General features: G+C 49.3%; 3 protein-coding genes, 1 non-coding gene and 2 pseudogenes across 10 annotated transcripts; 3 read left to right on the top strand and 3 right to left on the bottom strand.

Moving 5' to 3' along the window:
- Positions 1 to 68,199: 68,199 nt before the first annotated feature.
- On the top strand, positions 68,200 to 481,819 carry Megf11 (multiple EGF like domains 11). 7 transcript variants are annotated; one of them, XM_045160743.1, is made up of 26 exons: positions 68,200 to 68,254; positions 210,060 to 210,163; positions 215,407 to 215,508; positions 222,388 to 222,488; positions 267,343 to 267,435; positions 384,656 to 384,902; positions 386,073 to 386,193; positions 396,666 to 396,802; positions 405,468 to 405,680; positions 419,613 to 419,787; positions 447,740 to 447,860; positions 448,657 to 448,820; positions 450,553 to 450,655; positions 457,191 to 457,337; positions 458,249 to 458,383; positions 464,701 to 464,829; positions 465,852 to 465,980; positions 466,269 to 466,397; positions 466,743 to 466,871; positions 468,032 to 468,268; positions 469,273 to 469,391; positions 470,736 to 470,802; positions 471,202 to 471,303; positions 473,634 to 473,690; positions 479,709 to 479,915; positions 480,500 to 481,819. In XM_045160743.1, exons 2-26 carry the CDS (start codon positions 210,066 to 210,068, stop codon positions 480,667 to 480,669), a joined length of 3,432 nt encoding a protein of 1,143 aa, XP_045016678.1. In that variant the 5' UTR covers positions 68,200 to 68,254; positions 210,060 to 210,065; the 3' UTR covers positions 480,670 to 481,819. The 7 variants fall into 7 exon arrangements, 6 of the variants coding, with proteins under 6 accessions (XP_045016678.1, XP_045016679.1, XP_045016680.1 ...); XM_045160744.1 differs by lacking the exon at positions 465,852 to 465,980; XR_006639340.1 differs by lacking the exon at positions 480,500 to 481,819 and having other exon boundaries at positions 471,216 to 471,303; positions 479,709 to 479,793.
- Positions 113,620 to 161,861, bottom strand: LOC101606882 (annotated as a pseudogene).
- LOC123464082 (ATP synthase subunit d, mitochondrial-like) lies at positions 389,106 to 389,674 on the bottom strand. The gene has a single exon (XM_045160749.1). It carries the CDS (start codon positions 389,621 to 389,623, stop codon positions 389,138 to 389,140), a length of 486 nt encoding a protein of 161 aa, XP_045016684.1. The 5' UTR covers positions 389,624 to 389,674; the 3' UTR covers positions 389,106 to 389,137.
- LOC101611599 lies at positions 401,892 to 402,061 on the top strand (annotated as a pseudogene).
- A 5,634-nt stretch (positions 481,820 to 487,453) lies between the features above and the next one.
- Positions 487,454 to 514,458, bottom strand: Rab11a (RAB11A, member RAS oncogene family). Its single transcript, XM_004662556.3, has 5 exons — positions 514,248 to 514,458; positions 502,881 to 503,076; positions 501,647 to 501,840; positions 499,899 to 499,979; positions 487,454 to 487,843 (listed from the first exon to the last, which is right to left on the bottom strand). Exons 1-5 carry the CDS (start codon positions 514,285 to 514,287, stop codon positions 487,704 to 487,706), a joined length of 651 nt encoding a protein of 216 aa, XP_004662613.1. The 5' UTR covers positions 514,288 to 514,458; the 3' UTR covers positions 487,454 to 487,703.
- Positions 514,459 to 514,798: 340 nt separating this feature from the next.
- Trnaq-cug lies at positions 514,799 to 514,870 on the top strand. The gene has a single exon. It is a non-coding gene; the product is annotated as a tRNA-Gln (tRNA).
- Positions 514,871 to 519,706: the final 4,836 nt, after the last annotated feature.

Raw genomic sequence — 519,706 nt, 5'->3', positions numbered from 1 at the left:
GCTAAACCATCTCTCTAGCCCTATTTCATTTATTTGAGAGAGAAAGAAAGAGGAAGAGAGAGAGATAGAGGAAGAGAGAGCTGGGCATGCTGCTGCACACCTTTAATCCCAGCAGAGGTAGGAGGATCACTGTGAGTTCGAGGCCACTCTGAGACTACATAGTGAATTCCAGGTCAGCCTGAGCTAGAGTGAGACCCTACCTCAGAAAACAAACAAACAAACAAAAAAGGCTTTGGGAGGCAGAGGTAGGATTTCTAGGCCACCCTGAGACTGTGAATTCCAGGTCAGCCTAGGCTAGAGCAAGACCTTACTTACCTGAGAAAACAAAACAAAACAAACCCAGCACTCTGGAGGCTGCGGTGGGAGGATTACTGTGTGCTTGAGTTACAGACTGAGTTCCAGGTCAGCCTGAGCTAAAGTGAAGTGAGGAAAAAAGCCTTGTATGGTAAATCCCAGGTCTTGGGAGGCGGAGGTAAGAGGATCGCTGTGGGCTGGAGAGATGGCTTAGCGGTTAGGCGCTTGCCTGTGAAGCCTAAGGATCCCGGTTCGAGGCTCGGTTCCCCAGGTCCCACGTTAGCCAGATGCACAAGGGGGCGCACGCATCTGGAGTTCGTTTGCAGAGGCTGGAAGCCCTCGCGTGCCCATTCTCTCTCTCCTCTATCTGTCTTTCTCTCTGTGTCTGTCACTCTCAAATAAATAAATAAATAATTTAAAAAAAAAAAAGAGGATCGCTGTAAGTTCAAGGCCACCCTGAGACTATATAGTGAGTTTCAGGTCAGCCTAGAGCAAGACCTTACCTCCAAAATATAAAAAATAAAAAGGCTTGGCATTACTAGGAATAGTTATTATACTTCATTTCTACCCATAAGTCCCTGCAGAGAGGAACTAGTATATTAATATGGGATAATTAGAGTTGTCCTTGCTCTATCTCTAAAAGACTCAAGTAAACCAGCAACTCTGCCAGGCACACATTTTTCCCTCCTTAAAAATGTACTTACTACACAGGACGCATTTTCAACTTTAATACATGCAAGCACTGAAGCATTGCAGATAAAATGAAAACCAGTCCCCCTGAGGTGAAACTGCCATGGTCACAGTCACAGTGGACTGTGGAGCGCCACAAGAAGTCCGTCTCTCTCTGTTGTGGAGTCACACACCCTTGACTGGGAGAACTGGCTGGGCTCCAAGCACTCAACCAGCTAGGGCTGAATCTGCAGCAAATCAAAGGGCGTCATTTAACTTCCATCAAAGGAGAACAGCATTTGTATCCCCATTTTATAGACTGGACTGGGGAGTTTAAGGGGCCAAGGATCCCTAGTTATTAAGTGGTGGAATCAACATTCCAGCCAGTATCGGGCTGAATCCAAAGCAGTTTTTCTTTTTTCAAAGCAGGTTTTTAGGTAATTACTGGATATTCACTGGGGAATAAAGCAGGAGTCCTATAACTAAGGAATTTATGGGTTTACCTGGCCAGCTCTAATTAGGGTAGCTCCACCAGGTGGCTGGAAGCAGGGGTGCTTCCTGTACTGCTGAGGAGTGCGGGGTTGGGAAGGTGGTTCAGTCTTAGTTAAAAGCACTTGCATGCAAAGCCTTCCAGCCACCCACATAAAAAGTGACGTGGGCCAGGCGTGGTGGCTGCATGCCTTTAATCCCAGCAGAGGTAGAGGTAGGAGGATCACCGTGAGTTCGAGGCCACCCTGAGAATACAGAGTGAATTCCAGGTCATCCTGGCCTAGTGCGGGATCCTACCTCAACAACAACAACAAAAATGTGACATGGGGCTGGAGAGATGGCTTAGTGGTTAAGGTGTTTGCCTGCAAAGCCAAAGGACCCAGGTTTGATTCCCCAGGACCCACGTAAGCCAGATGTACAAGGTAGTACCTGTGTCTGGAGTTCGTTTCCAGTGGCTGAAGGACCTGGTGTGCCCATTCTTTCTCTCTCTATCTACTTCTCTCTCTCTCTCAAATAAATAAAAATAAATACAAAAGTGACATGGGCATCTGGAATCCATTTACAGTGGCAGGAGGACCTGGTATGCTCATACAAATGCACACACACACACAAATAATTTACTTAAAAGTATCTGGGACTAGGAAGATGACTCAATGGTAAAAGGCTCTTGCTTGCAAAGCCTGTTCACCTCGGTTCAATTCCCCAGTACCCACGCAAAGCCAGATGCACAGCGTGGCATATGTGTCTGCACACCCATTCTCTCTCCCTCTGTTTCTTGCTCAAATGAATAAAATTATTAAAAATAAATAAAAATAGGGCTGGGGAAATGGTTCAGCAATGCAAGGCACTTGCTTGCAAAGCCTGACACCTGGGTTCAATTCCCCAGTACCCATGGAAAGCCAGATGCACAAAGTGGTGCACGCATTTGGAGTTTGCAGCAGTAGGGGACCCTAGTGTGCCCATATTCACTCACTGCATCTTTCTGTCTCTTGCAAATAAATAAGCTTTTTTTTTTTCTTGTTTTGGTTTTGCAAGGTAGGGTCTTGATCTAGCCTAGGCTGACCTGAAATTCACTATGTAGTCTCACGGTAGCCTTGAACTCACTGCGATCCTCCTACCTCTGCCTCCCAAGTACTGGGATTAAAGGTGTGCGCCACCATGTCTGGCTAAAACATTTTATATAAACATAAACTTTTAAAACATCTGATCCTGGGCTGGAGAGATGGCTTAGCTGTTAGGCACTTGCCTGTGAAACCAAAGGACCGCTCTGTTCTATTCCCCAGGACCCACGTAAGCCAGATATACAAGCTGACACATATGTCTGGAATTTGTTTGCAGTGGCTGGAAGCCCTGGCATGCCCATTCTCTCTCTCTCTCTCTCTCTTTCTGTCTCTTTCCTTCTTTCTTTTTATATTATTTTATTTATTTTTTATTTTTTGGTTTTCCAAGGTAGGGTCTCACTCTGGCCCAGGCTGACCTGGAATTCACTCTGTAAGTCTCAGGGTGGCCTCGAACTCATAGTGATCCTCCTACCTCTGCCTCCCAAGTGCTGGGATTAAAGGCGTGCACTACCACACCCGGCTCCTTCTTTCAAATAAATTAAAAAATATATTTTAAATACTACATCTGATCTTCTTTTTTCTTTTTTGGTTTTTCGAGGTAGGGTCTTGCTCTAGCCCAGGCTGACCTGGAATTCACTATGGAGTCTCAGGATGGCCTTGAAATCTCGGTGATCCTCCTACCTCTGCTATGATTAAAGGCATGTGCCACGACTCCTGGCTTTTAACATCTGATCTGTCCAAGGAGACAAACAGAGTCGAACTCATTGCCCCTCTATGTCAAGTTATCCCTCAGAGTGAGACTCAAAACACAATTTCCCAAGAGGCTGAGCGTGGAGGCCATCTTTCCAGCTCTAGTATGTGAATTCTTGTGGTAGGTGGAGAGTGACTTCAACTCCATGTCCTCTTTTTCTCTGGACATATAAATGCCCCCATTTCCTGGCTGCTTTTGCTAATAGACTGGTGTGGGTTCCAGGCATGGCCCACACTTTCCTTGTGCATGCTTTAGCTGTTTGCCAGGGCCCAGGGTATCTCAGAAGCCAGCATTAAAGATGGTAGACACGGGCTGGAGAGATGGCTTAGTAGCTAAGTGTTTGCCTAAGGACCCAGGTTCGAGGCTCAATTCCCCAGGACCCACGTTAGCCAGATGCACAAGGGGGCGCACGCATCTGGAGTTCATTTGCAGTGGCTGGAGGCTCTGGCGCGCCCATTCTTTCTCTGCCTCTCTCTCTCTGTCTGTTGCTCTCAAATAAAAACAAACAAAAAATTAAAAAAAGAGTTCCTCATACCATCCCCAGGGTAGAGGGCAAGCTCTTGGCCATAGCATTAAGACTGAGACCTTGGGAGTGCCACCCTGCCCTTTAAATGACAAGAAAATGAAAGAAAAAAAAAAAAGATGGTTGACTCAGACTGGAGAGATGGCTTAGTGGTTAAGGCACTTGCGTACAAAACCAAACTACCCTGGTTCAATTCCCCAGGACCCAGGTAAGCCAGATGCACATGATGGCACATGAGTCTGGAGTTCGTTTGCAGTGGCTAGAGGCCCTGGCACACCTGTTCTCTATCTGCCTCTTTCTCTCTCAAGTAAATACATCAATAAATGGAAAAAAAAGAAAAAGAAAAAGATATTTGTCTAATAGTTGCTGGACCATTTGGTAAAAAATTCTTGGGGCTCTATTGCTGAAGACTCCACATACTTGGGTTGCAAGGCCACTGAGAAATCCTGCTAGAACTGAGCTGATAACCTCCTCCATGTAGACTAGCTGACAGAAAGCTAGAAGAAGCCATTCTGCATGCAGTTCAATGGGAGAGAGAGAAATCACCAGTGAAGATACTCAACAGTGGATACTGCAAGTCTTAAATTGTGCCAGCCAGGTCAAATGAGCCAATGGGTGCAATAGTGGCATGTCTATCATGGTGGAAACCAACTGCCCTCTATGTGGACTGGAAGCCCACTTCATGGGAGGGATTACAGCCCTGATACTGAAAACTTAAAATGGGTAGTCATGAGCCCTAGGGGTATAACATCTGCTGCTGTCTGGCTGAATGTATATACTATGCTTATCAAACTGCCCAGTAGAGCACTTCTCTTAGTGTTTATATATTAATGCTACTCTCATTTTTGGGAGAGAAACTTCTCTTTTCAGATGACAGTGACCTTGGGATGACGCAAAAAGCATCATGGTGCTCAAAAGAAGTGACAGGAGTGCTCAGCACTGCAATATCTCTATCACACCTTCCAAGGCTTAGGGTCTATTGTGGAAGAGGTGGCAGAAAGAATGTAAGAGCCAAAGGAAGGGTAGGACTCCTTACAACATGCTCCTCCAGACACAAAATGGCCTGGATATCCATGAACTCACAGTGCCTGACACTACCTACACAAGACCATCATAATAGGTGGAAAAGATCATGACATCAAGATAAAAGAGAGACTGATTGGGAGAGGGAGGGGATATGACGGAGAATAGAGTTTCAAAGGTGAAAGTGGGGGGAGAGAGGGCATCACCATGGGATATTGTTTACAATCATGGAAGTTGCTAATTAAAAAAAAATCTTGGGGCTGGAGAGATGGCTCAGTGGTTAAAGGCACTTGCTTTCAAAGCCTGATGCTCTGGGGTTTGATTCCCCAGGACCCACATACAGCTGCTATTGATGGTTCTGAGGCCTATTATGGCTTCCTGAGTTGTTCACAGACAGATACACAAAGCAGTGCATGCATCTGGCATTCATTTGCAGTGGCATTAGGTCTTAGCATGCCCATTCTCTCTCCTCTCTCTCAAATAAAATAAATATAGGGCTGGAGAGATGGCTTAGCGGTTAAGCGCTTGCCTGTGAAGCCTAAGGATCCTGGTTCGAGGCTCAGTTCCCCAGGTCCCACGTTAGCCAGAAGCACAAGGGGGCGCACGTGTCTGGAGTTTGTTTACAGAGGCTGGAAGCCCTGGCACACCCATTCTCTCTCTCCCTCTATCTGTCTTTCTCTCTGTGTCTGTCGCTCTCAAATAAATAAATAAATAATTAAAAAAAATAAAATAATTAAAATAAATATTAAAAAAAATACTTCCAAGCTGGGCATGGTGGCGCACACCTTTAATTGCAGCACTTGGGGGAGGATCACCATGGGTTCGAGGCCACCCTGAGACTCCATAGTGAATTCCAGGTCAGCCTGGGCTAGAGTGAGACCCTACCTCGAAAAGCCAAAACTAAAACCCTCCTCATTAGATATTGTATATGAAGCTGTTTAATGATTTTCTCAGCAGTTGTAAACTACAATCTTTTAGCAGTAGGAGAGAAAACAGCGCCACACAAGGCACCCCAGGACACGGTGGCTTGCAACTCTCCTCACTGCTTCCCCCACTAATCCCTGTGCATAAGGACAGCAGGATGCCATGCCAGTTTATAGCACTCTACAGCTGACGGGAGCCTCTGGCTGCAGATCCTTTTCCCCGGCGCACAACTTCAGTTTTCTTCAGGCTGAGCAGTGCGTGCGTGCACCGCAGAGTGGACGGTATTGACGGGGCTTCTTGTGGCTGTGCCTTGGGAGCACCGAAAGAAGCATCTACCTGATTGCGATCAAAAGGTGCCATCCAAGGTTAGCGTAGGGAGGGCGGAGCATCTCTACAAAGGGCTGAGAAGATAGAGAGGTTAAATGTGCAAAGAAAATCCAGAAGATTAGCTCCAGGGACTAGAGTGTATTATAGGAGCAAGTTGTGAAATATTTATTTATTTTGAAAATAGTATAGCACGCTCATCCCAACACATTCAAGCAATATAGAAGGCTGCCAAGCATAAATATTGGAGTTCTGTTTTCTTGGTTTTTAATTTTCTTTTCTATTTTAAAATGTTTTACATATTTGCTTGAGAAAGAGAGAGAGAGAGAGAGAGAGAGAGAGAGAGAGAGAGAGAGAGAAAGAGAGAGAGGGAAGTCTGAGCATCTCAGGGAGCTCTTGCCACTGCAAATGAACTCCAACTGCATATGCCACTTTGGGCATCTTGCTTTCCATGGCAACTGGGAAATTGAACCTGGGTATACAGATTTTGCAAGCAAGTGCCTTTTACTGCTGAGCCATCTTCCCAGTCCTGGAGTGGTGTTTGCATCCAAAGTCTACTCCTCTCAAGAAATATACCTTGCCAGGCATGGTGGTGCACTCCTTTAATCCCAGCACTTGGGAGGCAGAGGTAGGAGGATCGCCATGAGTTTGAGGCCACCCTGAGAGTACATAGTGAATTCCAGGTCAGCCTGAGCTAGAGTGAAACCCTACTTTGACAAACCAAAAAAAAAAAAAAAAAAAAAAAAAAGAAAGAAAGAAATATACCTCTGTTGACAGCTTGTTTAGGATCCTAAGGATTGTTTAAAAAAAAAAAACCCAAAGAGTTGGGGATGTAGCTTAGTTGATAGAGTGTTTGCCTAGCATGCATAAAGCCATAGGTTCAATCCCTAGTCCTGCACTAAACAGGCCATGATGGGGAGTGTTTGTAATCTCAGTAGTAGGGTGATGGAGGCAGGGGGATCACTTCAAAGTCATCCTTGGCTACTCAATGAGTTTGAAGCCAGCCTGGGACACATGAGACTCTGTCGCCCTCCCAACCTTCCCTTCAAAATTTTCAACTTGTGCCGGGCGTGGTGGTGCACGCCTTTAATCCCAGCACTCGGGAAGTAGAGGTAGGAGGATCATCACGAGTTACAGGCCACCCTGAGGCTACATAGTGAATTCTAGATCTGTCTGAGCTAGAGTGAGACCCTACCTCAAAAAACCAAAAAAAAATTTTTTTTCAATTCTTTTTTTTTTTTTTTTTTTGGTTTTTTGAGGTAGGGTCTCACTGTAGCCCAGGCTGACCTGGAATTCACTATGGAGTCTCAGGGTGGCCTTGAACTCACAATCCTCCCACCTCTGCCTCCCGAGTGCTGGGATTAAAGGCGTGCGCCACCACGCCCGGCACAACGATCATTCTTTAAGAAAAATTGCCCTGCAATTGTATAATTTGTATATGTCAACAAGATTTTGACTGTATTGTTAATTTACTGATATGTTGCTATTGTACCACTAAGAGTCGCTGTTTCGTTGTTTTTTTTTTTTTTTTTTTTTTAAGTGCCTCAGCTAAAGTCCTTTCTTGGGGATAGCTGATCTTGAAAACGGGATCCTTAAGGGTACTACTATTTAAGATGAATCCAGTACTCATGTAAAGATGAATGCACAAAGTGGTGCATGTATCTCTACTTTGTTCACAGTGGCAGGAGACCCCCAAGTGCCCATACTTTCTCTCAAAAAAAACAAATAACAACCAGGCTGGTGGCGCACTCTTTTAATCCCAGCACTCAGGAGGCAGAGGAAGGAGGATCTCTGTGAGTTCAAGGCCACCCTGAGACTACATAGTGAATTCCAGGTCAGCCTGAGCTACAGTGAGACCCTACCTCAAAAAATCAAACCAAAGGGATGGAGGAGATGGCTTAGTGGTTAAGCCCTTGCCTGTGAAGCATAAGGACCCCGGTTCGAGGCTCGATTTCCCAGGACCCACGTTAGCCAGATGCACAAGGGGGTGCACGTGTCTGTAGTTCGTTTGCAGTGGCTGGAGGCTCTGACACACCCATTCTCTCTGTGTCTCTCTCTCTCTCTGCCTCTTTCTCTCTCTGTCTGTCGCTCTCAAATAAATGAATAAAATAAATAAACAAAAAAATTTTAAAAAATCAAACCAAAACAAAACAAAAACCTAAATAACTAACCAACTGAATAAATATTTAAAAATATAAAATGTAGGGGCTGGAGAGATGGCTTAGTAGTTAAGGTGTTTGTCTGCAAAGCCAAAGTTAGATTCTCCAGGGCCCACGTAAGCCAGATGTGCAAGGGGGCACACACATCTGGAGTTTGATTACAGTGGCTGGAGGCCCTAGTGTGCCGACTCTCCCTCTCTCTCTCTCTCTCTCTCTCTCTGCCTCTTTCTCACTCTGAAATAAATAAGTATATATATATTTAAAAAATATAAAATGTAGGGGCTGGGGAAATGGCTTAAGCGGTTAAGGCATTTGCCTGCGAAGCCTAAGGACCCCAGTTTGATTACCCAGGACTCACATAAGCCAGCTGCACAAGGTGGCGCATGCGTCTGGAGTTCGTTTGCAGTGGCTGGAGGCCCTGGCCTATATATATATACAGTTACCTGAGACAAATAATAAATGTCTCAATATTTTAGTGATACCTGTGTTGAAGGAGTTCAAAGGTACAGAGATTTCAACACTAATTAGAAACTAAGCTTTATTGATTAATACAGGATAGAAAAAGAAAATCCTTTAAGTCCTGAAGAAACTTCAGTTATGTGGATTGCCAATTATAATTCAAAAATAGAAACATGGCTGCTGTGGTTTAATTTTTCGTATCGATGTTCTTTGATGGAATTAAGCTTTCATCCATCTTGGAGGATTATTATTGCCAGTTGTGATAAATACTTGTTTCATTGGGTGAATTTATTACATGAGGTTTCCTATTTGTTTCACTATTTTGTTACTGCATATATTTGAAAGGTTAAGGCAAAGTGGAAAATAAAACAAGACCCTTCAAATTTAGCAGTGACCCTAAACCTCTAGGTGTGGGGTAAAGAGAAACCACCATGCCTGGCTAAAATAATTTTTTTTCAAATTTTTATTAACAACTTCCATGATTATAAAAAATATCCCTCCCCTGACTTTCCCCTTTGAAACTCCATTCTCCATCATATGCCCTCCCCATCTCAATCAGTCTCTCTTTTATTTTGATGTCATGATCTTTTCCTCCTCTTATGATGATCTTATGTAGGTAGTGTCAGGCACTGTGAGGTCATGGGTATCCAGGCCATTTTGTGTCTGGGGGGAGCACGTTGTAAGGAGTCCTACCCTTCCTTTGGCTCTTACATTCTTTCTGCCACCTCTTCCACATTAGACCCTGAGCCTTGGAAGGTGTGACAGAGATATTGCAGTGCTGAACACTCCTGTCACTTCTTTCCAGCACCATGATGCCTTCTGAGTCATCCCAAGGTCACTGCCATCTGAAAAGAGAAGCTTCTCTCCCAAAAATGAGAGTAGCAATATATGGGTATGAACATTAAGAGAAGTGCTTACTGGGCAGTTTGATGAGCATAGTATATACATTTAGCCAGACAAGAGCAGACGTTACACCCCTAGGGCTCATGACTACTCCTGTTTTAAGTTTTCAGTATCAGGGATGTATTCTCTCCCATGGAGCACTAGCTAGAATTTTTAATGATATTTTATTTATTAATTAAAGAGAGAGAAAGAAGGAAAGAAATATATACATATATATATAGAGAGAATGGGATCACCAGGATCTCTAGCCACCACACACAAACTCCAGAAGCATGTGCCACCTTGTACATCTGGTTTATGTGGGTACTGAGGAATCGAACCTGGGTTCTTAGGGCTTCTTGGGCAAGCACTTTAACTGCTAAGCCACCTCTCCAGTCTCAACTTTTTTTTTTTTTGAGGTAGGGTCTCACTTTAGCCCAAGCTGACCTGGAATTCACTCTGTAGTCTCAGGGTGACTCTGTAGTCTTGAACTCATGGCGATCCTCCTATCTTTGCCTCCTAAATTCTGGGATTAAGAGCATGTGCCTGCCAGGCATGGTGGCGCACGCCTTTAATCCCAGCACTAGGGAGGCAGAGGTAGGAGGAACACCATGAGTCCGAGGCCAGCCTGAGACTACATAGCGACTTCCAAGTCAGCCTGGGCTAGAGTGAGACCCTACCTTAAGAGAGAGAGAGAGAGAGAGAGAGAGAACTAGGGTAGCTGGGTGTGTTGGCACATGCCTCTTTAATTCCAACACTGGGGAATCGGAGGTAGGAGGATCATTGTGAGTATGAGGCCAGACTGAGACTAATTCCAGGTCAGCCTGGTCTAGAGCAAGACCCTACCTTGAAAACAAAAAACAGAACAAGCAAACAAAAAAAGTAATGAATGGACAGCAGCGTTTTAGGCTGAGGGGCAAAATCCTGCCGCACCTCATGCAGAGTAGCCTGCATGGGGTGGTCGGAGGCAGAGGTGGGAGGATCACGGTGATTTCGAGGCCACCCTGAGACTACAGAGTGAATTCCAGGTCAGCCTGGGCTAGAGCGAGACTCTACCTCGAAAAACAAAACAAAACAAAAAAACACTTGCGAACAAAAATCCAGAGTAACCTGCAGGGAGTTCATTTTTTTCTTTTAATATTTTTATTTACTTATTTGACAGAAAAAGAGAGAGAGAGAATGGGCGTGCCAGAGAACAAACTCCAGATGCATGCGCCAGCTTGTGCATCTGGCTAACGTGGGTCCTGGAGAATTGAACCTGGGTCCTGTGGCTTTGCAGGCAAACACCTTAGCCACTAAGCCAAGGGAGTTCATTTTACACCAAGGCCCAGGAACATCTCACAGGGCCCATCCCAGCCGGGGGTGGCAAGGGCACCTTCCTCGTTCTAGCCCACAGTTCCGCACCAAGAGGAGTGGGGCTGCATCTTCTAAATTAGCAGCCTCTCTTAGGACCCCTGTGACAGGCGAGTGGAGGCCCTGGAATCATTTGAAGATTTGAATTTTAAATTTAAAGACGTTACGGCCATGGTGGGCCTCCTTCATCAATGGTGCTGGCTGTGGGGATGGAGCTTGGGAGAGTGGGCGCCCCAGGGGCTGAGCGGCCACGTCCCACGTAGAGTTGTGACCCATCAGACTGTGATTAAGAATTCTTCTCTGATGGCAGTGTTTGGGTGGGGAGAAGCAGAGGGTGTTCTCTCTCTCTCTCTCTCCTGACATTTTGAGAGACAGCATTAAAATTCTCCCTCGCTCCCTCTCTCCCTTTCTCCTGCCCAGGAGAGAAGGGACTTGGGTCTTAGATCACTTTTGTTGAAACTATAAGGCTCTTGTTAGCCTTCAAGGCTTTATCTTTTCTGAAGGTATTTTGATCCCCTTTTGTTTCTACAGACATTGTTCTCTAATTAGCTTGAGGCATTCCATCAGATCAGAGAACAACTCTTCCCTCCCAGAAGCTACCAGCACCTGCCAATCCCTAGCCAGAAGCGGGAGAGAGGGGCGGTCATTGAGCCCTGGGAGCGCTGTTATTTCAAATGTCCATGAAATGATCGACAATAACCTGAAACTCGCCGCCTCATTAGGAGATACAGAGCAACGGCGGGTTTGCCACGCTTAAGAGCAATGTACTCACGAAACCCGTTTCCTGACGAATGGCTGGTAGGAGATTCGATTCAAGGTCCTGATAACATGGGGACTCATATCCACCAGCAGTAAGTTTGTCATCTGGGCAGAATGTAAAAACAGCTAAATAGAAAGTTAAAATGTGGGATTTATTTATTTATTTATTTATTTGAGAGAAAGAGGCAGAGAGAGAATGGGCGCGCCAGGGCCTCCAGCCACTACAAACGAACTCCAGACGCGTGCGCCAACTTGTGCATCTGGTTTACCTGGGTCTTGGGGAATTGAACCTGGGTCCTTTGGCTTTGCAGGCAAGTGCCTTAACCACTAAGACATCTCCCCAGCCTTCCTTTTTTTTTTTTTTTTTTTTCAAGGTAAGGTCTTATTTTAGTGCAGGCTAGTCCAGAACTCACTGTGTAGTCTCAGGCTGGCCTCAAACTCACAGCGATCCTCCTGCCTCTGCCTCCCAAGTGTCAGGACTAAAGGTGTGCGCCACCACGCCTGGTGTGTGCTGTTAGTAATAATTCTGAGGAACACCAAGCATGCCACAGAAAACCACACTACTCTGTCTCTCAAGTTACTTAACCTAAATTCCTTTCAGTTCATTTATTTAAATTATATGTATTTAATTTAAAAAATTATTTCAAAGAGAAAAAGAGGCAGAGAGAGAGAGAGAGAGAGAGAGAGAGAGAGAGGGAGGATGGGTGCACCAGGGCCTTTGGCCACTCCAAACAAACTCCAGACGCATGCACTACCTTGTGCATCTGGCTTATGTGGGTACTGGGGAATCAAACTCAGGTCCTTAGGCTTTGCAGGCAAGTGTCTTAACCACTGAGTCATCTCTCCAGCCCAACACATTTTAAAAAAATCTTTGCGTGTGTGCATGTGTGTCTGTCATGTTACATGCGTAGAGGTCAGAGGACAACCTTGGGTTTCAGTCTTTGCCCTTCCCTTTGATTGAGGCAGGGTCCATGGTTCACCACTGTGTACACTGGGCTAGCTGCTGTGAGCTTCCAAGACTGCATTGTTTCTACCCCCAGATTACAGTTTATTTTTATTTTTTTCTGTGCTGGAGATTGAACCCAGGGCCTTGGGCATGCTAGGCAAGTGCTCCACCACGGAGCTGTACACACCATCAACTCCCGGCATGTTTTCAAGGTCATCCATGTCATACCATGTATCAGTGCTTATTTCTAAAACAAAATTGAAAATTGAAGGTCTCTGAGTTTGAGGCCAGTTTGACCTAAGTTGAGACCCAGTCTCAAAAATATTGCTAGCTGTCTTTTTTTCTTCCTTCCTTCCTTCTTTCCTTTTTCTTTCTTTCTCCTTTGTTCCTTTCTTTCTTTTTGTAGGTAAGGTCTCACTCTAGTACAGGCTGACCTGGAACTCACTCTGTAGTCTGAAGCTGGCCTTGAACTCATAGTGATCCTCCTCCTACCTCTGCATCCCTAGTGCTGGAATTAAAGGCATGTGCCACCACACCAGGCTTTCATTTTTTTTTAAAATAAACCATGTTTTGTGCATCAATTAATTATTGAAGGTTTGAATTTTTCCCTCCAGTTTGGCTCTTAAATATATTATTTTTATTTATATATTTTTGTTCTTTTGATTTTTTGAGGTAGGGTCTCACTCTAGCTCAGGCTGACCTGGAATTCACTATGTAGTCTCAGGGTGGCCTTGAACTCATGGCGATCATCCTACCTCTGCCTCCCGAGTGCTAGGATAAAAGTGTGTGCCACCACTATTATTATTTATTTTAAAATACTTATTTATTTATTTATTTGAGAGGGAGAAAGAAGCAGAGAGAGAGAGACAGATAAATAGAGAGAGAATGGGCATGGCAGGACCTCCAGCCATCATCCTCTGGCTTTGCAGGCAAGGGCCCTAACCACTAAGCCATCTCTCCAGCCCTAATTGTTTATTATTCATTTAAATGTGTGTGTATCTTTGTGTATGGGCGCACCAAGACCTCTTGCCACTGCAATAAATGCCAGATACTTGTGCCGCTTCCTGTGTCTGGCTTATGTAGGTGGCCTGGAGACTGAAACCAAGATGGCGGGCTTTGTGAGCAGGTACCGCTACCTGCTGAGCCATGTCCCTGGCTCGTCTGCCCATCTTAAGAGGATGGCAGTGTGTGTATGGAAGGTGCATATTACATATGCTATAATCAATACAATTGCTTGGGACCTGCTGCACTAATAAACCCCCTCAGATGTCATCAGATTAGAGGACACGGATGGGTTCATCCCTCATGCCGTGGCTTTCTCTGCTTTGGCTGTTTCCCTCACCAGGAGACCTGGGCTGGGGCACTCCCAGTCGGAGCTTTTGCAGTCGCTTGGCAGAAAAATGAATGAGGCAAGTTGGATACTCAGTCTTTTTTTTCCAAGGTAAGGTCTCACTCTAGCCCAGGCTGACCTGGAATTTACTATGCAGTCTCAGAGTAGCCTTGAACTCTTGGTGATCTTCCAACCTCTGCCTCCAATGTGCTGGGATTAAAGGCGTGCGCCACCATGCCCAGCAATAACACTTTTTGTTTTGTTTTTTTGAAGTAGGGTCCCACTCCAGCCCAGGATGACCTGGAATTCACTATGGAGTCTCAGGGTGGCCTTGAACTCTCCGCAATCCTCCTACCTCTGCCTCCCGAGTGTCGGGATTAAAGGTGTGAGCCACCATGCCAGGCAATAACACCTTTGTGTGTGTGTGTGTGTGTGTTGAAAAGAGAAGGCTGGAGAGATGGCTCAATGGTAAAGGTGCTTGCCTGCAAAACCTAGCGACCTGGGTTCGATTCCCCAGGACCCATGTAAAGCCAATGCAAAGTGATGCATGCACCTGGAGTTTGTTTGCAGCTGCTGGAGGCCCTAGTGGGTCCCTTCTCTCTATCTCTCTGTTCCCTCTGTTTCTCCTTGCTTGCCAATAAATAAATAAAATTTAAAAATTAGAATGTGCTGGGTGTGGTGGCGCATGCCTTTAATCCCAGCATTCGGGAGGCAGAGGTAGGAGGATCTCCATGAGTTCAAGGCCACCTGAGACTACATATGGAATTCCAGGTCAGCATGGGCTAGAGTGGACCCTAACTCATAAAACAAAACAAACAACAACAACAAAACAAATAAAATAAAGATGTGCCCACATCATCTGCAAAAAAAAAAAGATGGGCTGGAGAGATGAATTAGTGTTCAAGGTACTTGCTTGCGAAGCCTAGGGAGCCAGGATCAATTCCGCAGGACCCACATAAACCAGATGCACAAGGTGGCACACGTGTCTGGAGCCACCTGGCCAGGGACAGACCAGTAGTGGGAGAAGAAGGATGAGGAAGAGGATGAAATCTTAGAACACAACTGTGTGCAGGGTGAGCAGGGCAGGGAGGACAAGCAGGAGTCTCCCACAAGCAGAAGCAAACCACACATGTCCCCCGACAGTGCCCCACTGCCCACGAGCGTCACTGACTCTCCACAGCTGTGATGACCAGCAGCCTATGACTGCAGAAGAAATTAAGGAGAGTGAATTCCTTGAACAAACAAGTATAGTTTAAAAGGGGGGGGGGGGCTGGAGAGATGGCTTAGCAGTTAAGTGCTTGCCTGTGAAGCCTAAGGACCCCGGTTCGAGGCTCGGTTCCCCAGGTCCCACGTTAGCCAGATGCACAAGGGGGTGCACGCGTCTGGAGTTCGTTTGCAGTGGCTGGAAGCCCTGGCACGCCCATTCTCTCTCTCTCCCTCTATCTGTCTTTCTCTCTGTGTCTGTCGCTCTCAAATAAATAAATAAATAAAAAATAAAAATAAATAAATAAAATAAAATAAAATAAAAATAAAAGGGGGGGGGACTGGAGAGATGGCCCAGTGGTTAAGGTGCTTACCTGCAAAGCCTGATGGTCTGGGTTTGATTCCCCAGTACCCATGTAAAGCCAGGTGGACAAAGTGGCCCATGTAGCTGGAATTTGTTTGTAGTGGCAAGAGGCCCTGGTACACTCAAATTCTTTCTCTTTGTCTCTTAAATAAATAAATAATACATACATAAATGTATAAAAATAAAACATCGGAAAAAGAAATCTGAGATAGTGTGCTGGGGAAATAGCTCAATCAGTAAAATGCTTGTCTTATAAGTCCTCCACAGAACCCATGTAAGATGCCAAGCGTGGTGGCAGATAGCTTCGATCCCACTGCTGAGGAGGTAGAGACAGGGAGAATGCTGGCTAGCTAGTCTGTTTTTTGTTTTGCTTTGTTTTGTTTTTGAGGTAGGGTTTCACTCTAGCTCAGGCTGACCTGGAATTCACTATGTAGTCTCAGGGTGGCCTCGAGCTCACAGCGATCCTCCTACCTCTGCCTCTGAGTGCTGGGGTTAAAGATGTGCACCACCACGCCCAGCTTTTTGTTTTTAATATATTTTATTTATTTATTGGAGAGAGAGAAAGAGGGAGAGAGAGAGAGAGAGAACGGACACCCCAGGGCCTCCAGCCACTGCAAAGAACTCCAGATGCATGTGCCCCCTTGTGCATCTGGCTCATGTGGGTCCTGGTGAGTCAAACCAGGATCCTTTGGCTTTGTAGGCAAATGCCTTAACCACTAAGCCATCTCTCCAGCCCCTAGTTAGTCTATCTTAACTGATGACCTCCAGGCCAATAAAAAGACACTGTCTTAAAAAGAGGTGGACATGGGAGCTGGAGAGATGGCTCAGCGGTTAAGGTGTTTGCCTGCAAAGCCTGAGGACCCTGGTTCAATTCCCCAGTATGCACATAAAGCCAGATGCACAAAGTGACACATGCTTCCAGAGTTCTGCCCTGGTACACACATTCTTTCTATCTGCGTTTAAATAAAGATATGTTTTTTTAAAAGGCGTGTTGGTACATGCCTTTAATCCCAGCACTCGGGAGGCAGAAGTAGGAGGATCACTGTGAGTTCAAGGCCACTCTGAGAATACAGAGTGAATTCCAGGTCAGCCTGGACTAGAGTGAGACCCTGCATTTAAAAAAAAAAAAAGTGGGCAATGTACCTGGTACCTGAGGTTGTTCACTGGCTCCCACATGCATACTCACAAATGCAATCTCACACACACATGACCATGCACACACACACACACACATATGCATGCCATATACACACATGTTAAAAAAAAAAGACAAGATGTCTGACACAGATGCAGAGCTTCTTTCAACCGTGTAGAGCTAAAAGGCACAGTGTGGGCCAGCAGAGGCTCTGGGGACAGGCGTCTTTCTTCCAAGAGAATGCCTTTTCTTCACACTGAAAGGGAATCTATCATGGTCAGCGAGAAACACTTAGGTTTGTCCCCATCCCAATCCATACCAGGAAAGAGTACCAACCCAGGATCTGGCATGAGCTCCTCACCTTGACTTGGGGAGAACGATGGCAGACCTGTTTTCAATGAGGCCAAAAGTCCCACCCCAACACCTGCTCAGCAAGTGTCCCAAAGATTCCTGCTAGTGACAGTCAGAATCTGTCACTGAGCACTAAGCCAAAAACCTCTCCTTCCCATCTGAGCAATTCTGAGTCTGGCCCTCGGTTGCCCTGTGTAACAAGGCTAAGGGTCCAGGTGTCCGGCAGCAGCTCCAGCTTAGACATGGGTGGTTGGACACAGAGACAGCTTGGCCCACACTTAGCCTGATGCTCTGCCAGGGCACCAGAAGGGCAGTTCCAGCTCAGAACCTGAGTCAGGGCACCAACAAGCTAACCAGTGACTCAACTCTATTTCAAGGGAGGGTTTCACTGTAGCCCAGGCTGACCTGGAATTCACTATGCAGTTTCAGGATAGCCTGGAACTTACAGCAATCCTCCTACCTCTGCCTCCCATGCATCACCACGCCTGGCGCCTTTTTATTTTCTTATGAGAGAGATAGAGAGAATTGGTGCTCTAGGATTTCCATCCACTGTAATTGAACTCCAGATGCATGTGCCACCTTTGTGCGTCTGGCTTACATGGGATCTGGGGAGTCAAACATGGGTCTTTAGGCTTCACAGGCCAGCACCTTAACTGCTAAGCCCTCAAATCTTAGTGGACAGTCAGTGGTACTGATGGTCCTTGATGACCTGTAAGTCACTCAAATGATGCAGCAACCCATCAGTGGTTCAGGTACTTCTAATGATTTCTTTTTTGTTCAATTTTTATTTATCTATTTGAGAGCAACAGACACAGAGAGAAAGACAGAGAGAGAAAGAGAGAGAGAATGGTCGCACCAGGGCTTCCAGCCACTGCAAATGAACTTCAGATGTGCGTGCCACCATGTGCATCTGGCTAACGTGGGTCCTGGGGAATCAAGCCTCGAACCAGGGTCCTTAGGCTTCACAGGCAAGTGCTTAACCAGCCCAGTTCAGGTACTTCTAGATCCCTGTGGGCAGCTCTGGAGTCCTCAGAGGCCTATAAGCAGTCCATATGACCTTTGGTGACCAGGAATTGGCTTAGCTATCCCCCAAGACACTATATAGTGGGTTAATGGCCCTGGGTGACCTGTAACTGGTTCTCAGTTCCACTTGATGGAAGACCAGTGAGCAGCCCAGAGCCTGAGCAAACAGTAATAATAGTAAGTTCAAGTCGGGGAGGAGATCCGAAAGCGAGCATCCGTTTCTTGTCTCCTACACCTTCCGGGGGCTTTCGGCATTCCTTTCTCTGTGGCTGTGTCAGTCACATTGCCATCTTCTCTGAATCTTTCTCTTACAAATACAATGTCCTGGGCTGGAGGTATGGCTTAGCAGCTAAGGCACTTGCCTGGCAAGCCAAAGGACCCAGGTTCGATTCCCCAGGACCCATGTAAGCCAGATGCAAAAGGTGGCACATGTGTCTGGAGTTTAGTTGCAGTGGATGGAGGCCCTGACGTGCCTGATATCTCTGTCTCTCTTTCTCTCTGTGCCTCTGTCTCTTTCTTAAATAAACAAAATAAAATAAAATAAACAAATATGCTGTCCTTGTATTTTGGACTTGTTGGCATAATCTAGCATGATCATTTCACCCCAGTATCTTTAACTTTGTATCTGCAAAGACCCTTGTTCAAATAAGGGCATATTCACAGGCTCTGGGGACAAAGATTTACACACACACATAGGTGAGGTGGCCATTCTACCCACTGTACTTGTATAATGTAAAACAGTCCAGGAGAAAAAAGTTGAAAAAATAAATCACTATTGCCGGGTGTGGGCATGCCTTTAATCCCAGCATTTGGGAGGCAGAGGTAGGAGGATCATCATGCGTTCAAGGCCACCCGGAGACTACATAGTGAATTCCAGGTCAGCCTGGGCTAGGGTGAGACCTTACCTCAAAAAACAAAAACAAAAGCAAAACAACAACAACAAAAAATCACTATTAACAATGATTATTTTGGGGAGAGGAAGTTCTAAATTTGCTACAGTGAACCTATGTAACATTTATAATAAGATAAAACAGCTGAAGCCAGGCGTGATTGTGCATGCCTTTAATCTCAGCACTTAGGAGGATAGCTATGACTGGCCAGCCTGAGACTACAGAGGGATTTCCATGTTAGCCTGGCCTAGAGTGAGACCCTACCTCAAAAACAAAAAACAAGCCGGGTGTGGTGGCTCACGCCTTTAATCCCAGCATTTGGAAGGCAGAGGTAGGAGGATTGCTATGAGTTCGAGGACACCCTGAGACGACATAGTGAATTCCAAGTCAGCCTGAGCTAGAGTGAGACCCTACCTCGAAAAACAAAAACAAACAAACAACAAACGAAAAACCGTCGGACATGGTGGTGCATCCTTGGGACCCTAGTACTCAGGAGGTGGAGGCAGGAGGATTGCAACTTTCTCCTACCATAACAAAAGCAAAACATGGGCATGTCCTAGCTCCTATATACCCTGTGAAGAGATGGCTGTGACACATCAGAGAGGAATGAAGGCCATATCCTCAAAGTCACTGTTGGGATCAGGAGTGGGATGGCTTCAGAGACAGGGTCCTCATGTCATCTTTAGGTTGTTTTTGCATGTGTGTGTGTGTGTGTGTGTGTGTGTGTGTGTGTGTGTATGCATGTGGAGGTCACAGGCTGATGTCGGGTGTCTTAAACACTCTACACCTTATATTGGTGCACTTATTTGCACATGTGTGTGTGTGTGTGTGCATGCATACATGGGTGTGCCATGGTCTTTTGCCGCTGCAAATAGAGCACCAGACACTGATACCACATTTAAAAATTTTATTTTTATTTATTTATTTGAGAGTGACAGAGGGAGTGAGGGAGGGAGAATGGGGGCATCAGGGCCTTCATCCACTGCAGAGGCGGTACTGGGGAATTGAGCCTCGAACCAGGGCCCTTAGGCTTCACAGGCAAGCACTTAACCACTAAGCCATCTCTCCAGCCCCCTGATACCACTTTTTTTTAATTGAAAGCTTCCATACATACAGGCAATATACCATGATCTTACTCCCATCCCACCACTCTCCTTTCCTTTTCCCCCTCCCAAGTCCGGGGCTCACTGAATCCCTTTTTCTTTTTTCCTTTCTTTCTTTCTTTTTCTTTTTCTTTTTTTGAGGTAGGGTCTCACTCACTCTGTAGTCTCAGGGTGGCCTTCAACTCCTGGCGATCCTCCTACCTCTGCCTCCCGAGTGCCCTTTTTCTTTCCAAGTAGCCTCTCTTTTATTTTGTCATCATTTCCCCCCTATTACGCAGTCTTGTGTAGCCATCAGGCACCGTGAGGCCGTGAATACTGTGGCCGCTTTGTTTCTGGAGACAGGATTGTAATCGCTCCCTTTCCTGTGGCTCTCACATTGTCTCTATGCATCTTTCACAGTGGTCACTGAGCCTTGGAGAGCTCAGTGCTGACTGGTCCACTGTCACTTCTCAACACTTTCTTAATTTTTTTAAGGGAGCTGGAGAGATGGCTCAGCGGTTAAGGCATTTGCTTACAAAACCAAAGAATCCTTGTTTGACCCACCAAAACCCATGTAAGCAAGATGCACAAGGGGGTGCATGCATCTTTTGCAGTGGCTGGAGGCCCTGGTGTGCCCATTCTCTCTCTCCCCCTCTCTCTCTCAAAGAAATAAATAAATAATATATTTTAAAAAAAAATTTTAGCCAGGCGTGGTGGTGCACGCCTATTTAATCCCAGCACTCAGGAGGCAGAGGTAGAAGGATGGCTGTGAGTTCAAGGCCACCCTGACACTACATAGTGACTTCCATGTCATCCTGGACTAGAGTGAGAACCTACTTCGTAAAACAAAAACCAAAACAAGAAAAAGGGGGTGGAGTGGAAGACAGATAATGCATGTGCCACCTTGTGTATCTGGCTTACGTGGGTTCTAGAGAATCAAACCTGGGTCCTTTGGCTTTGCAGGCAAATGCTTTAACTTCTAAGCCACCTCTCCAGCCCTTAACTCTTTTTGCATCTGGCTTTACATGGGTAGTTGGGGAGTTAAAACCAGGTCAACAGGCTTTACAGGTCAGTGTCTTTAACCAATGTGCCATTTCCCAAGCCTCTTATTTTTTGAGGTGGGGTCTGTCACTGAACCTGGACCTCCCTGATTTTGTTAGGCAAACTAGCCACCCCATCCTGAGTGTCCGCCTGTCTGACTCCTCACATGCTGCCATACCTGGTGTTTTACATTGCTGCTGGGCATTGAAACCCAGGTCCTCATGTCTTACGTTTGTGTAACAAGTGTTTTGTACACTGAACCACCTCCCCAGCCTTAGCCTTAGGTTCTACTGAAAAAAATTATGGGCAGCTGGAGAGATTGTTTAGCGATTAAGGTGCTTGCTGGCAAAGTCAAAGGACGCACGTTTGATTCCCCAGTACCTATGTAAAGCCAGATGCACAAGGTGGCGCATGTGTCTGGAGTTCATTTGCAGGGGCTAGAGGCTCACACAAACATTCATTCTCTCTCTCTCTCATAAATAAATGAATAATATATATATATTTGTTTTGTTTTGTTTTTTGAGGTGGGGTCCAGCTCTAGCCAAGACTGACCTAGAATTCACTATTTAGTCTCAGGGTAGCCTTGAACTAAAACAATTCTATTCTGCCACCCGAGTGCTAGGATTAAAGGTGTGCGTCACCACGCCCCACAAATAAATATTTAAAAAAATTTATGGGGCTGGAGAGATGGCTCAGTGGTTAAGGCACTTGCCAGCAAAGCCCAAGGATCTGGGTCCAATTTCCCAGTACCCATGTAAAGCCAGATGCACAAGGTGGAACATGCATCTGGAGGTTGTCTGATGTGGCTAGAGGCCCTGGCACACCCATTCTCCCTGTCCCTCTATCTGCCCCTTTCTTTTTCTCAAGTAAATCAAAAATAAGTAAAAATACTTTTTAAAATTACGTACTTATTTGTGAGAGAAGGAGGAAGAGAGAGATAGAATGGGAAGGCATCTGTGCATCTGGCTTACATGGGACCTGAAGAATCGAACCAGGATCCTTAGGCTTCTTCATAGGCATGTGCTTTAACCGCTAAGCCATCTCTCTAGCCCAAGCAAGAGCCTTTAACCACTGAGCTATCTCTCCATCCTCAGCCTTTGGTCTTTGGTTCTCTTTCTCTCTCTCTTTCTCTTTTTTTTTTTCAAGGTAGAGTCTCACTCTGGCCCAGGCTGACCTGGAATTAACGATATAGTCTCAGGGTGGCCTTGAACTCACAGTGATCCTCCTACCTCTGCCTCCCAAGTGCTGGGATTAAGGGCGTGCGCCACCACGCCCGGCAGCCTTTGGTTCTTGACAGTACTATAGAGACATTAGCTTTCTATATGTGAAATAGAACTTTTCCCCGGGATGAGTGCAGGACCAGCCACTCTCCTCAGAAGCAGCAAGACACTTCTCTGATGTTACCCCGGGGACATAAGAACACTTTCCCCCAACACAGCGACATAACTGAGCACAGGTTGCAAACTCGGGCCAGCCTCAGCCCACTGATGTGTCTGGTTTCATCTGCATTGTGTTGAAGAAATTTTAAAATTAGTTGCCAACTGTTTTCACACATAGATTTGGGTTTTGGCATCTCTTCATCTGCCACATGGGGGCTCGTATCCTCCCGTTGCATCCATCTGCTAGACCTGGGGAGTGGCTGTCTCTTTCTGACGGGCCGTATGTAGCACAATGTCCGTTACGTGTCAGTCTCCCAGCCCGCCCCCCGCCCACCCCACATTTGCACTGTGCCTTGGAAGGCCATAGAAGGCATCGCAAGCCTCTCAGAAATAGAATGAAGCTGGTGTTGCTACCTCGCGGCACATTAGGGGTTAAGTAGGCTTGTGCTGGAAGATCTGCATACTGTTGCTTCCAGAGAAAACCATTCTGCCTAAACAAGTAATGGGAAATGCATATTCCACGTATGCACTCAGAGAGCAGAAATTCAATTCCACCGGTTACTGGGGAATGAAGTTGTAAAATTCCACCAGGACTTATTAAGTTCTCTCTGGCTGCGTGCAGGGGTGTGGGCGTGTGTCCTCGTGGGGCTGTGGACACACTTACACTCCACCGGAGCCGGTGCCCGCCCTCCCGGTCCCGGTGACGGCGATTCACGTCATGAGCCAGTTACCGTCAACCTTATCGGATTAGAAGCCCAAACCTCTGCAGAATTTCCTTGCTGGCAAATGTGTTGATTTGTTTCTGGTGAAGCCCTTGAATCATGTGTATGCATCGAGTGTGCGTGTGCACGCGTGCATCTGAGTGTGTCGACACACGAATGCCACGTGGAGGTCACAGCACAGTTTCCCTTGTCTTTCCCTTGTCTCGCCACCTCACCGGAGGCAGGGGTTCTCCCTGTGGATCTCCTCTGCTGTAATTTGCCAGGAGCTTCCAGGAAATTCTCCTCTCCCTGCCTCCCTTCCGTCTCACGGTCAGGGTGCTAGGATTCCAGAAACCTGCCAAGGCTTCCAGCTTTTGACATGGGGTCTGGGGAGGATTGAACTTGGGCACGTGGGTGTGGGCTGTGAGCACCTTATCCACCGGGCCATTTCCCCAGCCCTACTCTTGAATTTTTTTTAAAACATATTTGTTATTTATTTATTTCTGGTTTTTCGAGGTAGGGTCTCACTCTGGCCCAGGCTGACCTGGAATTCACTATGGAGTCTCAGGCTGGCCTCGAACTCACGGTGATCCTCCTACCTCTGCCTCCCCAGTGCTGGGATTAAAGGTGTGTGCCACCATGTCTGGCTCAAAAAAAAAAATATTTTTATTTATTGATGAGAGCTTTTTTTTTTTTTGAGGTGCTTGCAGGGGAATATGACCCTTGACAGAAGACCGGTCTGCTTTTTTTTGTTGTTGTTTATTTTTATTTATTTGAGAGTGACACACAGAGAGAGAGAATGGGTGCACCAGGGCTTCTAGCTACTGCAAATGAACTTCAGATGTGTGCGCCCCTTTGTGCATCTGGCTAACATGGGTCCTGGGGAATCAAGCCTTGAACTGGGGTCCTTAGGCTTCACAGGCAAGCGCTTAACCGCTAAGCCATCTCTCCAGCCCAAGACCGGTCTATTATTCCAAGAAGGTTGTCCTCTTTGACCAAGAACACAGCTTTAGGAGCGGTGAGGGAGGAAGGGGACACCTGCCTAGCCAGCCACATCAGCTGAGTAAATCCTGACCGTCAACTGGGTGAGAATGTCACAGCCTCACATTATTTATTCATTTTCAAGCAGAGAGATATAGACAGAGAGAGAGAGAGAGAGATTGCACAGGGGTACCAGGGCCTTTAACCATTGTAAATGAACTCCAGATGTATGAGCCACCTTGTGCATCCGGCTTTGTATGGGTACTGGAGAATTAAACATGGGTTGTTAGGCTTTGCAGGCAAGCACCTAAATGGCTGAACCACCTCTCCAGCCCCACCCCCTTTTTTTTGAGGTAGGGTCTCACTCTAGCCCAAGCTGACCTGGAACTCACTCTGTGGTCTCAGGTTGGCCTTGCACTCATGGCAGTCCTCCTACCTGTGCTTCTCAAGGGCTGGGATTAAAGGTGTGTGCCACCATGGTTGGCCAGAAAGGTTTTTTTTTTTTTTAGGTTTCACTCTATCCCAGGCAGACCTGGAATTCACTATGTAGTCTCAGGGTGGTCTAAAACTCATGGTGAACCTACCTCTGCCTCCCAACTATTGGAATTAAGGGCATGTGCCACCATGCCGAGCTAGAAAATGAAAAACAATTTTTTTTTCAAAACTCACTCAGGAGGCAAAAGTAGGAGGATTGCCATGAGTTCAAGGCCAGCCTGAGACTACATAATGAATTCCAAGCCAGCCTAGGCTAGAGTGACTCTGCCTCAAAAAAAAATAAACCCCAAAACAATTTATTTTATTTATTTATTTGCAAGCAGAGAGATAGAGAAAAAAAGAGAGGAGAGAGAGAGAGAATGGGCTTGCCAGGGTCTCCAGAAGCTGCAAATGAACTCCCGAATTATATGCCACTGTGCATCTGACTTTATGTGGGTACTGGGGGTTCAAACCCCTGGGGTAAAGCTGGGCGTGGTGGCGCATGCCTTTGATCCCAGCACTTGGGAGGCAGAGGTAGAAGGATTGCTATGAGTTTGAGGCCACCCTGAGACTCCATAGTGAATTCCATGTCAGCCTGGGCTACAGCAAGACCCTACCTTGAAAAACCAAAAAAATAAAAATAAAATAAAAATAAAATAAAAATAAATAAACCCTGGGTTATTAGGCTTTGCAGGCAAGTGACTTAACTGTTGAGCCGTCTCTCCAGCCCACAATTTTTGAAATAAATTTTATTTGCAAGCATGTGTGTGTGTCTGTGTGTGTCTGTGTATGCTCACGTGCACGCACACACCAGCATCCCTTGCCACTACAAAGAAATACAAGATGCATGTATCACTGGTGTGTCTGACTTCATGTGGGTACTGGGGAATCAAACCTGGACCGTCAAGCTTTACAAGCAAATACTATTAACCACTGAACCATGTCTTCACCCCCACTATTGAGTTTTTTAATCATATGTTATTTTTTAAAAAATATTTTATTTATTATTTGAGAGAGAGAGGGAAAGGAGGAGGCAGATAGTGAGGAAGAGAATGGGAGCACCAGGGCCTCCATCCACTGCAAACTCCACACATATGCCACCATGCGCATCTGCCTTACATGGATACTGGGGAATGGAACCTGGCTCTTTAGGTTTCACAGGCAAGTGCCTTAACCACTAAGCCATCTCTCCAGCCTGAGGTTTTGTTTTTAACTTTTTTTTGGTGGGGGCTTCTCTTTAAAAAAATTTTTTTGTATTTATTTATTTGAGAGCGACAGACAGAGAAAGAGGCCGATAGATAGATAGAGAATGGGCGCGTCAGGGCCTCCAGCCACTGCAAAGGCCCTCCAGATGCGTGCGCCCCCTTGTGCATCTGGCTCACGTGGGTCCTGGGGAATCTAGCTTCAAACCGGGCTCCTTAGGCTTGACAGGCAAGCGCTTAACCACTAAGCCATCTCTCCAACCCCTCTTTTTAAAAAATTTTTTATTATTTATTTATTTGAGAGAGAGAGAGAGAATGAGCACACCTGGGCCTCCAGCCACTGCAAACGAACTCCAGATGCGTGCGCCACCTTGTGTATCTGGCTTACGTGGGTCCTAGGGAGTTGAGCCTGGGTCCTTTGGCTTTGCAGGCAAGTGCCTTAACTGCTAAGCCATCCCTCTAGCCTTCCATAGGCTTTTGATTAGGTTTTCAGTACCAGGCATGTATTCCCTCCTGTGGAGCAGGCCTCCAGTCCAATTAGAGAGAGGTTGGTTTCCTCCATTAAGACATGCCGCTATTGCACCTGTTGGGTCATTTGGCCTGACTGGCCCAACTTAAGGCTTGTAGTGTCCACTGTTATCATTGCTGACGGCTTCTCTCTCTCCCATAGGGCTGCATGCAGTGTAGCTTTTTCCAGCTTTCCATCAGCTGGTCCACAGGGAAGAGGTTTTCAGCCCAACCCCAGCGTGGGGCTGCTCTTGAGTTTAAAATTTTTATTTATTTGTAGCTGGGTGTGGTGGCACACGCCTTTGATCCCAGCACTCGGGAGGCCGAGGTAGGAGGATCACTGTGAGTTTGAGGCCACCCTGAGACTACAGAGTGAATTCCAGGTCAGCCTGGGCCAGAGGGAGACCCTACCTTGAAAAACCAAAAAGAAAAAAAAAAAAAACTCTTGTGCACCAGGGCCTCTTGCTACTGCAAACAAAATGCAGACACATGCACCACCTTGTGCATCTTGCTTTATGTGGATCCTGGGGGAAACCTGGGTCATTAGGCTTTGTAGGCAAGTGCCTAACTGCTGAGACATCTCTTCAGCTGCCCCTCCCCCCATTTATCTTTTTGAGGGGAGCCCTGGAGGGAAGGTGCAGTGGGACAACACAGGTGACATCATGGCATCCAGGAAGCCGAGAAACAAGAGTCCAGGAAGGCCCTGTAGCATAATCTGTCCCCCAAGTATATGTCCCTGGTGACTTGCTTTCTCTAAGTAAGCCTCACCTCCTACTTTTTATTAATTTATTTATTTTTTTTTTTAAGTAGGGTCTCACTCTAGCCCAGGCTGACCTGGAACTCACTTTGTAGTCTCAGGGTGGCCTTGGACTCACGGCAATCCTCCTACCTCTGCCTCCCGAGTACTGGGGTCAAAGGTGTGCGCCACCACACCCGGCTCTCATCTCCTACTTGAAAAAAAGTTTTTTTGTGTGTGTGTTTATTTTTATATATTTATTTGAGAGTGACAGACAGAGAGAGAAAGAGGCAGATAGAGAGGGAGAGAGAGAGAGAGAGAGAGAGAATGGGTGTGCCAGGGCCTCCAGACACCGCAAACGAACTCCAGACGCATGCGCCCCTTGTGCATCTGGCTAACATGGGTCCTGGAGAATCAAGCCTCAAACCGGGGTCCTTAGGCTTCACAGGAAAGCGCTTAACCACTAAGCCATCTCTCCAGCCCATCTCCTACTTTTTGTCATCACCCTGTATTGTCATCATGGTATGAATCCATCAAGGGAGTAATCCATTCATTAGGTCAAAGTTCTCAAGATACAATCATATCCTCAAAGCCCACCAGTTGACAATTGAGCCAGCAATACCTGAGCCTGTGGGGGATGTTTCATATTCAATCCAGATCATATCCATCTCCAAGTGGTCTCATACTCTTAGCCATTCAAAAGTCCAAGTTTAGAGCCTACTTTGAGATTTCAAGCAAATCCTTGGCTGCGATTCCCTATAAAATGAAAAATGGGTTCCAAAGGTTGGGGATGTAGCTCAGTTGGCCGAATATCTATGTAGCATTCATGAGGCCCGAGTTCAATCCTTAGCAGAGCATAAGCTGGGTGTGGGGGTACTCACATGGAATGCAGGGTTGCATAGTGAGTTTGAGGCCGGCCTGAACTGTATGCCACCTAGTATCGAAAACAACAAGAAAACCCACAAAGCTATATGTTTCCAGCATAAAGTGGCCTGGACTAACCGCTGTTATCCCAAATTGTGGGTCTCTGGATCCTTGGGGCAGTGGTTCCCCGAAGGTGTCCAGGTAGCCACGGAGAGCAGGGTCTTGAGCGACTGTGAGTGTAACAAAGAATCCCTTTCGGGAGGCAGTCTCGGTGAACAGCTCGTGTATTCGTCAGAGAAATGGGTTTATAAGCAGTTGAGAGTGGGAAGAGGGTCCTAAGGGGATTGGTGGGTTCAAAGGCTGCTAGCCAATGCCTAGGGAGGATCCTTCCAGCAAGTTGGGAGAGAGTCAGGTGATCTCCATAGTGGTGGGAAAAGGGTCGCAGGGGGATGGGCTGTGTGAAGGCTGCTGGCTGATCAGGAGTTACCTAGGCAACTGGCCAAAGGTCACAGGATTATGGGTAAAGCCCAAAGTCAGGTGTGCTGGGCTTGGAGAGGGCGTGGCCTCCTGCAGCCCAGTGGTCCTTAGCCACGCCTGGCAGCTCAGGCCCTTCTCTTGAAGGCTCCAGCCTGTGGCTGGCAGTGCCCGGCACCTAATGGGAGGAATGAGAGAATAATTAGCAAGGGCCTTACCAAAGCCTGAGCAAAACCCAGCAGCTCAAACACACTGAATTCCACAGCTCTGTGTAACTGGCCTCTGGAGCCCGCCGTGGCATGGTATGATCTCTCAAAGACATGAGCAGCCCTGCCCTATGGCCTGGCCACTTTGCCTGCATGACTTCTCTCCTGAGTCCTGGGCAGCTTCTGAGCGGGGAAGTGGTGTGACTCAAGTACTGTCCTAGGAGATCCCTCTGGAGGTCGTGGCGATTGATTTGGAGGGCTGAATTTCCAGGCTGAAGCCCGGGAGCTTGAGAAGAAGCGGAGGTGGAAGGCGGGCAAAGACCCAGTGGGGGACAATGGTGATGAACACTTGGGGTCAAGTGGGCATGGGAGAAGGATGCCCCCAGGCTTGGAGCCAGAAACCAGGGTGATGGTGGCCCCGCTGGCTTAGAAAGCCAAGTGTGGAGGGAGGTGGCAGGAAGAGAAGATGGATGTGAGCCCTGTTCAACCTGACAGACCAACCGTCACACACGGGCCATGGTCTGGCTCTGCTGCATGTCCTCACAGGCTGGCCTCATGTGTTCATCTCTTTATTTGTTTAGTTTTGTTATTTTACGGAGAGAAAGAGAGAATTGGCATGCCAGGGCCTCAGCTGCTGCAATCGAACTCCAGGCACTTTCATCACCTAGTGGTCATGTGTGACCTTAGCTTGCCTCACCTTTGTGCATCTGATTTATGTGGGATCTGGAGAGTAGACTATGGGTCCTTAGGCTTCATGAGCAAATGCCTTAACCACTAAGCCATCTCTCTAGCCCCTCTTTTTTTTTGCTTTTTCGAGGTAGGGCTTCACTCTGGTCCAGGCTGACCTGGAATTAACTCTGTAGTCTCAGGGTGGCCTTGAACTCATGGTGATCCTCCTACCTCTGCCTCATGAGTGCTGGGATTAAAGGCGTGCACCACCATACCCAGCTAGCCCCTGTTTTTTAAATATTAATTAATTGATTTGCAAACACAGAAAGAGTGGGAGAGAGGAAACAGAGAGAAAGGCAGATAGATAGATAGATAAATAGATAGATAGATAGATAGATAGATAGAAAGAAAGAAAGAAAGAAAGAAAATGGTGTGCCACAGCCTCTAGCCACTGTAAACATACTCCAGAGCAAATGTCACTTTGTGCATCTGACTTTACTTGGGCATTGGGGAATCGAATCCCAGTCGTCAAACTTTGCAAGCAAGTACCTTTAAACACTGAACCATCTCTCCAGTCCTCCACTTTATTATTTATTTATTTTTTGTTCTTTTTTTTATTTAAATAATGCTTACCATATTGTCAGTATAAGCATACTTTTTTTTTAATTTATTTATTTGAGAGCGACAGACACAGAGAGAAAGACAGATAGAGGGAGAGAGAGAGAATGGGCGCGCCAGGGCTTCCAGCCTCTGCAAACGAACTCCAGACGCGTGCGCCCCCTTGTGCATCTGGCTAACGTGGGACCTGGGGAACCGAGCCTCGAACCGGGGTCCTTAGACTTCACAAGCAAGCGCTTAACCGCTAAGCCATCTCTCCAGCCCTGTTCTTTTTTTTTTTTTTGAGGTAGGGTCTCACTGTAGCCTAGGCTTGTAATGGGGTACCTGTGGTTCAGGAAAGTCCTTGCATCCTAAACCTTAGGTTCAAGCCCGATTTTTTTTTTTTTTTTTCGAGGTAGGGATTCACTCTAGTTCAGGCTGACCTGGAATTCACTATGTAGCCTCAGAGTGGCCTCGAACTTGTGCTGATCCTCCTACCTCTGCCTCCGGAGTGCTGGGATTAAAGGTGTGTGCCACCACGCCCGGCTTTTTTTTTTGTTTTTTCATGGTAGGGTTTTGCATTATCCCAGGCTGACCTGGAATTCACTATTTAGTCTCCGGGTGGTCTCGAACTCACGGCGATCCTCCTACCTCTGCCTCTCGAGTACTGGGATTAAAAGTGTGTGCCACCACGCCCGGCTTCTTGCCTGATTTTTAACCAAAGAACTGAATAAAATAAGGCTGAGAAGGATAATTATTAAATTGTTATATTTACTGAGGGAAGTACAGAGCCAAGGAAAGATACCCATGTGGCTAGATATCCCAAGTGGAGGGCCTGAGAAAACTGTGGAAAGAAAAGAGAGAAAAGAAAGTTCAAGGAGCTCCTGCCATGTGGGGAGCTGGAGGGGAGAAGAGCCCGTGTGGAGGGTAAGGGCTGGGCGTCTTCCCCTGAGCTCATCCTGGCTGGGCCTGGCCTGAGCCAAGGGGGAACTCACCAACAGCTCGAAGTTCCCAAGTGGTCAGAGAGCCTGCCCTCCCCTTGCAAATGTACTTGTCACCTTATGGTGGGGGCCCTGCCTTCTGGCTCTGCTGAACCAGAGGACAGCTGGGTTGGTTAGGGCTAGGGGCTGTCTCAGGAAGAGGCTAGCCCTGGCACCAAGTTCCAGGGTCTGAACTTGACCAACCACAATGTTTTCATCCATCCTAGGAAAGACCTCCCTCCCAGGAGGGGCTCAGGTTGTTTGTGGACAAATAGATCTGGGGAACTAGACAAGAGATAAGAAGTCAGATCATCTTTGATTTCTAGCAAGTGCATACTTTCCTTTTACTTTGAGGGGTCCAGTCGCCCTAACTGTACCCCCCTCTTAGGTTGATCCAGATTCACTCTGTTGTCTCAGGCTGGCTTTGAACTCATAATGATCCTCTTACCTCTGCCTCCCCAGGTCTTGGGATTAGACATGAGCTACCAGACCCAGCCTTCCACTTTATTATTATTATTTAAAAAATATTTTATTAATAAATCATTTGAGAGAGAAAAAGGCACAGAAAGAGAGAAAATGGGCATGCCAGGGCTTCTCTAGCCACTGGAAACAAACTCCAGATGCATGAGCCCCCTTATGCATCTGGTTTACATGGGTCCTGGAGAATTGAATCTGGTTCTTTGGCTTTGTAGGCAAGCCCCTTAATCACTAAGCCATCTCTCCAGCACTATTTTGTTTTTACTTTATTTATTTATTTATTTATTTATTTATTTTGAGACAGGATCTCTCAGTGAACCTAGAGCTTACCAATGCTGGTAAGACAGCTAACCAGCCAGCCCGAGGCCTCTTTCCGCTTCCCGAATGTACCGCCCATTGTGGGGATACAGGTATTTTTTGCCACCATACTTGGCATGTACATGGGTCCTGAGGATTTGAGCTCCGGTCCTCATGCTTGCGTGACAAGCATTTTATCCCCAGCCTGATTGGTGTTTCTAAAGGAAAGACCAGCACTAATGTTATTGTGACGTTTCTGTGGAATACTCGTTAATTACTGCAACAACTCCTTCCCCAGAAGGAAGAGAAGGGAAGAAATGGGTGCCTAGAGCACCTAGGACTCTTGCCTTAATGCAACGACCAGCAACCACAGGAAGTCTGCACTTAGATCTGGCGGAGGATGTATTGTTTCCTGGGAAGCAGCCCTCACTCCGTTTTGTCCTCCATATTCCTTTGTCCTCTTTAATTTTCCCCTGGCCGGCCCAGAGTCCCTGTTCTGTGCCCTTCGTGTGCCCCTCTCCTTCCATCTGCATCTCCTGTCTTTGCCCCACGACCAGTCTGCATTGATATTCATTCCAAACGAATCGGGCAGCCCATTTTGGGGTAGCCAGCCAAGCCTGGTGACGGGCACAAATGCTAGAATATATAACCATGGCTCCCTTTTATTTTCAGGTAGCATCTAAGATGCCAGTCTTAGCTGCCTCGTTTAAAAAGAAAACTATTTATGTTCACAAAAGCCTATAATGGCATTTTTATTGTGTACAACTGTGATTTGGGTGCATTCACCACCCCCCCCCCAAGCCGGTTTCTTGTTATTGTTCAACACTGACTACAGCCTTAAATGATAATGAAAACAGAGGCACCCTTGAAGAAGGAGGCAGGGGCTGCCTTCCTGTCTTCAGTGTATAGGCGCTCCCCTGCCTGAAGTGGGGGGGTGGCTGAGTGTTTAAGCAGCAGCTCTCCCCCCACCACCTCAGAGCCCCGGTTCACACACCCTTGCAGCCTTGACTCGCAGAATAAATTGAATGCCAGGCTATTTAGTGTGTGGGCGTCTTTCCGATGAGACCTTAAACCCCAAAGGCTGTCTAGGACCACTGGAATTTTTTGACCTGTCGTCCTTGCCCTTGGGTTCCAGAGCCTGGCCTGGCCCCAGATGTCACACACTCAATTCTGAAGAGATGTTTGTTGAGGCCTCATGCCCCCCACCCACCCCCTCCGCCCCGGGGTCCTACTGTTCCTACTCCTTAGCGAGAAGATGTATTAAAAAAAAACTCAAGCGACAAAACAGTTCCTCTCAGAGTGTGCAAATACAGCCTTGTGATCAGCTTTCGTTATTGTGAATAACACACAACTCTAACACCACATGTATGATCGACTTGCAATTAAGGGTAGCGTTTCACCGCAGCCTTGAATGGTATTCCCCCTGGCTTTTCCTTAAACTAAGCCTGGATCCCCAGGGTGGAATTTTTTTTTTTTTTTTTCCAATGGTCCCACCCAGTTGTTATTGTCTCCTCGCCCTCCAAGCTCAGATACGGGATCTGTAATTGCTGATACAATAATAATACCTTCCATTTGCCATTTGATGCCTTTTCAAAAATGTGTCCCATTTGTATTTGATTTTCATAAGAAAGACTTTGGCATAGGCACAGCCTGCCTGATTTTACGGATAAGAAGCAATGTGAGGTGAAATGACTTGGCCAAGTGCTTTCAGCAAGTCGAAGGTGGGCCTGGGACTGGAGTCAGATTTCAGGGCTGTTGCAAGGTGGATGGTTTTACCACAGCCACAGTAATACAGCTGCTGTTAGTTAACATGCACGATTCTGTTAGTGTCCTTACTTTTGCTTTCCAGGTCAGAGTGCAGAAGCCTGGAGAGGCTGAGTTCCAAGAGACTTTGGAGGGGACAAAAGAGAAAAGGGGCTTGGGCGATGACAGTAGTTAAAGGTGCTTGTTTGCAAAGCCTGCTTGTTGCAAAGCCTGCTGACCCAAGGGTAAAGTCCTTAGCACCCTCGTAAAGCCGTATCCACAAAGTGGCGCAGGCATCTGGAGTTCATTTATAGCGGCCGGAGGACCTGGTGCACCCATAAATCTCTCTCCTTGCAAATAAATAAAACATAACAAAAATTATTTTACTGGTTTATGTGTGTGTGTATGTACGCACCAGGGTCTCTTGCTGCTGCAAACCTGTCCGGCTTTATGTGGGTGGTTGGTGAATTGAACCCTGGCTGGCAGGCTTTGTAAGCAAGTGCCTGGAATTGCTGTGCCATCTTCCCAGCCTCTGTTTTTGAGTCATTGTTTTGTCTGTACCTGCTAAGTGGAGACATTATGTTAAAGCACACACACGCACTGGGGGTGGGGGGAGGTTAGAGAGAGAGAGAAAGTGAAGATATTACGTACAATAGAACTGGAGCTGCATATGGCGACACACTAACCTGGATTAAGTATGATCATTACTCTCCCCATTCTACAGATGAGAAAAAGCGAGCTTCTTGGAGTTTCTGTCTGCAGTAGCCAGCAAGAGTGAAGCGAGGCAATCAGCACCCAGAACCTACCGTATACAATCTGGTCTCATGGCACATGTATATTCCATGTGTGTTTATTGTCTGTTTCCATTCCTGCTTGTAAGTGCCATGAAGGCAAGGACATTGTTTTGCTCACCGCTCTCTGGAGCTCAGAGTAATGTCCAATGCATAGATTTAAACAAATTATTTATTTACTTATTTAGAGAGGGAAAGAGAAAGAGGCAGATCGATTGGGCACATCAGGGCCTCCAGCCATTTCAAAGGAACTCTAGATACATGTGCCACCTTGTGCATCTAGCTTATATGGGTCCTGGGGAATCAAACCTGGGTGCTTAGGCTCTGCAGGCAAGCACCTTAACTGCTGAGCCATTTCTCCAGCCTGATGCATAGATTTTCAGTCAAAACCTATTGAACCCCTCGCACTTTAGCCAAGCCACAGCTGAAACCACAGAGGAATTGGGGAGACAAGCAAGAGTGTTGCTTCCATGCTGAACCTGATAATCAGCACCAAGGTGAAGGACACAGACCCTGAGGGTACTCCACACCTACCAAAGCAGAGATCTGGAGGCTCTCAAGAGCTTATCACTGAAGTAGACTTAAAACTCACCCACCATGGCTCAGGGAATTTTGTGGACGAGGGCGTGGAAAGATTGTAAAGGCCACAGGTTGGGACATCATGCCCAGAGGCATTACCTCCCCCAAAATAACTGACTGCTGCTTCCACAATGCATAACACACAACCCCATGGGAATACCTGCAACCCCACTGAGGAGGGTCCCCAGAGGAACAGGGGTAGGGCTGAGAGGAAAGAGGGTACCAACACATGATGTGTTCATACAAAATATGTTGTTAATATAATAAATTTTTAAAAACTGTGAAATTGTGGCTGGAGAGATGGCTCAGCAGCTAAGGCACTTGCCTGCCAAACCAAACGTCTCGAGTTCAATTCCCAGGTCCCACATAAAGCTAGATGCACCAGGTGACACATACGTCTTGAGCTCATTGCAGTGGCAGGAGGTCCTGGTGTGCCCATTCTCTCTGTTTCTCCTCTCTCCGCTTGCAAATAAATAAATAACTATTTAAAAAACTTATTGAATGGTATCTTTGTACATTGAAACAAACTGTCTTTTTTTTTCTTTTTCTGCACTGCTTCTCCCCCTGAACTTACCTGTGTCTGAAAGTAACAGGTAGCCAAAGAGAGCAGTTATGTTTGGTAGATACTTAATAATTACTCTGGCGTCATTTCCAAGTCCTTTGAGGACTCCAGGCAGTGTTTTGCTTTTCTTTGGTCTCCTCCCCAGTCCTTGCCCATCTCTGAGTCTCCGGGCTCGCATTGCTGTGGGAGAGAAGGAATGCATTTTCCCAGTACGTTTAGTCTTCATGTTGCGGCCCTGAGCAGGCATAAGTGATGTTGCAGAAGTAGTCACAAGAAAATCCAGTCAGAAAGCTCTAGGCTGGAGGTAATGTGGAGTGGAAGCCATTTTCAGGATCTTTCACTTTTATTTTGTTTTAATTATTATTATTATTTAATTAATTAATTTATTTATTGAGATAGGGTCTTACTTTAGCCCAGGCTGACTTGAATTCACTCTGTATTCTCAGGGTGGCCTTGATCTCAGGGCGATCTTCCTACCTCTGCCTCCCAAGTGCTGGGATTAAAGGTGTGTGCCACCATGCCTGGCTATTTTTTTTTTTTTTTTTTTTTTGAGGTGGGGTCTCACTTTGGCCCAGGCTGACCTGGAATTCACTACGTAGTCACAGGGTGGCCTTGAACTCATGGCGATCCTCCTACCTCTCTGACTCCTGAGATTAAAGGCATGTGCCACCATTCCTGGCTACTGTTGTTTTAATTAATTATTTATTTGCAGAGAGAGAGGTCGGATAGGCATGTCAGGGGCCCCAGCCACTAAAAACTAACTTCAGATGCGTGCATCACCTCGTGCATCTGGCTTTATGTGGGTACTAGGGAATAGAATCCAGGCTGTCAGGCTTTGTAAGCAAGTGCCTTTAATCGCTGAGCCCTCTTCCAGCTAACTTGTTTTTATATATTTTAAAAATATTTTTGCTGGGCGTGGTGGCGCACACCTTTAGTCCCAGCACTTGGGAGGCAGACAGGAGGATCACCATGTGTTTGAGGTCAGCCTGAGCTAGAGTGAGACCCAACCTCAAAAAAAAAAAAAAAAAAAAAAAATATATATATATATATATATATATATATATATATATATATCTTTGAGAGAGAGAGACTATGGGTATACTGGGGCCTCTTCCTGCTGCCACCTCTACATGCATGCACCACTTTGTGCATCTGGGTTTCGTGGGTACTGTGGAACTAAACCCAGGAGAGCAGGTTTTTCAAACAACTGCCTTTTTGTTTTCCTTCCTTCCTTCCTTCCTTTCTTCCTTTCTTTCTTTTTTCCTTTTTTTGTGAGGTAGGGACTCACTCTAGCCCAGGCTGACCTGCAATTCACTATGGAGTCTCAGGGTGGCCTTGAACTCACGGCGGTCCTCTTACCTCTGCCTTCTGAGTGCTGGGATTAAAGGCGTGCGCCAACATGCCCAGCTTTTTTTTTTTGAGGCAGGGTCCAGACTGACCTCGAAATCACTCTGTAGCCCAGGTTAGCCTTAAACTCACAGCATCTGGCTTATGTGGGCTCTGGGGAATTGAACCTGGGTCATTAGGCTTTGTAGGAAAGTGCCTAAACCACTAAGCCATCACTCCAGCCCTATTATTTTATTTTATTTTTGGTTTATCGAGGTAGGATCTCACTCTAGTTCAGGCTGATCTGGAATTTACTATGTCATCTCAGGGTGGCCTCGAACTCACGGCGGTCCTCCTACCTCTGCCTCTTGAGTGCTGGGATTAAAGGCGTGCGCCACCATGCCTAGCACCAATTCTGTCTTAATTTTTTTCTTTCCTTCTTTCTTTCTTTCTTTCTTTCTTTCTTTCTTTCTTTCTTTCTTTCTTTCTTTCTTTCCTTCTTTCTTTCCCTCTCTCTCTCTCTCTCTCTCTCTTAATTTCTTTCTTTTTATGGAGGGCTGGAGAGGTTGACTTAGCAGTTAAGTGCTTGCTTGTGAAGCTTAAGAACCCCGGTTCAAGGCTCCATTCCCCAGTACCCACGTAAGCCAGATGTACAGGTGGCGCATTAATGTGGTGTTGGTTTGCAGTGGCTGGGGGCCCTGGTGCGCCCATTCTCTCTTTCTGTCTTTTTCTCTCTCTGGCAGTCGCTCTCAAATAAATAAATAAAAGTTCCGGGCGTGGCAGCGCACGCCTTTAATCCCAGCACTCAGGAGGCAGAGGTAGGAGGACCGCCATGAGTTCGAGGCCACCCTGAGACGACAGAGTGAATTCCAGGTCAGCCTGGGCTAGAGTGAAACCCTACCTCGAAAAACCAAAAAGAAAATAAATAAATAAAAATAAACAGAAATTTTAAAAAAACCTTTTTTTATTGACAACTTTCATAATTATAGTAATAAACCATGATAATTCCCTTCCTTCCCCCACTTTCCCCTTCACAAATCCACTCTCTATCATATCCCCTCCCCCTCTCAATCAGTCTTTTATTTTGAAGTCATCATCTTTTCCTCCTATTATGAGGGTCCTGTGTAGGAAGTACCAGGCATTGCGAGGTCATGGATATCCAGGCCATTTTGTGTCTGGAGCACGTTGTAAGGAGTCCTACCCTTCCTTTGGCTCTTACATTCTTTCCGCCACCTTTTCTGCAATGCACCCTGAGCCTTGGAAGGTGTGATAAAGATGTTTCAGTGCTGAGCTCTCCTCTGTCAATTCTCAGCACTGAGTCATCCCAGAGGTCACTGCCATTTGAAAAGAGAAGCTTCTCTAACCAAAAGTGAGAGTAGCATTAATATTCGAGGATGACCGTTAAGAGATGTGCGTACAGGGCACTTGGTTTGGTGAGCATAATATACATTTCGCCAGACCCCTAGGTCATGACTTCCCCTTCATAGGTTTTCAGTGTCAGGCATGTATTCACTCCCATGAAGCAGGCCTTCAGTCCAATTAGAGAGTGGTTCACTTCTCCCATAACACACATGCCACTATTGCACCCATTGGTCCAGCCTTATTTTTATTTTTTAATTTAATTTAAAAATTATTTATTTGAGATAGAGAGGGGAAGATATATATGTGTGTATTAATCTCTAGCCCAGGCTGACCTGGAATTCACTATGGAGTCTCAGGGTGGCCTTGAACTCATGGCAATCCTCCTACCTCTGCCTCCCGAGTGCTGGGATTAAAGGCATGCACCACCACGCCCGGCTTATAATTATAATTTTATAATTTATAAATATTTTTATTTATTTGAGAGAGAAGCAGGTGCCACACTGTGCATCTGGCTTTATTTGGGCACTGGAGAATCAAACCCTGGCTGTCAGACTTTGCAAGCAAGTGCCTTTAACTGGTGCGCCATCTCCTCAGGTTCCTCAGTTTTGTTTTGTTTTTAAGTCAGATTTCTTGTCAGCTCGTGCAGTGTTCCAGAACATACCATCGTTTCCCTTGTCCTTTATGAAGCTTCCCGAACCATGTCATGTGTCTCCCCTCTCAGCTGCCTTCAGAGGCCTCTCGCATGGAGACATCACTCAGGAAACTGAGGTTGAATCTCTTAATGTTTGCTAACAGCTCTCTTTAGAAGTGGCTCCGAGGAACTTGGTTCCATATTGGCTAGCTGTCTACTTGGCAGTTGCCCCTCCACGTACTTTTTTTTTTTCTTCCTCTTGTTTTTCCTCTCATTCTCTCTCTCTGGTTTCAGGTATACTTCAGAGAGTTCGTCCTGCTACTTCCATTGGACTGTCATCAAAATGCAGGTCAGATGTAAAGAAGACCAGTGTCTATTGAAGAGTGGCAGCCATGCATTAAAAGGTACCCTAGTGGCCTTAAAGACTTAATGCAGCTTTTTAAAATGGCTAATTTATACAGTGGGCCACTTCGGCTCACCCTGGTGCACCGGATCACATTATACACAAAAGTAGATGGGACACACACATATAATAGACGGTGGCTGGGCTTCGTTATGACCTTATTTTCACTGATAAAGACAACTCTCATAATTCCCTGGTACAATGCCAGTCTTTTATCCTCCCCTGGACTCATGAAGAGACAAGTCACATCCCCCCAGGGGGGCCTGTTCCCTGCATGACAGGGAAACTCAAGACAGCCAATCACGGTGAAGGTGATTCATTCATTTGCATTCAGAGTCCTGTTGATGAGAAAGCATGAAAAATGTTCGGGTTTTTCTCCCCCCCCACCGACTCTATAAAAAGTCGCTTACTCTGGTGAAATAGACGCCTTCCCTCCTCTCACAGAGCTGTTGTAAAAAATATATATATTTGGCAGTGGGAAGTGGGACTTTTGCTTGAGGAACTGATGTGTATATATAAAATATTTATACATTTCTTAGATGGCCGTGGACTCTTCTCAATGCTTTCGAGTTCCAAAGTTGTGTATGGATAAAATTGCCTATAGTAAGCCGGGTGTGGCAGTGCACGCCTTAATCCCAGCACTCCGGAGGCAGAGATAGGAGGATTGCCGTGAGTTGGAGGCCACCCTGAGACTACATACTGAATTCCAGGTCAGCCTGAGCTACAGCGAGACTCTACTTTAGGGGAGGGGGACATTGCATATAGTGTGGAGCTGTGTTTTTTTTTTTTTTTTCCAGGACAAGGTCTCATGTCGTTTAGGCTGGCTTCAAACTTACTAAGTAGCCAAGGATGACCTTAAATTTCTGCTTCCATCTTCATCCTGAGTACTGGGATTACAGGCATCTAGTATTATGCCTAGATTTATACAATGCAAGAGATGGAACCCAGGACTTGGTGCGTTTGTGCGTGTTAGGCAAGCTCTCTGCCTACTGAAGTATGTCCTTAGTCCCTGGATCTGTTTGTTTATTTATTTATTTATTTATTTGAAGGGGGGAGAGAATGGGAGCGCCAGTGCCTTCAGCTCCTGCAAACGAGCTCCAGATGCATGCGCCCCCTTGTGTACACATGCAACCTTGCATCACTGTGCATCTGGCTTACATGGGAACTGGAGATTTGAAAATGAGCTCTTAAGGCTTCGCAAGCAAGTGCCGTAACTGCTAAGTCATCTCTCCAGCCCTGTTATCATTACTATTATTTTTGGGTGTGGATGTGGTGTGTGTGGGAGCCTTTATGTATGAGGCCTTTATGGGTGCACGTATGTGGAGACCAGAGGTGGATGTCTTCCTTGATCACTCTCCAGATAACTGATTGAGGCAAGGTCTCTCATCTGAGCCCAGAGCTGGCGGACCTAGCTACCTGCCCTTGGGATGTCCTGTCTGTTTCTGCAGTGCTGGGATTAGGCGGGTCACTGTGCCCACCCAGCACTGATGCGCGTGCCGGGGATCTCAAATCCAGGTCCTCATACTTTATCCACTGAGCCATCTCTCCAGCTTTACCTCGGTTTTATTTTAAATATATTTTATTTATTTGAGAGAGAAAGAGACAGAGAGAGAGAAAGGGAGAGAATGGGCATGCCAGGACCTCCAGCCACTGCAAATGAACTCCAGATGCATCTGGCTAACGTGAGTCCTGGGGGATCAAACCTAGGTCCTTTGACTTTGCAGGCAAATGCCTTAACTGCTAAGCCATCTCTCCAGCCCTTAATATATTTTTTTTTAAATCTATTTGGTTGAGAGAGAGACAGAGAGAGAGAGAGAGAGAGAGAGAGAGGAAGTTAGAGAGACAGAGAGAATGGGCTTACCAGGGCCTCTAGCCACTGTAAATAAACTCCAGATGTATATGCCACCTTGTGCATCTGGTTTACGTGGGTCCTGGGGAGTTGAACCTTAGGCTTTGCAGGCAAGCATCTTAACTGCTAAGCAAACTCTCTAGCCCTAGTCTTTTTTTTTTTTTTTTTTAATGTGAGAGCAAGAGTGAGAGGGATAGAGGGAGAGAGAATTGGCATGCCAGAGCTTCAGCCACTGCAACTGAACTCCAGATGCGTGAGCCCCCTTGTGCACAAATGCATCCTTGCACGCTCGTGTCACGTGCATCTGGCTTATGTGGAACCTGGAGGGTGACCTTAGGCTTCACAGGGAAGGGCCTTAATCACTCAGCCATCTATCTTTTAATCTTTTTTAAAATTAATATTTTATTTGCTTATTTGCAAGTAGATTTTTATTTATTTATTTGAGACAGAGAGAGGGAGAGAGCTAGAGAGCTAGCGAGAATGGGCACACCAGAGCCTCCAGCCACTGCAGAGCTCTAGGCACATGCAACACCATGTGTATCTGGTTTATGCGGGTCATGGGGATTTGAACTTGAGTAGTTAGGTTTTGCAGGTGAATGATTTAACCACTGCACCATCTCTCTAGCCCTAATCTCTTTCTATTAATTGAAAATTTTCATAAATGAATGTATTATAATTTGATCATAATCCTTTCCTTCCACAAGTATTGTCTCTTTTAAATTTTAATTTATTTGAAAGAGAGAAAGAGGCAAGTAGAGAGAGAGAGGGAGAGAATGGACACCCCAGGGCCTCCAGCCACTGCAAACGAACTCCAGATGCGTGCGCCACCTTATGTATCTGGCTTACGTGGGTCCTGGAGAATCAAACTTGGGTCCTTTGGCTTTGCAGGCAAGCACCTTAACCATTAAGCCATCTGTGGTGGTTTGATTCAGCTGTCCCCCATAAACTTAGGTGTTCTGAATGCTAGATTCCTAGCTGATGGAGATTTGAGAATTTACACCACCTGGAGCGAATGTATTGTAGGGGGCAGGCTTATGTGTATTATGGACAGTTCTTGCCAGTGTTTGGCACACTCTCCTGTTCCTGTTGTCCACCTTATGTTGGCCAGGGGGTGATGTCCATCCTCTGCTCATGCCATCCTTCTCCCCTGCCATCATGGAGCTTCCCCTCGAGCCTATAAGCCAAAATAAACCTCTTTTTCCCACAAGCTGCTCTTGGTTGGGTGATTTCCACCAGCAATGCAAACCTGACTGCGACACCATCTCTCCAGCCCCACAAGGGGCTGAACTCCTGTTCCTCCTGCCTCCACTTCCCAAGTACTGGCATTACAAGTGTGTGCCACTACACCCAGTTTATGTAGTGCTCGGGATCAAACTTGGCACCTTATAGATGCTAGGCAAGCACTACACCAACTAAGCCATGTCCCCAGCCCCTACTGAGACGGTGGCACCTTGGTTTTGCCTTTCTTCCTCCCTCCCTCCCTTTCTTTCTTCCTTTCATGATCCCTCCCTCTTTCCTTTCTTCCCTCTCTTCTTTCTTTGACCTACTTCAGAGTTATGCCTTTTACATAAGCTATACCAGCTTCTTCTCATCTTGCCCATAATTAAAGTACAGTGGGGGGTACCTTTGGTTCTATTTTCTTATAATTTTAATTACATTGATTTTTGGCTTAAAATAAGATCCGTTTAAGTACTGATGAGATTTGTATTTTTTGGTTTGGTGATGGGGTGGGGGTGGGGGAAATTCTCTCTGCCTCACTTCAGAAAAAGACAAGACAAGAGCTGTGAATACCAACTTAGCCCAGCTTGTATCTTCCTGAATGAAGGCGTGGACCCCCAGTGGGGACTCCAGCTGCTGCGGGGCAGAGCCCTTGTCCTCAGCAGGACTGGCTGCAGGAATAGCCACCGTGGTGTTTGAGTTGGGAGTTCAGCTCCCCAAGTGTACCAAAGGAATTTCAATGTGGCTGTCTCTAAAATCTCCTGTTGCTCCTCAGAACAGCTAGCCACCTTGTCCTTTCTCTGCCTCTTCCCTTTTCCTTCTAGAATTAGTCTCGGGGCTGGGGAGATGGCTTAGCCGTTAAAGACATTTGCAAAACCTGGCAGTCTGGGTTGGCCGGGGTTCAATTCCCCAGTCCCCATGTAAAGCCAGATGCACAAAGTGAGGCATGTGTCTGGAGTTCATTTGTAGTGGCCAAAGGAGCTGGTGTGCCCATTTTTTTTCTCTCTCTTTCTGCTTGCAAATCAGTAAATATAAAATAAAATTTAGAGGGCTGGAGAGATGGCTTAGTGGTTAAGGTGTTTGCCTGAGAAGCCCAAGGATCCAGGTTCGATTCCCCAGGACCCACATATACCAAATGCACAAGGTGGTGCATGTGTCTGGAGTTCTTAAAAAAAGAAAAATAAATAAATAAAATTTAAAATTGGTCTGGCATTGCCTTTAGGGTTCTGCCCTTTTCTGCTTCCTATGGTCCACAGGATCCCGTGGTAAAGAACTATGACCCTGGAGGCCAAGGTGTACGTTTGGATCCCGGTTTGGCCAACGCCTGGCGATGCAAGCTTGAGTGAGCGATTTATCCTCTGAGCACTGGAGTCTTTTTCCCTAGAATCGGAGTAAGATGTCTGCTTAGTGGAGTGGCTCAGAGAACATGTGTGGTCAGGGACACCAAGTGCAGACCTGGCATGAAGTGAGTATGCTACTGATGTCTGTTGACTCCTTTTCTTTCTAGAAGAGCTGTAGGCAAGCGCCCGAGGGAGAGCAGATATTTGAGGGAATGACTAATCAAGACAGTAATTGCCCACTGGGCACTGGGTGGTTCATGCCCATAATCCCAGCACTTGGGAGGCTGAATCAGGAGGATTGCCTGGGCTACAAGAGACTCTCCCCCCACCTTTTTTGAGGTAGGTTCTCACTCTAGCCCAGACTGACCTAGAATTCACTAGGTATTCTCAGGGTGGCCTCGAACTCATGATGATTCTCCTACTCTGCTTCCCGAGTGCTGGGGTTAAAGGCTTGCACCACCATGCCCAGAGAGACTCTGTTTTAAAAGAAAGAAAGGGGCTGGAGAGATGCCTTAGCGGTTAAGGCACTTACCTGCAAAGCCAAAGGGGTTCGATTATTCAGGACCCACCTAAGCCAGATGCACAAGATGGTGCATGCGTCTGGAGTTTGCATTGGCTGAAGAACTGGCATGCTCATTCTCTGTCTGCCTCTTTCTATCACTCTCAAGTAAATAAATAATTTTTTTTTTTTTTTTTTTGGTTTTTCAAGGTAGGGTCTCACTCGAGCCGAGGCTGACCTGGAATTCACTATGCAGTCTCAGGGTGGCCTTGAGCTCATGGCAATCCTCCTACCTCTGCCTCCTGAGTGCTGGGATTAAAGGCGTGTGCCACCACGCCCGGATAAATAATTTTTTGAAATGAATAAAGAAAGAGAAAAATAGTAATTCCTGGCAACAGACATACTCCCAACAACCTAATCCCCCTATACGCACAGCCTGGCCTGCCCGTATGTCTCCCTCCATTCCTATCTCAGTTTTCCCATGAACTTCTCCAGCCTGCATTAATTGATCTTTCCCAATATTTAATTGTTGTGGATTATAAAAGTGCTTGGCAAAATGTGTACATGACACTAATTAATATTCTAGATTTTACTTATTGGTTGATATTTTAAGCAATGTTGAATTATCATTTATTTATTTGCAAGGGAGAGAAGGAGAGAATGAGAATAGATGCGCCAGGACCTCTAGCCGTTGCAAATGAACTCCAGATACCTGCGCCACCTTGTGCATCTGGCTTTACATGGGTACTGGGGAGTCGAACTTGAGTCCTTTGGCTTTGCAGGAAGTACCTTAACTGATAAGTCATTTCTCCAGCCAATTTGTGTGTGTGTGTGTGTGTGTGTGAGAGAGAGAGAGAGAGAGAGAGAGAGAGAAACAGAGAGAGAGAGAGGGTGTAAGAGGACTCATGTAAAATATGGAAGCAGGATGGACAGATGGCTTAGCAGTTAAGTGCTTGTTTGTGAAGCCTAAGGACCCTGGTTCAAGGCTCGATTCCCCAGGACCCACGTTAGCCAGATGCACAAGGGGGCGCACGCGTCTAGAGTTCGTTTGCAGAGGCTGGAAGCCCTGGCGCGCCCATTCTCTGTCTCTCTATCTGCCTCTTTCTCTATGTCTGTCGCTGTCAAATACATAAAAATAAACAACAAAAAAATTAAACTATGGCAGCTATGGTGGCTTCTGTAACAAGCCAGCCTGGTGAAGGGACGGAGCCATGAGTGAGACCCTGCCGAAAAATCATGACAAAAGCTGAGGACTGGCATCTCTGATCTGCACCCATGTCCCGTAGCATGTGCGCATCCATGCTCACACACATGAACATGCACCCCCCTAAAAAAAAGCTAGGTGTAGCAGCATGTACCCAGAGCTAGGGAGGTGGAGATAGGAGAATCCTTGGGGGTTCACTGGCTGGCTTATCTAGCCAAATTGGTGAGTTCTAGGTTCAATGAGAGACCCCATCTCAAACAATAAGGTTGAGAGCAAATGAAGACACTCATCATCGATTTTTTTCTTTTTTCAAAATAGGGTCTCACTCTAGCCCAGACTTACCTGGAATTCACTATGGAGTCTCAGGCTGGCCTCGAACTCACGGCGATCCTCCTTCCTCTGCCTCCTGAGTGCTGGCGTGCGCCACCAGGGCTAGCCCACCATCGAGTTTTGATCTCTGCATGCACATACACATGCACACGCACACATGTGCCTATGTAACTGCTCACATACGTGTGCCCACATGAATACTTATGTGCATACAAAACCACGCATACACGTGCATGCGATGAAAACAAAAAAGACCTCTCTGGGGGACTGGAAGTGTGGCTCGGTTGGTTCAGGGCTTACCCTAACACAAAGCCTTAGGTTCAGTCCCTGGTGTTGCACACCCCAGGGGTAGCGGTACACTTATAACCCCAAGCGTTTGGGAGGTGGAGGCAGGAGGCCCAGAAGTCCAAGGTCATTGTTGGCTACGTAGTAAATTTGCAATCAGCACAGGCTATTGAAGACCCTGTCTGCGGACCGCGATCTTGTCATCACTGGGCCCAGGGCCGGGCATGCAGTCAGTGTTTAATCATTGATTCTGAAGTGAAGGGATGTCACCAGTCTTTCCTGAAGGCAGGCAGTATTTTATATGTCTTTTGTCTCTCTACCGAAATTCGCTCGGTGCTAAACACTCAGGCCCTTCAAGGGTTTGTCGGTTTGCTCCTCAGGCCTGTGCTCCAGGACGTGGTGAGCAGTGGAGATATGAATGGGGTAGCGATTTCTCGTTTATGACTGTTAGCAACTCGTAACCTAGTAGAGCCTTGGGGAGGAGGCTTGGGGAGTTGGGGAGCCGGCTTCTGGTCTGGACTGGGACACTTTTCCTGATGTTGCCTTGGAGGTCACGTCTGGAATCAGGCAACCTGTTGGTTTCTGGTGGTGGCCTGGGGTGTATGTTTGGAGCCGGGTGGGGTGCGGGGGGGGGGGGCAGCTACTTGCTTCTTGACCCAAGAGCCCTTTAGAAATGTTTCACTTCTCAGTGATCCTATTGACACAGTTGGCTTTCTCCTGATGGGTTTGATTTTGCCCCATAGACCTTAAATAGACACAAATTTTGAAGGAAGCTGATTTTCACTGGACTGAAAGTCAATTAGCTGCTGCAAGAATATAAAATGCACCGGGCGTGGTGGCGCACACCTTTAATCCCAGCACTAGGGAGGGGAGGCAGAGGTAAGGGGATCACCATGAGTTCAAGGCCACCCTGAGATTACATAGTGAATTCCAGGTCAGCTTGGACTAGAGGGAGACCCTACCTCGAAAAACAAAAACAAAAACAAAAGAATGTAAAAACGGGGTGTCTGGGGAGGGCAAGGTGTGTCTTCCAGTTTCTTCAGAGGCAGCTGCTTGAGTCTCGGGGTCACCTGACATGTGATCCTGGATCCCCTACCTGGCCCCTCCCCCTCCCAGGCTGCCTTGATTACTCCCCTGGCCCGTCACAGGGCCCTTTGCTCACCCCACCCGCTTGATGCTCTGGCTCCATCCCCTTCCAGGCCCTGCCACGATGCTGCTTTACAACTGGGGGCCAGTAGGACATGCTTTGTGGGGCCATGTGGCTAGCCCCATAGGCTAGGTTAAAAGTCAACACAAGGGGCTGGAGAGATGGCTTAGCGGTTAAGGCTCTTGCCTGTGAAACCTAAGGACTCAGGTTTGATTCCCTAGTACCCACACAAGCCAGATGCACAAGCTGGTGCATATGCCTGGAGGTCTTGGCACACCCATTCTCTTTCTCATAAATAAATAATTTTTTTGGGGGGGGGTTTCAAGGTAGGGTCTCACTGTAGCCCAGGCTGACCTGGAACTCACTATGTAGCCTCAGGGTGGCCTTGAACTCACGACAATCCTCCTACCTCTGTTTCCTGAGTGCTGGGATTAAAGGCGTGCGCCACCACGCCCAGCCATAAATAAATAATTTTTTGGGGGGGTGTTTTTCGAGGTGGGGTCTCACTTTAGCTCAGGCTGACCTGGAATTCACTCTGTAGTCTCAGGGTGGCCTTGAATTCACGGTGATCCTCCTACTTCTGCCTCCCCAGTGCTGGGATTAAAGGCGTGTGCCACCACGCCTGGCTCATAAATTTCTTTCTTTATTTCTTTTTTTTTAAAGTCAACACAGGCCCAGCAAAGGCTCAGCCTCCATTCTGACCCTGAACTAGCTTCCAGCTTTCTGGTGACTGACGCACAGGAAACCTGTGGTTAGGGTCTTTGTTCCTCACACATCAAGCCTGATTTCCACCTCTTTTTTAGTCTTTATGCCTGGGTGGACATGCGTGTGTGAGCACATGTATACATGTAGCTATGTGTGCATGTGGGTGTGGAGGCCAGAGGACAAGCTTGGGTGCCATCCTCAGGAATGCCGTCCACCTCCATTGAGACAGAGTCTCTCATTGGCTTGTAGCTTACCAGTTAGGCTAGACAGGCCTGCCTGTGAGCTCCAGGGATCTTCCCATCTTTGCCTTCCCGACACTGGAATCCCGGGTATGCGCCGCCACACCCGGCATTTACAGGTGTCCTGTAGGTCGAACTCGGGTCTCCGTGCTTGTCAGGCAAGCATGTTACCATCTGATCTATTTCCCCAGCCCCCCTTTTGGAGACAGGATCTCACGTAGCCCAGGCTGGCTTCAAACCTATCATGTAGCCAAGGATGACCTTGAAAATCTCCAGTTTAGTGTCTTCATGTCCTGATTACAGGCATGAACCACACACGGCTTACGTGGTACTTGGGAATCAAATTCAGAACTTCGAGCAGGGCGTGGGGAACAGAACACCTTTAACCCCAGGGCTCCCGAGGCAGAGGAAGCAGGATCACTGTGAGTTTGAGACCAGCCTGGAAGTACAGAGTGAGTTCCAGGTCAGCCTGGGCCAAGAAGAGACCTCGAAACCCCCTTCCCCACCATTCCAGCCCCTCTCACACAAAATTCAGGACTTCATGCACGCTCTGTAAGACTCTACCACCTGAGCCACATCCCTAGTCCTGAGACTTGATTTCTCGGGGTTTCCTATGGCTGTCTCCCAGCAACAGAGGCCAGGATTCCCTCCCCAGCAAGCTTGGAGAGGGTTCCAGGGCCGCAGTACTACTGTCCTGGAGGGATTGCCTGAGTGCGCAGCCCGCAAGCTTTCATTAATTCCCCAAGAATCCTCTGCCAAGGAGCCAGACACAGCACGTTATTGTGGTCATCCATCACCGACACTGAAGAAACTGAGGCAGTTGAAGGGAGGAAACTGCCCAGCTGGTTTATCCACGAGGAAAGGAGGATTGCCAGGGCCAGGGGACTCGCTCTGCCCAGCCTGAGGGGAAGAGGTGGAACTCACAACAATTCAAGCCAAGACACCCGCCCTTTTCATTTTGGATCCCTAAATTGAATACATTTGGATTCAATTTGAATGTTCCAGATTAGTGGAAGGGAACGAGGAGGTTTAAAAGAGGTCAGCTCCATTACTCAGCATTATTAATGATGTTGTTGGCTGTTAAAATCTCCAAAAAAAAAAAAAAAAAAACCTAGGAAACTAATAAATTTTACATATTGAAAAAAAAATCACAGATGGATCAAGCAAATGGATAAATTCTTAAAAGTATTTAATATCTGTTAAGAGGACAGAATGATAAATTCAATATTGAAAACCAATATCAGTTTCACAATTACAGGCCATTTATCATAACCAACAGCATGGACAGCATGTTATCGCAGGAGTGCTATGTGATTCATAAGAGAGACCCGGAACAAATCCGTATGAAACGAGAAATAAATCTGCTTTACATAGTGGAAACTTATTTCCACTTTCTATCTTTATTGCCAACAATAATGTTAGCTTTCAAGAACAAATTGTTACACATTAAACCCGTGCATAATGAGCCCAATTGAGTCAAAAAGTTCCCCAAAAAGAGCTTTAAATTATTCCAAATTGGGTTATTAGCTTTAACTCTAATTCCTCCGAGAGGGCCCAACAACCTGACAGTGAGTTTCAACATTTAGCCAGACAGCCTGTTTCTCAGGTTGCGCCCCAAAGTTCTACACGTGTCCTCTCTCCCCCTCTCCCCCTCCCTCCCTCCCGCCTCCTTTGAACCATGTGTGCTGGGTGGGACTAAAGGACCAACATGTTTAACAGGTGTGTTAATTGAACCACTTGTGAGAACAGAGACCTTTTTGATTTTGAGACGAATTAGTTTGCTTTCCTTGGGACCATGAATCAGGACGGGTAAGTGAACTTGCATGTCACCGGCAGGGTGCAAATCTCAGTCTCTGTGATGATCTTAAGGCATCCTGGGGTCAAGGGATCCGAGGTGATATAGCACTTATCCCTCTAACTGCCCAAGCTGAACTAGCTGACACAGCTGTCTTTAAGTCACACAATGGAATTGATCTTTGTATTTTTTTTTTTTCCTCCACATGTCAAGAAAAAGGTGCTCAAATGTAGAAAATTTGGACAGTGTATGAAAAACAAAATCACTTTTAGGGGCTGGTGAAATTGCCCAGTTGGTCAAGTGCTTGCCTCACAAACACGAGGACCATCCCCAGAAGCTATGGGGAAGGGGGTGGGGGGGAGCTGGTCATGGTGGTGTGTTTGTAATCCCAGCACTGGGGAGTTGGAGGCCAATGGATCGCTGGGGCTCTCTGGTCAGCAGAATGGGTGAGCTCCAGACCAGTGGTGTATGCATATATAAGCTTGTTTGCAAGAGGCCCTAGTGTGGCCATAGTATCCTTCCTTCCGTCCTTCTTTCTTCTCTTTTCCTTCCCTCCCTCCTTCCTTCCTCCCTCCCTCCCTCCCTCCCTCCCTCCCTCCCTCCCTCCCTCCCTCCCTCCCTCTCTCTCTCTCTCTCTCTTTCTTTCTTTCTTTCTTTCTTTCTTTCTTTCTTTCTTTCTTTTCTTCTTTTCCTTCTCCTCCTCCTCCTTCTTCTTCTCCTCCTCCTCCTTCTTCTTCTCTCTCTCTCCCTCCCTCTCCTGGCAAAAGACAGGTGGACAGTGTGCCTCCACACGCACCTACACACATACGAACATACACACATGTATGAAAATGACCACCTCCAACCCCTCATCACAGGGCCACTGCAAATTACACCTTGATATATTTCATCTTACTTTGGTTTTGTCCTTTTTTGTCCATTTTTCTTTACATAGTTGTGATTACATAGTCATGATTATCTGTCCTATATGATGATCATCTTACATGACATCATTTTGTCAGGAACCCTTTTCTAATGGAGGGCCATTTTGGTTTGTGTCCAATGTCTGTTCATCCTAAATCACATTGTAATAAGTCACCTTTGAATAACATATCTTTGAGTTTTAGCCAGTATTCCTGATTATTTATTTACTTTTTTTTAATTTTTAAATTTTTATTAGCATTTTCCATGATTATAAAAAAAATGTCCCATGGTAATTCCCTCCCTCCCCCTTTACACTTTCCCCTTTGAAATTCCATTCTCCATCATATTACCTCCCCATCTCAATCATTGTACTTACATATATACAATATCAACCTATTAAGTACCCTCCTCCCTTCCTTTCTCTTCCCTTTATGTCTCCTTTTTAACTTACTGGCCTCTGCTACTAAGTATTTCCCTTCTCACACAGAAGCCCAGTCATCTGTAGCTAGAATCCACATATGAGAGAGAACATGTGGCACTTGGCTTTCTGGGCCTGGGTTATCTCACTTAGTATAATCCTTTCCATTAAAAAAATTTTTTTTGAGGTAGGGTCTCACTCTAGCTCAGGTTGATCTGGAATTCACTAGGTAGTCTCAGGGTGGACTCGAATTCACAGTGATCCTCTTACCTCTGCCTCCCGAGTGCTGGGATTACAGGCGTGCGCCACCATGCCAGATAATTTTTGTTTTTGAGGTGGGGTCTCGTTCTAGCCCAGGCTGACCTGGAATTCACTATGTAGTCTCAGGGTGGCCTTGAACACATGGTGATCCTCCCACCTCTGCCTCTTGAGTGCTGGGATTAAACGCATGTGCCACCACGCCTGGCTAAATAACAATTTTTTTTTTCCCCTGAGGTAGGGTCTCACTCTGGCTCAAGCTAACCTGGAATTAACTATGTAGTCTCAGGGTGGCCTCAAACTCATGGTGACCCTCCTACCTCTGCCTCAGAAGTGCTGGGATTAAAGGTGTGTGCCTGTACACCCTGCCTCTGTCTCTCTTATAAATATAAAGCAAGATAAAAAGTAACTTTGCTTAGGAGATACCTACTGACACAGAGCCTGCTTGACACAGGGTAAACACTCTGTCAAAGGCAGGTAATACTGGCCTTTATCCACCAAGTTTTGGTGTGTGACGGCATTATAACATATGCATATACATAAAGGCATCATAAAATTTAAAACCTTTAAACTTTAATAACATTCTCCTTTATCTCCAGGATAAAATCTTGCCTTGTTATCATTCCATATCCTTCCCCATGGGGGCCCAGCTCCCCATTCCAGCCTCCCCTCTCTCCCTTCCCCTCGCGGTGACACCCAGCTGCCCACCGTGTGCTCATGCCTCTGAGCCCCATGCCCGTGGCACGGCCGTCTCCTCCTTGCTTTGTTGTGCTTGCCCAACTTTACTCATCCGCAAGCTCGGCCCGGGTGCCGCTGCTTTGACTGACAAGCCCTTCATGATTCCTCTGCAGGCGGGGTGAATGCATCGGTTGCTGGGCGCTCCTGTGTCACCCGGCTTGTTGGCGCCTGGGCTGCACTGTGTGACAGTGGGCTAGTCTTTCCCGCCACCTCGGGAGCACTTTGAAGGTCAAGATTGTGTCTTTTTGTTCGTTTGTCCGTTTGTTTTTATTGTTTGTTTTCCAAGGTAGGGTCTCGCTCTAGTTCACGTTGACCCTGGAGTTCACTGTGGAGTCTCAGGGTGGCCTCGAATTCACGGCGATCCTCCTACCTCTGCCTCCCGAGTGTGGGGATTAAAGGCGTGCGCCACCACGAAAGATTGTGTCTTATTATTCTTCGTTTCCCTTAGCTTCAAGCACGGTACATGACACAAAAGAAGGACTCCATAAAATTTATTCAGTGCGGGGCCAGAGAGCTGGCTCAGCAGTTAAGATGCAAGTATAAAGGCCTAAGGAGGCCTGAGAGTATTTAAGTCTGGTTCCAGGACCCACATAGCACGGCATGACCATGCATGTCCTAAAGAGGAGCAGAGGCAAGCTCTGGGATCCGCAAGAGTCCAACTCAAATCAAAATGGGTGTGGTGGCACACGCTTTTCATCCAGCACTGGGAGGCAGAGGTAGGAGGATCGTTGTGAGTTCAAGGTCATTCTGGGACTACATAGTGAATTCCAGGTCAGCCTGGGCTAGAATGAGACCCCACCTCAAAAACAAAACAACAACAACAAAAATTGCATTGGAGATGGAGGGGGACACCCAAATATTCAGCTGCAGCCACCACAGGCGAGCAACCCCTCCGCAGGTACGTACATGGGCCACGTGTACACACCACACACACAAACACACACACACACACACACACACACACACACACACACACACACAAGCAAGAAAAAAAAAGCTTGTTCAATGTAACATGGGGGGTGGTGAATGTGATCAGAAAAATCCATTAATGGCATCTCAATGAAATCCAATTGAATTTCAACTGAATTTAAAGTTGATTGGACTTCATTTTTTTTTTTATTTATCATGGGATCTTAAATACAAATGCATTTTATACAACTGTGAAGGGTTTTCTAAGCCTTGAGATACTTAATGCTATTGGCAGAACATTTCCAGGCAAATTATTGAGCTTTTGAAATTCACAAGGAGTATCAGACAACCCCATATAAAGTATCTCACGGGAGACCACAGGACGCGTTTATTATGTACATGGGACACTGTTTAAAGTGTCTCATGGGAGGGGTCTGGAGAGATGGATTAGTGGTTAAGGCGCTTGCCTGCTGTGATGGTTTGATTCAGGTGTCCCCCATAAACTCAGGTGTTCTGGATGCTAGGTTCCCAGCTGATGGAGATTTGGGAATTAACGCCTCCTGGAGGCAGTGTAGTGTTGGGGTCGGGCTTATGGGTGTTATAGCCAGTTTCCCCTTGCCAGAGTTTGGCACACTCTCCTGTTGCTGTGGTCCACCTTATGTTGCTCAGGGGGTGATGTCCACTCTTCATTCATGTCATCGTTTTCCCCTGCCATCATGGAACTTCGCCTCAAGCCTGTAAGCCCTAATAAGCCTCCTTTTCTCCCCCACAAGCTGCTCTTTGTTGGGTAATTTCTACCAGTGATACGAACCTGACTGCGACACCTGCAAAGCCGAAGAACCCAAGCTCGATTCCCCAGGACCCACATAAGACAGATGCACGAGGGGGCGCATGCGTCTGGAGTTCATTTGCAGTGGCTGGAGGCCCTGGCGCGCCCATTCTCTCTCTCTCTCTCAAATAATAGATACATAAATAAATAAAGTATATTAAGAATGTGTCTCATGGGAGACTATAGCATGTATTTATTATGGACATGGGGACACAGAAGCCTTGGAGAGAGAGACCACTGAGTTGTAGGGACCCTGAGCGCCTTTCCTAAACTTGAAAGTGTGGTTAGAGCTGAGGTGTAAGTAGTTTTTCTGTTCGTTCTCCTAGTTCTAACCAGCCTGGTAAAAGATTTGGGTGTCTCATTGACATGCACTCGATTCATCACTTCTGTCTGCTTGGCTCAGCGCTGGGTTTCCAGCACCCAGGGCAGGACTTGGCACATCGCAGGTACTCAATCAATATTTGCCAAATGGCCAAATGAAGCTGCAATCACACTCAGTATGACCCAATCTGCATCTACTTTGGGGTTGTTTAGTCCAACTTGACAGATCTTTATAGAGTGCTTTCTATGTTCCAGACACCTTGCCAAGAAGCTCGGGGTATGAAGATGAATAGTGCGTGGTCCCTGTCTGAGACGCTCTGACTTCAGTTCAAGGAGCAGAGATGCAGATCCGAGAAACGCAGGGTGCCGAGGCCAGTGAAACAGGCCTGTGACAGCCCAGGTCCCAAGAAGCATAGAGGGAGGGTGTTTGGTCCAACTCAGGGGCTCCAAGAAAAACTTCCCAGGGAGAATGTACCTGAGCTCAGGTTGAAGGAAGGTGGAGGGCAGGACTGGGGATGTTTGTGACTCAGTTGACACAGAGTGGTCGCCTAGCGCACACCAGGCTCTGGATCTGATCCTGCATAAGCTGCGTGTGGCAGCCCACTCCTGGGATCCCAGTACTCAGAGAAGGCGGAGACAGGAAGACCAGAAGTTCAAGACCATCCTCTGCTTCATAGGGAGTTCGAGGACCACAGAAGATATGTGACGCCATCTCCTAACGAGGACGCTCCCAGCAGAGCCACCATCACTGGCAATGGCCAGTCACACAGCCAGTCATGTGAGCATCCACTCACGTCCCCCTCTGTTCTGGGAGCTGTGGAGGTGCCGACAGAGAACGGCAGCAAAAGCAACCCCCTGTGCCCAGCGTGCTGGTGTCTAGGCACACAGGGGCCCTTTCAGCGCGGCGGAGACACAAGGTGAAGAGTGGGGGGAGGGGTAGAGAGGAGGCTGAAGGGAAGGCAGATGGTTTCCTGGGTGAAGGATGAGCAGCTTTCTTGTCTACTTAAGACAGGCACACAAGGCCCTTCTAAAAAGCTTAGGATTGGGCTGGAGAGATGGCTTAGTGGTTAAGCACTTGCCTGTGAAGCCTAAGGACCCCGGTTCGAGGCTTGCCTCCCCAGGACCCATGTTAGCCAGATGTACAAGGGGGCGCATGCTTCTGGAATTCATTTGCAGTGGCTGGAAGCCCTGGCATGCCCATTCTCTCTCTCTTTTTCTGTCTGTCACTCTCAAATAAAAATAAACAAAATAAATTTTAAAAAGTTCAGGATTGTGCTAGTCAAGATGCCACTGTGGGGGGGGGGGTGCTAGAGAGATGGCTCAGTGGTTAAGGTGCTTGGTGGCAAAGCCCAAGGGCCCAGGTTCGATTCCCCAGTACCTACGTAAAGCCAGATGGCACATGCATCGGGAGTTTGTTTGCAGTGGCTAAAGCCCCTGGTCTGCCCATTCTCTCCCCCACCCTCCAATAAATAAATAAATAAATAAATATTTTAAAAACTAAAAAAAAAAAAGATGCCACAGGGCTGTCTTGGACCCCCTTCTGAGGAGGAGTCTGCTTCCCTTGGGTCTTTCGGTGACTGCTGACTGCCAGGGGAGGGGTTGCTCCTAGAAGTCTCTGTGTTGACTCAGGGCTTTGGGCTGAGAAGAGAGCCCAGAGCACAGAGGAACTTCCTAAGTATCAAACGAAAATATGTTGTTGGGCAATCCTGAGGGTGATGCCTTGATCTGAACAACCAAAGGATAGCTAATTTCTTTGAAATTTGATTTGAAACTAAGAGTGAATGGCATTATAAGCTTCCTGGAAAAATAAGATGGCCCTGACTCCAACATCCTGCTCAACTTGTATGAAAGACTAAGAAGCCACAAATAAAACTCAAGCACCTAGCCGGGTGTGGTGGTGCATGCCTTTAATCCCAGCACTCGGGAGGCAGAGGTAGGAAGATCAGCTTGAGTCTGAGGCTATCCTGAGACTCCATAGTGAATTCCAGGTCAGCCTGGGCCAGAGTGAGACTCTACCTCGAAAAACCAAAGAAAACAACAACAAAAACAAACAAACAAAACCCTCAAGCACCTTTCCATCCATCATGGATCCGTCTGTCCGTCTGTCCATCCACCCATCCATCCATCCATCCATCCATCATTAGACCTGGTACTGTGCAAGGCTCCAGAGAGATTGAAATGACTTCATGAGCCATCCAATGGGTTCAGCTGAACCTATAAAGAGATAAACAAGGTACAGTGAGAAATTCTAATCACGACAGGGAAACTTGGGCTGGAGAGATGGCTCAGCAGTTAAAAGCACTTACTTGCAAAGCCTGATGGCCTGGGTTAAATTCCCCAGTACCCACATGAAGCCAGTTACACAGAGTGGCACATGTATCTGTAGTTCATTTGTAGGGACAGGAGGCCCTGGTGTGCCAATAGTCTCTCATAAATAAATAAATAATAAAAATATTTTTTAAAAAAGAGGAAACCTAGTCTGGTGAAAGGGTCAAAGAAAGTTTACTGATGATTAGAATTTTAGGGGATAAGACTGGGGTTTACCAAGCTTGAAAGAGAATGGAAAAAAATCCTCTAGGGGGCTGGAAGGCCAGAGCTTGACTACCCAGCACCCATGTAAAGCCAGATGCACAAAGTGGCACATGCATCTGAAGTTTGTTTGTAGTGTCAGATGGCCCTGGTGTGCCCATTTTCTTGACAGGAGGCCTGGTGTGTCCATTTTTTCTATCTCCATCAATCAATCAATAAATGTTTAACAAAAATTTTATTTATTTTTTATATTTTAATTTTTTGTTTATTTTATTTATTTATTTGAGAGCTACAGACAGAAAAAGAGGCAGAGAGAGAATGGGCACGCCAGGGCCTCCAGCCACTGCAAATGAACTCCAGAGGCGTGTGCCCCCTTGGGCATCTGGCTAACGTGGTCCTGGGGAATAGGGCCTTGAATCGCGGTCCTTAGGCTTCACAGGCAAGTGCTTAACTGCTAAGCCATCTCTCCAGCCCTTTTATATTTTATTTTTTGTTTACTTTATTTATTTATTTGATTTTTTAAAGAGAGAGACAGAGACAGAGAAGAGACAGAGAACAAGAGAAAGAGAGAGAGAAATGGTGTGCCAGGGCCTCAGCCACTGCAGTGGAACCCCAGACGCTTGCGCCACCTGGTGGGCATGTGCAACCTTGTGCTTGCCCCGCCTTTGTATGTCTGGTTGAACGTGGAATCTGGAGAGTCCAACATGGGCCCTTAGGCTTCGCAGGCAAGCGCCTTAACTGCTAAGACATCTCTCCAGCCCGATAAATATATTAAAAAAAAAAAATCCCCAAGGCTCGAGGTAAAAATCTATACCTAGAACATAGGGATTCCAGATGAACAGGTGTGCTATGGACTGGCCATCAGTCAGGATTTTGTAGTTGGCAGATTATTGAAGATGGGGAGAAAGTGTTGGTCTCCAGATACCCAAGAACCCTAGACCCTAGATAGGAAGGCGTTCAGAGGTGTAACTGTTGCAATTTTCTGCCAGGAGCGGGAGGACGAGGGTTTCCGGCAGGAGGCAACTGCCTGCCTACTCTTCTGTTATCACTGCTATTATTTTGACAGCACTCATTTACATCGGCTCCGGACCCCAAATCACAGCAAACCGGGATGTGACTAAGGTGTGTCAGCGAGAAGAGTAATTTGATGGCGAATGCATTTGCTCTCTTTTGTGAGTAAGCAGTTTGCCTCCCGCCGGGCCGCAGCCTGCTGTGGCGTAAGCACAGTTCCCCGCGATTTCACTTTGCCTCTAACAAGCCCCGCTGTATAATTACTTATTAGCCAAAGAGCACCATTCATACATCCATGGTAACTTCCGTGAAATCCACACGTACGTATGGGCATGTTCAAGGCATGGATCTATTTCCAGAGCCTCATATCCTCTGTCGGTGATCGTGAATCCCTGACGTGTCTGAAATCTTTTCGAATTTGTTTTTTTCTTAACAACTTCCATGACTATAATTTTTTTGTTGTTGTTGTTGTTTTAGGTAGGGTCTTGCTCTAACCCAGGCTGACCTAGAATTCACTTGGTAGTCGCAGGGTGGTCTTGAACTCACGGCAATCCTCCTATCTCTGCCTCCCAGGAACTGGGATCAAAGGCATGCACCACCATACCTGGCTGGCTGGCTTTCTTTCTTTTTTTCTTTCTTTCTTCCTTCCTTCCTTCCTTCCTTCCTTCCTTCCTTCCTTCCTTCCTTCCTTCCTTCCTTCCTTTCTTTCTTTCTTTCTTTCTTTCTTTCTTTCTTTCTTTTTGAGGTAGAGTCTCACTCTGGTCCAGGCTGACCTGGAATTCACTATGGAGTCTCAGGGTGGCCTTGAACTCATGGCGATCCTCCTACCTCTGCCTCCCAAGTGCTGGGATTAAAGGCATGCGCCACCACGCCTGGCTTCTTCTTCTTTTTTTTTTTTTTTAATATTTATTTATTTATTTGGGAGAGACAGAGAGAAAGAGGCAGATGGAGACAAAGAGAGGGAATGGGCATGCCAGGGCCTGCAACAACTGCAAAGAAACTCCAGATGCATGTGCCACCTTCCACACCTGGCTTACATGGGTCCTGGGGAATCGAGTCTGGGTCCTTTGGCTTCACAGGCAAGTGCCTTAACCGCTAAGCCATCACTCAAGTCCTCAAATATGTAGATAAAATATTTTAAAAAAAAGAATTGGGTGGCTAGAGAGATGGCTTAGCGGTTAAGGCACTTGCTTGAGAAGCCTAAGGACCCATGTTTCATTCTCCAGGTCCCACATAAGCCAGATGCACAAGGTGGCGCAAGCGTCTGGAGTTTGATTTTAATGGCTGAGGCCTGGTGTGCCAATTCTTTCTCTCCCTTTCCTCTATCACATAAAGGCATGTGTCACTATGCCCAGCAATAAATAAATAAATAAATATGGAAGGAGAGAGAGAGAGAGAATGGCCACTGCAATTGATCTCTAGATGCATGCACCACCTCGTGCATCTGGCTTATGTGGGTGCTGGGGAATCGAACCTGGGCCATCAGGTTTTGAAAGCAAGTGCCTTAAACCACTGAGCCATCCCTCTGCCTCTCTCTTCTATTTTTTTTAATTTTTTTTGTTCATTTTTATTTATTTATTTGAGAGTGCCAGAGAAAGAGGGAGAGAGAGAGAGAGAGAGGGAGGGAGGGAGAGAGGGAGGACGAGAATGGGCACGCCAGGGCTTCCAGCCACTGCAAATAAACTCCAGACACATGTGCCCCCTTGTGCATCTGGCTAATGTGGGTCCTGGAGAATCGAGCCTCGAACCGGGGTCCTTAGGCTTCACAGGCAAGCGCTTAACCGCTAAGCCATCTCTCTAGCCCTCTCTCTTCTATTTTGATGTCATTGTTCCTCCCCTTCTATTATGCAGGTCTTGTGTAGCAGCATCCGCCACTGTGTTTGGAAGACAGTATTGCAGTGCACGCCTCCCCTCCTTTTGGCTCTTACATTCTTTCCTGGGGGGTATAGGGGTTGAGGTAGAGTCTCACTCTATCCCAGGCTGACTATGTAGTCTCAGTGTGGCCTCACGGTGAGCCTCCTACCTGGGATTAAAGGTGTGCACCACCACGCCTAGCATTCTTGCGTTCTTTCCATCACCTCTTCTGCAATGGTCCCTGAGCCTTGCAGGCTTTGATAGAGATCTTTCATGTAGTGTTGAACACACGACTGTCATTTCTTCTCAGAATTTTGGTGAAGCTTGAATCTTCCCAGTGGTCACTGCCATCTGAAAAGAGAAGCTTTTCTAATAGAAAGTTATAACCTCACCAGCCATAGGCTTTGTTTGTTTGTTTTTGCTTTTTTTTTTGAGGTAGGGTCCTGCTCTAGTCCAGGCTAACCTGGAATTCACTATGTAGTCTCAGGGTGGCCTTGAACTCATGGCGATCCTCCTACCTCTGCCTCCCGAGTGCTGGAATTAAAGGCATGCGTCATCACGCCCGGCTCTTTTTTTTTTTTTTTTTTTTTTTTTTTGGCAGCCATGGGCTTTTGACTAGGTTTTCAGTACCAAGCAGGAGTTCCCTCCAGTAGTACAGGCCTTAAATCCAAACACAGAGCAGTTGGTTTCTCCCATAACAGACATGCCCCCATTGCATCAGTTGGCACATTTGGCCTGGCTGGTCAGCTGTAAAACTTGCACCATCCACTGCTTGTTAACATTGTTGATGGCTTTTCTGCCCCAATAGCCCAATAGGCTGCACAGCTCATCTGAGCATCCTAACATCTAGTCAACAGGGAGGAGCTCCAGCTTGACTCTTCCGTGACCTGCAGCCCAAACTTGTGGAAACTTCAGCAATGGGGTCTGACTATCTTGTTCTGGTGGGCACCAAGAGCCTTGGCAATAACTAGAGATGGGATCTTTCTTGCTGTTCTTTGGTGCTGCGGAGGCTGGACAAGGTGGGCTGTAAGCTTTGGGCTTCTCCTGACTCTAACCTCTCATTGCCTTGGGAAGGATGGGATTACAATACCAGATGTCAGCTCTGTATGGATGCCGGGGATTCGAGCTCTAGTTTGCGGGCTTGTGGAGAAAGCACTTCCAGACCTTTTTATCATTATGATAATATGATAATATTTACTTTGTTTGCTTGAGACAAGGTCTCACTATGTAGCCCAGGGTGGCCTGAAATTCACTGTGTAGACCAGCTTGGCCTTGAACTTATGGGGATCCTCCTGCCTCAGCTCTCCTGAGTGCTGAAATTATAGGCGTGTGCCACCATGTCTGGCTATTTATTTGTTTCAGACAGGGTCTTCCTTTGTAACCCTGACTAGTCTACAACTCTCTGCATAGACCAGGTTGGCCTTGAACTTCTGGCTATCCTCCTGCCTTTGCCCCTCAAGACCCTACAATATATATATTATATGTATAATATATATACATATTATATTATATATAATATGTATACATATATATATACATATATACCCCTTATATATGTTATATATTGTATATCTATATTTACTTTTTTTTATAGTTGTTTGAGAGACACAGAGAGGGAGAGAGACAGAGAGAGAGGGAGACAGAAAGAGAGAATGGTTACACCAGAGCTTCCTGCCACTTTAAACAAAGTACAGACACATATGCCCCTTTGTGCATCTGGCTTTATTAGGAACTGGGGGGAATCAAGCCAGGGTCATCAGGTTTTATAAGCAAGTGCCTTTAACTGCTGAGCCATCTCTCCAGTCCAGGATCCTGTAATTTAACATAAACCCAGGAAAATGAGGAAAGGGAGAGCTCTCTAGCCCTGGTTCCTAAGAGTGAGTCACAAGCTCAATTCTCAGTTTAAAGCAACTGGCACTTCTGACGTTTATGCACAAGTAATCTCCACCAATCTCATTAAATATTCAATCCATATTTAAAGTTATTAAATATTGAACATGATTTAATAAATACAACCAAGTTAATCATGCCTTCGATTGGTGGTTGGGGGTTCATAGAAGCTTGTGGAAAGAGTCACTGCATTTGGGACTCATCATCCTCCCTCTCCCTCGCTGGTTTTTTCAGGGAGTGCAGAAATTGCATCGTATGTGTGTGTGAGCATCTGGGCTTGTGGTGGTGTGTGCACGGGTGTGCTGGCTTGCTATTGCCCAGTCATTGTGTATGGGGGAGGATGGCTGCGTGTGTGCAGATCTTCACGTCCTTTTTTTTTTTTAATGTTTCAAGGCAGGGTCTCACTCTAGCTCAGACTGAATTCACTATGTAGTCTCAGGGTGGCCTCAAACTCATGGCGATAATCCTACCTCTGCCTCCTGAGTGCTGGGTTTGAAGGCAGGCACTACCACGGCCGGCCATGTGTGTTTTGTGAGCAGGAATAACTCTGGCGCTTTACCTCAGACTCTGATCCTGGTTCTTTCTCTTTTCTTTTCTTTTTTTCTTTTTAATAGTTTTTATGTTTCTCTTTTTAAAAATATATGTTATTTATTCATTTATTTGAGAGAGAAAGAGGCACCCACCCACCCACACCCACACACATACACACACACACACACACAGAATGGGTGCAACAAGGCCTCCAGCCATTGCAAATGATCTCTAGACACATGCGTCCCCTTGTGCATCTGCCTTATGTGGGTCCTGGAGAATCGAACCGGGATCCTTTGGCTTTGCAGGCAAATGCCTTAACCACCAATCCATCTCTCCAGTCCTCTTTCTTTCTTCTTTCTTTCTTTCTTTCTTTCTTTCTTTCTTTCTTTCTTTCTTTCTTTCTTTCTCTCCCTCTCTCTCTCTCTCTCTCTCTCTCTCTCTCTCTCTCTCTATCTCTTGCTCTCTCTTTTAATTTTTTTTTTTGTGTGTGTGTGTGTGTGTTTTTCGAGGTATATTCTTGCTCGAGCCCAGGCTGACCTGGAATTCACTATGTAGTCTCAAGCTGGCCTCAAACTCATGGCTATCCTCCTTCCTCTGCCTTTATTTGCAAGCAGAGAGCGATAGTGAGAAGAAAGACAGACACAGAGAATGCAAATGAACCCCAGACACATGTGCCAGCTTGTGCAGGTGGCTTATGTGGGTGCTGGGGAATTGAACCTCCATGTGTCCAGCCCCAGTGGTTTTTCTTCTTTTTTTCCTCCTCTGTCTCTCATCAGTGGCTGGGAGTCCAGGAGGCCCATGGTTGCCCTTTGACCCAGCGGTTTCCTCAGATGACTTCCTTCCAGGGCTGTGTGTTTGCAGTGAGCCTCTGGGAGCAGGTGAGCGCCTTCTTGTTTTGTTTTTTTTTTTTTCTTCTTTCTTTCTTTCTTTCTTTCTTTCTTTCTTTCTTTCTTTCTTTCTTTCTTTCTTTCTTTCTTTCTTTCTTTCTTTCTTTCTTTCTTTGAGAGCGACTGACACAGAGAGAAGGACAGATAGAGGGAGAGAGAGAGGATGGGCGCGCCAGGGCTTCCAGCCTCTGCAAACGAACTCCAGACGCGTGCGCCCCCTTGTGCATCTGGCTAACGTGGGACCTGGGGAACCGAGCCTCGAACCGGGGTCCTTAGGCTTCACAGGCAAGCGCTTAACCGCTAAGCCATCTCTCCAGCCCGGTGAGCACCTTCTTATGTTGACCCTGGTCCCTTGCTGCCTTACTGTTGTCCCTGCTGCAGTGCCAGACATGGCAGCATCCAGGAAAGAACAAGCTTGAGTTCAACTTCAGGTCTGACACTGGTTATGGGACTTTAAGTGAGTTATCCACTGTACCTCCAGTAAAGAGGGGATGATAATGCTCGTCATATAGGATTGCTGTAAGGTTTGATGATATCACGTGTGAACCTTATTCATATATTGTAGATGTCTTAATCATTATTTTTAAAAAATATTTTATTTCTATTAATTTATTTCAGAGAGAGATACATAAATAGACAGGGAGAGAGAGAGAGAATGGGCACGCCAGGGCCTCCAGCCACCAAGATGTTTGAGCCTCCTTGTGCATCTGGCTTATGTGAGTCCTGGGGAATTGAACATGGGTCCTTTGGCTTTCCAGGCAAATGCGTTAACCACTAAGCCATCTCTCCAGCCCTTAATTATTCTTTAAACAAGGTAGGCCCCAAGCTGGGCTTTGTAATACATCATAAAGAGATAATGGAATAGGGCTGGGAGAGATGGCTTAGCCAGATGCACAAGGTGGCGCATGTGTCTAGAGTTTGTTTGCAGTGGCTAGAGGCCTTGGTGTGCCTATTTTTTTCTCTCTGTCTGCCTCTCTCTCTCTCAAATAAATAAATAAATAATATAGAAGTAAAATATTTTCAAAAAGAGAGATAGGGCTGGAGAAGATGGCTTAGCAGCTAAGGCTCCTGCCTGCAGAACCGAAGGACACAGGTTCATTTTCCAGAACCCACATCAGCCAGATGCACAAGGTGGCACATGCGTCTGGAGTTTGTTTGCAGTAGCTGGAGGCCCTGGTGCGCCAATTCTCTCTCTCTCTCCACCTCTTTCTCTCTTATAAATAAATAAATAAGGGCTGGAGAGATGGCTTAGCAGTTAAGCGCTTGCCTGTGAAGCCTAAGGACCCCGGTTTGAGGCTCGATTCCCCAGGACCCACATTAGCCAGATGCACAAGGGGGCGCATGCATCTGGAGTTCGCTTGCAGTGGCTGGAAGCCCTGGCGTGCCCATTCTCTCTCTCTATCTCTCCCTCTTTCTCTCTCTGTCTGTCGCTGTCAAATAAATAAATAAAACAAAAAAATTCTTTAAAAATAAATAAATAGGGCTGGAGAGATGGCTTAGTGGTTAAGCGCTTGCCTGTGGAGCCTAAGGACCCCGGTTCGAGGCTCAGTTCCCCAGGTCCCACGTTAGCCAGATGCACAAGGGGGCGCACGCGTCTGGAGTTCATTTGCAGAGGCTGGAAGCCCTGACGCGCCCATTCTCTCTCTCTCCCTCTATCTGTCTTTCTCTCTGTGTCTGTCGCTCTCAAATAAAAAAACAAAATAAATAAATAAGAGAGAAAGTGGAACAGCCCCAAATACCTTAGTGTCCGGTGGAGAAATAGACATTCCCAGCCTCGTCCACTTACAGGCACTGTTCAACCCAGAGTCTGAACCTCGTGTGGACCAGGATAGTGGTCTGACACAAAGCCGTTAACTTTTGCACACGCGCATTTTGTAACTCAACCGCACAGCTCTTGACCATGCACTTTACAGCTAGAGCTTTGCAGAGGGGTTCTGTAGGAGGAGGGAGAGGAGGAGGGAGAGGGAAGGCGAACAGAGAAGGCCAATTTGGCAAGAGAAAGTGGGCAGAACCATTGTCTGAGCCCTGAGCCCTGGCCCGCACCTTTGATTTCTGGTCATTGATTTCCAACCAGCTTGACCTCCAGCGTTTTGATCTCCTCATCCCCTCCCCTATCGAGGCGGAAGTGTGCAGAAATCAGAAATACACTTGCTTGTGGTGCTATAGTGAATAAGTGGTGGTGCCAAGAACTTAATAGGAATATCTGATTCTGGAGACTTTTTTTTTTTTTTTTTTTTTTTGAGGTAGGGTCTCACTCTAGCCCAGGCTGACCTGGAATTCACTATGGAGTCTCAGGGTGGCCTCGAACTCACCGCAATCCTACTTCTGCCTCCCGAGTGCTGGGATTAAAGGCGTGCGCCACAACGCCTGGCTTCCCACTTCCCCTTTTGCAACTCCACTTTCCATCTTACCCCTTCTCCCTCTCAGTCTCTCTTTTATTTTGATGTCATCATCTTTTCTCCCTATTATGATGGTCTTGTGTAGGTAGTGTCAGGCACTGCAAGGTCATGGATATCCAGGCCATTTTGTGTAATTTGTGTGTGTGTGTGTGTGTGTGAGAGAGAGAGAGAGAATTGGCACACCAGGGCCTCCAGCCACTGCAACCGAACAATGGATACATGTGCCACCTTGGGCACATGTGTGACCTTGTGTGGTTGCATCACTTTGTGCATCTGGCTTACGTGGGACCTGGAGAGTCGAATATGGGTCCTTTGGCAGGCAAGTGCCTTAACAGCTGAGCCATCTCTCCAGCCCCAGTGTAAACTTTTTGAGGGGAGAATTTCAATCTTCAGGTTATGCACTTTTAAAAAAATTTTTATTTATTTATTTGAGAGTGACAGAGAAAGAGGCAGATAGAGAGGGTGGGAGAGAGAATGGGCGCACCAGGGCCTCCAGCCACTGCAAACAAACTCCAGACGCATGCGCCCCCTTGTGCATCTGGCTAACGTGGGTCCTGGAGAATCGAGCCTCGAACCGGGGTCCTTAGGCTTCACAGGCAAGCGCTTAACCTCTAAGCCATCTCTCCAGCCAGGTGGTGCATTTGTGCACCTAGGTGAGTAGCAGGCGTTAGATGTTACAACTTCCCGAATGCCCTTGTGATAACTGGGGCAGATCTGGACCCAGCCTTGGGACGTGCGCCGCAGTGGCATGTGCGCGGCAGGGTCCCCTTGCAAGCAGGCTCTCAGGGATTGGCAAGTGAGCGATGGATCACGGGTTCCAACACGACCCCAAGATGACTCCCAGAGATGTTTGCTAATAGTGTTTCTGGCTCTGTTGGGACATGTGTCCTTGGAGACCTGCCATCTGGGTAGGGAAGGCCCCGCTTTATAGATCCGTGTGGCTTTTTAGAGTGTGGCAGAAAACCAGGCAAGCCCCTCCCCCCCAGCCCCCCGCCGTCCTCAGACACACAGTTCTGCCTGGCAGTGTGCGAGCCAGGAGACAGAGAAGGCAGGGGACGGCCTGCTCAGGTTGTTCTGGGGTGGCGTGGAGTGTGGTTATCCTGGAGTACTGGTTTACCTCTTTGAACTTGCCTAAGGGGAAGGGAGAGAGTTAGACGTGGATGGCAACCACGCAGAAGTGAGGGAGAGGTGGGGCTCTGAGTCCAAACGTGAATGTGAAGAGGAAGGGAAGCTACACAAACTCTTGTCTTAGATAATACTGCGCGTGCGTGTGTGTGCATGCGTGCGTGTGCGCGTGCACACGTGCTGGTGACATGTAGAGGCACAGGACAATCTTGGGTTTTGTTCCTCAGGTTCTGCCCACCTGTTTAAAAAATATTTTATTTATAAACCGGGCATGGTGGCACACACCTTTAATCCCAGCACTTGGGAGGCAGAGGCAGGAGGATAACTGAGAGTTTGAGGCCACCCTGAGACTACATAGTGAATTCCAGGTCAGCCTGGACCAGAGTGAGACCCTACCTTGAACCCCCCCAAATATATATATATTATTTATGAGAGAGAGAAAAAGAGGCAGAGGGTGAGATAAAAAGAGACAGAGGGAGAGAGGGAAAGAAGGGGGGAGGGAATGGGTGCACCAAGGCTTCCATTTGCTGCCAACCAACTCCAGACGCATGCACTACCTTGTACATCTGGCATACGTGGGTCCTGGGAAATTGAACTTGGATCCTTTGGCTTTGCAGGCAAGCGCCTTAACTGCTAAGCCATCTCTCCACCCCCTGCCCACCTTTTTCTTGTTGGTGTGGATGTATGGTGTGTGGATGAGTGTTCTTATGTGTACACCCCATGTGCATGCATGGGGAGGCCCAGAGGAAGTCAGGGTGTCCTCCATCACCTTTCCACCTTATTGTCCTGAGACAGAGTCTCTCATTGACCCTGAAGCCTCCCCAGTTTTTCATTACTTGGGCTGGCCAGGGAGCCCCAGAAATCCTCTTGTGTCCTCACTGCTGGGGTGATGGGCATACCCATACAATATGCCTGCTTTCTTGGAAAATTCCCGCTTCAGGTGCAGGTAGCCACCTCTCCCCAAGTCTGCACCTCCTCATTCCTGTCTGAGGAACTCCCTCCTCCCGCCCCCCCCCTCCCCAGAGGGCAGGGAGGTAACAGTCCTCCTCATCTCGAAGAGGGCTAGAACCTGAGTTCCTGCCACTGGGGAGACGTGGTCTTAGACCCGGTGGATCTGGGCACCAAGGCAGGCAGATGGGAGCTGCCCATTGGCTTCTAGCACCGTGACATTTCTGGCGTCAGGGAGCGGCGGTGGTCTTGGCTTTGCCTCTGGAGTCGACGCCAGCGGCGGCCGCAAGTTCCTCCAGGATCTCCGGGCCTCAGTTTCCGCATCCCATCAGAGCCGCCCCGCCGAGTTCTTGGCTTTGGGGGCTGGGGAGAGAGCTCAGCGGTTAAAGGCGCTTGCTTGAGTCCTTGCTTTCTCGCTTTCCCCCTTTAGCCCAGACGGTTTTCTAAGTCTCCGATCCCTGGCTCCCTTTGATCCCTATTTTGACACCACCTCCATCCCCAGTTTCCACAAGGAGCAGGTGCGCAGCCCACTGATCCACCGGGAGGGAAAAGCAGAGAAGGGGAAGGAAAGGGGAAAAGAGATGCGAGGGGCTTAAAGAGAGAGAGAGAGAAAGAGAGAGAGAGCGAGCGAGCGAGCAAAGAGGGAGCAGAAAGAAAGAAGCAAAAGAATGAAAAAGGGTGGCGAGGGGGAGAGAAGTGAGAAGCGATCTGGAAAGGGGTGAATCGGAGAAGGGATCCGAAGGTGAAGGAAAGAAAAGAGCGAGCGAGCGGGCTAACACGCGCGATCCTAGGGTCTGCAAGGACCAAAGAGGGAGAAAAGCGGTGGGGAGGGGGAGGGAGGATGCGGGGAGCGCGAGCAGGGAGGGGGGAGGGGGAGGAGGAGGAGGAGGGGCCGGGGACCGAGCGGGTGGGGGCTGGCGAGGCAGCCGCCGCCACCGCAGCTCCAGCCGCCAGATCGCTCGCTCAGTAGCTCGCCGTGCCCGCCGCCTGCTGCCAGGCTCGGGGCGGCTCGCAGCTCCCGCTCCTGCCGGGGCGATCCGGAGCAGGCGGGGGCTCCGGGGACCGGACCGCGCGTCTGGCTTGCAGGAGACCGAGGGGCGGACAGCGGAAGCAGGTAGGTGTCTGGAGGGGAGGAGGGGTGATGGTGGTGGCAGTTCTCGGGCGAGACCCGGGGAAGAGACTTCCGATCACTGGTAAGGGGTGGGAGTGCCAGGGGTCCCGGGTACGCGGAGATGTGGATACCAGTCCTGAGGCATCAATAGGCTTCCGAGAGCCGCGCGACGAACTTAACCTTACCAGCTCCGTGGTATCCCCCTTTGCTCTGGGTTCCAGAAGCCGAGTTCCGGGGGGAGGGTCAGTCCGGGCGGGACGCGGAGCGCCTCCCCCCACCTCCCATCCTACCTCCGCGGCGTGGGCAGGCGCGCGCCCCTCGGGGCCGCAGTCTCGGATGCAGCGTCCGCCGCGCCTCCACGTGCGCAGGGAAGGGGGAAGACGGAGAGCCGGGGCTCGGCGCGCGTGTCCCGGGGGCTTGAGAGGCAACCCATCAGCGCCTGAGAAGCTGTGGACACTCGGGTCCCGGAGCCGCCTGCAGGGTGCGCGCGGGGTGCGCTGGGGGTGGGGGTGCGGTGCTGCGCCGGGCGCCTTCCTTCCCGGCGGGGTCCCGAGGCCGCGCTGCGGGGCCGGCGGGGCGGGCGGGGCGCCTCGCCGCTGCCAAAGCCCAGCCTGTGCGCCCCCCCTCGACCCCCCGCGCGCTTTTGCATCGCAGACGTGGAGCCGAACGTGGGCCCTTTCGTTTCTCTCTCTCCTCCTATGCGCCCGGACTCTTTCCCCCGAGGCTTTCTGTGGCTCCCGAGACACCCCTTCCGACCCCCCCCCCACACCCAGCGACGACCCCAGCGCCCAAAGTTGGAAGAGAGTCACTCCCCGTGCGCTCCTGGGTGGCGAAGTTCCTCCAACTTCTCGCCCAGCCGCGGGAAGGTAAGGGCTGGAGCTGGGGAAACAGACAACTTCCTTCCTCTAGGACTTGCTTTATTTCTCTAATTTGCCAGGGGGGGAAGGATGGGAGGTGGAATCGTTCCTTGCGGGTTTCAAAGACCGCCAGTGGGACGGAGCCGTCGACCATCCGTCTCGAACCCGCGAGCGCGCGGCCTCGGCGTGGGTCTCTTCCGGAGGTCCCCCCCCCAACCCCCGGCTCCGCCACCGACCACCCCGAGGCCTCGCCGCCTTCTTCCGGGCTTGGCTTCCACGCTCCGTCCCCACGGCAGCCGTGTCTCGCTCTGCCTGCCTCTCGTTCCCGGTTGCTCTTATTCTCGGGGAGGGCATGGGGACCCGTCCAAGTGGCTCCATCCCTTCCGGAGCCCATAGAGCAAGAACCTCGGGCTGGGCAGAAGCTTTTGGAGGAAGTTGGGGGTTCCCAATCTGCCTAGCTCGCTTGGGCATGGGTACCCCAGGCGGGGGCATCGGGCGTCGCTCCGGCACACTACTCCGGAGGAAGCAAGGGTTAAAGTCCCAGGCAGGTGGCGGTGCGCCACGGGCTGTCCGCGGAGCCTGCTCCTCTGGCTTCCGGAGTCCCTAGGCTGGATGCGCCAGGTCCTCGCTGGCTTCCCCAGCGAGTGGGACCCGCTTGGCAGTCTTTGCTGGGAGTGCTGTCGCGGAGGGTCCCTTGAGATAAAAAGGTTTAGCGGGTCCAAAATCTGGGGGCTTTGTAGAGAGGTGTATTTACTGTTGTGCGTGGCTCGAGCCCTGCAGATGGGGAGCAGTGTCCCAGGGCGTTGAGACACCCCCTCCTCCCCTCCGTCCTCTGCTGCTTTGCTGGGAAGCATCACGCACCAGCCCCCACTGTTCACGCACTGTTTAGGCCGTGAAGCCTAGAAAACGCCGTCCTTCCCTCTTTCTCCCATCCCACAGATCAGCAGACTGAGGCCCCAGAACCGAAAAGGCTCTCTTAGAACTGACTCAGGGTGGTAGGGAAGTCCCCCCAGGCCTCCTGCTCCCTGTTCAGGCTCTTTTCGGACGCTGCTCCGACTTCATCCTCCCTTTCTTGGCACAGGGGGCAGCTGTTCTCTGTTAGGCTACTGCGGACCTGAACGGAATGGGGGCGGGGGCCAGCTTGTGTGAGGTCAGACGGAGCACTTGTCTGGGAATTCTTTTGTTAGGTGTGAGGCTCGGAGCGTGTGTGTGACCGTTTCATTTCACGCAGCCTGGGCTTGCCTGGGCTCCGGGGTAGGGAGCCGCAGCCCCGACTGCTGTGGTTTGTGAGGCGCGCGGGAGGCATGCATAGCTGGGGGTTGCTGTGCGGCTCCAAGGGAAGGCAGGCTTCCTCAGGTGAAATCACTCCTAGATCTGGAGTGGTCCTGGGTAGATTGCCTGTGGAGGAGGAGGGATGTGTGTGTGTGTGTGTGTGTGTGTGGAGGGGACAGGACTTGAGTACCAAGCTGGAGGTAGTTGAATAGCCGACTAAGGACACCAAAGCCAAGGCCAAGTTCAGCACCTGGCCCAGAAACCAGGTGGAAGGTGAGCGCTTGATCTGGAATAAGCACCCGGGCTGTGGTCCCAGAGCCGATAGTCCAATTTTCTCTTCTTTTCCTGTCTATCCCCCGCCCCGCCCCGCCCCTTCTTGGTTTTTCCAGGTAGGATCTCCCTTTAGCCCGGCTGACCTGGAATTCACTACTAGTCTCAAGGTGGCCTTGAACTCACAGCTATCGTCCCTACCTCTGCCTCCCAGGAACGCTGGGATTAAAGGTGTGCGCCACCAGCCACCGCGCCTGCTTCTTACTGGGTGTCATTCATTTCTTGGCCCCTTGCGGGTCTCACTTCTCAAATCTGAGTGCCATAGACCCACCATGGGCTGGGCACTGCTGGTACAAGAGCATTTGGTTAGCAGTTCGTTCTGGACTCCCCATTTGGTGCCAAACACTGTGTGGGCCCTGGGGAATCCAGCCAGGGACAGACGGGGACTACCCGCACCTCACTGTGCCCATGCCCTAGGTCCTGCTTTCTGCGGGTTCTAGCGGTCTTGTAGGGAGGAGCAAATACCCCAAGGACATTTGAAGAACTGCTGAGCTGGGACAATTTTGTAGATCCCCTTCAGCTCCCTCTCTGATGGCTCAGGGCTCCGAGGTGGGAAGGTTTGGAGTTGTCGCCTATGAGGTTTGTAGATTCTATAAGCTTTCGTGCTTTCCAACCCCCAACTCCTTGGTTGCCAGGGGTGACCCAAGACAGGGTGACCTTAAATGTGGCATTGGAGAACTGCTCTGCAGAGCAAGCTCGACAGAGTATGGCATGAGGGAGCTGGTATGTGCTGGTAACTGGGATCTTGCTAGGTCTCCATAGAGACCGGTGCCAGGTAACCAGGTGCCTCTGAGCTACTAGCCATAGCTCCTTCCTGAGTCCCAGAGCCCCATTGTACAGATGGGTAAATGGAGCCTGAGCCTGCAGATTGGAGCTGCTGTGTAGTAAGATGGGTCAAGGGTCCAGCACCCAAGTGTCTCTGATGTCCCGTTCACGTTAAAGCCATGCTCTTCTCATTTAAGAGACTTCAGGTCCCTAGCTCCAGACTGGGAACATTCGAGAAAATGGTTTCTGGGGCCCACCCTCGGCTTCTCATTCCGTGGGTCTGGGGTGGCTTGGCAACTGGAACCAGTTCTCAGCTGCTCCCAGCGCTCTTGCTCTGGGGACCACATTTGGGAACCAGCTTGTGTAAAAGACTAAAGACCACGCAGGGGTGGGGGGGGGGCTGTACCAAGGCTGTGATATAGCGCCAGGAGCTTTTAGGACTTGCCCATGTGTGGTCCCCTCTCCCTCACCCCCTAGGTGGCCATAGAATTAAAAGAATATTTTATCTTCATCAGCACACACACAGAGTTCAGAATAGACTGCCACGTAATTAGGGAATAACTAGGTGTCTCGCGTTGGCTGTAGACTCCCGTGCCCCATGGCTCTGTGGGGGTTTATTAGAGCCGGTGTTAGGATTGAAAAAGTACCATCTGCTTCCAGAGCTCCTCATGAAACTTTCATGGTCCTCGTGGTCATTGTCCAAAAAGGCATGTCTTCTTTTAAAAGGAAGGAAGTCAGAGAGATCGCATCTCCTGCTAATGGGACTGGCTGGGTTTCATTTGCCGGTTCTCATGCAAGGTGCTCGAAAGGGGACAGGGAAATAAATGGGGCAGTTGGTGTGAACAGGGTAAGATGATCAGAAGCCCACGCCACAGGCTCGCACGTGGGCTTGTGGAATAGTGCAACACCTTTGAAACTTGTCTGTCTGTCTGTCTCTGTATTTCTGACATGGAGCCGGAGTTACAGAGCCTATAACTACTTGGCTGATGGGGGAAACCCTTCCAACACACCAGTGTGCTAATTAGACCCCAAAGAGAAGATTCATAGAAGCGTTGTTCTCCTAAATGCTGGCCATTTTTCCCTCTCGTTCTAGGTATTGATTATTTTTACAGTGGAGCAAAAGCAGAAATCCATGTTTTTATAGCAAATAAAGCTAGCTGCAGTGATTATGCAGGCGCAATGTGTCTGTTCTGGAGCAGGAAGTTGGAATTCAGCCTGACTCTCAAACATTTGGGTGAGGTCTAATTGAGAAAGACATTTCAAAGAACAAATATTTAGGAATACAGACTATCGCGGGCGGTCTCTCCGGCCCAGTGTGAGCACACTGTGTTTAGCTTGGGTCCTCGAAGGTGGAGGAGTGCGGAGACCACGGTCAGAACGCGATGCTGGAACTTCAAGCTGCTTTTGGAGGCTTGGTAAAGGGAGAGAGGGACGCTGTCAGAGAATGGAGCCTCTGCAACTGGAGGAAGGGGGAGGACAGATGAGTCAGAAACATAGATCGAACTGTTGTCATTGAATGCCCAACCTTGGCGAAGGCTCGGTAGAGGTGGGGAAGGGACACTCACTCGTCGTCCATCACAGTTAGCTCAGGTAGCTATAGTGACAAGGGCCCTTGGTTGGAGTGTGTGTGTGGGGGGGGGGGGGCGGGGTGGTAATCAGGACTGCACCCAACAGCAAACCTGAATTCCACTGGCTGCAACAATAAAGAGTTGGTATCCTCCATAACAAGAGGTCTGGGCTATTTCTGTTCCAAGGTTCTTTCATTCATTGGTTAAACAGCATCATCAAAGATCCAGATGGCACGTCTCTTTCTTTATTCTCAAGGTCACAAAATGGCTGCAAGGTGTCCAGCGGTTGCGTCCTCAAAATCTTCTGCAGAGACAGAAAAGGCAGGGCGGGGGGCTTTCCCAACCCCTGGGCATACTTTGCCACATGTCTTCTTGGCTGAGGTGGTGAATCACATTTATGTCTCTACTAACCAGAGGCAAGGGGGAAAGGGGATTAAAATTGCCCTAGAACAACCACCCCCCCCCCCGCAGTAGGGTTTCACTCTAGCTCAGGCTGACCTGGAATTCACTATGTAGTCTCAGGGTGGCCTTGAACTCACAGCGATCCTCTTACCTCTGCCTCCTAAATGCTGGGATTAAAGGCGTGTACCACCACACCTGGTTTGGCCTAGAACAGTCTTCACTGGGCATTGCTTTTGAGAAAGGAACAAAACTGGGGTGCCTTTCGAAAGGAGAATGGAACAATAGCCACAGAGTTCAAGACCTAGGTTCTGGTCCTCTCTCTGCTGTTTCTAAGTACCATGACTCCTCTGAGAAAAACATTGCATCTTTTGTGACTCAGTTGACTCATCCATACATGGGATTTATTGGAAAGGTAAATCTGAATTAGCTCAACTATTGCACATGACACAAGAAAAATAGAAGATTCTTTGAAGATTTGACCTTGAACATTAAGACATTTATAACCGAGCGCAGGAGGTGAGTGAGGGTTCTGCCACGTGGAACACCAGTGGATCAGAGGCAGAGCCAGAGTACATAATATGGTTGGAAGAGCAATTGTTCTAGAAAGACCAAAACGTCAGTGGGAGTCATAGCAACCAGGGAGGGCTTCAAGCAGGAGGTGGGTTAGGGAGTACTCTAGAACTCCAGCACTGAAGTCTAGGTAGATTGGAAACTCCTCTTGCTTTTCTTTTTTTTCTTTTGGTTTCTCAAGGTAGGGTCTCACTCTAGCCCAAGCCCACTTGGTATTTTCTATGTATTCTCAAGTTGGCCTGAACTCATAGTGATCCTCCTACCTCACCCTCCCAAGTTCTGGGATTAAAGGCGTCCGCCACCACACCCGGCCCTTGCTTTTTTTTTTTTTTAAAAAGGTAAAATAGAATTATTAGACTAAAATAAGACTTCATACAGTTATACTTTTTGTTTTTGTTTTTTTCAAGGTAGGGTCTCAATCTAGTCCAAGCTGACCTGGAATTCACTATGTAGTCTCAGGGTGGCCTCGAACTCACAACAATCCTCCTACCTCTGCTTCCTGAGTGCTGGGATCAAAGGCGTGCACCACCGTGCCTGGCTCAGCAATGCCTTTTGGTAGTCCGCGGCTGCCAGGCTCTGTTTCCAGTATCCAGGCACCAAGTTTCCATTGTCTTCATGATATTTCTCGGACACGTTCTCCCTCCTAACATGACAAGTCCCCTTTGCCATGCTGGGAGGTGGCATTGGCTTCCTGTTTTGCCATTGTAGGCTGCAGGGCTGTGTATGGTGACACGTTCTTCTCCAGCATGCTCTTGGTGTCTAGACACCAGTGCAGAGGTGGCCGTGGGCCCTGAATGCATGCAGCAGTGCCAGGGGCCGCTGTCTACCTGCTGGGCCTCGTCCATCTCTTTCCCCCTCCAGACATCCCAAAACATGGTCCCCACGGACTTTCCACCTTATGTTTCCCCAAAACACTGGGGCGAGGCTTGAGCCCCTCAAGATGGACACTTGGTGGCTCAACAGTCGGCCTGGGTCCCATTTCCCCTACCTCACCTGCTAGGCCTCCCCCCACTTCGCTGGCTAGGTCTTACCACCAAGGCAGACTTGGAGAAATCCTGGTCCTGGCTGGGTCCGCCTGAGCCACTTCTGCCTTCAGAGCTGGCTCCTCATTAGCGCTCCCCTGCCCGCAGTGATCGGGAAGCCCCCATCTTTCCTCCCCTGTACTTCTGTGCATGATGCTGCCGCCCCAAACTCCTGTCAATAAGACGCTGCTGCTGCTGGTGTTGGGGCCGCGTCAGGATGTTGGGAGTCTTTCCCATTTGGATGTAAGAGCACTGATGGAGTCCAGGCTGGGGTGTGGAGGGTCCTTTCATGGTGACCAGCAAGCACACAGTGCTTCAGTGAGTGGGGTCTTCCGCCCCCAGGGCCGGGAGCTGCATCTAGGGTTTCCTCCCGCATGCCAGGCAGCTCAGTGGATATTTATTTACTTACTTTTGGTGTTTCGAGGTAGGGTCTCACTCTGGTCCAGGCTGACCTGGAATTCACTAAGGAGTCTCAGGGTGGCCTCAAACTCACGGCGATCCTCCTACCTCTGCCTCCCGAGTGCTGGGATTAAAGGTGTGTGTCACCATGCCTGGCTTACAATTATTATTATTATTATTCTTTTTAGTTTTAGTTTTTCCAGGTCGGGTCTCACTCTAGTCCAGGCTGAACTGGAATTCACTATGGAGTCTCAGGGTGGCCTTGAACTCACGGTGATCCTCCTACTTCTGCCTCCCGAGTGCTGGGATTAAAGGCGTGCGCCACCACGCCCCATTCATTGTGTGTGTATGTGAGTGGGTGTGTGTGCTCACAAGTGTGTGAGTGTAGGTATGCATGTGCCGTGGCACACACGTGGGTGAGGTCGGAGGACAACTTTTGGGTGTCTGTCTCACCTTCTGCCTCATACGAGGCAGAAGCCCTCTCCCATCTCTCTGCTCCATTCAGCAGGCTGGATTCTGGGAAGTTCTCCTGTCTGCAACTTCTGTCTCATCACCAGAGTGCTGGGATCACAGAAGCCTGCCACAGTTTCTAGCTTTTACGTGGGGTCTAGGATCTGAGACTCAGGGGGCAAATGCTTTACCCACTGAGCCATCTCTCCAGCTTGATGTTTTTTTTTTTGAGATAGGGTCTCATGTAGCCCACAGTGGCTTTGAACTCACTGTGTAGCTGAGGGCGACCCTTACTTTGTAATTCTCCCCACCCCTCACATTCCCAGTATTGGGATTACAGGTGTGTAACTGCCACATCTGGCTGTCAGTAGTGGAAATCTATTGAATTAATAAATGACAGAAATAGATTATTTACCTGGAAAAAAAATCGCCGTTTTATCCTCAACCGTAGTTGGAGGAAGGAACTGAATTTAATGAACACCTCCTATCTGTGCAACATTACTTTAGGCAATTTTGGGGAACTGTTTGAAGTCACCTTGGAATGTGCCTGCGGAGGGCTCAGGAGAGGTGGCCAGCAGGGGGCAGTGAGGAGCCCAAGTCTGTTCCTTCATCTTCTGTCTCCACACCTGCCTGGTACCCTGTTTGGTCTTGCTGGGTAACTGGGACTTTTCACTAATTCCTTTTTGTTGTTGTTGTTGTTTTTGTTTTTAGAGGCAGGGTCTCACTCTGTAGCTCAGGCTGATCTGGAATTTACCCTGTAGTCTCAGGGTGGCCTCGAACTCACAGTGATCCTCCTACCTCTGCCTCCTGTGCTGGGATTAAAGGTGTGTGTCCCCACGCCCGGCTTACTAATTCTTTTTTTTTTCTTTAAATATTTGTATTTATTTGTTTGCAAGGAGAGACAGGAAGAGAGAATGGGCACACCAGGGCCTCCAGCCGCTGCAAAGTCCAGGTGCATGTGCCACTTTGTGCATCTGGCTTTACCTGGGTACTGGGGAATTGAACCTGGGTAGTTAGGCTTTTCAGGCAATTGCTCCAACTGCTGAGCCATCTCTCCAGTACACTATTCACTAATTCTTACTGTGGGCTCTGCATTTCTTTTCTTTTTGTAAAATTTCATTTATTTATTTGCAAGCAGAGAGAGAGAGAGAGAGAGAGAGAGAGAGAGAGAGAGAGAGAGAGAGAGAATGGGCATTCATGGCCTCCAGCCACTGCAAACGAACTCCAGACACATGTGCCCCTTGTGCATCTGGCTTATGTGGGTCCTGGGGAATCAAACCTGGGTCCTTTGGCTTTTCAGGCAAACACCTTAACCGCGAAGCCATCTCTCTAGCCCGGACTCTGCATTTCTTTTTTTTAGAATTTTTTTTTTAATTTTTATTTATTTATTTATTTGAGAGCGACAGACTCAGAGAGAAAGACAGAGGGAGAGAGGGAATGGGCGCGCCAGGGCTTCCAGCCACTGCAAACGAACTCCAGACACGTGCGCCCCCTTGTGCATCTGGCTAACGTGGGACCTGGGGAACCGAGCCTCGAACCGGGGTCCTTAGGCTTCACAGGCCAGCACTTAACTGCTAAGCCATCTCTCCAGCCCCGGACTCTGCATTTCTTGAAGAGCGTGTTACTAGGTGCAGAAAGGATTAGGGAGATCAGGAAAGAACAAGAGAAGACTGAATAGAGTCCTTAGGCCTTCCCAGGGCTTTAGTGGGCAGAGTGGGGACCCTTCCTGAGGTGCCCAGGAGAAGCATATGGCATGTAGCATGGAAGGGTTGGGACGTGACCCTCCCATGGTTCTGTAAGCTCTCGTGGGGTGTGTGAATGTATGTGCATGTGCTCCACCCTCAGAATCATGCTCTCACACGGCTCCATTGCAGGCCTCATGTCAGACCCTAGTCCTGAAGCTTGCCTCCCAGGTCAATCTTCCAGAGGCTTCAGTGGTGATGGTTGGGGGGGGGGGGCGTCATGGGAGACCCTCTAAAGACTCTTCTGGAATGGTTGTGTACATCAAGCTGGAGCATAGAGAGAATCAACTCACCCTCTTTCCTCAGAGCCGCTCCCCTGGCATGATTTTCAACCCTTCCCTGCCCTTGGAACCTGCCCTGTTTTATCACCCAAGCTTAAAATAAATACAATAAATAAAAATCACCCCCAAACTTTTTTTTTCCTGCAGAGGATGAGCAATAATCTACATATGCAAATAAATGGCATGCCAGTCCCTATGAATATTAATTTGGAAAGGGAGTCAGAGGCTCTAAACTCCACTCAGAACCAGCGATCTGGCATTTTGCAGCCCCTCAGGCACAGGCTGGCAATCAGGCCTCGTGTTTTAAAGCTGCCCCGCTCCCAGCTGGCCTTCCTTCTTACCTCATGCCAATGTCAGGCAGATGCAGAGGGTCTTGTTGAGACCAGGTTCGGGGCTGGTGGGTGAGCCTCGCCCTGGGCTTCCATCTGACCTTGTCCTGCTGCCCCTGGTTGGGGACCAGACCATAGCTCCCGAGATCTCAGCATGCCAGTGAGTCACGGGGCAGGGCGCAGTTGTGGGGAACAACTTGGAGTGAATATCGGGGTGTCTACAAAGGTGGGAGACAGAGGTATAAGTTGGGAACTAGTTTTCCTGGCTCTCACGGGCAAGTGGGGAAATGGAGACCTGCAGGAGGTGACAGTTTGCCCAAAGTGACATGTACATTGTGACAGAGAGCAGGACAGCTTATTCTTTGCTCTGAAAAATATGTGTGTGTGTGTGTGTGTGTGTGTGTGTTCACACGTGTGGATGTGTGCGTGTGGAGGCCAGAGGTTGACATTCAGTGTCTTCCTCAATCGCTCTCCACCTTATTTTCCTAGACAGAGTGTCTCGCTTGAACCCAGAGCCGGTTGATTCAGCTAGTCTTGTTAGCCAGCTCGTCTTGGAGATCTCCTCTCTGCCTTTCCAGCCCCCCGGGATTGCACAAAGGCCACCGCACCCACCTGCTATGTCTACGGGGCCGGGGGACCCAAAGTCAGGTCCTCACTTCTTCACTTCATGGGTTGAGGCATCTCCCCAGCCCCTCGCATTCTTCTTCATGTGTGCATGTGTGGAGGGGTGGGTGGGAAGGGTGACATTTAAAGTTTGTATACTTCTGGGCAAAGAGTCATTCTTCTGTGATGAACATTCGCCCAGAGACAGGTGGCAGTGGAAAATCCTGTCTTGAGTCCCACTTGGGTGGGAAGAAATGCGTTCTCTCCTCCCCCAGATTTCCAAATTAGATTATCTGTAGCCCAGAATGAACGCCGCCGGAGTCACCCTCAGCTGATGACGGGACGGAATGGAGCGGGGGCTGAGTGTGTCTCTGAGGAGGCAGGGCTCAGGTGGGAAGGTGAGGGGACAGAGGGCATTTCTCCGTCCCTCTGTGGACAGGGGAAGCTGTGCTGGACTGAGGGGCCGAGGGGGATGTTGCAGCATGGACTCAGGCTGCGGATGCACTTCAGTTGTTGGAGTGCTTGCTTAGCCCGCACGAAACCCTGGCCTTGACCCCCAGCCCTGCTTAAACCTGGTGTGGTGGCCCTTGTCTGTCATCCTAGCCCCCGGGAGATGGAGGCAGAAGGATCAGAGGTTCAAAGCCATCCTTGGCTACATGGCAAGTTCGAGGCCAGCCTGGACCACATGACACCCTGTCTCAAAAATAACAAGAATTAGGGCTGGAGAGTTGGCTTAGCGGTTAAGTTACTTGCCTGAAAAGCCAGAGGACCCAGGTTCAATTCCCCAGGACCCACATAAGGCAGATGCTTAAAGTGGCGCATGTGTCTGGAGTTTGTTTGCAGTGGCTAGAGGCCCTGGCACGCCCATTCTCACTCTCTCTCTCTCAAATAAATAAAATAAATGTTAAAAAAAAAGTCATGGAAAATGTTAATAAAAATTGTGAAAAGAAAAAAAAAAAAAAAGAATTAGCCAGGAGGCAAAGGTAGGAGGATCACTGTGAGATCAAGACCATGTAGTGAATTCCAGGGTCAGCCTGGGCTGGAGTGATCCCTACCTCCAAAAAAAAAAAAAAAAAAAAAAAAAAAAAAATCAAACACCAATAATTGGCTCAGTGCATAAAGCACTTGTCACATAGGCTTGAGTACCTGAGCTTGGGTCCCTGAAGCTCACATAAAACTAGACACAGTAGCACTAGTGTCTGTAATCCCAGCATGCCTGGGGTGAGAGGAGAGGTGTGGGGGACAGAACTGAAGAGCTCACGGGTCAGCTAGTGTGGCAGATGTGGAAGGGAACCATGAGAGGCTGTTTCAAACACGGTGGAGGATGAGGAATGCCACCTGAAGTTGTCCCCTGACCTCCGTCTGCGTGCTGTGCCGTACATAGAGGGGTGGCTGAGTCTCGGACCAGGTGGCACCCCAGCACTTGGAAAGTTAAGGCAGGATGATATCAAGTTTGAGGTTAGCCTGGGCTACTTCTGTCTCAGAAACAAACCAACAAGCTGGGCATGGTGGTGCACGCCTTTAATCCTAGCACTCGGGAGGCAGAGGTAGGAGGATTGAGGCCACCCTGAGACTACATAGTGAATTCCTGCCTTGAAAAAAAGAAAGCTGAATTTGATGACATACACCTTTAATCCCAGCACTCAGGAAGCTGAGATTGTAGGATTGCTGTGAGTTTGAGGCCAGCTACAGAGTGAGTTCTAAGTCAGCCTGGGTTATGGTGAAACCCTGCCTAAAAAAAAACCAAACCGAAAACCATTATCCCCCCCCCACCCCCCGTGCCTGTGAACAAACAAGCAAGCTTACTTGCGCTGGTTTGCAGCTTAGTGGTGGAGTGCTCGCCTAGCGTGTATGAGGAACTGGATTTGATTTCCAGCTTTGCAGAAAATTGAAGCTCATTCTCTCTTGCGTTCTCTGCCTCTGGGTCTCACTGCCCTGAAACTCACTGCAGTCTTAGGGTGGCCCTCCTACCTCTGCCTCCCAGGATTAAAGGTGTGCGCCACCACGCCCGGTTTACCTTTCTTTCTTTTGAGTGAAGGTGGCCCAGGATGGCCTCAGACTCACTATGTAGCTGACAACTGCCCTTGAACTCGTGATCCTCCTGCCTCCACCTCCCAAGTGCTGGGGTTACAGAAGTGTGCCACCATGCCCAGCTCAGCTCATCTTTGGATCTCCTTTTCCTTATTGGTGAAGATTGAACTATTAGACCTGAGAGACAGAAAGAGGCAGAGAGATAGAGAGAAGGAGAATGGGTGCGCCGGGGCCTTCAGCCACTGCAAATGAACTCCAGATGCGTGCGCCCCCTTGTGCATCTGGCTTACGTGGGTCCTGGAGAGTCGACCTGGGATCCTTTGGCTTTGCAGGCAGACGCCTTAACCGCTAAGCCATCTCTGCAGCCCCTGCTATTCTGTTTCTGAGTGGAGTGTCTTGGACAGGGACACAAGCCAGTCCATCCGTGTCTTTTTTTTTTTTTTAATTTTTAAATATTTTTCCATCTGTGTCTTTCTGTCGTGATTTTGTCGGCTGGAATGGGCAGTGTGCTTTTGTCAAGTGCCTGTGTTCTCATGTCTGCATGATTGATCTGCCGTGTCCCTTTGTGTGTGTGTGTGTGTGTGTGTATGAATGTATGTGTTTGTGTGTGTTTGCTATGTATGTGTGTGGATGCAGCATGAGTGTGTGGTATATGTGGTGTGCTGTGCGTTGTATGGTATTTGTGGCACATGTGCGTGCGTGTGCGCACATGGTGTGCGTGTATGGTATGTATTCTTTGGTGTGTGGTATATGTGGGATGTTGTGTGTTGTATGGTATGCATGGTGTGGTGTACTGTGTCTTGTGTGGTATTTCTGATATGTGTGTGTGTGTGTGTGTATGTGAGGGAGAGAGAGAGAGAGAGAGAGACGTGGTGTGTGCACACACGTATGTCATGGGTCCAGTTTGACCAGATCCCACCTGGGCTGGGAAGCTTCCCTGTGCACAAAGCGTCCTGGGGCCTGAGTCTCATCTAAGGTCGCTAGGGTGTCCCCTGCCTCCTCATCACTGTGAGGAACCTCTCACAGTCCCTGGAGCCCTGGCTAATTGCCCTCGGTGGCCCTCCTCTACCTCCCTGCGGGGGCACGCGGCTGGGCACGGGCGCACGGCTGAAGCCGGCCCTGGGCCATTTGCATTCGTGTTTGCATCTCATTTGCATTGTCTATACAGACACCGCTTTCAGTTCTGAGGTTTTCAAGGTAAAATGTAGTCGCTTTTCTTGAAGGTCATTAGATGAAGGCTTTTTTGGCCTTTCATTCTTTCTGGTGCGGACTCTCCTCCCAGAATTGGGGGGGGGGCAGGGTGAGGGCTGGGCAGGATAGACATCCCAGAAACCTCTGCTTCTCCCTCAGCCTTCAACCGCTGAGCAAGAGGGCCTGCGCCCTGGGTGAGTAGGGAGAGGAAGGGGTTCTCGACCCCCTCCTCACAGGTCCCATCCAGGGATTAGCCCCCCACACCCGGACTTCGACCTGCTGTGCAAGCTCCCCACTTGACTCTGCAGACGGAAAAGAAGGGATGTCTCAGCTGGATCTTGCCTGGGTGGGCCTTTGGGAGATGATGAAGCCCGTCTTTTCCCTTCAGACTCCTGACATGTGCTCCACTGCAAAAGCTTCCTCAGGAAGGCTGCTCCCAATGTACTTTCTTCTGTGGGCATGGGTTCGAGTCCTGGCTCTGCCAAACATTAGCTTTGTGTGTGTGTGTGTGTGTGTGTGTGTGGTTTTTCAAGGCAGTGTCTCACTCTAGTCTGGGCTGACTATGTAGTCTCAAGGTGGCCCTGAAGTCACGGCAGTCAGTCCTACTTCTGCCTCCAGAGTGCTGGGACTAAAGGCATGAGCCACCACACCCAGTTTAGCTTTTTATCTTTATTAATTTATTGGGGGCGGGTATCAGAGAGACAGAGAATAGGCATGTCAGGGCCTCCAGCTGCTGCAAACGATGTGTACACCCAGATGCACTCACCCCCTTGTGCATCTGGCTTATGTGGGTCCTGGAGGAATCCAACCTGGATCTTTTGGCTTTGTAGGCAAATGCCTTAACCACTAAGCCATCTCTCCAGCCCTGGCTTTGTGGTTTTTGACAGGTCACTTCTCCTGTCTCAGCACCCACGTCTTCACCCGTGAAAGGGCAGTGGCAGGAGCTGTGGCGATGGTTCAGTGGTGTCTGCTGCACCATCCAAGGACCTGAGTTCGGATCCCCAGTACCTGCATAAAAGCCAGGCACGGCGGTACACATCTGTCAACCCAGTGTTGGGGCAGTGGAGACAGGAGGATACCCAGGACTTAGTGGCTGGCTAGTCTAGATGAACTGTGGCAAGAGATAAGGTGGAGAGGAAGATACGTAGCTCCCACCTCTGGCCTCCACACACATGTACACACACGTGCATATCTGTTGTTCAAGAGCTTCTTGTTGCTGGGAAAAAACACATGACCAACAGCAGCTTATGGGGGATGGAGAAATGGCTTTGCAGTTGAGGCACTTGCCTGCGAAGTCTAAGGGCCCAGATTTGATTCTCCAGATCCCACGTAAGCCAGATGCACATGGTGATGCATGCGTCTGGAGTTCATTTGCAGTGGCTGGAGGCCCTGGTGTGCCCATTCTCTCTCTCTTTCTAAAAATAATAAAAAAAATTAAGTTAAAAAAAGCAGCTTATGGGAGGAAAGAGTTTATCTCAGGCTTGCGGTTTCCAGGGAAAGCTTCCTCATGGTGACGGAGGCTGGCTCACTTCATCACATGTCGTTGTCACCTTCACGCTGCTGGGATGAACCTCCAAACCAGACACAGTTTATAGGAGGAATGAAGTTTATTTCAGGCTTACAGATCCAGGGGAAGTTCCATAATGGCAAAAACAAGAAAACCTACCACCAAAAGCAAGAGCAAAAACGGGCAACCAAACATTAGGGAACCCAGGGAGAACTCAGACTTCTCTCTGCTGTCCCCCAGATCCACCCCAGTAACACCCTAGGGTTGGGCCCTACAATCTGCCCACAGTGACACCTCCTCCAGCCAGGGCTAGAAAAAAACTCCTGCACCTAGTGGGGGACCTCCATTCAAACCATCTCATCATACATCCCCAGCAGAAAGAGAAGAGCAGGCAGGAGCGGCTCTGAACACACAGAGCTGGACTCATCTGAAGACACGCTTCCTCCAGCAGAGCTCCACTTCCCAGAGACTCCACCAGGCCAGGACTAAGCAGAAATTATAATATTACATACTATGAATAAAAGTATATATGGATTTTGTGAAGCTCTATTTACTTACTTTTTAATTTATTTTTGCTTATTTATTTGAGAGTGACAGAGAAAGAGGCAGATAAATAGAGAGAGAATAGGCATACCAGGGCCTCCAGCCACTGCAAATGAACTCCAGATGCGTGCGCCCCCTTATGCATCTGGCTAACTTGGGTCCTGGGGAATTGAGCCTCAAACCGGGGTCCTTAGGCTTCACAGGCAAGCACTTAATGGCTAAGCCATCATTCCAGCCCCCTATTTTTTTTTTTTTTTTTTGAGGTAGGGTCTCACTCTGGCCTAGGCTGACCTGGAATTCACTATGTAGTCTCAGGTGGCCTCGAACTCATGTGAATGCTCCTACCTCTGCCTCCTGAGTGCTGCGATTAAAGGCAAGTGCCACCATGCTCGGCAAATAAAATATCTTTAGCAGCCGGGCATGGTGGGGCACGCCTTTAATCCCAGCACTCGAGAGGCAGAGATAGAAGGATCACCATGAGTTTGAGGCCACCTTGAGACTACATAGTGAATTCCAGGTCAGCCTGGGCCAGAGTGAGGCAGACCCTACCTCAAAAAACCCAATAAATAAATAAATAAGTAAATGAAATAAAATAAAATATCTAAAAAATACAAATGATAAGAAGATGAAGGAAGAATAAGTGGGGACTAAGGTTGTTAGGTAACAATCAACTATCCTTTTACATCTTACGTGACCGCCTGTCCCAGAACCTCTTGTCACCTTTTCCTCACCCACATACAGTTCTCTTTCCATGAAATTGATTGTATACATTAATCTACAGGTTATTTTTAGTGTTTAATTGGCTGGGCAGTGAACCCGTGCTCCACTGCCTGGCTCCTTATGTATTTATTTATTTATTTGAGAAAGACAGAGAATGGGCATGCCAGGGCCTCCAACCACTGAAAAAGAACTCCAGATGCATGCACCACCTGTGTATCTGGCTTTAACTGGGTACTGGGGAATTGAACCTGTGTCTTTAGGTTTGGCAGGCAAGCACCTTAACGGTTGAGCCATCTCTGCAGCCCTTGTGAAGCGCTAATAAGCAATGCAGGTAAGGGACTTAGTTTGGTGCCCTGGACATAGCACAGACGTAGCGAAGGTTAGGGTTCTTGGTGCCTGCAGCTTATTTGTAAGAGAACAGCTGTTCCGGGCTGGGGAGATGGCTCAGAGGTTAAAGGCACTTGCTTAGGAAACAGATGTTCCGTATGTCTTTTACGCTCTAGTATAAATTGCTCTTCAAAGGAGAGACAGGCATCATGCTGGAATCCTTTTACTTCACTGTCCACCAGGAAGGTCCGTTTCATCTTCCCATGTGTGGAAAGGCAGCTCCAGAGGCAGGAGGCTCCTTCTGGGTCTCCCAGCACTCGGGTCCCCACTCTGCCTGGGGTCAGCAGGATGTCATCTCAAGGTCAAACAACTCATCTTCTCTTATGCCTTTTACTCAGAGCCACCCACAGCTGGACAAATTCTCAGGTTCCCTTCTCTCCCAAATAGAGTTCAAGGGGCTGGAGGGATGACTTAGCGGTTATGGCGTTTGCCTGCAAAGCCAAAGGACCCCGGTTAGATTCTCCAGGACCCACATAAGCCAGATGCACAGGGGTTGCATGCATCTGGAGTTCGTTTGCAGTGGCTGGAGGCCCTGGCTCACCCTTTCTCTCTCTCAACTAAATAAATGAATATATTAAACAAACAAACAAACAAACAAAAACACGGCTCAAGACAAGTCTTTACAATGGTGCTTCATTGGGAGATAGGGTGCCATCCTGGGATGGAGACAGGAGAGGGCAGGGGACATGGAGCAAGGAAGACAGAATAGCAAAGACCAGCCCGGCCCAGCTTTAGGAGGAAGAATGGATTGGCTGGTCGTGAGGGATGCCTCGCAGGGCAAGTAGGAAGTACCTCGAGACTCAGCACGGTTGTGGAGGGGAGAAAGGATGGACTCATCTGCCAGTGTTTTGGTCCATATCCCTCCTCGTCCATTGACTTCCCTTCAGGGGACTCTCTGGAGCTGTTAGGTCACGTCCTTGAGCATAGTGCTTCCTTTCAGTTCAGAATAACACTCAGCCCCTGTGGGGACTTGGGTGCTGGAGTCTCTGTGGCTCCTGAGTGCATGCCATGGAGGAGGCTGGGCCAACAGGGCAGGGTTACATGAGACCATGGCAGCGGAGGACTGGCCCTCCACCAATGGCTTAGCGGTTAAGGCACTTGCCTACGAAACCTAAGGACCCGGGTTTGACTCCCCGGAACTGTAAACCAGATGCATAAAGGTGGCGCGTGTATGTGGAGTTCACTTGCTGGCTAGAGACCCGTTCTCTCTCTCCAAATTCAGCCTCTCTATCCATCATGTGCTAGAGCCTCCAGCAGTCCGTAAGCAGGTGAGGTATCTGGAAGGGGCCCTGATCACGGTCAGATGGGAGCCATTCCCAGAAACCCCTGGCATCAGTTCCTAGCTCGGTAGTCCAGGGAGCAGAAAAGCTCCCGGCAACACCATTACTACCATTCCTATGGAATCTCACTCAGCAGTGTGTGGACCCCCATGACACCCACGTGTCTTCCTTAGTGAGGGGTCTGTCCTTCCTGGTGAGTGCTGTCCTTTAGAATACTGAGTCAGTGACCAGAGGGCATGGATTTGAACTTAGCTCTGCCAGGGCAAAAGCTGGGTGGCCTTGGGCCAAGTGATGCACATCACCTCATTCAAAGAATCTACTGAGTGTCTGTTGTGTGCCCTACAAGAGCGATAGAACCTCCTTCCCCGCAGGGCCCGCCAGGCTATAAATAAAGTTAGCTGTTGACACACACTATGGGTTAGAAAAAGGAAGAGGGGCTGATGGGCTGAGGTCAGGAAGGTTTCAGAAAAAGGGACCTCCTGGAGCTGGGGAGATGGCTCAGTGGTTAAAGCCACTGTCCTGCAGAGCTTGCTGGCCTGGGTTCAATTCTTCAGGCACCCATGCAAAGCTGGGTGGGAATGCCCCTCCCCCCGTACATATGTGAATAACTAAATAAGTGAATTTTAAAAGGGACCTCCTGATGCTAGGGGAACATTGCTTGATGCCTCAGTTTCTCCATCTGTACGTGGGGTTTATGGTAGCCGCACAGGGCTGCCGGAGGGTTAAGTAAATTCATCCATGTATGGGCATATGGCAGATGCTATCATTCTTGTCAGCACTGCTCAGGTGCCAGCCTGCGGGGCGGGCGCCGGTGGCAAGGTGTCTCATCTCCCCCGGAGTGGGAGCGGCTCCACTTCAGTCTTTCCCCAGCTCCTCATTAAAAGGGGGACCCACAGCCTGGAGCTGAGCAGCAGAACTCGCATCTTCTTTTTACTCAAAGCCGCTCGTTCCCAGAGGGACTCGCAGCCGAGCCTTGAGCAGAATCCAGGTATGGGAAGCGGCTCACAGCCTGCCTGTCTCTGGACCCTCTGCAGACCAGACGTTTTTGACTCAGCTAAGGGCTGGGCAGAGATGGGGGTTGCCCACCCAGAAACCCAGGCCTCCAGCAGCAGCAGCGATGAGGCCCTGCACTGTGTCCAGCTGCTGTCCAGGTGACCACCCGGCTCTCATCAGCAGGCCCAGAGTGTTCCTTCTTCAGAGATCCGAACACCATTATTTACTACCACTGGAATTTTTGTGGCTGTAATTTACCGCCACCGCAAAGCCGGGGGACCTGAATCCCTGTAGCCCTTGGTATAGATACCACATCTAATCAATCCTGTCACTGTGCAGACGCATCCTATAGGCTACTGATGTCTTTTCCTTTCAAACACTTACTGCATAATTAATGATACTTGGAATGCCAAAGAAGACACCAGCCCCAGACCTCTCGCTGCGATTTCATACCCACGCAGACAGGAGAGTGGCTTATCGGCCCCCTTATCATTCTGGGCCTCCTGATAACCTGTCCTCCAGGCACCACGGTCACCAAGCGCGATGGTGGTGACTGCCCTCCTATTTTTCCCATGTAGCCCAGGCTAGCCTCAGACTCTCTGTGTGGCGGAGGACAACCTTGAGCTTCTGGTCTTCCTGACTCTGCCTCCCGAGTGCTGAGATCACCAGCACGAGCCATAAACGTCTGGTTTAGGTGGTGCTGGGGTTTGAACCCGGGGCCTCGTTCATGGCAGGCAAGCACTCTACTGAGCTCCATCCAGCCCTCTGCTACTGCTTCTAGGTGGCTTTGTCTGCCCAGTCCTCTCATACCCCGTGAGGGGGAGTTCCCTTGGGCTCTGCAGATGAGGGTACAGGTTGGAGAGGGGACCCGCCTTGCCCAAGTCCTGCCTGGGCCCCTCTGCAGGCAGGTAGACCTGGAAGAAGGCCTGATGTTTCTAACCCTGTGGGACCGCCGGTGAGTCGCTCCTCAGTGCTCTGCGGAGTCCCACGAGAATTTGAAATCGTGCTTCCTTATTGGGGGAAAAAACAGGGGGTTGGGACATGGCTTTTGGAAGAGTGCTTGCCCAGCAGGCACAGAGCCCTGGGTTTGAACTCCTGCACGGCATCAACCAGACACAGTGGTTCATGCTTGTAATGAATCCCAGCATGCAGGAGGATCAGAAGTTCAAGGTCACCACTGGCGATACAGAAAGTGAAAGTGGATTGCTTTGACGGCTTAGCGGTCTTTTTTATTTTCTTTCTTCCGAGGTAGGGTCTTGCTGTAGCCCAGGCTGACCTGGAATTCACTGTGTACTCTCAGACTGGCCTTGAACTCATGGCGATCCTTCTACCTCCGCCTCTGGAGTGCCAGGATTAAAGGCGTGTGCCACCATGTTGGGCTTAGTGGTCCTTTTATTGGGGGGATATAAATCATTTGGAAGGAGACAAGGTGTTGGGTCCCTGTGTTGGCAGAGAACCTGGCTCTATTGGGCAGACTGAACCTGTTTCCAGGTCCTGAATGACGGTGCTGAGGAGTTGAGCTGTGACCCAGGGGACTGAACTGGATCAGGGGACTCAAGGCGATTTCTCCTGCAGAGGAGTGCGGAGACAGCAGCTGCAGAACTTTTATTAGAGCAGCTCTGTGTACGAGGTTCACGTAGCTTTATGCAGATAATGGCTTAAACAGAACAAAGTAGGCAGCAACTCCTTATTTCAGAAGCAGATGTTCTGGCTAGCTTGAAACTATCGATGAATATCAGACCTCCCTAGCAACAGGAGAATAGATGTCACAAACTACGTTCCCGGAATCCTGGGAGAAGTACAGATGTCCTTATTCCCAAAACACGGTGTCAGCAGTCACAGAGTGTTGTGCAGACAGAAAGTTTTTACTAGGACAGGCTTAAAGACCCCTACAGGGTCCTCCAGTCAGCCCTAGGCCAGAGGCACCTGGCCCATCCTTCGTGCCTCTGCTGGTCCCTCCACCCTCAGGAATGAAGGTGGACAGGGCCCAGTTTGGAGTTACTCAGGAACAAAGAGACACAGTCTCAGTGTGGGGAGGCGGTTCACAGGTTCCTGGCAAAGCGGGGGGGCACACTGTCCATGAAGGGGGTGTCTGAGAATGGGGATCAAGTTGCCTGGGCAGTGTGAGATGGGGGATGGCAGAGTCATGCAGTGTCATTCCTGCAGGGTGTTTGGGTGGGCTGCCTCTCCATTCTCGCATAGAGGGCATGGACCTTAGATTGTCAGAGCCTCTGGCCCCGCCTAGGGCGGGAGGAGGAGCTGGAGGCCTCACAGAGGTAGGAGGTAGCCCGGGAACTGACATGCTAGCCACCTTTCTGCAGGGCGCAGCCTTCCCAGGAGCCTGAGGCCCTCCTTCTACCTTGACCCAGGCAGGCCTTGGCTAAGGCCTTGGTGGGGTGAAGGGCATCTGGCTATGCCCTGGGCTGTAGCATCTCTCCTTGGCCAGGAGCCCTCTGTCGTGTGTGATCCTTCCCTTCCTTTCGCCTGGGACATCCTCTGCCCACTCCTGTCCTGCTCCGGTCCCTACTCCCGGGCTCAGGCAGGAGGATCTCTCTAACTGTGATGCCACCATGTCCCTGCCCTGTCAGAAACCCTTTAACACTTCCCCATTGCCCTCCGGATAAAGTCAAAACTCATTAGCACCGGCAGTCAGGGCCCAGATGCCTCTCCTCATCATCCACCTTCCCCTTTGCCAAGCTGCTGGGTCCCCAGCTTCCAGCACTGAGCGTGCATGCAAGGCTGCGGCCTCTTTGCCCTGGCTCTTGCTCTATGTGAGTGATGCCTTTCTAGTTTCCTTAATCTGGCCGTCTCTTCCTCCTCCTCCTCCATGTTCCAGCCCGGACATTGCCTCCTCCAGGAAGCCTTCACTCCACCGGACCAAGTGGCACGCCTTTCTGTTCCCCTGACCTGAAACGCTAACACTTCAAAACCATAGAGAGGGGCTGGAGAGATGGCTTAGCGGTTAAGGGGTTTGTCTGAAAAGTCAAAGAACTCAGGTTCAACTCCCCAGGTCCCACGTCAGCCAGATGCACAAGGCGGCGCATGCGTCTGGAGTTAGTTTGCAGCAGCTGGAGGACCTGGTGCGCCCATTATTCCCCTCTCCTATCTATCTGCTTCTCTGTCTCTCTCAAATAAATAGATGAATAAAATACAAAAATTGAAAAAACAAACACAGAGCGGCACTCTGTGGTAGAGATGCCCTCATACAAGGACATGGAGTTTGGCTGAAGATCCGCTGTCCTGCTGACCTGGGGTTAGCCTTCAACCTCGGTGCGAACCCTGGTACCTGCTCAGGGCTCTCCCTCACCCTGGGGAAGAGGTGGGACGTGGCAGGCAACTTCTGGGTGCGGTGTGAGCGGAGCGCCTTAACGCTCTCCGGGATCTTGCTAGAAGGATCCGGCATCTGCTGTGCTTCAGGGAATATCAGTGTGTGTGCCGAGGAGAGGAAGGCTCCTGGGGTGTTATAGTGATGTTGCTGCAAGGTTTGAGATATGAGGGTGATTGTGGGCAACTGGCCAGGTAGTCATTTTCAAATAGCTTTTTTTTTGTTGTTGTTGTTTTTCAAGGTAGGGTCTTACTCTAGTCCAGGCTGACCTGGAATTCACTATGGAGTCTCAGGGTGACCTCAAACTCACAGCGATCCTCCTACTTCTGCCTCCCGAGTGCTGGGATTAAAGGCGTGCGCCACCAGGACCGGCAAATGGTTTCTGTTTTTCCTCCTGGTCTTCTCTCTAATATATGTGTATATATCTATGTATGTATGTGATATATATGTCTTGTTTGAGGTAGGCCACGCACTCTCCCTTTCTCTCCATACGCACACGTGGGCACACACATGCATGTATATATATATGTATATTAGTGGATCCATGTGAGTGGTGTGTTTTGGTGGTGTGTGCATGATGCAGATGTGCTGGTGTGTGGAGGCCAGAGGGGGATGTCGGGTGTCCTCCTCCATTGCTCGTCCGACTTACTTCCTTGGGACATTCTCTCACTGACACTGTAGCTGGAGCCCCATGATCCTCCTATCTCCACCCACCCTAGAGCGGCTGCCACAGGCTTGCACACTCACGTCGGGCTGTTTACATGGGTGCTGGGTGCTGGAGATCTGAACTCAAGTCCTCAAGCCCTCAGGCTTGGTCATCTCTCTAGCCCTGTGTGTGTGTGTGTGTGTGTGTGTGTGTGTATTTGGTTTTTCGAGGTAGGGTCTCACTCTAGCTCAGGCTGACCTGGAATTCACTGTATAGAGTCAGGATGGCCTCAAACTCATGGTGATCCTCCTACCTCTGCCTCCTCAGTGCTGGGATTAAAGGCGTGTGCCACGATGCCTGGTTTCCTTTGTACATTTTTTTTTGATTTTCAAGGTAGGGTCTCACTGTAGCCCAGGCTGACCTGGAATTCATTATGTAATCTCAGGGTGACTTTAAACTCATGGTGATCCTCCTACTTATGCCTCCCAAGTGCTAGGATGAAAGGCATGCACCACCACGCCCAGCTTGTACATATTTTTAATAAAATATTTATTTATTTGCAAGGAAAGAAAGAGAGAGAGAGACAGGAAATGGGCACACCAGGGCTTTCAGCCGCTGATGTGCAGGCACCATCTACATGATTAACATTTTTTTTTCAAGGTAGGGTCTTACTGTGGCCCAGGCTGACCTGGCATTTACTATGAAGTCTCAGGCTGGCCTCAGACTCACGGCAATCCTCCTACCTTTGCCTCCTGAGTGCTGGGATTAAAGGCATGTGCCACCACGCCCGGCTCATGCTTAACATTTTGTTGTTGTTGTTTTCTTTTTCTTTTAAACTTTCTTTTTTATAGTTTTATTTTTATTTATTTATTTGAGAGAAAGAGGGAGGGAGAGAGAGAGAGAGAGAAAGAGTGAGGGTGAGCCAGGACCTCCAGCCACTGCAAACAAATGCCAGGTGCATGTGCCCCCTTGTGCATCTGGCTTATGTGGGTTCTGGGGAATCGAACCGAGGTCCTTTGGCTTTGTAGGCAAGTGCCTTAACCACTAAGCCATCTCTCCAGCCCGTTGTTGTTGTATTCTGATGTAGGGTCTTTAGCCCAGGCTGACCTGGAATTCACTATGTAGTCTCAGGGTGGCCTTGAACTCATGGCGATCCTCCTACCTCTGCCTCCTGAATGCTGGGATTAAAGGCATGTACCACCACACCCAACTTTAAAAATATTTTAATATTTATTTATTTATTTGCAAGGAGATAGATATATAGATAGGTAAATAGATGGATAGGGGTCTTACCTCTGCAAACAAACTCCAGATGTATGTGCCATTTTGTGTGTCTGGCTTTACTTGGGTACTAAGGAATCAAATTCAAGTCATTAGGCTTTTCAGGCTAGTGCCTTAACTGTTGAGCCATCTCTCCAGCCCCAATTATGTATATTAAATATTTTATTTATTTATTTGAGAAAGAGGGAGAGAGTGGGTGCACCAAGGCCTCTCGCTCCTGCACATGAATGTCAGGCACATGCGCCACTTTGTGTGTCTGGATTTGTTTGGGTACTGGGGCATCGAACCTGCAATGGCAGGCTTTGCAAGCAGTCACCTTTAACCACTGACCCATTTCTCCAGCCCCATATTTTGACATTTGAGTAGCTAAAATAGTTCTCAAAGTTTCATCCTCCCCAACTTGAGTTTCCCACCCCTGGAGCAAAAGTGATTTAAGAAAAGGAAGATCTTCAAAAAGAAGCTTCTGGGAAGCCCATCGCATGGTGCCTTTCTTTTTTTTTTTTTGGTTCTTTTATTTATTTTTGTTTTTGTAGAGGTAGGGTCTCACTCTAGCCCAGGCTGACCTGGAATTCACTATGGAGTCTCAGGGTGGCCTTGAACTCATGGCGATTCTCCTACCTCTGCCTCCTGAGTGCTGGGGTCAAAGGCGTGCACCAGCACGCCTGGCTTGCAAGGTGCCTTTTGCCCTGCTGTCTGGAGCAGGGTGGAGCATGTTGCTGGGAAGCAGGTCTGCTTCATGGCTGTGGAATGAGGATGGTGAGATGATGTCCCTGGCTCCTGAGCTCCCAAGGAGGGAAGGGCAGTGAGGTCTTGGTTCCAGGCCAGAAGTTGCTCTGGGGCTTCCCACTGGGGAGGCCTTCTGAGTAATTTCCACCTTTAATTTCTCAGTACTTTATGGACAGCGAGTATAAATCAGGGTCCTATGTTGATGGCATCAGTAAAGGATTAATAAAGTGCAGATTTATGGGGCCCGTCGTAGAGGAAGGCAGTGGAAATGGAAGGTGAAGGGAGACGTGTTTTCCAAGGGGCACAGGCTGGACTCAGGGCCTAACCTCGGGTGCAAGGAGTCTGTGGGGAACCTGCAGGAATCTTTGCCCTTTCGGGTTTAGAGCCAGGACTGGGTGACCTGTGTTTTCTACTGAGGTACAAACCAGAACAAACTCAAGGGGATAGGCCCACCCCTGGGTCTGTTTAGGTAGACAGTCTTCAGAGTTGCATGTAGGTGCAAATAATCTAGTATTTATTTAAATCATTTTTGTTTATTTTTATTTATTGATTTGAGAGCGACAGAGAGAGTAAGAGGCAGATAGACGGAGATAGAACGGTGCGCCAGGGCCCCCAGCCGCAGCAAACGAACTCCAGATGCATGCTGCACCTTGTACATCTGCCTTACGTGGGTCCTGGGGGATTGAGCCTCAAACCAGGATCCTTAGGCATCATAGGCAAGCGCTTAACCACTAAGCCATCTCTCCAGCCTTATTTATTTATTTAAGGAGTGGTGGTGGGAGAAATGGGCACACTGGGGCCTCCAGCCACTGTAAACAAACTCCAGGCACTTGTGCCAATTTGTGCATCTGGCTTACATGGGTCCTGGGGAATCAAACCTGGGTCCTTAGGCTTCATAGGCAAACACTTTGACCGCTTAGCCAGCCCAACATCTCTCTCTCTCTTTTAAATTTATTTATTTATTTGAGAAAGAGGGAGGGAGAGAGAAAGAGGCAGAGAGAGAGAGAGAGAGAGAGAGAGAGAGAGAGGGAGAGAGGGAGAGAGGGAGAGAGAAGGGCCTCCAGCCGCTGCAAACAAACTCCAGATGCATGCGCCACCTTGTACATCTGGCTTATGTGGGTCCTGGGGAATCGAACCTGGGTTATTTGGCTTTTCAGGCAAGTACCTTAACCACTAAGCCATCTCTCCAGCCCTTCTTTTTATTTTATTTATTTTTTTGTGTGTGTGTGTTGCAGTTACCTCCTTATTGCTGGGACAAAATGCACAGCCAGAAGCAGCTTTTGGGAGGAAACAGTTTATATCAGGCTTATAGTTTTTTAAAAATATTTATTTATTTATAAGGAGAGGGAGACAGTCAGTCAGTCAGAGACAGTATGGGCACACCAGGGCCTCTTGCCACTGCAAATGAACTCCAAACATTTGCACCACTTTGGTTTTTGGGGAATTCAGTTCTAGGCTGTCAGGCTTTGCATGCAAGTGCCTTTAACCACTGAGCCATCTTCCCAGCCTAGGCTTGCAGTTTCGAGGGGACCTTTCATCATGGAGGGGAAAGCATGGCACGGCCAGGAAGCTGTCACATACCTGGATGGAAGTCCTCTACCTACTGGGCTTGGGGAGCGAGGCTAATAAGCCTCAAGGCCCACCCCTAATGACTCACCTCCTCCAGTAAGGCTGCACCCCCCTGGAGTAGGAGGCTCAGTCACAAATACATTGAGGCCATGGGAAACATTGTACATTCCAGTCACCACACTATGTGAGCGCATGTGTTCATTATGTGTGAGTGCGGGTGTGTGTGTGTGTGTGTGTGTGTGTGTGTGTGTATGACAGCACCATGTGGAGGTCAGAGGGCAACTTTTGGGTGTCATTCTTGCCTGTACCTCATTTGAGGCAGGGCCCCTCACTGTTCACAACTGCATTCACCAGGCTAGTTGGCCCATGAACTCCCAGCAGATTCTCCTACCCACTACCCCCCCCCCCCCACGCACAAAAATAAAAAGTATCGGTGCTGATAATGCTCCTTACTTCACTTGCTTTCCTGAGTGGTTTTCTTTCCTTCTGTAACTCTTTTTATCCCCCATTTTTTTGTTTATTATTTATTTATTTATTTATTTATTTGAGAGGGACAGAGGGAAAGAGAGAGAATGGGTGCACCAGGGCTTCCAGCCACTGCAAACGAACTCCAGATGTATGCACCCCCTTGTGCATCTGGCTTATGTGGGTCCTGGGGAATCAAGCCTCAAACTGGGGTCCTTAGGCTTCATAGGCAAGCACTTAACTGCTAAACCATCTCTCCAGCGCTGTAACTCTTTTTCAAAAATATTTTATTTATTTATTTATGAGAGGGGGGCAGATAGAGGGAATAGGCATGCCAGGGCTCCAGACACTGCAAACGAACTCCAGATGCATGCACCACCTTGTGCATCTGGCTTACAAGGGTCCTAGGGAATTGAACCTGGGTCCTTAGGCTACATAGGTAAATGCCTTAACTGCTAAGCCATCTCTCCAGACCCCCCCCCCTTTTTTAACTTTGAGTTGGGTCTTGTTCTAGCCTGGAATTTACTATGTAGTCTCAGGCTGGCCTCATAGTGATTCTCCTACCTCTGCCTCCCCAGTGTTGAGATTAAAGGTGTGATCCACCACATGCACCACCTTGCCTTTTGTAACTATTCACAGTAGTGAATTTCGGGCAGATTCCAAGTGGAGAGAGCAGCACAGACCCCTCCTCCCCTCAGCACATCTGCAGCCCTTGCTTCAGCAAAGTCTTTATTTTGCCCATGTCGTTTTATCCTCTGCCCCATGGTTTTGAGGATGGTTTTGATGATGCAAAATTAAGCCCACCAAAGGGCTTTGCTGACTTCAAAGCCCTATACAAATGTCAGCCTGCTGTCATCCTGTTATCAGGTCTTCCATTCTTAGTCCCAAAGTTCAAAGTGTGGCGCTGATGGCAGACACCCGTCATTATGCTGATGGCCATGTTATTACTGTCCCCAGACACGGCCATCCCCAAGAAGGCATGCACAGCACTGTGGCTGTTCACGCACCTACATTTGTGGGGAGTTGGGCTGAGGCTTGAGGGGAGTCACTTTTGTAACCCAGCCATGCAGCTGGTGGGAATGAGACAGAAGGGCCTCGAACCAGCCCTGTCTGTTCCTGGTGACATGTGGTACTGCTGGATAAGGGAAGGGACAGGGTGAGCCACTCTGGGGACAGAGAAGAGCAGAGGGTGGGGTAGTATCTAACTGGAGTCTTTAAAAAAAAACTTTCATTTTCATTTTATGTGCAAGCAGAGAGAGAGAGAGAGAGAGAGAGAGAGAGAGAGAGAGAGAGAGAGAGAGAGAGAGAGGCAGAGAGGGAGGGAGGGAGAGGGAGAGAGAAGAGAATCAGACCAGTTGCATGCACCATTTTGCACATCTGGCTTTATGTGTATACTGGGGAATTGAACTCAGGTCATTAGGATTTGCAGGCAAGCACCTTAGCTAATACCAAACCATCTCTCCAGCTTGAGCCCAGAGCTTCCTGGTTTGGGGATTCCTTGTTAATGTCTCCAGAACTGGGTTCTGGGGCCTGAATGCTTCCCATGCTTGCGTGGAATGTGTTCTATCTGCTGATCTGTCTCCCCAGCCCCAGAGTGTCCGTGTGAACGTGAGGATGGGAGTGATATGAAAGTGTGTGGAGGGCTGGAGAGATGGCTTAGCGGTTAAGCGCTTGCCTGTGAAGCCTAAGGACCCTGGTTTGAGGCTCGGTTCCCCAGGTCCCATGTTAGCCAGATGCGCAAGGGGGGCGCACGCGTCTGGAGTTCGTTTGCAGTGGCTGGAGGCCCTGGTGCACCCATTATCTTTCTCTCCCTCTATCTGTCTTTCTCCCACTCTCAAATAAATAAATAAATAATGAAAAAAATATTTAAAAAAAAATAAAAAAAATGAAAGTGTGTGGAGGCCAGTGTGCAGAAGCACAGTTGCTTGTGTGTGAGGAAGGGGTGCCAGTGTGTGTTTGACTGCCCCCCTACAAGATGGCAATGTGCCCGTGTGCCTTCCTCAGAATGTGGGACCCTTTGACTATGCAGCGGCTGTGCTTGGGAATGTATGTCTAATGTGGGTGTATACGTGGTCGTGTGAGCGTGCATGTGAGCGCATACGGTTTGGAATGTGGGCACGTGTCTGTTGACTAAATGTACAGAAGCTGTTTTTCTTAAGCCTGTGTGAGCTTACAAACGTACGTCTTGCGTGGCTGGGGATGCTGCTCAGTTGGTGGGGCACTTGTCTTGTGTGAAGGAAGCCTGGGGTTTGGTCCCCAGGACAGCAGGGATCAGGCACAGGGGTGCCCACCTTGAGGTGGAGGAAAAAACTTGAAGACAGGGCTGGAGAGATGGCTTAGCGGTTAAGTGCTTGCTTGTGAATCCCAAGGACCCCGGTTCGAGGCTCGATTCCCCAAGACCCACATTAGCCAGATGCGCAAGGGGGAGCACGCATCTGGAGTTCGTTTGCAGTGGCTGGAGGCCCTGGCGTGCCTATTCTCTCTCTCTCTATCTGCCTCTTTCTCTCTCTGTCTGTCACTCTCAAATAAATAAATTTTTAAAAAATGAGAAAAAAAGAAAAAAAAAAAAACCTTGGAGACAGATACTTGTGTTGTAGTCACCTTCTTGTTGCTGGGATAAAGCCTCCAAGCAAAAGCAGCTGACGGAGGGGAAAGCTTTTCTTTTGGCTGGCAGCCCTGAGGGGAAGCTTCATGATGGCAGGGAGAGAGCATGTCAGGGGCAGAGGCTGGGCATCACTTCTGCCACGGCAGGTAGAAATCAGTGGCGGGAGAGTGAACGGAATTTTAGCATGGAGGAGCTGGCTAGGGCACCTCAGAGCCTGCCCCCAACAACACACCTCCTCCAGCAAGGCTCCACCTTCCAAATTGCCATCAGCTAAGGACCAAGTATTCAAAACATATGAGTTTTTTTTTTTTTTGGGGGGGTCATCTGATTCAAACTACTACAACCTGTGTGTGGGTATGTCTACCAAATGTGAGCAGATGGGGCAAGCCCACCATTGCAGTCAGGTTCACGTTGCTGGTGGAAATCACCCGACCAAGGGCAGCTTGTGGGAAAAAGAGGTTTATTTTGGCTTACAGGCTCGAGGGGAAGCTCCACAATGGCAGGGGAAAACGATGGCATGAGCAGAGGGTGGACATCACCCCCTGGCCAACATCAGATGGACAATAGCAACAGGAGAGTGTGCCAAACAGTGGCATGGGGAAACTGGCTATAACACCCATAAGCCCACCTCTAACAATACACTCCCTCCAGGAGGCGTTAATTCCCAAACCTCCATCAGCTGGGAACCTAGCATTCAGAACACCTAAGTTTATGGGGGACACCTGGATCAAACCACCCCACCCACTGAGTCCTTGTATCCTTAGGGTGCCAGGAGAAAGCATTGAAGTGATGCATCTTGGTTGGGTGCAAAGTGACCTCACCCGCTGGATGCTGGTCTCCCACCTCCTCATGGGGGTCACAGGCTTCCTCAGCCACCTGCTTCCTGGGGAAAGCTTTTTTTTTTTTTTTTTTTTAAGTTTCTTTATTTGCAAGGAAAGGGAGAGGGAGAGGGAGAGAGAGAGAGAAAGAGAGAGAAGAGAGAGAGATAGAATGGGCATGCCAGGGCCTCCAGCCACTGCAAATGAAATCTAGATGCATGTGCCTCTGTGTGCATCTGGCTTCATGTGGGTACTGGAGAATCAAACGTGGCTTATTAGGCTTTGCAGGCAAGCACCTTAACTGCTAAGCCATCTCTCCAGGCAGAAAGCTGTTTTTTTTTTTTTGAAGTAGAGCGGTGTGACTGGGGGTTGGAGTGCCGAGAGGCCAATTCACTGGGGTGAGGCCCTGCTGCTAAGGCTCGTGGTGTGGCTCCACAGCTGTCTCTTGGCAGATGCTGGACCCTGACTCAGAATGAATCTTCTGTAGACCACATACCTCGGAGGGGAGAGCACATGGTGGAATCATTCGATACCTTCCGACTGGCGGCTGTGCCCAGCCTGGGCCTCTGGCCTTCTTGTGTCAGGCTGCTGAGGGTGCCCAGATGATGCAGCCTTGATCCTTCCTGCACTTATGCTGCTTGGCACCCATGGGAGGAGAGGAACTGGAATGTTTGGGCTCAGGGTATAGGGCAGAGTGTGAGAAATGTAAGCCTCAAGAAGAAAGCAGTGCCAATTGAGATGAACATGAGGTGTTTCTTTTATAAAAAAACATTTTAATTTATTTATCTGTGGAGGGGAGAGGCAGATAGAGAGAGAACGGGCATACGAAGGCCTTCAGCCACTGCAAACTTAACTCCAGATGCATGCACCACCTTGTGCAGCTGGCTTACATGGTTCCTGGGGAGTCGAACCTGGGTCCTTAGGCTTTGCAGGCAAGTGCCTTAGCCACTAAGCTATCTCTCCAGCCCGAGCATGAGTTTTGTTAAGACTTGCCCATCACCAGACAAACCAAAAAGCTTCTTCCCTCTTGGGAAATACCACAGTAGTCCTTGGCTAGCTCTTATAAGACCAAGTGCTTTATCTGTATCAACACCTTTGAGATATGCAACAGCTCTAGGAAATATGCATAAAGGAATTTTTGATATTTATTTATTTATGAGAGAGAGAGAAAAAAATGGGCACACCAGGGCCTCTAGCCACTGCAATGAACAGACTCCAGACACATGCGCTACCTTATGCATCTGGCTTTATGTGGGCACTGGGGAATCAGACTGGAGTCCTTAGCCATTGCAGGCAAGTGCCTTAACAGCTGGGTCATATATCCACTCCCATAAAGGGATTTTTAAACACTTATTTATTTACTAGAGAGAGATAGTATGGGCACTCCAGAGCTTCCTGCTGCTACAGACGAACTCCAGACATATGTGCCACTTTGTGCATCTGGTTTTACGTGGGTACTGGGGAATTGAACCCAGACTAGCGAACTTTGCAAATAAGCACTTTTAACTGCTGAGCCATATCTTCAGCTCCATACAGAGACTTTTGAAAAATAATTTATTTTTATTTTATTTATTTGAGAGAGAGAGAACTCCAGATGCATGTGCCCCCTTGTGCATCTGGCTTACATGGGTCCTGGGGAATTGAACCTGGATCCTTTGGATTTGCAGGCAAATACCTTAACCACCAAGCCATCTATCCAGCCCCAGAGAGTTTTTTTTTAATCTACTCACTTTTCAGAGGAGCAAACCAAGGCTCAGATATAGTGTGACAGGACCAGGCCACCCAGCTGGTAAAAGGCTATATACTGTGATATACTGTGAGCTTTAGTTCTGGAAACTACTGTTGGCTGAGATGCTGTATTAAGCCTCTGAGTAACGAGCTGTCCTGTTGATTAAATTTCTTTCATGTGGCTGATTAAAAAATAAGAGGAGGGAACTGGAAAGATGGTTCAGCAGTTAAAGTGCTTGTGTGTGAAGCCTAATGACATGGGTTCAATTCCCTCATATCCATGTAAAGCCAGATGCACAAAGTGGTGCATGCATCTGGAGTTCGTTTGCAGCAGCTGGAGGCCCTGGTATGCCTATGTTCTCTGTCTTTTCTGTTTTTCTCTGCTTACCAATAAAAATAAATAAATAAACAAACAAACGGCAGGTCACTCTCTGGTGCTGTCCTTGCTGGGCCATGCAGGGAACTGACATCTTGAAGGAAGTTGAGAAAGTGGAAGAAGGACGTGGACATTGAGCGTCCCTTGAGCAGAAAGGTTGCCAAGAGAGTTAATGGGTGCGTATGACTAGGTGTCAAGGAAGGAGGGCTTCCTGGAAAAGGAGGCATCTGAGGTGTCCATCAAGGGGGATGGAGGAAGCCAGGGAAGAGTGACTATTAGGGAAAGAAGTTGCTTTGGGAAGAGAAGGCCCAAGGGCTAGTTGGGGAGCGGCAGGGAAAAGGCAGGCCAGCATAGAAGTTGGTGCTGGAGGGGGGGGGGGTCGGTGCTGGAGAGATGGCTTAGTGGTTAAGGTGCCTGCCTGCAAAGCCAAAGGACCTAGGTTCGATTCCTTCATACCCACATAAGCCAAATGCACAAGGTGGCACATGCGTCTGGAGTTTGTTTGCAGTGGCTGGAGGCCCTGACATGCCCATTCTCTCTCTGCCTCTCTCTCTCTCAAATAATAAATAAATTATTATAGACAGAAGTTGGGGCTGGAGAGATGGCTTAGCGGTTAAGCACTTCCTGTGACGCTTAAGGACCCTGGTTCGAGGCTCAATTCCCAAGGACCCACAGAGGCCAGATGTATGTACAAGGGGGGTGCACGTGTCTGGAGTGTGTTTGCAGTGGCTGGAGGCCCTGGTGTGCCCATTCTCTATCTATCTGCCTCTTTCTCTGTCTGTCTGTCACTCTCAAATAAATAAATAAAAATAAACCAACAAGCAGCAACAAAAGAAGTTGGTGCTGGGGACACCCTTGGCAATTGTCCCCCTGGGGGCTGCAGGGAATATAGATGGAAGCTTGAGGTGGCTTTAAATTTGCCATCAACCCCCTGCCTGTCCTCTAGGGCCCCTGACAGTTGCTGAAGTTGTGCCCCGGGTTTCCAGTTGGACCCTTTTATGTTGCAGTAATTATCCTGTCACCCACCAGAAGTAATTTCATCTTGGGAAGAAGGAGGGTTTGGCGTCGTTGAAAACCGCAGCCGCGGAAGTGCAAGCAGCCTAATTGGGATTCATAAATCCACTTTTTAACAAGCACAATTAGGAATACTCATTGTGGGCCAGCTTGAGGCGCTCAGGCGGGGGCTGTTGGCGGGGGCAGCTTTTATGTGGTTTTATTTAATGGGATTGAAAACGTGGTCTGATCCGGGCATCTCAATTAGCCGAGAGGGGAGCAGGGCTCTACTTGAAGTGGAATTGTACCCCAAAGTTTCATTCCGAGCAGGTTGTTAGGCAGTAGTGAACTGGGGAGGGTGTAGCTAGATTGTTCTTTGGGGGAAAGCAGCAGATTCTGTGGTTTTGGGAGGAGAGATGGGACCCTCACAGCTCAGCTTGAGAAAGCGGGGCGGGCAGATCCTCGGGTGAGGAGAGCTCTGGTCTTGTTCTTTTCCATCTTCTGGGTGGTGAGCTCTGGGGGCGGTGAGGAGGGTTGCTCTGGCTGGAAAGGTTAAGCTGAGGTGCCTGTGTACGCCTTGTGAAGTCACCTGGGTGAAGGACAAGGAGGGAGCCCGAACCACTGTCCCGTAGAAGGAGAGAGCTTTCAGAGGGAAGATAGGCCTAAACTGGACTAGAAGGGTGGGTGGGATTGGAACTGCTGACGGGTAACTGGAGTCAGGCTGCCATGTATCCTGACCCAGGGAGTGTGGCTAGGAGGCGGTGTGAACCATGGGGCCGAACCTGTGCAGAGGGCTGGATCCCTGCTGTGGCCTGGGGCGAGAATTGGCTCTGCTCCCACTGCCCGGAGGACTAAAGCTGGGCCTTCTCTTCTGCACTCTCAGTGGCTCTGGATTGTCCCCTCCAGCCTCTACTCGGTGGGACATAGACAGGCATTCAGACCCATAAGTGTGGAGCTGGGGGCGGGTTGGGAGGAGACAAGGCTGAGGAACTATGGTGGCCTGATTGTCTCCAGCTTGGTTCAGGGATTGTAAATGGGTCAAAGCACAGGGAAGGATGAGTGCTTTGTGATGCAGGGTGAGTGAGAGCCTCCCAGGCGAGGGGCTGGGGGACCATGGGCCCTGCCACCTCAGGAAGGTTCCACAGAGAAGGAAGTGAATGTGTGAGTGAACAAATGAATGAATATGTGGATAAGTGAATGAATGAGCGAGTGAATAAATGAATGGATAAATGAAAGAACAAGTGAATAAATGAATGAGCAAGTGGATAAGTGAATGAACAGTGAGTAAATAAATGAATGAGTGAGTGGGTAAATGAATGAATGCATGAGTAGATAAGTGAATGAATGAGTGGATAAATGAATGAATGAGCAAATGAATAAATGAACAAATGAGCCAGTAGAAAAATGAATGAATGTGGAAGTGGATAAATGAACAGACGAGTGAGTGAGTAAATAACTAAAGGAGCGAGTGGATAAATGAATGAACGAGTGAGTGGATCAATGAGCAAATGAGCAAGTGAATTAATGAGTGAACAAGCAAGTGGATAAATGAATGAATGAGTGAGTGAATAAATGAATAAATGAGTGGATAAATGAATGAATGAGTGGGTGAATGAATGAATGAGTGCATAAATGCATAAGTGGGTGGATGAATGATTGAATGAGTGGGTGGATGAATGAATGAGTGCATAAATGAATAAGTGGGTGGATGAATGATTGAATGAGTGGGTGAATGAATGAATGAGTACATAAATGAATGAGTGGGTGGATAAATGAATGAATGAGTGGGTGGATGAAGGCAGGTATGCTGGGCTTCACGCTGTGTGCGGGAAGGTGTTGGGCAGGCTGAGGTTCATCTGCATGCTGTCTTTATTGGCTGTGTGTCCTTGGCTATGTAAATTAACTCTGCACCGACGTTTTGCATGTGTGAAATGATATTTACATCACTCTCTTTTTGTGCGGAGCAGATGAAAATCTGGCGCCTCCTCCACAGTACATGGATGGTCCCTGTTGGGGTGCCTCTCTTTCAGCCGTGTTCCGCGCCTGTGTCCTCACTGGGAAATGGGTTTTCCTACACCTGCCCTGCTTCTAATTGGGGTCTGGCTGGGGCTCCATCCCACACGTGGTGAGAGAGATGGACAGTGACAGGGTCGCTGTCAACGTCTGAAGCCTCTTTGGAGTAGTGCTAGAGCATTGCTGGAGGGCAAGGAGGGGTGTGGCGAGTGGGGAGGGTTAGCTGCACCCCAAGGACCCCTAGGGCTGAATGCCAGGGGAAGCTCTCAGGGCCCAGCAGGGATTCTGAGGGGGGGATATTCCTGTGGTATCCTAGAGTTTCAAGGGACCTGGGTTCACTGAGGACCTTGTTTGACCCTGAAGATGGAATCACACACGTCTGTCCAGTGAGCACACAGGTGCTCTGGGGAGTCAGGAAGTAAGGCGTGCTCAGCGTGTCCAGGGCTTGCTTAGCCATTGCTCTGGGTGAAGGTACACAGAAGTCAGGTGCTTTCCCTGTGGCAGCTCACGGCAATCTGGTTACTGTGTCATTATTCCTCTGAGTGACAGTTTAGATGGGCCATAGACTCAGGGAGCAGGGAAGGGAAGAAACTGGCCCAGCTACTGAGCTGCCAAAAGCGAGCGGTAGTCACTCCCCACAGCAGAGCTTGCTAGGAGCCAACTTCCAGCAGCAACGTGTTTTCTTTCACACCTATAAACCTCTAGACCTTCTCAACACTTTCTAGGGTGTGTGGGTGGGTGGGTGTGGGTGTTATGCACATGGAGGCCAGAGATCAATGTTGGCTGTCTTCCCTAGTCTCTCTCCACCTTTCTCTGCAAGGCAGGGTCTCACTGAACCCAGAGCTCACTGGTTTGGTTAGACTACCTAACCAGGTATGCCTCAAGGATTCCCTGCCTGTGCCTTCCCAGGATATCATCCTAGGATTATAAGTGTGTGCCACCATGCTTGGCATTTTACGTGGGTGTTGGGGATCTGAACCCGGGTCCTCATGCTTGTGTGGCAAGTGCTTTACCCCACTGAGCCATCTCCCCCGTCCCCTCCCAACACTTATGTAAATTGTTCATGTTGATAGACGCTCAGCCCTCCTTACTTTTGGGTTCATAATCCATGTTAACCAACTATGGGTCAAAAATACTGGGAAAGAAGCCGGGCGTGGTGGCACATGCCTTTAATCCCAGCACTCTGGAGGCAGAGGTAGGTGGATTGCCACGAGTTTGAGGCCACCCTGAGACTACACAGTGAATTCCAGATTAGCCTGAGCTACAGTGAGACCCTACCTCAAAAAACTGAAGGGGAAAAAAAAAATACTGGGAAAGAAGCCAGGCATGGTGGTGCATGCCTTTAATCCCAGCACTTGGGAGGCAAAGGTAGGAGGATTGACGTGTGAGTTCGAGGCCACCCTGAGACTACATAGTGAATTCCAGGTCAGCCTGGGCTAGAGTGAGACCCTACCTCGAAAAACCAAACAATGAAAAAAACCCCAAAACTCAAAACGAACCAAACAAAACCTGGGAAAGCCGGGTGTGGTGGCGCACACAGCGCTCAGGAGGCTGAGGCGGGAGGATCACTGTGAGTTTGAGGCTAGCCCGTGACTCCATAGTGAATGCCAGGTCAGCCTGCACTAGAGTGAGACCCTACCGTGAAAATGACTTCCATATGGAACACACAGAGGTCCCCCATGTCGTTATTCTCCGAACAATCGAGCACAACTATTTCCACAGCACTTACGCTGGGATTAGGTGTTGGCGACCCGCAGGTGACTGAAAGTGGGGCCGGATGGATGTCGGTTACCTGCAAATGTCAGACCGTTCGTGGAAGGGACTTAAGCACCTGCAGATTTTGGTATCTTTCAGGGGGTCCTGGAACCAATTCCCTATGGATACTTGGAGGTGGGGGGAGGTGGGGAGAGAGCTGTAATTTTAGGCTCTTATAGAGAAAAATAGCGGAGAGTTCTCAGGGCTTCTCCACCCTGCTGTGGCCACTCTCAACTTGTTCCCTGCCTGCGGCATAATGATGGAATCAGGATGCCGACTCCATGCAGATGGGACTGTGGTCTTCCTCAGGGCTTACGTGCAGGTGTGTGTGTGTGTGTGTGTGTGTGTGTGTGTGTGTGTGTGTGTGAGAGAGAGAGAGAGAGAGAGAGAGAGAGAGAGAGAGAGAGAGAGACAGAAAGAGAGAATGGATCTTATCAAATGTATAGATTTATTCACATAAGCAGGGCCACAGTCAGAACCATTCAAGTCACCCCTACAAATTCCTATCCAGTCACACCCACCCTTCCCTTTGCCCACCCATCCTTTGTTTGTGGGATGGTCGTTTTGAGAATACATCACATAAACGGGAGCATCGCATCGCACGTAACCTTTGATACTGACTCTTCTGCATGTCTTGTCTTAGAAATCTGTTCAGGCTCTTTCATTTGTTTGTTTTTTGAGGCAGGGTCTCACTCTAGCCCAGGCTGACCTGGCACACACTCTGTAGCCCCGGGCTGGCCTCAAACTCACGGCCATCTTCCTACCTCTGCCTCCTGAGTGCTGGGACTAAAGGGGTGTGCCACCACGCCCGGTCCATTCAGGTTCTTGGTATGTATCCATTTTTCCTTTTTTTTTTTTTTTTGTTGTTGTTGTGTAGTATTTCTGGGGTTTTCCTCAAAGCAATACAAAGGAGAGACAGGGTTTCCAACCATACAAACTTGTATTCTCACAGCTCTGGGGCCCAGAGTTGGAAGTTAAGGCCAGGCTGGACTTCTTGCCTCTCCCCAACTTCTGGTTTCTGTCAGCAACTCAGGGTCATTCTCAGCACTCCATTCTCTTTTTCTGTTGTCACATGGTCTTTGGGTGGCCAGATGGGGACCAAGTGTTCACACTCATAAGTCCACGGGGGACATGTTACATTCAAACCACAATATCCAATAAAACTGCATCCTGAGATTTTAGATGAACCTGAATTCTTTAAAGATTTTTTTTTTTTTTAAGGCAGGGTCTCACTCTAGTCCAAATTAACCTGGAACTCACTCTATAGTCCCAGGCTGGCTTTGAACTCACGCTGATCCTCCTACCTCAGCCTCCTGAGTGCTAGGATTAAAGGCACATGCCACCACATCTGGCATGCAAGCCTTAATTTTGAGGACATATTATCCACCTAGTAGATGCACTAGAGTGTGTTAACCCACCAACTGCTGAAAGCAGTTAGGGTTGTTTCCCAGTGTTGCCTATTGTAAGAAAAGCTACAGTATTCTTATAGAAGTATTCATGTGAGAATAGGCTTATCCTTGTCATAAATGCCCATGAGTGTAATTGCTGGGTCATAGCAACAGCATCTGCACGTCTTTTGAAAGGTATTTATTTATGAGGGAGGGGGGAGAGGGAGAGGGATTGAGAGTATGTGGGCACACAAGGGCTGCAAACTAGCTGTGACACATGGACCACTTTGTGCATCTGCCTTTCCGTGGGTGCTGGGGACTTGAACTCAGCCATTAGCCTTTGCAATCAAGCACTATTAACAGCTGCGCTGAACCATCTCCCCAGCCCTGTACGCTTAAGTCTATAAGAAATTGCCAGGCTGGGGCTGGAGAGATGACTTAGTGGTTAAGCGCTTGCCTGTGGAGCCTAAGGACCCCGGTTTCAGGCTTGATTCCCCAGGACCCATGTTAGCCAGATGCACAAGGGGGCGCACACGTCTGGAGTTCATTTGCAGTGGCTGGAGGCCCTGGTGCACCCATTCTCTCTCTCTCTTTGCTTCTCTGTCTCTCTTTCAAATAAACAAAAGAAAAAATATAAATTGTCAACTGTTTTCTGGAGGAGCTGTAGCATTTTAAATTCTGTCAGCCACATAGGAGAGGTCTAGTTTCTACACACCCTACCAACACTTGGTGATGTTACAGTTTTTTTTTTTTTTGTTTGTTTGTTTGCTTGTTTGTTTTTGAGACAGGGTCTTATGTAGCCCAGGCTGGTCTTGAACTTGTGATCCTCCTGCTACCAAAACCCAAGTGCTGTGATTACAGGCATGTGCCACCATGCCTTACTTATGATTTACTTATGATTCCATTTTATGCATTCTGGTGTGAGATTCTTAGTACCTCTGTGAGGCTCTTGTTTCCACCTCCCACAGGGCTGGTGGCCCTGAATGTCCCCACACGTGCATCCCCACCCACAGATCCTCTCTGGTGACCTGTCACTTCAACTGCATTCTCCACGTTTTCACTGAGGGGTTTTCTTAATGTTGACTTTTGTACACAGACTTTTGTTGGTTAGGTGATTTGCAAATATTTCCTCCCACGCTGTGGTGTGACTTTTCATTCTCCTCACAATGTCTTTTACAGGGCACTTAATTTCCAGGAGGTCCTGCTTACTGATTCTTTTCTGCATTGTGCTTTGGGTTGTGTTATCTTGCGTTATAACAACTCTTAAGATTGGTCTCTGTGCTTTCTTCCAAAAAGTTTGACATTTTACACTTAGGTGTATCCATTTGGAATTTCAAATATGATTAGGTATATATCTATGGATCTCTGCTTTAGTTTTTTTTTTTTTTTGTGTGTGTGTATGTGATTTTTTTTGAGATAGGGTCTTGCTGTAGGCCAGGCTGACTTGGAATTCACTATGTACTCTCAGGGTGGTCTCGAACTCATGCCTCCCCAGTGCTGGGATTAAAGACGTGTGCCACCACATCCAGCTATGCTTTACTTTTTAAAAATTTATTTATTTATTTGAGAGCGACAGACACAGAGAGAAAGACAGATGGAGGGAGAGAGAGAGAATAGGCGCGCCAGGGCTTCCAGCCTCTGCAAACGAACTCCAGACGCGTGCGCCCCCTTGTGCATCTGGCTAACGTGGGACCTGGGGAACCGAGCCTCGAACCGGGGTCCTTAGGCTTCACAGGCAAGCGCTTAACCGCTAAGCCATCTCTCCAGCCTTGCTTTACTTTTTTTAAAAAATAATTTTAATATTTTATTTATTTATTTGAGAGAGAGAGAGAGAGAAAGAGATGGAGGAAGAGGCAGATATATATAGAGAGAGAATGGGCACGCCAGGGCCTCCAGCCATTGCAAACGAACTCCAGATGCATGCACCACCTTTTTATGTGGGGGTCTAGGGTCGGAACTCAGGTACTATAGTTTGAGAGGCCAGCACTTTATCCACTGAGCCATCTGTCCAGCCCCAAACATCACTTTTTAAAAAAAATATATATATATATAGAGAGATATTATTTGTTTATTTGAGAGAGAGAGAGAAAAAGGGAGAGAGAGAGAGAGAGAGAGAGAAAGAAAGAATGGGCAAGCCAGGGCCTCCAGCCATTGCAAACGAACTCCAGATGCATGCACCACCTTTTTATGTGGGGGTCTAGGGTCGGAACTCAGGTACTATAGTTTGAGAGGCCAGCACTTTATCCACTGAGCCATCTCTCCAGCCCCAAACATCACTTTTTAAAAAAAAAAATAGAGAGAGAGAGATATTATTTGTTTATTTGAGAGAGAGAGAGAAAAAGGGAGAGAGAGAGAGAGAGAGAGAGAGAAAGAAAGAATGGGCAAGCCAGGGCCTCCAGCCACTGCAAACGAACTCCAGATGCATGTGCCATCTTGTGCATCTGGCTTACGTGGGTCCTAGAGAATTGAACTGGGATCCTTTGGCTTTGAAGGCAAGCGCCTTAACTGCTAAGCCATCTCTCCAGCCCCCAAGCATCACTTTTGTTGTTGTCTTTTAATTTATTTTATTTTTTTGGTTTATTTTTATTTACTTATTTGAGAGTGACAGACATAGAGAGAAAGAGGTAGATATATATACATATATATATATAGAGAGAGAGAGAGAGAATGGGCGTGCCAGGGCCTCCAGCCACTGCAGATGAACTCCAGATGTGTGTGTCCCCTTGTGCATCTGGCTAATGTGGGTCCTGGGGAATCGATACTTGAACTGGGGTCCTTAGGCTTCACAGGCAAGCGCTTAACCGCTAAGCCATCTCTCCAGCCCTGTTGTTGTTTTTTGAGGTACCGTCTTGCTGTAACCCAGCTGACCTGGAATTCACTATGTATCCTCAAATTGGCCTTGAACGCACAAAGATCCTCTGAAATTATTTACTTGAGAAAGACTGAGAGGGAGAATGGGCACACCAGGGTTTCTAGCCACTGTAAACAAACTTTAGATGCACGTGTCACCTTGTGCATCTGGCTTATGTTGGTACTGGGGTATTGAACCTGGGTCCTTAGATTTCGCAGGCAAATATCTTAACTACTAAGCCATCTTTCCAGCCTATCTTCCATCTCATTTGAGGCAGGGTTTCTTGCTTACCACTCTGTTGCCAAGCTGGCTGGCCAGTAAGCTTCTGGAAAATTCTTCTGTCTCTGCACACTGGTATTACAGACTCTAGTGCAGCAGTGTCCAACTCCATGTGCTTTCTGGGGACCCAAACTCAAGTACTGTCACCCATGTGGCAAGGATTTTGCCCACCGACCCATCTCCCCAGCGCAAGAGTCACTTGTTTTTGTTGGCCTGTGCATACCCAGCTGTCGAAAAGTCTCTTTCTCTCCCCCTTTTCCAGAGCTTCCACATGGGGTCACGGGCTCTGCAGACCAAGTGTGCTGCTGAGGAAGCTGACCCCCAGGGAAGGTGAGGCGCAGGCTTGAAGTCACACTGCAGGTTAGCAACGGAGTGGGAATGCTATTCAGGAGTACATGGCCCTCGGGATGCTACGTGTCAAAGAGGCGAAAACTGAAGCTGGTTTAAAGAGGCCAAATGGGTTGTGGCTTTTCCATTCTGGTCTTTAAAAAAGTTCATTTATTGGGCTGGAGAGATAGCTTAGCGGTTAAGCGCTTGCCTGTGAAGCTTAAGGACCCCGGTTCGAGGCTCAATTCCCCAGGACTCACGTTAGCCAGATGCACAAGGGGGCGCATGCATCTAGAGTATGTTTGCACTGGCTGGAGGTCCTGGAGCGCCCATTCTCTCTCTCTGTCTCTCTGCCTCTTTGTATGTTGCTCTCAAATAAATAAATAAATAAATAAAATGAACAACAAAAAGTTCATTTATTTGTTTATGGGAGAGATAGAAGCAGATAGAGAGAATGGGTGCACCAGGGCATCTAGCCACTGCAAACTCCAGATGCATGCGCCCCCTTGTATATCTGGCTTTCGTGGGTACTGGGGAATCAAACCTAGGTCCTTCAGCTTTGCAGACACGTGCCTTAACCACTAAAACCTCTTTCCAGGCCATGGCCCTTTTTTAAAAAAAAATAAAGCTAGCAGGCAGGCAAACACCATAAAAAACAATATTTTGGCAGTAGAACCCCTGACCCTTCAGCACCCCAGCAGAGTGGGAAGTGGTGTCAATTAGGGGTCTGAGCACTCTTCCTTGGATTTCAGAGTGTCCCAACCTGTTAGGGGTGCCCAGGGCATGTTGATCTCATGTCCATAGCCATCCCTTGGCCAGGGGACAGCAGGCTTTTAGCTTAATTACCCACAGCATCTTAAAATGGCAGCTCCTCAGTCAGCTTCCATTTCATTTCTTTCTTATAATGTATTTTTCCTCCAGGGATTAACCAGGTCACTGTAAATGCTGGGTAACCCTCCTTCCCAAGTTTGAGAGTTTGGGGGCACACAGATTTGTGGTTGTCACAGGGGACAATCTGGCTGAGAAACCATAAAGACATCTCCTTTCTCGAGTGTTCTTGCAGGGGAGCCCAGCTACACATATACCATTGACCCAATACCGTTCCTTCTCTATTGGGGGTCATCCTCTTTGAACTTGAAGTTTTTTTTTCTTTAAATTTGTTTTTGTTCATTTATTCATTTATTTGAGAGCGACAGACACACACAGAAAGTGGTAGAGAGAGAGAGAGAGAGAGAATGGGCGCCAGGGCCTCCAGCCACTGCAAACGAACTCCAGATGTGTGCACCCCCTTATGCATCTGGCTAACGTGGGTCCTGGGGAATCGAGCCTCGAACTGGGGTCCTTAGGTTTCACAGGAAAGCCATCTCTCCAGCTCTGAACTTGAAGTTTTGAGAGTGATCCACATGGCACAGTGAGGGGAGAAGGAGATATCTAACCAACTAGATCAGGCAAGTCAACTCTGGCGGTCAGTGGGATGGGAGACATCATGGTCAGATCTCCCTCATATCCTGGCATCGCCTTCCTCCCTTGAGAGAGGCTCCTGATAAATCAGTAACCCAACCCTCATGCTCCCCACTCTGTTCTGGGAAGGATGTTGGTGAGGTGCGCTGAGAGCTATCTGCCACGGAGCCACGGAGAGGCCACAAGGGCACGGTATGTCCCACAAGGCAGACAGTACAAGCCAGGGCGAACGAGACCTGGATCTAACCTTTCTCCTCTGGGACCTGAGTCTCCAGCTGATGTTTCTGGAAGATTCCTGGAGGAAAGTGTGGAGCAGGAGCTTTGAGTCCTCATGCAGCTTTTCCAGGGTGTGGTGGTGTGGACAGAGGCGAGCTGTTTCCCTGCTCTGGGGCCCCTTGGGTTGGACATAAGGATGGGGCTAGATAAGGGATCCTATGTAACTTCTCATCCTGTGCCACCTTGGCTTCCTGGAGGCATGCTGGCTTCCTTTACATGGGAAGTTTCAGGTTTAGGGTGTGTGAGTAGACTGTTTTTATTTTTTAATTTTGCTTACTTTATTTTTATTTATTTATTTTATTGACAATTTCCATAATGGTAGACAATATCCCATGGTAATTCCCTCCCTTCCCCCACTTTCCCTGTTGAAACTTCACTCTCCATCATATCCCCTCCTCCTCTCAATCAGTCTCTCTTTTATTTTGATGTCATGCTCTTTTCCTCCTATTATGATGGTCTTGTGTACGTAGTGTCAGGCACTGTGAGGTGATAGGTGAGTAGTCTTTTTTTTTCCCCCTTTGGTTTTTTTTTTTTAAATGTTATATTTCTTTTTTTTTTTCTGCATTCTAATCCTACATTTATTCAACAGTTTCTTTACACGAAGTACAAACATAACATCATCTAAAACGCTAAAAAGTTACAAAACTCAAGTTTATAGTACTGACTGTACAATGAAAGCAAGCAATGTACACGTTGCCAAGGTAACCTGCAAGGCCATCATGGATGGCAGGTGACATGGGGGCGGAATAGGTTATCTTGTGGAGCTTGGCTCACCAGTTTCAAGGGAAAGGGAGACACAGGGCAGGGGTGCGTGCGTGAGGGCGTGGACAGACAGAACCATTTATGGGAGCTTCCAAGGTTGAACCCCAGAGGTTGAAGAAAGCTCAGCAGGAGCACAGGCAGGCGTAACAGAACAGCGCTTGGTCCCTTTCCCGCAGACGGTGCTTAGCAAGGGCTTGACCGGGTCAGTGTGGAAAGACTGCTGTCCTATGGAGGCTTGCTTAGCTCTGCCATTGAACAGACTCAGGGATCAGGATGGGAGAACTTCCTAGCCAGTGAACTATAGGGCACCTTTATGGGCACAGTCCTGAATCAAAAGGACTTCTGCAGCTAGAATCTACCCATAGAAAAAGAGGTCTGAACAGCTGCCTTTAAAGCCTCACAGGTGAGGGATCCTTCCCCACCGATCCACCTTTGGCCAGAGAAGGGACAAACTGGGATGGGTGGGACATAAGTCAGGGGAGTGAGGGTCAATGGCCCTGTTTATCGAGAGGAGTTGGAGCTGGATCGGCTCCTGTGGCGGTGGCGGCCTGCACACAGGGGACCTGCGCCTCGGGGAGCGGGACCTTCTCCTCATCCGAGGTGGTGACCTGTGCCACATAGGAGGAGGTGGCAGCATTCTCCTGGGAGGGCTGAATCGCCAAGGGGGTGGCCTGGGCCAGGGGGCCAACACAGCAGTAGCAGTTAACTCCTGGCCATCAACTTGTCCTCCATCCATGTGTTTCAAGGCCTTCTCGACTTCATCTGGATTCTCAAATTCCACATACGCATAGCCTTTGGACAGATGAGGATGCACCCTTTCTACAGGCATGTCAATCATTTTAATTTTCCCATACGTGGAAAATATCTCCATGATGTGATCCTTTGTCACATTCCTGGTAAGCCTCCCTATGTGTACTTCGGTGGGCTTAGGGGACGGACTTTGCCTTTTCCTCTCTTTTCCATCTCTTTTGGGTGGTTTGGATTTAGAGCAGGAACGGCGCTGGTTGTCATGCCTGTGACGAGAAGGGCTGGGGGAGCCAGGGGAGCTGCTGGAACTGGAGCTGCGGGATGTGCTGGAGCTTCCTGAGCGGCTGGACGCGGAGGAGGAGCTGGAGCCAGTGCTGGGGCTGGAGCCTGAGCTGGAGGTGGAGCTGGACCGAGCCCCGGTGCTGGGGCTTCCACTGGAAGCACTGCGCCTCTTCCGGGCCTTATCCCTGCCACGGTCCTTCTCGCTTGACTCTTTGGTGGCCCCCTTATCTTTAGAACGATCCTTGGACTTCTCATCAGAGCGGTCCTTACGTTTGGTAGGAGAAGGAGCCCTAGGGCTGGACTTTGTATTATTTTCTTTGACTCGTAGCAAGCTCTTCGTTTTCACTCCTGGTAAATCTATTCTCCCCTTCTGAGGTGTTCAAAGCAGCAACGGTGGCCTCACTTATCTGAACTCTCACTTCTAACTTGAGCCTGAGAAACGATCCCTAAGCGACTGCAATTTACACCAAAGAGCAGCATCTTCCCGCGGACGCCATCTCTTCCCGCTCTTCTTATATGCAGAGGCTGGCGCAATCTAAATGTCATATTTCTTTACATTTCTTTTTTTTTATGATTTTTTGTTCATTTTATTTTTTTATTTGAGAGAGACAGAGAGAGAGAGAGAGAGAAAGAGGCAGATAGAGACAGAGCGAGAATGGGCGTACGAGGGCTTCTAGCCACTGCAAACGAACTCCAGACGCGTGTGCCCGCTTGTGCATCTGGCTAACGTGGGTCCTGGGAAATCGAACCTCGAACCAGGGTCCTTAGGCTTCACAGGCATGCGCTTAACCACTAGGCCATCTCTCCAGCCCTTTCTTTGGTTTTTTGAGGTACGGTCTCACTCTAGTCCAGAATGGGCTGGAATTAGACTCAGGCTGGCCTTGAACTCACAGTGATCCTCCTACCTCTGCCTCCCCAGTGCTGGGATTAAAGGCGTGCACCACTATGCCTGGCATGTGGGTAGTCCTCATGTCCCTCAGGGCATTTCTTACACCTGGAGAAGAGTGGGTAGTGAGCTGCTCAGTCACAAGCCTCATCTGCAAGGCTGTTCTTTTGACCAAACACCAAGCCAAAGCCACAATATCCACCACTGGGAAAGGAGAGGAAAAGCAGGTGGCCATCCCCCACCCATCTCAAGGGACTACCTCCAGGCTGATTGTCCTCCTACTCAGTCTGGTGTGTGAGAGGATGCTGGAAGCAACCCCATGCCCCTGCTTCGGCTCAGTGTGCTCCCTGAACCGAATCCCTTCCCCTCACAGGCCCCAGAGTCCTTTCCTGTGAAGTGAGGGTGAAAACGGGGGACCAGCTGACCTGAGGCACCTCGGAGTGTCTGCTTGTGGGCTGGGAAGATGGATCACAAGCATGAGGGCCCAAGTTTGATCCTAAGAACCCATGAACATGCTGGATGTGGGGGAGCATGCCTGCCCTCCCACTAGTGAAGAGGTGGAGACAGGAGGATCCCTGCAGCTCCCTGACCAGCCAGTCTAGCCTAACTGGTGATCCCTAGGCCAGTTAAAGACCCTGACTCAAAAAGAGATGGAAGCCGGCATGGTGGCACACACCTTTAATCCCAGCACTCGGGAGGCAGAGGTAGGAGGAGCCCCATGAGTTGGAGGCCACCCTGAGACTACATAGAGAATTTCAGGTCAGCCTGGAATTGAGACCCTGCCGGGAGGGGCGGGGGGAAGGATTCCTTAAGATAATACCCGAGGTTGTCTCTGGTATCCACATGCACACGCGCATGCATACACACACACACACACACACACACACACACATGATTATGCATACACACATGCATACATACCACACACATATGCACACACAAAACCAACCCAAACCAACCAAGATTGTCTGCTTGCCTCTTCCTGCCTCTCTCTTCTTGCTTAGCTTGGGATCCCTGAGAGGGAGGCTGAGCAAGATATTCCATTCATGGAGGCTGTAGAGATGGCTCAGTGGCTAAGGTGCTTGTTTGCAAAGCCTAGTGACCTGGGCTCAATTTTCCAGTGCCCATGTAAAGCCAGATGCACAAAGTGGCACATGTATTTGGAGTATGTAGTGACTGGAGGCCCTGGTAGTCCCATTCTCTCTGTCTCTCTTTCTTTCCTTGCAAATTAATACATACATAAAATTTAAAAAAGAAATCCCATCCAGTAAGCTTTTGAAGGTGTGTCTGCCACATGGACACCTATGGCGGGGTGGGACAGAGGCGTGAATGTTCCTCCTCTATTCCTGGCCTCCACACACGTGCATTGGGCATGTGAATTTGCAAACACATGTGTATGGACTATGCGTACACACACTATGCTTAGTAAAAATTGGAAAAAAAAAAAAAGACTAGAGTCATGCCTCCGGGCATAGATCTGTCCCCACTGGGTTTTCCAGCAGTGGCCATAGCCTTCCCTGTCCCTAGCTCGGACAATGCACTATTGTAAAAGGAATTTAAAGTCCTCCCTGCCAAGACCCCTCCAGGCCATAAGTGCCACTGAACTCCTACCTTTGACTCAGCAACGCGGGAGTTCCAATTTCCAGATGGCGGCTTGGAGAGACTTTGTGACAGAAGCCATCAATCTCTTCACTTCAAATTTATTTTATTATTTTATTTTACTTTCAGCTGTTCGGCTGTGAGCTCATCTGTCTAATCAGCTTGCAGGCAGTCGAAGGAGAGTGGGTGTCCCCTTAATCTGTGGGGTGTCTGTACATAGACTCCCTTAGTCTATCTAGGGCAGGGGTTGGAGAGCCTGGGTTGAGAATGGCTTTTGGAGTCTTTTAGAGTTCTGAGATGGAACTCTCCTCCTAGATCAGTCAATTGAAGAAGCAATTTGCTGGGAATTTCCAGTGTGGAACCATTCCCAGGGGGCCTGGGGGTGGGGGTGGGGGATGGCCACCTGCTTTTCTTCTCCTTTCCCAGTGGTGGATATTGTGACTTAGGCTTGGTGTCTGGTCAAAAATAAAAAGGCTTTCTCTTTTCCTTTTCTTTCCTCTCCTCTCCTCTCCTCTCCTCTCCTCTCCTCTCCTCTCCTCTCCTCTCCTCTCCTCTCCTCTCCTCTCCTCTCCTCTCCTCTCCTCTCCTCTCCTCTCCTCTCCTCTCCTCTCCCCTCCCCTCCCCTCCCCTCCCCTCCCCTCCCCTCCCCTCCCCTCCCCTCCCCTCCCCTCCCCTCCCCTCCCCTCCCCTCCCCTCCCCTCCCCTCCCCTCCCCTCCCCTCCTCTCCTCTCCTCTCTCTCTTTCTTTCTTTGGTTTTTCTTGGTAGGGTCTCACTCTAGCCCAGGCTGACCAGGAATTCACTGTGTAGTCTCACACTGGTCTCGAACTCATGTCAATCCTCCTACCTCTGCCTCCCGAGTGCTGGGATTAAAGGTGTGTACCACTATGTCTGGCAAGAAAGTCTTTTCTTTCTTTCTCTCTCTCTCTCTCTCTCTTTCTCTCTCTCTCTTTTTAATGAGAGAGAGTTGGCATGTTAGGGCTCAGATACCCCTTGGGGCTCCTCCCTGTCCTGTCCTTGCACCTCCCTGCTCCGGGCTCCTGGCCCCACGGTGCTGTCACTCAGCAGAGAGACCAGTGTGGGGACACAAGTGACGCATGGCCGGAGGTAGGACGCTGGGGCGCTGGCAGGAGATGAGTGGTGAGAAGTAAAATGTGCTGAGGCGGGAAGGCGGGCTGAGACTCTGGGTCTTGATGCCAAGGGCTGCAGAGAGCGTGCGGCGCATGGGGAGGCAAACGGTGAAGACCACTCCAGGTGCCTTTTCCAGGGGAATCCAGATTCTTCTGCACCCCTCCCCAGCCCTGCACGTGTAGGAGCATGCTGATCAAGGTCATGGCCCCTTTTCCCCTCCCTCCATCCCTTCCTTTTTGTTTATTAAAAATATTTTGTTTATTTTTATTTATTTTATTTGAGTGACAGACAGAGAGAGAAAGAGGCAGAGAGAGAGAGAGAGAGACAGAGAATGGGCGCATCAAGGCCTCCAGCCACTGCCAATGAACTCCAGACGTGTGCGCTACCTTGCGCATCTGGCTTACGTAGGTACTGGGGAATTGAGCCTCGAACCGGGGTCCTTAGGCTTCACAAGCAAGTGCTGAACAGCTAAGCCATCTCTCCAGCCCTATTTATATTTTTAATATTTATTTATTTATTAGAAAGAGAGAGAGAGAGAATAGGCATACCAGGTCCGTTTGCCACTGCAAATGAACTCCAGATGCATACGCAACTTTGCGCATCTGACTTTACGTGGGTGCTGGGGAATTCAACCTGTGCCCTCAGGCTTTGCTGGCAAGTGGCTTAACCACTGAGCCTTCCCTCCAGCCCCAGCCATTCCTGTTATTCCTTCCCCTCTTCCTTCCACACACAGGCTTTTCTCAGCCCTCGCTCTGAGTTGGGCCCCGGACATGGTTTTATTATAGAAGGAAGGGGAGATCCTTTGCCGAGGGGACACCTCTGAGGGGACACCAGGTGTGATGGATTTGAATCTGAAGTATTTTCCACAGGCTTAAGTACTGGGTCTGGCTGCCAGCTTTTTGCTTTTGGGAAGTGAGTGGATCTGAGGTCTCTGCATTGTAAATGGATTCATCCCTTGATGGGTTCATCATAGGATGGCATTGTTGGAGCTGGAGAAAAACACAGGGTGAGGGCCAGGAAGATCTCTCAGCTGCTAAAATGCTTACCATGCAAGCACTGGCCTTGTCCGATGAGCTCTAGGTTCAGTGAGAGACCCTGTCTCAAAAAGTAAGGTGGTGGGGGCTGGAGAGATGGCTCAGCAGTTAAGGTGCTTGCTTGAAAAGCCTGAAAGCCTAGGTTTAATCCCCCAGTACCAAAGCCAAATGTGCAACATGGCACATGCATCTGGAGTTCATTTGCAGTGGCTAGAAGCCCTGGTGTACCCGTTTTCTCTCTGTGTCTTTTAAAAAATATTTTATTTTAATTAATTTATTTATTTGACAGAAAAAGAGGGAGAGAGAATGAGAATGGGTGCCCCAGGGCCTTCAGCCACTGCAAACAAACTCCAGACACGTGGGCCCCCTTGTGCATCTGGCTAACGTGGGGTCCTGGGTAATTGAACTGGGGTCCTTTGGCTTTGTAGGCAAACACCTTAACCATTAAACCATCCCTCCGGTCCCTATTCTCTGTATCATTTTTTCTATCATTACAAATAAATAAATGACGGAAATATGAAAAAATAAGGTGGAGGGCAGTTGAGGAGGACATCTAATATCAACTCTGGCCTCCACACATATGTGCCAACACACATATGTACACACACCCACACACTACACATATGCCCCCCCCCCACTCAAAAAAAATGAGCGTATGAGAGAGGAGAGCCTGGAGGGATGGCTTAGTGCTTAAGGCACTTGCCTGCACAGCCAAAGGACCCAGGTTCGATTCCCCAGGACCCACGTAAAGCCAGATGCACAAGGGGGCGCACGTGTCTGGAGTTTGTTTGCAGTGGCTGGAGGCCCTGGTATGCCCATTCTCTCTCTTTCTTTCTTTCTCTCTCTACCTCTCCCTCTCTCATAAACAAAATAAATATTTTTAAAAGGTAAAGAGCGACAAGGAGAGAAAGGGGGGGAGGAGAGAATTCCATAGGTCAGTGCTATGATTTAAATAAGTGTCTCCCAAAGTCTCATGTGTCAAAGGCTTGGTCCCCAGGGTGGTGTTATGGGATGGGGCGGTAGAGCCTTATGGGAAATCCTTAGGTGATTTGGAGTGTGTCCTTGAAGAAGATTGTGGGACTTCTCCCCTTTGAGAAATTCAATTTCTGCCTCAAGATGTCAGCCATCTTCTGATATAATGTATGTGCTCTGCTGACTGGAATCAGCTCCTGTGTCGTGGGGATAGTTGTTCGGTTTGAAAATGGCTCACAAAGTCAGTGGTTTGCTCTGCCATAGGCTCCTGGTATGATGCCCTACCCTTACCAGTGTCCCAAAGCCGTGAGGTTATAGATCTTAGGTTGGGACCTTACGCAGACCCTCTCTCATCATAAGGTAATCGCCTCAGCTACTTTGTCATAGTCCTGGGAAGCTGGCTAACACAGGCAGTCTTTGGCAATGTTTTCCCCGGGGAGCAGAGCTGCCATCTCAGCTGCTGCCAGCACAAGGACAGAGCCTGCCGACCTGCTTTCTCTAGAGCGGCACTGTCCAATCTTGTAGCTACTAGCCACATGTGGTTATGCATATTAAAATTAATTAAAAAGAAATAAAATTAAACATTCAGTTCTGGGACTGGGGAGATGGCTCAGCAACTAAAAGTGCTTGCTTGTAAAACCTGCCAGTTCAGGTTTGATTCCCCAGTACCCACGTAAAGCCAGATGCACAAAGTGGATCATGCACTTGGAGCTTGTTTGCAGCAACGGGAGGTCCTGGCGTGACCATTTTCACTCTCTCTCATTCTGTCTCTCTGTTTGCAAATTAAAAAAAAAAAATGTTCCAAGATGGAAAAGGATATGCATGCAAACATTAGTTAGCAGAAAGCAAGAGTGGGTTTATTACTAGGTTAAAGCAGGCTTTTGAGCAAAGAAAATGGCCAGACACAGCCCTGGGACATTCATCTCATAAAGATATAAAGCCAGCCACCAAGAAGACAGATCAGCCCAGGCATGGTGACACACGCCTGTAATCCCAGAATTCTGGGAGGCCAAGGTAGGAGGATTGCTGTGAGGCCACCCTGAAAGTATGTAATGAATTCCAGGTCATCCTGGGCTAGAGGGAGACCCTACTTCAAAAAACAAGACAAAACAAACAAAAAAGAAGACAGAACAATCTTAAATATCTATGTCACAAGCACCAGAGCTACAAAATACTTGAGGCAAAAATGAAATCATTTAGTCATGTGAACCTTCTTTCTAGAGCGAGACCCTACCTCAAAAAATTCGTTTTATTTTTATGCATGTTTGTGTATATGTTTGTGTGTGTGTGTGTGTGCATACGTGTGTGTGGAGCCTCAGGTTGTCTTTCTTCAGGAACACCTTCACCTTTTATGACACAGGGTTTCTCATTGGCCCAGGATTGACCCATTAGACTGACTGGCCAGCGAGTCCCAGGCATCCTCCTGTCTCTGTCACCTCATCTCTGGGATTACAGACTCACACCTCCATGCCTGGCACTTTCTTTTTTAAAAATAATTTATTTTTATTTATTTATTAGAGACAGAGAGAGTGGTCACACCAGGGCCTCCAGCCACTGCAAACGAACTCCAGACACGTGCACCCCCTTGTGCATCTGGCTAATGTGGGTCCTGGGGAATCGAACCTGGGTCCTTTGGCTTTGCAGGCAAACGCCCTAACCACTAAGCAATCCCTCCAGCCCCCTGCCTGGCATTTGCATGTGAATGTTACAGATTGAACTCAGGTCCTCACACTTGCAAAGCAAGTGCTTTACCAAATGAGCTATCTCCCCCTCCTACAAGCCATGTTTTTATTAAAAAACCTTTTTATTGACAATTTCCATAAGCATAGACAATATACCATGATTATAACCTCCCAGCACTCCTCTTCCCAAATGCCTCCTCTGCTGAATCCTTTTTTCTTTCCAACTAGTCTCTCTTCTATTTTGATGCCATCATTTAAAAAAATTATTTTTTTATGAGAGAGAGAGAGGGAGAGAATTTGTGCACCAGGGCCTCCAGCCACTGCAATCAAATCCCAGACACATGTGTCACCTTGTGTGCTTGCGTCACCTTGTGTGTCTGGTTTGTGTGGGACCTGGAGAGTTGAATATGGGTCCTTAGGCTTCACAGGCAAGAAGCACCTTAACCAGTAAGGCATCCCTCTAGCCCTGATGCCATCATTTTTATGCAGGTCTTGTGTAGGTAGCGTCAGCCGCTGTGAGGTCATGAATATCAAGGCCACTTTGTGTTTGGAAGACAGTATTGTAAGCGTTCCTCCCCTTCCTTTGGCTCTTACATGCTTCCCACCACCTCTTCTGCAATGGACCCTGAGTGTTGGAGGGTGTGATAGAGATGTCTCACTCAGTGCTGAACGCTCCACTGTCTCTTCTTCTCAACAGTACGGTGAGTTTTTGAATCATCCCAGTGGCCACCACCATCTGAAAAGAGATGGTTCTTTAACCAAAACTGAGAGTAGCATTAGTTTATAGGAATAAACATAAGTATTCAGAGGGTAATTTGGTGGGCATATTGCTTCCCCTTTCTGGGTCTTTTAAATATTTTTATTTATTTATTGCAAGCAAAGGGAGAGAGGGAGAGAGAGAATGAGAATGAGAATGGGCATGCCAGGGCCTCCAGCCGCTGCAAATGAACTCCGGATGCATGTGCCATTTTGTGCATCTGGCTTGACCTGGGTATGGGGTGGGGGAATCAAACCTGGGTTGTTAGGCTTTTCAGTTTTGTTTGTTTGTTTGTTTTTTGAAGGTAGGGTCTCACTCTAGCCCAGACTGACTTGGAATTCACTATGTAGTCTCAGGGAAGCCTCAAACTCTTGGCAATTCTCCTACCTCTAATGGCCCAAATGTCAGTATTAAAGGCGTGGCCACCACGCCGGCTGTTAGGCTTTTCAGGCAAGCACCTTGACCACTGAGCCATCTCTGCAGCCCCTCCTCTCTAAATCTTTTCATCCATCAATTGACGTGTTAGCTTTCTCACTGGAATCCCTTTCAGCTTTAATGAGCTGCGATCTTAAGTATGGAGTTGGCTGATTTCATTGACTTAATTCATTGCCGGAGGTGGGGACAAGTTTGGTTTTAAGTTTTGGGTCTGGGCTGATGGCACCTCACAGCGGTCCCTTACGTATATTTTCCAGGCACACCTGCCATGGCTTTTCCCTTCTTGGGTGGCAGTTTCCCCTTGTGAGGAAACCTCCTTACCAGGACTGTGAAGCCAGCAAGGGGGTAGAGGGAAGCTCACTGCACTAACGGAGGTCATGTGTGGCTGAGTGTCTCTTCCCTTGGGTTCCAAGGCTGTGGACGAAGGGGCATCCTTGGCAGCAGAGGACTCTGCTGGCCACGGTCTTAGTATATCTGTCAGCAAGCCTCTGGGGACAGGCCCTACCGTGGAGGTGCAGCAAGATGAGGTGCAAAGCTTGCAGGGGGGGGGCTGGGAGGAAGTGTGTCCCTGTGTTTTGGGGGGCTCTATGCCAAGAGGAGGGGAACCCGTGGCATTGCCATCAGTGTAGGGCTCCTGGCAGAGGGAAAGGCTCCTAGCCTGGTCCAGGCTCTTCAGGCTAAGGGCTTGGTTGTGTGAATAGGGGACTGCCTTCCTTCCTCACTCCCCTTCCCTTCTTCACCTCTGCACCCTGTTCCCCGGGGAACACGCTACCCTTGCGCTGGCAGGTGAAGATGATGCAGGGCAAAACTGTGACGTGTGGAAGGGTGTCCAAGTTGTGCCTTTGGATCCCAGGCCCGTGGTGGTGGCCATGATGGGGTGTGATGAGCGTCCTCTGGGGGCCCCGCGGGTCTCTGAACTTGCTGCCTCACGCTCATCCGTTCTTTGCCTATCCTTGCTTTAGAGCAACTTTTAATTTTTTTTGAGGCAAGCCCAAAAGACTGCCTCTCCCTTTTTATGAGAAGGAGCAAGGGGGGGGGGAGGATTTGTGTGCCAGAGCCTCCAGCCACTGTAATGGAACTCCAGACGCGTGCGCCCCCTTGTGTGCACGTGTGATCTTGCGTGCTTGCTTCACCTTGTGCTCATGTGGGACCTGGAGAGTCGAACATGGGTCCTCAGGCTTTGCAGGCAAGTTGCCTTAACCTCTAAGCCATCTCTCCAGCCCAACCTTTTTTCTTGTATTTTTGTTTTGTTTTGTTTTTTGTTTTTCAAGGTAGGGTTTCACTCTCGCCCAGGCTGACCTGGAATTCACTATGGAGTCTCAGGGTGGCCTCGAACTCACGGCGATCCTCCTACCTGAGCCTCCCAAGTGCTGGGATTAGAGGCGTGCGCCACCACGCCCGGCTCCAACTTTTTTTCTTTTCCTTTTCCTTCCTTCCTTTCTTTTCTTTTCTTTTCTTTCTTTCTTTTTTTTTTTTGTGTGTGTGTGACTTCCTTTGCATTCCTCTTGTGGTTGGTTTGGCTAATGGAGGTGCCTGTTGGGAGCACAAGGGAGTGGAGTGCCTGGCTGTGTTTGAGCTCTAACCGCGCCTGCTCTCCTCTGACTGAAGTTCCTCCCTCCTGAGCTTCAGTTCTCTCTGCCCTTTTGGTGCTCGGGAGGTTATGCCTTCCCACCAGGTAAACCTGCAGGCTTCTCCTCCCTCCCCCCTGCCCACGCCTCTGTAGATAGATCTCCTCTGCCAGTTGAAATGTCTGGGTAGAATTCTGACATCCTCTCTGTCGTGGGATGTCTGCTTTTGTTTTATGAGGCGTGTTGCGTTCATCTACGTTAGTGAGTTGGGCCCCGCTGGTGATGAGTCAGTGTGCCTTTCTCTGATATCTAGAACAGGGACACCACATAGGGAAGGGCATGGAGAAGACCTGGGCATTTTGACCATTCCCAGCAGAAGGTGAGAGGCCGCTGCTCGCCTACTGTGTGAGCCACAGTGGCGTATCAGTTCATCTTCTCATTGCTGTTACCAAATTACGGAAAGTACTTAAAAGAGGAAAGATTGATTTGGGTTCAGTTCATAGGATTACAGTCCAGCAGGGTGGAAAAAAAAAAAAACCAGCATGGATCTGGGAGCCTGGGCACATCGTGTCCACTGTCAGGAAACAGAGCTTGGACGAGAAGTGGGGTTGGGCTTGGGGTACCCCAAGGACCGCTTCTAGTGACTCACCTCCCCTAGCCAGACTCCACTGCCTAAAGGTTTCACGACCGTCCAACACTGTGCCATCAGCTGGGAACTAAGTGTTTAAACCAATGAGTCTGTGGGGCATATTTCATGTTGAAACCACAGCATGGGTCTTACTCAGAGGCATAGTTAGGATATTTGAAATTTCATCATAGCACTGACATTAACAGACATTAAATGCCCAGAGCATGTGTGTGGCAGAAGTTGGCCTTGGCACATTCGGGAGGCTGCCTTGTCTTGTGTCTCGGGTTTACTCTCTTCCTGAGAATGGGCCTGAATCCTGTGTGTTATTACAACGTGCTGCTTGGAGTGGTCCAGGTGTGACGGTCACAAGAAGGGCTTCCTCAGTCAGACAGGTGGGGACGCTCTCTCTCTTGGTGTGCATACCATAACATGTATGGTGGACATCAGAGGACAACTTTGAGGTGCCTGTGGTTCACATTCTGTGAGACAGGGTCTCTTGGTGCTGGACTGCAAACTAGTGACAGAACATCTGACCTACTAGTACTGGATTCTCCCGGCTCTGCTCCCTGTTGTACAGGCTTGGTCACAGATGCGCACGCTGCTTTGCGTGCAGATGTGCATGGGGGCTGGGGAATTGAACCCAGCTCCCTGGACTTTGTAAGCAGCGGCTTTTAACCACTGAACCATCTCCTCAGCCCCCATTTTAGCTTTGTTTCCCCCCCCCCATTGTTTTTTCTTTTTTTGAGGTAGGGTCTCACTCTAGCCCAGGCTGACCTGGAATTCACTCTGTAGCCTCAGGGTGGCTTCAAACTCACAGACATCCTCCTGCCTCTGCCTCTTAAATGCGGGGATGAAAGGTGTGCGCCACCACGCCCAGCCATGTTAGCTTTTTTAACATTAAAAAACAAACAACATTGTGTTTGTGTGTGAGTGTGGGTATGCACATGCTTATGGTGTCTGTGTGGAGGTCAGAGGACAACTTTCAGGTTGTTTCTTTTTAATTTTATTTATTTGTTTATTTGAGAGAGACAGAGGCAGAGAGAGAGAGAGAGAGAATGGGCGCACCAGGGCCTCCAGCCACTGCAAATGAACTCCAGATGCTTGTGCCACCTTATGCATCTGGTTTATGGGGGTCATGGGGAATTGAGCCACCACCTGGGGTCCTTAGACTTCATAGGCAAGCGCTCAACTGCTAAGCCACCTCTCCAGCCCGGTTTCCTGTTTTTACCCAGTTTGAGGCAGGGTCTCTTTCACTCTCCCTGTCGTTGGCTGTGCTCGCCTGGAGCTCAGTTCTCCTGGGTCCAGGTCGCTGTCAGAACGCTTACATTACAGAAGTCCCCCGTGGCTGCTCGACCTTTATGTGGGGCCTGGAGATCGAACTCTGGTACTCAGACTTGAGTAGCAAGTACTTTATCCACGGAGCCGTCTCCCTAACCCGATTTAACTTTCTTTTTTCTTTTTTTTCTGTTAACAACTTCCATGATTATAAAAAATACCCCTTGGTAATGCCCTCCCTGCCCCCCCCCCACTTTCCCCTTAGAAACTCCATTCTCCATCATATCCCCTCCCCCTCTCAATCAGTCTCTCTTTTATTTTGATGTCATGATCTTTTCCTCCTCTTATGATGGTCTTGTGTAGGTAGTGTCAGGCATATCAAGGCCATTTTGTGTCTGGAGGAGCACGTTGTAAGGAGTCCTACCCCTCCTTTGGCTCTTACATTCTTTCTGCCACCTCTTCTGCAATGGACCCTGAGCCTTGGAAGGTGATATTTATTTGAGAGAGGGAGAAAGAGGCAGGGAGAGAGAGAGAGAGAGAGAGAGAGAGAGAGAGAGAATGGGTGCGTCAGGGCTTCTAGTCACTGCAAACGAACTCCAGATGCATGCATCACCTTGTGCATCTGGCTTATGTGGCTCCTGGGGAAATGAACCTGGATTCTTTGGCTTTGCAGGCAAGTGCCTTAATCACTAAGCTGTCTCTCCACCCCTAACTTTATTTTATTTTATTTTTTAAGGTAGGGTCTTGCTCTAGACCAGGCTGAACTGGAATTTGCTATGTAGTCTCAGGGTGGCTTTGAACTCATGGCGATCCTCTTACCTGTGTCTCCCAAGTGCTGAGATTAAAGGTGTGTGCCACCAGGCTCAGCTGGTTTAACTTTTTACTACAAAAATCTTCAAAGATAGAAAAGTGGAAAGGATGGTACAATGAGCACCCAAAACCCCGCCACCTACATTCAACAGTTGCTAATATTTTCCATTTGTTTTATCTATTGTCTTTGCAGAACCCTTTGAAAGTAACCTGATATCATGGTATTTATTCCTGTATTAACACACAACTCCAAAAGCAAACAAACAAAAAATCAAGCCACGTTTCTCTATATGATCACAAGAATGGTATCATAACTATCAAAATTATTCATTTCCTAATATTTTCTAATGTGTAGTCTTTATTAAACTTTCCTCAATTGTCCCCAATTGTCTCTTTAGCTGATTTTTTTTTCTCCCCCAAATCAAGTTCCAATTAAGATCTTTGAGGTTTTTGTACTGGCTGTTCGGTCTGTTTGTATTACTTAATCTGAACTAATTGTTTCTAACCTCAGAAGTTTTTTGTTGTTGTTTTTCTAGACAGGGTCTCATGTATCCCAGGCTGGCCTCAAACTCATTATGTAGTTGAGCACTTTTTTTTTGTTTTATTGAGGTAGGGTCTCAGTACTCTAGCCCAGGCTGACCTGGAATTCACTCTGGAGTCTCAGGGTGGCCTCGAACTCTCGGCGATCCTCCTACCTCTGCCTCCCAAGTGCTGGGATTAGAGGCGTGTGCCACCACGCCCGACCAGGGGCTGCTGCTTCTAGGTTCCTTCCCTTTTGCCCCTGAATGGTCTGGAGGCCTCATGGTCCTTCCGGGTTGCACCCTTCTCCGATGAGGTGGAGTAGCTCAGCCAAATCACTTTACACTTGGGTCTGAAACTGGTGGGCCACCTGTGAGAGAGGTAGCCCACCAACTGGGGCTTCCTCGGAAGCAGGCTGGTGTCTTGGGGGCCAACAGAGCCTGCTTTCACCCAGCCACTTCTGTACCCCTGGAGTAAGGAGTCTCCCTGCTTCATGGTGTAGCCCTCATGCTGAAGGGGAAATGCCCTCTTACATCTACACCCAACTCCTTCTGTTGAAGTTAAGAGCTTTATGTCTCCTGATGCGGCTGGAAGTGAAGATGAGGTGCCGCTGTCCAACCCAGGGCTCCTCACTCTTGTCTAGGGGGCCTGGAACTCCAGCGTGGGTGGGGTAACTGTTGGAATCCTAGGGGAAGTGACTAGGGCAAGCTCCCTCACTTCTCTAGAAGAAACCAGTCTCTCATTTTCCCCCGTTGCAGGGGAGAAAAACTAAGCCATGAGCCCACAGGAACCCAGGCGTGAAGCTCCAATTTCAAAATACTGTCTGCTTCACAGAGCTGGCAGTATACACACACACACACACACACACACCACCACCACCACCACCACCACCACCACCACCACCAGTTCTATTGTATTTGTATAAAGGGGCCCAGTTTTGCTCTTTGTAGAAAACTAGAAAAACCCAGAAATGTAGTATTACGTTGGAAACCAAAATCAGCGGTGATCTTTAAATGGTGTTTACCTAAAGCCACGCATGGAGCCTGGCTCTGTTCATGGGTGCTGGACCACAGCAGAGAAGGCCTCCGGTACTCTTTAGACAGGGTTTCCTTCCAAGTTCTTTATCCAAACATATTTACATATTCATCGTCAAGAGGATTTTGCATATGGATTTTGTGGCCTATGTTTACACTTGGTCTCATAGCTGGAAAATCTCCCTGCGTCTTTAGAACATTCTGGAGAATGGAATGTTTATTTGTTTGTTTGTTTTTGAGACAGATTCTCACTATGTAACCCTGCGTGGTCTGGAGCTAGCTTTGTAGACCAGGGCGGCCTCAAACTCGTGGCATACCTCTCCCTCCTTGAAGGCTGCCATCGAAGCACTGGCTGTGTTGTTTCTGGGCTTGTAGCGAGGCAGGGCACCGCAGTGGAGGGGCGTGGTGCAGCGGAACTTCCAGGAAGCAGAGAGAAGAAGAATGAACACCCATGCTAGCTGCTTCCTCTTCCTTCCCCTTAAAAATATGTATTTATTATGAGAGAGAGAGAGAGAGAATAGAATAAATGGGTGTGCCAGCCTCTTGCCACTGCAAACTCCAGATACATGTGCCACTTTGTGCATCCGGTACTGGGGGTTTGAACCAGACTCTTCAGGCTTTGCAAGCAAATGCCTTTAGCCACTGAGCCATGTCCCCAGCCCTCTTCCCTGCCCTTTTGTCCCACCTACCTGGGTCCCCAGCCTATTGGATGGTGCCAACCACATTCAGGGCAGGTCTTCTCCCCTTGGTTAATCTTCCCTGGAAGCAGGAACACCCAGAAGTGTGCTATACTCATTTCCTAGGCAGTTCTCAATCCAATCGAGTTGAGAATCTAGAGTAGCCGCTGGGGTCTGAGATGGCTCGCTGGGGAAAAGTGCTGGCTGCGCAAGCACGGGGCCTGAGAGGGCCTCGTTTACCCTGAGCGTGAGTCCCTAGTGCCCACAAAGACACCTGGGCACGTCAACATGCTCCTGTAAACATAGCCCTGTGGGGAATGGGAACTGAAGGATTATTAGGGTCCACTGACTGAAACCTTGCAGCTCCAGGTTCAGTGAGACACTGTCTCAAGGAAACACACAGATGAGCGAAAAAGAGAAGAAAGGGCTGAAGAGATGGCTCAGTGGTCAAGGCATTTGCCTGCAAAGCCAAAGGACCCAGGTTCAATTCCCCAGGATCCACGTTAGCCAGATGCACAAGGGGCGCACGCATCTGGAGTTTGTTTGCAGTGGCTGGAGGCCCTAGGGTGCCCATTCTCTGTTTCTCTGTCAAATAATTAAATAAATAAATAAATCTTTTGAAAAAGGGAAAAAAAAAAGAAAGGTGGGTGAAGAGGATAATACCTTCAATTCCAGCACTCAGGTGGCTGAGGTAAAAGGATCACTGTGAGTTTAAGGTTAGCCTAGGATTACAGAGTGAGTTCCAGGTCAGCTTGGATTAGAGCGAGACCTTGCCTCAAAAAAAAAAAAGGCTTGAGTTCATTTGCAGTGGCTAGAAGCCATGGTGTGTCCGTTCACTCTCTCTCTCTGTTTGTTGCTCTCAAATAAATTAAAAAACAAACAAACAAACAAAAAATGCTAGGCGTGGTGGCACCTGCCTTTAGTCCCAGCACTCAGGAGGCAGAGGTAGGAGGAGCACAGTGAATTTGAGGCCAGCCTGGGACTGCACGGTGAATTCCAGGTTAGCCTGGGCTACAGCAGAACTCTACCTCAAAGAAACAAAAATAGGAGGGAGGGAATTACCATGGGATATTGTTTACAATCATGGAAGTTGTCAACTAAAAAAAAAAAAAAAAGACATAGACTAGTTAGAAAACAAACAAACCAAAAATAAAATAAAATAAACCAAAAAGTGCTCTCTGGTGGCCTCTTCATGTGTGCGCTTGGGGCATGCAAATCTGCATACGCACATGCGTTTACCACACCACACCACACCACATCCGCCACACCACATGTACAACGCACCCAAGTAACTGTGTTAGAGGCCTGGGCCATTTGGCTTGACCAAGACTGTTATTGAGTCTGAGGGGCAGCCAGTCTGCACATAAGAGGCTTCTGGAATGTCCGGAACCGGGATGGAGAGCAAAACCAAAGGCCCGAGGCAGGTGGCACCGGAGTAGAGATCCAGGAAGGGGGAGACTGGAAAAACAGCTGGAGCTGTGGGTCCAGGAGGGGGTGGAGGGCAGGGAGGAGGTTGGGGAGAGGGAGAATCTTTTCAGTAGTGCTCTCTGTAATTTTCTGGAGTCTTCACTGCTATTGAGATCAGCTCCAATCTATGTAAATTTATGAAAACAGCATATTCATGAGCTACTTGTCGATGCATACTAAATATTTAATAAAAAATGGTTTTCCTCCTGTCAGATGAAATCGTACACATTCCCCCTCGCATGCCCCAGGCTCTCTGTTCGCTCCCCTCTGCAGAGCACCTGTGACGGGGTGGGAAGCCGTGTCCAGCCCCACAGAGGATTGCTGGGGCCCCAGCTATAAACTGGACATCCAGGTGGAGGGGAAGAGTCCCTGGAGGGGATCCTGAGCCACACCCTGTGGGTTCATCCACACAGGATTTGAAAATCAGTCTTCAATGACTTCAGCAAATGAAGTTTAGGCTTGCTGATGAAGTTAAGATCATGAGGGTGGTAAGATTATAAAGTGGGCCGGGTGTGGTGGCTCACACCTTTAATCCCAGCACTCGGGAGGCCGAGGTAGGAGGATCGCCATGAGTTTTGAGGCCACCCTGAGACTCCATAGTGAATTCCAGGTCAGCCTGGGCCAGAGTGAGACCCTACCTCAAAAAAACAAACAAACAAACAAACAAAAGGATTATAAAGTGGGGACAGGTGCATTTTGGGTGACGTTGAAGAGTTTTGGGAACACTCAGAGAAATAGTCCAAGAGGAGCAAAGAGAATGAGTATGAAGGGATCTATATGACAGGGGCTCTGTCACCCGACTTGGGTGACAATCTGCATAACAGGGTCCATGTCACCCGTCGCGGGTGATTATGTGATGGGGAGAACAGCCTGGTCCAAGAGAGAGAAGCTGAGGCAAAAATGCTATTTTTAAAAAATACCTTTAGATTTAACTTAATTTGTTTGAGATGGAGAGAGAGAGAGAGAGAGAGAGGCAGGTAGAGAGTAAGCACACCAGGGTCTCTAGACACTGCAGATGAACTCCAGACATGTGCTCCACCTTGTACATCTGGCTTACATGGGTACTGGAGAATTGAACCTGGATCCATAGGCTTTACGGGCAAGCGTCTTAACCGCTAAGCCATCTCTCCAGCCCCAAAAATGTGTTTTTTTTTTTAATTTTTGAGAATTAAAGCTTTTTTTAAAATGTATTTTTACTTTTATTTTTTGGTTTTTCGAGGTAGGGTCTCGCTCTAGCCCAGGCTGACCTGGAACTCACTATGTAGTCTCAGGCTGGCCTCGAACTCTCAGCGATCCTCCTACCTCTGCCTCCCGAGTGCTGGGATTAAAGGCGTGCGCCACCACGCCCGGCGAGGGTTAAAGCTTTTATTAGGAGAGCTGGGAAGCACTGGGCCATGGTGGCAGAGGGGGGTCTGAAGATACACAGAGATGGGGACGGGGTAGGAGAGACACAGAGCGAGGGATAGAGACAGAAACTCTGAAAATCCCAAGAACAAAAGCAAAGTTCTTGGAGAAGGAGACATTCTGCTCCATATGACACTGTCTATGTACCTGGAAGCCCGGAGACACTAAATAGAGCCCAAGGCCATAACCCGGGTGGCCTTAAGTTTACGTGGCAACAGTTAGCTGGTCTTACTTTCCTGGGCATCAGGGGTTTTGCCCATCTGGCCTTGGACTAGGCATTGTGGCCTTTTATATTGCCCACGTCTCATAACACGGGCTTCCTTTAAGAATATATACCAGCCGGGCATGGTGACGCATGCCTTGAATTCCCGCACTCAGGAGGCAGAGGTGGGAGGATCACCGTGAGTTTGAGGCCACCCTGAGACTACATAGTTAATTCCAGGTCAGCCTGGGCTAGAGTGAGGACTCTACCTTAAGAAAATAAAACAAAACAAAAAAGAATATATACCTGGCTTTGCTGCCCCTGACTGCAGGACAGCTTCTGTCCAGTCTGCATTTAGGCTACTGAGTTGGTTATTTTTGCAATGATGTTTGCTGTTTTGTCCTGGTAATGTGTTCGTATTTCATTTAGGAAATGGAGAATGGGCTATTTTGTTTCAGGTTTTTTTTTTTTTTTTCTGAAGATTTTACTCTTAATTCTTAAATGTGTGAGATCAATACATTTTATAACCAAAAAAGAATATATATATGTATATATATGTATGTATGTATGTATATATATATATCAGTATTCACAAAGGACCCATACTCCTGAACATTTGTCTATGGTAACAGCCCATTTTTCTCTGCTTTTATCCAGAATACTGTCAAGTTCAAATGGTAGGTAGTTTTCACGCTCCTCAGAAGCTCTTCACTGGTTTTGATTAATCTGCAGCTGGCAAACGTCTTTCCATTATTTCTTGATAAATGTAACTTGTTCTACAGACAGGTTTTCTTGAAAGCCAGAGGCTTTGTTGAGATGGGGGACTCAGGGAGCATTAATTGAAAGGGTCCTTATTAGAGGAAATGTTGGACCCCTGCTAGGATGTAAAGGCTCCCAGATACCCATCCAGTCACCGTCAAGGACAAAAGAAGTTTGAAGACTCGTTGGGACCTTAGAAACATCAGCCCTGTGAGAGGCAGTGACCCACAAGGCGGAAAAAATTTGCATCTGATGAACCTGCAGATGCGCCTGAATATATATTGTCTTTCCTGTTGTGACCAAGCACCAGAGAGGAAGCAGCTTAAGGAAGGAAAGGGTTTCTGGCTCACAGGTTTTATTTATTTATTTTATTTATTTATTTATTTTTTTTGCTTTGTTTTGTTTTTCAAGGTAGGGTTTTGCTGTAGCCTGGGGCTAACCTGGAATTCACTATGGAGTCTCAGGGTGGCCTCGAACTCACTGCAATCCTCCTACCTCTGCCTCCCAAGTGCTGGGATTAAAGGCGTGTGCCACCACACCGGCTTGCTCACCGGTTTTTTAAAAAATATTTATTTATTTGAGAGAGAGAAGGAGGGAGAGGGAGAGAATGGGTGTACCAGGGCCTCCAGTCACAGCAAATGAGCTCCAGATGCATGTGCCACCTAGTGCATCTGGCTTACGTGGGTCCTGGGAAATCGAATGTGGGTCCTTAGACTGGGCAGGCAAGGGTGGCTGGCAGTTTTGAGGGGACTCATTTCATCATGGCTGGGAAGGGATGGCTGCAGAAGCAGAAGGCTCCACATGGCTTCCAGAGAGCAAACAGGAAGTGGGGTCAGGCTATAAGACCTCATGGCGGGTCCCAGGTGACCCACTTCCTCCAGCAAGGTTCCACCTCCCAAATGTTCCACAACTTTCCCAGACAGCATCACCAGGACCAAATGTTCAAACACGTGGAACCACGAGGGACGTTTTATACTCAGATCACAGCACACTTACAGTTACGATGAATGTTAGATCATTGAGTCTGGGAATACTGGGGAAATGTTAGGGTTAAAACAGGGAGGTCAGGGGCAGGAGAGACGGCTTAGCGGTTAAGGCGCTTGCCTGCAAAGCCCAAGGACCTTGGTTCAGTTCCCCAGCACCCACATAAGCCAGATACACAAGGTGGCACATGTATCTGGAGTTCATTTGCAGTGGCTGGAAGCCCTGGCTGCCCATTCTCTTCTTTCCCTCTCTCAAATAAATAGATAAAAATAAAATATCAAAAACAAACAAACAACAACAACAAAAACCCAGGGAGATCAGCTGGGCGTGGTGGCACATGCCTTTAATCCTAGCACTTGGGAGGCAGATGTAGGAGGATCACTGTTTTTTTTTTTTTTTTTTTTTTTAATTAGAGCCACCCTGAGACTACATAGTGAATTTCATGCCAGCCTGGGCTACAGTGAGACCCTACCTCAAGAAAAAAGACAAACAAACAAAAATAACAACAATAACAACAAAAACCCAGGGAGATCAGATACAGGCAAAGAGAAATAAGGAAGGTTCTGCTGACTATGAGAAAACCATACTGACTAGATGAGAGAAAGGATGGGATTCTGGGAAAGCAGATAAAACTGATCTGGTCTCATCTGGTTCCATCCAGTCTCCAGGAAGCTTCTCCTTGAGTGGTCACACTTTCATACATTTTCCTGCACCCAATGTATCTAATTGCAACGGATTGAATTCTGGGTAAGAATGGCTTCCGAGAAAACCTCTGCCTAATCTAGTAAGGGGACTGCAGTGGGCATGGGAGGAGAAATAGCCAACGGAGTTTATAAGACCAGTTTCAGAGCTTCGCCCCTGTCCCTTGGCTGGGTCTGCCTTCCACTGGAGGGACTTTTTGTGTTTTTGCTTTCTCACCTGCTAACATAAATCTTGATTACTTGCTTGTCTACCTACCCTCCACTGAGAATTCTTTCCCTTCAGGAGCGTGGGAACTGGGACTGTTGCCATGGTTGGGATTGGAGGGAACCGGGGAGGAGGCGCAGCTCCCCACCCCGTAAGTCACAAAGCACTGAACTGTCAAATCAGACTCGTGAATCAGAGATCTTACCCGGAATTGACATTCGCTAACAATCTCAAGAATGTAAGTGACCAGCCAGGTCTGGTGGCAGAGGCCTGTGATCCCACCTGTTTGGGAGGCTGAGGTGGAGGCAGGAGGATTGCAAGTTGAAGGTTAGTCTGGGCTCCCCCGTGAAGCCCTGTCTCAAAGTCAAAAGTATAAAGATGGCTGAGGATGTAGCTCAGTGGTTGATCACTTGCCTGGTATGTGTAAGAAGCCCTAGGTTCAATGTCCAGTCCCCTCCCACACACACACCTGCAATAATTAGGAAATCTAAGTGAAAAGTGCAGAAATCTAGGGCCACTAACAAGCTCACCAAGTCCCTTTCTAGCACATTGGGGCTTCCTCTACTCTGAGGACTGGTTGGGGCTACATCTCTTGCCCTTTTTTTTTTTTTTTTTTTCTCTTTGGTTTTTCAAGGTAGGGTCTCGCTCTAGCCCAGGCTGACCTGGAATTCACTATGGAGTCTCAGGGTGGCCTTGAACTCACGGCGATCCTCCTACCTCTGCCTCCCGAGTGCTGGGATTAACGGCGTGCGCCACCACGCCCGGCTACCTGCACATTAAAAATAACGTAACAAAGCTTCTTATTGACAATGTGCAATTTCTGTACGTATAGACAATAACCGTGATCATTTCCTCCTACTCACCATCATCCCTCTCTGAAATCCACCCTCCATGGAATGCCTTCTCCTTTCCAATTACTCTGTCTTCTATTTGATGTCATCTTTTGTTCTCCTGTCTTGCAGGTCTTGTGTAGGTAGTGTCAGGCACTCTGAGGTCATGAATCTCAAGGTCACTTTGTGCCAGGAAGACAGCATCGTAAGCAGTCTTACCTTTCCTTCGGCTCTTACACTCTTTCTGCCACCTCTACCTCAGTGTTCCCTGAGCCTCGGAGGGCGTGATAGAGATGTCTCAGTGCTGACCACTCCACTGTCATTTCCCCTCAGCACTTCAGTCCTTCCTGCTCCAGAGCAAATCACACCGTTGGGTTACCCCTCGGCAGAGACAGGCGAGCGCAGGCCCTTGGCTGGGGCTGTGCTTTGGGGTCTTCCAGAGCAACTTAAGTATCCAGAGACGCCATCACTCTGGAGACCCTTGATGGTTTCAGAACCCATGACAGTTTCCTGTTGAGTCCTCTGTGCAGCTTGGTGGAGAACGACTGACCTAGCAGTCACTGGGCTTTCTAGATAACTTTATTTATTTTCTCAGTTTTTTTTTTAATTTTTATTTATTTATTTGAGAGCAACAGACACAGAGAGAAAGACAGATAGGGGGAGAGAGAGAGAGAATGGGCGCGCCAGGGCTTCCAGCCTCTGCAAACGAACTCCAGACGCGTGCGCCCCCTTGTGCATCTGGCTAACGTGGGACCTGGGGAACCGAGCCTCGAACTGGGGTCCTTAGGCTTCACAGGCAAGCGCTTAACCGCTAAGCCATCTCTCCAGCCCTATTTTCTCAGTTTTTATTAACGTTTCCTGTGATTATAAAAAATATCCCACGGTAATACCCTCCCTCCCCTAGATAACTTTAGACTGGAGTCTGACACCCCTCCTCTCCAGGGCACCTTGGAGCCATAAGGCTCCATTCATCAGACATGAGCGGAAGGCACTGGCATTCACAGCGATGTGCCTTCCACCGTGTCTCCTGCAGTTCTCTTAACGACACTGCAAGGTCGAGGCCGCGTCATCCTTTCCGAAGGGAAACTGAGGCCCAGAGCGAGGTGAGGTTTCTTTCCCGGAACCACTCAACAGGGAGGGTGCCAAAGCAGGATTCGGACATGGCCCTGCTTGACGGTGGAGGCCTCTGCTCCTGCTGTTTCCTTCCTGGAGGCTGGTGCCGCAGAGCTGGCTGGGGCAGGGCTGTGTGCGCTTGTGACTGCTGCTTTCTGGTGCTGGGACCTTGGGTCCCACCGTTCCTGAGCCGTAGGACAGGACAGCTGTGGACTTTGGGGCTGACAGCACCGAACCCTCTCTGGCCATGAAGATTGAGTCAAAGTGACAAGAGATGCTGTCAGCCACAAAGGGTGATGATGCCCACGTCAGTAAGGTCGGTGGAACACCCCCTTTGCTGCTCTCATTGTGCCTCTGTGCACCCCGCCTCTCACCCCAGCACACAAAGGGCAGTTGGAAACATGGGTACATTTTTTTTTTTTTAAAAAAAACCTTCCAGTCTCCAGTGCCTGAGGACTGGCTTAATCCTCTGCACCCCACAGAACTCAAGTGATGTTTCCCTGGGAGACAGGGTAGCAATTAGGTTAAATAATTTAAAATAACTTTTAATTTTTAAATAATTTTAATTTGCATTTGTGCCATGCACCTCTCTCTCCCCATCCCTCCCCCTGGACCTCCTTCCTCGTGTGTCATTTACTTATTTATTTAAAAGTCGCCCTGTTTGCCGCCCCCCCCCTCCCAATCTATTTGCTCTGAGTGGCAGCGGGCCAGCGCACAGTGGTCACAGATTGTAGGGCAGAGCAGGCAGCAGATCTGCTGACTGGGGAGACATCTGAAAGGCAGCCTCCTTTGGGAAGGGGGAGGAAGGCAACACTGGATTCGGGTGCGGTTTAAGGGTCCACCTGGTGCTGGTGGGATCTGGGAGGAGCCCCAGGCCGCTCACTGGGCGCACCCCGGCCCTGCCGCGGTGGCAGAGGGAGGCAGGAGAAGGGTCCACGTCTCCCTGCCGCTCTGTCCCTCGAGCTCCCATCCCTGTAGCGAGAATTCCAGAGCCTCTTGGGTGCTGCGAGAGGCCTCCCTGACTTCTGTGTTGGAAGCGCCACAGGGCCAGGACCTGAAAGCGCAGGGACACAGGCCCTCAAGACAAGAGAGGCAGGCGGCCTGGGAAGAGCATTCTCTGCATTCCTTTTACTCCGCAAACGTTCAAAAGATGCTATTTCCATTTTTGGTTTGGTTTTCTTGACAAAGAAAATGCAGGGCAGGGTCTCACGTAGCCTCAGCTGGCCTCAGACTCGCTGTGTGACAGAGGTTGACCTTGGGCTTCTCATTCTTCCATCTCTCCTTTCTGAGAGCTGTGATTACCGGCATACACCACCATGCCTGGCTTATGTGGTCCTTGGGGACCTGCATTCTGCAAACGGAGCTACATCTCCAGCTCCTATTTAATTTTTTTTTTTATTTTTTAAAGTTTTTATTTATTTGTAAGGGGAGAGAGAGAGAATGGACATTCCAGGACCTGTGGCTGCTGCAAACAAACTCCAGATGCGTGCATTACTTTATTCATTTGGTGTTACGTGGGTACTGGGGGATCAAACTCGAGTAGTCAGGCTTTGCAAGCAAGTGCCTTTAACTTCTGAGCCATCTTTCCAGCCGTATTGTTATTAGATTTTTTTTTTTTTTTTTTTTTTTTTGCTTTTTCGAGGTAGAGTCTCACTCTAGCCCAGGCTGACCTGGAATTCACTATGTAGTCTCAGGGTGGCCTCAAACTCATGGCAATCCTCCTACTGGGATTAAAGGCATGAGCCACCACACCCAGCTTGTTTTTAATTTTTTTGTTAATTTCTAAAATATTTTATTTATTTGTTTATGAGAGAGAGAGAGAGAGAGAAATAGGTGTGCCAGAGCCTTTAGCCACTGCAAATAAACTCCAGACACATGCACCACTTTATGCATCTGACTTTACATGGGTAATGGGGAATCAAACCTGGGTCCTTTGGCTTTTGTAGGCAAATGCTTTAACTGCTAAGCCATCTCTCCAGCTCCCCCCCATTTTTAATTTTAGAAATAATTTCAAATTTAGGAAAATTACAAAAGAAAAGGCAATACCGGGGATTCCTGTCTTCAATACACACATCTCTGTCTACCCAGTGAGTCCCAAGAAGCCATTCCCCTCTCTACTTGGAATATGCGACATTCTGGGGAACAGTTTAGTCACCACAGCTGCCACAGGGCTGGGAGCTCCTGGCCTCAATTGGGTGGGGTTGGGATGCCATACGGGGTTCGCAGCTCAGATGGCACTGGTGCCCTGCTGAGACTGTGTGCGTCTATGAGCCTATCTGAACTGTGCGATCGTGGCTGCCACGGTGCCCGCTAGCTATTTCCACGTAAGAGCAAAGGTGTGTTTCTACACACCGCAGCTCAGCCGTCCCATGCAGGGGTCAGCGTAGATATGGGAAAGCTAGGTCTGATCTTGGTGCTAGTTGGGGCTCTTGGGGGCGTCAGTCAGCTTCATGTCACTGGGACGAACCTCCAAACGAGACACAGATTATGGGAGGAACAGGACTTATTGAAGCTTAGAGATCGGGGGGAAGTTCATAACGGCGGGAGAAGCTGGCCCCCTCTCAGAGGTCCGCGCAGACATAAATACCCCTAGTACTGCCACCAACAGCAAGCCCACTCCAGGGACCCCCAGGCACAGCTCAAGCACGCTGCACACCTCAGGCTGAGATTCGGATCCACCCCCAGTAACGCCTTAGGACTGACTGGACCTCAGGATCTGCCAGCAGCGACACTTCCTTCAGCCGGGCTGCTGGAGATGTAAGTTAAAGCTTGAATAAACTCCTGATTCTATTGAGGACCGTCCATTTAAACTCCCACGGGGGGCCTGTGGCGCTCAGGATGAAGGACTCTAAGAGGGCCAGGGCATTGGGTGGCAGCGTGCGGGCATTCTGGTCTACTGAGAGGGAGCCCCTAGTGTACGTGGTTTTCATTTCCTCCCTGCGGAACAGGCCGGTGGCTATTCCATCATCCCTCGTGAGGGAGTGTGCGACAGGCTGGTAGCAAAGTGCTTCAAATGAGAGCACAACGCACTGCTACGAAGTCAGCAACTCCATCTAGAACCTTCTGGGAGAGTGAGTTGTGTGTGAGCAGTGGACTTCCTTTGTGGGCCCTGGCTATGGAAGTCCAGCTCTAGCCAGTCCTGAGGGTTGGGACTTCCTCTTCCAGGGCCAGCCTGGGGTCCAGCCACTAACCCATGGAGAGTGGTGTGTGTGTGTGTCTGTGGACGGCTTGCTAGGTGAAATGGTTTATAGTGATTGCCAACTTAACCAGACCTATAGGCTATACCAGTGAGGGATTTTTCTAGATTCAATTGAGGTGGGGAAACCTACCTTAACTGAGAGCTGCACCATTCATGGACTGGGGTCCAAGACACAGGAGAAAGAGAAGAAGGAGGGGCCTGGAGAGATGGCTTAGCGGTTAAGCGCTTTCCTGTGAAGCCTAAGGACGCCGGTTTGAGGCTCGATTCCCCAGGACCCACGTTAGCCAGATGCACAAGGGGGCGCATGCGTCTGGAGTTCCTTTGCAGTGGCTGGAGTCCTTGGTGTGCCCATTCTCTCTATATATCTGCCTCTTTTTTTCTCTCTCTCTGTCTCTTTCAAACAAGTAAATAAAAATAAGAAACAAAAAAAATTTTTTTGAAAAAAGAGAGAAGGAGAATGCTGGCTGAGCACCAGCATTCATGGTTTTCTACTTCCTGACTGTGGGGCACAGTGTGACCTGACCAGTGTAAGGGTCCGAAGATTGCTGAAGAAAGACCCTGGCCTCAAATAGTATGTAAAGGCAAAGAGCGTTTATTCTGCAGAATCAGCCAGCATGCGGGGGTCAACCATTCATACAAGATGGCCACCCCCAGAGGAGCACGCAGGCCCCTTTTAAGCACAGCTAGAGGAATTCCAGGCGGGTTAGGTCATCTTTAACGTGATTGGCTAGGCAAGCAGCAGTTACAGTTGTACATCTCTGATTGGTTGGGGCAAAAGCAGCCTAAGGGACATGTTTGGACATGTCTCCAGGAAGTGACTCAGGCCCCAGAGTACAAAATGGCGGCCATCTTCCCGGGCTACAGGTGAGGGTCACTGTTGGTTAACAGCCCACCCTTTGTTCGTGGTTTTCCCCAGAAGTCTTGCCTACTTCTCCCAGAAACTGAAACTTAGGCCTAGTTTGGGTGGCACCTTACTGAAGCCTGTCATGGCGTCAGTTTGGTCCCTTCAACCAGCTGCTGCAAGCTTCTGCCACTGTGCCTTTTCCACCATGATGGACTGTGACCTGGAACTGGAAGCCAAAATAAACCCTTCCTCCCTTAAACTGATTAAAAAAATAATTTGCTAAATATCACTTTTTATTTTTTAATATTTTTATTTTTATTTATTTATATGAGTGAGGGAAAGAGGGAGGGAGAGAGAGAGAGCGAGAGAGAATGGGCGCACCAGGGCTTTCAGCCACTGCAAACGAATTCCAGATGCATGCACCACCTTGTGCATCTGGCTTACATGGGTCCTGGAGAGTTGCCTCCAGCCCAAATTTTTAATATTTTTATTTATTTATTTACAAGCAGGGAGCGAGAGAGAGAGGAGAGACAGAGTGAATGGGGTGTGCCAGAGCCTCCAGCCTTTGCAAACAGACTCCAGAGTCATGTGCCATTTTGTGCAGATGGCTTTACATGGGTACTGGGGAATTGTAGTCAGGTTGCTAGGCTTTTTCAGGCAGGAGTTTTAACCACTGAACCATTCCAGGCCCTTAAACTGATTTGGAAAAAAAAAAACAAAACAAAACGACAAATTATTTATATATTTGCAAGGAGAGAGAGAATGGATGCACCAAGTCCTCTAGCCACTGAAAATAAACTCTAGATGCATGCACCACTTTGTGCATCTGGCTTTACATGGGTACTGGGGAGTGGAACCCAGGTCGGTAGGCTTTTCAGGCAAGTGCCTTAATGGCTGAGCCATCTTTCTTGCCCCTTAGACTGATCAGGTATTTTGTCTGGGCAATGAGAAGGGTAGCTAATACACTATGGTGTGTGTGTGTGTGTGTGTGTGTAACCAAGAAGGGCTTTTGTGTCTGTTCTGGACACACAGGAGCAGGGAAGGGAGCCAGGGCTGCTGACGACAGAATGCTTGGCAGGATGTCCCTGGATACCAATTGCTCTCGAGAAATGTCTCCTTTTCTCCCGCAGGATCCTTTGTAACCTCTGTGTTGGAATGATCCCAGAGCAATATGTTTTAGATTTGAAAGTGGATGGAAAAAAATAAAGCAACAAACATTTATTAACTGCTTTCTATGTACTGTCGCTATCATATAGTTCATCTTGTTTCATTCTCCCTGTCCTGTGAGAAAGGTAGTAACTAGTACATTTATATGAAGAGGAAACAAGCTCAGAGAAACCAAGTAACTTAGCTGAGGCACCACAGCTGATAGGTAGCAGAGCCAGGATCAAAAAATGTAGAGGGACTGTGGCCAGGAGGGGAGCCCGCTTGGTAGAGTGCTTGCCTCGTATATGCTCGAGGCCCTAGGTTCGATCCCTAGCGCTGCCTAAACCAGATGTAGTGGTGCGTGCCTGTAACCCCAGCCTTCGGGAAATCTGAGGCAGGAGGATCACAAGTTTAAGGCCCACCTGGCCTACAAAGTGAGTTCAAGGCTAGTCTGGGTTACTTAGGTAAGACCCTATCTGAAAAGGAAAAAAAAAAAAAAAAAGGAAAAAAGGGTTGGGGCTTAGCTCAGTGATAGAGTGCTTACCTACCATGTGGGAGGTCCTCCTATTTAGGTCCTAGGTCCCTTCCCCCCACCCCTGCACCCCTGGTGCACCCAGAATTAACCATCTCTAGCTCTGTGACCTTGGTCAGGTTTCTTAGCCTTTTTGTGCCGTTTTCCCTTTTCTAAATGGGGGTGATGATCATGTCTGTCGTAGCTGCCAAGCAAAATACAAAAGTGTTTCATAAACTGTCTGTCAACATCGTAATTAGCACAGGGAAACCGAGTTTGAGTCCCCTTCTGTGGGCGAGAGTGGCTCAGGCTCAGCGTGGCAACTGGCTTGGCAGGGTCAGGACAGCAGCGACAGAGACAGGCGCGGCTGGTGTCTGGTGGCGGAGCAGCGGTCAGTAACTGCGTGCGTGTGTCAGCGGCTGGCCCTCTCTCCAGGGCCATCTTCCGGTGTGCGTGGCTGCCCCGTTCCTTGTCCCCCAGCCTGCTTTCTGGAAGCTGTCTTGGGGTGACTTCAAAGTTCCTTCAACACAAGCCCAGTGCTGGGGGCTGAGACAGAGGACCAAAGACAGGCGCTTGCAGCATGTCCGCTCCTGGGGGCGGGCCAGGACAGAGGGACAGAAGCAGCCCCTGACCTCCCAGGTGCTGACCCGTCCTCTGAAAATGCTAGGTTCAGGGTCATGCCTGTACCTTGGGGCAGGTCGCCCTGAATCACTGCTTCCCAGGGGCTCTAGATGGTTCCGTCGGGTCCCTTTCCCTGTGTTATCTGGAGTCTCCTCAAAGACTCATGGCCGTAGGCATTCATAGCCACAGGCCGCTTGACCTACGGAGAACTGACCTTGCGGAGAAGGGTCCAGAGGTGCTGCTGTGTCCCCAGGTCACTCCTGCCCCTGGGGAGCGTGCCTCCCCTGAAGGGAGCTCTGGAACCTTCCACCGTCTTACTGTCACGGTGAAGCCAGGGTTGGGGATAGAAGGCCAAAAAGGAACCGATGGCATTCAACACCCGTAGTGTTGACACGTGGGAGGGAAACCGGCCCAGCAGAACTGCGGTGCTGTTGACCTGCGGTGGGCTTCCCAAAGGCTGGCTAAGGCTCAGCTGGCCCACAGGGAGAACCTCGTGATCGGCCCAACAAAATCCTGGTGGAGGGAGATTCAGGACTTCTCAGCAGGGATGCAGGACGGAGGTGAGGCAGGGGTGTGTGGTTGAAAATGAGCCATTGTCTTAAAATCCTAGACACCCCTGTGTCTCAGGATGGCCAAATGAGCTTTGGAATTAAAAAAAAAAAATTTTTTTGTTTTATGTTTATTTATTCGAAAGTGGCAGACAGAGAAAGAGGCAGAGAGTGAGAGAATGGGCACGCCAGGGCCTGTAGCCACTGCAAATGAACTCCAGATGCGTGCGCCCCCTTGTGCATCTGGCTAATGTGGGTCCTGGGGAATCGAACCTCGAACCGGGGTCCTTAGGCTTCACAGGCAAGTGCTTAACCACTAAGCCATTTCTCAAGCCCAAGCTTTGGAATTTTTAAAAGATATTCCAAGCACTCTTGGAAAGCAGAGGTAGGAGGATCACCGTGAACTCAAGGGCATTCTGAGACTACATAGTGAATTCCAGGTCAGCCTGGGCTAGAGTGAAACCCTACCTCGAATACCAAAAAAAAAAAGAAAAAAAACCAAAACCAAAACAAAACAAAAAAAAAAAAAAAGAAAAAAAAAAGAGAGAGAGAGAGAGATTGGGCATTCCAAAGCCTTCAAATGAACTGACAAAAAACTCCAGATGCATGCACCACCTTGTACATCTGGCTTATGTAGGTACTGGGGAATTGAACCTGGGTCCTCTAGCTTTACAGGCAAGCGCCTTAACCACTAAGCCATCTCTCCAGCCCCAGGATGGGTTGTTAAACATCTTTTCAACAAACTGGTATTCAGGCATCTTCTGTGTGCCAGGCACTGCTAAGGTGCTGGCCCAGAGGTAGGAAGAAGACACCCCAGTGTTGTGCATGACAGCCTGGGGTGCCGGGGGGCCACTGTGCAGGCAAACGCAGGGCGCCATGCTGGAGCAAGGCTTGGAAAGAGGGAAGGTAGAAATTGGGTGAGATGAGGCGGGGGGTGCTCTCCAGGGAGACACTCAAGAGGGAAAACCTGGGCTGGAGAATGCAGAGGCGGTCACTTGGCAAAAGCGGGAGTGTAGGCAGAGCTTGAGTGGGGGGCGGGGGGACTGTCACCTGGCACTTTGGGAGATCTGGTAGAAGGTGGTGAGGAGAGCTGCAGCCAAGGGAGTGGGGATGAAGGGAGTCCTGAGGGCAGAGCCTGACTCTCACTCTTCCAGCAGGGCAGATTTAGGAAGGGGCATGGTGGGTGGCAGTGTGGGGAGGGTTTGGAGGCGTGGGGGGGGGCGGCATGGAGGTGGGAGGATCTTGGCCAGATCTAGCTTGAGATCAGGGTGACTGCTTTGTGGAGAGAGGTGGAGGAGAAAGAGGGCCCTTGGGGGAAGCCAAGACAGGCCTGTGCGAGGCAGTGAATTCTGTCCAAGATGGAAGCTGGGGACCCGGCATGGACTGGCTGAACGTCTCCCCGGGGGAGGCTCTTTCCTGTTGAGGAATCATTGCCGCACACGTGTGAAGTCGATGTTCGCACGCAGCAGGCAGTTCACCACCGCGACCCAGAGGATGAGCTTATCCACCGCCTCCCAAGTTTGCTTCTCCAGTATCCCTCCCTCCCCCACCCCGTGGCCCGGCAGCTATGGGTCTGCCTTCTGTCATTCTAGATTAGGATGCCTTTGGAAGCAGAAGCATTCATGATGGCTACGTCCTCTCTCGCCCCTCTCCACCTGTCTGCTTCCATGTAGCATAATTCCTTTGAGGCCCATCCGTATCGGATATGGAGACTCTTGTTTGGGCTTGCTTAAGTCTTTTAAGCCTGCGCGGGTCAAAGTCAGGTCCGTAGACAGCAGCTTCTCCATTGCTTGAAATGCAAAGTCTTAGCCCGCACCCCCCCCCCCCCAGCCTTTTTAAGAAGATCTCCACATGGTCACTTTTACTATTATGAAAACCCTTCTTTACCTAATATATTCTCTTGCGAAATATTTTACTTGACATTAATATAGTCATACCAGACATCTACTTCTTGTCTTCTTGAAAGATCTTTCTTTTTCCCCCCAGGCTGGAAAGATTGCTCAGCAGGTAAGGCACTTGCCTGCAAAGCCTAAGGCCTGGGATTTGATTCCCCAGGACCCACATGAAGCCAAGTGCACAGTGGCGCTTGCATCTGGAGTTTGTTTGCAGTAGCTGGAGTCCCTGGCATGCCCATTCTCTTTCTCTGCTTGCAAATAAATAAATAAACATATTTGAAAGACATCTTTTTCCATCTGTTTTTTTTTCTTTTTCTTTTTTTTTTGTTCATTTTTTATTTATTTATTTGAGAGCGACAGACATAGAGAGAGAGACAGATGGAGGGAGAGAGAGAGAATGGGCGCGCCAGGGCTCCCAGCCACTGCAAACGAACTCCAGACGCGTGCGCCCCCTTGTGCATCTGGCTAACGTGGGACCTGGGGAACCGAGCCTCGAACCGGGGTCCTTAGGCTTCACAGGCAAGCGCTTAACCGCTAAGCCATCTCTCCAGCCCCCATCTGTGTTTTTTTTTTTAATATTCTTTTGTAAGGCTGGGAAGATGGTTCAGTGGTTAAAGGCACTTGCTTGCAAAGCCTCTCATCTCAGTTTCAATCCCCAAGCCACCCGTATAAATTAGATGCACAAAGTGGCACAAGCATCTGGCATTTGTTTGCAGCAGCGAGAGGTCCTGGTGCTTCCCCACTCTTGCCACACACATAAATAATTTAAAAAGATTTTGTGTGTGTGTGTGTGTGTGTGTGTGTGTGTGTGTGTGTGTGTGTGTGTGCAGGCATGCATGGGCTATAAAGTGCATGGTGGTCAGGGGACAGCCTCAGGTGCCCTCATCTTTTACCTTGTTCCAGGCAGGGTCTCTTGTTCGCATCTGCCTCCTTCAGGCTAGTGGGTTCCTAAGCTTCTACTGTCTCCATTGCCCACCTCACTGTAGCAGTGATGGGATTACGTACGTGTGCTACCAGTGCCTGCGTCGTGGGGTCCTGGGGATCTGAATGCCGGTCACTGTGCTTGGGCACAAAATGCCCTGCCACCAAGCCATCGCCCCTGCCCCCACATGTTCTTTTCTTTCTCTGACAGCGAGCCTCAGATGCAGGAAGAGGAGTTCACTTGATCCCACTCACCATTTAGTACATTGTCATGATCAATCTTTTAGGGCTTTTAATTTTTACTTATTTGACAGAGAAAGAGGGAGAGAGACAGAGAGAGAATGAGAATGGGTGCGCCAGGGCCTCCGGCCACTGCAAACGAACTCCAGACGCGTGCGCCCCCTTGTGCATCTGGCTAACGTGGGTCCTGGGGAATCAAACCTGGGTCCTTTGGCTTTGCAGGCAAATGCCTTAACCACTAAGCCATCCCTCCAGCCCTAGGGCTTTTATTTTGCTCCCCCCTGTCCACTGTGTCCTCTCTCATCTCCAAACCCTCTTCATTTCCAGAGGTGGCCATCCAGATGGCTTTGGGATCAGCTCGGAAAGAGGCATGTGTCATTGTAAAACACACAATGTCGTTACGTGTATGTGTTGTAAAGAGAGGAAGAGAGGGGGCACACCAGGGCACCCGGCCACTGCAAACAGAACTCCAGATGCATGCGCCACCTTGTGTATCCAGCTTACGTGGGTACGGGGGAAGTGAACCTGGGTCCTTTGGCTTTGCAAGTAAGCACCTTAACTGCTGAGCCATCTCTCCAGCCCTACATACACTCTATTATGTCAATGCATTTCCACTTCCAGCATCTCCCACGCAGTGCCGCGGCAGGGCCCTGCCATCTTGCTCTCTACACACCCGGTGAACGGCTTCTAGTGAGACCGAGAGCTCCCTGGTGTTTCTACCGCCTCCTCATTCCTCCTGGATAGGCCAGGAGGGTCTGAGAACGTTCCCAGCTCCATCCCCATCCTCCAATCAGGCTACACCTGGCTCTGCATCGTGGTCTTAGGCTCAGTGACCCCAGGTGTGTCTGCGGCTGTAATTCCTGCCACTTTTGCAAGCAGAAAGACCGGGCGAGGGGGCTAGCCTCGGCACTGCCAGACAGGTAATTCAAACGGTGTTTGCCCTTTGAGTTAAGCTTGTGGCTGACACCGCGGAGGACTGCAGGCTTTGATGGTCAGAATCCCTCAGCTCTCGGCTCTCCCTGCTGAGTGCACAAAATGTCCTTACTTCTGAAAGTTGTTGTTGGTTTTATTTTGGTGAACAAACAGGCCTGTAAACCGAGAGTGGGTAGGCCTGTTCTAAAATCCCGATTCTGCAAACTCCTCAGACGGGAGTGACAGCTCCTGCTCTCATGAAAGCATTTATAGATCAGGTAATGATCTTCCTCTTGGCGCAATGACAGTTCCATTCTCGGGGGAGCTGGTCAGCTTGTCAAATACTGCTGATGTTCCCTGTGGTGTGGGCTCAGAGGATCAAGCACCGTGGCGCGTTCTGCTGTCCCTTCTCACTCTGGCACGAAAAAAGTCACTTCCTTCAGAGCACTCTCTGGATTTGTGACAGGTGCATGAGGTGGATTCTGTCTGCCTTTGGACATGAGGTCATGAGAAGGTATGTCTGCTTCCGTTTCAGTTCCACATACTGGTGGTCCTTAGAGGGGCTGTCGCATGCTGGACAACACAGGACCCATGGGAGGTGTCCAGGAAACAGAAACTTCTTTAGGAAAAAAAAGAAGACATAAGGAAAAACCAGATCCCCTTAAAGTTTCAAGGACATTTCCCATTTTTAGCCAATAGGAAAAAAAAAATCCTATTAACTTTTGGGCCCTGTTACCCTAACTACCTGGCCAATTCCTGCATCACTGTGCAGCACACTGAGCTGGTTTGAGGGGCCTGGCTAGTTGCCCAAAAGGACATTGCTCTAGAACTTTCTCTGGTGGAACTCTTTCTCAGTGGGGGCAAGCGGGTCAATAGAGATGGAACCCAAACTTCTAGAAGTGGAATTTTATTCACCCTTGTGAATTGAGCTCTGTCTTAAGTTACCTGGATGAGAAGCAGAGGCAGCACCTGCCCCCAGTATTGGCCCTAAATCAAAATTTATTTATTTTGAGGGGGGGAGGAGGGAGAGGGAGAGAGGCAGATAGACACCGAGAGAATGGGCATGCCAGGACCTCTGGTCACTGCAAATGAACTCTAGATGCATGCACCACTTTATGTGGGTACTGGGGAATCTAGTCCTCGTCCTTAGGCTTTTCAGGCAGACATCGTGAGCACTAAGCCATCTGTCTCTCCTGCTGTAAATCAAAATTAAGAGTCCAGCTGTGGTATAGGTGGCGTATACTCGCAGTCCCATCACTTGGGAGGTGGAGGCAGGAAGATCAGGAGTTCAGGGTCATCCTGAGCAACCAAGCAAGTCTGAGATGAGCCTGGGCTACATGAGACCCTGTCTCAAATGAACCAGAAAGAAGCCAGGCACCACGGTGGTTTAAGGCTGTACTCTGAGCATATGGGAGGAGGAAGCAGAGAAAGCCAGGAGTTTGAGGCTATTCTGGCCTACACAGTAAGACCTTACCTTAAAAATATTTTTTAAAATATTTTTTTGTTCATTTATTTATTTGAGAGTGACAGACACAGGGAGAAAGACAGATAGAGGGAGAGAGAGAGGATGGGTGCACCAGGGCTTCCAGCCTCTGCAAACGAACTCCAGACGCGTGCGCCCCCTTGTGCATCTGGCTAACATGGGACCTGGGGAACCAAGCCTCGAACCGGGGTCCTTAGGCTTCACAGGCAAGCGCTTAACCGCTAAACCATCTCTCCAGCCCACCTTAAAAGCATTTTAAGACTTGGTTTGGGAAGATGGCTTAGTGGGTAAGAGTGCTTATTTACTTAAGTATGAAAGCCTGAGATCATTGTTTCCCTAGTGCCCACATAAACAGCTGGGCATGGCCACACACACTTGACTCCAATCTGTGTGTGTGTGTGTGGGGGGGGGGGTGGTTACACAGACCTGTTGGAGCTCTCTGATCAAATATAGCAGCTCCAGGCTGAAGAAGAGATTTCAATCCCAAGTAAAAATGTGAATGAGTGATAGAGGGGGCACCCAAAGTTCTCCTCTAGCCTCTGCACACACACATTTGCACACTCACACACATGTGCATATACCACACATGGACATACACTCATCCATCACATCTACTATCCTAAACATGCTAAACACACATGCCCCCCCCCTCTCTCTATATATATATGTATTTTTTTTTTCTTAAAAAAGATGGGAGCTAGATACAGTGGTACACGTCCTATAGTCCTAACACTTGAGGTGGAAGTATCAGAAATTCAAGGTTATCCTTGGCTACATAGCAAGTTTGAAGGCAGCCTGGGCTACATGAGACCCTGTCACAAAACAAAACAAAACCAAGAAAAAAAGAAAAACTGTATCCGTGCCTGTGGCTTCCAGGGGTGGTCTGTGAGTCTGTTGTAAATAGCCATGTTTTCGTGGGTGAGGTTAGGAAAATGAGAACGATCTGGCCCGGGCTTCACAAAGTCACATATTCATTCCCAAGTACTGTTCTTCAGTCTACGACTGTCACCCTACATACTGGAGGTCAGGAAATTAGGAGGATCATAGAAGACAAGAGAAGCTGACGGCAAAAACCTGAGGTGGGGCTGGAGAGATGGCTTAGCAGTTGCAAAGCCTAAGGACCCAGGTTCGATTCCCCAGAATCCACGTAAGCCAGATGCATAGGTGGCCCATGACTCTGGACTTCGTTTGTAGTGGCTGGAGGCCCTGCGTGACCATTCTATCTTTTTCTCTTTATCTACTTCTTTCTCTCTCAAATAAATAAATAAAAAGAAAAAAAAAAACCCTTAGGTGGCTGAAAAATAGAAAGCTAGCAAATTTCTGACATGCCTGTAGTGTGCATGGGTGTGTTCACTAGTGTGTATAAATCTCAGCTGTCTGCCCACCAGACACTCATGACAACTGCATTTAGAAAGACATTGACTCTCAGCATCTCCCCCAGATGAATATCTAATGCATCTTATCTAATTTGTGCCTAAGTAATATGTCACTTTGTTTCGAATAATGATTTTTGTTAAGATAAAAATCTTTCCTTTGGAAAAGGAGCACATTCACAAATTAGGTTAATTTAGCAAACATTTACATCTTAATGAATACTCTGTAAAAATCGCATAAGTTAACATGTAAATGAGCAGCAGCCAGGAGCGAGGGGGGGGGTGCTGAGCGTGACTCAGATGTGAGGGTCTCTTCTTCTGCTGCGCTCCCGCCCCCGCCCCCCCAGGATAAAGCCAGGGCAGTGGAGAGTCCATGTGCCCGGTTCCTCTGCTGTATTTAAGAACAGACTCGGAGTGGGAACGTAATTAAATTGTGGCCATAGAGCTAGACAACTTAACTAGAGCCCTCCTCATGCTACATGCTCCAGAATTTAATTTTCCAAATAAACTCAGAGTGGCTTTGATGCCTGGGGAGGATCAATAGGATGGAAATTGCTTGCAGTTTCCCCTAAAGTGCAACAATGCATCGCTACCCTCACAACGTCCCTCTGGCTCCCGTTTTCTTCTTCTTTTTTTTTTTTTTTTCTCCCCCTCCTCCTGCTGGAGAGAGTCTGGTATTCATTCTAGGCACATACTGTTGGAGGAAACAGAAAGAAGTAAATGGACAAAAAAAAAAAAAAAAGACAGAAAGGAAAGTGCAGGTTCTGTTGTAGGGGGGCCCCAAGACTGCTGCCTGCAGATAGAGGAGGACTCTGGGGTCCCTGCTGAGGAAGTTAGAGCTCCCGTCCCTCTCTGGGGCCTGCGGGGTAGAGAGAAGGGGTTTAAGAGAATCAGCTTCCCAGTGAGTCCACCCAGGAGGTGAGCCAAACCGCAGGTCCCAAAGGTGCGAGAATATCACTCCTGCTGATCTGGAACAGTGCGGAATGTTCTCGTGCCTTTAGACTCTCCCAGAATAATGGGCCCCTGGGCGTGGTGGCGCATGCCTTTAGTCCCATTACTCGGGAGGCAGAGGTAGGATGAGCTCTGTGAGTTCGAGGCCACCCTGAGACTACAGAGTGAATTCCAGGTCAGCCTGAGTTAGAGTGAGACCCTACCTCAAAAAAAAAAAAAAAAAAAAGAATAATGGGGTCACAGAAGGGTCCCTGTGCCTTTGGGGCACAGATTACAGATGGTGACTGTAACTCACAGATTATCTGAAGTTTTGATGTCTACTTTCTAGCTGTGAGGCTAACTTTACAGGGATAAACCTATTTCCCTGGGAGAGACCAAAGATCTCTCCACATGGCAGAGGAAGGGGATTTCCTGAATCACAGTTCCTATCCTGCCTGCTGTAAGGGTTTAGAATAAAGAACCTTGCCTGGTTTCAGGGACATCAGGCAGGCTGGGATGGGGAGGGGAGGAGTCAGTATGACCTCTATACACCTTCACTTTGTGTGGTTTGGGCATGAGATGGTGCCCAAGCCCTGTGTGTCAGGGAGGAGCAGGGTGCAAAGACTCAAACTTTGGGTGGTAGGAGGGGATTATGATGATGGTATATTGTGTGTATTTATATATGAAGGTTGTCAATAAAAGTTTAAAAATAAGAGGAGAAGGAGGAGAAAAAAAAGACTTGGACTTTGTCCTCGAGTTTTTGTTGTTGTTGTTGTTACTTTTATTTATTTGAGAGTGACAGACAGAGTGAGAAAGAGGCAGAGAGAGAGGGAGAGAGAGAGAGAGAATGGGCACGCCAGGGCTTCAGCCCTGCAAACGAACTCCAGATGCATGTGCATCTAGCTAACGTGGGTCCTGGGGAATTGAGCCTCGAACCATGGGCCTTTGGCTTCACAGGCAAGCACTTAACCACTAAGCCATCTCTCCAGCCCCCGAGGAGTTTATAGATCAGACACGCACATGGCTTTCACGCTTAGCGGGATGACATGGGTACGGGGGTCTTGTATGAGTCAGTGTTCTGTGACTGTGACAAGCCCCAAAGAAAATCAGCTTTAGGGGCTGGGGGGAGGGGGCGGAGCTCAGTCGGTAGAGCGCTTGCCCAGCATGCGTGAAACCCAGAATTGGGCTTAGTAGCACGTGCCTGTAATCTCAGCCCTTGGAAGATGGGAACAGAGGGTTAGTTACAGGTCTGCCATGGTTACATGGTGAGTTTTGAGGTCAGCCTGGACTACATGAGACAGTGGGTCAGGAAGAGATAGAGATAGAGATAGATAGAAAGAGAGAGAGAGAGAGAGAGAGAGAGAGAGAGAGAGAGAATGTTTAAAGGAGGGAGGCTTCAGGATTGGTTGGTTGGCTCCACCGCTTGGGCCTGTGGGAGGCAGAGCATCGGAGAAGGCTGAGAGGTCGGGGAGGAAAGCTGCTCACCTCATGGCTGTCAGGAAGTAGGCGGGAGGGAAGGGGACAGGGGCAAGGTGCATCCTTCAAAGGCATGCGTCAGTGACTTACTTTCTTTAAGCCATCTTCTAGTTTCCACCCGGTCTCAAATAGACCATGAAATGAAGAGTGGGTAGGTGCATTCATCCATCACTGATGGCAGAGCCCATGTGACCCAGTCACTTCCCCAGATCCCATCGCGGCAACTGAGCCTTTAACAGACACGTCTTTAAAAAAAAAAATAATAACTTGGCGAGCGTGGTGGCGCACGCCTTTACTCCCAGCACTTGGGAGGCAGAAGTAGGAGGATCGCCATGAGTTCAAAGCCACCCTGAGACTGCATAGTGAATTCCAGGTCAGCCTGAGCTACAGTGAAACTCTACCTCGAAAAACCAAAACCAAAAGCAACAACAGAAAAGCCACACTATTTTATTTATTTATTTACTTATTTATGAGAGAGAGAGAAAAAAAAAATGGGCACACTAGGGTTTCTAGCCTCTACAAATGAACAGATGCACATGCCACCTTTAAGTGGGTCTTGGGGAATCAAACCTGGGTCCTTAGGCTTCTCAGGCAAGCACATGAATGGTTAAGCCATCTCTCCAGCCCAACACACAAGTCTTTAGGGGCTGCTGTAGTTGGTTCCTCCTTGCTGGGACAAGCATCCAAGCAGAAGCAGTTTACGGGGGGGGGGGGGGGAAGGTTTATTTCACGCTTACAAATTCCAGGGAGACACCATCAGTGGCAAAAGATGATGGCTCCCTTTCATACCTCTAAGCAGAGAGACGTCACCTCGCAGCCACCAGCACCAAGGCCAGCAAGCGTGAGCCGCAGAGCTCCAGCTGCTCGCCCAGTAGTCATAGTGATGGACTCAAGATCCACCCCCAAACGCAGCTTAGGGCTGGACGCCAAGATCCATCCTCCCCCACCCATCAGTGACACGCCCCTGCCGTAGCAGAGATCTACCTGCTAGGAGCTCAGGCAGGATGTCTAATCAAAAATGCCCAAGCCTGGGGCTGGAGAGATGGCTTAGTGGTTAAGGTCCATGCATGCGAAGCCTAAGATCTCAGGTTCAACTCTTCAGGTCCCACGTAAGTCAGCTGGTGGCACGCGCGTCTGGAGTTTGTTTGCACTGGCCAGAGGCCCAGGAGTGCCCATTCTCACTCTCTATCTCTAATAAATAAATAAGTAAAATTATTTTAAAATGCCTGAGTCTATGGGGCCATACATTCAAACTACTACAGGGGCCAATTTAGACGCAAACTACAGTAAACGGGAACTAGCTGGAGCAGGGAGGTGGCTTCCCCCGGCGCCTATGCAGGAGGAGGGAGTTTCTGCATGGGAACCATGCATGGCTTCTCTACTCCTTTCCTTGCTTGTACAAGAGGGTCTGCCCCCTCTGAGCCCCCCTGCAGTAGAGGCTGGGAGCTTCCTAGGGCTGACAGATTCAGCCTGTTTTGAGATTATCCTGAGAGTGAAAGTTCTGGAAAGTTAATTAGTGGCAGTAGACACTGGCTACCCGGAGGCTGCAGGAATTTATGGGGTTTTTGTTTCCTATTTGTCATGGAATAAGTTATCAGCATGCGTGTTGATTGATTTCCTGCTAAGTTCCTCTCTGTCTAAAAAGAAGAGAGAGAGAGAGAGAGAGAGAGAGAGAGAGAGAGAGAGAGAGAAAGGAAAACATTTTCAAGGTTTGGATCCCTTGAAGCATTTTAATGAACTGCCTTCCCTAGAGTCACTGGTTCTCAGTGTCCTGTGTTTTCTCTCTCTCTCTCTCTCTCTCGATGCTGACTCGGTCGATCTTGGGCCAGAACTCAGGACTCGGGGGAGGTGAGCCAGCCTCACTGGTGGCTGACCAATTCAACAGTCCTGGATCCACGCACAAGCAGGGCCCATGTGAGAGGGAAAGCGCCCCTAAATCGTCACGTTCCAGTACTGCTCCTAGCAGCCAGGTCTTGAACCTGCTTTCCTGACTGCATGACACTCCTTCACATTCAGAGGGAGAGCCAAGGGCCCACCAGGGAGATTCAGGCCTGGAGAGTAAAGTCAGGGGCCTAAATAGCCCACGGTGGAGCTCCTGACAGGGACATTGACAGCAAGAGCATGCTGCCACCTTCATTGATCTGGATGGGACTGGACCATTGCCCTGTGCACCCTTCTCTGACCAAGGCACCCCAGGTTGCTTGTTGGAGTTGCTGATATATGCAGGGCTTCAGTGGAAGTAAAATGGGGGGGGGGGAACCCTACCAAAAAATGCAGGTGTTACTAATTTTAAAATGTGACATTCCTCTCACTTTACCCCCTGGAAGGCTTGGAGAGGAATTATTGAATATATGACATGAGTGGAGAGAGATTACTGCGCTCACGAAGCCAGGCAAAGGAGGGTGGCCGTGTGTATGTGGTGTAAGAGAAGCTAGTCACCACAGAATTAAACACACACAAAAAAATTCGGTGCAAAATAATTATTGTCTATACATTACAGGCGTGACATCTGGTATATGTTTTCTACTTCTAAAAGCCTCCTGTAAGTACTGAATCACCCCCATTTAGCTGCCTGGTCCCCATGGCCTGCCCCATCCTTGACAGTCTGCTATGGTAGGTGGCGCAGAAATCCTTCTCTTGGCTTTTAACTCCTTGGGGTTGTCTGCCAGCTGTAGGTTGGAACACTGTTGGAGAATATGAGGTCCCTGACCTCCTGTCTGAGCTTCTTGGTCATGTCAGCCAAGACTCCCCAAGCCTGGGCCTGCAGCCTGTTCTCTTTCTCTCTCTCTCTGGCATGTGTATGTGCGATATGGGCACATGTATGTGGGCACATGTGCTGGAGGCTGATGTTGGGCGACTTCTATCATGTCCCACCTTGTTTATTGAAGCCCAAATGCACCAATGTGTCTAGTCTGGTTAGCCAGCTTGCCCTAGGGAATACTCTGCTTTCACTTCCTTAGCACTAGGAAGCTGCTGTGCCCACTTGGCATCTTCATGGGTACTGGAGATCTGAACGTGGGCCCTCACACTTGCACACCGAGTACTTTCTCCACTGAGCCATCTCCTTAGCTACTTTCTGCCTAATCATAGGACCCTATTTTTTTATTCATTCATTTAGTTTTGAGAGAGAGAGAGAGAGAGAGAAAATGGGTGCACCAGGGCCTCCAGCCACTGCAAATGGCTTCACCCTGTGCATCTGGCTTACGTGGGTACTAGGGAATCGAACCTGGGTCCTTAGACTTTGTAGGCAAGCATCTTAATCATTAAGCCATCTCTCCAGCACACCCCCCCGCCAGGTCATCTGATCAGTTGGGGAGGGAAGGATGCCTGGCCTGGGATGTTCAGTGAATATCTTCATTACTTGAGGGAATGCCCTTCTCCCAGGCCTAGACGAAAAGTGAGCCCCCACTACGTCCTTCCTGGGGAAGACTAAAGATCCAGGACCATCTCTTTGGCAGATGGGAAAACCCAGTCCATATTCACTTGAGGCTTCTCCGGAGCTCAGCCCTGGAGAAAACGGGCCCATGGCAGCAGGGCAGTGGTAGGGGAGAGCCAGGAGAAGCACTTTTGGAAGGTCTCGAAGGGCTATCTGCCGATGCCAAGGCCCTGTCTGCACCATCCAGAGCAGCTGCTGCCAGTCCTGGGAGGGTGCTGAACCCCTGGGGTGCAGCTGTTGATGACTTAGAAGCTGAGATTTAAACTACGTTATTGGGATCTGTTTAGGTTTAAACACCTGTGGCTACATTGGGGAAGTGTGGCATTAGTGCGCCCATGACCCGAGCCCTCATTTTCCAGCGGAGACCAAGAGGAGGAGACCTCAGTGGTAGGTGGAGCTAAAGTCCAGGTCTGCTGACCCGCAGCTGCCGGGTCCACCCACCAGGTCTCAGTTTACCGTGTAGAGCTTCCTTTTCTTAGACTCGGGGGGGCCCTGCTATGTTCAGCTCTCAGAAGGAGGAGCAGTGGGGCTGGGCCCATAGATCTGGAACAGAGCTAGCTGACCTCGCTCTTCTCACAGCCCCTTTCTGCCTCCTGAGCTCCTGCTTTCCTTTGAGGAGTCATGTCAAGCAATAACCCGCTTCCTGGCAAAGTGGCTCTGGAAAAAGGCTGATGATTCCTGGACCTGGGCCAAGTGTCTGTCTGTGGAATCATAGAAACCAGGCCAGAATGAAGTCCTGAGACTAGCCCACAGGGGCCGGAAGGTGGCTCTGGGGTAAGGCACTTCCTTTGCAAGCAGGTGGGCCTGAGTTTGGGCTCCCCCTCCCCCCCAGCACTCACAGAAAATTCCAGGCATGCTGATATGTGTCTGTAATCCTAGTGCAGAGGAAGACAGAGATAGGTAGATCCTTAAGGGCTTGCTGGCTAGCTAGTCTTGGCAAATCCGTGAGCTGTAGGTTTAGTGAGAGACTTTGTCTCAAAAAGAAGGTGATGGGACTGGGCAGATGGTTTAGATGTTGAAGGCACTTGCTTGCAAAGCCTGCCATGCTGGGTTCAATTCCCCAGCACCCACATAAAGCTGCATGCAAAGCTGGGGACCCCTACAACGATGGGAGACAGCACCAGGAGAATCCGAGGTTCCTGGGTCAGCTAGTCTGATAGTTGCTGGCAGTCCGGTAGTTCATTTGCAGAGGCAAGAGACGCAGACTCCAAGAAGGTGGAGCCCAGACACCTTGACGTTGTCCTCTGACCTCCACACACCTCCACATGTTGCCCCACCCATGCAAATAAGTAATATTTTTAGGACTGGAGAGATGGCTTAGTAGGTTCAGCTCCCCAGGACCCACGTAAGCCACACACACACAAGGTAGCACATGTGTGTCTGGCTTATGTGGGATCTGGAAAGTCAAACATGAGTCCTTAGGCTTTGCAAGCAGTGCCTTAACACTGAGCAAACTCTTCAGCCCATACATGTATTTTTTTCTGTTTATTTTTATTTATTTATTTATTTTTATTTTCACAATTTTTATTAACATTTTCCATAATTATAAAAAATATCCCATGGTAATACCTCCCCCCTGCACTTTCCCCTTTGAAATTCCATTCTTCATCATATTACTTCCCCATCTCAATCATTGTACTTACTTTTTAAAAAAGTTTTATTTTTATTTATTTATTTGTGAGACAGAGAAAGAGGAAGAGAGAGGGAGAGAGAGAATGGGCACTCTAGGTCCTGGGGAATTGAACCATGGTCCTTTGGCTTTGCAGGCAAATGCCTTAACCGCTAAGCCATCTCTCCAGCCCCCTCTACATGTATTTTAAAAAGAAGAGGCCTGTTGGTGATTCAGCAGGGACGGAAAGGGAGGGGTCAGGAAACTTAAGTTCTGGAGCCAGTCCTGCAACAAACTCATTGTGGGATCTGGGCAAGTCCTGGCCCTCTTTGAGCCTCAGTTTCCTCATCAGTCCAGTGAGACATGTGATCAGGTTTGGGACAGGGCTCGGTAGAAGACAGATGGTAATTTGAGAGAATTGAGTAAAGGCTCTGTTTGCAGAGGCGTGTCGGGGAAGGATGAGGAGTGGGTGACTGGGGATGAGTGACAGAGGGGCTCTTTCCAGTCCTAGAACCAAACGGGGCGAGAGGTAGGACATTAGGGGAGACAACGATGTAGCCAGCCCATAGTGGCCTTACACAGAGGAGCCAGGGCTGTACACACCCAGCCTCACTGTCTCCATAGAACAGGCTGGACATCTTGCCCAAAAAAGCTATGGACCAGGTGGCCATAGAGCTCGGGGAAGCAAAGCCGGAGCAGGTGGGTGTCCATCCACCGATTCCTGGTGACATCCTGGGCCTCTTGAAACACAGCGCCTTCCCGGTTTGCTTAGTTCGAGGCGGCGGTCATTCTCCAACTGTGCGGCACACACTTCCTCCGACTCTCACTGGCCCTGGAGGAGGCGGAGGGCCGCCTCCCTCACTGCGCCGTCAGCTGCCACCATCTGTCACTCTGCCAGCCGCGTGAAGTCATGATAGATTAGTGCACATTAGGCCTCCCATCCTGCCGGCCCCGAAAAGCCAGGCCTTTGCCAATCAGCGCGGGGCGCGGCGGGGGAGGGGAGCGGGGCTGCATGCGGGGAGCTGGAGGCATTGGGAATTAATAAGGGCTGGGAGATGGTGGGGATATTGAACTCATTCCTTAAATCAATCCTTAACCAAGAAGGATGAGGGAATGAAATTTTGGACAATTAGTGGGTAATGATGACCTTGTGAAAGAAGCTATTGATGGGGGTTGAAGTGAGGGTTACTCCTCGGGGCTAGGCTGCTCCTCTGAGAAAGAACGGTGGGCTCCCTCGGGCTGGGCTTGGGGAGCAGTGGACAAAGTCCATGTGGTCTTTCCACGTAGTGGTCTTCCCACGTTAGGAAAAGACACAAGGTATAAATGGTATCTGGAGACCAGGACAGGGTGGGGTACCCCAGAGTCCATCTCTGTCCTTATCCTTCTCTCCACATTCGTTTTTAAAAATACTTTGTTTTTATTTATTTATTTATTTGAGAAAGAGAGAGAAAGAGGCAGAGAGAGGGAGAGAGAGAATGGGCACCCCAGGGCCTCCAGCGGCTGCAAACAAACTCCAGACACGTGCGTCCCCTTGTGCATCTGGCTAACGTGGGTCCTGGAGAATCGAACTGACATCCTTTGGATTTGCAGGCAAACACCTTAACTGCTAAGCCATCTCTCCAGCCCTCTCTCCACATTCTTCTCCAAGGATCCCTGCTTCTTGTTCCCTAGCTCCAATTCAGGTAAGGGTCCTATAGCCTCCACCTGACCTCAGAGTCCCATCATGCACTTGACAAGGGGCTTTTTGTTTTCTTTTCTTTTCCTTTCCTTTCTTTTTTTTTTTTCGAGGTAGGGTCTCGCTCTAGCTCAGGCTGATCTGGAATTCACTATGTAGTATCAGGGTGGCCTCGAACGCACAAGAGATCCTTCTACCTCTGCCTTCCGAGTGCCGGGATTCAAGGTGTGTGCCACCACGCCTGGCTAAGGGGGCTTTCTCATTTTTCTGCCTCAGCTCAGCATCTCAGGTACACAGACCATGTCCCAGAAGCGAGAGCCTCAAGACACGGGTGGAGCCAGCACATCAGGGCCTCCAGCCACTGCAAACCAACTCCGGATGCATGGGCCACCTTGTGCATCTGGCTTACATGGCTCATGGGGGGTAGAACCTGGGTCTTTTGGCTTTGCAGGCAAGCGCCTTAACTGCTAAGCCACCTCTCCACCTCCAGAGCTGATTCTGTTTTACCTGGGAGGCTTTCTCTACGGACTCTGTTCTCACAGGAGAAGGAAACGGCCGGAAGAGAGCCATCCCTAGGGTCTTGTACACACTTCTAGCCCACTCACTGCCAACTTAGCCAGTCTCCTACAGAATGCCACGTGTGCCACACCGGCCCCTCTCAGGCAGGACAGGAAGACCCTTGTGGTCTCAACTCAACCCTTCTCTTGGTGTTTCTTCCCCTCCATCTCTCTTTGTCCCCCGCCCTAGTTCTTGACCCAGACCTCATTGCAACTGTTATTGTGATCACAGGAGACAAGCTACCATGTCTTTGATGCAGTCTTTTAGGTAGAAAGATGAAAGAAAGGAGCCATACTTAATTTTAAGGGACAAGTTCAATTTCTCTCTAATTTTTTTTTATTTTTGGCAGATGATCTCTTAGTACATTACATCTGACAGTCCCAAATAAATCGTGCCAGAGATTTATGCATTCAGTGGGATTTGGATCCCAGCTCCCGGGACGGTGAGGTAAGGGGAGCGGTGAGGACAAACTGATTGCGTACGGCCTGCTGCTGTGACCTTGATCCTGCCCCCCTTGCGGAGGGAAGGCCCAGGGCATCGCGGGTGGCGTCCTGCCCAGCGACTCAAGGATGGGATTGCTCTGCTTGGGGATGCCTTCTCCTCCAGGAGGAACTGCTATGAAAAGTAGAGGAAAACCCAATGGGGCAGGAGAGCTTTTGATAAGGAACCAAGGACGTGGCATCTTTGAAAGTCTCCCCGAGGGAGATGTCGGCGTTGGCCGAGGCGGCCAGAATTTACGTTAGCTGTTACTAAGGTTGAATAATTACAGGCAAGCCGGCGAGAACGGTGGGTTCACGGCAGGTTAATTGGGAATAATGGGTTTCATTCCAAATGGTGAGAAATGATATTTCAGAGAAGGGGAGAGATTGACTCTGCTTTCCGCCTCAGTGCCAGACTTGTCCTTCCTCACCCGCTCAGAGGAGCTGGTCCCCGTCAGGCCTCTGCAGGCTGGACATCTGGGCCTGGGGGATCCTCAAGCAGAGGGGGAGACTGAGGCTGGAGAGGGACAGTAAGCAGCTCATCTGTGTGGCTTCTCCTTCTTGAAATCATGATGAGTAGCTGGAGTTTTAACTCCTAAGAGAATATTCTCATGGAATGCCTGCGATGGGCGGCGACGGGTGACCGCCGTACACTGTGCTGAGCATGCGGCACGGCGCATCGGTTGCGGTGACAAGGACCTTGCTAAGTTCACTGTCAGGGCATGAGGATGGGATGGTGGGAGCTGAAAGGCCACATGTGAGGATTGTTTACTTTTAAAATTTTATTCATTTCTTCTATTCACTTGAGAGAGAGAATGGGCACGCCAGGGTCTTCAGCCATTGCAAACGAACTCCAGACTCATGTGTCACCTTGCACATCTGGCTTACGTGGGTTCTGGGGAATTGAACCTGGGTCCTTTGGCTTCTCAGGCAAGCACCTTAACCGCTAAGTCATCTCTCCAGCCCAAGGAGTGGTTTTTGTCCTATAGGGATCAGTGGCTACAACGTTACTCACTTACATATGTATTGAGACTGCCTAGGTACCGGTGGCATGTCACAGGTCGGGATGCCAGGATGGGTGTGGCCAGGGTCAAGAGCAGCATGTTGGAGATGAAGATCTGGGCCATGGGCAGACCTAGGGGGAGCTCGTGCGAGGCTCTTGACGTCATGTTTTCTTCACTACGCTGCTCTCAGGACCTCTGGTTTATATCCAGCAGAGCCTTTATGCACAGCTGAGATCGCATCCGGGGACACGGGGAAAGGTGTCCCCAGAGCTGTGTGCCGTGACCTCTGTGAATCCAGGGTGACCCAGCTGTCCTCTGTCTGTCTCTATCACCTGCCTCCCATCAGACCTTCCTGGCACTGCAACAGAAGACAGAGGAATGGGGCTGGAGAGATGGCTCAGCAGTTAAGGCGCTTGCCTGCAAAGCCTAACGACTGGGATTCAGTTCCCCGGTACCCATAGAAAGCCAGATGCACAAGGTGATGCATGCGTTTAGAGTTTGTTTGCAGCGGCTGGAGGCCCTGGCACACCCATACTCTGTTTGTCTGTTTGTGTTCTCTCTGTCTTTCTCTGTATACAAATGAATAAATAAAAATATAAAAGAAGACAGAGAAATGGATCTATGCCCAGCCCAGTCCAGGAGTAGGTACGATGGCCACACCTTTGTTTTGGTTTTGCTCAGTCCAGTGTGGACCTCTGTCTGAAGAGGACAGTCCTTGGCATCGCTCACTCAGCACCACATGCTTAGGGATGGGAGGAGGAAGGGGATTTGGGGTTTGGGTAGGGGTGAGTTTTTTTTTTTTTTTTTTTGGCTTTTTGAGATAGGGTCTCACTCTGGCCCAGGCTGACCTGGAATTCACTGTGTAGTCTCAGGGTGGCCTGGAACTCACAGCGATCCTCCTACCTCTGCCCCCCGAGTGCTGGGATTAAAGGTGTGCGCCACCACGCCCAGCGAGTTCTTTTTTTTTTTTTAATTTTTATTCATTTATTTGCAAGTAGAAAGAGATAAAGAAAAGAGAGAATAACAGAGAGAATGGACACGCCAGGGCCTCCAGCTGCTGCAAACAAACTCCAGATGCATGCGCCACTTTGTGCATCTGGCTTTACATGGGTCCTGGGGAATGGAAAGATCTTTAGACTTTGCAGGCAGATGCCTTAACCACTAAGCTATTTCTTCAGTCTAGTGAGTCCACGTTTCTATCTGGCTCCTCCTTGCTCTCCTTACCCCTGCGGACATCGTGGACTGAATTTTTAAATTTAACTGATTAATTTGTACATGTGTGTACGTGTGTAAGGGCATGCCAGGCTCTCTTGCCATTGCAAATGAGTGTTAGACACTTGCGCCAGTCTCTGCTTCAAGCTTCTCATGGGTGGCTAGGGAATTAAAATGGGCAGGCAGGCTCTGCAAGCAAGCACCTTTAACCATTGAGCCACCTCCCCAAACGCCACCCTGGGATTCACAGCGTGGCATGATTTCTTCTCCAATGTCCCACACATTCTCTTCCAGTGCAGTGGGTAGAATTTATAGATCAGCACAGGCCGTCAGGTCCCGTTAGTTCCTGTGGTCAGGCAGCAGCTGATGGATGCCTGCCCCTCCGCCTCGAGACTTCCTCGGTAGAGAATCTGCCCACCCATAACTGAGGAGGGAGGCTCTAAATCTTGGGATGGGGCGGTCCTCCATCAAGACAATCACCCGGAGTTCTTGGCAGGTCCCTCGCAAGGGCCACTGCTTGCTCCCAGGCAGCTGAGAGCGGAGGAGACCAGCTCGGGATAGGAAACCAGATCTGGCCAAGTCAGAAGTTCCAGGTAGCGGCTGGGGAGATGGCTCAGTGGTCAAAGGCACTTGCTGACAAAGCCTGCTGGCCTGGGTTCAACTGCCCAGTACCCACGTAAAGCCAGATGCATAAAGTGGTGCGTGTGTCTGGAGAGTGTTTTCAGTGGCAAGAGGCCCTGGCATGCCTGTTGGTCCCTCCTTTTACCTCTCAAATAAATAAAATCATTTTTTAAAAAGAAGTTCCAATTTGGAACATGCCAACGGGTCTGCCGTGACTTGGGGAACATTGCCAAAGAGGGGGCGGAAAGATTGTAAGTGTCTCAGAGTGGGTGGATAGGAATACACTGAGGCATGGCCCTTCTACTACCCCATAGGGACTGACTGAGGCCTTCATGACCCCATCGTGAATCCCATAACCCCACTGAGGAGGGCCCCAGGGAAATGGGACCAGGGGTGAGGGGATAAAAGAGTGTAACCTGATAATCTGCTGTCATATATGTACATTATTTATATCATATGTATAAATATATACATATGTAAATTTAAAAATAGGGCTGGAGAAATAGCTTAGCAGTTAAGGTGTTTGCCTGCAAAGTCAAAGGACCTAGGTTCGATTCCCCCAGACCTATGTAAGCCAGATGCACAAGGTGACATATGTGTCTGGAGTTCATTCGCAGTGGCTGGAGGCCCTGGAGTGCCCATTCTCTATATGCCTCTCTCTCTCTTTCTCTTTCTGTGTCTCTGTCTCTGCTTCTTTCTCTCTGTCTCTCTCAAATAAATAAATAAATATTTTAAAATTTTAAAAATAAAAAAATAAAAAGAATGTAGGGTCTAAATTTTTTAAATTATTTATTTAATTATTTGAGAGAGAGAGGCAGGAAGAGGGAGAGAGAGAATGGGCACGCCAGGGCCTCCAGTCACTGTAAATGAACTCCAGATGTGTGTACCCCCTTGTGCATTTGGTTTATGTGGGGCCAGGGCAATCAAACTGGGGTCCTTTGGCTTTGCAGGCAAATGCCTTAACCACTAAGCAATCTCTCCAGCCCGGGTCTAAATATTTTTGAGGGGAAAAAAAAAAACAAAACACCTCTAAACAAACAAAAAGAAGTTCCCTACAGAAGAGTGCCTGCTGCATAGTGACTCCAGACACATGTGTCACCTTGTGTGTCTGGCTTACGTGGGTCCTGGGGAATCAAACCTAGGTCCTTTGGCTTCACAGGCAGGTGCCTTAACTGCTAAGCCACCTCTCCCAGCCCCACAAACCCTTCCATAGAGCCAAAGAGAAGGAGCCCAACGATGAAGCAGTAGTTTTGTCTAACTTCTCTGCTAACTCCCGATCCCCACTCATTTAGTGGTCATCTCAGCAAGCAAGTCAGATGTACCTCGCCCAGTGTCTTACAGCAGCTCTGTTAAAGAGCCAGGCATGGGTGGCAGGGACCCTCTCCCTCCCCGTCGAGTCTCCGCTCCAGCACAGGTGACATCGAGTCTGGATATCACGCAGCTGGGTCGGTTCCCTTCGCTCCAGCATCTAGAACTCAGAGGATAGACCTTGGACTCCCTGATCTTCCTTCCTCCCCCTCCAGAGTGCTGGGATTACAAATAGGCCACCTCATGCCTGACTTATGCAGTGATGGGGACTGAACCCAGGACTCCGTGTGCCTGTCAGCCAAACATGGTATACTGTGCTGCATCCTGGCCCTACCTATGTGTTTCCTAAATCATCTCCTCCTCCCTACTAGAATGAAGGGCCTCTAGGGCACGTGTGTGTGTGTGTGTGTGTGTGTGTGTGTGTGTGTTCTTGCTCCCTAGTAGACACTGAATAAACATCTGGTAAGTGAATCAATCCTGTTAGAAATTATATATTTCTGGCTGGGCATGGTGGCACGTGCCTTTAATCCCAACACTTGGGAGGCAGAGGAAGGAGGATCGCTGTGAGTTAGAGACCACCCTGAGACTCCATAGTGAATTCCAGGTCAGCCTGGGTTAGAGCAAGACCCAACCTCTGAAAAACAAAAACAAAAACAAAAAAGAAAGAAAGAAATTACATTTCTGTCATACCCACGTGAATGTTACCTGTAAGTCAAGGGACATATTCCACCAACTGTTTTATTTACTTACTTACTTACTTATTTATTTATTGAATTGAGACAGAAAGAAATAGGCAAAGAGAGAAAGAAAGAATGGGCAAGACAGGGCCTCTAGCCACTGCAAATGGGCTTCAGATGCATGTGCCTCTTTGTGCATCTGGTTGGGTACTGGAGAATCAAACCCAGGGCATTAGGCTTCCCATGCAAGCACCTTAACTGCTGAACCATCTCTTCTTGTCCCTCCACCAACTATTTTAAACGAATAGGGCTTCTCGCTTCTCATTAGTAAGATCTCTAGAGGTGGGGTGTGCGACGCTGGGTGGTTTCTTAGTGTCATTGAAGTCCTGAGCCTTTTCTCTTCTTTGACGCTACCATCCTTTGCATATTTCCTTGTTTCTAGGAAAGCACTCTATACCACTGAGCTGCACGACCAGCCCTTGGGTTTTGTTGCCTCGTGGTTCCAAGGTGGCTGCTGTGGCCTCTGGTGTCATGCCCTTGTTCCAGACAGGAAGTGGTGAGAAGGGTAGGGTTTCCTCCCGCTTGTCCTTTTATTGAGGATAGAAGCCCTTCCTTGCCAACTTCTCCATTTGCTAGAGTGATGTGCCCACCTCACATCGATCCAACCGCAGGGTACAGGGTCACCGTTTTGACTCATTCTTTGGACTGGGTGCAGTCTCTGAGGTGTAGGTATCTCTGCCTGTCATATGATCAAGTTGGGGTACCACTGGCACAGAGGAAGGTGGTTAGAGGGGAGGTGGCTGTGTCACTGCAGATGGCAGTGTCTCTCCGAAGGTCTCTGGGCTGTTTTGCATAGTCTGTCTGACAGACCTTGTCCACGGTGCGCCAGCGTTGGGTTCAGGGTCACGGCACCCTTTCCCATGGCTGAAGCAGCCACTGTCCACTAACCTTCAGAGCCCCTGGTAGCCCTTCCCGCCATCCCTTCAGCATACTGTTTCCCAGAAGGTCCCCAGAACATTCCACCACCCAAAATGATATCCTGAGGTTGGTTTCACAATCTGCAGTGTGTGCCACTGTGGACCCTTTGACATGTGTGTTCATGCCTAAGGCTTACTCGTCCTATGCTCCTGTGCATCTCCAGGTCACGGAGTGGCCAGGGCCTTAGGGTACCGTTGTTGGCATGTGTAGACAGTGTCTGGAGTGACTGCCGCCCTGGGCCAGGTCAGGGTGGTGACCCTCAGGTCTGGAGTAGGCCTTTTCCTCTTGGGGATGTGGTTTCTCCCTGAGCTCTGCGGCTTGTGAATAGGTGGGGAAGGCAGGAACGTGTTTCAGGAGGGGCACAGTGGGCACCGCTGACATCAGCCACCATGTGGAAGACAGAACTCTGGTAAGGGGTGAGCTTCCTGATTCACTGGTAGGCCTCGACCCAGGCTGAGCTCCATGCCCGTGCATGTGTCCATGAAGGCCCATCATCGTGACAGGAGAATGGGGCCTCTGGCCCCCCAGCCTGAGGGCAGCTTCTGTGGACTTGGCGCAAAGCCATGCCGCCCTCGACCTCACGTTGCTTGTTTAGAACGGTGAGAGACTCAGGTGACCTTGGGTGACCTCAGGGGCAATCGCTTCACCTCCTGAGGGCATCATTACTGCCAGGGCCATGCCCGGGCAAGTGGGAGAGTAGCTCTCAGCACAAATTGGCACCTCATTCAGGGATAGATGTCAATATGGTTTTCAAGTATTGCCCTTGAAGGTCAAGGGTTTTCAGACAGGCTGCAATCCAGGTTTGTCTGCAGACGCAGAACTCAGAAACTACCCACAGAGGACGCAGAGAAAGTTCAAGAGAGTCTGGGAAGACTTGTGTCGCCCAGTTGAAGACGTGGGTTCATGTGCGTGCAGTGGAGACCACTACCCCAAAGTGAAAGGAGAATGTGAGGATTGACGGTTTTTCTCCTGTGACCCTGGTCAGGTGGAGGACATTGCGCCTCCCAAGCCTGGCTCCTCAGAAGACCCTGAACCTTGGGACAGCCCTGTGTCCCAGATTCCCGTCCCTGCAGATTCCCATCGCTACAGCGCCCTGCCCGTGCCGTGTAGCCCGAGGGCTGCCCATTTCCAACAAGAGCAGCTGTTGCCTCAACATGTCACCTGAGCACTGTTCCAGCCATCCTCCCCCTGACAGGCTCTGTGGTGAGGCTGGGTCTAGATGTTTCCATCTGATGGAAGGAGGGGGCTGCCCTTTAGAAAAGGATAATTGCTAAGTTGTTGACTCCCGTTCTCCACCAAGCTTTTTTTTTTTTGGTCCACGTGAAGCCCTCTGACCATTTAGTGCACAGGAAGAGAGGCATGTCCACGGGCGTCCTCATGGGATGTCCCCAGCAAGTTTTCTGGTCAGGGTGATAAAGACGCTACAAGACTTAAAAGTGACCCAGAGCTGGGGAGATATAAAATATATAAAATATAAAATAGGGTGGAGAGCAACTGAAGGAAACACCCGATGTCAACCTCTGGCCTCCTTACACAGGGCATGTGCATATCCATGTGAAAGTGCTCCTGCACACACACCTGTGCCCACATATGGTAACATACACCCACATACACCTGTGCCCACACACGCACACACAGAAAGCGACTTTTTAAAAGTAAATATTTTATTTATTTATTTGCAGACAGAGACAGAGAGGAGAGAAAGAGAGAGACAGACAGAGAGAGAGAAGGAGAATGGGTACACCAGGGCCTCTAGCCAGTGCAAATGAACTCCAGATGCATGTGCCACTTTGTGCATCTGGCTTTACGTGGGTCCTGGGGAATCAAACCTAGGTCATTGGGCTTTGCAGGCAAGTGTCTTGACCGCTCGCTGATCCATCTCTCTGGCCCCACAAGTGACTTCTTAAACACTTAACACCTTTTCCTGCAATGGATTTTTCTGCAGCCACACACATTTTGAGCCCATCTGCAAGACACTCATGCAGGCTGGCACCCTTTACCAGGAGAAGGAAACCTTGCAGAGAGGCCGTGGCGGGTGTGGCTATTTTTAAACTTAAAATAGGAATCCCACTTCCCCCATTCTTATTTCCACCTTGGAAGTTAGTGCGCATGTACGATCTCATACCCTTCATTCATTTCAAGTTAAGGGGAAAAAAAAAAAAAAAAAAACCTACTTTACAGTAAAACTTTAACCTTCCCTTTAGGAATGGGCCCCAGAGGTCAGAGCTGCGCTCTTGTAGATTTCCTGGGCTCGGCTGGGAACTGATTAGCGCCGCTGGCCCGGCGGTTGGCTTTGTCACGAACAGCTATATAAACCCTTTGTTAGTCACTTGGCTGTGTATGATAAATAGATTTATCTCCCTCAGTCAGGCACAGGCAGGACAGGTGCCAGGGGGCTGGGAGTCCCGCTTAAGTGCCTCCAACAACGTCCTGTCTTCGCGGCAGTGCGGGGACAGGGGGACGGAGACAAAGGTGGCAGGAGGTTCTGGATCCCGGGTTGCTGGAGGTTCAGGCTGGTGTGCTAAAGAGAACACCTGATGGGAAGTCTTGTACAGAGCAGCCCCTCCCCCCGTGCCAGCCCAGCGAGTGACTGTCCTTTGTGTGCACGGTGGGCTCTTAAAGACACCATGGGTGGGGTGCTGTGCTTGCACCTACTTATTCACTCACTCTGGCCAATAGAGCCAGAGAAGATCTCTTCCTCTCATTAAACCGTTAATGGGGTTGCAGTCAGGAACTTGGAGAGTGGACAGATGGCTCCCTTGGGAGAGAGGAGGGAGGCTGGCTGTATTTGCTCACGGAGACGTGGCTGTAGGTGAGCCATGCGCCACTGACTGTGTGTGACGACGGCCGGGTGTGTGTGCATGCGCACGCGCCTCAGGGCTTGTTTGGTCCTCTGTAAATCTGTGAACAAAGTGTTGGTTTCATTGGTACAGATAGAGTCAGGAGGCTGAGGGCTCTATTGCAGGAGAGGTAGGCAGAGTACCTCCCTGTCATCCGACGGCTGCATATGGTGATGGATTGAGACCTACGGGCTCTTTCTGGTGACAGAGCCAGTGCACTGAGTCCCCTATGCTCCCAGCGGCAGGGAGTCTTGCGGGGAGCCCCTGGGGAGTCATGGCTCCCGGAGCCTCGTGGGGGAGGGACGGGGGGCGGGGCGGGCTTAGCGTTGTCGGAGGGATCTGGACTGTGGTGACAGGGGCACTGTCCTCCTCTTCAGCCAAGTCACAGAGGCAGGGCAAGGGTGGCAACAGGGACTCCCCAGAGCAGGCGGCATCAAGAACCACGGGTGGGCACCGGCATGCGAGGAAGGGCTCCGTGTGCGGCATGTTGAGATGCCAGGCCCGGAGAGCTGGCTGAGAGGTGGATGAGGAATGTGAGGGAGAGGGAAGAAACAGAGACCACCAAGTTCCTTCTGCCCGGTTGCTGACATGGGGGAGGCCGACTGAGGAGCGCTTGGGGTGTGTTAAACGGTTCTACGTTCATGTGGGGGAGTTAGGGAGGAAGGTAGAGACCCAAGTCTGAAGCTCAGGGACAACACCTGAGTTGTATTTGAGAGAGGACTGTGTAGTAGCTATGATATAGGCCATAACACTGGAAGAAACCACTAAGGAGGTGACCCTGACCTTGAGTCCTTAACCTCTGTCCGTGTCATATTCTGGATGCCAGGTGCTTTTCCTTCCCAGGCCCTCTTTTCTTTTCTTTTTTTCTTTCTTTCTTTCTTTCTTTCTTTCTTTCTTTCTTTCTTTCTTTCTTTTTCTTTCTTTCTCTCTCTCTCTCTCTCTCTCTCTCTCTCTCTCCCTCCCTCCCTCCCTCCCTCCCTCCCTCCCTCCCTCCCTCCCTCTCTCTCTCTCTCTCTTTCTTTCTTTCTTTCTTTCTTTTTTTGGTTTTTCGAGGTAGGGTTTCACTCTGGCTCAGGCTGACCTGGAATTCACTATGTAGTCTCAAGGTGGCCTCGAACTCACAGTGATCCTCCCACCTCTGCCTCCCGAGTGCTCGGATTAAAGGCGTGCGCCACCACATCTGGCTTCCAAGCTCTCATTCTTGATGGCTCGGGGTCTGCCAACCTTCCCAGGGCAGATGTGGACAGACAGTACGGGGGCTCCCCATTTCCTCCTGCCTCCCAGCTCTATTGCAGGAGAGGTAGGCAGAGTACCTTCCTGTCATCCGATGGCTGCATACGGTGATGGATTGAGACCTACGGGCTCTTTCTGGTGACAGAGCCAGTGCACTGGGCACTGAGCAGGCAGGTGAGACCCAGGGTCCCCTTCACCTTGCCTGTGAGCCATAGAATGAGCTTGAACAGCCCCTGGTTGCTCCCCCCCGTCCACCGAGGAGTTGGGCTGGGATCACCGGAATGAGATCCCAGCTCTCAAGTCCTGACTCTGATTGTAACTGGGCCCTGGGTTTCCCCTGAAGGGAATCTTGTTGGCTGTCAGAGCTCAGTGGCTCCCTGGGGAAAGACCCATGGCAGGGACTTCCCGCTGGAGTAGCCAGGGAAGGCGGGTGTGAGTATGTGGTTGAGTATATACGACAATTGTCAAGCTAGGGAAATACTCTGTATTGGTTGACACTGACCTGGCCCCTTGGCAGCCCAGGGCCTCCTGGGACTCCTGCCTCCCCCTCCCGCCCACTGCCACCACCACTGAGTAGACACCGAGCGCACCGATGTGTGGGGCCACCTTCCAACACAACGAGGGGGTCGCTTGGCAGTGCCTCTAACCTTCCTCCCCAGCCTTTAAAGACTGTCACCCCAGGTGGCAACGTCTTTCTCAGGCAGGCCTCTGACACTCACTTTGGAGGTGCAGCCCCGTGGGACCCAGCCCTCCAGCTTCTTATGCCAAGAGAATGAACAAAAAGGAAATGCACGGCGATGGCAGGGTGTGGGAAGCAGGGCGACGTCGGAATCACTGGCACGTCCCCAGGTTACTTGTAACGCAGATGTTGACATGCTGGGTCGGGTTTGGAGCCGGTGGAGTTTTCTCTGAAGAAGTCACCTTGCTGATTCATTCGGCAGCCCCATAGCTCTGGTGTGTGTGTGTGTGGTGGGGGGGGGGGTGTCCCGTCTGCTGGGTGATCCCAGGAGAGACGGCTCTGGAAGGGGGACCGGGGTGCAGGCGGATGGGAAGGGGCGCGTGGGCGGGCGAGGAGGGAGCGAGCCATCGCCGAGGTGCAAAACCGCCCGTGTGGAAAATTGCTTTGACAGTTACGATGCTGTCGTCGGAGGCAGCGAGGGTTTTGCCATCACTTTACTCCTGTCACCCGCCGGCACTGCTGGATCCCTGTTTCACACGAAGCCACGTGCTGCTGCCGCTGCCAGAACCGGGGCCTTGCCGGCCTCCAGAGTTACAGGCCAGCGGGAGCTGGTTGTGGGGAGGCCCAAGGGCAGTCTAGCATCCGAGGTGGCCGTCCTCCGGAGCCGCGTGTCTCTCACCCTGAGCTACTGCTTCTGTCACCCGGGCCTGGTTTAGAATCCAGATCCGGCCGGTGAAAGGCTGGGGGGTGAATGGGCATTTAGGGAGTGCCCACTTTGAGCCAAAGGCTTAACCTGCAAGGAATGGGGGTGAAGAGGTAGCTTGGAGTGGCGTGGGTTCCACGGGGGACAGCATGGTGGGGTTTGGACAGGAACACTGGAGAACATGGCATGGGAGGTGGCACTTTGGGCAAGGGTCTGGCATGGTGGGCCGGGGCTGCTGGAGGGCCCTGTGTGAGCTGAGCAAGGGATTCAGTGGGGAGAGGCAGCTGCTTTTTTTTTTTTTTAATTTGTTGATTTTTATTTATTTATTTGAGAGAGACAGAGAGAGAAAATGGGCATATCAGGGCGTCCAGCCACTGCAGATGAACTCCAGATGCATGCACCACCTTGTGCATCTGGCTTATGTGGGTACTGGGAAATCAAGCCTTGAACCAGGGTCCTTAGGCTTCACAGGCAAGAGCTTAACCGCTAAGCCATTTCTCCAGCCTGAGGCAGCTGCTTTGACAACGACAACCTCCTTGCTTACCACAGCCTGGTCCTGGGAGCCTGTGTCCCTGGCTTTGGTTCACCACTGCCCATTGGGCTGGCCTCACCACCATCCGGCATGGGGTACCCCCTCTGCATTGAGCATTCATACGACCCCAACAAGAGCAGTGGTAGATGCCCCGGTGACGGGAATGTCCCCTCTACCCTTCTCCTCCCACCCAGTGGCTAGTGGTTCTCTCCATGGAGCCCAAACACAGACAAGGCGCAGAGAGAAGGAGGGTTAGGGACTGGAGGAGACGGGATCCCAGGGAGGGTCCCCCAGAGCTCAGGCTTATCCATGCTCGTGGGGAACCAGGACATAGAAAAACATATGTTTATTCCTCCTCCGCCGCCCTGAGGGTGGCCCTGGGAGGTGACAGCCAAGCGAAGGGCTGAATGATCTAGAGGGTGTGTTCAGGGTCTGGGTGGCAGACTGGCTCCTTTATCCAATTCCTCCTACCCTCTTCCCACCCTTCTCACCCTGCTCCCAAGACTGGCAGCCGGAGAGTGGTGACTCCGTGGAGTTGTGGCTGCGCTGGAACCCCGGTCCATGAAGCAGTCGGGGACAAGGCTGCAGTAGGTATGTGTGTGTGTTACTGGCATCTACTCCTTGTCTCCTGTGACAGGCCACTGCACCCCTCAATGCTTGGGCAGCAGAGCTGGGGATCAAGCTGGTGCTATCCCCCCGTTTTCCTGCTTCTCCAGAACCTTCCTTCTGCGCCACTGGGAAGACCCCAGAGAAGCAAAACATGGGGTTCTCCCAGTCGGGACTTGACTCTCCCATAGCCCTGGGGAGCTCTTGTCTACTACATACGGCATGAAGTTGCCCTGTTCTCCCTAGAGAGAGGTATTTGCTATGGAAATAGGGAACCAGAGGGAACAGGAAGGGAAACTGAGAACTTGTCACCTGAACAGAGGTTGCAGTTTCTCCCATGGTTTCAGAAACCAGGGACATCTCCTGGAAAGGAGGTGTGGAGGTTGTTTGGTAAGTGCATTAGCCGCCTCGACAGGTTAAGAGACCCAGGCCGTGGGTTGGAGAGATGGCCTGGTGGTTAAAGGCGCTTATTTGCAAGGCCTACTGGCCTGGGTTCAGGACCCTAGTACCCTCGTAAAGCCAGATGCACGGAGGGGTGCACGAGTCTGGAGTTTGTTTGCAGCAGCGAGAGGCCCTGGTGTGCTCATTCTCTCTCTCTCTCTCTGTCCCTCTGTCTTTCCATGTAAATAATTTTTTTTTTCTTGGTTTTTCTAGGTAGGGTCTCGCTCTAGCTCAGGCTGACCTGGAATTCACTACGTAGTCTCAGGGTGACCTTGAACTCACAGTGATCCTCCTACCTCTGCCTTCCAAGTGCTGGGATTAAAGGTGTGCGCCACCACACCCGGCATAAATAAATATTTTTAAAAAGAGAAAGAAACCCAGACAAGGACAGGAACCTCCTCCTGACAGGTGGCGGAGCAGACCTGGGGACGGATGTCTCCACTACGTGCCCCCCCCCAGCTCCCTGCCCCATGCGACTGGCTTTCCTCTTCCCCACCAGGGTGGGCTTAACATCGGCACAGCTGGAGGGACCCCGCTCACAGGTTCTGTGACTCCTCAAAGAGTATTAATGATTCTCTAAGGAAGTCTTCACTCCCAGTCGTTCCTTTTTCCCTGGTAATTAACATTACATGTCATTAACAGTCAGGGAACATTGTATGATCAAAGACAGCATAATTCTTAGCAAGATTCTGAGGAATTGCACAATATTTGTTAATTATGTTATTGATTCTGATGGTCTGGAATGCCCTAATTATTCCTGATCCCAAGTGGACCCTCCATGCCTGCCAGGCTGGCTTTGAACCGCTTCTGTCCCCCGGGGTGGCCCAGCCCTCCTCTCTCTGCTCTAGAGCTGGTGGGACTATGGCTTTCCAAGGGATCAGAGGAGCTTGGTATCCCCAGAGCCACATGAAAGTTGGGGGTGTGTGGCTGGAGCTAAGGAGCTGTGCTGTAATTAGCCAGATACTGTTAATTGACTTCTCAGGGACCCCAGCGGGTGCTGCTTCCGGGCATGAGGAGATGGGCTTCTGAAGAGAGTGGTGTGGGGTGGCAGAGGCGGGGTGGGGGAGGTGATGCTCCTCCGAGGACATCCAATGTCCTGGGTGACTCTCCCCACCCAGGTCTAAACTGCTAAGTGGCATGGTGTATTTCTGTCAGTGACATCATTACAAGATGATGCTTGTTTTCTCAATCAGCTGTTTATGAGTGGGGCGGCTCCTGCCCCCCTGTTGTTGAGTCCTGTAGTTAACCTCTGTGATTGACCTGGCAGCCTCCTACTCCTGAGTTTCATCTAGAACCTGGTGGGCTGCTTCGTGATGCAGACGGTGAGGGGCAGTGAGGGGTCTGGCCAGCTCAGGGAGGTGGCTGGTGGTTGGGGGGGGGGTGCAGCGGGGAGAAGCGAGGCTTCCCCTGGAGATCCGTGGGTACCAGTGGTGATGAAGATGACACAGCCCAGCAGGGCTGGCTGCGTGTGTTGAAGCGCCCCTCCCTCCATGACAATCCGTTGAAGAATGTGCGGTTAACACCCCACTTTACAGGCGGGGACGTGGAAGATCGAGAGACCCAGTGAGTGTCAATGTCATGTGGCAAGGCAGAATCAGAAATCAAACCTGTCTAGACTATGTGGAGTTAGGACCTACCATACCAGAGAGGGCTTTTCTCTTACTCTCTCATTCATTCTTTCTGATCCTCCTGCCTCTGCCTCTTCAGCAATATCCTACCGGCGTGCGCCACCAGAACCGGCTCTCACTCATTCTTCCTTTCTGTAAAGATTTTTTTGTTTTGTTTTATCTTTATTTATTTGAGAGAGACAGAGACAAAGAGACAGATAGAGAGAGAGAGAGAGAATGGGCGCTCCGGGGCCTCCAGCCACTGCAAACGAACTCCAGACGCGTGCGCCCCCTTGTGCATCTGGCTAACGTGGGACCTGGGGAACCGAGCCTCGAACCGGGGTCCTTAGGCTTCACAGGCAAGCGCTTAACCGCTAAGCCATCTCTCCAGCCCTCTTTAAAGATTTTTGAAAATATTATTTATTTATTTTAAAGAGAGAGGGGAGGAAAAGAGGCAGATAGAGATAGGGAATGGGCACTCCAGGGCCTCCATCCACTGCAAATGAACTCCAGATGCTTGTGCCACTTTGTGCATCTGGCTTACGTGGGTACTGGGGAATCGAACCTGGGTCCTTAGGCTTCATAGGCAAGTGCCTTAACTGCTGTCATCTCTCCAACTCCTTCCTTCCTTCCTCCCTTTCTCCCTTCTTCTTTTCCTCCCCCCCTCCCTCCCTCCCTCCTTCTCTACTTTCTCTTTTATTTTTTTTTCTTTGTGGTTTTTTTTTGGGGGGGGGATTCAAGGTAGGGTCTCACTCTAACCCAGGCTAACCTGGAATTCACTATGTAGTCTCAGGGTGGCCTTAAACTCACAGCGATCCTTTTACCTCTGCCTCCCAAGTGCTGGGATTAAAGGTGTGCACTGCCACACCCAGATCCTTCCTCTTTCTTGCTTTGCCTGTGTACATGTGTGTGCGTGTATATGTGTGTGCCTGCGTGTGGAGGCCAGAGATCCCTGTTGGGTGTCTTCCTCAGGTGCTCTCCTCCTTATTCTTTGAGACAGGGCCTCTCACTGAACCTAGAGCTCACTGGTCTGATTTGGGGAGAACACCTAGCCAATAAACCCCCAGGATTCGCTGTAACTATCTCTGCAGATTCCCTATTTCCATTGCCCCAGCACCAGGATTACAAGCGTGAGCCACTATACCCACCATTTTGTTTTCACGTGTGTGTGTGTGTGTGTGTGTGTGTGTGTGTGGACATGTGCGTGCCATGGCGTGCATGCAGAGGACAGCTTTTGGGTGTTGACCCTCTCCCTGCACTTGTCTGCTTCATCCACCAAGCTAGTCGGCCCGTGAACTTCTGGGAAATGCTCCATTCTCTGTCTTCCTTCTCTCTGTAGGCACCTGGGGAATACAGACGCCTGCCAGGGGCTGCTCTTGTCTGGCACAGACCCTAGACTCCAGGTTACCCTGGGCATCAGTCTTGTGTCCTCTGGTCTGGTCTTCTCAGTGGCTCCGTATAACATTGGACACAGAGGCTAAGCTGTCACCTGAGGGGACGTGACCAAGGTCCTCCGCCTCTTCGATGGTGGAGCCGTGTCCAAAATCAGCCACTTTGTAGGTGTCCTGAGGGAGGGGACATGAAGGAATGTGAGAGAAGACACCTGGCTTCATGAGTCTCATCTCCCACAGGGATGGGCCAGACTCTAGCAGGAAGGGTTAGTGGCTGGACCTCGCCCAGAACTGCCCACCCTCAGTGGCCAACAGCTGGGACAGGACAAACGTGACTGTCCCGGCTGCCAGAGGGGGACAGGAGTGGAGGGGTGGGCCATGGTGGCAGGAGGTCTGTGGAGTATGCGCATGGTCAGCTGGTGTGGTCTAAGAGCTGACTTCAGAGGGACCCAGCACCCTCGGCCCGCTGAGGCAGCCTCCACACCAGCTTCTGTTCTAGCTTGTCCCGGCCGATCTGTCCTCTCTGTACCTCAGGGAGGTGGCTGACTTCACTTTTCCTAGTCTCTTTTGACTTTCTGGGGCTTTGGCAAAGGACTATGGCAGGGCTACCAGGCAGAGGCTGGATGGGCGAGTTAGGACTAAAAAGATTTCCATGTGAGTGATCTCCCATGAAGGGTATTGTATTTTACCTGGTTGTCAGTTTTTTTTTTTCCTTTTCCTTTTTGTGTATATATATAATGTCTGTGGGATGGTGTGGTTTGTGTGTGTGGTTTTTGCACACAAACGTGCTGACGTATTCACGGCACGCAGAGGCCACAAGCATGCATACGGTGTTCTTCTGTCACCCATCTGTGTATTTATTTCTTTGAGATGCATTCTCTCTCTCTCCCTCCCTCCCCGAGCTGTTCCCTGGTGTTTCCTCCCCCCCAGGACTGGGGTTACAGATGTGTGGCTGCATCCAGCCGGTCCTGTCAGACCCTTGAGCTTGCAGCAAGTACTCTTACCCACTGAACCATCTCCCCAGCCAAATTCTTGTGTGTGTGTGTGTGTGTGTGTGTGAGAGAGGGGGCGGGGGACTGGCATGCCGAGGCCTCCAGCCACTGCAGTCTAACTCCAGACGTGTGCACCATCTTGTGCGCATGTGCGACCTTGTGTGCTTGTGTCGCTTTGTGTGTCTGGTTTATGTGGGATCTGGAGGGTCGAACATGGGTCCTTTGGTTTCGCAGGCAAGCGCCTTAGCTACTAAGCCATCTGTCTAGCCTGTAATTCTTTTTTTTTTTTTTTTTTTTTTTTGAGAAAATCTCTCCTGGCTTGCTTCCTTCTGCCCTTCTTACTACATGGCACTCTTACCTCTGCCCACTCAGGGAATCTCTGCCAGTAAAAATACCATAGAAACATATATCTGCACAAACTCTCACACATAACACGTTTAGAGGCAAATGTTTGCTCCATGTAGCAGGATTATACTTAGCATTTGGTATCCAAGGAGGATCAACCCTCTACTCCCACTGATACTGAAATCTGTGGATTCTTTGAGTCCCTTTATACAACATGGCCTAGTATTTGTAGATTGCCTACACATATTCCCTTTCCTTTCCCTGTCTTTCCTCTTCCCTTCCTCCTTCTTATTTTAATTTTAATTTTATTTATTTGAGGTCTTGAAAGAGAGAAAGAGGCATATAGGATGGGTGTACCAGGGCCTTCAGCTGCTGCAAGCGAACTCCAGACGCATGCACCACTTTGTGCATCTGGCTTACGTGGGTCCTGGGGAATTGGACCTGGGTCCTTTGGTTTTGCCAGCAAGCGCCTCAATGGCTAAGCCACCTCTTTAGCCCTATTTAAAAAGAAATTATTTACAAGCATAGAGAGATAGAAGAGAGACAGAGAGAGAGAGAGAGAGAGAGAGAGAGAGAGAGAGAGAGAGAGAGAGAGAATGAGCACTCCTGGGCTTCCAGCTGCTGCAAATGAACTCCAGATGCATGTGCCACTCTGTGTATCTGGCTTTATGTAGGTACTGAGGAACTGAACCCGGGTCACTAGGCTTTGCAGGCAAGGTCTTAACTGCTGAGCCATCTCTCCAGCCCTCCCTCTTTGTTTTTCAGACAGGGTCTTGCTATATAGCTCTGATGGGCCTTCAACTCATAACAATCCTCCTCAACTCCTGAGTGCTGGGATTGCAGGTGTGAGTCACCATGCCTGGCTTTCCCATAAAGTTTAAGTCACTTCAAGGTCACCTACAGCAGCTAATGCAATTCTGCGCTATGCAAACAGCTGTTTTGCTGTACTATTCAGAGAATTATGACAAGAAAAAGCCTGCATGTTGTCAGTATGGCTATAACTGTTCCCACAACTATTTTCAATCTAGCAGATATTCCGTGGATGTCCAGAACTAAACAAAATCTGAGTGTTTTCTTTTTTCCATTAAATGTTTCTTTTTTAAACCATAAAATGATTTTTGAAAATGCAACTGAGATTAAACATGTCCCTAGTTAAAACTCTTCAGTGGCTGCCTGGTTATCTCAGGACAAAATCCTGGCTCCCAGATCGGGCTGTAAATCTTCTCTGGCTCAACAAACTCTGCCCACTGTCTCCCTGTGCCTCAGCCAGGCGATAACCGTTTTGCCCTCAGACATACCTACTCACCTCCAGGCCCTCATCCTCTTCCAGAGCGCTCCTGCGCGGCAGGACTTTCCTGACCCCCGTGTCTCCCTCAAATCACAGCTATCTGCCGCTTGCCCTGGCCAACGTTGGCCTTGGGGCCCAGGTCTTTTGGGATTTCTTGGCCATGCTATGCTTGCTTGCTTTCTCATTGGCTTATAGTTTGTTACACTACCTGTGTGTGTGCAGGGTCTTGCCCTGTATCTACTAATTAGTGAATCTGTGTGGAGTCATTGATTGGGTGAAGGGCAGGTCCTGAGTCCCCAAGGAGGAGCCTGGCAGGGATGCTGGACTGGGCCACCGTGGAAGGGGCTGGTTAGAGAGGGGGTGACAAGTCGGACACTGAGACGGATTCAGGATGGGGTCTCCGAGGGAGGCAGGTGTTTGGAACATAGGAGATGCCCGAGGTTTGGGTCTCAGTGGCTATAGAAGAGAGTCCCGGGACAATCCAGGGCCACCATCCACTGCCGTCCCTCGTCCAATGGGCACATATGCTGCCGGGCTGAGAGTTTGGATGGAGCCCCAAGAGGAAGGGCGCGAGGCCTCGGTTTCAGAGAGCAGAGGAAGTGGCAAGCAGAGGGTGAGGGGTGGGGCACGCCCACGAGCAGGTGCCCACTTGTCAATGGCACGGGACCAGGGCCTGAGGACCCGCATGCCTTCCAGCCTCTCAGCATCCTCCCTGGACCACTGCCAGCCACAGACTGCTGCGTCTGCAGGGCGATAATCGCGGAGCTGGAGAGGAAGCAGGCGGAGCGGCTCGACAGCCGTGCAACATCTGAGCGTGGGGCAGCGGATCCCTCCCCGTTGCGGGGAGAAATCACTGCTCGCTCCAGCGGGTGAGGCACGTGGGGGGGGCTGAGCCCCAGAAATCACGCAGAGTAGGACCAAGTATCGGCTGAGGTTTTCTTGGAAATGAAGAACCTGGTATCCAAACGGTGACTGTGCACTTATCGCCAAGGGGAGGAGCGGGAAAGACAGCTGGAGAGACCTGAGTCAGACATCAACAGAAACGAGAAGTTGTCATTTGTGGAGTCAAAAGTTGCCATCTGTAGGCTCTGCCATCTGAAAGAACTGTGGACTCTTTTTCCTGTGGAATTGCGACTGTCCTTTGCGGTCCTTGGAGGGGAGGCCACAAGTCACACCTTCTAGAGCAGCCTTCCCGGCTGGGGGTGAGTGAGGAGAATCCCCAAACATACCATTTCCTGTGTGTTTCAAAGCACTTTCACTGGCATTATCTTTTTGATCTTACAAGCACCCTAGAGGCGGATCTGAGAGGAATGATCACCCCTCCCCCCACCCCATCCCGCCCACCACCCCTTTATGGAATGCATGCAGCTAAGGATCAGGAAAGTGAGGCTGGGACCGTGGCTCCATGGCAGAGTTCTTGCCTAGTCTAAACTGGGCGTGATGGTAATTGTCTATAACCGCAGCACCCTGGAGATGGAGGATCAAAAGTTCAAGGAAATCCTTGCCTACATAGTGAGTTCACGGCCAGCTTGGGATTCATGAGATGATTTCCCCCCCTACCCACCCAAGAAAAAAGAGAGAGAGAGAGAGAAAAGAGAATCAGAGAAGTTATATCAACTTCTTGAAATTTCCCAGCAAGCTGAAAACAAAAAGTATGAGAAGCCCCCCTGGGGTTTCTGTCAGGAGCTGTAATTGGGGGGCAAGGAAGCCAGGGGATACAGCAGGGCAAACAGTAAACTGTTGTTTGCTGTGGACTCAAGTGATAGCAGCTACATTGGATGAGTTCTTAGATAATGTGTAATGATCTCATTTGCGTTCACAATTGCTGTCTCTATTTGCAGGCAAAGGGAACAGAGCCTTGTAGGATGAAGTCATGGGTCCCCTCAGTCAGCAGAGCTCTTACTCCATTCAGACCAGCTCTGACTGCCTAGTGCACTTTCTTTTTCTTAGAGATGGCTTAGCGGTTAAGGCGCTTGCCTGCGAAGCCAAAGGACCCAGGTTCAATTCCCTAGGAGCCATGTAAGCCAGATGCACAAGGTGGCGCATTCGTTTGCAACGGCTGGAGGCCCTGGTGCACCCATTCTCTCTTCCCCTATCTGCCTCTTTCTCTCTCTCAAACAAAAAAAAAAAGTATTTTTTTTAAAAAAAAATTTATTTGAGAGAGATTGAGAAAGAGGCAGATACAGAGAAAGGGGGGGCAAGGTAGGTGTGCCAGGGCCTCCAGCCGCTGCAAATGAACTCCAGACACATGTGTCACCTTGTACATCTGGCTAACATGGGTCCTGGAGAATCAAACTGGGTCCTTAGGCTTCACAGGCATGCGCCTTAACTGCTAAGCCATCCCTCCAGCCTGGGGACAGGTGTTTAAACCACCACACCTGGGGGAGCCTTCTAGCGTATGCCTCAGCTTCGCAACCAGGAGGTCTGACCCAGGCACTGTCGGGTGGCAGATGGGGGATGGCACCCCACGTTGGGTCTGGACTGCATGGCTCTGGACTCTCTGTGCATCAAGTTCAGAACCTGGCAGCCACTAGTTACTGTTGTCCAAGATGGTGGCAGCTCCTCGGCCTGTCACATCCAAGGAAAGATTTATGGCCACTTTAAAAGTGGCTTTGAAACGAGACAGGACTCAATATTGAATTTTTTTTTTTTTTTTTTTGCTACCTTTTTCCTTTGGGATCTCAGGGTCTCTGACATCCGCTTCCTCCTTATTAGCATATTTCTAACGAGTGCTTTTTAGGGTGAATTTTACTGTAGTGCTAGTCAGAAGGCGGAGTGGGAAGGAGGGCCTGTGTGGGGGCCCCCCCCCCGCCCCCGCCGGCTGTCAGACCTGGGGCTGCTCTGTGGCTCTGGCTCTACAGCAAGCCATGTCCCAACCCCCACTCCGCTTTCTGCCATGGGGCCAGGGGCACATGATTCTCTGTCGGGGGGCAGGGGCGCAGGACCTGGGTTTGGATTCTGCCTCAGCCACTGCCTCTTTCAGAAGCAGTCTTTCAGATCTAGTCCCTTGCCTTGCCCAGCAGAGTTTGAAGTCCTCACTGAGTGATAGGCTTGGCAGGAAGGATGGCATTTATTTTGTGTATCATGGGGTCCTCGGTGCCACAGAGGCTCAGCAATTAGGGTGGAGTAATGAGAAAGGAGGACATAAATGAACAGGCTATCTCCACATAAGGGTTTGTAGGCACTGTGGGTACTGAGGCTCCTGCCAGTGATGGACTGGCACAGTGGTCTGCCCTGTGTCATCTACAGTTGGGGCCAAGTGGTGTTGGCTGGTGCCTAGAGCACGTGTCCAGGCCAGGGTTGTGTGGGGAGCTGTCTGCCTGTCCGCCCCGTGTTTGCTCCTATATATGGATGTGCATTGAGGAGTCTGTGATGGCTCATTCTTATTGTCACCTTGCAAACACACTCCTGGGTGTGTCTGTGAGGGTGTTTCCAGAGAGGTTTAACTGAGGAGGGAAGGCCCATCCCTTCCTGTGGGGCTGGGGTCCCAGACTGAATAAAAAAGAGAAAGTGGGCTGGAGAGATGGCTTGGCGGTTAAGGCACTTCCCTGTGAAGCCTAAGGACCCCGTTCAATTCCCTAATACCCACATAAGCCAGATGCACAAGGTGGTATATGCATCTGGAGGTCGTTTGCAACAGCCAGAAGACCTGGAAAGCCCATTCTCTCTCTATCTGCCTCTCTCTCTCCCTCTTTCTTTCTCTCTTCCCTCAGATAAATAAATAAAACCTGGGCATGATGACATGAGCGCTGCCTATTAAAAAACAAAAGAAGGTAGCTGGGCGTGGTGGCGCACGCCTTTAATCCCAGCACTCGGGAGGCAGAGGTAGGAGGATCACCGTGAGTTCGAGGCCACCCTGAGACTCCATAGTGAATTCCAGGTCAGCCTGGGCTAGAGCGAGACCCTACCTCGAAAAATCAAAAAAACAAAAAAACAAAAAACAAAATAAAAAAAAAAGGGACCGAAGAGATTGCTTAGTGGTTAAGGTGCTTGCCTGTGAAGCCTTAGGACCCATATTTGACTCTCCAGATCCCATGTAAGCCAGATGCACAAAGGTGAGGCAAGCGCAATTTTGCACATGCCCACTAGGTTGCACAAGCATCTGGTGTTTGATTTCAGTGACTGAGGCCCTAGTATGCCAATTCTCTCTCTCTAAAATTAAAAAAAAAAGGAAGAAAAAAAAGATTTATCGTGAAAAAACAAAAGAACTGGGCATGGTCGTGCATGCCTTTAATCCTAGCACTTAGGAGGCTGAGGTAGGAGGATTGGTGTGAGTTGGAGGCCAACCTGAGACTATAGTGAATTCCAGATTGGCCTGAGCTAGAGTGAGACCTCACCTGGAAAAACGAAAATAATAAAGGAGAGAGTAAGCTGAATACTATCATTATCTCTCTGTCTGCATCCTGACTGTGGACATGGTGTGAACAGCCACCTCACACTCCTGCGGTCACCATGCCTTCCCCACCGCGCTAGGATGGACTGTCCCCTGAAACTGTGAGCCAAAACAACCTTTTCTTTCCTTGATTGCTTTTGTCAGGGGTTTTGCCATGGTAACAAGTAATACAGGGTTCCTGGGCATACTGCTGGCCTTGCTACCCTAACTTGATCCTGGTTGGCTTCTTGGAGAGGCAGCCACTCCACCGGTGGTCCGGTGGACCTGGTCCCTGCCACCCACTGAAGCTCTGATGGACAGAGGAGCCTGGGACTTCAGAGCAGAAGCAGGGAGCTGACAGGAACAGGGAGCTTGTGGGTGCTGGTGTTCTGAGATGAGGAGGGAGGACAGAGACCCAGGCCATTCTTTTTTTTTTTCTTTTTTAAATTTCACTTAAAAAACAATTTTTTTTTAGAGAGAGAGAAAGAGAAAGAGAATCTCAGGTCCTCAGCCACTACAATTGAACTTCAGACACTTGTGCCCCTGGTGGACATGCGCGACCTTGCGCTTGCCTCACTTTTGTGTGCCTGGCTTATGTGGGATCTGAAGAGTCAAACCTGGGTCCTTAGGCTACACAGGCAAGTGCCTTAGCTGTTAAACCATCTCTCCAGCCCTGTTTTTTTTTTTTGAAGTAGGGTTTCATTCTAGCCCAGGCAGACCTGTAATTCACTATATAGTCGCAGGGTGTCTTTGAACTCAAGGCAATCTTCCTACCTCTGCCTCCCGAGTGCCGTGATTAAAGGCCAGCGCCAGTTCATTCTTTTGATGGCTTTCATCTCTGCACTCCTGGTGGGTGGTTCTCAGCCCTGATTGCTCCTTAGAACTCCCCCCCAACCAGGGAGCTTTAGAAAGTTATGATACCCATGTCCCACCCACAGATGTTTGTCTGTAGCTGACCTAGACCAAGATTATTAGTGTTGATAGTTTAGAAGACAATGTTTGGTGGGCTCGAGAGGTGACTCAACAGTTAAAGGCGCTGGCTTGTAAAGCCTGATGGGCCAGGTTGGATTCCCTAGTACCTTGTAAAGCCAGGTGCCCAAAGTGGCACATGCGTCTGGAGTTCATTTGCAGGGGCAGGAGGCCCTGGTGCACTCATACACACACACACTCTCTCTCTCTCTCTCTTTAAAAAAAAAGGTGCCAGTTTTTGGGTAATTCTAAGGAGTGACCAGGGTGGATTCTATGACTTAGTATCTGCATACTGGTGGGAGTGAGTACTTCATCTTGTGCAGAAGTTTTCTCTTTGCACCTGTGGGGAACCTTCTGAGGAGCCTCCATTTCTTTCTTTTTTTTAAAAAAAATATTACTTATTTACTTATTATTTATTTATATTTTGAGAGAGAGAGAAGCAAATAGAGAGAATGGGAGCTCTAGAAGGGAGCTCAAGCCACTGCAAACGAGCTCCAAATGCATGTGCCACCTTGTGCGTCTGGCTTACGTGGGTCCTGGGCAACCAAACCTGGGTCCTTAGGCTTTGCAGGCAAACACCTTAACTGCTAAGCCATCTCTCCAGCCAGAGCCTCCCTTCCTCAGCTTCCCAGGGCCAGAGAAGGCAGTGGAAGAAAAGCTAAGGGACTAATTGTGACCTCTTTGCCCTGTGCCTCCTGGTCCCTGAAGCCCCTCATCCTCCCGAGTCTACCTCAAGGTCTTCATCTGTGACAGATTCTTCTAGGGTCAAAGGCCTCATGGATGAGGCCCTGAGGGTTTACAGAGGGAGGGACCAATTATCAGCAGGTGGCCAGAGAGGGCTGGAAAACAGTGTCTGACAGACAGGTTAGGAGGGCAGAGGCTAGAACAGGATCCAAAGTGACTGCTCAGAAACAGCCTCTGAGACCAGAATAGAAGGTTCTGGAATCTTGCTTTGGATACCTGTCTCCGCCTGAGGAATTTGTTGCCTGGAGGCAGAAAATAAATCCCTGGAGGGAGGTAGAGGCAGAGCCTGACAGCCATTGGCAGCCACTACTCTCTATGCCCACAAGGCCTATGGGTGAGCTAGAGAGGCATAGCCTGAGAGGTGGGTAGATTCAGATGCCAGACTTCAGCATGCCCCCTGGGAGTTCACCACTCGGGGTCCCCCAGGCTGCCTTGCCCACCCCAAGGAGCCATTTCATGATAGCCTCCCTTCCTTTTCTTGATTGCATGGTTGTGGGGGGCAAGGAGAGTGGGACAAGGGCCTAGGTTTGAGGCCAGCCCCATCTGAGTGGCCTCCAGCAGGCCTTGTTGCTCTCTGCTTCAGTTCTCAGATGCAGACGCAGGGCCTTGTCTATGAATCAGTGGGCCAGCCTTTGGCTGGTAACCAAATAGCTGTGGGTTAGTCAGCACCATGGCAGGTAGATGAAGGCCTAAAAGGGTTCCTCCTCCCTCTGGTCTGCCCCTGCTGGGGTGACTAACCAAGAGCTTTATTAATATTTTTATTTAGTTAGTTATTTATGAGAGGGAGGGAGAAAGAGAGACAGAGAGACAGGGAGAGAGAGAATGGGGACACCAAGGCCTCCAACCACTGCAGATGAACTCCAGATGCACGTACCACCTTGTGCATACGGCTTACGTGGGTACCGGGGAATTGAACCTGGGTCCTTAGGCTTCGTAGGCAGGTGCCTTAACGGTTAAGCTATCTCTCCAGCTCTCACCTTGAACTTTATAGAGCTGCAAGGACCTTCACCAGGGTCCAGATGTGGCTCTCAGATGGCCAGTCAACCTCCTTTCATAGACTAATGCCTGGAGAAGTTGCTAGGCGAATTCCCATGGTTCCTCCTAGCTGGTGGCACATTCCCACTCAGGCCTTCAAGCCTGTGTCTTCTTCCTGGACAGGGGGGGTGGGGGGAAGGGGGACCAAGCACATGAGAAACGACTGTAGCTGCTGCTCCTCAGAAAGTAGCCCAGAGAGGTGCGGTGACTCACGGAGGGGCCCACAGCTCACTGTCTCTGGGCTTCTTTGCCTCTGGCCTGATTCTTCTGGTCTGTGGCTCCTTGGAGGCCACTGTCAGCCTCGTCAGCAGATTCTGTCACCTCCCATTTCCTCCCTTAGTCAGTCACATGGGGCTGGCAGCCTCATCTTCCCACGCTGACACACCACAGCACATACTGAGCAGCTCTACCACTTGGCTTTAGTGATTGTTCCGCAGTGGGTGAAATTGGCTTGAAATAAATGTCTCCTCTGCCTTCCCTCGGGGCGATTTTGCTCTCGACTCCGCTCTGTGGCGCGAGCCCGAGGCTGGCAGGTGCCTGTGCTGTCTAGATGTGCCCTTTCTGAGGCAGTGATGTCGTCTCGCCCGATTGCTGAGCCAGATGTTTTCGGAGAGCCATGCGGAGGGGGCTGCAGAGTGTCCGCATCCTCACACCTTGGGGCTCCATGAGCAGAGCTGCGAGGGGGGCTCTTGCTTCTGAAGGTGTCACAGTGTTTTTTTCTGGCTGGGTCTGCAATGGCATGAGGCCCTGCTCCCGTTCCTGGGGCCAAAACACCTGCTTCACCTTGTGGGAGAACCGGCCCCTTCATTAATAAACCACATCCTCTGGTCTCAGGGGAGGACCATGGGCTTTGCTATTGAGCCCTAAGCTTGCTTTTTCCCATCAGGCCTCCGACCAGTTAGTTTTTAAAATATTTTTATTGATTTATTTGAGAGGGGGAGAGAAAGAGAGTGAGAGCAAGAGCAAGAGAGAGAGAGATTGGGGGGGGGGGGAGGGAGGGAGAGAATGGGTACGCCAGGGCCTCCAGCCACTGCAGACGAACTCCAGATGCATTTGCCACCTTATGCATCTGGCTTTCATGGGTACTTGGGAATTGAATCTGGGTCCTTGGTCTTAGTAGTCAAGCGCCTTAACCGCTAAGGCATCTCTCCAGCGCTCTGGTCAGTTGTTGACTCTCCAGTCCTAAGTACGGGAGTGAGGTGCCAGGTCCCCTTAGAGCCCTGCCTGAAGGTTTCTTTCCCAGTTCCTCAGAGCACTGCTGAGATAGGGCTGGGGTGTCAAAGAAGGTCATTAGGCTCAGAGACAATGCAAGGGAAGTGAACACAGGACATCATGAAGTCAGACACGAGAGCCGGAGCATCACATACACCTGGCAGGGAGGATTCCTATCTCTCCGCCCCACACCCTGCCCTTGTCTTTATCTTTTCTCTATTGACACAACTGAACAAGAAGACATGTTTCAGAGAGTTACTGGGCTTTAGCAAGCTCTGGCCCGATTCCCATTCTTCCCACCCCACTGAGTCCCCCGTATGTGCTATGGCAAATTTAGACGTTGATGGGCTCAGGGCAGGGTTAGAACACGGAGGGAGGGAGGCTGTGACGTATATTGAGTGTCCCTCTCTTCCCTACCTGCTGATGACTCGACATTTTAATGTTTGTCCCTGCTGGCCCAGGGCTGTGCAGAGAAGGAGCAGAAAGCAGCCGTGAGGAGCTTGCAGGGAGCCCGTTCCTGTGTAAACTTTGCCTTGGGCTATCAGCTGAGATCTCTGAGGAGTTGCCTCCTTGGAAGTTTAGCAGTTTACTAGGGTTCCAGCATCTGTTAGCAAAGCCCTTTCAAATTTTTTTAAAATACATATTTTATTTATTCGTTTACAAACAGAAAGAGATAGAGAGGAGAGAGACAGAGAGAATGGGTGTGCCAGGGCCTCAAGCTGCTGCCAAGAACTCCAGATGCTTGTGCCACTTTGTGCATCTGGCTTTATGTGGGTACTGGGGAATTGAACCCAGGTTGTTAGGCTTTGTGGGCAAGCGCTTTAACTGCTGAGCCATCTCTCCAGCCCCCGTGAAACCCTTTTGCAAATGTTCCCTTCTCCTTTCCCACCCCAGGGAAGTGGATTTGAATGAATCCTCCTGGATTTATGGGATTTTGCAGGAATTCAGAATCATTGTGCTTAAAGGCTCTAGAAGTTTCTATGAATGGAAGGAAATGAAGCTGAATTAATGACCGCACAGTCCTGGTAACTGACTTCTTTCTATGTAAAGTTGGCCATATTACTAATTTAAAAAAAAATTGGTATGTGTGTGTATGTGTACATGTGTGCAGATGCATACACCCCATGCACATGTATGTGGTGTGTGGAGGCCAGAGAAGAATGTCACATGTCCTCTGCTATCTCACTTCCATTTATTTCCTTGACACAGTCTCTCACTGAACCCAGGACTACTGTTTTTTGTGGTCAGATTGCCTGACCAGTGAGCCCTAGTGATTCCTACCTCCGATCCACCAGCATTGGGGTTACATTCAGGTGTCATTACACCCAGCTTTAAAAAATATGTTTTTATTTGAAAAAGAGAAAGGAACAGGGAGAGGGAGAGGGAGAGGGAGAGAGAATAGGTATGTCAGGGTCTCCAGATACTGCAAATGAATTCCAGACGCATGTGCCACCTTGTGCATCTGGCTTATGTGGGTCCTGGGGAATCAAACTTGGGTCCTTTGGATTTGCAGGCAAGTGCCTTAACCTCTAAGCCATCTTTCCAGCCCCACGTCGGGCTTTTTATGTAGGTGCTAGTATTGTATTGTATGGTTGTACTGTAAGCGTTTTTACTCACTGAGCTATGTTCCTAGCTCCCCCCGCCCTTTTTTCCCCTCTTCTTATTGAGAAAAGCTCTCTTGATCAGGCTGGGCAGGGCTTCCCAATGGGCTTAACCTTCCAATGTAGTCAAGGGTGTTTTGTTTTTTAACTTTTTTATTGACAATTTCCATACATATGGACAATGTACTATGATCCTAATCCCCTCCCACCACCCTTCTTTCTTTTTTTCAAATTTTTTTTGTTCATTATTTACTTATTTATTTGAGAGTGACAGACAGAGCAAGAAAGGCAGATAGCCAGAGAGAGAGAGAGAGAGAGAGAGAGAATGGGTGCGCCAGGGCCTCCAGCCACTGCAAACGAACTCCAGATGTGTGCGCCCCCTTGTGCATCTGGCTAATGTGGGTCCTGGGGAATCGAGTCTCGAACCAGGGTCTTTGGGCTTCACAGGCAAGTGCTTAACCACTAAGCCATCTCTCCAGCCCATCCACCACCCTTCTTTTCCCCTTCCCAAATTCCCCATCTAGTGAGACCCTCTTCTTTCCGACTGGTCTCTTCTATTTTGATGTCATCATTCTTCCCTCCTATTACGCAGGTCTTGTGTAGGTAGCATCAGCCCCTGTGAGGTCGTGAATCTCAAGGCCCCTTTGTGTCAGGAAGAAAGCATTGTAAGCCCTCCTCTCCTTCCTTTGGCTCTTACATGCTTTCTACCCCCTCTCCTGCAACGGGCCCTGAGCCGTGGAGGGTGTGATAGAGATGTCTCAGTGCTGAATGCTCTACTGTCACTTTCTCAGCACTTTGAAGAGTTTTGAATCATCTCACTGGTCACTGCCATCTGAAAAGAGAAGTTCTCTAACCAAAAGTGAGCATGGCTTTAATATATGGGCACAAACATAAGTGGTTAGAGGTCAGTTTGGTGGGCATAATATCTCCATTTAGGCAAACAACAGTAGTAGTTTCCCCACTAGGGCTTATGACCTCCCCATCCTTAGGTTTTTTTTTTTTTTTTTTAAACATTTTATTTATTTATTTATTTGAGAGCGACAGACACAGAGAGAAAGACAGGTAGAGGGAAAGAAAGAGAATGGGCACGCCAGGGCTTCCAGCCTCTGCAAACGAACTCCAGACGCGTGCGCCCCCTTGTGCATCTGGCTAACATGGGACCTGGGGAACCGAGCCTCGAACCGGGGTCCTTAGGCTTCACAGGCAAGCACTTAACCGCTAAGCCATCTCTGCAGCCCCCATCCTTAGGTTTTGATGAGGTTTTCAGTACCAGTCATGTAGTCCCTCCTTTGGAGCAGGCATCAAGTCCAATCAGAGAGGACTTGGTTTCCCCCATAACAGACACGCCCCCATTGTACCAGTTGGTATATTTTGCCTGGCTGGCCAGCTGTAAACCTTACAGGGTCTACTGCTGGTTAAGATCATTAATGATTTTCTCCCCCAACAGGCTGCATAGGTCTTTTCAGCATTTTGACAGCTAGTAACAGGGAGGAGGCTTCTAGCTGAACCCCAGCTTGATTTATCAGTGTCCTGCAGTCTGGGCATTGAAGTCTTCAGCAAAAGAGTCTTACCATCTAGTTGTGGTGGGCAGCCAAGAGCCTTGGCAATGGTCTGTAATGTTTAGGGGGCACCAGGGGTCTCCTTGGCCAACAAGTCATTGGACAATATCTAAGCCCTGGCACTGACAATTTTCTTCCTTCCTTCCTTCCTTCCTTCCTTCCTTCCTTCCTTCCTTCCTTCCTTTCTTTTTGCCGAGGTAGGGTTTTGCTCCAGCCCTGGCTGACCTGGAATTCACTATGTAGTCTCAGGGTGGCCTCGAACTCCCAATCATCCTCCTACCTGTGCCTCCCGAGTGCTGGGATTAAAGGCGTGCGCCACCACGCCTGGCTGACATTTTTCTGATAATAATCTATGGCTTCCTGGTGCATCATTATCCATGAGGATGACCTTGAGCTTCGGTTCCTCCTAGTTCCACATGCCAGGTGCTGGGATCGTATGCCCAGTTTTATACAGCGTGGGGATCAAACCCAGGGCCTCATGCACACTAAGCGAGTGCTCTACCAACTGAGCAATCTCCCCAGCTCCTGGAAGATGATTTTCAGCAGATAAAAAGAGCAGCCCTTGCTAGCTTGGGGGAGCAGGTACACTTTCCACACCCATGCTTGACTGACTCCTACTGGCGTGGGCAGCCGTTCTAACCATCTTCCAGTTAATTGAAGGTTCCAGTTAATTGAAGCAAGGCTCTGCCTTTCTCTTGATCCTGGTGCCCAGGAGGGTTGGTCCTGTTGAGCCTCCAAACTCCTCCTCATAACCAACCATACCTTTTGCGGGCCCCCAAATACACTGTTCCACAGACACCCCCCCCCCGGAAGGAACTTCCTGACACGTTAAGCTTTTTAATTTAGCACACACCGTGTGCATATGTCCCCAGACAAAACAGAACTGATTTATAATTCTCTTAATGGAAGCTCAGGTTTTAGTGGCTCCAGAAATAGATCGTTACCTCTGCCACATTTTGTAATTTTTTTCCCCCCTCTGATTTTTTTTTCTAACCCCACTGAGGTCTGAAAATATGACGTTCTGTTTCAGCCTTCTCTCGTAATCCACTAAATGCCAGGCGTTTCTTTTCAGACCTTTAATTTATAACATGTTTGTTCCCTTTCCCTTCATTAATTAATGTTCTTCCTGCCTCCCCCCACCACCACAAGGGCTTTGTGTTACCCTCGCTTACTGTAAGCAGGTGCTTTTAGCCTTAATGAACAATTTCCTGGAAAATACCGAAATAAACAACGAGTAATCAGGCCGGGAGCACAATGAATCTGGGGCTCTTGTGCCATTCTGCAAATTAAACCTGGGCCGGTGAGGGACACTGTGTGTCTGCCACGGAGCCGGGTGACTGGGTCCCACCATGCGGGAGTTCTGGAAGGCGAGCGAGTTGGCTTGTTCCTTCAGGAAGCTAGCATTCAAGATGGTCGTCTCATCACAAACGCCTGTGGCTGAAGAGAAGGCTACGGACTCAGCCTAGGCCAGAAACGCAGCCAAGTTGGCCCCTGGTCCGCTCCTGGAATCATCCGTCTCCAGTGTCCACTGTGGGCGGAGGGACCTGGGCTGCGCCACACTGCAAACTTCCTGAAATTCATCTTTGGTTCCTTTTTGTCCTTTCTGGAAGATAGCCCTTGATTGGACCCAGTGTTCTAAAGATCTCATTCTCTCTGGATGTGGCCTCCCAGGAGCATTTGGCTTATAGCCCTATGCCACTCCAGTGCCAACCTAGGTGTGCTGAGGATGTACCCAAGGCCCGAAAGCACTGTTTTACAAGTCCAGCCACCATCCTGCTTTTCCAGCTGCTCACCATTGTGGGAAACAGGTGTTTGCATGCAATCCCATGAACGCGCCACGGCGTGCATGTCAAAGGACAGCCCCAGATGCCAGGCTCCACTTTCCACGTTGTGTGAGGAAGGCTATGTCATTGTTCGTGGCTGGGTTTGCCAGATTAGCTGCCTCACAAGCTTCTGGAAGATTCTTCTATCTCTGCTTCCTATAGGTGCACTGACATTACAGATGCTTGCTACAGTGTCTGGCTCAGATGTTTTTGTTTTGGTAAATTCTCATTCATTTGTGTGTGTGTGTGTGTGTGTGTGTGTGTGTGCCTGCCAGGGCCTCTTGCTGCTGAATACAAACTCCAGATGCCAGGGCCACTTTTTGGGTGTGACTTTACATGGGTAATGGGGAATCAAAACCCAGGCCAACGGCTTTGCAAGCAAGTGCCTTTAACTGCTGAGCCATCTCTCCAGCTCAAGTGTCTGCCTTTCTAATGAGTTTTTGGGGTTCTGAACTCAGGTACGCGAGCTTGCATGGCAGGTGTCTTAGCCACTGAGCCATCTCCCCAGCTGAGCCAGGTGTTTTGATGGTGTTGTTTAAAACATCTTATTTATCACAAAGTCTTTGTACAGATACGTATTATATGTTGAGCACATTCCCCTCAGCCCTCCCGTTGCCTGTCCCTCCCCCAGCCCCTTAGTCTGCTTTGTCCTCCAGACAGTTTTACCTTTACTTTCATGTCACATTTGCATACATGATTTTATGTATCTACATAAAATCTTTGCTCAGGAAATAAGGTTAAAAATCGACAAATGGGACCTCATGAAATTAAAAGGCTTCCACAGAGGAAAGGAAACAGGCAATCAAGTGAAGAGACAGCCACAGAATGTAAGAAGATCTTCACTGGCTGTCCATCTGACAGAGGACTGGTATCTAGCAATACAAATAACTCAAAATGCTAAGCAATGGGAAAGCAAACAACTCGATCAACAAATGGGCTGATGACATGAGCCAGATTTTACAATCCATCCCACCTGACAGGGGAGGAAGCTAGGGCTCCCAGGAGCAGGTTATCTGGTTGGTAAGATGCAGGGGAGGACCCAGGCGTCTCTGAGATTCCAGGACTCACAGGGCTACCCGTTGCCCTGGTGACTTGGTGAAGTGCCCAGCAGGTCTGACCTGGCAAGGGCTACAAGCTGGAATCTATCAATGTCACGGACAAAGGACTGCAGTAAATTTCTTTTAAGCTGTGAATACCTGATTCGTTGATTATACTGAACGGAGCGGACAAGATCCTACATTATCCATCCATTTTTCCCTGTCCTCAGACCATTCTGGATCTTTGAAATGGCATAATGTTCTTAATCAGTGCATAGATATGCTCACAGCATGGCCACGTGCCATACAGCAGTGATGGCAGGTCCCCTCCTCAGACAGATGGCTTTGACTGTCGCCAGGGGAGCTGCATGGAGCAGCCAGTGTCCCCAGGTGTGGCAGGATCAGGGCTTGGTGTGCTCTGTGGGAAAATGCAATTGCCTGGTTTTGCTCATCCTGTCGGTTCACGCGGGCACGCAGCCCATGCGGAAATGTGATATCGGGGTTCACACCGTTTCGTTACCTGTGTTTTCCATACCATTCTGCGTCAGGGCCATCTTCGAGCCACGTCAGTGAGAGTGTGTAGTGTGTGCGTGTCTGTGTGTGTGTGTGTGTGTGTAGTATCTTGCAATATCTTTGCTTTATCCAATGCCAGAATGGTAACACTGATAGTAAATGACGCTGATGTTTCCCAAATGCCTGCCTTAGAAAGCATGAGCCGCCCTCCTTCAGCGAGTGGTGACTGCTAATGATAGTCAAGAGAATACTTCCATATTCTCCTCCTCTAGCTCTCCTCTCTCTCTCTCTGCGTCTTTCTTTCCTCTTTCCTCCCTCCCTCCCTTCTTTCCCTCCTTCTTTTCCTTCCTTTCTTCTTCCTTCCTTCCCTCTCTCCCTCCCTTCCTCCCTCTCTTCTTTCCTCCCTTCCTTCCCTTCCCTTCCTTTCTTTCTTCTTCCTTCCTTCCCTGCCTCCTTCCTTCCCTCCTTCTTGCTCTCCCTCCCTCCTTTTCTCTCTCCCTTCTTCTTTCTGTCCTTCCTTCCTTCCTTCCTTCCTTCCTTCCTTCCTTCCTTCCTTCCTTCCTTCCTTCCTTTGCTCTCTCTCTCTTTCTTTCTTTCTTTCTTTAGATGAGGGTCTCAGAAGAACTCTGTGTCCCAGGTTGATCTCAAACTCCTGGGCCCAGGTGATCCTCCTGCCACTGCCATTTCCTATGGGCTTTTTGGTTGCATGTGCACATGCGTGCGTGTCTGAGTGTGTTCACGCACGTGTTATGTGCTCTACGCGCTCACCTGCGGGGTGGGGAGCTAACCTAAGGTGGCTGGAGCGGAATATTGGGTGTCCCACTCCATCACTCTTCCACCCTGCCTTGTTTTGATCCAGTCTCTTTATTGATTCTGGCGCTTGTGGGGCTCCAAGTGACAATGCTCGGGTCTCTGCTCCCCCGCAGGACTGGGGTTACTTGGAATCTGGAACTTTGCGTTTTTGCAATCTTAGCCCCCCACCCCTGCTCAAGCCCTCTCATGAGTGCACAGGAAATGTCCTTGACCACTGAGCCGTCACTCCAGCCCTGTATCAACTTAATTCTTACATCGTGCTCTGTTGCATAGGCACACTGGCACTCATTTTAGCCCATGGGGAGATCGCTTGGTAGCTAAAGACACTTACTTGCAAAGCCTGATGACCCAGGTTCAATTCCCCAGTACCCATGTAAAGCCAGATGCACAAAGTGGCTCATGCATCTGGAGGTCATTTACAGTGGCTAAAGACTCTGGTGTGCCCATATTCTCTCTCTCTCTCTAATAAATAAATAAAATTTTAAGAAAAGAAAGAAATGATTCAGTCCGTCATGGTGGGAAGCCCTGGGGTTAGGAACATAATGCACCTGGTCATGTAGTGTCCTTAGTGAGGGCGCAGAAAGAGATAAAAGCTGGTGCTTGGCTCCCTTCCCCCTTCTTTCTTTTGGTTCACTCTGGGACCTCAGCTCATGGCATGGTGCTGTGCACACGCAGGGAGGATCTTCCCTCCTCACGTAAACCTTTCTGGAAATCCCATGATGGACACACCCAGAGATGTTTCCTGGGTGAGGTGACAATGGTGATCAACCATCAGGACTCCATCCACCCCTTGTCAACTTGACAATCACCCAAACACATCACTTTATTTTATTTTTTTTAACTTTTTATTGGCAGCTTTCATGAGTATAGTCAGTAAACCATGGTAATTCCCTCCCTCGACTCTCAAATCCATCCTCTAATGAATCCATTCTTCTTTCCAATTTGTTTCTCTCTCTCTTTTTTTCTTATCCAGGTAGGGTCTCGCTCTAGCCCAGGCTGACCTGGAATTCACTATGTAGTCTCAGGCTGGCCTTAAAACTCACAATGATCCTCCTACCTCTGCTTCCCAGGTGCTAGGATTAAAGGTGTGTGTGTGCCACTGTGTCCAGCCCTCTCTTCTATTTTGATGTCATCATCTTTTCTTCCTATTACAAGGGTCTTGTGTAGGCAGTGTGTGGCCCTGCGAAGTCATGGATACCCAGGACATTTTGTGTCTGGAAGAGTGCGCTGTAAGCAGTCCTACCCTTCCTTTGACTCTTAAATTCTTTCCACCACCTCTTCCACAGTGGACCCTGAGCCTCAGAAGACATAAACACACCACTTTGAATATTAACATTCTATCCAGGCCCCTGAAGTTTTATTCTTAGCTCATAATGCAAAATCCATTCATTAATTCCAACTTCAAAAGCCTCCACAGCCTTGGGCTGGAGAGATGGCTTAGCGGTTAAGCGCTTGCCTGTGAAGCCTAAGGACCCCGGTTCAAGGCTCGGTTCCCCAGGTCCCACGTTAGCCAGATGCACAAGGGGGCGCACGTGTCTGGAGTTCATTTGCAGAGGCTGGAAGCCCTGGTGCGCCCATTCTCTCTCTCTCCCTCTATCTGTCTTTCTCTCTGTGTCTGTCGCTCTCAAATAAATAAATAAAAAATGAACAAAAAAATATTTAAAAAAAAAAAGCCTCCACAGCCTTTAACAATCCCAACACTGTTCAAAAGTCCAGTTTCTTCTGAGAGTCAAGGCAGACTTTTAAACTATAAGCCCCTGTACAATAAAACTCAAGTTACATACTCCTAATATATGACGACACAAAATAAACATTCCTGTTCCAAAGGAGCGAGATGGGAGTCTAGTAAGGAAAGATCAAGCCAACATGAGACCAAAACCCAGCAAGTCAAACACCAGACCTGGCATCTGATAGAAGCACCTGGGCACAACACAGGTAAACATGTAGTAACACTGGATTAGCTCAAGGGTTGATGTAGTTGAACTCCAGCCCTGGGGCCAAGCAGGATGAAGCTGAGAGAGGTTAAGCCACCTTTCTTAGATCCCACAGATTTTGACTTAGGGGACAGAGAAGAATGGCCTATAGGAAGTTGAATGGAACTCTGTGGGCTGGAGCGTAGGAGATGGTTGTCAAAAGAGAGGAATTCCGGGGCTGGAGAGATTGCTTTCTGGTTAAGACACTTGCCTGCGAAGCCTAAGGACCCATGTTCTACTCTCCAGATCCCACATTAGCCAGACGCACAGAGATGAGGCAAGTGCAAGGCCACACACGCCCAGATTTTGATTACAGTGGCTGAGGCCCTGGCGTGCCAGTTCTCTATCTCTCTTCTCTCTCTCTCTCTCTTTCTCTCCCGTGCTCACTCTCTCTAAAAAAGATAGTGGAATCCTAACAGTGGAGCTGGGAGGCTGCGTAATGGACCTCCCCCTTACAGACTGTACTGCCTGGGTCCAAAGAAAACTAGGATGGAGATGGGCTAGGTCCGTGTGCAGAGACCCATGGGGATGGTGAGCCTCCTTCCACGCAGGGGTCTCTGAATCATTGTGATTGCCTGACGAAAGGCCCTGTTCTTTGAACTAGTCTTTTCTAGGGACCCCTGTCCTCCTTTGGCATTCCCGCATGCCCGCAGCAGGTGTCTGGAGTCTGACGCCTGGCCCTGCCTAAGTCATCTTGCTGACGCCGTGACCGATGAGTGTTGGCTAAGTGCTGAATGGACAGACGAGGAAATGAGACTCACTTTGATCGCTTCCATGAAGACTGACCCTGAGTCATGCACAGCTGAGCCTGGATCCTCTAAGCAGGGGATTTCCCCATCAGTAGTTCTCTTCTTTCTCCTGACTCCCTAGAATTCACAGAGCCGGAAGGGTCTTCTAGGGGGAGGCTGTGAGTCAGGGGGAAATGAATATTTCATCGAGTATCTTCTGTGGTTTCCGTCCTGCGCCGAGCTTCAAACCTGTTCTCACGGCGTATCCCGCACCGCCCCGTGAGGCTGGTTCCGTGTTCTGTGAAAGACGTGAAGTGTGGCTGGGGGTGTGGCTCTCCTGGCAGGGGCTCATGGAACATTCCTGAAGCCCTGGGTTTGATCCCCAGCACTGCATAAAACCAGACCACAAGTCATGCTTGCCACCTCAGCACCTGGAGGTAGAAGCAGGAAGAGCAGAAGTTCAAGGTCATCCTTGGCTGCATAGGGAGTCTGGGGCCAGCCTGAGATATATATAAGACTCTGCCTCAAGAAGAAAGAAAGAAAGAAAGAAAGAAAGAAAGAAAGAAAGAAAGGAAGGAAGGAAGGAAGGAAGGAAGGAAGGAAGGAAGGAAGGAAGGAAGGAAGGAGAGCCAGGCATGGTGGCGGTGGCACATGCCTTTAATCCCAGCACACGGAAGCAGAGGTAGGAGGGTCACCATGAGTTTGAGGCCACCTTGAGACTACATAGTGAATTCTAGGTCAGCCTGGACTAGAGTGAGACCCTATCTCAAACCCCCCCCCCCCAAAAAAAAAAGAAAAGAAAAGAAAACACTTAAGCATGAAGCTGGTCAGTGATTTTAAACGAGTCATATAGACTTGAGGCAGGATTTGAATACAGGTCCTCCTGACCCCACCATTCCTTCACTTGAGCCCTGCACCCAACTTGTCATGATATCCTTGAGACAAGTCATCTCTCTTCCTGGGGACACTTTCCCCTCCTGGGGAACAAGGCGTTGGGCAGTTGATGCACCTGGGTTTCCCGGAGGCCAGTTCTGACCCCCCCCCCCCCCGTGGCTTGCAGTCTAAGAGCCAGCACTGTCACTGCTTAGCTCTGGGGTGGGGGGACGCCTGACCTCCCGGTGACTCTCAGGACCCTCTCCTTCCGCGTCATCTAGCCAGACACTTGTAGTTTGAGAAACTCCCCCCCCCCCCCAATGTGGGCTCATCTTCCACTGATGGGGAACACCATCAGTGGTAACACCATCCCCTGGGTGACTGAATTGTCTTTGGAGGTTTGGGGAATGGAGACCGGATTTGATGGCAGGGCATTAGTGACCACCCACCCCCCCACACACACGCACAGGTATGAGAAGCCTGCGGCGGGGAGAGCAGCAGCTATGGTGAGCAGGCAGGATAGGCTGGCTGGCCGGAGTGCTCTGATTTGCAAAGAAATGGAAACATGGAGATAATTGCTTTGTGAAAAGAACACAGATAAGTTTTCTCCTTCATCTCCGAGAGGCTGGAGGCCAGGGGTGTAGAGCGCGAAGTGGGGGAGGCCAAACCCTGAGGCCACAGGACAGGGCGGGAGGCTCGGCGCTTTATTAGTTTGCTGATTTCTCTGCCCTCTCTCCCCCTACCCCCGCCCCTGGCCACCCCGGGGTGAGCTGTCAGCTCTCTCCAGCCTAGCTGATGTCAGGGCTACTTGCTTTCCGCAGGGCACCAGGGTGAAGGGGATAGGATAGTCTTTGCACTTGATTGATGGTTGCTGCCGGCCTCTCTGGTGCCATTCTTTGGATTTGCAGCCCCGAGGCTTCCCAGGGAAGGGGAAAGTAGGATTTATCTGGGTGGTAGAGTCCGGCCTCGAAGGAAGACGGTTAACTTGTCTTGGGATGGAACCACAACCCCCCTTATGATTTATCCTGTGGGGCAGGCCCGGGGCAGGGACTCCAGGTTGGGACTGGGCCTTTGCTGTTCCTCCTGTGGTCTAGGGAATACTCTTTTGGAGATTAAGAGCCATAGATTTATTTATTTATTTTTAAGTATAGGGAGATTAGAAAACGTTCAACTTAAGCCCAGCCCCTGGTGGGATTGCTGGAGGGCAGGAGGCTTCCAGGAGGCAAAGATGGGGCCTCGTTATGATGGGGGGGGGGCAAGGGTTCTGATCACAGCACCTCCTTTTATCTCCAGCAAGGCCAGTAAACAGAAAGGGGGTCTGGGGATTGGGAGGCAGATGAGAGCAGGGAGCAGAGGATGGGAAGAAGGTTAGCTAGACTGACTGGACGTAACCTTGCCATTGCCTCCCCCCCCCCCGTGTGCACACTTGGCATTTTTTTTTGTTTTATTCAGAAAAAAAAATAGAGGTGTGTGTGTGTGTTCTATAAATAGAAGATAAAAATCTCTCCGCACCCACATGCTGCGAGGGATGTGAGGTGCGTGTATGATCAGCCCCAGCTTCTGCTGCTTTTGAGCCTGAAAGTGTCTTTTCATGAGTCCCTCAGAACACCCCTGGTCCCCACTTGCAGTGTGAGCCATTGACTGGCTTTTCAATGCCTGCCTTGTGCTGGCTCCCCGAGCAGACACGGGCTGGTGCTGACGGGGTGGCACAGGCAGGGGGCTCTGAACGCACTCAGGATGGCACGGGTGCCTGCCGAATCTGATGCCCACAGATTTGCGTCTCGGTGGTGCGGCGTTGACGTTGCCCCGAACGCCCTGTGCACCGTGGCCTGGCGTGAGCCTTTGGTGTCGTGCGAAACACGAGCCCTGCGGCTGAGGGTCAGGCTGGGGGTGAGGAGGTTAGAGGAGGAAGCTGGCTCTCCTCCCCTGTGGGTCGGCAAAAGATGTCCCGAGCCTCTTCTCAGTGCAGGTGGTACTCTGGGGACCGGGGACGTAGCGGTGAAGGCAGTGGATGGAGATGCCCGTCCTTGTGAAACGCGTATTCTGTCGAGGTTGTTGCGAGCAGAAGGCCACAAGAGGATGTGAGCGGGTTGTAAGGCCAGAGAAGGAGCTGAGGTCACATGTGGGGGTCATTATAGAAAAGGAGCAACTTCTTGGGCTGGAGAGATGGCTTAGCAGTTAAGCGCTTGCCTGTGAAGCCTAAGGATCCTGGTTCGAGGCTGGATTCCCCAGGACCCACATAAGCCAGATGCACAAGGTGGCGTTTACATCTGGAGTTCGTCTGCAGTGGCTGGAGGCCCTGGGGTGCTCATTTTCTCTACCTGCCTTCTTCTCCCTCTGCCTCTCTCTCTCTCATACAATAGATAAATAAAAAATAAAATTAAGGGCTGGAGAGATGGCTTAGCAGTTAAGCGCTTGCCTGTGAAGCCTAAGCACCCCAGTTCGAGGCTCAGTTCCCCAGGTCCCACGTTAGCCAGATGCACAAGGGGGCGCACACGTCTGGAGTTCGTTTGCAGTGGCTGGAGGCCCTGGCGCGCCCATTCTCTCTCTCTCTCTCTCTTTCTTTCTCTCTGCCTCTTTCTCTCTCTGTCGCTCTCAAATAAACAAATAAATTAATAATAAAAGGAGCCACTTCCAAAGTGGTGACACTTTAGGGACCACAAGTGTGTGGACCTGTGCTGTCACCTCTCCCTCCTGGAGCCCACGACGGGCATCATCAATCACCAGACATACACTCCCGCTCGCTCCCACTTTCTTAGCATGTGTCCTGAGCAGCCACTGTAACCCACCACTGTGATCACAGGAGAGGGACCTCGTCAGGCTCCACAAACAGGACCACTACCATATTGACCCCTGATGCCGGTGCAGATTGGCAGGGCTCTTTGGAAGATAAGGGTGCCCAAAGAGAAGGTTCTGGAAGGTACTAGGTACACGGCCTATCAGAATCGGAATGAGATGGCCAGTAGGAGTAGAACAGGTAGGGGCAGGAGTTTTGCACAGACGGCTATCAGCTTGTTACAGCTGCTGTCGAAGCCATCTGCCTTGTCTGCCCTCTGCCCCGGGAGGCGCATGTTGGCTTAAGGAGCAGCTGGTGCCTGGCCATGTGCAGGCTGCCTCCAGTGGGACAGGATGGGCTCTGCAGGTTCTGCTGGACACCAGGCTAAAGACAGCGCAGGAGCCTTCCATGTTTGTCACCGTGGCCTAGCTCTGCTTAGCCTGCAGGCCCAGCCCAAGCCACAGCAGCAGTCCTGGGCTACAGGATATGAGAAGGTGTCCTTAGCTTGCATGGACTGTGTCTTCCATCCACCTTTCCTTATGCTATCCATTACAAGTCTCATTTACTCTACAAAGTTTCTCTCTCGGGCTGGAGAGATGGCTTAGCAGTTAAGGCACTTGCTTGCAAAGCCTGTGGACCCAGGTTCGATTCCCCAGGACCTACATAAGCCAGATGCACAAAGTGGCGCATGCATCCAGAGTTCATTTGCAGTGGCTAGAGGCCCTGGCACACCTGTTCTCTCCCCCTATCTCTCTCTCTCAACTAAAGAAATAAAAATATTTTTTAAACAATTTTAAAAGTGTGTGTGTGTATTATGCGTGCATTTGGCTATTTGAGTTTCTATGCATATGGGGATGTGTGTGTGCACGTGTGTGCGTGCACATGTGTGTGGAAGCCACAGGTCAATGCCAGGTGTCTTCCTCTATCACTTCTCTATTTTTTTTAACTTTATTTATTTATTTGAGAGAGAGAGAGAGAAAGAGGCAGAGAGGGAGAGAGAGAGAATGGGTGCACCAGGGCCTCCAGCCACTGCAAATGAACTCCAGATGCGTGCGCTGCCTTGTGTATCTGGCTTATGTGGGTCCTGGAGAATCAAACCTAGGTCCTTTGGCTTTGCCAGCAAACCCCTTAACTGCTAAGCCATCCTTTCTAGCCTCTTCTCTACTTTATGCTTATGAAACACGCTCTCTCTGAACCTGGAGCTCACTGATTTCAACTAGGCAAGCTAGCCAGTGAGCCTCGGGAATCCCCCTGCCCCTACCTTCCCAGCACTGGGACTGTAGGTTTGTGACCTCACACCTGGCATTTCATGTACGCACTGGGGGGGGGGGAGGGGTCTGAACTCTGGCCCTCATGCCTGTGTGGCAAACACTCCACCCCCTGAGCCATCTCCCCAGTTCCCTCTGCAAAGTCTTCCGCAGCCTCTACCCTCACTTGCTACTTCGGGTCTCCTGTGGGCAGCGTCCATGCTGTGTTGTGTGTGTGTGTGTGTGTGTGTGTGTGTGTGTGTGTGTGTGTGTGTTCCAGGCCCAGGTAGGTGGTCCAGGAGTCTCCTTAAATCTTTTCGCGCTGTGCCAAGTATGTGCACTGACTGGATCCCTGCCAGCATGTATGAAACACACCTCTTGGCCATTGCCCCTCCCCCACTCCAGTTTGCCAGGCGCAGCGCCCCCACCCACACACCCTCAGTCGGGAACAGAAAATTCCCCACTTTTGGAACCTGCCTCCCCTCCTCCATTGCTTAGTATGCAGGGAGAGGGGACGAGAGGGGAAGAAAGCAGCTGACTTTTTTTTACAGTGTATAAAGTCTCTCCCTTCGAAATGATCCAGGGGCATTTTCTTATTTAATTATTAATGTCTTGAATCAGATGGCAGCCCATACATTAACCTCTGTCACTCCAAATGGAGTCGTCTAATAACCACAGTGGAAGATTGATTTTTTTTTCCTTCAGTTATCTCATCAGCATGTGTCTTTGGGACCCACACCTCAGAGAGAGCCCCGGGAAGTCCTGTTCAAGTGACTGGGGAGAAAATTGTCCCTTTCCGGCATTTTTCGCTGCTCTTCTGTCCCTCCCACTCCCCCCCCGCCCCAGTGAAGTGTCTGAGACAAGATGAGACAGTTTTTCTCAAGTCATTTTCTGAAAGAGTAGCCTGGGACTCAACCCCTCCTCTGAGTGCTCACAAAGTGTCTGGAAGGAGCCTGGAGAGGTGGCTCAGTGGTTAAAGGCACATGTTTGCAAAGACCAAATGGCCCGGGTTCGATTCCCTAGTTTCCACACAAATCCAGGTGACCAAAAGAGGCACATGCATCTGGAGTTCATTTGCAGTGTCGGGAAGCCTTGGCACACCCATTCTCTCCCTCTCTCCTTCTCTCTGTCTCTCTTAAATAAGTAATAATAATAACAAATTGAAAACAGGTATCTGTGGGCTGGAGGGATGACTCAGTGGTTAAGGCACTTGCCTGCAAAGCCTAATAACCTGAGTTCGATTCCTCAGGCATCTGGAGGTCACTTGCAGTGGCTGGAGGCCCTGGTGTGCCCATTCTTTTTCTCTTCTTTCTTTCTGTCTACTTTCAAATAAAATTTAAACATTAAAAAATAAAACATATCTGAGGGGCTGGAGAGATGGCTTAAAGGTTAAGTTACTTGTCTGCGAAGCCTAAGGTTCGATTCCCCAGGACCCATGTAAGCCAATGGCACAAGGTGGCGCATGCATCTGGAATTTGTTTGCAGTAGCTAGAGGCCCTGGTGCGCCCATTCTCATTCTCTCTCTAAGAAATAAATAAATAATAAATAAATAAATAAAGTATTTTAAAAAGACCTCTGAGGACTGGAGAGATGGCTTAGCTGTTAAGGTGTTTGCCAACGAAGCCTAAGGATACAGGTTTGATTCTCCAGGACCCATGTTAGCCAGATGCACAAGGGGGTGCACACGTCTGGCGTTCGTTTGCAGTGGCTGGAGGCCCCGGTGCACCTGTTCTCTATCTGCCTCTCTCTCTCTTAAAATAAATATATAAATAATTTTTTTAAACTATAAAATAAAGGATATCTGAAAGGTAAATAAAGGAAGTTTGTTAGGAAAATGGCATTGCAGTTGGGGTGATGCCCTGGGGCCCCGCCCCACGGAGTCCTTGCTGTCACTACTTGGGGCACAAGGGGGGGCTGCTTCAGTGGCCCTGCCCTTGGCTGAGCAGGGCTGACGACAAGGGGCAGGCTGTCTGTCAAGCAGATGGGCGTGAGCCAGGCTTGAGGAGATGGGCAGCTGTGAGGCTCAACCTGATAGAAGGATAATGGCGAAATTGCTTTGTGCTTTGTTGGTTGATCGATCGATCCATTGACTGAGTGAGTGATTGCTGTGCTGGGGATGGAACCAAGGGCCTTACACTTGCTAGGCACTGTAACACTGAACCATTCCCTTAGCCCAGATGCATCTTTTTTGTTTCGTTTTAAACTTTAGTTTTTATTTGTTGAGAGAGAGAATGGCTGCACCAGGGCCTCTAGCCACTGCAAACGAACTCCAGACGCATGCGCCTCCTTGAGCATCTGGCCTACGTGGGTCCTGGGGAATCGAACCTGGGTCCTCTGGTTTTGAAGGCAAATGCCTTAAGCAATAAGCCATCTCTCCAGCCCCAGATGCATCTTTTTGAGTGGGCCATGATCCAGGAAGGAAGCTCTGAGTGCTGGGAGGGCTCAAGGGGAGTCATCTCTTCCCACTAGTGCTGTAAACCCTTCTCTCACTGCCCACGCTCAGAGACAGGCTTGGCCTGGTTTGGGGAATGAGAGTCCACAGGGATGCAGTCCATTATGGTGGGGACGGCATGATGACAAGAGCATGACCGCGCTGGTCACATGTGTCCTTAGCCAGAAAGTGCAGAGTGACAAATGTTAGCGCTTTGCCTGCGTTCACCTTTTTATCATCATCATCATTATTCAGTTTGGGATCCCCGCCCGTGGGATGCCACCCCCCCCAACTTCTGTGGTGTGAATGTAAGGTGTCTTCCACAGGCTTAATGTGTTTGAACACTTGGTCCCCTTGCTGGTGGTGCTGTGTGGAAAGCGGTGGGACCTTTAGGATGGGGAGCCTGGCTGGAGGAAGTGACACCCTGAACGTGAGCCTTGAGGATCTGAAGCCTGGCCCCGCTTCCTGTTCACCTCCTGCTCCACGCAGTGTGAGCGGCCGCCTGCTGCCCCCACACGCTCCCTGCCCCGAGGCACTGTGTACCCTGAGACTGTAAGCCGGAGTAAACCCTGCCTCCCTTGTAAGCGGCTTCTTGTCAGGCTTTCTTTTAGCCCCCACACCAATGAGAAAGGAGCTAACACCTTTTCCCACCTCAACCTAATCTAGAAACTTCCTCAGAGACATGCTCAGATAGTTGTCTCCTAGGTGGTGCTTGGTCCAATCCAGTTAGCTGTAGAGATTAACCGTCTTAACTTACTGAGTCTGAAGGTGTTGTCTGGGATGCTGTGGGAAGGAAAGGTGGGAGATAACGGAACCTGGCCAAGCAGGAGTCAGAGCTGTGTGGGGAACAGGAACAGGTGACCCCTTGCTTTCCCAAGGCCTTCTATCTATCTACTTATCTATCTGTCTGTCTATCTATCTATCTATCTATCTATCTATCTATCTATCTATCTATCTACTTACCTTTCTATCTATCTATCATCTATTATCTATCTATCTATCTATCTATCATTTATCTATTATCTATCTATTTATCATCTATCTATAATCTGTCTATCATCTATCTATCATGTATCTATCTATCATCTATCTATTATCTATCTAGATAATAATAATAAATAATAAAATAAATAATAAATAGCTATCTATCATCTATCTATCTATCTATGTATCTATCTATCTGTCATCTATCTGGAGAGAGAGATGGGGGCATGAATATGAACAGGCGCTCTTTGCTGCTGCGATCCACCTCCAGATTCATGCTCCACTTTGTGTATGTGACTTTACATGGACTGGGGAATCAAACCTGGAGCAGTCCCGGTTAGGAGACTTTGCGAGCAAGCGTCTCTGACCACTGAGCCGTCTCTGCGGCCCCGCGCCCCTCGTTGCTTCCCTTGACGTCTGATCAGCCCAACCTTCGCAGATGTGCACAGCCTTTCTGACTCTCCCCAGCCCTCTGCGCCCTGTCCTGGCCAGGCTCAACCCTGTGTCCACTTCAGTCTCCCGGAGGACAGGGGAGCGACAAAAGCGATCTCTGGGGTCCTCGGCAGCCCTCATGCGGTGCAGAGTCTGGGATGTGTGGAGAGGGTTCTGGGTCTCCAGGGCGGAGGTAGGGAGGGGAGTGAATGGGGCCATGAGAGTTTCTGCACTTCCCACACTCTGCAAATCAGGCAGGCACCCCAGGATCCCCCTCCTTTCTCCCAGTGTATTTGCACATGAATTTGCCATCCAGGGAGATTAGCAAGATGATTTCCAGGTCCCATGCAGAACGTAAAACCTCATCAGCCATTAATTCAGACCCCCCCGTGTTATACCACATTTGTGACGCTTTGTTTATCACTGAGAGAACTGCTGAGAGAGAAGTCGCCAAGGAAGTGACTGGGGTGGGGTTGAATGGTTAACCTTTTGGAAGACAAGAGCTGCTTGTGGCTGCACTCTGAACACACACGGGGGCTGGGAGATGTGGGAAATGCATCCACTCTCGTCTGCCCCCAAGGAGACTAAGTGGTCCTCGCCTGGACATGCAAGGCCCGAGGCATAGTTCCCTAGTCCTTGAAAGCCTGAGGACTTTCCAGTGTCAAAATGTCAGGCTGGAGAGATGGCTTAGTGGTTAAGGCACTTGCCCACACAGCCAGAGGACCCAGGTTCATTTCCCAAGGACTCACATAAGTGAGATGCACAAGGTGATGCATGCTTCCGAAATTCATTTGCAGTGGCTAGAGGCCCTGACACTCCCATTTCTCTCTTTCTCTCTCTATATATATCTGTCTTTCTCTCTCTCTCTCTCTGTTTCTCAAATAAATAAATAAAAATGTTTCCTAGCGTTGGAGAGATGGCTCAGTGGGTAAAGTGGTTGCCACATGAGCACAAAGATCTGAATTAAAATCTCCAGCAACTACATAAAAGTTGCACATGGTGGGCTGAAGAGATGGTTTAGTGGTTAAGGCACTTGCCTGTGAAGCCTAAGGACCCAGGTTTGATTCTCCAGGTCCCACATAATCCAGATACACATGATGGCGCATGCATGTGGAGTTCCTTTGCAGTGGCTACAGGCCCTGGGCATCCCCATTCACACACACACACACACACACTCTCTCTCTCTCTCTCTGTTTTTAATCAATTAATCAATAAAAATCAATCTAAAAAAAAGTTGTGCATGGCGGCACATACCTAGAATCCCAGCTCTGGGGAGGCAGGGCAGGAGGATTGCTAGGGCCTGGTGACCAGCTAGTCTAGCTGAATCACTGAGAGATCCTGTTTACAAAAATAAGGTAGGGGGCTGGAGAGATGGCTTAGCAGTTAAGGTACATCCCTGCAAAACCTAAGGACCTAGGTTCAATTCCCCAGGTCCCACATAAGCCAGATGAACATGGTGACACAAGCATCTGGAGTTTGTTTGCAGTGGCTAGAGGCCCTGGCGTGCCCATTCTCACTCTCTCTGTCTCTAATAAATGAATAAATAAAAACAGAATCTTAAAAAATTAAGGTAGGGTTGGAAAGATGGCTTAGTGGTTATGGCGCTTGCCTGCAAAGCCAAAGGACCCGGGTTTGATTCCCAAGTATCCACGTTAGCCAGATGCACAAGGTGACACATATGTCTGGAGTTCATTTGCAGTGGCTAGAGGCCCTGGCATGCCCATTCTCTCTTTTTCCCTCTATCTGCCTCTTTCTCTGTGTCAAATAAATAAGTATAAATGAAACATTAAAAAATAAGGTAGAGGCTGAGGAAATGGCTTAGCAGTTAAGGTGTTTGTCTGAGAAGCCCAAGGACCCCGGTTCAACTCCCCAGGACCCATGTAAGCCAGATGCACAAGGGGCGCATGCGTCTGGAGTTCATTTGCAGTGGCTGGAGGCCCTGGTGCGCCCATTCTCTGTCTCCTTCTACCTGCCTATTTCTGTATCCCTCTCTCTCTCTCAAATAAACAAATGAAAATAAAACATTTTAAAAAATAAGGTAGAAAACAATTGAAGCAGACACAGGAAGTTGACCTCTGGCCTCCACAGGCATGTACACATACTTGCACAGGCACTCACACCCATGTGTGCCACACAACATATGTATATATGAATATATACATATATATATATATATATATATATATATATATATACATACATACATACATACAACACACACAAAGCAACATAAGAATACATGCCAAAAAATTATTTTCTATAACATCTCAATCTCACTTATTAGAAGTTGCATTTCTTGGGGCTGGAGAGATGGCTTAGTGGTTAAGGCACTTGCCTGTGAAGCCTAAGGACCCAGGTTCAATTCCCCAGTAACCACGTAAGGCAGATATACAAGGTGGCACATGCATCTGGAGTTTGTTTGCAGTGGCTACAGGCTCTGGAGCGCCCATTGTCTCTATATCTGCCTCTTTCTCTTTCTCTCTTTCTCACGTAAATAAATAAATAATAAAAACATTTTTAAAGAAATTGCATTTCTTTCAGTATCAAGGGTTGAGAAGAAAAGCTATTCTGAATTCACTAAAGTGTTTAAATAAATCAAGATAGCATCTATATACATATGAAAAAGAGTGCTATCTCTGAGTCATGGCGTTTGGTCAGCTTACAGATAATGGTGATTTCCAGCTACCCTGGCGGTGTCCCCCCCCCCTCGCCCTGCCCCCAAGGTCAGCAGCCCAGCAGGTGGGAACCTTTAGACTTGAAGCTGATCTGTAAGGTAGTAAGGCCACCAGATCCTGGAGAGGAGGGCAGGAAGGACCCGTGGGGGGCCCGGCAGCCACTCCCACCTGGGTTATTCTAGGGCCTCTTCACGGAGTGGTGTGGTGGGGGGTCTCCCTTTTAGAAAACAGGCCGGTTGTCACGGAATACCTGTCACGTGATGTCACTTCAGGGGACAGGATAAACTCGGCTTAAGTGGCTCCCTTAAAGCCCTTGTTAGCTGTCTCAGCATTTCATCCCACAGTGGCAATGACATATCCAGGGACCAAGTTAAATATCCCATAGAAGGCAAAAGAAGCAGGGTTCAGGGTTCTTGGTGGCTTGTGCCCCAAGTGTCCAGAAGGTCACACCAGTCACCTTTCGTCATTTCCTTGTCACAGAGGCAGAGAAGGAGGTGGATGGATCGGCCTTGTTGGAGAGGAAGGGCGGGGTGGGGGCTGAGTCCAGGGACGGATGGACACTTTGACCAAGTTGGTGCATTTTTCTGATGAGAAGATCTATAACTTTCTTTTTGAATTTTATTTATTTATTTGAGAGAGCGAGAGAAGGAAAGAGGCAGGGAGAGAGAGAGAATGAGCACACCAGGGCCTCCAGCCACTGCGAATGAACTCCAGACGTGTGCGCCGCCTTGTACATCTGGCTTATGTGGGTCCTGGGGAATCGAACCGAGGTCCTTTGGCTTTGCAGGCAAATGCCTTAACCATTAAGCCATCTCTCCAGCCCAGATCTATAGCTTTCAATAACGTTTCAAGTAGAGATCCTGATGTGGAACTGTGACTTCTCCCCTGACTCCCCACTCTGGTTCCTCAGACCTGGTGAGCTGCTGTGGTATTCGTGATCACCCCACATGTGAGAATCAAGCCCTCCTTAAGTGGTGGGCTGTGGGAAACTTAGTCTGCTAAATGCTGGTTCCGCAATGAACGAATCTCAGTGCCAAACAGATACCAAGACACACCACATGCCCTACAACAGACCAACTGAGCTGAGTCGTCCTCTCCTCTGTTCTCCCCCAGGGCCAGATGGCGCTGCCCGTGGCAAGCTTCCTCGTGGTCTGCCTTCTGGAAGCCGCCCTCACCCTGAACCCTGAGGACCCCAACGTGTGTAGCCACTGGGAGAGGTAAGATGTGGGACTCGTGGCTGGGGTCTCGCATCTGGGTGTAACAGTCTGGGGTGGGGAGGGGCAAAAGCAAATTCTGGAAAGACGGCATCTGTCTTCAAAGGGCCACTGGTCCAACAGGGGCAGGGCAGCAGCTTGGACTAAGGGGCAGGGCAGAGCAGTGGAAACCCCAAGACCCAGCTGGAAGTCAGGGCAGGGCCAGAGTCACTGTGGTTGACAAGGTCCTGTGTGATCCTGAACCCCACCTTGGGTTTGCACTTCCTGTCCATTTTACAGATGAGGAAGTAGAGACCCTGGGAAAACTCCAACCCTATCCACACTCAGACCGATGGCCTGGAATGAGGGGAAGTGTCTGTGATTCCCCCGCCTCCACGATGTCTTGAGCAATGGCTCTTGGGATCATTGGGGTACCTGTCATAATGTCTCTCCTTAGGTCTGGTAGCAGTGTGGTAGGGTGGATGAGTGACCTGCCCTAGGGACAGGGGTGGGGGGTGCCCACTGCTTCTGGTGTTATGGGAGAAGGATGGCCTGCTGCATTCTGACTATAGGACCAGGTCCCAGAGAACAGAGCCGGGTCTCTGCAGATGATCTGACTTTGAAACACAAGGTTAAGGTATTGATTTTGGTGAGCAAAAAGACAGTGACCAGAGACCCAATCAGGAAAAACCGAATTAAACCCCGAAATTGATTGGCCATGCTGACCAGGACGACACTGCCACTTAAATGCTAATAAATCAAATGAATAAAATTAAGACGAAGGCCCCTGGCGAGGCCGATGGGAGAAGAAGGAAGGCGCGTGGGGGCCTCACAAGAGTGGGGGGACAGCTGGTCCCAGGGCAGAGAGAAGCACTTCCTCCCCTGGGGGAGCTGCACCCCGGGGTAGCCTGGGCACTTGACAGCCAGGGGTGGCTGGCTGGAGGCAGAGGGTCCACGCCTTCTCTGGTGTGATGTCTTGTGACTAGATGTCCTGTGTGGAACTGTGACGGTGTTGAGGCTAGAGCAAAGGGCCGTGCTGTGGGGACATAAAAGAATATAAGAAGCCGTGAGTGCATCCCCAACCTAGATTTTCCTGTCTGCTGGCTGTGCGCTTTGGGCGAAGTCTCTGAGCCCAGCCTAGCCCTGCACAGGCTTGTTGGAGGAACAAGGTAGCCAGATTTATGCTTGGTGTTCCGAGGACCACAGAGCTCAATTACTATCTTTTCTTACCAGCAATTCCGGCTCAGGACCAGGTTGTCGCAGATGCCAGTGCCCATCAGGCTCAATGGAAGTGTATGAACAGCAGTCTCTGGGGCTCAACCCCAAAGATTTTTTTTTTTTTTTTTTTCCGAGGTAGGGTCTCACTCTAGCCCAGGCTGACCTGGAACTCACTGTTGTAGTCTCAGGATGGCTTTGAACGCGTGGTGGTCCTCCTACCTCTGCCTCCCGAGTGCTGGGATGTTTGATTCAGTCTTAGAGCTTTCATAATCTTTTGTGTGATCCTGAGAGGCTCCTTGGACCCCTCTTGGTTTCCAGTGGTTGGGGATGGGGTGGGGTGGGAGCTCAATAGACTCTTTCATCATCTGCCCAGGTGAGACATAGTGATTCATAGCCTGGTCTGTGTGGTAGCAGGCCCCAAGAGATCCCTTGTCCCTGCGCCCCTGTCTTCCTTCCCCCAGTGCCCCAGTTTGGGTTTCCCTCTGTCACAGAGTCATCCCTGATGGCAGGGACCACAGTGAGCCCATTCATAAACCAAAACCCGAATAATCTAATTTGCTTAACACGAACACGTCTGGAACACGTAAATACTGGGAGTGAGCGGGCTCTTTAGCCGACAGCCTGGATGGGAGGACAAGGACCCCCCCCCCCCGGTCCCCAACAGTGCAAGCCAGCTCTGGCCCTGGGGAAGAGGCCTTCTGGAATGCCCGATGATAGCAGCCGGCTTCCTTCCCCGCTTTTCCGGCCAGGTTCCCTTGCAAGTTGTGCACGGATGGACCTAGTCTGCCGCATCGTTCCAGAAACACACCCCGGTCCTCGGAGGCTGCTTAGACTTCCCAGCTAGGTTCTTCTGAAGGCTCTGGAGGGCTTCTCGTTAATTATGTCCCTCCACCATAAAAGCCAGCGTACAGACCTCCCCTGGCGCTACAGGATGAATCAGCCCCTCATTAGCATGTTGGCAAGCGAGCAGCATTAAACCACCCAGCCGTGAAGCCAGGGCACACGCTTTCGGTTGCAGACTTGGCGTGGGTCTGGCGGGTCTCCTTGCCGACGTACCCCGCTCAGGGCATCCACGTCTTTGCCCTGATGTCCACTGTGCCTTTCGGTACCAGGACAGAAGGCTGAACCCCTAGGTGCTCAACAAAGGTGGGGAGTCCGTTCAATCCATTCTGTATGCAAGTTTTACTCTCTTTCTTCCTTAACGTGGTTGGGTGGAGAAAAACCTGTCCATGCCTAGCGATGTCATGCAGATGAGGGCCAGTGTCTATTAAATACTTACTGCATACCCAGAAAGCCTTTTCTACTTTCTTTAAGTTTTTTTTATTTTTTTTAATTTGTATTAACATTTTCCATGATTACAAAATATATCCCATGGTAATTCCCTCCCTCCCCACCCCCACACTTTCCCATTTGAAATTCCATTCTCCATCATATTACCTCCCCATTACAATCATTGTAATTACATATGTACAATATCAACCTATTAAGTACCCTCCTCCCTTCCTTTCTCTTCCCTTTATGTCTCCTTTTTAACTTACTGGCCTCTGCTACTAAGTATTTTCATTCTCACGCAGAAGCCCAGTCATCTGGAGCTAGGATCCACATATGAGAGAGAACATGTGGCGCTTGGCTCAGAAAGCCTTTTTTAAATTTTATTCATTTATTTATTTGAGAGAGACAGAAAGGAGAGAGAGGAAGAGAGGCTGTGGGCGCCCCAGGGCCTCCTGCCACTGCAAACAAACTCCAGACACATGCGCCACTCTGCATCTACCTTTATGTGAGCACTGGGGAATTGAACCTGGGCCATCAGGCTTCGTCTTAAGCCACTAAAAGACATCTCTTCAGCCTCCAAGACAGCATTTCGCATGTGTTATCTTCCCATGGCTCTGGGAATTAGATTCTGTTGGTGTTCTTTAATCCCTACCACTTCGTCATGACGTATGTCCCTGGTGTTGGTCATAGATTTATGCGTGAGGGTTACAGCCGAGGCTTCAGTGGCGTGTCCAGGAGATACAGTCAGTGAGTGACAGGCTTCAAACTTGGCCTCAGGGTTTGGGGTTCCAGAACCCGAGCATGGCCCATTTACTTTCCTCCAACTGACGTCCTTGAGAGATGTGGTAGAGTGTCATGGAATTTCAGAGTGGGAGAGGTCTTTGGGAAGCCCAGGTGGATGTCGCGCTGCCTCAGTTTCTCTAGGCCTGGTGAGAAAAAGAGGTTTGGACCATGTCTTCCTAGATCTGTACCTCTGGAGTGCATCTCTAGTGGGTCCTGGCTGGTGGGACACACTCAGAGCCCTCCCTGTAATTCTCGGGTGTGTCAGCAGAATCCCCCCACTTGCCTGCATTCCAGAGGACGTCTGACCACTCCTGCCTCCTGCGGATTTCAGAGTTTTGCCCTTGCAGTCATCAGAGAGCCTACTTTGGCCCCACTGCACCCAGCCCCCTTGCAAATGAACCAACAGTCTCCTCAAGCAAAACAGATGGGCTTTTACAGCCTGGAGCCGGCCATCTGGCCCAGGTCAGCGAGCCTTCTGGGGGAAAAACACGGCTTAATACCAACCTACATGACAATTAATTCCTGACATGCTCCCCAGCCTGCCCGCGAGGCGCGTGCCACACTCCGGCGGCCAGGCTCCGGTGCTCTGTTTTCCCGCCGCTGTGCCGGGGTGCCAGGAGAGAGCCATGCCCCGGTGCAACCCAGGTCCACTTCCCCGTGGCTTCCACCCGCTGTCCAGGGTTACAGCTAATAGACAGGGTGACAATCACTGCTGCTACTGGAACGTCTGGGGACACGTCCTCCGTGTGCCCCCGACTACGCTGGAAGCTGAATAGTCTGGAAGGTCACAAGTGGGGAGGAGGGAGGGGGAGAACTTGAGGCGGTCACTCAGGCTGTCTGATGCTCTGTTCTCTGGTCTATAACGCGAGAATAACAATTCCGTCTGTTTTGATGTAGAGCACTTGATGAATATGAGCTGTTATTGATGTCAGCTGTGTGACTGGGCACGCTGCCTGCCTGAGCCTCAGTTTCTTCCTCTATGTAATGATCCACTTACTTCACAGAGTTGCTCTAAATGCTGGCTCTCATACATGCTCTTTTTTTTTTCTGCGTGCATATGTGTGTGCAAGTGCACGTGAGCATGTGGAAGCCGGAAGAGGGCGTCTTCTTCTGTCCTTCTCCACCTTATTTTTTGAGACGGGGTCTCCCGCTGGACCTGGAGTTCACCAATTCAGCCAGATAAGACGGCTAGTGAGCCCTCGGGTTTTCCTGTCTCTGCCTCCCCAGGGCTGGGGTTACAGGCTCATGCCGCTGCACCTGCCTCTTGTGTTGGTTGCTGGGATGCGAACTCAAAGCCTCGTGCGTGAGTGGCAAGCCCTTTATCCACTGAGCCATCTCCCCAGGCCCCCCAGCAATGCTCTTTAAATACCATAAAAATCTAAGCAAACATATTGTTCTTTTATTTTATTTATTTGAGAGAGAGAGAGAGAGGAAGACAGAGAGAGTGGGTGCACCAGGGCCTCCAGCCACTGTAAACGAACTCCAGATGCATGTGCCATGTTGTGCATCTGCCTTACGTGGGATCTGGGGAATCAACCCTGGGTCCTTTGGCTTCGCTTGCAAATGCCTTAACTGCTGAGCCATCTCTCCAGCCCCATATTGTTATTTTAGAGGGAAGGTCATCCTATGTTGCCTAAGCTGGCCTTGACCTTCTCAGACTGTAGGCATGTATCAATGTATGTGGGTAACATAATATAATTTTTGAACTTTTTGGGTCTGTCTTCCAGAACCACACAGAATAAACCTTAATCTTTTTATTTCTATTTACACACTGATAAATGAAGTGGAATTTGAGAAAATTAGCCAGGCCAAGGTCAGGGAGGATGTGTCTGGGGCCAGCCTGGAGCCGGGGGCGGGGTTTGTAGCTAAGATCCCTGGGGAGAAAGAGGAGAACCAGGAGGGGAAGTCAGAGCCTGGAGCCTGGGGAAGAAGGGATGTCCTGCTTGGGCTTCTGCTGCACTGACCACCACTTTCCTCTCCTGTCTGGTCCCCAGCTACGCCGTAACTGTTCAGGAATCGTATGCACACCCCTTCGATCAGATCTACTACACACGATGCACGGATATCCTCAACTGGTTCAAGTGTACGCGGCACCGGTAAGCGCTCCTCTAGGGGACAGCACAGAGGAAAGACACCTGGCTCTCAGCTTGCCTTGATGCAAGCCAATGAGAGAGCCGTGGCCTGATGCTTCATGAACTGCACATCCCTGGTTTTTTTTTTTAATTTTTATTTTATTTTTATTTATTTGAGAGTGACAGAGAGAGAAAGAGGCAGAGAGGGAGGAAGAGAGAGAGAGAGAGAGAGAAAATGGACCAGGACCTCCAGCCACTGCAAACAAACTCCAGACGCATGCGCCCCCTTGTGCATCTGGCTAACGTGGGGCCTGGGGAATCAAGCCTTGAACTGGGATCCTTAGACTTCACAGGCAAGCGCTTAACCACTAAGCCATCTCTCCAACCCCCTAGTATTCTTTGTACATGTAGATGGGCAGAGCTGCTTTGTTAGTTTTCCTTTCTGGCCCAAGGAACCTGTGGGCAGAACAGGCTGGAAGTTCTGAGTTCATGACCTGGGGAAGGGGCATCTTCAACCAGCGACAGATGGGGGGTTGTTGGCCAGTGAAGCATCCCAGCTTCCTCACTGAGGATGAAAGGCACAGTTCTGACCCACAATTCCACACCCCATTGGTCCTGTGGATGAAGCCAGAGCAGTCTCCCGCTTAGTAGCACGGCCGTGTGCAGCTTCCTGACTCTCTTGTCCACTTCACGCAGTATGTTGTAGGATCACTCCCCAGTACGCTGCCTGTCCTGCAGTCCCTGTCTTAGAATATACTTTTGCAAGAAAATCCAACCTGCTCTGAGCCTCCCTCAAGGCACATATGGCCCCATGCCAAGGCATCGGGCGACAAATTGGCACCTTGGCCAGATCACTCACTGTTGGCAGAGCCCAACCAACACAGACAACTGCCCATGCTAACCCTGCGCTCTGACCTGTGGTCCTGATGATCATGATGTGATTTCATGTCTGTGGGGAGAGAGGACAGGAAGGAAGAGAGGACCCTTTTTGAGGGGTCATCTGGAACACGTCACTTTATTTGGGGATTACCAATGAACCCATAAAACACATATGCCTCGTTCTACCTAACATGCAGGGTCTCGTGAGGCCAGGAGTGGGAGAATACCTTAGAAAGTGCAGGAGACCAGGCAGAGTATGAGGCCTTAGTCACACTGAGGTCGTGTTACTAGAAAATGATCACCCAGACTGGTGGCACACTCTTTTAATCCCAGCACTTGGGAGCTGAGGTAGGAGGATCGCCGTGAGTTTGAGGTCAGCCTGTGTTGCAGTTCGCATTGCTGGTAGAAATCACCCAACCAAGAGCAGCTTCTGGGAAAAAGAGTTTTATTTTGGCTTACAGGCTTGAGGGGAAGCTCCACGATGGCAGGGGAAAATGATGGCATGAGCAGAGGGTGGACATCACCCCCTGGCCAATATAAGGTGGACCATAGCAACAGGAGAGTGTGCCAAACACTGGCAAGGGGAAACTGGCTTTAATACCCATAAGCCCACCCCCAACAATACACTCCCTCCAGGAGGCGTCAATTCCCAAATCTCCATCAGCTGGGAACCTAGCATTCAGAACACCTAAGTTTATGGGGGGACCCCTGAATCCAACCACCACAGCCTGAGACTAATTCCAGGTCAACCCTGGGCTACAGTGAGACCCTACCTTGAGAAACTCAAAAACAGAAAAGGAAAGAAAGGTTGCTGATGTAACTGAATAAGGGGGTGAGGAGGCCGCATAGCCGCCTTTCCCTAGCTGTTTCACGCCCGTGCCCATTCCAGATCCCTTGTTGTCGGTCTCTCTATGAGGTTTGTAGCAGGCGGCAATATTGATGAGGAAATTTACTCTGTGCTAAGAAGCCACAGTCCTTCCTGGCTGGCTTTGGTATTTGGCTTTAAACTTTCCATGAGGCACTGAGCACCGCTGCAATATCTGCCTTAAAGCCCTTGACCGCTGGGCTGGGTTTAGCTGGCAAAGTGTTTGATTTAAGACCTCAGCGGTAACTGGGCGTGGTGGTGCGTGCTTGTAATCCCAGCACTGGGGAGGCTCTCGGATCTACAGACCAACGAGAGACCTTTTCTGAAAGAAAAAAAGAAAAAGAAAAGGCGGACGGCAACACCTGAGGTTGTCCTCCGACCTCCACATGCATGCACACGCAGGTACACGCTCATCCACACGCACACATGCACCCGCCTGTCCACACAAACACACATACACACAGGCAAGTCCCTTGACTGCCAGTACCAACATCTAGGACACCTCAGGGTCGTTCTTCATTGATTTCCCTTGTCTCTTGAGCAGAGAAGACGTTCCACTTTCTTTGTGTGCCTGACCATTTTGGATTGCATTCTGCAGATTACACACGCGCCTTGTGGAAACCAGATTCTGTTATGTTTATCCAGAGAATTGACTTGTGTTGTTTGTTTGTTTTAGCAGCCAGTTAACTTAGCTTAACTCAAATTCTAACTCAGACAGGTCAGGCCTTTTTTGCCTTAGCTGAGCTGCTTGGGATCTGCCCTTCAGACTTGCAATTCAGGGTCCTGGAGTTCAAGCAGAGACTTTTTTTTATTAATTAATTAATTTTTTAAAAAAGATTCATTTTTATTTATTTATTAGAGACAGAGAGATAGAATGAGAATGGACACGCCAGGGCTTCCAGCCACTGCAAATGAACTCCAAACGTGGGTACCACCATGTGCATCTGGCTTACGTGGGACCTGGAAAATCGAACCTGGATCTTTAGGCTTTGCAGGCATGCATCTCAACAGCTAAGCCATTCTCCAGCCCTAATTTATTTTTTATTGGCAACTTTCATAATTGTAGACAATAACCCATGGTAATTCCCTTCCTCCGCCCCCGACCTTCCCCTTTGAAACTCCACTCTCCATCATATCCCTTCCCCCTCTCAGTATCTCTTTTATTTTGATGTCATCATCTTTTCCTCCTTTTATGATGGTCTTGTGTAGGTAGTGTCAGGCACTGTGAGGTCATGGATATCCAGGCCATTTTGTGTCTGGAGGAGCACGTTGTAAGGAGTCCTACCCTTCCTTTGGCTCTTACATTCTTTCCACCACCTCTTCCTCAATGGACCCTGAGCCTTGGGAGATGTAATAGAGAAGTTTCAGTGCTGAGTACTCCTCTGTCACTTCTTAGCACCACGGTGCTTTCTAAGTCATCCCAAGGTCACTGCCATCTGAAAAGAGAAGCTTCTTCAAGCAGAGATTTTTTTTAATTAACAACTCCCATGATTGTAAACAATATCCCATGGTAATGCCTTCCTTCCCCCCAAATTCCACTCTCCATCATATCCCCTCTCCATCTCAATCAGTCTCTCTTTTATTTTGATGTCATGATCTTTCCCTCCTATTATGATGGTCTTGTGTAGGTAGTATCAGGCACTTTGAGGTCATGGATATCCAGGCCATCTTGTGTCTGGAGGAGCACATTGTAAGGAGTCCTGCCCTTCCTTTGGCTCTTACATTCTTTCTGCCACCTCTTCTGCAATGGACTCTGAGCCTTGGAAGGTGTGATAGAGATATTGCAGTGCTGAGCACCAAGCAGAGATTTTTATAAAGAACGTGAGGTTCCCTTTCCATGATTCTGTTTTCTGAGATTTCTTTCTTTTTACCTCATAACTGCTGGGTGCCTTCTGGTCTCATCTCATTCCAAGAATTTCTCTCTGAATTTTTAGTGGCCCATACTATATTGTGCTAGCCTTCCCTGGGGCCACTCTGGGCTTCTAAATGACCACCCTTCACCAGAATCTGCTGTCGGCTTTTACTGTCTCTTCAGGGAGTTGCTTTTTACACCCCCTTCCCCAAGATGTAGTGGCTGTTTGTAAAAGCATTCGTAGCTTTTGGAGCTCTTCCATGGTGACCGCAGCCCCGCGTAGAGAACTGCTGATGGTCCCTTCTAACCTCCCCCAGTCTTGCCAGAGTTGCCTGTGGCCTGTGGCCCCAGCCAGAGGCAGAGGTGGCTGTGGGGGTGGCGTTCCTGAGCCAGCAAGGTGTGGCTCCATTGTCCCAGGCAGCGGCAATTGCGGGTCTCTCAACCCTGGGGGCTGCTTATTAAAATAGGCTGCGTTCCTAGAACATGAATGATTTTGCTAAATTATTGAGTCACTGTGTAGCTTTCCTGTTGACCCGGGGTGGGCATGCCGACAGCTGCACCATCAGTCCACGTGTGTGTGTGTGTGTGTGTGTGTGTGTGTGTGTGTGTGTGTGTAGTGATGGTGGTGGTAGGGGATAGCTTTTTTTTTTGCGAGGTTGCCTTACCTTCTTATGGGATTTTTTTCTCAATTTTTTAAAAAAAAATTTGTTCATTTTTTATTTATTTGAGTGTGACAGAGAGAGAAAGAGACAGAGAGAGAGAGAGAGAATGGGCGCGCCAGGGCTTCCAGCCACTGCTAATGAACTCCAGATGCCTGCGCCCCCTTGTGCATCTGGATAACGTGGGTCCTGGGGAATTGAGCCTCCAACCAGTCTCCTTAGGCTTCACAGGCAAGCGCCTAACCGCTAAGCCATCTTTCCAGCCCCATTTTTCTCAATTTTTTGTTAACATCTTCCATGATTATAAAAAACATCTCATGGTAATAACCTCTGTCCCCCTCACTTTCCCCTTTGAATTTCATTCTCCATCATATCCCCTCCCCATCTCAATCAGTCTCTCTTTTGTTTTGATGTCATGATCTTTTCCTCCTCTTACGATGGTCTTGTGTAGGTAGTGTTGGGCACTGTGAGGTCATGGATATCCAGGCCGTTTTATGTCTGGAGGGAGCACGTTGTAAGGAGTCCTACCCTTCCTTTGGCTCTTACATTCTTTCCGCCACCTCTTACGCATTAGACCCTGAACCTTGGAAGGTGTGATCAAGATGTTACTCAGTACTCCAGTCACTTCTTTCCAGCACCATGATACCTTCTGAGTCGTCTCAAGGTCATTGCCATCCGAAAAGAGAAGATTCTCTATCAAAAGTGAGAGTAGCATTAATATAAGGGTATGAACATTAAGAGAAGTGCTTACTGGGCAGTTTGATGAGCATAGTATATACATTTAGCCAGACGGCAGCAGACGTTACACCCCTAGGGCTCATGACTAGCCCTGTTTTAAGTTTTCAGTATCAGGGATGTATTCCCTCCCATGGCCATTATGGGATTTTTTGACAAAGTAGAATGACCTTAGCTTAATACACTCCCAAATGTCACAGATTTCTCCAGAGACACATGTTGTCGTTTGTCACGAGGGGAGAGCTTTAAGGACGAGGTGGGTTGTCCACACCTGCGTTGTTGAGGAAGCTTCCCCGCCTGGCTGGGGGGGCCCTGTATGAAGTAGGCTGAGACGTCTCGGCCCTGCAGCTCTCTGTGGAGGGGGGCGGGGGGACGGGTGTCTGTCGGACAGGCCCCCCTGGGTCCGATGTGGAAGTGCAATGTGTCCTGTCATTTCCTCTGCCATGTCTCTAGTGGCCATTTCAAATCTGTCCCACTGAGGCCGTTGGTGACAAAGGACTTTGACTACCGATACCCTACCGTCACTCTTTCCTAAGGACTCAGTTTTAACGCCATCTTCATTTTGACTTGTCTCACTCCTTTGAAGCCAGGTGCCAACCAGGGAGAACTGGTGTGGACTGCTAGGTAAAGCCTAGTGGCTTTGCCGTTTAAGTGAGCTGGGTTTGAATCTTACCCCTGACGGTTTTTTTTTTTCCTCTCTCTCTCCCAGGATAGATGTATTTCTTACTAGCCTATATTTGATTGTACAAAAATGACGAGTTTTCACTCATAAATATAAATGCGCCTTGTCAGTAGTCATCTCCCCCATCTGCCTTTCTTGTCTGACCCTGACATTTATTAGCCGTGTGACCGCAAACAAGCCATTAACCTCTCTGAAAGCCAGTTTTCTCATTCATAAGACAAAGGGTGGTGGGTAGGAGAAAAACATAAAGTGAGAATTAAAGCTCTAAAAAGGAAATGAAACTAACAGGGCATGACGGTGGCCCCTGCCTTAGGAGGCTGCTGGGGAAAAATCTCGTCCATAAATCTCTTAACACAGGAACGTGTCTCAAACCTCGTGCCGGCACAAGGACTAGAACCCGGGGCGCTTCCCCTGGCTTTCCGCACAGCGCTCGGGCCTCAGGGGCAGGGCGAGGGCCTGCTGGAGAGACGCTCGCCCTCTGCAGGCTGCACGAGGAACGAACCTGGGTTCCCTCGGTCAGACCCGAGACGGTCCCTTTGCTGGCTCTCAAGGAGGACAGGCCAACACCCAGAGAACAGGGTGGTAGTGGGCGCTTTCAGTGGGCTAAAGACATGGCTTAGCTGTTAAGGCCTTTGCCTGTGGAGCCTTAGGACCCAGGTTTGATTCCCCAGTACCCACGTAAGGCCAGATGCACGGGGTGGCGCATCTGTCTGCAGTTCGTTTGTGGTGGCTAAAGGCCCTGGCGTGCCCATTCTCTCTCTCTCTCTCTCTCTCTCTCTCTGCCTCTTCCTCTCTCTCTCGCTCCCATAAATAAATAAATAAATAATATTTTTTAAAAGAATTTAAAAAAATTAGAAAAAAATATCTTTCAGGGCCCCACTCTTGTCCCAGTCCTCAGGGATTCCACCAGCCCAGAACTTTGTGGTTTTAAGGACACCAGGGGAAGCCCTGCACAATGTCACCCCGGCGGGTATCTTGGCAGCCCCTCCGTTTGGAAGAGTTGGGGAAGTCAGCAGGTTCAGCCAGCACTGTGTGGGTAATACATTCCGCACCACAGCAGCCCACATCCCACCATCGATTTTTCTTTATTGTGCTCCTTCATATTTGAAGCCACCATGCATTTTAAAGTAATTATTGAATGGCATCCTCGATAGAGCTTAACACAAATATCATTCTAAACGGGACAGATTGATTTTCAATCCTTTGAAGTGGCTCTCTCCCTCGTGCCTAGGATCAGCTATAAGACGGCATATCGGCGCGGCCTCAGGACCATGTACCGGAGGAGGTCCCAGTGCTGCCCCGGCTACTATGAGAATGGAGATTTCTGCATTCGTAAGTAGAGACCTCAGCAGGGACAGGAGGGGAGGGGAGGCGGGAGGGATACAGGAATGCCATCCAGGTTCCCTGTGCAGCAAGACTCAATCCATCCCAGGGTCCCAGAAGTCTCTGACTGTTGCCTGTGCTCAGAGAGGATTGTGGGTTTGGTACAAACATGTTAGCAGGGTCTGGTCTCAGTCTCTCACTGTCGGCAGGGGTGGATAGAAGCAGGAAGCTGTAGGCCCTGGTGGGGGAAGGGGAGAAGTGGATCCTTATGGACCGGGCCCTGGAAGCAGCTAGGAAAAGGAATGCCAAGTGTCTGGTGAGGGGCTAAGGCATCTAGACGCTTGAGCAAGCTTGCTGGAGGGAGATGATGGGTGAGGGCGGCACATTGAATGGCTGGAGGCAGGAAGGAGAAGGCAGGAGGAGGGCGTTGCTGCATGGCCAAACTGCCGTCCCTACGAGGGCAATGGCCAGAATGGGATGGACCGCGAGGAGTGGTTTCAGGAGATGTGGGAACTTTCCCTCCAAAACTAAGGACACAGGGGGAAAAAGCAGAGTAGCTCCCTCTGACATTGCAGCAGCTTTGGCAATGGGAGGGTTGCTGGTTGTGGCGGCGCACACCTTTAATCCCAGCACTTGGGAGGCAGAGGTAGGAGGATCGCCATGAGTTCGAGGCCACCCTGAGACTACGTTGTGAATTCCAGGTCAGCCTGAGCTAGAGTGAAACCCTACCTCAAATAGGGGGAGCTGGAGAGATGGTTTAGTGGTTAAGGCGTTTGCCTGCAAAGCCAAAGGGCCTTGGTTCGATTCTCCAGGACCCACGTAAGCCAGATGCACAAGGGGGCGCACGCATCTGGAGTTTGTTTGCGGTGGCTGGAGGCCCTGGTGCACCCATTCTCTCTCTCTGTCTCTCTCCTCCTTTGTCTCTCTCAAATAAATACATAAATATATAAATATAAATATATTAAAAAAGAAAAGAAAATGGGAGGCTTAGTGTTCACCAGAAAAGCAAGAAGAGTTGCTTGCAGCTCCCTGTGTGGGAGGCCGTGGGGCGCAGCAGGAGGAACCTGGGCTCATCATGCCTGAACAAGGTGATGTGCAGTGTCCCGGCCTACATAGTGACGGATTCATCACATCATTCTGGATTCGCCTTGGGGCTCTGACCCCAGCTTGTCAGCCATGTGGCTGTGGGCATACCTAACTTCACCTCTTCAGGAGGACAACCATGGGAGTAAGGAACAACTCACTTGCATCTGCCCAGTGGAATGGGGCTGTGGGGGACTTTCCAGTGGGTATTTGGAAATTCTCTCAATGCAAGGTATCCGGGAAGTCAGGAGGCCTGTGTAAAATGGTCACGAGGAGAGCCCACCTCAGAAGCGTGTATCCCGTCACTTGGAGAGCCATGCTCCTTGTTAGTATGCTCCTGGCCACAGGGTGGGTGTGTGGGAGGTAGGCATGAAATGACAGTCCCCCTCCTGTGATTACGTCTCCCTTTATGCTAGAGAAACTCGATTCTAATCACATTACAGAAAATGAGTGGAAAGTGCTCTCCCAAGTGGATTCGATAGTGACGGTTTTGGAGGAAAAATAAAGCAAGCTCGCAAACAAATTACCAAGGCCGTTTCCCAGGAACAGGGCTAGAGACTGAGCGAGGGGGAGGCCTGGGCTAGCCCCTCACCCGGGATGGCTCTGGGGACACGGCGTGGAAGTGAACACAGCACCAAGGGCTCTGCTGCTTGAACCACGTGGAAGGGAGGAAGCCCTGGCTCTGCCTGGGCTCGTCGGGCGTGGACAAGGGGACGCATGCGGTGTCCCAGCCCCGACAGTGATGGACTCGGGATATTATCTAGGAGCTGGTGTCAGCACGGGATGGGGAAGGGATGAGCACATGGTCTTCCCAACTCCCACGAGTTGACACTGGTACCGCTTTTGGAAAACGACGACTGGGCAGAAGTGACCCGTGTCTTGATTGCACGGGCTCTGTCTTGCTGACTGGGAGAGGCAGTTGGTAACTTCTTGTCCTATTTCTTGTATAACCACTGGGCACAATTTGCCTGACTGGTAGCCATAGGCTGGTCTTCCAGAAAACTAAGCTCAAAAAAAACAAAACAAGCCACCTTCAGGATGGAAGGCTTTGCTTAGGAGGGGCCAGTGGCATTTCAGCAGTGAGATAGGACATTGTGACAATGATGACACAGGGGTACAAAAGCTCGAATCTGAATGTCACTCTGCCACTGCCATCTCTTCCTTGTTTATTGTCACCAAGCTCTGGCCCCTGACATGCGCCACGAAGCATTCTGGCCGCTTCCCGTTCACTGACGTATCTCCTTCTCACAGCAGACCCATGATGTAGGTCTCCTTACTTCTTCCATTTTGCAGACGGGGAAGCTGAGTCACGGGAGGGTTAAGTGACCTGACTGAGGGCACGCAGCCTAGAAAGTGGCAGGACATGGGTTTGAACTCAGGCTCTCTGACTCCAGAGGCTGTGTCCCCAGGACTGTTGCAGAGTGAACCTTGCTTCATGGACCCATGTAACCCTTGGCACAGAATAAGGGCTTCATATAGGACACGGTTCCCCCTTCCACAGCATTGGCTCATATATATATTGCAATGACTTTGACTTAATTACTTAAGACAGTGCTTGAGTATTCTCCCTGGAACAATATGCACTGTTTATTTAAAACATGAATGCACACACACACATATGCACACACTTTCCATCCTGAAGGTGGATTTTTGAAATTTGCTTTTTTAAAAATTTATTTTATTTATTTAAGAGAGAGAGAGAGAGAGAGAGAGCCGTCTCTCCAGCCCTTGAGCTTTGCTCTTTGAGGGACCAGTTTATGGCCACCAGCCAGACAAGTTGTGCCCGGTAGTTATGTTAGAAATAGGACAAAGGGGCTGGCGAGATGGCTGAGTGGTTAAGGTGCCTGCCTACAAAGCCTAATGACCTGGGTTTGATTCCCCAGTACCCATGTGAAGCCAGATGCATAAAGTAGCACATGTGTCTGGAGTTCGTTTGCAGTGATGGGGGCTCCGGCGTGCCCATTCTCTCTCTCTTTCTTTTCCTATCACTCTCCGCTTGCAAATAAACAAATAACATCAATAAAAATTTTAAGAAGAGGGCTGAAGAGAGGGCATGGATGTTAAGCGTTTGCCTACTAAACCATCTCTGCAGTCCAGTAAAATATATTTAATTTTTTTTTTTAAAGAAGCCCCAGTGAGTCCATGAAAGCATGCGGACGAGGGGAATTACTTTTCTCTCCTCCACATCACTTTCTCTTCCCCAGAGAGCCGCCCTCATCCGGGAACCTCCTGGAGCATTGCACCAGAGCTGCACGTCCCTCCTGCCCCAGCTCATCTCTTGTCCCTTCCCACGGTTTGTAGATACAGCTGAGCCTTGCCTTGGTCGTCAGGTATCAAAGATTTCCTGACGATCACAGGGCACAAGTGTCTTTCTTCCTTCACTTGAAACAGATCTGGGCATCTTTGCCTCTGTGTGAAACTTCTTTTATGTCTCTGCAGAGCAGACTGTCGCTTAGGTGGAGGTTGAGGTTGGATGCATTTGGGGATACCAGCCTAGCCTTAGGCCGGGTGGGCTGGGTTACGCGGCAATAACAAACAACACCAGAGTCCTGGTGACTCAACACAACGCTTTGTTCCTTGTTCCTGTCATGTGTCTGCCGTGGGCTCTCGGAGACCTTTCCTTGGCCAGTATCACCCTAGGAGTTTGGCCCGTGGAGCGGCTGCTTTCTGAAATGTTGTGGGGTGCAGGGACGCAGAGAAGAGGGTTCTGGCTGGTCTTGAAGGCCAGAGCCAAGAACATTTAGGGAGCAGGATTAAAGCTAAGCATGCCTTTAATCCCAGCAGAGGTAGGAGGTTCCCCATGAATTCGAGGCCACCCTGACACTACATAGTGAATTCCAGGTCAGCCTGGGCGAGACCAGAAAAAAAAAAAATAGCTTATCAGGCTCTCATAGGATGCCTCCTGCCTCGAAAACTCACTGTTCATCCAAAGGAATTGTCTGCACCTGATGAAAAGGCCTGTTATGGGCCAACTTGATGGAGCCTTAGGAGGGTCACCTGGGGGGTTGGTATTTGCATCTCTGATAAGTTCACTGGTGCTCCTCTGAGAACCCTCGGGCCAGGTGATGCTGAGGGGCGGGCTCTGGGCTCCCACTTCCTGATACTCCCAGGTGTATCAGGGCTTCTTCCAATGCCCTAGGTGGGACAGCAGGATCCAAGAGGCTAGTATGTCTGCCAAGTCCCTCTCTCTCCCATTTCCTTTGGCCCCCATGGTTTGCCCCATGATGAGCTTGCTCCCCAAAACTTCTAAGAGGTAGCTTTAACCCTCCAGCCACTTCCTCAGATCCATTTTTCCCCGATCCCACAACTCTGCTCGTTAAACCCGTCTGCTGAGGTCTTAATTTCAGTGGCGACACGGTTCATTTCAAAGGGTTTATTGTTTCCTTTCCAGTAATGCAAGTTCTTTTCCTATAGGATCCTCTTTCATTATCAATTCCATGCCTTCTTTTATTGCTTTAATTATTTTAAACATATTTCTCTTACAGCTTTTTCTGGATACTTCTGCTTTGAGCTATTAGTTCTACTTGTGCAAGTCCTTGGTGTAACAGTTTGCTGAATCTCTAGGACGATGCATTGTCTCCTTATAGAAGTGTCTTTTTATTTTTTGGCTATCAACTCTTTTTGCATGTGCAGTATCTGTGCATGCATGTGGAGGTCAGAGGTCACTCACTGTTGGGTGTTTTGCTCTGTCACTCAGCACCTTGTTATTATTTTTTTTTATGAGAGAGAGAGCACGTGTGCGTGAGAAAGGGAGAGAGAACTGGTGCACTAGGGCCTCCAGGCACTGTTGTCGAACCCCAGTCTGGCTTATGTGGGAACTGAGGAGTGGAACAGGTCCTTAGGCTTTGCACGCAAGTGCCTTAATCGCTGAGCCACCTCTCTTATGTTTTGAGACAGGGTCTCTCAATGAACCCAGAGCTCACTGATTCAGCTGGACTAGTTAGCCAGTTTGCCTTGGGGTCCCACTGTTTCTACCTCACAAGTGCTGAAATTACTGGTGCATGCAGCCACGCCCAGCATTTATGTGGGTGCTGGGGATCCGCACTCACATCTTCTTGCTTTACCCGCTGGGCCACCTCCCTGGCCCGGGACCATGGATTCTTCGGGCCGCTTCTCCTCGTCTGTGCCTTGAGTTGTGCAAGGGCCACACCCGTCGCCCTTGCCTTCTCCTGTGGGCACGTTACTGGTTTTCACTGGTTCAGGGCCACCCTGTAGTCTCATGGCATGGCTGGAGATTCTGTACTGTGTGTGTGGTGGAGGCTTGGGAGGTTGTTTTGTCCTGTGTTTAACTGATGTGAAATTTATGCAACATGAAACGCACCATTTCGAAGGGCGCGATTCCGTGGCATTTAGCACTGTGTGGTGCAGAGAGCATTGCTGTGTAGTTCCAGGACAGAGAATCCATGAAGTTATTTCTCCCAGGTCCTCTCCTGACTCTGTCTCATGTGTTTTTTTTTCCCATCTTAGGTACTTTTATTTTTTTATTTTTATTTTTTTGGCTTTTCCCAGGTAGAGTTCTATCCCTAGGTCAGTGGGCATGCAGCATGTCCAAGCTCGCAAGGCCAAGCCCGCCTCGTGTGGGTGTGAGGTCCACAGTGCCCAGCACAGCATGGCACGGGGCTGAGAGGTGGAGTGCGGGCCAGGCCTTGACAGTCCCTGGGCCGACTTGGTGCTGACACCTGACCTTATGCCTTTTCTCATAAAATCCCTCTTTTCTTACACTTAGAAACCTGCCTGTTTCTCAGACCTCAGCTCTGTTTTTTTGTAGGTGTTCTCCACCTACACGGACAGGGTCTCACTCCAGCCCGGGCTGACCTGGAACTCACTCTGTAGCCCCAGGCTGGCCTTGAACTCATGGTGATCTTCCTACATCAGTCTCCCTGGTGCTAGGATTAAAGGTATGTGCCACCATGCCTGGTTTCAGCTCTGTTTTTGTTAAAAAAAAAACCAAAAAACACAACTATATTTTGGGGGTACTTTTGCTACCTAAAGGAGGTCCATTAGCCCTTTTTACCATGTTGCTGGGACTGCCCCTGGTTTCTTTTTTTTTTTTTTTAAGTTTATTTACAAGCAAAGAGAGAATGAATGAATGAATGATAGATAATGAGGGTGCCAGGGCCTTTAGCCACTGCAAATGAACTCTAGATGCATTTACCACTTTGTCCATCTGGCTTTATGTGGGCGCTAGGGAATTGAACCTGAGTCCTTTGGTGTGGAAGTCAAAGCACAACTTCATGTGCTGGCCCTGACCTTGTTTGAAGCAGGGTCTCTTACTTACTGCTGGGTAAGCCAAGCCAGCTGGCTTATGAGTTTCCAGGGATTCTCGTGTCCCTGTCTCCCATCTGGCCCTGTTTGCACTGGGATTACAGATGCTTTCTGTGGGGGCCAGCTTTAACGTGGGCTCAGGGCATCTAAACTCAGGTCGCCGGGTTTGTGCGGCAAGCACTTCTATCCACTGAGCCGCCTCCTGCAGCTCCCGGCTTGTTTCAGAGACAATGGTAGAGGAGGGCTTCATCCCCAGGGCCTCTGGCGCTTAATCCAGCACTTTCTGGGATGACTGTTGACTTCCAGCGGCAGTCATGACCACAGTAGCATGAGGCCATGGCCGCCTGGCTGGCTCGCATACAGCATTTTCACTTGCTCGGCCAGACTGGAGAAGCAAGCCGTGCGGTTATCTTTCTATAGGAACCGAGGCTCCCAGAGGCCTGTGAGCTGCCAGGTGATCAAGTAGTGCGGAATCAAATCCTTTATTTTTCCCTCCTTGATGGTTGTCCTCTGCACGGGGGTTGGGGGTGGGGGGTTTGTGCAGCCAGAAAAAAAAATGAGATTGACTATGAAGATGTTTGGATTGGAACTAGAAACTCCTAGGAGACAAGTTTGTGGCTGGGGTTCTAGACTGGAGACAAAGACGAAAGTGAGGAGGGTCAGCGTTCATCTCTCTCTGCTTCCTGACCATGGCTGCAATATGAGGAGCTGTCTCCTGCTCCTACCGCTGTGCCTTGCCCAATATGATGGACTGTCCCCACAAACTGTGAGTTAAAATAATCCCTTCTTTCCTTAAGTTGTTTTCATCAGCCATTGCGTTACAACAGTGAGTAAAGGAACTAACACAGGAGGGGACTAAAATCATATCTTTTTTTAAAAAGAATTTTGTTCATTCTGATTTATTTGATAGAGAGAATGAGTGCACCAGGGCCTCCAGCCACTGCAAATGAACCGGGGTCCTTAGGCTTCACAGGCAAGCACTTAACCGCTAAGCCATCTCTCCAGCCCGATGATCTTTTTTTTGAGGCAGGATCTCTCTCTCACTCTAGCCCAGGCTGACCTGAAATTCACTATGTAGTCTCAGGGAGGCCTCCAGCTCACAGTGTGATCCTCTTACCTCTGCCTCCCAAGTGCTGGGATTAAAGGCTTGTGCCCCCACACCTGGCAGTATGATCTTTAGCATTTTGCCAAGGTGGCTCCTGACAGGTGACAGGATTCAGGCAACAAGTGGGCATGGGCCTGGGGAGACAGGGCATGGGATGGTGTGTGAGCAGAGCTGTGGGACCTGAAACTTAACCTGGCTAGGTAGAAGCACTCTCTGCTGGCTCTGAGCTCCCCAGGGAGTGGTGTCTGCTGCTGTCACCTGGAGTTATGCTGATGCCATCCCCTTGGGCCACCAACACCTGGCGCTGAGCTGCGCTGCCTAGAGCCACATCATCTGTCCTTCTGTCTGCCCACTCATCTATCTTGCCTGTCATATTCTTTTTAAAAAAAAATTATTTGTGTATATGTGCACCAGGGCCTCTTGCCACTGCAAATGAAGGCCAGACACTTGTACCACTTTATGCGTGTCTAGCTTACATGGGAAGCTTGGGAACTGAGCTTGGACTGGCAGGCTTTGCAAGCAAGTGCCTTTAACCACTGAGTCATCATCCCAACCTCTTTTATTTTATTTTATTTTTTTATTTTTTTTTTTTTAGTATTAGGTACCTATGCCTTGTAGGCACTTCTGGGCTCTGGGGAGATGGGCTTGTGGGGGAGATGCCATTACAAAGTGAGAAGTGTGCCCTCTCAGTGGGCAGGCCGGGATGTCACCAGGCTGGTGGTGGGAAAGGCATGGCTTCCTGGCTGCCCTGTCAGGTCCCAACTGAGCCCTCAGAGTTACTGAATCCACAGTGATGGGTCTCAACCTGGGGACATAGAACACGGGAGCAGAAAGCTGACAGTTGAGCTCCCATTGAGGAGTCACATTAACAAAACTCTGAATTTCTTTTTGTTTGTTTTTTTCGAGGTAGGGTCTCACACTAGCCCAGGCTGACCTGGAACTCTATAGTTCCAGGCTGGTCTTGAACTCACAACAATCCTTCTACTTCTGCCTCCCAAGTCCTGGGACTAATGGCGCGTGCCACCACACCCCACAAAACTCTTTAAAATAAAAATTATTTGCCTGTGTCAGGGCAGGGCAGCAGGGTCTCCCGCTGCTGAAAATGCATACTAGATACATGCATCTGGCTTTAGGTGCGTGTTGTGGTCCGGTTTGCATTGCTGGCAGAAATCACCCAACCAAGAGCAGTTTCTGGGAAAAAGAGATTTATTTTGGCTTACAGGCTCGAGGGGAAGCTCCACGATGGCAGAGGAAATCGACGGCATGAGCAGAGGGTGGACATCACCCCCTGGCTAACATAAGGTGGACGACAGCAACAGGAGGGTGTGCCAAACACTGGCATGGGGAAACTAGCTATAAAGCCCATAAGCCAGCCCCCAACAATACACTCCCTCCAGGAGGCATTAATTCCCAAATAACCATCAGCTGGGAAACTAGCATTTAGAACACCTAAGTTTATGGGGGACACCTGAATCAAACCACCACAGTGGGTATTGTATAATTGAACCATGGCTGGCAGGCTTTGTAAGCAAGCACCTTTAACTGCTGGTCTGTCTCCCCAGCCCCATGCAAAATTCCTAAGTACAGATGCTTAACCCCGAGGCTGGTTGATTTTTTGATGATGAGAAACAGAGCTACAGAAGATTGGTTCCTGCCCCTTGCTCATGCTGTCAGGCCCTAATGTGTTAAGTGAGTGACTTCATGGTCTGGCCACCCACCATATCTACTGGTTGCTCCGGATACCACCTGTTTGGGAGCCACGTGACAGTTTGTGTCATGGACTTTTCTCCCACCCCGTCCCTCCTATGGTCCTGCAACCTCCGGAAGCTTTGGCCATCTTGTACCGCTGCCTCTGATGCTCTCTCTGTACGTCAGACTCGGGGGTGAGCTTCTGAGCAGCGGGAGCAAGTCTCCAGCATAGCTTGTCCCCAGGGCCAGGCACAGAGCTGGGTACCTGGTGACAAGGACCGTTGGTCGAGAACAAGAGAACGAGAACGAGAATGAATGAGAGAGAGGCGATTCCACAAGCCGAGGGCACTCTTAGGGGGAAACACGTAGAAGCGTGGGGATGGAAGGCAGGGGCATCCAGGATCACTTGGAGAAGGTAATTTTGACAAGAATCTGACAGAGAAAGACAAACCTGCTAGAAAGGCTGTGGTTAAGGCAGAGCTGTGTGGGCTGGGGACATGGCACGGTCAGAAAAGTGTTTGCCTCAAACACACGAGGACCCGAGGTGCCTTAGACCCATATAAAAAGCCAGGTGTGGTGATAGATGTGTGATTGTAATCCCAGCTCTGGAGAGGCAGTGACAGGGAGCTCTCTAATGCTCACCAGCTGGCCCCTTGGCAAGTTCCAGGCCATTGAGAGATCTTACCTTGAAAAATAAGACAGAGAGGAAAAGGGCGGGGGGATGGTGGACCGGAGGTGGGGCACTGCTCAGATAGTGTCCTCAGGTCAATGAAGGGTCTAAGCGGCGAGCCACATGGTGAGGTCACATGAGAGGGTCATCACTTTGGGGCAGCAAGATGGAAACCTGTGGGAGGAGTGAAATGCAAGGTGTGCGTGTTTGTGTGTACACGTACGTGTATGCACGCCCACACGCTGGGAGGAGCCGCAGACAGCTCCAGCATTGTGATGAAGGGGAGCCGGGAGACCTGGGAGCCAGCTAAACTTCCTTGTTAGGCTCTGCTTTTTCTCACACATGCCAGCAAAGTGGCATGCCAACACAGCCGTGGAAGATTTGTGGTCCCATTTTTTGTTTGTTTGTTTTTTTCAGGGTAGGGGCTCACTCTAACCCAGTCTGACCTGGAATTCACTACGCAGTCTAAGGGTGGCTTCAAACTCACGGTGATCCTCCTACCTCTGCCTCCCAAGTGCTAGGATTAAAGGTGTGTGTCACCACGACCAGCCCCTTCCTTTTTTTAAAAAAAAAATATTTATTCAAGAATGAGAGAATGGGCATGCCAATGCCAGGGCCTCTAGCCACTGCTGACAAACTCCAGGTGCATATGCCATCATGTGCATCTGGCTTATGTGGGTACCAGGGACTCAAACCTGGGTTCTTAGGCTTAAAGTTTAGATCTTAGGTCCTCAGTGGCTCAAACATCTCTTCGACCCTGTGGTCCCCTTCTTAATCCTCAGTGGCAGCTGTCATTAAGCCTTTTCTATCCAGATGTAGCCTCTGAGAGCACCGAAGCTAATGTGGGAAGCAGTTAGACTTGTCTAAAAGTCTTCTTCCTGGGTGTCTGGGCCGGTCACTGTCTGAGAAGTAGCTAATTTGTCCCAAACCAAGTTCAGAATCCTTTGGGGGAAACTTCCGGAGGCGCCTGCTTCCCATCTTCTGAATTTCCTGCACCTCTGACTCACCCTGAACACCTCTTAGTCCAGGTCCTGGCTCGACTCTTACCGCTGGCCTGACCATCTTCCTATGCGGCAAGCCCCAGTCCTCCTGCCGCTGAACCCAGTCCTGCCCCGTTGCCCTCCCCCCACCCCTTCTGTGTGGCCACCCTGCTCCTTCTGCCCACAGGAACTTTGGCACACCTGTTCTTCTGCCCAGGGGGCTCGTCCTGCAGAGACCTGTGGCACCACGTGACACTCGCGGCTCACTCACCTAATTGATCCCATCGGTCTCCTGCCGCGAAGGCCTTCCTCTTTGGGATAGCGGTCCCCCCAACACCGCTTGCGCCCCCTTGCTCGTTTCTGTTTTCTCAGCACTTATTATTGCCTGGCCAGGAAAAGAAAATTGTTTTCTGTGTCTCCAGTTTGAATCCAGGCTCCATAAGGATGGAGGTCTTTGCTTTAGTCACAGCTCGTGCCCCTACCCCTAGGACGGTGCCTGGTAGAGAGGGAGTTGATGTTCAATCCAATGAGTGAGTGAAAGAATGAGTGAACTGTAATTCCTGTGGGGAGGGACACCTTTTGAAACTATGTGCCGGGTTGGAGGTGCATGTCTAGAATCCTAGCACTCAGGAGGTGGAGGCAGAAGGACCAGCAACTCAGGGTCTCCCTTCGATGTTGTAGAGAGTTTGAGGCCATCCTGAAACCTTGCCTCAAAAAACAAAGCCATCAGCTGGAGAGATGGCTTAGTGGTTAAGGCGTTTGCCTGTGAAGCCTAAGGACCCAGGTTCGATTCCCCAGGACCCACGTAAGCCAGATGCACAAGGTGGCACGCGCATCTGGAGTTCGATTGCAGGGGCTGGAGGCAGCCACTTGAACTCCAGACGCGAGCGCCGTCTTTTGTGCACGCACGATGTTGCACACTTGCGTCGCCCTCTACATCTGGCTTTCGTGGGATCTGAGGAGTTGAACATGGGTCCTTAGGCTTCGCATGCAGTTGTCTTAACTGCTAAGCCATCTCTCCAGCCCATCTCTCTCAATTACACAGAACAAAACAAAAAACAAAACAAAAAAATAACGAAAGGGGAGGGAGGAGCTCCATATGTTTTTGTCCTTGTAGAATCAACAGAGGTTGGCAGAATGCCAGGCACATAGGTCTAGCTCCCAACCCTCTGAGTGGGCAGCCACTGCACTCATTCTAGCTCCGTCTGCTTCCCCTCTCCTGGGTTTTCTGACGAATCCCCAACAAGCCTTAGGGTTACCCACTGTAGTGTGGCTCAGGGTCCTCCCTTCTGACACTTGGTACCCGCTGTTTGCCGTAAGTTGGCCAAGGGGCCTCCATGACCCACCCACTTTCCCTCCTTCCCTGCCTCCTCAGGCTCGAGGCTCAGCAGGTGGGGGAAGGCAGTTCTCCGTGCTGACCGGCTTGCTGATCGCCTCCCCCCTACGCTCAGGAGAGTGGCCATTACCCGGCTTTGCAGTCGATGGACACATTAGTCCCCAAATCTCCTCTGATGCTTGCTCTTTGATTAAGGGATGCTGAGTGGCTTCCGGGAGGGTGATGATAACAGCTCAGAGCCTCCTCCTGCCTCCTGAACGGCCACTTTAGTGTCTTTGAAGACCTGAAGGGCCTGATCAGCAGCGTCTGGCGGGGGAGGGTTGTGGGGAGGAAGGCTGGACCCTGTCACTCTGGGCTGGCCTAGCATGCAGAGACTTGAGAGTCTGTGAGGGTCCCTTGTCCCCCCACCCCACACACACCTTGTCTGTGCCTGGTGGTAAGGATGAAAATACGCAATTTTAGGCTTGACGCTCTTGCCAGTAAGTGAGAAGAGCTGGGGTCCAGGATGCCTCCTGGGGTGCAGGGGCTTAATCCTGTCAGTGCTAGTTTACAGGTAGAGGACAGGAATGGCAAGCATTTACCAAAGAGAACCGGAGGATTGTTGAGGGGCTGGGAGATGGCTCAGTGGGTAAAAAGCATTGGCTGCCCAAGATATGAGGACCCGAGCTTGATTCCCAGCACCCTCGTGAAAATCCAGGCATGGCTATGTGTAGCTGTAACTCCTCTTCTGAGGGAGGCAGAGACAGGAGAATCACTGGGACTTACTGGTCAGTTTGGCCAAAAATAAATAAATAAATCAATAAATAAAAACGAAGGTGAGCTCCATGTTTAGCGAGAGGCCCTGTGTTAGGGAAACAAGGTGTAAGACCGGTAGAGGACACCTGACGTCCGCCTCCGGCCTCCACACCTGCGCTTGGGGCATGCGCATCTGCACACACATGGCATACATTACGTGTATATGCGTGCCACACACACTATACACCAAAAAAGGAGAGAATTTCAACAGCTAGCACCCTTCTCCCCAGTGCCAACCTTAGCCTAAATCCAGTCTCCTGGGGTTCCTTGGTCCCTGGCAATACGATATGTGTGGATTTCTGAGGAAGACAGGGCTGTCCTACTCCTGGGCTGGTGATGTGTGCCTGTGTGTGCACCTGGGGTTGTGGGTGTGCCTGGGTGGAGGGGTAACCGGAGGCAGGTTGTAGCAGACGATGTGAAGACCATGACACAGACCCTGGAACCAGCTGCTGTCTGTTTGCCTGTGAGACTTTGGGCAAGTCACTTAATTTTTCTGGGCCTCGGTTTATTCAGCTATAAAATGGAGCGGCAACGTTACCTTCTTCATGGCGGTGACGTGAAGCTTGAAGAGGAGGATTGCGTGGGCAAGAGCTGAGAACGGAGTGTGGAAAATGCTGTGTGACTGTCAGCCTTCGTTATGATATGTGTACATGGGTATAGGAATTTGCCGTGTACAGGTGTGGCCATTTGCGTGTTCTCTGGACATGACTGTGCTGTACATATTTATTGCATGCCTGCCCATGAGAAAGAAGAGTGCCTGTCTGCATGTATGTACGCATGCAGAAGAGTGTATCCACTCTCTCCCTAGGCTGTAATAAGAGTCACCTTCCCCATCACCCTTTCCCATCTTCCCTTATGCTTTCCAAGCCACTGATGGCACTTCTAAATTATCTCCAGGGGAGCCAGAATAGCTCTGTTGTGCCTACTGGTGTTGGGGGGAGAAAGGAGGAGCCAAAAGACCCCTTCCGTATCATCCTCTGTGATGGCAAGGCACCAAGGGCAAAAGCTAGCTTCCTCCCCTTGTTGGACCCAGAGGTGCTCCTCTGGCTATATTTTATAATATATTTATTTATTTGAGAGAGACCAAGAAGCAGAGAAAGAGAGAGAAAGGGGGAGAGAGAGAGTGGCTTCCAGCCACTGCATACGAACTCCAGACGCATGCACCACCTTGTGCATCTGGCTTATGTGGGTCATGGGAAATTGAACCAAGGTCCTTTGGCTTTCCAGGCAAGTGCCTAACTGCTAAGCCATTTCTCCAACCCTTTTTTTTTTTTGGTAATAGTTTTATAAGGGAGAGAGAGAGAATTGGCACGGCAGGGCCTCCAGCCACTATAATCAAATTCTAGACACATGCACCACCACCTGTGCACATGTGCGACCTTGTGCTCTGGCCTCACCTAGTGTGTCTGGCTTACATGGGACCTGGCGACTCGAACATGGATCCTTGGGCTTTGCAGGCAAGTGCCTTAACTGCTAAGCCATCTCTCCAGCCTCACTCTGGCTATCTTTACCCTGTGTCCTACTGGAAAGATAGTGGACTGCCCAGATGTGGCGGTAGTGTGTGGGCCCCACTTAAAGACAACCTTGATCCCCTTGGTGTGGCCAGGTGTAGGGACCCAGGCCTTGGCCTCTGTTTATCCACAAAGTCCCATCCACCAAACAGGCTGCAGGGGCCTGATAGTAGCCCAGCAGCCAGTGTGATTTACAGGGAGTTTGTTTGCTCAGCTAAGCTTTTGGCAAGGTAAGTGCAGAAGCAGCAGAAATCTCTTTGAGACAGCCGTGGGGGCTCAAACGCCCTTCAGTCCTCCATAAAGGTTTCTCAAAATTATATGGACTTGATTAGTATCTCTCTTACATAAAGCCATTTCAGTGCCTGCTCCGGGGCTGGAGTATAAAGTCACCGGATGGACCTTTTGTGGCTCTGCCCCACCAGTGCCTGGTAATTGAAGATTTCCCTTTAAAAGCGTGTCAGGTGGAAAGAACTCCTAATTTACTAAGTGGAGGGGCTTTTGTTACGGAGAAGGATGCTTTGTTCTGCCCGTCCCTTTTAATCTTGTTTCTGCACAATGGACTTAGAGAAAGCTCCAGGAGAGGATGGAGGAGGGATGAGTGAGCGCAGGCGGGCCTTGCCGAGGGAGCAGCCGGCCTCGGTCCCTTTGTCCATCTGCCTCTCTCCTCCTCATTTGCTGGCACCTCTCTTTCCAGTCTGGCCGTCTTCCTTTCTCTGGACTCGGGAACTCTGTGGCAGGTGCACGCCCTGGGGCAAACTCTATGGCTTCATTATGATTTTTTTTTTCCTAATCAGAAAACAGTTCCTCCTTTTTAAACCTCCCCTCATCCGTGCATAGAAGCCCAGAGGCTCGATCCAGGCGTTGGGACTGCATTCTCTGCTGGGTTCGAATCTCTCCAGCCCCATCTGGTGCTTGGCAGGACAGTTTTGGTTAAAGGGGCTTTTGTGGTCTTGGGCATTGGGCAGCATTTGTTGTCAGAGTTCTCCCCCCCATACTGGCTTCGGGCTCAGAGGAGGCGGAGGGGCAGAGCATTCTCCCAAGTCACCTCCTGGGACCGGAGGCCACCGCGGAACATCAGACATGCACCCTGCCCGGCTGGTGGGCGGAGCTCTCACCATCAGCTCTGCCGCTGACCCAGTACACAAATGAATGTGTGCCGGATTCCAGCTCTGGGGCCTTCACCTTTTCAAGTGTACTGTCAAAAGGCTGTTATGGAAAACTGAGTCACACAGAGATGGTGCCGTATATTCATGTCGACATGAACTCAGTGGAATAACTTCCAAAGCCTAAGTACTAAGCTCTGGTAGCTCAGTGGTGGGGTTGTTTGTTTAGTTTTTTTTCAAATTTTTTAAGATTTATGTTTTAGGGGCTGGAGAGATGGCTTAGCAGTTAAGTGCTTGCATGTGAAGCCTCAAGCCCGGTTTTTATTTATTTATTAGAGGCAGAGGGAGAGGGGAAGAATGGGTGCACCAGGGCCTCTAGCCACTGCAAACGAACTCCAGACACCACCATTTGCATCTGGGTTACGTGGGTCCTGGAGAATCAAACCTGGGTCCTTAGGCTTCACAGGCATGTGCCTTAATGGCTAAGTCATCTGTCCAGTCCACCTCAGGGGTTTTTATAGGCAGGATGGCATCACCTTGAATTCTTTACACTTATTGGTGGATTACAAGTTTCTAAGGGGTCATGGATATGGGACGTAAGCAGGAAATTCCTTAGTAATAAAACAGTGATAAGAAAGTACAAATGTACAACAAAGCTGCGTGTTTGGGGTGTTTGTGCCTATGGCTGCACTGACAGAGAGTGTGGAAGCATGGTGCAGCTGCATAGAGGGAGGTGGATCAGGGTCATGCTCTCCCCCTGGCAAAGGCTGGTCCCAAAGGAACTTGTGTTTTACAGTATCATCTGGGCCTGGTTTTTTTTTAATTTTTTTGTTTATTTTTATTATTTATTTAAGAGCAACAGACAGAGAGAGAAAGAGGCAGATAGAGAGAGAGAGAGAGAGAGAATGGGCGCGCCAGGGCTCCCAGCCACTGCAAACGAACTCCAGACGTGTGCACCCCCTTGTGCATCTGGCTAACGTGGGTCCTGGGGAACCAAGCCTCGAACCGGGGTCCTAAGGCTTCACAGGCAAGCGCTTAACCACTAAGCCATCTCTCCAGCCCTGGGCCTGATTTCTTCAACTTTTTTTCTACCACAAGGCCTGTTGATCCTCACGTTCTGTGGCATGCAGGCTCGAAGTACGTTGACTGTGGGACAAAGGGTCTTCTCATGTTGGACTCATTGGGCAGAGTTAACGTAAGATCCAAGTCCGCTGGACAGTGGAGGATGGAACGAGAGCACGCAGTGCACACCACATCGAAGCAGGGGCCTGAGAGAGGCACCGTGATCCACAGAGATCAGGAGACACGGCAGTGATGGCTCCTCGGAATAGCCACGGGGTTGGCCTCAGGTGGCAAGTGTGAGTGTGTAGTCACAGGATTGTCCCGTGGACACAGGATCATACGCTTCCCCAAGGCGGCTCACAGCTTCCCAGATGTTGTCTGAGAACATCTGCCGCAGGCCCTGGTATCCTTTCAAAACCCTGCCAGCAGTGAGCGGATGGGGCTCTGCAGCCCCGCTAAGGCCGGGAAGCCTGCCTGCACGTGGTGTGGGAGCAGCAGGGCCCAACGGCTGCTCTGCAGGACACTTGTCACGAGAAGTGCAAAAGCAGGGAAGGGAGGGCGCTGGGGAGACGGCTCAGTGGTTAAGGTGCTTGCCTGCGAAGCCTGAGGACCCAGGTTAGACCCTCCCAGAGCCCACGTGTGGTGGTTTGATGCAGGTGTCCCCCATAAACGCAGGTGGTCTGAATGCTAGGTTCCCAGCTGATGGCAATTTGGGAATTAAGGCCTCCTGGAGGGAGTGTATTGCTGGGGACGGGCTTATGGGTGTTGTAGTCAGTGTCCCCTTGACAGTGTTTGGCACAGTGTCCTGTCGTCCATCTGATGTTGGCCAGGGGTTGATGTCCACGCTCTGCTCATGCCATGGGCTTCCCCTGCCATCGTGGAGCTTCCCCTCAAGTCTGTAAGCCAAAATAACACCCCCCCCCCAACGCCACAAGCTTCTCTTGGTCGAGTGTTCTCTGCCAGCAATGCGAACCTGACTGCAACAACTCGTAAGCCAGATGCACAAAGTGTCGCACGCTGGATTGACCCTTGATGGCATGATCACTGCTGCATCCCGACCACGTCACACTCACTTCCCGTCCCTGATGGGCTGACGTCTGGTCAGGGAGCCCTGCTGTGCAGCCTCTCTGTGCCTCAGCTGCTTCATGTGTGTGAGGGGATGGTGACAGTGCCATCCTGTCAGGGCTGTGAGTAAATTTAGGTGCAGTGCTCCAACAGTGGCCGGCGACATTATGAATGTATATTCTGCACCCTGTGACTCAGTGTGGCAGGATCACGATGTGTCCCGTCTACCCAGGGGGCAGCAGGAAGGATGGTTCTGATGTGGAAATGAACTCGGAGTGTGTGGGGCTGTTGGCTCCCTGCTTGACTTCCTAAAGGAGCTGTTGGGAGCCTTCAGGAAGGACAGCAGAGAACCGTCACCCGGCTCGTTGTGTGTCTCAGAAAGGCAGGCAGCCCTGTGCTGCGAGCTGTGAAGCCCTGTCCTGGCTCCGCTCACCCGGAACGTGTGCAGATGGCCACTGTTCTGCCCAGACAGTAAACACGGCCTTTATCAGGGTCTTGGACTTCAACCTGGAGGTGTCCATGACAGAAAGGTGGAGATCCCAGGGCCTCAATGCCTAGGCCAAGAAATACCTTCCGGGAGCTGGAGGGATTGCTTAGTGGTTAAGGCATTTGCCTGCAAAGCCAAAGGACCCAGGTTCCATTCCCTAAGACACACGTTAGCCAGATACACACGGGGGCACATGCAAATGGAGTTCATTTGCAGTGTCTGGAGGCCCTGGTGCGCCCATTCTCATTCATTCTCTCTCTCTGTCTGTCAAATAAATAAATAAAATATATATATTTTTTAAAAAGTATTTTCTAGCTGGTCTCCTGGTAAGGGGTCTATGAAGTCTGAGAGTGTGGCTAGCCTTAGCAATATTAATGTTTGTTTTTGTTCAAATTTATTTATTTTTTTGGTTTTTCGAGGTTGGGTCTCACTCTAGCCCAGGCTGGCCTGGAATTCACTATGTAGTCTCAGGGTGGCCTCGAACTCACGGTGATCCTCCTACCTCTGCCTCCCGAGTGCTGGGATTAAAGGCGTGCGCCACCATGCCCGGCTTTCAAGTTTGTTTTTAATGTTTAAATTGTTCACGCATATATGGTATGTATATGTGTGAATTTGTATGTATGTGGATGCATGTGTAGGTGAATATGCATGCATGTATGTGTGCCTATGTATAGAGACCAGAAGACACCCTCAGGTGTCTTTCAGGTACATTTCATCCTCTTTTCTTTTTCTTTCTTTTTTTTTTGTGTGTGTGTACATGTGCATGTGTGGGGGCACAGTTTGACATTGGCAGCGGGCGGGGGGGGGGGGCTCTTCAGTTACTCTCTACCTTATTCTTTGAGGCAGGGTCTTCAGCCAAGCGTAGAGAGCTCACTGATGGCGCTAGACTATTTAGCCAGCTTGCCTCAGGGCCCCGCCTGTCTCTGCCCTCCCAGTGCTAGGGTTACAGAAATGCACCACTGTGCCTGGTCTTTTGTGCAGGCGCTGGAGATCTGAATTCACAGTCTCTTGCTCGTGGAGCAAACATTTTGCCCATGGAGCCGTGTCCCCCTCTTTTCGAGGCGGCGTCTCTCATTGGCTGAGAGCTCACCGGGTAGGTTAGGCTGGCTGACCTAAAGCTCCAGGGAGCCACCTGCCCCTGCTGCCCCCGCTCTGGATCCTGACGCTTGCACTCAGGTCCTCAGGCTAACATGGCGAGCACTTTACGCACTGAGTCATCTCCCCAGCCCCCACATACACCTTTATGAGCACGGGTCTTCCATTGGCTTGGGGGCATACCAGTTGGGTTCCACTGGCTGGCCTACAAGCTCCGAGGGTCTATCTATCTCAGCCTCCCCACCAACGTCCCTGGCACTTTTACATGGTTCTGGGGCTTGAACTCAGGTCTTCATGCTTGCAAGGCAAGCTGTCTACCGACTCGGCTGTCTCCCCAGCCTCTCGCTTAATAACTCTTCCAATTCAAATGATGGCAAGATATGTGCAAGATTTTTTTTTCCCCCCAACTCCATCTGGGATGAACAAAGCCTGCCCCAGGGTGGCAGGTAACCTCTCAAGGTCACTTTTAGTCCAGAATCTGTCTGGGCAGCGTGAGGACCAGCCCTGCCCCACAGGGATGACCACAAGCTGACTTCTGGCAGCTCCGTCTTGGCCTTCGTGATGGCAGAGGGGCCCCTTGAGAAGAAGCCCGAGTTGGTGTGCCATCCGCCAGCGCCCTGGGGTGCGTGTGTGTGGCGGGGCGGGGGACCTTTAAAACACAGCCTCTGATATGTGGGCGAACCTCGCAGGGCGAACGCCTCGGCTGGAAGTCTTAATTACCTGTTCAGAACGAGAGAGAGCGAGCTCTAAGATGTGTGGAGCTGCTTGTGTAAAGTGGTTTATTTCTCGGAGCGGGGTGCGGAGCAAGGGGGACCATATGGCCCAGCGGTGGGACAGCTGTCTCCGGAGTAGGAGCCATCCAGCAGCTCCCACCATCTGGGTGAATTATGAGACGTGCGCTTCTCCTGCATATGTTGCAGCAACGTACCATGCAGTGGTCAGGCTGTGCTCTGTGCCCACTCCATGACCATCCCCCTCCCCAGATGCCACGCCCACCTCCTGGGCGCAGCTTGTCTCCGAAGTCACCCTCCCTGGGGACCCCACAGCCTCTGCCCAGCAAGGAAACCTTCCAGCCCCTCCAGGAAATGTACATGTCAGGCCTTTAACCCAGCCTCCTCTAGTCCCTTTGGCAGGCTGGGGAATCTACTTGAAGAGTGCTTAGTGGTTTGGGGTTGTTATATTTTCTCTGCTCTATGATCCGTGTTAGGTTAAAAGGGCCAGAGCCGCTCTTCCTTCCCATGGAAGATAACTCAACCCAGACAGGCTCCCTCCGGGAGAATTAAAGGTGATAAGGGACTTCTGCTTGGCTGCAACTGTTAATATCTTTCCCCCAAAGTGGCCCCTCTTTGTCTCCACCTCCCCAGCTGGCTGGAATGATGAATTCCCCCCCACCCCCTGTGTTCTCATTCCAGAGGATAACTCTTTTTCCTTGGGCTGTTGATGGCCTTTAAGCCCAGCACTCGGGAGACTCCAGCAGGAAGATGGCCCGCGCCTGAGCACTGGCCATCCAAGGAGACAAGTCAGGCGATGGAGCCTGGCCCTTGGCAGTGAACGTCATTTCTCTTATATCAGTGCTTGGGACTTGGGGGGAGGGTGTGGGGTGGCTTAACTACGAGAGTGCTTGGCTGGCATTCGCGAAGCCGTGAGTTCTCCCTGGCACCACATAAACTGGACATGGTGGTCCTGGTACTCCCAGTGATCAGGAGTTTGAGGCAAAAGATCAGAAGTTCAAAGTCATCCTCAGCTACAGAGTGAGTTTGAGGCCAACCTGGGCTCCAAAATTTGTTGTTCTTTGTTTTTGCATTTGTGTGTGTGTGATGTGCATGTTTGCTCATATGTGTGCAGACACGTGTGTGCAGTTGTTTGCCTGTGTGTGTGTGTGTGTGTGTGCACGTGGAGGCCAGAGAGCAACCTCAAATGATATCCTCAGGGATGCCGGCCACCTCTTTCTTAGGGGACAAGGCCTCACATTGGCCAGGAGCTCACCAATGAAGATCTCTAGGAATTCTCACGTCTCTTTCTCCCTAGTGCTGGGATTGCCAATGTGCAACACTCGGCCTTTTTACATATATCCTTTTTACATATATATATGAGCTCGAACTCAGCTCCTGCTTGTAAGGCAAGCCCTTTACTCACTCACTGAGCTGTCTCCGCAGCCCTGCCCACAACTTTTAAATAGTAAACATCAAGCATTCTAACACAACCCAGTACTAAAATACACTAATTTCCTGGGCATGGTGATTTATGCCTTTAATCTTAGTGCTCAGGAAGCCTAGGCAGATTTGCCCATGAGTTTAAACCTGGGCTACAGAGTGAGACCTCCCTCAAAGACAAAACAAAGCAAAATACAAAGAGGTGCTGGAAAGAGGGCTTAGTGGTTAAGGTGCTTGCCTGCAAAGCCAAAGGACCCAGGTTCGAGACCCCAGAACCCACGTTAGCCAGCTGGGCAAGGTGGTACATGTGTATGAAGTTCGTTTGCAGTAACTGGAGGCTCTGAAGCACCCATTCTTTCCATCTGCCTCTTTCTCACCCTCAAATAAAAATAAGAAAAACTTCTAAAAATAATTTTTAAAAGACAGGCCCAGAAAGATGGCTTAGCAGTTAAGGCTCTTGCCTGTGAAGCCTAAGGACCCAGGTTCGATTCCCCAGGACCCATGTAAGCCAGATGCACAAGGTGGCACAAGCATCTGGAGTTCATTTGCAGTGGCTGGAGGCCCTGGTGCACCCATTCTCTCTCCCTCCCTTCCCCCCCATATATATGTATGTATGTGTGTATGTATGTATGCATGCATGCATGTAGAGAGAGAGAGAATATGTGCACCAGGGCCTCCAGCCTCTGCAAATGAACTCCAGATGCATGGGCCACTTTGTGCATCTGGCTTTACATGGGTCCTGGGGAATTAAACCTGGGACATTAGGCTTTGCAGGCAGGCATCTTAATCACAGAGCCATCTCTCCTGTCCCTATATAATATATTTTTATTTTATTCCCCCGTGTTATCTCCTCATCTCTGTTCCATCTCCCATTAATACCCTTCTTCTGTATTAATTCCCATCTTCCTTTCATGGCTTTTGTTATTTTCCAAGGTAGGGTCTCACTCTAGCTCAGGCTGACTTGGAATTCACAATGTAGTCTCAGGGTGGCCTTGAACTCATGGTGATCCTCCTACCTCTGCCTCCCAAGTTCTGGGATTAATGGCAAATGCCACCATGCCTGGCTTCATGATTTTTTTTTTAAATCCATTGAGTTAAATTAGGACTGCTTGCATGTTCATGGGTGGAAGGTCATTTACTATGTAGTGGGCGATTTACCAGTGTCTATACCACGGGTGATCCTGACTCCCCTCTCCCAGGAACCGTTAGCTGCCATTAGCTACTCTGTGATATGTGGGGTCTCATGGATCCCTCCCCATTTGATGGTAAGCTATTGACAGGCTCAATCCTTACTGAACCCTTTTCATCCGTTCAGCAAATGTGCTCAGATGCTCTGGACAGCATGCTCACTTACTTTTAATTCGGACAACACATATTGAGTGCTTACTTAGAGCTGGGCACAGATATTAGAGGTGAACAGAACAGATGGAGTGTCTGCTCCAATGAAGCTAATGGCCCTTTGAGAGGACTTTACACTTGTCTCCTAATAGATCAAGAAGGGTATTATTTTTAAAAAAAAATACTTTTAAATATTTTATTCTTTAGAGAGAGGGAGGGAGGGAGGGAGGAGAGAAAGGGCATGCCGGGGCCTCTAGCCACCACAGACAGACTCCAGACACATGGGCCACCTTGTTCGTTGGCTTTAGATGGGTGCTGGAGAATTGAAACTAGGTCCTTTGCAGGCAAGTGCCTCAATGGCTAAGCCATCTATCTCTCCAGCCCAAGAAGAATGAATATCCTTGATGGGTGTCATGAATGGAAAGAACATGGGGTTCTAAGAGCCAATCTGGGGGATCCTGTTCAGATGAGATGGTGGGGGTGTCGGCTTGGGGCCTCAAGAGTTCACAAGTGAGGCCTGGAGAAGGGGTGTGGGCTGCTGGCAGCGGAAATGCGTGGGAGCAGGCCCGGAGGTGAACAGGGGTTCTGTGCCCTGAGAAACCGTACAACGGGGGCAGCCAGAGGGCTGGAAGGAGGTGTCAGAGTGGAAGTGGTGGGTGGGCTAGGTCACGAGGGGCTCCCACCAGAATGGAACCCATGTGGTTGATTATTTTCTTTTCTCAGCTGAACTGGCACCAGTGTGGCCATGCCCCCTGAGGGTGTGGAGGAGCCACGTCAAGCGTGAGGGCTGTGAGGTGATGTCCGCTAACCCCCGTGTACTCCCTTGGGGCTCACCTCTTCCCTGTGTGGGTATAGGACTCACTTTGTGGGCCACACCTGCTGACCTCTGCTGTCCTCTTTGGATATCACTGTCCAGGGCCGACTCCATGGTATACTCTGCTACTTCCTGTGCCCAACACAGGGCCCAGCCTCAGCAGGCTGTGACCCACCTGCGAAGTTGATGTGTGGCCTTGGGTCACTCCCCTTCCTACCCCGACTGTGGGCTGCAAGCAGGAAGGGGCGCCCAGAAGAGACCAGGCACTCAAGTTACCCTTCTGTCCTTCCCCCCCTCCCCCCCACCAGGGCTTGGGGAAACCTTTCCCTGCAAGGCATATTGTCAGCCACTTGTTCTGATACATGTGGGGAAATGGGGAGACCACCGCGAGCCAGCTAGTTGCCAGACTCGTGACTGGTGCAAACAAAATCTGAACACAGGTGTCCTGGCTCCTAAGCCTACATTCCCGATCACACCTTATGATTTCCACAAAGCACTCGGGGTCCTACGTGTGCCCGTGGCGAGGCAAGTGTCACCTGATCTCAGGGCGGGCCCCGGGAAGCCAGGTCCATCCAGAGTCACTCAGGCACGTCCGTCTTCTCTGGCCTCTCCCCGGGAGAGATGTGGAATGGGGCCCTGGGGACTGGGCTTCCCCTAGAACATGAGCAGCCCACGCAGCCTGACCGCTGGCATCCAGGACTCAGCCTCCATGACAACCCCGACGCTGTCACCCTGGGCCTTGGAATTGTTTCTTCAGTGAAATATTTTAAGTGCCTGTGCTTGCGTCCTCTGGGGCAGAAGAAGCAACATCATTTATGTGTTTAAAGAATTGAATTTAGTTGTCACCTTTCCTCTGCGCTTTTGTCCCCTGGGAGGAAATTAGGGTCCTGCCTTCTGGGGCTTCCCTGGTTTGCGGCAGCCGAGTTCTCAGGCATCCGGGATCAGTTGCTGCAACTCTGGGCACATGCTGCCCGCAGGTGGCATGCCAGGCCAGGCTCCTGTCCTCACCCCATCACAGCACTCTGTCCTGGCCTTGCAGAGTGTCGCTGTATTCAGGAGCCAGCAAGCACCTGCCTGTCCGCTGTGCAGCGTCGAGCGCCGGCGGGGCCCATGGGTGGGAAGGAACGGTAGGCAGGTCTCTCTGTCCCTAGGCAGCTGAAGGTTCCGCCGTCCAGATGGGTCGCTCTCATCTGGCATCAGCAGCGAAGTGATGAATAATACAGGCTGCTGTGGTGACATCCCTCGGGGCACTCCGTGGTCCCCTGTTGTCGCTGGACAGTGTGTGGATGGACGCTGGATCCTCTCTCTGAGGTTCCTGCCCAATGGGGGATGGCAGCTGTCTGAAGGGGGCCTTGTTGCAGTCTTGTGGTTCCTGGCCGCCCCGGGGGCCGCTGCGCATCGGCTTCCTGGAGGCGTCCAGGCAACTGCGGGGCAGGGTCCTGAGTGGCCTTGAGTGCGACGGGAGACTGTGTCAGAGGACAGCTCGTTTATTCCTCAGGGGTATGGGTTTATAAGCGTTTGTGAAAGAGCGGGAAGAGATACGGGTAGGAATGGGTCATAAAGGGATTGGTTAGTACAAAGGTCCCAGTGATGCGTAACTAACATGTAGGGTCTTTGCAGGTGAGCGGGAAAGGGGCACAGGGTCTAAGTAGTGGCAGGAAAATGCACAGGGTACAGATCGTAGGGGGTTTGGCTGTGCGAAGGCTGCTGGCTGATACCTCATTAGCATATACGGAAAAGATCACAAGGCTCTGGAGAAAGCGACCCCTAGGTCTTATCAGGATGTCCGGGTATCTCAGGCTCGGTGGAGGGAGCGGCCTCACTCCTGCCAGTCTCAAGGCAAGATCATCAGGGTCTAGGCCTGTTGCAACCTCTGGGGCCTCAGTCAGACCTGACAGCTCAGGCCTGCTTAAACCTCTAGTGGCCCTGGGGCCCTCGACCCTGCCCGACACAGTCTCAGTGCCTGCCACCTGTTGTGGACAGCTCCACGTAGCTGGGATGAACATCCAAACCAGACACAGTTTGTGGGAGGGAAGAATTTATTTCGAGCTTACAGAGCCAGGGAAGTTCCATCAAGGGCAGCAGCAGCAGCTGTTTCCTGACATCCAGGCAGAGAGAGAGGAGGAAAGGCAGCAGCAAAAGCTCACAAGGCTGCCTGCTCACAAAGCCTGCTCCCGCTTACCCCTGAGGGCTGGGATTGGATCCGCCTCTCCACACCCACCCACCCAGTGATACCTCAGGGCTGGACTCCAGGACCTGCCCCCCAGGGACACCCCCTCCAGCCAGGCAGCTGGAGATCCAAGTTAAAGGTTACACGTATAATTTTAATAAGACACCTGAGTCTATGGGGTCAGACATTTCAAACTACCATGCCACACAAGCATGTGGGTCTGAGTCCGGATCCCCAGCAAACACTTAAGATGCCGGGTATAGTGGCATGGATGTACCATCCTGGTGCTGAGGGGGTGGAGATAGGGAATCCCTGGGATGCTCCGACTTAGCTAGTCTAGTTGAGTCAGTGAACTTTAGGTTCAGTGAGAGAGACTGTCTCAAAAAAAGAAGGTGGGGGCCGGGCGTGGTGGCACACGCCTTTAATCCCAGCACTCGGGAGGCAGAGGTAGGAGGATCACCATGATTTCGAGGCCACCCTGAGACTACATAGTGAGTTCCAGGTCAGCCTAGGCTAGTGTGAGACACTGCTTCAGAAAACCAAAATAATAATAATAATGTGGAGAGTGACTGAGAAAGACCCTAGTGTAGACCTCTGTCCCTCATATCTGAACACACGTGTGTACCCACTCACACACACACACACACACACACACACACACACACACACACACGAGTCAGCTGCAGAAGGGGGTGCAATCTGAATACTCCTCGCCTCTCTTCCTGGAGGTGTTACCGGATTATCTGCATCTTTTCAGAGGTGTTTTGCCTTCATTTGAAGACATGCATACACATGTCCTTGCCTTTGGATTTCTCACAGAGGGTTGCCGCTTCTGTGTTGGGTTTATACCTGCGATATTTCAGGTTGCTTGTGACTGGTTTTCACTGAGCGACCCGCCCCCCAACTCTTTCTATTGCGGGTGGACAGTAAGTTTGTTCCCAGACTTCTGTTCATGTCACCAGGGCTGTGGCGCATTGCCCCGCACACTTACCACGTGCTCAAGTTCAAGTGCACCGAGGCAGCGATTTCCCTCAAGGCGCAGAGTCAGGGACGAGGGTGACGTGGGAGGGGGAGAGAGTAACCTTGCCCTTCTCCCCCACCCCCACCCCCGCTGTTTCTCTACTCAGCTTTGTGAGCCTGGGGGACTTCATGTCACCTCGCTGGGGATCCCTCCTCTACAGAGGAGCCTCGCCTCCTCCCTCAGCCCACATGCGAGCCTCGCCCTTTTATCAGGCTTAGGTCTGCCAGAGAGGCCATTGGGAGGTGAGATGGGGGGGTCGCTCCAGCTCTGGGCCTACACCCTGGCTTTGTCACTTAGAAGCTAAGTGAAAATCGAAAGGCTATTCTAGTCTATGGCCATGCCATCCTGAACGCCCCGATCTCATCTGAAAAGCTATTCTAAATATATTTATTTATTTATTTGCGAGCAGAGAGGCAGATGGTGAGAGAGGCAGAGAGAGAATGGGCGCACCAAGGCCTCCAACCACTGCAAACAATCTCCAGATTCGTGCATCACTTTGTGCACTGGCTGTACATGGGTCCTGAGGGAGAAAACTGGCGTCATTAGGTTTGGCAGGCAAGTGCCTTAACCGCTAAGCCATCTCCACATCTCCACAGCCCCTGTGTTATTTTTATTAAAGTCCTAAATCAGGAGTGCTTGGTGGTTCTTGACTTAGCTCTTCTTAGACACGAGGGTTGTTTTTTTTTTTTTTTGGAGATAGGGTCTTATCTAGCCCAGGCTGACCTGAGACTCATTCTAGAGTCCCAGGCTGGCCTCGAACTCCCAGCAATCCTCCTACACTCTGCCTCCAGAGTGCTGGGATTAAAGGTGTGTGCTGGCCATGCCTGGCTAGATAAGAGAATTTAAACCAGTGGAGTCACAGGCTGCTTGTCTCTGGGGATGCAACAGTGACAGAACTCATAAGCCCCAGGGTGACCCTCATTGCATCAGGCCATCGGGGCAGCAGCCAAGGGACAGACCCAGGACAGAGGCTGGCACTGCGAGGGCATGATTCTCCACAGCGGGCTCCATACGTGCCAGCCACGCTGTGCAGGGCAGCTGTGGTCCCTGAAGTCTGTCTAGGGCCCTCTTCAGGTCTGGGTTAGAAGCCACTAGAAGGTTCATCTGGTGGAATAATAAGGAACTGGCGAGGGGCTGGAGAGATGGCTTAGCAGTTAAGCTACTGCCTGTGAAGCCTAAGGACCCTAGTTAGAGGCTCAATGCACAGGGGGCACTTGCATCTGGAGTTGGTTTGCAGTGGCTAGAGGCCATGGTGTGTCCATTTTCTCTTGTTCTTATCAATAAAAATAAAATCTTGAGCTGGAGGGATAGCTTAGCGGTTAAGGTGTTTGCCTGCAAAGCCAAAGGACCCAGGTTCGTTTCCCCAGGACCCACATTAACCCGATGCACAAGGTGGCACATGCATCTAGAGTTTGTTTGCAGTGGCTGGAGGCCCTGGCATGCCTATTCTCTCTCTTTCTCAAAAAAATAAAAATAAAAATAAACAAAAATAAAAAAGAAGGAGCTGGGGCCCAAGGCAGGAAAGAACAAACTCAGCAGCCCCATCAGCAAGCTCCGAGAAGGCAGGTTTCAGCTCACTGAAGCAAAGAACTTTCTAGTAAACAGAGCTGTCCAAAGTGGAAGTGATGGCATTGATTCATTCGATCGTACGCCCAACAGCTGTTTATGAAGCCGCTTTGCTCTCATGCAGTGCTGGACCTGAAGGTACGATGGGAGAAGAAAATAGCAACTTTCTTCCAGAGGCTTCTGAGCCAGTGTAGACAGTCAAGAGCCAAACCCTGTCACGTGGCCTGTGCTAGGTTAGGGTCGGGCGGTGCTAGGGAGCATTTCAGGGGCACCGGACCTAGTGAGGGTACTCATGGATGGCTTCCTGCAGATGTCAGTCGGGTGAGGAGGAGGCAGTAGGGAAGACCAGATATAAAGGGCCAGGGTTGTAGACTTTATTCCTTACTTGAAGATACGGAGTGAGAACCAGAACAGAGTGATTGCTTGTTGCTGACAGAAGCTACTCAGTAGCTACTGGACAGATGGCTCAGAAGTTAAAGGCAAAGCCTGATGAGCTGAGTTCGATTCCCTAGTGCCCACATAAAGCCAGAAGCACAGGGCTGGAGAGATGGCTTAGCGGTTAAGCGCTTGCCTGTGAAGACTAAGGACCCCGGTTTGAGGCTCGGTTCCCCAGGTCCCGCGTTAGCCAGATGCACAAGGGGGCGCACACGTCTGGAGTTCGTTTGCAGAGGCTGGAAGCCCTGGCGCGCCCATTCTCTCTCTCTCTCCCTCTATCTGTCTTTCTCTCTGTGTCTGTCGCTCTCAAATTAAAAAAAAAAAAAAAAAGCCAGAAGCACAAAGCGGTGCATGCATCTGGAGTTTGCAGCAGCCCTGGTGTGCCCATACCCTCAGTCTCTCTTAATCCCCATCTCGAATAAATATTTTGAGAAACCTACTTATTAGAGGTTTTGCATGGGATGTGGCAAGGAGCTGTAAATGTAAGATGGCAGAAGTGAGGACATTTTTATTACTTGGTCCTTTCTGCCAAGACACTGTTATTTTGAGTGCCAACTCTAATTCCCTGAACTCGGCATGTTGGAGGGTCAAGTCCATATTGCCTTCTCCGAAACCAGTGGTGATGTTTGAGTTGGGATTTCGAGGGCTGGGGCTGTAGCTCAGTTGCTTGAAGGCTTGCCTAGCAGGCACAAAGCCCTGATTGCACCCCCAGCACCCTGTAAACCAGGCACTTGGGAGACAAAGACAGGGAGGAACATGTGTTCAAGATCATCCACAGCAAGTTGGAGGCCAGCCTGGGCTACACGAGTCCCTCTCTTAAAGTGTTGGGTTTTCTGGGCCCCTGCTGGGAGCCAACTCTGCCAAGCCCCTCATAGATCTTATCCAGTCCTCACAACCCTCGGGGTTGGTAACACATTAGTCCCGTTTTACAGGTGGGGCCCATGAAGCTTCTCGAGGCTAGACCATTTTAATTGGCTCAGAGCCACACCGTTGCCAGGTAGAAGTGTTGGGACTCCAAGCCAGGTCTGTCTGACTGAACCCCACATGCTTAGAGCCTGCCTGGTTGCTAGGCACCTGTCCATCTGTCTGTCCTCCAGCACCGTCTCCTTGGGGACCTGGCCATACATGTCACAAGAGACTGCTTCTTTTGGGGAGGCAAGTCAGAAAGCAGAGGCAGGGGATGAGGTTTTAAATCCACACCTTTAAAAAAAAAAACAAACAAACTTGACAAGCCTGTTGTTTTGCTTTCCTCATAGGTGGTGAAGATCAATTTCCTAAAGAAAAAAAAAAATCAATCAGTTAGAATGTGTCTTTCTGGAAAAAGTCTGGCATCTGTCAAATGGGGGGGAAAAAAGAGCTAGGGAAAGAAAAAGGTTTTCTTGGGTCGTGTGCTGGGGCTGCTGACTCAGGCCGTATGTTCCAACATCATTAACAAGCTGAAGGCTGTGGGTCCTCACAGGAACACAGGATGGAGGGTTGGAGAGGCTCAGCTGGGAAAGCCTCTGCAAAGCAGAAAAGGCCGGGGTGCCGGGAGCAGGCCTGGGGTCTGTCCCACTGATGGAGGGAACGGTCTGTCTCGCCTGGGGCTTTTATCAAGCCCCACAGCTGGAAGGCTCGCTGTGTGTGGGAGTCCGATAGCAATGTTCTAATGAGGTGGCATTTTAATTGGTAAACAGTTATTAGCACTTAAGCCATGTTGAGACAAGTCAAGCTAGTATCTAAGGGTGATTGGTAGAGATACAGGATGGGGGGCTTGTCATATGACATTGGCGTTTGGTGATAGAAGGCCCCGCAGGCCTCCACGCTGGATGGAAGGTTTCAGTCTTCTGCCCCGGGCTTGACTGGAACAGCTGTTGTCTGTCACAGACACTTTTCCTTTTTTTTTTTTTTTTTTTTAATTTTTATTTATTTGAGGGAGGGGGAGAGAGAAAGAGGCAGATAGACAGGAAGAGAAAGAATGGGAACGCCAGGACCTCTGCCACTGCAAATGAACTCCAGATACTTGCACCTTGTGCACCTGGCTTTACGTGGGTACTGGGTAATCAAACCTGGATCATTTGGCTTTGCTGGCAAGTGCCTTAACCACCTGGCCATCTCTCTAGCCCCATAGGCACTTTTCTTTTGTTTTTAACTTTCTTTTTAAAAAATATTTTATTTTTATTTAGAGAGAATGAGAATGGGCACGCCAGGGCCTCCAGCCACTGCAAACAAACTCCAGATGCATGCGCCCCCTTGTGCATCTGGCTTATGTGGGTCCTGGAGAATTGAACCGAGGTCCTTTGACTTGAAGGCAAGCGTCTTAACCGCTAAGCCATCTCTCCAGCCCCCATAGGCACTTTTCTAAAGAGCAGTGGGAAAGGGGTTGAGGCTTAACATAGTTCAGGTCTGTGTGTGTGTGCACGCACATATGCATGCATGTGTGTCATATGTATGTGGACAACTTCATACCACATCCTTAGATATACTGTCCACCTCTTCATGATTATTACTACCACCATATGTGTGTGTCAGCCTCAGGGTAGTTGTCCTGTCCTCCCATTTTTTTTTTTCCCCAAGGTAGGGTCTCACTCTGACCTGGGCTGTCCTGGAACTCAGTCTGTAGTTCCAGGCTGGCCTCTGGAGTGTCAGGACTAGAGACATGCACCGCCGTGCCCAGTTCCTTCCACCTTCTTTTGCAGTTAAGGGTCTTCCAGTCTGGCTAGCCCCTGAGCTCCCAGGTTCTCCTGGTTCTGCCTCCCATTTCTGTAGGTGCATTGGGATCACAGATGCATGCCACTTGGCATCCAGCCTCACATGGGTGCTGGGAAATCGAACTTGGACTGGCAGGTTTGCAAGCAATTATCTTTAACTACTAAAACATCTCCCCAGTCCCCTGCCTTTATAAAAAGATTTTTTGGTTTATTTTTATTTATTTATTTGAGAGCGACAGACAGAGAAAGAGGCAGAGAGAGAGAGAGAGAGAGAGAGAGAGAGAGAGAGAGAGAGAGAGAGAATGGGCGCACCAGGGCCTCCAGCCTCTGCAAACAAACTCCAGATGCATGTGCCCCCTTGTGCATCTGGCTAACATGGGTCCTGGGGAATCAAGCCTCGAACCGGGGTCCTTAGGCTTCACAGGCAAGTGCTTAACCACTAAGCCATCTCTCCAGCCCATCCCCCTTTTTTGAGACAGGGTCTTTCACTGGCCTGGAGCTCCCAGATTTGGCTAGACTGGTTGGTCATGGAACTGCAAGGATCCACCTGTCTCCAGACCTCTGGTACTGAATTCACAGGCACACGCCACCAAGCCCCGTGTTTGTGTGGGTCCTGGGGATCTAACTCGGGTCCTTCTGTTTGCAAGGCAAGCACTTTACCACTGAGCCGTCATCTCCCCAGCTGTCCGCTCAGGTCTTTTAGTGGTGACATTGTCACCTCCAGCATGAACTGGCACGGCCCTGGAGGGAAGTGGCCCTTCACGGATCCGTACTTACTCATCCAGCACGTGTTTACTGTGGGCCTGTTGGGCGTCGGGCACTGTGTTAGGGGTTGGAACGCTCTGGTACTGAATGGAGGCCCATCCCTTGCCTTCGTGGGGTTGAGGGGAGATGGACAAGGAGAATAGAGAGGCCAGGGCTGTGGACTCTGGGACCAACCAGGTGCTGGTGGGCAGAGAGGGACGTGCCCCAGCTGCAGGTGGGAGGGGCAGGCTGCGTAGCCGTCGGGGTGGATTTACTGGAGAAGGCGGGTAGTCAAGTGAACGTGAAGGCTGAGCACGAGCGAGTGGTAGGGAGCTGGGCAGCAGGAGGAGCTCTGGGCAGTCCCGCGGCCCTGTGTGGGGAGTCTAGGGCTTCATTCCCAATGGGAAAAGGTTCCATTGCCACTAAGAAAAGGATAGCAGGGAGAGTCTAGAGAAGAGAAGAGCAGAGGAAAGAAGTAAACGGATCTACAGGGGCTGGGCGTAGCTTAGACGGCAGTGTTGGCTCAGCGTGCACCAGGCCCTGCATAAACTGGCTGTGATGGTGTGCTCCTGTGACCCCAGCACTTGCCGGGGGGGTGGGTGGGTGGAGGCAGGAGGATTAGAAGTTCAAGGTCATCTTTATCTCTCTGGTCCAGCAGTCTGTGGGGTGGCAGAAGGCAGAGGCTGTACCTGGTTCATGATAGATCCTCAGGAAATGTGTTGTGATTGAACATCAGGGCCAACATCAGCCCTCCCTCCAGTCTTCCACGATCCCCTAGCAGATGGGAGAGTTTCTTACTCCATCTCGGGGCCACTCTGACCTCGGAACTGGCTGGGAAGCGTCTGGGTACCTGGCTCGCTGGCTCATTCGGCACTGTCTCCCTTTCCCACTGCCAGGGTGTTGGTACTGAGAAGGCGGGCACTGTCTCTCCTTAGATGATGGCACATTTAGCATGTTAGCACACAGAGTCTAGATGCTTTAGGAGTGTGGGTCTGCTCAGCGGACACACTAGATGATGGAGAAGAGAAGCTAGGTTTTGGACCAGGTGTTGCTCTGAGCAGTGTCTGCTTGTGTTGATGGTTCAGAACAAACGTAGAAGGCATGGATCCCCTCCATCCTCCTTTGCGGGTGAAAATACAAAGGCTCAAATAACCTGCCGAGGCCACACAACAGGAAAGTGGCAGAACCTAAACGCGATCCCAGACTGACTCCCAAGTCTGTCTATGAAGTCCTTCCTGTCCTGGCTTGCTTGGGGGTCCTCATTCCTGGGCTCACTCCGTAGCTCCCAGGCTCCTTGTGGGTGGGATCAAGAGCAGGCAGGGAGGGAGGGCAAGATCTGGCCCCCCCCCTTCTCCCTGATCCCTCAGGCCAGCCCAGCTCAGGCGCATGCTCAGCGACTGCTCACCCAGTGTGCGTGGGTATTCGCACACTAAATAGGAGGGGGATGGGAGTACGGAAGCCTCAGTGCAGGTCCCCTGAAGATGAATGGGTCTCTTGGGTCTCCATGGAAAGGGGTAACACACAGCTGGGTTATGGCCTTCTTTTGTTATCTTCTCTGAGAGCCAGAAGAGGAAGGGGGCTTGCACGTTGACGCGCCCCTGGCGAGCTAAGCTGGACTGTGGTTCTTTCTCCCATCCCTCTCTTCCCCCTCCCCATGCCCAGCTCAGGCTTTCCTACCATTCTCTGTGCTGCAAAGGAACCAAAGACTGGGGTGAAAGGCTGGACAGCTGGCTTGGTGGTTAAAGGCGCTCGCTTGCAAAGCCTGACAGCCTGGGTTTGCCTCTCCAGCACCCATGTAAAGCCAGATGCACAGAGTGGCGCATGTGTCTGGAGTTTGTTTACAGTAGCAGGAGGCCCTGTTATGCCCATACTTTCTCTCTCTCCCTCGCCCCCCTCTCTCAAAGAAAGAAAGAGCTCAGGATGTCCCAGGTTCTCTGTCCAGTCCCAAGGAGAGGACTCTCAATAATAGCAGATAAAAGACGACCATTATAACTACCTCTGGCCCTAGGTACTTTTATTTACTTGCTGCTTGTAATAACCAAGACCCATTTTATAGGTGAGGAGACTGAGGACCAGAGAACATGCAGCTAATGAATGGCCGGTGGCGGGGGGGCGGAGGGGTAATAAATAAGGCTACCTTCCAGCGTAGCAGTCAACCAGGGCAGCATGCTAAAAGAGGAGGGGTTTAGAGCTCACTCGGGTGTAGACTAGGGTTGGGGGGTGGTGTCTGCAGATGCCAGACCTGGAGAGTATTGAGCCCTTAATATCCCTCCAGAGTATCAGCCTGTAAGGAAGGCGCTGACTTCCTGAACTTGACTGTGTCTTGCTTAGACGTGGCCGTGGGGATTAAAAGCAATGTGGGGATGTGTTGAAAGGAAAGCCCGCTGATTTCGGTCTTCCTGGCTGTGGAAGGGTGCTGGTTATTATGAAGGACAGTGATATGTGTGTGTGTGTGTGTGTGTGTATATATATATATACACACACACACATACATACATACATACACACACATACATATATATATATATATATACACACATACATATACATATATCTATACATACATACACACACATACATAGATACATACATACATATATATATAAGAGATTATTATAGACAACCCCCTCCCCTTGGGGAATCAAGTTTTCTTACACAGACACGCAAACACAAACACACCCCATGAGCCATGCGACCTTGGCTATGGCAGAATCACTCATGCTAAGCCTGTCGCCTCAGAATTGGCACTTGGGCCCACTTGGATGGAGGTCATTATATTTCCAAGCGGAATCCAATGTCATCCTGGTCCGAGGCTCCTGCCAAGAATGCTAATGGTGGCCTATCGGTGTGCCTTGGGGCACAGCGGGGGAAGCGGGGTCAGAAGGAGCTCTGGGGAGCCATATGTTACAGAGTTTGGAGGCTGCCCCATGTCTGCCCCCCTCCCCCAAGGCCTTATCTAGTCCTCACTCACAAAGGGGCTGGGTGGCCAGGGAGCTCGGAAGTTTTCTTTACTTACCATGACCTTTCCGCGCGAAGAATTTTTATGGCTCTGTTAACTAGTGAGACCACGTGCAAGGCGGCAAGCAAGATACGTGACCGTGAGCAGCTCCTCGGGGACCCGCATGTCGTCTTGGGCGGAATGCTGATAGAATGAAGAATTGATTTCCGTGGGTTCCCAATGAGCAGTGTGGGTCGGGGCCAGTGCCCTCTGGGCAGTGGGTCTCATATCTTTGCTGGGTACCACCTTCCCGTCTTGGGTCCTAGATGTTCCTACAAGTCCCTTCTGCCTGAGGACGGCCACGTTGGCATCCATCTGTAGCTCACAACCCATTCGTCCCCACACCAAGCTGCGTTTGTAGAGTGGACTCCTGTCAGCCAGCCACCACGGCTGAAGAGAACGGTGGCTCATGTTAGCAACCCCCTCATTTCAAATGGGGAAGTTGAGGCAGGGGAGGATGGGTCTTGGCTGGGTCCTCACAGCAGGTCAGCGTCAGCGACAGACCCGGCGCTAGAACTTGCTTTTCTCCACTTGTGGTGCTGGTGGTGGTGGGGAGGTGGCATTGGATTAGAATGCCCACTCAGCATCCCCCTTGTGTGGACTCAGACCTCAGCAAGAGGCCAAGGGCATGGGGGAGAGGATGGCTAAGGAGAGTGTAAGGATGAAGTGATGGTTCTTAGAGGTGTGGGAAGGAAGGGTAGCAGAAAGCAATAAGCAGTGGTGAAACAGGGCTGGAGAGACGGCTTAGCGGTTAAAGCGCTTGCCTGTGAAGCCTAAGGACCGTTTTGATTCCCCAGTACTCTCATAAGCCAGATGCACATAGTGGCACACTCATCTGGAGTTTGTTTGCAGTGGCTAGAGGACCCTGGTATGACCATTCTCTCTCTCTCTCTAATAATAATAATAGATAAAAATAAAACATTTTTAAAATGATAAAGTGATGGTGAGAAGGTTAGAGAAAGTCAATAAGCAATGGTGCAACAGGCTGGAGGGATGCTCAGTGGCCAAAGGCATTTGCTTGCAAAGCCTGACGGCCAGTAAAGCCAGATGTATAAAGTGGCACATGCATGTAGAACTCATTTGTAGTAGCAGGAGGCCCTGGCATGTCATGCCTATACTCTCTCTCTCTCTCTCTCTCTCTCTTTTTTCTTTCTCTCGCTCTCTCCCCTCCCTCCCTTCCTCTCTGTCTCTCAAATAAATAAGACAAATATTTTTTTTTTAAGAAATGGGAGCTGGGGAGATGGCTAAGCAGGTAAGGCACTTGCCTGCCTACAAATCCTAACAACCTGAGTTCAATTCCCTAGTGCCCACATAAAGCCAGATGCACAAAGTGGCACATGCATCTGGAATTCATTTGCAGTGGTAGGAGGTTCTGACACACCCGTGTTCTCTCTCTATATATATCTCCTTGCAAATAGACAATATTTAGAAAAAATGGAGCAGCATTTATGAGTAGCGCCTGAGAACCACGACCATCCCCAGGCCAGAGGACAGCCTCTAGACACTGGCTAGAGAAGGACCCCCATGGCCCGTGCCCACCCCGCCTCCTGCCCCTTCTCCGGTCTCTTGCTTGCTCTTTATTGAGCCCACCCAGAAGCCAGCAGGTAGAGAATGCCTGAAATGTCATCTATGGAAGTCAGCCCCAGGCAGATAAAAGGTAGGTCTAGAGGGGATAGGGAGATGGGACACAGGTGTCCTTAAGGAACACTGGCTCTTAGTCTGAGTCTACAAAAGGCATAGTGCGATTTGGATTTTACAGTTGAGTATCCTGAGGTCATTGACATAGATGCATGGTGATGGAGATGCGGGTGAGTGTCACGAGAGGGGGCGGGTAATTAAGATTTAACAAAATGTCTAAAAAGACTGCTGGGGAGGAGAGGTACTAAGAGAAACAAGATGAGGGGACACAGGGACCTAGCACAGTCTCTCGCCACCCGCTGGCTGTGTGAATGTGCACACATTACCTGGGCTTCTCAAAGCCTTCCCTGCCTGTGTGGGGGTGGGGGGGAACTGGCCAGGGGTGACCCCGGATTGGCGGACAGGCGCCCTGTGGAGTGGAAGGACTGCCTCTTTGTCTTTTCCACTCACCGCGGGAACTTGGTGCCATCGATTGCGGCGTGAGGCTTCATTGATTCGTCTGTGTGCCTTGCCTGCAGTCCTTAGCAGGAGACTGAAATAAAGTGCCCACTCAGCATAATGGCTGCAGGATGCCATGCTGCCCAGTTGGGTGCCCTCAGTTCCCTGGGGTGGGCCTTGTATTTTATTTATTTTTTTAGGGTTTCCTAAACACCTTTTGGTCTTGTTTTACTATCTGGTCATCCTGCGGGTGGGTGGGAGAGGCGGGGGGGGGGGGGGCAGGGGCAGAGAATGAGCCCAAGATAGAATGGAGAGGGAGCGGAGCACTGGAATTGTCCCATAGTCCAGTGTCCTCCAATGCAGGAGCCCTGGAGATCGGGACCTCTCTCCCCGCTCCCCTCACCCCCCAGCACCTGAGCTGCTCTCAGCATCTTTCTCTGGAGGACTGTCCTTGTAGTGCCAACGCAGCCATGGGCACCTGGGAATGAATGCACGTGCCAATGTGCCAATAAAACTTTACTTCCAGAAACAAGCAGCTGGCCGGTCAGAGTCATTTCCAGACGAACAATGGTCCTCATGATGTCAAGAGGGCAACTTTACTAGGCTGTGGGAAGAAGATAGAGTTGGAGGACCAGAAGAAGGCTCTCTCAAGGGGCACAGCCCTCCAGGCATGTCCTTGAGGATTTGGGCAAGAGGACCACTCGTGTGATTCTCTGTGGAATGGGACTTCAGACCTCACAGGGCATAGTTCTGCTTTATAAGGGAAGCCGTGGGCAAAGGAGGAGGTCAGTTAGCTTGGTGTCACTGACACAGTTATGTGGTGGTGGGGATGCAGTCTCTTCTACCCCGCTTTTCAGCCCAGCAGCCTGGCCCGTGGGCCAGACCATGACAAGCCAAGAGACAGCTCAGAGGCTGGGTGACTTCTGCTTGGTTGTTGTTTGTTTTACTTTGTGGGTTTTTGAGGTAGGGTTTCACTCTAGCCCAGGCTGACCTAGAATTCAATATGTCATCTCAGGGTGGCTTCGAACTCATGGCGATCCTCCTACCTCTGCCTCCCGAGTGCTGGGATTAAAGGTGTGCACCACCACGCCTGACTGAGACTGGATGACTTCTCTGTGACTGAGCTCTGAGGCTAAGCTAAGGGGAAACTGGCAACACACACACACACACACACACACACACACACACACACACACACACACACACACACACAAGAGTGAGCTCTGCTCAACCAGGCAGAAGTATGTGAAACCCACAGACATTGAGTGCCTACTGTGTACCAGGTAACACAGGACTTACCAAAACTGGGCAGGAAGTTTCCTGTGTCCTCCAGGGCTAGAGAGCTCGTGGTGGTGGGGGGTGGTTCTCCCACACAGTCTCCTCAAGGCATGCTGGGATGATGGCCTTTGCATGAGTTGAAGAAGTGTGTGTGGAAACCCCAGGCCCAGCACATAGTAGGTACTTAGAAAATAGTGCGCATGAAGAGGGGGCAGCTGTCTTTTTTTTTTTTTGTCCATTTTTTATTTATTTATTATTTGAGAGCGACAGACACAGAGAGAAAGACAGATAGAGGGGGAGAGAGAGAATGGGCGCGCCAGGGCTTCCAGCCTCTGCAAACAAACTCCAGACGCGTGCGCCCCCTTGTGCATCTGGCTAACGTGGGACCTGGGGAACCGAGCCTCGAACCGGGGTCCTTAGGCTTCACAGGCAAGCGCTTAACCACTAAGCCATCTCTCCAGCCCTGTCAGCTGTCTTTGACATGGAGCCCAGGCCTCACAGCGTGTGCACCTGTGTGAAATGACGACGCGTACAAGTGTGTATGTGTGTGCATGCGTGAAACAATTGTAACAGCTCTGGCTTAGTGCTCAACTGCACACTCGTGTAAGTGCTTTGCACAGCGTTTCCCTTCATCTTTGCAACAACCACAAGGTAGTCACTGGTGTACCCCCGAGGCACGGAGGGTGGTGACTTTTTTTTTTTTCCTCTCTCTCTCTCTCTCTCACAGTCCTGTAGGACTAATAGTAATTGGCAGGTCTAGGATTTCAACTTTGGTTATGACTTCCTGTCCCACGAGAGGTCTGAGTGTGAAGGACCCCGTGAAGCACGACAGTGTGGGTAACCATGTATGTGTGGGGGGATCAGAGAGGCCTGCACGTCACAGGACTGGGGTTCAGGACATGGCTGATCGAATGGCAAGGCTCCTAAGGGACTTGATGTAGCCCAGGCTCTGTCCTAGATACTTTATTAATTCGCTCATTCCCCGTAGCCTGTCAGATCCACCTCATGCCCCTTCCCCCACTGAACAGAGCGGGGCTGACCCACCGATGAGGTTGGCTGAGCCACTGAGGAACACCCAACAGGTCCGGCCAGACTTCTGGGCCAGGACACCCTGTGGGCTACCAACCACTGCCGCCTGCTCCTTGCCAGACTGTTTCCAGCATGCCTGCAGGTTCGAAGATGCTGGAAGCGGGATGATACAGGAGAGTGGGGGAGCGGAGGCCGAAAGGGTCGCAGCTCAGATTTCTCAGAACCGGGGATGGAGTGACCTCCCCAGTCTCATGGCTGGTCATACAGAGCCTGCGTCACTCGGGGCCCCTGCCGTGGTTAACAGATGGGCGTGCGGTATGGAAAGAAGTCTTGACCAAAGTCCTGTGTGGACTTAGAGGAGCCTGATGGGGAGGCTGAGGCAGCAGAGCCCTAAGCCAGCGCTTTCCGGGATAAGCCGTGTGGCATCTGGGGTAGCTGATGTGTAAACCCCGGTCTCCTACGAAGGGGCTGCCTGGTGTCGGATGTGGGAGTGGGCTTTCCCAGCTCCAGAGACAGTCGTGGGCATCTCACCTTTATTGATCCACGAGTGACTTCCCCTCCGCAGCCCTCCCCCCGCCCCCCACGTGTTCAAACCCAGTGTCCTAAATGCTGTATCAGACGATCCCAGCCTGGGTGTTTGCTATCAACATCGCAGGCTTCAAACAACACTCTCTAAACAATACCTGAGGTTTTATAACAAGCAGATAGCACAGGAGGAGGGGAAGGTGCACAAGTTTTGGAAGGACCACAGGGACACCGTGGCCACATCTCCGGAGGCAGTCGTGGCGTTTGTGGATAGCTGTCCCGAACATTGCAGTCACTGGAGGCCAGTGTGTAGTCCGGTGGGAGGTGCTGGTCTCACTGGCCCCTGGCTCTCGGGGACTCTGGGAGAATGCAGGTGAGTAGGTGCGCTATGCAGTTTGCTCAGGGCACTCCTAGGCCGTTCTAATCGGGCCACAGTCACAAGTCTCTGGGTTACAGAGAGAGAGGCAAGCCGAATGCTGGGTGGCCCCTTCTTCCTCCCTGCAGCCGGTCTCTAAGCAACCTTTGCCGCTCCACCTGCAGTGTGGGAAAACAGCTCCCCTGGCCTCGATCTCCCACCTTTGTTGACCCTCTCGGGACTAGCCACAGCGTCCCGGAGCTCCCTGGAGTCACTCCTTCAGCCCCTGACCCCATTGGCCAGGAAGGAAGTGATGTCAGGCTGAGTGAGACACTGAAGGCCTCGTTGCTGCGTGGGCTCTCACATCCCTCTGCCTCTGGGGGGTGGGGAGTCTCTGTCTCCAGGAACCTCCTCCCGGTTTCTTCCTTCCTGTCAGGAAGGAATCCTGTACTTAAGCCATCCGGTGCTGGTCACAAATCCTCGGGCCTCAGTTTCCCCGTGCATAAAATGAAGGGGCGGAACATGGTGTCCTCTGAAGTCTCTTTCCGCCCTGACGCTCTTCAGGTTCAGGTTCCACTGCCTGCTTCTGCTCCCTTGGCCGAGAGCCCGGGGTCAAGGTCTGGCTCTCTGACCTCAGAAAGCAGGCGTCTGGGGCTGTTCTTGCTGAGCTGAGCTGCACAAACCGTGGGCAGCTTGCAGGCCTTCAGCTCGTTGGAGGTGGGGGACAGAGCAGCTAAGGGCAGGGTTGGGAGCTGGCGGGACCAGGGGATGGGCACCTGGTGTCCAGCGTGTACTGGGGACATGGACCCATTTGAACTGGTTTCAAAGTCCAGAGCAGCAGCTGTGACTAGCTAAGGGCTTTCTAGTGCCAGGTGAGCTGTCCTCGAGGCTCCAGCGCTGAGGGTACAAACGGAGGACCTTTGTGAGACGTGAGAGCTCTCCGTTTCATAAAGACATGCCCTGAAGGCCATTTGAAGTGGCTCTTAATTTTTTTTGGCGGGGGGGGGGGGATTTCTTTCCTGCCTGAGGTCCTAGGCAGAGCTAAGGCAGCAGCCATAGGGTTTAGTGTCTAGAAGACCCCATACCAACTATGGCAGAGTCCACTGTCACATCTAGCAATGGCCCCTCCAATGTGAGCATCCAGGCCAGACAGACGGGTCAGTGGTGGCCTCTTCACAGTCACCATAGGGGCCCAACTGCTGCCTAGCTTGGGCCAGAACAGGCAGAGAGAAGCTCTCTATTGCTTTCTGGGTGGGAGCCCACCTGGGAAGTTGACAGGGTGGATGGAGGCAGCTGGTTCGGTGAGCTTGCAAAGTCAGTGGGGGCTGGCGAGAATCCTTCCCTGGTGCGGAGGAGGTGGTGGGCCAGATCTCTCCGGAGCAACGATAACCTTGGGAGAGGGTGGATTCTATCAAAAGGACAGGGCAGTAATCTCCCTTCCTCACACCGCTGTCAATAAGGTTTCCTGGCAGTGGACGGAAAACTCAGCTCGCTTCGGCTCAGGGGCTGTAACATTTGACTGCGTGATAAGGAATTACGAGGCGCTTTCTAATTACAATTATCATCATCGTGGATGTCTCTCTTAATTACTTTCTTATAATTAGCGGTTGCTTTTTTTCCTCGGCATTTGTACACTTTGTAGATTTGCTGACATTTGAGAGCCCCCAAAATAGGGATGCTTGGGGAAGGGGAGGGCAGAAAGGAGGGGGCCAGGCTCCTGTTCTCTTCAGGCAGCTTGATATGTGAGGGGTTGAGGGGTGTGAGCAGGAAGAAACTGGGGTGAGTCAAAGATGGAAGGGGCAGGAAGTGTGCTGTATAGCTGGGGCAAGAGCTCGGGAGTGTGATCCAGTGGCTGTGGCTTGTGGCGGCGCCACAGGGTAAACACTGGAGGAATTCTGCTTGGTTTTGTTTTGTTTATTAGAGGTAGGGTCTTGCGCTAGCTTAGGCTGACCTGGAATTCACGATGTAGTCGCAGGGTGGCCTCGAACTCACAGTGATCCTCCTACCTCTGCCTCCCTAGTGCTGGGATTAGGAATTCAGTTTTGTTTATCTACACATTTGTGTGTAGAGTGGGTGTAGTGTGTGAGGTATGCGTGTGCAAGTGTGCACACGCTTGGTTGGAGCGTGTGGAGCCCAGAGGAGAACGCTGGTGTCCTCTTCGACACCCACCCACCCGTTTCCTTGAGATGGGGTCTCATTCCACCTAGAGCTGCTGGTCATTACTTCGGGTTTTCTTGTGCTCAGCAAACCCCAGCAATTCTCTCATCTCTGCCCCCTGCAGGACTTGGCTTATGTGGGTGCTGGGGAATTGAACTCTGATAGTTTCAGGCCATTGTGCTTATGCAGCAAACACTCTTTACTCAGCCTTTTGCCAGGCCCTGTTTTTATTTATTCAGCGAGACAGGGTTTCTCTTTGTAGCTGTGGCTGCCCTCAAACTCACCAGTCCTCCCAAGTACTAGGGTTGTGGGTGTGCCCCACCAAACACAGCCAGTCTGAAGGACATTTTCTTTTCTTTTTCCTTTTTTTTCAACACAGGGTCTCACTCTGGCCCAGGCTGACCTGGAATTTACTATGTAGTCTCAGGGTGGGCTCGAACTCACAGCGGAGATCCTCCTACCTCTGCCTCCCGAGTGCTGGGATTAAAGGCGTGCACCATCATGCCTGGCTTTCTTTTCTTTTTTCTTTTTTTTTATTTATTTATTTAATTTTGGTTTTCCGAGGGTAGAGTCTCACTCTAGCTCAGGCTGACCTGGAATTCAGTATGTAGACTCAGTGTGGCCTTGAACTCATGGCAATCCTCCTACCTCTGCCTCCCAAGTACTGGGATTAAAGTCATGTATCACCACGCCTGGGTTTCTTTTCTTTTTTTTTAAAAAAAATATTTATTTGCAAGCACAGAGAGAGAACAGAGACAGAGCAGGAGGACAGAATGGGCACACCAGGGCATCTAGCCACTGCAAACAAACTCCAAATGCATGCACTAGTTTGTGCATCTGGCTTTACATGGGTACCTGGGAATTGAACTCAGGTCTTTAGGTTTTGCAGGTATGTGCCTTAGCCACTGAGCCATCTCTCTAGCACCCCACCCCCCGCCCACACTTTTTTTTTCTTGAGACAGAGCCTCATGTATCCCAGGCTGACTTTGAACTTGCTGTGTAGCTAAGGATGAACTTAAGCTTTTTTTCTTACGTGTGTAATACGGTGTGTGTGGATGTGGCATGGTGGATGCATGATATATGTGCCTTTGTGGTGCCCAGGTGGTCACCCCGTGGTGGGGTGCGCTCACCTGCGGTGGGTGGAGCAGAACACTGGGTGTCACGTTCCAGTGCTCTTCAGCCCATTCTTACTGGAGCCAGAATCTCTAACCCAACCTGGAGTTTACCTTTTTTTTTTTTTCTCATGAGCTCTGGTGATTCTCAGGTCTCTGCAGTCTTGTGGGATGGGGGGTTACAGGCATGCGTGGCTATGCCCAGTTGTTGTTTATGTAGGTCCTGGGGATGAAACTCAAGTGCTCTCTCAGACCTCCTCGGGGCCTCATGTAGGAAGTGCTCGGGACCACAGGGCCATCTCTGCAGCCTGACCTTGTGCTGCCTGATCCTCCTGCCCTTACCTCTTCGGTACTGGGATTACAGGCACGTACCGCTACACCTGATTTACACGGTGCTGGGGGTTGAACCCGGGGCTCCCTGCATGCTAGGCCAGCACGCTACCAACTGAGCCATGTCTCCTGACCTTTGACGGGATATTCTTTTTTAAAAAATATATTTTATTTATTTATTTGAGAGAGAGAGAGAATGCATGAGAGAATGGGCGTGCTAGGGCCTCCAGCTGCTGCAAACGAACTCCAGACACGTGTGCCCCCTTGTACATTTGGCTTACGTGGGTCCTGGAGAATTGAACCGGGATCCTTTGACTTTACAGGCAAATGCCATAACTGCTAAGCCATCTCTCCAACCCTAAAGGGATATTCTTTTTTTTTTAAATTAATTAATTTATTTATTTGAGAGTGACAGACAGAGAAAGAGGCAGATAGAGAGAGAAACAGAGATTGGGCGTGCCAGGGCCTCCAGCCACTGCAAACAAACTCCAGACACGTGTGCCCCCTTGTGCATCTGGCTAGTGTGGATCCTGGGGAATTGAGCCTCGAACCTGGGTCCTTAGGCTTCACAGACAAGTGCTTAACCACTAAGCCATCTCTCCAGCCCCTGAAAGGGATATTCTTGCAATGCCACCGAGGCCACCATGTCTCAGGCTTGGGTTTCATTTTAGGAAAGGAGGCTGGGATGAAACGCTCTTTTGTTATTTCAGAGCAAGTAGCTTAACTGCACCCCGAACATCTCGGGATCCCTCATGACAAGTTGGTTTCTGCTTTTTGTCCAGGTGACTGGGTCTCACTGTCTGCTCTCTCTTCTCTGTGTCCTTAGCCCTTTGTACGGAGGAGTGTGTGCACGGCCGCTGTGTTTCTCCAGACACCTGCCACTGTGAGCCCGGCTGGGGAGGCCCTGACTGCTCCAGCGGTGAGTCTTGGGTCTTTGGGGGGCGGGGGTTGTCAGTAGCTACTAGATTCGATATGGGAAAAGATTGGTGGCGTGTGCAAACTACTTCTTGTGTTGGATGGGCGTCGCTCAGAATGGGCTGCATGGACAGCATGGGCATCAGAAGGGGGCGAGCTATAGTTGATGTATAATGGCATTTGTGGTGGTAGATGGTCCTAGGGGAATGGAAGGATAGCTCATGGGCTGTGAAGGATGTTGTAAGTGTATAGAATCGTGGGGCCTTCTGGGTAGCTGTTTTCTGATGACCTGCCTGTAGATTTGGTCTTTGAAGATTGAAATGAACTTGAGTGCACCTCCAAGATGTCACTAGGCATGGCCTTTGCTTTGCTGGTGTAGACAGAGACTCAGCTTCTTGGGACTGATTCCTGAGGCTGCAGGCACGGGGAAAGCTGTGTGTCTGCAGGAGATTGGAACCCCCTCCGGCCCGGGGCACATCAGGGTGTTTCTGAGTCTCTGTGAATGGGCAGTTGTCATTCCCCATGGCACCAGAAAGATGCTCCTGGGGCTGGCTGACCCAGTGGCCCATAGAGCTGTGATCCTCCCTGTGATGGGGATGGTCCCCCAAAGGAGGGGTGTATCTGACAAAGCTTGGAGAATTCTCTACCCAGATCCCAGTTGGAGACAAATCCTCCTCCTCCAGCCATCTTTCCCAATATTCCCAGATGACCCCTTCCATGAGCATTTTCTCTGGTCCATAAATGGCTGGTTAATGCCATGGTCCCATTGGCTTTTCAGAGGATTTGACTAGCATTGTAGCCCAGTTTTCTCCCTACTTTGAGCAGTTTAGAGTGCTTTTGAGTGAGGACTTGAATAGGTGGCATAACCAAGCCGACTTACTAGGCGTCTGAGCCCCACTGTTTACCCATCCCAGAAAGCCGCCTGTGCGTCCTCAATCCCATGCAGACTGTGGTGGTCATGAAGCCTTAGAGAAGGGAATGCTGGCTGTAAATTGGCCTAATAAGAAATCAGTACAGCCCTTTGATATGAAGGCTTGGGTGGAGCCTGCCTGTCGAGCTAGGGTATGAAAGTATGCCAGCCAAGGCAACGCATGGGGGGGGGGGGGTGGCTTGTTTTGAATTGGTGACTGTCCTGGCTCCAGAGCAGTCTGGGGTCCCCAAGAGATCCTTTGTTCTGTGTTAGACCCACCAGTGGCCATGGCAGCCTCCTTTCACTCGCCCCTCTGTGGCTGAGAAGGAGGCCAGACAAGAACAGAAAGCTGAAAGTCGTGTGAGTTATGAGACTGTGTTCAACCAGCCTTTCTGTGGACTTGACCTCCGAAACAAAAAAAAAAAAACCTGTTAGGGAAAATGTTTGAGGACGCCCCCTCTCCTTGTCCATACCTACGTGGCGTGGGTGAGCCTTTCTGGGTTGGGTCTGCTGCTGCCAAACCTCACACACAGGACAGCCTGTGGAAGATGGACTGCATGAAGCCCGAGTCTTGGGTCCTGTGTTCACTGAGGGCTTGGGACAGCCCTGGGCAGTGAGAAGGGCCCTGACACATTCTGTGTCTTCTTGGGTTTGTAGTCCGGGTGGCCTTTGATGAATAATAGGCTTGGGCAGTTTTGAGCCGGTCTTGTCCCAGAGTGAGCTAATAAGACATGGGGGAGCATTCTCGTTACACTTGATAGTATAGCAGGGTGAATCCAACCCACTCTGTGTCACCAGACTTGGCCACCCATAGCTGTTTCCTCTCCACTGACCCACCCTCGGGGGCTGAAGGACACTCTGGGTTGAAGGCCACCGCCCTGGGTCTAGTGAATCCGGGTAGAGCTCCAGAAGATGGTTCTATATTACTAATCATTGTCACTAGGACCAAATACCTGGCAGAAACACCTTCATGGAGGGAGGATTTCTTTTGGCACATGGTTTCACAGGGTTCCCCCGATAGTTGCTTGCAGTGGATATCACGGAGGTGGAAGTGTGTGGTTAGGGAGATTCCTCACCTTGTGGTGGACAGGAAGCAGAGAGAGAGAACGACAGGTACAGACAGCCAGATTGACCTACCGACTCACATTCTGGGAGCAAGAATAGGAATAGGAGCAAGGTGCCTTGTAGATATGACCCCCACAGACCTTCCTCCTCCAGTTTCTCCTCATAGGTTTCTACCATCTCCTGGAATAATGCCACCAGCTGAGGGCCAAACAGTCCAACACATGAGCCTGTGGATTACACTTGATAATCAACCCGTAGTAGGTTCCGACTCGGTTTTGAGGGACAGTAGCATTGGGTTGAGGGGACTCATAGATTCTCACTTCTGGAAGTTTAGCTGCCCTGCTAAGAGCTATCCGGCCTCTACTTGCATCCCTCCAGTAACCAGGAAACTCGATACTTCCTGCAGAACCATATTCTGACTGTTGGATGATTTTTCACCTTCTCCTGATGAGGTTGTTGTCGATGACACAGGGTAAGGTGATGGGTCATCATGACCCTTGTTGGTTCACCTGGCATTTCTCCCAAGGAAGTCACTGGACGAGGCCCCAGGCTGTGTGTCCTAAGTGAGTGATCTTAGAGCTGTGGGTAGGGGCCACTGAGGCTGCATGGAAGGGAATAGGTGTCCCCTCCCACAGTCAGTCCTTCAGGGGCCATATGACAGTCGTACTTCTCCTCCTCAGCTTTTCTTCTCTGAGCTCCATCATGTCTCATGGGACATCTTCTGGGCTGCCTCTCCATCTGGTTTCTTCCTTTAGCCTGTGGACTTCACTTCTCTGAAACCATCATTCCTATGTCTGAGCATATGATTGCAGGCTTGGACTGACCAGAATTGAAAAAGGACAACTCTATTATTTAGTATTTTATTGATTGATTGCTTGATTTGGCGGGGGGGGGGGGGCGGGAGAGAGAAAGAGGCGGATAGAGAATGGACATGCCAGGGCCTCTAGCCACTGCAAACAAACTCCAGATGCATGCAACACATTGTGCATCTGGCTTTACACAGGTACTGGGGAATTGAACCTGGGTCCTCTGTCTTTGCCAGCAAATACCTTAACCGTAAAGCCATCTCTCCAGCCAATGGACAGCTCTGTTATAACCAGCATTGCTGCCATTGCTTGAACTTGACTCTGTGTTAGGCTCATTATTATTTGCTCATTTAATCTTCACAACAACCCAGTGGTGAGAAATTATTGTTAGCCCTGTTTCCAGATGAAAAATACAAAGCACAGAGTGATGAAAAAAACTTCTAACTGGGGCTGGAGAGATGGCTTAGTGGTTAAGGTGTTTCCCTGTGAAGCCAAAGGACCCAGGTTGGATTCCCCAGGACCCACGTGAAGCCAGATGCACAAGGTGGCCCATGCATCTGGAGTTCACTGACTGGAATCTCCGGCTAGGTCTGTGTGTGACGGGGAAGCTCTGCTTTGTCTGCGTTATCCTAGGCTGGTTGGTTTTTGTTGTTGTTGTTGTTTGTTTGTTTCCTCTCTGATTCTTAAGTTATACTTGAGCATGTTGAGGAGAAAAATCAAGGGGGCTGAGGAAACAGTTCTGTTGATAAAGCGTTTGCTACACAAGCTTGAGGACCTGCGTTCAGGTCGCCAGCACCTGTATGAGAATTCCAGAAGCAGCGGTGCACACCTGTGATCCCCAAGTTTGGGAGGCAGAGACAGGCGCCGCCCCAGGGCAAGTTGATTAGCTGGACTACCCAAATCAGTGAGCCATGGGTTAGCACAAGACCCTGTCTCAAAAAATATTAATCTTAGCATGTAGGATGCTGAGGTAGGAGGATCATTATGAGTCTGAGACCAGCCGGGGAATACAGAGTGAGAACTCACCTTAAAAACAAAACAAAAGCCAGGCATGGTGGTGCACACCTTTAATCCCAGCATTTGGGAGACAGATGTAGGAGGATCTGCATGAGTTGAGGCTGAGCTGAGACTACATAATGAATTCCAGAACAGCCCGGGCTAGTGCGAGACCCCACCTTGAAAAACACAACAAAACGAAAGATCAGGGCTAGAGGGATGGCTTAGCTATTAAGGTGCTTGCCTGCAAAGCCAAAGGACCCAGGTTCGATTCTCCAGAACCCATGTTAGCCAGATACACAAGGGGGTGCATGTGTCTGGAGTTTCTTTGAAGTGGCTTTTGACCCTGGTGCACCCATTCTCTCTCTTTCTCTCTCCCTACCTCCCACTATCTCTGTCAAATAAATGAATAAATAAAATATTAAAAGATCAAAAAGTAAAATAGAGGGCTGGAGGGATGGCTTAGTAGTTAAGGCACTTGCCTGCAAAGCCAAAGGACCCAGGTTCCATTCTTCAGGACCCACGTTAGCCAGATGTACAAGGGGGTACATGCATCTGGAGTTCGTTTGCAATGACTGGAGGCCCTGGAGTGCCCATTCATTCTCTCTCTCTTTCCCCCCTTCCCTCTTTCTTTGTCAAATAAGTAAATAAATAAAAATATAGAAATATTTTTTAAAAAGTAAGATAGAGTGCAATTAAGGCTAACGGTCAATGTCAAACTCTGGCCTCCAAACATGCACACACACATCAACATGTGCCTGCATGCCACACATGCACATACACATGCAAAGCAAAAAGAAAAAGAAAAAAGAATCAAATTACCCCAAGAGTACAGACTCTGGGTATATGCCAAAGATGAGCCCCGCTCCCAGGGTCATGGAGGCTGGTGTTTGGGTGCTGGTACCCCCATCATTTCTGCCTTTTGCACACAGCCCGACCCGGACCCCTTAGGAACACCAGCCTGTGACTTGCTTCTTTAAGTGTGAGTTGTCTACTCACTCCCTTGTCCATGTGCGTTAATCTCCTTTCAATCCAGGAGAGATGGGGCAGCAAGTAAGAGTGCTTGCCGTGTAAGCAGGAGGGCCAGACAGGGCCTGAGTTTTGCCCAGAGTTTGACTCCCCAGCACCCATGTAAATAGCTGGATGTGGCCATGCATACCAGTCCTGTGGGGAGCAGAGACTAAAGACAAATTGGGATTCACTGGTGAGCCAAGCTGACTGAGAACAGCAACTCTGAGTTCAGTGAGAGACTGCCTCAAGAAAACACCCAGAGGAGCCTCCCCATGTGGGTGCACGGGACATACACCTAGGATAATATGCATGCATACGCTATACATATTCTCTCAAAAAAGTTTTTGCCACATGCCATTAAAGGTGGTGGCACACACCTTTAATCCCAGCACCCGGGAGGCAGAGGTGGGAAGATCACCATGAGTTCAAGGCCACCCTGAGACTACAGAGTGAGTTTCAGGTCAGTCTGGGCTATAGAGTGAGACCCTACCTCAAAAAAATTTATTTTGGCGGGGCTGGAGAGATTGCTCAGTGGTTGAGGCACTTGCTTGCAAAGCCTCAAGATTTAAAGTTCAATTCCCAGGACCCACATAAGCAGGATGCACAAGTTAGTACATGTATCTGGAATTCATTTGCAGTGGCTAGAGGCCTCATTCTCTCTCTCTCTCTCTCTCTCTCTCTCTCTCTCTCTCTCACTCAAACAAAATTATTTTTTTGAAAAAAAAAAGTTTTTTGGTTTTTTTTTTAGTTTTTTTAGTAGCTACCTGGAGTTTCATTCTATGGGTTACCAAGTGTGTGTTTTTAGGCCTGGCTGGTGAGCATTTATATTTCATTTATTTATTTATTTGAGAGAGAATGGACACACCAGGGCCTCTATCTAGCCACTGCAAACAAACTCCAGATGCATGAGCCACCCTGTGTATCTCGAGCAAGTGGGTGCTGGGGAATGGAACCTGGGTCCTTAGGCTTCACAGGAAAGTGCCTTAACCACTAAGTCATCTCTCCAGCCCCTGGTGAGCATTTAGATAGTCTCTGAGTCTTTCCTGTCACAGAGTCCTCCAGCCTTCAGTCAGGATCCTTGGGGTCTGTTGGTTTCAGAATTGGGACTTTTTCCACAGTTTAGAAAATACATGGTGACTAAGCCTCTTCAGCAAATGGTGTTGGGAAAAGTGGATATATATCTGCAGAAGGATGAAAATAGATTCTTCTCTCTCGCCATGCACAAGAATTAAGTCCAAATGGATTAAAGACCTTAACATCAGACCTGAAACTCTGAAACTGCTAGAGGAAAAAGAAGGGGAAACCCTTCAATATATTGGTCTTGGCAAAGACTTTCTGAATACAACCCCAATTGCTCAGGCAATAAAACCACAGATTAATCAGTGGGACCTCATGAAATTACAAAGGTTTTGTGCTGCAAAGGACACAGTGAAAAAAGCAAGGAGGCAACCTACAGAATGGGAAAAATCTTCGCCAGCTATATATCTGACAGAGGATTAATATCTAGGATATATAAAGAACTCAAAAAGTTAAATAATAAGGAATCAAACAAGCCAATCAAAAAATGGGCCTTGGAGCTAAATAGAGCATTCTCAAAGGAAGAAATACAAATGGCATATAAGCATCTAAAAAAATGTTCTACGTCACTAGTCATCAGGGAAATGCAGATTAAAACTACATTGAGATTCCATCTCAATGCTGTCAGATTGGCCACCATCATGAAAACAAATGACCATAAATGTTGGCGGGGATGTGGAAAAACAGGAACCCTCTACACTGCTGGTGGGAATGCAATCTGGTCCAGCCATTGTGGAAATCAGTGTGGAGGTTCCTAAAACAGCTAGAGATTGATCTACCATATGACCCAGCTGTAGCACTCTTAGGCATATATCCTAAGGACTCATCTCGTTTCCTTAGAAGTACATGCTCAACCATGTTTATTGCTGCTCAATTTATAATAGCTGGGAAATGGAACCAACCTAGATGTCCCTCAACTGATGAGTGAATAATGAAGATGTGGCACATTTATACAATGGAGTTCTATTCAGCGGTAAAGAAAAATGAAGTTACGAAATTTGCAGAAAAATGGATGGATCTGGAAAGGAGGTAACCCAGGCCCAGAAAGCCAAGTGCCACATGTTCTCCCTCATATTTGGATCCTAGCTACAGATGACTGGGCTTCTGCGTGAGAAGGAAAAAACTCAGTAGCAGAGGCCAGTAAGCTAAAAAGGAGACATAAAGGGAAGAGAAAGGAAGGGAGGAGGGTACTTAATAGGTTGATATTGTATATATGTAAGTACAATGATTGAGATGGGGAGGTAATATGATGGAGAATGGAATTTCAAAGGGGAAAGTGTGGGGGGGAGGGTATTACCATGGGATATTTTTTTATAATCATGGAAAATGTTAATAAAAATTTTAAAAACAGAAAATACACAGTGACTATATTGCATGTGGCACACACCCTCACAGGGCCGGGCACATGTGGCACACACCCTCACAGGGTCGGGGCATTTCCTGGGTGAAATGATAAGGTGTCTGAGGTGCCCTACAAAAGACAGCGCATGAATGCAAGTTAGTCCCCTGCAGATTTGTGTCTGTGAATTTTGGTGCTGACCTTCAAAAGACGTTTTGTGTTGGTTTGGGTTTTTTTTGGACTTTTTTGAGATTGTTGGATTATAAATGTGTAGAGTAGGGCCTGGGGCCCTGAGTGAAAATGGCAACATGATTCTTCTTGAGCAGGCCTTTCTCTGGATGGCCTGTTTTCTTCTGTGAATAAATTCCCGGAAGTGGCCAGGAAGGCCATGAAGATTCATCATGGTGGCCCCTGCCCTGCCCTGCCCTGCCCTTTGTGACTGCTGGGGGATTAATGACTTAGATTGTTGCAGAGGGGGCAAATTGAGCCCTTAGGTGGGAGTGAGGACTTGCCATGCTTTTACAGGCTTCTGGCCTCCTCACTTGATTTCTTTAAAGCCAGGACTGATTTCTTTCTGCTCCGTAAGGGAAGGAGATCGGCCAGCTCTGTGCATTGCTCCAAGCTTGTTTGAGCAATACGGGGAAAGGTAAGGGCTCCCTGCATGGTGGTAAACCTGCATCCTATAGAACAGTGAAGTACAAAAAGATGAAACGTCAGTTCACCCTGACTTAAGACAACAGAGTGACTCTCAGTAAATTGCACTGATCTTACAAGTGGAGATTAAAAGGAAAAAAAAATTTTCCTTATATTGAATATGTAGCTTTTTAAAGTAATTAGGAATATTAAAGCACTGACAATGATTGAGATAGAAACATTATTCATAGCTTTTATTTCCGTGCTGGGCAACGATCCAGTATATTTCATTTATGAGGTTTGAGCTGTAAGGAGAAGGACGTGAGCCAATTCCTAAATTAAATATGCCCTGTTAACTTTTATAAATGAGGCCCAAGAATTAACTTGGAAATTTAAGCTTTCATTGTATTATTTAATTATTGTATTTCTTGGGTCTTGCCTCTCTGGTCCCATGGTGTTTTGCGGCTTCGGTTGTGGGCCACGGAATGAGGTTTGGGGTTTGGTCTCGGGCTGCCCCACAAGAGGCGGGGTCACTGTGAAAGCGACCCTTGTCTGTCCATCTCCCCTGCATCTTCCACATTCTTAAATTCTCCCAAGCCGGTTCTGTTTACTCCCAGGGGAAAGGCAGGTGTGGTAAGTGCTCAAAGGTGTCCCACTGGCTGCAGCCTCTCCACCCCCCCCCCCCACCACCATGTTAGGCGTCTGGCCAGCCTGTGGGACTGTCCTGAGGAATGATGACAGAGGGAACAAGATTTGGCCACGGGCACTACGTGTTCACCCTGACTAGTGGGTGGTGGCAGGACTGGCTCTAAGCTGCCTTTGCCAATGAAGATGAAACCTCAGGGGGACGTAGATCAGTTGGTAGAGTGCCTGCCTAGCAGGCACACAAGGTCCTGGGTCTCCAGCACTGCACAAACTGAGCATGGCGGTGTGCACACCTGGAATCCTGACATTGGGATGCAGAAGTAGGAGAGTCAGAAGTTCAGGGTCGGGCTGGAGAGATGGCTTAGTGGTTAAGCGCTTGCCTGTGAAGCCTAAGGACCCCGGTTCGAAGCTCAATTCCCCAGGACCCACGTTAGCCAGATGCACAAGGGGGTATACGCATCTGGAGTTCGTTTGCAATGGCTGGAAGCCCTGGCGTGCCCATTATTCTCTCTCTCTCTCTGTCACTCTCAAATAAATAAAAATAAAAAATAAAAAAATAGGTAAAAGTACTTCATTATATTAAAAAAAAGAAGTTCAGGGTCAGGCTAGGAGACTTGAGAGTCCAGAAAGCAAGAAAAAGGGGTAAAGAGGAAGAGAGGGGAAGGAAGAAATGAGGGAAAGAAAAAGAGACAGTGAGGGAGGGAAGAAAGGAGGGAGAGGGTAGAAAAAAAGAAGGAAGGAAAAGGGCAGGGAAGGAGAGAGGGAAGGGATGGTTGGAGAGGATAAGTGAGAAAGAAGAAAACATCATTTATCAGCTCAGAACTATGCCTGCGTCCCTAAGTCAGCTGAGGACCTGCTAGGTCGCACAGCTTTTCAAAGATGCGTGCTTACTGGAGACTTTGTGGTGGCACATGCCTTTAATCCCAGCATGCTGAGGTAGAAGGATCACCATAAGTTCAAGGTCAGCCTGGTGCTACTGAATGAATTCCAGGTCAGCCTGGACAAAGTGAGACCCTACCTCCAAAACTCATCCAAAAAATTTCTCTCTCTCTCACTCTGCCTCTTTCCCTCTATCAAATAAATAAATTAAATTAAATATATTTTTTTTTAAAAAAAGGAAGCCGGGAGTGGTGGCTCACGCCTTTGATCCCAGCACTTGAGAGGCAGAAGTAAGAGGATCGCCATGAGTTCAAGGCCACCCTGAGACTACATAGTGAATTCCAGGTCAGCCTGGACCAGAGTGAGACCCTACCTCAAAAAACCAAAAAAAAAAAAAAAGAAAGAAAGAAAAAAGGGGGGATGGAGAGATGGCTTAATAGTTAAGGCGCTTGCTTGCAAAGCCAGAGGACTTCAGTTCGATCCCCCAGTACTCAAGTAAGCCAGATGCACGAGGGGGCGCACGCATCTGGAGTTTGTTTGCAGTGGCTAGAGGCCCTGGCACACTCATTCTCTCGCTCTCTCTTTGCCTCTTTCCCTCTCTCAAATAAATAAATAAAATATTTTTTTTTAATTTTATTTATTTATTTATTTATTTGAGAGCGACAGAGACAGAGAGAAAGACAGATAGAGGGAGAGAGAGAGAATGGGTGTGCCAGGGCCTCCAGCCACTGCAACCGAACTCCAGACGCGTGCACCCCCTTGTGCATCTGGCTAACGTGGGACCTGGGGAACTGAGCCTCGAACCGGGGTCCTTAGGCTTCACAGGCAAGCGCTTAACTGCTAAGCCATCTCTCCAGCCCAAATAAATAAAATATTTTTTAAAATCCAAAAACTAAAAAATAAAATACAACTTGGAGTAAAATATGTGTAGCATGAAAATCCCATGTTACTGGGTGTTCAGCCACCTCTCTCCCATTTGAGCCTGTTGCCATGACACCTGAGCTCCCCAGCTTCCCATCCCCCAGCCCCTGGCAACCATCCTACTTCCTGTCTGTGAGACTAACCACTCTGTACTTGCGATACATGGAAACGCATCACTTCTGATTAACATGTTTCGCTTGGTATCATGTTTTCAAGGGAGCACACAGCAGAATTTCCTTCCTTTTGTTTCTTTTTAATTTAATTTATTTTTTGATTTTTCAAAGTAGGATCTTGCTCTAGCCCAGGCTGACCTGGAGTTCACTATGTAATCTCAGGGTGGCCTTGAACTCACGGCGATTCCTCCTACTTCTGCCTCCTGAGTGCTGGGATTAAAGGCGTCCGTCACTCTGGCTGGCTCTTTATAGAAGCTGAATGCTATTCCCTTATTCGTAGAGATTGCCTTTTATTTATCAGTCATATACAGTGGGCACTTGAGTCATGTCCATTATTGGCTACCATAAATCAAGCTGCTATGAGCATAGGTGTCCTGATTCTTATTTGAGTCCCCGATTACCTTAGGGTTTTGAACCTCGAGAGGAATTGCTGAGCCATATGACAATTTTGTGTTTAAATTATCTGAGGAATCACCACATGGTTTTCCACACCCATGCCATTTCATGTTTCCCCTCACACACATGAAGACTCTAAGATCTACTCGTTTATCCAGCACTGTTAGTCTCTCTCTCTCTCTCTCTCTCTCTCTCTCTCTCTCTCTGTGTGTGTGTGTGTGTGTGTGTGTGTGTGTGTGCGCGCACATCCCAGGTGCATGGGTGTGGAGGCCAGAGGAGAACATCTGGTCTACTTCTCTTACCACTCTGCCACATCCTTCTTTCCTTGAGGGGATCTCTCCCTGAACTGGGAGCTGCTTTCAGTGAGACTCGGGGATTCTCCAGCCTGTGTCCCCCTCCACATGGACTGGGGTTGCAGAAGTATGGGGCCATGCCCAGCTTTTTACATGGATTCTGGGGAGTCAAAATTGATGATCTCCAGCCCAAGAGACCCTCATTGTGAGTGGTGTCTTAATAGCTGAGCCGTCTCCCCAGCCTTTATTTGTCTGTTTTGAGATGGGGTCTCATGTGTTCCAAATTTGCCTTAAGCTCATTATTAGCTAAGAATGACCTTGAACCTGTGATCCTCTTGCCTCTACCTCTCAAGGGCTGGGATTGCAGCTGTGTGACAAATCTAGTATCTAATCTCAAGAACCTCACAGTTCAACGAGAAATCATTGAATCAATAGCCTCACAGAACCTCAGAAACTGTCTGATCTAAGCCTTCCATTTTACAGATAGGGAAACTGAGGCCCAAAGAGGGACTGCAACTTGTCTTATGTTATCGTGATAGGTGGCAGCAGAGTTGCACCTGGACCCAGGTCCCCTGGCTGTGGTGCCTTTTTGTGTTGCTCAGCCTGCCCTGGGGTATCTGGGCCTGGAGTCATCTTAGAGACAGATGCATCTCGTCACACCAAAGCTGGCAGGTTAAGTTAGTCTGGAGACTCCTGGTCCCTGTCCTGTCTAGGCCTGGAGACCTGGCCCACGACTGTGAATCATGTCAGAGCACCAGGTTTGGAGAGTTCCAGGGGTGGTCAACCCTCCCATCTACTCACAGTATGCAAGGTCAGGTCCCTGGCTTACCCTCTGTCGCTGTCAGCTTCATGTTGCCCGATGAGCCTCCAGACCAGGCACAGTTCTTGAAGGAAGGGGTTTATTGACGCTTGTAGACCCAGGGCAAGTTCCATAGCGGTGAAAGAAGCTGGTCCACTCTCACAGCTCCACGCAGAGAGCCACCAGCAGCAGCAGCGCCATGAGCAAGCACCTTCCAGAAACCCCAGGCAGAGCTCTCAGCCCTCTGCATAGCTTAGGCTGGATTCAGATCCGCTCCCACACCTTAGGGCTGGACCCTAGGATCTACCCACAGTGACACCAAATTACAAGCTTGAGTCAAACTCCCGAATCTATTGGGGGACATCCGTTCAAACTACCACACCCTCACAATGAACTTGGTCAAAGCACAGTCTGGCAGCATGAGCCACAGGGTGCCAAGGATTAAGTTAGAGGTCAGGGTTCCTACCCCGCCCCCCCAAGCCTAGGACAGGTAAACTCTGCCCCCCGAAAGAGATTGGCATGGAGGGGAGCCAGACTGTGTCTGAGTGATCCTCCCACTTAGACCTGCTGGGTGAGGGTAGTGCCAGAACTGGGCTCCCTGGCACAGTGTGTAGGGATAGCCTGCATGAGAGGAGGGAAGAGAGAAAAGTGTGAGGGCCGGGAGAGGCCTAGTATGTTACTGCATTTCACGCATGAGGAGCTAAAAGCTCAGAGAGGAGGTCTGAGTCCTGACAGTCGCCTGATTAACCGCGGTCAGTCTGGGATTACAACCAGGACCTGTCTCTTCCCTCAGCTCCACACTGCCTTGGAGGTGTAAGTAGTCTTAGTTAGCTCATGCTGCTGTAACAAAAATACCACAGGCTGCGTGGGCTGAAGCAATAGAAACACATTCTTCCTTGGCAACTGGAGTCCAAGGTCAAGGTGCTGTTGACTTGGTTTTGAGTCAGTCTCCAATTCCTAGGATGCCTTCTCACAGGGGTCCTAATGGTGAGGAAGACATCATCTCTCACACATCTTGTAAAGGCACTAACTCCATCATGAGGCCCCATCCTCATAGCATTGCTGCCTGCCAGAGGCCCCCCAACACACAACACACAGTGAGGAGAGGGTGGGGGGCGGACGATGACCAAACATTTCGCCCACAGCAGAAGCCATCTTCTGATTCCTCCTCTGCTCAGTGGCCACCGCTGGGGTCGTCCCTCTTCTGCGGACCTCAGTTTTCTCATCTGTAAAATGAGAAGGTTAGCTCTAAATTTCCTCTTCTGTTTCTGGGACCAGGACCCGGGGAGGTAGCTCAGTTGGTGAAGTCCTTGCCATAGAAGCATGAGGACCTGAGTTCAAACCCCAGTACCCACGTGAATTCCAGGCATGATGGTGGGCACCTGTCATCTCAGCACTCAGGATGAGGCCAGCAGATCCCTGGGGCTCGCTGGCTAGCCATTCTAGTTTAACCAGTGAGCTCTGGGCCAATGAGAGATCCTATCTTAAGAATAGTGGACTGTGGGGCTGGAGAGATGGCTTAGTGGTTAAGGCATTTGCCTTCAAAGCCAAAGGACCCAGGTTCGATTCTCCAGGTCCCACTTAAGCCAGATGTACATGGTGGCACATGCATCTGGAGGTCATTTGCAGTAGCTAGAGGCCCTGGCATGTCCATTCTCTCTCTCTCTCTCCCTGCCCCCCCCCATCTCTGATAAATAAATAATCCAGGACCAACTCACCTGATTCAGGGTATCAACAGCCTCTGGCTGACCCCTGGGGGGCCCCTCCTCTCTTCCCTTTCCCCAGACCTGATGCTGCTATGATTCTGTTCATTTGCAATCTGGACAGGAGTGGGGACTGGGCAGTTCCAGGCGGGGATTCTGCTGAGCCCTTGGTATCCCAACTACAGGCTGGCACTCTCCTGCAAGAGGGTGGGTAGCTTCCGGGCTGTGATTCCCACACACCGAGCCACGGCGCCGTCAAGGTTACAGCAACCTCGGATGAATTTACCACGGGCCAGTGACCCTGCCGCCGCGGCTCTGCCCAGCCGCCTGGCCTCCCTGCTGCTGGCTGGCATCTGATGTTCCTGGGGGTCTCCTCGGGACAGTGGGTCCCTGTGTCGGCTCTGCACACTGGGGTGCAGCCACCGTGACGAGGATGGAAGGGAGCTGTGGGTGGCGGTAAATGCTTCTTCAAGGTCTGTGAACAGGAAGAACTATCGTTTCTTCCAGAATTCCAATGTGGAACAACAACAACAACAAAAGACTAGATGGCCGGGCCCCTGCCTTAGTGGCTCTGTGTGCTGCGTCCCATAGTTCTGTGCGACACACAATGGCTGAGCTCTTGCGGAGGTTGGGGCTGGAGGAAGGCAGCTCAGAGGAGGAAGGTGTCCCCATTCTCTGTGAACCTGGAGCAGAGCCAAGGGCAATACAAGGGGCAGGGGAGGGAAGCCTCTGGCTTTTACGGGAGGAAATCCATTATGGGAAGTAGTAAGAGGAGCCCAGTTGTATGCTATAGTCCCCAATTTATAGGCAGAAACTGAGGCCCAGAGAAGGTAAGCAGTAGCCTGAGGGCCACAGCTGATGACCATCAGAGCTGAACCTGGTTTGGGATTTTTGGGGTTTTTGGGAGGTAGGGTCTCACTATGTAGCTCAGGCTGGCCTTGAACTCACGGTGATCCTCCTACCTGTGCCTCCCAAGTGCTGGGATGAGTGCACTACCACACCCAGCAGAGAGACAGAGAGAGAATGGGCGCACGAGGGCCTCCAGCCACTACAAACAAACTCCAGACCCATGTCGCTTTGTGCGTCTGGCTTTTACGTGGGTACTGGAGAAGTTAACTGCAGAGCCATCTCTCCAGCCCTGGCTTGGGGTTTTTTGAGCTAGGTTTTCACTATATAGCCCATGCTGGTCTCAAACTCATTTTCCTCCTGCCTCAGCTTCCCAAGAGGTGACATGTGGGTCCCTTGGTCCTCGGGGGCCGCAGTTCCCCAAAGGCGTCCAGGCAGCCACGGGGAGCGCAACAAAAGAACCATTTTCAGGAGGCAGACACTGTGAACAGCTCTGTTTATTCAATAGGGAAACAGGTTTGCATGCAGTTGAGAGCGGGAAGAGGGTCCTAAGGGGATTGGTGGGTTCAAAGGTTGCTGGCCGATGCCTGGGGACATTCATTCCAGCTGCTCAGCCCACCTCTGCTCCTGGCTGGTCCCCCGCAACCCTACCTGCCTCTCTGTGGGACACCCAGGCCTAGTGGCTGCAATGCTCAGTATGCCCTTGGGGCCTTCACTGCTCCACCCCTAGTCACTTTCTTCCACGAGAGGCTCCTAGAAGAAGCAGGGAAGGATGGGCTGGAGAGATGGCTGAGTGGTTAAGGCATTTGCCTGAGAAGCCTAAGGACCCATGTTCAACTCTCCAGAACCCACGTTAGCCAGACGCACACAGATAGAGGCAAGCGCAAGGTCACACATGCCCACTAGGTGGTGCAAGCATCTGGGGTTGGATTGCAGTGGCTGAGGCCCTGGTGTGCGAAATTTCTCTCTCCTTCTCTCTTCCGCTCTCTCTCTAAAATTAAAAAAAAAAAAAAGTAGGGCTGGAGAGATGGCTTAGCAGTTAAGGCATTTTCCTGCAAAGCCAAAGGACCCAGGTTCAATTCCCCAGGACCTACGTTAGCCAGATGCACAAGAGGAGCACTCATCTGGAGTTCATTTGCAATGGCTGGAGGCCCTGGCACACTCATATTCTTTCTCTTCCCCCACCCTTTCTCTGTCAAATAAATAAAATCAAATAAAAAAAAAAAGAAGCAGGGAAGGAGAGAGAGCAGAGACAGGGTGCTCTGCCTTCATGGGGCCATCTTATTCTGAGGATGAAGGGGTGGGGATAGCCCATAGAAACTCTGGGATGCAGGTCTGAAGGCAACAGACTCTGCCCACCTCTTTTCTGCTCTTAGACCAGCTCATGGTTCTAGAATGGCATCTATCAGGAAGGAAAGGAGGGAACCCTTCCCAGAGCTGGCCATTGCCACCCCACTTCCCAACCAACACTCCCAGGGGATCACTAAGTTCAGCTCTCCTCCTGCCTCTACCACAGCCTGGTGTGAGGGAGGTCATGGGCAGAGAGGTGTGCCAGAAACTTCTCCCTGCCCCGACCAGGGCAGCCTCCCCGGACCCTGCCATTTCCCCACACCTGCTGCCTCTCAGACCAGGGCATTCTGAGTTGACTGGCATCTTGACCATTGCACACATGACCTATCCTGAAAGCCAGAAACCAAATAGCCTGGGGCCCGCGTGAGCCGCGTGTTGGAAGGGATGTTGTCTGTGGAGGAGGGAGGTGCATTATGCCCACCTCGGCTCCCGCCATCTGCTCCCTGAGAACAAAATTAATAAATAAATGGCGCACGAGGAGCCTTGAGAACTGGCGGGCACAAAGGGGTGGGGAGCCCGCCTAGAATGTGACAGAAGCAGAACGGAGTGGCAGGAGCCAAGCTGGCATCTTCATGTGGGGCTGGCAGCCTCTGCCCACGTCCCTCCCTGGCCCCCATGCTGGTAGATAAAGGACATGGCACCCCCCATAAACACGTTTTCAGGGTGGTGTGGGCCTTGGGAAGAAGTCTCAAAGCAACTGGGACATCGCGGTCCACCAAGAAGGGAGGAGGGCGGCTGGAGAGATGGCTTAGGGGTTAAGGCACTTGCCTGCAGAGACAAAAGACCTCAATTCGATTCCCCAGCACCCGCGTAAGCCAGATGCACAAGGTGGCGCACGCGTCTGGAGTTCGTTTGCAGTGGCTGGAAGACCTGGCGCGCCCACTCATTCTCATTCGTTCATTTTCTCTCTCTCTCTCAAATAAATGAGTAAATATATTTTTTAAAAGACAGGAGGATGGAGGCACCATCTCTCAGCCAACAGGGACTGGGATGGAGCATGGCTCTTCCCACCAGCAGCTGCAGTGACCATCACCCCCCAGTCTGCTGAGTGTCACTGGGAATCGATGTGGGACATTCAGTCCACCCTCTGCAGCCTGGGAGTGGGGACTTGGATTCTGAGAGAGGGTGGCATGGCCCAGGCGTGCTTGCTGTTCCATGGTGGGGGCACGTTGGGTGTTTCTGGAACGGTCTCAGGTGGCGTAGGAGGAGCTCCTCGTCTTCTAAGACCGCCTTCTCATGGGCATGCAGGCACACGGCACTTCCTCCTCACCTAGTCCTGTGGCCATTCATCACTGCTCTCCCTGTCTCTCAGATGAGGAAACTGAGGCCCCTGGACACACAGCTATCAGGTGACAGAGCCAGAACTTGAACTGATCACTGGAGACAGTGCTTAAAACCCCAGTTGTGGGCTGGGGACATGGCTAAGTGGTTAGGAGCACAGACCCCAGCACCGATGTGGAAAAGGCACGGCCAGGTCTGTCTGCAACCCCGACACTAGGGGCGGGGGCAGGGGACAGAGACATGAGGATTGCTGGGGCTCCCTGCTCAGCCAGTCAGCAACAACAACAAAAAACAAACAAACAAACAAACTGGGAGGCAGAGGTAGGAGGATCAATATGCGTTCTTGGCCACCCTGAGACTACATAGTGAATTCCAGGTCAGCCTGGGCTAGAGTGAGACCCTACTTTGAAAAACCAATAAATAAATAAATAAATAAATAAATTTTTTTTGAAAAAAACTGGGCACTTCAGAGTCTGTCTCAAGAAAATAAGATAGAGGAGTGATTGAGAACACTAGGAATCTTCCCCTAACCTGCACGTGCACACACACGCCTATAGGGCATGCATGCATTTGTACACACACATGCATACACCACTCATATACATTCCATACATGCTACATACACATACCAAATAAACCTGGTTGACTCTTGTTTTCGTGTGCAAGCATGTTTATATGCGTGTGGCACACATGCATATCCATGTGTGGAGGCTGGAGATGAACGCCAGGTGATTTCCTCCAACTCTCCATTTGATTCTTTGAGACAGGGTTTCTGGCTAAGCCTGAAGCTCACTGATTGGGTTAGACCAGCCTGCCACCTTGCCCCAGGGCATGCCTGTCTCCACATCCTTGGCACTAGGAGTAGAAGCATGTGCCACCGTGCCCAGCATTTTACAAGGGTTCTGGGCATCTGGACTTGGGCCCTCATGCCTGTGTGAGCATGCGCGTTACCAGCTAAGGCATCTCCCCAGCCCCGTGTTGACGCTGCATCACAGGGCTCTGGGCCCACTCCCCTCTCTAGTCTCTCCTCTACTTGGGAGGCTATAAAAATGCTCCCTGCTGCCTGTGGGCACGTATCCCAGTTTCTTGTCAGGGCTTCCAGGCCACTCTGGAGTGGATGCCTGATTACAATTACAGTCCCAGCTCCCATTGTTTCCACCTGTGCTAAGTACTTTTCTCATTGCTGTGACCAAATACCTAACAGCAGCAACTTAAGGGGCTGGTGAGCTGGCTCAGCAGTGAAGGCACTTGCCTGCAAAACCTAATAACCCCGCTCTGATTCCCCGGTACCCACGTAAAGCCAGATGCAACAAGGTGGCACATGTGTCTGGAGTTCATTTGCAGTGGGCTGTGGGCCTGGCACACCTATTCTCTCTCTCTCTGTATGCAGATAAATAGAAGAGATGAGTAAGAGCAATCTAAAGAAAGAAGGGTTATTTTGGCTTACAATTTGAGGACACAGTCCGTTGTGGCGGGGGGAGCAGGAAGCTGCTGGTCACACTGCATCCGTGGTCAGGAAGCAGAGAGAGATGAAGGCCGCTGTTCAGCTCCTTCCTCCTCTTTTTTGTTTTGTTTCTCAAGGCAGGGTCTCACTCTAGCCCAGACTGACCTGGAATTCACTATGGAGTCTCAGGGTGGCCTCGAACTCATGGCGATCCTCCTACCTCTGCCTCCCGAGTGCTGGGATTAAAGGCATGCGCTACCACGCCCAGCTTCCCTTCCTCCTTTTTATGTAGTCTAGGAACCCTCAGCTGGTGGGAGGAGAGCACTCACAGTTAGGGTGGGTCTTCCTGCCTCAATTCACCCAATCTAGAAACTCCCTCACAGACATGCTCAGGAATTTGGTTCCATGGCGATGCTAAATCCTTGGCGGTCAGAATCCATATAAACTACTGCACCGCCACGACCACTCCCTCCTCTCTCCCCCTGCCCCCTTGCTTGATCCACTGACCTTTTAAAAACCATATATTTAGTTTCAAGCAGAGAGAGAGAGAGAATATGAGCGGGCCTGCCAGGGCCTCTTGCCACCGCAAACAGACTCCAAACACTTATACCCCTTTGTGCATCTGGCTTTATATGGGTACTGGGGAGTTGAACCTGGGTCTTCAGGCTTTGCAGGCAAGTGCACTGTGACCTGAAACCTCCTCCATGTCAGGGTGGACATCTTACTTGTCACCGTGATCCGGAATTCCTCGTGCTGCCTGGCATGTGGTGGACACTCCGGGGTTAAGCACGATCCAGTGGCCTTACTCTGCCATTTGATACCATCCTTTTTATTTTTGGTTCATGTGTATGGTATGTGTGCGTGTGTGTGTGTGTGTGTGTGTGTGTGTGTGTGTGTGTGTGAAGAAGCCATGTTTGTTTGGGTATATGTAGAGGTCAGTCATTGACATCAAGATCTCCCTCAATCATTCTCCACCTTTTAAAAAATATATATATTATTTATTTATTTATTTATTTGCAAACAGAGAGAGTGGGCACACTAGGGCCTCTAGCTGCTGCAAACCTTTGTGCATCTGGCTCCACATGGATACTGGGGAATGGAACTCAGGCTGTTAGTTTTGGCTGGCAGGTGAGCACCTTAATCCCTGCACCGTCTCTCCAGCCCCTTCACCTTATTTTTTTTAGACAATATTTCTCACGGACTCTGGAGCTCGCAGATTTGGCTAGCCGGGCTAACGAACAAAGCCCTGAATCCTCCTTTTTCCACCTCCTCGCCCTGGTGCTGTGGATGTGTGCGACATGGCCAGCTTTCACGTGGGTGCCGGGGACCTGAACTCGGGTCCTTGTGCTTATACAGCAAGCGCTTTATAGACTGAGCCATCTTCCGCAGTCCTGATCCTGTCCTTTGGAGCTGGGACTTTGGGGAGGGTTAGGGCTCTGTGGAAGGCTTCAGAAGAAATCCAAGTCACGTCACCTCAACCTAGCTCTTCCTCTAAGTGCTCCCGAGATTGTGATGTAAGGCTAGGCTCATAGTGGCTCTTCAGAGGAAGGTGAAATCATGTTCAGCTAGAGAGAAGGGAAGGACGCTGGGACATGAGGACCAGGGCGAAGGATGCCTTGTGAGGTTTCAGGATGGAACGGAGGGGGGGTGCTCCCAGTAGGCAGGCAGGCCTCATAAGTGAAGGTTCTGAGTGGTACTGAGTGGGTGAGCAGGTAGCGTGGATGGGACGGAAGAGGACCAGGAGCCAGGCCGGGTGGTGGGTCAGGTCAGCTCGCATAGCAAGGCCAAGAACTTGGACATGACTCCGTGGCACGGGTAGCTCTTCAAGGTGCTCTTTAAGCGGAGTCTGCCTTGCTGCCTGGAGGGGCCACCTGAAAACTCTTTCTTCTTCCTAGTAACCGGTTACCTGGTCTGGGCCTAGGGATCGGAAGAGAGGGGCTGCTGAAGGCAGATCTAGAGATAGACTAGCGAGCCAGTTAGTCCTAAGGATCCCCTGGTTCTACCTCTGCGCTGAGATTACGGGCACCCCTGTGCCGAGCTTTTGCACAGGTGCTGGCTGGAGATGGAGCTCAGTTCCTCATGCTTGTGTAACAAGCATTTTACTCACCGCAGCCGTGGTCATTCCTTCGAGGCCAGCTGGGTCATTCTCTCCTGTCACTGCTCCTGACTGGAGGTGACCGAGGACCATATGGTAGGCTCTCTTGGCATCAGGTGGGTAGCAGATTGGATTGCGGGGGAGGGGAGGGGGGCTACTGTGATTACGAGCTGGTGAGTGAATCTGGACAGGGGGTAACCTGAAGAGGCCAAGTGGCCTGATCCCCTCCTGCCTCCCTGCTGGACCAGAGAAGGAGACCTGATGGCAATGAATGACAGGAATGTCCTACTGCCGGCATCTCTGCCCCCCCACAGCCCACGTTTCAGGGCCAGCCTTGCCTCCTACCTCTGGTCCTTAGACCCAGCGGGTCCCCTAGGCAGTCAGCCACAGAGGCAGAACTGGGGAAATTTGTCTCCCTCTAATAAGGTAAGCCTGTTCAGGCAGGCTGGGTAATAGGCCTCGAATTGAATAATTAATAAAGTTATAAAAAATATGTCTACTATATGGCCAGAATAATTCAGCTCAATTAGAAGCAATTATTTCTTTCAGTTATGCCACTTGGAATTTTTTATTATTATTATTTCTTATGAGCAACTCCATCCACAAGACAGGATTCTCAGGTTTGATTGCCTGCTCGAGAAGTTCTACTGAGACCCTCCTTAGGGAAATAGGGCTTCTTGCAGTGGAGGACCATCGACCTTCCCATCCATCCTTCTCTCCATCCATCCATCCATCCTCCCATCTATAAGTTCAACCAAATATTCCAGCTATGTTTCAATGTTTTCATTCTTCTGTCCACCATTCTATCTGTCCATCTATCCCTTTATCCACCTGCCCATCTATACATATACCCGTCTGTCCATCTATCCACCCATTCGCCACATACATACCCATTCGTCTGCCCAAGCACCCAACCACCAAACTTATCCAACTATCTACCCTCCTGCCCACCCACCCATCTGCCCACCCATTCAGCAGACATTTCTTGAGCCCCTCCATGTGCCAGCTTGCAAAGAATGCTAGATTCTAGGCATTTAAAGCTAAGTGAGACCCCCATCTCTCATTCTCATTCCCAGCCTGGACGAGTGATCTCTGAATCCTGTCCACTCTTGTTTCTCTTCCTCTTGAGAAGTCCGGCGAATGTAATTTTTCCACCCTTCCTATCTTTCTCTCCAGTCCATGCATACAAACGTAGATGTTCAGAAGTCAACCTGGTCTTGAGAAGAGCTGGTTCCTGTACGTGTGAAAAGTGAGGGAGCTTCTGGCTTCCAACCTTCTGTCTGGTAGTGGTCAGGGACGTAGAATCTGACTCAACCCTAGCTTTTTGATCAGGAGACCTGAGACAAGATACGGACTTTTCCATCCGTCAAACTGTCAAACGTGAATGCTTGCCATGCTGCGGTGGGGTCAAGAGGTTTAGGGCTGCTTGTTGGCGAACCCCTCCTTGCTTCTTGGGACATGGGATGTAAGTCCAATTTTGAGTTGATTCAGTTTGTACTTTCTAGGCATCCTGCAAGGAATCCTTCCATAAATCCAATGCTCTTTCTACAATGCAAATGCAATCCTTTTTATTTTTTCAAATATATTTTATTTATTAGAGAGAGAGAGAAAGAGAGAGAGAGAATGGGCACTCCAGGGCCTCCAGCCACTGCAAACAACCTCCAGATGCATGTGCCCCCTTGTGCATCTGGCTAATGTGGGTCCTGGAGAATTGAACTGGGATCCTTTGGCTTTGCAGGCAAACTCCTTAACTGCTAAGCCATCTCTCCAACCCCTGATTTTTCTTTTTAATTTTTTAAAAATTTATTTGAGAGAGAGAGGTGGGGACAGATAGAGAGAGACAGAATGAATGAGCCAAGGCCTCTAGCCATGGCAAGTGAACTCCAGCAGCATGTGCCACCTGGTACATCTATCTGACTTTCCATGTGCTGGCTTTATAGGCAAGTGCTGTAACAGCTAAGCTATCTCTCCGGTTCCCTTCGGATCTCTCTGTCTGAACGTGAGATCTTTTCTTATAGAACAACTAGAACAGGAAGTCTCCTTATTGCTCTTGCTGGAAGCCCACATCTGTGCCATCCTAACCTGATAGAATTTTTTTTATTGAGTTATTTTTGTGGTTGCCAAATGTTTATTAGGATTCTGCTGCATTTGGATCTGTAAGGATGCGGGAAGACTAGACTCCTCCACCTTGCCTCCTGGGGACATTTCTGACATGGGTTCTCTTTTTCCTCATTGTAAACCAGGATGTCAGAACTAGCAAGACCCTTCAGCACCCTAAACAAAGTGGCAAAACAAACCACTGGCTTGAGGATGCTATTTGTAATACATATGACCTAATTAATATCCCGGATGTGCCCTTCAAATTTTTTTAGTAGAGGTATAACATTTTAAAATTTTTATTGAATTTTATTTATTTTGAGCGAGCAAGAGAGGGAAAGAGGCAGAGAGAGAGAGAGAGAGAGAGAATGGGTGCACCAGGGCCTCCAACCACTGAAAATGAACTCCAGACACATGCACCCCCTTGTGCATCTGGCTTATGTGGGACCTGGGGAATCAAACCGAAGTCCTTTGGCTTTGCAGGCAAATGCCTTACCTGCTAAGCCATCTCTCCAGCCCCAATTTATTTTTTAAAGTTTTTATTGATTTGCAAGCAGAGAGAGAGAGAGAGAGAGAGAGAGAGAGAGAGAAGACAGAGAGGGAGAGAGAGAATAGGTATGCCAGGGCGTCCAACCACTACAAATGAACTCCAGATGCATGCACCACCTTGTGCATCTGGCCTTTTACATAAGTACTGGGGAATCAAACCTGGGTCATTAGGCTTTACAGGCAAGCACCTTAACCATTGGACCAACTCTCCAGCCCCTGTCCTTCGATTTCTACAATCAACAAGCTCAGGCCAACTCAAACACTGGTAAAGAATTTTAGCCATCAGCTCCCAGGAAAAGGGTGTTTTGGTAGGTGATGGCATACAACAACATGCTCACATTTGAGCCGAGGAGCTGCTCAGCAGATCAAGGGCTTGCCATGCAAGCAGGAGGACCTGAGTTTGGATGCTCAGAACTTGTGTGAAATGCTGGACGGGGCGGCATACACCTGTAATGTCAGCGCTGGGCTGGCAGGTGGGGATTCCTAGGGCTTGCTAGTCTAGTCCAGTCCATGAGCTGTAGGCTCAGTGAGAGATCCTGCCTCAAAGAATAAGGTGAAGAGCCATTGAGGAGACGCCCAACATAGACTCTGTCTTCTGTAAGAATGTTCATGCACATGTATGTGATCTACACTCTGCATGCACACACATAGGAATACACATACACATGTAGGAATCACACGCATATATAGGAATTCACACATGCACGCACAGACACATACACACATGCATGCACACGCCCACACATATGTGTGTACACACACCTGCACACACACACACACAACTCTGCTCACCTCATGCTAGTCAGGGATATACAAATGAAAGCCTCCCAGTCCCACCATCTCATTCTGAACAGATCGGGGAAAGTTAATTTCTTTTTTAAAAATATTTAATTTCATTTATTTATTTGACAGAGAAAGAGGGAGACAGAGACAGAGAATGGGCACGCCAGGGCCTCCAACCACTGCAAACGAACTGCAGATGCATGCACTCCCTTGCGCATCTGGCTAACATGGGTGGGTCCTGGGGAATCGAACCTTGATCCTTTGGCTTTGCAGGCAAAGGTCTTAACCACTAAGCCATCCCTCCAGCCCGGAAAATTAATTTCTGATAATGCCAAGTGCCTATAAGCATGTAGTCAAAGGGCTGTGTGCATTAGCAGAATCACTGTGGGGAACAGTTTGGTGATGTTAAACGAAGATGATGGTAATACCCAGCTTACAATACCAGGCATTTCAAATCCTTTCCTACCTTGATCTTGACTCCAGATTAATAAACAATCTCACGGTGCTTCCCAGCACACACACATTGTGCCCATTGATACTTTAAAATCTCTTCTAATTAAATTTTTTAAATGGCAGTTTTGACCCGTTGTATTGATTTCATGACTCTTCTGGGTTTGTACCTGTAGTTTACTCCCGGGACCCTCTCCAGCACATGCAGTCGTGAATCACTGTTTGTAATGGGGGAAATGGCACGGAACATAGAGGTCCCTAAAGAGGGAAATGGATACATTGTAATATATTCCTGCAACGGAATCTCCGCAGCAGTTAAAATGAATGAAGTTGCTCTCATCTTTCTCCCTGGATGAATCTCAATATATCACATTGAATGAAAAAAAATAGCACAAGGTGCAGCAGGCTACCTACAAAGCATCCAGCATCGCTTATGAAAGGTTAGAAGCATGCAAAATAATGAACGTGCTGCTTATGGGTATATTCTTATGTAGTAAATGCGTAACAGTAGATGTGAAAATGATTGACACTAAAGCCAGCCTTAGGTTTCCTGATTTGGGGGGATGGATGGGAGGGATCCAAAAAGAATACTTTTTTGTTTTTTGTTTTGTTTTGTTTGGTGGGGGGAGTTGGGTTGAGGTAGGATCTCACTCTAGTCCTCGCTGACCTAGAATTCACTACATAGTCAGGCTGGTCTTGAGCTCACAGCGATCCTCATACCTCTGCCTCCTAAGTGATTAAAGGTGTGTGCCACCACACCCAGCCTCAGAAGGAACCCTATTAACTGTATGCTGCTTTAGTTCGGAAACATCTATTGAAAGTAGACTTTTGTTTCACAACCAAGCTTATGGGTGGGATGTTAATTTCTGCTCAGTTGTTCACCTTAGATCAACAAGTATTTATTGAGAATCTGTCATAGGCCTGACCAGGACAGGCATGAGGTAGGTGGTGGTCAGGAAGGTGCAGTAGGGTAGGGTAGTATTAGCAAAAACTTTGGAGCTTGGGACTAGAGAGATTGCTCAGTGGTTAAGGCGCTTGCCTATAAAGCCTAATGACCCAGGTTTGATTCCCCAGTGCTCATGTAAAGCCAGGTGCACAAAGTGGTGCATGTATATGGAGTTTGTCTGTAGTGGCTAAAGGCCCTAGCATCCCCATTCTCTCTCTTTCTCTCTCAAATAAATAATAAACTGAAAAACAGATTCACATTCATGTTGCAAGGAGGAACCCCAAGTTCAAAACTTGTGTCTCCCTAGAGAAAGAGAAAGACTCTCTGGAGGAGGTGAGGCCTGAGACAGACTTTCTTTTTTTTCTTTTTTCTTTTTTTTTATTGACAACTTCCATGACTGTAAACAATATCCCATGGTAGCTCCCACCCCCACTTTCCCCTTTACAAATTCACTCCATCAGTCTCTCTTTTATTTTGATGTTGTGATCTTTTCCTCCTATTAAGATGGTCTTGTATAGGTAATGTCAGGCACTGTGTGGTCGTGGTGAAAGAGACTTGTCAAGGGGGATGGAGTTGAAGCAGTTGAAGGTTTTTGAAACTTCAAAGCTCGTGTTCCAGTGAGTTCTTGTCTGCAAGGAAGAAGAAGCAAATAGACATTGCAGGTTTCTAACCTGCTGTCCCTCTGCTGGGAGAACTCGAGGCTCGCTAGACAGCAGTACCCAGGAGGAAATCATGGAGCCAAGTGTGTGTGTGGGGGGGGTCCCTCATTTATTGTGGGTACTAAATAGAGCTGGGTTCCTGGAGGCTGTAGGACATTGGCACTAACCTGCCCACTCAGAAAGGGCACCACCTCTCAGGAGCAGCCCACTCCACTGCCCATCCTCAGACAGGGAGGATAAAGCACAAAGGGCCAGCTCAAATACCAGACTACAAATTTATTTCATCAGCTCCCAATAAATTCCTCACGCCAAAGGCCTCACCATCCATCTCAAGGCGACAGGGTAGAGGCAGCAGTGCGGGTGGATGGCAGAGGAAGCGTCTGTCTTAGATTGCTCGGGGACACGGCCACATGTCTTGCTAGGAGGCAAGCCCCTAAATCGTCCTCTGACTCGCTCCCCTCCTAGTAAATCTGAATAGTTTAAAATAACTCCTTCCGACCTTGAGGCTGGTGCCAACTTTGTACCATCCATCAGCCCTGGCCGATTTCTTATTAAGGTTCTCCTGTATTCCCCTGGAAAAGTCACCACCTTAAATCAAGGGGCCGATAGGGCAAGGGAGAGACACAGGACCCGGAGACATCGGGGTGACAGCAAGCTGGGAAGATGAGGTGTCAGTGCATTGCTGGGGCCAGCCGGGCGACCTCTCCGGTCACTGGTTCTGCAGTTGGCGCGAGGGTCCCAAGACTGATGGTGAATCAAGCTGCAAAGTTGGCAGAGGTTGCCCAGAAAGAAATATCACTTGTATGTCACTTCTCAAGGTATTCCAATCTAGCCCAGGCAGAAGAGCAGCCTGCATCCCTGACGGCCTCAGTCCTTCATTCTCAGTCCTTCACTCTCAGTCCTTCACTCAGTCCTTCACTCGCCACTTGTAATACTGCTTATTTGTTTGTTTGTTGTATATATGTTTCTGCATGTGCATCTGGAAACCAGAGATTATGGTTGGCTGTCTGCCTCAATCCCTCTCCACTTTTTTTTTTTTTTTTTTGAGGCAGGGTCTTAAAAAAAAAAATTTTTTTTTTAATTTGGGAAAAAAAATTTGTGGAGTCAGATGGAGAGATGGCTTAGTGGTTAAGGCATTTGCCTGCAAAGCCAAAGGACCTCAGTTTGATTCCCCAGGACCCATGTAAGCCAGATGCACAAGGTGGTGCACGCGTCTGGAGGTCATTTGCAGTGGCTGGAAGCCCTGGCACACCCATCTTCCCTCTCCCCTGTGTGTGTGTGTGTGTGTGTGTGTGTGTCTTTACCTCTCTCACTCTCTCTCAAATAAATAAAAATCAAATTTAAAAGAAATTTTTAAAAATTTATTTGTAAGTAGAGAGAGAGAGAAAGAAAAAGCGAGATGGAGCCAGAGCCTCTTTTAACCCCTGAGCTGTCCCTCTAGCTCTGAGGCAGGGTCTTTTTTTTTTTTTTTTTTTTTTCGAGGTAGGGTCTCACTCTGGTCCAGGCTGACCTGGAATTAACTCTGTCATCTCAGGGTGGCCTTGAACTCATGGCAATCCTCCTACCTCTGCCTCCCGAGTGCTGGGATTAAAGGTGTGCACCACCACGCCCGGCTTGAGGCAGGGTCTTTAGCTGAACCTAGATCTCACCAATTCAGCTCGAGAGCCAGCCAGCAAGCCCCCAAGGATCCTCCTGTCTGTCTACTTAGTGCTGATGTGCCTGCTTTCCTTTTCTTTTCTTTTTTTTAATAATTTATTGATTTATTTGAGAGAGAGGCAAATACAGAACAAAGGCACACCACGGTCTCTAGCCCCTGCAAAAGAACTCCAGACATGTGCTCTACCTTGTGCATCTGGCTAACGTGGGTCCTGGGGAATTGAACCTGGGTCCTTAGGCTTCTCAGTCAAGTGCCTTAACTGCTCAGCCATCTCTCCGGCCTTTTTTTTTTTGTATGGATGCTGAGGCTCTGAAGTCAGGTCCCCACGCTTGAGCACTGAGCACTTTACAGACTGGCATGCTTCTATATTTGTTGTAGAGTCTGATATCTTCTATGAGCCTGCTCTGAGATACACTGCTGAGCAGGATATTGTTTTCATGGACATTCCCTTTTGGGGAGGAAAACAGACTATTGAAAAGCACAGTGACTTCGGGTGGTGGTGAGTTCAGAGGAGGAGGCGATGCAGAGTGACAGGGCAGAGCGACCCAGAGGAGACGTTTGAGTCATGACTTGAAACTCAGTATGGAGCCAGCCATACAAGATCCCAGGGATCGGCGTGGGGGCCAACATTAACTCTTGGTCTCTTTTTGACTCAGAGGAGCGAAATTTGTCTGATGCGCCGGGGACGGTTGCTGAGCCAGGCTCAGTGGGGACCCGTGAGTGAATAAGCAAGTGTGTGCTCACGAAGGGCATGCAGCTAATCAGCGTTGGCGAGGCTGCAGGGCTGGGGAGTGGGGCCCAAAGCACCATGCTGGAAGTTCAGAGCCAACAAGCAGGGAAGGACTCTCGGGAGAGCACCCGGCCTGACGGGAGTCTCCTGGCAAGAGCCGGAGTCCTGTGTCCAGCACTGGGCCCTGTGGGGCTCATTGATTCCAGGACATGCTGGTCCTGGGTGGGCGCGTGTGTTCCATTAATTACTGTGCCACGCGGTGCTTGGGGTTTCTCAGAGGGGAGGCCCACAGATGACGCGGAATGTCTCGTGGGCACAAGAGATTTAGGCAGGAGCCACACCAGCTCTCTGTAAATGATCGGATAGCTGGGTTGGGGTTCTGCTATCACTGCCGCCCAGGGAAATCACTACAGCGTTCCCTCTCTCCTGCGTGGCATGTCTCTTGGCTCTGGGTCACAGCCCCGACTGGAGGGTACAGTTTGCTGGAGTGACAGCTCTTGCTGTGGCTTCAGGGCCTCCGGGGAAGCTAGCGTGGGAGGGAGCAGTCCCGGTCCACAAGGGGATGCACGTTGCTCAGCGAATAAAGATTAGCAGGGCACACTTCTCTACTTCATGTCCTCAAACTTCTCTTGGCATCTGCTTCAGACAGCGTGGTCAGAGGACAATTAAGAAGTGAAGGCCAGGTGTGGTAGTGCATGCCTTTAATCCCAGCACTCAGAGGCTGAGGTAGGAGGATTGCTGTGAGTTTGAGGCCAGCCTAAGACTACAGAGTGAATTCCAGGTCAGCCTGGGTTAGAGTGAGACCCTACCTTGAAATAAACAAAACAAGGGCTAGAGAGATGGCTTATCGGTTAAGTGCTTGCCTGTGAAGCCTAAGGACCTTGGTTCGAGGCTCGATTCCCCAGAACCCACATTAGCCAGATGCACAAGTGGGCACACATGTCTGGAGTTTGTTTGCAGTGGCTGGAGGCCCTGGCGCGCACATTCTCTCTCTGTCTCCCTCTCTCTGCCTCTTTCTCTCTGTGTATCTCTCAAATAAATTTTAAAAAAGGAAAAGAAAAACAACAACAACAAAAAAAAAAGAAATGTGAAGGCCAGGCGTGGTGGTTCACGCCTTTAATCCCAGCACTCGGGAGGCTGAGGTAGGAGGATCGCCGTGAGTTTGAGGCCAGCCTGAGACGACAGAGTGAATTCCAGGTCTGCCTGGGCTAGAGCGAGACTCTTCCTCAACAACAGCAACAAAAAAGTGACTTTCCATGCTTTGCAAGCCAATTGTCCGCACTCTGCGTCCCATTGCGAGGATGTCTGACCCCGGAGATGCAAAGACAGCCCCTCCCTCCGGGACGGGGGGTTGGGTGTGGAGAGACGGCAGGTGTTGTCCTACATCTGTGCGGCAGGAGGGCCGAGGGACACGGGGCAGTTTCCTAACGTGGTCCCCACGAGGAGTCTCTGTCTCCTGCGCCTATACAGTGTTTTGCACAGAATCGATTGAAGTGTAGGGACAACGTGGTCTCTTAACTTGTACTAGCCGAGGCCATGGCTGAAATGGGTGAGGACACCTTTCCCTAATCTTTGGGGCCACGGGTTAAGCCAATGCACAGTTTGATCTCAATTCTGTTTTTCTTTCCTTAATCCTCCGATGCCTTTGTTTTCTGTCCCTGTCTGGCCACGCTGACCTAGGGAAGGGGACAGGGTGTTATTAAACACATGCTCTGTGGCAGTTACTGGGCTAGAGGCTGACAGACATTGATCTCGTTTAATCTCCTGACAGCCTTGCAGACACTCCTCACTGGACGGATGAGGGCACCGAGAGGTGAAGCTATCAGGATACTTGAAGGAGTGAAGATTACTTTGAAAGGATATTTGCCTATCCCAGAAATACCCATTTCGCTCTGCAGAAAGTTAGCGTCCTGTCCTGTTGGAGGGCACGGCCCTGAAATTATAGTCTCCAACTCACCCTTGGAGTTTTATCCAAGAGCGGGCAAACTGCTTCTAGAAGCAGAGCCTGAGAAATAAGAGAACTCACCCTCGGAGTTACCCAACAGTGGGCTAGCTGCCTCTCGCAGCAGCCTGAGGAAAAAGAACTGATCCTTTCAGTGTCGTTTAAGCCGAGGGTGACCTCACCGCGTCTGCTGTCACCGCCGCTCGGTTCCTCACCGAGGCTGTAGCTGCTTACAGGCGCCCATTGGCATTTTTATTGACCAGCTAAAACAGGAATATGTGCACAAGCAGAACATTCCTGAGCAAAGGGTGAAGAGCTTTTGACTTTGGATAATCCTTAAACATTTGTTAAAAGAACAGAGTTAGAGGCATGGCCTGTTGGACTGTGCTGATACAAAACACACACGCATAGCTGGGGATGGTGGCGCTCGCCTTTAATCCCAGCACTCGGGAGGCAGAGGTAGGAGGATCACTGTGAGTTCAAGGCCATCCTGAGACAACATAGTGAATTCCAGGTCTGCCTGGGCTAGAGTGAGACCCTACCTCAGAAAACCAAAAAAAAAAAAAAAAAAAAAAAAAATCCACATATACTTTGTTCAGTCTGTGCTGTTCAGGCCAAAAGTATACCAAGGCAGAGAAAACCTAGTCACATTGCTTTAAGTTGGGTGGATCACATAGTTATAAGATTAACTTTAGGGTAAGTTACAAGTAGGGAGTCCAATATCTCCTAGCGAGAATCTCAGAAAAGTTATTTGTAAGGTCCGCAAGAAACACTCCCACAGTTTTTTCTCACACTTCACTCCCACATTTAACTCTTAGAGTTCATTCCCGTCGTACGTGGCTGGGTGTGATAGTGGGCATCTGTAACCTCAGCATTGCAGGGGCTGAGGCAGAAGGATTGCTATGTGTTTGAAGCCAGCCTGGGCAATAAAACAAACAAGCAAGGTAAGTAAATGGTGGTGGGGTGCTTGGGAGATGGCTCAGGATCAAGCACTTACTATGGAAATGTGAAGCCTGGGGGTGTTCAGATGCTTAGCACCCAGACAAATGGGACTCAGCTGTAACTGTAACCCGTGGGAGGCAGAGACAGAAGAACCCTGGAGCAAGCGGGCCAGCTAGATCAGCTAAATTGGCAGGCTCTGGCCTTGCCTCGGGGAGTGGTTGAAGAAGAAACCTGACATCAACCTCTGGCCTCCACACACATGCATATACACGCCTCTGCACACCCTCTCCCCCCCCCACACACACAAATACACATACACATACAAAAATTAAGTAAATGGTATTGTATAAAGATACCCCTGGAGAGCCGGGCGTGGTGGCGCACGCCTTTAATCCCAGCACTCGGGAGGCAGAGGTAGGAGGATCGCCGTGAGTTCGAGGCCACCCTGAGACTACATAGTTAATTCCAGGTCAGCCTGGGCTAGAGTGAGACCCTACCTCGAAAAACCAAAAAAAAAAAAAAAAAAAAGATACCCCTGGAGCACTGGAGGGGAGGCTCAGTGGTTAAGGCACTTGCCTACAAAGCCTAAGGACCTGACTTCAGTTCCCCCAGTACCCACGTAACACTAGATGTACAAGGAGCCACACGCATCTGGGGTTCGGTTTTAGTGGCTGGAGCCCCTGGTGCACCCATTCTCTTTCTCTCCATCTGCCTCCCCTTCCACCTCTCCAAAATAAATGTAAATGCTTGGCTGGGGTAGAGTGTCTAGGTAGTAGCTTACAGTTTCAATAGGAAGTATCCAGGCTGAGCGTGGTGGCACACCCCTTTAATCTCAATACTTGGGAGGCAGAGGTAGGAGTATCACCATGAGTTCAAGGCCACCCTGAGACTACATAGTGAATTCTAGGTCAGCATGAGCTTGAGTGAGACTCTACCTCGGGGGGGAAAAACAAAAAAAAATCCACACTCGGGCTGGAGAGCTGCCTTAGCAGTTAAGGCACTTGTCTGCAAAGCCTAAATAGTCATGTTCTACTCTCCAGATGCCACATAAGCCAGGTGCACATAGGTGAGGCATGCACAAGGTCGCACATGCCCGCTGGTGTTTAATTACAGTGGCCAGGCCCTGGCACAATTCTCTATTTCTCCTCCCTGCCTCCGTCCCTCCCTCTGTCTCTCTCTCTCTCTCTCTCTAGAAAAAAATGTAATAAATTTTACACACTCAGTAGGACGTGTCCATTATGGCAGGGAAAGCAAGGCAGGAGCAGACAGCCAGCACCACATGTTCACATGGGCAGGCAGGAGGTGGAAGGTTTTGAAGCAGCCAGCAAGGCCCGCCCCCAGGGGCCCACCTCCTCCAGTAAGCAAGGCTCCCCCTCTCAAGGGTGCTATGCATTTCCCTAACAAGGCACCATCTAGGGATTCAATATTCAGACATGTGCGTTTTACATTGTAACCACTCCCTCCTGTATCCTTGCCGTCCAAATTCAGAACCAGGAAAGGACCATCGATAAAGTTTGGGCTCCATCATCGCATCATACCTTCCTCCTCTGCAGCCTCTCTCTGACCACAGGGCCAAACAGACATGGGTGGTGAAGGCCACCGGCCCCCCTAGATCTTTCTGTAGCTTCTGTTGTTGCTTGTATTTTACACGTGAAGAAATTGAGGTCGAGAAGACACGGAGCTGAAGCCAAGTGAGGCTCAGTCCCCACTGAGTAACCGGGTCACCAGGCTGGTGTGGCTCTCACTGGTGTTCGGAACCTCTGGCTCAGCCGCTGTCTATGAAATCTGAGTGAAGCTATGAATGGCCGTTACCAGCGGGCCAGGACTGTTCTTCAGCCGGGGTGATTGTCATCAGGGTGGGGACCTGTCACAAATGGCCACTCTCCCTCATCACTGAAGGAGTTAGCAAGTTTCGGGGATACAGCCTACTATGGCTGAACGCCAAGGAATCCGTCTGCCTCCCTGCTAGCTAGATAACCCAGGGAAGCAGAGCACCTGGCTGGCTGGCCTGGAAGAAAGGAGTTCAGAGAAGTCCACTCCCTTGGCACTGGCGAATCCTTCTTCCTCTCCCTCGCTGCCAACAGGACCCCAACCTTCTGACATAAACCTCCTTGCCAAATGCTACACAGGCGCCTCACATCCTCCGCAGTCCTGACTGCTGAGACGTAAAACGGCCCGAAGTCTGATTCCTCTGTCGTAGATATTCCTACTTCCCTCTAACTTTATCTTAATTTCCTTCTTTCTTTCTTTCTTTCTTTCTTTCTTTCTTTCTTTCTTTCTTTCTTTCTTTCTTTCTTTCTCTTTTCTTTTCTTTTCTTTTTTTTTTTTTTTTTGAGGTAAGCTCTCCAAATATGGCAGTGTGCTATTTTATTTTATTTATTTTTTTGTTTTTTTGAGGTAGAGTCTCACTGTAGCCCAGACTGACCTGGAATTCACCCTGTATTCTCAGGGTGGCCTCGAACTCAAGGCGGCCCTCCTCCCTCTGCCTCCCGGGAGAGTTGGGATTAAAGGTGTGCGCCACCACGCCCAGCATCTCTGACTTTTTCTGACAATGACCGGTGTCCCTACTGCAGTGGGACCACCCCTGATGAAGTGAGCTGAAGAACAGAACAGTAGCTCTCCTCTTCTATGCTGCAGCCATGGCCACAGCCTGGTAGAGGGGCTCAGGCCAGGTACCGTTAAGGACAAGGAGAGCCGAGGAAGGAACGCTAGTCTGGAATCTGGGACAGCTGAGTGGAATCCCAGCTCCGCCACTGACTTGCTGTTTGACTCCAGGCAAGCTACTTCCCCTCTCTGTGCCTCAGAGGTGGCCGTTAGATTTCAGCAGAGTGTTTTTTAATGGGGTGGGGTGGGGGTTCAAATGACAAAGACATTTTTTTTTCTTGTCATCATTGGTTGTAGGAGACAGGGACGCTGCTGGATGTATTGAAAGTTCCTTAGGGTCACTGGGAAGATGGCTCAGTGGTTAGAGGAGCTTGCTTGCAAATCTGGCTCGGGGTTTAATTCCCCAGTACCCACATAAGGCCAGATGTATAAAGTGGCATATGTGCATGGAGTTTGTTTACAATGGCAAGAGGCCTGATGTACCCAAATTCATAATTATTCATCCTCTGTGTGTGTGTATGTATGCAAATAAATTTAAATTTTTTAAAATAAATTATTTAAGGCTAGAGAGATGGCTTAGCAGTTAAGGTGCTTGCTTGCTTGCAAAGCCAAAGGACCCAGGTTCAATTTCCCAGGACACACAAACAGGACGCACATGCATCTGGAGTTCAAGTGCAGTGGCTGGAGGCCCTAGTGAGCCCGTTCTGTCTCTCTATATATCTGACCCCCCTTCTCTGTCAAAGAAAAGAAAACAATATAAATAATTTTTTAAAAAAATGTTTCTGGGGGGCTGGAGAGATGGCTTAGCGGTTAAGCGCTTGCCTGTGAAGCCTAAGGACTCCGGTTCGAGGCTTGGTTCCCCAGGTCCCACGTTAGCCAGATGCACAGGGGGGTGCACGCGTCTGGAGTTCGTTTGCAGAGGCTGGAAGCCCTGGCATGCCCATTCTCTCTCTCTCCCTCTATCTATCTTTCTCTCTGTGTCTGTCGCTCTCAAATAAATAAATGAAAAATTAACAAAATGTTTCTGGGGGCTGGAGAGATGGCTTAGCAGTTAAGCTTGCCTATGAAGCCTAAGGACCCCGGTTCAAGGCTCGATTCCCCAGGACCCACGTTAGCCAGATGCACAAGGGGACACATGTGTCTGGAGTTCGTTTGCAGTGGCTGGAAGCCCTGGCGCGCCCATTCTCTCTCTCTCTCTGTGCCTCTTTCTCTCTCTGTCTGTAGCTCTCAAATAAATAAATAAAAATAAACAAAAAAAAATTTTTTAAAGTTTCTGGGCTGGAGAGGTGGCTTAGCGGTTAAGCGCTTGCCTGTGAAGCCTAAGGACCCCCGTTCGAGGCTCGATTCCCCAGGACCCACGTTAACTAGATGCACAAGGGGGCGCACGTGTCTGGAGTTTGTTTGCAGTGGCTGGAGGCCCTGTCGCGCCCATTCTCTCTCTCTCTCTGCCTCTTTCTCTCTCTGTTGCTCTCAAATAAATAAATAAAAATAAAAATAATTTTTTTAAGTTTCTTACAACAAAGACTTATCCTACCCAATGTCAAGTGGGCCACCATGAGGAACCCTGCAGCTATAAACCCCTTCTTACATTTGTTGACATGTATTGTCAGGTGCCTACTAGGTGCCAGGAGGTGAGTAGGTCAGGGTCCCTACCCTCGTGGGGTTCCCAGTTGAGAAGGACAGTGAGAACATTAAGAATCAGTATTGGCTAAGTGCTACCTATATACCAAGTTCTTTCCATCCTCAAAAGCCCTTACGGACTACTCTCCTCTCTTCCCGGTTTATAGGAGGAGAAGCAGAGGGGAGCCCCTTGAGAGCTTGGGGTCCCAGCTGGTCAGTCCAAAGTCCTGGTGTCAGCTTTTTTGTTTTTGTCTTTTAACTGCAGAATTCCTTCTACCCATGCCCACCCTCCAACACACTCAGCGCTCTGCTCTTTCCCCCACTGCCCACCAGATACCTGAAAAGAATCAGCCAGCTTGGAAGGCTCTGGTCTCTTTATCATGCAAACCGTTTAGCGAACTGGAAAGGGGCCTCATGACTATAAACCAACCGGTAATGACCTGACAGGCGAAGGGGGCCTGAGAAGTGTTAGGGCCACTGAGACATTAATCTGCTTCCAGCCACTGCTGCTAGGAGGACATTTGTTAAAGCAGTTATGGGAGTCATAAAAGGCTATTTGACGGCGGTCTTCGCCACCTCAGGCCCTCGGGATACATAGAGGAAGGGCTGCTGGGGAGTGAGGGTTGGGGGAGGTTGGGGGTGCTGACCAAGTTCATCTACCTGCCTCAGGTAAGACGCTTTGGGCAGAGGGAGAAAAGTGTGGATTCTGGTCCCTTCTGTGATCAGAAGATAGCTCAGTGATCTTCAGCGTGACCTACAGTTGCTCTGGGCCTCGGCATGCCCTTCTGCGAAATGGGGACAGGAATTTTTGTGTCACAGGGCTCTCAGAGACTCCGTCCGTGGTGAAGGTGTTAAGCATCCATACTGCTGGTGGCCGTGGTGGGGGTGAGAGCCGCGGTAGCGATATGCAGGGGTTCAATCTGATGTTAGACCTAGGTGAAACTTGCTAAATCCATGTAGCGCAGCAGCCCACGTTGTAAGTACCGGTGACCATTCCTCATGCGATTGCAGCGTCAAACACCATTGTGTTTTTTAAAAAAAATATTATTTTCATTTATTTGCAAGCAGAGAGAGAGAAAGAGAGAGAGAGATAGAAGAGATAGAAAATGGACGCACCAGGGCCTCCAGCCACTGCAAATGAACTCCAGGTGTATGTGCCACTTTGTGCATCTAGCTTTACATGGGTGCTGGGGAATCGAACCCAGGTTGTTGGTGTTTGCAGGCAAGTGCCTTAACCACTGAGCCATCTCTCCAGTGGGGGGGTGGAGCACTGCTATGTTTTATTTGGTCATTGTATCCTTACATCAAGCCTATGAACACTACCCTCATTGTACAGATAGGAAACTGGAGTTCAGAGGGACATTAAGGTGGGCCCAGCTGATCACACAGGCAGGCTGGCCCCACCTATGGCCTCTGCTACACCCTTAGGGGCAGAGGAGACCTGAGGCCTCAGCTTGCTGGGGGTGTCTGTGGCTGCTGGCCTCAGACTCCCTACAGAGAAGTGGTACACACTAGATATTGCTAGGGAGGGAGCCTCGCTTTGGGGGTGAACCTGAGCCTTAGTTGACGGTCAGCACTGACCTGTGGACAGGCTTTCTGAAGAGACACCATAGCTTCCCAGGGGCCTGGAAAAGCCACTCTGGACCTCACCCCCTGGGAGCTCCGAGGTCTAGGCACTTTCTGTCTTTGGAATTTGGTGTGAGTATAGGCTTGACCGGGGCTCACAGGGGTGGAGATGACCCTCTTTGAAGCATCACAGGAAGGCAGCAGAGTGAGATCACCACAGAGAGGTTCGGATATCACGGTGGCACCTCCCAACGTTATAGGTCTATGTGTCCATGTTTGTTGCTTTTAAAAGTTAACATTGAAAAAATGTCGGGTGTGGTGGTGTACCCTTGTAATCCTAGCACTAGAGAGGTGGAGGATCGAAAGTTCAAGGTTGGGGCTGTAGAGATGGTTCATCAGTTCAAAAACTTTGCTTGTCTGCAAAGTCTAGGGACCCAGGTTCGATTCCCCAGTACCCACGTAAAGCCAGATGCACAAGGTAGTGCATGCGTCTGGAGTTTGTTTGCAATGGCTGGAGGCCCTGGCATGCCCATTCATTCTCTCTACCTCCCTCCCTGCCTCTCTCTTTCCAATTCATAAATAAAATAAATTTTTAAAAGTTCAAGGTCATCTTCTACTATATAGCAAGTTGGAGACCAGCCTGGAATGCAGGGGACCCTGTCCTAAAATAATGTCATAGTCCGTGCGAGAGAATTACAGACCACTGTGCTTCAAGCTCCTTCACTGAGAGTCTTTCAGGCGTGAGCCCCGGTCAGTCGCTGGCTTAATAAAAAGGATTCTCAAGTGGCTTGAGAAGTGTGGTGTCTGTAATTCTGTCATGTGGACTATAACAATAAAACAAAAGAATCACTGAAGCCAGACCTGGTGGCCCACATCTATAATCCCGCACTTGGGAGGTAGAGGCAGGATATCTTAGGGGTTCAAGTTTAGCTTTGGCTATATGAGATCCTGTTGTTTTTTTTTTGTTTTTTTGTTTTTTTTTAAAGCCACTGAAATAGACACATAAAATTGAAAATCCTTGTAGCTTCCTCGTGGGTCTCCAGCTATGCCAGAGAAACACTGCCTTAGATAAACCCAGCACATGGGTGATGAGGCCTGAGTGACCGAGAGACGGGAGGACCAGGGACTAAGCGGAGGGAAACTTGGCGTCATTTCTGGGCCCCAGTGTCCAAGCCCTGCGGCTCGCTGCCTCCACTCCGCCACCTCCCGCCAACCCCTGCTTCTGCTCCCAGAGACCCATCCTAACAACCCTTCTCTTGGGGACTGGAGAGATGGCTTAGTGGTTAAGGTACTTGCCAGCAAAGCCAAAGGACGCAGGTTCAATTCTCCAGTATTCATATAAAAAGCCAGATGCGGGCTGGAGATGTGGCTTAGCGGTTAAGCGCTTGCCTGTGAAGCCTAAGGACCCCGGTTCGAGGCTCGGTTCCCCAGGTCCCACGTTAGCCAGATGCACAAGGGGGCGCAGGCGTCTGGAGTTCGTTTGCAGAGGCTGGAAGCCCTGGCGCGCCCATTCTCTCTCTCCCCCTCTATCTGTCTTTCTCTCTCTGTCTGTCACTCTCAAATAAATAAATAAATAATTAAAAAAAAAAAGCCAGATGCACAAAGTGGTACATGTGTCTGGAGTTCATTTACAGTGGCTGGAGGGCCTGGTGTACTCACTCATTTTCCTCTCTCTCTCATATACATAAGGTAATTTTTAAATGTTTGGGGGGGAAAAAAGAGCATCCTTCTCTTGCTCCTAAGAGTCAGAAGTTGCTCTTACAGGCTTTGGAACATTTTTAGCAAAGGGCAAATCCCACAGTGCCCCATTCAACTTTACCATCTCCTTTTAGATCCTGCTCAGAACCAGTCTCTCCCCTCCCCAAGGCACAATCCTTATTCCTAGGCCCCTCGGCAGTGTGATTCCTCGGGAGATGAGGGGAGCCCACTTGTTCACCCCACCCCCGCCCCCGCTATGCCCTGGCGAGTACATCAGCAGTGAAGTCGGGGGAGACCTTGACATTTGCATAGTGGAAAAGAAGGGAAAAAAATCAATCAGGGTCAGGGAGTCTCATTTTTCAAGCTTCTAAGCTGGTGTTACAATCAATAATGCCCAGAGCCATGGAGGCCGTGAAGTCACACTTGGCTGTGTCCTCTGGGACCCAGGAAGTGTTTGCAGAGGCACCTCAACACCCACTCCAGTGCCAGGACCCCCATGTAGACATAGAAGAGCTGGTCTGGGTCTCCACAAGAGAACACCCCTGGGAAGTGAGTTTCCCAGTCACCAATGACACTGCTGTCCCAGGTCAGTGGGCTCTGGGATCTGGATACGACATTCAGGGTAACAATCATGGGAGGGGACCCAGCTAACCTTGACCATGGGTGTCTTCCAGGGGAGAGGGGCCTGGGAGCGCGTGCTTTCTCCTAGATCTTTCCTTTTCTTTCTTTTTTATTTATTTATTTATTTGAGAGCAACAGGCACAGAGAGAAAGACAGATAGAGGGAGAGAGAGAGAATGGGCGCGCCAGGGCCTCCAGCCTCTGCAAACGAACTCCAGACATGTGCGCCCCCTTGTGCATCTGGCTAACGTGGGACCTGGGGAACCGAGCCTCGAACCAGGGTCCTTAGGCTTCACAGGCAAGCGCTTAACCGCTAAGCCATCTCTCCAGCCCAGATCTTTCCTTTTCATTCCAAAGACATATGACTCTCCCTCCCCCACCCACCATCATCATCACAGAATAAATAGACCGACTCATGGTTTATGTTACATAATTTTCTTGCTTATATTGTACATTGTCAAGTTTAATTTTTCAATTTTTTTTTGTTGGTTGTTTTTTGAGGTAGGGTCTCACTGTAGCCCAGGCTGACTTGGAAGTCACTATGTAGTTTCAGGGTGTCTTTGAACTCATGCAGATCCTCCTCCTTCTAGTCTCCCGAGGGCTGGGATTAAAGACATGCGCCACCATGCCTGGCCAATTTTGCGATCTTATTTCTGATAATTGCCCATAGCTGTTGGGTACCAGTGGTAGGATGGAGGGCCACAGTGCATCCTTACCTGCCTCACCTGTAACCAAGCCTCTGAAACCTGTGGGTCTCTACGGACCCCGGGGCCCAGGGAGCAGGCGTTGTTGGCGGGACCCGAAATGCGAGTCGCGTAGTGTGTGGCTGTTCACAGGGAGCCGTGGGTCCCCTCCAGAAGGATTCCCAGGCTCTGAGCCACAGTTCTCAGTCTGATGGAGGGGTCTAGAGCATGTCTATAAGACAATGGACTAGAAGTCCTTCAAGTAGGGGCAGGGATCGAGATGGCCCGGTTGGTAAGGATGCATAAATGTGAAGACATGAATTTGGTCCCCAGCCCTGATGGGAGACAGGAGAGTCACCGCGTGTGGTGGCTTGAGTCGGATATACCCTAGAAACTTGGTGGTTTTAAGTGCTTGGTTCCCCAGATGGTGGCAGTTTCAGACGTAGAGCCTTGCTGGAGGAGGTGTTAGGGGCTGGCTTAGGGCTGTTGTAGCCAGGTTTCCCTTTCCAGGACCCAGCTCAAGCTCATTCTTGCCTCTTTATCTCTTTCCTTCTTCCTTTTTTTTTTTTTTTTTTTTTTTGGTTTTTCTGAGGTAGGGTCTCACTCTAGCTTAGGCTGACCTGGAATTCACTATGTAGTCTTAGGGTGGCCTCGAACTCATGGCAATCCTCCGAGTGCCGGCATTAAAGGCATGTGCCACCACGCCCAGCCATTCTTGCCACTTTTTGTTGTGCCAAGACGTGATGCCATGCCTCTGCTCTCCCGTCCTTTCCCTGCTGTGCGAAAACCTCCCCCTTGTGTTTTGCCCAGCAACTGCCAGGTAACTTCAACACTGGGGCTCACGGTGGGTCAGCCAGCGTGGCTGCAAACGGCAGCGCCACGTTCAGTGAGAGATTCTGTCTCAAGGAAACAAAGGGAAAGAGTGACAGACTAGGGCGCTCAGCCCTTCCTCTGGCCTCCACATACTGGGCACAGGCATCTGCCCACATCTCTGCACACGTCAAACACACACCACACACAGGTTGTTTTTGTTATTTTGGTTTTTGGTGGTTTTTTTGTTTTGGTTTGTTTTTTTCAAGGTAGGGTCTCGCTGTCGCCCAGGCTGACCTGGAATTCACTATGGAGTCTCAGGGTGGCCTCGATGGCTCATCAGCTGGGGCACTTGCCTGTGAAACCTGATTTCCCAGTACCCACTTAAGCTAGATGTGCAGGGTGGGCACATGCATCTGGAGTTCGTCTGCAGTGGTTAGAGGCCCTGATGTACCCATCCCCCCATGTGTCTGTATTGCTCTGCTTGCAAATGAATGAATAAAATATTTAAAGAAAAAAACATCAAGCTGGGCGTGGTGGCGCACGCCTTTAATCCCAGCACTCGGGAGGCAGAGGTAGGAGGATTGCCGTGAGTTCAAGGCCATCCTGAGACTACAGAGTTAATTCCAGGTCAGCCTGGACCAGAGTGAGACCCTACCTTGAAAAACCAAAAAAAAAAAAAAAAAAAAAAAATCAAGGAGCCGGGCATGGTGGCACCCGCCTTTAATCCCAACACTTGGGAGGCGGAGGTAAGAGGATCACCGTGAGTTCGAGGCCACCCTGAGACTACATAGTGAATTCCAGATCAGCCTGGGCTAGAGTGGGACCCTACCTCAAAAAAGCAAACAAAAAAATACATACATACATACATACATACATACATACATACATACATACATACATAAAGAGGGAGAGAAATATCTATGTATCTATATATCTCTATATCTCTGTATATATAAATATAGATAGATAGATAGATAGATAGATAGATAGATAGATCGATCAAGGGCTGGAGAGATATCTCAGTGGTTAAGACACTTGCCTGCAAAGCCTAACAACCCAGGTTTGATTCCCCAGTATCCAGATGCATAAAGCCAGATGCACAAAGTGGCACATGCATCTGGAGTTCGTTTGTAGCAGCTGAAGACCCTAGTATGCCCATTCTCTCTGTCTCTGTCTCCTATCTCTGTCTCATTCTGCTTGCAAATAGATAGATAAATACAATATTATTTTTTAGAAAAACTATATTGATCGGGGCTGGGGCAATGGCTCAGTGAGTAAAGTACTTTTGTGCAAGGGCTTAATTTCAGCTCCCCATCACCTACTGAAAAGCTGCTGCATGGTACCGTGCACCTGTAACGCAAGTACGCGGGAGGTGGACAGGGGTGGACCCTCAGGTCAGGCTGGCTAGCTAGACTTGGTAAGCCCTGGGGTCAGCGCATAGCAATTGAGAGGACACACGACCTCAACCTTTGGCCTCCCCACGCATGCATATGTGTGCGTCCACATGCTTATATTCCACACACATACACATGCAATAAAAACATAGACCTATCATTTCACAAACTCCCATCCTTCCAAGACAGAGTCCTAGGTCGTTGGCTCTCCTGGAATTGTGCTGCACCAACTATTTCGGGGGGGGGGGGGGAAGGATCTGAGGAGGGCCTGAGTCTATTGACACAGATTTCTGTTTTCTGCAATGTCTTTTCTTCACAGAAAAGTTTTCACAATGTCTTTTCTAAGAGGCGGGTGTGGTATCCGTTCTGAACATGAGCTTTGAAATCAGACTGCCTTCAAATCCTAGTTGCAGCGTAGACGGGTTAGGTACAGCCTTGAACCTGTTATTTGACTTTTCTGGGTTTATTTCCTCATGAAAAAGCAGTGAGGCCAATCACGCCCAATGACTCATGCTCTCTGAGCAGTGCCTGAAAAACAGCGACTTCCCTTCCATCCCTGTCCTCCTTGCTTTTTGTCCTGACTGCCAAAGGCTTAAAAGTACACGCCAGGCTGGAGGAATAGCTTAGTGGTTAAGGCATTTGCCTGCAAAGCCAAAGGACCTCAGTTCGATTCCCCAAGACCCACGTTAACCAGATGCACAAGGGGACACACATGTCTAGAGTTCGTTTGCAGTGGCTGGAGGCCCTGGTGCACCCATTATCTCTTTCTCTCTCTCTCTCTCTCTCTTCTTCTCTCTCTCTCCCTCCCTCTTTCCCCCTCCCTCTTCCTCCTTCTTTCTCTGTCAAATAAATAAATAAAAATAAAATATATTAAAAGAACACTACCACCAAGCATGGTGGTGAATGCCTTTAATCCCAGTACTTGGGAGGCAGAGGTAAAAGGATCCCTGTGAGTTCAAGGCCAGCCTGAGACTACATAGTGAATTCCAGGTCAGCCTGGGACCTTACCTCAAAAACACAAAAATAAATAAAAATAAAATAGCACATATTTGGAGAGCTTACAGGCTAAAGGATAGTCTAGACTTGGGGGCTAATCAAGAAACGCTCCCAGTCAGGAGTGGTGGCATACACCTTTAATCCTAACACTCACGAGGCAGAGATAGGAGGCTTGCCATGAGTTCCAGGCCAGCTTGGGCTAGAGAGCAAGACCCTACCTGAAAACCCCCCTCCAAAAAAAAAAAAAAAAAAGAAAGAAAGAAAGGCTTCCTAAAAACCTGCGTGTCTCCTCCAAGCCCCACCCAAGGTCCTAGCAGATAGAAATGGCCACAAGTGAGGAATGGGGTCCCTGGCCCAGACTTGGCATGCATTTAGTTGGTATTCAAGCAATCCTGAGCGCTCACAGGCTGGTTTGAGCCTGAAGCCATAGTCTGGTGTTTCTGCTGGCCGGGGGTAAGGAGCAGGCTGTGTCACTTTGCAGTCTTTGCAGGCCACCCCGCTGTTCTCCCGGAGACCAATCCAGCACTGGCTGGCAGGAAGAAGCCACCAGCAAGGGCCCACATGGCCCTCCAAGGCCCATGGCGCTGCCTTCTCACAGCCCCCCATCCCCCCAGAGCCTCCTGTCCAGGAGCCAGCTTCGACCCTGATCTGTGAGTCACAGCAGGTCCCTCTTCTGTTCCAAAACCTCCAGAGGCCACTTAGAAATGATATTTAAAGCTTCAAGAATGTGTTGGCGTGCTTCCAGATGAAAATATCAATTTGTCTAGGTAGAGAGCCATTGGCCTGAGATTATGCAACCTGGATCATTCAGATAAGTGAAATTGAAATCGTATGTGAGAGTGTGTGTGGTGTGGTGTGTGCACGTGTGTGCACAGGCACGCCCCGTGCGCGCATGCGTGAAGGACAGAGAAGAACGTCAGGTTCCCCCTCCCCTGCCCCCGCCCACCTGTTTCCCTTGAGAGGGAGTCTGTTGCTGACCCCAGAGCTTACTGTTTTTCCTCAAGCTCCAGTGATCACCCAGCCCCTATTCCTCACACGACTAGCTTTACAGATGTGCATGGCCAGGCCCAGCCGTTTATGTGTGTGCTAGGAATCGAACTCAGACAGTCTCAGTCCCTCTCAGGCGCTCGCGCTTGCTACCACCGTACCATCTCCCCGGCCCCATAGAAGGGAAATCTGGAGACAGCGTGTGCTTTTCTCCCACTCTGTGTGCAGTTCGGGGTTCCTCTGCACTGTGCTGAATGCAGCCATCTGGCCTAGTTGTGTAGACGTTTTATAAATTTGCATCTGAAAATATACTTCTTCTATAATTGAAAGGGACCGTTTAACAAAAGCATCTCTTAGAAACAACATCGAGTAAACAGGGCTGAAGGGATGGCTTAGGGGTTAAGGCGTTTGCCTGCAAAGCCTAAGGACCCAGGTTCGATTCCCCAGGACCCATGTAAGCCAGATGCACAAGTGGCAGAAGCATCTGGAGCTCATTTGCAGTGGGTAGAGGCCCTGGTGCACCCATTCCCTCTCAATCTGCCTCTCTCTCTCTCTCTCTCTCTCTCTCTCTCTCTAATGGATAAATGAATAAAGTAAAATATATTTTTTTAATGGAGTAAACGAAACCTGTGTGTCACTAGGTCGTATCGCTCAGCCTCACCTTCTACAAGCACTCCCTGGCACCTCTGCTCCGGCCATCCTGGTCTGGGTTCCTGACCTGCCTCCGGGCCTTTGCAATAGCTGTGCCTTCTCTCTCTCTGATTGTCTTCCAAGCACCTGCATAGAGTATTTCTTGCTTTGTTAGTTTTCTGTCACTGTCTGGCAAATGAGCCACACTTGCAATGGCGTCGACCAATATAGATCTACATTGATCGCTCCTGTGGGTCAGGAATTTGGGCATGGCTTCACGGGCCTTATGCTCCAGGTCTCCTAAGGTTGGTATCAAGACAGCTGTGTTGGGGCCGGAGAGATGGCTTAGAGGTTAAGGCGCTTGCCTGCAAAGCCTAAGACAGCTGGGGTCTGCAGGCATATCGGAGAACCTACTGCTGCAGGCTCCCTCCCATTGTTGCAGGTCCATCTCTGTGGCTGTAGGCTGGAGTCAGTTGGGGCTGCTCTTGCTTCTTAGAGGCCACCACAGTGTGTGTGGCCCTGGCTGTAAAACACCTCACCCAGTGGAGTTTCTCTGTGTATGTGTGTGTCTGTGTGTATGGTGGTTTGAATAGATGGCTCCCAATATATTCAGTTGTTTATTTGTTTGTAGTTTGCATCTGCAGCCACCTGGATGGAGGCGGTGTCACTGGGTGAATCTTAAGGTGTGGTGGTGGGTTTCAGGTTTCAATCTAAAGATAGGCAAAGTATACCTACTAGCTGGAGCTCCTGAAGTGTGCTGTGCTGTGTGGCTTTTAGGCATGTGCTTCTCTCGCTCTCTGCTTGGACCTGTGAAGGCAGGCCAGCTTCTTCTGCCATTACGGAACTTCCCCTGGATCTGTAAGCTTCCATTAATCCCTTCCTCCATAACTGTGCCTGGTCTGAAAGCTCATCTCAGTGAACCTGAAGCTGTCTGCTACAGTGTGTATGGGTGGTGTGTATGCATGTGAACACACAGGTGGATGTGTGTGTGTGTGTGTGTGTGTGTGTGTGTGCACGCATGTAGAGGCCAGTGGTCACTGTCAAGTGTCTTCTTCAGCGGCTTCCACCTCATTCTTTGAGCCTGGCGCTTAGTGATTCCGCTTGTCTAGCTAGCCAGCAAGCCCTGGGGATCTGCGTGTGTCTCTGCCTCCCCACGACTGGGGTTGTAGGCATGCACCACCACACCCAGCTTTCACGCAAGTGCTGAAGATCAAACTCGGGTTCTTAAGCTTGCCGTGTAAATTCCTTATCCACTGAATAATCTCCCAGCGCCCCCACCCACCCACCCACGGAGCTTCTTAAAGCAGTAGAAGGAAAGTCTTCCTTGTGTATGCTGGGAAGTAACTGGAGCCTTCTCCATCACACGTCCCAGGAGAGGCAGCCCACCACCCATGCTATGTTCTCCTAGCTGCGGACAGGTCGCGAGACCATGGGGACTCTGTGGGCCATAGACAGAGGAGCCACGGTGGGGTCTGCCTCTCTCCATTTCTCTGTCCCCAGACCCATCTCCTTGTTTCTCACCTCTCCGTTTCCCCCCTCCTCATCTCTTGGCCACCTGTCCCTCTGCTTGACTGTCCCTGGTCCGTCAGTTCCTCTGCCCCGCCTCTCTGTCCCCAGTCTCTGTACCAGGTTCCAGAATTCTCTTTCCTCCCCCTGCTCCCCACATCAAGTCTTCCTAGATATCCCTCAGATCTTTCCCTTGCCTGCTCTGCTGCCCACCTTCCAGAGAACCCCAGGCAGGGAGACATGGCTGCTTTTTGAACAAGAAAGCAGATTTGTCTTACTTTCTAGCTTGCTTGTTTTACTGTAATTAGGTAAATAAATCAGCATATTAGCCTCTTGCTTGGTTGGGAGGCCAGCTTTTTCTAGAATGAATGGCTCTAAGGCACACGCTGAGTGGGCAAGAAGTCCCTGGGTTCTGGAACGTGTTGGTCCTCTCATGGGTCCGATGAGTGGGCGCGGCTGGCTATCCCATCTCCCCCATCCTGCCACCCCTTCAGAGCCTGCTCAGTTCATGTCCCCTCAGCTCAAAGACCCAGAGCAAGCGGTTTGCTTATCTGGAAACGTCTGGATTGATCAGGACAGAGGCAAGGGTTCTGCTGAATCATAGGTGAGCAGGTAATGAGGGGCAGGTGTTGTTCATTAAGCCAAGTACCCCACTTCTCCCTGACTTCCCCACCTAGACTGTGGGCCAAACATGGTGGCCAGTGAGCCCCTGGCTCCTCGGCCCAGGACCATTAAAACCCAATTAACAGAATAAGGAGTGCTGAGCAGACTCCTGCCTTCCTCCACAGCCACGCTGGGACGGGGAACGGGGACAGCAGGAATCTAATGAGGTTGGCGGCTCTGAGCCCAAGTACATAGCGAAGGCTTCAGTCAAAGCTGCGGTGGTTTCCCCTAGGGTGGCAAGGGAAGGAAACAACTGGCATGGACTTGCCCTGGCTGTGCCCCCACGTCACACCACCCACCAGCCGTCCATGTGAGGGTAGGGACCTGGGATGGTTGTTCAGCAAGGTTACTGGGGTGATGAGTTTAAGTATTTAATAGTCACTGGAGCCGGGTGTGGTGGCGCACGCCTTTAATCCCAGCACTGGGAGGGGGGGGCCAGAGGTAAGAGGATCACCGTGAGTTCGAGGCCAGCCTGAGATCCATAGTGAATTCCAGGTCAGCCTGAGCTACAGTGAGACCTACTTCAAAAAAAAAAAAGTCACTGGCGGTGGGGGGGGGGGGCTGGAGAGATGGCTTAGCGGTTAAGGCACTTGCCTGCAAAGCCTAAGGACCCATGTTCAACTCTCCGGATCCCACATAAGCTAGACGCAAAAAGGTGAGGCAAGTGCAAGGTCGCGCATGCCCACCAGGTGGCGCAAGCATCTGGAGTTTGATTACAGTGGCTGCGGGCCTGGTGCACCAATTCTCTCTCTCTCTAGAATAAAAAATTTAATAATCACTGGGATAGGATGAGGCCGCTGAGTCAGGAGTCAAAATCCTAGAGGCGGGGTTCCTATGAAGGGACCAGAATGGTAGGAATATGGGTAAAATGACCTTGGAGGAGTCAAAGAAATAGCTCAGACAGGAATATCTGAGACAGACACTCTGGTGTGACCGGTTCACGCGGTACTGCATGTAGTGGGAGAAGACTGCCCTGCCCCCACCTTCCTTCTCCAGAGGGGTAAAGGTCACACTGGAGTAGGGACATCTGCAGCAAGAGGACAGGATGGAGTGACCTCTGACATTTCCCTTCTGCACAGAGAGGGTGTGCCTGGGCACCCAGAGATTCTTTGATCCCTTCCTCAGGACCTGCGGAGCTGTGGGGGTGGGAGAGAGGGGAAGGGCGTCTACGGGCTGTGGTTAGCTGGATGTTTAGCACAGGCAGGCCATCCAGACCCCCACACCGTCCCCTGCGTGTCACCGTGCTGGGCAGCTCTGGAGTCCTGCCTGCAGCTGGCCCCGCCCCGCCACGGGGATGTTCCCACAGGTTCCGGAAACTGCTTTGTCAGCTCCTGGCTTGTCTTAGCCTAAGTAGGCCTTTCTGGATTTATTAGTTCTGGGGGTGGAAGGAAAACAGCTTCTCGCAGAAGTGTGTTTAGTGCCACATTTCAAGCTTGCAGCCTTGATTGAAATGGTGGTTAGACCATTTTGAGGCTCTTAGGTAAAGTTGCATTTGCCTGCAGCCCGGCCCCACATTCTGATATCATCCATTTGTGGCGGCGGCCCTGCTGTATTGCTGAGTAGTAATGCTTAATCAAGAGCCCGTCAGCCCATCTCGCAGGAATGTGGCTCTGGCTTCCATTTGGAAACCTATCACATTGAAACCACCGAGAAGGGTGGGAAAAAAAAAACAACCATGGTATAGGATGCATGTGCATTTTATTTTAATTAAGCCTCAGTGCGCCCTGTCCTGTAGACATTCATATTAAAGAATTCCTTCCACTTTGCAGGAGGCTGGGATATTTGTTCCCCATGTCATTTTTATACTCCTTTTCCGTGACAATTAATGCTTAACTCCTGGGAAATAAGGCTGTCACCTGATACTGTCTTTATGGCCTGACATTAAAGCAACTGTTCCTGATAAGCTATTGTAATGTCTCATTAAGAAGACCCAGCTGAAGGGTGTTTTGTTTGGGTGTTAATTCTGCTCATGGTCTTGGGCCTTGAATGAGTGTGCAAGTGTGTACGTGTGAGTGTTGGTTCACGACTGCTCACGAAGGTGGAGGTCAGAGAATGATCACCTCAGGTTGTATCCTCAGGAATACGGTCCACCTGTAAAAAAATTATGCATTTGCAAGCAACAAGAGAGAGAGAGAACAAGAAAGAGAATGGGCTTGCCACTGCATCTTGCACTGTAAATGAACTTCAGATGCATGTACTATTTTGTGCATCTAGCTTCACATAAGTCCTGGGGAATCGAACCTGGGTCATAAGGTTTGCCGTCTCTCCAGTCCTTCCACCTTTTGTTAAAAATATTTTTTTATTGGGCTGGAGAAGTGGTTTAGTGGTTATGCAATTGCCTGCAAAGCCAAGGGATGCAAGTTCAGTTCCCCAATACTCACGTACAGTCAGATGCCCAAGGTGGCACATGGGTCAGGAGTTCGTTTGCAGTGGCTAGAGGCCCTGGTGTACCTATTCTCTCTGTGTGTCTGCCCCCCCTCAAATAAATAAAAAATATTTTTAAACAATATTTTGTTTGTTAGAGACAAAAAAAATTGAGAATGGGCACTCCAGAGCCTCTAGCCACTGCAAACTCTCCAGATGCATGCGCCATCTTGTGCATCTGGCCTCACATGAGTACTTGGGAACTGAACCTGGGTCCTTAGGCTTTGCCGTCAAGTGCCTTCACTACTGGGCCATCTCCCTATCACTTTTTTTTTGAGACAAGGTCTGTTATTGGAGCTCACCAATGGACTGGCTGGCTAGATTCCTCTGTCTCTACCTCCCTAGTGCTGGGATTATAAGCATGCCCGGCTTTTATTTTATTTTATTTTATTTTATTTTATTTTATTTTATTTTATTTTATTTTATTTTATTTTATTTTATTTTATTTTTTTAACAAGACTCTGAAGACCAAACTCAGGTGCTGCGTGTGCTTGCCTGACTGAACCATCTCCCCAGCTTCTCCATAAGCCTCTTCATCCTAGTTTATTTCATTTTTTTTCCCCACAATGACCTGTGTGTCAAAAGCACCTGAGTGTCATGATCATCACAGGGAAGAGAATGTGTGTGCTAACCTGGTCGGCCCTGCCGTCCCTCCCGGAAAGATGCCGCCAGTGATCACGATCACTCTGTCATCCTGCCCTTGGCTTTGGCTCTGGGCCCCTCTAAGTCAGTGTGTCCTTCACAGAGGAGAAAGACGAGAACCACATGTGCAGTCACCTGCAAAAAGCTCCACCTGACGGCCACAGTGTTTCTCTGGGAGACCTCACTTGAGCTTACAAGTGATTACAGGTTGCCCTGTGGGACTCTACCTATACCGAGGAAATCTCAAATAAGTTGCAAAACAGTGACGAATCAACTTGGTACGCTGTCAAAATCAATTACCGCAGATGACAGCTTACCTTCTCTGGCCTTTTTCTCAAGGTCCCAGAGCCATCCTGGTTGCCCTCTGCCCCTCGGGAGGGTTGGCCAAGGGGATCTCCTGGTTCCAGACACCTGTCATTTCTCCCCTGTTTCCCCGCCCCACCCTGCAGCTTTTCTGAGGTCTCTGTTTTGAATTTGGAGACAGAAATTCTCAGGAAGGAGGAGTGGGAGAATGGGAGGGGAGCATTGGTCTGTCCCACCCCCTGAAATATGTTCTCTCTCCTGCAAGGCTAGGGGAAGATGGATTCTTGCTGTGGCTTTAAGTAAGATAAACATCTGAAGGCCCCAAGATCTTTATTTTGCAGCATTGAACGGAAGGGGCAATTTATAAATGTTCCCTTAATATTTGTGAAACAGATTGGCCAGTAATTTATGGACTACAACATTGAGGACCAAATTAATTTCCCAGTGAGAGAAGTCTGCAAGCAGTTTGGGAGAGGCTGCTCCCATCCCTGAGCAGAGCCAGAGAACGACAGGGAGAAGAGGGATTGAGGAAGGAATGAATTTCACCCGCTCCATGTCACAAAGTGGGAAACCGAGGCCCAAGGTCTCAACAGCCACCTCCTGTCTGGCGACAAGACTCTGTGTGGAGCCTGCCTGCCTGTGTTATTGGCACCAAGCAGGCCTGGGGACCTGCTGCGTTCTTCTCGGGAGACCAGGGCCTCTCTGCCTGAATGGAAGGAAAGATAGATGTAGGCTAAAGTGTACAAGGCTGGGGTCTGGCTGCGGTTCTCACGTGCATCACTGCTCCCCAGCTGGAGGAAGAAGGGGCAGGAATGGGGGAGCTGCGATAGTGCGTTTCTAAGACACTCTCAGGAAACTGACCGCCCTACCCAAGCTGCCTGTGCCCTCATTTCCTAAAGTGCCCAGGCAGTTACACACTGGCACCTTCTGATGGTCTGTCTCTGGGAGAGAGAGAGATGGAAACCAGCCACAGTGCGGGCAGCCTGAGCAGTACTGGGGCTGGCCTGGGCGGGGGGCAGCGGGGGACGGGGACAACAGGTCTCTGACCCTTGCGATTTAATAACTAGCAATTGAACAACAAACAACTTGGTCACTTCTTAAAGCTTGCTGCCAGCGCAGGAGGATCTTTACTGGGGAAAACTGAGTTGAGACCCGAATGTTACCAAATGTTGGAAACGGCTCCGGGTTCATTCTCCGAACGCTCCTCACGATACCCATGACCTCGCCAGTGCCTCGCCCTGTCTTCAGAGGACCCTCATAATAGGAGGAAAAGATGGTGACATCAAAATAAAAGAGAGACTCGTAGAGAAAGGGAGGGGATATGATGGAGAGTGGATTTGTGAAGGGAAAGATGGGGGAGGGGAGGGAATTATGGTTTCTTGTCTGTAAGTACGGAAGCTGTCACTAAAAAGGTGGGAGAGGGCTGGAGAGATGGCTTAGCCATTAAGGTGTTTGCCTGCAAAGCCAAAGGGCCCAGGTTCGATTCCCCAGGACCCACGTTAACCAGATGCACAAGGGGGCACACGCATCTGGAGTTTGTTTGCAGTGGCTGGAAGCCCTGGCACACCCATTCTCTCTCTCCCTCCCTCTTTCTCTGTCAAATAAATAAATAAATAGATTGAAAAAGGAGGGAGAAAAGTAGAAGAAGAAATGAACTCATGGAGCATCAGGCCCAGGGAAAGCAGACTTTCTCCTGCCCACTTACATGCACCAATGCAACTGCACTTCCAAGCGAGGCAACTTGTGCAATTATGTTGTGGCTCACGTCTGTGTATCTCCTTGTACATGACATTTGCGAAGAAAAACACTTGCAAATGAAATGTTTGATTAACATTACATCTTTTGCAGCTTAAAACGGGCGAGCATAATTGAAAGCCACATTAGTTAAAGAATATGAACTTCATATGAGCTTTATCCTGGGCCTGTGAATTTCAAGAGCTTTATTGAATTTTTAGTGCCAATGGCCCTGAGTATTTATATATCATGTTCCATGAAGATACTGTGAAGATTCAGTGGCTTGCAGGCTTATCAGGAAAATTGGTATCATTTGCGTATAAGCCTTGTGTAAGGGCATGAGTGATTCCTTTGGGAATTTGGAGGATATTTTATCAAGACTGAGTGAAATTTACTCTTCCTCATGTGGTTCAATACTGGAGGATGGTGACTCAGCCACCCAGGTCCTGTGTGCACACCTACCATTGTTCCAGACCTGGAACTGTCCCCTGCTTTCATTGCTTGCTTCTAGAAAATATTTTCTTTTTGGGGAGTGAGGGAGGGTTCAAGGTAGGGTCTCACTCTAGCCCTGGAATTTACTATATAGTCTCAGGCTAGCCTCAAATCCACAAAGATCCTTCTATCTCAGCCCGAGATTAAAGGCATGCCCTACCACTCCTGGAAAATATCCTCTTCTACATAATCTCAAGAACTGTCCTCTGGCAAGGATGTCACTCCATTGGTTGAGTGTTTGCCTAGCATGCGTGAAGCATTAAGGTACCTTCCTTCGTACCACATAAACCGGACAGAATGGCATCCCAGCACTCAAGGAGAGTCCAGGCAAGAGGATTGGAAGTTCAAGGTCATCTTCAGCTACATAGTGAGTTTGAGGCCAGCCTCTGCTGCGCGAGACCTGTTTGCAAAACTAAACCAAACCCCAACAGCAACAAACCATTGCCTCGTGGGTACCAACCCTTTCAAATTTATTTGAGCCACTTGACCCAGCCAATTTATTGCCACCAACACTGTAAGAAATCTAGGGCAAGTTCGTGGACCTCAGTCACGGTAATTGAATAATTGAAGGTGTAATATTTAGTCTAGTGGTTTTAACATGCACAAGTATTGGTACTGGCTCCATGCCAAGGTATTGTGGTCAAGAATAAGCATGTGAAATCCTTGCCCCAAGGCAGCTCATGGTCTGGGCAAAAAGACAAAGCTGGGTGTGGTGGTGTACGCCTTTAAATCCCTGCACTTGGGAGGCAGAGGTAGGAGGATTGCCATGAGTTCGGGGCCACCCTGAGACTCCATAGTGAATTCCAGGTCAGCCTGGGCTAGAGCGAGATACTACCTGGGGAAAAACAAATGCAAGGTTAATCCAATGAAAGTAGTCGAAGGTTATAAGGAAGGATCCACTTACCATCTGTCTATTCAGCTACCCGCCAACCTATCCATCTATGTATCTACTTACCATCCGTTCTTCTACCCGTATGACTGCCCATTCAGCAGGGCCTATGTTAGTTATAAATCAGGCCATCCAGTTCCTAAGTCGTCCTCCCAACTCTGGCTATGTAGTAGAATCTCCTGCACATTACAAATACTGATGCCCAGCATCGATCCCAGAGATTCTACTTGATTGGTTAGGAGTGGAGCCAAGCTTTGGGGTGTTTTATTTTCTTTCTTTCTTTTTTTTTTTTTTTTTTTTTTTGGTTTTTTTCTAAGCTCCTTTGGGGATTCTAATACACAGCAGAGTTGGGAGCACCCTAAAGTGGGTTAGCAGTTCAAAGAAGGGAAGCCCACTGAGAGATTTGGGACACTTGGTGAACTGCAGAGCAGAAAGCTCTGGGAGAAGCCACTACTGGAGCCTTTGCTCTGGAGGATGGCAGAGTTGGGGCTTAGCACCCCATCCCCTTCCCGAGGCTCAGGGAGGCTTTTCTCACCCCACCCTCTGCTAGCAAGAGAAACTGGCCAGGGCTGCAGAGATGGCCCAGTGGTTCAGGCACTTGCCTGTGAAGCCCAAGAGCCCACGTGTCTACTCAACAGGTTCCTTGTAAACCAGATGCACAAAGTGACACAAGCGTGCAAGTTGCACATGCGCACACGTCTGAAGTTTCGCTGCAGTGGCTGGAGGCCCGTGCGCCAGTTCTCTCTTTCTCTTAAAAAAAAAAAAAAAATATATATATATATATATATATATATATACACACTATTTTTTTAAAAAAGAGAGAGAGAAAGAAAGTGTCAAGGGGGGTGGTTATAGCTGACCTAGGATGCGAGGTAGGCCTGGGACAGAGGAAAGGGTGAAAGGACGTTTTCAGCAAGGGAGACAGCACAGTCAAGCATGCAGATCAGGAACAAGACTGGTATTTGAACATGGGCACTTTAGTAGACTTTCGGTGTACCAAACCAAACCAAGCTGTTCCCAAATACCCACGCCTCCATTCTGCTGAGCTCCTGGACTTTGTCCACACGCACCTACCTTTTGGTGGCGGTCACGAGGTCACCTGGCGATCGTAATTCACCACCGATCCCTCCCTTCTCCCGAAGCCCCTGCGCCGCCCCACCTGGAGAGGAGTGACGAGGCCGGCACAGCGCGGAAGTTCAAACAATTACTCTGCCCTGATTAAAAAGGGGAATGTCTCTCTTGGAGGAGCGCATTAATGTGAAAGTGGGGGTGATGGATGTCAGCCCCCCACCCACATAAATCTCACCTGCGCGTCTTTGTTGACTCTTCTCAGTGTGTGTACGAGATAAATTCTCCAAAGCTATCTCTGGGCTGTTGCCAGCAGCCTGCTGATGGAGTAAATAAGAGTTATGGTCACCATAATGGCATCACTTATGAGGGGCTAAAAAAAAAAAAAAAAAAACCCAGCAAACATGTCCACACGGTTCTTATAAATCTATTATAAATGTGTGAAGTTCTACTAGACTGTCCAACTCACTCTCCCTGGAGTCCAAATGAGTGATTGAGTGGTCAGGTGACTTAAAAGGACCAGGCAATGCCCTCCCCATCTCCTCCTCTCTCGCCTCATCTCAGGTCCTAAGTTCTGTTGTGCCACAAGGGCACAAGCTACGTGGAGCTGGGGACCCCAGCGCTTGAGCCCAAGCCTTGCAGACATGTAGGCCACCCCGTGGGCTAGCTCCCTCTGCCTCCCTCCCCTCAGGCTCTCAGGGAGACCTCTATGGAGAGTGTGGGTCTTGCGCCTGCCACAGACCTCAGTCACCTCCAGAGCGTCCTGAGTCTCTGTTTTGCTGTAGAAATTGCCACGGTCTTCTAGCCTCAGCCTTCTGAGTCCTGGGATTACGTACAGGAGCCACCGTGCCCAGTTTGTACACCCTTCCTGCGCAGAGAGGACACAAGGCAGAAATCCAGCTGCCCCTGCAAACCATGCGGACGGGAATTCCCAGGCACTGACATTCGCTTTCCAGAAAGCCCACACACCTATTGCAGTGCCGTCGGCCACATCTAATGTGAAGGGCGCGCACAAGCCTAGCACGGGACAACCCACCCACAGCCCTGGTCCCCATTAACAAAAAAAACAAAACATCGCCTCCTCACTGCGGCACTTGGCTTGCAGACGCTAAATGTCACTAGTTCCCCCAGCGAAGGCAGGCAGAAGGTAGAAAGGTCGGCTCTTTCAAGAAGCTAATTGCCATCAGTCAATTAGCACCGTGAACACGCCCAGCCCCTCTCCTTTGCCACTTCTCCCCCGGACCCCCGACCCTCTTCCAGACCCAGGGACCCCCGGAATATTGTAACTGAAGCCCCAGAGCTGGAACGGAGGCATTTCTGCACAGAGAAAATAACGGGGGGTAATTTCCTCACCCTCTTGCAGCCCCCTCCTTCCCCCTGCTCAAAATAAGTGGAGCCTTGCTGTGGTCTGCAGCTGTCCAGGGACTGTGGCCAACAGCTTTGTTGTTGTTTTTGTTGTTGTTGTTTTAGTTGTACTTTGTTTGGCTTTATTTTTGAGTCAGGGTCTCATGTATACCAGGCTGGCCTTGAACTCACGGGCGAGGATGAGGTATGCTCTACCATGCCTGGTTTATGCAGTTCTGGGATGAATCCCAGTGCTTCAAGGGAGCACGTTAGGCAAGCACGCTACCAGCTGAGCTGCGTCCCCAGCCCACCCCGAGCAGTTGTGTAAACACCTGTTATATGCAGAAGCGTGCTCTGCGCCGTGGAAAGCACGCGCCTGCCGGAAACACGGCCGAGAACAAGGCACCAGAGCCATGCCCACTCCTCCGGATCTGTTGAAGGCAACACGTGGTGTCTGCCACAGACAGGCGGCTGGCCGAGGTGAGAGGCCTGAGAGAGTGCCCTGTCTGAAAAGCGGGTGGTCTTGACCTCTTCTCAGATGGTCAAGCTGACCCTGAGTCCGAGGCAGGTACCACCCAAGGCGGTTCCGGTCACAGTCTTTCTAGGTCACAGCTCTGTCCCTAGAAAGAGCCTTAAATGAGCAGGCAGGTGGCAACGGCTTCTGAGCCCTCCTTCTGGTGGCTCAGCCAATCAAAAACTAGGCACAAGGGAGATGGCTCAGCAGGTAAGGCTCTTGCGTGCAAAGCCAAAGGACCCAGGTTCAATTCCCCAGGACCCATGTAAGCCAGACGCACAAGGGGGCGCATGCATCTAGAGTTCATTTGCAGTGGCTGGAGGCCCTGGTGTGCCCATTCTCTCTCCCTCTCTCTGTCTCTCTGTCTCTCTACCTGCCTATCTCTGTTTCTCTCTCTCAAATAAATAAATACATTAAAAAAGGAAAGTAGGCACAAACCCTACTGGCTACCAGAGTGAGACTCCAGGCGTGTGCAGAAGGAGGAACTCGAGGCCTGTCTTCTCACGGCTGAGTCACGAGGGAGCCTGCAGCAGGGACAGAACCACTAAACACAAGTGCCTGGCTATGTCCCCTGGGAAGCTGCCAGAGTCCACAGCGGGCTGGACGCACCGACTCTAAGGCTCCCAGCTCCAGCAGCGTGACCCAGACTGCCCTGCTGAGGGGCCCCTGTTTCTCCTGCACAGTCCACACCATCCCCCACCGCAGCTCGGTCTCCTAGTCAGTCTGGCTGTACAGGCACCACTTCCCAGCAAAGGCACCTCTCCTCCATTGCCCTGGCCGCTGACACACCTGCCATTGGGTTTGCTATCTCCTGTCTCCTCCCAAGAGAAGGGCTATAGAACGTGTTCGGAGGCGTGTCTACCCTGAAGTCCCAAGGCCTCCTGCATCCCAGGATGGGCATGTGACCCAACATATTTGTTTAGATGGTAGCAGCGCAATATCAAAAGCTTGGACACCTCCTGTGAGGTCCCTTGCCCCTTGAAGGAGGTCCCAGAAGTAGACTGCATATCAGAGAGAAGATGGGGTGGGGGAAGGAGGGAGTGGGGCACTCCTCTGTGGAGGGACAGAGGGCAGAGGGACAGGCGCTCCAGTCACTGGCTTAGGACCTGTCGCGCTGTCCCTTCTCAGCCCTCACCTTCCCAAATCGCCGCCCGCCCCCCAAACTGCTCTATCAAGTGCATATGAGTCACTTCAGTTCCCGGCTGGGATTTGGAAACAGGCCCCAGTGACACTGGACACGACACTCCTCCCACACTGGCTTGCTGTGAGGTACTGGGCTAAAGGCGCCTCTCTCTTCTCAGAGGACCCCACATCACGGCCTCCTCGAAAAGCACTTGCGCAACTTGCGGCTTTTTGTTTTATTTTATTTTGAGATAGGGCCTCACCTTATATCCCAGGCTGGTCTCAAGCTCACAGCGATCCTATTAATTCAGTCTTCAGGGTGCTGGGGTTAAAGGTGTCACTGCAGCCAGCAACCTGCAGCTTTTCTTTTGAGCTTGTATTTATTTTGTGGGCGTGGTGTGGTGTGTTGTATATACATATTTGTGTGTGTGTGTGTGTGTGTGTGTGTGTGTGTGTGTAGGCCAGAGACTAATGCAGGGTGTCTTCTCTCATTCTCCACCTTAATTTTCAAATATATACATATATATATATATATATATATATATATGTATATATATATATACACACACACACACACATACACATACACATCAGTTCTCTTGCAGCTGCCAACAAACTCCAGATATGTGCATTATTTTTTAGATAGTTATATTTATTTATTTGAGAAGGAGAGAAAGAGACAGACATAGAATGGGCACTCAGGGCCTCCAGCCACTGCAAATGAACTCCAGATGTATGCGCCCCTTGTGCAACTGGCTTACATGGGTCCTGGAGAGTTAAGCCTGGGTCCTTTGGCTTTGCAGGCAAATGCCTTAAAGGCTAAGCCATCTCTCCAGCTCACATGCATTCTTTTTTAAGTCAGGCTTTATGTGAGTACTGAGGAACAAAACCAGGACCAACAGGCTTTGCAAACAAGGGTCTTCAAACACTGAGCTCAGCCCTTCACTTTAGTGTTTTTTTATATATATATTTACTTTTATTGAGCTTGTTAATGATAGAGTTCTTAACACTGCCATACCATGCCTGAGAATCCAAAGGAATGGAACAATGACCAGCTTCATCTACCCACCATAATAAAGTATATTAAAAATTAATTCCTGCCGGGCGTGGTGGCGCACGCCTTTAATCCCAGCACTCGGGAGGCAGAGGTAGGAGGATCGCCGTGAGTTCGAGGCCACCCTGAGACTACATAGTGAATTCCAGGTCAGCCTGAGCCAGAGTGAGACCCTACCTCGAAAAAACAAAAAACAAACAAAAAAAATTAATTCCTGTGCATTTTGATAATTTCACAATCTTTTGATCAAAGTTATAACAAGTTGGAACTTAAACCTGCTGCAAACCTCCAGCTTTCCAATATAGCACACCATTAAACAAACCACGTCACGTTTGTCTCAGTTCTCTTCCTAGTAACAACCCCAGAGTTTGGAAGGGGGATCCCCGTACTTTGCAAGAGAAGTATGTGGCTCGAGGTCTGATCACTTATTAAGGTTTTTGTTGCCCAGAACAGTATTTCAGCCTAACCAAGAAGCTCTTATTGAAACTGGCTCTCTCACTGAACCTGGCACTCACTGAGGTGGCTAGATTAGCTGGTCAGCAAGCTTGACTCCGTCTCCTCACCGGTGGGGTTACAGGTGTGCGCAATAACATCTACTTTTATGTGGGTGCTGGGGATCCGAACTCACACCCTTAAGCCAGACTGAGCCATCTCCCCAGAACGTTTCAATGCAGGTATGTGTCACGTGATGGCAGGGTTACCTGTGGGGAAGTGTGTGGGAAGGTGGTTTGGTCATTATGTGAACAAAGGAAAACAGTCGTGATGTGAGGTCACTTCGTGACGTGGTCTCACAGGACCATTGTCTCATGTGCCTGGGGTATCATTCTGCGCACCTTTAAACGTCTGTTCAAGAGTGCAATTAGGGGCTGCAGAGTTGGCTCAGCAGTTAAGGCGCTTGCCTGCAAAGCCTAAGGACCCAGATCTGAGTCCCCAGGACCCATGGAAAGCCAGACGCACAAGGTGGCACATGCATCTGGAGTTCGTTTGCACGAGCTACAGGCCCTGATCCAGTCTCTTTCTCTCTCTCTCTCTCAAATATTTTTTAAGCTTTTTTTTAAATTTGGAAATAACTTTCCATTTATTTAGTATTATTTCTTATTTGCAAGCAGAGAGAGACAGAAACAGAGAATGGGCACACCTGGGCCTCCAGCCACTGCAGATGAACTCCAGATGCGCATGTGCCCATTATGCATCTGGCTTACGTGGGTCCTGGGGAATCGAACCTGGGTCCTTTGGCTTCACAGACAAACGCCTTAACCGCTAAGCCATCTCTCCAGCCCCTCAAATAAATATTTTTTTAAATGAAAATTACACAGAGAAACCATGTGATTGTCACGCAGCTCTGATGTCAGCTCTTGGTCGTTTGTCTTACCTCTGTGCCCCTGCCAGGTACCAGGTATCATAGTGACTCATCTATAAACACTGAAGCAGGTGGCTACTAATTTCTGCACACCCTCCCCACTCTGGCACCAATATTGGAATCTTCACCGTCCTGGAATCCCTAGAGCCCAATTGACTTAGACCTCTTCAAGCTGTGTCTGTGAGGGAATCGGTAACAGAGCCTTGTGGGGTCACTAGTATGTTCCTGATGCCTGTTCCTACTCCCTCCCCCCAAAAAACAGCTCCTGGACGCCTAGTTTATCAGCAGGGCCAGGTCTTCTGGATGGATGCTTCCTGGCTCGCCGGTGTGTGACGACCTCCCTGGTGCAGCATTCTGGGACCCTTTGGGTAGCTGATAAGACCTTCTCAAACATGGCTTCCTGTGTCAACAACCTGTGGGCATAATTACTTAAGCTGCTCAAACACACACAGGCAAAGGGGCGCTGGGCTGCGTGTCCTCTGGCATCACTGTGGCCCAGACATCCCTCAGAAGCATCGCCAGGACAGCAGATGGGGCCAGTGGAGGGCCCTCCTTGCCCAGGATGCCCCAGGCATCCCAGCTGGCCTGGCATACCCTCACTAATTTTGCGTCTGATTTCAGCCCAAGAGGGACCACTGAGCAGTCACCCAGAGGACCCCGAGGCTCTGCAGCCTCACTGCTTTTCGGAAGAGACACTGAGGGCCAGTTTGACATTCCAGCCACTAGTGAGCATCACACCTGCCCAGTATCACAGGAAAGGGTCCCCAGCTCTGGCTACAAAGAGCTCCTAACCTGTGGAGGCAAGGGAAGTTCTAGAAGAGGCTTGCAGTAGAAACAGCTGAAAGCTGAGCCCCATGAGTTCCTTGCCTCTTTTCCTTTGAGTTTTTATTTCTTTTCTTTTTTATTTTAATTTTTATTTATTTGCAAACAAAGAGAGACACAGAGAGGGAGGATGGACGTGCCAGGGCCTCCAGCTGCTGCAAACAAACTTCAGATGCACGCACCGCTTTGTGCGTCTGGCTTTACGTGGGTCCTGGGGAGTAGAACACTGGTCGTTAGGCTTTGCAGGCAAGAGCCTTAACCTCGGAGCCATGTTTCCAGGCCCAACTTTTTATTTGTCAAAATCCTCATTGCATTGGGAATGGGAAGACGACTCGAGGTAAAGCGCTTGTTGCTCAAGCGTGAGGACTTGAGTTCGGATCCAGCAGCCACATAAAAGCCAGATATGGCAGCCGGCCTCTAATCCCCGTGCTCAGGAAGCAGAGGGAAGAAGGTCTCCAGAGCAAGCGAGCTAGCTAGCGTGGCCAAATCCATGAGCTCTGGGTTCAGAGAGAGATGCTCTCTCAATAAATAAGGTGGAGAGTGCCGGGCGTGGTGGCACACACCTTTAATTCCAGCACTCGGGAGGCAGAGGTAGGAGGATCCCCATGAGTTCGAGGCCACCCTGAGACTACAGAGTGAATTCCAGGTCAGCCTGGGCTAGAGAGAGACCCTACCTCAAAAAACACAAAAAATAGGGGCTGGAGAGATGGCTTAGTGGTTAAGGCATTTGCCTGCGAAGCCAAAGGATCCCGGTTCGATTTTCCAGGTCCCATGTAAGCCAGACGCACAGGATGGCACATGCATCTAGAGTTCATTTGCAGTGGCTAGAGGCCCTGGTGTGCCCATTCTCTCTCCCTCTCTGTCTCTAATAAATAAATAAAAATAAAATCTTTTTAAAAAAAAACAAGGTAGAGAGTGACTGAGGACTATAGTGATGTTCAGTACTGGCCTCTGCCCAGACCTGCACACACATGACCTGCACACGCAGGTGCGTACCCATACATATGAACACGCATATACACAATTAAAAATAACATCAAAGATAGGTGGAGGTCCTAGGCCGGCTATTCCTCAGAATGTGACCTTACTGGGAGGTGAGGTCTTTGCAGAGGGGATCCAGCTGGCCACCTCGTTGAACAAGACCACTGTCTGTCCGTGGAAACGCCACGGAAGGGAGAATGCATCAGGTGACAAAGGCAGGGACAGGGTTAGCAGCTGCAGCCCAGGAATGACAAAGGCTGCCAGGAAGAGGCCAGGAGGGGCACTAAACAGGATTTAGAGTGTGGCACTGCCAGTGCCTTTGTTGAGGATTAAGTTTCTTGTGGGAGGGGAGTGCACACGTATGCCTGTCTTGGGGGGGTGTGCAGAGGACAACCTTAGGTGTGATCCTCAGGAACACTGGCTACCTTTTTTGAAACAAACTCTCTTATTGACCTGGAACTCGCCAGTTAGTCTATGCTGGCGGGACAGTGAGCTCCATACTACTTGGGCGTGGTGGCGCACGCCTTTAATCCCAGCATTCGGGAGGCAGAGGTGGGAGGATCGCCGTGAGTTCGAGGCCACCCTGAGACTGCAGAGTGAATTCCAGGTCTGCCTGGGCTAGAGCGAGACCCTACCATAAACAAAGGAAAAGTATTTGCCCGTGCACGTGTGTACGGGTGTGCCAGAGTCTCGTGTCCCCGCCCCATACGTGTACCACCTCACACCCAGCTTTTTGTGGGTGCTGGGTGATTGAACCCAGGCCAGCAGGCTTTGCAGGCAAGTGCCTTTAATCGCTGAGCCATCTTCCTACACCCCACAATGCCACTTTGTGATGTCTGTAAAAACTGGTCTGCCCTTCCTCTCAGTAGACACAACCCCATGCTGGGGTATTCACTGGCAAGTCGAGGGTCCTGTGGGTTTCAGTCCTGTTGTCCCTTTGGCCAGTTATCTTGGACAATATGCAGCTTACACAACCATATGTGGCATTCTACTTCCCTGGAGCTTAAGTCTAATAGAGATTTCAGGCAAGTGCCTTAACCCCTGAGCCACCTCTCCAGCCCCTAGTGGCAATTTCAGGCAGGGAAGTGTTTACAACAACATTAGTGCAACAAAAGAGAAGTGAACAAAATGTTCTGGAATGTGGGCCTGGGGAGGTGGCTGAGTGGCTAAGGGCACTTGCTGGGTAGTTCACATCCCAGGACACTCTCATCTGTAATCCCAGCACACCTATGGCGAAGGGAGGTAAAGTCAGGAGAATCCCTCAGGTGGTGAGCCAGCTAGTTTGGCCTTCACAGTTGCAAACAGGAGACCCTGTCTGGGACTGGAGAGGTGGCTCAGTGGTTAAAGGTGCTTGTTTACAAAGCCTGACAGCCCAGGTTTGATTCCCCAGTATCCACACACAGCCAGATGCACAAAGTGGCCCATGTATCTGGAGTTCCTTTGCAGTGGCAACAGCTCCTGGCACACTCACGAGCTCACTCACTCTAGTGCTCGATCTCTCTCTCTCTTTCTCTCTCTCTCTCCTTGCAAATAAACATGTTAAAAAATAGACAGGATTGGAGGGATGGCTTAGTGTGTAAGGCACTTGCCTGAAAAGCCAAAAGACCCAGGTTTGATTTCCCAGGACCCATGTAAGCCAGATGCACAAGGTGGTGCATATGTCTGGAGTTTGCTTGTAGTGGCTCGAGGCCCTGGTGCTGTTTTCTCTCTCTGCCTCTTTCTCTCTTTCAAATAAATAAATAACTAAATAAAATATTTTTAAAAACAATAGACACAGTGAGTCGGGCGTGGTGGCGCACACCTTTAATACCAGCACTCGGGAGACAGAGGTAGGAGGATCGCTATGAGTTCGAGGCCACCCAGAGACTACATGGTGAATTCCAGGTCAGCCTGAGCTAAAGTGAAACCCTATCTCGAAATACCAAAAACCAAGAATACCAAAAATAGACACAGTGCCTGACACTACCTACATAAGACCTTCACAATAGGAGGCCAGGACTTCCGGTTAAGATGGCAACTTAGGAACCACGCCAAAGCAGCCTAGGGTAGAAAAAGCCAAAAAAAAAAAAAAAATCCAGCAAAATACATTCTTCTACTAAAAAAAAATGAGGTGCATAAGAAATCATCAACTATAGCAGAGAAGTAGGAGAGACCCCGAGCGTCTAGAGCCCACAGAAGCCGGCAGAAGCGGCTCCAGCAGCGGAGACACCAGCTCCCCGTGGCCACGGCTGCCAGGCTCGGCCTGAGCGGCAGGAAGGGCCGGGGGGGGGGGGGTCCCCACTCACACCCGCCGCCTCCTCGGGAACTCAGGAAACGTGGAGGGGAGGAGGGCAGGGAAGAGCGGAGCCCCCAGTGAGGAAAAGGATCATACTAAGGAGGACAAATATGCTGACATCAAAAGAGAAGAGAGACTAACTGGAAAAGGGAGTCAGCAGAGGGGAATTCGGGAGGGGCAACGGGGGTGGTATAAGGGAATGATCATGGTTTACTGTCTCTGCCTCTTTCTCTCTATGTCTGTCGCTATCAAATTAAAAAAAAAAAATGTTTGAGAAAGCAGAGAGACCCTGTCTCAAACAAGGTGGAAGGTGAGGACCACCACCTCAAGGTCATCCTCCGACCTCCACACGTGCGCCCCAGCGCACACCCACACCCAGACACACGCACAATGTTCCGAACATGCCCTCCTGCAGCCACGCCAGCTCCAGACACTTCACCTTTGCCCACATAACCAGCCCTTGGCCTGAAGCCCCATGCCCACCTCCACTGGAGAGTGCCCCCTTGGACAGGACTTGGAGGGGGGACCCACCTGGAGCCGGAGGGCACTCTCACTGTGAAGTACACTTCCTGGTGTACCAAATTTGCTTCGAGTGTCATTAAAAGATGATTAGTGTGTGGGAAAACCCTGACGCATCAGTGAGACATCTGGAATGGTTTTGGAGCTCCAGTGAAGAGGCGGTCGGAAATGCTTCGCTTTTTGCCACTGCCGCTGTCACTGCTTACGGAGCCCGAACCCCAGAGACTCCCCTGTAACAGATCACCTCACCTGGGAAGCCCTCCCCAGCTGCATGGGCTCTTCCCCTCTCTGACTGGCTAAGCTGCTCATTTCAGTCCTTAACCACCTCCTGCCTGCCTTAGTCTCACTGGACTCTCAGCACCTAGGATCCCAGCTCGTGGGCTGTCACCTGTATGCCACCCCCATGGGTTTTGTAGGCTGTAAACTGGAGAGGGCTGTAATCCCCCCTCCACCCGAGCCAGCTCAGAACCCTCTGCAGGTGGCTCAGCCTGGCCCTGATGGAGACACCAGGCTTTGAGACAATGCTGGCTTCCTGGATACTGTTGTCTCAAGGAATGATGGTTAATCTCTGGTTGTCAATTGGACAGGATTTAGAATCACCATGGAAACAAATCTCCTGGCATGTCTGTGAGGGGTTTTCTAGATTCAGCTAATTGAGGTGAGAAGACCCACCCTGACCATGTGTGGCACCATCCCCGTGGGCTGGCGTCCTGGACTGGATAAAGAGGAGAGAGCTGGGGTCTAGAGAGACGGCTCAGTGGTTAAAGATGCTTGCTTGCAATGCCTAATGGCCTGGGTTCAATTCCCCAGTCCCCATGTAAAGCAGATGCACAAAGTAGCACCTGTATCTCAAGTTTGTTTGCAGTAGCAGGAGGCCTTGGTGAGCCCATTCTTTTTCCCTCCCTTTTTCTTTCTCTCCCTTTCTCTCTCTGTACCTCTGTCAAATATATATATTTATATATATGTAGGTTTTTCAAGGTAGGGTCTCACTCTAGTCCAGACTGACCTGGAAGTCACTATGTAGTCTCAGTGGCCTCAAACTCACAGCAATGCTCCTACCTCTGCCTCCCGAGTGCTGGGATTAAAGGCGTGCACCACCACGCCCAGCAGTCAAAATACTCAACGATTTTTCTTAAAGGAGCCAGGTGGCTGAGCAGCAGCATTCATCACTCTGCTTCCTCCCTGGGGACTGAATGTGACCCACTTCCCCAAGCTCCTGCCACCACCCCTTCCCGCCATGAAGGACCGTGACCTCCAACTGTAAGCCAAAACACATCGTTCCTCTCTTAAGTTGCTCCTCACCAGATGGTTGCTCACAGCAGTGAGAAAGTGAAATGCCCAGGGAGAAATGCAGGCTGGTGGCTTTGAGCATGGAGACTGGGATTAAACTTGGTGGTCTGTGCAAGCCCACGGGGCCCGTTTCCCCACTGCAGAGCGAGGTCACGCTGCCTGCCTCTCACCCGCGAGAGCTCGGTGACGTGATGGCAGAGCTTAACTCGGCACATCTGGGAGCCACGCGATGTCCTTTCCCCTCTCTGTTCTTTTTGGGCCAGGAGACACAAGCTCGGTTAGGTGAGAACAGAGAAATACGGAGCCTGCCCCAGCAAAGCACCTCTTGACCTTTCTTTTGTTAATTTTTTTTTTTTAATTTAGTTTATTTATTTGAGAAAGAGAGAAAGAGGCAGATAGAGACAGAATGGGCACACCAGGGCCTTCAACCCCTGCAAAGGGGCTCCAGACACATGCCTCACCTTGTGCACCTGGCTTAAGCCCCTCTCGAACCTTCTTGACACAAGCTCGGTTAGGTGAGAACAGAGAGATACGGAGCCTGCCCCAGCAAAGCACCTCTTGACCTTCCTTTTGTTAATTTTTTTTTATTTAGTTTATTTATTTCAGAGAGAGACAAAGAGGCAGAATGGGCACACCAGGGCCTTCAACCCCTGCAAAGGGGCTCCAGACACATGCGCCACCTTGTGCACCTGGCTTAAGCCCCTCTCGAACCTTCTTGCTCCTCCTGGAGCTATGGCTGCTACAAGGTCCCCTTCTGGGGATATTTGTCTACGTTGGCCTCCTCCCTGTGGGATGAATAGCTCTCCCGCCCTCTCATCCACTCCCTGGTGATGTGTTTCAGTGGAACGCTGAGTCCTGGCATCACGCCACCTAGTAGCCCCCGCGTCACCTTGTGTAGAGTGGGCCCATTCATTGTTCCATTCCTACTCAGCAGGTCTGAGGTGGACAGAGTCCAAACCTTTGCTTTTCTAGCGAGCTCCCAGGAGCTCATGCCTGCCTGCGCCGCTGACCGGGGCAGGGTTTCAGGGCCACGGCCTCGACCACGCTGGCAAGGGTATCTGCGCTACGGATGGCGCGGAAGGGTTAGACCAAGCCTTCCTCCGTACCTCTGCTCGCTTCCCTTCTGCTCGAGATCCAGGTGCCGCTCGGGACAGATGCCAGCGAAACCCAGGTGATTGGATTAGAGGGCTTGGCTCTGCCCCCACCACCTGCTCTGAGAAATGGCATCATATGGTGGGAAGGTGGGAGGACTCGGAGGCAGACTCAGGTCAACGCGGCGTCTGCCCCACAAGAAGTGTGACCTTGGGCTGTTCAGAGCTGTACCTGACTCTGCTTTAACCTGACTGGCTCTCTCCCCAGCCTCAGTTTCCTCGTCTGTGAAGCAGAGACCGTGATGGTGTCCTGGCAGCCCACCCGTGTGTTAGTGGGATGTGTTTTTAATGGTTTGGTTAGTATAATCTTGAAGCCCCGTATGTGAATGAGGGGGAAGGAGTCGAGAGTGGGTGTATACAGCGCAGAGGTGCAAGGTCTTTGGACTGAGGGACGGCTCAGTGGGTAAAGTGCTTGCTGTGCAAACATGAGAACATGAGCTCCGACCCCCCAGGACCTACCTGCAGAGTCAGATGCAACAGCACACACCTCTGATCCCAGCACTGGGGAGGCAGAGACAGGATGACCCCGAGGGCTTGCTAGCTAGCTAGTCCAGCCCTGTTGATGAGCTCACAGTTCAGGGAGACCCCGTCTCAACAAATAAGGTAGAGAGTCATTCCCCTATATAGCTCCCAATTTGATTTGGTTTGTTTATTATGTACTGAACCATAACCCCCGGCCTAGACTTTCTCCTTCCTTTTTTTTCTTTTTTAATTTTTAAATTTTTATTAACATTTTCCATGATTATAAAAAAAGTCCCATGGTAATTCCCTCCCTCCCCACCCCCACACTTTCCCCTTTGAAATTACATTCTCCATCATATTACCTCCCCATTACAATCATTGTACTTACATATATACAATATCAGCCTATTTAGTATCCTCCTCCCTTCCTTTCTCTTCCCTTTATGTCTCTACTGGCCTCTGCTACCAAGTATTTTCCTTCTCCCGCAGAAGCCCAATCATCTGTAGCTAGTGACTTTCTCCTTCTTTACAGAGGAAAACTCCAAAGTGCAAAGGCAGGGAAGTCTCATCTGTCCGGTAAACAGCTCTCCATACCTGCTCCCATCAATAGTCAGCCATCTTTGAAGAGAAGCCAGATGTGTGCCCCTTTCATCATCTCTGACCCTCTTGGGAAATTTCCATATTATTTTGTTTAATGTCTATAAATGCATGTCTATTTGTTTTGTTTTGTTTTGTTTTGTTGGTTTTTCGAGGTAGGGTCTCACTCTGGTCCAGGCTGACCTGGAATTAATTCTGTAGTCTCAGCGTGGCCTTGAACTCACAGCGATCCTTCTACCTCTGCCTCCAGAGTGCTGGGATTAAAGGCGTGTGCCACCACACCCGGCGGTTTTTTGTGTTTTTTTTTTTTTGTTTTGTTTTTATGTTTGCAAGAAGAGAGAGAGAATGGGCATGCCAGGGCTTCTAGCTGCTGCAAATGAATTCCCTCTGCATGTGCCACTTTGGACATCTGGCTTTACGTGGGTACTGGGGAATCGAACCTGGGTCATTAGGCTTTACAGGTAGGTGCCTTAACTGTTGAGCCATCTGTCCAGCCTCAAGTTTCCATTGTTAATCATGTTAATTACTCCTCCCTCTCCTCTCTGTGAGTCTGAGCCTGTCTCCTTATCTGCCTTTCCGAGCCAAGACTGAAACAATAAAAAAGTTTTATTACACCTGAAACTGCTTTGCTAAGTACTGCCATTAGCTGATAATAAAACAGGCTCTCTGGATGTTGTAGCCTGGTGTTTACACTTCCTGTTAGTCAGGCCTCCAGTTATCCAGTGGCCCTGGGGCTGGCAGGTCCAGGATGCCTCATCCTTGTCCTCAAATCTGCCCCACTCTGAAGAGCTGGTTCCGGAGCGGGAGCCCCAGGCTGGACCCTGGGGCCAAGCCAGCCTGCTGGGGACATTACTGCTATCCCAGGACACCCTCTGTTTGATAAAGAGCATGAGTTTTTTCTGTTTCCACACCTTAGGGAAAATCTAGTTTATATTTTATTATTTATTTATAAATAAGAAAGAGAAAGACAGAGAAGAGAGAATGGACACTCCAGGGCCTCTAGCCTCTGCAAACAAACTCCATAAGCATGTGCCACCTCGTGCATCTGGCTCACGTGGGTTCTGGGGAGTCGAACCTGGGTCCTTAGGCTTCACAGCCAAGTGCCTTAACTGCTAAGCCATGTCTCCTGCCCGAAAATCTCGTTTAGTGGGGGAAATTGGAGATCTGGCCAGAGAGAGCTCACAGAATGAAGGGGAATGCATGGAGGAGGTAGAGAATTTGCAAGGTGTTTCCCACCACCACCTCCAAGGAATGCTGATTGGCGGCCAGAGACTGTTCTGAGTCCTTACACACCATTACTGCTGCACCCTCACTACACCCTGTGAGGCTGCAATAGTTCTTATCTCTGTGCTGCAGCTGGGAAAACGGAGGCAGGGAGCGGTCATGCCCCCTACCCCATGCCATCCGCTGAGAAGTCACAGGAGGCCAGACTTGAATAGTGGAAGGGTTTACTTGGGTGCACCACGGGTTGTCTTACCCCCTTGACGACAGTAGTCGGGTAGTACTTAGCTGACATGCTGGCTTCTAGCAAGGATGAGATACAAACATGAAATAGTGTCAGATTAGGCACTCGGAGGAACAGGAAGCCTTCCCAGAGCAGGTGGGACATGACTGGAGGGACAGATAACCCCAGACCAATCCCATCACCCTTCTGGCCTCAGCTGAGCCTGGCCAGCAGCAAGAATCTGGAGGCACATTCATAGGCTAGCTGCGCACGGGTGATCAGGCCAGGAAACGTCCTGACCAGCATGGTGTTTAAACACGAGCTGCGTGGGGGAGGAGCAGACAGACATTTTCTTTAGCGCTGTGTGGCCCCTGGCAAGTTGCCCGCGCTTTGGTAAATAACCAAGAACCCCCACCTGTGCTCATGCAAGCAACTCTAATTAGACTCAGTGGGTCACCAAAAGAAAAAAAAAGAAAGGAAAATAAAAGTAAAAGTGAGAGCAGTTGGAACGAGAAGGGGTTCCGCAGAAGGGGAAGAGGGCGAGTAAAGGAAATAGGAAATGACTGTACAGGCATAAACATGGTCAATAAAGGCTGGAGAGATGACTCCGTGGTTAAAGCGTTTGCCTGCAAAGCCTAACAACCTGAGTTCAATTCTCCGGTACCCACGTAAAGCCAGACACACAAAGTGCCAAATGCATCTGATGTTCGTTCGCAGCGGCTAGAGGCCCTAGCCACACCTGTTCTTTCTCTGCTTGCAAATGAATTTTAAAGAAAAAATATTCATTTATTTGAGAGGGAGGGAGAGTGATATAAGTAGATACAGAGGAAGAGGAGAGAATGGGCACACTGGGGCATCCAGCCGCTGTAAAAGAACTCCAGATGCTGGGCGTGGTGGCACACGACTTTAATCCCGGCACTGGGGAGGCAGAGGTAGGAGGACCGCTCTGAGTTCGAGGCCACCCTGAGACTATACAGTTAATTCCAGGTCAGTCTGAGGGTGGACCTGATTTCTAGCCCAAGGGTGGAGCAGTCTGAGCCCTGGCGGGGGGGGGGTGTGGGGGGTTGTCTCTGCTGCTTGCTTCCAGTTTTGTGCTTGTTGCTTTTTGGTGCGGCGTCCTGGTGATCATTTCTCTCTGCTTGGATCTGTAGAAGCAGCTTTTTCCACCACAGATAGAACTTCTCCCTGGATCTGAAAGCTTGAAACAAATCCTTTCCTCCCCTAACAGGTGTCTGGTTTGGCTGTTCATCGCAGCGACGTGGAGGTGACCACCACACCCCGGCTTCCCTTCACTGGGAAGAGCAGTCTCGTCCTGTCTCATCAGGCTGCTCATCCCACTGGTTTGGGTTTGGGGCCAGGAAGGGCTAATACAGGTGGGCCCTGGGTCCTATCACCCAGCATAGGAGTCTGTGAGCTTTCCGTTGAGTTCCCCTGAGTGGAAATCAGAGAGAGAGCCTGGGTCGAATCCTCAGAGCAAGCCTGGGAATTAATCAGGCATGGGATGCTCATTAGCAGTAATGAATGTCCCTGGAGGAAGTCCTGGGAGCAGCTTGGTGGGAGATGTGGCTTCATGAGCTTCCCCCGTCACACGCCCGCCACGCACACAGGACGCTGGGCACTGCAGGAGTCCCCAAGCTGCCTGTCAGGTGTGTCTGAGGAGGGGGTGTGATGTGTGAGGAGGTGTGCAATGGAAATGTGGTCTGAGCACATATGGGCAACATGTATAGGATATTTGTCGTGGATGCTGTTTGTCTACCTCGAATCTGAAGAGTGTTACTTGTGACCGTGTGGACGTGTGGTGTGCATGCGTGTGTGTGTGCACATGCATGTAGAGACCTGAGATCAACAGCGAGTATCTTCCTCAATCACTTCTTTTCCTACTCCCTCTCCTCCCTCTCCTCCCTCTCCTCCCTCTCCTCCCTCCCTCCCTCCCTCCCTCTCTCTCTTTCTCTCTCTCTCTCTCTCTCTCTCTCTCTCTCTCTCTCTCTCTCTGTTATACTTTTAAAAAAACTTCATTATTGCTGGGCGTGGTGGTGTATGCCTTTAATCCCAGCACTTGGGAGGCAGAGGTGGGAGGATCATCGAGAGTTTGAGGCCACCCTGAAACTACATAGTTAATTCCAGGTCAGCCTGGACCAGAGTGAAAAAACTTCATTATTTATTTGAGAGGGGGAAAGGCATATAGAGAGGGAACGGGCAGGGTATGCCGGGGTCTTCAGGACTGCAAACACATGTGCCACCTCGTAAATCAGGCTTATGTGGGTTCTAGGGAATTGAATCTGGGTTCTTTGGCTTTTCAGGCAAATGCCTTAACCACTAAGCAATCTCCCAGCCCTCTTTTTGTCTTTCTTTCCTTTCTTCTTCCTTCCTTCCTTCCCTCCTTTCCTCCCTCCACCCCCACCACCTTTTTTTTCTTTCTTTCTGACAGAGTCTCATGTATCCCAGGCTCGCATCTATAGATGACCTTGAACTCCTGCTCCTCTCCACCTCAGCCTCCCAACCCTGCAGTGATGTGACTAATGAGCAGTGAGGTAGAGGTGGAGAGGTGGCCATGACCACAATGCCCAGCTTACAGGAAGCTGGGGATCAAACCCAGACCTCTATACATGACAGGCAAGCACTCTGCCAAGAAGCCCTTCTACCTTACCTGTGCATATATGTGCGGAGGCCACGGATTGACCTTGGACGTCTTCCTCAGTCACATTCCACCTTGTTTCTTGGAGACAGGTTCTCTCACTAAACCTGGAGCTCGCTGGTTCAGCCAGACCAGCTAGCGAGCTGGGATCCTGCAGTCTCTGCCTCCCCATGGCTGGGATCACAAGTTCTGTCACAATCAGCTTTTTTTGTTTTTTATTCTTTATTGATTTTCATTGTTTTTATCCACTCGGCTTTTATGTAGTTGCTAGGAATCCAAACTCCAGTCCTCACGCCTGTGCAGCGAGCTCTTTACCCAGTGAGCTCTGCATGTGATGATGTTGAAATGTGTGGTGTGTGTGTGAGAGAGAGATGCTTGGCAATGTGACATCTACTGGGCATGTAGCATAGACTTCTGCAGTTCCGCTGAGGTATGTTCCCAGCATGCGGATCTCAGGTTCATGGCGCGCACAGGGGAAGGAGTTCCGAACGTCTGAAGGGGTGCTGAGGTGTGTGAGCCTAAACGGCTTTGTCACTGTCAGAGCTATAGATTCTTGAGCATTCCCGTGACACTGGGCAGAATTATGAGTCTGCTTAGCGCTGCGATAACATTGGTTGGAGAGAGGACAGGTGAAAAATGTCCCTGGGAACAGAGAAAGGAATCTGAGTGGCTCAGCAGAGAATGAGCCGGGCCTGGTGCAATGGGGCTGAGTATTTGATTAAAAGACAAAAACCCACAAGGTCCCGTAGAGGGGGGAAGAATGCAGAGGAAAGGCACTGGGTCCTGGGTAGCGGGAAACCCCAGGAGAGATGTGGACAGAAGCCGGTGTGGGAGGAGCAAAAGGACAGGTAGATGTCCTCTCAGGTCCCCGTAGGACCTGGGGTGCAGGTGGCCCAACAAGAACGTTTCTTGACACCCTCTGGGACTGGGTCCTCCAAGAGAAAGACTTCCCCCACTCCACCCCACTGCTCGTTAATCACAAATACAGCTTTCCTGCCCCCTTTCTCTATAATGTGACTGGGTCCTAACTGGGACACTTTTGAGAGTAAAAAGGACTATTAATAATTATGCCAAGACAGCAGGTGAAAACTGGTTCTGTCAGGCACATGGAGTAGAGTTCCCCAAGGTTGGAAGAGGTGGGAGCAGAAGGAGACACTTCTTATTCAGGCCCAGCTCTGGCTGAGGAATCCCACCATGACCTTATGGTCCTGGTCTAGAAGTCCTGCTTGGCTTAACTCCCTGTAGAGCGAGCTGCATGGGCTTCTGGGAAACTGAGAAACCAGCTTTCCCTAAAGTTTACCCGTGACAATTGATAGCACCCCCCCCCCGAAAAGAGGAAAGTTCTGTTGGCATGGGCACCCTTCTCTCAGGCTCACCCCCCGACCCACAAGTCCACTGTTTGTTCCACCACAGAGAATCCTGCCCAGGATTTTCTGGACCGAGACAGGACTAGATCCAAGTTTCCAAACACCACTCTGCTTCCCTCCACCCCTTGTGTTCGTTTTGACATGCCTTGCCTGCCCGGCTACCTAACGTAGGCACTGTGAAAATGTCATTATACCAATATTGTAGAAAATGTTTAAGAATAAAAAATAAATCACCCCTCATTCTACCACCTCAACACGATAATTAATTTCATTTTTGCCAAGTCCCTTCTGATCTGTGTCTGCACGCCTACGTTTTTATTACAGAATTATAATCCACATATAATTTTACATCCTGGGTTTTTTTTCTATTTCACATTTTTATCATAAGCATTTTTCCATGGAACATGGTTTTCATCAATATTTTAAGTGGCCGCATAATAGTTTGTCTGAGTTTATATACCATAATTTACTCAACAATTCCCCTGTTGTTGAACATTTAGGTGGCTTTCCACTTGGGGCTATTCCACACAATGTTGCAATGGCTATACAGACGTACACAGGACTTGTTATTGCTGTGAGTGATTTCTTTCAGCTACAACATCATGGTGGTGATTACTGGGTCAAAGCAAACGAGCATCGTCATAACCCTTGATATGCATTGCCATATTACTTTTCCAAAACGACTGTTCCAGTTTTCACCATTATCGGTAATGTGTGTACCAGTTTCAACATAACATTGTCAGCAGTGCCTCTTATCATTTTCCCCCTAAATTGCTAATTTAGGAGGTGTAAAAATGGGACCTCCATGATGTGTAATTTGCGTTTATTGGCCTTCCTGCAAGGGCAAATGTTTTCTGTGTTATAAAAGGCTTTGATGGGATTCTTAGCTCTGTGCTGGCGGTTACAAAGGGCAGTAAGACAAGGACCTTGTCCTCAGGGAGCTCACAGTTCAGTACTGGGTACCCAAGGGCCGCTGGGAAAGGAGGTTGGGTACAGTCAGGGACATCTCCCTGGACAAGGTGCTATTGAGGTAGCTCTGGAAGGATGGATGAGCTTTGGACCTGAGGAAGAGCCGAAGAGTATCCCATGTGGAAGTTTTACATTGGGCAAGGATGGCCAGGCAACATGGGATATGATGATAGGAGAACCAACTGCAATGGTGAGGTGTAACCAGCAGGGGGAGTCAGTACCACCAGGTAAGGATCCTTCCAATTTGCATCCAGCACTTAACTTGGCTGGCTGGCTGGGCCTGGGCCCCCCTAAGGGACTCCAGGAAGGATGCTTATCGGAGTCCTGACACCACAGACATCGGTACCTTGAGTGTGTGACATACCTATCTTTTCTGAGTTCGGGGGCACTCGCTTTCGCATATACTTAAATCAGAGTTTTGAAGGGCTCTTAATCTTCTTAGGCCCTGAATATTCCCCTCAAGACAATTGTGTTCACTGTTCCCATTTCACAGATGAGGAAATCGAGGCTTGCTTCTGTTAGTGACTCACATTTAGCTGCAGCTTGTGGGGCAAAGCCAGATCTCAAGCCTAGAGTTCAAGAGTCTAAACCCAGTGTTCTCTGGGGAAGGGGGTACCGTGGAGAGTGATTCTCAGCCCAGCCTGGGCTTCAGCCCTCATCTGGAGCTCAAACAAGAGGAAGGGGCTGGAGCGATGGCTTAGTGGTTAAAGCACTTGCCTGAAAAGCCAAAGGACCCAGGGTTTGAGTCTCCAATACCCACATAAAACCGGATGCATATGGTGGCACATGCATCTGGAGATTGTTTGCAGTGGCTAGAGGCCCTGGCATGCTCATTCATTTTCTCTCTCTCTCCCCCTCTCTCTCTCTCTCTCCATACATTATATATATATGTTTGTGTGTATATGTATTCAAATAAATAACATATTTTTTAAAAATGAGAGGTAGATATAGCACTCCTAGGCATATATCCGAAGGAATCATCTCATTTCCTTAGAAGTACGTGCTCAACCATGTTTATTGCTGCTCAATTTATAATAGCTGGGAAATGGAACCAGCCTAGATGTCCCTCAACTGATGAGTGGATAATGAAGATGTGGCACATTTATACAATGGAGTTCTACTCAGAGGTAAAGAAAAATGAAGTTATGAAATTTGCAGAAAAATGGATGGACTTGGAAAGGATTATACTAAGTGAGATAACCCAGGCCCAGAAAGCCAAGCGCCACATGTTCTCTCTCATATGTGGATCCTAGCTACAGATGACTGGGCTTCTGCGTGAGAATGAAAATACTTAGTAGCAGAGGCCAGTAAGTTAAAAAGGAGACATAAAGGGAAGAGAAAGGAAGGGAGGAGGGTACTGAATAGGTTGATATTATATATATATGTAAGTACAATGATTGAGATGGGGAGGTAATATGATGGAGAATGGAATTTCAAAGGAGAAAGTGGGGGGGGAGGGAATTAACATGGGATTTTTTTTTTATAATCATGGAAAATGCTAATAAAAATTTGAAAAAAAATATTTTTTAAAAGGGGAAAAAAAATGAGAGGTAGATTCTTGCCACCCTATCCAATGCTTGTTCACCCCTAACTGTCAAGACAGGTGCCCCGAATGGGAATGTTCAAACTCTCCAGTGTTTGTGTCCCAGAGATGGAGGGTCATGGACCAGTTTGGCTTCAGGGAGCAGAGGGTAGAGCTGGGAATGGGGAAAATGGTGGCACTGTCATCTCAGCAAATGGCTCCTGGAGGCCTGGCTTGTGATAGCTCCAGCCTGCCCTGGCTTCCCCCTCGAGGCTTTGACCATGGTGCGGGCAGGAGGGCACTGGCATGCAGACATCACAGCCCAGTATGCCTTGGGAGAGGGTGACTGGATCGTCAGGGAGTCCGAGTGTGGACTTTAGCCTGTGGCTGAGGGTGAGGCAAAGTCAGGATTTGAACCTGGGTCTTCTGAGCCTGCGTGCTTATAAATCCACGAAGCACGCTTAGCGCTGAGTGCGCTTGCTGGCCTGGCTGGGGCTCTGGAGCTGGGTGGGAAGGGCCAGGTGGTCTCTGCAGCTGGCATGTCCAGAGCACTTGTGTGGCAGGAGAGTGGACGTGCCGGGGCACGAAAGTGGCTGAGAGTCATCCGCCAGATCAGAGGCACTGCAGGCCTGGGGGGGGTCTGTAGGTTCCAGGGCAGCTTTCGCTCTCATTCCCACCTTAAACATTCTTATTTTTATTTGTTTATTATTTATTTATTTATCTGATGGAGAAAAAAGGGAGAGAGAGAGAATGAATGGGCATGCCAGGGCCTCCAGCCACTGCAAACGAACTCCAGACACATGCACCTGCTTGTGCATCTGGCTAACGTGGGTTCTGGGGAATTGAACCTGGGTCCTTTGCCTTCACAGCTAAGTCATCCCTCCAGCCCTCATTCCCGTTTAATAGATTGTGAGGATTTCCCTTAAGATCTCAGGCCCATGAGAGCTGCGACTCGGAGCCAGGGTTGACTTCTAGTGTGCTCTTGTTCACAGGGTGACCTGATAGGTCTCCTGTGCAAAAATCCCTCCCATTGGAGTTTTCCTCCACCCGGGCACCGCACCTGCAGTCTCCTCCCAGCTCTGGAGTAGCCAGGCTCCAGCACACCTCTGCATGGGCTAAGCTATCGTGGGTCAGGAGGAGTCTCCCAGCCCAGGAGTCCACATGAGACCAGCCCCTCCCTGAGGTGACCAGAGACAGAGCAGTGAGGGGAGGAGGGTGGAGAAGAGGGAGAGAATGCACGCACGCAGACACACACACACACACACGCACACACACACACACACACATGCACGCATGTTTGCAGCCCTACCCGGCCTTGGGCAGCGGCCCAGGTTTCGCATCTCCTTGCTGGAAGAGACACTTCAATTTGGCCGGGATACAAACTCCCCAGTCGCTGACCTGCCATCTTCATTTAGTTAACGCTCTTTCTGGGCAGACCTGGCTGGGATTCATCTTCATTATCCAGTGAGGGGCTCACTCCAGGCCGGCTTTGATCGCAGAACAGTAGAAAATCACCTCTTGTAGATGATTTCCCCTGAAGGCCATTAGCAGGGCTGGTGGGAGGCTGAGAGCCCAGAGAGGGGGCTGTAGCAGTTCCCCCTCCCTCCACCACCACCAGTATGACCAGTGCCACATCAACACTCAGCCCTGTGCCCAGGCTGCCTCCCTCGAGCCCCAGCGTGCCTCTGACGGTTAGCTAAAGTAAGTCGGGCTGACATCGTGGGCATCTTCCACTTTCTGCCCACACAGCGTCCCTCGCCCACCCAGTACTGAAAAGCAGCACCCACAAAGCACTTTGCAAAGACCCTACAATGGTTGGTTTTTAACAAATTCCTTTTCCAGGATGGGCTGGTTGTTCCCTTGCTAGGGTGCTTACCTAGATTCGATTCCCAGAACCACCACATCAACTGGGCATGACGTAACCCCAGCCCAGGGGACATGGAGACAGGAGAATCATTCTCATTCTGGACTACACTAGAGGTTTCAAGGCATTCCTGAATACATATACCCCCCCCAAAAAAAATCCCTCCAAAGGGTACTTAATAGGTTGGTATTGTATATATGTAAGTAGAATGATTGAGATGGGGAGGTAATATGATGGAGAATGGAATTTCAAAGGGGAAAGTGTGGGGGGGAAGGTATTACCATGGGATATTTTTTACAATCATGGAAAATGTTAATAAAAATTGTGAAAAGACAAGGGGGAAAGTATGGGGGGGGAGGGAGGGAATTACCGTGGGATTTTTTTTATAATCATGGAAAATGCTAATAAAATTTTTAAAAAAATAAAATAAAATTTTAAAAAATTGTGAAAAGATAAAAAATAAAATAAAATATTTTTTAAAATCCCTCCAAAGTCAGACCCACCAGGGAGCAAACAGTGCCTTGACATTTACAGAGTGATCCAGAGCCAGTTGCCTCGCCTCTCTGAACTGTCATTTCCACACATCAGTTTACAGAATTCTTTCTTAAAAGCCAGGTATAGTGGAGCACGCCTTTAATCCCAGCACTCGGGAGGCAGAGGTAGGAAGATCACTGTGAGTTCGAGGCCACCCTGAGACTCCATAGTAAATTCCAGGTCAACCTAAGTTAGAGTGAGACCCTACCTCAAAAAAAAAAAAAATTTTTTTTTTTTATTTCAAGGAGGGAGGCAGACAGAGAATGCAGCCGCTGCAAACGAACTCCAGGCGCACCCGCTGCTCGGCAGGCGTGGCTTTACGTGGGGACTGGGGAGTCAAACCTGGGTCGTCAGGCTTTATAAACAAGCGCCTTAACTGCTGAGCCATCTCTCCAGCCCAACACAGAATTCTTGACTTGAAATGACGCCACATGTAATGTATGCCAAGGGCCAACAGAGGGACCTACACAGTCCGTGCCAGCCACCAGAAGCCGGTCCTCCGGTTAGCTATTGCCACACCTTCCCTTATGAAAACAGGACAACTGAGGCTCACAGGGGTTTCCTGGTTAGCCATGTTCTTTGAGAGAGTCACTTTGTTCCAAGCGCAGGTATCCTCTCCAGTGAGCCCTGCCACCTGGCCTCGCTGCCACATCAGGCCAGGGCGGGGGGGATTCCAGCGGTGGTCCTGCGGGAGGTGCTCTGGGCAGCTCCCCAAAGCACCTGAGCGCTAAGCAAAAGCTGGAGCTCAAGGAGCCACTGTGGCTTCTAACCTTCTCCCCCGGCTTTTGTGCCAAGAAGTCACACATGGCTGGACCAACGAGATTCAGATGTGGCTCCCAACTCCACTCAGGACCCCTGCATAGCTCCCCACCTTGAGTTTGCAGGCCGTCCGCATGCCCACCCTAGTTCACCCACCTTGTTCTTACTGGTGACATCTCCTTCCGAGCAATCTTCCCCACCCCCCACTCAGTGAATAGCGCAGCCCCAACACCTTCTGAGTCTCCAGATTGGTCCCCACCCTGCCAGACCCGTCCCGCCCCCTTCTTGGCTGCCAGCCCGGCCTCCAGCCTTTCTCTGTGGGCCATACCCCCAGCTGGTTTTAATCCCCCGTGATTGACGCACTCTGGCCGCGCAGGGTGAGGACATTTGGTCTGAGCAACTGGCACTTGGCCGCTATTATCTGCCCGCCGCCGAGGCAGGGCCTAATCCAGCCCATTCACATGGAAGCTTTTCTTCCTCTGCACACAGTCCCGGGCAGGCCCCGACCCCTCTTGGCTTTGTGTGAACCGTGCAGCCTAAAGACAGAGGAGGCTTTTCACAGCTGAGCCGCGGGTCTTTGAAAAGCTTGTCCTTCGGAAAGGGCAGCGAGGAAGGGTTCAGAAAGCGCCTCCCAAACCCAAACAAAATGCCTTGTGTTCTCCCCAGCACGATGCTTTGGCCAGCTTCCTTGCACCTGACCGCCCATTAATCCGCCTTTTTAACTGGGTCTGCATGTAGCTCAGGCACATGCTTACTGTCTCTAGCCCCAGCTGGGTCCCCTACAAACTGGATCACCCACCCGGGCCTTGTTGAGTGGCTGGTAGATAGAACTTAACTTCTGTCAGGCAACAGCCCAAGGCCCTGAGCTCACGGTCACTTTTACCACAGCCCGAGATTCAGAGCAGGCAGACCTGCTGTCCAGCAGCTGTCCAGAGGATGAGCAAGGATTGGGTCTCCATTCAGACTTTGTTCAGAGATCAAGACTCAGAATGGAATAACTTAACCTGGAGTGTGCAACGGTGGGACATGAACTTGAATTTGTGAGCATGCATAGGAGGGCGGGCGTGCATTTCTTCTTGGGCGTTTTGGTGGGAAAATCCATAGTTTTTTACTACATAAAAGTCTAGAGAGCAACTGAGAAAGACCACTGATATTGACCTTTGGTCTCTATCTTCTCACAGGCTCTGGGGGGCTGGAACCCTACCTGTTCCCCTCAGCTTCAGACGTAGCCTTGAGGGCACCGTTGCTGAGTTCTTTCTTTTTTTTATTATTTAAAAAAATATATTTTATTTTTATTTATTTGAAAGAGAGAGAGAATGGGCGCCAGGGCTTCCGGCCACTGCAAACGAACTCCAGATGCGTGCACCACCTTTGCATCTGGATTATGTGGGTACTGGGGAGTTGAACCAAGGTCCATTGGTTTTGCAGGCAAGCACCTTAACCGCTAAGCCATCTCTCCAGCCCCTGACTTGGTTATTTCTTTATCCGTGAATGTGTTCTATTCCCACGTAGGTTGTAAGTTAAGGACACCCCCCCCCCACATGTCTAAACCAGGATGAAGACTCTGTATAAAAGATGTTAGAACTGGGGACTGGAGAGACGGCTCCGTGGGTGAGGTACTTACTGAGCAGCTCTTGGTACCTCAGTTTGGATCCCCAGACCCCACATAAAAACCAGAAGCTGCTGGATGTGGTGGCCCACGCCTTTAATCCCAGCAGAGGTAGGAGGTTCATTGTAAATTCAAGGTCATCTTGAGACTACACAGTGAATTACAGGTTAGCGTGGGCTAGAGCAAGACCCTGCCTAAAAATAAATAAATAAATAAAATAAAATAAAATAAAATAAAATAAAATAAAATAAAATAAAATAAAATAGATGCTCTGGTAGGGCTTCTGTAATCCCAGTACACCTCTGGTGACAAGGGAGGTGGTGGCAGGATTAGTCTCCAGATGTCCTAGAGCAGTGACACCAGTGACCTCAAACAAGGTGGACGGTGAGGACAAGGCCTCTGACCACACATGTGCACCCACCCACCTTCACACACAACATGGAGAAATAATTTTTTTTAAGGTCTTTAACAAAAAGATGCTGGGTTTCCAATAACCTTCATCTCACTGGCAAGGAAACTGAGTCTGAAAGAGGCAACGGACCTGCCCAAGTCGTTCTGAGCCTGAATCCATCTTCTCATTACACTAGTTGATTGATTGATTGAATGAATGAATGAATGAATGATGGAATAGCAGCTGAGATAGACATTGGTGTTCTCAAGTGTTGATCCTGAAAGGTCCCCCTACCAGTTCCCTGAGGGACACTGAGAATTTTCCAGGACACCTGCCAGATCTTGCCAGATGGTATACGGAGCCAATATCACTGATTGTATTTCAATTATTTTCATTATACCTTTAACTTGTTTTTAAATTTATTTGCAAGGAGAGAGAAAAAGAGAGAGAAAGAAAGGGCACTGCCTCTAGCCACTGCAGATGAACTCCAGATACGTGCGCCACTTCGTGCATCTGGCTTTATGTGGGTCCTGGGGAATTGAACCCTGGTTGCTAGGCTCTGGAGGTCAGTGCCTTAGCTGCTGAGCCATCTCTGCAGCCCTATTGTGTTTTTTAAGTGTCATATCCACTGAGCCTGTATTGATCCTCCTACCAATGTCCTAAGCAAGGGAGGGGACACAAAATACTGGAACTTAAACCTAAGGCCTTCTGCATGTCAGGCTAGCGCTCTACCACGGCGCTAAACCCCCAGCCCTTCATTTGGATTCTTCAAGGTGCCTCCGGGGCTGAGTGGAACAGGGCCCCTCAGCAGAAACCTCGGGGACGACCAAGACCTTAAGTCACGAGTGTGCGTGTCACAGACACCCAGCTTTCTGAGGAAGTTCGGGGATTGAGTCCCATGCCTGCCCCAGGACCAATCGCCGGGCTGGGGGATGAACATCCTGGCTACCCAGGCCAGGCTCCTGCGCCACCTGGGGTGTTATCAATCTCAGGAGTTCCGCCCCAATGCCCTGAGCCTGGGGACAGGTGGGATGCTTTGTGCTGTCAGAACACTAGATGACCTATGTCCCCCCCTCCAGCGTTATTCTGGAACCGCTGCCAGGGCTGCCGCGCGCCCCCAGCCCTCGGAGCTGCCCAGGTTGCGGCGGAGGAAGGGCCCAATTGGCCAGAGACCAGCATGGCCCATAGGAGGGAGCAGTGGCTTACCAATGAAATATTCATGGTGGTTATTGAATCAAGTTTTATTGGAATAAAAATACACTTGCTGAATGCATTTATTTCCTCTGGTGCCTTTCAACCCCTTTCCCTCCCCTCCCTGAGTGATTTGATTTGGGGGCCGGGGAAGATTTTTTTCCCCCCCAAGTAAATTAGGCTTTGGTCAGCAGAAGAAAAATGTGTCAGGGTTGTAGTGTGGCAAGAAAAGGACCTACTGAGGGTTGAGGGAGGCATCTGAGATGCCTGAAGGGGCCTGGGACCACCAGGATATAAAGCAAGAAGGGGGTCGGAGGGCTTTCTTTGTAGGGTAGATCCCAGGGTCTATACACAGGTTCTGTTCTCATCCCCAAACCATCCGCATCTCACACACATGCACTTCCTCCTCCAGGCACCTCCTCTTTCCCTGACCAGGGATCATGAAGATGGATCTCACTGTTAGGCCTCTGAACATTTTCCTTCTTTCACTGGGCAATCCCACATTCTTTTTCTCCATCTCCATAGGTTTCTTCTCTTCTCCATCATGCAGACCCCCAACTCCTCTGGGACATCTGTCTCTCCAAAGATACAGAGAGAGAGAGAGAGAGAGAGAGAGAGAGAGAGGTTTTTCCAGGTAGGGTCTCACTCTAGCCCAGGCTGACCTGGAATTCACTATGTAGTCTCAGGGTGGCATTGAAATCACAGTGATTCTCCTACCTTTGCTTCCTGAGTGCTGGGATTAAAGGCATGCCCCACCATATCTGGCTCCCACTTGACTCTTTTGCATTAATCCCATCACCTCCTTGCCTAGAGAAGTTCAAACCTGTCCTTTCTCAAGCCCTGTGCAGTCTAGCCACCTTAGCCTAAGGTTCTAGATCTTCCTGTGCCCTGTTGGCTTCCTGACCCATCAAATTCCCCCACCTCACCTCCCATGTTAGACCTCCATCAGCCCTGGAGGGCAGGAGTCCTTCCCACACTGGGCAAAATCGTCCACAGAGACGTCCTGGCTTCAGCTGCCCACATCCCTCTGGCAATCCAAAGCCTGTGATCAAGGAAGAGAGAAGGGTGTGACCCTCAGGCCATAGAGAGCCAGCCGGCAGCTCCCAGAGGAGGGAACTTGAGAGGGGAGGGTGCACTGAGACCAGCCAGGGTTGGAATTATACTGAGAATAACTGGAGGAAAAACCAGCTTCGGGAAGGAACATGGCTTGCACCTGATCTCCCTCCAGGGCCTTCAATCTGCTAGCTGTGGGGCCTTGAGTTAAGCAACCCAGTACTCCAGAGTGGCTGCTCCTCTTCTGGAAAATGAGCACAGTGATGCCCACCAAGGTGATAACCAGCGGGACAGGTGTAACCCACGAGACACTCAGTCATTGATCTCCCCAACATTCTTAGCCTCCCCAGAATGCATGTGTATTAATATTGCCTCTTGTGGTGGTTTGAATGGATGTCCCGAAGTTGATTTGGGAGTTTATTAACGCTTGTCATCTAGACCTCCAGCTGCCTGGCTGGAGGAGGTGTGTCACTGTGGGCGGATCCTAGGGTCCAGCCCCCCAACTGTGTGTTTTAGGGGAGGATCTGTTTCCAGCAAAAAAAGATATGCAAAGTGCCAGGGTTGTGCCTTGAGGAGTTCCTGGAGTGCATTTGCTTATACTGGGGGTGGTTGCTTATTTTTGTTTTTTCTCTGCGTGGACCTGTGAAAGGGGCCCAGCTTCTTTTGTCACGATGGGACTTCCCCTGGATCTGTAAGCTTCAATAAGTCCCTTCCTCCCAGAAACTGTGTCTTGTCTGGAAGTTCATCCCAGCGACTGAAGCTGTCTACTGCACCCCGAGTCTGCCTGGTGGACATGCTGTAGCGTCTCTGCACCTGCCAGGGATTGCAGCATTCGCGCCCGGTTCTGGAGCCCTCCCCCCCTACACACACACACACACACACACACACACACACTCACACACACACACACTGCTTATGATGAGTTAATTGATCCAGCTCCCTCCCCTGGCTACATAGCTTTTCTTGGCTTAACTCAGGAATGAAAGCAAAAATAAATAAATAACCCCTGGCTAATTAGGAGTCTTGGCTTTGCCCTGAGTCAGGTGACCCTCACGAGTCAGAGGGAATTGCAGGGTTCCCCACCCCCGACCCATGTCAGGGTGATAGAGGAAAGACCTCAGTCCCTGCCTGAACTGTGCCACCTTTGGGGCAACTTCCTTTCCCCATGCACAGGGGAGCTGATAATTAAACCAGAGTAATGAAGGCTCATTCATTGCTAATTCCTGCAGCGGTGAAATGAATTTACATTCCTCTGCGGGGGGGGGGTGGGGAGTTGGGGGGAGGAATTAAAAATCTGAAAATAAATAAAGCCTTACATAGTGGAATAGAGCTTTCTGGGCGCTAGACACCCTTCAAAGCCCTTTACAAATAATAACTCATTTAAACTTGACGTTTTGAAGGTGATATTTGGCTGTCAGGTTGGATTTGTAGCTGGAAGCTTTGTAAAAGAAGGCAGTTTGGACGAGACACAATTCGTCAATGCTGCAGGTTGTCAAGGGCGTTGCTAAGAGGTGTTGCTGTGTTTAAATGCTGTTTAACTCCTTGCAGCCGGGAGAAACATTGGATGGATGGATGGATGGATGGATGGATGGATGGATGGATGGATGGATGGATGGATGGAAAGGAGGGGTGTGTGTGTATAAGGAATAGAATGACAGTGTTTTGTTCTAGTTGGGAAATTCAGGCTTGTGATTCTCAGATAAAAATCCTTTGACCTGTATTAATGAGATAGCCTGCTGCCCCCTAGTGTCCGCATTCTGGTATTGCAGGAAAAGCATCCTAAGTTTATTGGGCAAATATGAAGCAATGGGATAAGTCACAAATATTTGATCCTAATTGAATATTGAAAGAATAAAGAACACCTGGGCGAAGGGAAGGGAGGGAAAGGAATGATCACTATGTGACTGATAAAGACTGGCCATATAATGATGATTATAATACCAAAGTAAAAGTGACTTGTTTAAGGCAGGGCCTCACTAGAGCCCAGGCTAGCCTGGAACTCATTCTGTAGCCCAGGCTGGCCTCAAATTCATGGCGATCTTCCTACGTAAGTCTCTTCAGCACTGGAATTGTAGATGTGCATCACTGTACTCAGGTTAAAAGTGGATGTTGAATTAAATAGAAGAAAAATAATTCCATAAGAAAAGAGCAAATTCAGGGCTGGTGAGATGGCTTAGTGCTTAAGCCATTTTCCTGTGAAGCCTTAGGACCCCAGCTCAATTCCTCAGGACCCATGTAAGCCAGATGCACAAGGGGGAGCACATGTCTGGAGTTTGTTTGCAGTGGCTAAAGGCCCTGGCGTGCCTATTCTCTCCTTCTCTCTATCTGTCTCTCTCTCTCTCTTTCAAATAAATGAATGGAAAAATAAAATTATTAAAAAAAATTCATTCCATGATTTGATGCTTAGAAATATGAGAGATGATTTCTTCTCTCACAAAGATAGGGTCTCCTGCCCAGCTTCCCCACCTAAGTGGACACAGAGGAATCTTCCAGATCCTTCCTCCAGCCCACAGCACAAGGGAAGCAGATGGTCTCTGGATGACAGACCTCTGGAGCAGGGAAAAGGCAGGGCCTTCCCATTATCCTTTGAGGCTGCCTCCCAGGGATTACTTCACAGTCCCTGGAGTCCTGGCCCACCCCTGCCCACAGCAGGTATTGGTGGCCGTCGGGTGAATTAACCAGCGTGAGTACCTGCTACAGACTTGCTTCTGAGATTTACCTCGCTGCGGAGCTGCTGCTCTGCTCAAGGTCCCGGGGTGGAGTCTCCCTTGGATGTTCACTCTTGATTTACCAGGGCGGCATCTGTTCCTGCTTTGCATAGATGAGGAACTGATACCTGTTGCGAATGTTATTGGGATTTTGCTTGCTTGCTTTGAGACAGGGTCTCATGAATCTGAGGCTTGCCTTGGGCTCCCTGTGTAGCTGACAGTGACCTTGAACGTCGGATGCTCTTGCTTCCACTGGTATTACAGCTGCGCATCACCACGTCCAGTTTATGTGGTGTGGGATGGAACCCGGGGCTTCATGTATGCTGGACAAGCACGCTACCAACTGAGCTCTACCCTCACCTCCATGTAACTAAGTTTATGACCCTCAGCTCTGCTAGCATATATATGACAGTTTTACTTTTCATTTAAGAAACATATTTATTTACTTATTTGAGAGAGAAACAATGTGCGGTGGTTTGATTCAGGTGTCCCCCATAAACTTAGGTGTTCTGAATGCTAGGTTCCCAGCTGATGACATTTAGAAATTAAAGCCTCCTGAAGGTGTTGTATTGTTGGGGGCGGGCTTATGGGTGTTACAGCCAGTTTCCCCTTGCCAGTGTTTGGCACACTCTCCTGTTGCTGTTGTCCACCTGATGTTGGCCAGGGGGTGATGTCTACCCTCTGCTCATGCCATCGTTTTTCCCTGCCATCGTGGAGCTTCCCCTCGAGCCTGTAAGCCAAAATAAACCTCTTTTTCCCACAAGCTTCTCTTGGTTGGGTGATTTCTACCAGCACTGCGGACCTGTCTGCAACAGAATGAGAGGCAGATAGATAGAGAGAGAATGGGCACACGAGGGCCTCCAACCGCTGCAAATGAACTCCAGATGCATGCGCCACCGTGTGCATCTGGCTTATGTGGGTCCTGGGTTTCTTAGGCTCCACAGGCAAGTGCCTTAACCGCTAAGTCACCTCTCCAGCCCTCATTTTTCATCTTTCCTTCTCCATACCTCGTCACGGTGAACATCCAGCCCCGTCTGAATAAATGATTGAAGCAGTAATTCGTCATTCAACAGTAGGCTCCATGATGTCCCCAGGGGATAGAGCCAGTGCCCGGTAGAGCCTGGGCTCAGGGCTTCTTCTGCAACTGCACGGTTGCCCTCACCACACTCACCTTCCTCCATCAATGTGTTTTGCAACCCTTCTGCAGTGTGTACATGCCTGTGCGTTGATGTGGGTACACGTGTAGACAGATGTCATTATCGAATGTCCTTCCTCAAGGGCTCCCTGCATGATATATTGAGACAGGCTCTTTCACTGACCCCAGATTCTCTTGGCTCCTGCTCCCAAGCGCTGAGCTCACAGGTACATACGACCACACCATGTATGTGGTGCAGAATCCGAACTCAGTTCCTCCCATTTGTGTAACCAGCGCTTCACCCGCTCAGCCACCTTCCCAGCCTAAGTTCTATGATGTTTTTAATTTAATTTTTTTTTTTTTGGTTGACAACTTCCATAATTGTAAACAGTATCCCATGGTAATTCCCTCCCTCCCCAACCCCCAATTTCCCCTTTGAAACTCCACTCTCCATCACACCCCTCCCCCTCTCAATCAGTCTCTTTTATTTTGGTATCGTCTTTTCCTCCTATGATGATGGTCTTGTGTAGTGTCAGGCACTGTGGGGTCATAGATATTCTTTCTTTTTTTCTCGAGATAGGGTTTCACTCTAGCCCAGGCTGACCTGGAATTCACTGTGTCATCTCAGCGTGGCCTTGAACTCACAGCGATCCTCCTACCTCTGCCTCCCGACTGCTGGGATTAAAGGCATGCGCCACCACGCCCCGACAAGTTTTATGATTTCTAAGTTCCCGGCATTTGGCTGACGACTGCACCAGAGGTGATGATTTCAAGAGCTCCTGAGGGCACAGGGGACCTGGGTATATATGCTCCTCTACATGGCTCCCCGGTCCCCAGATGACTTTGCGTGTGGTGACCTGGAACTGTCTGCGTGTGCACATGTCTTCCTACCTCTGTGCCGTTACCTCACCTCGGCAGCATGAAGTCCACTCTGGTACCAATATTTATACCATGGAAATCAGCCAGTGCCACCAGTCAGGATCTTTTTTTTTTTTTTTTTTTTTTCCTGGAACGCTGGTCACTGGACGTTGAGTGACACATCGTCAGCTCGGTTCCAAGCTGGTGACAGGAAGCTCTGTGCTGTCTGACTCATCATGGTCCCCTGCCTCTTGCAGCAGGCTGACAGGAAAGTCCTCGAAGGCACAAGAGGAGAAACCCCCTTAGCCCTAGGAAGAAAGACCCCCTAGATGAGGGAAATATATTGTTCCCCCAAATGGTTAAATAGTGTTCCGCCCCCCTCAAATTCATGTCCACCTGGATGCCTTTGAATGTGACCCGCTTTGGAGATCGTCTTTGCAGATATAATCAATTTACAATGGGATCAGGTTGGATTAGTGTGGGCCTTAATCCAGTGACAGACAAACACAGACACCCAGCACAGGCCGCCATTCGTGTTTCTCTCTTCCCGACCCACTACCATCCTGGCTGCGGGTCCTGGTCGTTTGTGCCTAGACCAGCTCAGCACCTTCTTAAAGGCCCCTCTGTGTCCTCTGGCCTCTGCTCACCCGAACATCCCCTAAGCGGCTCACCACCCCTATGCCCCCAGCTGGGCCGCGGCTCTCCTGGGTCCCAAGGCTGCAACTGCTCTCCCTGCTCACAACTGAAGCGGGAATTCTCCTACTGAAACCAGAAGTCCCCTCTGGATTGACCCCCACCTGCCCCTTCCCTTCCCCTAAGCCAGCCCGTGTCCAGTTGGGATGATTTCTTTTCTCTCTCTCCCTGTATCTGTCTATGTCAGAGTCAAGGTCTCTTTCATATCCACTGCCCTCCTGCACAGGACCATCATGGGTCCACCGTCTGCATGATGGTAGGCGCCTCCCAACTTCTTCCTTCTGCAGAGGAACCAGGCTGGGCTTTGGACTAGGCAAGCCCAAGCCTGTTCCTACTTTCCCTGGTCGTCAGTGAACCCTAGAGGTTAAATTATTATGTAAAGTGCCATGCCAGGGAAGGCACTTGGGCAGTGGGGCTCCCTCTGGCTCCCAAGGACTCGGGATTATAGGTGTGTCGCGTGGCAGGTGTGCCGTCACGGGGGGCTGAGCTGAAGCCTAAAGGGCAGGGAGCAGATGGGGAGATGAGCACAGAGGGGGACGCCGTACCAGACAGGGTTGGCACATCCAGGCCACACGGCGCTGCCAAGTGTTCCTGCTTGGTGGCCAGACCCATGCTTGGGGAACAGGTACATGATGACGTCTGTCCCTAGCCTCCAGTCTCCCTCAGCTCGGCCTCCCTGTGGGTGGGGAGGACATGGAGGCCGGATCTGAGCTGTAGCGGCCAGGTCTGTCATGACTCAGTAAGCTCTTTAGGCAAGGCCTTGCTCTTCCCTGAGCCTCTCTTTCCAGACTTGCAAAATGACAAGGCAAGAAAGGAGACTATCCAGGGTTTTGACTCAAAAGAAAAAAAAAAAAGAAAGAAAGAAAGAAAGGAAGGAAAGGAAAGCCCTGGTATGCACATCTTTAATGCCAGCACTCAGGAACAGAGGTAAGAGGATCACTGTGAATTTAAGGCCACTGTGAGGCTCCATAGTGAATTCCAGATCAGCCTGGGCTAGAGCGGGACCCTACCTCGGAAAAAAAACAACAACAACAGTAAAGTGGAAATGGGGGTTAGAAATGCAGAATTCTAAACGAATCCTAAACCAAAGCCCAATCCCACTGACTGGCCCTTTCCATAAAGACCCCTGTACCAGGGCTGGGCTGTGACCAGTCACCTTCCCTGCTCAGGGCTCCCAGGAGGAGCACTGGTGTCTGCTGGGGACGGGCTGGAAGGCAGATGCTCCTGGGCCCAGTTTAGGGCTCCTAGCACCAGCGAACTGACAGCCGCATCCGCCCTGCGTGTTTCCTTATCTGTTCCCAGCAGGAAATCGATGGTGTCAGAAACTGTGGGATAACGCTGCAGCCCCAATCGATAGACCCTGATTAATTCAGTCGCGGCCGTTGGGTAAATTTGCCGCATCATAATTAGAATTATTAATTAAAAATAGGAAATCGATTGACACAAATTAAGCAAAGGAGGAGTCAGCTGGGATGCTTTGACATTGTGGGGCCAGGTGCTTGTGGGCGTCTTGTGCCCGGCTCTAACTTGGGGGTCCGGAATCTCATGTAACCTCTAGACTCCCTGACACCCTGTCTGGAGCGTGTTGCTAACATGATGGTTGAGCAGTGGATCTCCTCCTGAGCCCCACTGGAACATCTCACTAAAAAACAAAAAGTCAGCCAGGCGCGGTGGTACACGCCTTTAACCCCAGCACTCAGGAGGCAGAGGTAGGGGGATTGCCGTGAGTTTGAGGCCACCCTGAGACTACATAGTGAATTCCAGGTCAGCCTGAGCTAGAGGGAAACCCTACCTCAAAAAGACAAAAATTAAATTAAAAAGTCACAATTTTGAAAGGAAAATGTATTCATTTCTGCTTACTATCTGACATGTTGTAGTTACAAGCATGGATTGTTTTATTGTCATAGTGTATTCATGTAGCGTGTGATATTGTGCCCTTTTTATCTCAACGACATGATGTAGTTATTCTTTCTTTTGCCACATAAATATTTCGAATGGCTGCATAATATTCTCTAGATATGTCATAATCTGCCTCTGCAGTTCTCTGAACAATTTAGGTTGAATAATAATAATAATTAATGCCGGGCGTGGTGTTGCACGCCTTTAATCCCAGCACTCGGGAGGCAGAGGCAGAAGGATTGCCATGAGTTCGAGGCCACCCTGAGACTCCATAGTGAATTCCAGGTCAGCCTGGGCTAGAGTGAGACCCTACCTTGAAAAACCAAATAATAATAGTAATAGCTAAGTTCACTGTAGTCCTCTCTTTCCTGTTTGCCTTGTGGGCCCCACATGCATTACTATTTCATCACATTTCCCTATTAGCTGGTGTGTCGGTGCACACCTGTAATCCCAACACTAAGGCGATAGAAGCAGGAGGATAAGGAGTTCAAGGTCGTCCTGAACGATAGAGTGAGTCTGAAGACCCTATTCTATGATGCTAGTACTATTACTGACCCTTTCAGATGGGGGAACTGAGAGGTGTTAAGTGCTGTGTCCGAGGGTACTTCTGAGGTCACACACGACTTGCTGGAGGCACAGTCCTGGGGAGCAGTGTTCCTGAACGAACTATGCTCCGATTCTGACTCCTCTCCATTCTCGTGAGCCCGTGACCATGCCTGCTTCCTCATCTCGCTTTCTCTTCTGAAAATGTCATTCTTATGTGTGAGGAAACTGAGGCCGACAGGGATGAAGTCATTTGGCCCAAGTCCCACGGCTGGACAGTGACATTTCCACCACTTCTCTCCTCATTTCCCTCCCCCCTTGTTACTTTCTCATTAAGTTCTGAAGTCTTTTTCAGAACATTATTTTAGAGCTGGAGAGATGGCTCAGCAGTTAAGGTGCAAAAGTCTAACAACCTGGGTTGGATTCCCCAGGACCCACAAAAAGCCAAATGCACAAAGAGGCACATGCATCTGGAGTTCATTTGTAGTGGCTAGAGGCCCTGGTGCACCCATTCTCTCTGTCTCTCTTCTCTTCCTTTCTCTTGCAAATAAATATTTAAAAAAAATTAAAAAAACATAATGTTTTTTTTTTAAACCTACTAGGGCTGGAAGGATGGCTTAGCAGTTAAAGTATTTGCTTGCAAAGCCAAAGGACCCTGGTTTGATTTCCCAGGACCCATGTTAGACAGATGCACAAGGGGGCGCACGCACCTGGAGTTTGTTTGCAGTGGCCACAGGCCCTGGTGTGCCCATTCTCTCTCTTTCTCTCCCTCTCCCTCTCCCTCCCTCTCTCTCTCTCTCCCTGTTTCTCCCTCTTTCTCTGTCAAATAAATAAATGAATAAAAATAAAATATTTTTAATATTTTTATTTACTTATTAGAAAGAGAGAACACGGGCATACCAGTGCCTCTCTGCAGATAAACTCCAGATACATGAGCTACTTTGTGCTTCTGCCTTTATGTGGTGCTGGGGAAATGAACCTGAGCCCAAAGCTGGCAGACTTTGCAAGCAAATACCTTTAAGCACTGAGCCATCTCCCCAGCCCAGTTGGTCGTTTCCAGTATTTTTTGGTCATGGGACCCTACCCATCCACTTATCCTTCCACTCCCATCTAGACATGAAAGGTAAAAGGAGGGAGATTAACATGTGCTTCCAGATTTGGCGATTCTGTTGCTTAGTATAAAGAATCAATCATTCACCAGCTTGTTACTACATTAGTGGCAAATCACTGTGACGGGGTTGGGAACATAACCCAGTTGGTAAAGGGCCTGCCTAGCACACACAAAAGCCCTGGGCTTGGTCCCCAGCGCAGTATAAACCAGGTGTGGTGGTGCCTGTGATTCCACACCTTGGGAGGTGGAGGCAGGAGGATCAGAAGTGTCAGACCATCCTGGGCTTCCTGAGACCCTGTCTCAAACTAAATGACTGTGACAAACTCTAGACTCGTTCATCGCTTTATCATACACCATACCCTGGGAACAGTACCCAGTAAAATCATACAGATTTTTCTATATTGGTGCCAGAAACTATTTTCTGGGGCTAGAGAGACGGCTCAGTGGTTTAGGTGCTTGCCTGCAAAGCCTAATGACCTAAGTTCAATTCCCCAGGACCTATGTAAAGCCAGATGCACAAAGTGGCACACGCATCTCAAGTTCATTTGCAATGGCTAGAGGCCCTGGTGCACCCGTTCTCATTCTGTCTCTCTCCCTGCTTGCAAATCAATTAATAAAAATAAACTTTTAAAGGGGATGGAGACATGGCTCAGTGATTAAGCAAAGCCAAAGGACCTCGGTTCAATTCTCCAGGACCCACATGAGCCAGATGTACAAGGTGGTGCATGTGTCTGGAGTTCGATTGCAGTGGCTGGGGGCCCTGATGTGCCCATTCTCTCTCTCTCTCTCTCTCTCTCTCTCTCTCTCTCTATCTCTCTATCTCTTGCTTTCTGAAATAAATAAATTTTTTAAAATAATTTTTAAACTTTAAAAAATATTTTCTAAAATATCTACAGTGTCAGATGGTCTTTCAAGGGTCCCCATTCTTACCCTTTTGTTCAGAAAACCAAATAGGGGGCTGGAGAGATGGCTTGGCAGTTAAGGCCATTTGCCTGCAAAGCCTAAGGACCCATGTTCTACTCTCCAGGTCCCACATAAGCCAGATACACAAGGTGATGCAAGCGTGCAAGGTTGCACAAGGTGGTGCATGTGTCTGGAGCTCAATTACAGCGACCAGAGGCCCTGGGGCTTCTCTCTCTGTCTCTTTCTCTCTCACACACATAAAAACAACAACAACAGAAAAAGGCCAGTCTGTTGGGCTTGCCTCACAAAAGAAAAAAAAAATTAAATATGAACATCATTTTCATGGATTGGATTCTGTGTTCCATCACATCTCTGCTTGTGAAATACCTACCTCACCCCCCGCCCAGGGAAGCATTGCCAGGTGGTGGGACGTCTGAGAGGCACAAGTCCTAGATGTTACCTTGCCTCAACTTGGGTGCTGAGCTGCAGATGGCAGCACCTCCCAGCCCGCTCTCCGTACAGTCACCCCCCCCCACCTCCTTCCCACTCCCCAGTCTGCATCTCCCAGCCTGGCTGGGCGGGAGGACTCCCCCAGGACTGTCTGTCTTTTCAGCATGAGGTGCACAGTCCCTAGTGACTGTCAAGGGACCAGTCTTCCTTCCACTGGTAATTTACAGCCCTTGTACGCTGTACGAAAAAAAAAAAAAAAAAAAGTTAGTTTGAAGTGTTCTCCAACCAACTTAATTACCACAAGCCTCCTTCCGAAGATCGTTCCAGCTAGTTGAATATTAATCTGCAATTCAGGGTCCCCAGGCGCAGATCAGAAGATCGTGAACACGAGAGTAATTAAGATCACCAGCAGACAGACTCCCAGGAACCGGGGACTTCTTCCCGGAACACAGGAACAATGAAAAGCCCTCATGAATCGGAGATAATGGTGCTTTCCCAACAGTTTCCCGGCGCATGTGACGAGCCAGGCTGGGACAGGAATTCGGGTTCTGATTTTTCGTGGGTTCTAGAACAGGGGGTGTTGTTCCACAGGACAGGAGTGACAGCCTCGAGGAACACTGGAGTGACAAAGCTGGGAAGGGAGATTCCTGAGATCTGGTGACAAGTGCCTGTAGTGACTTTGAGCAAGTCACTGTCCCTTCCTGCGTAAGAGCATCCTTGTGGATAAAAGAAGAGAGCTGGATGGGACTCTGTGTGTGTGTGTGTGTGTGTGTGTGTTTGTGTTGTGCCTATGTAGGGCACAAGCAGGTATGTGTACAGGAGCATGTTTATCATCATTGACCTAGCACTTGGCATGAAACTGTGCTAATAGAAAACTGATCATTTTCAGCCAGGTGTGGTGGGTGGCACATACCCTTAGCCCCAATCCTCAGGAGGCAGAGGTGGGAGGTTTGCTGTGAGCTTGAGGTCGGCCTGAGACTACAGAGTGAGTTCCAGGTCCATTTGGGCTAGTTGAGATCCTACCTCAAAACAAAATAAAATAAAATAAAAAATTGGGGGCTGGAGGGATTGCTTAGTAGTTAAGGTGCTTACCCACAAAGCCTAAGGACCCAGGTTCAATTCTCCAGATCCCATGTAAGCCATATGCACATGCATCTGGAGTTTGTTTGCAGTATCTAGAGGCTCTGGCATGCCCATTCTCTCTCTCTTTCTCTGTCTCAAATAAATAAATATAAATAAATCTTAAAAAAATAAAAATAAAACAGGCTATTTTCTACTTATGCTCTGAAGACAGGTTGAAGGAGAACCAACTGGCAGAACTCAGAGACCCCATCCTCTGCCCCATCCCTGCTTCCACGGGGATACATTTACTTTTAACAGCCATAAATGTAGGGTTCAGTATAAGATTTCATATGATGAAGGGCTCCCTTGACATAAAGAACAGCTAGTGTTGACCACTGGCTGCACTGGTTGTCCCCGTAGCTTCAGAACTTAGGTGCTTGCCACCCAGGACGGTTGGTCAGTTACTACTCTCCTGGCAGTGGCGGGAAGAAGTGTCGCAGGAAGGGAGAAATGGTGGTGAACTCCAGGGACTGAGGCAGGAGAATCACGAGTTGGAGTCCAGCCTAGACTATATAGCAAGACCCTGTCTCAAAGCAAACAGGGCTGAGGAGATGGCTCAGTGACTAATGTTTGCTTTGCAAGCATGAGGACCTGAGTTCAGATCCACAGCTGGGCATGGTGGCTCACGCCTGTAATTCCAGAGCCAGGAAGACAGAGACAGGAGGATTCCCTAGGGTTCAACTAGCCAAATCAACAGGCTCTAAATTCAGTAAGAGGTCGTGTCTCAAAAAAAAAAGGTGAGGCTGAAGAGATGGCTTAGCAGTTAAGGCACTTGCCTGCAAAGCCTAAGAACTCAGAACTCATGTTCGAATCTCCAGGTCCCACGTGAGCCAGATGCAGTGACACAGGCATGCAATGTCACACATGCACACAAGGGGGCGCATGCATCTGTCGTTTGTTTGCAGCAGTTGAAGGCCCTGGCACGCCCATTCTGTTTCTCTGCCTCTTTCTCTCTCAAACAAAAAATAATAATAATAAGGTGGAGAGTGACTGAGGAATACACTCAGGGTTGATCTCTGCTCCCTCCACGCAAACATACATCCTCGCATACTCACATACCACATGCAAATAGACTCGTGAGAAAAAAATAAACCTTCATGACTGTGTCATAACTACCTGTAACCAGGGTCCACATCAGATCCCTGTTTATATTATGCCTCCTCCTAACAGCCCACCCTGTTCACCACCCTCCTCCCCCACGGGTCCATAGCAAGTGCTGGGTGCTTAGTAAGTGCTCAGTAAACACTTGGAGACTGGGTAAGGTGGGACCTTAGAAATTATTAGGCTTTAGCCAGACATGGTGGTGCACGCCTTTAATCCCAGCACTCAGGAGGCAGAGGTAGGAGGATCACCATGAGTTCGAGGCCACCCTGAGACTACATAGTGAATTCCAGGTCAGCCTGGACTAGAGCGAGACCCTACCTTGAAAAACAAAAACAAACAAACAAAAAAATTATTAGGGCTTTTCTCCAACAAGATCTATACCACAGCACTGAGAATGCTAATCAGTTGTAGAGCCCTTATCAGGCATGCACAAGACCCTGGGTTTGATCCCAGCAGAGACAAAGACAGAGTCAGACAGACCAAAGATCCATAGCAGGTAATTAATATACTAGGTTGAGGGGGATCACCTGATCTTTTTTTTAAAAAAAAATTAATTCTGTATTTGTGGGGTGGGAAGATGGCTTAGCAGTTAAAGCACTTGCCTACAAAGTCAAAGGACCCAGGTTCAATTCCCCAGTACCTACGTAAGCCAGATGCATAAAGTGGTGCATGCATGCATCTAAAGTTCATTTGCAGTGGCTACAGGCCCTAGCATGCCTCCCTCCCTCCCTCTTTCTCTCAAATAAATAAATATTCTATTAGTGAGTAGAGAGAAAAATTTGGGTACACCAGGGTCTTTGCTGCTGCAGACAAATTTCATATGCATATGCCATTTGTGCATTTGGCTTTTAACTGCTGAGCCATCTCCCCAACCCCTCTGACCTGGCACTACTTTTTGTGTTTGCTTTTTCTTTAAGGTAGTGTCTCACTGTACTTCCAGGCTGGCTTCGAATTCACAGCAATCCTACGGGTCGGCCTCCCAAGTGCTGGGATTAAAGGCATGTGCCGCCATGCCTGGCTGACCCTGCTTTGTGACTGTCTATTATAATGTAAGTGTGGGCAGCTAATTCTCCAGAGATTGTATCCAAGTGTGGGCTTGGCTATTATTAGAGGCTAAACTGTGCACACACCTCATCCTGGTAGTGACTCATGTTAACTATGCGACCACTACTGGGAGATGATCAAGGCTAGCGGAAGGGCCTGGTGACTGCCCTGTGCTGACTCACGAGCCTCTGAAGTTAGCCGATCTGTGCTGGTACCTTGGTCAGTGAACCCCAGGCATGTCAGCAGGGTGTAGCCACCTGATCAAAAGGTGAATTAGGGCTGGAGTGATGGCTTAGTGGGTAAGCGCTTGCCTGTGAAGCCTAAGGATCCTGGTTTGAGGCTCACTTCTCCAGAACCCACGTTAGCCAGTTGCACAAGGGGACGCACGCGTCTGGGGTTCGTTTGCAGTGGCTGGCAGCCCTGGCACGCCCATTCTCTCTCTCTCTCTCTCCGCCTCTTTCTCTCTCTGTCTGTTGCTCTCAAATAAGTAAATTTAAAAACATTTTTTAGAAAAAGGTGAATTAGTTTGGCCACTGAGCCTAGAGAGGAAGAATTCAATGCGAGCTGGTTCAGAGACTGTGGCGAGGTGCGCCCTGTGTGCGCGGGTAAGGCTGGAAGCAGGCTCCAGGGTTGGCACCTCCCAGGGAAGTGCGCAGGCTCCCCTCCCCTCATGTCCAAGCGCCCACGCTGCCCGGCTTCAAGACCTGCCGGGCTGCCCGCGCTGAGCTTTCATGTCTGCGCACTGGGCTTTAGAAAAGGGTTTTTACATACAAGTTACTTAATGCCATTCAGATATCTTATTCCTGGGATACAGACTGGAACAAAAAGCACAATGAAAACAGCAATTAATTTTCCTGTCGAGGATGCCAGCAGTGGAGAGAGGGAGGCCTGCTTAGCCAAGCGACTCGGCGGAACACAGATCTTACACATACAGCCTTGGGTCTCTGCAGAACTGTGCACAGTGCATCGGGCAAGCCTGCTCCTGGGTTCGGCCACGTGTGGAGGGGTGGGGAAGGAAGTCTATGTACTCTCAGACCTCATTCCGGGCCCTTCCCATCAGAGATGAGGCGCAAATGAATAGTGTTGGTTGGACTTCTCCGGAGCTCCAGCCCAGCATTACTCCGGACACATTCCGTATCTGGGCCAGTAAGAGTCCCTGTCTCAAAGGACTCAGACAAGTTTCCTCAGGACGGCTCTGGAGGCTGGCCTCGGGTCTCCACATGCACGCCCATGCCCGTGTGCACACACACAAACTAGACAGTATTGCGGGGTGTGTTGACACATAGCTTTAATCCCAGCACTCGGGGTGCACAGGTAAGAGGATCACCATGAGTTTGAAGCTAGCCTGAAACTACATAGTGAATTCCAGGTCAGCCTGAGCTAGATCATGATCCTATGTCCAAAAAAGAAAAAAAAAAGAAAGAAAGAAAAAAAGCTACCTACCAAACCAGAGATCCAAAGGCTCCTAAGAGCCTATCACTGATGCAGATTTAAAATACTCCCAGCATGGCGCAAGGAATTTTGCAGAAGAGGAAGCAGGAAGATTGTTAGAGCCACAAGTTGGGACATTTTACACAGAAACATTGCCTCTCCCCCCCCAAAAAATGCATGACCCACAGCCCCCATGGGGTTGACCTGCACCCCCAATGAGGAAGACCTCTTCAGAAAGGGGGAAGGGAAGAGGGAAAGGATGGTACCAACATGTGTTGTTACATGCTAAATATGTCCATATCTAATAAAATAAATAAATTTTAAAAGCTAGGCAATATTGAGAAGGCTGAAGAGATGGCTATAAACGTAATAGTACTTGTTATGCAAGCATGAGGTTCTGAGTTAGGTCCTCAGCACCCAAGTTGTTTTTTGTTATTGTTTGTTTATTTTTCAAAAAAGCTTGGTGTGACCACACATGTTCCTGTAATCTCAGACCTGGGAGAGAGAGTGTGTGTGTGTTTTTTTTTTCTAAAATATTTATGTATTTTAGAGAGAGAGAGAGAGAGAGAGAGAGAGAGAGAAAGCAGCAGATAGAGAGAATGGGCATGCCAGAGTAAATGAACTCCAGACGCATGCACCACTTTGTGCATCTGGCTTAAATGGGTACTGGGGAATTGAACCTGGATCCTTCAGCTTTGCAGTCAAACACCTTAAGTGCTAAGCCATCTCTCCAGCCCAAAAGAAACTCTTTCTTAAGGAGAAAAGGTAGAAGAGCAGTAGAATAGGACATCCTGTGTACATATGGGGTGCATGCATCTATACACACATGTACATCCACATACATACCACATATCACACATATATACACATACCCAAGAAATAAGGAGAGGAATGGACAAGAAGGTTTAGAGGAATCCTTCCAGTCCAGATATAAATTTTTTGATTGGCTGATCTTAATAACCCAATGGGAAAAATATAATATTTTTATAAACCTGGTATGGTGGTACATGCCTATAATCCCAGCACTTGGGAGACCATAGGTAGAAGGATTGCCGTTAATTGTGAGACCAGCCTGGACTACACAAGGTGTTCAAGGCCAGTTTGATTTATCCCAACTTAACTCTCTGTGAGGTCAGGCCTTCCTGCCTTCATGTTGCAGACAGTGAATGCTAAGGCCCAAGGAGATGTGAAGGCCACATTTGTGCAGAGCCACAGGCTAGCCAGCTCCCTGCCACCCAATTTCCTTCTGTTCTCATGGGCATCCCGATAGACAAGTTTTGGTAGAGCCTTTTTCTGCTAGAGAAAAAGTTGGGGGAGGGGGATAGCTTTCCCAAGGTCACACAGCTAGTCAGTGGATGCATTGGACTTGAGCCCAATTGTGACAGGTGAGTGTCTAGGCTAGGACCAAAGGCCCAGGGTGCTGTGCCTTCTAACTCTTGATACTATCCCAAGCTGGCCTCCTTTTCCTGAGTGGTTTGTGTGATGGTTAAGTTCCATTGTCAACTTGATCAGGTTAGGCATCAAGTAAGAAATGCATTTTTTGATCAGACTTGTGAAGGTGTTTCTGGGAAGGATTGATGGAGGGAGAAAGACTTGCTCCCAGAAGGGGAGCCCTTCCAGTAGCGGACTGTGTATAAAGAAGCTCAGGAGGGCTGGAGAGATGGCTTAGTGGTTAAGGCGCTCACCTGCAAAGCCTTAGGACCCACGTTCAACTCTCCAGATCCCACATAAGCCAGATGCACAAAGGTGAGGCAAGCACAAGGTCACACATGCCCACTAGGTGGTGCAAGTGTCTGGAGTTCGATTGTAGTGGCTGAGGCCCTAGCATGCCAATTATCTCTCTCTCTCCTTAAAAAAAAAAAAATTAAGAAACAGAATCTCAGGTTGGAGAAATGGCTTAATGGTTAAGGTGCTTGCCCACAAAGCCAAAGGATCCCAGTTTGACTCCCCAAGACCCATGTAAGCCAGATGTACAGGGGGGCTCACTCATCTGGAGTTCATTTGCAACAGCTGGAGGCCCTGATGTGCCCATTCTCTCTCTCTCTCTCTCTCCCTCCCTCTCTCTCCCTATGTATTTCTCCCTCTCAAATAAATAAAAATAAAAAATATTTTTAAAACTAAAACAAAACAGAAGCTCAGGAGAATACAAGACTTTTGCCTGGCTGACCACGCTACCTGGTACACGCCTCTGCCCCACTTCCGCTGTCCTCTGGAGACACTGGAACCCAGCTCCAACAGCCTTCCATCGTGGACTGAAGACCAGGGGCCATCTGGGCAACCTCCAGGCCTTTCATTCCAGATTGGGACTGCTGGAGCTATGCAGCTAACAGGTGCTCTGACTCCCCAGCTTACAGACAGCAAAAGCCTGTGATGCCGTGAAAGTCACCAGGCGCCATCCAAAAAGGTTCACATCTACCCACAGGGAAGCCAGGTAGACAGGTTTTCTGAACACTTCCCCAGGGGGTTCTGTCAGCTTCACCCGGCCCACCACACACAGGGCCGCCTTGACTCCCCACCCTGACAGATCATCACTCTTCATACTCACCACGGCAGAAATCCGTGTGGCATTAACCTTGAAGAATTATGTGATGCTGAGTATTTTTTTTTGCGGGTATGTTTTCAAGCATTCATTCGCTGGTGAGATAATTTTCACTTGGCAGGTGGGGGATCCAGGGCGTACTGTGGTGAGGGGACCTGCAGCCTGTCACAGACTGAGCGAGGATCAGCCCTCAAGCTCTGGTCCCCACTTCTGTGTGTTTCAGTATAAGGATAGGAAAGAACGAGTAAAAATTAGCAGAAGGCAGAGGGGAAGAAGTTTCAGAAAAGCAAATGCTAGAAGCCCCTCTGGGAAGAGCTTCCTACTGTCATTTTGATGATCAGATGTCCTGGGAATTGAGTCATTTATAGTGACTATAATAGAAGGGATTATAATTTCATTTGGGGGAAATATTTTTTGCATGTGTGTGTGGGTGTGGGTGCATGTGTGTGCACACATGGAAGCCATTGTCTCTACCTTTTTTTAAAAAATTTTTTTGGTTTTATTTATTTATTTGAAAGTGACAGAGAGAGAGAATGGGCGCGCCAGGGCCTCCAGCCACTGCAAAGGAACTCCAGACGCGTGCGCCCCCTTGTGCATCTGGCTAACGTGGGTCCTGGGGAATCGAGCCTCGAACCGGGGTCCTTAGGCTTCACAGGCAAGCGCTTAACCACTAGGCCATCTCTCCAGCCCTCTACCTTTCTTTATTGTTGTTGTTTGTTTGTTTGTTTAAAGGTAAGGTCTCACTCCAGCTCAGGCTGACCTAGAATTCACTCTGTAGTCTCTGGGTGGCCTCGAACTCATAGCAATCCTCCTACCTCTGCCTCCCGAGTGCTGGGATTAAAGGCGTGCGCCACCACGCCCAGCTTTCCACCTTATTTTTTTTTGAGTCAGGGTTTCTCACTGAGTCCAGGGTTCACTGGTCAGGCTAGAAAAGCTAGCCAACAAGCCCCCACGATCCTCCTGTCTCTCTCTCTCTGCCTTGCCAGGGCTGGCGTCACAGGTGGCATTTACCGCGAGTGCTAGGGACGTGAACTCGGGTCCCCATGCTTGCGCGACAAACACCTCAACCCCGCGCCGTCTCCCCAGTCTCCTGCAAAGAGTCTTTGGGCCGTTTTCCGTGGTGTGGGCCTCCAGAAAAGTTCGCTGATGTTCGGTTCAGGACCAAGGACAGCACTCACAGCTCATCTGCCGACCAGAAATAGGTCATTCAAATAGCTTGGGGTGGTTTGGATGTGAATGGCCCCACGCAGACTCGGGCATTTTTTCCAATACCATGAAGCTTTCTATTGAAGTCTGTAGTAGGTCGAGCCCTGCCGCACTGAGGCCCGGAGGCCTTGCAGGCCAGAGTCAGACCTTCTACAACCACAGCTCTCAGGATGTAAGACGTTTCTCTGGGCTCTGCTTACACACCTCCTCTAATGAGGACCTGACCACCCCGCATTCGGTCCTCCCCGTGGACGTGTTGGTTGTGCCTTGGACATGGCCAGTCCCGCTACAAGTCAGGGAGATGGTGACTGTGGGGAGAAGCTCGCCAAATTTGTTAAAACGCACGGGGGGGGGAGGGGAGGGCCTGGAGAAAGGGTTCAGCAGTTAAAGGCACTTACTTGCAAAGCCGGACAGCATGAGTTTGATCCCCCAGTACTCACATAAAGCCAGATGCACTAAGTGGCACATGCACCTGGAATTTGTTTGCAGTGACTATAGGCCCTGGCATGCCCATTCTTTCTTTCTCTATATCTATCTCTTTCTGTCTTTCTGTTACTCTCTCTCAAATAGATAAGTAAAAATGAATGTGTGAGTACTCATGTGCATGTGCACAGCCGTGGTGACACGTGTGTGCATGCATGCATGTCACAGCTTGCGTTTGGAAATCAGAGAACCATTTGGGGTCGGTCCTTACCTTTTTTCCATTTGCAGTAAGCTTTCTCTCTGGACTCTTGTGCTGCTGTATTCGTTGCTGTTCACACCAGGAGCGTCCAGAAAATTCCACTGTCTCCACCTTCCATCTTGCCGTCAGTGTGCTGAAAATACAGAAGCCCATGGCTTTGACTTGATTTTGTTTTTGTCTTTTTTTTTTTCCTTTTCCTTTAAAGTGGGATTTGAGGACAGAACCTGAGTATGCTGGCTTGAAGGGTGAATACTTTATCCACCAAACCGTCTCTCCAGCCCTGTCTCGGAAGATTTTTAAAGAAGACATTACAGGGCTAGAGAAATGGCTTAGCGATTAAGGCACTTGCCTGCAAAGCCTGAGGGCTCAGGTTCAATTCTCCAGGTCCCACCTTAGCCATATGCACAAGATGGCGCACGCCTCTGGAGTTCATTTGAAGTGGATGGAGGCCCTGGTGTGCCCATTCTCATACTCTACACTCTCTCTCTCCTTCTCTCAAATAAATATTTTTTAAAGGAGTGCTTTTAAAAGAAGACATTACAGCCGGGCATGGTGGTGCACGCCTTTAATCCCAGCACTCGGGAGGCAGAGGTAGGAGGATTGCCATGAGTTCAAGGCCACCCTGAGATGACAGAGTTAATTCCAGGTCAGCTTGGACCAGAGTGAGACCCTACCTCGAAAAACCAAAACCAAAAACAAAAAATAAATAAATAAATAAAAATAAAAGAAGACATTACAAATATATATATATATATATATATATATATATATATATATCAGGATATATATATATATATATATATATATATATCAGGGGCTGGAAAGATGGCTAAGTGGTTAAGGCACTTGTCTGCAAAGCCAAGCCAAAGGACCTCAGTTCAATTCCCTAGGACCACATAAACCAGATGCACAAGGTGGTGCATGCATCTGGAGTTCATTTGCAGTGGCTGGAAGCCCTGCCATGCCCGTTCTCATTCTCATTCATTTATTCTCTCTCTCTCTGCCTCTTTCCCTCTCTCAAATATATATATATATATATATATATATATCAGACTGGTTTTAAACTTACTATGTATTTCCTGGGCTTGTCTCACACTCACCACAATACCCATGCTTGAAATCAGCTCCATGGACTCCAAAGGTAAGCACGTCGCTGATTAAGCTATTCCCCCCCACCCCCTGTCCCCTCATCTAACCCATGAGGAAAACAAGACCTAGAAGAGCGACTTGACCCAACATGTCAGTGATAGTCCTTGGCCCTTTCCTGCCTTTATCTCTATTTTCTCCTGGTTTGTGGAGTGGGTGGGACATGGGTTAGCCTGCCTATGTTACAGGTCTTTGGGTTGTTCCTTAGCCTTTGTAGCCCCCTTACTGAACTCCAAAATATCGTCACTCTGGAACTACCAGGGAAGCCATAGCTGGAACAGTTCTTTTACTTGTTTTCCAATGAGAAACGTCAGTCATGGTCAAGATCACTGAATGAGAGGTCCAGCTGGCTTGCTGCGGGGGGTGCGGGGTGGGGGGTGGGGGCTGGTATCCAGCATGGACTTTGGAGCGGGGCTCTGGGCAGCCCTTCACGATCATAACTGCTCCCGTCCATTGGGTAGTTACTCATCCTGAGCTGGGCACAGTGCTGACCTCCGTGATAGTGCGTTGGCTAACTGCAACTACCCCACCAAGTGGCTGTTGTCATTTTTATTTTACAGATGGGAGAAACCGAGTCAAAAAAAGGTTTTTAAAGACAACTTATTTATTTATCTATATGAGAAAAGGGCAGATAGAGAGAAAGCACATGCACACCAGGGCCTCCGGCCCCTGCAAATGAACTCCAGGCACACACGCCACCTTTTGCATCTTCTGGCTTATGTGGGTACTGGGAATCGAACCTGGGTCCTTAGCCTTTGCAGACAAGTGCCTTAACCATAAGCAATCTCCCAAGCCCCACAAAAGGTTTTTTGATAACTTACCCAACAAGGTCCCTCTGCAGAACCAGAATTTGAACCCAATCACTCCATCAATCATTACAACCCATGCTTTGTGTTCCTACACCATGGGTCCAAGCCCAAGATAGGCCAGACCAGGCCCTCATAGTGCTGCCATTTGAAAACTCCATGATCCACGTCTCACCTTGAAGGAAAGTGTGTCTGCAGAGCACCTGAGCTGTGTGAGTGACCAGAGCCGTCCCTGTCAGCTCTGTTGCAGATATACCTCCATTTGCCTCATTCTTTTAGTTAGTTAGTCAGTTAGTCAGTCAGTCAGTCAGTCAGTCAGTTAGTTAGTTAGTTAGTTAGTTTTAGAGAAAGGTGAGGAAAGAGAACTGGAATGCCAGGGCCTCAGCCACTACAATCAAATGCCAAACGCTTGCGCCACCTACTGGGTATGTGCAACTTTGCACTTGCCTCACCTTTGTGCATCTGGCTAAGGTAGGATCTGGAAAGTCAAACGTGTCCTTAGCCTTCACAGGCAAGTATCTCTAAGCCATCTCTCCAGCCCCTGCCCCATTCTTTTATGAGATAAGGTTTCATGTAGCCCAGGCTGGCCTTGAACTGGCTATGTAGCCAAGGATGGCTTTGAACTACTGATCCTCTACCGGCTGAGGGCTGACTGTAGCTGTGCACCACCACGCTTGGTTTATGTGATGCTGAGAATCAAACCCATGTGCATGCCGGGCAAGCACTCTGCCAACTGAGCTACGTCCCTGTTTACTTATCTTTTTTTTTTTTTTTTTTTTTTTTTTTTTTTTTTTTGAGGTAGGTTCTCGCTCTAGCCAGGCTGACCTGGAATTTACTCTGTAGTCTCAGGGTGGTCTTGAACTCACAGTGATCCTCCTACCTCTGCCTCCCCAGTGCTGGGATTAAAAAAGCGTGTGCCACCGCGCCCAGCTCTGTTTGTTTATTTTAATAGGCACCTTCTCCCTGGAGAGCCTGAGTCACGCTTGGTAGCCAGCTAGAACTAACTACCGTGGTGACTTGGCCTTGCAGTCCAGAGTCCCCCAGCTAGAATCAGCATGAGACATGGACTCATGAAGTCCCAGAAGCCCATCTCCCCACTACCCCCCAGTCCTCTCCTGACCCATGCCCTCAGGATGCTGTTCCAACCTTCCTTAGGCTGTCCCAGGCCCCTCTTCCCCCCCCCCCCAGTATTACCATTGAGATTGAGTCCCTAATACATGCCAGTGTGTCAGGGACAGCGTGTACCGAGAGAACAAGACAGCCCCGGTCGCGGTGGCAGGTGCCCTCGGCTTGACCGCGCTCTCCTGCACACACAGGCTGCCTCTCATGCACCTGCAGCCCCCCTCAGGCACAGAGCTTGCTGGATGAGCTCAGAAGTGAACTCTTGCCCCAGCGGCCTCCAGCCAGGGTCAGTCCACAGGTTACTGGATTTCTCGCACCCAGCTTGGAGGAGCAGCAAGGACTGTTCCGCACTATCGCTTGTTTTTTTTGTTTGTTTTTTTTTTAACTTGTGTATGGGTGTAGAGTGTGTACCTTCATGTTTGCATGTGTGTAGGAACCCATGTGTATGTGTGTGTGCGTGCACGTGGAGACCAGAGAGCAACATCAGGCGTTTTCCTCGGTTTTCACACATTTTTTGTTGTTGTTGTTGTTTTCGAAGTCGGGTCTCACTCTGGTCCAGGCTGACCTGGAATTAACTCTGTCATCTCAGGGTGGCCTCGAACTCACGGCGATCCCCCTACCTCTGCCTCCCAAGTGCTGGGATTAAAGGCGTGCGCCACCACGCCCCAGCCCCATGTCATTTTTTTCCACGTTATTTTTAAAAAAATATTTTATTTATTTGCAAGCAGAGAGAGAGAAAAAGAGTTTATGTGTTGACATGGGTGTGCCAGAGCCCCTTGCTACTGCAAACAGACTTCATACACACGCTCTACTTTGTATATCTGGCTTTACCTGGGTACTGGGGAATTGAACCTGGGCCTGCAACCTTTGCAAGCAAGTGCATTTAACTGCTGACCATCTCCCAAGCCCCCTCTTACTCTTTGACACAGGGTCTCTCACGGAACGCAGAGCTCGCTGTTTCAGCTACTCTAGCACGTCACTAAGTCCTAAGCATCCTCCTTCCTCTGCCTCCCGGGTGCTGGGATTACAGACATGAGCCGCTGTACCCCGCCTCCATGTGAGTGCTGGGGAACCCCAATCAGGTCCTTGCGGTGCTATGGCAAGCACGCTCTACTCATCGAGTCACCTCTCCTTAATGCCAAAGATCAGAGTGTAACGGGGGAATTGGAGTTCTTGGGGGGGTGCTCCCTGGATACCCCAAACCCTAAGTTCATATCTGCCAACTAACCAAAGAATTGGCAATTCCAGATTCGAGAGAGAATGGTCTTTAAAATGCCACATTTTATTCGGATTTCACAAAGGAGTGGGGGAAGGAGAAGGCTGGGAGGCAAGGGGAGACAAAGTGGGGAGAAGAGAAATACACCACGTGGAGCCGAAAAGCCCATGTGGGCCACGTGTAACTCAGGAACCCATGTGACCAGCTACAGATCTTAGAAAAAAATGTGAGAGGGAATTTTTTTAAAATAATGGGTGCCTATAAGAAGGATCAAAAGTGAAGATAGCAATGTAATAAAAGAAAACAAAGATGTCGGAAAAATGTTGCTGCCAGCTCTAGATAGAAGAAAAATGGGGCCCTCTCTCTGTGGATCCAGGGGGACATAGGATTTGTGTCATCCCACCTGGGCACCCCTATACCAGGTGCCCCAGCCTAGGCTGAGAGGAGAAATCCACCCATACCTGGGCAGGGTGCGCACTTGAGAGAGATCTAACTGGGTGGGAATGGATAAGCACTAAATTCCAGGATTGGCGCAGGTGGGGCAAACTGAGACAGGTGTGGAGTCCTTCAGGCCCCTCCCTTTATGGCACCCTATAAGAGGAGGCAGCTCCAGCCAACCCCCTCCCCTCCCTTTCCCCATCCACTTCCCTTTCACCTGCTTCCTGGGATCATCCGGGCTACTTCTGAGGAAGTCCCCTCCTTAGAGGCGATCATTCTACCTCTGCCTCCCAAGTGCAGGGATTAAAGGCATGTGACACCATGCCTGGTTTACTTGTTCATATTCTGTAGCGCTCTCTCTCTCGCTTCTCTCTCTCTCTCTCTCTCTCTCTCTCTCTCTCTCCATATATATATATATATATCAGATTTAGCCTGCAAATAGGAAATTCCTTAAGGGTGGAGACCGAATTCACCTCTTTGCAGGGCTGGGACTAAAGTAGCCCTTCAGGGAAGGTGGAGAAATTCTTCATATTGCAGCAAGAAACCCTTCAGTGAGACTTCTGTAAGAACTCTGACTGGTAGAAACTAAACAGACTTTAAAGGCAGAGCCCAGCTCATCACACCCTCCTCCCTAGGCTACATTTTTTTTTAATCCTCTGGGGCAAACCCAGCAGAGCATAGTGTCTCTGGGGCTGTGGAAGGGGACTCAGGGCACCCCTGCCAAGCCCAGAGTCCAATGTGACACATATTAATCACGGGTGATCCCGTTGTTTGTTATGGGGGACTCAGGCGTGGAGAGGTGTCACCTTGCCCAAAGCTGGCAACAGAGCCACCAAAGTACTCTTTTATTTTATTTTTTTCAAGACCCAGTTTCACTGTATGAAGAAAATGTAGGGGGAGGGAAATGGTAGAGAGCCCATGTCATGGAGAGTTCAGTCCCCATGGGAGACAGTTTGGACCTCACAGCAGCCTCCCCTTCCCTGCCCACATCTGCCAGTGGGGGCTTCATACTGGGGAACCCAAGTTCCCCTATCTCAGTCATCCCCCCAGCCTGAGGCTGGCTCAGGAAGCATGAAAGGAGGGGAGGGGTAGGCTGCAGGGAGGGCGAGAGGTCTGCAGCTGCCTTTGAAGGCTCTTCCAGAGAGGAAGTCCCTTTGTGCACCGCGTGCTTTCTGAGGCTCTCCAGGCAAATCGAGGAAGATGATTCAGTTGTGGGGCTGGGAAGCTTCAAAGGCAGCAGGCGGCAGGATGGGGGTGGGTCAGAGAGGCCCTCGTTAAAGCTGGGGGTGACGGGGGCTCCCAGCAGAGCGGAGGACAGCCAGCCCACCTCTCAGGTCCCTGGAGGATTGCCCAAGCGTGCAGCCTCCCGCACCCCGGGCCTCTCGCGGACCCCATGGCTATGGAGGGGCGGGGTGGCGGGGAGAAGTGCCCAGGCCACTTGTGAGACATCTTCGTCTCGGAGTGGAGGTACAACGACCCAGAGAAGTTTGGTTGACTGCACGGCGTTGGGGCAGCACTGTGGAGCAGCAGGGTGAGAGTCACCATGGTGCCCACCAATGCCCACCAACCGGGGTTCCAGAGGCATGCTGCCCTTGACTTCTACCAGGTGGCCCAGCAGGCCTCTTCCTCTCTGGTCACTGAACACCCCATCTAAACAGGGAGGGCGCAAGTATGAAGGAAAACTGATGTCCCGACCCCACTTCCAGGGACTGCGCTGGTCAGTGTCCCTGCTTGGGAGGCAGAGCGGCCACCGACCTGGCCGGTGAGGTGGGGATGACCGACGAGCGCTTTCCGCCCCTCGCTGAGCGTCCGTCCTCTGTAGAAGGGCCCGGGCTGTGCTCAGGGCTGGGGTTCCAGCTGCCAAGACAGCATCTGGAAGTACCCGAGGCCTGACCCCCTGCCACATCCAGGCACTCTAAATGGGGAGCAGTCATTGATTTAAAAAAAAAAAGAGGGGGCTAGAGAGATGGCTTAGCGGTTAAGGTGCATGCCTGTGAAACTTAAGGACCCAGGTTCAATTCTCCAGGTCCCACGTAAGCCAGCTACACAGGTGGTGCATGCATCTGGAGTTCCTTTGCAGTGGCTAGAGGCCCTGGTGTGCACATTCTCCCTCTCTCCCTCCCTCTCTCCCTCTCTCTCTCTCTCTCTCTCTCTCTCTCTCTCTCTCTCTCTCCCACCTCTCTCTGCCTCTAATAAATAAATAAAAATAAAATCTTTTTTTTAAAAAAAAGCAAAGTCCCCAGTACAGTCAGCACAGTTGACAATTTTGACCTCCATACCTTCCCTCAAAGTTGACTTCTGCATCTCCTCTCAAGGTTCACACTGCACAGCCCAGTGGGCTTCACACTGGGTATTAACGGAAAGCTGACAGATTCATGACTGAAGAGGCATCCTACACACACACGCACACAGATACACAGACACACATAGATAAGCACACATGCACACACAGTGCTCCCGTGCTGCTTCTCAAGGAAACGGGGCCAATGGACTGTTCCTGAGAGAGGCTCTGGCCTCATGGAGCTGTCCGGTGCTGGGATGGGAGCTTGTGTGATAGATGCTGGGGTGGCTCAGGGTCAGGGGCAACCAGGTCCTTTGCAGCCCCTTGACTTCACTGTAGTAACCCTTGTTTGTTTGTTTGTTTCAGTCTCCAGACTCCCCACCATGCCGCAGGCAGGAACTCTCTTCTTGGGCCCCAAGCCCAGCATCCTCCTGCCTGTCTCCAGAGAGGACCAGGGTAGACAGAGATGGCCAGGGAGAGGCAGCCCTTGTGGAGGAGATTTAAAAGGACTTCTGTTGGATCCTGGGCCACTGAATTGAACCAGGACTGTGGGGATGTGGCTGAGGAATACAGTTTGGGCAGCAGAGGACTTGCCAAGCGTGCATGAAGCCCTCCCCGGGTTCCGTGCCCAACACCACGTAAACCAGGCAGGCTGGTGCACACCTAACCCCAGCACTGAGGAGATGGGAGCAGGAGGGTGAGACATTCAAGGGCATCCTTGGCTACATAGTGAGTTCAAGGCTACTCTGGGATACAAAAATAAAAGAAAGAAAGAGAGAAAGAAAGAAAGAAGGAAGGAAGGGAAAGAAGGAAGGAAAGAAAGAGAGAAAGAAAGAAAAGGGCTGGAGAGATGGCTTAGCAGTTAATCACTGGCCTGTGAAGCCTAAGGACCCCAGTTCGAGGCTCGATTCCCCAGGACCCATGTTAGCCAGATGCATAAGGGGGCGCACGCGTCTGGAGTTCGTTTGCAGTGGATGGAAGCCCTGGCGCGCCCATTCTCTCTCTCTCCCTCTTTCTCTCTCTGTCTGTCACTCTCAAATAAATAAATAAAAATAAATTTTTTTTAAAAGAATGAAAGAATAGTGACTACAGCCAGGCTGAGAACTGCTGTCTAAGAAGGGGGGTCCCACATGCAGCTGGGGGACAGGCTGACCCGACACCCATCAGCACTCCACGCAGCTCTTCTGAGCCGGGCTGAGCGGGCCTCTGTTGAGAGAGGGCGGGAAGATCACACACACACCCACACCCACACATATCCCAGCCCCCCTTCCCCAATCCAGTAAGGCTCCAGGGCTAGTAGAAGACACTGGACACGGGCATCCAAACCACACATAGAGAATTGGTGAGAAAACTCAACAACACTTGGCAACTGAATTATTGTTACACATAGGGGCAAGTCAGTAAGGGCGTAAAAACATATTCGGGGCTGGGGTGATGGCTTAGCAGTTAAAGACACTTGCTTGCAAAGTCTGTAGGCCTGGGTTTGATTCCAGAGCCCACATAAAGCCAGATGCCCAAGACGGCTCCTGTGCCTGGAGTTCGTTTGCAGTGGCAAGAGGTTCAGATGTGCCCATTCTGTCTGTCTGTCTTCTAAATCCCTCCCTCCCCCTATCTCCTTGCAAATAAATAAATAAAATTATTTTTAAACAGTCATATAGCATAGTCAAACCTTATAAACTCAATAAGTGAAATAAAACAGACACAGAGGCTGTTGTATATGACATTAAGTGCTTAGAGAAGGCAAAAATGCATAAGGAAAGAAAGAAGGGGCTGGAGGGATGGCTTAGCGGTTAAGGCGTTTGCCTACAAAGCCAAAGGATCCTGGTTCGACTCTGCAGGCCCCACGTAAGCCAGATGCACAAGGTGGCACATGCATCTGGAGTTTGTTTGCAGTGGCTGGAGGCCCTGGGGTGCCCATTCTCTCCCTCTCTGCCTCTTTCTCTATCTGTCACTCTCAAATAAATAAATAAAATTTAAAACATTAAAAAAAAAAACAAGATCAAAGTGTGCTCAAGACTGGAGAGATGGCTCAGCAGTTAGAGGTGTTGTATTGCGAAGCCTCATAGCCCAGGTTCAATTCCCCAGCACCCACATAAAGTCAGATGCACAAAGTGGTGCATGCATCTGGAGTTTGTTTGCAGTGGCTGTAGACCCTGATGTCTCCATTCTCATTTTCTCTCTCTCTATCTGCCTCTTTCTGTCTTTCTTAAATAAATAATAATATGTTTTAAAAATGTACTAGAGACAAGGGTGGAAATCATTGTTTAGTTGGTTATAGAGTTTCTTTGGGTGCAATGGATAGGTCCAGAAGTGTTAAAATCCACACTGAGCTGTATATTTAAATGACTAATATGGGATTTTTTATTTTTTATTTTATTTTGGTTTTTCAAGGTAGGGTCTCACTCTAGCCCAGGCTGACCTGGAATTCACTATGTACTCTCAGGGTGGCCTCAAACTCAAAGCGATCCTCCTACCTCTGCCTCCTGAGTACTGGGGTTAAAGGCATGCACCACCACATCCACCTAAATTTATTTTTAAATAATTGTGTTTATTTGACCAAAAGAAAGAGGGATAGAAAGAGAGAATGGGCGCACCAGGACCTCTAGCCATTGCAGACGAACTCTAGATGCGTGGGCCACCTTGTGCATCTGGCTTACGTGTGTCCTGGGGAATAGAACTTGCGTCCTTTGGCTTTGCAGGCAAATGCCTTAACAGCTAAGACATCCCTCCAGCCCCTAATATGGGATTTTTATGCTATATAACTGAAAAGAAAAATCTGGATGTCAAGGTGCAGTGGGTCATGTCATTAATCTCAGCACTTAGGAGGCTGAGGTAGGAGGATGGCCATGAGTTTGGGCTACAGGATGAGTTCCAGGTCACCCTGAGTTAGAATAAGAAGCTGCTTCTAAAAAAATAAATTAATAAAATAAAAGCCTGGGCTGGAGAGAGGGCTAGCAGTTAAGACACTTTTCTGCAAAGCCTAACAACCCGGGTTCAATTTCCCAGGACTCACATAAAGCCAGATGCACAGGGTGGCACATTCATCTGGAATTTGTTTACAGTGGCTAGAGGCCCTGGTGCGACCATACATCACACACACGTGCTCACGCTCTCTCTCTCTCTCTCTCAAAGAAATAAATACAAATAAAAATAAATATAAAAATTAAGTAGGGAACTGGGTATGGTGGCGCACACCTTTAATCCCAGCACTTGGGAGGCAGAGGTAGGAGGATCGCCATGAGATCGAGGCCACCTGGAGACTTCATAGTGAATTCCAGGTCAGCCTGGGCTACAGCGAGATTCTACTTGGAAAAAAAACAAAATAGAGGAGCCAGGTGTGTTGGCACACGCCTTTAATCCCAGCACTTGCGAGGCAGAGGTAGGAGGATCACCGTGAGTCTGAGGCCATGCTGAGACTACCTAGTGAATTCCAGCTCAGCCTGGGCTAGAGTAAAGCCTTACCTCAAAAAAAAAAAAAAAAAACAACCTAATAAATGAAAAAATAAAATTATGGGATCATTCGTGGAAAACCTAGGACCACTACTAACACATAAACCAACCCTTGAACAAGGCACTTGTGAGACGTGTCCTGTACCCTTTCATCCCTGTGGAGTATAAGGTTGGCTGTTAGCATCCTGTATCCCCTGCTCCATCAGCACCAGGCCATACCACACCCAGTAGGTTTTAGCATCCTAGGCTCCCAGTCACTTCCTGGCTGTGTGACCAGGGATCAGTTCTTTAGCCTCTCTGAGTCATTCTTCTTTACCAACAAGACGGGGATAATAATAGTATCACGACCACTACTGTAAGTGAGAAAATATCCCTTATGCCTTTATCTCCCGGCCTGGCGTGTAATAACTGCTCAAGTAAACGGAGTCACCAATTGAGAAGTCTGACCGTGGTAAGGACGGTGCAGAAGAGAGCGGCCAAGCCACTTCCCCTCATGGGGAAGGCTCGGTGCCACCCGGGAGGGAGCTGATTGCCTTGGCACATACTTCTGGGTATCCTTTGAGCCCTTGATAGCTGCCCAGAGAAGCTGTAAAATTGGCAGAAAGCAACTATAATTAGGGAGGAGAGTCTGTGACAGGGGGAGGAAAAAAAAACAAACAAACAAAACAAAGCAGTATGAGAGGATGACACGGCAAGGCCAAATTGGAAGAGTACGCAGCACGCATCTGCGGAAGACGCGCAGTCCGGGGTAATTACAGTGATGATGGTTCTTAGGGGCCGTCGGCCGAGCAGATACATTGACTCACTGAGCTCTGCTTCATTGCCCTGTCATTGCTGGGGAATGAGGTGTATTTAAGTGAATTTTCCTAGGTAACTAAAGTTTAGCCCTCTGAACTCTTAACATTTTTTTTCCCTCCATTTAATCACGCTGGGGAGTCATTTCTCGGGAATGGATCATGCACTTCCTTGCTTCCCTAAATGAGAATGTCCTCAATTGAGCGTAACCTCTCCCCGCCAGGATGGCGATGAGGGACTGCCCGCCCTCCTGTGGGTGGCCTTGCTCTGTGTAGTCTCCAGACGGTTGTTGGTTTCCATGGTTTCCTGTGGTGACACAGGGCTGTTGCCATGTTTTTAGGAATGTAGGGTCTCTGTAGCCTAAGCTATGTAGGCCCAGAGTAGCCTCAAACTTGGGGTGACCCTCCTGCCTCTGTCTCCCAAATGCTGGGATTCTAGGCACCAGCCATCATGCCTTGGTTTGTTGTGGTGGTGGTGGCTGGTTTCTATTTTATTTTATTTTTCTTGGAGACAGGGTCCCATGTATTCCAGGCCAGAATAGCAGTTCACTATGTAGCTACATGACCTTGACACAGGCATCTGGAATTCGTTTGCAGTGGCTGGAAGCCCTGGCATGCCCATTCATATTCTCTCACTCTCTCCCTCTCCCCTTCCCCTTTCTCTCTCAGATAAATAAATAAATAAATAAATAAGAAAAATATATTTAAAAAGAGAATGACCTTAGGCCGGGCGTGGTGGTGCACACCTTTAATGCCAGCACTGGGGAGGCAGAGGGAGGAGGATCACCGTGAGTTCAAGGCCACCCTGAGACTATATAGTGAATTCCAGGTCAGCCTGGGCTAGAGCAAGACCCTACCTCGAAAAAAACAAAAGCAATAAAAATATAAAGAAAGGGCTGGAAAGATGGCTTAGTGGTTAAGCGCCTGCCTGTGAAGCCTAAGGACCCTGGTTCAAGGCTTGATTTCTCCAGGACCCACGTTAGCCAGATGCACAAGGGGGCGCGCGCATCTGGAGTTCGTTTGTAGTGGCTGGAGGCCCTGGTGCACCCATTCTCTCTCTCCCTATCTGCCTCTTTCTCTCTCTATCACTCTCAAATAAATAAAAAGAAAAGAAAGTGTTCATTCTTTAAAAAAAATAATAAAAAATAAGCAGAGAATGACCTTGAACTTCTGATCCGTTTGAGTGCTGGGATGACAGGCATGAATCACTGTGCCTGATTTATGCAGCGCCGGCGAATCAAGCCCTGGGCTTCCTACGTGCTAAGCAAACGTCCTGCCAAGTGAACTAAGTCTTCAGATCCACATGCCTTTCTGCAGTGTCCCAGACCACCCTCCTCCTCCCACTTTCACAGCGTGCCAAATGCCGTGCTCCTGTCCCTATTAGACTATGCGCTCTCAGAGGGCAGGGCAACTCCCTGTACTGGTAGATGCTCAGGAGACAGAGAGTGCACAGGGACAGGAATGGAACATGCAAGTAGTACTGCTTGACTTTGTGACAAGGCTCCGCCTTCCTTATCCCAGGAAATTTTGTCTCCTACCGGCTTTGGGCTACGTCAGAAAGAATGAAGGCCACAGCTGAGAGAGGTGGCCTACCCCTGTAATCCCAGCGCCCAGGAGGCTGAGGCAGGAGGACTGAGAGCGTAAGGCCAACCTGAGCTACATAATGAAACCCTTTCAAAAGGAAACGGGCTGGACAGGTGGCTCAGCGGTTACAGGCACTTGCTTGCCAAGCGTTTGTTTGCAGTGGTGCACGTCCGTTCTCTCTCTCTGTCTCCCTCTGCTTGCAAATAAAACTCAGGAAAAAGCCGGCCATGGTGGCGCATGCTTTTAATCCCAGCACTCAGGAGGCAGAGGTGAGAGGATCACCATGAGTTCAAGGCCACCCTGAGATTACATAGTGAATTCCAGGTCAGCCTGAGCTAGAGGGAGACCCTACCTTGGGTAAGGGGATTGAAAAAAACTCAGAAAAAAAAAAATTTTAAGTAGATATTAGTAAACAACAGATAAGCAATCATTCGCCGTGTTTCAAGCCAAACACCAAGGCTTGCAGTGTCCACTGTTGAGTATCTTAGTTTGTGAACATCTTTATTGTGGGTGCTGTATACAGCCAGAGAGGGTCAGCATGGGAGGTGCCAGCAGGCTGCATGATCTTTCTGGGTTTGTGTGCCATTCTGCCCCTTTCCATAGCTGTGGAGCGTGGATTTTTGCAAAGCTGTCTTAGCTATCACTCTTGGAAACATTTAATTACAGGGAAAGATCTGGAAGGCTGTGGTTACCTCCTAGGGATACTTTTTTTTCCCCCCTGCTTTCTTTTGAAGCTGGCTGCTTGGCCAGTTGAGGACATAGAACTGTAGATGAAACAGCTGGGGAGTGAAAGCTAGAGGTACTCCTGAACGGAAGGGAGGAGGAAAAGGGTGGACTCCAGGTAGAGCTAGGGGAGATGGAGGGAGTCATGTTCTAGAGTGTTCCACAGTGAGATGCGAGCAGTGAGATTGGGGGGTGGGGAGGGGGGGCGGCGGCTGAGAACACTGTGGAAGCTGGGCCAGGGCTGGCACTAAGACAAGAAGGAGCAGGGCCACCGAGAGGGGACAGGTGGAGAGAGTAAGGGGTCCTGCTGAGAGGAACAGACATGGGCCAACCAAGAAGAGCTGCGCCCAGGCAGAGTGGAGCAGACAGCTGTGATTAGCAGAGGGGACACAGGCCAAGCATTGCCATTGCCATGGGAGGGGAATGGCCAGGCGGGGTGGGGGTGGATGGGTGGGTGTGGGTGGGGTTGAGACCTCAGTAGCTCATGGATAAAACAAACCCTGGGCCATTTTCAGCTGGTGGAGAGCCCGTAGAGGTTCTGAAGCTCCCACCCAGACCCCCCCTGCCCCTTCCACTACCTAGTCTCCAGGGAAGAGCGTGAAAGGTGGCGTGGACCGGGTGGCCGGGAAGCCCTGACGACGCCCTCCCCCTCTTGCAGGCTGCGACAGCGAGCACTGGGGTCCGCACTGCAGCAACCGGTGCCAGTGTCAGAACGGCGCCCTGTGCAACCCCATCACCGGCGCCTGCGTGTGCGCGCCCGGCTTCCGGGGCTGGCGCTGCGAGGAGCTCTGCCCGCCCGGTACCCACGGCAAAGGCTGCCAGCTGCCCTGCCAGTGCCGCCACGGCGCCAGCTGCGACCCACGCACGGGCGAGTGCCTCTGTGCACCCGGCTACACCGGGGTCTAGTGAGTAGTAGAGGATGCAGGCCCTGGGTGACTGGTCCCCGTAATCCCGCGTGGGTACCATAACCAGAGGTGCTCGCTACCCACCTCCAAGAAGGGCCTTTCCTGGGGAGCGGGCCATGTTGACAGGGGACCCTAAAGGCTTTTGAGACTCTCACACACCCTCACCCTAGCAAAGGTTCCAGATCCCGCAGTTCTGGGTCCCCGGGGCAGCAGCCAAGAAGTCTGATCAGGAGAAACCCGAGGTTGAGGGTGGGTTGTTTGTTTGTGTGTTTGTTTTTTGAAGTAGTGTCTCTAGCCCAGGCTGACCTGGAATTCACTATGCAGTCTCTGGGTGGCCTTGAACTCACGGTGATCCTCCTCCCTCTGCCTCCCGAGTGCTGGCTTTAAAGGCGTGCGCCACCATGCCCAGCTGAAGGTATTCCCTGACCCTCCTCCCTCCCCCCCCCAGGTACGGTCTCACTCTGGTCCAGGCTGACCTGGAATTCACTATGCAGTCTCAGGGTGGCCTCGAACTCTCAGCGATCCTCCAACCTCTGCCTCCCGAGTGCTGGGACTAAAGGCGTGCGCCACCACGCCCGGATGAAGACGTGTCATGTTTAGCCCACTTTATCCAGGACCCTTGAGCTAGAAAGGCCAAGGTCATTGGACCAACACCCACGACTAGGGTGCAAATCCTGCCCACACTCCAACAAAGGCCCCACCCAGGGCAGCTGGGAGGCTTCCAGAGTCTGGAAGGAACACACCTTGGCTCATCCCCTCTTTGAAAATTAGGCAGGTGTTTTAGGGCAGGATCGTAGCCACTTCCCCGGCCTTTACTCATGATCCCTGGGCCTGGCATGCCCTTCCACTTTCTCAATGAAGTTGACTCCAAAGCCCAAATGAAGTGTCTTCCTCTTAGAGACTTCCTCAGCCTCCCGACCCCCAAACGCTCTTCCCTAAACTGAGAATACAGGGTCCTCCGGTTAGTACTGACCCCAGTGCACTGCAGTCCAGTGTATTTCTCTCTGAGCCCAGCCGCCTCCTGCTGGCAGGGAGCAGAACTGCATCCCAGCTGTGCTCAGAGAAGACTTCACCTTGACTGCGGCCTCACTGATTCCTAGGGGGCCCTGGGGGATTGGGACGAGCCAGTGTGATGTGCTGCTGAGTCTGACAGCCTGCTTTTTCATGCAGCTGCGAGGAGCTGTGCCCGCCCGGGAGCCACGGAGCCCACTGTGAGCTACGCTGCCCCTGCCAGAATGGGGGCACCTGTCACCACATCACGGGCGAGTGTGCCTGCCCTCCAGGCTGGACGGTAGGTTGGCCCTCGGGATGTGGGTGGGCACTGTGAGAGGGTCTGAGCATCCCTCACAAGACCACCCCCATTTCTAATGGTCACTAGGCACCCTGAGATGCGTGGCAATGTGATCATGGGCACAGTTCTGAATCCCAGATCTAGGGACCGTGTGGCCTGAAGTGGTTACTTTAACCTCTCTGAATCTGTGGGTCTCTCATGGGCAAAAGAAGCTTTAATTCTTCTCATAAGATTGGATCTGAGGGCTGAAGAGATGGCTTAGCGATTAAGGTGCATGCCTGCAAAGCCTAAGGACCGGGGTTCGATTCTCCAGGTCCCATGTAAGCTAGATGCACATGGTGGTGCATGTGTCTGGCATTTGTTTGCAGTGGCTAGAGGCCCTGGCGTACCCATAGTCTCTATCTCTCCCTTCTCTCTCCCCCTCTCTGTCTCAAATAAATAAAGATTGGGTGCTGGAGAGATTGCTTAGCAGTTAAGCACTTGCCTGTGAAGCCTAAGGACCCTAGTTCGAGGCTCGATTCCCCAGGACCCATGTAAACTAGATGCACAAATGGGTGCATGCATCTGGAGTTTGTTTGCAGTGGCTGGAGGCCCTGGCATGCCCATTCTCTATCTACCTCTTTCTCTGTTGCTCTCAAATAAATAAAATAAAAATAAACAAAATAAAGATTGGATCTGAAGGGATGGAAAGACAGCTCAGTAGTTAAGGCGTTTGCCTGCAAAGCCTAACGACCTAGGTTCTATTCCCCAGTACCCACATAAAGCCAGATGCCCAAAGTGGCTCATGCATCTGGAGTTCATTTTTAATGGCTAGAGGCCCTGGTGTGCCCATTCTCATTCATTCTCTCTCTCTTGTCCTATCTCTGTTCATGCAAATAAGTGAAATATTTTAAAAGATTGGCTCTGTCTGGGGCTGGGGATGTATCTCAGCTTGTAGAATACATGCCTAACATGCACATATGGCCGGGTGTGATTCCCAGCACCATGTAAACTAGGTGTGGGAGTGCACCCTTATGATCCCAACATTGGGGAAGGAGAGGCAGAAGGATCAGAAGCTCAACGTCATCCTCAGCTACTTAGCAAGTGTGAAGCCAGCCCGGGCGGCATGAAACCCGTCTCAAAAAAAAAAAAGGAGGTGGCACAGTGCCTGGCACTACCTACACAAGACCATCATGATAGGAGGAAAATAAAATCAAAATAAAAGAGAGACTGATTGAGATGGGGAGGGGATACGATGGAGTTTCAAAGGGGAAAGTTGGGGGAGGGGAGGGTATTGTCATGGGATTTTTTTTTTATAATCATGGAAGTTAATTATTTTAAAAATTTTGAAAAAAAAAAAAAAAAAGCAGGTGGAAGGCAGGCGTGTTGGTGCACACCTTTAATCCCAGCACCAGCAAGTAAAAGCAGGAGGATCACCGTGAATTCTTTGGGTCAGGATACCAATGTGAGCTGCCAAATGTGACAGAAAGGCCTGGGGAAGAAGGAGGGGAGGCAGGATATGGCTCCTCTGGATTTATAAAACTTCACTCCATCACTGATTTGATCCAGGGTTTTGGCACAAAAAAAAAAAAAAAAAAAAAAAAAAAAACATTTCACCTCTGGCCTCGCACACTCACTCTGTCTCGGCAGGCCCTGAAATGACCTTGCTAAGGTCCTATATTCAGGTGTGTTCAGGTATGACTTCCAGTGTTGAGCCCTGCTTCCCTGTGTGCAAAGCTGACTACAGTGAACTGTGCCTAGCTTGCCTGTTGTGATAGGCAGAAGCCTTGGGTGCAAGTGCACGTACCCAGGGCGCTTTGCGAATTCTGAGTCCTCTATACCTGCTTGTTTGGCTGATGTTTTAAAACTATTTTCATTGTTGATTTATTTGAGAGAGAGACAGAGAATGGGCACGCAAGGGCCTCCAGCCACTGCAATGAACTCCAGACATATGCACCACCATGTGCATCTGGCTTATGTGGGGTCTGGGGCATCGAACCTGGGGCCTTAGGCTTCTCAGGCAAGTGCCTTAACTGCTTGTTTTATAATATCCTCAGTGCCACTGACTACCCACAGCCCGGTTTCAGCTACCAAACCTGCCTCTCCCGCAGACCCAAATCCCTGAGCAGCTTCTATACCTGTGAAGCTGCCTTTCCAGCCTGCGGTCCCATCTCTGCCTCCAAGCAGCCTGCCCCATCCCTACTTCCCTAGGGTCTGAGAATGGGGCTGCTGGGTAGAGGAAGATATTTCAGGAGTCTGTGGACAGCGTGGTCAAAGGAGTAGCCAGGAGGGACACTTTGAGGCTCACAGATGCAGGCACAAAGTGGCGGGATGTTTCAGGGTAGGAAGGGACCTTGGGAATTGTCTAGTCTGGTGTGGCCGAACATGGCTGCACAGCAGAGTTGGCAAGGATCAGAGGCTGCTCCACTTAAATCTTCTGGGCCCCCCACCTTTAATAAGCAGCAGCCCCCAGGGAAGTCAGGGTGCAAACACTTGGAAGTCATTGATCAAGACCAAAAGGCATCCTTCTGTGTTCCACAAAACTCTCCAGGTCCTGGGAGGCAAGTAGGAGGAAGAAACCTCGTCATTGGGCCTCTGGTCCTTACCTCACCCCGACTGCTCTGTCTGAGGCGGCTGGCTGTACTGAGGCCCTCCCTTAGAGGTTACATAAAATCAGATTCTTGGGGCTGGGGAGATGGCTCAGTGACTAAGGGCACTTACTATACAAGCATGAGCACCCATGTAACAAACCAGATGTGGCCTCTCACACCTGTGACCACAGCTCTGAGCAAGGGGGCTGCAGAGACATGAGCCTTGCTGGGACTTGCTGGTCAATCAGTCTAACCAAAACTAGGGGCCCAGGAATGATGGCGCACGTCTTTTTTTTTTTTTTTTTATAATCCTCTTATTTTTAATGTCCAGAACTTGTAAGGGTCAGAGCAGAGTGTCCCACGGGACTCAAAACTTATAAGTTCTCAATTGGCTGGTGAGGCCAATAGGGATATTTCTTCTTGTCTAATTTGGTTTCTGAAAAGGCTTCATTCAAATCCTCGATGGTCATCTGATCAAAGGGAACTATGTTCTTCATTTTCTCCAGCTGGGCCTCCAGTTCCTGGATCCTGATCTTTGACTGAGACACAAACTCAGCACAGTGCTTCATATCTTCCTTTTCTTCAGCATCCACCTGGGCAGAGTATTTATCCTCGGGCACAGGAACCTTCAGGGCATTATACTTCTTTTCAAAATCATCCACCAAGCCTGCCTTAGCCACTTTGGCCTTGTAGTAAGCCCAGTCAATTGCTGGTGGGTTCTCAGGCAGGACAGCCAACCTGGTGCTGAGGGTCTCATTCCAGGACTTCAGGGAGTTGGCAAGAGCCTTTTGGTTTCGGGGTATGATTTCCCCAAAAGCTACCCAATCAATAGCTTTTAGAGCAAGCTTGCGCCCAGCCATCTTGGGATCCTTCACCGACCCCGGCGGAGCCCAGTCCCCGGCCGATGGCGCACGTCTTTAATCCCAGCATTCGAGAGGCAGAGGTAGGAGGATCACCGTGAGTTCAAGGCCACCCTGAGACTACAGAGTGAATTCCAAGTCAGTATGGACTAGAGTGAGACCCTACCTCAAAAATAAATAAATAGGGAGCTCCAGGTTCAATGAAAGACTGCCTCATAGAAACAACACGGAAGAGCATGTTAAACACACACACACACACACATTGGGAATGGGGCTGGGAGATGGGGCAGTAGATGGGTAGAAAGATGGATGGGTAAACGGATGGTAAGTGTGTATGAAACTTCATGAAGGCTCCACCCTGTCGTGGAATGGAGCGGAGGCAGAAGCAATGCCACTCCCCAAGCTGATGTGAATCATTCTCCAGGTTAGAGTTCCCTTCTGACTACAGAGGACAGACTTTCACAGAAGCCCAGAAGACTCCGTGTCACTTATGAATCCCCAGAGCTCATGAGGTGGGGGGGAGGGTGCCAAAAGCAGGACTCTGTCATGTCCGGAGTTGCCACCACCACCTTCTCCACCCATTCTCACCCCTCTCCTCTCGCCCCAGCTGCTCCTCACTGTGCGCGGAGGAGGAACGCGAGCTAAAAGCCCCCATTACTCGCTACAACCCAACTGCACGATCTAGAAAGATGGCTGTGGTCTGCCAGGCTTTGCCCTCACTCAGCTAGCTTCTTAGAGTTGGCAATTATTGGTGCTTAATAACTGTGTGTTCAACAAATTGATTAATTAACGGGAGAGGCTTCATCCGTGGTCTCCGTGAGGGAAGTGATTATCTCCAGGGTGTTTGGCTGGAAGGGTGGCTCAGATGTCTGTGTGACAAAGATCGAAGATACGCAGGCCTTGAAGGTCTGCCCCACGTGGGAGATAGTGGGAAAGTGGGGAAGAGGAAAAAAAAAAACCAAAAACCCAGCCCCTGCTCTGCTCAGAACTCCCTAAAGACAAACACTTGCAACTCTGCTAGATGTTTCTTCGGACACTCCTTCCTTTTTCCACATGGCATGCTGGGCTGCCATTGCTTGACTTTTCTATTTTAGACATTTGTTGAATTTATCGACTTCCTGCCCTAGAACAAGATTTAGCTCCACCACACACTCCCCCCCCCCAAAAGCAACTCTCTCCTGGCCCCCTGAAGGGCGTTACATTACAACTTGGGGTTAAATCATGTGCAATGTTTATGCTAATAGGTCCATATATGCGTTGTTATTGATTTATCCCTACAGCTTTGCGACAGAAGTCTTAAGCGCTTCTCAATAAGGTGGAACACATCAGGGATCTCTCTCCTTTTATTTATTTATTTATTTATTTTTGGCCTTTATTTTGGTTTTTGCAGCAATATGCTCAGAAGGTTTCCACACTTCGAATATGAACTCTGCTTGCTAAATCTATTGTGCAGCTGTCATTTGGACTTTGTTTCAACCACATTCTGAGATTCCTTTTACTTATCTCTTCTGTTGTGTGTGTGTGTGGGGGGGGGGGTCCCTAGTTCCCAGAACGCACACCTTTCTTTTTCTTGGGTAGTTATTTCTTTTTTTGGTGGTGGGGGGGGAGGCGTGATAGTGGTGTTAGGGATTGAAGCTAGGGCCTTGACCTTGCTAGGCAAGTTCTCTACCAGTGGGTTATATCCTCAGACCTGGATAATTCTTTTTTTTTTTTTTCTTTTGAGGTAGAGTCTCACTCCAGCCACCCCAGGCTGACCTGGAATTCACTAGATAGTCTCATGGTGGCCTTGAACTCAGGGCAGTCCTCCTCTCTCTGCCTCCCAAGCGCTGGATTAAAGGTGTGCACCACCATGCCCAGCATGGATAATTCTTTTTAATGAAAAAATAATCCTTCAATATTTACTTCAGAAGTATCCAGGGGATGGAATAGGGACATAAGGAAGTAGTAAGAGGGGATTTTGATCAAAATACATGTTGAAGCCGGGCATGGTGGCGCCCGTCTTTAATCCGAGCACGTGGGAGGCAGAGGTAGGAGGATCACCATGAGTTCAAGGCCACCCTGAGACTACAGAGTGAATTCCAGGTCAGCCTGGGCTAGAGTGAGACCCTACCTTGAAAATCTTTACCTTAAAAAAAATGTAATTTTAAAAAATAGTTTTCCAGGGCTGGGGCTGTAGCTCAGGAGGCGGATTGCTTGCCTAGTTTACAGGAAGCCCTGGATTCAGCCCCCAGCCCCACGCAAGACCAGGCATGGAGATGCATGCTTATAATCCAAGCCCCCAGAAGGCGGAGGCAAGGTGATCTGAATTCAGGGTCTTCCTAGGTCAAACAACATAGTTTGCGATCAGTCGGGCTACATGAGACCCTGTCTTTCAAAAGACAAATATATCCACGCTCCACCTCTGACTCAAACCCCTAGTCCTTCTTGGCTTACAAGTTTTTTGTTTTGTTTTGTTTTGTTTTGTTTGTTTTGTTTTTAAGGCAAGCCCAACAGGGGCTGGAGGGATGACTTAGTGGCGAAGCCGTTTGCCTGCAAAGCCAAAGGACCCTGGTTCGATTCCCCAGGACCCACATTAGTCCAATGTATAAGGGGGCGCACGAGTCTGGAGTTCATTTGCAGTGGCTGGAGGCCCTGGCGCACCCATTCTGTCTTCCTCCTTCTTTCTCTCTCCTTCTTTCTCTGTCAAACAAATAAATAAAAATAAAATATGAAGCAAGCCCAACAGACTGGCTTTTCTTTTTCAGTGAGAGGGTGAGAGAGTTAGAGTGAGACAAAGAATTGGTGCCACCAGGACCTCCAGCCACTATAATTAAACTCCAGACACATGTGCCCCCTTACTCATGAGTCTCCTTGAACATCTGGTTTATGTGGGATTTGGGGAGTCACACATGGGTTCTTAGGCTTCTCAGGCAAGCACCTTAACTGCTAAGCCATTTCTCCAGCCCAGCATACAACTTTTGATTGAAAATTTTTTTCCCCCCCAAATGTTACAGTAATGTTCAATTATCTGCTGATTTCTCCTAAGACATCTGATAACTTTTGATTGCTGAGTTTTGTATTTCACTGGTTTCTTCTTTCTAGAAACTTTGGGCTTGGAGAGATGGCTCAGCAGTTAAAGGTGCTTGCTTGTAAAACTTGATGACCTGGGTTCAATTCCCCAATACCCATGTCAAGCCAGGGGCACAAAGTGGTGCATGAGTCTGAAGTTAGTTTGTAGTGGCAACAGGCTGTGCGCCTATTCTCATTTTCTCTCAATACTTTTTTCCACATAAATAAATAAAATTCGAATTAGAAAGAAAAAAAAAAACTTGGAGGGCTGGAGAGATGGCTTAGCGGTTAAGGCGCTTGCCTGTGAAGCTTAAGAACCCAAGTTCAATTCACCAGGACCCACATAAACCAGATGCACATGCATCTGGAGTTAATTTGCAGTGGCTGGAGGCCCTGGTGTGCCCATTCTCTCTGTCCTTCCCTTCCTGTCTCTCACTCTGCCTCTTTCTCTCTCTCTCAAATAAATAAATAAACTTTTTTTAAAAAAAGTTGGAGGAACATTTCTTAATCCATGGAGAGAAAAACAATTAGTAATGGCATGCTGTGATGATGTCTGCCTCCCTCCTTCCTCCCCGCCCTCTCTGCTTTCCCTCCTTCCTTCTTTCCCTGGATATTCTATAGACCCTTTTGGTTTTGAGACTCACATTTTCTCATCCTTTTATTCTAGGTAATTTCCTTTCATAATATTTTCCATTTAACTTACTGAGTTCTATTCTGCTTTGTTTTATTATCTGGAACAGCTGTTAATTAGATGTCAGGCCACCTGGATTGGTTCTCTAATTTACCCAATTTAACTTCCAGCTCTCCTGTTGTCATATTTTATTATTTATTTTTGAGACAGGCTGGCCTCAAACTGCCTGTGTAGCCAAGGATAACCTTGAACTCCTGATCCTCTTGCCTCCACCTTCCAAGTGCTGGCATCCCAGAGACACTGCGCCACACCTGGCACACTGCTTTCTCCTAACTAGCTGCGTGAGGGTACTCATTCCAACTGCAACTGGCCTTTCCTTTCCATATAAATATTTGTTGCTCCTGCTTCCTCTCAACCCTTTTGTCTATCATTTTTAAATTTTTATTTATTTATTTATTTGTTTGTTTGTTTGTTTGTTTGTTTTGAGGTAGAGTCTCACTGTAGTCTAGGCTGACCTGGAATTCACTATGTAGTCTCAGGGTGGCCTTGAACTCACGGCGATCCTCCCACCTGTGCCTCCGGGGTGCTGGGATTAAAGGTGTGCACCATCGTGCCTTTTTCTTTTCTTTTTTTAAATTTTTTTTGTTTATTTTTATTTATTTATTTGAGAGTGACAGGCAGAGAGAGAGAGAGGAGAGTGGGAGCGCCAGGGCTTCTAGCCACTGCAAACAAACTCCAGATGCGTGCGCCCCCTTGTGCATCTGGCTAATGTGGGTCCTGGGGAATCAAGCCTCGAACCAGGGTCCTTAGGCTTCACAGGCAAGCGCTTAACCGCTAAGCCATTTCTCCAGCCCTCTTTTCTTTTTTAAAAATATGTATTTATTTATGAGAGATAAAGAGGTAGAGGGGGAGTCAGAGAATAGGAGTAGCCTGCAGGCAGTTCTCTTGGAAGCTGAGGGGGCAGAAAACAGAGGGTCTGATAGTCCGCAGTGGAATCCCAGGCTAACCCTCCACTGTCCTGCCCCCAAAGCCCGGGTGGCCAAACCATTTCAAAAGGCTTGGGAAGTCACGGGGCTCTTTGACGTGGAGACAGAGGTAAAGGTGGTAAAGGGGCTGGCTCCCTCTGCAGATTGTCACTGCAACTGCCTTGGCCTGCGGAGGATGCTAAGGTCTCTGCCTGGCATCTGGAGTCAGCTTGGTCACCAGCGTGGTGGAGGAATCCATGGACATCTGACTTTCCACTCCCAACAGGTGGCATCTCTTGTCACCCAGTCCTTCTCCCCTTACACAAAGGGGAAAGGACAGGGGAGGAATGTTCCGATAGCATTGTGTTTAGGGTCCTGTGTCTGCTCAGCTCTTCCTACACACCTGTATGAGAACACTGTTGTCTTGTGCTTTACGATACAGCCCCCTCCACCCCGCCCCCAGCCTCCGCCCAGCCCAGCCGAGAACGAATTCACTATGCAGTCTCAAGGTGGCCCCAAATTCACAGAGATCCTCCTACCTCTGTCTGCCTCCTGAGTGCTGAGATTAAAGGCGTATGTCTCCATGCCTGGGGAGGGAAGGGGAATAGGCACACTTGGGCCTCCAGCCTCTGCAAATGAACTCCAGACATGTGCTCCTTTGTGTATCTGGCTTTACGTGGGTACTGAGGAATCAAACTTTGGTCATTAGGCTTTACAGGCAAGTGCGTGAACGATTGAGCTAACTCTCCAGCCCCCAAGTCTACTTAAAAAAAAAATTTAGGGCTGGAGAGATGGCTTAGTGGTTAAGCACTTGCCTGTGAAGCCTAAGGACCCCGGTTCAAGGCTCGGTTCCCCAGGTCCCACGTTAGCCAGATGCACAAGGGGGCGCACGCATCTGGAGTTCGTTTGCAGAGGCTGGAAGCCCTGGCGCGCCCATTCTCTCTCTCTCCCTCTATCTGTCTTTCTCTCTGTGTCTGTCGCTCTCAAATAAATACATAAATAAATAAAAATTTTTAAAAAATAGCTGGGTATGGTGTTCACATCTTTTTTGTTTGTTTGTTTGTTTGTTTGTTTGTTTGTTTGTTTGTTTGTTTTTTGAGGTAGGGTCTCACTCTAGCTCAGGCTGACCTAAATTCACTATGTAGTCTCAGGGTGGTCTCGAACTCTTGGTGATCCTCCTACCTCTGCCTACTGAGTGCTGGGATTAAAGGGGTGTGCCACCACACCCAGCTCACTTTTTTAAAAAATTTATTTGAGAGAGAGAAATAGGCAAAGAGAGGGAGAGAGAGAATTGACATGCCAGGGCCTCCAGCCACTGCAAATGAACTCCAGACACTTGCGCCACCATGTACATGTGGCTTATGTGGGTCCTGGGGAATCAAACCAGGGTCCTTTGGCTTTACAGGCAAATGCCTTATCTGCTAAGCCTTCTCTCTGGCCCCCAAGTCTTTTTTTTTTTTTTTTTTTTTTTTTTGAGGTAGAGTCTCACTTTAGCTCAGGTTGACCTGGAATTCACTCTGTAGTCTCAGGGTGGCCTCAAACTCACAGTGATCCTCCTACCTCTGCCTCCAGAGTGCTGGGATTAAAGGCATGCATCACCACGCCCGGCTCCAAGCCTTACTTTTTATCATGCATGTATGTACGTGCAGGTGCCCATCTGCAAATGTGTGTGAGGAGGCCAGGGGAGAACCTTGGGTGTCACCCTCAGAAATACCATCCATCTCCTTGGAGACAGAGTCTCTCATTGGCCTGGAATTCACCATTCTGGCTAGACAAGCTGGCCAGAGGGCTCGAGGGATCTGCCTGTCTCCACCTCCCCAGCTCTAGGCTTAGCATACACCACCACGCCTGGCATTTTACATGGGCTCTGGGGACTCCAAATTCAGGTACTACCCACTGAGCAACCTCCCCAGCCATCTTACTTTTTTTTCTTTGAGGCAAGCCCAACAGAGTGCCCATTTTTTTAATGTGAGGAAAATTGGCATGCCAGGGCTCTAGCCACTATAATTGAACTCCAGACGCATGTGCCCCCTTGTGCTCATGTGTGACCTTGTGCTTGCGTCACCTTGAACGTCTAGCTTGCGTGAGATCTGGTGAATAGAACATGGGTCCTTAGGCGTGGCACTCCAGGGCCTTAAGCCATCTCTCCAGCCCCATCTTGCTCTTTGCAGCCCTCCTATCTAGCCTGATAGACCACAGGCACTTGGTAAATAACTGGGTGAGTGGGCTGGCCTTGGTGCCCCTCTCTATGACATGAGAGTTGTGGTACCCAACTCTGTTGGCTTCCACTGGAAAGCTGGGGTGGTCTATGGGGCCCCCAGCATTCCTGGGGGAGTATAGAGTTTCAGCATGTTGTCTGAAACACCACCAACCAAATACATCTTCAATTCTGTTTCAGGGAGCAGTGTGTGCCCAACCCTGCCCACCAGGGACATTTGGCCAGAACTGTAGCCAGGACTGTCCTTGCCACCATGGAGGGCAGTGTGACCACGTGACTGGGCAGTGCCACTGCACAGCCGGATATATGGGAGACAGGTAAGGGTGGCGTTGAATCTTGATTTTACTGTTTAATGGTTTAATCTCCACAACACCCTCGCGGGGAGCGGCTGAGGCGCAGCAACCCCGCAGCATTCCTGTCCAGCCTTCTGGCACTTTCCCCGGAAGCATTCTGAGTCATCCTGCAGGAGAGGTCTATGAACTCAGCCTTCCTGTGCATGCATAGCACTCCCCCCGCCCCCATTACCTGGCCTGCGCCGCCCTTGCGCTGGCTAAGCACAGGAGGAGGGAAGTGGGCTGGAGAGATGACTTAGCATTTAAGGCGCTTGCCTGCAAAGCCTAGGGACCCAGGTTCACTCCCCTCAAAGTGTGTGTGAGGAGGCCAGATGCACAAAGTGGTGCATGCACCTATAGTTTGTTTGCAGTGGCTAGAGGCCCTGGCGTGCCCGTTCATATTCTCTCTCTCTGTCCGTCTCCTTGCAAATAAATAGATAAAAATTTCAAAACATAAGAAAGGAGGGCCGGGCATGGTGGCGCATGCCTTTAATCCCAGCACTGGGGAGGCAGAGGTAGGAGGATTCGCTTTGAGTTCGAGGCCACCCTCAGACTACATAGTGAATTCCAGGTCAGCCTGAGCTAGAGCGAGACCCTCCCTACCTCAAAAACAAAACAAAATAAAAATGAAAATAAATAATAAATAAATAAGAAAGGAGAAAAAGTAGCTGCCCACCATGTCTATGCTAACAAGGTGGCGTCTATCCAGACCCACTCCAAAGCAGCCCAGAGATCCAAATCACTGCCCACTTCCTCTAATATTCCTTCTAGAACTGGGTGTTTTCATCGCCAAATTGAGTGCCCTTGAAAAGATACCCGCTATCAGTTTAATGTCACCTGAAGGCCTGTGCCCTGAGAGCGGACTGCACGGGGCAGGGACATCCTGGAGTGATTTTAACCTGGCAGAGGGGACGGGTGACAAGACACACTGCGGAGGAGTAGCCCTCCGTACCTGTTTGCACCACATGGGAGAAGGCTGCAATATATAGTCTCAGGGTGGCCTTGAACTCACGGGGGGAGGGCGTGTGCGGTAGAAGAGGGAGGAACCCCAGCCGGAGGCATGTGATAAAGACCGGAACCCGAGCAGGAGGAGCGCCCCTATCCGTGGAACCCTGGCCAGGGCCCCTCCTTCATGAAGCCACCTGGCAGTGGGCGGAAGAGGAAGTCCCGCCCCTTGCCTGGCTACTTACTGATGGACTCAAGGATGTTCCTCTCTGCCTCCCCTTGCCTCCGCCCCCCATCCCTAGCGCTGTTGAGGAAAGTTTGCCCATCAGCCTTGGGTTGGTCTGCCTCTAGCCCATACGACGGCTCTGATCTCCGCCAGCCACCATACATCTCCATGGGTTTCCCCAGTGCAGAGAGAGCATCGGGTGTGGCCTGGACAGGGCATCCAAGACTAAGTCAGTCCACCTTCCCATGGTGCCCTGGCCCAGAGCTAAGGGAATGCTCAGGATGAGCTAGTGGGGGCTTGGGACCAGGGAAGAAGACCCCCCCCCCTCTACTGTCTCAATGACTGGGACAAAATACTTGACCAACTTGGGGAAGGAAAGAGTTAATTTGGGCTTCCAGTTCCAGAGGGGAGAGTCCATCTTGGCAGAGAAAATACAACAGGAAGAGAGTAATGAGAAAGAACAAGTAAGGCCAGGCAGTGACCTCAACATCTGCCCCCCAGTGACACACTTCCTCCAGCAAGGTTTCACCTTCTGAAGGTTCCACAGCCTTCCAGAATGGCACTACCACCTGGGGATTAAGCGTTCAAGCACACGAGCCTAGGGGGGTATTTTATATTCAAGCCACCACAACCCAAAACCAAAGTAAGACAACTTTGTTCCAATTCTCTTTCATGTATTAGACAGAAGCGCCCAAGGTTCTAGTGAGTTCTTCTGCACCAGTAGGGCCCACCTTGTTGACTCTAGGAGTTTACCAAGTGGAGATAGAGTCCCAAGTGTCTGTCCGTCTCTCTCTCTCTCTCTCTCTCTCTCTCTCTCTCTCTCTCTCTCGTTTGTTTTTTGAGGTAGGGTCTCACTCTAGCCCAACGTGACTTATAATTCAATATATAGTCTCAGGGTGGCCTTGAACTTATGGCAATCCTCTTACCTCTGCCTCCTGAGTGCTGGAATTAAAGGCGTGAGAAACCATGTCCAGCTTATATGTATAAATTGAATTTTTTTGAGAGAGAGAGAGAAAGAGGCAAAGAGAGAGAATGGACACACCAGGACCTCCAGCCACTGCAAATGAACTCCAGATGCTTGTGCCACCTTGTGCATCTGGCTTTACATGGGTACCAGGAAACTGAGCCTTGGTTCTTAAGCTTTGCAGGCAAGTGCCTTAAGAGCTAAGCCATCTCTCTAGCCCCCAAGTCTCTCTGTTTGGAACCTGACCCATGATCTGGAAGCAAAGAGAAGTCCCAAAGCTAAGGGCCACATCAGTTTTATCACTCAGAACTGCAGAGGGTTCATCCAGAATGCCAGGAGCATTTGGGTTTCCCACCTCAACAAGCTGCCGGGTGTTTAATATTTTGTAAAATTGCCTTCATTAATTTTGTAGGTGACAGCTGCATTAGCCCACCCCAAATCATCACAGGCATATTAAAACCGAGCGGGTGTAATAACGCGGGCCTCCCCCGATAGGCAGAATCCAGTGCAAATTAAACACAAAATGTAACTTGTAATTTAATTGAGCAATGTATCTGGTTGTTAATGGCAATATCGGACACATTAGATTGATATGTTGCAAAGGAAGGATGTTTAAGCACAAAACTAATTCCAGCTGTGATTACCCTCCTGTTCCAGGGGCCCCATTATTATTGTGCTTTGTGTAAAATTCATTAGCAGTTGTTGCTTGATCTCTAAATAAATAACTTGTTTAAATTGTGAGTCGGAAAAAAAAATTAAGAGGCTGCTTATGTGAATGGAGTAGGTTGTCAAGATTTCATTTCTAGATTTTCTTATGGGCCCGTAGATTGTCACCCCTCCCCCAAGTGTGGCCGAGAGGGACGTGGTCAGAGGGTGACGGGTTGTCAGTCCTGCTGGGCACGAGCAGGCTGGAATATTCCAACATAAGGCAGCGGGTAGCTCTTGCTGTGAGTTTTCACTCCTGACATCATGTCTTCTGGGGGGGGGGAATCCCCCGAAGCTGAGCAGTTCATACAGTAGGAGCTCTGAAAATCTTCAGCTGCTCCTGGTCCTCCACCCCTTTCTCGGTTTGCCTCCTGCCCTCTTCCCCCTTCTTCCCATCATCCTTCTATTCCTCCTCTGGACACTCCTCCCTGCATTCTCTTTCTTTCTGTTTTCCACCCATTCCTTCCATGAGCTTGGTTTGTCAGACAGCAAGATTTGTAGGAAGATGACCTGGAGTCCTTTTGGCCACTTGCTCGGGTCAATCGCTGCCTCTGTCTTGTCTCTGCCTCAACTCCAAAGGGACAAGATTAGCCGCTGTGGAGGTTTGATCAGGTGTCTCCCATAAACTCAGGTGTTCTGAATGCTAGGTTCCCAGCTGATGGTTATTTGGGAATCAACGCCTCCTGGAGGGAGTGTATTGTTGGGGGCGGGCTTATGGGTGTTATAGCCAGTTTCCCCATGCCAATGTTTGGCACACTCTCCTGTTGCTATGGTCCACCTGATGTTGGCCAGGGGGGTGATGTCCACCCTCTGCTCATGCCATCATTTTCCCTGCCATCGTGGAGCTTCCCTTCAAGCCTGTAAACCCAAATAAGCCTCTTTTTCCCACAAGCTGCTCTTGGTTGGGTGATTTCTATCAGCAACGTGGACCTGACTGCAACAGCCGCTGTTTCAGGACTCTGGCTGAAGCTTCTAGAAGCTCTAGCTGATGCCCAGGATTTCGGCCCTCGCTTCCCCACCACTTCTCTTCCAGAGTCTTCCTTTCATACTGCGGTTCTAAGCGAGGGCAGCTGGTAGTACCTTCCTTGAAGGAGAAGCTCTCAATCCAGACCCCATTGCTCTCCTCCGCTCCCTGCTGCTGTGCTCGCAGAGCAGCAAAGACGGGTGAGAGGTAAGGACGCCAGGCCTCGAGTTGCCAACATTCTGGCTGCTTCCATCCCCGTATACTCGATGCCCTCCCGAGTCTACGGGGTGTGGCCACTTGCCCCTCTGTTAGGCCTCCAAACTCACCCTGACTGTGAGGAAAAATGATCCTCTTAAAAAGTTATGGGTACACTTAAAAAACAAATTGGGGCCACCCTGAAACTCCATAGTGAATTCCAGGTCAGCCTGAGCTAGAGTGAGACCCTTCTTCGAAAAATAAAAAATAAAAATAAAAAATTGGGCCAGGGGGCATTATGGGCAGAATAGCGCACGCCTTTAACCCCAGTACTTGGGAGGCGGCGGCAGGAGGGTCACTGTGAGTTCGATGCCAGCCCGAGCTAGAGTGAGACCCTACTCCAAAAAGGGGATATGTCTCAGTTGGTAGAGCACTTGCATGCATGAAGCCCTGGTTTCCTACCCAGCACCTCATAAACCAAGAACATCTGTAATCTCAGCGCTGAGGAGGTGAGGGCAGGGAGGGTCAGGAAGTTCAAGGTCATCTTCAGCTACATAGCAAAAAATAAGATAAAATTCATGCTTCCCTCTCCTCTAGTACTGTAAAAATACCTGAGCAACAGAACAGGAAAAAATTGATAATTTAAAAATCTTTTCAGCCAGGTATGCTGGTGCACACCTTTAATCCCAGCACACAGAGGCAGAGGTAGGGGGATCACCATGAGTTCGAGGCCACCCTGAGACTCCATAGTGAATTCCAGGTCAGCCTGAGCTAAGTGAGACCCTACCTTGAAAAACCAAAAAATATATATTTTTTCCCACTTTGGGCTAATGTTTTAAAACATTCAAAAATATTTTATTTATTTATTTGCAAGTAGAGACAGAGAAAGAATGGGCATGCCAGGACCTCCAGCCACTGCAAATGAACTCCCGATATATATGCCACTTTGTGCATCTGGCTTTCATGGGTACTGGGGAACGGAACCCAAGCTTTGCAGGCAAGCATCCTAGCCACTGAGCCATTTCTCCAACAACACCCCTTCCCCCCCGCCACCCTTTGGACTTCTGAAGGCAAAATGGGTCACCATCAACTCTACTGGAGTCACCTGCAAAAATTTGGCCAGGATTCTTGCTCTTTGCCACATCTGCTAGACCCCCCATGGTCCAAGCCAGAAGTATGGGCTGACGCTGTACTCAGTGTTTCCGTCAGCAAGCAAAGGACTCACGCTTCGTTACCCTGGACTAAGTGACCTTGCTAGAACTGAATATCCTAAGACCATCTATCCACCCATCCAGTAAAAGAAGCCACGCTAGCACTTTGTACATAAAAATACATTTTAAAACCTTAAAAAAAAAAATCTAATCTAATCTCTCAAATCTATTCCACTGTTAACATTTCAAGATTCTTCTCTTTGAATTTTCTTCATGCTGGAATCTGAGGTTAGAAGGTCAGAGGGACTGTGCTTGAAGAAGTGAAGCACAGTTATTAACAAGAGTAATAGTAATGACTAACATTTCCTTCTGCGCTCTAATGGTCTCCTGGGCACCTCTCTGAGCAGCAGCTGTGCACATTATCTTATTTAATCCTCGAATCACCTGATGAAGTTTAGCCATCAGCTCATTGTGTGATGAGGTAACCAGCAGAGCTGTAGGACGGCTCTCCATTATCTACATGATTGAAATTGTGCTGGGAAGTGGGTAATCCGAAACCCCAGTGCTGGCCTGGCATGCACCAAGTCCCGATTCAGTCCTCAGCACCACATGAAACCAGACATAAAAGCACGTGCCTGTAATACCAATAATCAGGAAATGGAGCCAGAAGGAGCAGTTCAAGCTCATCTGTGGCTACATAGCAAGTTCAAGGCTAGTCTGGGCTACACAAGACCCTGTCCAAAAAAAAAAAGCAAGAAGCCAGAAGGTATTTCCCTCCAATTCAGGATTGCTTCCAAGTTTACCCCACACCGTGCTATGACCTTGACCCTGTATCCCCTGGGAGTGCAGCAAAGGATTTTGAGGCATGTTCAGGAAGTCGGGGTCCCAGCTGAGGGTCAAAGACCCACAGCAGGGCTGGAGAGATGGCTTAGCGGTTAAGCGCTTGCCTGTGAAACCTAAGGACCCCGGTTCGAGGCTCGGTTCCCCAGGTCCTACGTTAGCCAGATGCACAAGGGGGCGCACGCGTCTGGAGTTCGTTTGCAGAGGCTGGAAGCCCTGGTGCACCCATTCTCTCTCTCTCACTCTATCTGTCTTTCTCTCTGTGTCTGTCGCTCTCAAATAAATAATAAATAAAATATTTTTTTAAAAAAAAAAGACCCACAGCAGAAGGAAGCAAGGCAAACGCACTAGAGTGATTCTCACAATGCTAAGGGCTAAAGCACATGTAAGCATGGGCAGACCCAAAGGGGACCAGTCCTCCCGGCTGCCTTGAGAGGACCCCGGCTCCTGGCAAGGGGGAACTAGCCCCAGTCTGGGGAGCGATCCTCAGATGGCGGAGGGCGCTGCTCCCACTCAGGGGAAATTATACCCTGGAGGAGGAGACTCATCACCCCGGATGACAGAAGAAATGGCTTCTGCTCAAGAGACTCAGAAACAAATGCTTGTCATCCCAGTACTCGGGAGGCAGAAGCAGAATCGCTGTAAATTTGAGGCCAGTCCAGATTACATAGCAAGACCCTGTCTAGTCAAAAAGCAGAACAGGCCGGGCGTGGTGGCGCACACCTTTAATCCCAGCATTCGGGAGGCGGAGGTAGGAGGATCGCCGAGAGTTCTAGGCTACCCTGAGACTCCATAGTGAATTCCAGGTCAGCCTGGGCTAGCGTGAGACCCTACCTCGGGGGAGAAAAAAAAAAAAGGCAAATAACAGCAAGAACAACAAAAAACATAGACTCAGTGTATAGAAATTAAACCACCTGCTTTGTCAACCTTAAGCTGTCCCTGATTGTAAGATGCACGCTTATTTTTTATACTGCTAAGATGAAAAACAATGGCGATTAAAGCATGTCGTGGCATCCATTATCAGCCTTATCTGATTTCAGAGCTGCTCAAATGCATCTTTAAGCAGAAGGACTACTGATCGTGGGTTTGGCATCTCAGCATTGGAAGATGAAAATGTTCTGGACATGGGTGCTTGCCATAGTTGCACACCTTCATGAATATGTTTAATGCCAGCCAACCCTACGCGATGGTTGTAACTGGTGACGTTGGTATTTGTGTTGCACTGGTCTGCCCACACTGCTATGACAGGACACCCAAGGATGGGTAAGAGACAGACACAGCATCTGGTTTTCACAGTTTGGAAGCCTGGGGAGTCCAAGTTCAAGGTACCAGCAGGTTCAGTGGCTGGCAAGGGCCTGGTTTCTGCAAGGTGGAGGGGACCTCGCTAGTTCTCGTCAGCCCTTTCATAAGGCTCTAACCCATTTTTTTCCATTCACAAGGTAGGACTTCCATGGCCTAATCACCTCCTACAGGCCACCCATCTCTTTTCTTCCCTACTTTTCCTTCCTTCCTTCCTTTCCTTCTTCCCTCCCTTCCTTTTTTTTAAATTTCTTTTTTAAGATTTTTTTTTTTTTTTTGAGACAGAAAGAGAGAGAGAGAGTGAGAATGGGTGTACCAGGACCTCCAGCCACTGCAAATGAACTCCAGATGCATGTGCCACCTTGTGTATCTGGCTTACATGGGTCCTGGGGAATGCAACCTGGGTCTCGTGGCTTTGCTAGCAAGCACCTTAACTGCTGAGCCATCTCCCAAGCCCTTCCTATCTTTTTTATTCTCTTTGAGGCAGGGACTCACTCTAGTACGGGCTGACCTACAGCTCACTGTACCCCAGGCTAGCCTCAAGCACACAGCCATCATCCTGTCTTAGCCTCTTGAGTGCCGGGATTACAGGTGTGTGCCACCATCCCCAGAATATGCCTTAATACTCTTATTATTGCAATTAGATTTCAGCATGAATTTTAGAAGAGACATAATGAAGTCATAACATATGTATTTTACCACAATTTTTAAAATTAAAAAAAAATCAAAGTTGCTAGGCGTGGTGGTGCACGCCTTTAATCCCAGCACTCGGGAGGCAGAGGTAGGAGGATCACTGAGTTCGAGGCCACCCTGAGACTACATAGTGAGTTCCAGGTCAGCATGGGCTAGAGCGATATCTACCTTGAAAATATATATATATATACATATGTGTGTGTGTGTGTGTGTATGTATGGCTGGAGAGATGGCTTAACAGTTAAGGCACTTGCCTGCAAAGCCAAAGGACCTAGGTTCAATTCCCCAGTACACACATAAGCCAGATGCACAAGGGGGTACATGCATCTGGGGTTCGTTTGCAGTGGCAAAAGGCTCTGGTGTGTCCATTGTCTGTCTGTCTCCTCTCTCTCTCTTTCTCTCTCTCTCTCTCTCAATCTCTCTCTGCTTGCAAATAAATAATATATATATTATGTTATGTTATATATATTATATATATAAAGCTTATCATCAATGAAATTTGATAATGCAAACTTATTGCTGGTGTGATGGGGGAAGTCTGGGGTGAACTACCCCATGGAGAGGAGACTGCAAGAGCCAGACCCCTCCAGGCTCCATGCTAGAGGATCTGGAAGGGCAAGCGAGGGCTTCCCACCCGCACCTTCAAGCCTCGCTCTGCTCTCCCTCAGGTGCCAAGAGGAATGCCCCTTTGGGACCTTCGGCTTCCAGTGTTCACAGCATTGTGACTGCCACAATGGGGGCCAGTGTTCGCCCACCACGGGCGCCTGTGAGTGCGAGCCGGGCTACAAGGGCCCACGCTGCCAGAAGCGGCTATGCCCGGAAGGTCTGCACGGCCCGGGCTGCACCATGCCCTGCCCCTGTGACGTCGACAACACTGCCAGGTATGACTTGGGAACAGGTAAGGGCAGGGCAGGGTGGGCTGTGGTAGGGTTTCCAGGCAGCCAGGAAGACCTCAGCCATCAATCTTTTCTGCCCTGGTTTTTTGGTCTTTCTTTCTTTCTTTCTTTCTTTCTTTCTTTCTTTCTTTTTATTTGGTGTTTCGAGTGGTAGGGTCTCACCCTAGCCCAGGCTGACCTGGAATTCACTATGGAGTCTCAGGGTGGCCTTGAACTCAAGGCGATCCTCCTTCCTCTGCCTCCCAAGTGCTGGGATTAAAGGCATGCGCCACCACGCCTGGCTTTGGTTTTTTGGTTTTTCCGAGGTAAGGTCTCACTCTAGCCCAGGCTGACCTGGGATTCACTATGTAGTCTCAGGCTGGCCTCAAACTCATGGTGATCCTCCTACCTCTGCCTTCTGAGTGCTGGGACTAAAGGCGCGTGCCACCATACCTGGGTCCTTAATCTCTTAGAGTCAAGACCAGACTTAAGGTCACCTGCTGCTCACCACACCCAGCTGCCTGCACTTCACCGTGAGCCGGTCTAAGCCCTCACACAGGAGCTAGGGAGGTGCCTGGTGACAGGCAGGGATGAGAGGCAGGACTGCACAGTCCCCGGAGAGCTCAGGTGGGCGGCGGGGTTTGTTGCGCTGTGGCTGGTGCGCTACCTGGACAACATTCCCCCTGGTCACACTAAATAACCAGGGCAGAGCCTGAGCCACAGATGGCCCTTGGGGCAAGTGAGGCTTGTCCTAGCAGGTCCTGGCAGGGTGGAGTAGCAGGAGAGACAAAGGTCATCCTAAGCATGGAGGAAGGTGGCCTGAAGCTGGTCCCATTCCTGCTTTCAAAGATGGCTGAGGTTTGGGAAGCCGAGACTCAAGGGGCCCCCAGCCTCTTCTTCCTCCCTCTCCCCTCTTCCTCCCTCTCACCAGCCCTGCATTCTGTTAATAAATGGGCTTCCAGTCCCCAGGAAATGCCTCGCTGACTTCTCTCTGATGCCAGCTATTCCAGCAGTAGAGGGTAGAGGCGCCGCCTGTCTCCCTGGCATGTGGACAGCCCAGAAGGGAGGGCTGTTCTGCTGCTGGTTTGGATTTTTTAAAAATATTTTTATTTATTTATTTATTTATCTGACATAGAGAAAGAGGCAGAGAGAGAGAGAGAGAGAGAGTGAGAAAGGGAATGGATGCATCAGGGCCTCCAGCGGCTGCAAACGAACTCCAGATGCATGTGCCTCCTTGTGCATCTGGCATACATGGGTCCTGGGGAATCAAACCAGGGTCCTTTGGCTTTGCAGGCAAGCACCTTAACCACTAATCCATCCCTCCAGCCCTGGTTTGGATTGTTTTTGTTTGTTTGCTTGTGTTTTTCAAAGCAGGCTCTCACTTTAGCCCAGGCTGACCAGGAAATCACCATGTATTCTCAGGGTGGCCTGGAACTCATGGCAATCCTCCTACCTCTGCCTCCCGAGTGCTGGGGTTAAAGGCATGAATCACCATGCCCAGAAGTATTGAGATTTTTTTTTTTTTGTAAAAGTAATTTAATTATGAGAGAGAATGAGTGCACCAGGGCCTCCAGCCACTACAAATGAACTCCAGACACATGCACCATCTGGCTTGACATGGGTCTTGGGGGAATAAAAGCCAGGTTCTTAGGCTTTGCAGGCAAGCACCTTAACTGCTTAGATTTTTTTTTTTTTTTTTGCTATTTTAGAGGTAGGGTGTCACTTTAGCCCAGGCTGACCTGGAATTCACTGTGTAATCTCAGGGTGACCTTAAACTCGCGGCGATCCTCCTACCTCTGCCTCTGGAGCGCTGGGATTAAAGGCGTGTGCCATCATGCCCGGCACTACACTGTTGGCATATCAGAGCACACATTTTCTGTATAACCCTGGCATCCAGACCACAGGATGGAGCCTGGGCCCAAGGCCCCTCTTCACTTCTAGCATTTGATTCATTGCAAATCACCATGGAGGCTGTGGTCACCCAAGCATGGGGCACCTCAGCATGTGGGATGGAGATGGTCCCTCGATCCCTGGAGCTGAGTGGTCGGAGTGGCACTAGACAAGGGCGACATTCAGGAAGGCCAGTGTGCGGAGAGGTCCCGGAGCCGAGCCAGCTGCCCACGCCTGACCTGTGCCTTGCTGTACTCAGTCACTCAGAAAACGCAGCACCCACAGGGCGGGGCCACAAGGGAGAAACCTTGGGGAACCTCATGTCTGGGCGCTCACCCACACTGGTCACCTTCCTTCTGGCACTGCTCTTCAAATATGAGGTGGCATCAGGAGTGACTCGCAGCTCTGAACAAGGGGGTTTCCATCATACTCTGATACACCATTAGGAGCATAACACACCTGATGTCAGACGTGGGAAAAAGCTCAGGATGGATAAGATATATGAGGCTGGCTCTGCTGGGTCCCTCAAATGACTGTGACTCAGAAGATGTAACAGGAAGGGTGACAAGAGACCACCGATCTGGTCAGGGAAGGCTTCCTGAAGGAGGTGACATTGGAACGAGGCGAGAGGGTAGGGTGAGAACCCAGGCTCTCTCTCTCCATGGTTGGCCGGGCCATGAGCAGCTGCCTACCTCACATCCCCCCTACGTGAAGAATAGCTTGAGGACCCCCGGCCCCTCCTGGCAAGCCAAGGGTAGGTTCTCTCGGGGACAGGAGGCCGGGCGGCCGCGTCAGCCCCACTTTCCCACCAGACACCCACCCAAGCCCTAAATTAAAGAGCTATTATTTTCTTCTCGTGCCTGAGCAATTGTGCCTTGCATGATTCATCTTTCTTCCGAAAGGAGTCCTTAATGCATTATTAATCTGGAAGGACTCCCTCTTCTCCGACGCTAATCTCAGCCCATCCAATATTAATGATTATTTGCTTTACCGTCTTTAATGCGTGTCATGTTTCAGGGGCTTGGAGGCAGGAGCGCTTCTTAGACATGGGACCGCTGAGGGTGCCTTCCAGCCCGGTGCCAGGCAGAGTGCGTTCCCTCGACTCCTCTGGGAGAGCCTGGGCTCCTGGAGGTGTCAAGTAGCCTTGCACATCCCTCTCTGTCACACTTGTCTCAGCCTACCCTGAACAAGCATCACTGAGCTCGTCTTAAATGGCATTGTTGCAGTCGGGCTCGCATTGCTGGCGGAAATCACCCAACCAAGAGCAGCTTGTGAGGGGAAAAAAAAGAGGTTTATTTTGGCTCACAGGCTTGAGGGGAAGCTCCACAATGGCAGGGAAAACGATAGCATGAGCAGAGGGTGGACATCACCCCCTGGCCAACATCAGGTGTACAGTACCAACAGGAGAGTGTGCCAAACACTGGAATGGGGAAACTGGCCATAACACCCATAAGCCCGTCCCCAACAATACACTCCCTCCAGGAGGCATTAATCCTCAAATCTCCATCAGCTGGAAACCTAGCATTTAGAACACCCAAGTTTATGGGGGACACCTGAATCCATCCACCATAGGCATGCACATCTGTCTAAGAAGTTCTGTCTGTGAACTGATGTCTGTCTAATTTTTTTTGTCTGTTTTGTTTTGTTTTTTTTTTAATTTATTTTTATTGACAACTTCTATACTTACAGACAACAAACCATGGTATTTCCCTCCCTTGCCCTCCCTCATTTGTTTTTAATTTTCTTGGCGGGTGTGTGCGCATGCGTATGTGCGCGTGAGTGGAGGGGCAGAGAACAGCCCCGGGTGGTGGTCCTCAGGAATGCCAACTACTGTTATTTTCTGTGGAGATGTGTCTGGTTGGCCTGGAGCTCACTGATGAGGCTAGAGTAGCTGGCCAGCAAGCCCTCTCCCCACCTCCTCAAGACTGGCATTGCAAGAGTGTACCACCATGCCAGGCATTTTTTAAAAGATTATTTATTTATTTTTTTATTTATTTTTTTATTTTATTTTTCAAGGTAGGGTCTCACTGTGGTCCAGGCTAACCTGGAATTCACTATGTAGTCTCAGGGTGGCCTCAAACTCACAGCGATCCTCCTACCTCTGCCTCCCGAGTGCTGGGATTAAAGGCGTGCGCCACCACGCCCGGCTAAAGATTTATTTTTATTTACTTATTAGAGACAGAGAGAGGTAGAGAAAGAGTGGGGGTGAGAATGGGTGTGCTAGGGCCTTCAGCCTCTACAAACGAACTCCAGGCACATGCGCCCCCTTGTGCATTTGGCTTATATGGGACCTGGAGAATTACAAGCAAGTGTCTGAACCGCTAAGCCATCTCTCCAGCCCCCAGGCATTTTACATTCTATTTATTTATTTATTTACTTATTTATTTATTTGAGAGAGAGAGAGAGAGAGAGGCAGAAATAGAATCAGACAGAGAGAGAGAAAAAAAATGGGTGCACCAGAGCCTCCAGCTACCGCAAATGAACTTCTAATGCACGCACCACCTTGTGCATGGCTTTATGTGGGTTTTGGGGAATCAAACCAGGGCTGTCAGGCTTTGCAAGCAAGCATCTCTAACCACTTAGCAATCTGTCCAGCCCAGCCAGGCATTTTTACATGTTCTGAAGATGAAACTCAGATCCTTATGCTGGCAAGATAAGCACTTGACTGACTGGCTTATCTTAGCTATTTCCCTACCCTTTCCTTGTTTGTTTGGTTATTTTGAATTTTTTTTAAATTGGGGGGGAGGCTGGAGAGATGGCTTAGCCATTAAGGCTCTAGCCTGAAAAGGCAAAGGACCCAAGTTCGACTCCCCAGGACCCATATGTAAGCCAGATGCACAAGAGGGCGCATGCGTCTGGAGTTTGTTTGCAGTGGCTGGAGGCCCTGGCATGCCCATTCTCTCTCTCATTTTCTCTATTTCCTTACAATAAATAAAAAATATTTTTTAATCTTTATTTATTTGAAAAAGAGAGAGATGCAGAAATAGGTGGGTAGAGAGAGAGAGAGAGAGAGAATGAGTATGCCAGGGCTTCTTGCCACTGCACATGAACTCCAGACATATGTGCCACTTTATACATCTGGCTTACATGGATGCTAGGGAATCAAACCCCAGTCAGCAGACTTGGCTTTGCAAGCGCCTTTAACCACTGAGCCATTTCTCCAGCCCTTGTTTTTGTTTTTGTTTTCATTTTCAAGGTACAGTCTCACTGTAGCCCAGGCTGACCTGGAATTCACTCTGTAATCTCAGGCTGGCCTCCAACTCACGGCAATCCTCCTGCCTCTGCTTCCTGAGTGCTGGGATTAAAGGCGTGCGCCACCACAGTCCTTTAAATCCCACTCAGGAGACAGACGTATGAGAATCGAAACCAGCCTAGGACTGCAGGCTCGAGTCTTGGTCAGCCTGAGCTAGATCGAGAACCTACCTCTAAGAAAATGCACTGATAGGTGCCCTTTCCTGTCTAGGTTTGTTTGTACAGTTTCCATCACTTCTGATCAGCCTGGGGCAGGAAGCCTCTTTTGTGGTCTTTGAAAGTGAAGCCTTCACCCACCATCTCCCTAAGAGATGCCTCATTCGCCCCTCACGTCTGCAGAACTTGCCACAAAGCCCTGTACCCCGGCAGACTGCACATCTGCAGCTTTTTTTTGAGAGTGGACACTTAGTGGACACTCTGAGACCAGCCCCAGCCCTCCAGCTAGCTGCTACACAGAGGCATCAACACCTACCTGGGAAGGAGCCCCAGCCTGTCAGCTCTCCTGACATTTCATTCCCTCCCCTTCCCCGCCCTCCCCCCAATCTCTTGGCACACAAAAGAAGCCATCCTCCTTCATACAGCAGTCACCTTGAAGAAGGTGCCCGGGTGTTGGGCCTCTTGAATGTCCCCTCTACAATTGGATTGTCATAGATGAATTCCAGGAGCCATGATGGCGGATTACCTTTGAAAGATTGATCTTGCCAGCAGATGCAGCATTGATAGAAATCTCATCGCAGCTGAGAAAGAAAGGCAGGAAAATCTACCCCGAAAAGCTGCCTGCATTGTGCGGCTTTCGGCTCCTATTAGCTGGTGATTAATCTGTGTCTGGGGAAGGAGGTGGGAAGCGGGGATGCAGGGACAGATGAGCCTGCCAGAGCACCTGAGATGGGGACTTCTGCAGCGGTACCCGGCCTGCCTGGTGACCTGAGAGAACAGGGACCCTTACCAGGAGGAAGTGATGCCTAGGTCAGGGGGACATGCAAGTCCCTTTGCTGAGGGGCAGAGATGCCAAGCAAAATGATTACAGTTGTCAGTAACAACCCCTGTCAACCAGGCATGGTGGTATATTCCACTAACCCCAGAACTCGGAAGGCTGTGAGGCAGGAGGATTGCTGTGAGCTCAAGGCCAGCCTGTGATTCATAGTGAGTCCTTGTCTCAAAAAAAAAAAAGGGCTGGAGAGATGGCTTAGCGGTTAAGCGCTTGCCTGTGAAGCCTAAGGACCCCGGTTCGAGGCTCGGTTCCCCAGGCCCCACGTTAGCCAGATGCACAAGGGGGCGCACGCGTCTGGAGTTCGTTTGCAGAGGCTGGAAGCCCTGGCGCGCCCATTCTCTCTCTCTCCCTCTATCTGTCTTTCTCTCTATGTCTGTCGCTCTCAAATAAATAAATAAAAAATGAACCAAAAAAAAAATTAAAAAAAAAAAAAAAACGGGCTGGGGAGATAGCTCAGCAGTTAAAGGCACTTGCTTGCAAAGCCTGCCAGCCTAGGGCCTGGGTTTGATTCCCCAGTACCCATGTTAAGGCAGATGCACAAAGTGTGCGTGCATCTGGAGTAAATTTGCAGTGGCAGGAAGCCCAGGCATGCCCATTCCCTTCCTTTCTTCCTCTCATAAATAAATTAAAATATATTTTTTTAAAATTACCGCCAGAGCCAAGGCATGGTAGCACATACCTTTAATCCTAGCACTTGGGAGGCAGAGGTAGGATTGTTGTGAGTTCTAGGTCAGCCTGGGCTAGTGTGAGACCCTACCTCAAAAATTCCAAAATTTGTAAAAATTACAAAGTTGGAGAGATGGCTTAGCAGTTAAGGTGCTTGCCTAAGGACTCATGTTCAACCCTCTAGGTCCCACATCAGCCAGACACACAGGGACATAGGCATACAAGATCACACATGTGCACAAGGGGGCACATGTCTGGAGTTCATTTTCAGTGGCTAGAGGCCCTGGCCAGTTCATATATATTCTCTCTCTCTCTCTCTCTCTCTTACTCACTCATTAAAAAAAAAAAAGCAGTCTGTTGGGCTTGCCTCGAAAAAATAAAAACTATAAAAATTACAGCCAGCCATCACACCCTGTCATCTTTTGAAAGGGATTTTTTTGAGTTAATTAATTAATTAATTAATTAATTTTTCAAAATAGGGTCTCACTCTAGCCCTGGCTGACTTTGAACACACTCTGTAGTCTCAGACTGACCTCAAATTTACAAGGATCCTCCTACCCCTGCCTTCCAAGTGCCGGGATTAAAGGTGTATGCCTCCACGGCCAGCTTATTTCTTGAGTTTTATAATACACAAGTAAGTAAATTAAGAACTTAGATGTTTCATTTTTTAGAAAGAGAACTGTAGGGAGCCTATGGATATAGCCCAGTTGGCAGAGTGTTTGCCTAGTATTTACAGAGCCCCTGTGTTCAATCCTCAGCATTGTTTAAACCTGGCATGGTGGCATGCCAGCACTCCGGAAGTAGAGGCAGTAAGATCAGAAGTTCAAAGACATCCTTAGCTACATAGCAAATTCAAGGCCTGCCTGGGTTACATGGGATTCTGTAGGGGTGGGAGGGGGGGAAGGGTATTACCATGGGATACTTTTTATAATCATGGAAAATGTTATTAAAAATAAAGAGAGAGAGGGAGAGAAGAAAAAATATATATGATTATAACAACAAAAGAAAGGGATAATCTCAAATTTGATTTTGAGCCTCCCAGTTTTCAGAGTAAGACAACGTTAGCACATTGACACCCCGAAGCAACCAAAGACGGCAGAGGGATAAAAAGAGACGGCGGAGTCTTCTTAGAAGCCTGTGCACCGGCTCGTGGTGCACTGGAGGACTCTTCCAGAGCCCACCGTGATGGGCAAAGTCAGCGCGTCCACTTGTGAGGCAGAGGCAGTGGGAACCTTCCAAAGGGAAGAGTGGGGAAGCGCTCAGAGTCTTTGCTGGCACCTCCTAGGTGGGCCAGGGCCCGTGGCTGCAGCCAAGGCTGGCTGGGGCATGCTGGGTCCAAGCTCGTCAGGGTTCAGGGCTATGGCTTAGCTAGTGCCTCGAACTTGAAGCCTAAATCCCAGAGGAAGCCCCTGGAAGGCGTGTGTGTGCGTGTGTGTGTGCACGCCTGCGCTAGGAGAAGGTGCTCTGTGACCACCGGCTGACAGCGTCATGGACAGGGTGCCCTGGTTACAATAGAGATGAGATGTTTCCAGAACCGTAAAGGTCGGGACATTTCAAGCACCCATGCCTTACACCTATTCTTTGTTCTATATTTACATTTTCTTATTGTGTTATATCTGACATATGCTTCAATTTGGAAAGTTAGAGAACATATAGACGTTTAAAGAAAAAAAAAAACAGAGTTGCTCATAATTTCTCAACCCAGGGATAAAGCGCAAAAAACATTTTGCTGGGCTGGGGAGATGGCTTAGCAGTTAATGCGCTTGTCTGCAAAGCCAAAGGACATAGGTTCAATTTCCCAAGACCCACATAAGCTAGGTGCACAAGGTGATGCATGCATCTGGAGTTCGCTGGCAGCAGCTGGATGCCCTTGAAGGCCCATTCTCTCTATCAGTGTGTATGTGTGTATCTCTCCGTCTCTCTCAAAATAAAATTTAAAGCATTTTGAAAAAACTTTTTGCTATAATCCATTCATTTTGTATCTTTGTGTTTATGGCACTTAAATATTTTTTTTATTTGTGGGCTAGAGAGATAGTTTAGCAGCTAAGGCGTTTGCCTGCAAAGCCAAAGGATCCCGGTTCAACTCTCCAGGACCCATATAAGCCAGATAGGCAAAGGGGTGCATGCGTCTGGAGCTCATTTGCAGTGGCTGGAGGCCCTGGAGCACCCATTCACACTCTCTCTCTCTCTCTCTCTCTCTCTCTCTCAAATAAATAAATAATAAAATATATTTTTTAAAAAATTTTATTTGTGCTGGGTATGGTAGTGGTGCATGCCTTTGATCGCAGCACTTGGGAGGAAGAAGTAGGAGGATCGCTATAAGTTTGAGGCCAGCCTGAGATTACATAGTAAATTCCAGGTCAGCCTCAAAAAAAAAAAAGTGTGTGTGTGTGTGTGTGTGTGTGTGTGTGTGTGTGTGTGTTTTGAGAGTTCCAAGGTCTCTTGCTTCTGCAAATGAACACCCATTCAGTTATACTTGGGTGACTGAGGAATTAAACCCAGACTGGCAAGCTTTGCAACCAATTAACTACTGAGACATCTCCAGCCCCTATTTAGTCACCTATTTTCACATTTCAAATCATGCCTGGCTTCTTGGGGGGGTTGTTTGGGGTTTCTTTGGTATTGGACCCAAGACCTCAAACATGCTAGGCAGGTGCTGAGCTGTATTACCAATCCTCAAATCATGATTTTGGGTTTGGGGGAGTTGTTTGTTTGGGGTGTTTTGGATACTAAGGGTCGAACCCTGGGGTGTACTGAGCAACTGCTGAGTCATACCCCAACCCTCAAATCATGACTGTATGTGTGATTTATTCCTTTCACTTACACCTCTGTCATCAGATATTTGGGGAAATGATGACCATCTCTCTAACATGGCTTTCTGTGGACAGTCATAATTCTCCTAACTGGCACCCTGTGGTCAGAAGTGGCAGGTGGCACAGAATGGAAACAGCCAGACGTAGGTTTGAATCTCATCTCAGGGCTGGAGATGGCTTAGTGATTAAGGCGCTTGCCGACAAGACCAAAGAACCCAGGTTCAGTTCCCCAGTGCGCACATGAAGCCGGATGCACAAGGTGGCACTTGCTTCTGAAGTTCACTTTCAGTGGCCAGAGGCCTTGCCATGCCCACATTCTCTCTATATATATATCTGCCTCCTTTTCTCTCACAAATAAATAAAATATTTTTCTTGGTTTTTCAAGGTAGATTCTCACTCTAGCCCGGGCTGACCTGGAATTCACTATGTAGTCTCAGGGTAGCCTTGAACTCACCATGATCCTCCTACCTCTGCCTCCTGAGTGCTGGGATTAAAGGCGTGCACCCCCATGCCCAGCAAATAAAATATTTTTAAAAATAAATAAGAAGGGGCTGGAGAGATGGCACAGTGATTAAGGTGCTTGCCTGCAAAGCCTAAGGACCCAGGTTCAATTCCCCAGTACCCATGTAAAGCCAGATGCACAGGGTACCTCGTGTGTCTGGAGTTCTGGTGTGCCCATTTCTTCCTTCCCTCCCCCGCATACTCCTCCCCACACGCCCCTTCCCATCTTTCTCTTTCAAATACATTAATAAATAAATAACCAATAAATAAAATGAATCCCAGCTCGACCACTCACTGACTTAGTTTGTGACCTTGGACAAGTCCTTCAACCTCCAAATGCCACCCATAAACTAGAGTCTCAGATTCCTACTTGATGGGCTTACTAAAGAGTAGAAATATATGTGTAAAGTGTCTGGTGGTTTACTAGCCGGGACACACATTATTTATTATTATTCAAATTGCTTCCATTTTCCTCTGTAATAAATAATGCTTCAGGGAACATCTCTATGCATAAATCTCTCTGTACAACCATGATTATTTCCTTAGGATAGATTCTTAGAAATGGAATTATGAGGCCAAGCATCCCGAATACTTTTAGGTCTCCCGAAACATAACCTCAAACTGTTTTGATAGCTTTAGCAGCATTAAAAAAAAAACAAAAAAAACTTACGTGTCTTGATAGAGAAAAGGTGATAGCCAATTGTTGTTTTGACTGGGTGATTAATGGGACTAAAAATCTTCTGAAGTGATGATTAGCTGCTTGTGCCTACGATTGCAGAATTGTCAGTGTCTACCCACCCCCTCATTTTCTGTGAGAACACCAGGGCCCCCAGAAGAGAGGCTGGCTGGGCGGCACACAATTAGCCCGGTCGGTCGTTTATTCATTCGCCAAGTGTGTGTTCAACATCTCCCGCGTGCCAGATCCCTGCTGGGTCCCGAGAGGAGGAGAGACAGACAAGGCCTCTCTCCCCCAGGGAGCGGCAACCTACTGGGGCAGACAGCCGAGAAACACAAACCAGCAGACGCAGAAAGTAATTAAACGTGGTGACAGCAGTGTGCGTGGTCAACTGTGCAACTGGACAGCGAGTGTGAGTCAGGGACTGGGACCACCACCACCGCAGCTAGATCAAGCCTCCATCCTCATCCGGGCTCCTGCTGCCAGCCCCTCAAGGCTGCCGCACAGGAGTCTTAGCAGCTTGTCTCTTACCCAACAGTTCGCTGGTGTGTTACTGGCCTAGCCCAGACGCAGATGTCAAGTGCCAGAGATTCGGGGTAGGGATCTAGCTCAATGGTAGGGCACTTGTCTAACATGAGTGAGGTCCTGGGTTTGATCCCGAGCCCTTCACAAAAGAGATTTACTAGAGAACGTACCCGAGAGGAGAAATAGAGGGGAGCTGGGGAGCTGGCAGAGCCGTTGGCCCTGACCCATGTGGGAGGGGTAAGGAAGAAGAGGGATGGAAGAGTCTACAGCCCAGTCTACCATCCTGGGAAACTGGGACAAGCCAAGGATCTTTTGTTTTGTGAGACAGGGTTTTCTGTAGACCCACATACACACACACACACACACACACACTTTTATATAAAAAGTAGCACAGTGGGCTGGAGAGATGGCTTAGCAGTTAAGCGCTTGCCTGTGAAGCCTAAGGACCCCGGTTCGAGGCTCGATTCCCCAGGACCCACATTAGCCAGATGCACAAGGGGGCGCAAGCATCTGGAGTTCATTTGCAGTGCCTGGAGTCCCTGGTGTACCCATTCTGTTTATCTGCCTCTTTCTCTCTCTGTTGCTCTCAAATAAATAAATAAAAATAAAAATAAAAATTTTTAAAGCACAAGCATCTAGCATTGGTTTGCATTGGCAAGAGCCCCTGGCACACCACCCCCCACACACGAAAAAATAATAAATAAATAAATAACGTTTTCTAAAAACCACAGCAGCTAGTTAATCATTTACACCCTAGTAAAGAGTCAGGAGATCTGAGCAGCACCTGGTCACCACATTCATTGATGAGTGGACACAAGGTGCCAGCCAGAGGTTGCCCCCTTGGAAGATCATGCCTGGCAGCCCCTGCCTCCAGCTGAATGGTCCTGTCTGTGGCCTTGACCTACAGGGAGGGAGACGGGCTCGCTCTGTTAAGGAGTAGCAGAAGGCACAGGTGAGGGGTAAGGGTGCTTGCCACTGCAGATGTGGTTGGCAGAGAGGCCACTTCTGTCCCGAGGGCTTGTCTTAACTCCACCAATGTCCACCAAGAGCCTGTGATACGGAGGGCCTCTGGTGTAATTGCCACCGCCCCATGCTGGTCCCCGCCTTAACTATCTGCTTTGAATGAAAAGCAGGTGAGTCTCTGAACCCCATAATCTACAAGGCAGTGGAGTAGTTGCTGCCCTCTACTTTGGTCTCAGTAGTTTGGGCTTTTTATTTATTTGTTTGTTTGGTTGTTGTTGTTTTTTTTTTTTTTTTTTTTGGTTTTTCAAGGTAGGGTCTCATTTGACCCTACTGACCTGGAATCACTATGTAGTCTCAGGGTGGCCTCAAACTCACAGCGATCTGCCTACCTCTGCTCCCAAGGGCTTGGATAAAGGCATGTGCCACCACGCCCATCCTCTGAGCAATTTTATAAAGAGCACGTGTTCGGGGGGATATAGCTGAGTTGGTACAGTGCTTTTCCAACACATACCAAGCCTTGCGCACCATCCCAGCACCACGTAAACTGCACGTGATGATACAGCCTGTAATCCCAGTACTTGAGAGGTGGAGGCAAGGGCTTAGACCAGGAATTCAAGATCATCCTTGGCTACATACCAAATTTGAGGCCAGCTTAAGCCACATGAGACCCTATCTTTAAAAGAAGAGGAGGAATCAAACCTAGGTCCTTTGGCTTTGAAGGCAAATGCCTTAGCCGCTAAGCCAATTACCATGGGATATTGTTTACAATTATGGAAGTTGTCAATAAAACAAAATTTTTTAAAAATGATGGCACACATCTTTAATTCCACCACTTGGGAGGCAGAGGTAGGAGGATCGCTGTGAGTTTGAGGTCAGCCTGAGACTACATAGTAAATTCCAGGTCAGCCTGAACAAGAGCAAGACCCTACCTCGGAAAAAAAAAAAAAAAAAGGAGGGCAGGAGAGATGGCTTAGCTGTTAAAGCATTTGCCTGCGAAGCCTAAGGACCCACGTTTGATTCCCCAGGACCAATGTCAACCAGATGTACAAGGTGGAGCATGCATCTGGAGTTCATTTGCAGTGGCTAGAGGCCCTGATATGCCAATTCTCTCTCTATCTGCCTCTCTCTCACACTCTCTCTCAAAATACTGGTTTTTTGAGGTAGGGTTTCACTCTAATCCAGGCTGACCTGGAATTCACTAAGTAGTCTCAGGGTGGCCTTGAACTTATGGTGATCCACCTACCTCTGCCTCCCAAGTGCTGGGATTAAAGACGTGCGCCACCATGCCTGGCTTCTCAAAAATATTTCTGACAATAAAAGAAGAAAAAAAGAAAGGGGAGGGATAAAATAAAGGGGGGAAGGGAAGGAGGGAAGGCATAATTAGAAGTTGGAAAGCCTGGCTTCTAATCCTGGTCTCGCTACCTCCTTGCTGTGTGACTTTAAGTTAAGTCATATAATTACTTATGAGCCTGTTTCTAGGCACAATGGAGACCGCGTACAGCCTTAGTATCTTCTCCTAAAGAATCAAGGCACAAAGAACTTTAACCTCAAAGGTCCTTTGACCTGGTGCCCTGGGCAGACCAGACGTGGGATGGGCACAGCGGGGAACGTGGCTACACCCCTGACCAGACTGTCCGCTTCACCTTTTCTCCTTGACTCAGCTGCCACCCAGTCACCGGAGCTTGTGCCTGCCAACCTGGCTGGTCTGGCCACTACTGCAATGAGTCCTGCCCTGCTGGCTACTATGGCGACGGCTGCCAGCTGCCTTGCTCCTGTCAGAATGGTGCCGACTGCCACAGCGTCACAGGGGGCTGCACGTGTGCCCCGGGCTTCATGGTAAGTCAACAGGACCTCTGCTGGGCCAGACCGCAGAACGTTTTTGGCGATCAGGGATAAAGGATGGGCCTGTCTCTCCTGTGTTCTCTGAAAGATAAGAGCTGGCCTGAGAAACCCTGATGCTGTTCTCCGGGGACTAGGGCTCTGACTGTAAAAGTAACAGGAGGAGAGGGTCTCTTCATTGTCCCCCCCAACTCTGACCCCTATCTTGCTTTGCCTTGCGTATCTAATGCACATACTATTTTCATGTCATGATAACGCCAGTGCACGCATGCAGTTTCACATTTTGCCTTCTTCCACATACGTTTCAGCGTTGCTGGGTAGTCTTCTCATTCTAAGCAGCGGCCTAAGAGTAAGAAAGCCTGTGAACTCCCTGCTTGCCCAGCCATTCCCTCACTGCTGAACATTAAGCCGTGTCCCCTTGTTCACGGCCCGTGTTGCCATGAACATCTTTGTACAAGCAACTTCCCGCACCACCCCCACCGCCCCATTGAATTATTTCCTTCAGGTGAATTCCCAGGTCAGCGGACACAATATATCCGTGGCCCTTGATGGATGTCGCCCCCATCGCTGGCCTTAAGGGTTATATAAATCTGTGCGGTCGCCAGTCATCTGTGCATGCGCCTAGTTCCGAAGCTATTTTGGCTTGTGGTATTCTTGTTTGTTTGTTTCTTTCTTTCTTTCTTTTTTCTTTCAGTCCTGCTAATTATGTAGGTAGAAAATGGCTCCTTAACGTGGCTCTAATTTGTATTTCTCTGATTACGGGGGAGCGTGAACGGTTTTTTTTCTCCCCCATGTTTGTTTACTATTTGTAATTCCTCATGAATTGTGTTGGGCTTTCTGAGGTCTGGTTCAGGGGAACTCAATGCTGGGAAAGGAATCCTGCTCAAAGTGGGCCATGCCCAGTGGGTCTGACATGCACAGGGGACCCCTGGGGCTCTCGTGTTTTACTGTGCTGCAAGAAATGTTTGTGTAACCGAAAGCATGTGCCCCCAGAACTATGCTGGCTATCCTACCTACCTACCAACTAGGTGGCCTTGGAGCTGTGATGCGTCCTCTCAGGTTCTGTTTCCTCCCCTGTGAAGTGGCCACCTACCTTACAAAGTTGCTTATAGGTGCAGAGAATGGATTTGGGCCTGGGTGTGGTCTGGGCTGAGCCAATGTGCTACCAGGATGGAGATTCACTCATATCCAAGAGTCTATTGCCATAGTGGCAGTGAGGGCTTGCCTGCTGGTACATTTTTTGTCGGGGGGGGGGGGAGGAAGGGCATGTGTATGTATTCATGTGAGGCTCTGTGAGTGCAGAGGTGCACGTGTGCACAAACGTGTGGAGACCAGTGAACATTTTTTTTAATTTGTTTGTGAGCACTGAGAGGAGATAGAGAGAGAATGGGCACACCAGGGCCTCCAGCCACTGCAAACAAACTCCAGACACATGTGCCTCTTGTGCGTCCAGCTTACGTGGGTCCTGGGAATGGAACCTGGGTCCTTTGGCTTTGCAGGGAAACACCTTAACCACTAAGTCATCTCTCTAGCCCCAGAGAACAATTTTTGGTGGTGTTTCCCAGGCACTGTCCACCTTTTCTGAGACAGGGACTGTCATTGGCCTGGAACTTGCCAAGTAGGCTAGACTGGCTGGCTTAGTAAGCCCCAGAGAGCCTCCTGTCCCTGCCCTCCCCACCCCGCCCCCCACACTGGGATAACAAGTGCTACTATGTTCAGATTGTTTTGAATATTTTATTTTTATTTCTTTATTTCAGAGAGAGAGAGGTACAGATATAGGCAGGTAGACAGAGAGAATGGGCGCACCAGGGCCTCCAGACGTGTGCGCCCCCTTGTGCATCTGGTTAACGTGGGTCCTGGGGAATCGAGCCTCGAACTGGGGTTCTTAGGCTTCATAGGCAAGCGCTTAACTGCTAAGCCATCTCTCCAGCCCTATGTTCAGGTTTTTAAAGATATTTTTATTGATTGATTTGAGAGAGAGAGAGAAGCAGATAAAAAAAGAATATGGACATGTCTCCAGCCACTGCAAGTGAATTCCAGATGAATGTGCCACCTTGTGTGTCTGGCTTGTATGGGTCCTGGGGGATCGAACCTGGGTCCTTTGTCTTTCCAGGAAAGCGCCTTAGCGCTAAGCCATCTCTTCAGCCCCAGGTCCATATTTTTAATGTGGGTTCTCTGGGTCAAACTCAGGTCCTCATGCTTGTGAGGCAAGCACTGTATCCGTTGACCCATCTCCTCCCCCTCTTGACGCTGTCTTTGAGGGCAGGTCACCTCTGGCCTACAGAGCAGGCTCGCAACCCAACATTATCCAGACCCGTTCTCCTCTGTAGAGGTGGAACCACACTCGAGCATCTTTTTTTGCAAAAAAAAAAATTATTAATTTTTATTGAAAGCTTCCATAATTATAGACAAAAAGCCCTGGTAATTCTCCCCACACACACACACACTTTCCCTTTGCAACTCCATTCTCCATCATATCCCCTCCTCCTCTCAATCAGTCTTTCATTTTGATGACATCATCTTTTTTATATTTTTTTTTATCTTTTTTTATTGATGACATCATCTTTTCCTCCTATTATAATCATTTATGTAGGTAGTGTCAGGCACTGTGAGGTCGTGGGTATCCAGGCCATTTTGTGTCTGGAGGAGTGTACTGTAAGTAGTCCTACCCTTCCTTTGGCTCTTACAGTCTTTCCGCCCCTTCTTCCACAATGGACCCTGAGCCTTGGGGGTGTGATAGGAATGCTACAGTGCTGAGCACTCCTCTGTCACTTCTTCTCAGTACTATGGTGCCTTTTGTGGACTCGGACATCTTTAAAAGGACAGAAGTCTGTCCTTCCTAGGTGGCTCCTCTCTAATTTGCCTGTGTTCCCATGAGTTTGTAATCTCCACAGGAGATGTGGGATTGAGCAGGAGCAAATAGTTGTTGGGCAAGAAAGATCTCCCATGCTGGGCATTGTGACGCACGTCTTTAATCCCAGCACTCAGGAGCCAGAGGTAGGAGGATCGCCGTGAGTTTGAGGCCACCCTGAGACTACAGAGTGAATTCCAGGTCAGCATGAGCTAATGAGACCCTACCTCGAAACCCCCCCCACACACACACAAAAAAAAGATCTCCCATGGCCAAGTGGTCTGGTGAGTGGAGTGGATGGCAGCAGTTGTCAGTGAAGCATCCTGTCCCCGTCCCAGCTTGGCGATGGTATTAGTTCCCTTCTCATTGCTAGGACAAAATACCTAAGGTGGAAGGAACAATTCAAGGGAGGAAGGGTTGACTTCAGCCTATAATTCCAGGATGTAGGCATGGCAGCTGGAACATGACACAGAGCTGGTCGCGTTCCTGCACAGTGGGAAACTGAGAGGGAAGAACGCAGCTGCTTAGTCAGTTTCTCCTTTTTATTATTTTGTCCAGGTCCCCAGTCCATGGGATGGTGCTGCCCATAGTCAAGGTGGGTCTTCCCACATCAGTGAACCGAGTCAAGATAATCCCAAACCCGGCATGGTGGTGCCCGCCTTTAGTCCCAGCACTCAAGAGGCACAGGCAGGAGGATCGCTGTGAGTTCAAGGCCACCCTGAGACTACATAGTGGATTCTAGGTCAGCCTAGGCTAGAGTGAGACCCTACCTTGAAAAACCAAAACAAAACAAAAAAAATCTTTCACAGGCATGCCCAGAGGTTCGCATCATGTAGATCATCCCTCACAGGTAATCTTAGGGCTTGTCAAGTTGACAATATGAACATCACACTGTTTTGGAGGTTCATTGACTTTGAACAAGTGGCTTCCTCTCCTTGAGGTCCCAGTTTCTTTGTTTTGTTTTTTTTTTTTATATTTTATTTTAGAGAGCAAGCAAGAGGGGGGGGGAGGGGAGAGAGAATTGCACACCAGGGCCTCAGCTACTGCAATCAAACTCCAGACACTTGTGCCACCTAGTGGGCATGTGCAAACTTGAGCCTGCGTCACCTGTTTTTTTTGTTGTTGTTGTTGTTGTTTTCGAGGTAGGGTCTCACTCTAGCCCAGGCTGACCTGGAATTCACTATGTCGTCTCAGGCTGGCCTCCCAGAGATCCTCCTACCTCTGCCTCCCAAGTGCTGGGATTAAAGGTGTGTGCCACCACGCCTGGCTATTGCCTCACCTTTTTGTGCATCTGGCTTATATGGGATCTGGAGAGTCAAAAATGGGTCCTTAGGCCTTGCAGGCAAGCACCTTACCCACAAAGCCATCTCTCCAGCTGCCAGTTTCTTTATTTGTAAGTAGTGAATGTTCAGGGAGAAGACAGACCCACTGATTTCTGAGATGGTTTGCAGTATGGACTCCAAGGACACATCCTTCGAGGAATGAGAGAAAGTTGCCACCCTAGGGTAGGAGGCTCGGTAAGGGTCATCATGGTCTTATGGTGTACATTGTCCTGCTGAGAGTCCCTCCTCTCTTTTCCTTCTTGACTCCCAGCTGCCATGAGTAATCACTGATCCTCAGAAGAAGGGGGAATTTAGGCTGGAGAGATGGCTCAGCAGTTAAGATGCTTGTCTGCCTGCAATGCCCAAGGACCCCAGTTCAATTCCCCAGTACCTACATAAAGCCAGATGCATCTGGAGTTCATTTGCAGTGTCCAGAGGCCCTGGCATGCCCATTCTCTCTCTTCTCTATCGGCCCCCCTCCCTCTCTCTCTCCCTGCCTCTCTGTCAAATAAAATTATTTAATAATAATAATATAATAATAATAATGAAAAGGGGGAAACTGGGGCGGCCCTGCGAAGACCAGGAGGTGAGCATTGTCTGTGTGTCTGTCTGTGTGCTCACTGCCCCCATCCAGAGCACCACACGTCTGGTGGTCAGGCCACTGCTTCCCATTTAGGCTGCAAATGACTTCCTGTCCTTGAACTTTATGGGGCTGGTGTTAGGATCATCTTTGGAGTCCTGCTTGCCTAGAGCTCCCAACCACAGCAGATTTGTGAGCAAGCTGTCTGGGTGAGACCCTGCGAGTTCCCATTCATCTCCTGCTGCTCAGCCTCATTATACCTGGAAAGGCTTTCCCGGGGTCCTGGCCAGTGTCAGGCTGGCCACTGGAGGTGATGACTGAGCAGTCAATTGTTCCCAACCGGCATGAGCTCCAGGCTCCAAGGGGGGAGAAAGGCCATTACACTGGCCCCCTCGCTGCAGAATGAATGTGACTTCCTGCAATTAGCCTGCTTAGTAACATGGGGGATGGGGCAATCAATCCAGTGAGGATCCCCGCAAAGCATCCCGCAGTCAGTAATAATTAGCAACGTCTTTGTCTGTCGGTTGATTTGTGACTTTATATACCTGCTTGTTTCCTGAAAGATTTCAAGACCCGGAGTTAGTGAGAGACTAGTTTAAAAAAAAAAAAAAGTTCATTTCTGGATATTGGATTCCTTCATCCCAGGCTCAGGGGCTATAGACTTGCTACTGCGGCTTTATTGGGTCTCACTTTCCCTCTCAGCGCTATGGGAGGAGTCAGCCAGTGTCCCCTGCCCTTTGATGTGTGGTGCTGGTGCAGTCTTGGGTGTTAGGTGGTGCCTCAACTGTCCCCTCCCTAACAAGGGTTCTGGAAAGAGGATGCCTGCTCAGCTTTCTTAACCTCTGGGGACTACAGGGGGCGGGGATCTTAGGCTGGACATATGCATGAGCAGTGCTAATGAGATGGTACAGAGCCTCCCTCCCCACTTCTGTCCCCCACCACACACACACACACACACACACACACACTAGCGCAGGACTTACTAGCCTGGTCGTCCATGCCCCATAGGCACATGGGGCAGAAGCAGGCCCCTGCTTGGCACACTGAAGCTCTTGGTCCTCACCTTCTCTCCTTCCTTCCTTCCAAAGATATGGGTGTTATACTGCCAAGTACTGTGGAGTGGGGGGCAGCTGGGGGTGGAACGAAGCTTATCAAGTCATCCATTCAGCCACCAAGGCTCTCATGCTCCAATGGTAACTGTACTCATGGGACCAGGAAGATGATTCAGTGGTTAGAGCACATGCCACCCAATTGTGAGGACCCAAGTTCAGCTCCCCAGCACCCATGTGAATGCCAGGCGTAGTGGTGTGCGCCTGCAGACCCAGTGCTCAGGAGGGGGAGGTGGGAACAGAGGCGGGCGTTTTACACATGAGCCTCGACTTGGAGCATCCATTGGCGGATGGCCCGAGGGCTTCCCGGTGCCGGGAAAGTGCTAAACTAGAAGGCAAGAAACCACTTGCACGTTTCTGGTGCTGCTCGTGTCTGGAGTTCTATTCCCCATCTTCAGAATGGGAACGAAATTCTCTGCCCAGCGATGTGGCCACCAGTCCCTATCCCAGTGGGAGGGCTACCAACCCTGAGTGGCAGTGTTTCAGCACCTTGGACAGAGCCACGAAGGTCCACTGGCTACTGACTGCTCTTAGATCCTAGGGTCTTCAGCTGGACAAAACTGGAGAGAGAGATGCGAGGTGGAATGGGGTGGGGGTGGGGGGGTCTTGTGATGACAGAGGGGCTCAGGCCAGCAGAATCCTGGGACACCTGCAGTCCTGTCCAGGCAGTGTCAGCGTGAAGAGGCGAGGTCCTTTCTATCCAAGGACCCTGGCTAGAGAAGTAACTGAGCAGCCGGTGAGGGTCTTAGTGGGGACAGCCACCCACTTGCAGGCTAGGGTTACGTTAGTCACCGCCCACCACAGGAAGCTCAAACCTCTTCCCTTTGCCGCTGTATTATCTACATTTGTCATTCCTGTGACTAAATACCGGACGAGAAATAGTTCCAGGGGCTTCAGTTCCCTGTGGCGGGGGAAGGCAAGGTGGCAGGAGCCGGAGGCAAAAGGAGCTGAGTGATGCTCGTCTTCTCGCGTTCTCTGTTTTAGTCGGTCCAGGACCCTGACCCCTGGGTGGGGGCCATTCACACGTAGGATGGGTCTTCCCATCTCAGTCAAATTCATCTGCAAACTCCCTCGAAGACATGTCCAGGGGCTTGATTCCATGGTGATTCTAGATCCTCTCAAGTTGACAGTTAAGTTTAAGCCTCAAGTTGACAGTTAAGTTTAAGCCTCACAGTCACTTTCCACCCCGACCTTCTCTGCTATGTGGTGGCCACACATGACTCACTTCCCCCCAATATCCATCTCTGCCTCTTCCTAGAGGACCCTCTCCTCAATCCTCATAGCATCTGTGAACATCTTGTTTTGTTTGTTTGTTTGTTTGTTTGTTTGTTTCTGAGGTTAGGATCTCACTCTAGCCCAGGCTGACTTGGAACTCATTCTGGAGTCCCAGACTGGCCTTGAACTCACAGCAACCCTGAGGGCTGGGATTAAAGGCCTGTGCCACCATGCCTAGCTTATGAACATGTTTTTGTTTGTTTGTTTGTTTGTTTGTTTGGGTTTTTTCGAGGTAAGGTCTCATTGCAGCCCAGTCTGACCTGGAATTCACTCTGTAGTCTCAGGGTGGCCTCAAACTCACAGCGATCCTCCTACCTCTACCTCCCAAGGGCTGGGATTAAAGGCATGTGCCACCATGCCCTGCATGAACATTTTTTTTAAAGTACTTTTATTGAGGCCATGCATGGTGGCAGATAACTTTAATGTCAGCCCTTGGGAGGTAGAGGTAGGAGGATCGCTGTGAGTTTGAGGCCACCCTGAGACTACAGAGTGAATTCCAGGTCAGCCTGGGCTGCAATGAGACCTTACCTCAAAAAAACAACAACAAAAAAAAAAAAATTACTTATTTGCAAGCAGAGAAAGAGAGAGAGGAAACGGGCATACCTGGGCCTCCAGCTGCTACAGACAAACTTCAGACGCACCCACTACTTTGTGTGTCTGGCTTTATGTGGGTAGCGGGGAATTGAACCCAGGCTGTCAGACTTTGCAGACAAGCACCTTTAACCACTGGACCATCTCCCCAGCCCTCTACTGAGTATCTTGCTCAGCCTTTCGTCAGCGCTCCTGCCTCCACAGAACTCACACTGTCGCCCCCTCTGCACTCCTGGCGCGTGGCTCCCACCCAGTCTTCTTCCCTGAGAACAAAGGACCCCTCTCCCTCTCCCTTGAACCTCCTTAATACACTCCCAGCCACACCTACCACATGAACAGCTTTTTCAGTGAACCCTCGGCAATGAATGAAATCCTTGAGAAGGTTTCTCCTTCAAGGAGAAATTTCCAGAGTGGAATCTGTAGGAAGGAAATTCAGCGTGTTTCCCAAGAGGAGCTGGAACTTGAATTCCCCCGTAGGCCTCTCTAAGATTTAACTAGGAACTGTCTTTTGGCACCACTTCAGGGCACCTTGACCAATGACAGGTACACGCACTTTATGCAATGGGGGCAAGGGTTAGGTGGAGACCCTGGAGCCAGACATCCTGCCCTCCGGCTTTGCGCGTGTGTGTAGGTGTGTGTGTGTGAGAGAGAGAGAGCTACATATACCCTGGGTAACACAAACATGCAAAATCCAGAGGAGGACGTCGGGTGTTATAGGGCTGGGGTTACAGGCATGCGTGGGCACATCTGGCATCGTGCACATGTGCTGGGGAATCAAACTCGGGTCCTTCAGCTTGCGCAGCAAGTTTTCTTACCCACTGTGCCATCCTCCTTGCCCCCTGCTGCTGCTCATTGTTATGTGACCTCAGGCAGGGTATCACCATGGTGGCACACTCATGGTGGCAGAGGTGGGAGGATCGCTGTGAGTTCGAGGCCACCCTGAGGCTGCATAGTGAATTCCAGGTCAGCCTGAGCTAGAGTGAGACCCTACCTCAAAAACAAAACAAAAAGCCCGGTGTGGTGGTGTATTCCTTTAATCCCAGCACTTTGGGAGGCAGAGGTAAGAGGGTCGCCATAAGTTTAAGGCCTGGGCTAGAGCAAGATCCTACCTCAAAAAAAAAAAAAAAAAAAAAGGAAAGGGAAAGGGAAAGAATCATCTATCCATAGGATTATGAGGCTGATTAATTAACTTATGCAAAGAACTTAGAATGTCCATCATTATTATCACATTTCTAGCCACTATGACCACGAACTTCAGTTACCTAACCCACAGGTGTCCCACTTGAAGAGCTAAGTGGCCCCAGCCTGAGGGCCTGTCTAGGGCACAGATGGAGATGGGTAGGAGGAATGGAGCATTTAGCTGCAAATTCCCCCTAGGTGGAGCTGCAGGGCCCCCAGGCTCCGGGTCTCCCAGAGCAGCCCAGAAGACAGTAGACACAGAGGGAGGTAGGTTTAATTTTACAGCCTCATGTTCTCAGTGCTCCTGTCCTTCACTAAGCCCCCCCCCCCCCCCCCCCCCGGGCACCAGCCCGACCGAGTCCCGGTATAGCTCCAGGACTAATTGCAGCCACGGTACCTGCGGAGCGCCGCCTGTGAGGTCACAGCCAGCCTGTGAAGACGCGGTTTGCAGGCCCCTCCCGCTGCCTGCTCCCTGCATGGCGTCCGCCGCAGGGCTGGGAGATAAGGGCTTCCTCGGCCATTGCCCAGCTCTGACGCCTTCTTTTCAGCTCTGGCTGTCATGGGGACAGGAGAGCACAGCGGGCAAGGCAGAGAGGCCCAGGGTCCCCTCCCACACGACTCTGGGCCCATATTTCTCCCCAGGATGACAGCGTTTCTATTACCTTAAAGGGCTCATCTATTCATGCTGTAATTTTTTGAAGCCCTGTCTGCCATTATTGAACCTTGCACGCCGGCGAGGGGAGCAAACACTCCATCACCCAAATGAGCAAACTCCTTCCTGCATTTTTCTCCGCTTTCTCCATGCCACCTGTCCGTGGGCCGTATGCAAACCTCAGCTGCTTTGGCCGTGGAAGGCGGGGAGGGAGGAGATGAGAGTATAGAATGTGTGTGCATTTCCTGTTTGAATCGTTTTCATCTTCATTGGACTAAGGTCCATAAACTCTTGGCCCTAAGAACCAAAAAAAAAAAAAAAAACCCAACTCACTCGTCGCACTGAACTAATTTCCTAATTATTTCCTAGATACAGCTCTGGGCATGAGAGCAACAATGGCCATGAACAGGGACCAAGACAGTACAAAGGCTTAGAAACAGCCCAAGAATATAAACACGCACACATGTGTACACACACACACTCCAGTACTCAAAACCTAGTACTGCTGTCACTTGCCATGTGGCTTGGGTGATTTACTTAGACAAGTCAACACTCGGTTTCTCATCTGTAAAATGAACTGGAGTTGTAGCTCAGTTGGCTAGGTGTTTACCCAGCATGCGCAAAGTCCTGAGTGTAGCCCCCCGCATCACATGAGCTGGACATTGTGGTACACATCTGTAATCCCAGCACTCAGGAGGTGGAGGCAGGAGGATCAGGCATTCAAGCTCATCCTTGGCTTCATAAGGAGTCTGAGGACGGTGAAGGCTGTCTGTGTGTGTGTGTGTTTTAAGTAAGGCTGAAGAGATGGCTGGGCAGTTAAAGGTGCTTGCTTACAAAGCCTAATGACTGATTCCCCAGTGCCCACGTAAAGCCAGATGCATAGAGTGGCGTATGTAACTGAAATTCATTTGTAGTGGCTAGAGGTCCTGATGTACCCATTCCCTCTCTCTCATCTTCATTCTCTTTCTCTCTTGCTCTGCTCACAAATAAAATAAAAAGGCCACACCAAGCTGGTCGTGGTGGCACATGCCTTTAATCCCAGCACTCAAGAGGCAGAGGTAGGAGGATCTCTGAGTTCGAGGCAACCCTGAGACTACATAGTGAATGTTAGGTCAGCCTGGGCTAGAAAGTGAGACCTCAGCTCAGGGGGGAAAATAAAACCCACAGCAAATCATCTGTAAGTTAGGGTACATAATGGTCCTATGTTATAACGCAATCCTTAGGATTGAACAAGGTAAAATATACACAATACTTAGAACACAGCCCAGTGTGTAGAGGACAGTATATATTAAGGTGCCCTGCATGACTAAGTAGGGAAGAGACAGCATCAAGTTGAGGTCAGACAAGCCTGGGTTGGAAGCCCGAGACTGTCCCTCAGTGTCTGTGTGACCTTAAAAGCAGTAGGCTGCATCTCTTGGAGCCCCAGCCTCTCTCTATACAGTGGGTGAAACAGGCCAACCCTGCCTAGGCTGTGGCACATTGGATGGCATGCAGCATGTAGCCCACCGTGGAGAGTTGAGAATTGCTCTACGCAAGGGGAGAGTTGGAAGAACACCCTGTGCTTTCGTGGTGCCCCCCCTCTCATTTTGTGGGGAAAGAAAGTGAGGTCAGAGAAGGAAAATGACTTGTCTCAGGTCACACAGCAAACCCCCTCCCCCCCAGCAGATCTGGAATCTAACAGAGCTGACAGCGCCTAGTCTAATGCTCCTTCCGTCCACTTTTACCTAACTGTCATGAGTTTGTTGTCCCCAGAATAGACAGCTACTGATTTTTTTTTTTTTTCCTCCTGGGCAGGAGGGACAGTGGTAGGGATCCAAGGGCAATGTGTACCAGGAAGTTAAATCGTGTTGGCAATTAATCCACAGAGCAAAGTAGAGAAAATTGGCTTTATGTCACTAAGGCTGAGTGTAGCTTCCCCCTCTGGGACCTAGTGGTTTGCGGCTTCATTAGGGGAAAATGCTGACTCTTCTCTTCCCATCTCACACCACGCTTTTCCTGGTGAACCTCTGATGCCCTTTTATCTGCGCCCTCATCACTGGGGCCACAGCCTGGTGCTATACTCTGCATGTGGCATGAGATGTCGGGGTAGGTCCCAGGCACGTGGTGTACCCAGTTTTCTTTTTGTTCAAATCTCTGGCCTAGATGAGGCTCTGAGTCTTACCCCCAGATTCCAAAGGGTGGAGTAGGGCCACCAGCTGATGAGCCACTCTTGAAGGTCCGACTGCAGGAAGTAGGCAGCTGTTAGAAGCGTTTGTTTTGCTGGACCAGGTTCTTGATGTCTTGTTCAAAGAATTTCAAAAGCATACAGAGGGTGTAGCAGACAGATTCAGGTTCACTGACTGAGATGAACTTTCAGACCAGGCACAGTTATAGAAGAAGGGATTTATTGAAGCTTACAGATCCAGGGGACGTTCCATAATGGCAGAAGAAGCTAGCCTGCCTTCACAGGCCCAAACAGAGAGAGAAGTATAAGCCCAAGACCATAGCACACTTCAGGAACTCCAGCTGGGCACATTTTGCATATCTTTAAATTAATATCTGAAACCCACCACCACACCTTAAGATATACCCAGCGACACTGCCTCCAGCCAGGTGGCTACAAATGCAAACTACAAACAATAAAAACTGAATATATTGGGGGCCATCTATTCAATTCAAACCATCACAGAGGGCTAGAGAGATGGTTCATTAAGGCACTTGCAAAGCCTGATGGCCTGGGTTTGACTCCCCGGTACCTGCGTAAAGTTAGATGCATCAAGTGGCACATGCATCTGGAGTTCATTTGCAGAGGCAGGAGGCTCTGGTGTGCCCATTCTCTCTCTCTCTCTCTCTTCTTCTTTCTTTTCTTTTTTTTTGTTATCTATTTATTATTATTATTTTTGTTTTGTTTTGTTTTTCAAGGTAGGGTCTCACTCTAGCCCAGGCTGACCTGGAATTCACTATGGAGTCTCAGGCCTTGAACTTACAACAATCCTCCTACCTCTGCCTCCCAAGTGCTGGGATTAAAGGCATGTGCCACCACGCCTGGTGGTTTTCTGTTTGAACTGACAGGCTTGAGGTACATTAGCTTTTGTGCGCTGCGCATATCATTTCCCCACGGTGCATCTGATTTGAGTCATGTGCTCGCCCAGTCATGCATAGGCATAAGATGGTAAACAGGGGACTTTCTAAAAGTTCACACAGAGGGCACAGTTTGCCCTACTGAGCATGCGCCTCAAGCACGTCTAGGCTGCCTGGGGGCCCCTGCTCTAGTTTCCTGGGTGTGTTTGAATGGATACCAACCACACAATGAAGTCACTGCGGGTTGCCAGGGAGCGATAGGTAAAATGTCCAGTAACTTTGTTTAGAGAGAGCTGTGCCTGTGGCTTCATGCAGATGAGAGTCCCGGAATGCTAAGTGCTTGGTTGGCAAAGCAGGGTGTGTGTTGCTCAAGCCGAGGCTTGGGTTCCTAATCTTCCCCGCGCTCACCTGCATCAGGGTTGTGCCCACGGTGAGCGCAATGGGCCCAGCAGTGTGGTAGGGCCCTCGCCTTGTGCAAGAGGAAACTAAGGCTCAAGGAGGCAAAGTGACCATCCCTCATTCATAAGTAGGCTGAGCCCGTTGCTATTGGAACCCAGAGCCTGGCTCTTTTAGTTCCCCAACAGGAGCTGCCTAGAGAGGAGAGAGCTGTGCATAAGCTAGCAGCCAGAAACCTCAGATGGAGCCTAGGTGGCCTCCCACCTCCGTCTTTCCCAGGCTGGGCATCACTTTGGTGGCACTTCATAGCTTACCAGTCTTGTGCCACTGTGCCTGCTTGTCCTCAGAGCTGCTGCCCTGGTGAGCACAAGACGTCTCAGTCTCTGAGACGAGGAAAGTCACTTGCAGAGCAGGCTTGTCCTGCACGGGGGCGTGGAGGACGGCTGGGATGCCACGCTCAGAGCTCCGCAGCCAGGGCCCCCCTCAGGTCAGCGCCGATGTCCGTACCAGCCAGGGCTCCACTCTGGGCCGCAGCCCTGGCTCTGCGCCCACTCGCAGCTGGACTTGGCCCAAGTGACTTCACTATTCTGTGTGTTCACTTCATCTTCTGCGGAGCGAGGTTACAGACCCTGACCTCGGTCTCGTCTCCTGGGACTGGTACGAAGCTTAGAGGTCACCATAGTTGAGAAAGACTGGAGGAAGTTACAGGGGGCGAGCTATGGGAGGGGCCCTGAGGGGTGGGGGCTGCAGCCTGCAGACCTGAACCCGTGTGTGTGACACAGGACAACCAGCTTTGTGCCTGGAATGTCCTTGAGCTCCAGCCCCTCCTCAAGACCCTGCCATCTCTGCCTTGTCATAATCGTGAGTAATCCCATTCGCAGGAGTACTTACCGCCCCCTCCCTCATGGAAAGGGATTTCTGCCGGAGGTGTGATTATGTCTAGAAAATGAGAGACGCTACAGGAAAAGGTTATGAATAAATCACATGGCGGTGCCAGGTGTGGCAGCGCACGCCTTTAATCCCAGCACTCGGGAGGCAGAGGTAGGAGGATCACCGTGAGTTCGAAGCCAGCCTGGGACTACAGAATGACTTCCAGGTCAGGCTGGACTAGAGTGAGACCCTACCTCAAAAACAAAAACAACAAAAAAATACATTAAGCTGGGCGCCTTTAATCCCAGCACTCGGGAGGCAGAGGTAGGAGGATCGCCGTGAGTTCAAAGCCACCCTTGAGACTACATAGTGAATTCCAGGTCAGCCTGGGCCAGAAGGAGACCCTACCCCCCAAAAAACAACAGCAGCAACAAAAATACATTGAGGTATGGAACTAGTAAGAAAACTAAAGATGGAGCTGAGCACGGCGGCCTGTACTTGTAAACCCAGAACACAAGAGTAGGAGACAGGTGGATTACGGAAAAGTTAGAGGCCAGCCTGGAGTCCACAGTGAGTTCACGTCTAGCCTGGGCTGCAGAGTGAGAATCCATCTCATAAAACAAAACAGGGGCTTGGGTGTAGCTCGGTAGATAAGAGTGCTTATCTCGAATGCATGAGGCCTTGGGTTTGACCCTAGCACTACGTAAACCTGGCATGGCACCGCACAACTGTCATCCGAGCGCTCCTGAGGTAGAGGCAGGAGGATAGGAAGGTCAAGGTCACCCTCAGCTACATAGGTGAAGGCCAACCCGGGGTACCTGAGAGTCCCCTTCCCACCCCCCCAACAATACAAAGGGTTCTAAGGGAGGTAGGAATGGAGCAGGCCGGACCCTGCAGGGGAGGATGAGAACCTGCACTTAATTCATCCAGCCAGAGGGAGCAGCTGCAGCCCATACAGGGGTGTGTGGGACAGAGCTGGCCTTGACCTCCTCAGTCCTCACATTAGGGAGATGGTGAAGTCACAATGTGGACGGGTGCTGACTCAGTACAGGGTCTGTTCTTTACCTATCTCTAGCCGGAGAGAGCGGAGGGAGGGGGGGATTTCCCTCTCGACCCCATCGCTCACCCAGTGGTGGCTTGAGCCAATTCCCTTTGAGCCCTCTTTACTGACCCTAGTGGGCATTCATGTCCCTCAGGGTTAACAGGGCGAGTCTGGCAGTCTTTAGATAAACTGTAGGGCTTTCTTTACGCCTGCAGTGGGCGAGTGTGAGCTCTTCCTGGGCCGTATGTTACAAGGCTCACACTGAAGTGTCCTCCACACTGACTGGGTAGAAAGCTGTTCTAAGAACAGTCTATCTGTTAGCTTGCTTAGTCTTCACCACCACCCATGTAGGAAGGTGCTGGGTTGTGCTTTTACATGTCTACTATTTGTATTTATTTATTTGCAAAGCAGAGAGAGAGGAGAAACAGAGACAGTGGGTCCACTAGGGCCACTGCAAACGTGCTCCAGATGTATGCGCCACTTTGTGCACCTAGCTTCATGTGGGTACTGGGGCATCGAACCTGGGTCGTAAGGCTTTGCAGGCAAGTGCCTTAACTGCTGAGCCATCTCTCCAGCCCTGAGAGATACTATTTTGACCCCCATTTTGCAGATAAAGAGATAAAGACAGATGGTTCATAACACGCTCAGTACCCTTGAACGCCAGAACCAAGACCCTGGACCAGCAGTCGGCAGCTTCCAAAGCCCATGGCTTGGTATGTGTCTGCACTGGGCACATCCAGAGTGACCTTCTCTGGATCCCCAGGAGAAAGCCTTCACTATGACCCGGGGTCAGAGACCAAAGAGGGCTGACTTTGAAAGCACCTGCCAGCCGAGGGAAGAATCAGGCATTAAGTCAGGGAGCTCTCAGGGTGTCTGTTCCCCTGGGCCACTGTCTTTACCTTGCTGGGGTAGGAACACACAGCCTCACCATTCATCCTAATCATGGGTCTTCCATACAGAATGTCCCTAGCCCTCAGTTCCCATGTTTGCACATCCTGGTTAGATGGTAGATGTCACTATTGCCATTTTGCAAATAGGCAAATCACCACTGGGCTCTGAAGTGTCATCGCCTTCCTCGGCCTCCTCTGGCTCTGAACCCATCCCTCAGAGGATCCCACGCCCCTCCATGCTCCAGGCTGGAAACCACCCTCAGCATTTTATGGTGAGGCAAAGTGGTGCATGTGTTTGGAGTTCGTTTGTAGTGGAAGGAGGCCCTGGCACACCCATTCTCACTTCTCTCTGTAACCCCTTTCTCTCTTTCTCTCAAATAAATAAATCATATAGATAGATAGATAGATAGATAGATAGATAATTTTTTTTTAAAGGAAGAGCTCAGATCTGGCATATAAACACCAGCTCACCTCACAGCTATCCGCACCACTGACAGCTCACACTCTCCACGGGGTGTCCCCACATCCAGCACCCTAACCAGGTCCACGGGACAGCAGCCGTAGATCCCACCCCTGCTCTGCTCCGCTCCTCCACACATGCAGTTCATGTGCTCACCTGTGGCATGTAGTATCCATGTTCCATGACATCAGCAATGACACTGCTCTTACACACTCTTACACACACACACACACACACACACACACACACACACATAGCCAGCAGGGCATCTGCAAAGACAGGGCTGGCCGGCAGATCTCTTCCTATCATACTCTCATTTCGTACCTGCCCGCTGTATGGTGCACACAGTCTGAGTGCCCAGAAAGGCCCCCCAGTACCCAACAGGACCATTTTCACAGATTCAGGAGGAATGCTTTGGACACTTAAGAATTCCAAGGAAATATGGGGGTGGGGAGGGAGGGAATTACCATGGGATATATTTTATAATCATGGAAAATGTTAATAAAAATTTTAAAAAAAAGAATTCCAAGGAAATACATAAGTCTGGATTAAAAAAAAAAAAAGAATTCCAAGTGTGCCAGGCATGGTGGTGAACACCTTAATCGCAGAACTTGGGAAGCTGAGGTAGGAGGATCACCGTGAGTTCCAGGCCAGCCTGAGACTACATAGTGAATACCAGGTCAGCCTGGACTAGAGCGAGACCCTACCTAAAAAAAAAAAAAAAAAAAAAAAAACCTTCCAAGGTTCAGAATGGGAAGATGGCTAAGCAAGCACTTGCCACTCAAGCCTGAGTACTGGGGTTCAATCCCAAGGCCCAACTGTTTAAAAAAATGGGGGGAGGAGGTTGCTGAAGAAATGGATCAGCAGTTAAAGCCCTTGCCTGTAAAGCTTAACAATCCAGGTTCGATTCCCCAGTACCCATGTAAAACCAGATACACAAAATGGAGTATGCATCTGAAGTTTGTTTGCAGCAGCTTGAGGCCCTAGCGTGCCCATTCTTTTTCTCTTTCCCTCTCTTTTTCTCTCTCCCCTCTCTCTGTCCCTACTTGCAAGTAAATAAATAAAAATATTTTTAAAAAAAATAGAGAAAGGGAGCTGAGCATGGTGGCGCACATCTTTAATCCCATCACTTGGGAGGCAGAGGTAGGAGGATTGTCATGAATTCGAGGCCAGCTTGAGACTACATAGTGAGTTCCAGGTCAGCCTGGACTAGAGTGAGACCCTACCTTGAAAAAAAAAAAATAGAGAAAAGGGGCTGGAGAGATGGGTTAGCAGTTAAGGCATTTGCCTGAAAAGCCAAAGGACCCAAGTTTGATTCCTTGGGACCCATGAAGCCAGAAGCACACGGTGGCATATTTACCTAGAGTTTGTTTTCAATGGCTAGAGGCCTTGGCATGCTCATATTCATTCGTTCATTCTCTCTCTCTGTCTCCCCCCTCTCTCATACACATACACATAAATAAATAAATATATTCTAAAAACTAGAAAAAAGGTAGAAAGTGAGTTTCTTTATTCCCAGCACACCGATGGCAAGATAGGAGGCAGAGACATAGAGATAGGAGAATTTTCCAGAATCTTGGAAGCTCAGTTGTCAGAAAGCACCACAGTAACAACAGTGAGAAAGAGAGAGACCCTGTCTTAAGATGACCCACACCCCAAAAGTTGGGGTCATGTCATGGGACTATACACAGGAAGTTCTCTGACCTCCAGACACATGAGCCTAACTCACACAACACACACATACACACAATTAAAAATAAAAGTTTGTGGGCTGGAGAGATGGCTTAGTGGTAAGGGGCTTGCCTTGAAAGCCTAAGGACCCAGGTTCGATTCCCCAGTACCCACATAAACCAGATGCACAAGGTGGTGCATGCATCTGGAGTTCGTCTGCAGCGAGTGGAGGCCCTGGAGCACCCATCCTTTCTCTCTCCCTCTCTCTGCCTGCCTCTTTCTCTGTTTCTCTCTCTCAAATAAATATCTTAAATAACTAAAAGTTTTTAAAATGCCAAGGTTTTTTTTTTTTCTTCTAGGCTCATCTCAGACTCCCTTTCTAGCTGGGAATGGCCTTGAGCTTCTAACTACAGGGGTATACAACCACACCTGGTTTACATGGTCCTGGGAATCCAATCTAGAGCTTCATGCGCACTAGGCAAGCACTCTCTCACCTGAACTACATCCCCAGCCCTGAAATTTCATGGATTAAAAAAAAAAAAATGTGCCAGGTGTGGTGGTGCACACCTTTAATCCCAGCACCTGGGAGGCAGTGCTAGGAGGATCGCCATGAGTTCGAGGCCAGCCTGAGAAGACATAGTGAATTCCAGGTCAGCCTGAGCTAGAGTAAGACCTTACCTTGGGGGGAGGGGGGAAGCAAGCTAAGGCTATGATGAAAGCCTGGAGAGTGGTTTAGACTATATGCTGCCCACATTGGCTCCGGAAGCCTGAAAGGCTCAGGCCAGTCTTGAGGGAGAGCCATCTTCTCCAAGGAAGCAGAGCCCAGAGGCCTGCAGTCAGTGCTTGGGCCCCTGCGGCTGGAAGCAGCCCCGGTCGCTGGTGCAACAGAGGCCAGAGCTTTTGAACAGGGCTCAGCAGAGCAGTGGGGAAGAGGGAAATGAGGCCTGGAGCATGGAGCAGAGCTGTAGCAGGAAGCCCCGTCTGTGCACCTGAGGACCCAGACGGCCAGGATGGTCACGCAGAAAGCATCGTCCGCAGCACCATCAGCACCACGAGCAGTTGGCACTCTCTCCACGCATGTCTGTTGTCATCGCTGACTCTTAGTCCCACTGCCTGGGATTTTCACACTCTAGCCGGGGATGGGAGGAGAGGAGCCGGCGGCCACCCTCTCATCTCTCTAGCCCTCTGCACCTCACGCTTACACAGAGCGTCTTTCTCCCCAACACGCACCTGCTGTCAATTGTCGCTTTATCAGTGAAACACTAATGAGGTCCTGGGAGACTTGCTGGGTGGGGGAGAGGCCCTTGTGAATAGTTTTCATTCAGGCCGCTCTGTTTGCCTTGGAGGTCATGAGTCACTTTCTTCCTGAATTAAAAAGAAAAAAATATATATATATAAAAGTTCCCACCTTGCATGTTGCTTTCCATCTCAGTCCTCAGACCTGGGAGTGTCTGAGAAGGGGACCAGAGGGGAATGTAGAACTGGGGAGACAGCTCAGCTGCTTAAAGTGTTTGCTTGCAAAGCCCGCTGGCCTGGGTGTGATTCCCCAGTGCTCATGTAAAACCAGAGACACAAAGTGGCGCGTGCATCTAGAACTTGTTTGCAGCAGCTGGACCGATGGGATGCCCACATTCATTCATTCTCTCTCTCTCTATATATATATATCTTTCTCAAAGAAATATTTTAAAAATAAAAACAAGGTATAAGGACCAACACCCCTAGTTAATCCTCTGACTTCTGCATCCACACTGTGGCACACACACACACACAAACACACATAAAATTCTAATTATTGCAGACATGATGGTCCACGCCTTTAATCCCAGCGCTTGGGAGGCAGAGGTAGGAGGATCACCGTGAGTTTGAGGCCACCCTGAGAATACAGAGTGAATTCCAGGTCAGCCTGGGCTAGAGTGAAACCTTGACTTGAAAAACCAAAAAAAAAAAAAAAAATCTAGTTATTTATTTGAGAGTCAGACAGAGTGAGAATGGGCACAGCAGGGCTTCTTGCCACCGTAAACAAACTCCGGACACATGAGCCACTTTGTGCATCTGGCTTGACACAGGTACTAGGGAATCAAACCCAGGCCACCAGGCTTTGTAAGCAAATGCCTTTCACCACTGGGCACTCTCTCCAGTATAAATACACACACACATACGCACACACACACATAATTTTTGTTTTGTTCTGTTTTAATTGTGATCAGAGAGAAAAATAGTATGAACGCACCAGGGCCTCTTGCCGCTGCAAAGGTATTCCAGGTGTCTATTGCCATTTTGTTGCATCTGGCTTTGTGTGTTGTGGTAGTTTTCATTTATGTCCCCCACTAGACTCAGGAGTTTATTAAAGCTTGTGACTTGAGTTTCCAGCTGCCTGGCTGGAGGAGGTGTCACTGTGGGCGGACCCTGGGGTCCAGCCCTGAGGTGTCACTGGGGAGTGGATCTGAATTCCAGCCAAAGGCCCAAGGAGTGCTTGAGCTCTGTTGGGGTTCCCAGAGTGGGCCTGCTTGTGATGCTGGTGGTGGTTTTTCTCTCTCCGTGGACTTGGTAAAGGGGGTCCAGCTTCTTCTACCAATGTGGAACTTCCTCTGGATCTGTAAGCCTGAAATAACTGCCATTCTTCCCAAAAGCTGCGTCTGGCTTGGAGGTTCATCTCAGCAACGTGGAGCTGATGATGACATGTGGGTACTGGGGAATCCAACCCAGGCCTTCAGGCTTTGCAAGCAAGTGCCTTTACCTGCTGAAGCATCTCCCTAGCCCCACACATAAAATTCTTGAACCAGGCATAGTGGCATAGACCTATAATCCCAGCAGTTAGGAGGGTGAAACAGGAAGATTAGGAGTTCAAGGCCAGCCTCAGTTACATAGTGAGTTAGAGGACTTCTTGAGCTGCATAAGAGCCTGTCTTAAAAAGCAAAAACAGGGCTGGAGAGATGGCTTAGCGGTTAAGCACTTGCCTATGAAGCCTAAGGACCCCAGTTCGAGGCTCGGTTCCCCAGGTCCCACATTAGCCAGATGCACAAGGGGGCGCACACGTCTGGAGTTCGTTTGCAGAGGCTGGAAGCCCTGGCGCGCCCATTCTCTCTCTCCCTCTATCTGTCTTTCTCTCTGTGTCTGTCGCTATCAAATAAATAAATAAATAAAATTAAAAAAAAAAAAAAAAGCAAAAACAGGGGCTGGAGAGATGGCTTAGTGGTTGAGGCGCTTGCCTACAAAGCCTAAGGACCCAGGTTTGATTCCCCAGAACCCATGTAAGCCAGATGCATACAGTGGCGCATGTAACTGGAATTTGTTTACAGTGGCTAGAGGCCCAAATATGCCCATTCTCTCCCTCCCTCTCTCTCTAGTGAATAAATAAAAATAAAATATTTTTAAAAAAGCAACAACAGGGCCAGGCATGGTAGAACACCCCTTCAATTCCAGCACTCGGAAGGCAGAGGTAGGAGGATGGTTGTGAGTTCGAGACCACCCTGAGACTACACAGTGAATTCCAGGTCAGTCTGGGCTACCTTCGATAAACCAGAAAAATAAATAAATAAAAGCGATCATCCCATTACCATTGTGTTAAGTGCCACGGAGGGATGGTAACATGGACTTAGGCTCTGCAAAGTGGAAGAAGCAAAGGGAACGTGGAGCTGGAAGGGACAGCGTCATACCCAGTCTACCGTGATGGTTAATGGGACCCACAGCTGCTGTAAATGTGCAATAACCATGAACAGATGGATGCATGGAGCCAAGAGACCCCAGGCCTGTGTTTTACCTCACTGAAACTCACCCTGACTCAGGGCCCAGGGCCTTTCTGGCCAATACCATCCCATCTCCTCCTCCTTCAACTAAAGGTCATTTGAGCCAGGGCCGTTCAGTCCCCAGGTCCCCTTTGCTGAGCTCTGGAAGGTATGTGGGTGCACCACCACCCCCTTAGCCTGTGGATGGGGAACCCAGCTCAGATAGCTTCCTAGCCACAGAATATAGTTAAGAGGTCCAGGACATGCATTTCCATAGTTGCCGCCTTCTTGGTGTGAGGGTTAGGGCCAGACGCTTTTCCATTCACCTCCTTCCCACATCAAAACACCCTCATTAACCTCCTGCCTATCGCAAGAAAAGCCAGTGATAGACATCAGAAGCCCAGCTGTGGATAATTTCCCACACCGAGCCGCACGACAAAGCAACCTATCGCAGGGGTAGAGAATTCAGTAAACAACACTTGAAACAGATTTAAAAGAACATATAAGTCATTATGTACCAGGGTCTGGGCCCGCACAGATGCCCCATGTGGAGAGGCAGGTGGAAGGCGAGTAGATGTGCGTGCCTGGAGGGAGCCACGGCTCGTTCACACCGGGTTGTAGGTGTGAACTGCCAATGCTGTGTCTGTGATTAACGTGAGTTTGAACCTACCTTGAGTTACAGAGTAGGTTCCAGGTTAGCCTTGGCTAGAGTGAGACCCTCTATCAAAAAACTTCGGGCTGGAAGAGATGGCTTAGCGTTTAAGGCATTTGCCTGTAAAGCCAAAGGATCCCTGTTCAATTCTCCAGGACCCACAAGAGGCCAGTTGCACAAGGGGGCTCACGCGCCTGGAGTTCCTTTGCAGTGGCTGGAGGCCCTGGCGTGTCAATTCATTCTCCCTCTCAAATAAATAAATAAAATATATTAAGAAAAACTTAGCCAGGCATGGTGGTGCATGCCTTTAATCCCAGCACTCAGGAGGCAGAGGTACGAGGATCACCTTGAGTTCGAGGCCACCCTGAGACTACACAGTGAGTTCCAGGTCAGCCTGGGATAGAATGAGACCCTACTTTGAAAACTTAAAAAAAAATAATTAAAGAACTGGGGTGCATGGATAATGAAGATGTGGCACATTTATACAATGGAGTTCTACTCAGCAGTAAAGAAAAATGAAGTTATGAAATTTGCAGAAAAATGGATGGACCTGGAATGGATTATACTAAGTGAGGTAACCCAGGCCCAGAAAGCCAAGCGCCACATGTTCTCTCTCATATGTGGATCCTAGCTCCAGATGATTGGGCTTCTGTGTGAGAGTGAAAATACTTAGTAGCAGAGGCCAGTAAGTTGAAAAGGAGACATAAAGGGAAGAGAAAGGAAGGGAGGAGGATACTTAATAGGTTGATATTGTATATATGTAATTACAATGATTGTAATGGGGAGGTAATATGATGGAGAATGGAATTTCAAAGGAGAAAGTGTGGGGGTGGAGAGGGAGGGAATTACCATGGGATATATTTTGTAATCATGGAAAATGTTAATAAAAATTAAAAAAGAAAAAAGAACTGGGGTGCTGGGACAGCCTCACAGGATCTCATTGGCCTGAAGCTCACTCATTAGGCTAAACTAGCTAGCTAATAAGCTTCAGAGGTCCACCCACCTCCACCTCCCTAACACTGGGATTGTTGGGGGGGGGGGTGCACTGCCACACCTGGCTTTTTTTGTTTGTTTGGTTTGGTTTTGATTTTTGAGGTGGGGTCTAGCCCAGGATGACCTGAAATTCACTGTGTAGTCTCAGGCTGACCTCAAACTCAAGGTGATCCTCCTACCTATGCCTCCTACCTATGCTGGGATTAAAGGCGTGTGCCACCATGCCCAGCAGAGAGAGAGAAAATGGATGTACAAGGGCCTCTAGCCACTGCAAATGAACTCCAAATGCATGACCCACTTTGTGCATCTGGCTTTAGTGGGTACTGGGGAATCAAACTGAGGTCGTTAGGTTTTACAGGGAAGCGACTTAATAGCCTTGACTTAATAGCCCCCGCCCCAAGGCACCTAGGCAACCAGGGTAGGTGAGCACAGGAGAGAAATACTCCCAGGAGATAGTTGAACAGCTCTCTCGGTTTATTGTCAGGGAAAATGAGTTTATAAGCATCTGAGGGTGGGGGGAGGGCCCTAAAGGGATTGGACATTCCAGGTTCATTTCTGATGCCTAATTAGCAGATGGGGACATTCATTCCAGCATGTAGGTAATGGGAGGGGGGAATCAGGTGATCTAGGGTCTCAGGAGGATTGGCTGTGTGAAGGCTGATCAGGAGTTTCCTAGGCAACTGGCCAAAGGTTATAGGGCTATGGGCAGCGAACCTAAGTTCAGGTGTGCTGGGCTTGGAGAGGGAGTGGCCTCCTGTAGCCCGGGGGTCCTTAGCCAGGCTTGGAAGCTCAGGCCCCTCTCCTGAAGGCTCCAGCCTGTGCCTGGCAGTGCCCACACCACCCCACCCTCACCCCCAACTCTTTTTACATGGTACTGGAGACTGACCTCAGGGCCTCTGCTTGCTAGGTAAGCACTTTACCAACTGAGCTATCTCCCCACTCCCTGTTTTTGTTTTTTAGTAAAGGGGACTGTGGGGTGGTTCCGGAGGAGCCCTGGAGAGAACTGTAATATAAACTGAAGCCAGAAGGGTCAAAGGAATTCTTACTGCTCTAGGTCACCAGGAGTTAAGACAATATGGTTTTTACTGCAAACAAGATTGCAATCTTGTTTGTGAAATTCTCAGGAAGTGACTGGTTTTCAGCTGGGAGAATAAGGTTAATTCTCAAAGGTCATACACAGGACTCAAGCCTGATGTTGCTATTTTAACATTCCCATTTGATTTGGTTTATTTTGTTTTTGAGACAAGGTCTCACTCTGCCCCAGGTTGACCTCCAACTCATTCTAGGCATGGGCTATCACCCCCAGCTTAGTTGCAGTTTTCTGTTGTTGATTGGCTTTGCTTGTTTTATATGTCTATATAAAAAGAGTATTGCTTCTGTGCAGGCAATCTTTGCAGTGAATTTTATTAATTGTGCTCTCACTTGCTCTTTGTCGCATTAAAAAAAATAAAAGGCCAGTCTGTTGGACTTGCCTCAAAAAGAAAATTAAAACTTTTAAAAGAAATATTAGTGAGCCGGGTGTGGTGGCACATGCCTTTAGTCCCAGCACTCGGGAGGCAGAGGTAGGAAGATTGCCATGAGTTAGAGAACACCCTGAGACTACATAGTGAATTCCAGGTCAGCCTTAACTACAGTGAGACTCTATCTTGGAAAAAAAAGAAAAAGAAAAAAAGAAAGAAAGAAAAAGAAACAATAGTGAAGCCAGGCTTGGTGGTGCACGCCTTTAATCCCAGCACTCGGGAGGCAGATATAGGAGGATCACGGTGAGTTCAAGGCCACCCTGAGACTCCATAATGAATTCCAGGTCAGCCTGTGCTAGAGTGAGACTACCTTGAAAAACCAAAAAAAATAAGAAAAAAAGCGGTTAAGGTATTTGCCTGAGAAGCCTAAGGATCCAGGTTCAATTCTCCAGGTCCCACATAAGCCAGATATCTGCACATGGTGACACACGTGTCTGGAGTTCGTTTGCGGTGGCTAGAGGCCCTGGCGCACCCATTCTCACTCTTTCTCTCCATCTCTAATAAGTAAATAAAATCTTTAAGAAAGAAAAAAGAAAAACCTAAAAGAAAGAAAGAATAGTGAAAATCAGGAAAAGGAGATTTATTCAATATGGGCACTTTGGAAAGAGGAATAAATAAAAGAGCCCTGTGACCCTCAAGTCCATCTTTGGGGCCCTGACATGAGGTTCGGGTTTAAATAGAAGGCAAGAGGTGTGCAGAGCTGACTAGTCACGGTCAACGTGTAGTCCATCACTGACCCAGCTCCACGCTGTCCCGTGAGGCGGTCAGAACTGTGTGAAATCTCTTCCCAGGGAGGCACGTTCACCCTCTGGCTGGTACCAGGCTTCTGCCTTGTCCTCCCAGCATGAGATTCCTGGGGAGATTCCAACTTCTTGAGATCCTGCCCTCTCAATAGCCAAAGGGAGGGGTGCAAGCATCTCTCCTTAGAATGCCTTCTTCCTTCCAGCCAGGATGCTTATACTGGCCCGGCAGTTCAAGCTGTGGCCTGTTTGGGCAATGACGAGAATAGAGGGCCAGCCCCGGGGGGTGGTGACAGGAAAGGATAGGGCCTGGAGTCCGGCACCTGCCCCCTGGGAGCGCATGCCTCCTCTCCTGCGCCAGGCCAGTGGGATCTCTCTTCCCGGCTTCTTTCTGCTTAAACCCTAGAAAATCTGTCCCATTCTTTTTTTGTTTGTTTGTTTATTGAGGTACAGTCTTGCTGTAGCCCAGGCTGACTTGGAGCTCTTAGCAACAGCCAAAGCTTTACTGATTATTTACCTCGGACCAGGTACCTGGTACGCTGTGACCCTATACAGACTTCTGGGGTTGTTCCCTAAGGGACTTTAGCCTATCTGAGTGCCTTGGTGTGGAAACTGGGCCCTTCCCCAGTGGGTGAGGGTGGCTGGTGCGATCGATCGATTGATCAGTCGTGAATGCTCACACACATGATGTCTTGCCTTACACTCTCAGGATGGGTCTTAAAGGACAATCAAGAAGCTGGCTTCCACGGTCCTTCCTAGGGGCTCCCGGAGAGAATCTGTTTGCTATTTGCTTCCTGTTGGCAGAGTCCAGACCTTGTGGCTATAGTTCCCTTCCTGGCTGGGCTCATTCTAGCTTCGAGAGGTCACCACATCCCTGGTCCTAGGGCTCCCTTCCAGCAGCTTCGAAGTCATCAGGCGGGTGGCGGACTTGCAGTGTGGTGTGTCTGACATACCACCCGCTTTGCTCAACTGCTGTGTTGGTTTTTTGTTTCTCTGGCCATATCAGGAATCAAACCTATGGCCTACCACATGCTCGGCAAGTTTCGACCACTGGCTAGAAGCCCAGCCCTGATCAGCTGCTTTTTGGTTTTTTTTTTTTCCTGTTTTGTTTGCTTTTGAGGCATGGTCACGCTCATTCTCCAGGCTGACCGAGAAGTCACTCTGTAGCCCAGAATGGCTTTGAACTCACGGTAGTCCTCCTACCAAGTGATCTACTGTGCCATGTCTGGTCAGCTACTTTTCTTTTTCCTTTTTGGTTTTTTGAGGTAGGGTTTCACTGTAGCTCAGGCAGACCTGGAATTCACTATGTAGTCTCAGGGTGGCCTTGAATTCACGGCAATCCTCCTACCTCTGCCTCCTGAGTGCTGGGATTAAAGGTGTGTACCACCATGCCTGGCTCAGTCAGCTACTTAAAAAAATACATTTAAGGGCTGGAGAGATGGCTTAGCGGTTAAGCGCTGGCCTATGAAGTTTAAGGACCCCAGTTCAAGGCTCAACTCCCCAGGACCCACATTGGCCAGATGCACAAGTGGGCGCCATGTGTCTGGAATTCGTTTGCAGTGGCTGGAGGCCCTGGCGCACCCATTCTCTCTCTCTCTCTATGCCTCTTTCTCTGTCTGTTGCTCTCAAATAAATAAATAAAAATAACAAAAAAATTAATATATATATTTAAAAATTTATTTAAAATTTAAAAATACTTAAAAAAAATAAAGCCAGATACACAAAGTAGCATATGTGTCTGGCATTTGTTTGCAGTAGCTAGAGGTCCTGGCATGCCCCCCCATAAATAAATAAATAAATAATTTTTAATTTTTTAAATTTATTTGAGAGTAAGAAAGATAAGTATGGACACTCCAGGGCCTCTTGCCAATGCAAACAAACTCCAGACACATGTACCACTTTGTGCATCGGGGTGCCAGGGAATCAAACCTGGCCCATCATTAGGCTTTGCAAACAAGTGGTCACAGGCTTTTAATGACACATGGACACATGTGACTATACTGGGCCTGCCTCAGTTCAGTGATCCCAGATACTTTTCTCACCTCAAGGTCTCTTGTCACATCATCTTTGTGCACTCTCTCTCTCTGATTGTTTTTTGAGGTAGGGTCTCCCTCTAGCTCAGGCTGACCTGGAATTCACTGTGTAATCATGTAATCTCAGGGTGGCCTTGAACTCACGGTGATCCTCCTACCTCTGCGTGGGATTAAAGGCATGCGCCACCATGCCCTTCTCTCGTCACACCTGAGAAGTACTTTTTCCATGTAAGAACGGGACAGGTGCTGGGAACACAGACAGGGACATGTTGGCGGTGGGGGAGGGGCACCCTGCATGGGGCTGCCTCTGAGCTCAAACCTATGCCTTCGGTTTGCAGGGAGAGGTCTGCGCTGTTCCCTGTGCAGCCGGGACCTACGGCCCCAACTGTTCCTCTGTGTGTAGCTGCAGCAACGGGGGCACCTGCTCCCCAGTGGACGGCTCCTGCACCTGCAGGGAAGGTAAGCACACCCCCCCCCCCCCCGCCCCGGCCTGCTCCTTCGCGCAAGCAGGGTCGGAGAGCCCGCAGCAGTCAGGTTCACAGCGGGAAGGATAAGAGCAGGAAGGTGCCCAGGTTCCTCCTGGACAGGAGGAGGTAGAATTCCCTCAGCCTGAACAGCCTGCACAGAGCTGCAACACAGACAGAGGTGGTCCAAGGACGCAGCCACTGTCAAAGCCCAGTATGGTGATGCACGCCTGTCATCCCAGCACCTGAGAGGCAGAGGCAGGAGAATTGAGAGTTCAATGTCAGTCTGGGCCACACAGAGAGAACCTCTCTGAAAAAGTAAATATAGCATAGCCAAAAGCAGGGAAAGGAGAGAGACTCCTCTCCTGCCCTCGGTCTGTGAGTTATCAGCTTGGGAAGTCCACCCACCCAGAGACAGTGAGGGGGGGGGGGGAGCCCAGATCTGCAGCCTGGGGAGGCAGCCTCATGGGCTGCAGAACCGAGGAACAGAAGAGGTACCTACAGAGGAAGGAAAGGCTCTGAGCAGAGGCGGTGACTAGCTTCACAATGGAAGAAGTAGCCTGCTCCACAACACAGAATAGGCCCATAGATTCCTAGGGCTCCCCACCCGAGCTGGCCCCCAGTCGTGGTGGGCCTAGCTGCTGGGAGCGGTAGGGAGGTCGAGACTGGCTCCCTGGCGGCTGTCTGTTTCTGAGCTGACGGCGGCCATCAGGAGCGCAGCGGTTTGGGTGGGACATGGAAGAAAGTCACACTGGACCTGGAGAAATGATTCCCTTTGTTGTCTTCCCCAGGGTGGCAGGGCCTGGACTGTTCCCTGCCATGCCCCAGTGGGACGTGGGGGCTGAACTGTAATGAGAGCTGTGAATGTGCCAATGGGGCAGCCTGCAGCCCCTCAGATGGCTCCTGCGCCTGCGCCCCGGGCTGGCTGGGGGACACCTGTGAGCTGCCCTGCCCGGTGAGTGCCAGAGCCCACCCCATCCTTAACGGTCCTCTCCCTGGGGTCATGCTGACCACACAGAGAAGCTGGGTCATGAGGGGGCCCTTGGATTCATCTCACGGATAGTGCTAACCTCTGGCCTTTTCCTACCCTGGGCCTCAGACCTTCCTATCTGTAAATTGGCCACTCGCAGGAGATGTGGCAAGATCCTAGACTGACCCTGGCAGCTGCAGGATCCACCCCAGCAGAGCGGCTGAGCTGCTGCAATTAGGAACATGCGTCAACTGAACAAAACACTATGTAGCAGCAGCCACCAACCTCTAGCACTGGCCCTTGGGCTGCTAAAGATGAAAGGACCCAGGTTCGATTCCCCAATACCCACATAAAGCCATAGGCACAAAATGGTGCATGCATCTGGTGTTTGTTTACAGCAGCTGGAGGCTGTGGCATGCCCATTCTCTCTGTCTCTCTTCTCTCTTGGCTTGTAAATAAATGTTTTTGTAAGTTTTTTTTTAAAAAAAAAAAAAAAAAGATTAGCATGCGCCTTTAATCCCAGCACTTGGGAGGCAAAGGTAGGATTGCTGAGACTACTAAGTGAATTCAAGGTCAGCTTGGGCTAGAGTGAGACCCTAGCTTGAAAAAAACAAAGATTAAAGGACTATGGGTTTTAGGGTCCTGGATTCTAATCCTGTTAGCTTGAGCATGTTTCTTCACCACTCCAGTCATTTCCTGTCTTTAAGGTGGGAATGTGGCAGAGCCGTCTTATAACCCTGGTGTGAGAATGAGGTATATGAGGCATTGATACTTCATGAGCACATGACACATTTCCCCATTTCCTTTTCTTTAAAAATACTTCATTCTTATTTATTTGTTTATTTGACAAAGAAAGAGGGAGAGAGAATGGGCACGCGAGGGCTTCCAGACACTGCAAATGAACTACAGACTGTGTGCCCCCTTGTGCATCTGGCTAACATGGGTCCTGAGGAATGGAACCTGGGTCCTTTGGCTTTGCAGACAAATGCCTTAACCCCTAAGTCATCCCTCCAGCACACATTTCCCATTTTCTTTCTCAGTGCTTAAGTGTCTCACTATATATGTGTATGTGTGTGTAAATATATATATATACATATATATATACTTGTAAACAGAGAGAATGCATGGGCACACCAGGACCTCCAGCTGCTGCAAACAAATTCCTGATGCACACGCCACTTTGTGCATATGGCTTTATGTGGGTACTGGGGAATTGAACCCGGGTTGTTAGGCTTTGCAGGCAAACCACCAAGCCATCTCTCCAGCCCACCATTCAGTTTTAATGATTGTTACAGCTCTCTGAGGCTGACATTGAGAAGTAAGGCAAGCCCATAACCTCCCTCTCTCTAAAATTCCTGTTCCTGGGAAGGAAGCCAGGTGTCTCTTTGAGTGGCATCATGGCCCTTTTTGTCCCCAGTTACAAAGCATCGCCATCCCACCCCAGTCTCTGTGTCCCTGTGGGTTATGGCTCGATTTTGTCAACAAGAGCCGGTGGAATTATATGGGCCCCTGGGAATCTAAGTATGGTCATGTTTGGTTCTGTTTTGTTTTTTCGAGGTAGGTCTTGCTCTAGTTCAGGTTGACCTGGAAGTTACTCTGTAGTCTCAGGGTGGCCTTGAACTCACATCGATCCTCCTCCCTCTGCCTCCCGAGTGCTGGGATTAAAGGCGTGCACCACCACGCCCAGCAGTATGGTCATTTTTCCCCCTCTCTACAGGATGGTACGTTTGGGCTCAACTGCAGTGAACACTGTGACTGTAGCCATGCAGATGGCTGCGATCCCATCACCGGCCACTGCTGCTGCCTGGCAGGATGGACAGGTAACCCTCTGCCTTGTCACTCTCGGGGTCCTGTGAAACCTGTCTCTTGTTCCTCAATACTCCCTTCCCTTCCCTTCATCCGCTTAGGGCTCCAGCTCTCTGCTCCAGCTCAGGAAGCAAATATTTGCATTCGTTACCTTTCTGGTTGCCCCAGCACTCGGGAGGCTGAGGTAGGAAGATCTCTGTGAGTTCAAGGCCACCCTGAGACTACAGAGTGAATTCCAGGTCAGCCTGGGCTAGAGTGAGGCCCTACCTCAAAAATATAATAATAATAAAATAAATATTAACAGGGACTGTGGTGAGTGGTTAGTGGGTTAGGGAGAAGAACAAAGACTAAGAAAGAGCCTGCCAGTGGAAAACCAGCCCACCAAAACTTTCCTAGCAGGAGGAAGAGCCAGGAGAGGGCTATACTGCAGTCACCTCCTTGATGGGTCAGGGTCAGGGTCAGGTTCAAGACTGGAGTTGCCTTCAGCTAGTCTTGCCAGGGCAGGTTGACATCTATATTCTTTGGATTGATGCTTCTGACTCACTACGTACAAATGAAGGCTACCTTGCTCCTTCGCTCTGGAAGTTTTGTGAGAACGACTGTCGTGCGCTGTCAGTACCTGGTGTATAATAGGAGAGATGGCTGAGTGGTTTAAGGTCTTTGCCTGTGAAGCCTAAGGATCCAGGTTCAAGTCTCCTGGTCTCACGTAAGGTGGCCCATGCATCTGGAGTTCGTTTGCAGTGGCTTGAGGCCCTGGCGTGCCCATTTTCTCTGTATATCCGCCTGCCTGACTCTCTCAGAAATAACAAGTGTCCCAGCAAGTAAGCCAAGGCTATAGGACAGGAAGTGCTTAGTAATGGTGTGTTTGTGAGTGACCTCGGCCACTTCCAGCTGTGTTAATTCTCAGATAGTCACTCTTATGAGGTACTGCCAAGTCTCTGTCCTCCAGCCAAGGGTCGGAGATACTCCCTGTAGCAACTGCAGGGCCATCCCCCACTGTCCACCCTTACCCTCAGCGTGGACCAAGGCTCCTGCCTAGTCATTGTCCCCTGTTCTCTTGGCTGTAATCCACTGGAAATCGCCTTGAATTTTGTACTGCTTTAATTTTGAGAGAGCTGATCAGATTTTAATGACATCGGGTACTTAAAAATTCTGGCTTTGATGGACATCCTTTCAGCAAGGCCCGGACTGTTCTAAAGCCCGTTTCCCCCAAAGGTGGTCCCGAAGGCTTTTTCAAAGAGGTGATTGATGTCCTCAGGTTCCAAGGAGGCCAAAGAAAGACAGGGGAGGGCAGCGGCACCGGCCTGGGCCTCCCACACAGCGAGGCCTCCCCTCTCCAGAAATGTTTTTAAAATATTATCTATTTGTGGGGCTGCAAAGCCAAAGGACCTTGGTTCGATTGCCAGGACCCACATAAGCCAGATGTTCAAGGGGGCACACACATCTGGAGTTTGTCTGTAGGGGCTGGAGGCGCGCCCATTCCCTTTCTCTCCCCCCCCCCCGCCTTTTTTCAAATAAATAAAAAAATATATTTTTTTTAAAAAATCTATTTGAGAGTGAGGGAGGGGGCAGATAGAGAATGGGCACAACCAGGGCCTCCAGACACATGCACCACCTTGTGCATCTGACTTTAAGTGGGTACTGGGAAATCAAACCTTGCTCATTAGGCTTTGCAGGAAAGTGCCTTAACCACTGAGCCATCTTTCCAGATTTCCCTCACCACCACCACTCCAGAAGTGTGAATTCACCCCCTCTCCCTGCCCTGGTTCATAGTTGGCCTTGACTCACCACCATCTTAGGCTCTGCCATGAGTTGAGTACCCCTCTCTGGTGTTGCTTTTCTCTGTGAGCCACAGCTGTCTTACTCACCTTGTCCCAGATATAATAGGTGCTCATGAAATGTTTGTCTCTTTTTTTTTTTTGCGTGTATAATGTTCATGCATTGTGTGTATGTGTCTGAGCCCATGCATGTGGGTGCACATACACAAGTGTATCCATGAATGTGGAGGCCAGAGAGCAATGTTGGGTGTCTTCTTCAGTCATAACCCCCCATATTTATTTATTTTGATTTATTATTGTTGTTGCTATTGTTATTTTGGTTTTTCAAGGTAGGGTCTTGCTATAGCCCAGGCAGACCTGGAATTCATTATGAAGTCTCAAGGTGACCTTGAACACTGGTTTTTTGAGGTAGGGTCTCACACTAGCCCAGGCTGACCTGGAATTCACTATGGAGTCTCAGGGTGGCCTCGAGCTCACGGTGATCCTCCTACCTCTGCCTTCCGAGGGCTGGGATTAAAGGCATGCGCCACCATGCCTGGCCCCCACCTCCTTATTTTTATTTTATTTATTTGTTTGCAAGCAGGCAGGGAGAGAAGAAAGAGAATATGGGTATGTCAGGGCCTCTAGCCACTGTAAACGAATTCCAAATGTGTGTGCCACTTTATGCACCTGGCTTTACGTGGGTTTTGGGGAATCACACCTGAGTTGTTAGGCATTGCGGACAGGTACCTTAACTGCTAACCCATCTCCCCAGCCCCATCTCCCTTGTTTTAAAGAATATTTTTATAATTTATTTCCGAGCAGAGAGAGTTGAGTGCATCAGAGACAGAGGGGAAAAAGACTAGGCATGTCAGGTCTCTTGCCACTGCAAGTGGACAAACTGTAGATGCATATGAATCTGGCTTTACATAGGGACTGCAGAATTCAACCCAGGCTGGTAGGCTTTGCAAGCAAGCACTTTTAATCACGGAGCCATCTTTCCAGTTGTTTTTCTTTGAGATAGTGTCTCTCACTGAACTCAAGAGTTTACCAATTCAGCTAGACTAGGCGGTCAGCAACCTCTAGGAATCCTGTTGTCTCCTCCTCCCCAGCATTTGGATTACAGACCTCCCCCACCACTCCCAGTGCTGGGGACCCGGTCTTTATGCACCTGCAGCAGGTGCTTTGAGAGAGGGGGAGGGAGAGGGCAGACAGAGAATGGGCACGTCATCTCCCCAACCCTGCAGAAAGCTAGGTGAGGTGGCACAATCCCGTAATCCCAGCCCCAGGGGAGGTGGAAGCAAAGAGGATCAAGAAGTCCAAAGCCTGTCTCAATAGCATAACAGCTGGGTTGGAGAGATGGCTTAGCAGATAAGGTGCTTGCCTGAAAAGCCTAAGGACCCAGGTTCAATTCTCTAGCACCCACATAAGCCAAATGAACAAGGTGGCTGGAGGCCATAGTATGTCCATTCTCTTTATCTGCCTCTTTCTCTCTCTACTAAGTAAGTAAAATATTAAATTTTAAAAATTATTTAAGGGGGCTGGAGAGATGGCTTAGCAGCTAAGGTGTTTGCCTACAAAGCCAAAGGATCCTGGTTCGACTCTTCAGGACCCACATAAGCCAGATGCACAAGGGGCGCATGCGTCTGGAGTTTGTTTGCAGTGGTTGGAGGCCCTGGTGCGCCCATTCTCTCTCTCCCTCAAATAAATAAATAAAATATATATTTTTAAATTATTTAAAAATAACAATTAAACAGAGGGCTAATAAGATGGTTCAGTGGGTAAAAATCTTCCCACTTAAGCTTGAGTACCTGAGTTTGGATCCCCAGAGCCCAGAGTAAAAGCCAGAAGCCATGGCTGACGTCGGTAATCTCAGCACACTGCTGATCCCCCTCCCCAGAGTTTCGGTCAGTCCACAGTGCCCGCCCAGGCTTTACTTCTCGTGCACCTGAAAGTCCACAGGAGAGATGGGCACTCAACAGTGAACATGGCATTTCTGCCTATCAGTGTGACAGATCTTAGGCCCCCATGCGGTGGCAGAGTTGAGGCCTGGGGGAGAGGGGCGGAAGGTGAGGGAGCGCGTAGAACCCTCGGCCGCCTCCTTCCCTCCACACCAGGTGGGTCTGCACATTCCAGATGCCTCCAAATTGGTCCCATTGGCTGCAGAGCCGACTGTTCACTGGATCTCACTTTCTTCCTCCCTCCCTCCCTCCTCCCTCCCTCTCTCTCTCTCTCTCTCTCTCTCTCTCTCTCTCTCTCTCTCTTTTTCTCCCTCAGTCTCCATCCTTATAACAAGGCAGGCGTGATTTTTAAACTAACTCTGCTGCACTCTGAGCTCCCAATACTCACCTTCCAGAGCTCAGCCAGGTCTCCTGGGTCCAGTCCATTCACCTATATCACTTGTCAGCTTGAAAATCTTCCTGCCTGGGGGGAGGCCTTGCCCCTAGGCCTTTTAAAATTCCTTCTTAGCCTCCAGGCTGGAATCAGTCAAGCATAATCTTTTATGAGCTCTGGGGGACCATAGATCTTGTTCCTCTCTTATTGAGATATTCCATCCATTCCCCCATAGGCTGCCATTTGCCAAACTGAGGGTTAGTACACCGGTGTGTTGTGTTTCAACTAGCATTAAAAAAAAAAAAAAAAAAAAAAAAGAACATGTGTGTAAGGGCCTTTGTGGCACCCCACGTACTCGCCAGCAACGGGGGTGGTGCTCCTACCCCACTGCTCTTCCATCTGATCTCGGTTCGAGCCCTGAGTCCCCTTTTACTAATTCCTGAGCCTGCGGGGCTTGGTGCTCTGCCCCCGCCATGGGACAGATCTTCTAGGCACGTGTGGCCACACCCAGCTGTCGTATATGGGTTCTGGAAATTTGTATACTTTCAAATCCTGTCGGGCCCTTGTGCAGGAAGTGCGCTAACTGCTGAGAAACCATTCTAGCCCACAGCTAGCAATTTTCTTAGATAGTTGGTATCTTTTATACCATCATATAATTATATACGTATATATGTGATATAAATATCATATGTATGTTTCACTATGGCCAAGCAAAAAGATGAAGGCTTTTTTGGTTATTATTTATTTTTAAGTATTTTATTTTATTTATTTATTTGAGGGGAAGAGAGAGAAAGAGGTAGATAAGAGAGAGAATGGGCACGCCAGGGCCTCTAGCCACTGCAAACGAACTCCAGACGCATGTGCCCCCTTGTGTATCTGGCTTACGTGGATCCTGGGTGTTGCAGTCCGGTTCGCATTGCTGGTAGAAATCACCCAACCAAGAGCAGCTTCTGGGAAAAAGAGTTTTATTTTGGCTTACAGGCTCGAGGGGAAGCTCCACGATGGCAGAGGAAAACAATGACATGAGCAGAGGGTGGACATCACCCCCTGGCCAACATAAGGTGGACCATAGCAACAGGAGAGTGTGCCAAACCTTGGCATGGGGAAACTGGCTATAAAGCCCATAAGCCTGCCCCCAACAATACATTCCCTCCAGGAGGTGTTAATTCCCAAATCTCCATCAGATGGGAACCTAACATTCAGAACACCTAAGTTTATGGGGGACACCTGAATCAAACCACCACACTGGGGAATCAAACTGGGATCCTTAGGCTTCACAGGCAAACACCTTAAACACTAAGCCATTTCTCCAGCCCTTGTTATTATTTATTCATTTGCAAGCAGAGAGACATAGAGGAGAGAGAAAGAGAAAGAATGGGCACACTAGGGTCTCTAGCCACTGCAAACGAACTACAGATGCGTGTGCTGCTTTGTGCATCTGGCTTCACGCGGGTACTGGGGAATCAAACTCTAGTCGTTAGGCTTTGCAGAGAAGCGCCTTAACCACTAAGCCAAATCTCCAGTCCTGTTGTTATTTTTGCAATATTAGGGGTGGAACCCAGGACCTCACTCATGCTAGGCAAGAGCTCTGCCACTGAGCTGCGTGTCCAGTTTCTGAGTCAAAAGCGTCTGCAAAGCCCCGCCACTCTTTGCGATCCTCTTGTCTCACCTGGGTGGCTGACACCGGCCGAGGGCACGTGGTTCCCACGCTAGGCCAGGTGGGGAGAACTCACCCAGCTTAGGAAGCCATCCGAGGTTATTCCCTCACCCAGGCTGGCCTTGAATTTACTATGTAGCTGACCTTGAACGCCTGATCTTCCCGCCTCTGCCTCCCAAGTACTCAGATTACAGACACTCAATGTCTGGTTTATGTGGTCCTGGAGATCAAACATTGGGCCTTTTACACTTTACCCACTAAGATACGTCACCAGTCCCTGCTTTTTTTTTTTTTGGTTTTCCGAGGTAGGGTCTCACTGTATCCCAGGCTGACCTGGAATTCACTCTGTAGTCTCAGGGTGGCCTCGAACTCACAGCAATCCTCCTACCTCTGCCTCCCGAGTGCTGGGATTAAAGGCGTGCGCCACCACGCCCGGCTAGTCCCTGCTTCTGACGCCAACTCTGCTGTGAGGCTGCAGGAGGCCTTCACCACCTGGTGCCATCCTGGTGCCACTGTCTCTTCTCTTGCTGAGTCCATCACTGTTCTGTCGCTGTGTTGTGGTCAAGCTGAACATCCTTCGATCCAGCCTGCCCTTGCCTGTCTCGTGCTCTCCGTTTATATGACTTCCTTCATTTGGGCATCTCGTCCTTGTCTTGAGGGACTCTGGGGGGGGTGTAACCCCCTCCAGGAACCCCTCAACACCAGCCCCACCTCTTGCAGATTTTGCCCCACAGTCCCGGAAGCACGGCCTGCACTGTTTGGTCTCCGCCTCGCTCACTGCATGCATGCTCTGGCCCACAGGCATCCGCTGCGACAGCACGTGCCCACCCGGGCGCTGGGGCCCCAACTGCTCCGTGTCCTGCAGCTGCGAGAATGGAGGCTCCTGTTCGCCCGAGGATGGAAGTTGCGAGTGCGCCCCTGGCTTCCGAGGACCCTTATGTCAGAGAAGTAAGGCTGCCTCCACCGCCCCTGCTCCGAGGACCTCTGACTGCTTGTCCCAAGGAGAACCAGTGCTGTGGGAGGGAGGCTGGCCTCAGGGGATCAGTGTCCCTCTTTGCCCTCCATGTCCTCCCCTCCCCACACTAGCTGTTCAGTCCCCAAGTTCATGGTGCAGCCTACATAGAAACCTGAGCCTCCCACACCTCCTCTCTTCAGAAGGGGCATGAGAAACCCAGGCTTCTCCCGTATTTTCTAGGTGTCCTATTTTTTAAACAAAAAAATCTATTTTTATGTATTAGAGTGAGAGGCAGAGAGAGAGAGAGGGCTGGAGAGATGGCTCAACTGTTAAGGTGCTTGCCTGCAAAGCCTAATGACCTGAGTTCAATTCCCTAGTACCCAAGTGAAGCCAGATGCACAAGGTATTGTATGTTTCTGGGGTTCATTTGCAGCCACTGGAGGCCCTGGTGCACCCATTCTCTATATGCTTGCAAATAAAAAAAAAATTTAAAGAGAGGGGTAGAGAGAAAGGGCATGCCAGGGCCTCTAGCCACTGCATCGAACTCCAGTCACATGCATCATCTTGTATATCTGGCTTACATGGGTACTGGGGAATCAACCTCTTATCCTTAGCCATCTCTTCAGCATCTTCTTTTCTTTTCTTTTTTCTCTTTTCTTTTCTTTTCTTCTAAGTAGGGTCTCACTCTAGCCCAGGCTGACCTGGAATTCACTATGTCATCTCAGGCTGGCTTGAATTTACAGCGATCCTCCTACGTCTGCCTCCAGAGTGCTGGGCTTAAAGGCATTCGCCACCACGCCTGGCTCTCTAGGTGCCTTTCTTAATAGGCATAGGGGACAAGTAAGGTGGCTAAGCCAGCCTGGGCCTCTGGGATACTGACCACCATCTTCCCTCCAACCCACAGTCTGCCCCCCTGGATTCTATGGCCATGGCTGTGCCCAGCCTTGTCCCCTCTGCGTGCACAGCAGCGGGCCCTGTCACCACGTCAGTGGCATCTGTGAGTGCCTGCCCGGATTCTCCGGAGCCCTGTGCAACCAAGGTACCGCTGCTGGTGGGAAGGCGGGGAGCCAGGGAGGAAGGCGGGGAGCCAGGGAGGAAGGTGGCAGACAGACGGGAGGGCCTGGGGATCCTCTTCATTATTGTGTAGTGAAAGGAACAGACTCGGGGTGAAACGGCATGGCCTCAGCCTAGCAAGTGGCAGAAACAAATTTAGACCGTGACGTTGGGGTGGGGGGAAATCATAAGTTCAAGGCTAGCCTGGGCTACATAAAGGGACCCTGTCTCAAAAAGCCAAACAGAGGCTGAGAGATGAAATCAGCGCAGATGCCACATGAGGGGCGTCCCGTGGGCTGGGTACCACGTGGTACAGGCAGGGATGTTTTGGGAGCCTGGAGGAAGTGGCTGTGGCCTTCCCTGGAGCTGAGTTCAGTCACACACACTTCTGGTCACAAAGCCTCCAGCACCGACTAGGAGTCGAAAGGAAGGATAAGGCTCTCCTACTAGTAGGTCTTTGTGCCTTTCCTTGCGCCGCTTACCGCGCTCCGTGAATAGGTATTCCTGCCGCAGCAGATGTCAAAGTGCCAGTGGTTTAAGACCATTCACAAAAAATCCTCCCATCTCAGCCACAGGTGGTGCCGCAGCCAGCTTTTCGCGGCTACTCAAAGAACCCGACCACAAGCAGCTGGTGGGAGGAAAGGGTTGATTTTGGCTCACAAACTCGAGGGGAGGCTTCGTGATGGCGGCGGGGAAACATGGCATGAGCAGAGGTTGGGTGTCACCTCCTAGCCAACATCAGCGGGGACAGCAGCAGCGGGAGAGCGTGCCAAGCACTGGCAAGGGGGGAAGCTGGCTATGACGCCCATAAACCCACACCTGCCCCCCGCCCCAACAATACACTGCCTCCAGGAGGCTCCAATTCCCAAATTGCCACCAGCCGGGCACCTAGCATTCAGAACACATGAGTTTTGGGGGGACACCTGAATCAAACCAGCCCAGGCGGGAAGGTGGCGCTCACAGCGTTCACGCGGCTTTGGTCCCAGTGTTGTGGCAGTGCGAGCAGCTCCAGACAGACCGGCTTTCTGGAAGGAGGAAGAAGCCTGGGCAAAAGCCAGGGGTCTAAATGTACTGCTGCCACGCAGCAGTGAGGAGTGGTTGAAGGAGATGGCGAAAGGATGGGCTGAGAGTGCGCAAGCCAGGGCCATCAGAACAGCCTAGAACACAGCCCTTGGACACAGGCTTGCAGAATTTACACTCTAACCCCTGACAGTGAAGGGATCAAAGGATGTGAGATAAATTTCAAGACCAGTGCAACTTCAAGGTCACCTAGGCAAGAATCTCATATGGCCTGCCTGTCCTTAAATCCTTTTTTTTTTCTTTTTGATGGAGCACTCAGTACCTCCCAAGGAACCCATTCTTTTGATGAATAATCAGTGCTGAGCTGAGCTATTTTAAGTCCGCGGGCCGTTACTGTGCATGAGTAAAGTCTCATTCCGCGACGCGTTGAGGTCATGAGAAATTTGGGTCCCTGGGAGACAAACGTGGTAGTTTCATTTCCCTGCAGCTCTCCTAGGACAGTTTAATCACCACCTGACAGGTCGAGGTTTACTTACTAAACATAGGAGAGGGCTGGAGAGATGGCTTAGCGGTTAAGCCGTTGCCTGTGAAGCCTAAGGACCCCAGTTCGAGGCTCGGTTCCCCAGGACCCACGATAGCCAGATGCACAAGGGGGAGGGCACATGTCAAGTTCATTTGCAGTGGCTGGAGGCCCTGGCGCTCCCGTTCTCTCTCTCTCTCTCTCTCTCTCTCTCTCTCTCTCTCTCTCTCTCTCTCTCTCTCTGTAGCTCTCAAATAAATAAATAAAAGTAACAACAAAAAAAAAAAATAGAGCTGGTCATCAATATAGCCAGGCTGGATCTAAATTAGGAGCTATGCAGCCCAAGGAGGGACCCTCGCAGGCTGTGCCGTCTGATTTATCACCCACTGGCCTAATGAGTATTTTCCACATATAGATCTAATAGAGTTTGCTATTAATGGCAACTGCCCTTGGTTAAGTCTCAAACCTTGTAAAAAAAATTGAACTGACAGTTTCTAATGACTGGCTTTCCAGCGGGTTACAAATTACGGACACTGCTTCTGTAGAATCATTAAACATAGATTAAATAGAACCCAATGTTTTCTTTGCAGTAACCCCTCCTCCGCCCCTTCCCATGCCTGACTCTTGATTCAGATAAGAAGTCATCCAATTAATGTATTAGACTGATCGCATTAGCAGCTCGGTGGGTGAACTTGTCTGCCTCGCGTGTGCGGGAAAGACTTCAAAGAGGAGACTTTCTTGTTTAGGGAAGCTTGAGTTTGGGGGGGGGGTGAGGGAAGGCAGGGCAGCTCCCACACCTCTCTCTCTCCGGGGAACCAGAAGTGTGTGTGGGTTTCCTAAACAATACCCCAGAGGCTGGGTGACGTGCTTTTCAGGAAGCTGGGGGCAAAGCCTAAGCAGCAAAAAGGTGAGATGGATCATCAGACATCAGACCTGCGTGGGAATGAATGAAGTTTTTTTTTGTTGTTGTTTTGTTTTAAATTTATTTATGTAAGACAGGGAGACAGACAGACAGAGAGAGAGAGAGAGAGAGAGAATGGGCACACCAGGACCTCGAGCCACTGCAAACAAACTCCAGGTTCTTGGGCCATCCTGTGCATCCAGCTTTACATGGGTACTGAAGAACTGAACCTGGGTCCTTTGGCTTTGCCAGCAAGCACTGTAACACTAAGCCATCTCTCCAGTCCGAGTGAAGTTTTTTTTGTTTTTGTTTTTCCAGGCTATAAACACTGAGCCATAGATCAGCCAGCATACCTAGAGCTATGAAACCAAGGTCTGAGGCCAGTGAGGGAGGACTTACATCCCTAGTTCTTATTTATTTTTAAAATATTTTTTAAAAATATCTTCCTTTTCTTTATTTGAGAGAGAGAGAGAGAATGGGAGCGCCAGGGCCTTCAGCCACTGCAAACAAACTCCAGATGTGTGCCCCCCCACCTTGTGCATCTGGCTTATGTGGGTCCTGGGGAATCAAACCTGGGTCCTTTGTTTTTTGTTTTTATTTATTTTTATTTTATTTTATTTTTTTGGTTTTTTGAGGTAGGGTCTCACTGTAGCCCAGGCTGACCTGGAATTCACTATAGAGTCTCAGGGTGGCCTCAAACTCATGGTAATCCTACCTCTGCCTCCCGAGTGGCTGGGATTAAAGGTGTGCGCCACCACGCCCAGCTCAACCTGGGTCCTTTGGCTTTGCAGGCAAGTGTCTTAACTGCTAAACCATCTCTCTAGCCCCTGTTTGTTTTTACCAGGCCTTGAACTCAGAACTCGCAAGCTACTTCTCATAATCCTCATGTCCTTATTTCTAAGATAAGGGAACAGAAATTTAGTGAGGTGATGTGGTTCACTGAAAGGTCCTTAGCCAGGAAGTACAATTTAGTAGTTGTTTGACATTGGGCAAATAGCTTAACCTCTCAATGCTTAACCTTTTCTGTGTAAAGTGAAGTTAATGATAGGGAATAATGATAAAGTAATGACCCCATGACAAGAATTTTTTTTTTTTTTTTGAGATAGGGTTTCACTCTAGCTCAGGCTGACCTGGCATTCACTATGGAGTCTCAGGGTGGCTTCCAATTCACAGTGGTCCTCCAACCTCTGCCTCTCAAGTGCTGGGACTAAAGGCATGCACCACCACGCCCGGCTCCATAACAAGATTAAGTGAACTAATAATTAACAGTTGTACCAGGAGTGGTAGTGCATACCTTTAATCCCAGCACTTGGGAGGTAGAAGTAGGAGGATCGCTGTGAATTCGAGGCCATCCTGAGACTCCAAAGTGAATTCCAGGTCAGCCTGGGCTAGTGAGTTTGAAGCCAACCTGGGCTAGACTGAGACCCTACCTTGGAAGGATACCAAAAACATATTACGTGGCTTGAAAATGATTTGCTTTACTTTCCTCACATACTGAAGAACCACAAAAGATGGAAAAACCGGCCACTGGGGGACATTAGGGTTTTGACAAGGATGTCATCCTAGTCCAAGGAGTGCTCTCATTGTTCTGCAACCCTGAGCCCACGGCTTCTGCCTCTGATGGAAGACGGCTGTTTGAGCTCCAGCCATCTTATCCACAGTTCTTTAAAAAAAAAATTGCAAGCAGAGTGATACAGACAGAGAGAGGGAGAAAGTATGGGCGGGCGCACCAGGGCTTCCAGCCACTACAAACGAACTCCAGATGCATGTACCACTTTGTGCATCTAGTTTTATGAGGGTATGGGGAATCAAAACTGGGTTGTTAGACTTCGCAGGCAAGCGTCTTGTTCCCTTCTGTTCCCTTATCACTGAGCCATCTCTCCAGCCCCACAGTTATTATTTACTTATTTTATTTGGTTTTTCAAGGTAGGGTCTCACGCTGGTCCAAGCTGACCTGGAATTCACTATGTAGTCTCAGGGTGGCCTCGAACTCTCAGTGATGCTCCTACCTCTACCTCCCAAGTTCTGGGATTAAAGGCGTGCGCCACCACGCCCGGCCGGTTATTTTTTTAATGTGCATTTCTTTAATTCTTAAAAATATACATAGGTCTTTTAATATTTATTTACTTATCTATTTAATTGAGAGAACAGAATGAGAGGATGGGTGTGCCAGTGCCTCCTTGTCACTGCAAACCAACTGCAGACACATGTGCCTCTCTGTGCATCTGGCTTTACATGGGTTCTGGGGTTAAACCCAGGCCATCAGGCTTTGCCAGCACGTGCCTTTAACCACTGAACCATATGTCTCTCCAGCCACCACTATTTTTATACGTACGCCACGCTGCCCTTCTACACTCACCACCACATCTAGCGGTACAGAAGCCCACGGAATGAAATCTAGTTCATGTGGTCACAGCTTACTAAAACTGAAGATTCTAAGAAGGGACTTCCTATTGAGGGACTGGGTATATTGATACAAAGGAGTGAGACTTCCACAGCGGGACTTGAGGATCAGGAGGATTCTAGAAGACAAACAGCTGGATAGAGCAAAGTCACAGAAGAAAGGCCTGGAGTGCAGTTAGAGGGTGGTGTGTGGGCCCAAGGCCCGTGTGCCTGGGAGAGAAGTCAGACAACCAAGGGGTTGCTCAGTGGTTAAGGTGCTCGCCTGCAAAGTCAAACGACCTGGTTCAGTTCCCCAGTACCCACGTAAAGTCAGATGCACAAAGAGGTGCATGCATCTGGAGATCGTTTGTAGCAGCAGGAGAACCTAGGCATGCCCTTTCTCTCACTTCTCTCTGCATACAAATAAAAATATATATATTTTTTATAAACCAGGGGAGGTAGACATAGCACTGGGCTCCAGGATCCAGAGATTTATTCTAGGGCAACGGGGAGTCGGTGACGCTCTGTGAGCAGGCCCGGGGAGCTTAGGTACAGCAGAGATCAGGAAGCCAGAAGTCAGCAGGTGCTCTGTCCTAAATGAACCTGAACCCAACTGAGGACTGCAGGATTTCCCTTCCTCCAGGAATCAGAAAGCAACTCCTTCCATTGGGGCTGGGATGCTGCGAGTGATAGAAAGGAGAAATACCAGGCTGGAGACACGGCTCAGAGGTTAAGGCGCTGGCCTGCAAAGCCTAACCACCTGGGTTTGATTCCCCTACGTAAAGCACAAGGCGGCACACGCGTCTGGAGTTAGTTTGCAGCGGCTGCAGGCCTGGCGGATCCACACATGTACACTTACTCTCTGTCTCTCTCTGATTACAAATAAATTTTAAAAAATCTAAGTAGAGCCAGGTGTGGTGGCGCACGCTGGTAGGATGTTGCTGAAGAGGCAGAGGCAGGAGGATCAGGAGTTTGAGGCCAGCCTGGGCTACACATTTTTAAAAACTCTCTCTGTATAAAAGGAGAAATGCCTTGGAGCTCTAGAGCTCCTCCTCCTGAGGACAGCACTGAGCCGAGGCCCGTGGGAAAATCACAGGGCAGTCGGATGCAAAGAGACCTTCAGGGCCAGTCTAACGGTCAAGCTGTAGGCAGACCCGTGCTCTCGGGGCAGTCTCGCAGCTCAGCATGGGAGGCCAGAGGGGCCGTCTCATGTCTTGTCACCTCCCATCTGTGAGGCCTGAGCCAAGTGACGTCACCTCTGTGGGCCCCCACCTGTCCCTCTGTCCAAGTGGTCAGAAAGGGTTTCCCCTGAAGGGGCGTGTATGATGGAGAAGGTTGGGGTGCGGAAGGTGCCAGTTCCCATCCGGGTCCATGACCACGATGATCACGGCAGAGGCCTGGTAACCTCTCAGGGCGCAGCTGTGGGTGGTGGCCTGAGCCTGCGAGGGAGGACAGGTGCCAGGTTACCCTGTACCCACAGTGTGTGCTGGAGGACACTTTGGGCAGGACTGTGCCCAGCTCTGCTCCTGTGCCAATAACGGGACCTGCAGCCCCATCGATGGCTCCTGCCAGTGCTTCCCCGGATGGATCGGCAAGGATTGCTCACAGGGTAAGCAACCGCCCCTTGCCAACGCCTCAACTCGTGCACCAGCCCGACTTCCCATCACCCAGAACCTTTCTGCCCCAACTCCACCACACACAGGGCTCAGTTCTCTTCTGCAGACGGAAATGTCCACCGCAGCCTGGTGTGGTGGCGCATGCCTTTAATCCCAGCAACCAGGAAGCAGAGGTAGGAGGATTGCTGTGAGCTCAAGGTCACCCTGAGACTACATAGTGAATTAAAAGGTCCACCAAGTCAGATATAACTCTACAGCTAGTTTGAGTTACTGGGACCGAGTGTGGATATTGTTAACTGATGGTATTATGGGCAGTGATGCTTTGAGCCCCCATTAATCACAAGAATCAATACTCCATCAGTAGCCGCCTGTCCATGGTGTAGCCCCAGAGTCAGGCATGCTGGAGTTTTCAAATGTGGAAGGAGAGGCCACGGCAGACACCCCAAGAAGGATGGGGATAGCCTCTGGGTAGCCCTCGTGCATGGTGCCCTGAGCAGTGTGTGAGCCCTCTGTGTAATGTAATGTAATGGGTCTCATGTGAAGGAAGTGGCCCCATCTCAGGGGTCCCCAACCTCTGCAGCTCCTGGTCTGATGGGTGACATCTGGCTGATATCCCTAGGGAGGCCCAGGTGAAGATGGCTGGGCCTGAGGAAACTCCTCTGTGATGGGAAGACACAGCTTTATCCTGAGACAGCTCACTAGCCCAAAGGGGAAAGATGGGAAAGTGCCCGTCCTGGTGGGAGAGTTAGTAGTGTCTCCCCATCTGGGTCTGGGGAGAGGAGGCGCGGGCGCCTTCAGTGCGGGGCAGCCGCAGTCACCGACAGTCTGAGTCTCACGGGACTCTAGGGGACCTAGTCTACGAGGTGAGTCAAGGGAAACCGGGAACAGGCTGTGCCAAGGCCCTGGTGGCCAAGAAATGTCCCCCACCCACCCCCTCCTCCTCCGACCCTCCTGGCATCTTGGCTCTGACGTGTCTCCCCCCCACCCCCTTTCCCTCTGCCTCTGTTTCCCCCAGCCTGCCCCCCTGGGTTCTGGGGCTCTGCCTGCTTCCACACTTGCAGCTGCCACAACGGGGCGCGCTGCAGTGCTGAGGACGGGGCCTGCCACTGCACCCCGGGCTGGACGGGGCTCTTCTGCACTCAGCGTAAGCAAGCCCCTCCCCCACCGCCCAGCCTCTCCCAGCCGAGTGCTTCGGCCTACTGGCTGCCGCGGGCATAGCCCTGCTGTGCGAGGAGGGGGGGACGAGGACTGCCCTAGGGTTGACAGGCCCAAAGCCCCCCCCAGTCTCACACAGCCGAGAGCCCCGGCGCCCGGCCCCTGCTGCCCGAGATCCTAGGCTGCAAGACTCCCCTCACCCTTCCCTAGGAGTCCAGGAGGAGGCGGGTGTCCTGAGCCTGTGACAAGTGTGACCAGAGGTGGTCTCCTGTTGCAGGTTGCCCAGCAGCGTTTTTTGGGAAGGACTGTGGGCGTGTGTGCCAGTGTCAGAATGGAGCCAGCTGTGACCACATCAGTGGCAAGTGCACCTGCCGAACAGGCTTCACCGGGCGCCACTGCGAGCAGAGTAAGCTGCCTCTCACAGGGGAAGCCACCCCCCCTTTCAAGATGTGCCTACCCAGGGCTCCGCGGCCACACCTTCCTTAGGGATGGGACAGGGGTGTGGGGGACAGACCAAGGGCTTTTGAAGTAGGTAGGATCTTCTACATTCTTCTCTGAAGACCCTGTGGCACGCATCATGGGGAATGTCACGTGTGTCCCAGAGGAGAGAGGGTGCGTGAGCCTTGCCCTCTCCTCCTCTCCCCCCCACTTGTTAGCTGAGCACAGTACGGGGGAACTCCAGGGAAACAGGCTTCCCCACATGGGAAGTGCGGCCATGTCTCACTGTGCCTGCCCTCTGCGTGCCCTATAGGATGCGCACCAGGAACCTTTGGCTATGGGTGCCAGCAGCTATGTGAGTGCCTGAACAATGCCACCTGTGACCACGTCACGGGCACCTGTTATTGCAGCCCGGGCTTCAAAGGAATCAGATGTGATCAAGGTAAACACACTATGGGGGCATCCAGGGAGTGCCGTCTGGATTTTTTTTAATTAACATTTTTATTTTCTTTTCACAATTTTTATTAACATTTTCCATGATTATAAAAAATATCCCATGGTAATACCTTCCCTCCTCCCCACCCCGCCGGCACTTTCCCCTTTGAAATTCCATTCTCCATCATATTACCTCCCCATCACCATCTGGATTTTTACAGACACCTTGCCTTTGTTCACCTTTGGGAGGGCAACAATGGTAGCAGGTCGCTTCATGGCAGTGCCCCCCACCCCCCCGCCCAGGGCCAGGCAACCACAGCTATTCGATTCCATTTCTGCCCTCACCTGTTGTTTCCTCTGCTGGGCCCATTACTCTGCAGGCAAGAGATGAGAGTAAGTTTTGCCCCGCCCACAGCACCCAATCCATGGTGGCTTTGTTCACGTGCTGCAAACCATTACCTCAAGTATCCACACAGCAGGGGAGAAAAATGCCCAGACACGTTTCCCGTGCATTCTGAGGATATGTAGGTGCTAGAGTTGATGGAGGGCTGTAGATTTTGAGGGGCTAGCCATGCTCGCGTATGGCAAGGGGCAACCTGGCTTTCATGTGGTACTCTTGAACTCCCAGGAAACTGGGTTTATTGGCTAGGGGTTTCAAATGAATACTGTGGGCTTTCTGACTCATAGCTGAATCCAGTTTTTCTTGACTGCCTATGGAACCTTGGTGACTCAGGATTTGGTTCTGTTTACTTCCAGTTAGTGGAAAGAGAAATAGTCCCTTTTTGTTGTTTGATTTTCAAGGTAAGGTCTCACTCTAGCCCAGGCTGACCTGGAATTCACTATGGAGTCTCAGGGTGGCCTCGAAGTCACGGCAATCCTCCTACCTCTGCCTCCCGAGGGCTGGGATTAAAGCTGTGCACCACCACACCAGCCCTTTTATTTATTTTAAATACACAGGGCTGTGGCGAGGCTTAAATGAGCTAACTGTAAGCCACGTATGGGACAGACGAAGTCTCACAAAGAGTTTATTACTTTGTTTCACACCAACCGTCACACTTGGGTCTTGGCCCCGGACTCCTCCATCCCCTTTCCCGAGGGTGGGCACTGACGGGCGGAAACCGGCTCCGAGAAGCTTCGGCTTCGGCTCAGTCCTCCCTCTGCCCACAGCCGCCCTCACGATGGAGGAGCTGAACCCCTACACCAAGATCAGCCCGGCTCTGGGTGTGGAGCGGCACTCGGTGGGTGCCATCACGGGCATCGTCGTCCTGCTGTTCCTCGCCGTGGGGCTCCTGGGCCTGTTCGCCTGGCGACGCCGGCGGCAGAAAGAGAAGGGCCGTGACCTGGCTCCCCGTGTCTCCTACACCCCGGCCCTGAGGATGACCAGCACCGCCTACTCTCTCTCAGGTCAGGCTAGCCCCGGGCACCCCCAGAGCCACAGGGAGGGGTGCCAAGAGATTGTTCCCCGGCTCTAGCTAGTAGCTTCCCCTTTCCCCATCCTTACCATGGGGGAGAGGCTGCGAGAGCAAACCTGGGCAGGAACTTTCCCTGAGGGACCCAGGCAATGGCTCCCCTGCCACCTGAGCTGTCACTGATAGGGCTCGCATCTGCCCTGGGAGAGGGCTGAAAATGCGGGCACCACAGCCCGTTGTCACAAGAGGTAGCATTCTGGGAGGCGGCGGTTAGAGCAAGGCTATGGCGCCGCAGTCTTCCTCTCCCTTGAGCTAGGAACCTGAAGGCTTTATGTTTCACATTGTGCTAGAGGCCACATCTGCCCGGGTGACAGCTCTCACGACTCCATGACTAGGCTCCTGCACAACTTGTGCTTAAGAGCAACCCAGGCCACTTCAGCCAGTCCCACACCAGGCCCCGTACAGACCTTGCCTTCAGATTCTTCTGGGTTCCAGCCAAAGCTAACATCCTCTGATGAAAGCCCAGGTCCAGAGAGAGTTGGGGGGTTTCTTCTATGACGACAATGAGCAGGGGTGGCGGGGTCTTCCCACGCCATTCCGCTGGCATTCCCCGGCCCTGTGGAACCCTCAGTTGAGCAGGAAGGACTGGGGACAAGAGGAGTGAGGTTGGCTTGATGGACCCATACTGGAATCTGACACTAGAAGGAAGCGCAGGAAGGGGATGTCAGGCCCTCCTAAAGAGCAATACTCGGGGGGGTGTGAGGCTATCAGAGCCAGTGATCAGGACAGGCACCGGCTGACTGTGTCACACTCCACACTGGCAGCTTTGCCTGCGTGGTCCAAAGAGGGCTGACATGACCTGAGGGCCAGTGGATATCAGGAAGCTTGGGAGATCTGTCTCTTGGAGGGCACTCTCAAAACTGCCTGGCACTGGTTTTGGGGGTGTCTCAGGCCCGGGGTAGGGATTTGATGGAATATGGCTCCTTGTTCTCTTCCTAGATTTGTCTCAAAGTAGCAGCCATGCCCAGTGCTTTTCCAATGCCAGCTACCACACACTGGCGTGCGGGGGGCCTGCCACCAGCCAGGCCAGCACTCTGGACAGGAACAGTCCCACCAAGGTACCGGGCCCCTGGCTCCCTGGCCCCCGAGATGGACACTCTGCGTCTAAACGTGGAGAGTAGCCCTGGGATTCGTGGTCCATGTGACACCAAATTGCACCAGGGAAAGAGCATGTTGTATGAACCCACTAGCAGCCACTACATCATGGCATGTGTACCGGATACATACATGTAACCAAAACACTATACCACCTACCACTGATCACTGCATGGTGTCAGCAGTACAATTTTGGGATGACCACTTGATGTCTCTTAACCATCGATACGCACATCTCTGTTGCTAGCTGCCTACAACACTCACACAGCCGCTCTTCTCTCACTGAAAAGGGGCTTGGTCAGTTGTGAGCCTTCTCTGACAGCTCATAGCAAAGCTAGATATCCTTACGGTTAGAGCGTTAGAGGAGGGAGGTAGTAAAACCCCTTGGAGTACCAAGGGCATGAGACTGAGAAATGGGCCCAAGGCCCGGACTGTGCACCTCCCTTAACATGTGCCGTCAGAGTAACGGGTCCATCTGAGGAGTGGGTGGCCCCGTACCTCTAACATCGGTCCTGGGCCGGGAGCGTAGCAGCCTGCAGGGTGTTTATAGAGGCCACAGAGGTTTGCCCTGTCTTCTGGCGCCTCTCCCCTGCTCACACCCTTGTGCCCAGGTTTAGCTTTAGACTTGTCTTTAGCTGGAAGCAGGGAGAAGGGGATCGCATTGTCTCGCAGGCGGCCCTTGAACCACGGCCGCATGAGCGGGGCGGCAGCCAGGAGAAAGCGCCTTTGTCTCACCCTCTGGGAAAAGCCAGCCACTCTTTCTCAGTGAAGGACTGGTGTGTTACAGCAGGGTGACCCAGTGGGTGACTCGGGCTCAGAATGGCTCTCTGTACACTAGAGCCCACAGGGCAGACAAGGGCGTCTGTCTCTAAACATGGACAGAATAGCCAGGAGCTGAGGCCCATGTCCATGAGCACGATGCACAAGCCAGGGCCTCCTGTGAAGTGACAGCTTCCTTGCTTTGCATGAGGCCTACGGCGCCCTGCCCTGGGGCTCTTTCCCTTGGTCACATGAAAGACACACTCACAGGTGGCTCAGGTCAGGTGTTCAACTGCTGGATCCCTTGTAGCTTAGCCCTACCCAGCTGACCTCTTTCCCTGCCAGGGCCAGCTTGGTTTTTCTGAGGTCCCCCTCTGCCACAGGGACCTAAACCCTCCACCTGCAGCCTGAGAATGTGGACTGGGCATATTCTAGCCTTACCTGCAACATCTGGCTGACCCCCTTCCCCCCTTCACTCCGTGGGCCAGGGTTATCTGAGGGGTGGGAGCAGAGGGTTAGGGTATTAACTGGCTCTCCTCTTCAAACAGCTCAGTAACAAGTCCCTTGACAGAGACACAGCAGGCTGGACCCCCTACAGCTATGTGAACGTGTTAGGTCAGTAGTGGCTTAGTGGTCCTCCCCCATCATGTCCCGCCCTGCTCCAGGTGGAGAAGGTTGGGGTGGGGGGAGATAGAGAAATGCCCTTCGTCCCAAACACCCGAGGCTGTGAAGTGGGTGGTTATGACCCAGCAACTACAAGGGAAACATAGGTAGGGCTGGGGGACGGGGATTCTAGCTGGATGCAAAAATAAACTCGGCACTAGGGAAAAAGACTTGTTTCCTGGCATCTCCAGGGCTTCTTCCCTGTGCCCCGGGCAACGGGAGGGCGACTTGAGGGGAAGCAAGGTAAAAACCCTTGGTTGATACTTCCTTCTAGGCTGCCTCCCCCTGCCCCTTCCTCGGCCCAATCAGGCCCTGGGAATAATGGCTCCTCCCTGTCATCCCTCTCACTAGACTCCCAATTCCAGATCAGTGCCCTGGAGGCCGTGTACCCGCCCGAGGAGTTCTACATTGAACTTAGACACCTCAGCCACCCCGCTGAGCCACACTCGCCAGGTCAGACCCCGCAGTCCAGTCCTACTTCCTGTCCCTCCCCCACCCTGCCATGGTCCCCAAATTCTTGACCCTGAGCTGCCTTCTTTCCTAACACTGCGGGTCTCCAGGCCCCTGCCCTTATCCAAAGGCGGCAATCATCTGCCCCAGTTCTTCCCCTCTTCCATCTTATTTCAGCCAGCGAATTTGGACGAACTGGAGTTAACTTATGACAGTTGAATATAACATCGCTAAGTCCCTATGTACCACAAAATACAAGAAATGGCAAGACCCACCGGCTTCTCTGGACCCTACTAGTGTGGATAATGGACTCAAAGGCCCACTGCTGTCCACCCCCCCCCACCACCACCAAAGACCCCAGACCTATAAAGTTCTGCCAGAATACTGGGTAGGGTTGTCAAGCAGTGATCGAGAGCAGGAGGGGCAGGGCAGAATCTATGAAGCACTACTCTCTGCTCAAGCAGAAAGGAGACTAGGTTAGTTAATCAGCTCTGAAATGGGAGCAGAGAGACCTGAGTTTCAGAAGGTTGTTTCCAGGGAGTAAGTGCAATGGACGGACAGGGAATGTGGACTGCCTACGACGTGGCCCCTGTGCAACACTGAGCCTGAGCTGAGGCTCCAACTGCAGCACCTTCAGAAAGGCTGAGCACCCGTTAACCTGCAGGCCTCTGGTCCACTGACACTAGGAAGCATGAAGGTTCTGAACTCGTATCTGTTGAGCAGGCATGGTTGCAAGGTTCCTCTTGGTTAAGGGTCCCTAGACAGGGGCCAGGCATTTTATAACCCACACCCCACCTTGAGTTTGGCAAGGGGCCTCCACCCTGCTTCACAGAACCCACTCTTCAACTGGTGGAAGTGACAGAATGTCAGGTTAGCTCACACCCAGGGAGGCCAGGGCCAATGGGAAAGAGCATGTGGGGTGGCCCGGTTCTTACAACTCCAGTTCTCAAAACTGCTGGTACGAGCTGGGCATGGTGATGCACACCTTTACTCCCAGCTCTCTGGGAGGCAGAGGTAGGAGGATCGCCGTGAGTTTGAGGTCAGCCTGAGCTAGAGTGAGACCCACCCTCGGAAAACCAAAACAAACAAAAACAAATGGCTGGTATGGTCTTGAACAAATCTCAAACCTTTTTTTAACCTGTTCTGTAAAAGGGACAAAACCCTAATAGCCTTCAAGAAGGGCTAGAAAAATAACTCAATGGGTACCTTGCCCCCTGTTCAGATCCCCAGCACTCAAGTAAAAATGCCTGGCATTTACCTGTTCCCAACAACAGCAGCAGTCTAGCCAAACTCTATGAGCTCTATGTTCAGCCAAAGGCTCTCTCAAAGAGAGGAGTGTGCCTAGTGTTGACCCCTGGCCTCTACACACATACACCTAAAAAAGTCGAAGTGGTGCCACCACAGGCTGTTTCAACAAGATTCTGAAGGGCACAGGTTCTTGTGTTTTAGAACCACCAAGTTGTGATGTGCCACATAATCAAGTGTGCGAGGCAGGAATGGACCCCTGGCAAAGTAAGCCTGGGAACTCCACGTGGAGGTGGCGTCCCAGGGACAGTGGGCTGACCAGTCTCAGGAGTCAAACTATCTAGTAAACACGTGCTGCTTGCCTTGCCTGATATTGTGTCCTCAGTGTAAACTGGGAGGGAGGTTGACTCTGGGCCTGCCCCAACCTAGAAATGCTACTAGACTTTTTGGTTTTTGCCTCCTGGGATCACCAGTAGCAATGAAGTCAAGCTGTGTGTTGTGTCCCTGGCTGGGGGACTGTGATAGTGAAAGGGAACAAGAAGCCCTTGGGGCTAGAAAGCAGAGGTAGGATTTTCAAAGACAAATCTCAACTATGTGCACATGATCTACCCACCCCCACACCAAAAAAAAAAGCCAACCCAGCGAGTTTGCAGGACAGGAATGACTGTTGTGGGTAAAATGACTAATCCAGAACTCCTCAGTTCCAGGACAGGGAGGACCAGGCCTGAGACGTGAGAGCCAAGCAATCTTGCATGTCCTTCCCCCAAGCTAAGGACTGGCTGGGCTTCGGTTCTTTATCCTGTGCCTTTGGATCCTAGAGCTTCACCTAAAGTGGCTGCAGGGCGGCATTCCTGAAAGATGGGCCCTAGGGTTCAGGTTAGAGAAAAGGCCGCATACACCTGTGGGTGGTGTGGCGTACCTTACTACGATGAGTCTTTAAACAATTTAGAGTTAGATGAAACCCAGAATAGTTTTCTAGCAGTAAACCTCTATTTTCCAGGTAGAAAAGTAAAAAGGTGAAGGGTGGGGGGCACGAGCAGTCTAAGGAAACCTCACCCCATATTTTCTTTCCTCTTGTTTTCATGTAGGAGCCTGTGGCATGGACAGACGTCAGAACACATACATTATGGACAAAGGCTTCAAAGGTAGAGTATCCAATCCCGATGTCCTATTACACAGGGCTTAGCATGAGAAAGATGACAGATCTGAAATGGCCAGGAATCCTGCCTCAAAGGAACTGCATCCCGCACAGAAACACTAACTAAAAGCCCACAGGACCCAGGGCCACTGGGTGGCTCTGCCCCAGAGGAGGAGTTGTAATAGCAATGAATTCATCTTTCCATTTCAGTTGCACCTGCTTAGCAGACATTGGTGCGTTTTTTATAGATGCCAACTAAATGCCTTCAGAAATGTAGGACGTCATTATCCAACCAATTAGTGTAAGTTAAATTGATTATAAATCTGAAATAAAGTCAATCTACGGGCCCCAGAGGCCTCCTGTCGTTGTGCTGGCGAGAACACCACCCTGCACCTGCTGCCTTTCTGGGGCACCAAGAATGAAAATGATACCCTGCGTTAATGCTGTACGGCCCTCTGCCCTCAAGACATCTGCCATCAAGACAGACCCCTGCAACCCAGGAGCTGCAAGCCGGACCATCTCCTTAGGAAGTCGTCAGGTGGAGCCCGAACTCAAAGGTCAAGCCCTGCCCCCGGATTAGGGCCTGGGCTCAAATGCCAGAACGTGTGAACTAGGGAGGGCACTGTGGAACTCTGTCACTTGGTAACTGTGAGCTTCCGAAGGCTGTTTCTTCAGCTGCAAGGCTGGGACAACTATGCCTGTGCTCTTACCTAACAAGATTAGCATGAGCGGGCAATAAAATCAGATGGGAAGTGTTCTGTCTATTATCAAGACGGCACTAATGCGCTGGAGCTGTTCTTCTGTCTGAAGAATGCTGAATCTCAAACTCAAAGAGCACTACAAAAGGTCGGCAGAGATCCCGAGGGGTATTTTAAATCTACCGAGGCACCAGAACCACCTGGGAGGTTTATTAACTACAGCTGTTCAGACCTGTATGGGATTCTGACATGGTAGATGCAGAGGGGGAGCCCTGGACTCTGCACGCTGGCTACTTATCACCTTAGTATCCAATTATCACTTAGAACCCACTAGTCCAGACTGCCCTAGGTCTCCCAGGCTGCTGTTCTGAGCTTTGGGACCTAGCACCCAAATCTGTTAACTGGGGACAGCAAGTTGTGTACAACCCGTGGGGAGCCAGTTGCTAGAAGTAGGGTGTGATGGTGGTAAAGGTTCTGAAGGCAGCAGGGCTAACAGCGTCACAGCCCGGGAGAGCTGTCACAGCGAGGCTCCAAGCCACAGGGAGGGTGGGGCTCCCTTGGAAGTGTGATGCAGGCGGACACTGCTTCTTAAAGCAGAATGGGGATTGGGCAGAAGGATCGCCCAGGTCCGTTCCCATTGCTACACGGCATGCCTCACTTGTGAATAAGCTCAGACAGGCCCAGACACCAACCCGCGAGCACATAACCTTCTAAACTCATGCCAGGGAAAGCCCGCTGTGCCTCCGCGTCTTATGAGATCACTGAGCCCAGGCTCGTGGAAGCCCTGACAGACAGACTCTGTTTCACCTCTCTGGTTCCAATCATCCTTTAGCTCAGACAGAAAAGGGAAAGGTGCAGGCAAACGTGCGAGCAGGTGTTAGGGGCCCAACACACCTGAAGTGAATTCAAAAAGGAAAGTGAAATGTCACCATTCAGAACTTTACAGAAATACTTACAAAACAAATCCTACCTATTGGCAAAGTCCCCCCAACATCATGGCATCAACTAGTTCATCCTGCAGGTTAAATTTCTTAAAGCTGCAAGGCCAGGCTAAAACCATCAGCACTGCTTACAAGTCCAGAGTGCAAGAGTTCTCTGAACTCACTGGGGAAAAGGTTGCCGGGGAATGAGATCCGGGGCTCCACTGGGTTAAGTTCACTAGGACAAAGTGCTTTTCTTTGGGGAACCTTGGCTGTTGCTTTAAGGAGGATGGGGTTGATGAGACCCCCGTCTCAAACACCGTTTTAAAAGGGTGGTGACTAGCCCCCTGCTCAGGCCTTCTAGCCAGCTTCTATAGTCTAGAAGCCCTAACCCGGGCAATCCCACCTGCGTTTTTCTCAGTAACTTACTGAGGACTGCACTGTCACCCTGGAGGCTGAGTGCGACTGCTCACTCGCTGACCGCCTTTGTCCTCCCTCCTCCCCTTCAGCACAATGATTGTACAATAAACTGCCTCATGTTCAATTCCTTGTCTGTCGGCCATTTCAAAGCGCTAAAGCCACTTCTCTCACCCTCACCCCGTGATTGGGAAGCCTTGAAGTCATGGATGCCACACCACTCCCCCCACCTGTGTTTTCCTTTGCTATCCAACCTCCAAGTCTCCTTGAAATAACGTTGCATTCTTGGGCATCTAGGAGCCTACTGACACCTTGACAGAAGTCCCCTTCAGGGCCAGTGTCCCCCCACCCCCACTCAGTGAGGAGAAAGGATTGTGTGTCCTATTAACAGCAGTAGCACGGAGATGCATGCCCCAGAGTTCCCTCATGCATATGCAGTTTCTTTTTCAAGGCAGGATCTAGCTCTCGCCCAGGTTGACCCGGAACTCACAGCAATCCTCTTCGCTATCCGGCCTCTCCCCATACAGTTAAGTCAGCTGGGCCAAAAAGGATGTCAGGATGGAATCTAGAGACCTCAGCAGGTCCAGATCACACTCACAGGGCAGCTTTGGAAAGCCAGCTCCTTTCTGTATTCATTTTCCTTATACAATAAAAACACTGAGTGCGTTTCAGAAGCTGCTTCTGTCTGACGTGTGATCTGGCGGAGAGTCAATGCTGTCTAAACCAGTATAATCCCCGTGCTAATGACAGGCCTTCAGGTGACTGCCCAGAGCCTAGGGTAGCCTTGGTGGACGCTTCCCCTTTCCTTGGAAAAGGCCCTGAAGGGCAGGGACTAGGGTGGGGGTGGAGCTGTCAAAGGATGAGGAAGGATCTGAACCCAGGGGGGGTCGTCCTTCCCCTCGCCCAGCCCCTCCCACTTTGTAGGCAAGTGGGTGACTTACCAAGGAAAGAGTGGCTTCCTAAAGTCATTCCTAGACCCTTCCCAACCTCCAGGTCTCAGTGGAGATGGGACAACTCAACACCCTTCCCAACAACATGACTCTCTGGACACTTCTCTAGCTGTCGACCTGGTGTAGAAGACGCTTTGCAAGGAGCCTGATGGACTCCCTGGGCCCACTCCTCCATGCACACAGCTGCTCCATTTAGCCTTTATCCACTGAGGTGCACTTCCGGCTCCAGAGCTAACAGCTTGATCCCTCAGATCTTCAACGAACCTGAGCTTTCTGGGCATCCACTAGCTAGCTAATAAGCCTTTCAGGCACTGAGCTAGCGTTTTAAGCCTCCCCACTGCCACAACTTAATCAGTCACTAAGTCACCAAGCTTGGGGTTTTGCCTTTTCCTCTCAGGAGGGCTCGGCCCAGTATTTAAAAGTTCTTCTGGGTGGAGAGACGCTGAAGCAGCAGCAGAGAGCTTACACTCAGAGATTAGGACCGGAATCTAGGCAACAAGATACCGGAGGGGAAAACATCTAGATTATCAGATAGGACAGTGCTTCAGTCTACAGACCAACCCAGGGCTTCGGTTTGCTCATTTCTCTTTCATTTTCTGCCCCCCCCCAGGTGGGGGGTCTCACTGTAGCCCAGGCTGACCTGGAAATCACTATGTAGTTTCAGGCTGGCCTCAACCCATGGCGATCCTCCTACCTCTGCTCCCAAGTGCTGGGATTAAAGACATGCGCCACCACGCCTGGCTTTGGTTTCCTCATTTCTAAAGTAGTATTAACAGTCCTTCCTGCCCAGCCCCCTCCAAAGGTACAAAGTTTCTTTCTTTTTATTTATTTTGAGACAAGGTCTCACTCTATAGGCCTGGCTGACTTGCCTAGTAGACCTGACTGGTCTTAGTCTTGTGACAGTCCTCCTGTCCCTGCCCCCCAAGAGCTGAAATTAGAGGAGTGTGCCACCGCACCCAGCTCCAAAGTTCCAGATGACCTACTGGAATGAAGACTACTTCCGACAAGTGAGTTAGCCCTCAAATTCCAGGAAACAGCAACAGAGATGGTGGTGGCTTTAAGTAACAGCGCTTTCAAAACAAGAAATACTGAGCCTCACACCGTGGCTGATGGGTTCACAGAACACACGCTGGATTGACGAGCCACTGAGGGTCTTAGGCCTCAGGCCACTCCCTCGCACCGAGAGACAAAGTACCTACTGAGAAGCAGACTGACATGGGTGGAGAGAGGTCAGGAACCAAGACCCAGTCACCATGCCCACAGGGGGCAGCCAACAGCAGCAGCTGCGCAGTCTCCTCTGCACCCTCATAAATTACAAAGAGGTTACAGTCTAGGACCAGATCAAAGCATGCATCTCTCCCAACTTGTAGGCTAAGCTGTAATGCAAAGTGCTTTGAACCTGGTTTTAGAACTTGCTTTGCTACTGATGGTCAATGAGACCCTAAAGTTACTGACCCACTCGACTTCCTCATATGTAACGAGGTGTACTATTGACTGTGGGGGGAGAAGATGATAGTTACCGCTGGACCTGGTTACGCAGCGCGCACATACGTGAAGGACGTAACAGGTCGACGCACTTTTGTTTAGGATGGAGGAAATGCTCTCCGCTGAAACAGGCAGCAGCAGAACAGATGCCCATATTCACAAAGTAAATCCTGCCAACCTGAGCAGCTTTTTTTTTCTTGGGCGGGGGGGCATGCTGGCACACTCCAGCACAAAAAGCATTTCCTCTCACTTGTATAAGGCACCTTTCTTTACCCTTTGAGTTATATGTTTTTTAAACATTTTATTTGACAGAGACAGAAGGAGAGAGGGAGAACGGGAGAGAGAATGGGTGCACCAGGGCCTCCAGCCACTGTAAACGAACTCCAGACACATGTGCCACCTTGTGCATCTGGCTAACGTGGTCCTGGGGAATCGAACCTGGGTCCTTTGGCCATGCGGGCAAACGCCTTAACCGCTAAGCCATCCCTCCAGCCTCCTGAGTTACATTTTCATTTGAATAAAAATCACAAGCCAAAGGCAGATAGCATAGATAAGTGTAATGATAAATTGTGGTGGATCCAGTGAAAACAAGATCATCCAAGAATCTCACCAACAGCTGTCAAAGAAGGTCTGTTACAGGTCTCTTCAATACTCCTGTCAAACCCCTGCCTCTCAGGGTCCTTTCCAGACACCCTGGCCTGCCAGCCAGCGGTCATGCACTGTCTAACTAGTCTACTGGCCTTTCCAGGCGAGCCTACCTCACTCGATGACCTGCAGAAGGCAGTAATGTATTAAGGGGGGGGGGGTGGGGGAGCAACAGCTGAAGGAGGAAGTCCCTTTCCCTCAGTGAGGACAGGCCACCAAGAAGGCTTTCTTCCTCCAGCTAAGGAAAATCAACTCTGGGCCTCTCATGTCCTGGGGTGTTGGAAAAGACTGTGCTCCACATTGCTGAGAACTGAGGAATGACCCGAGAGGGCACACTATGTGCTTGCTAGAGGACTGGGACCTTTCAAAGGCTAGCTTGAGACTTAGGGGCTTTTGACACCTCTACACCTTAGTCAGCCCAACTCCACCCAAGAGCTCCTGGAAGGCAGGAGTAATGCTAATTGGTCTGACTGCTGACATCTGCAGTAGGTCACAGGTGCCAGTCACCACAAAAAATAAATTAAAAAAACCTCACAAACCTTAGACCACCACCAGAGAGAAAACACAGAGGCTAGCCCCAAACATGGCTCTATTTACTAGTTATGTGACCTTGGCCAATTTACTTCATGTCTCTGGACCCTTGGTCCATAACCTACAAACTATCTCATTTGTAAAAGCAAAGAACACACATGGAAGAAAGCATATGATGAATATCTTGAACTAAAAACATTTGCCTAGCCTTCAAAAACATGTTTCTATGGAAAAATAAATCCTGCCCACCTGGAAAGCACACCAGAAGGCATTTAGTAAGTAAATAAGTCTCGGACTGTCACGGGCTTTTCTAGTCCCAGTCGTCCGTTTCTGGTGTTCAGCACTTGTCCTAAGGAGTCTCTCTTGTCTTGTCTTGCAGATTACATGAAAGGATCCGTGTGCAGTTTGAGCACTTGCTCCTTGAATAGCAGCGAAAACCCCTACGCCACAATTAAGGACCCGCCCATCCTCCCTGGCAAGCTTCCAGAAAGCAGCTATGTAGAAATGAAGTCACCTGTGCACAGGGGCTCTCCGTACACAGATGTGCCATCCTTGTCGGCATCTAATAAAAATATATATGAAGTTGGTAGGTGTCTCAAGTAATGCAGTGAACGCAGGGCAGTAATGCAACAGCCCTCCCCCACTCAGCTTGACCTCACCCGACACCTCACCCTGCTTTGGTTGATTTTGAAGGCGCCCCAAGGAAGGGGACCGCCTTCCCAGGACTGCCCTCCCTCTAATGCAGGAAATCAATCTTACCAACTGCTTATAAAACACCAGAACGAATATGGAACGGGAATAGTGGGGTGGGGGAACGGAATACAACCACTTCTGCTGATTGTTGATACAATTCCGTTTGGGAACAAAAACAATCAGAGCTGATATGTGAAGTTTCTCAATCACTTTCTGGCACTTCTAGTTGGAACAATGCACCTGGTTGCACTAGTAAGACCCCTAAAAATCTCTTGGTGGTGACCAGAAGATAGGATTTTGATGTGACGTTCCCTTCAGTTTGAGCAAGTCTCAGTCCTAAGCGTGATGTTTGTCACAGGCTTATAAATCCATAGCTCCTCTCCCCAGCACATTAAATAAAATAGCACTCTGTTCCCTCCCAACAAGGCAACCAAAGCTAATTTGTTCTCTGAACTCATTTTTCACTATATTCCTTAGAGCCCACAGTCAGCGTGGTCCAAGAAGGCCGCGGTCCTAACTCCAGCTATATCCAGAATCCATACGACCTACCTAGGAACAGCCATATTCCTGGTCATTACGACCTCCTCCCAGTAAGACAGAGCCCTGCCCACAGGCCCTCCCAGGACGAGCAGGCTTACGAGGGATGAGCTGCTCTTGCAGGGAGCTCTGCTGAACTGCCTCTGGCTCTGAAAGAAGACCACCCCTGACTTAAAATGATGATACTGATTGACTTCAGCTGCATATTACCTACCTATACCACTCACCTGGAATGAAAGAAGAGCTTCCAAGCGGGACTGGGGAAATGGTTCAAGAAAGTCTGTTCACAAAGGCAAACCCTGTCACCCGCCCGCCCCCAGCCCTAAATGTCCTGGGTATGATTTTTAAGACATTTAAGATACTGCTGCACATCAACATCAGCTCGGCACAGCTAAAATATATGTATTTAATATTCTGAAACACAGTGCTTACACAGCACGTAGAGCAGGGCTTGCAAACGTTCCTAGGAGGAAACAGGGGCTGGGGAGGGGAGGGGATCATTTCAGGGCACCTGAAATGCGTAGGGACTGTTGGCTGTTACCATCAACATCTGTGTTAAGTACCTAAAAGAATCAGTAAGTAGAAACTGAGAGTACATGTACGGTCCATCAAATGAGAACTACCAAGATGACAGTTTAAAATATACTCTAATGCTGGCACCTTCCACTTTTAAAAATAAGACTCAATAAAGACAAATTAATTAACTAGCTTCTGCCCCAGCAGTAAAAGTGGGCAAAACTAAAGAAAAAAATATCTTAAAATGTAAATAAATAAATAAAGAGCAGTTTCTAAAATGCAGATACAGCCGCTTTTTCTGGTGCACACTGATCCCTAGGCTAGCTTTATCAGTCTGTGCTAATTCACAGTCCCTGAAAACCGCAAGTCAGTCCACTGGACACCGGAGTTCCTGCATGTAAAACAGAGGACAGAGACCAATGCTGTAAGCAAGTCATACGCCTAGGAGTAATCTCTACCACCACCCCCCAAAAAGTCATAGGCTAATAAGAATTATGTTCCCCCTGCCAAACAACTCTTTGCCCCCCGACCCCAGTTTATGTAGGTGGCATCCCTTGGCTCAGTTTATAAAGCCTTACTTTCAAGCAGTTTTTCATAAATCTTGAGTTTGATTGACGTAATGTGGAAAGTAAATGTGTAGAAGAAGTTATATAAATGTAGGTACAGCAAACAATGTTGTTTAATATGCTTTTTGATGGAAGCAAATAAAAAAAAAAGATCAAAGAAAAAACTGGGCTGAGAGCAGCTGCTATCCCGCGATGTGGAAACTCCACGGCGAACAGCGTGCGGGGAGAAGCAGGGCCCCACCTTCAAGCTGCCGCCTGCCAGAGATGAGCTGACGCTACAGATCCCAGTGCTCAGACGTACCTATACCTCCCGTTACTAAACGGGGTAAACTGAGGCTCGGGCAGTTCCACACGGAGCCAATTAAGTCCTACACAGACTTCTTCACATTAAAAACAGGAAGGGCAAGCTGCAGACTAGAAGCTAAACAGCCACCCTTGTAAGAGGGATGAGTCCAGCCAGTTAAAAACAAAACAAAGAAACACTTCTAAAAATGATATATAGAAGAGGAAACGAATGACTACAAAACTGGAATACTGTTACAGGAAGTGTGAGAGTTCCGAAATCTTTGATACAAATTGGAATTCAGCCATGGAACCCGTGAGTTTGCGCAAGAAAGCAAATGAATGAGAAAGCCCCCTCCCCCACATCACTCAAGGCATAAGCAAATTTTAGTATTAGAGGAAAAATAGATAATTCATGAATGCTGCATGTGTGCATGGGAGTGATCATCAATGGTGAACTAACTTTCTTTCCCAAGAGAAGCCTTATTAAAATACAAGTACTAGAAAACTACTTTAGACCTAGGTAAATATTCCTCCTCCAGACGCAAGGGGACATACAGCTAAGAGACTTACCTCAGTAGTCGCGGGCCACAAGGTGAAGAGTGGGGAGCAGTGGCATCCCAATCCTAGGCTTCTCTTCTCCCCTTATCCTGCATGTTCAATATAGCTGCCTGGCAAAACGCGCACGCAGCGCCCCTCAAGTTTCACTTCTCTCTTGCCAGCTACCCTCTGGGCAGGGGTGTCTAGCAAGTGGTGGAGAGGCTAGTGCACGGAGTCAAGAGATGATGGCGTGTCCTCGCCTGGGCTCCTGTGCTACCCATGCAATAAAAAGGGGCGAAGCAGAGTGGGAGCAGAGCTCTCCCAACCCTTCAGCACTAGTGAGGTGATTCAGTCAGGCATACAGAGAAGAGAGAGGCAGACAGGATTGATCTCTGGTGAGCACGGCTGCCTTCACGTGTCGAGCAGTTAGGGGTAAGAGATGTTTCAATTGTACAGAGCAACCGTGAGAAACTTCTGTCTACCAGTCACAAGCAGGCCCATGGTCAGCCTAAACATGTGCAAGTGTGCATTTTCTCGGTGATTTGGAAAGATCTGTTCGATTCTTTTTTAGGAACTAAATTTTCAATCAAATAAATAGATATGTACACCATTCAAGTGAATAAAGAAAACACAATTACTATACCATAGCATAAGAGACTATGAAATGGCAATACTTTTTTAAACCACAGATTTGTAATATATTTGTTCACTGTGCAGAGGGATTGTACCTGAATGCAAAATAAAATGAATTTCTCAAACTCATTTAACAAGAATGTCTACTGTTGTGTTGCAAACTGAAAATCTATAATCTGCATTTTAGGCTTAAAGTAGAACCACGCTACATCTTGTATGGTCACTTTAAGCAGTTGGAAGAGTAAAAGTTAGTCCAAAAGATGCTTGAAAATAATGTGAAAAGTTGCCGATATGGAAGTCTAGACTCTTTAAGAGGAATAAATGGAAACCACGTATTCTCATTCATGTTAAATATTCTAAGGGCTGGAGAAATGGCCCTGCTTGCAAAACTTGTCTACCAGAGTTTGATTCCCCACGCCCACATAAAGCCAGACTCACGAAGTGGCACTTGCATCTGGAGTCCATTTGCAGTGGCAAGAGGCCCTGGCATGCCCGTGCTTAAGTGAATAAATAAATAAGGTATTAAAAGAAACATTTTTAAAATCTCACTCAGCATTAGAGGGTTTCTCTGCTTTCCCAAATATGTGTACTCAGAGACAATTACATTTATAGCTTGTGCTATTAATATTACTATTACAGCTTCTGCTCCGTTCCAGAGCCACAAAAGCAATAAAGAATGGGAAAGGGCATGTGGAAGGACTGCCTGTTGTATATAAATCTAATGAACGGCTTTCTACTAACAGAAGCTGTTAGTCAGTAGTTACTCTGGGTGCATATGCTCCAGCCATTTTAAAACAGAAGCACAAGGCCAGTCATGGGGTACACACCTATAACCCCAGCACTCAGGAGGCTGAGGCAAGAGAACTGCTGTGAGTTCTACATCTGCCTGGGCTACAGGGGAAAAAAAAAAAAAAAAAAAGCCAGGTTGGCTGGCACACTCATGTAGCACTTGGGAGGCTGAGGCAGGAAGATTTCAAGTTCAGGACTTTATAATTTTCAAAGGCCTATATATTATATCCTCATATCAAGTCAGCCTCAAACTTTCCAACCTGTCAGTTTATAAGGCTAATGTGACACTTATGTTATTTTAAGGCTATTTTTACAATGGTACATTACCAGAATCCCAGCTACTAAGGAGGCTGAGGCAGAAAGACCTGACATTCAAGGTCAGTCAACAACTTGGTGGAAACTTATCTTAAAATAAAGGGCAGGAGATGTTAGCTCAGTGGTAGACCACTTGCCTAAAGACCCTAAGTTCAAACACTAGTACTACCAAAAAAAAAAAAAAAGAAAAAGATTAAATAAAAGAGTTGAATATAATTTTAACCAAGACTAATAATACATTTTTGTTAGTTAGAAATGAGCCAGTGAGCCGGGCGTGGGGCGTGGTGGCGCACACCTTTAATCCCAGCACTTGGGAGACAGAGGTGGGAGGATCGCTGTGAGCTTAAGGCCACCCTGAGACTACATAGGGGATTCCAGGTCAGCCTGGGCTAGAGCAAGACCCTACCTCCACAAAAGAGAAAGAGAAAGGGAGGGAGGGAGGAAGGGAGGGGGAGAGGGGGGGAGGGAGGGAGAGAGGGAGAGAGAGAGAGAGAGAGAGAGAGAGGGAGGGAGGGAGGGAGGGAGGGAGGGAGGGAGGGAGGGAGAGGGAGGGAGGGAGGGAGAGGGAGGGAAATGAGTCAGTGGGAAAACCAAGACTGCATGCTCTCCCTGATGGGCAGGTCTTAGCTTGTAGCTTCTGTAAGCGCGTGTGTAAGGGTAAGGGCAAAACCTACAAAGGGTAATCAAGATCATGTATAATATGAGGGGTGAGGGGTGGCCAAAAGGACACATGTGATATGTCAACAGAAGGTGGGAAGAAGGAGGAGGAGAGGGAAGGGACTGGGGCTAGGAGAAGGGTAAGAATCAACAAAACAAATTGTATTTGAAAATGCTTAAATGCCTAAATCACTGTATGCCAACTAATAAATTTATGAGAGACCGAGATGAGGGCAAGGAGAAAGAGGCACACAGAGAGAATGGGCACACCAGAGCCTACAGCCACTGCAAATGAACTCCAGACGCATGCGCCACCTTGTGCATCTGCTTTATGTGTGTACTGGAGCATCCAATTTGGGTTCTTAGGCTTTGCAAACAAGCACCTTAACTGCTGAGCCATCTCTCCAGCCCCACAGTGACTAAAAGAAAACTGTACATAGAGAACATATAACATACACAAGAACAATTACATACCAATTTAAGGTAGGATGGCTAACTTTTCAGGAGAATATAACAGATTTAAGAAAAAGGAGTCAGGCGTGATAGTGCACGTTTTAATCCCAGAACTCAGGAGGTAGGAGGATTGCTATGAGTTCAAGGTCACCCTGAGACTACATAGTGAATTCCAGGTCAGCCTGGACCACAGCCAGACCCTACCTCAAAAAGACAGACAGAAAGATAAGTTAACAAATGCAAAGCAGACCCAAGCAGCAAAGTTCTTCTAAGCAGCCTTAGCCAGAGTTGTCACCTTATTTAAAGCCATAATGATTCCTACTTGAGACAATGTGTCTGCTGAGATTCCACTCAAAATGGAGGGAGGTTTTTGTTGAAATGCAATCCTTTCGTAATGCCTGATGTTGCCTGGAATTCTCCCAAGACTAACCATGTTCAAGCAACATTTAAATTTATCTTGGTAAAAATTCAAAGTACTTCATTCATTTATTTTTTTACTCACTAGTTTCTCTTTTTCCTTAAATAATTTTATTAAAAATTTACTATAAGGTTTGAACAAAGCTGAAGCAACTTCCCATGTCTGGTGACACTATTACAAATGAAGTACAAAGATTGTGTCACTAAAGTTCCTACTAATACTTTTCCCAAGAAAAACATCAGTAAACTGTGGTTCTAAAATCACACCTGGGCTGACAGCCACGCCCCGCTCAGTGCCCACTCAGCAGGACAAGGACCTGTCTGACTCAGCAGAATAAAGTACCTGTGGCTGCACCCAGAGGAAAACATAATCTGACAACATTAGGAATAGTCCCCCTATAACTGTTTATTAGGATGAGAATATATTCAAAATCAGTAACTAAAAAAAAATTCAGTTACAGAGCATGCATAAAATACAAAGTAGCCATTTACAAATAGACAGTATCGTATAATCAATACACTAAAATAACAAAATAGCTACAAAAGAAAACCAAAGTGACTGACTACAGCAATGCCTTCTGTGCGCCCCACACATCATAAGCACCGCAAAAGACAGAAGATTAACTATGAAACATAGTAATCTATGCAAGCCCACACACATTTGTTTTCAGCTATCCCACCATCCTGAATGGTATTTTTGCAGTTGACTTTGAGAAAACTGCAGAGTTAAGTGCTTAATATTACCCACAAGGAAGTAAAACTCAGTATTAGTGTACACATTTCTGAATGAGAAGCGAGTTGCTCCATTGACTTACGTATGTAGTGAAAAAATTAGTTCAGGACCCTACAATGCCTAAGCGCATTCTATTTAAATGCAAGATACTATTTCATTTCACTCACTAAAAGAATACATGCCTTTAAGTGGTACCACTTGAGCATAAATTAACCTTTCACTGTATTCTTTAGACACACTAAAACCAAAGATTTAACTGGACTATATTCCATTTTACACTGCAAAACTCAAGTATAAGCATTGTTAAGATAATTACCCATGCCTGCTGGTAGATATGGTGATGAAATGAGGTTGTATTTCACTTAGTGGAAGGTTTAAAAAAAAATTAACACTTCAAAATCTGATATTACCAGCATTAAGCCAGTTGTCACGCCAGCAATGAGCAATAAGAATGCCACCGCATCTACTGCTAGGAAGCTAGACTGGCTACGCGACTTGGGCTGCCTGGTCACTGCAACAGAGGCACCTCAGACAAAGTCCCCGTCTGCAGGCACCACTGTCGTAACTTATGGTCCCGTAACTGTGCCCCCTACCAAAACCAGAACAAGTCTTCTGCATTTATTAAGTTAATTCTTGTCCAGAAGAAAAGTGCCCCACCCCTTCTAGTCAACTTTGATGCTTACAAAAATTAAAAATCAAAATTTATTATTACATAAACCTATTAAGGCATTTTAGAAATTGACTTTCGGAATGGAAATTTTTTCAAGCTCTCAAAATCCTGTTGTGTTTATAGGGCAATTCTTAGATCTGTCAGAGTACATACTGCACTGAGGACAGTGTATGACTTATAAGCTGCTCTGTGGCAAAATAATAGCTTTACTTCTAAGGTCTTCTTAGTTTGATTTGTTCAAGACCAATAGGTCTGAGCTTCAAGTGATCAAGTTCTGTTATATTCTACAGTGATAGGCTTCCATGATGAAAAGTAAACAATAATTGAGGAATTCAAACATTCAGTTTATTAAACTAAGGCCAGTGAAGCCGTAGCATGAGGAGGAGCTGCAGTCATTCGGGACAAAGGAGATGATTTGATAAAGCTAAAATCAAGACTGAAGACATGGGGAAAGTCATAATAAGTATGAGGAAGTAATAAAACACAAAAGTGACCACAAGAATTACAAATATATTTAAATCTCAGACCTGGGAAATGGACTATACACAGGCTTCTAGGGGACAGAGCAACGCCTTAGATGTTCTGACAGCACTGCACCTTTGGCTTGTTTTCAGTGGTTGGCGGCACATGAATAGGAACCACGTTGTTGCTTGGAGACATGTCATTTTCACGTCTGTCTGACATCTGCTTCTGAGAAACAATGCGGTAGATCTCTGAATGAAAAGAAGAAACAGAAACACTTAGTATGAATTATATATATACATATAATGCCAAGGATGGTGGTTTGTGCCTCTGATCTCAGCACTTGGGAGACTAAAGCGCAAGGATTGTTGTGAGTTCCAGGTCAGCCTGGGCTGGAGTGAGACCTTGCTTCAAACAAAAACTTTTTTTTTTTTTTAAGTTTTAATTTTCAGACCCAGGTTTGATGCCCCAGTACCCAGGTAAGCCAGATGCAAATGGTGATACATGCATCTGGAGTTCATTTGCAGGAGCTAGAGGCGCTGGCACACCCATTCATATTCATGTTTCTCTCTCTGCCTTTCTCTCATAAATAAATAATAGTTTTAACTTCAGTCACTGATGACAATCAACACATAATTTAACAATTGTCCTTATGGTGAGAAAAGAAACAAGGTTTTTCTATTTCAGAAGAAAAGGTTCACACTCACAAATCTTGGCTTAAAGAGCATTACATGGGCTGGAGAGATGGCTTAGTGGTTAAGCGCTTGCCTGTGAAGCTTGAGGCCCCGGTTCAAGGCTCAATTCCCCAAGACCCACATTAGCCAGATGCACAAGGGGGCACAAGTGTCTGGAGTTCGCAGTGGCTGGAAGCCCTGGCGCTCCCATTCTCTCTATCTGCCTCTTTCTGCCTGACACTCTCAAATAAATAAAAATAAATAAACAAAAAATTTTTAAAGAGCATTATTACATTTATAGAGGCACAGATCTGAATTAAATCATAAAGGAATTTACTCACTCACCAAAACAGCCCCCACACACTCACACTGCAATAAGCAAACCTGCACTGTCAGATACATAAGCCATCTCCTAGGCTGTGCAGAGATAATGCCAAAAACCCAAGGATCTTGGAAGACAAGGAACAATCTAGTATCTTTACCAGTTACCATCTTGTGAACCAAAGTTAAAGTTAAATTATCCAAAAGCACTAATTTAACACTGTATATGCATGCTGTTTTACTGACACCAAGACTAATCCTTTGGCCCACCAGTACACTTATTTTTTATTTTATATGTTTATTTATTTATAAGAGAATGGGTGCACCAGTGCCTCCAGCCACTACAAATGAACTCCGGATGCATGCACCCCTTTTGTGCATCTTGCTTTCATGGGTCCTGGAGAGTTGAACCTTGGTCCTTTGGCTTTGCAGGCCAACACCCTAACAGCTAATCCATCTCTCCAGCCCGACCTTAAGCTTTAGAAGGCCTAACACTGTTCGCCTTATTCACTGTTTTATTTTATTTCTAGCAGAGTATGCGGTAGATATTTGATAACAAACTAATGCATAAATGTCATTCAACTTTTCCCCAGTATCTGTATTTAACACATTTAATTTGGTCTTCTATTGAAATGCCTAAAAGGAGAAGATAAACTTCTTGAGAACAGAGAACATGTCTTTATCTTTGTTCTTCCAGTGTTTCCTCCAAAATAAAGTCTCCAAAAGGTAAGGAAATTCTAAAAATAGAGCAAATCTAATACTGTAAGCCTCCAAATATGATGTGCCAGGAAGGACAGTGTATCCCTAACCAGACCTCCTATGTTTTCTTTCCACAAGGCTCAAAATAAACTTAGTCATGTACAACCCAGACTAATACCGACATAAACATCCTGTGATTGCTGCTATCCAACAGTTTAACCACCTATTTAGCTGGTTTAGCACTTGCCTGTAAAACTGAAGGACCAAGGTTCAATTTGCCAGATGCACAGGTGGCACAAGGGCCTAGAGTTTGTCCCAGAGACTGGAGGCCCTGGTGTACCCATTCTCTCTCTGCCTCCCCCCACAAATGTATAATAAAATATTAGGGCTGGCAAGATGGATCAGTGCTTAAGGCACTTGCTCGCAAACCCTAACAACCCGGGTTCAACTCCCCAGTACCCATGTAAAGCCAGGTGCACAAAGTGGTGCAAGCATCTGTAGTTTACAGCTCGAGGCCCTGGCACACCCATTTGATCTGTCTCCTACCTCTGCTGGCAAATAAGTATTTTTAAAATTAATTATTTAAAAAATTAAAATCCAATTCCTCATCCACTTTAAATGTTCACTATCGACCTGTGGCTACTGGCAATTCTGATATTCCAAACAGAAAACAATTCCACTATTGCAATTTGTGATTCTTGACCAGATTCTGAACGTAAAAACCTAAAGGAGGTCTGATGAAGTGGCACATACCCTTAGTCCCAGCACTAGACAGGCAGAGATAGGAGGATCGCCATGAGTTCAAAGCCAACTTGGGACTACAAAGTAAATTCTAGGTCAGCCTGGGCTATAGTGAGACCCTGCCTTAAAAAAAAAAAAAAAATCAGGAGGGAGGGAATTACTATGGGACTTTTTTTTATAATCATGGAAAATGTTAATAAAAATTTAAAAATTAAAAAGAAAAAAATCAAGCCGGGCATGGTGGCACACACCTTTAATCCTAGCACTCAGAAGTCAGAGGTAGAAGGACTGCTCTGAGTTCAAGGCTAGCCTGAGACTCCATAGTGTATTCCAGGTCAGCCTAGGCTAGAGTGAGACTCTACCTCTGAAAACCAAAAAAAAAAAAAAAAAAAGAAAAGAAAAGAAAGAAAATTGAAAGGTACAAAGGGACCCCCCAAAACAATATAGGCTGTTGCCAAGACTGCTGGTTGCCCAGTGGAACTAGATGGTAAGACTACTGCTAAAGACACCACGTGCTCACAGGCTTGGGCTGCAGGACACTGAGAAAAGAAACTGGAGCTGAGTTGAAGCCTCCTCCTTGATGACTAGCTGTTACAGTGCTGGAAAGTGTTACGCAGCCCAATCGGGAGAAAAGTCACCGATGGTCTTAACAGGCAGTGAACCCTGAAAGCTACACAACTGGCCGGCCTGGCAAGATGTGCCCACTAGTGCAATAGCTGTATGTCCACTATGGGAACTGCTCTCTGACTGGATCTGAGGCCCACTCCACAATAGGGAGTTCATGCCTGGAAATAACATAGTCAAAAGTCTATGGTGGGGGCTGGAGGGATGGCTTAGTGGTTAAGGTGTTTGCCTGCAAAGCCAAAGGACCCAGGTTTGATTCCCCAGGTCCCACATTAGCCAGATGCACAAAGGGGTATGCTCATCTAGAGTTCGTTTGCAGTAGCTGGAGGCCCTGATGCGCCCATTCTCTCTCCTCTCCCCTCTTTCTCTGTCAAATAAATAAATAAAATATTTTTTTAAAAGTCCACGGTGGGAAGGTTGCAAACCTTACTGGAGAAGTTACTTCTACTGTTCAGCTAAATGGACATATTATAGTCACCAAACCACCCTCGACGTACTTATCTCTATGCCTGTGTATTAGTGCTGCTCTCACTTGTGGTTAGAGAGAAGCTGCTCTTTTCAGATGGCAGTTACTACTAGGGAGACTCAAAACTTATTGAAGTGGAGGAACTGGAGAGATGGCTTAATGGTTAAGGCACTTGCCTACAAAGCCAAAGGACCCAGGTTCAATTGCCCAGTATTCATGTAATCCAAACACACAAAGTGGCACACATGTCTCAAGGTCATTTGCAGTGGCTAGATGCCCTGGCATGCCCATTTTCTCTCTAATAAATAATTTAATAATTTTTTTAAAGGATGGAAGGATTCCAACTTGGGCCAGAGAGATCGCTTAGTGGTTAAGGCACATGATGCAAAGCCAAAGGTCCCAAGTTTGATTCCCCAGGACCATGTAAGCCAGATGCACAAGGTTGCACATGCAACTACGGTTCATTTGCAGTGGCTAAAGGCCCTGACACACCCATTGTCTCTATCTGCCTCTCTCTCTTTCTCTCAAATAAATAATTTTCTTTTTAAAAAAGGGAGGGCTAGAAAGATGGCATAGTGGTTAAGGTGTTTCGCCTACAAAGCCAAAGGACCCAGGTTCAATTCTCCAGAACCCATATAAGCAGATGTATGTGGTGTTGCATGCATCTGGAGTTCTTTTGCAGTGGCTAGAGGCCCTGGGCATGCCCATACTCCCTCTTGTAACTATTTTTTTTTAAGGTAGGGTCACACTCTAGCCCTGGATTTCACTGTGTAGTCTCACAGTGGTCTCGAAATCAAGGTGATCCTCCTACCTCTGCCTCCTGAGTGCTTAAAGGTGTGTACCACCATTCTTGGCTTAAAGTTATTTTTTATTATCTTAAAATTTTATTTACAGCTGTGTGTACTGGTACACGCTTTTAGTCCCAGCACTCAGGAGGCAGAGGTGGGAGGATCGCTGTGAGTTCGAGGGCACCCTGAGACTACACAGTGAATTCCAGGTCAGCCTGGGCTAGAGTGAGACCCTACCCCAAAAAGCTCCCCCACAAAAAATAATTAATTTAAAATGGATGGGATAAGCCAGGTGTGGTGGTGCACGTCTTTAATCCCAGCACTTGGGAGGCAGAGGTAGGCGGATCACTGTGAGTTCCAGGTCAGCCATGGGGACAGGGTGGCGTGGGATAGGGGAGTGTTAAGGGCAAAGAACAGAATTTCCCGACAAAGAGTAAGACAACTATCAAACACCTGGTTAAATCATGCCATGCATTCCTCTCAATACCAAACCCAATGGGTCTTCTTTTTTCACAAGAAGTCTTAACTTCTCTACAAGTTGTTTTGAAGACTGAGTTAGGGTAGCAAAAATAAAACCCTGAAGGTTCCTCCATAAAAACCTACACCTAGTCCTGGGAGAGAGGCACAGGCAGGCTTCAGAGACCATGACAGTCAGTAACTGCAGAGCGCTCACTAAAAAGCAAGAAACGTGGTGGTGTTGTGAACTGTTGGCAAGAAGCAGATCACTGCCCCGTGGGCTCCAGTCAGTCACCAAGGATGTCTGCTCATATGAAATGCCAGCAAGAAAAGAGAAAGCAGTGGTCAGAAAATTAGGAAAAAACTTCTCTTCCGAGTATAAATGGCTCCACAAGTGACTTAGTTAAGTCTTGCATGGCTGGGTGTGTTGTTATGAAAATAAAAAATAAAAACCCTCTGATAAGAACATAGCAAACAGGCACCTTCTAGCTGGTGCCCGATTAGAAAGGCTGTGCTGCTGAGGGGCGGAGGCGGGACTAGCACTTGCTAAACCCCGCATCTCCCTTTCAAGGGCAGCAAATCCTTCAGAACCCAAGGCATGTGGCAAATTAATCCCCACGCACTCTCCTTTCAAGAAGCCCACAGGCTGGGCTCAATTTAGAGAGAAAAGACCCTAGTGTATCAGTTCTTTTATTAGAATATCCTGTAGCTTGTAAATATAAAGCAAAAGTCCACAACGAGGCATAAAGCTGAGAAAACAAGGTCACGCCTACTGCTCTAATGGAACTAACTATGGGTCAGGTGACAATAATAATTCTAACAAGATTAAATGCAACTGTTCCAAATTGAGAAACAACAAAAGTTAAAATTCTTTAGTCTTCCCAAAACGTGTGAAGGCATGGGAAGCCTGGGTTGCTCTCTGCAGCTCTTCCTTTGTCAGACCTCAAGCACTGCTCACCAGGTCAGCCTCGTGAAGGCCAGAGACCCTAGGAGGACAGCCACAGCCTTTTCTGCACCGCGGGAAAGGAAAGCTGTGACCTCTAATGAAAATCATCTCCTGTGAACAGAGCAGCCACAAACATGGCTGAGCAAGTATCTCTGTAGTAAAGAGTGAGCTGGGCGTGGTGGCGCACACCTTTAATCCCAGCACTTGGGAGGCAGAGGTAAGAGGATTGCTGTGAGTTCGAGGCCACCCAGAAAATACAGAGTAAATTCCAGGTCAGCCTGGGGTAGAATGAGACCCTACCTCGAAACCCCCCCCCGAAAAAAAAATAAGAGTGGAGTCTTTAGGGGATATGTAATATAGGGAGAGAGGAAAAGGAAAAGGGAAAGGGAGAGAAAGAACAACAAAAAAAATTGTATTTGAAAATGCCAGAATGAATGATACCTAAATCTCTGTATGTCAATTAAAAGTTATAAAACTAAAATTTAAAAAACTAAGATTCTGGGCCAGAGAGAGGGTTTAGCAGTTAAGGTACTTGCCCAGGTATGGTTCCCCAGAACCCATGTAAAGCAGATGCGCAAGGTGGCGCATGCATCTGGAATTCACTGACAGTGGCCAAAGGCTTTGGTGTGCCTATTGATATTCTCTCTCTCTCAAATAAATAATTTTTTAAAAAATCTTGGGCTGGAGAAATGGCTTAGCAGTTAAAGCAATTGCCTACAAAGCCAAAGGACCCACAAAAACCAGATACACAAGGCTGTGCATGTATATGGAGTTTGTTTGCAGTGGCTAGAAGCCCTGGTGTGCCCATTCTCTGTCTCTTTCTCTCTCTTGCCATTTAATTAATTAATTTATTTATTTATGAGACTCTGTATGTAGCTCAGACTGGCCTCAAACTCACTACAGGCTAGCTTCAAATACAGTAAGCCTCCTGCCTCAGCTCCCAAGTACTGGGATTACAGGTGTGTGCCAAACCACCTTTAGCCTTTTCTTGATGCTTTTTCAAGGTAGGGACTCACTCTAACCCAGACTGACCTGGAACTTACTGTGTAGCCTCAAACTCAGCCTTCCAAGTGCTGGGACCAAAGGTGTGTGCCACCATGCCCATCAAGCCCGTGCACCTTTTTCTTAAAGAGCCAACATGCAATATGAATTAATGTTATTTCAGCCACAGAACTAAGAGTTTAATTTTTTTTTAAGTTGAATAGGCAGGAAACCAGCTCTCTTTTTTAAATTTTTTTTGTTTATTTTTATTTATTTATTTAAGAGCAACAGACACAGAGAGAAAGGCAAATAGAGAGAGAATGGGTGCGCCAGGGCCTCCAGCCACTGCAAACTCCAGATGTGTGCACCCCTTGTGCATCTGGCTAACGTGGGTCCTGGGGAATCGAGCCTCAAACCAGGGTCCTAGGCTTCACAGGCAGGTGCTTAACCGCTAAGCCATCTCTCCAGCCCGCAAGAGTTTAATTTTCACACCACAATTTACCTTGAGCTTATTAAATACACAGAGAAACCTGGCTGACAGCACCTGAACTAAACAGTCCCCATCACCAGGAAGGAATAAAGACAAAGCATTATCAGGAGCCTCCTAAGATAAAGAACAGAAAACAATTCTGTGCTATTACTGCCAAAAGCCACACACACGAGTGTAATCAAGCAACTCAGAATAGCTGGGAGTGGTGACACACGCCTTTAATCCCAGCATTCAGGATGCACAGGTAGGAAAATCACCATGAGTTTGAGGCCACCCTGAAACTACATAGTAAATGCCAGGTCAAACTGGCCTAGAGCAAGACCCTACAAACACAAAATTAAATTTTAAAAAAAGTAAAAAAATTTTTAAAAACCCTCAAACTAAGAAAAGTACAGGGCTGGATAGAGATGGCTTAACGGTTAAGTGGCTTATTTGCAAAGCCAAGGGACACAGGTTGGATTCCCCAGGACCCCTGTAAGCCAGACGCACAAAATGGCACATGCATCGGGAGTGAGTTTGCAGTAGCTAAAGGCCCTGGTGCACCCCTTCTCCCTATCTGCCTCTTTCTCTCAAATTAAAAGAAAATTACACCTGACACTGAAAACTTAACATGGGTAGTCATGAACCCTAGGGGTGTAACGTCTGCTGCTCTCTGGCTAAATGTATATACTATGCTCATCAAACTGCCCAGTAAGCACTTCTCGTAATGTTCATACCCATATATTAATGCTACTCTCATTTTTGGTAGAGAAGCTTCTCTTTTCAGATGGCAGTGACCTTGGGATGACTCAGAAGGTATCATGGTGCTGGAAAGAAGTGACAAGAGTGCTCAGCACTGAAATATCTCTATCACATCTTCCAAGGCTCAGGGTCTACTGCAGAAGAGGTGGTGGAAAGAATGTAAGAGACAAAGGAAGGGTAGGACTCCTTAAAACATGTTCCTCCAGACACAGACTGGCCTGGATATCCATGACCTCACAAAGCCTGACACTACCTACACAAGACCCTCATAATAGGAGGAAAAGATGATGACATCAAAATAAAAGAGACTGAGATGGGGAGGGGATATGATGCAGAGTAGAGTTTGAAAGGGGAAAGTTGGGGGAGGGAGGGCAATACCATGGGATATTGTTTACAATCATGGAAACTGTTAATAAAAAAGAAAGAAAACTACAAACTGGCCTGAACCTTTCAAAATGCCAAGGTCAATAAACAAAGAAAAGTGAAGGAACTACTCTCAGTGGAGACCAAACAGGACAGCTGAGTGAAATGCACGATCTGGTCCCAGACTTGCTAATAAGGACGTTACCGGAACAGGTGGCAAGATCTAAATGCGTTCTATACTAACCACTGATGAGGCATTATGTGTCTGGTTTTAATCACTGCACTGTGGATATGAATAAAATGTCCTTATTTTTAGGAAATCTACACTAAACATTAATTTCACATGATGGGCAAGGGGAGGAAGAAAGGGAGGAAAAAGATAAAGGTATACTAGAATACTAAAACTTAGCTTGGCATGGTGGCGCATGCCTTTAATCCCAGCACTTGGGAGGCAGAGGTGAGGAGGATCACCGTGAGTTCAAGACTACCCTAAGACTATACAGTAAATTCCAGATCAGCCTGAGCCACAGTGAGAACCCACCTCAAGAAAAACAAATAAAATACCAACATTTGAGGACACATGGGTAAAGGGTATTTGCAAACTGTGCATTGTTACTGTAAACTTTGATCAAGTCTGATAAAAAGGGTAGTGTTCATATTATTTTAACAAGTTTTTTTTCCATGCCGTAATTGCTGTGTAGTTATTTAATAAACTGGAAGAGCAACTATTCAACATGTACCAGAAAAACCAGGCACTTTACAAGCTTTCTTAGAAACTAGAGCTGAAGTGGACAGTGACAGACTACTCGTTTCTGGACACTAAAGCAAGAAAAAACCCTGTAAGTGTCAATATAACTATCAACTTAAGTTTAAGACACAAACAAAGCTGGGCACCATAGTGCCCACTTTTAGCCCCAACAGCTGACTGCCATGAGTTCAAGGCTACAGAAGGTGTTTTAGGTCAGCTTGCGCTAAAGTGAGACCCTGCGGAGCATGGTGGCACACGCCTTTAATCCCAATGCTCAGGAGGCAAAGGAAGTAGTAGGGTCACCATAAGTTTGAGGCCACCTTAAACTACATAGTGAAATCCAAGTCAGCCTGGGCAAGAGTGTGACCCGTCCTTAAAAAGAAAACACAAAAGGGCTGGAGAAGATGGCCTAATGGTTAAGGCTTTTGCCTGCTAAGCCAAAGGACCTAGGTTCGATTCCTCAGAACTCATGTAAGCCAGACACAAAAGGTGGGGCATGCGGCTGGAGTTCATTTACAGCGGCTGAAGACCCTGGCATGCCCATATATATTCTCTTTCTCAAATAAATAAAAATATTTTTAAAAATCATCTCTAAAACACAAACCCTCTCTAATAACAGCTCTTCAAAACATGTTTGAGTTTGAATTTTACAGATGAAGAAATTCAGGCCTTGAAGAGGTAAGTGACTTGCTTAAGATTATATAGTGGAAAAGTCTGGGATCCAAGTTTGGGATCTTTATTCCTAGGTTCTATTACTTACACTTTTTATAGTAAATAAGGGAATATTTTTAAAAATCTGTTCACCTATGGGCTGGAGAGATGGCTTAGCAGTTAAGCGCTTGCCTGTGAAGCCTAAGGACCCCGGTTCAAGGCTCGGTTCCCCAGGTCCCACGTTAGCCAGATGTACAAGGGGGCACACGCGTCTGGAGTTCGTTTGCAGAGGCTGGAAGCCCTGGCGCGCCCATTCTCTCTCTCTCCCTCTACCTGTCTTTCTCTCTGTGTCTGTCACTCTCAAAAAAAAAAAAAAAAAAAAAATTAAAAAAAAAATCTGTTCACCTATAATACAAATGTTACATATCAACACTAAAACATGTTACAATATAATTGGAAACTAATTCAAACTCTACATGTAAATTTTTCACTTTTTTTTTTTTGGTTTGAGGTAGGGTCACACTCTAGCCCAGGCTGACCTGGAATTCACTCTGTAGTCTCAGGGTGGCCTTGAACTCATGGCGATCCACCCACCTCTGCCTCCTGAGTGCTGGCATGCATCACCACGCCTGGTGACTCTTTTTTTCCAAGGTAGAGTCTTACTCTAGCCCAGGATAGCCTTGAACTCACTGTGATCCTCCTACCTGTTCCCTGAATGCTGGGATTAAAGATGTGTCCCCACAGCACTACACCCAACTTTCTTCTTAAAAAAAAAAAGAGCAAATTTTTCAGAACACAACTTAACCTTGTACTTTCTAAGGTCTGAAGTCTCAAAAGTAACATGTAATATAAATGTACTTAAGACAACCCATCGAAGTACTTACTGAAATATTAGATGAAACACCTTGATAATTTGGTCATTTTAATCAAGTCAAAGTTAAATATGAGTCAGCATGATTAAAATGTCCTCCCATGAAGGAGGCTGACCTGGTTTTCCACATTCCGAGGCAGCATGAACTTTGTCCCTTTCCCACTCCTTGAACCTTTCTATATGCACTTATTAGTGGTTATGTCTATAAGGGATACTTTGCTTCTATAATATACCATGACAGAATTTTACTTTTGATTCACTTTTTTTTTTTTTTTTTTGGTTTTTCGAGGTAGGGTCTTAACTCTGGCTCAGGCTGACCTGGAATTCACTATGGAGTCTCAGGGTGGCCTTGAACTCACAGGAGTCCTTCTACCTCTTCCTCCTGAGCGCTGGGATTAAAGGTATGTGCCACCACACCTGGCTTTTTTTGTGTTTTTTGTTTATTTACTTGAGAGTGACAGAGAAAGAGGCAGAGAGAGAATATGAATATGAGTACACCAGAACCTCCAGCCACTGCAGATGAATTCCAGATGCGTGCACCCCCTTGTGCATCTGGCTAACGTGGGTCCTGGGGAATCAAGCCTTGAACCAGACCCGTAGGCTTCACAGGCAAGCGCTTAACTGCTAAGCCATCTCTCCAGCCCTCACTAACTTTTTTAAAGTATACTTTCTCCATCCTAATTTCTCTCTTTCTATAGCCAGGACCTCTGTATTTCCTAATGAGAAAGTTTATATTTTGTTCCTTTTTGTTTATTTATTTGAGAGCGACAGAGAGAGAAAGAAGGGAGAGAGACAGAGAGAATGGGCACACCAGGGCCTCCAGCCACTGCAAATGAACTCCAGACACGTGCACCCCCTTGTGCATCTGGGTAATGTGGGTCTTGGGGAATTGAGCCTCAAACTGGGATCCTTAGGCTTCACAGGCAAGCGCTTAACCGCTAAGCCATCTCTCCAGTCCCCTAATGAAAACATATCTGAAAGAATGTACATTTAAACATTAGTAACTGCTATGATAGAATGTTGGAATAAAGTGACAAGTAAAACCCCATGACTCCTAAAGTAGGGTTCACAGCCTGAGCCCATGGACATGAAGAACTGCTTTCAAAAAATCTCCTTCCGGGCTGGAGAGATGGCTTAGCGGTTAAGCGCTTGCCTGTGAAGCCTAAGGACCCCGGTTCAAGGCTCCGTTCCCCAGGTCCCACGTTAGCCAGATGCACAAGGGGGCGCACACGTCTGGAGTTCGTTTGCAGAGGCTGGAAGCCCTGGCGCGCCCATTCTCTTTCTCTCCCTCTATCCGTCTTTCTCTCTGTGTCTGTCACTGTCAAATAAACAAATAAAATTAAAAAAAAAAAAAAATCTCCTTCCAAGCCAGGTGTAGTGGTGCACACCTTTAATCCCAGCACTGAAGAGGCAGAGGTAGGAGGATTGCCATGAGTTGAAGGCCACCCTGAGACTCCATAGTGAATTCCAGATCAGCCTGGGCTAAAGTGAAACCCTACCTTGAAAAACCAGGGGAAGGAAAAAACAAACAAACAAACAAACCTTCCTACTATAAGCCAGATGAATTGGAATGACCCAAATTCAATGTGCAAGGCCTATAACTAATTTTGCCCTCTAAATCACACTTGCTACAGTTAACTCTCAAATATGTCATTTTCAGGTGGCATAATATGTTCCCTAAGTAGTTTAAAGTACTTTCCCAAACTTCTAGCTCCCAGTGACATAACCTGAAAATGTAAGTCTTACCTGTCAGAATTGTCTGAAAAGCAGCTTCTACATTTGTAGAGTCCAGAGCGGAAGTCTCAATGAACGACAAGCCATTCTTTTCTGCGGAGAGACACCAGCACTTTAGTCTCCTGAAGTTTCAAGTGTTACTGCCGTTGTCTCAGAGGTGTGACAGCAAGCGCCGTGCCACCGAGCTTCATCCACACCCTCAGCAACTTTCAAAGGATACTACACCACCAAGGGTAAAACAAAAGAACTTCTTAAAACCTGATGCCTCTCCAACTTCAAGGACTGTAAAGGCACCATTCTAGTCATACTTTGGTAGACTAAAAATAACAGCCAAAGCCAGGCGTGGTGGCACTCACCTTTAACCCCAGCAGAAGTAGGAGAACCGCTATGAGTTTGAGGCCAGCCTGAGACTACAGAGTTATAGTTCCAGGTCAGCCTGGGCTAGAGTGAGACTCTATCTTGGAAAAACAAAAACAAAACAATAAAAAAGTAAAAATAGCCAGGCTTGGTGGCGCACACCTTTAATCCCAGCACTCGAGAGGGACTGCCGTGAGTACAAGGACACCCTGAGACTCTATAGTGAATTCCAGGTCAGCCTGGGCTACAGCAAGACCCTACCTCAAAAAACCAAAAAAAAAGAAACAGTAAAAATGAGTAGTAGTAAGAAATTTTCACTGGCTTCCTATTTAAACACTTGCTGCTTCTCAGTATTTCCAGCAGACAGGCGTGGTGGCTGTGCACACCTTTAACCCCAGCACTCAGGAGGCAGAGGTGGGAGGACTGCTGTGGGTTGATTCTGGGCCAGTCTGGAAATACTGAGCGAGTTCCAGGTCACCCTGGGCTAGAGTGAGACCCTACCTCAAAATAATATGTATACACTACCAGCAATGAATGCCAGTACTTATCAGATATCCAGTTATTTCCATCCTTTTTCACCCTCCTTACCAACCACACTGCTAGACATACATAATCACTTAGAATTCGGTTCCCATGCTATTTGCAACAAAGCTGCCTCTTGCCTGGGACACTACAAGCAGCCTGTGGGAAAGCGAGAGAACCACTAATGCAAGAGCAAGGCTTCCTGGTCGAGGACGCACACACGCTGCTGTCTGGTGACCGCCCCTCCACACCACAGCATCCCTACCACAGTGTCCCTACCAGAACAAAGGGCAAGAAATAGGCAGATCCTGAATGAAGAAAAAAAAAAACAAAAAAAAAAACCTTCTAAAGCAGCTGCACCCTACTGATCGCTGACACCCCTTAAGGTACTACTGAGAACCATATAAGCAGCTTTGTTAAAGTAGAGATAGATAATGGGAAAAGAGACTAGAATTCTGCAGAGAAGAAATTGAGAAACTTCATCTACTTAAGGGAAAGAGAACAATGTTTACATTTAAGTAGTGGCAGCAAAAACTCAAAACACTAGGGCATTAGTAACACTAAGTTAAGCAAAAGAGCATTGCAGTCAACATAAATAAAACAACTTGGGGAGGTAATATGATGGAGAATGGAATTTCAAAGGGGAAAGTGTCAAGGGGGAGGGAGGGAATTACCATGCGATATTTTTTTATAATCATGGAAAATGTTAATAAAAAATTTTAAATTAAAATAAATAAATATTGGCAATAAATAAATAAATAAAACAACTATTGGTGAACGTACAGTTATCTTTCTGAGACTATCCTAACCCACGACCCTCAATGGCAAGACATAGCAGAAATACAGAAGCACTGAAATATTACGGAATTCATATTACTGACCTGCAAAAGCTCTTGCTTCGTCTGTAGGAACTGCCCTGAGGTGGCGTAAGTCACTCTTATTGCCCACAAGCATGATAACAATGTTACTATCAGCGTGATCTCTCAGTTCTTTCAGCCATCGCTCCACATTTTCATATGTGAGATGTTTGGCAATGTCATAAACCAATAAGGCACCTACAGCTCCACGATAGTATCTGGAAGCAGACATTTAACTATCAGAAAAACCACCACAAGATAAAAGGAAATATCTGAAAGAACAAAGCAGGGACTAAGTATTTCTTAAAACATGCTTATAAATATATTTCTAAGAATTCCTAATACTGCATCAGGCATGGTGACACACACCTGTAATTCTAGCACTCAAAGAGGCTGAGACAGGTGGACTGCTGCAAATTTGAGGCCTACCAGGACTATAGGGTGATTACCAAGCAACCAGTGTTACAGGAAGACCCTATCTCAAAAATAATTAATTAATTAATTAATTAATTAAAGGGCCAGGCATGGTGGCGTACACTTTTAATCCCAGCACTAAAGAGGGCGAGGTAGAAGGATCGCTGTGAGTTCGAGGCCACCCTGAAATTACATAGTGGATTCCAGGTCATCCTGGGTGACAGCAAGACCCTACCTTGAAAAAGCAAAGAAAAGATAAAAATAACAAACATGAAATAACAAACAAGAATTCCTAATTCTGAAACTTTTCAAAGGACATAAACAGAAAAAGTACTGCAGTCTCTCCATCTATGAGGCTTTGCTTCCCACGGTTCATCTCAGTTACCCGCAGCTATGCACAGTCCAAAAATACTAAATGTAAAATTCCACAAATAAATAATTCATCAGTTTTAAGTTTGGTGCTGTTCTAAGCGATATGATGAAACCTTAGTGTTCCCCTCCACCCATGCACACAACCCTTCCCTCTGTCCAACGGACCCAGCACTGTATGAACGACCAGTCTATGAGTCACTTAGAAGCCCTCGGTTACCGGGCCATCTGCCGTGGTATGAGCACCTGCATGTTTAATAATGCTCCCCAAGCAAGGAGGAGACACCAAAGAAAAGCCACAGTCTTCCCACTGAGTACAAAGATACAAAAGTTCTGTAAAACTGGTTTCAGGCATTTACCAGGGGTCTTGGAACACAACACCCAAGGTTAAGGGACTGCTATACCTTTTCCAATACCAAACTAAAGTCACTTGTTGTCCCCCTATTCTACAGATCAGGAGAAGCATGAGACTTACGCTGATGTGATGGCCCGGTACCGCTCCTGCCCTGCCGTGTCCCATATCTGGGCCTTGATTGTCTTCCCATCCACCTGGATGCTTCTGGTGGCAAACTCCACTCCAATGGTGCTCTTGCTCTCCAGATTAAACTCGTTCCGAGTGAATCGAGACAGAAGATTACTCTTTCCAACGCCAGAATCACCAATCAGGACAACTGAAAAGACAAAGAAATGAACGGGAGGTGGGTGAGGACAAAAACATTCAGAGTACACCACGCTCTCCACAGAATAGTCTGGCTTCAGAATCGGTAAAGCAAACAAGGTAGAGCATCTACTTTTAAAGAGACAGGCACAGACTGTTGAATATCCCGTGTTCTCGACCTCTTACCAAGCAATTAAGACCAATTTCCTCTTTTAAACCTGTTTTTAGCTGTGTTATGACTTTCACATATCACCTGCTTAGCACAGATCAGATCTAGTACCCCATCTAAAAAACACTTGGTTTGCTTTTTGATTGTTAGTTTTTGCCATGTGGGGACCAAGCCCAAGGCTCTACACATGAGGGAAACTCTCAGCCATTTGAGCAGTGGCCCCAACCCTTAAAAACACAATTTAAAAAAATTTTCTTTAATTTATTTGAGAGCGACAGACACAGAAAGAAAGACAGATAGAGGAAGAGAGAGAGAGAATGGGCGCGCCAAGGCTTCCAGCCTCTGCAAACGAACTCCACACGTGTGCGCCCCTTATGCATCTGGCTAACGTGGGACCTGGGGTACCGAGCCTCGAACCGGGGTCCTTAGGCTTCACAGGCAAGCACTTAACCGCTAAGCCATCTCTCCAGCCCCACAATTTTAATCATAGGAAACACTACAAGCAACAGATGACAAACATTAATTACCTTCAGTTTATATCAACCTTCCTGCCTTAGAAGGTAATAACCTGGAAGATAAATACTAAACCAAAGAAACTACTTGGGTTATTAAAATATATCAGACATAACTCAAAGGATGTAAGTGGGTAGAATGGCACAGAAAGAGTACATTCTACTTAGTTTCACTAGATACTGGGTGTGACGTGAGAGCTAACACCTAAGCAAGATGAAACTCATTTAAAATATGAGACACAGCTGGGTGTGGTGGATCAGGAGTTCAAGGCCAGCTCAGGCTACAGAGTAAGTTCTAGGTCAGCCTGGGCTAAAGCAAGATATTGTCTCAAAAACACAAATAAAATAAAATGACATTGTAGGCCAGGTCAGCCTTGGCTAGAGTGAGACCCTACCTGGAAAAAAAAAAAAATCAAACAAAAAGGCACTGGGCTTATAAATGTTTACTTCAATTGCAGAAACTACAACCACCTTTTACAAAATTAGACTGGCATAAAACCACATGCCCCACCTCACCTGTTAAGGTGACAATTCCAACCTAAAGTGAGTCAGAGCCAACAAGGAGGGTACATACTTTCACTGAGGACTTCCTGAACCTTTTTAAAACAGGCTCTCATTTAGATGAACTTATTTCCTGTGATTTCTATAGGAGGCAGTTTATTTACTAACTAGTCTCTCCAAAACAGACAAACAGGCAATCAAGGGAGTTGGGAGCTGAGTACAGACATTTCAATGGGTAAAGTGCTTGTTACACAAGCATGAAGATCTGAGTTGATCCCCAGAACCCACATGAAACCTATGCACATCTGTCATCCCAGCAGCCGGGAGGTAAAGACAGGCTCACTAGCAGTCTAACTGAACGAGTTAGTAAGCTGTAGGTGCAACGTGAGACCCTGATAAAAACAAGGCTGAGAGCAGCTGAAGAAAGCCAACATGAGCCGCTGGCCCTCACACATACAAGCACATACCAGTTTTTGTGTTTTCTTGACACAACCTTATTATATGATTCTGGCTGGCCTGTCACTCCCTCAAAATAGGTTATTTTAAAGCATACACTTAAAATGAAAATAAACCGAGTGTGGTGGCGCACGCCTTTGATCCCAACGCTCTGGAGGCAGAGGTAGGAGGATCACTGTCAGTTCAATGCCACCCTGAGACTAAATAGTGAATTCCAGGTCAGCCTGGACTAGAGTGAATTCCTACCTCGGAAAAAATTAAAAAGTGAAAAAAAATAAAAATAAATTTAGAGTTTTAAAGAATCCAGCTTTGGAGCTGGAGATACGGCTCAGCAGTTAAAGGCACTTGCTTGCAAAGCCACCTGCCTGGGGTTCAGTCCCCAGTATCCATATGAACCAGATGCACAAAGAAATGCACACATGTGGAGTTTACCTGCAGCAGCAAGAGGCCCTGGCACATCCAGCTCTGTCTGTCTCTCTCCTCAAACAAATAAATGAAACTATTTAAAAAAATCTGGGGCTGGAGAGATGGCTTAGCAGTTAAGATGTTTGCCAATAAAGCCAAAAGATCCCGGTTTGATTCTTCAGGACCCACGTAAACCAGATGCACAAGGGGGCACGTGTGTCTGGAGTTTGTTTGCAGTGGCTGGAGGTCCTGGCATAACCATATTCTCTCTCAAATACATACATGCATACATATATATATATGAGTAATATATATTTTAAATATTTTTTAAAAATCTGAGTGAGCCAGGGATGGTGGCACATGCCTTTAATCCCAGCACTGGGGAGGCAGAGGTAGGAGGATTGCTATGAGTTTGAGACCAGCCTGAGACTACATAGTGAATTTCCAGGTCAGCCTGAGGTAAAATGAGGACTTACCTCAAAAAAATAAATAAATAAAAATTTTTTAAATTACTCACATTTCAGGAAACAATATATTTATTCCCATTGTTGCCTCCTGTTTCTTCTTAGCCATCTAAACTAGCTGAGTGGTTTATACCACACCAGACAATCAAACAGACAAAAGTGAAGCCCAGGGAGTGAGTGAGACCAGGCCTTACTCAGGAGACGGGGATTCGGTGGCGCAGACACAGAGAGGTAAGAACTATGAGTGGCTGTACTCCAGCCAAAGGAAAGAGTGCATTATGACTCCTCCCTTGTCAGAAGAGCTGGCCTCCGACAGTCATGGAGAGTGCATTATCCAATGTGTGTCTGTCTGGCTCCCTCCATCAGCTGATTCAGCAAGAAACCCCAGCAGCAGTGACTCCATGCAGCCAAGAGGAAGTTCTATCTTTCACTCAGTTACAGAGTATCCGCGGTGCTGGAGTGAACAAGGACACTATTAAATGCTTTCATTTGATACCAGGGGAGACAACGTCAAGGTCACAAAAACAACGCACTTTCACTGAGACAGAATGGTTAGTTTCCAAGGCCCACCACTGTGGATGTGAAGTTAAGGCCCAGTTGCATTAATCAAGGCTAGCAGACACAGTCACTGGTGCTTCTTAGGAGAAGAGGCAGGCAACCTGCTGAAGAAATCTTTTGAGTCACTTCCGCCTCCGCACCAGCACCGAGGTCACGAAATACTAACCTGGGGTGTGAACAGTAAAAGGAGAAACCAGAAGGTTAGGACATGTCTACTGCACAGGCGCTCCCCTGTCAACAGTAACTCCAGGGGCCAGTCACAGTCAAAGAACACAGGTGAACACATCTACGACGACACTGCCTTTGGAAATGAAAACTAGAGGCCGGCATGGTGGCGTGCACCTTTAATCCCAGCACTCAGGAGACAGAGGTAGAGCTACTGCAGTAAATTCGAGGCCACCCTGAGACTACATAATGAATTAATAGTAACATTAGGGCTGTTGAAATGGCTCAGTGGTTAAAGTACTTGCCTGCAAAGCCTGATAGCCTCAGTTGGATTCTCTAGCACCCACATAAAGCCAGACGCACAAAGTGGCTCATGATCTGGGTTTCATTTGCAGCCACAAGAGGACCTGGCGCACCCATTCATTTTCTCACTCACTCTTTCCTTGCAAATAAGCAAATAAACAGTTTTTTTTTTTAATTGGGCTAGACAAGGATGGTGGCACACACCTTTAATCCCAGCACTCTGAAGGCAGAAGTAGGAGGATCGCCATGAGCTCAAGGTCACCCTGAGGCTCATAGGGAATTCCAGGTCAGCCTGGACTAGAGTGAGATCCCACCTCAAAACAACAAAAGAAAAAATAAATTTTATTACAAATTGGGCTGGAGAGAATGGCCTAGTGGTTAAGGCGCATGCCTGTGAAGCCTAAGGATCCAGGTTCACTTCTCCAGGTCCAACATAAGCCAGATGCACATGGTGGCACACACATCTAGAGCTCATTTGCAGTGGCTAGAGGGCCCTGGAACACCCAATCTCACTCTCTCTCTCCCCGCCACCCTCTCTGCCTCTAATAAACAAATAAATAATAAATATCTTTTAAAAAGGCATGGTAATGTAGCGCATGCTTTTAATCCTAACTTGGGAGGCAGAAGTAAGAGGATCACCATGAGTTCAAGGCCACCCTGAGACTACACAGTGAATTCCAGGGCAGCCTGGGCTAGAGTGAGACCCTACCTCAAAAAAAAAAAAAAGGGTTAGAGAGATAGCTTAACGGTTAAGATGCTGGCCTGTGAAGCCAAACAACGCAGGTTTGAGTCCCCAGATGCACAAGATGGTACATGTGTCTAGAGTTTGTTTGCAGTGGCTGGAGGCCCATCCATTCTCTTTATCTACCTCTCTCTCAAATATAAAAAAAAAAAAATTAAGTCAGCTGTGGTAGCACATGCCTTTAATCCCAGAAAAGACAGAGGTAGGAGGAACACCGTGAGTTCAAGAGTAGCCTGAGACTACATAGTGAATTCCAGGTCAGCCTGGGTTACATTGAGAGTCTACCTCAAAAAACCAAAAGGGAAATTTTAAAGTGCACATTACATCTCCCACAAAAACTGCAGTACACTCATGTTTTTGTTACACTCCTTTTGACCTCCACTTTTAACTAACTAATGATTAAATTCATTATTTCACCAGCTTCAAATATTTTTTTTCTTTGTTTTTCAAGGTATGTTCTCACTCTAGTCCAGGCTGACCTGGAATTCACTATGGAGTATCAAGATGGCCATAAACACATGGCGATCTTCCTACCTCTGCCTCCTGAGTGCTGGGATTAAAGGTGTGTGCCACCACACCTGGCAAATCTTAATTCATAAGTGAATTTTTTTCTCTCACTATGATTAATTTTAATATTATAAAAAGATAGCACACAAAAAAAGATAGCACTCTGGGCTGGAGAGATGGCTTAGAGGTTAAATAAAGCCAAAGGACCCAGGTTCAATTCCCCAGTACCAACATTAACCAGGTACGTGGGTGGTACATGTGTCAGGAGTTCATTTGCAGTGGCTAGAGATCCTGGCACACCCATTCCCTGTATCTGCCTCTTTCTCTCTCTCTCAAATAAATAAATAAATAAATAAAATAGTGTAAAAATAGCAATCGAGCCAGGCATGGTGGCGCACACCTTTAATCCCAGCACTCAGGAGGCAGAGGTAGGAGGATTGCCGTGAGTTTGAGGCCACCCCAAGACTCCATAGTTAATTCCAGGTCAGCCTGGGCTAGAGTGAGACCCTACCTCAGGGGAAAAAAAAGCAATCAACTGAAAATAGTTCAAATGTCATGAATACTTTTAAATGTACATTTTTTTTTTATGTATTAGAGAGAATGGGTGCACCAGGGCCTCCAGCCGCTGCAAACAAACTCCAGACACATGTGCCACCTTGTGCATCTGACTTATGTGGGTCCTAGGGAATCGAACCTTAGTCCTTTGGCTTTGTAGGCAAGTGCCTTAACCACTAAGCCAACTCTCCAGTCCTCATGAATACTTTTTTTAAATTAATTTATTTATATTAACAACTTCCATGATGGTAAACAAGATCCCATGGTAATGCCTTCCGTCTCATGAATACTTTTAAACAGTATACAGTAGTGACATAAACTAGCCAGAATCAAGACTGTGAAATCGGGCTGGAGAGATGGTTTAGTTGTTAAGCGCTTGCCTGTGAAGCCTAAGGACCCCGGTTCGAGGCTCAATTCCCCAGGACCCATGTTAGCCAGATGCACAAGGGGGCGCACGCATCTGGAATTTGTCTGCAGTGGCTGGAGGCTCTGGCGCGCCCATTCTCTCTCTCTCTCTCTCTCTCTCTCTCTCTCTCTCTCTCTCTGCCTCTTTGTCGCTCTCAAATAAATAAAAATAAACCAAAAAAATTAAAAAAAAAAAAGACTGTGAAATCTGATAAAGGAAAAAGTTGTATTTTTTAAATTAATTTGCAGGAGGGGGATGGAGGAGTGAAAGGGGAAAAGAAGAGGCAAAGTGCACGAGGGCCTTATGTCCTAAGTATCACAGTAGTGCAACCATCAACACAGTCCATGTGGACTGAATAACGTAAGGAAGGTAAACTGCGTTCCTAAGACCATCCATCACCAGCTGTATAGCCTGACCTGCTTAATTTCAACATCTCTAACACCTAATATTAAATTTATCTTTTTTTCTCAATTTTTATTAACATTTTCCATGATTATAAAAAATATCCCATGGTAATACCCTCCCTCCCCCCCCCTTGAAATTCCATTCTCCATCATACCTCCTCCCCATCTCAATCATTCTGCTTACACATATACAATACCAACCTATTAAGTTCCCTCCTCCCTTCCTTTCTCTTCCCCTTATATCTCCTTTTTAGCTTACTGGCCTCTGCTACTGAGTTTTTTCCTTCTCTATAGTAGTATGCTCTAGACATTACATGCAAACCACAAATAGCAGGATAAATACCATAAAAACAGAATGTGCATGTAAATTATCTAGTACTTAAAAGTTCAACCACATTTAGGGTTTTGTTTTTGGAGACAGCCTCACTCTGACCAAGCTGGCCTGAAGCCCACAGCCTGCCTCGGCCTCCTGCTTGCTGATGTTGCAGGATGAGGCAGCAGGACTACAAAGTCGCTCACAGCCAGGTGTGGTGGCGCACGCCTTTAATCCCAGCATTCCCAAGGCACAGGTAGGAGAATCGTTGCTGTGAGTTCAAGGCCACTGTGAGACTACATAGTGAGTTCCAGGTCAGCCTGGGCTAGGGAATGAAACCCTACCTCAAAAATAAATAAATAAATAAAAAAAAAATCAACTCAGTACCTTACATTCAGTGTATGAGCTCTAAAATTCATTAGCTGAAATAAGTAGTCATTTTCAAAAGCCGAGTGTTCCTTCCTACTCTGCACTGTAGTCACGGTCCAATCTCAAAGATTAAATTGTGTTCAAGAAGACTGAAGTCTAGACAAGTTTTTCCAGATTCAGCAGAATCTGAGTTGCTCAACGAAAAGTTGTGAAAGAAAAGCCAGAATCCAAGACAGGGAGGGATGTTTCTACTGACAACCAGCTGAGGGTTAATTACTACCAACCTTCAGAGATACTCAATGGAAAATGCCGTAAGACACAGACCACATCCAGATGCTCTCAGATGACTTTCAGAATACTGGACTGGCATCCACCACAGCATCTGTAATGGGGACCTATGGCGCCTATGCAAGCGTCCCACGGGGTCTTAACCACACACACACACTGTGCGTAAATACTTACACAATTAAAAGTCTGAAATAAACAGTCAAGAAATAAAATAAAAATCCCCCAAAGTCTCACTGTGAAGCTTAACGAAAGATTAATGTTCAAAAACAAATACACAATTTCAGATTGTCCTATCTACCCATAATACATCCTATTTAAACCAATCCACCCTATTTGAATAAAAATATCCCTTCATGTCCCAACTATGAAGAACAGAAAGGCTTCTTCCAAGTAGACAAGGCTTCAATGACCTTAGCGAATCTCTGTAAAATGAAGTCATTTTAAAATAAAATTTTCTTGCTTCATTTTAAAATAATTGTTAAGTAAGAAATTGGCTAGGTAATCAACACTGAAGTAAAAAAAAAAAAAAGTGACTCATACCCTGTAGGAGCTTTTAAAAAGTGGAAATGCTTCTCAGCCGAATTTCTTTACACACCCTATCTTAAAGAGTAAAATGTACCAAAATAAAAAAAAAAAAAGAAAAGAACCCAAGTAGATATAAAGTACTTTGGATGCTAGGCATGGCAGAGGTAGGAGGATCACCAAGAGTTCAAGGCCTCCCTGTGACTACAAAGTGAATCCCATGTTAGCCTGGGCTACAGTGAGAACCTACCTGAAAACAACAACAACAACAATTAAAAACCTATGGATGGCAGGGCGTAGTGGCCCACGCCTTTAATCCCAGCACTTGGGAGGCAGAGGTAGGTGGATCATTGTGAGTTCGAGGCCACCCTGAGACTACATAGTGAGTTCCAGGTCAGCCTGGACTAGAGTGAAACCCTACCTTGAAAAATAAACAAACAAACAAAAATCCTCTGGATGCCAGGTGTGGTGGTGCACACCTTTAATCCCAGCATTTAGGAGGCAGAAGTAGGAGGACTGAAGTGAGGAACTACAGAATGAGTTCTATGTCAGCCTGGATTACAGTGAGAGGCCCCCACTTTAAAAAAACAAAATGCTTTGGGAAGTGTCCCATTTTGCTTCTGGACTAACTCTTTTTTTTTAATTTTTAAATTTTTATTAACATTTTCCATGATTATAAAAAAAAATCCCATGGTAATTCCCTCCCTCACCTCCCCCACAGTTTCCCCTTTGAAATTCCATTCTCCATCATATTAACTAATTCTTAAGTGTTCTGGTAATTTGAGAATATGGGGTTCAAAAATCTAAGAGCCACAGAAACTTCTTTCATATTGTCATTTACTGAGTACTCACAGGAGCTAAATGTTTCTAAAAGCTCACTCATTCCTACAACAGTCCTGAGACGCAAGTATCCCAGTATTTTGTTAACTGAGACTCAAAAAAGGTTAACTTTAAACCGGGCGTGGTGGCCTTTAATACCAGCACTCAGGAGGCAGAGGTAGGAGGATTGCCCTGAGTTCGAGGCCACCCTGAGACTCCATAGTGAATTCCAGGTCAGCCTGGGCTAAAGTGAAACCCTACCTTCCTACCTCGAAAAGCCAAAAAAAAAAAAAAAAAAAGTTAACTTTATGGCAGGTGTGGTGGCCCATGCCTTTAATCCCAGCACTTGGGAGGATCGCCATGAATTCAAGGCCACCCTGAAACTACATAGTGAATTCCAGTTCAGCCTGGGTTAGAGCAAGACCCTATCTCAAAAAAATAAATGAATAAAAAATAAAGTTAACTTCCCCAAAGTCACAAAGCAAGTATAAAGTCTAAGTCAGTATTTTCTAATTGTTAGAAGGATAGCCTGATCTCAAAATTACATTTACATTTCTTAAGCAATCTAGGATATATAACATTCTTAGAAAAAATTACAAGAAGTTTCAAATTCCAAACCAAATAGGAAAAACATCCTGAGAGTCTGATTCTAAATTACTTCGGAGAGCTAGGTGCTCACTGCCATTATACAGTATTTACAAAATGATAAACATCCTTGAATGAGGAAACCCCAAAGCCCCGGGGGGTTCAAGTAATTTCACTTCGCCTCAGTCAGATGCCTTCAACTAACATTCAGTCTACAAATAATCCAGTCGTCTTTTTGTATTTTTAAAATTAGCTACTTTATTTTTTTTATTTTATTTTATTTTTTGAGGCAGGAATCTCATCACTCTCACCCAGACTGACCTGGAACTCACTTTGTGGCCTCAAGCTGCCCTTGAACTCATGAAGATCCTCCTACCTCTGCCTCCAGAATGCTGGAACTAAAGGCCTGCACAACCGTGCCGAGCTAATTAGATACGTTCTTATCTGTAAATGACTTTTCCAATGTAAGAATAAGGGCGGACATAGTCAGTCCTTACCCAATAAATAGCATATTCTTGGGGGAGGAGGAAGTAAGTGACGATAAGGGTATACCACCCAGTGCACCAAGATTTGTAAAGTACTGGTAAAGCAAGGGTGCGCGCTTCATTTAGTCAATCATTCTTTGCACCCAGTGGCAAAGTCAGAAACAGTCAGTGCTCAACACTCTTTTACACTCCACCCTCCACAGTAAAGCTTTCATAGCAATGGCTTCTTCCTCTCTGGTAATGATCTTTGTTCTACACCACACTGAGGGCCGCCCTAATTCTAATTCGCCAAGAGCAAGACTATGAGAGTCACAGAACCACCACCAAAAATGAAGAAATAAACTATTGCGCTTTTCCCACTGACTCCTGTTATCCTTTCTCTTTGGATTCTTTGCGGACTCAAGCGATGAACAATTCTTATTATCCATTCCCCAACCTCTCGTGTTTTGTCCCCTGGTACTGCAATTTCCCCAGTACCTTGGAATAAATCTTTGATTCCACTAAAAGACCACACGACCTCTACATGACAGCCCCCTCTCCACACACACACACACACTCTCTCTCTCTCTCTCTCTCTCTCTCTCTCTGTCTCTCTCCTCTTTCCATCATCTGGGAAAAGGTATGTGGCCAACCAGGGCTCTTCCCTTTCCTGCTGGATCCTCCCAGAGTTGCAGCAGGAAGCAGCGAGCCCCCGGCGATAAGCAGAAGCTAGTATTTGTGCCTCGGCGCAGAACCTTTCCTGTCCAGGAACCGGGCCTGCAGGTCTGGCAGGGATAACAGCCCCCACCCAGGCCCGGCCCCAGCCCCGCGAGCTCGGGCACGAGCTAGCCCGGGGACGACGGCAACTGGCTAGGGATAGGAAGAAAGAAAAAGAATTTTGTATTTAAAGAGCAAAAGAAAAGAGAGATTTTAAAAAAGAAAGAAAGAAAGAAAGAAAAGAAAACCAGGCTAGGCTAAGTGAGAAGTCATCAGCCAGACGGGTCACTGCGACAAGTGCACACCCCGTGGGTGATGGACATCCCCTCTCGGCCATCCCTTCCCGGCCACCAGGCGGGTCACACGGAAGCTCCGAACACCATTTGAAAAGGACAAAAAATAAAATAAAATGAAATAAAATAAAATAAAATGGAAAAAAAAAAGACAGAGTTGCCAAGCGCTGGGGAGGGAGGGAGGAAGGGACAGTCCGCAGTTACTGACCTCGACGTGGGCAGGGGTGGGACGCGTGGCCGCAGGCTCGCCCGTCGAGACCACCCGCCGTCCCCGGGACGGGCGACTGGGGCCGAGAAAAGGGGATGATGGCCGAGGACACGAGGGGAGAGGAGGGGGCCGAGCAGGAAAAGAAAAAAGAAAAGAAAAGAGCGAGCGGTAGCGGGAGGGAAGGCCGAGAGCCGGGCCGGGCCCGGGGCCTGTCCGAGGGGCTCGGCGTCGCCCCGGGAGCGTGCACGGTGGCGAGGAGGGGGCGCCGGGGTCAGCGCGGCGCTGGACGGGGGGCGCACACGGGCCGGGCCCCCCGGGGTCCCCGACCCCCGACGCGCACACACACAAGTCGCAGCCGGCGGGGACGACACACTGACCGGGAGGGCCGTCTCCGGTACCGGGCTGGCGCCGGCGGCGGCGGCAGGAAGGGCTCGGTGGGCAGCGAGCCCCGGGCCTCACCTTTGAAGAGGTAGTCGTACTCGTCGTCGCGGGTGCCCATGGCGCGGCCGAGCGGGAGCGGGAGCGGAGGGGGCGGGAGCGGCGGCGGGATCGCTGGGAACCGGGGAGGAGGAGGAGGAGGAGGAGGAAGGGGGGCGTCGCTGCCTGCGCGCCGTAAGAACCCGAGCGCCCAGCTCCGGCTGCCGGACCCCGCTCGAGAGCCCCTCCCTGCCGCTGCGCCACTTCCGGCAAGCCCCGGCGCCCTCCGGGGAGGGGCCGGGCGGCGCAAAGTGCTTCCGGTGGGGGTGACGGGCGGGCGGGGACGCGCGCGGCCGCTCGGCTCGGCAAGGCTGGTTTGCCCCGCGACGCGTCTCGGGCTTCGCGTCCTCACGCTCTCCGGAAGGGTCCGAGGGAGACGTCCGCGCGCCCACAGTACTAAGGGCCCTCGTTCATGTTTGGTGCCCCTGCGGCTGGGAAGCCGGGCCGCGGGGGAAAGCGTGCTGGTCGGCTTCCGGCAGGGGGCGGGCTTTCCTAAGCTTTAGGGGAGCTGACGGCGGCCACTTGGACGTGCGGGTTCCATGGTGTAATGGTTAGCACTCTGGACTCTGAATCCAGCGATCCGAGTTCAAATCTCGGTGGAACCTATATGTTTTTCTTTATTTACACGAACCTTTTTTTAAAAATGACTTAATTCGTTTATATTGCCTATAATAAATGGGACAGTTTTGAGGTGGAAAGATGGCTCAGAAGTTAAGGTGCTTGCCTGAGACGACCCAAATTCGATTCCTCAGTACCCATGTAAAGGCAGATGCACAGAGTGGTCCATTGCACCAGGCGTTTGTTAGCAGTGTCTGCAGACCCTGGCATGCCCATTCTATCTTTCTCCTCTATACCTGCAAATAAACAAAAAAATGTTTAAAAAAAGGAAATGGAGCCAGGCGTGGTAGTGCACGCCTTTAATCCCAGCACTCGGGAGGCAGAGGTAGGAGGATCGCCATAGTTCAAGGCCACCCTGAGACTGCATAGTGAATTCCAGGTCAGCCTGGGCTACAGTGAGACCCTACCTCAAAAAACCAAAAAAAAAGGAAATAGGACAATTTTATTAAATCTGGCCTTCAATCAAGTATAATCTTTGCCTATTAAGACCTTACAGAATAACCCTTTAAATATGGAAACCTCACAGACCTCACGTTTCAGTTCAGTCCTGTATACTACTTGGAGTTCTGGTAATGAAACTTCATTCTTTTTTAGCCTGGGCAGAAGGTTCAGGGAAACTTAATTCTTGTTTGTCTCTTTTTGAGGTAAGGCCTTGCTCTAGCCCAAGCTGATCTGGAATTCACTATGTAGTCTCAGGCTGGTCTCAACTCATAGCGATCCTCCCACCTGGGCCTCCAGCGTGCTGGGATTAAAGGCATGCACCACCACGCCCACCCAGAAATTTGATTCTTTTTGCTGGAATTTTCTATCCCCAGCTTCAACCAAGGGCAGGTGCTTCTCACCCACTGTCTCCTTCAAAATCTCTCCAACTATCTCCAGATATTCAGAGAATTCCACCCACCCTCCTCATCAAGATTCACCATGAACCTCTTGAGTCCTATTTGTTGGCCTCTTAAGATAAACCGATTTACATAAAGTATTTAACAGACAAATGATTTTTGTTTTGTTTTGTTTTTTTGAGGTAGGGTCTTGCTATAGCCCAGGCTAATCTGGAATTCACTATGTCGTCTCAGAGTAGGATGATTGCTGTGAGATAGTTTAACTGTTAAATCCCCAGAACCCACATAAAGCCAGATGCCCAAGGTTGCTGGAGTTCATTTGCAGTGGCTGGTGGCCCCAATGGGCCTGCTCGCTGCCTCATTCTCAAATAAAATAAAATAAAATCTTAGGCCAGGTGCACGTCTTTAAGCCCAGCTAAAGTAGGAGGATTGCTCTGAGACTAATTCCATATCAGCCTGGTCTAGAGCAAAACCCTACCGACAAAAAATATATTTTAATATGGATTTTAAGCATGAGGGTTAAGAGAAAAAAAGGTTCTGGGGAAGAAAATAAAACACACAAGCCGGGCGTGGTGGTGCATGCCTTTAATAACCAGCAGAGGTAGGAGGATCACCATGAGTTCAAGGCCACCCTGACACTACATAGTGAATTCCAGGTCAGCCTGGGCTAGAGTGCAACCCTGCCTTGAAAAACTAAACAAATTAAAATACATAAACCACGTGAGCCTTAGTATTGGCTTCTCAACGAGGAGTCATGCCTCATTGTCTTTACAGTAGCCACACATTCCATTTTGGTGGGTTTTGAGGCTCTCTCTTCATTAGGTTGCTAAGAAATCTAAATGATATCCTAGGAGGTAGGGTCTCATTCTGGCCCAGGCCGACCTGGAATTCACTATGTGGTCTCAGGTTGGCCTCCAACTCACCGCAGTCCTCCTACCTCTGCCTCCCGAGTGCTGGATTAAAGGCATGTGCTAACATGCCCGGCTACTTGTATTTTTCTCTCTATTTTTTTTATGGACAACTTCCATGATTGTAGACAATAACCCATGTTATCCCTCCCTCCCCCCACTTTCCCCCTTTGCAACTCCACTCTCCATCATACCCCTTCCTCCTCTCAGTCAGTCTCTCTTTATTTTGATTTCATCATCTTTTCCTCCTATTATAATGGTCCTGTGTAGATAGTGTCAGGCACTGCAAGGTCATGGATATCCAGGCCATTATGTGCCTGGTTATTATACTTTAAATGAGGTTACTGCTGATAAAGTGTTTTCTTTTTCTTTTTTTTTAAGTTTTTTCAAAGTAGGGTCTCATTCTAGTCCAGGCTGACCTAGAATTCACGTGTAGTCCTAAGCTAGCCTCCAACTCAAGACAATCCTCCTACCTCTGCCTCTGGAGTGCTGGGATTAAAAACCTGAGCCACCATACCTGGCAAGATGTTTTTATTGTATTTTGTTTTATTTTGTTTATTTTGTTTATTTTTATTTATTTATTTGAGAGCAACAGACAGAAAGAGAAAGAGGCAGAGAGAGAGAGAGAGAGAGAGAAAATGAGCATGCCAGGGCCTCCAGCCATAGCAAACGAACTCCAGATGCATGCACAACCTTGTGCATCTGGCTTACAGGGTCCTTAGGCTTCACAGGCAAGTGCTTAACCGCTAAGCCATCTCTCCAGCCCTGATGTTTTTTGTAAATAAAGGTTTTGTAAATAAAGGTTTGCTTTTGTTTTTGACATTCTCAGAAAATACCTGGAAAGGAGCAAAGCCATACTTGAAGACATTATAGCCTTAGGCCTTAAGCATCCTTTTTTTTTTTTTTTCTATTTTAACATTCTCTGTATAAAAAGAAATTGTTTCTGCCAGCAACCTTCACAGTAGATACTAAATATTCTGAAATTCTTGACTTAGCTGGCAAAAAGCTTCAACCAGACTCAGAGTGGGAGTTCCTTTCCCTCCCCATGTCTCCATAATTTTCCCTTTTTTTTTCCTGCCTCCAGGGCCAGGCATGGCAGTACATACCTAGAATACCAGAATTTGGGCAGTGAAGCTGGGATCATGAGGAGTTGGAGGCTAGTCCGCGCTACACGAGACCTTGACTTTTACAAGTGTCAGCCATTCAAAGTGGAAGATGTACATCATCTTCCTTAAGCAGCCATGTACTTATGAGAAACCAATATGGGGGGCTGGAGAGATGGCTCAGCACTTAAAGGTACTTGCTTGCAAAGCCTTCCAGGCCAAATCCAGTTTCCCAGCCACCCACACAAAACTAGACAAAAGATGTGGTGTAGTGCTTGCTTCAGCAGCACATGCACTAAAAAACTGGAACGAGCCGGGCGTGGTGGCGCATGCCTTTAAGCCCGGCTCTGGGAGGCAGAGGTAGGAGGATCGCCGTGAGTTCAAGGCCAGCCTGAGACTACATAGTGAATTCCGGGCCATCCTGGGCAAGAGAGAGACCCTGCCTAAAAAAAAAAAAAAAAAAAAAAAAAAGGAAGGTGGGGAGGGAAGACTGTAAAGATGGCTTAGCGAAGGCGCTTGCCTGCAAAGTCTCCAGACCCAGGTTTGATTCTCCATAACCCACATAAACTGGATACATAAGGTAACGCATGCATCTGGGGTTCACTTACACTGCCTAGAGGCCCTGGTGCTCCCATTCTCTTTCTCTGTCTAATAAGATTAAAAGAAGGAAGGAGATAAGAGTGGTGGCACATGTCTTTAATCCCAACACTTGGGAAGCAGAGGTAGGACTTAGGAGGATTGCCTTGAGGTTGAGGCCAGCCTGGGACTACAGAATGCATCCCAGAATGAGCTCCAGCTCAGCCTGAGCCAGATTGAAACCCTACCCCAACTCCCCACCCCCCGCAAAAAAAGGCAGACATGGTAGCACGTGCCTTTATTTATTTGCAAGCAGAGACAGAACAGAGACAGACAGAATGGGCACACCAGGGCCTCCAGCCACAGCTCACACACTCCAGACAGATGTGCGATTTTGTGTGTCTGGCACTATGTGGTGTGACAGGGGAATTGAACTTGGGTCATTAGGTTCTGTAGACAAGTGCCTTAACCATTGAGCCATCTCTCCAGCCTGGCACATGCCTTTAATCCCAGAACTCTGGAGGCAGAAGTAGGAGGATCACCAGTCTAGGACTACATTGTGAATTCCAGGGCAGCCTGGGTTAGAGCAAGACCCTACCTTAAAAAAAAAAAACAAAAACAGAGCTAGAGAAATGGCTTAGTAGTTAAGGCATTTGTTTGCCTGGGTAGCCTGACGACCCAGATTTGATTCCACAGGCCCTATATAAGCCAGATGCACATGTGGTACATGCATCTGGAGTTCCTTTGCAGCAGCCAGAGGCCCTGGCATGCCCATTCTCTCTATATATACCTGCCTCTCTCTCTCTAGTAAATAAATACATATACATTTGTTTGTTTGTTTGTTTGTTTGTTTGTTTGAGGTAGGGTCTCACTCTAGTCCAGGCTGACCTGGAATTCACTATGGAGTCTCAGGGTGGCCTCGAACTCATAGCAACCCTCCTACCTCTGCCTTCCGAGTGCTGGGATTAAAGGTGTGCACCACCACGCCTGGCTAAATAAAATATTTTTTTAAAAAATAAGCAAAAAGAGGGCTGGGGAGATGGCTTAATGGTTAAGCGCTTGCCTGTGAAGCCTAAGGACTCTGGTTCAAGGCTCTATTCCTCAGGACCCATGTTAGCCAGATGCACAAGGGGGCACATGTGTCTGGAGTTCGTTTGCAGTGGCTGAAGGCCCTGGTGCGCCCATTCTCTCTATCTATCTGCCTCTTTCTATATCTGTCTGTTGCTCTCAAATAAATAAATAAACAAAAAAATTAAAAAAAAATAAAAATAAAAAATAAACAAAAAGAAAGATAAAGGAAGAAACCTATATGCTACTACTGATCATTTATCCAACAGTCTCAGTGCTGGGGAGACAAGACGGACCCACAAGAGGGAGACTCTGTAACTGGAGAGTTG

The sequence above is a fragment of the Jaculus jaculus genome, chromosome 10, assembly GCF_020740685.1.
Source record: "Jaculus jaculus isolate mJacJac1 chromosome 10, mJacJac1.mat.Y.cur, whole genome shotgun sequence".
Taxonomy (NCBI): Eukaryota; Metazoa; Chordata; class Mammalia; order Rodentia; family Dipodidae; genus Jaculus; species Jaculus jaculus.
This window is presented reverse-complemented; position numbering and strand designations above follow the sequence as displayed.

Excerpts from the sequence above, each read along its gene's own strand:
- Rab11a (XM_004662556.3), bottom strand. The coding sequence starts at position 514,287 with ATGGGCACCCGCGACGACGAGTACGACTACCTCTTCAAAG. Across the intron at positions 499,980-501,646 it reads CGAAGCAAGAGCTTTTGCAG|AAAAGAATGGCTTGTCGTTC; the intron begins GTCAGTAATATG and ends GTCTCTCCGCAG. Across the intron at positions 487,844-499,898 it reads TTTTCAGACAATTCTGACAG|AGATCTACCGCATTGTTTCT; the intron begins GTAAGACTTACA and ends CTTTTCATTCAG.
- Megf11 (XM_045160743.1), top strand. The coding sequence starts at position 210,066 with ATGGCGCTGCCCGTGGCAAGCTTCCTCGTGGTCTGCCTTCTGGAAGCC. Across the intron at positions 468,269-469,272 it reads CACCGCCTACTCTCTCTCAG|ATTTGTCTCAAAGTAGCAGC; the intron begins GTCAGGCTAGCC and ends TTCTCTTCCTAG. Across the intron at positions 470,803-471,201 it reads CAGCTATGTGAACGTGTTAG|ACTCCCAATTCCAGATCAGT; the intron begins GTCAGTAGTGGC and ends CCCTCTCACTAG.
- LOC123464082 (XM_045160749.1), bottom strand. The coding sequence starts at position 389,623 with ATGGCTGGGCGCAAGCTTGCTCTAAAAGCTATTGATTGGGTAGCTTTT.